The following is a 576,716-nucleotide window of genomic DNA, read 5'->3' on the forward strand; positions in this document are numbered from 1 at the left end:
ATTCTATCTATTTTATATGTCAGAAAACCAAGAGTTTATTAGATTTTCCTATGGTCACTAAGTTAGTGCTTCAAATCTCAGTAGCCTAGTGCCAGAGCTGGGCCTTTGACTAGGACACGATGCCGATTCAGTGCCTAGCTGAAGGCAGACCGCTTCTGCTTTGGACCACAGCCATATAATGAGGGGCATGTGTGAGCAAGTCCACGCAGCTGACCTGACTCCACGTTCAGATGGAGACTGAAGCGCCTTCCCAGGACATGGGTCACAGGATGCCTGACCTTGAGGTTGTATTTTTCCTTAAGAATGATCTTTGGGTCTTTTCTCATGCAAGGGTAAAATTTTTTAGTGTTGTCTACACAAACTTCGGTGAGTGCCAAAAACTATGATTATTTTCAGTTTGGCGGAGTTGCTACTAATCAGTCATTTCTGTAAATATTTAGACAATAGTATCCATTGTTTCTTGAGATTTATTTTCTCCCTCATCAACCTCAAAAGAGAACTTAGAAAATAGAATAAAGGAAAAAGTTGAGGTGGGGTGCAGAAAGGGAGGGGGAGAGATAGGGTATGTAAGAGGACAAGAAAAAGTCAGATGATGATGCTTTACCCTGCCTCTCCCTGTTGGTGTCGGAAGTGTCACCCAGGATGAGTCAGGAGAGGGAGGTGGGCTGAGACCTGCCTGGTCACAGCATCATGGCAAAGAGAGTGAAGCAGAGAGGCGATTGGCTGCAGGGGACCTGGACGTGTGGGCCTGGGGAGACCTAACCTACTCACTGGGTGGAAGAAGTCCAAGGCTAACTGTCACATGTGGCCAAAATGACCGATACTGAAAACAAAGAGGCGAGGAAGGCAACAGATGGATCATGCTCAGCTGCAACAGCGGATGGAGTTCCCACAGAGAAGCCGTGCTAACGAATCTGGCTGCATGGCCTCCCCTCTGAGAGCGCTCCTTAGGGACTTGCCTTTTCAGCACCATCCAGGGTGGTCTCTTCTAGAGGCCCAGCCCACAGCAGTGAGAGGGAGTACAGAGCTATTATTGAATGAGTCCCTACAGCGTGAGGAAGTTTGCTACTCACTTTACAGATGCTAATCCAGCTGGCCCTCCCAAAATGTCTATGGGGTAGTGGGTATTGGACCCCCATCTTATATAGGAGAGTAAGGTTAAGAGATGTTAATTAACTTGTCCAGGATTACCAGATGGTCAGTAGTAGAGCCACTAAGATTTTTGACTCTGGTTTGTTTGTTTGTTTGCTTTTTATCAGATGCTGTGTCTTAAAATGGTGGGAGGGAGGGAGAGAGGAGAACAAGGAATTTTAGGAACAGCACTGCTTCCCCAGGCTAAATAGGCAACACTTGAATGAAACCAGACCTCTCCAGTTATTCGAATTATCGCTCTTAAATGGTCTTTTTGGAGCTTGCCTAGGTCCCTGGTTAGAAATAATTAAAAAAATAGGCTGTATTTAAACTATATGTCTATAGCTATATCATCTATATCTATATCCATATCTGTATCTGTATCTTATATCCTCTTCAGTCTATAAAACTGACCAGTGTTTCCCAAAGCATCAGTGTGGGGGTAAAAATGAGATCATGCTGATCATTTTTCCTGGACCTTCCTACTCCCATACTACCACAGGCCCCCTCAAGATCACTTCCAATTGTTATAAAGTCTCCAAGGCTGGTCTGTGTGGGCTCACTAACAAGTCTTCTCATGGCAGCTGCTGGGTCTCTCAGCACCACCAGCAGAGTTGTGTGACCTGGGTTCACGATTCTCGCAGTTACCCGTGCCCACCTGGAGGGCACAGCTGGCTGTCTGGTGCTCTCAGGACTGCCAGTGCTTCAGGCCCTGCTTCTGTACCATGGACGGGTTTGACCCGCTGAAAGGAAGCATGAAGTTGCCTTCCCTTGGCGGCCAGAGGCACTCTTACTAGACCAAGTCCAGGGCTAACCTGTGTCAGGATACAACTTGTACCTCCATGTAAAAAGACATTTTTCTTGCGTGACTTTTTCCACCACTTTGCTGGATGTGACCAGACATGTCTGAAATCAACAATGCATACTTCGGAGGTTCAGACCGGGACACCCCTGTGTGTTCACACATGCGCACATACATATATACCCACTTTACATATAAGTAGATTAAAGCTTTAAATACAAAAAAAAATCAAGATTATATAAAAATAAAGCAGTAATGACTGTCATTTCCAATCATGTATTTCTATTAATTTGTTTTTTCAACACAGAGGAACTTGGTCCAGATGGAGGAGAGTAAGGAAATCCTATTAGAACAGGACAAATAAAATATATAACAAGAAAATATTCAAAGAACATATACTTTTGTTCTTCTTATAAGTGATGCTTTCCCCAAGAAGCATAAACACTTTGTTTCTATGAGAATGAGGTAGCCTTTGGATGCTATTATTAGGTATTATGGCCAAATGTCCTTGAATACCAACCAAATGCCCAGATGGCCCAGCCAGCCTCCACTGCAGGTCCCCAGGCATTGGTGGCTCAATGGCAAACGAGCAATGAAAGGTAGAGAATTGTGCCTTAACATGCTGGGTCTTGGGTTCTGAACTCCATTACCAGCTTCTAATGAGCTAAACAGAACTGCACAGAACACTCCTTTTCCCTAAACGAATAAAACTCAATCATTATGTTAAGTAAAAGAAGCCAGACACAAGAGGCCACACATGTATGACTCCATTTATCTGAAATGTACAGCATTGGCAAATGCAAAGAGACATAAAGTAGAACAATAACTGCCAGGGGCCGAGGGAGGGGCGATTGGAAAGTGGCTGATAGCGGGTAAGAGGGTTTTTATGGGGTGATGAAAATGTGCTGCAAGTAGGTAGTGACAATAGCTGTAGAACGTAGCAAATATACTAAAACCCACTGAAATGTACACTTTAAAATGCTAGACTTTACATTATTTGAATTATATGTCAGTGAACTTTTAAAAATAAAAACAAACTTTGGTTTCAAGCAGGCCACAAAGGTTATTTTGTATTCTTCACTCTGTCTCCAACCCTGAAGCCAAAACTCAGTTCTGCCCTATAAAGGAAGGAAGGAAAGGCTAGACTCATGTTCTTCTTCCAGGAACAACAACAAAAAATTAAATCAGGAAGAAAATAAGCAGCAACAACAAAAAACAGATTTTTTTAATAAAAAGTGTATGTTTGCTTTTAGTGTCCAAAACCAAGTTGGTCTGAGCTGAGCAAGAGCAGAAGTCTTGGTTAGGCTACCAAACCAAGAAGGAAGAGAAGATACCAGAAGAGAGAGGCAGAACCAAAGTGAGATCCCAGGAGTCTGCACTCTCCCACAGGTGGGCAGCCCCGGCCCGCTGCAGGAAGCAATAGGCAGCGAATAGCTGTGTGTATGTACATGGAGACACCTGTCCCTTACAAGACAGGTTCCACTCAATGTAAGGGATCAGATGGACCCAAATCAAAACGTCTCCTCCTTAGAGGAGAATTAAAGGAAGGAGAAGGCAAAGATCACTTCCTTTCCTCGGAGTCAAACTACATGTTACTAACTACAGGTAAAATAAGTGAAGAACACCTGCAGAAAAAGAAGAAAGGTGGAGAAATTGGAACAAAAATAAAACTCACCTCAGTATATTCTGTTATCTTTTAATTCTTTTTTGGATTCAGGAGGCTGCCATATTGGGACCCTCATTTTAGGAACGGGCTGTTAGCAGCCGGCTAAGGAAGCTTCTGATTCTGAGTAAAAGGGTATGTCTTGAGGGAACCTGACAGAATTCAGAGTGTAGACAATGTATGAGAAAGAATACATAACAAGTCTTCACCCCACACCACCCCTTATCCTTCTACTAAACAAAGGCTTCCTGAGCTTAGGAAAGGTATGGAACTGGAAGCCAGAGGAGAATTTAGATGTTGGCTGGTCTTTAACAAGGACTTGGAGCTTCACTCCCTCACATTTTTCAGGAACATGAACACAGGGAAGGGAATAGCCCTCAGAACAGGTTTTGGAAAACCTGGAAGGGACCCATGTCCCATTGTGGAGCTTAGTCCAGAAGACATCTCAGGGCTCTTCTGAACAAATACCTTCCCCTGTGTCTAAGGAGGTCGGGTCTTACCCTCACTGGACCTCACCCCCCAGTATGGCTTGACAGAGCAGCCCGGTTCCTAGAGCTGCACAACTGTGGCTCCCAGAGCCAGCAGAACAGACAGAAGCCACAGACAGGTGCTTGTGCAAGCCAGTGGTGAAGGGCCTGGGGGACAAGTGCTACCTCAGAGAGTCTAACCTTCCACAGGCGGTCCAGGCTCCATCCCCCTCCACTCAAACTGCCTGCAGCACTGATCACAGCAGGTCTTGCGTTCCCTTCTCCTTGAGGCACCTTCTTCACCAGGTTTCTAGCTTTCCACAACTTCCGGTTGTCCTATCTCCCTGATCTTTTCTAAGCCTTCTTTACTGAAACCTCCTTTTCTTGTCTATCTAGAAAGCCCCAAGGCTTAGTCTTATCTTCCCTTGCTCTTTGCATATTTATAGGTATTCCATCTAGTACTCACCCCTTCCTATGGCTCAAATGTCGCCCTACCAGAGAGACTAAGGCCTGCCTGACCTATCTGAAAGAGTAGACTCCACCTGGGACTTCCTGTCCCCATACACCCTGAGTTATTTTTTATTCATAGCGTTTATCACCAGCTAACAGTACATACGTCTGTATTTACTTACATGCATATGTATACGTGTAGATGTTTCCATGAAAGTAGAAAATTTTTGCCCACTGCTATATCCCAGAGCCCGAAACACTGCCTGTCACACACCAAATAAACATTTCTTGAATGAATAAATGAAGAAAGAAGTGATATCAGAAAATTCAGAGCCCCTTTCCTTCAAGTTCTGAAAAAGAGGATAGAACCCCAAAGAGACTACAACTTCACTTCCTACTATTTCTGGTGGGAAAAAAACTTGTATTAGAATGAAACTAAGAAAGTTTTTTTTGCATATTTGAGTTGTGATTTGTGCTTCATAATCCCTCACAAATAAAATTAAAGTTCAGTTGAGAGACATCTATATAGTACCGAAGAGTTCTCAAATTCTTACTTCTTTACCCCGGCACACTTGTTAGGTAAAACACGTTCCCCTGAAATGGTGGTTACTGGAATAAAGGTTGGGTGGCGTGGGGGAGTGTGAATCCCACAGACGCTCAGATTTCCTGATGAGAATAGCTTGGGAAAAGCTTGATAATTTTGAAGCAACTTGCTACACTGCTTGGGGACATTGACTTCAGGTTGATAAGATGATTAAGATATCAGGTAAAAATAAAGGCACACCTCTAAGTACTTCAAAGTATGCGAGAAAAAAAAGAGAAAAGTGATGCTGGAAAGTGAAAATAGACCAATTATGGTGAAAATGAAAGAGAAATTTCATGTTATAAAGAATTCCCTTAAGAACTTATTTTAGGATAGAAAAAGACATCAAAAGAAGGTAAAAGTAAGAATAAGAAAATGTTTTATATGGGTAAAGTATCTAATGTACAACATGTTATCTAATATGGCAGGATGAGGAAGGAAGGAAGAAATGTACACATTCATTTCTTAAGTATATTTTCAGCATCCACTCAGGCTTGAGAGTGGGGTCAGTGCTGAGGAGACTGAGGTGACCTCAGGTGGAGAGGCAGACAAGCCCAAGGATAATGGACCCCCATGCAGGCTATGTGTACACACATGCACACTCACACACAGTGTTCTGCACACTCAGGCAGAAGCACCTACCCCCCCTTGGGGGAAATTGGATGTTGAACTTACTAGCAAAGGCTTCCCAGCTGCTACAAAACCTGATGTCAAGGACGAGTTAGCCCAACAGAGAAGGGGGTTGGGTAAGTCAGTAGGGAGGTGGAGGAAAGCAGCTTTCAGTATTCAACCAAGTACAAAGGCACACGGAAGAGAAAGCAACAGAAATTTCTGTTCCCAGAAATTTCCCAGAGGTTGGCTGACACCATGGCTGAATTCCTCCTGAAGGGTTGCCAGCCTGCCGACATCTACAACTGCTTTTTTCAATGACAAAGGGAGAAAGAAGAAAATGACCAGTTACCTGACACAGAATAGCTGGCCAGAGGTGAGGGTTAGAACAAGAGAGAAGGAAGATAGTGGAAGTAGATAGATACTGGTTATAAAATCATGTGACAGGTGACTTCAAGGGAGGGACAGGGCAAATCATGGGATCTGATTAAATAAGAAAGGTAGGGTGAATATGTATTATGGTTCAAGCAAGAAAATGCCTTTGTTAGGCAAAGTAAGATTTTCCGTGTAGAGGGTGTTTAAGCCAGGACTATGGGGGTGGTTAGATACGGTGGTGGGTACAGCATCTCCCCTCTCAGAGTAGGGAATGCAGGAGTGCCTTGCAAGGTGGCCCTCTCACTCCTGACTCTGGGCTCCACGGATCCTCCCCCAAGCCATTCTGAGGACACTGCCAGGACAAGGTAAAGAAAGGGACTCTCTTTGGCAGGTGATGACATTATGCAGTAATGTCTAAATACATGTAGATGTGCATTTAAATGACAGTGACTTGTGAGATCAGGAATCAATAAAATCTAGGCAAATCTACCAATACGAGAGACAACGTTATTGCAAGCGGAGGAACGGAGGAAGTGTATAGTTCTTGGGCACACACTTTAAAGGGGAAGAAATCACAAAGGGGATTGGGAAAATGGAAACAAATGAAAAAAGAACCTAATGAAGGGGAAACTTGGAAGTGGTTCCAGGAAAGAGGGCGAAGTCCATCGAGCCTTTCTGCTGCCAGGTCTCCACCAGGACGCCTGTTTATGGCCTCTGGAGCAAGAGGCAAACAGTTCAAAAGATGTTTGTGCGTCCACACGAGGAGAAGGGGGATTAGTCGTGATTATAAATCTGCTTTATAGTTTGAGCCTCTCTTTCAGCTTTAGGGAGACAATGACGATGTGTGGCAATAGTAGAGAAATGAGTTTTGCATGCGTGAAAGCAACTAATAAAAATACATACTGACTACCCTAGGCCCCTGGCCCCACTCTCTGAGATCCATGTCTCCGGGCAATCCCTCTTTCGTGAGTCCACACACACAAAACCAGCCAGGCCCAGGACAAGCACTTGAATGTCCCCTTGGAATCCAAAATGATCTCATTATTTCCCTCTCTTGTTCACCAGTCTGGCTCTCTTGCTATGCTTCCTCCCAGAAAATATCACCATGACCTAGTTGTGTAGACCAATAATGTAGAAACTGGGGTTCTCCCACCCATTCAATCCATATACCCAGTCCACACTTGAGTGCCTTTCATTAGTCATTAAATGCTCATGTAAGGTCTATAGTTTATGCCCATTAAAAGAGGAGGAAATTGAGGCTCAGAAAGGTTCAAGTTAACATGCCTAAATGTGGCTAAGCTAGTTAGTAATAAATGAATTATGAGACATGCACAGCAGCTACCATTGCACTCAAAGTAAAAACCAAAAAATCCTTAAAATGACCTACAGGGCCCTCCAAGAGCTAGCCCCTAGACACGCCCCATGGATGATCTTCTCCTGCTTTCACGTCCTGCTCCCTGCTCCAGTGTCCAGCCAGTTTACTGGTTTGGGAATTCAGACCAAAGCTCCTGGACTGGCGCCTGTTTCATCTTCTTCCTGGAAATACTTGCCTGCTGGGTCCCCAACACTGCTCCCTCATGGGACTCTTTTTGTGTCACTGCATTAAAGATACCCTCTCTGAGTGCTCCTCTAAGAGGGTGGCTCTCACCCTGAGCTCCCTTTGCCCCTTTCCAGCTGTATTATTCTCTAGCACTTTCGTCACCTTCTCAAGTCTATCTCTGAGGGCAGGATTGTTACCTAGAACGTTTATTGCTACGGAGTGGCTGCTTTATAAATATCTGACAAATGTGAATTCAGCCTGGCAAATGCCCCTTACATCCACCCTGTCTTCTCCAGTTCCACTGTTCTGCCTTGGCTCAGATGTCTCTGTAGCTTCTCAGGACTACTGCCATGACCTGAAATGATCCAAAATAATCTCCTTACTTCCAGTCTCCGTTGATTCAAATCCATTATTCTCCTTTATCTGATGTTCACACTGATACCAAAGTTATTCGAAGCCATTATTCACTTTTATCTAATTTTTACACTGATGGCAAAGTTACCTACCTTTTTATTACACGTATCTGTCATGCCATTTACCTCTTCAGAGACCTTCAAAGTCTCCACTGCCTGCAGCAAAATCTGCATTTCTTACTTTGCAATTCATAGTCCTTTATCGCTTTGCCTCTAATTACCTTTACAAAAAAAATACCCTGGTAATATCCTGTGTTCCAGACACACCAAGCTTCTTACTGGCCTCTGCAAATACCACAGATGATCAGATAGGTTGCATTCTCTACGCAGTGAAATTCTTCAAAAACCAGTGCAAATGTCGCCACCACAAGAAGGAATTTATGGGATAGCATTTGAAGAAAGGGACAAAGAAAAAGAAAAGAAAGGGGAAGGTAAAAATAAGTCTACTGCTCTTGCAAATGAGGCCTAACACATGAATGCATGAAGCAAAGTTTGAAAAACAAATATGGAAAAGGAAATAAGAAACAGGCTAGAAATATAGCAACTGTAAGGATAATGATGTTGAAAGAAAGCCCTGTTTGTTCACTGGAAACTTTTGAGTTTTATTTGGTATTATAAAAATTACTTATTTTTCTACCTTGTTTCAAAAGGTTTATAATAATAGTCCTAGTTTCTTGAGTAGAACATATTCTAGGCCAGATTCTGGGCTAAAATATTTTGCATCCCTTCACTTATTTAATATTTGCAAACTTATAGGGAAGGCGATATAACCCCTATTTTTTTATTAGAGAAAAGTTAGGTTTAAATTATTTGATCAACACCACGGCTAGTAATGGTCAAACCAGTTTTCAGACCCAGGAAAATCTGAATCTGTGTCTCAAGCTCTTCCCTTATACTGTGTGGATGCTCTTGAAACTGGAGATGTGTTCTGAGTGCTTCCTCCTTCTGTGTCCATCACAGTTCCTTTTCCTTCCCTCCCTCTCAGGGCAAGGTGGTTATGTCCAGGGCTACACATAGCAGCACACTTAAAATACTGTACTGCCTATGTTATGAAGTGCAGAGCCACAGAACCAGACAGATACCATTTTTCACAACAGCTACCTCTGAATTTCTCTTTTTAAACTTTCTTTCTTTACTCAAGGTTGGTTTCAGTTGTCTTCTTTAAGCGGGGGGGGGGGGGGGGGGGGGGGGAAGCTCTTCAGCATTGTATTCCTAATACCTAAATTTTAAAGCAAAATATCTGAAATATTTGCCTCGTGAAATGATTTGTATTTAGGGGACAGCGCATAGTGAAGCCATTAAATGAATGAACTTGGGAGTCAGAGTGGCCTGCGTTGAAATCCAGCTGTGCCGTGTACTTGCTATGAGACCCAGGGTGACTTTCTTAATTTCTTTCTAAGTGTCAATTTTCACATTTAAAAACTGAGGACAATAATAGCACTTACCTTATAAGATTATTAGAGGCCTCAACGCCATGTATTACTATAAGTAGTGATAACAATGATACTGGTCGTACTATTTATAAAACTAACAGAAGGTTCATCTGGAACTTCCTTTTCTAGGATTCAGACATGTCCATCTATGTTTAGTGAATTGATCTTATGTTAAGGAATCTATACGGGGTAAAAACCCTCACAAAGGAAGGAGTCAGGTGGGCAAGCCTTGGTCATTAGATGGGGCAATCTGAAGATAAAGTGGTTATAATCTTGGATTCATCTTCCCCTCACAAATCTCCATCAGGCCCTTTCCTTAAGACCACACCCTAGTGCTCCACCTGTACCAAGTCCCTACCTGCTAGACCTTGGCAAATGCACTAGGTTCTAACCAGCTTGCCTCCTTCACCCACCACACCGTTCTCTCCAAGGCCATTTTCCTGGTTAGCCCCTGTGCTCATCCATGTTCACCCCACTCCCACGAAAAACACACCCCATTCACTCTGCCTGGGCATATTCGTCTTGTCCAGCTATACCCCTTTCCCAGTCTGGGCCTGGGCCATCCCATCTCTAGCCTCCATTAGAAACCTGCATTTCATCAATGCCATATTCTGGTAAGCTGCACCAGTCAAGGACATCCAACCCCTGCAAAACTAGAGGTACTCTCCCTGTGTCACCATTAAAACCTCCTTTTTTTCAGAAACCCTGAAGGGGACAGGGCCTCCAGGTCTCCTGAGAAACCCATTCAGGCCCAGAGCTTAGTTCCAGCAGCTTTATAGGGTGAATTGAGGCTTGTGGACTCATGATGCTTGCCTAAAGAATGACTTTCTTCAGGTTTCTCCTAACTCTACACATGACTTTATGAGCAGCAACTTGCTTGTCCATTGGGAAACAACTGATTAACAGCTTGTTGACCATGTTCCCTCCCATGGTTTTCCACATCCACTAACCTCGTGGTTCTTCCAACCAGGTTTCATGTCCTCTAACCCAGGGGTCCCCAACCAGGTCACACAGCAGGAGGTAAGTGGCAAGTGAGTGAGCGAAGCTTCCTCTCTATTTACAGCCATTCCCCACCACTCGCCTTACAGCCTGAGTACTGTCTCCTGTCAGATCAGTGGCAGCATTAGATTCTCATAGAAATGCAAACCGTGCAAACTACACACGCGAGGGATCTAGGTTGCAAGCTCCTTATGAGAATCTAGTGCCTGATGACCTGAGGTGGAGTTGAAGTGGTGATGCTGGTGCTAGGGAGCAGTTGTAAATACAGATTATCATCAGCAGAGAGGTTGGACTGCACAGAGACCATAATAAATTAACTGCTTGCAGACTCATATCAAAATCCTATCTGTTAGTGGCAAGTGACAATTAAGCCTCATCTGGTGGCAGGCTATAATGCCATCCCCCCACATCCTCAGTCTATGAAAAAAGTGTCTTCTATGAAACCAGTCCCTAGTGCCAAAAAATGTTGGGGACTGCTGCTCTAACCCAACTGCCACTAGTTGAGTTCCTTCTGGCTCTTTAGCCGACCTAAAATACTAGGCATGTGCAGGGGTTGAGAACACTCTGTTTCCTGGTACCTCCTCCCGGTGACCATTCCTAGGTACCTAGTGCCCTGCTGCTATTTAGGGTCTGTCAAAACAATACCACACTTGGACTGAACCTCTGGTTACAGTCCTCAGCTCTGAGATTATTCTGCTGTTTCTCTTTCTTACTCTTCCCATTTAGAAATCTGGGTCCACAAGAAATCTGAAAAGATTATAACCAGCTTTTGTCCAGAGATTTCTGAGCAATATTTAAAAATAAACTTAACCAAGAAGGTGAAAATTGTCTTTTAAAGGTGAATCTACATACGTGAAATTTATAGGTGAAAACTATAAAACATTGATGAAAGAAATTTTAAAATACACAAATAAATGGAAGGATATCCTGTGTTTGTGGATTGAAGTAATTAACAAAGTTAAAATATCTGTACTACCCAAAGTGATCTAAAGATTCAGTGCAATCATTATTAAAATCTCAACAGGATTTTTAATAGAAAATAAAACAATTCTAAAATTCATAGGGAACCACAAAAGATTCTAAATAGCCACAGCAATCCTGAGCAAGAAAAACAAAGCAGGTGGCATCATACTACCTCATTTCGAATTACATTACAAAGCTACAGTAATCAAAATAGTATAGTGTTGGCATAAAACCAGGCATATAGACCAATAAAAAGCACAAGGGGCCCCCAAATAAACCCACTCATATAGGAGCAACTAATCTTTACAAGAGGTGCTAAGTATACACAATAGGGAAAGAACAGTCTCTTCAGTAATAGGTGTTGGGAAAACTCGATATTCACATGGAGAACAATGAAATTGAACCTTTATCTTACAGCATACACAAAAATTAACTGAAAGTGGATTAAAAACTTAAAGTAAGCCCTGGCTGATGTGGCTCAGTGGATTGAGTGTGAGCCTGCAAACCAAAGAAAGCATCTCTGGTTTGGTTTCCAGTCAGGGCATATGCCTGGGTTGCAGGCCAGGTCCCCAGTAGTGGGCACTCAAGAGGCAACCACACATTGATGTTTCATTCCCCCTCTTTCCCTCCCTTCCCCTCTCTCTAAAAATTAATTAATTAAAAAAAAACCTTAAAGTAAAACTTGAAACTATAAAACTTCTAGGAAAAAAACATGAGGGAAATGCTATTTGACAGTGGTTTTTTGGATATGAGACCAAAAGTACAAAAACAAGAACAAAACTATTCAAATAGTATTACATAAAACTAAAATGCTTCTGCACCATAAAGAAAACAATAAAATGAAAAGACAACTTACAGAATTGAAGAAAATATTTGTAAACCATCTATCTCATACAGGTTTAATATCCAAAATATATAAGGAACCCTTACTACTCAATAGCAAAACCACCCAAATAACTCAATTTTTAAAATAGGCAAAGGACCTGAACAGACATTTTTCAAAAGAAGACATAGAAATGGTTAACAGGTACCTGAAAACATACTTGACATAATAAGTCATCAGGAACGTGCAAATCAAAACCACATGAGATAATACCTCACATCTGTTAGGATGAATATTATTTTAAAAAATGGATGATAAGTGTTGGCGTGGATATAGAGAAAAGGGAACACTGTATGCATTGTTGGTGGAAATGTAAATTGGTACAACCATTATGTAAAACAGTATAAAAGTTCTTGAAACAATGAAAAATTGAAGTACCATATGATCCAGCAATACCCTTTTAAGTATATATCCAAAGTAATTGAAATCAAGGTGTCGACGAGATATCTGCATTTCCATGTTCATTGTTGCATTATACACAATACCCAAGACATGGAAACACCATAAATGTTCATTGATGGATAAATGGATAAAGACATGATAGTACTTATACACAAAGGAATATTATTGCCATTAAAAAGAAGATGCAGACAACTGTAATTGAACAGCAATAAAAAAAAAACCCCAAAAAAGAAAGAAATTCAGACTTCTGGTCAAGACGGTGGTATAGGTAAACATGGCTCGCTTCCTCTCACAACCATAACAAAACTGCAACTAAACTATAGAACTACCATCATTCAGAACCATCAGAAATTGAGCTTCAACTACAGAATTAAAAAAGAAGCCACATTGAGATTTGTAGGGGGGGGCAGAGATGCAGAACGGGCAGTTCCCACACCCACATGTGGCAGAGAAAAATCAGGAGGGATATCTCAGGGGCAAGGGATCCCAGGCTCACACCAAAAAATAAGAAGAGAAAACTTCCCTAACTTGGTGAAGAAAATAGACATACAAGTCCAGGAAGTACAGAGAATCCCAAACAAGATGAACCTAAAGAGGCCCACATCAAGGCACACCGTTAATTAAAATGCCAAAAGTTAAAGACAAAGAATCTTAAAAGCAACAAGAGAAAAGCAGTTAGTATAGGGGAGTTCTCATAAGACTGTCAGTTCATTTCTCAAAAGAAACTTTGCAGGCTAGAGGGGATTGGCAAGAAATATTGAAAGTGATGAAAAGCAAGGAACTACAACCAAGATTATTCTACCCAGCAAAGCTAACATTTAGAATCAAAGGGCACATAAAGCACTCCCAGACAACAAATAGCTGAAGGAGTTCATCACCACCAAAGCAGTATTACAAGAAATGTTAAAGGGTCTTCTTTAAGAAAAAGATCACAATTATGAACAATAAAATGGCAATAAATATATACTTATAAATAATCAACTCTAAAAACACAAAAACTAACAAGCAGAACAGAAACAGATCACAGACACAGAGACTGTTTTGATGGTTTCCAGATAGGAGGGAGGTCAGAGGGATGGGTGAAAAATGTGAAGAGATTAAGCAGTCAAATTAGTAGCTACAGAATAGTCATGGGAATGTAAAGTACAGTATAAAGAATGGAGTAGCCAAAGAACATATATGCATGACCCATCGACATGGACAGTGGTACGGGGATTGCCTGAGGGAGTGGGGGTGCTGGGTAGAGGGAGGCAAAGGGGGGAAAACTGGGGACAATAGTAATAACATAAACAATAAAATATAATTTTAAAAAGAAAATATTAAAAAGAAGAAAATTCTGCCATTTGCAACAACACTGATGAAATCAGGGGACATTATGGTGAGTAAAATAAACCAGACGCAAAAGAACAAATACTATGTGAGTCCACTTACAAGAGGAATCTAAAATAGTCAAATTCATGGAAGCAAAGAGTAGAATAGTTATTACTAAGGACTGTAGGGAGGGGGAGAAAGGAGGTCTAAGTTTAAGGGTACAAAGTTTCATTTATGCAGAATGAATAAGTCCTAGAGTTGTACTCAACAGCAAAGTGCTTCTGGTTAAAAATATTGTATGATATACTTGAAAATTTGCTAAGAGGGTAAATCTTGTGTTGTATCCTTATTATATATATAAATAAATAAATAAGGTGGGAGGAACCTTTTGGGGTGTTATGTTTATGGTATTGATTGCAGCGATGGTTTCATGAGTGTATACTTCTCTCTAAACTAATCAATCTGTATACATTCCATATGCACAAGTTTTTGTATGTCAATCATACCTCGATAAAGTGGTTAAAAATAAACCTTCACCAGGGATCCTGAAAAATTATTACTGAGAAAGGTATTTTCTCAAAATTCTGCAATAAATTAAGTTTGATTCTTGTCCCCAAACTTTTTTCCTCATTTGTTTCCTTTGGTTTCACAAAACAGAAATGGAACATAAAAAGGAACACAATGTGAAAACTCTTGCTTTGGGATGAATGGGGATATTATGTTAATGTTGTTCTGGAACACTTTGCTTTTTAGGAAAATATTATTAAATAGCTAACAATACATGCCAAAAGGCAAATGATATTAAATTAGCACAGTTCAATTACCTAATACCTGTATACAATTCAAGCTTTCAATGGCATTGCAACTTTACTCTCCCATGTTCTTTGTACCCTCTCTTTTGAAACATAATGCTCTTATGCCTCCATTGGATTTCAGAAGTCACTTCTCTATTGCATTTTAGTGACTGTACTTTTTTTTCTTTTTAGTTCTTTTTAATGAATCATGTAGACAAAAGTGTATATACATATATATTTGCGTCTTATTAATATAAACTATAAAACAAATGAAAAATCTCTGAGCACACCCTGCTGGGGAAAAGGCACTTCCATTAGCCACTCAGTCACTCATTCATTCAAATCCATATTTATCGAGCACTATGCATGTTCCAGTGACAAATAAGAGAAGCCTTAAGGAACATATAGCCTGAGCTTGCCCGAACTTGGGTCTTGATAAAATACGAAATGACCAGAAAGTTAAGGAAGGTATGGTAAGGAATGATGGTAGAAAAGGACAGCTTTTTGATCTGATTAACATGAATATTTTGGGGTAGCAAACAGGAAGCCACTTTTATATTACAGTCTTTTACATAATAAATTCCCAGTCAGTCTCCATTGAATGTTTAATAAAAGAACAGGAAGTTTTCAGTTTTGAGGAAGAAACACTAGTTGTGATATCTGCCACAAGAGTATCAGTAAGTAAGGTTCCAAACATTGAAAACAAATTGTTTTTTTAAAAATAAATCAGAGTGGATTCAAGATTATCACTCTTACAATGTTGCTTCCAATCACACAGGCTTCAAGTGGGAAGTGAACTGAGTACAGTTATGGGAGAGTCTCCTCAAAGGGAGCATCATCAATTATGTGCATGAGGGTAGAAGAAGGGTTGAGAATTGCCTTAGTTTGTCTTTTCTTTCATCTCTCTCAGTTGGGCATTTGACAGAATTACGCAGATGACCCCATCTAAAAGGGTATTTTGTACTGAGGCTGACCCACATGCTCTAGGAAATAGAAGACGAGTAAAAAGTTCAATTTGACCTTAAAGTCAAGAAGCTAGATCAGCACTCCTTCAGCATATTAGTTTTCTATTGCTACAGAACAAAATCCTACAAACTTAGTGGCTAAAAACAACACAAATTTATCTCACAGTGTTGGTGGGTCTAGAGCCCGGGTATGGCTTAGTTAGAGGCTTGCTCAGGGTCTCCCCAGGCTGAAACCAAGGTACAGTCCAGAGCTGTTATCTCATCTGAGGCTCAGGGTCCTTGGCCAGGCTTACTGGTTATTGGTAGAATTCATGTCCTTTTGGCTGTAGGACTGAGGCCCTCAGTCCCCACTGCTCCCTGCCAGGTGGCCCTTTTCACAACACAGCAGTTTGCCTCATCAAAGCTGATGGGAGAATCTCTCTGACTTCTAAGGGTCGGCTCAGCCAGGACAGTCTGCCTAACTTAAAGTAAACTGACTGGGGACTTTAATTACATCTAGAAAATTTCTTCCCTTTTCTTTTGAGAATCTTGGGGACTATCTTAGAACTCCGCCTTCCACACACTTGAAATGGAAGACATTTCCCTACTTTAATATTTGTTACTACTAGTGTTGCTGCTGAGATTCTTGAAGATCCAAGAACTGCCCTTCACAATTTTCATTTTGAGGAAAAATTCTATTTTATCCTCACAAAAAGTAGTGCAGAGAACAGTTGCCTCTTCTTGGCCACTTGGATATACTTCAAATCAAAGAAACATTTTTTAAAAATACATTTTCTATTACAATTAAACTGTGGGAAGTCATGTGGGAAAATAAGACTAGTTAGTTGAAAAAAATGTAGATTATGGAAGAGACTCCACAAGAAGAGGTCAAGGTACCACTAATTGAGAAAAGATTGTGTTGAATAGCCAGTCACCTGGATTAAATTAAGTCTATTTCCTTGGATACAGGGCGCCTGGACTCTGACAACCAGCCTGTTCTAGAATCCCTCTGTGCCTTTTCAGTAACCCACAGAAAATTTGGTATTCAATACTTTGAGTCCATAAATCCATTAAAAAAATAAGAATGCACATTACTCTCTGGGAGGTCTGTTTCTACTAATGAGCAAAGAAGAAAATAATTCTCACACAATGCTGCAGGTGTAGAATATAAAAGCAACTTCAATAACTGTATGTGCAATTGATAATAGGCCTCCAGTGAAAGAACATTTTTAGATCTCCCTTTTCTCGTTTCTTTTCTTATAAAGTAACTGATGCCAAAATTAGCTCAATTTCTTTGGGGGGCCTTCAAAAACTGCAGCCATGTTATTGGATCTTGTGTTTACCACAGTCTGTCCATATGCTTCAGGCTGGCTTATTCAGAGAGCTCAAACCTTTGTGTATGTCCTTGGGAGAGGATGTGTGGCCTCTGTTTGGGTCATGAAGGGCAGTTTCTTAAGTTGACTCTGCCTCTGATTTATATTCAATTGCATCGGCTCAAGTTTCAAATGCCAGTAGAACTGAAAATATCAATAGTGTTTCAAAAACAAATTAATTTTTGTTCACGAATACTTGTGAAGTCCTTCAAGGACTAGGACTTGTGAAGTCTAGTTGAGTAGCATTGTTCCAAGTCGCATCTGTGTCTGTTATGAGCCACGTGCAGAAATGGATTCCCTTGTAAATGATTGTCTTGTCAATAGTTTACAGAATGCCAGATGCTCAAGTGGAAAAAGAACCCCCACAAAAACTTGGCTCTGGATTTGAAAATAATTAAAAACAGAAGGTTAATTTTAAAAATAAAAACACTTTTATTGGGTTAACCAACAAGTAAGTTGAAAAATAAAAATTAATGTAAAATACTTTTGAGTCCTAGAAATACTGTTGCTAACTACCTTTCTCCTCCTCCCATCCCTCAGCAGATGATTTTCCTTATTTCACTGAGAAAATAGACCACCCCAGGCAGAGTCCCTTCAAGGTCACTTCCCACACCTTACCTGCAGGTGCTCCATGAATGGCTGTTGGAGGAGGAGTGAATCAACAAATACACATCCTCATTCTTGAGTCCTTTGCTTTTGTCAAGTAGAAGAGATACTTTCCTCTTAACTATGCCTCCTGAAGACCAAGTCCTCCACCTGTGCATTGGCTTCATCTTCCAAAATAGTTCTTACATCCTTCCTTGTCAGGGACCTAGCTCCATCAGTCAGTCCTCTTGCATAACTTCTCTCTCTCCCAGCCTGTCCGTTTTTCCATCAACAAGTAAACATGCTTCAGCTCTCATTTCTCTGGTATGTATGTATGTCTATGTACACATATATACATATTATTACATTTGTACAAGTATTTGTCACAATTTATTTCAACTTTCCCTTGTGAAAAGCTATTTGCTTTGTTACCAAATTTTTGCTCTTATAAACATGTCTCCTTGCACACAACTATGACAGTTTGCTAAGGCAATGGTCCTCAAGAGCTGCATTCCAGACTTCTGGCCAAGATGGAGGTGTGGGTAGATATACTTTGCCTCCTCACACAACCAAAAGGACAACAACAAATTTAAAAACACAAAATAACCAGAACTGCCAGAAAATCGAACCGTATGGAAGTCCCACAACCAAGGAGATAAAGAAGAAACATTCATCCAGACACGTAGGAGGGGTGTAGATGGGCAGCCAGGTGGAGAGGACTTGTGGCAAGGCATCAGCTGGAGAACTGGCGTGGGCAAGGTGGCAGTTGGCAGACCGAGCAGGGAAGATAGCAGCTTGCAGACCAGGTGGTCCCACATTCACGTGCAGATAAACTGGGAGGAACACCTGGGGAGCAAGAGATCATGCAACCCAGGGCTCCAGCCAGGGGAAATAAAGCCTCAAACCTCTGATTGAAAACACCTGTGGGGGGTTGAGGCCATAACAGGAGAAACTCCCAGCCTCACAGGAGAGTTCATTGGAGAGACTCGCAGGTGCCTAGAGTGTACACAAGCCCACGCACCTGGGAATCACCACCAGAAGGGCCCAATTTGCTTGTGGGTAGCAGGGGAAGTGATGGAAAGCTGATTATGCGACACTGTTCCCTCTCTCACCCCTCCCCAACAGACAGCACCAAAAAGCAGGGATATGGGGTGCCCCACCCTGGCGAAAACCTAAGGCTCCACCCCTTACTATGTAACAGGTGTGCCGAGACAAAGAAATATGGCCCAAATGAAAGAACAGATCAAAACTCCAAAAATAGAACTAAGCAATGAAGAGATAGCCAATCTATCAGATGCAGAGTTCAAAACACTGGTAATCAGGATGTTCACAGAAATGATTGAGTATGGTCACAAAATAGAGGAAGAAGTGAAGGCTATGAAAAGTGAAATAAAAAATATATACAGGGAACCAACAGTGAAGGGATGGAAACCAGGACTCAAATCAACAATTTGGAGCAGAAGGAAGAAGTAAATATTCAACCAGAACAGAAGGAAGAAACAAGAATTTAAAAAAATGAGGAGAGGCTTAGGAACCTCCAGAAAAACTTTAAATGTTCCAACATCTGAATCACAGGGATGCCAGAGGAGAAGAGGGAGAGCAAGAAATGGAAAACTTACTTGAAAAAATAATTAGGAAGAACTTCCCCAATCTGGCAAAGGAAACAGACTTCTAGGAAGTCCAGGAAGCTCAGAGAGTCCCAAAGAAGTTGGACCCAAAGAGGAACACACCAAGGCACATCACCATTACATTAGCCAAGATTAAAGATGGGGAGAGAATCTTAGAAGCAGCAAGAGAAAAGGAGACAGTTACCTACAAAGGAGCTCAAGCTCCCATAAGACTCTCAGCTGATTTCTCAAAAGAAATCTTGCAGGCAAGAAGAGGCTGGAAAGAAGTATTCAAAGTCATGAAAGGCAAGGACCTACATCCAAAATTACTCTATGCAGAAAAACTCTCATTTAGAATGGAAGGGCAGATAAAGTGCTTCCCAGATAAGGTCAAGTTAAAGGAGTTCATCATCACCAAGCCCTTACTTATGAAATGTTAAAGGGACTTATCTAAGAAAAAGAAGAAGATCAAAAACATGAACAGTAAAATAACAACAAACTCACAACTATCAACAACTGAACCTTTTGAAAAAAATAAAAATGAACTAAGCAAACAACTAGAACAGTCACAGAATTACAGGAATGGAGATCACATGGAGGGTTATCAGGAGGGAGGGGAAGTGGGGAGAATGGGGGAAAATGTACAGGGAATAAGTAGCATAAATGGTAGGTACAGAATAGACATGGGGAGGTTAAGAATAGTACAGGAAATGGAGAAGCCCAAGAACTTATATGTTCGACCCATGGACATGAACTAAGTGGCAGGGATGGGGGGAAAGCAGGTGGGAGGTGGGGTGTAGCACGGAGGGGAATTAGGGGGAGAAAAAAATGGGACAACAGTAATAACATAATCAATAAATATATTTTTAAAAAAGAGTCCTATTCCAGAGGTATTAAGATAAATTCTCCAAGGCTGTTTCTTAACAGTCTTTGAGATAATTTTAATGAGCATTCTAAGGGGAAAATCTGGGTAAGTGGGACTGCACATCTTATACTTTTTTATAGATTGCACAATTACTCCCCAGTGTAGTTGGACCTATTTTCTATCTTAGTATGATATTTTTTCCACTTGTTGTCATGTGATAACTTTCAGACTTTTTCATTTTTCCCACTTCAGGTGTGAAATTGTATTTCAAATCATTTTTATTTTGATATATAGCAATTACTAGTGAGGTGGAGCATTTTTTCCAGTATTTTTTCATTCTGTCTTTTTCTTCTTTAATTTGCCTCTCCATATCTCTCGTCTATTTTATGTTGGCACGTTTGTCTTTTTCTGATTGATTTATAGGTGGTGTTCATATATATTGTGCCATAACCTTTTTCCTATACATGCAAATTATGTTCTCTCAGCCTGTTGCTAGTCTTAAATTTGTGGGGATTTGAGCAAACCTACCTGGATTCAATTTCTAGCTCTACGACTTATGTTAACTTGCTCTTCTTTCCTAGAATTGGAACTGGGTATTCTTAGAATTTTTCTCTTTCATGTGGATTTTAGTAGCAAGTTTTGAAGGCTGATGAAAATATTGCACTGGTGTTCGCAACTGCTTTGAATCAGTACACTAATTGACATCTTTAAGATATTGTCTTCCCTTTCTTGGAAATGGGGCATTTCTCCATTTACCTAGGTCTTCTTTCACATCCTTAATGGTTCTTAAATAACGATAATCTTTTACATTTTAAAAATAGTTTAAAACTTATTTATTGATGTCTATTTATAGCTTTTATTGCTATTGTAAATTGGATCTTTTAATTTTGACTTTTACTTGTTTATTATTAATGTTGAAGGCTATGGATATTTACATGTTGATATTTATCACGTAATGTTGTAGAGTATTAATGCCTCTAAAATATCTTTTTATTATACAGTCTTATTAACTGCAAATGACAATTTTTTTACCTTTCTAATCCTTACATCTCTTATTTCTAGTCCCTATTCTTTTTTGTTTGTCTGTTTGCAATGTTCAATGGTAGCAGCGTAAGGAGACCGTGACGTGTTGCCCAGATCTCCCTTCAGGGACGGATCTGTTGCCCCACTTGCTGGGAGCACTGCCAGCAGATAACCTTCAGCTGGTAGCCCCTTTAGGTACTGCTTCAGCCATAAAAAGCCACCTTGCCTAAGGTCCCACCTTTTCCCTGATGCCAATGGTAATAGACCTTGGTCCAGTTTAGGACAACTTGGAGAGTCATTCTAGATCCATAGCTTCCCTGGGTGTTGACTGAGGCTGCTATTGGGCCTATCCTATGCCTCACCCTGCTTCCTTCCCTGACCCCTTCATTGGTGTTGACCCCAGGGGCACTTCTTCATAAACACCCTGCCTGCTCATCTCCATTTCAGAGCCTGATGCCCAGAGCAGCAACTATGACACCATGGATGTGGGCACCCCTGATGTTTGTGCGGCTTGCCATCAGTCAGAATCTAAGATCACAAAAAACAGAGAATGCTTCTGGGCTGTTGGGAGGAGTGGAAGCTCCGTGAAGTGGGGATATGCATGTTTGGCTCCCTGATAATACTGTATGCATGAACAAAGGAAAACATATTGAAGGGATGTAGGGTAGCTAGGAAATGACAGGAAGAACCAGAGACACAGGTTGAAGACCAGAAAAAACCGAAAAAAATTTAGAGACCCAGGACCACAGCCAAACTCACACACACAGTGGGGATATTGCCACTGCCTCTGCAAACCACAGGCTGCTGCCTCCCCTGTTGCCAGGAACCCTCCTCTGCCCGTTTGTGTTCCCGTTGCTTTCTTCAAAGTTGAGAAAGGAGTGTTGTGCGTCCTAATCCTGGCTCCCAGGGGCATGGATCATTTTAACTTTGGAAGTGGGAGATGACCCCTCTTCTCCCAAGCTTTTGAAATCAGGAACTCCCTAAACAGCAAGGGGAGTTCAGATGCTGGGCAGCCAAAAACATGTAAAATTGTAGCTTTTAAATTGTACCATCAGGCAGTAGCGTGCTAGTGAATGTTTAACTGGAACTCCAGGGGAAAGAAGCATTGCTTTGTATTTGCCAATTTGGGGGGTGAAAGTATCCCACAATGTCTAATTTCAAGCTACCAATGTGACGTTTTATAACACAGGGTTGGGAAGAGATGACTTCAATTCTCTCTGATGAGCTGGCTCACGAATACCATGGCCGTAAGGTGACATTAATGTTTGATTTCTCCTTTACAAAAGAATGACAACAACAACAACGACAACAAAATCTCACATTCCTCTTTAGTTACAGCCCTTCACAGCTGGTTATCAGGGAAGGGTTGTCTACACTTGCTAACTCCACTGCCTCACCTCTAAGTCCATCCACTCTGATATATATCACCTAATGAGGTCCTGGTGGCTTAATTCCCTGAGCTCTCTTCTGTACCGATTATAACATTCCCTACCCACGGATTGTTGTGTCTGTTATGAAACTCTTCTGTTAGCGTCTTCAACACCACATTCTTCTGTAGTCTAATTCTCAACCTGGTCTTTCTTAGTCTCTTTCATAGACACCCCTTTTTTTCTCTCCCCTTGAATGCTAGGCTTTCCGATGGCTCTGTCTTGGCCTCTCTTCACAATCTAGAGAATCTTCACTACCATCTATAAAATAGAAACTCCTGAGTCTAAATCTTTAGCCCTGAATTTTTCCTTTGAGGTCCAGGCCTATACAAGTAGTTGGAACTGCTTTTGGACACTTTTTTCTGGGTGCTTCCTAGGCACTTCAAATTTGATATGCTTAAACCTGAACCTATCACCTTCCACCCATCATATTCCTTTCTCCATCCCCTATCTTTTCCCATCATCCCTAGCTCAATCTTCTCTTTATATGTTCCTTATCAAACTTCTCTTTATATGTTCCTTATATGTTTCCTTATCAGAAACACGTGGTCTTCAATCCCCTCTTTCCCTAACTCACATCAAATTACCACCTCGTCTCATAGATTCTTCCATTTGCAATATCATGGCCTACGCTAAAGCCACCACTAGTTCTTGATGGATGCAACGTCTTCCTTACAGTCTTTCTTGCCCCACTACAAGTTATTCACCATAGTAAGTTATTTGAAAAGTGTTCTCGTTCAAAGATATATCTGATATTGCCACATTTCTACTTACAATCTTTCAGTGATTCTCAAAAGTTCTCAGAAAAACAGAAGTTCATTAGCAAGACATTCAGTGTCTGTATTGCTAATTGCCAATCCTATCCTTGTTCTACACTGCAGTAAAGTGATTTTAGGAACTGACCCTTGCTTTAGAGGTGGACCCTTCTCAGTCTGGCCAACCATGGTGATCCCATCTCACTTGTTAATGACTGACTTGGGAGCCCAGGGTTACTAAGACAACTGACGTTGGGTGACATTTATTGATGGAGCTGTGGGTACGATGACTAAGTTGAGGCACTCTAAGACTGAAGCAAGGAAGCTTTACTCCACAAATAAGAGAGTTCTCTTGCTTCCCATGTTAAGGAGAAACAAATGAACAAAAAGAATGAAGTCTTGATTACTCTTGGCTACTATCTTAATAGGCTGAAATTGATGTGTGAAAGACAAAGCCGAAGGGTGGCAGAAATCAATAAGCCCTGAGCATGACTCATCTTCCTTCCTTTAAAGTTAATTTGAAATCATCATAGACATTATAAGCTTCACCTCTCTTTATTTGTCCTCCTGCCCTCCAAGTGTTGTCTGAGGACCAGCAGCATTGGTGTCACCAGACAATTGGCTAGAAATAGAGGTTCAGGCCCCACCCTCGATCTACTGAATCAGAGTCTGCACTTCAATAAGACTCCTAGGTGAGCACAGGCACATTAGTTTGAAGCGCTGCCCTTGACCAGTGGTTCTCTAAGTGCAGCTCCCAGACCAGCAGCTCAGCTTCACTTGGGACCTGATTAGGAATACAAAGGCTCAGGCCTCCAGGCCTATGGAATCGCAAACTCTGGGCGTGGGCCCAAGCAAACCACATTTTTAATGGTGCTGCCACTTCTCCTCCAATACCATTTACATTTCTAGGTGGTGTTGATACACTCTGTCTCTAGGCCACTCCTTGAGAACTACTAGTTATAACCACTGTTTCTTAAACTTAGCCGTATGCCCAAATCACGCACAGAGCTTTAGAAAGTACTTACAGCTGCATCCTATCCTAATAGAATTCCGACTTAACACATTTGGAGGGTAACCTGGGCGCTGAGATTTTTCAAAGCGGACCATGTGATTTAATTTTTAGCGAATCTGAGACCACCGATCTATACTCTAACCATGTTAAACTACTCCCACTGTTTCTCCGCAACCACAAAGCTTTCTCTTTTACTAGACCAAATTACTTTTCCCCTCTCACCTGCCCTTTCTTTACCTGACGGATTTGTATTTGCCATTTACAATGTTGTGCAAGACCACCTTTTCCCAGGAGATTTTCCTGAAGGACGTGTGTGGATTCAGTGCCTCTGCCTGTACTTACATGGCCGCCAGAGTAGCTCTCACTCCGTGTGCAGTTTGGTCTTCTGGCCTGTCTTCCTCACGGAAGTCTTTCTGAGTGTGGTAAGTCAGCATGCACACAGTTTCATTCCTGGAGTGTGAACACGGTGGGTCTCCGTACGCATTTGCTGGCTAGTAAGGCAGGAACCGCATCCTCCACTTCCTTGGTAATGATCATAGCTCCTCAGAAAATATTTATCCAGGTTTTCATCGTTGTTTCTTAGACAAACTCTTACTTTGAAAGCCCCCTCAATAAAAGTAGAAAGTGCTAAAGATGTAGGAAATTAGGGGAAAATAAAACTAGGGAAACTTGGTTAACACGATCAGTTTGCTGCAGTGTGAGGACTGTGCAGTGCGTAGGTCGAGCTATGTTTCAGTGGGGCTGGGATGTGGGTACCGACTAGGAGTGGGTTAGCATGACGACTACATACCACCAAAAGGAGGAAGAGCTTGGGGTGGCGGGCAGACAATTCTGGCTTTGCACTTACTCATGGTGTGTCTCACAGCAGCTGCTTGACTTTTTCAAGGTCCGGGGTCGTTACCGCTAAGATCTGTGTAGTAATGTTTGCCTCACAGGGATATGTAAAAAACTTAAATGAGAGTATTTTTCGGGCACATGGCACGTAGTAAGTGTGGTACATAATAACTGCTCCATGTATGAAAGCTAAGAGCTAATAGAATATTTCTAAATAACATTGAGACTCGTGAGTAGAATTTGGTGCCCTCTTTGCTGATCAAATTATTTTTAAAATATTAGCTTAGTCTCCTCAGACTCTTCATGTTTAATATTTAACTCCTGATTACCCAAGGGCAAAAGGAGAAAGAAACTGTCTCCATGCCTACTCCTTCCCTACCATCTTTACAAACTATGCTCTTCTAGGTAATAGTTTTGATTCTTTCTCCAGAACAATAGCTACATTACAAAGTAATGAAAACTTTCAAAAGATGGCTAGAAGGAACAGAAGGATGGGGGGGGTGCTAATTTGTGGATAACTGGCTCACGCAACAAATTATTGATTCTAATTGAAAGTCCCAGGGGTGCAGACCTCCACAGCAGACTCCGAGCTATGCGACAGAAAAAGAATCGTATAAATTTCTCTGGAGGTTGACTTTCGTGGCTCACGGCCATGAAATATAGCCCTTTGTGTGCTGAATGCTGAACCGAGGCACATTAAGACAAGAAGTGTTTATTTTATAGGCATCAATAAAGGGAAAACATAAGGTGTATGGACAGAATCGGGCTGGTCAAGGACAGCTAATTCCTGCAAATACCTTGTTACTCATTGAATGTAAATGATCTACTGCTGCATTTTATCATGTTTACACAGTGATATTTTGTGGTGGCCGCTTCCAGGTTTATGTGTATTTTTAATCTGGGAAAGTCCAGGGCTTATTCACTCTTCTGTTGGATAAAAGGTCATTGGTAAAAATCAGGAACCAAGCTAAAGCAAGAGAGAGATGGCAAGTTTGGCCAAATATGTACCAACTTATTTCAATATTTGCTTAAACATCCATTGTCTTGAAACAAGGAATGCCTTCTCACATGGCCAATAAAAGATCAGATGTTTTAATTAGGTAAGCAGCAGCAACAACAACAAAAACAGCGCCTTCAAATGGTGCCCTCTGCTTTCATTAGCTTTCACAGCCCCACAAAGGTTCCTTTGTGGGGATGCAGAGGGTAAAGGGAGTACGGTAAGAGGAAAGTAAACAGAACCTTGAACTTCAGGTGTCATATTTTATTTAAATGATCTATCATCCTACAAAGTTGTTACTGTGCATCATCCCCATTTTACAGATAAAAAAGCTGAAAATCAGCAAGCCTGATTTATTTGTGTAAGGCTCACATAGCTAGTAAGCCATGCAACTGGTCATCAAGCCTGGGCTTATCAGTTTAGACTCTCCCTGATTTTTTCTCTACAATATGAAATTTTTTTGTTTCTTCAGAAAAAAACATATTGTGGGTATGTGTGCATTTGCTTTGTTTATTATGCAACTTCACATCTGTAATGGATGAGTTTATTAGCATCTAGTGGTTAAAACATGGGCTTAAGTCTACCTCTGCTAGTCATGTGATCTTTGACAAATCTGTTGAACTTCAACTTGAAGTTCAACTTTAAACTTGAACATCAGTTGTCTGATCCATACAATGGAATAATGTTAGAAGTAAGATTATGGAGTGGATAAAAATAACAATCATGCAAAGGCCTAAGCACAGTGTTCGGAATATGATAAATGCCCAATAAATGTTAACTGTTGCTTGTCCATGCATCTGTGCCCAAGGTTTTAGATACAAAGTTGCAGAGAGGATACAAAGTTGCAAAAACATGATGATTGTCCTTGAGGAAATTGGCCAGAAAATGGAGAGAACTTGTCCTTAGATGCGGTTTAGGGGTTCATTTAATACAGAGGAGAAACACTTGGGGGTACAGGATTTTGTATGCTGAATAAATGTGTGTTTTATGTACCTGAAAAGCAAATGAACATTTTCTGTGGGATTTCTACAGCATGAACGTTCATCACACTGAATTTCAGCTCATTAATATTATCATACCAAACATCCTGTTCAAGGACAGAAAAAACTGTCCCCTAAATAACAGACGCAGAGTGGTTTAGGAAGCTAAAAAAACATACTGAGTTAATATATTCACAAATTCATGAATATTAACTTACATGCAAGAATATATACATATGGAAGTTATATATATAAAATATATGATCTAAGTCTGTTTAGCGATGCAACATTTCTAATGTAAATATTCCGTCAAAGCATTAGCACATTTTTTGAGAAGTTATTTATCCTCTGTTACCTTGATGAATTCTCAACCCCAACCCAGAGGGCCATTTAATTCTCCCAGAGAGGGGGAAAACCCCCCCACAGAAGTTTACAGAAAAAAATAGTACTCTACAATTCTCCCAACCTATTTTTTCATTTCTAGTCTTCTTCCTATTTTCTCTTTAAAAAAATTTGACATTTGATAGTAGTTCACAGTCAAATAGCAAACTAGTCAATTTTGATTTGCCCAGCATACTCAAGTAAGAGATATATCTTCAATAAAGAAGTCTGTAGGAAATTTATTTTCTGAACAATTTTCCATTTGGGTATTAGATGGAAAAATCCACCCGGATATTCGATTGTGCGGCCTCTGGTGCGTGGGAGGACGCAGTTCAGTAGCATGTCCTTTGCCTCTTTGGCAGAATTTCCCCGAGCCAAATGATAAACCAAGTAAAGTTATTTTCCAGGGCTCTTATCTCTCCTCCATGAACCTGTGCCCACTTCCCCCTTTACCCCTGGCTGCCTCTGTAACTCCCAACCTCTGCAAGTGAGCACAGCCTTCGCGGAAGCAGCACAAGCACAGGCGGGCAGCGTTTGCACTCTCTTCGTACTTCCTCTGACCCCAAGCTGCTCTTCTCTATCCAATATGACACATTCACATTAAATTCATATAGTTCAAGTGAAGGTGTGCCTCTTGATAAGGCTACCACTTTTGGCCTTCCAGGCTTATTGAGTGATAAGAAGCCTTAGGCAAATAAACGCAGGCTGATGTGTGATTTCAAACACCAGGTAACAAACAGGGAACCTATTTCCTGGGGAGGTGGGTCAGAAGGGGTATTTTTAGCTGACCCCCAAAATAAAGTAGCTACTCATCCGCGTGTGCTTGAGGCAGGTGTTGTCTCACACTTAAGTAGCCGTAACGTCCTTTGTCCCATGTAAAGCCCACATTCCCAAAGTGAAATCTCGCCTTAACTTTTACGGGGGTATCACAGGTAGATAGACCACAGTCTGATGTAAGGCAATCATGGTGCCCAAGGGATCTTTGCTTTGGACCTGAGTGAGAACCAGGGAGTCCTAAGGACAGGCTGTTCTGAGAGAGGGGAAGACACTGAGTCACTGTGTGCTGTGTGCTGGCTCTTTCACCAAATTCACAAAACAGGCACGTGACTCCTGCTCCCTGGGGGGACGGAAACGCCGAGGGTGGAGAGAGGCAGGAGGTGGGCCTCCTGAACTTTCTCTTCCCTGCTGAGCAGGAGAGTGGAAATTCCTTCCCTTCTGTGAACTTGCGAAGCCGGGAATAACAACAAAGACCCTCCGGAAGGCTCTGCCATGCGGACTTCATCTACATTATCCGGCCTGCACCTCACAGCACCCAGAAGGTGGTGTGACTACCCCAGTGTGGAGAAGAGTCTCCTCAGGCGGGGAACCTGCAGGCAGCATTCTGCTGGGAAACTGAATAGCCAATATCTGCAACCAGTGCCACCTGGCTTTAAAGCGAATCCTCTCACACGGTGCTAAGGTTTCCAGAACCTGCAACCTTTTGTAACAAAGACTTAGGCTGTATCTCTACCACCATATTTTTATCATAAGTTTCTTTCTTAACCTGTGTCCTGGAAACACAGTTACAACCTTTTCTTCTTTTTTTAATCTAGCTCCTTTGGCACAAATGGAGTCCAAGTGCTGTTGAAAGCCTTTTCTTCCCTCTCTCACAGAATCAAAAATGCCACATCACAGCCATTATCAACTGAGGCCACTTTCAACTGTTTTAAAAACTTTTTGAATTGACTTTAGAGAGAGAGAGAAGAAGGGGGAGGGAGGGAGGGGGAGAGAGAGAGAGATTGATTTGTTGTTCCACTTATTTATGCATTTATTGGGTGCTTCTTGTATGCTCCCTGGCCAGAAATCGAACCCGCAACCTTGGTGTATTCCAGACAACACTCCAAGCAACTGAGCTACCCGACCAGGGCTCCATCTTCTTTACAAACATCAAACATGTTATACTTGTGAACTGAGGCCAACTGATTGGTGCTTTCTTAAATCTAAGGTCCAGGAATTGCTCACTGATAATACATTCAAAAGAGGCAGGACTACGAGAAATGGAGGGAGAGTCCTTCTGTAGTTAAGGAAGTGAAGAGGCTTGTCAAACACCAGGTTCCTTACATGGAGTTTATGGAGCAGTTAACCTTGAGACTCTGCTGTATGTAAAGATTAAATTGCAACTTCTGCTTAACAGATTTATAGAGCTTTACAAATACCTTGCCTTCGCTATTTCTGCTTTTATCTACTTCTGAACTTTATTACCTCACTCTGTGTAGTGATAGTCTTTATAAACACAGAATGCCAAGAGATTAAACAGTGAAAAGGACTGAAAAGGTGGCCGTTGTCGTTTTCGGTGTCCTAAGGGCTTTAATAGAAAGGCACCCCTTCCAGCGGCCAGAGATCCACAGAAAAGACTGTCCTCACCCCCCACGTGGATGGCAAGCGTTTCACAAACCAGTCCCCCAATAAAGGCAAGACAAAGAGGAAGTGTAGCTAGTTCCGGTGGGAAATAGGCAGGCAACAGTTGGCAGTTGGTTGCACATGCACAAACTAAGTAAATACTAAATAAATACTTCATTGGATACATCTAGCACATGGGTGAACAAATAAAATTACACATCGCAACAAAGCCACTAGTGCTTTGGTGGTATGTGAATAAGGACAGCCTCGTCAGTGTAGATGATACATTTTTAAAAAAGGAAGTGCAAAAAATTGTAGGCTCCTTCTGGGCCGAATGATTCTAATAACACAGGAGTCTCCATAAAAGATGGGAAATGACAATGTTGGAATAAAATACATTAATATTGGAAGAAGGAGGAAAACATCAATTTACAGCGTGAGGAGGTGGCCTGTCTCCACTTGCCCCGGCCATGGGGCGGTGCTGTGTGAGCTCATGCCTGCTTGCTCCCGAGGCCCCTGCTGTCCCAGGGGCTGCTCAGCCAACTAGAACATTAAGATTTTAATCTCCAGTGCTACCTACTCTGCAAGAGCTATAGTCGGTATATTCTTTTTGTACTTGAAGAAGAAACAAGTTATTTTCTTTTTTCCTTTTGATATATTTTTCAGATATTTAAAAATTTATTTTAAAGTTATAGTTGATGTACAATATCATATTAGTTTTAGGTGTCCAAAATAGTGATTAGACATTTATTTACTTTCTGATTTCACTGAATTTTGTGCACCACCTACTATTTTGAGTTTCAAAATTCTTTTTATGATGTAATATGTTTTTGAAACCCACCCAATAGTCAAATAACCAAACGAAAGCTATTTCTAAATAGAGACTCATGTATGAGTTATGTTATCAAGTTAGGGCTTTCCAAATGTGGATTATCCTAAAGATTTTCTTTGAAAAGATGCAAAAGTGTTGAAGTCACAAAAATAAAAAGACATTTTAACATTTTCATAAGACTGTGGATTGAAGTGAGTGTGGGCACTGGCAGAGAGTCCGAGCAGAAGCTTTCAGGTGAATTGGCACCTTGTAATTTTAATAATTTTTGAACTTTTTACAATATTCTCTCCCAATAAAGTACTTTGATATGTTTATAAAAGCCTATTAACTAACTTTTGAAAAAAAGAATTTCATACTTTACCATAAGTATATAGATAGGGAAGTTCTAGTGAAAGATTATGGAATATAATTTGATAAGCCACCTATTGGTATTAATTTTGACATGTGAATAAATTTTAATTATTAGTTTATTATGCTTTCTTTAAGAACACGATATATATGTATATATATGTGTATAGAATAAGTGTGTGTATATATGTGTATATGTGTGTGTATATGTATATATATATATAGAGAGAGAGAGAGAGAGAATGAATTTAAGAAATTGACTCACACGATCGAAGAGGCTTGATGAGTCCAGAATCTGAGGGAGTTGGCTGGCCAGCTGTAGACCCAGGGAAGAATTTCTATTCAAGTCCACAGGCCGTCTTCTGGCAGAATTCCTTCTCTCTCCAAGGAGGTCGGTCTTTGTTCTAGTGAGGTCTTCCGCTGACTGGAAGAGGCCCACCCACATTATGGAGGGTAATCTGCTTTAGTAAATGGTGCACTAATTTAAATCTTAATCTTATCCAAAAACGCCCTCGAGAAACACCCTGAGTAACGTTTGACCAAATACCTGGCCACTGTGGCCCAGCCAAGTTGACGCGTGCAATTAACCATCATGATAGACAAATTGCTCAGCGTGGGAATCGCGGGTCCCTGGATTTGATGCTGGGCAGGGGAGGGGGGGAGGCCTGTCCACCAGAGGCTTTAAAACTTTATTTTTTACATTGTGCCACACTGTGTCACACACATGCCCGTGTAGACGGAACTGAAACAAAATGTGCTTTTCATCCTCTTTTCTCTTCCTTTCCATTCCATCGCACCGCGCCCTACAGCATTCCATTCCATTGTATTCCATTCCATTCTTTATTTAGTTTTTGAAAATCTTCATCATTATGCACTAATTGGAGTTATTTGCCACTAATGGGTCAAAAAGCTGCAATTTACTAACAAATCTATGACTTCCTTGCGCCTGCACGCATGCCTGTGGTAAATCGGGGAAGAGGCCGACGGGGCAGGGAACAGAGGGAGCACACTTCAGACCGTGGGACGGTCCGTGCGCCAAGGGAAGGGGGTGACTGTGGCGACACCAGAAGGCCCGCCTCCCGCCCCAGCGCTGCACACACCCTTGGGGAGAGCTCCCGTCTTCCACTGGGCACAGAACTAGGGATCTGATCGTCTGCATGTAATGTGGACCTCAGGGGCATGGATGGAGGAGGCCTGCTGGTTGCCTGTGTTACAGAAGCTATTCTCCCTGCCCTTAAATTTCTGTAACACCTTAGCAGTTCTGGTGGTGCTTGTCCATGTATATTTTGTATTATAGAACTGTGTATTTATCTACCCTAATAGGCCGTAACCTACTTTTGGTCAGAGATTATGTCTTGGGTATAATTTTTATGCCCCGTACCAACGAACATAATACCTATACAGTGTAATAACTGAAATATGTGCTTTTCCTTATTTTAGGTATGTAAAGGTTGTTACTAGTAACCATAATAACATTTGACTTGTTAGGAGAGGCTGAATAAATACACTTGGTGAAATTTCCTAACCATTCCCCCATGATTTACACATATCAAATATATATTTAAATGCTCGCCTAAGATACGTAATATTGTTACATATATTACAAAAGAACAACATCAATGCTCAAGTGACTGTGGATTCATGTGGAACATGTTATGAAGCAGTGGCTCCAAATCAGCAATGAAAGTGGAAGTAGGGTCCACAGACCCTAGTTCAGCAACGGAATGTACTGGCCACATTAATGTAAGCTCTAGGGGCTCTGAAAACCACATCTACCCCATCCCCCGGTCTACGGTGACGTTTAGGAGCTCCGCGGAGTCTGAGGTGGCAGTGCGTCTAACTTGAGATGCTGGCACTGACCTGAATCTTTGGTACAGTCTGAAAGCTCTCAGGAACCCAGACATCAGAGAGGCTCATTACACAGACGTACTGTGTAATCCTCTCCAAAGTATGGGATTGCAACATGTGCGTGAAAACTGTAGCTCTCCTAAGAGAAAAGCGGGCATTGTGATGGCTGTACATGTATTTGAGCAATTCTGGGGGCCTTCTGAGTGAACCTGTTTCCAGCATTCCTGCTGATGTCATCACGGCCTCATAAAACTCACACACACACGTGCGGCACAGTCAAAGTATAAAAGAAAAAGATCATGTAAAAGTTGTTTCTGTACAAAGAAAATGTAATTTATTTCAGAAATAGACAATCACTCGAGTGTACGGGCTGTGTAGGCGTTCATTGGTGAATTTAGACTAAACAGGAAGTGATGTAAATTATACTTATTACACTGCCGGGAGAGAAATGTATTAAACCCAGACAGTGCTCAGACAAAGCACAAGGAGCGCATTGTGTTGAGCAAAACCACGCAGCTTTGGTGGGAAGACAATGCACTATATGGTATGAAAATCATCAGTGGCCATCTGGGACTAAAATAATTTTTTAGGGAGTATAATTTTGTTCTAGCACTGAAATATTTTTTCTGTTTGATAAAGCCCCAAGGTATTCTAATCTTAAACACATTGCTGTTGCTGTGCTTTTAACTATTTCATGCTGTTGTGTTGGAGTCATTAACTTGGAGAGACTAAGAAACAATGAAGCCATCAGTAGTTAGATAGGAAATCACAGCTCCAGCAAAATGTCCAGAGGAAAGGTGAGGACTGAGGAAGTTACAGAACTATCTAGCATCCAGATAATTCCCCCTATTGTTGAAGTACCCAGGAATCAACTGGCAGAGGAAATACTGACAAGTATTTACTTTGGGGGTAAGACAGTGTTGTAACCTATCCCATGAGACTGTCTCATGAGTCTCTCCTTAGGACAAAACCTCTTGTGGTGAATTGGAAAAACAAACAAATAAACCAACAAAACAAAGCTGGAGAGCTGGTTTGGCTGCTTGCGTGGCCTAAAGAGAGCTGTCAGAAAATCAGGACAAAGACATAAATCTGACACCCACTTTATCATTTCGTTACAAAGTCATATCCAAAATGAAGTAATCGAATGAATTAGATTCAGCCCTATCAGTTCCTACCATGCTTCACCAGAGTGTAGAAAAAGAGAGATTCTAATAATTTACTGGCCTCTCCCTTCACGGAATATTCCTAAAGTGGCATAACTGAAGTTTTCACAAATAATTTAGTAAAAATGTACTGATGGTTTATTGCCTTAATTTTCAAACAATCTTATAATCTTTTAGTGAATGATTTCTTTGACCCAGTTGGTGCTGTGATAGCCACAAAGGGAAGCTTTCCCTAGGAGAGAGAAATCACTCCCCAGGACCCTTTTCCTGGAGCTCCTGGAGGTCAAAGTCCCCGGGGCACAGGTCCTCCCGAACGAGGCGGGAGCAGTGTGCTTGATGGGATGGAGCCGGTGTGCAGCCCCCACAGCTACGTCCACACAGTGTCCTCGAGTGGAACAGAATGAGTTCACAGGACTCAACGTCCATTGGATTTCACCAGTGATAGAGTGAGCCAATTACTTTCCGTCTCTGATTTTTAGGAGTTATTAAACTATACTATGGTTTGCTGGGTCTGAAATGAAGGATGGTATTTTGATTGGTTTATTTATATTTACTTGTACATACAAAGGTATTTGTTGAAAATTTGGATGATACTTGTTATGAACTCTCTCTTTCACCTTGACCCCTGCTTCCCTCTTCCATCCTTTTTCCACCATGGAATCCATAGCCTTTTAGTGGTTAAGACCAACAATTGAACCAGACTGACTAGGGAAGTTGCTTAAACTCAGCGCCTCACGTTTTCATCTGCAATGTAACTCAAGATTTTTGTGATGAATAATGGGACAAACGCAATGCTTAGAACACTACCTGGAATCTAGGAAGCACTCAAACATTATTTTAACTATCATCTATCATGTGTCACCATTCTCTGTAATTGTTAGTATTTACTACCATACTCTTTGTTAAAATGGATGTTTCTAGCAGATCTTTAGGAGAAGGACAATATATAGGAAGATACTTAAACAGATTTTTCAAGTGCTTATTTTAGCGACTATGTAACATTCTACTCATTAATGGTCTTATTTTCAAAAGCCTCTACAATCTAGTTTTCTTTAAAATTTAGAAATCGTCTAGCCTTGGCCTGTGCTCGATGGATCCTTCTACATTCAAACAACACGACATCTGAAAAAAATTGTAATTCACAGAGATTCAAGTTTAGTGCATGAAAGATGTATTTTTTTGTATCACTTCATATTTCTGGACCTCATTTTAGTTTTACATTCATTAAAATATTAAGTTAGGAATCCCTCTTTGGGTGCTGGCTGTTATGAAATCAAAACCCAGTGCATTTTTAAATATAGAGTCTAGTTCTGTGTTTTAAATTACTACACAGAAATGGTAAAACTTTTCATAACAAAGGTTTAATTAGGATGGTTAATAACTGTGATTTCCAAAGTGTCTGAGTCAGCCTTAGTAATAATTAGGGAGTTTTGTTCCATACAAAATGCTTTATTTAGCCTTCATGCCTTCATTCAGATAATTATACAAATGCATACAGTTAAAGGTTTAAACTCTATTCAGTTCACAGCTCAATTCATAGGAAAGTTGAATACAGAAAAGCAATGCACCAACAGAATATGTCTGAGACACCATTAAAAACGATAACACTTGTTCATTTAAATCTCTGAGAATAGACTGGAATAATCATCCTCTGAGAGAATCTCATTAGGAGGGTCTCCCTTTACATTATCATAGGGCAAAAAAAAAATCACCATTTTACAGTAAAAGGAAAAAGCTCTGAGTATATTTACAATACATACACTATACATAAATACAAGAACAACACTTACATAATATTAATAAACTTATAATAGGGTTTGCCTACACACTACAGAGTATATAAATGCAGAGGAAACTATTGGGAAATTAGATCTTTAGATAAGCTGGAGAAATAAATTCATTTGTAATGAAAACTCTGAACAGAAAACCAAATGAAGATCTAATAAACGAACACATTTACTTGCCAGCATCACCGGGGGGTTTACTCTTTACTGTGCAGGCCTCCCCCTGGGCGCTCTCCCTCTTTGGGGCCAGGGACCCAAGAGTCTTCTGTAAAGTCACATCCGCCAAGTGAGCCTGACACAGCACATCTATTCAGTTTGCTGTGCAGGGGTTCAGGCCTGGAATAACCGTTTTGTAACCTAAAGGATGTTTCTGTATTTCACACAGATAGATCTTGTAATCCAATCACCAGGTATAATGAGCTAAGTGTTAAGGAAAAAGAAAAAGATGCCTGCTTGATTTGGCCAAAGATGATATTTTTCTTTATTCCCACATATGTGTTTTTCAAATGTGACTGATTTTTTTCAAAAGAATATGACATTTGAGCTGACCCCCCCACCCCCTACGCACACACCAAAAGCAACGTCTAGACTACTACTAATTATAACTAAGTCATTTTAAGTGGCAGGTGGGTATCTTAAAGGTGGTCTGCTCTCATCATTTCATAACACAGAAAGTTCTGAGTACATTCTTCTATGGACAAACATGAATTTGCTGGTTTCTCCTGTTTGAATAATGAGCGTGTTATGATGCACATAATTGCATTAATGATGCAGGATGACATAATACATAAGACGATGGTTTCAAGCTGGTTTTGTGAGTAGCTAGCTCACTTCCACAGAGGTGGTTTGCCATGTGATGCAATGCGCCCCACAGACACGAGCAAAACAAGGCTGCCACCACTCCGTGGGGGGGGGGTGGTGATGCTTAGAAATGAATTTGAAACACAACAAATTGTGGACAGACAAGTTGATAGGAAAGAGCCTTGAATATAGGCACCAGTGCCCCAGTTCAACAATACCCATCCAATGTAATAAAGTTTGAGGAACAAAATATATACTGTAGCCTGGATGTAATTACAAAACTCTGCTCTGGGAAAACTGAAAGCACAAGTAGGCCAAACGCATTTTCTATATAATGTTTTATGCTGTATCTTTGGAGCATGAAATTAGCAGAAAGGAAAGCTGTTGGGAGGTCTTTCAAATATCTTACTTCGAGATTACTTGGGCACTTCTACTAGAATTTGACCCACATACTACTACTCTTCCATTCACCCTCATTTCTCAACAACAAGAAGAAACCAATCTCTGTAACAGTTGCGGTAAGCCTGCTTTGGAAAAAGCAAGATATAATAATTCATACAAAGAGTCAGTGATTCTTGCTTTACACAAAGCGCAGACTCTTGTCTCAAACATTTTAAATTTCAGGAGATGAAGTCTAGAATGAAAAAAGTACTGATGTGACCATTTCCACTATTTGTCTCATTTCATCTCACTGAAAGTTGTGGTTTTGTTGTGGAGAAATTATTGCTTGTGAAACCCGATCAACTGAGAAGAGAGCCCCTCTCCGAAGTGGGCTGCGCACACAGAACACTTGCTTTCAGCACAGAAGGGAATTTGTTTGTGCGGGCTTTCTCTCTTCCCTCAGCCAAGTAACAGGGAGAAAGACCACAATCCGGGAGACTCATTTTCAGAAAAAGAACCACCATGAGAAATGACATTCTCTTAATGTTTTCTAAGTCCATTAGTACGTCTGTGAATCAACACTGCCAGAGACCTTGTCCTACACGCCAGAGGAGGAGCGCATTTCATTTCCCTAGTGTCGGACAGCTTCTCACCAAAAATTCAATTAAACTAACAATGCTATAAACAAATTATTTATACGATTATTTAAAACATTCCAAGGTGGTGCCCTTAGGTGGGAAGTCTGAAAAGGGCCGGTCTGTTATCTCTCCTTGCTCATGGCCTGAATGTTGGGGACTGCCACCCCATTAACAACCACGGGGAATGGGCTCTGTTATCGACAACCAGCTCCATGGAGGTCAAAGTTTCACATGTGCCTTCAGCAGAGTCTAGCAGGGCTACATAGGTGGAGGGGCTTTCAGTACACCTAAAGAAATACACAGATTCATAAAAACCCACTCCGGCTACAATGCTATGGAACAGGGAGGAGTTTTGATGATTTGGATCTTCAGGCCAAACATTTCGGAGGATAGTGGTATGAGGACAGTGACAGGTTCAGGGAGACATCCGCTTATTGCGAGTCCCTTTAGTGACCATCCACGTGTGAGTTTGGAGGAGAAGACAGGCTTCAAGTCTCTGTACCACTGTCCAATCATGTGCTCTATCAGGTCCCTGTATCTTGGAAAATATGACGACTATGCATCCACAATAAAAACTGCTTAAGAGTTAGATGTGGGAAGCTGGCTGCTGGGAACACACGTGCCGCGTGGGAAGAATACGGGCTTCAGACGCAGCGGCAGGTAGCTTCACAGCCCACTCCGCCAGTCGCTATTCCTCTGTTGGAGGAAACGCAGCCGCTCTCTCTGTGCCTCAGTTTCCCAGCCATAAAATGGAGAACTGTCATACACATGAGATGTGATGTGTCTAAAAATTACCCAGTGTGGTGCGTGGCACATCCTAAGCGTTTGATACACAGCCATTAGTTAACAGCTTGCTGAGGTTTTGACCTTTCAGGTTCCTCTCGTACTTCCCGACAACTCCCAGAAAGCAGCCCAGTCAGGAGACTTGACTGCGTGAGGTTAAGGAACCCAGCAGCTTTCCTTTGACACTTAGTCGGTTCTTTCACACCCCATCCTGGCTCATGTCCTTCTCCTTCTCCTGCTTTCTGAAACCTGGAGGAGGGGACACAGATGGCTTTCTAGGCCTGTGGTGTGGTTCTAGAGAACACTGCCCACCCTGGCCGTCCCCACTGTCTAAAGCCCGAGTGTTTAATTGCCATTATACTTTCTAAATTGCTCTGACCAAATGTTTGGCTCTGAAGGAGTATAAGTTTGCCGAGAGCCCTCAGTAGCTGTTTGGGTGGATCTGTGCTGAGATGGCAGGGCTGGAGAATTTCCAGGGCTCTTGTCTATCCACAAAATCTCGCCGTGTATTTCTGTTCCTGACTCCGCTTTTAGCAGTAGATAATTATAGGAAAGAGTTGTCAGGTTCTAAATGTAAATCTGGAAATTTCCAGGACTAACGGCAAACTTTGGCTCAAGGTGGGCTTACTAAATGTCAGTTACACTCCTATAGACATTTTAGGGATCAATGATTGTGTCGATATTCATTCCAAAATGGCTCCTAGATGAAAACAGAAACTATCAGGGAAACGGGAAACAAAGATGGATTCATGCATTTGATACTAGTGGGGAAAATAAAGTAAGACAAACAAATGTCTCTAGTGTTTTACTCTAAATAAATTGGCTTTTGTTAACTAAGCAAAACTTTTTGAGACCCACTCCGTGCTTCCTAAGTCTGGGGCAAATCACAGTGAAGTTTTTATCTCAAAATTAAAACTGCCATATGCCCTCGTGTATGTGGAAGGTAACTTTAATATTCAGATCGGCATTTTTACATTCTGTACGTAAGATTACATTAGTCAGTGCTCACGTAAACAAGATGGGGCATACTTCAAAAGACACAAGGGTATTTTTGTGGGTGTGTGGACAGATGTAATTTACTGTGTGCATGTGCGCATGTGTTCCCCAATGTAGAGGAAAAACCCAGCCTGAGGAGGAATTATTGCTGTGTAAAAGTACAGGGGTATCTCATTGGTCATACTGGTCATTGACAGGCACTTTGAGCTTTTAATTCCTTTCTGGAAATGGGCATTCGCTTACTACTACCGCCACTGTAGATTCCTTTACACACGTGGCCGTACCTATAACACTTAATCTTGTCAACACTTCGCTACTCCTAAAAGTATTCCCCCTGGAATTAAACAAGAAGAAACCCTGTATAGTTTTTTTGTTGGTTTTGTTTTGTTTTGTTTTTCATCAAGAACTCCTTGGTGGAGGCGGAAGATAACTGAGGGAAGAGAGCAATTGCTAGATGCTTCTCTTTGGCACAGGCAAACTCCCGTGCAGCTGTCTCCCCCTTTTCATGGGGAGACATTTTGAGGTTGGAATCAGCGGGCTGCAACTTAAAATGACTTCACTGTGTTTTCAACCCTCCTGGCTAACGTGAGACGAGTGGCCTCTCCGCTCCGCCAGCACACGGTGGGTGCGCTGTGCGAGAGTGGGGCCGGGCCCCCACAGCAATATCGCTAACTGTGTGTGAGACACAGAAGGCATACCTGGACAGGTTGTCTTTTTTTTATTGTGATGAAAACTAGAAGCTCTTTTCCCCAACATACTTCATCAAACTATTTACAACCTCTGAAAAATTTGTGAGTTTGAAAATACTTTTTCTATTATCACATAGGTTACGAATACAGTAAAATAGCTTCACTCTATTTTTTTAAAGATGCAGTATCCTCAATTTCATTTTCTTATGAAAACCTGAATTTCTATCGCAACTGCATGGTATTTAGCGTATTTAAAGTACCAATGGACATGGGTTGCGAAACAGACAACTCTATAATGAACCTGTGAAAATAGAGCATTTAAAATCTGTATGTACACTTCTTAACTATAAAATGCAGGCAAAGTCATATATCGCATTATAAGCTGGTTCACTAATAAGGTAAATACCTTACATTTGTAGACAGCATGGATTATTACAAATTCATTCTTTTAAAAAAGGGTGGTTGTTGACATTCAGGAGCCGCGTATGCAGGTGTGCGCACAGGTGTGCTGACCTGGCGGGGCCTGGGACGGTCGGCAGGGGGCAGTGTGGGGATAAGCAGAAATGTAATACGGAAGACACCGCTTGCCAAACCTCATTTCTAAACAAAACCAAATCAAAGCGGAAGATATTTGTAGTGAGATTCACTACCTCAGAAAAACTGAAGGAAGAGAGCTGGTCAATGAAGTTGTGGAATACATTTACTTCCTAAATCTACAGGCATTAGATTAGTAAAGAGCAAAATCTGAGATTATGGACTATGAGTATTAAGGCTTCCTGGGCCTATTTATGATTTGTAAGAGTTACCTCATGTTCAGTCCCTTATATGAAGGCTATAACTCAATATATCATGGATGCTGGTATTCTTAACACTGCTTAAATTCTGTCAATCCTTACTATAGATGTTAAGACACCTTTATAACAACATTATGGCTACGTTTCTAAGCAGTCATAACAACATAACAAAGGCGTATTGATACATTTGAAGGCCTCACCTCACCAGATTTATTCAACGGCAGCTTTGGTAAGTATAGTAAGTAAAGCACAGAATAAGGAATACTGCATCTTTACCCATACACATTATCATTCTAATGGACTGCTTTCAAAGTGCAGAATTACACTTATGTTGGAAACACAAATGGCAATTTGAAGTGAAAAAAAAGTTGTATAAAAATGACCACAAGCTTTGCATGAGCTATTGAAATTTCAACCATAAAGAGAATGGCCTTTCTAACCTGGAACCGGCACTGTAAACACTGTAGCTTTTTGTAAGATTTTCTCCCCTTGACAATCCTCTTCCTATTTTCCACTTAAACTTTAAAGTGAAAAAAAGTATTCTTTTTTCCCCAATGTGGTTTGTGTTACTGTTATTCAACTATTTTTTTTTTGAAAATAAATGTCCTAGAGTGTTTTGTGGACATGATGCCAGGCAGCAGTATGATCTCCAGGGTGAAGCCATTAGGAGTTTCAGAACACAAGACAAGTTACCAAGCAGGCTTCTCCGAATCCACACACAATTGACAGGATCGTGCTGGAGGATGATGGGAAAGTGCAAATTTTTTGTCTAACACCTTCAGATCAGGGAATCTATTTAAACTTCAAAGCCTGAACCTTATAACTTTTCAGATAATATTAACCCCCTTGAACTTAAATCTCCACAATGCAAAGAGATAGGCCTACTGTAGCTTCTCAAGTCAGTCCGCCACCTGGGTGGAAGTTCCCAAACCTGCTCACGTGTCCTGCTGAAAGGTGACTGACCAGCTTCAACTTTAAAACCAAAGAATGCTGCTAGTTAGGGAACATCTGACGAGTCCTCTGAATTCTACTTCTTTGCTGTTGTTCATCATCTACTGTGCTTTTTAAAAAGAGGCCACAATGGAAATAAGACGAAATAGAGGAGCCTTTTCTACACCTAAAGATATTCCCACTTAAGAATCCAATTCTTTCTCTCCCAAACTACTTTCCTTTCCATGGGAAAACTCCTACAGAAAACTCAACAGAGAGCTTTTGCTATGTCCCGAGACTAGCCCCAAGTAAGCTTCAGTCCTGGGGCTAGATCAGCAACTCATTCACTCCTTGTGCTTGGGTCCCGCCTTAGAAGTATGGACAAGTCGAAGGGGGAGCTGGTGTAACACTGACAGGTTTTCTCAGTTACCTTACTGTCTCAGCCTGGTTTCCACTTTCAGAGGATAAGGAGAAAAACTCACTTTCCTATGGTATTAGAGAGGAGCAGCTCATTTTGTTCGGTGCTAAATTTAAATCAAGCTGTCACTCAGGAAGCTCCCACTGCCTGTCAGTTCTATGAATTCTATAAACCATCTCTACCTGTAACACTCTGAAGACATCTCTCAGCACAGAACAGGATTGGCCCTTCTTATGAGCAGACAGAATTAAATCAAGTCTACACTTCACCTGAGCGATTCACTTGCTGCCTGCCAACTAGGTTCTGGGGCTAGTGGAGAGGGCTCCGAGGCTGTGTGCACCGCTCTGTTCTGTGCTGCAGACCAATAACCAATGCTGGCATGCATCGAGAAACCTTTTTTTTTATCCCCAATGGTCACAGGCCATGAGAAGTAGGAGTTACATACAGTACAGATAAAAAAATCTTTCCAGTCAGTTAAAAAAAACCCAGTGCCTGGTGGGTAGTAGATTGTGTAGCGAAAGAAGCTATTTATTAATGGAGTTGCAGCCCTTGTTGCAGAAAAAAGTGCCTGATGAATTTTTCAGACCTGGCAGAAAATGTAGAGCGCATATTTCTGAAGACAGAATTTGACCTGAAAATCATTATGCTGTTGCTTGAACGATAAAAAAAATTCTTTTAATACCATCCAACACAAATTGTCTTTGTTTCAAGGCTTATAGTTCTTGCTTCATCAGAGGAAGATTATCTGAATTAGAAGATGATTCTAAAAAGGATAATTCTGCAACTGTAAATTATTTCAGAATGTTCAAACATTTAAAAATGAGCTAGTAATATTGGGAGGTTAATTTGTGCGATTCCCAAAATCAAGTGTTTGTAATTAAAGTATATTGCAAAGGTCTATCTATATGCTGGTAACATTTATATCTAAGCTATAAAAAATCTTAACAACAACAACTAAAAACCTCACCAAGCCCCTTAGCCACATAAAGCTGGAAAAACAGCTTTTAGTGGGGAAAATAACATGATAATTTTTCTGAGAGAATGCTTGTTGGTGATGTATTGCTTTGTTTACTGTATAATTTGCTAACTGCCAAAAAGGCTCATATTTTTCGGGGGTTGATGGGACTGTAATTTCCTCTCACCCTCAGCCTAGGATGAGGGGTTCAATGTCCCTGCAGAGGCCGACGCAGAACCACTGAGTCCTGATACAGTTTAGAAAATGAAATCTGTGTAGAAGAACCTGCTGGAGAGTCACTGCTCCTTGGCTCTCCGAGTGAGGAGACTAGCACCGTGTCAGGCTTTCCTCGGGGAGCACTCCCTCTCCACTGACTTGGGTCCAAGGAGGGCTGACCCATTAACCCCAGCGTTAATGCCCTGCCCTGCCTCCCTGGCCTTTCTAGCCACCAAATAACCATTTTCAAACAAGCAAAGGGGAGCATAATCTTTAATTGTGGTAGTCAACCAGTCAGGACAACAAACAGCAGAGAGATTACCTCAGTGCTGTAAATGTAACCAAGACATCTAAAATGTTGGGGTGTTTCTTACAATCCCTTTAGTAAGTATGAAAATCGGTAACGTGAGTCCTCAGTGAAGTTATTGTAGGAAAGTCCTTTTATTCATTATTGCTTTTCTCCTCAAGAGGCGCATTATTTCCATCTCTGCTTTGTCTGATTTTTCACGTTCACTGACTTTGCCTGGGCAGCCCCACCTCTTCTTACCTTGGTGCCAGTGTGTCTAAGAAAGGTTTTTTTTCCCCCCCCTGATTCCTTGTAATCAAATACTAGGGCCAGGAAGAGATGATGCCCAGGTGACAGAACACTGCAATTTGAAGTGGGGCAGTAGTTTTTTTAGACAGGCTCTTCCTATTCAACTACAGAACAGCCCTGTGCCAGTCCGTGCCAGGGCGGACAGCGGGACTGGACGCCGACTGAAATGTCGCTGCCCCTCTGCTCGAACAGATGAACGAAACAGAATCAAAACAAAACAAAAACAATCAACAACAAACAAATGAAAGGTTCAATGTTGGTTTTCTTCAGGGCATGGCATAATGACAAGTTGCGGGCGATATCTAGCTGCTGCCATCGCTATTGCAAAGGGCTACCCGGGTGCCCCTTTACTGCAGGTAATGGAACCTCTCCGACACCTTCTTCTTTTCTACGTTCATGCGGCTTGCTGGTAACGGGCTGGAGGTGCATTCTGTCTTACTCAGATGGGAACTAAAATTTCTGTAAAAAGGGGTTCAGGGGTGGGACGATGGGAGAATAATCCCAATTTACAAGGTCTTGCTCTAGCCATCAATTTGTGGTAGACGACCTTTAAAGTATCAATAACAAAATGTCTGACAGCTCAGAAAATGTACAAGCTACAAACATCTTTAAATGGCAGAGTACACAGCACGGAAAACTATGCCTGTCTCGTCAGCATTTGCGTCACCGATCTCCCAGGCCAGCGTGAAGCCGACTCTCGTGGAGTCGCGATGGGGTTTACCTTCAGACCGTAAGGAGAAGTGTTCCTTCTGTTTCCTGCTCTGGTTTCAGACATCGTGGGATGGTGATGCCCTTTTGTGTTAACACTGTGAAGGGGATTCAGCCCTGCTGAACTGGGTGCCGCCAAGAGATCCAGCTCTTTCACTCAGCTGGACAGGCAGCATTCCTCACACCAGCATGTGCCTCCGGCGGTGCAGTGCCAAGTGATCCGACCGAGAAAAGCTGCGATCACAGTCCGCGCACTTGAATGGCTTCACTCCCGTGTGTTTGCGGTAATGCCTTGTCAGTTCATCCGAACGAGCGAACTTCCAGGTGCAGCCCTCCCAGGTGCACTTGTAGGGTTTCTCCCCTGGAAGAAACAAAGGGACATGCGCTTTGGTGCTCCATCACTTTTCAGGAATCGCCAAGCCAGAACTCTGCACTGGGAAGTGGCTGTTTTCAATGGATTTTCCATTTGGTAATCCTTTGTCAGGAAGCCAAACCATCCCAACAGCAGGTTTGGGGTGAGAGAAATGGGGGTTTCAATCTCATCTTTCCTGCTGTGACATCTGGCAACTTAGTTAACACCTGCATCCTCAATGGTATATTACAGGTATATTACTCTGCAGTCAAAGTACCAAAAGGCACAGACCTGATGGCTCCTGGATATAACGACCTCTAGTAGCCTACAATGGGATATTAGAACTCTATTCAGGTTGATTTGGCTCTAAGGTGGAAACAAATTAATTAATTATGCTTTGTTTCAATACTCCAAATGGGGATCACTGAGATGGTTAAGGCTATTTTAGGGTACAATGCCCATTTATCAGTCACTGCAAATATACACAAAATTTCATTAAAATGTAAAGCACTCCACCACCACCAGAAATGAGGTATTAAGTACATATTATTCATAAATATCTATTTTTTGCCCATCTGTTGGGAAGAAATCCGAGTTATCTTAATGGTGTAAAGTTTAAATACCTTTCCCAGTGACAGGAATTAGGACAAGCCCTGAGGAATCACTGGGTTGGTTTTTAGGGGAGAAACTCGGAGTAAAAAGCAGTCTGAAGAAGTATGTAACTTGACCAAGTCCCTCAGTCAACTTGTACGGACAGTAAAATATGCAAAGGCTTTGCTGGGAAAAGATACGCTATCCATTGTCCAAAGGAGCTCCCGGGGGAGCGGGACAATAGCTGACCCAGGTGAGCTTTTTCCTGGCTCCCATTCAGAATGGGGGCCCTGTCCCCAGGCAACCCCAGAAATACTGATCTCTCCTCCCTCCTTCCATCCGACAGTTCGCAACATGCTGCCCCGCCACACGTGGCACCTGGTGAAAGGGCCCAAGAAGGGAAGAGAGCTATTTATTGACTGGTACTGTAGAGCTGCAAATGGTGTATTGTTAACCCCACTTGACAGATGAGAAAACTGAGGCTCAGTGTAACTTGCCCAAGGCCAGTAAAAAGATGTGTTTGGCTCCAAATCTAGTGTTTTTCACTAGGCGACCACTGAAGGGGTAATTCTCTCCTCATCTACCTTTGTCACACCTTCAGACAGGTAGTGCTACTTTCTTAGGTACTCCCAAATTATTCACTTTCTATTTCCATTAAATCACTGATCACAATAGAGCATACAGATTTTGTTTTGATGTCTTTCTCCTCTACCAGTTTCTGAATACAGGGAGGTCAAAGAGCAGGTCTCCTCCATTTTAGTACCTGCAGAGGCTACAATATGTGCCAAGCAAGTGCTCGAATGAGTTACTAAAACTGGAACACACACACACACAGGAAACTAATAAGCTCTGTAAGTGAGATGTACAAGTAACGCCTACGTATGAACACTAGACTGAACTGGACCCCACATTTTTCATGTAACTGTTAAATAAATGCTAATTGTAGCAAATGACCCTTTCAGAAGTGAGTGAATAGTTCAGGCCAATGAAACGTGGAAATATTGATGCACTTAATTGTGGCCAACCGACAGCTCCAGGTTACTCGGAAGCCTACTGACTGAGTGAACCCCAAACATCAACTCCTGACTCCCTCTGGGATGTCCTACGAAGACAAAAACCTTTTGCAGGTGTCTATTGACCAGAATTAGAAAAATAAAAAAATCAGCAAAATCCCTAACTTAAAAAGATTGGGAGGGCAGGGCTACTATACAGTGTATCAAATGGCAACTGTCAACATGCTTTTATTCACATGTCATCCCTTTACGATTTTTAAATTTACATCATGAACATGGGTTTTAATACATTCAGCTTCATATAAATGATGTTTTCATCCTTGGGGCACTGAGCTCAGGCAGCTGACTCTTTGTCAACAACAGGCATCTCCTGGCTATCCCCTCTGTTACTATGGAAGCAGCTGCAGAGAGAAGAAGGCCTAAAAATAGAGGGTTTTCTTAATCGGGAAAAAGCATTTCTCAGTTGTGTGGTAGGAGGGTGGGTGTGTCTACAGTGGTGAGGAAATGTCATATGAGCATGACTGGGGTCAGACAAGCTGCTGGACCCTCAACTGACCATTCCTGGTCAAGTGTGAGGAAAAGGCTCCGTAACTGGGATGGGCCTGGAAGGTGAGGAAGGGCAAAGAGGAGACAAGAGCTTCCCATTACATTTCAAGAAGGGCCTTAGAGGCAGGTATGGACTGCTGTAGGGACACTTTATTGTCTCAGGTGCTCTGTGGATGTCCTTGTATACCTAATTAGGCACTTAATATTCTCTAACTTCTTCCTCAAGAGTTATAACAGTTTACTTTTGTTTTACTTGTTTAATAATGGTGTATATGTCCTCTCCACGTGAAAATCTACTGCAGCCAAATCCAGCCTGTGGCTTGTTTTGTTGTTCAATGTACAAACCAAGAATGACCTTTAAATTTTTAAATGGTTAAAAAAGATCAAAAGAGGACTATTTTGTGGCCAATGAAAATTACATGAATTCAAATTTTAGCATCCATTAATTAGTTTTTTTAAAAAGATTTTTATTTATTTACTTTTACAGAGAGGGGAAGGGAAGGAGAAAGAAAGGGAGGGAAACATCAATGAGTGGTTGCCTCTCACCTGGCCTCCAGTGGGGACCTGGTCTGCAACCCAGGCATGTGCCCTGACTGGGGTTTGATGCCCTGAATGGGAATCAAACCAGTGACCCTTTGGTTTGCAGGCCGGCACTCAACCCATTGAGCTACACCAGCCAGGGCATAGTTTTTACTGGAACACAGCCACTTTAATTTATTTACATATTGTTGATGGCAGTTTTCCAGCGATGGCAGAACTGAGAGTTGCAGCAGAGAATATACAGCCTGTAGTGCCTACAATATGTTCTGATATCTTGTAGAAACTCTGCAGATCCTCTGCTTTTTGCAGACACATCGTTAGTTTGGGATGGGCGGGTGACGGGATATTTTGGCTGTAGAATGATCACTTATTCTCAGCTTAGGGCCTCAGTTAAAATTCTAACAGTCTTCTCAGAGATAAACACACACTATTTCCCATCAAATACTTTGAAATGAGAGTTGTGGACATCAGAAAATGAGTGGTTCTCTGAGTTTGAATCACCTGATTCAATCAGAGTTTAAAAAATATTGTCAGGGTCTTTTCTGCTCATTAAAAAATTAAGGTCAGGGTCAGGATGGAGGAGGGTCAGGAATACAATCGTGTTACAATGGGCCCTGTGACAACGGGCCCTGTGAACAATGACAAGTGACTGTTCTACTGAGTCTGGGAAGGGGGACACATAGAGGGAAGAATCAGAAAGTAGGAGCTTAGATGTTTGGCAATGATTCTAGGACGGATATTTTAAAGGGAAGGAGCAGGGAAAGCAACAAGTCAGGGCAATGGTTTCTGTGAGCACACAAATGTGGACTGAGGAAACTTAGTGAAAAGTCTGAAATGTGTTCTGCGAAGTGGGATCAAGCACAATAAGCGATCATAAAAGGCAAAGGTGGCAAAATGGGTGAAGGTGGCCAAAGGTACAAGCCTCTCCTCATAAGTCATGGGAGGTAATACACGGCATGGTAGCAATATAGTTAATAAGGGTACCGTCCTGTATATTTGAAAGTTGCTAAGAGATCTTAAAAGTTCTTATCACAAGAAAAAAATATTTGTATCTATGTGTGTTGCTGGAAGTCAACTACACTTATTGTAGTGATCATTTTGTAAGATGGTCATTTTGTAACGTATAAATATCAAATCATCGTGTTGCACACCTGAAACTAAGGTGTTGTATGTTAAATATGTCTCAATAAAAAAAACCAAACAAGGGAATGGGCCTCAAAAATACAAGAGGCATATACTTTCCTACATGTGAATAAAACCAATGAAAATAACATATAAACTTATAAGTTATGAGAGGCTAAGTGATTAATGAAGGCATGTAACAAAGAAAATGAACCTCATCTTGTGAGGGGTGGAGGGAGAAAGTATACTGAAAAATAACAAACTTAATTATCTGAGTGATGAATGAGTTTTCCTTGAAAATGTTCTTACACAAATGTATGCCTTCTTTTTAATACCCCCAAAGTCATGCATAACATCCCTTGCCCCATTGCCTCCTTAACAAAACTCACTGTTATGGGTATGACGTATTATGAAATATGTCTCCAGATTTCAAAAAAAGAAAGAAAAGAAAAAAAGAAAGCAGGAGGGTTTTGTAGAAAACACTGTCTTCAAATCTCTGAAGTCAGAGGCTGAGCTATGGGGACGGGGAAGAGGGGAGGGCCACTCTGAGTAGGCAGAGAGCTGGCTCCTGTCCCTGCTCAGGAGAGACCTACATTTTGAGTACACCCAGTGTCTAGCACTTGATTAAAAACAAAAAAACAGTGCATGCTCTCTTTGAACTTTGAAGTCAAGTTTTAAAAAGAGATACAAGAGCAAATTTAGTGGCTACTACATGGCATTAAACAGCATATTTTATATGCTTGTGCTTTGAAACAATTAAAAGGGTATAATCTTATAAACAAATTAAAATAACATAAACTAACTTCGTGATATTAATAAAAACTAATTAAAATGGTGGATAACTTTGTAAGATATGTTCTAGCATGCATAAATGATCCCTGAAGAATATAATGAAAGAACAGAGAGTTCTAACTTCTTTGCTTTAAAATGTTGCTAGAAAATAGAAAGTTAAATTTAATGTTAAAAAGTCAGTGAAAAACAGAATGGTAGGTAATTTCCTGTGAAAGGCTTCCTATGAAAAGAGTTGCCTGGACGATAAAGGAGGCAGGCATCTCCCCGGGGCCCAGGCTTTCACTGCTCGTGGCTGCTCTGCGTCTGGCTGAGTGACGGCGACGCCAAACGTGCTTTCTTGTGACTTCTTCAAGAATCGTGAATTGTCCTCAAAGTCATTTGAACTAGAATCCTGCAGGTGTATTATTCAAAACTGTTTTCCCTAGAAATAAGCTAAAAATGGAGATAGGCTGTCCGCCTTCTTTACTCCTTTCGTCTGGCCCACAAGCACTCTCAGAATCCCTTGTGGCAATAACTTCGAAAATATATGTTGCATTTTCCAAAGTACTTGAGAGTTTTGACTGCACCGACAGATCGTCTTTGACTTTTCTTATATTAATCCTACAGAATAGGGCAATGGTAGAAAACGGCATGGCGTATGTCTTTACCAATAAGTTTTAGTGAGTGATTTTTGTTTTTTAAGTTGAAACATTAAGTTGCTACTGTACAAGAAAAATCAAAGGACAAGAGCTGAGTAATTGGGAGCTTAACGCTATCCCCCTTCCCTGGGGATGGGAGGGTGGGGGTAGGGGGTTTATTAACTTCCCAATCTTCAATTCTGAAGTGAAGGTCTCCATGTGCCAAGACAAATCCATAAGCCATTTCTACTTTCGGTATTTAACGAAAAGAACCTGACCATTTTTCAGAACAATTTCTGTCCTCTTTCAGTTCCTTAAAACGAAAACCTGGGTTAAACTATGGAAACCTCTGAAAAATAAAAATGTTAACTAAAACTAACAGCAAGAGCTTCTGTTTACCAAAGTTAAACAGTCCTGTAAAGATTAAAATAAGAACACCCCCCACAAAAGAGAGTTAGTTCGTTTTGATTCTAAAATATTAATTTTAGCTCCACATTTGGGGTTACATTGAATATAAGTCGCTATGCATTTCAGCCTGTGTGTGCATTCACAGTCATTATTAAAATAGAATTCTAATGAAGTGTCCTGGGAAAATGAAAACTCACATCAGGGTTTTTTTTTTTTGAAACAGTCAACAAACTGATTTATTAAGAGAACTGCTGTCTCTTTCAATTTTAGTTAAAGAAAAGGATTAAGAGTCACTAAACGCATTTCCATGACATTTACCCAGCCGAAGGCATAATAAAGTCTAAAGAAAACACCAGGTATTGAATGGATTCCCAAAACTCACGAAACAAAAATAACTTTTTCAGGTACCTCCCATTTTACCGTCTAACATGCTGAAAGGTAAATTTGTACTGAGACAAAAGACAGGTGCCCTTTCGTATTAAAATGATGTGTGAGCAACACAGAGGAGGAATGTGCCGTTTGAAAAAGCTTGGGTCAAACAAAACACCCATGTTCTCACATCAGCTTCGCTATTATTTTCTCAGGCAACTGAGAAGGAACACCTTTTGCAACAGGAAACAGGCATTTTCTTTGGTTCAGAAGTACATTTCTGAAATAATTCCCTGTTTAACTTTTATCAAAGGGGGCCCCAGACACTGACAAATGAACTTCGTTACACTCGAGGCCAACATATTTGCAGTGACAATCTGCTCCACTTGAGGGATGGTATTTGCATATGAGGGAGAAAAAAACAGAATCAAGATTCCTATCTTGTCTTCTGGTTTCTGTTACACTAGTTCATAAAAGTTCAAAGAATTTTAGATCTGGGGAAAAAAAAATTAGGGACTTTTAAATGAGAAAACAGGAGGCTAGAGCTGAGAATACAAGGCCCCTAATGCGGCTAGGGGTGGACTGGGCTGCTTTCCCTCTGGGTGCTGTAAGGTGGCATAGAGGAGCACTGGCTTTGCAATCAGGGAGAGTGCGTGGGCCAGTGCAGGCTCTGCTGATTGACAGTTCGATCTCAGACTAGGGAGGTGAGCTTTCTGAGACACAGGTCCCCCACTTGTAAATGGGAACCCTATTCTTACAGCACTGTGGAGAAATTTAGAAATACACAGGCCAGGTGCCTGGCAAATGACTGGTAACCAGTAAAAGGTATTCAATTTTAAAGTTATGACAGTCAAAACTTTTGCTTTTGTTAAGAAATATAAATAAAGAGTTAAAATTAGATCCTTTTTGCTATTTATAAGGAAACGAATTACGGTTTTCAGGTAATTAGATACCTATGCTAATTTTGATTTTCCCAACATTTTAAATATAAAACTACTTTTTTAGGCCAAAGGGACCCATCTGCTCTATAATTTGTTTGATCCATTTGGTTTTGTCAATTCAATCAAACAAATATTCAATGTCAGTCTTCGCGCCACTGGATTGTCTGGACTGAATGAATTGACTATCTTTTTTATTATGTGTAAACAAGGCCTTCCCCGTGCAATTCTATAATGGATCTCTCTGACAAAAATAACACTGTATCTGTTAAAGCAGACAGCACTTTCCATTCACCACACTGGCTCGAAGGGCTTTCCGGGTTTGAGCTCATTTAACTTTGACAACTTCCTGATGAAGTGGCTGGGGTAACCAGCCCCACTTCACCTGAAATTAGCATGTAGCAGAGGCAGGATTTGAACCCTGGGAGACTAGCACCAAAGCTCACAATTTTAATCAATGCTCTGTAATGCCTCTCAACACTTGAAATCACTGCTTGAATAAATCAGGATATCTGCTTGGAATTGGACAAGCAGACTGCGGATGTGAGTTAGTCATTGCAGGACAGACAATGTGCTAACATAACACAGTGGCTTAGCCCCTCTCATCTAGAAATCAAATATAAACAAAAATATCATATAATCAACACATTATTCAAAGCAAAAAGTTCAAGGTCTAAGACAGTACTGTACTTGGCTGTTCCGAGTTTATTTCCATGTGTTGACAATATTTATTTTCCTAAGTTTCTGGTTACTTTTTCCTCCGTTTCTTTTGCAGAGACCTCTTCCTTGACTTGTTACTAAATGTTTTCCAGGATTTTGACTTTGACTTCTCGTCTGTATATGTTTTCCCTGGCTCCCACCACAACGTGTAAGGGAAAGATGCTGAAGTGTCTACGCCTCAGTCTTTCTCCTAAGCACCGCAGAGAATATAAGACATTTGTAACTGACAGCCCGAAAGCAACCTCAGCATGACAAAACTTTACGCAGCATCTACCACCTAAACAAGATATGTTCCTCCTTTTGCTTTTCCACCTGGAAAAAAAAAGGCAACCTCATCTACTGAGGTATCAAGTCATAAATATCTCCACCTGGAGAGATTTCTTGGACTCTTTCCTATCTGTTATTCTCTACCTGCCCCAGCCTGACGATTACATCTGCCAGTTCTGCCTTCCAAATCCCTGTCTACTCCCCTCTCCGGTTTGCCCCTACTCTGGTGGTCCACTGTCCTCTTTAGGCTCACTCTTTAGGCTCCCCTGTCCTTTCTCGAATACCCACTCCTAATGGTTCTGCTTCCCTGCCTTCTGTCTGGCCCTCTCCAATTTAGTGTCTGCATTGCATTGAAGGACAACTTCCTGAAAGCCAGTCTGACCACGTCCCTCGTTGGCACGCTGGCACACCTGTGTTAGAGCTGTCATCACACCCCTCCGTCACTGGCGGTTTTCCTATTATGTCTGCCCACCCCACTCAGCAGCGTGGAATGAGCTCGGCTTTGAGCTTTGTCCATCACTGTATCCCCAGGGCCTACCTTAGTGCTCTGTGCTAAGAAATGCTTAGTGATACGTGGATGAAACTTTAATTCAAATACTTCTTATTCTTTTAAAAGTATGATACATAAGAGACAACATAAGAGTAATCTATTTTGTGAAACAAAGAGAGTATTGCTTGCATTCTCCTCATTCTGCAATTTTATCCTATTCCAGTGAATTGGAATACATATTTTTGAGGGAGGTAGGGGAGACAGAAAAGGGAAAGGAGGTCAAATATATGGTGATGGCGGGACACTTGACTTTGGATGGTGAACACACAATGTAACATACACATGATGGATTATAGAATTGTACACTTGAAACCTGTATAATTTTATTAACCAGCATCACTCTAATAACTTTAATAAAGCTAAAAATAATAAAAATATTGAAACCTAAAAAAAGAGGGCTCAAACCATGGAAGGATGTGGGGGAATCTTAAATGCATATTGTTAAGTGAAAGAAGCCAATCTGAAAAGCCTATACACTCAGTGATTCCAACTAGATATTCTGGAAAAGACAAAACTCTGAAGACAGTGAAAAAAAGATCAGTGTTTGCCAGTGACTTATGAGAGTGGAGGGATGAAGGAGAGATGGACGGAGGGATGAGTAAGCAGAGCACACCGGAGTTTTAGGGCATTGAGACTATTCTGTCAAGCAGTAATGGTGGGTACATGTCCTTATATATTGGTCTAAACCCATAGAATGTACAACACCAAGAGTGAACCCTAATCTGAACTGTGGACTTCAGTTAGTAACAATATACCATCATTGGCTAATCAGTTGTAACAAAATGTACCGCACTAAAGCGAGATGTTAATAATAAGGGACACCAGGCAGTGGGGGAGGAGGAAGCATGTGGAAGCTCTCTAAACTTCCTGCTCACTTTTCTGTAAACCAAAAACTGTTCAAAAAATAAAGTCTGCTCATTTTAAATGACATGTATATTTGTTTTCCTTTTGAAATATATATGTATTTGAAAAGGAAAATAAATTTGGAAGGCTTTTATTTAAAACTAGAGACACTTAAAGGTCTGGTCTGCAAACAAATACCTCTGTATCTCTGTTTAAACTTTTGAAATTAGTAACACAGTATATGATTGATATATTTACTTTATAATTATTCTTGTTCTTAGTTATCAAGATTTTTACTGAATTACCTTAAGCATTAGAAATAACCATTATTTTTATATATTCTTTAGTGGAGAATATATTTTCTCCAAAAACAGTCCTTCATTATTGTTAATAATTCTGTTAAGACCACAGATTTTAGGTAACTAATAGTTAATTTTGCCATTTAGAATAAGACGACCACCAATCATAATCCAGTCACTCTTTGGCAGAGCGTGAGAAAGTACACGGGCCGGGGACATAATTACCCCACTCCTCCTTACAACACAGTTCTGATGGTGGTGTGGGTAGAGTAAAACCAAAAGCAAAGGAAGAAAAGTGGGGAGCGTGGTCATAACTTTAACTGTCCACCATCACTGATGATTTATGTGCTAACGACAAACAGATTTAAGGATTGGTCGGCTGTTTTAGAAGCCTTTACTTCTAAACATATAAAAAAGATAAACAAAAAGATATATAAATAGGGCACCTAGAGCACTGGTACCTACATTCCGGTGAGTGCACATCATAGGTCCAGTGTGTTCTAAAGAGTAACTCCCTTTGACAGGTTACAGTAACTCCTTGTCCACAAACGAAAACAAATGCAATACTTTCACAGCATTTTGTTGCCCATCCGGATTTTTTGGTTTCCTTTTGAGAGACGGCGCTTTGGTGCTTGTGCACATGGGCAGGTGAGATTCACCAGACCCAGGGGGCCAGGACCAACAACCCCTTTGGTGCTGCTGTAGCAACAGGTATCTCAGGGCTTTCCTATCATGCTTTACGGGGTGGATATTTGGGGATGTGGTCGTCTCCCGATCAGATTTACAACTGCTGGCTGCCTTCCTCTTTACATCACACCCATCACTATTCCCAGAGCTGACGTCCCACAAGCCCTCCAGAGCTGCCTGTTTGATTTAATTATTGATGCTTCTGGTCCTGGTCTTCCCACTGGGTTCCTCGCAAAGTAAAATTGTAGTAGACTGGGATGCAAGACCAGTTCAAGTGAATGAGAAGCCTTAAAAATAGACCATTAAAAGTCACTTGCTGTTTTATTACTTCAAAGTACTTTAATGACCAACTCTGAAGAGGCAGGCACTGCAGGTGAAGTGTGGCCCCGGCGGGGAGGGGACTGGCAGGTTATGAGCAAGCGCGTCTGGCAGCAGGTGTAATGACAACAGGACAGGTTCTAGAAGCCGCGATTTGAATCTCAGCTGCCCCACTTGTCTACTACGTGACAGGGGACAAGGGTTCTAACCTTTCGAGGGATTCGCAGATGTGATTCAACTGTGGGAAGCATGAGCAGAGCTGAGCACTGCACACGGGACCTGCCCGGTTCGACGGAAGCACCTGCTCTCTCCCACCTGTGGCTTCCATGTCTGTTCACAGCATCTGTACGCCTGGCCACACACGGCAGAGGGCTTCCAAGTCCCCTCTCCCCTACCTTCGTGTCCACTCTGACGTCACGCCCTGTAGTTTCTGCTGCTCCAGTATTTCCCACATACCTTCCTTTCTGAGCCTCAAACTGCCGCACCAGGGACATTTCCAAGTGCTTCGGGGTCATGGAGGATGGAATGCTACCTGCCTAGGGAAGGGGGGCGGTCAGAGGCAAGGTGGCATGGAGGCAGTTTCAAAAAAATAAATTGTTTCCCAACTGAAGAGGCAAGAAGAAAGGGGGCACTTAGGCCATTATGGGTAGGGGGAAGAATGTGGGCACGCCTGGACATTTGTTCATTTGTGTGGCTGAGGAATAGGGGGCTCTAGGGGAAGGGTCGGCAATGATGCTGAACAGATAAACAGGATGAGAAGGGCTTGCATGCTCTGCTTGGGAAGGTGTCCTCAAACGCCCCGGGGCACAACAGACAGCTCCCCTTGCATCCCATTGTCATTTTGCTTGTACCTTTGACAGAGGGCTTTGCACATTTGACCTTTGTTATGACTATTTTGATGAGTCTTACTGAGTACACTCGTGGACAAGGTCATTGGTGATGGGGGCTATGCTCCTTCCTGCCTTTTCCAAGAAGAAAATCTATAGAGCCTCAGACCTGGAAAGTTCTCAATGTATATTTGTCTCATTGAATTTGTCTATGAATGGGTCCTTTCGAAAGTCTGACTATGTGAAGTACATTCTTTAAAAGATTATTGACACTCTCATTTTATCAAAATAAAGACAAAAGGGCTCATTCAACAATGGTTAGCTTTACTCCAACTTTTTCTAAATTATATAAATTCTAAATCAGTAGCATCTGAAGTAGAGAGACAGGTGATTGCGCTAAGCATATACTACACTATCCAAACTTTTTTCTTGAACCTACTGCTCACAATAACAGCGTATATCTACACCAATACCCATACAGCCGACCTCCATTCGACAAGTAATTATGGAGTCTCATGACGTGTTAGTCACCTCATTTACTGGGGATACAAAAATAAGGTTGTCCCCTGTGGTAATTCTGTGACAGGGTGCTGCGTTTATGTTCAACGTTAAAACAAAAGAAGACGGGAGACTCAAAGAAGAGCCTGTCTAGTTCACCATTCAGTTAGGGATCAAAGACAGATTCCCACTTTTGTCTCCTGACTTCACATTTAGTGCCATTTCTTTTATGGTTTTCTATTTCTCAGCAGTGACCGACAGGGCTCATAGTTGTGAGCTGTTTCACTAGGACTTACAAACAACCTATGCAGAGAGGATTTTTACCTGAAAAATGTCAGCTTGCTCTTATGTGATTAATTATCTTGGGATCACTAAGCCCTATGCTCTACCTAACAATGACTCCAGACAGAGGGTCTGATGCGGAGCTTTATATGGAACGAGTTATTCAATTAACAAAGATGTGAATGTACAGGCAGCACCCTACTGCCGAAGGTGAGGTCTAGCAACCGCACGACTTGTAAACAAAGGCCACCAAGATTCACAGCTGTCACCAAGCCCATGCTTTTCTTTGTAGGAGTATCATCAAACCATTTCAGAATCTTATCCAGTAAAGTAAGATGTCAAGTTAGAAGCAAGAAATATAGGAAGAGCAGTGAGAAGGAATGAGCCAAGTAAAAAAGTGAAAAGGGCAGCAAGCATCCAGGATTGATGTGTGTATGTGTGCATTCCAAATGCATAATCGTGATCAGGTATTAATCAGAGCACATGATATTAATTACAAAGGCTTCATTCTTTACGGGAAGAGCTAAATAATGCATCATTTCCTTCATTTGTAAAAGTAGGAAAGGACCTGTCTTAGAGACTTTTAAATCGAAACTTGTCCATATTTTAAAAGCATCTGTATGAGTTAATCTCCTTGATGTGTAAAATTCATGTATGAAAACATTTTGATCAAGCCAGACAGATAAGAGAGGTGACTTCTTTATGGTTACTGATTTAAAAAATTGAAGTGTATAGTTTTTAAGTGAGTTAAAATGAATATTAGGTTAAGACTGGCTAAAGGAGCCTCAGAGATTTGTTAGAGAACAGGCTATCGAGTTGGAACATAAAATACTTCCAGATTCATTTGAAACTCAATAGTTTAATATGTTGATATCACTTTATTAAACTTCTGGTTTTAAATTTATCCTTATCTGGCCTTCTCCTTGTTCATTATTAAATTGTAAAATTCTGCGGAACACTGATAATAACTTTCCGTCAGACACACCACTAGAGGGTTCCAGCCCACTCTTTTTCAGACCCTCTCAGGCTAAATCCACCCAACATCTGGTTGTAGTGCGCCATCTAGTGGCTTGGGAGTCACTGATGCCTGAGTGTTATTTGCTGACTGTACTTCCTGCATTAATGAGAATTCTAAACAGTAATGCCAAACTCATAAAAACATTTTCTTCTAAAGATCACACTTAAACCATTTAATAATGAAATTAAAATGAAAGGAGGGAAATTCACAGTGCCTAGTAGTGGTGTATAGCCCAGTTTAAATGACCATTAATTTACATATACTGCATATTCATTTAAACATACTGTACTCTGCTTCATGGAGAGGAATGCACACAGTTTAGAGCAGTGGACAGGAACGACGTACCTGTTGATAACCACGTGTATGTGATTGCTGAGATACCTATTTCTCCTCCTTTTGAACATGCATTAAACAGTGTACCATGGGCAGACGTTAGTAAAGGCATTTAAAAATATTTGGTCAAATCTTTATGTTGTTATCTAAACTGCACATTCATGAAAGTAGACTTATTATTCTTTACGAGGGGACACCCATATATATTCCAACTTTCTGCAATTCAATCACACTGTACGGGAGCAAGGTGGACAACAGTTTTAGATCTGAAAATTATTGTTGAAATAGATAGGCCAAGAGACCCTACTGTTGGCTCAGCTTCTCTAAGAGAAAGGGCTGTGACTCTTATTCTGACGAATAATCTGCGAGATTTAACCAATGACACAAGCTTTGCAGCTCTTGTAGAATAGATTTTCACAGGGCCAGGGCAATGGGCTGCTTCTGAGCAACAGGAAATGTGCATGTCGTCTCACCAGGGCGTACCCTTCGGAAAGGGAGAATTCTGCTGATCAAAGTATGCTTTCTCTGGGCATACTTTTTTCAATTCAGATGTTAACATGTCTTTTCTGGTATTTTATTAGGCCATGTGCATCTATCAAACATAGGTCAAATGATATATTTTGTAAGATTCCTAAAAAAAAAAAGGGCATTTTTGGCATTTCTTTTTTTACTGTAAATTTCTTGTTAATATCTAGCAAATGTTCCTCTTTCACACTCCTATAAATGTTTAATTTATTGTATAAGTCCTAAGTACAGGACTTGATCATGCATTAATAAAGCAAAAACGATCATGTTAAAGATAAAATTACTGTGACTTTCTCAAGGAAAGTTTCTCATTGCTACTTCCTTATCTCCCATTGCGTGTGTAGTTCTCATAAGTCATCTGTTATAATCCCAAACCTCACATTACTTATTGGTCACACATAAATAACTTGCTCAGTTTGCCTGAAGCAAAGGTAAGACTAGGAACATATTTCTTAAAAGCAAAGTAAGCCGACCTGAATCCCAACAGAACCAGTGTTGATTTCATTTTGAACACATAGTTATGAAATCTTGAAAATAATTATAAATGAGGAATCAGTATGGGCTCACTTTGAACCAGTGGCAGCAAATAAACCAAATATCATTCTTCCTTAGAAACCTATGGCTTGCACAGCAGAGAATAAGTATCTCTTTGCTAAGGGATTTGGCATATGGTTTGGAGCCGGAATTTCATAGACTTTTTGATGTACCTGTGAGACTGAGAAATATGGACTAGAGGTAGGACGATTAGGTGGATTTTTAACGAATCCACTCATTAATGAATTAAGACCCACTTGGATGGAAGGCTCTAGGATCACCTCTCAGGGCTTTTCCCTTGAATCTGTCCTACAAGGTATTTGACAAAAATGGAGAAGCTGAAGGAGAGAGATACGGGGTAGATGGGGAGAGGGTTCAAAGTTGTTTCAGTTTAGTAGAATAATGGACCCAAATCAGTAAGATGGATATGGAACAGTTATTTTCCAGGTTTGATGAAAGAGCATGGGCAGCCATCATAGCGACAATTCTGCCATGTGTCTCCCACGAGAGATCATCGTGGCCGTGGTTAAACACTTCCGTGGCGAGCAAACCCACCTGGGGCGTGCCTCGTTTTATTGCGCCTCACAGGTGTTGCATGTTTTAAAAACTGAAGGCAAGGCTCTGTCAGCAAAAAGATTACGACTTGCTTTCCTGCAGTGGTCTGGAGCCCAACCTGCAATACCTCCGAGGTACGCCTGTACTCCCGAGGGAGCCATCCGATGAGGGACAGGTCCAACTAAAAGTACAACGTTGCATGTTTAGGTTTAAAAGAAATGAGTTACAGGCACAAAGGATGGACAGGACCTAGTTTTCAGCTTTTTTTTTTTTTAACTTAGATGGCCTAACAGAGTCATCTGTTAAAAAAATTTAACATCATCTTCTATTGAGCAACATCCATGAACAAGGCCTGTTCCCTCAATCTGTGGCGTGGAAAACTTGAAAAGAGCCCGTGACGACTTGGAGTACATCTGGAAGAATGTGGCTGAGAGGTGAGGGCGCTGGGGGAGTGAAGATGCTCGTGGTTCCTGGCAGTGGTACGAGGAGCACCGGGGCCAGGAGCTGAAAACTACAGTGTGATGAGTTAGCCCAGTCAACCAGAAGGGCCCGGGAGCCAAACACCACTGTGAGAAACCACCGACGTGGCAAGAGGGGAGAGGTTAAGGGTACAAACTTGCAACTAGTTGATACGACCTGGAGATCCCATGCACAGTGTGGTGATTATAATCAACAAAAGGTATAACAAAATTCAAAGTTGCTAAGAGACTACATCTTAATTGTTCACACTACAAAAAGGAAATGATCACTGACATGATGGAGGTGTAAGCTAAGCCATGGTAGTAATCATAGCATAAGATACAGATGTATCAAATCAATACACTGGACATCTTAACCTTACACAATGTTATGTGTCAATTATATCTCAACTGACAAATGATCAGTCTAGCTATTGTCTCTTCACTGAATTTTAAACCCAAGTGTCTAATTATCTACTATATGAAGACTCTGCTCTCAAAAATCTCACCAAACTTGTTTTGCAGAAAAATAAGCTCCCTGACAGCCAAACTGTTTACGGAGAGGCGGGAAAGTGACTGCTGCATGAAGAAGGCTCGAGCAGGAACCAGACTTGCGCGCACAGGAGGTAATGGCAGCTGCAGCCACCAGGTGTGAAGATCAAATACAAGACATGTATGTGCAGAGCACTGCGTGGCAGTAGCTTGATCTCTGTGAGAGATGACACCCAAGGGATCCCCCTAGTTAGGGAACAAACTAGATTCTGAACCATTTGGACCCTAGGAGCCTATGATTTCATCTTATTAATAAGCCACACCAATTAACTCCACTTTAGCATTCAAGGCTAATGTTGCTTTGAATTATAATGTGTACATCATGTCTGCCCTACTTCCATAGCATGCGGTAAACTTGTAAGATGCAGTCCTATAACACCATGGACTTAGATCTTTTAATAGGACCAAATTAAACCTTTCTTCTCTGTCACTGCTCATCACTTGAATAAATGGAATAGAGGTGTCCGTGTGAAAATGAGGCTATTATGAACTTTTAGAAAGCACAAGGAAAATAGGAATAACTCAAAATTTATGATGATTCACTGAGGAGAGGTCATTCTTTTATTTTTTAAACAGAAATGATCCCATAACAGTAATACGACTCCATCATACTTGCTACTATGATTTGTGCTCACTATCTCCTGATAGAATGAAACATGCTTATTCAACTCTCACATCTGTCCTAATTCTTTGCCTCAGTGATGAAGAAATTTATTCAAACATAGTGCCTAAGAAACAGAAGGAACCTTTTCCTGGGGAAGTTTGGAATCAATGGAGAGGGAAGAAATGGGAATTAAGTGGGAAAAGGGATGGGACTGGGGGCAAGGAAGAAAAACGGAAGAGGCAGCTTGCAAAATGTGTTGATTATCTTAGAAGTATTAAAATTAGAAGGCAATAAATGAGCAAAAAAAGTCAACTCCCGGTGCTAAATGCTTCTCTGACTCAGGCAAGTGTCCTCCTATACCACGACTTCATCACACACGCAGAACCACGCCCTGCCTCAACGTGCAGAGTCCTGAGCAATCTTGCAAAGTAGCCTTGGAAGGGTTCTGATGGAAGAACATGGTTAAATAATAGCAAAGAATGCCAATTTCAATGATTTTGCTGCCTCAGCTGGGAAACGGTTAATATAATGTGGTTATTTTTAATACACTGGAGATGGGAGTACTAGTTACACAGCCCTACGGAAATAAGTTACACTTGAGGTTTTCAGTTGGACGCAGGTGCTGGAGTCTGAATCCCATTGAGGACAGTCACTGGACTAGGCTTGTTTGATCTGGGGCACCTTGCTTCTCAGAATGCATGTGAATAATTTTCCCTCTGATATCTGTCTCTTTGAGCTTCACCTGTTTCAATCACCAGTCACTTTTCCTAGGAAGGTAGTATAATTGTGGAGTCCCCCTCTCACCTTCTGTCTCTTCTCAGTGGATCCCATTGGCAGCACCAGACAGGATCCAGAAGCCAAGGAAGCCAGGGGATGTCGGTGGAGGGGCACACAAGGCGAAGGATGAATGGGGTAGGTAAGGGGCTCAGTGAAGTGTCATCAGTTTATTTCCTAGGTGGCTGGGTGAGGGAATGGGCAGGGAAGTGGACGGGTGGGTTGATAGGTGGGTGATGGACGGATGGATGGATGGTGGGATGGGTAGATAATGACAAAGGCAGTGAATCACCTATGGTCTCGGTTCTCTTCTCTGTAAACTATGAACACTAAAAATCCTCTCCATATACAAAAGAAAACACCAGTGAGAATCAAATGGAATAATGTAGAAATATTTTTAAACTCCCCCCAGTGCTATGTATATGCCAGTTTCATCATCATCATCATTATTATTGTTATTAGTTTCTTCCTCTGGTTACTTGCGGGATGAGATCAAGGGGAGAAATGGGCGATCTAAGTCGTGGTTAAAAGGCTAACTTTAAAAGAAGAGAATCATTTTGCCCAGCTTGTTGCTCGATGGACATGTAAAATCGGATAAACGGGTCAATGATTACGTGGTGATGCTGCGTATGAAAAAAGACTAGATCACTGTGTTCGTACCATTATAACTCCTAAAGACAGGGAAGAATAACTTCACTGGTTGCTAACGTTCACTAAGACTTCAGCCTTTTTCCACCAAGAGTGGGAAAGCATTCTGCTCAGAAAGAAACTGGACTGAGCATGTGTCTGCGGCGAGGCCATCCCAGCACGCTCATGGCTCCGGGGGTGAGCAGCTGGCCCTTCTGGACTCCCACTGAGCCTCGGGGGAGAAGCCCTGCGGAGCTGTACCTGTATGCGTCCTCCGGTGAGCCTTCAGGTGAGAACTTTTTGTGTACACTTTGTTGCATCCCTCAAAATCACATCTGTGAATACGCCGTTTTCTGGAGTCTGGGGATTCAGACCGTCTCTGGCGTCTTGTGCTCTCAATACTAAATGGTGAGATTGAACTGGAAAAAGAAAAAGTGGAGTCAAACAGTGAGAAACACAGCTCTCTGTTTTGGTTCTAGTGGCATGAGACCTCAGTGTCCTGGTCTGTAGCTTCACACAGACGCAAGGCCCCGGGTCTCCACTCCCCAGACACCTTTCGTTCTCAGCTGGGAGGCAGGCGGCTTGATCTATTTCTGGTGCGACACTCCTAGGGAGAAAAAGGCATGCTTAAAATAAAAGCAAGACAAAAACAACAAGTAAAGGAGAGCAATGATAGGTGAGTAGATGCTCGTTCACCACTAGGAAAGAAGCTGGTGGTATTAAAATTATACTTCAACATTCTGGACTTCAGGATATATGTACAGAGAGTATTCTGGGAGGCCCTGCTATAAATAAGTGACAAAGATGAAAGCATTTAATATGGAACATGGGGGTCTGCATCGCATGCACAACACGGAAAACGGTGCAAAATCACAAGGTACATTTCAGAACCAGCCAGGCTGGGCGGAACGAAGTGACATCAGTACATCCACTACATGACTCATGACAAGCTATTTCTGTTCGTTAAGATGCACCTGACACTTAACTTTTACAGCTGGTGGTTTTGCACGGGGAGGAATAAAGCTCATTGTCTTTAAAGATTAGCTGTACCACGAATGAGAAAAAGAAGTTTAACTCTGAATTTTGGCCCTGACTTGCAGAAAACCAGGATTAGTGTGTAACGCCAGGTAATTGATTAGCATGCACTTAAGGCCACAGCAGAAACCAGGGTTAGTGTGTAACGCCAGGTAATTGATTAGCATGCACGTCTTCAAACCTTAACCCTTTTGACTGAGATAGAAATGAAGCACATGACTCATTTTTAGTTATTTATGAAGTTAAAAAAATTACAGCAAGATACAATTAAATACTTCTATCAATACTCTACCATACTTCTACTATAAAAAGTTTACCGCTATTAATATTTGGACACGTTTCCTTCCAGCTTCCCCATGTTTTGATGCTCTTAATAAGTACTTTGTGTCCTGGCTGGTGTGGCTCAGTGGACTAAGTGCTGGCCTGTGAATCAAAGGGTGGCCTGTTCGATTCCCAGTCAGGGCACATGCCTGGGTTGTGGGCCAGGTCCCCACTGGGGGTCTTGTACAAGAGGAACCACACATTGAGGTTTCTCTCCTTTTCTTTCTCCTTCCCTTCCCCTTCCTCTGAAAAGAAATACATAAAATCTTTTAAAAAGTTATATGTGAACAAACTTAAAAAAAAAAGTCTTTTGTGTTAATAAATCACCTTTAAAAAACCCTGAACATTACAGATACAGACAATCTCTCTTTGTCTTCCATAATCACCCGGATCCTTCCTCCTCCCAGGGAAAACTTGTCATCAGTTTTCTTTAAATCCTTCCAATTCTTTTAAATTACGCTTATCTATCCATATTTGCATTATAGAAACTTGTGATATCATTTTGTGTTTTTTAAGAGACAAAATAATATACTGTTCACATCATTCTGCAAACTGGTTTTCGCTCAACATTAAGCATTTGAGATCTATCCATATTGATACAAACATTGTAGTTTATTCGTTTGAAATGTTATGTATCACAATTAATTCTAAGATGATTTTTTTCATATTTTAATGTCGCTAAAATTAGGAGTCTTACAATTGATGGCTTGTCATAGTTTAATTGGCATACTACTTTTTCTTTATTAGTGGTACATAAGCTAATGGTGCATTTCACAGTAGATGGTATTTTAGCTTAGACCAGGGGTTGGTGCACTTTTTCTTTAAAGGGCTAGATAGTAAACATATTATTTGGACTTTTAAGAGTCATACAGTCTATATGGTAACAAATCAACTCTGAAATTGTAGCATGAAAGTAGCTATGGCAAAAATACAAACAAATGAGTACTCTATGTTCCAGTGAAACTTTATTTACAAAACAAATAATGGGCTGTAACTGGTTGATACCTGACTTAGATGAAATATGGTGATAGTCCAATGAATATTCATCCCAGAGTTTTAAAATCCATTTCCTAAGTGACGGACATATAGGATATTTCTAAGATTTCACTATAATATTGCTCCCATCAACTTTTAAAAAACGTCTTCTATATATGTGCCTTTCAAGTTTTCAATATATCTTTTCACTTGTACAAATAAGGTTCAGTAGCCAAACCTTTACATTACTAGGTAAGATCAAATATAAATGATGTTTATCTACTTGAGTTTCAAACAGTTTTATGCACGACCTCTATTAGTAGAATGAAAAAAACACGTGGAACATGTAAGCCACGCTTTCCAGCCTTCTTATCAGTCAATGTGGATTTGCGGTTTCCCGCATAACTGACTCAGTTGCAGGAACTGCAGCCTGTCTTGAAAAGACTCAGGACCGTGGACCGGCCCGCCCGGGAAAGAACAGCGTTAGTCAGCCCTGGAAGGGTGCGGCTCTTGTGCACAAATGAGACGTACGTGTGAAAACAGGGCAACAGTAATTCATTTCTCGAGCATTCAGACATGACAATAAATATGGATCTTGGCGCTGGGGACCTCAAAAATAGAAACTTTTGTGTTGTGATATGTTTGACGTCTTTTAAATTATGGAAATGATATGGTATTTGTTTTTTTCACATGATAACTTAAAGTCTAGAATAAGAACATTTTGTTTTGTGCAATACTTTATACATACTAATGTGTAGAAGGCTAAATGTAACTATGCATAATCTGTGGTTGATGTTAGTGATTTATGTTGCTATATGTTTGTGTATATAGAGAAAAGTGACCAACAGATCTGAAATCAAAACCAAGTAACTACTGAGCAGGTCTTTAAGGGATCAATGAAGCAATGCGGCTGGATACAGTCCATCAACCACTGAACTACGTGGCTGGCAGAGGAAGGAAAGCAAAGGCTATAGAATGGCAGGAAATCACCTCACTAAGAGTTTTTAATTTACATTAAAATAAAGATGTTAGGTGGATGTTTTTAATGCCACAAAACTTTGTACCCTTGTTTTCCTCATTTTAAAGATCAATGTTTTAGGACATTATGAAGAAAAATCATTTAAAAATTTACCAGTGCAATAAAAACAAAAATAATGTTTTAAAAAGGTGCATGCAATGTAGCTGCACCCAGCAAAGCTGGCTTTGAAATGGCATTCGATGGGTAAGAGTTCTCTTTGGTTCCCCTTTTTAAATGGCGGAGTCCTCCTCAGACGTAAAAGAAACTTCAGCCAGGCTGTACCTTTTAGAACTACTCATCTGACCGCTTTGTGGAAAGGCAGGATGGTAAATGGGGCCGAGGTAAAGGGGATGGAACGTTCAGAAGGACTTAAAGTACACAGGGAAGGGGAGAGGGCAGTCCGAGCGCACAGAAGGCTGCTGGGGCCCACTGCCTGTTTCTGCAGAGGGCGGCACTGCTGTCGGAAGACATCCGTGCATGGGGAGCTCAGCCACGCCAGGGCCGCGGTGAAACACTGACCGTCAGGGTGCTGGAAGCACGCACGCTCGTCTCTCAGAGCCCATTGTGGACGTTCAAGAAACAGGGTGCGTGAATGGATGGATGAATGGATGGAGGAGTGTATTAAGACAGGCACTCCTGAGTTCTAATTTAATGTAATCAATTAATTAACCCCTTTGATTAACTTATTCTTACTAGGATCTTTTGATTGCCAATCTTCAGATAATGGTTACTCAATTCCTTGCTCTTACTCTTGCTCATTTCCCTAAGTTTCGTATTTTAAATGCTATACAAAATAGCTACTAAATATCAGGGATTGAGAATAACCATTAAAACCACATGTACAGAAGAAGAGAGAGAGTGCAAGGGATTGAGAACCTATTTGAAGAAATAATGACAGAACACTTCCCTAACCTGGTGAAGGAAATAGACATACAGGTCTGAGAAGCACGGACAGACCCAAACACAATGAACCCAAAGATGCCTACGACAAGACACATTATAATTAAAATACCAAAGGTCAAAGACAAAGAGAGAATCTTAAAACCAGCAAGAGAAAAGCAGTTAGTTACTGCAAAGGAACTTCCCTAAGACTGTCAGCTGATTTCTCAAAAGAAACTTTGCAGGCCAGAAGGGATTGGCAAGAAATATTCAAAGTGATGAAAAGCAAGGACCTATAACCAAGATTGCTCTACCGAGCAAAGATATTTTGACTGTAAGGACAGATAAGAATTTCTCAGACAAGAAAAAGCTAAAGGAGTTCATCACCAACAAGCCAGTATTATAAGAAACGTTAAAGGGTCTTCTTTAAGAAGGAAAAAAAGACTAAAAAAACATGTATAATAAAATGACAACAAACACATCTCTATCAACAATTGCTTTAAGTACAAATGGAATAAATGCTTCAATCAGAAGACACAGTATGGCTGAGTGGATAAGAAGACAAGGCCCTTACCTATGCTGTCCACAGTCACTCACTCCAAATCAAAGACACACAGACACTGAGTGTGGAAAGGGATGGAAAGAAGTATTTCATGAAACTGGAAACAAACAAACAAAAAAGCTCGGGTAGCAATACTTAGACAAAAGAGACTTTAAAACAAAGGTTATAACAGGAGACAAAGAAGGACCCAGCAATTCCACTTCTGGGTATTTATCTGAAGACATTCAAAACACTGAATTGAGAAGACACATGCATCCATATGTTCACTGCGGCAGTACGTACAGTCGCCAAGCTGTGGATGCAACCTAAGTGTCCATCAGTAGATAAACGGATAAAGAATAAGTAGTATGTGTATACAAAGGAATATGACTGAGCCATAAAAAAGAATGAAATCTTGCCACCTGCAGCAACACGCATGGACTCAGAGGGCGTTGTGCTAAATGAAATAAGTCGGTCACAGAAAGACAAATAGACTATGATTCCACTCATATGTGGAATTCAAAAAAATAAAATAAACAAACAAGCAGAAGAGAACTAGACTCAGACACAGGGAACATTTTGACGGTTGCCAGATGGGAGGAGGTTTGGTGAAAAGAATGAAGGGACTAAGAAGTACAGATTGGGAGTTACGGAATAGTCACGGGGAGGTAAAGTACAGCACAGGGGATATAGTCAACAACTCTGTAATAGTTATGTATGGTGCGAGATGGGCTCCAGTTTTATCAAGACGATCAAGTTAGACATAAATAATCACTGAAATGAATATAATATTGTGCATGACTACTGTAATTGAAAAAGAAAAATGATTATTTAAAAACCCCACATGTACATAAGTGCCTCAGTTCTTTGCTCCAAGTTCAAGAGAAGGGCATTCTAAAGCATTGCTTACAATTAACATTCTCAGCGGGAGGCCACTGAGATCCCGCTGAACATACATAGGATGCGGGCGAATCAAATAAAAATCTTCCCTTTCATCTTCCTAAGCGTCTAGTAAGTGGGAAAGGGTGAAGGATGGATCCTTACTCTCGGTAATATCATCCTGTCCTGTCTCACTCAGGGACTCATAAGCATGGCCATTTGGTAACAGAATAGCTATAATTACACTTTGGGTGTTTCTATTCTGCCCAAGCTTTCTAGGCAACATGCCCTTTGTTTAGCAGGCACGTAAGATATCCAGAAACTGACACAGAAACTGACTTCTGTGCTTCAAAAGCGGGCCTTGTTCTAAAAGCATGGGGATGCACAGGTAAGTACTGCCTACGCCAGCACAGGATTCCTCCACAATCACCCTTAGTAATGAGCTTGGCAGCATGAAAACAGTAGGCAGTTGCTAGCGTGTTCCCAGAAAGTGTACTAAACACATCTGTACGGTTCAAAGAAACAGCCACTCACGGCCCACTCCCTTCCCCAGAAGGTTAGACCATTTAGAACAGGGAGCTGACGCCTGAGGGGGCCTCTCAGGCACTGAGTAGGTAATAATCAGATCCAGAGAGAACAAATGAGTGAATCATGACTTCAGGTGCGCAACGGTCCCAGTTGGAATGGCAAGTTAAATTGGAATTAAACCTAGAGAGGCTTGAAAAGTCACATCCAGGAACGGCTCTATTTAAACAGAAGGCACCGCATGACTGCCATGAAAGAAATTAAGGTTAACTGTAATCAGCAGGTAATGAAAGACCATTTGTCACATGTGACCTTAGTGTGATGAGATGCCCTTCACTGAAATTGGACTTTCCACAGGAGTTCAAAAAAAAAAAAAAGGCCAGGCCATTCTGTTAAGGTTGGAAAGAGGGCACACTCACCCCCAATTTTAAAGCCAGAGCAGCAACAGTGGCACAGAAGGTGCTCCGGCAGCTTCACACAGACAATCTCAAGAGAACGCCACAGGTTGTGGTGGAGGATAACAATGACAACTGCCATTTGCAGAATGCTTCCCGAGTGCCAGGCGCTGCTCTAAATGCTTTGGGCTTCACCTGACTCTCCGAGGTCGTTCTCACTATTCCTAGTTTACAGACGAGGAAACTAAAGCACAGAGAAGTTAAGGCCAAGGCCAAGGCCAAGGCCAAGGCCAAACCAAATAGGTGGCCACACCAGCATTTATTTGAACCCAAGTGACTGACTCTACTAGACCCAACCTTAGTTGTTCTATTCTACTCACTCAGATACACAGGAGATAAACCAGCATATGATAAAATACGAAAATGTAACAAAATAATCTGTATCATTTTAATTTTTCCTCTAACCCAATTATAGGAAACGACACATAAAAGCATTTTAAATGTACCCTGCTGTAAGAAGTCATATACTTTTCTCTCGGGAATTTTAAGGTAAGCTCTTGAATAAATACTGCCGGAAGAAGTAGATGCTCAGTATAATTATTTAATACCAATCTACCTATGAAAAATACTTTCTTAAGACTGTTGTAAAAATATATATTTAATTCCAGGGACATGTTTTCAGAAGGTGGGGTTGGCAGCAGAGTGTGGCTACTGCTTCTTTGACCACTGAGGCCACGGAACTAGTTTTTTCCCTGTGAGTCCGGTTAATTTAGAATTGTGCCAAAAAGGATTTCCAGTTGGCTGCACAACACAAGTACCTTAAAGGAAGGGGGGACCGTTTGGTCTTAAAACTATATTTTGTACTGTTTTCCAAAGTTCATTTTAATATTATTTCGATGAAAACATTGAACATCACCTACTGTCATTCTGAATTAGTTTCTGACATGTAAAGACAGAACTGCTTCCTTGCAGTAAGTCAAACACCACACTGGGATCGAAATATCGAGGCCACAAGACAAAAATAAAAAAACAGATAAAAGTGAGAAGACTTTGACTTAACCAAAGGTCCCCTTTTCTTGGATTATGATAGGGCTCTGTTCACACAGATAAGCCAGACGTTCCCATCTTTTTGCAGGTGTTCTCTTAGCTGGCAGACGGCGCTCAGAAGCTGGGGTCTTGGTAGTTATCTTCCATATCACAACTGACTCTACTGAGGTCCCATCAAACCATGTCCATTTCTTTTTTTGTCATTAGTTGGGGAAAAGGTGTCATTTAAGCACACTCACTATCTAGTCCCCAGAGGCCGCCTTCCAGGGCAGTGCTGAATCATCAGAATGAAGTCTGCTTTCCTGGGATGACTGCAGAGAAGTAGTTTTGGAAAACTACTTTGAACAGACTGAAATTATAAGATGAGTAGCTGCCAACCTTCCCAGGAGCTGCGACTAAAGCATTGTAACACTCCAAGTTTGAAAGTGGATTCAATAAAAATAAAATAATTTTCACAATGTGCATAAATCAAGAACAAAACATTTGCTAAAATGTGTCAAAAAGCTAATTATTAGCATATATGCAACTAGAACTTGGCACTTTTTTCATATGTACAGGCTCTGTATATCTAATTATTGTTTTATTTTAATAAATGAAATCTCCTACTAATTAAAAGATAATGGGTTTACAACCAAGCCTTTACTGGGGGTGAGTCTATAGGCAGATTCACAGTGTATCATGATTTTACCAAAATATAATAGCTGCTACTAAGTATTTGTCATCACTTTCAGAGTATTAAAATACTCAAAATTGTTACAAAATAAAAAAATTATTTTTTCTGCTCTCTTCTGATTCACAATTTAGCATGTAAAATCATAAGCTGTATTAAGTAAAAGGTTTAAAGATAACAAAAAAATGAATCATTAAGGGCATTAGCTGCATTTGGTGTTATTATCAAACTTTATGATGAAGTTAAATCACACACTGAGAGAGGTTAGTTTGCTAACAACAAAAACCCGTTTTCAGATATATACTACCTGTTCAAAGTTGTTACTCTGAGGGGACACTGTATGCACCTCAAAGACTTGAGCCCATGAAAGCGATTCACAAGTGAGGGGGAAACGAGGGCCCCGGAACAAGCGCAGATCTCTGAGGTACACTGGACAGCAAACGGAGGGCACACAACGCACAAATACTCAGGTGGACTTTCCCATAGGACTTCTTCAGGAAACAATGGGGTTTCAATTATTTCTTATTCCAGGAGCTGTGGCTTCATGGATTGTTTGAAAAGTTCTTCTAGGTTCAACCAGGATTATTTTAATCTGAATGATGTTAAGGCAGCTCCCTCCCCATGCCAAGTTGGCATGAGAGCTACCACCCCCACTGCCTTAAAAGGGCAGCGCAGCACCCTTATCCTACCCGCATGGCCCTGGAACCCCTCTGATTTCGAGACTCCGTACAACTGTGCTAAGCTAGAAAAATAAGTTCTCCTTATGCCATTAAAGATACACTGTCAGCTCCTCAAGAACGAAGATCTGGTTTTATGCATGCTTCCCGAGAAACTGGCATATCTATAGCTACTTGAAAGGGTGAAGGGTAAGAAAGGGAAGAAGCAGCCTGGGGAACAGAGTCCGTCGACCTTGTGAGGACTTCACCAAGTGCACTCGCTAGAGTCTCACCATAACACTGCGCTGGGGCGGAACTGGATATAAAGAGGTTAACTTTTCTCTATCAGAAGGATCTTATTATATGGCAGAATTGCTAATAAGATATCCTATGGGTGTAACCCAGGCAAGGACGGTACACAGTAAGACTGTATTTTAAATATTAAAAAATATATAAAATGTTCCAACTATGCACTTCTAATGAGATATTGTAATGTAACCATAAATAAACTTTTGAAGTGATCAAAACAGGCCTAGGCCTATTTTATGCTGATCATTAACCAGGTCTACGTTACACTAGAGATTTGTTTTATTAAAGAGCACTGGAATGATATCACTTAGCTATCTGGTACTTAAGCTTACATAAATTATTGAAACAGTTTTTATCGCTCGTATGGGGGCATATAAATAACAAGACCAAGTAGAACTCACTGGTAATGTTCCACTTCAGTTTTTGTTGGCCCGAAGAGCTATCTGGTGCCATAGATAAGCATTTCTCAAAATGTGCATATATTTGAATTTTGAAGAAAAATAAAAATCTTCCCATCTATTGGAGGAAATACTCTGTTTTTTATTTCCCTTCCTAAGAATTTTATTTAATTTTTCAAGTACTCTGCCAAACTAATGCTGGGTAAGTAAGAATGTATATTAATGTCTCCAAATTCATATTTAAAAGACATTTAGAAGATGAGGAAACTGAGGCTCAGAAAGTTAATTAAATTAACTGCTGTGCTATGGCGATGTTGCTAAATAGCAGCGTGGAAACCACATGCCATTTCCTGACCCCTCAAACCAGGATTCCTGCACTCTCCAATGAGGCTGCAGAAAGGCTGCGATTTTTACTTAAAGAGAAAATCTGATTTTTTACTTAAGGAAAATGTGCTTGGCAATGCTGATCTCCTTCTCTCTTTCCTCCCTCCCTCCCCCCCCTCCCTCCCTCCCTCCCTCCCTCCCTCCCTCCCTCCCTCCCTCCCTTCCTTCCTCCCTCCCTCCCTCCTTTCATCTGACAATTAGACCTAAAATCCCTACCCTATTTACTTTCTTGCTTTGGTGGCCAGGAAACTTAGCAACAAATAGCCTGAGATTTGGTGTGTTTATTTTCCACTCAAACTCCCAACCCCAAACCATATAACTTTAATTTTAAATAATAAGTTCTAAATGTATATTTTAGGAAATTCTTTCTGAATTAAAGTATGAATGATAAGTATGAAAAAAATACAAAAACAAAAACCAGAACATGCTGCTCTTAAAAATGGAGGAAAATAATGTGAAACTTAAATCTGGGTTTGAATATGCAAACTTCTAAATTAACATTTGTGATTAATAAGTTCATATTATTGTCTTTAAGGAAGAGGAACTCCCAAGATTTCTATTTTTTGTTGCTGTCCCTGAAGAACAAAAAAATAGCTATAATCTGAAAATCTAGACATGAATTATAGCTCAGTATAATTTATTACCTATGCACCTTAAACATTTAGTCTCCTTGATTTTCAGATTTTTGTGTTTCAAATGTGGAGCTGCAGGAAGAGAGGGAGACTAGACTACGGTAAAGTAAACCTGGCTCTGACTCACTGTGCAGTGTATCTCCAACACTTCTTAGCCTCTGGCCCCTTCCTCCACTATTGGCTCACAACTTTGTTAAGGTATTCTCATGCCACAGAACTCCCCCCATAAACTGTACAATGCAGTAGCATTCATTACATTCACAATGTTGTGGAACTATCACATCTATTTAGTTCTAAAACATTTTCATCGCCTCAAAATGAAACTCGATCCTCACAAGCAGCCATTCCATCTTCCCCTTAACCCTTTACAACTGCTAATCTACATTCTGTCTCTATGGGTTTGACTATTCTGGATATTTACTAAAAATAGAATCAGACAGGTATGTGGCTTTCTGTGTCTGGCTCCTCACATTTGGCATAAGGTTTTCAAGGTTAATCCATGTTACAGCAGGCACCGATAATTCATTCCATTATATACATGAATAATATTCTGTTGTGTGTATATATATCCATTTATTTATTCATTAGTCAATAGACATTTGGGTTGACTATACTTTTTGGCTATGATGGTTGATGCTGCTATAAACATTTGTACAAGACTTTGTGTGGACTTATGTTTTAAATTCTCTTGGGTATACACCTGGGAGTAGAATTACTATGGTAATTTTATGTTTAATATTTTGAGAAATTTTCGAATTGTTTTTCAAAGTGGCTATAATATTTTACGATTTCACCAGCACTGGAGGAAGTTATAATTTCTTCTTGTCCTCATCAACACATTATGTCTTTTTGATTTGTCGTCATAGTACATGTAAAGTGTCATCTCATTGTGGTTTGTATTTGTAATTTACCTAATGACTAATGAAGTCTAGCATCCTTTAATGAGCTCAAAGACTTTTTGCATGTCCTCTTTGGAAAATCACCTATTCAAACACCGTCCCAATTTTTAAACTGTGTTGATTTCTTATTCAAGTTGTATATTTTCTGTAGATGAGGCCTGTCCAGAAGGTATCCAGCCATATAATATGAAAAATAAGACATTTATTGAAGAAGATACAAAATACAAGAAACATTGTAGATAGGATAGTGATGCCTCAGTCCCCTTCAAAGTAGGCACCTTGGGACCTCACACAGTTCTCACAGTCACCATCAGCTGCCCCATCGTATTTTCCCGAATCTCATCAATGGTCTGAAATCTCTTCCCTTTTATAGGTGATTTTAGTTTTGGGAAAAGCCAGAAGTCACAGGGCACCAAGTTGGGGCTGTAGGGGCCTGAGTCACCTGGGTGATTTGATGTTTCACCAAAAAACTCTGCATGAGGTGTGAGTGATGCATGAGCAGAGGCATTGTAGTGATTAAGCTGCCAATCACCAGTTGCCCATAGCTTTGACCTTCTGAATCATCCAAATAGTTTACACAGAGGAATGTTTAAGCGTAACACAAAATTTGATGCAGATTTGTTGTTCTACTCACTCAGTCATTTTGTTCTGTTTTTGAACAACCCCCTTGATATTTTTAAAAGATTTTTATTTATTTATTTTTAGAGAGAGGGGAGGGGAAGGAGAAAGAGATGGAGAGAAACATCAATGTGTGGTTGCCTCTTGCACACCCCCTACTGGGGACCTGGTCCACAACCAAGGCATGTGCCCTGACCAGGAACTGAACTGGTGACCCTTTGGTTCACAGGCCTGCACTCAATACACTGAGAGCTACACCAGCCAGGGCTCGCTCAGTCATTTTGAATGCAACAGTCACCCAGTACATGTCTCACTCAATGGTGGCTACTGCCCCACTGACTTGTACAGTGAAGTCATCATTATTCATGCATTCACATTCCAGTCCACTCTCCTTGGCTGCTAGGTTTTTGTTATATTAACAGTGGCTGGACTTTTTCTGGACAGGCCCCATATACTGGATACAACTCCCTTATCAGATATATAATTTCTAAAATCTTTTCCCAATATGTGGGTTGTCTTTTTATTTTCTTGATTGTGTCCAAAAGGCTTTATACAGTTGTCCCACCATTATTTGTTGAAAAAATTATTCTTTCTTCATTGAATTGTCTTGGCACTCTTGTGAAAAATCAATTGACCATAAATGTAAGAGTTTATTTCTGGGCTTTCACTTTTATTCCACTGTTCTATATGTGTACACTTATCATAGTGCCATAATGTCTTGATTTTATAGCTCTGATGAAAATTTTGAAATTGGAAACTGTTAGTCCTCCAAATTTGTTTTTTTCAAGATTTCCATAGAAATAAAATTTCAGTTTGTCACTTTCTGCAAAAGAAAATGAAGGTGGAATTTTTGTAGGAACTGCACTGAATTTATTTACCATTTTGTAGATTTGTTTTGGCATCTTACCAACATTAAGTCTTTAAATCCATGAACATGGAATGTCTTTCCATTAAGAGTTCCTTCTTTCTTTCTTTATTTTTAAATAATGATGTTTTGCCCTGATTGGTGTGGCTCAGTGGATTGGATATTGTCCTGGAAACTGAAAGGTCACTGGTTTGATTCCCAGTCAGGGCACATGCCTGGTTTGTGGGCCAGGTTCCCAGCTGGGTATGTGTGAGAGGCAACTGATTGATGTATCCCCCACACACTGATGTTTGTCTCTCTTTCTTCTTCCCTTTCCCTCTCTCTAAAAATAAATAAATAAATTCTTTATATAAAAATGATGTTTTATAGTTTTCAGTGCTCACATTTTATACTCCTTTTGTTACATTTATTCCTAGATATTTTCTCCTTTTTCATGCTATTGGAAATGAAATTGTTTTCTTAATTTCATCTTCAGATTGTTCATTGTTAGTGGACAGAAATACAACTGATATTTGTATATTGTTCTTCTGTCCAGCAACCATGTTGAATTCATTCATTAGTTCTAACCATTTTTAGGGGAGAAATTTGTTAGAATTTTCTACATATATGATCATGTCAACTGCAAATGGAGGTAATTTTACTCCTTCCTTTACAATGCAGATTTCTTTTATTTTTTCCTAACTGCCCTGGTTACAATGTTGGGTGAAAGTGGTGAGCAGGGACATTCTTGTTTTCTCCTGATCTTAGAGAAAGCATCCAGTCTTTCACCATTAAATATGTTAGGTATGGGGTTTTTATAGAAATTCTTTATCAGCCTGAAGACATTCCCTTCTATCCCTAGTTTGTTTTTATCATAAAAAGATGTTGCATTTTGCCAAATGCCTTTTCTGCATCTATTGAGATAATTAGGTAGTCTCACTTTTTAGTATGCTAATATAATGTAATATATTGATTGATTTTCATGTAAAGCTGAGAAATGGCTGAGAAAAAAAGTAGCTCAGAAGGGTAAGGTACCTGAGAAATGAAACACACAGATCTTCCCTGTAGAAAGAGAAAAAAATTAAATATATCAAGATGATACTACTAAATTTTCTGTACCATATTTATTGATCATTAAATATCATTTGCACTGCTGTTCTTTTTTAACTTGGCTTTTTCCTGCTAAGAAAATCAGTAAGAAGAGAGAGTTAAGTTAGAGTAGTCAATTGTATAAGTATTTCTCATATTAACACTATTGATTCAATTAAAAAAAAAAAACCCTTTCTGTGAGTTCACCACAGCAAAGCAAGTGGCATACAAAGGCATATTTGGAGTATTTATATTCCAGTAGGATTTAAGATTTGGATATTGATTTACCTCAAATAGGTGAAAAAAGACTGAAATCTTTGCCAATTCTATGATGTGTGGAAATCTAAACCCTGCCCCCAAAAGATGTCTGTAAATTTCTGGGAGGTGTATATTCTCAGGGCTACCCTGGCTGCTAGCATGAGACCTAATGCAAAAGCCAGCACCTTCCTCAATTTCACATCAAGAGCGACCCCATAAACTCATCTGAGCATTTAGTAGCCCCTCCTACCATGGACGCTGAAGGGCTCCTGGAGCTTTGGCTTCCCTTCCCAGCGTTCCCTGTGTTGGTAAAATGCTTTTGGCTACCTCTGTGCTGCTCACTGGTTCCGTCCAGCCTCAGGCAGCTCTTCATCCTGCTGGCATCCTCTCTGTCCTTCATCTCTCCTCTGATTTCTTCCCCCACCCTCACCTCTCATTTTTATTCAGGACAAAAATAACAAAGTCTTTCCCTTGGCACTGGCAGAGCTGGGTCCCCTACCAAAAGCCTTGGGGCTGAGGTTATATCCAAGCCCTTGGCTGGGAGCTGGGACTGGGGCTCAGCTGACAGCCTACCTCCAGGCGTTTCTAAAGGTGCATTTTCCACATCAAGAAAGTTTTGTTCTAGAGGAACTTGGTGCCAGCTGTTAGGATAATAAAAATTTCTCCAGCTTATATATGCAAATCATAATTATAGAAGCCATAAAAATGATGTGCTAAAGAGAGGAATAATAAAGTGTTATGGGAGTAAAGGGAGAGAGTATCTAACTCTGTTTGAGACGATCAGGACAAGCTGAAAGTAGGACACCCACGAGTCTGTCTTAAAGAACACCGGTGTGCATGTGAGCGGTAAAGAGGAAGCAGAAAGAAGAGATCTGATGGCCAGGGCCAGATACCACGGACTTTGGGTGTTCCTTTACAGAAAACTGCATTTTGTAGGTCCTGGAAGTGTCAGGATTTTTTTTTTTTTTTTTTTTAAGATTTAGGAGGAAACTTCTGGCTTATGTAAGTAGGACTCATTGATGAGGATGTGAGTAATGTCAAGGCCTTTATCAAGCAGTGGGCTATTTATTGCCATCAGCTAAGCAGCGAATTCTGCCTGAACCAAACCTGAATCAGAAGGGACCAATTCCAAGGCATTTCAGAAATAGGTCTATCAGTTCTTTGTGGCTGATTAAATGGTGGTGGAGAAGGGAGAGGAAGGAACGAGAGGAGACCCTAGCATCTTAGCCTGGGTGGTCAGAATAATACTAAAGTCCTTGACCAACCTAGAGTGGCAAGATCAGAGAAGCTGGCGACTAAAATTAATCTCCATATAAACAATAGATTTATGTTTAAAAGACAACACAGTGGCACTTTCTTTTCACTTGTTAGGCAAGCAATAATTTAAAAGGGTAGTTAGTAACCAGGTAATGAAGTATTTTCAGGGATAACTTGAATGCGATTTATAAAAGAAAGCTCATAAAAAATTTAATTTAATGGTAATGGAATTTCATTAAGTGCTATGCAGTCTGTAATTCTAAAGGCCAGGTACTTTGTAGATAAAATTAGCATAAAAATGCATAGTTTTTGTTTATTCAGTCAATTAACATTCATTAAATTCGTTTAGGGAGATTACTAAGTTTATAGTTGGCAGTTTATGTACTTGATGACATAGGCGATTGCTTTTCCGATTGGTTTTAATTATAGGAGTTTGTTTTTCAGGACCTCAAAGAGATCCACTTAAGTGGAGGGGAGGATGAAGGGATAAAAGAAACACATTCTGAAGCACTAACTGTTGCCGTAGGCAGCTTGCTGAGTGCTCTACTTATTAGAATAGCTCGAAATAAACAGCGGATGGACTGAAAGATGTGAGTTCAGAACTGCCCGAGTAAGAATCTTACCCTTAAGTTTTTAGCTGTGTCTTAGAAAAAATGATTAGCTCCACTAAACATTTTTCTATAAAACAATAATACTTACCTTGCAGAATTATACAAAGGATTAGGGTTATGAAAATAAAATACCTTGTATGAATAGGTGGATATTCAGGAAATGACTGAAGTTACTGCTGTTTCTTCACTTTGTGCTAACCTCATTACTAACCCCATTTTACAGGTCAGGAACCTGGGTTTAGTCAAGTTCAGTAGCTCGCTCAAGAACATAGAATTAAGAAATGGGTGCTGCCTTTTTACGTAATTGGTATCCCACTCACCTGAAACAGAGCCAGAGAGAGAAAGTGCTCACTAGAAATTTGCTGAGTAGGAATAAAAAGCATCTCACATCCAGGTTCTATCCCTTCTCCTGCTGTCTGAACGCTGGGGGCTCCCTGCACTCAGTCCCCTGGACACTTCTCTGTCTTGGCTCTTTCCCTGGGTGGCCACATTCATGCCCATGCTTCCTAGAGTGTGCTCCATATTCCATCTTTTGTATGTTGCCCATTTTAATTTTTTAAATTAATTATTTTTTAATTTAATCTTTATTGTACTTTTTTCCATCACTATTTAGTCCCCTTACACCCCCTCCCCCCAGCAAGCCCCACACTGATGTCCACATCCACGAGCCCTTTTTCCTTTTGACTCAGCCCGTTTTTACTTCTACGGCCCTTCTTCCCTGAGCTCCACACTCCTATGTCTTTTGGACCCTCCACTCATGTTAGACGTCTCTCATTTCACATATTGAGAGCCGAACATGTGACATCGTCCTCCAAACTCATTCCTTTCCAAGTTTTCTCCGCCTCAGGAGATGACCACTGCCGTCTGGGTAGCTCAGAAAAAAAAAGGAGTCTATTATAATTATTTTCTTCAACTTACAATCTGTCAGCAGGACCTATTGGCTCAACTTTTCACAATGAATCATGATTCTGAATCCTGCTCACTACTGTCACAGCTATACTGATCTTTTATCTGGTTTCCTGCTATTAGCATCTAACTGGAGTCCTGCTTCCAAACCCGTCCCCCTACCCACAGTCCTTTTGTTTTTTATTACAGTAAAAATATGTAACATAAACATCTACTCCTACAGTCATTTTTAAGTGTACCATTCAGTGGCATTAAGTAAAACATTTAACGTAGACCAGAAAGGCTTTTACTTGCTCTAATTCTCTGCAAGAATATTATGCATTTGAGAAAATACATGAAGCTTTATCTGAAATCCGTTTTTCTGCAGCAAAAAGATGAAAGAATATGTGCACTATTAATGAGAGCTAATTAAGCATCTGCTTTAGAAAAATTTTTGTGAGTCTCTCACAAGATGACCAAACTGAGTTTAATTCTTTATTTGTTATTTCAAAGCAACTAGTTAGCTTCCCTTTGCGTGATTGGGGAAGGCGTTGTTGGTGGAAACACCGTGTGTGGGTCGGAAGGGGAAGCACGCTGCGCTCTAGTGTGTGCGGAGTGTGAGCAGTGCGGCTGCACAGCAGCAGCCTGCGGGCAGACTTTTAGGACAACGCAGAGAGGCAGCCGAGCCCTCTGCTCTGCCAGTCCACGTGTGTATAAAAACCTCTCCCAGTGTGGACGCGATGTACATTACACGTCCATAAGGCAGGCCCGAACGTTCCGGGAGGAAAGGCAACACAGAGGCATGAAAATGGGATGGCCTCAAAGAGCTCACAGCGTTCTTACATATCCCATTTTTTAAAAGTTTATAACAACTCCTTCCATTCCTATAGCATCTTTCCTCTGAGAAGTTTCACTTCCCCTACAGGTGTTTTGTTCATTTTTAAAGTTCCACGTTGTTCTGACAATGCTTGCATGGAACAGAAAGAAATTTTCCTGCATTTTACAGGAGAAAACCCGAAGCCCGATTAGACAAAAGATGTCAATGCGAGGAGCACCGCGGAGGAGACCAACAGCTCACACGCGCCGGGCAGCCCGCCCCGCCTCCCCAGGGAGTCTCCACAGTTGTCCCCACGTGTGGGAGTGGGCTGCACCAGCAGTGCTCCGAACACCCACAAAAGCTTCGGCTTCGTCAGATACAGATGTGATTTCAAAGCCTTAAACTCTGGTTCTGTTGCAGGACAAGAACCCTGCTTTCAGATTTATGGAGAATAACAGCAGAGACTTCTACTGCAATCCGCGGGATCTTAGTTATTCACAGAGTCCTCAGGCCAACACATTCTCTCTTAAACCCATGACAGTTGCCTTAAGCCATGTACAATGGGACCTTCAAAACTTCAGGGTCACTGTTTTCAATTAATTCAATTTCAAGTACGTAAGGCTAACATAATAAGATTATAAGTCTCATTTTTGACCCCCAATTACAAATTTCATTTATCAACATCTCTATTGCTCTCAATGGTTGACTTTAAAAAATACATTAATCGAAATATATAGAAAATATATTTATACTAATCAGATACTACTTTTAACTCTAAATATTCCATATAAGGTTTATTTATTTAAAGATTTTATTTATTTTTAGAGAATGGGGAAGGGAGGGAGAAAGAGAGAAAAACATCGAAGTGCGAGAGATACATCAATCAGTCGCCTCTTGCATGCCCCCCGAGTGGGGACCTGGTCCACAACCCAGGCCTGTGCCCTGACTGGTAACCAAACAGGGAACCTTTCAGTTTGCAGGCTGGTACTCAATCCACTGAGCCACACCAACCAGGGTTATTCCATGTAAGATTTAATTTTTAAAAATATCTGTTGCTTTTGAAAAAATCTCAAGAAGATAATATATTGTGAGGTCTGTCACTTATTTAGTATTTGACAAACATTTACTGAGCACCTAGGATGTGTGAGCACAGCACTGAGCTCTGGGGAGTCAGCAGTGAGTGAGGCAGTGACGGTCCCCGTGTTCACTTGCTCCACATGTAATACAGGCCGCCAGTGACAGGAGACTCCACTTTGCTGCAGTCCCGCAGCACGCGGACCTCTTAAAAGAGGTTGGGGAGCCTATTGACGTGGTGCGTTTGAAGCCCAACCTGCTGAGTCTTCTCCTGTTTTGTGGTTGGTAAGCGGAGCTACTAGTCAATTTAATAAAACGCTGGGTATTTAGGGATCTAAGCAAAGAAAAATATTGTTGGAAGAAGAGGGCACTACTTATTATTTCTGATTCTTGCTATAGGCATTAGACTTGGGGAAGATTACTGAATATTTCTGGGATTCTGTGAAACATGCATAATTTTTGACTTGGAAAAGCAGAAAATTTAAAGAATTGAACCAAATCTTTACAATTATTTGCTAGCTTTACTCCAGTCAAACCTGAGCTCCAAATACAGAGTGTATACAGATTTTAGTCTCTACTTAAGATTCTTACAAACAGTAATTTTCCTCTTACTGAACTTTTTGGTACTGAAATCATTATAGCTAACAAGAACTAACATTTATAGTACAATTTAAAGGGTACCAGATGCTTTGTTAAATCTTTTACATGTATCATTTTATTTCGTTCTTCCAACAGTTTATATGATAACATTACCATCCCATTTTACAGAGGAGTAAAATAAAGTTTAAGTAAGTTTAAAAAGAATGAGGTCAAACAGTAGAGTGTTAGAATCAACCCTCTAAGTTACATTTCAGAGACTAATGGCATCAGCCTTTTCTTCAGCTCTGGCTACACTCTGTTTCCAAAACCTAAGCTTCAGATAAGAGCAAATATGGGTGAAGCATATTCATCTCTGAATTCCCTCAGCATCGCAGTGCTAGGTGTTGTCACTATTACTCACTCTCACAGAATACTGACGTTCCTCAGGGCCAACTCTTCCTAAGTCGTCTTAAATTCTGTTGTCTGATCAGTGCGACCTTTTAACACATAACTGTTTTAAGACCCTGAAAGCACCAGAGAATTTCACGTTGCCTAAAAACTCACTATACAGTTATTTATTAAGTTGAATACATTTAGAAATTAAGGGAGGAAAAAGTACTAGAAAGGTTTTCTCATTCAGTTAAAGTTATATGAAAACTCCTTTTGAAATAGCTTTCCGAAAAATCTACCAATAGATAAAGCATGCATGTTATATGTATAGGTTTATGTGCATTTCTGTGTATTTGGAAAAATTTGATCCAAGGAGCATATTTAAAAATCATTTTGGTAACAGCCTGCTTTAGAACCACCAATAATTCCAGAATCGTCACTTTATTGTAAAGTTCTACGGTGTTTGTGATAAAAGCACAGCTGGTTTCTAAGAAAGGTGTGATGTCCAAGAGAAGGAGAAAGATCACATGACTGGCAAGTACACGGAAAATTCTTAGAATAGACTAGTTCCTTGAGGCAGGACTATATTTCAAGTATTTCAGAGATAAACTAGTCTATACCTTTAAAAAGCTTTTGAAAAGCAGTTTCAAGAACCTCAGTAACCTTTCATGCTTATGTGGAAATTCCTCTTTCCTCCATCTACAAAATATTTTTCCATACTTCAAACAAAACCAAGTGTCCAGATCTATGGAGTCTTTGTACTGGAATAAAATGCAGCTTGTATGTCTGCTGTAAAATTCTCCTTCCACAAACAAGAGGTGGCGCCTGGCTTTGGGTGGCCTCGGTTCGGAGCCCCAAGGCTGTGTTCAGGATGAGACGTTCTGGGAGTGCGGGCTCTGATGCCCCACAGCTTTGCTACACATCACTGGGCCTCAATTCCAGACACCTGACTTCATCACTGACAACATGGGATCAGGAACACCTATGCTAATGTCCCAAAGGTTGGTTGTGAAATTCCTAGGAGAGACTTTTAAAAAGATGAGGATAGGACCCTTCTGGTAGGGACCTTTCCAAGACAGGTCTTTTATGAAACCCTTTTGACAAGTCAGTGGTAAGGGCGGAGAACAGGTATCAGCGCTGGACATCCAGGATCCTGGGTCAGCTACACGGGAGCAGGTCTAGGGTGGGGAGGGAGATGGCAGCAATAGCTATCTGTTCCAGAGGGGAAGAAACAGGAAAACCCGCTGTGGAGCCCAGGGTTGCAACAGCAGCAACACAGACCCTGAAGAGCAACGCAACAAAGGAAGGGAAAGCAGCAGGGGCTGCTGAGGGTAGCCTGCCAATACCACGCTAGGCACCTGCAGAATCTCGATGAGGGTTCTAAGGAATCAAACCACAGGGTGAGAGAGGTAGAGCTACAGACACATAGGTGAGTGTCTGTGTGTGCCCCTGTACTTCATCAGAGTTCATTATTTTCCGAGTGTAGCCAGCCGGGTTGACCTTCCCCGAGAGCGAGTGACGAGGAAATGAAGACCCAACACTGAAGCAGCTGGGTGTTAAATCCTGAGGCAATGGCTGTGCCTACAGGTATAGAACCTTCTAGCTTTAGCCACTTATACCGTTTGGACCAAAGCTGCTTATATGATTAGTTGTTTTTTGAGTACCTAAAATTATAGCTATTATTTATTGATTAGAATAAACATTTTATTCATTTATTACTTATGAGAAGTTGTAGTTAATGTCTTTGTGTTCATTTTCAAAATATGGCTCATTACCATGCACCATCTGCAGTATGGGGTTATTTTCGTATGTGTGGTTCTTTGACTTCTGGGGACATAGGAGAATGCACACTGTAAATGCACGCTCACTTAAAGGGTATGCTTCCCGTAGGAAAGAGGGGACACTACTCTCACCCAGCTGTGGCTAACATCGTGGCAACGCTGTGAAAGGGCTCCCCATGAAAGACGCTGTGCCAACAGCCCGGGAGCAGGCTCTGGTCTCCCTCTTCCACGCACACTAAATCAGCTGACACTTGGGGCGGCCAGAATGAGAGCTGAAGGACATACGCCAACCAATGTAATTCTAGCTATGCGTACTTATCAATATTCAATGTAATTATACGACCCCCAACACGTATCTAACAGCGGTCACGCTATTATACCCAGATTGCGACAAGGACTGGTTTCATAGTTTGTGAAAGTACCATAGGCAAGCGTCACTATATTTCACATACTAAGTCGGAGTACCTAGAAAAAGAAAAAGGAAATGCACCTTGTCAGCACTGGTTATTGTACAGCACAGCTGTACTGTCTAGAATCACAAGCCTGGAAGTCTATTCGTAAGCACCCATTTGCAAAAGCAAGGCACTGTTTCAGACAACTTCAAGCACTTTCAGCCCCATGATTCTGACTTCACTTAACGTTCTTTCGAAGATGGCAAACAGCTGGAGAGCACGCAAGTCCAGGGCGTGCCACTACGCAACTGACTTAGTAAGGGTGGAAAAACATTAGTACCTTGTAGTCACACAATAAATGATGTTATCATTTTTATATTTCAAGGAAAGTAATGATCTGTTAGGTAGTGCATACTGTCTATGCCAGACAAAAAGCTATCATTGATGCCTTCAGAATGGGTGTCTAAACCCAGAGAAAAATCTGCATTCTAATGACGTTTCATGGAGGTGTCGCATCAGGCTGCTCAAGACCCACAGATGAAGCCAGCCAATACAAGACTGCGTCACCACAGTTAGGAGTGTGTGTGTGTACACCTGGGCAAACAGCGATGGGACTGTGTGAGTCCCATTGTTTTTCAGTTTACACACGTGGCAAACTACACTAGGGGAAGCACTAAAGGGGCAAAGGCGATGGAAAGAGACTCATTTGTTTAAAACTTACAAATGAAAATGTAAATAACTTCTATTCATGAATTCCATTATCTCGAGCAATGCTAGCTCCCAGGGCGTACGCGTCACTTAGTGCCTAAAAACATTAAATTGGTGAGGCATAGAAAGCCCTACCTGTGACAGAGAGGTGACGTTACCTTTAGAGAGGACCATCAACACAACTTTGCTAACTCAGTCATGGAACTTTGAACTCTCTCCCAAAGACAGGAGTGCCTTGGGAGTACTTCCATTCCCAGTATCAGCATAGTGCCTGGCAAAGAGTAGGTGCTCGAAATAGGCCGGACTTCAATTAGCAAATCATTTTCATTGAGATAAGCTTGGAAAAAATCTCAGAATATTCTAGAATTTCAGAAAATATTCTAAAAGAATGAGAAGACTTCAGTTTAAAGCTTTGCCCAATCCCTTTCTTTCTTCCCTCTTCACTCTTTCTTGAGTCCCTACTATGTATGCACCGGACCTCATTCAAGGAACTGGGGACTGAGTCTAAAAGACAGAGGCCTACCCATGTAGGCACATGCTCAAGGGTTGGGACAGAAATTCTTCATCGGGGCCTGGAGGAGGGGGTGATCAGTCACACAAAAGTGTGGGGGCTTGAGCTCTGGAGAAGGCTGTTGCCTCTGAGAGAGATTATGCAAAATGGGATGGAATGTTGGAGAACATGAACACGTAAAAGGTCAGTAAGGAAAGAGAAGAGGACAGGAGGGACACAGAAGAAATGTCAAGGTCAATGAAATGAATCATGATGCAAGATTCAGTTAACCCACAGTCAAAATACTCTCCAGACATCAATGAGATAATTAGTGATAGCTATATTTTAGCTATGGCCCCACACAACTAGCTCTGTACCCCCTTCTAACAGCCAACATTCACTGAGTACACTAACCTCTGCCCCACAGCTTTACATGGATAGCAGCACATTTAATCCTCACAATAACCTTGGGACAGGTATAAACAGCAAGCCCTATTTTACACATTAGGAAACTACGGCATAGAGATACAGAATAATTCTCCTAAGGTTACTACAGAGATGATAATATGTGGAGAATGAAATATGAAAATGAGCAGATTGACTCTTTAATCCCCTCTCCTCATTTAATCTGCCTCTCCTCATTTGAGACATCTCAAGGAATGGTTATGAGGAACAAATGATACGTATGAAACTATGTGAAACTATAAAAAGCTTAACGATGTAAAATGTCATTGAAAGGTGGTTCTAACAAAGTACCCTGTCCATGTCCTGAGGAAATCAGGCTTCACTGTTTCCCCTTGCAGAGGAGTGTTTAAAAATGAAGAGTGTGTGGAGGATCACTCTGGAGACCCACCTCTAGCACCAGAGGATAAATTATTTACTAGCAATATAACCAGCCTGCTTGGGAGCAAATTATTAATTTCAGGGCCCATTTCCAAGGCTGTATCTGGTTCCCTCCGTCATCAGGTAGCATGTAACCCACACAGAGGGCAATGTCAGACCCAGACGATGTTTAGAGGACTGTCTTTGAGAGAGCAGATAATTGGGAGTTAGCAATTTAATAAAAATAATAGCGAACATATATGATCCTGTTCTGTCTAGACCTTTAACTTGAATTAGCACATTTGAAATTTAATCTACTGAGCTCTAGGAAAGAGAGGATTTTGCTGCTCACCCCAGAAAAAAATGGTGGTCAGGAGTTAGACGGCTTGCTTGAGGCCTGACAGGCAGGAAATGCAGCAGACAGGGATTGAACTAGCATCCCCTGGTCTCAAAGCCTAGACTTCAGTTTTTACTAGGTATTTTCCCAGGGTCCGTTTTAAAGGTCTTAAAGAAATCACCAAGGAATAAAAATCTACATTCAGTACTTCAGAGGCTACATCTCCCTCCGTGGCCAATTACACCACTAGATTCGCTTTGATGGACATTTCCTATCAGGTAAACGATCTTTGCTTGTTATCACCAGGAGATGCTTTGTGGTGTGAGCTCCAGGACCACGGACCTGCAGCTGGTGTGCTCCGGGGAGGCGGCTCCTGCGCCAGAGAAAGGTAATGATCTTACTCTCCACACCAATTGGGGCTGACACTGCACAGCGCCCCTTCGAGTTCAGTGCCTGCGGAGCCGGTTGACAAAGATGAAAAAGAAAGATGTTTATTCTTTTTTCTCTGAGAATGTCATGTGTCTTAAGCCCATTAAACCACAGACCCAGCACTTAAATCTCGTTCCAAATCCTGTTTCCAGAGTCGTGGTATTTGTAAGCGCTTGTATTTTTGAAGGTGTGGCAATAAAAACCAGAAGGTTGGTTTTCAAATCCAAAAAAAGTCATCAAATTAGCACACTGAAAGGACAAAGAATCAGAAAAAAAAAAATTTTACCCACACAATGCCCATCCAGGAGGTGACCCTTTATATTGGACCAATTATAAGGAAATACAAAAGGGCAAGCTTTTATTAATCAAGCCCATTTCACTCAGCGATGAAGAACTGCTAGGCAGGAAGAAAGCAGAGAGAGATAGGGTGTTGATACAAGCCCGATAATTAAATTAAGAATCAAGTGGATCAGAAGGAAGGGCATAAATGGGAGAGTCAGGTGGAGGTAAGAACTGAATCCTAATCTTTTGTGGAAACAAGAAGAGAAAAGGGAAGCTGTCAAATATACATATTTAAAAACATCAATAGAAGAGGTTACATTTAATAGAAAGTAAACTGTGACAAATAATACCACTGAGGCATTGTGTAGCATCTTGGCTTCCATAGAATAAAGTATATTCCTATGTAATTTCCTCCATTTATTTTCATATCATTCCTATGAAGTACACTATATAGGGAAGGGCAGACATACGGGAATCAATCTTGCCCCAGATCACATAATGAACAGAGCGCTAGAACAGGCCCAGAAGCTCTGAAGTGCAGGTCAATAGTCTCTCATTGTTGTTTAAACATTTTGTTGAGTATAACAGTTATCAGCAGAGGAAGAGTAGAGATAATGGAACCCACGTTTAAAGACATTTCTAACATGAAAAGACTCTTGTTGCCTTCTGGATCTGAATGTTTCTACTTTTCTTAAAATACTGAGTAAGGAATGGGGAAAACCTGAAAAAGTGTCGGGGAAACTACCAAAGTCAGGAGATTCAAGTTCTAATTCTAGCTCTAATTTGCAAACTTGGAGAAAATTATCTAACTCTCTGGGCCCTGGTTTTCCCACCAACAAGAAGAGGATCTTGAAAGAAATTGCTCGTTGCATTGATCAACATGCCCTGAGCTTTCCGTACCATGTGCTTTGTCAGAAGCCAAAAAAATGATGACCATAAATGGTGACGAGGGTAATAATCATGTGGTTCATCGGCTCAGGGGCACCGAATCAGAGAGAAAGAAGAGGCTGATGGGATGGAGGACTGTAGGGAAGACTGCACAGAAGAGAGCCCTTACACAGAGTGCTTCAGAATCAGTTTCCTTGGCGATCAAGGTGTTTTGGAAAACATAAGTACAGCATGGCTGGGAATGCAGGGCCAAGGAAGATGGGAAAAACTTAAGAAATGTGAGCAGGAAAAGAGGAAAAGAATTGTCTTAAAAAGGTCTCATGAGTTGTGCGAAGGGCTCTGGACTTCTACAGGACAACAAGGTTAGGAAGAGCTGTAAAGACAGGATCGATCTCATTTGCATTTCACAAACATCACTGTAGAGAAGGTGAAGAGTGAGTGGGTGGGGGGAGCAGAAAAAATCGGAATCCTAAGAGGCTAGTTATGAGCTTAGGTTAGTATTTCAGGGAAGAGATGATGAGGGCATGTGGAATACAGAGGAGCCAACACTGACAAGGAATAGTTAGAAGGAATCCTAGATTGAATGATCAAATGGATGCTGATTTTGACAGAGCTGAAGTTACTCTGAGGCTTCTGGCTTGGGTAATCATGTGGATGGGTGATAGGAAGAAAATTGGGCTTGGAGGATATGAACAAACAGATTTTTTTCCAGTGCTAAAGGCTTTTTCTGTTAGAAAGAGGTCAGGGTACGTGCTGTTTTGGGAAAAGGTGCTTTACTGTATTAAGAGCTATTTATTTAGTTTGGGTGCCTGGGCATGTACTGGGGTAGGCAGCATCATTTTATGATGGGCTATTGATGGTGTGCAGAGGTGGGGCAAAGAAACTGACAGACCTGTACTCGTCTGCTCCCTGCGGACACATTCAGCTGCCTCCAGGGCACCGTCCCTGCTTCCCTCTGGCTGACCTGCGGTGCGGGCGTCTGTGGCTCCACCGCTGCACTTTAGAGCTACCAGTTCACAGCCTGCAACATTTTTATTTTCAGATTTCCTTTGTCTTAAAAACGTTTCTGTCCCTCATCAGCAAACGCAGACACATGCCTCCCCCCAAGTAAATATTATTCACAGGCCATCAGCACCCGCATTTGTATCCATAGACCTGCCCTGTCCTCGAAGCTCCCGACCATGATCACAAGTTGCTCAGACTAAAACTAGGCGTCCTCCACGATTCTTCTCTTCATTTCCATCCATAAGCAATAGCTGTTGACACTGCCTTCGTATCATACCGTAATCCCATCCACTTCTCTTTCCACTGGTGCCACTCTAGCCTAAGCTCCCATCCTCTTTCTCCTCAGCCAATGCCCAGGCCTCCTCACTCATCCTCCCATCCTGCTTCCACTCTTCTAGTCCTTCTTCCACAGAGGAGCCAGAGTGAGCCTTAAAGTACACACATCTGACCGCTCCCTCCTCCCACGGCTCCCATTACCCCTAGACCGCAGCCCGGGTGCTCTGGCCCCCGCCAACCTCTCTGAGCATGCCCGTTCCTCCCACCCCTCACTCCCTATCTCATGTTCCGGATTTGTTCTCATTCCACAGCCTTTGTGTGAGCTGTTTCTAGCAGCTGGAGTAACTTCCTCCAGATCCTCACACAGCTGGTTCATGCTCCTTCAGCTCCCAACTTCTGCGTCATGTCCTTTCGGGAGGCTTTTTCTGACTGGCCCCTTGGATGGCCGGCTAGTCACCTCCCGTCACCTCTGTTAGGTTTCCACCAGAGCACTCATCGCTACTTGTCTCTCTTACTCTACTGCACGGTTAGCTCCATGAGAGCAGGGCTTGTTTGCCTTGTTAAACACAGTGTCCCCCAAGTGTAGAAAAGGGACCAGATCATTGTGGGTACTGTGGGTTTCCTGAATAAGCGAACAAATGAATGGACACACAGCTTCTAGAAAAGTGATAATGCTATTGATTAAGAGTAAAAAATAATAATTTCTGGCAACTTCAAAAGCAACCAGGTTGCTAAGTGATACAGAATGTAAATACTTAAATTGTAACTTAAGATTAAATACAGGACAGGAAAAAGGACAAGAGTGGCAAGCAAGCGAGGCTAGGCGGAGGAAAGGTTCAGCTCATGCATTCTTAAGGAAGCACTAGGGTTTCAATAGACAAGGAACACTCTGTCTGCTCTCCTTGCTTTCTAAAAGGCATTGCTGGTGCCTTCTGGTATTTCTGAAGCCTGTTTACCCCAGAAAACCATCATCACGATCAACAAGGTTCCATCACGTCACTCATCCAGGAGAGGAGAGGGGGACGGACATGTAAACTCACACTCACATCCCCTTCCCCCTTCCTCACCTGTCCATGCCAAAGGGTTCTGCTTCAGTGCCCAGGAGGCTGTGCACAGGGCCCCCTGGGGCTGTGCACGAGGGCGGCAGCCCTGAAAGGAGAGGCCTGCAAGCCAGATGGGGCGGCGCAGCATTGCTGCCTGTCTGGGCTTTTTTATGAGGGAGCCTTTGCCATCAAAAATGTACTTGCTAGAACCATTTCAGAAATGTCAGTGCTGCGTACGGTAAGTTCCTAATAACCAAAACGAAAATGGGCCAAATGGCACGTTATTCTTGAGCTTGGTACTGCACTGGCTTTAGGTTTTTGCATAATTCCAGTGAGTCTCAGGGTCCTTCCTCCTCCTCTTTGGTGGAAAGAAAAGCTAATGTATTAAATGTTTATACCCTCCTCTGAACGTGTCCCCAGGACTCTCTGCTCTCACCTCACTGGCTTCCCTGCTTTCTGTGCTTCCCATGAAACAAGAGCACCGGCCACAATTGAATGAGGATGTGGCCTTTGTGGCACAGAGATGGCCTGGATCATGGGAAAGACGTTCTTTGTTAGCCAGAGTAATACGAACCTCCCAAATGAGTGAACTGCATTATACAAGAAGAAGATGTCCAATGACTTAACATGAGTTTTTAACAAGGCTGCTGTCCACAAACATCGAAAAGCCCACTAAGGTCAGAAAATGCTCGTATGGAATATTGGTACAATGCCAACAGGGAAAGGGGTGGAATAAGTCCAGTTCTGCTCAGGTAGAGACCGAGTCGACAGGCTGCCCTTCGTTTTGTGATGATAACATCAGCGTCGGCTTTCACCATCATTTCAGGACAGTACGCTCTCAAAATTTCTCAATTTTAACCTCTAGGTGGCAGCAACTTTCTTCTGTTCTCAACACGGTTGCCTTTGCTCTTTGTTTCCTACCTCCACTATAAATCCACACTTCCTTCTTTTTCCCAAATAAACACTTCACGGCCTGTAAAGTTTGGGGAAGATCACTATAAGCCACTTTTACTGTAAGAAATCAGTCTATTCTCACGGTTAAGCTACCAGGGTCTTCAAAAAGCATAAAATAATTCAAGTCTAAAGTGAAAAACAATAGAAAGGTATTTTCCTTCTTTCCTTCTACCTACTAACTGCAAAGTCTGAGGGGAGCTCTGTTTCTTTTTCTTTACAGACCTCTGAGGGAAAAAGGCAATGAGTAGAGAAATGGGAAAATAGATGGCATTGGAGAGATTTCCATTTTATAGTGAGAAAAATTTAGCCCCATGGGCGATGTCAATCATTGCTTTCTAAAGGATGTAACACGGTATGCTCATTTATGAAGGTGTCCCAGGTAAATGACAGGATGGAAGAGAGGATTTAACGATCACAATCATGATCAGGTGAGTAACATACAGAGAGGTACCCTTCTGGCTTATTCAGGCTTCACAGAACCTCAGGTAAATTGGCTGCACCCACATCCTAAAAAGCTACCACGTCTGCTTGGCCGTAACATGTGTCCCTTCGGGAGCCTGCACTTACCTAATGTGTGGCACCCTGGTCCTTCCTACACATACCCACTGGCTCAGGATTCTAAGTTGTTCGAGTTCAAAAGGACCCAAGAGAGCTGAAGTAAATTACAGCTTCATTTGAGGCTATAATAAAGCTGGGTGCATCAATGAATCAGCTAGGTGGTAGTAAAGAGATTCTTTTTATGTAAAGTTAAAATTTGTGGGCTAGTACCCACGGTTTATGAAGCATTTCCTTTCAAGGTGATACTATAAAGAATATTATCTGTTTTGCACTCTTCCCAAGATCTAATGTGAGGAGTTTGGGTCAGATGCCATTCGTTCATTCATTGGATAGAAATACGGAAGTATAGGGAGTATAAAGACTCACTTAGTTCTGTGAAAAATTGACACCAGAACCTGAGCCTGCAGACTCCAGCTTTGTGCATTTCGTAGCAGTTTCTCTGTTTTGACTATCTCGTATGCATAATCACAATTATGTATGTTTGGTTTTAAAGGCTGCATCTTAAAGTATGTGACTTAAAGTAGGAAGTCTGGAAAATGAAGGGTTTGAGGGGATTAGGATTAAAAATTATGTTAAAGGAGAATGGAGTCTCTCTACCTTGACATTCTTCTTATGCTTTGGCCACTGAACAACCAAGAGTAAGACCTAAGAGAATTTGTTTCTTTTAGTTATTACTTGCAGAGTACCTTACCATCCAAAATATAAGAAATGATGGCCTCCAGGGAAAACCATTAAAGCTCTTGACTACCTCTAATGACAGCTTCTAGTTCACTGAACAGTAGGGACAACCAATGGTGCTAGTTTATGCAAAGCAGCAGTTCTTCCTATCATGTTTCGGAGTCAGGACCTCCTATTCCTTTGGGAAACTATCCCCTCCTCATTACCTCTAGTTCTCACTGCACATGGTCTTCCGAGGACTGTTAACCAAGGCAGCGTCTTCCCTCGGCCGGGCTGGGTGCCTGAGCCAGGCTGGGGCCAATCAGATTCGGTGGCTTCCTCTATGGCGATTTTTAGGAGGTGACATCGAGGAGCAGCACCTGGTTAGTAAATCCTGCTCCCAGGCCCCCTCTGTCCTGCTTCCTGTGTTTGCTGAGGCCCAATCCACTGTTTCCTTTTGACTCTGTAACCTACCTCTTGTCCTTCTGCAAAACTGCCTTTAGCTTAAGTTGGACAGATGCAGTCAGTTTCCACGATTTTCAGCAAAAGAACTCCACCTGCTAAAGGAGACTGCACTGAATGAAAAGGTAGGTGAGGTCAGGGCTACAAGCAGAGCACGGACGCCAGCAGGTCCTCAGCCCTGCAGCTACTGTCCTCGCTGTGGGCTTTGCTGAGTAGCTGTGACTATGTTAAAACCTGTATGGTAACGTGGGTTGGTTTTAATTTTGGGATTGCTATACCACATACTATCTATTGCTCTCCTAAAACAGATTAAAATAAATATACTAATTATGAGTGTATTTCTAAAATATACTAAATATACCTCAGGTAATCTAGTGCTATACTAGGAAATGTAATAAATAGCCAGTTTTAAGAAAATTACTAAACCTAGGGGTCAGCTGAGAACAAATTACAGTAAGGTGAGAAGAGATACATTTTAAAATTGCTAGTTCACTGTCCATGTGTATACAGAGAAATCTCAGCAAGAGAGATGACAATTGCAATTATGACTGATCGATAAAAACAAAAATGCAAGTGCTGGTGCACCCAGCATCTTCACAGGGGCAGGAATCCCCTTCTGCTGTATCATCTAGAGCAGTACTCCTGGCCTGTTCACGGTACCTTAGGGTCTTGCATTGGGTCCCCACATCGGTCATTATTCTTTCAAATATGTAGTGTTTAGAAGACAGCTAGGATTAGCCAATTTCTTATCCCAAATACACCCATTTAAAACCACTATGAAACACTAGGAAAGAATGCGGCTTCTCTGGGTATGTATACACACACACACACACACACCTGATCTTCCTTCTTTTTAATTTGATATGTTAATTATGACATGCCTTGTGCTACCACAGACGCATATTCTTTCACAGTGGGACACAGTTTTTTTCTTCATCATTCATTAGTGACGCCCTTATCCCTTTGTTCGTCATGTGTCTCTACAACACCACCATTATTTTAAAGTTCTACACCTGGCGGATTTCACAGGGAAGGGATGTGATGGAGAAGAATGCCCACCACACAATTTATAACTCTAAAAAATACCGTAGTTTAAACAGCTGTCCCAGAGAAAATCATCAATCCCTATTGTGTAATTTTAAGCATCCTTAATTGTATAAAACCTACCTAGAAAAATAACAATTATATGAAAAAGATGCCACAGGTGCCAGAACTACCAACAATTCATTTTATTTCTTTTCTTCTGCCTACTTTGGGTTTAATTTGCCCTTCTTTTTGTGGTTTCCTAAAGTGGAAACTTAGGTTATTGGTTTGAAATTTTTTCTCTCTCCTAATATATGCATTCATGCTATAGATATCCTTCAAAGTGCTGCTTGTGATGCAGCTTAAAAATTTTAGTAAGTTGTATTCAGATTTTCATCTAGCAAAAAATATCTTAAAATTTATCTTGCAATTTGTTCTTTGACCTAGGTGTTATTTGGAAGCATTTTGTTCCGCTTCCATGTTTTTTAGATTGCCCAAACAATCCCCTCTTGAACACTCAGCCAGTATCTCTAGGTCATGCCAGAGTTAGTCAACGAACAGAGGTGTTTTATTTCACGACAGTACCGCACCCAGCTGCAGCACCCAGAAGACGCCAGGAGTCAACAACACGCACAGGGACAGGACAGGCCTGTGGGTTCTTTTGTCGGGTTTTCAGGAAGACACTGCATTGCTTCTGGGCAGCAGGTTGGTGGGAACAAAATACTCAGGGACTTTCAATATAGAAACATCTCAGAAATGGTGATCTTTATACCTCAACGTGATCTTATAGCCCCAGTACTCCTATAACTAAGGAAACAGTTGCAGAAAATAACCTCCCAATTTTCCTCCAATCATCTTTATTGTGATTCACGCAATACTAGACACAAAAATCATATATTACTAATAGGAATGTGAAACGCTTTTATCATGAGGTTTCTTGCTGAAATTCTGGGTAAAGAGAATTTAGGAAAATTAGACCAAAAATCTTTAATAAGGTTAATCTGAAAGATGGTATACAATTTTAAAGTCTACAGAATGGTCGCCCAGCTAAATTTTGGTGCCATCCTTTCTGAGGAGGCAATGGAAGTAGTTAAAGAATTTAACAGCACGTCCTGGATGGAAACATTAAGAAAAAAAAGTGAATTTGGAGATATTTAAAGTGTAGCACCATCCTGAAGCCCCTTTTTCATTGGGATCCAGTGTGTATACAGAGAACACAGTTCATGGTAACGTGAATGAGCCCATTTTCCAAATCTGTTATCAAACATCGGAGAGAGCATGCTTCCGGATGCAATCTGAAGGCAATGTGCTGTTAATGCTTATCAACCTGTATGGGTGAAAGAAACCAGGAAGGCCAGGCAATTTGGGATCTGGAAACTTTACATATGAAAGTCCATACATACTATGATAATTTTTGCCCTGTAAGTCAAAAAGCAAAGCGGTGGAATGCTCTGGTAATTAAAGTAACATACTCAGTATTATCTATAAATAATGAGCTTGCAAGACCCACACCATGAAGACTAAACATGTCAGCAGGGAGTAGCTGCCCCATAGTGGAGTGGCCAGCGGTGTCTTCGTTAGGCCTCTCCTACTTCTTTCTCTCCCCCATCCCATCAATACCAGGGGAATTTCCCAGACAAAGGCCTTCTGCTCAGCTCCTAATGAATTAAACATCCAACTTATTTATCTTTAGCATTTCTCCAGCAGTAGCTAATTGCTGCGAAGTGGAAAGGTGACTAAACAGGTGTGAGGAGACCTGGGTTAATGCCCTCGGCTGACATGTTAAATTTTGGAAAGTGAGGAGTTGAACTGAACCTGATGAGGCTGACATTTGTTTTATAACTCTGAAATTGATAACTACTACATTTGGGAATGCTCTGCCCCCCCTTAAAGAGCAAGATCTGCATCAGCTTTCTGAGAGGTTTCCAGGATCAACAACTTCAGTGCCTTCCTCTTCTAAGGCAAAGATTTAAACAAGAATGATTATTCTTATTTTCATGACAAAGATCTGTACTAGTTAGATTTTCTAGAAGGATTCTATGAAGTCATGTCTAACATTTGCAACTGTATGCATATAAATACTTAGGCTCACTGTAGGTCTCTAGCTCCAACAATAAAACATCAGTGTGAAAAGGCTCTTCCTGCTCTCCACAAAAACTTGTGACACAGAACTTCCCCACATCCAAATGTGAAATGTGATTCACACCCAGAATGGGTTGTAATTTGCACAGATGCCCTATTAAAAGCTGGAGGCCTCTTTGTGTGTACAGCTGCATACCATCTCAGGCACATGGAAGAAATAAATCATAACGGAGACTGAGGGTGGCAGCATCCAATCGGTTAGAGAAAATTACTTCTATTTTACTGATGAAATTTCCTATCAATAATACTTTATTTTCTCTGTCATCATATAAATAGCCCATAAAGTCTCTGTCATGTGACAGCCTCTAACTACCACTGTTACATAACAGCTCTAGATGGATGTTTGAGCATGCAGTGTAACCACTACTACGACCATCATCAACGAACAATAATATACGCCCAAGTCCTTTCAGACTTCAGGAATGAGCAGGGTGACAGGAGAAGGGGAGAGAAGAGAAGAAAGGGTAAAAGCTAAAAATGAGTGCGTGCTAATATGTATGTTTTCAGAGTACTCACACTGATCTAGAAAGTTCTGGAGCCTTATGTCAACCTCAGTGTTCAGTTCAGAGGCATTCCCCACCGAGTCCCTCCCTGTCTTGCTCCAATCAAACATGCGGTCTAGATTTCTATTATATCTTTGGGAATAAAACAGCTAAAAGATGACTTGGAAACAGCCATTTCCCATGGATTTGAAATAAAAAAGTAACAGCCTCATGCAAAAAAGATTTGTAAAGAACAAAAGTCTACCTGCACATTCGACTCTTTAATATGGTTTGCCCCACTCCCTACCATTTGCCCAAAATGCAGCAAAATATTTTCCTGGCATTATCATAGGCAAGAAAGAGTGGCAAATGTTCTAAAAAAAGTTTATGTAGTTACTGGACAAAGGAAGGCGTGATCACCTGCCAGGGCTAACAGTGAAGGAAAGAGGAGAGATACGACTCATGAAATAAAGAAGGAAATTCACATGCTGAACCTTCAAGGCTTTATCAATCCTCAAATCAACAAATATACAATAGTGAGGTAGCTGTGAGGGGAGAGCCATAGCGACCGAGAGTTCAGTCTGGCCCGGATTGCTACCTTTGATTAACTGTAGTTGTACAATGATCTCGTGCTCTTTATTGGGGTACAAGAAGTACTTATTGCCATCTTTTAATCCCTGGGAGTTAGCAGATCATTACAGCAAACTGGCTCCATCCTAACACCTGTCATTGCACCTCTGACATCCTGGGGCTTTCATCTTGCCCCTGGATACGTACATTTGTTACCCCATTTTCTTTCCATTCCAGCAGGTTTGTTCGCCTTGAACAGAAATACTCTTCCATACATTTCTTCATCTCGAGAGGAAATGCTGCTACAGGAATGAGGCCGGTGGCTGCCACCTCTCATTGTAACATTATGCAAAGCAAAACACTACTTAAAATTTTAAACCATCTTTACTCAGTGATCAACACAGGTTTGACAGCTCAACCACGGGCACTGACATTTACAACCTACCAATTGTCATGCATTTTTATCCGTAACTTATAAACCCCAGCCTTTCCATCTTTTACTGAGGTTTAATTGCTGTTCTGATGAACAATCTTTTTTACCTGATTGAAGCATTTGCTAACCTGACTTCACAAAACCACCCAACATCACGCATGTGAAGAATTTGCAGATCTAACTCACTCCTGATCCAAGGGGTGTTGAATTTCACATCTAAGTCTATAAATTACCCCACACTTCTACTTGGGGGAAAGCAAATACCACTTTCCCTTCATTTCCATTGCTAGCATGAGTGGTTCAACTTCCTGGATGTTCCAAGTCAATATTTCACAAAGAAATAGTGAGTGTTTATCACTTAATCAGATGTAGATGCTGGGTGATTCACTGGGCTGCTTCTGAGCCAGGTGATTTATTTGATTTACTTCCATATACCAGCCCCACGGTATTTACTTAAGGAAAATTCAAGGTAGCATATACAATAGGAATTTTAACTGACTCAAGACCAAATGAAGCACATTAATAAACCCATGTATGCTCCTACTACAGTTAATTTAGAAATGTCTCCAAGTCCTTGTACATGTGTTTCAACCTGTAAAGAAAGCACTATCTCAACACTCTGCTTTTCTTACTAATTCTGGGTCTTTACACAAAATCCTCCTCTGGGTGGGTTTGCTGATTGTATTCTTCCTTCCTTTGTACTTTCTCGCTTCTCTACTACCTACTCTCAAATCGGTATTAAATAGAGTTGATAACATTTTCCTCTGAACAGTATATGGGGTTAGCCAAAAAGTTAGTTTTTTCTGTAAGATGGCTCTTGTAGTACTTAGGTGTCTTTAGCTTCATTTGAAACAATCTTATTAGACTGTATTGTGACAGCTGTCATATCAGCATGCATTTAAAAAATCAGAATTGATGAATTTTCATGTAGCCATTTTAATATTGAAGATGGAAGAAAATAAGTGACATTTTCAGCATATTGTGCTTTATTATTTCAAGAAAGGCAAAAATGCAACTGAAACACAAAAAAAGATTTGTGCAGTGTATGGAGAAGATGCTGTGACTGGTTCACTGTGTGGAAAGTGGTTTGTGAAGTTTCATGCAGGAGATTTCTCGCTGGACGATGCTCCACAGTCGGGCAGACCAGTTACAGTTGATGGCGATCAAATAGAGACATTAACTGAGAACAACCAACATTAAACCATGCAGGAGAGAGCCAATATACTGAAAATATCCTAATCGATAAAGTTATGGGTGAAAATGAAAAGTGCATCTTTAGTTTTGTGTAAAAAACTAAACAAACTCTTTGGCCCACTCAGTACTCTAAGTATATCTCCTTAGAGCACCATCCACATTTTATTATATATAAGTAATGTGTGTGACACCACAAATATTGTATATTATACGTGACATCACACACACACACATCCTTCAAGACAGTGAGCCCCCTGAGAACAGAAACCGTGTTTTATCTATCTTTCTAATCCAGTGTTTTCCACAGGGCCAAGGACAGTAGATAAATGCTGCTGAATAAACAAAAGTAAAAATCCTTCTTCTTTCTCACTTCTCAAGAGATAAAAGTGGTTTAAACTTATTAACCAAATAATGCGCTATAAATTATGTAGGAACCAGTTATCGTTACTCTACTATTCAGGAAAGGAAAAGTGAAGAAAAGAGTATTTGTTATTTTCCTAGCGTTCCACATTTAGCCACCAGAAAATATGTTGAAGAAACTGGATCTCGTAACCACAGTGGCTGTCCTCCACCTGTTAACTTATGCGGCTCACTTGAGCATCTCGGCCTGCAACGCCATTCATTCAAGAGAGGACCTGATCCCCGTCCTTTTACGTAATGGCCATCAGCATTCTCATTCCCTCAGCTTTCCCGGTGCGACAGGGGACAATGTGCTTTAGTGATTGTGAGGAACGATGAAGGATGCCCCAGCTTTAGACAGTGTGTGAGAACATAGCTGTATCATCTGTACTCCATTTCTCTCTCGGTGAAAAGAGAGAAGCATAATATTTAACAACATCACCCAGCTATTCTGAGGTAGTTAATTAGATTTAATGGGGGAAGGGAGGTGAGCTGATTAGGCACTATTCAAAATCAAAGAGTCATTATTTTGTGTCTAAAAATAACGCTGATTTAGGAATAAAATTAATTTGGAAGCTCAATCTTTAGTAATCATCTTCCCATACTTAAGAAAAAAAAGCAAGTTTTAATCAAAATCCCATTCTAAGCACAATTCAATGAAGTAAAAATGGAGATCTGTGGATTTCCATTCACCTTTGAAGTAAACAGGACACAGTTCGAGTTCATCTTTTCTTCCTTCTTCTTCTTCTTCCTTTTTCTTTTTTTTAAAGATACAATGTGTGTAGAAAGGCTAATTTTGTGTAATGGAGTGATTAATGTAAACAAAATGGATTTTAAACCTATATTAATTATATTTTGTTTCACATAAAACATTTATAAAACATCTATAAAACATCTTAAATTGCTTCTTTATAGAATCAGTAATAAATGTTTTGTGGTCGAACTAACTTTTCAGGTCATTTATCATAACTTCCTATCTATATTTTTGTTCAAGTGATAGTCAATGTAGAAGATATTTGTATTCCCTAAATTTAAAAATAAAATTCCACCCTAGCTGGTGTGGCTCAGTGGACTGACTGCTGGCCTGTGAACCAAAGAGTTGCTGCTTCGATTCCCAGTCAGGGCACATGCCTGGGTTGTGGGCCAGGGCCCCAGTTGGGGGCTTGTGAGAAGCAACCACACACTGATGTTTCTCTCCCTCTCTTTCTCCTTCCCTTCCCCACACTCTAAAAATAAATAAATAGAACCTTAAAAAAATAAAACCCCTGGATTTTTAATGCTCAGTCTGAAAAAAATCTAAATAGTAATTATCAAACGTAATATAATAGATTATTTTACTCTGAAAATCTTCATGAGAAGTGGAAGTTGGTACCTGAGGAAAAATCTGAATTGTTGCCTAAATCTAAGAAACTTACAGTATTTAAAAAAAGGGGGGAGGGGGAACCCTTTAAAAATGTAACAGTTGACAATCCTGGGAAATATGCCATATCTGTTAGCAAAAATATGTTACACGCAGGTTTTAGGGGGTGAAGAGTTTTGGCTGTAAAGGGATTTTTCCAAAGGAGAGGGAGACAACATAGTTCACTGAGCAGAAACACCTGCTCTACAGAGAAGCAGGAATAATTTTCCTTTGCTTTCACACAGCCCTATTAAAACTGCCCATAAGACTTGAACATTCTCATAATTTAGATGTGTACTCACCAAGCAAACTTCTGGTTATTCATTCGATTTCCCCGGACCCTTGATACTGGGGACGGATGTACCCTGTAGGTAGATGAGAGTAACCCAGTCATTGAAAAAGCATATTCCTGATTACAAATGAACATATTAAAAGGAATCTGGTTTATAAATGATCTCTTTTAGATTTGCTTATAGAATCTCCTAGAGCTGGAGCACCTCTTAGTAAATGAATGCAGTTAAATTCCTCTGCTTGCAAACTTGCACAGTAAGTCTTTTTCCTTCTGTACCATGTGTAACATGAGTTTGTCTCATATACTCACTGTGAAGAACCCCCCAAAGCAGGTCCACCAGTTTTAACAACTGACTTCATTCATTCAGTCCAACAAAGAGCATGACGTATCCCTTGCCAGGTTTAGGAGTGGGTGAAACTAATGTAAAGTGTGGTACTTGCCTTCAATGAGCCCTTTCTGCTACCTCTTCCCGCAGGGGCACATAAGAGACAGGCTAGGTGCACGCTTCCTCAGTTAACTTCCAGACTTAAGAAAGCAGGATGATAAAGGGGATAGGATATGCCACTCAAAATACGCTACTCTGGCATGAGGGTTATTTTGAGCTAATGGTAACTGAGATGACACACACAGGAAGTGCTCTCTATCAGCCCTTTAAAGGCCTAATAGCAGGGCAGAAACTTAACTTTTGTAAAGAGCATTTTCACCTGTAAAGGGGTCCCCCTCTCCCATTCCAGGAAGAGTAGCCTAACTATAACTCTTATCACCAGAGATGGTACTGAAATGAGTCTGCATAAACCCTCCCATTTACCATGATTTTCCCCATACATCTGCTAGTCAGCTTCTTACATTTACCTCCCTAGAAGTCCAGATCTCTTTTCTTTGACTGGTCCTTTCTTCACAATTTATTCCCTTTGTTAAAATGGTATAGAAGCTCCCGATTCTAATCACCTTTAGAGTTACTTATCACTGCGTACTTCTACATGTGTGCATGTTTCCCACACAAATGAACTGTTTTTCTTCCCTCTTGCTAATCTTTTGTCAGGTTCATTTGCAGGCTCCACCCCCTGCCCCTCCAGACACCAAACCTGAGAGAATACAGGGAAAGTTTGTTTTTCCTCCCCTACAATAATTTCCTCCAAATGTCCTGGAACAAAATCTGTCGGAATGGAGGAGGAAGGACGGGTGGACAGGTACTTCCAGGAGAAAGGCCTTCTGGATGTGATGCTCTACAGTTCTGGGCTTTGAGGTAGGCAAAGTCAATTCAAAATTTTAGTTAAATAATGGAGGAGTAAAGACTACTGTTTTTTAAGTTTTCAGGACTTGAAGTCATCCACTGGAAATAGTTTAAATTTCCTGGAACTGAAGATACCTTCCGATCACAAGCTAGCTGCCGAACCCTCTACCTCTTGGTGGGTCACTCACTGGCAACACAATACACCCTACTTCCTGCTTCCTTGTGGCCAGCTTCCTGCTTTGTTCTGTCTTTACTGGGACTTGTGAGATCTAGGCAGGATTTTGGCTTGTGTCTCTTTACTCTTTATATCCCAGACATTACTCTTATTTACAAGACAAGAAAGAAAACAGGGTTTTTTTTTTTTAACTCCTGTTAAAGCCCAGTTAGAACCAAAAGCTCCAATGTTCATTAGAACCCCAGTTCTCCAAAGGTGTCTGGCAAAGTGAAAACCATTTCAAAACAGATAATACAGTTCTAGCCCCTCAGAAGGGCCAACTGCAGTCTTTCAGTAAATCCAGAGCCAGAAGGCTTATTTCTTCCAACATCCCTTATTAACATTCTTTTCCTCACAGCACTTCTCAATGGCCGTTGCAGCTGAGCTGCTCAGCACAGATTTTCTGCTCGGCATGGGGGAGGGACGTTAATTATGCAGGAAAATGGAGAGAAGCCAGACAGCCCCTCTGGTGAACTGTCTCATTCAAGCAAGGCCCACTTCCTGCTGTTTTGCAGCTTCAAGGATCACCTGTTGGTCTTGGCATCTGGCCAAACTGGGGCCTAGCGGAAATGACAGACTCAGATAGAAATGAGAGCCTGCTTGCACTCCAGTATCCTGAACTGGGGGGAGGGAAAAAACACGCAATGAAAATGCATGAGAATTTTGCAAAAGGAAGGAGAGAGAACTCATTTTTTCTTCTCTTCTTCCTTTTTTCTTTCAGTCCGTCTCCTTGAAATCCAATCATCAAAATGGAACTGTGAGCCAAAACCTGTCCCCCAGTTAGAGCCCCTCCCCTAAGGGGAACATAGGAAATCCTCCTGAACCTCCCCGATGTCCCCACAGGGTGTCACAGTCATACTGCCTTGGCCAAGTTTTAAAAAGGAAGAGCCCAGTTACTTCAGTCAGTCTACAGCCTTTAAATATTTACCTGCTATTGCTTCCTCCTTCACCTTGGTACTTCTACTTATCATGATAATTCCACCAGTTGAAGTTTGATAATAGATATATTCTTACTGATGGTTCTCCTTGCACATATCAGTGGAGAAAAATAGAGCTGTTTAACCTATAATTACCACATTCCCTAGATATTTAGTGATCCAGCCACACATCAGATACTATAAGCAGATAATTTCTGTAACAGTTTGTCTTCAAAGAATTCCTGATTGTGTGTGTGTGACCCAATAATTATAAAGGTTCATAAATTAAAACAGTGAAACAAGAAAGCTTTTTTTCCCTTCCCCAAACTAGTAAACTGATAACCTGGAGTTCACTTCATCTGACAAAGTACACCACAAAGGTTTACATTTCAGCTACATCCCAAATTTTATTTCTTCAAAGGGATATGCAGTGTTTGTGTGAGCTCAGTCTTTAAATTGTGATGCTGTCTGCCAAGGCCCAACTTCTTTCCACATACAGCAGCCAGGCAGGTAGCAAAGTCAAAACCCCAGTAGGAGAAACTACCACCTAATCCGCACGTCATGCATTATTCATGCCCCCCTGATTCCTGCACCTGCATTCAGGCAGGAAGCTTGCAGGGAACTTTCATTATTCTTCCCTTAGCCTCACACAGGCCTGATTGCTGCTAAGCCACTTTGTTCTGTAACTAAGGGTTTCAGGCCCTGGTACTAACTGCTGGATATGGAAAGAAAAAAGCATCTCCACGTTGAAGAAAAGGGCAATCTCGGTTGTTGTGTAACATGCATTGAAGCCTACAATGTGCTCTTCCGAGACGGACAGTTTGTGTCAGGTGGAAAGGCTCACATTCACGATTTGCATTGCACAGAAAAAAGGAAGCCATACCCTCTAGGGCATGTATGCTGACTGTTCTCTTTATACCCACTCAACTCGAGTATCTGAGGCAGACAGCATGTTTATGATTTTACCCAACACTGGGCTTTATTTTGTTTTCCTGCTAAGCATTTGGAAAGTTCTTAGCTTAATACAGAAATGACTCTTCCTTCTTTGGGTATAAGCAGCACCAAAAGATTTAACCTTCTAATCTTCTATTTTAATGACTAATATTTATAGTTAAGAGAAGATCACTGTGTTTTTCAAAGTTTTCACGAACCTACCTGAATGGCTGGTGGTTGGAGGTGGGATGTGAAACCTGGACACCCAGCATACTGGTCACGGAGGAACTGCTGGGGAAGGGGACCTACCCACCCTACCTTTTTACTCGCCCCCCACAGACAAGCAGTGGCAACTTAAATTCAGTCTCGCAGCCCCCAGTGAATCAGGGTAAAGTGGTAACAGAGTACAAACTGTGTCACCAGCCTGCCTGGGATGGAGTGCCAGCCCCACCATTAACCAACAGTGTCATCCCAGGGCAAGTTGTTTAACCTCTCAGGGCCTCAGCTCTCTCACCTGCGCAATGGAGGCGATGACGGCGGCCACCTCCCAGGGCTGGGAGATTTTGATGAGTTAATAGTTGTCAAGTGTTTAGAGCAGTGCTTGGTACCCAGAAAGGAGCTGATACATGTTAGTTATTCTCACTAGCAGCGCTGATTACATGGGAAGGGATGGGAAGATGGAACAGGAGTATCCAGCTCCTTCCAGGGCACTGAGATAAGAAATGTGCTCTGTCAGAGGCTGTGGCCTTAACCACTCAGCTTCTACGACTTTACTAAAGATGAGGGAACAGAGAGAAATGAACACAGAGAGTAATGTGAACCAAACACTGGTTTCTAAGATATGTCTTACTCTCTGCTACCTCATTTTTCTGCCGTGTATTAAAAGACCTATCTTGTGTTTACTAACTTGCATACTATCTCAGTTATATCCCATTCAAGAACAAGTCAATAATCATACAATACAAAAACCACTCCCATTTACTAAGACCTTACTATGTGCCAGACACCATGCTTAGCGTTAGGTACACTATCTCATGCTATGCTCCGGTATTATTATCCACATTCTAGTTTTGAGAAAATAGGTTTAGGAGAGTTAGGTAACGTGCCAGGGTACAGAGCTAGTGAACAGCAAAATCAGCACCTGAACATAGGTATACCTGACCTGACCTACTTCAGGTTACCTTCCACTCCTGTGAACACCTCAACAGGGGTGGGCAAAAGTAGGTTTACAGTTGTTTGTAGGGAAAATACAATAACGAATAAGTAATACGAGACTAAACTCTGTGCTTTACACACTCACAGCTGTAAACCTACTTTTGCCCATGCCAGTAGAACCCCTCCACACTACCATAGGGGACGCAACAGTGTAGATTAGCACGGAGGGCTTCAATGAGAGATTCAGTGTTTATTTACATCCCATGGTGCTTTCTATATTATAACTAGACACAGAGTGAAAGTACAGGTTTTCTTGGCCTAAAGTTGGCACTAGACTAAATAGCAAGCTTGTGGGTACTCACAAGAAATACAGTCATAATATTATGTAATATGCTGTGTTCTTCTGTGTTTATGAAAATTCCTTGACACTAGTATTGCTATTGAAACACAAACTGTGCAATGCATGGAAGTTTTAGATGGTAAAATTAATTCTCGCTGCATCCACTTCCTCTCTTCTTATTTTTTCTAGGACGCAATCTAGTTTGTGTCCACAGCCCTCTAGTGAGACCATTCTCATCCTCCTCCTCAGCGGCCTCCATGTTTTCAAACTGAATGGTTCATCCTCAGCCTTTGTCTTCTCAATTCGCAGCAGCACCTGACCACTCCATCCTTGAAAAGTTTTCTTCCTTGAAAAAGCTTGAAATGTCAGCACCATTGACGTTTTCTGGCTTGCCGACTCTGCTTTTCTGCTTTTTCTCCTCTGCTTTCAACCTCCTTCTCTCATTCTTTTGACTTCTAAATGTTGTCGTGACTGGAGGATCTCCTTCCCATGACCTTTCTCTCCCCGATGGCACCTCGCTCCCTAGGCTACCAGAGTCTCCGACACAGCCAGCCTCACACCCTCCATGTTACCATCCCAGCTAAAGGCCTTACGTACCATCCACATTCTAATGACCCCCAAATTTCTATCTCTACCTACCCCTGTATCTTCTCCGAGTACCAGACTTAGGTTTTTCAATCCTTACTTTCCCTTCAAGAATTTGTTTTTAAAAGCTATTCCTTTCCATACCTTCTCAGTTTAAAAAAATGGCATTATTCACCCAGTTGCAACCTTGGAATAATACTTGTCCTTTCATGCTCATACATTAGAGAGGCTGCTTAATACTGAGAAAAATCAAATAAACTCTTATTTCACAGACCAATAAATAAAACATTTATTGTAAGAAATTACACATGTAATAAGATTAGAGATTTTCACTAGCAAGATCCTGAGAAATCACTACGTACAAATATTTTCTGTTTTTTTTCTTTTGTATTGTATTTTTTTCCATTACCATTTATTCCCCTTATAATCCACATCACTGCAATAATCACACCATTGTCCATGAGTCCTTTTTAATGTTTTCTCTTCTTAAGTCCATTTTTGTGTTATATAGTAAAATTATTAGCCCACACTTCCATCCATGATTTTTTCCAATTGTTCCACATAATACATACTTTAACAACTCAGTTTACTACATTTATGGAAGCTTAATCTAGAAATAATTCCATAATTATTCTTTTTTAAAGTTATTTTTTATTGATTATGCTATTACAGTTGTCCCAATTTTTCCCCGTTTGCCCCCCTCTACCCAGCAATCCCCCTCCCTCAGGCCATCCCCACACCATTGTTCATGTCCATGGGTCATACATGGAAGTCCTTTGGCTACTCCATTTCCTATACTGCACTTTACATCCCCAAGGCTATTCTGTAACTACCTATTTGTACTTCTTAATCCCCTCACCTCTTCACCCATTCCCCAACACTGACAACTGTTCTTAAATTCAGTATTTTCCTATGCAGAATCATATGAAAGATACTTTTAAAGTAATTCTTGGTATTGCTTCCTTCTTACACGTAGCCGTACTGAAAACAAGTTCTCACGATTATTCAGGTGAGTGAGCATGGATGTTTTTATAATGTACACACACTACACGTGACCAAATAAAAAGCGTGACCAACATTTAAATTAAGAGGGCCCTTTTTATTCTCTGCTTTTATTAAGCCAGTGATTAGATGACCATTAGGGATGTCATATGTATTTTTAAAGTTCTCTCCCCTCCTCATTATATTTGTCTCTTTCTCTCACGCAAAGCCACTGATGTTATTTTCAGAATAGTGGGCAGAACTGAAACATCACATGGACTTAATGGGATATTTTTTTCACTGTCTACTCTAACAGTATAAATTTTGTTAAAAACACAGTATTTTGAAGGAAGTAACATGTATTTCTGCCATGTGTTATCAGAATGAAGAATTCTAAAAGGAGCACATTTGGTTTACACAATTACACGAATCAATCCCAGCCTCTTCTCCCAGCATCCCCTCGTGCTCGCTGTGTGGCAGTGACACTGAAGAGTCTCCTCCCTCCTTCGTCAACTGGTTAGCGGAGGCTCACCTCTAAGAAGCCATCCTGGACCTCCAGGTCTAGGTCAACTCACTCCCGGCATGGGGTGCTCAGCACTTGTTGATGGAAGATTATATTTGTTTGTACGTTTAGTTTGTCTGTCTCTTCAACTAGACAGCGTGCTCCAAGGGGACAAGGGACCTTTTCTCTGCTCACTTTCTTATCCTCATTACTTGCCATAAAGGGGGCATTCAATAAGTAACTGTTGTGTGCTTAGCCCTATTTTCCTGCTAGACTGGGACTTCCAGGATGGATGACAATGGCTATGCCTAAGTCACGATGCCCTCCTCAGAGATTAGCACAACAGGCATGTAATAAACATTCGTTAAGCAATGAGACACAGAAAAAAGATAAAGTTTTAGATTTAGAAATTTGCACTATCTCACTGAATGGCTTATCGAACACCTGCAGAACACCTACGGCTTCAGTACTGAACACCATTCATTAAATCCAACACACTTTACTCAACAGCTACTTTCCACAAAGTCTTGCATTGTGGAGTAAGACAGAATCTCTACTCTCAAGTAGCTTATCGTCTAGTTGAGATAAACAGGTAGCAGCCACCATAAAACAGGGTAGGAAAACTAAAGGGGACTTCAAGTTTTATTGGAGTGAAGGAGTTAGGATTAACTCAAACTGTGAAGTAACTCAAAAGGTGCAAAGAAGAGACCTGTGGGCTGGGAAAATGAAGGGGAAGCGAGACTTTCAGAATCAGAGGTGAGTGATGGTAGGAAGGTACTTCAAGAAGAGGAGCCAAGTTAGTCATTTCAATAAGAGAGTAGACTGTGGTATGAGGGCAACGTTCCTTAGAAATATTAGGGGGAGATGAGCTGGAATGTTAATACAGGGTTAGAATACAGATCAATAAATACCTGTCTGAATATGGAGTTAGTAATTGGGGCGTTCAGCTATGGGATAATATCAGTCTTTCCTGTGTTGCTCAGAGGTATATATATATGTGTATCACTTTTATCTTTAATTAAAACAACATTTATTGCATACCTGTTGTTTATTCATTAATTTAAATATCAGTTGAACATCTATTGTGTCAGACCCTGTCCCGGGCTCACAAGCACCGGGAACTGTGCTGGGGGAAGGGACGTTACACCTGTTAAAACAGGGTTCCTGACTTCAGGAAGCCTAAGGTACACCATGTGTTCAGGCAAACAACTGGCCACCATGGTGCAATGTGACCAATGAGCATAAGAGCAGATAAAAGGGACGTCTCAATCGAGCTTTGTGGTTGGCCTGGAAGTTTCTCTAGGACAACATGGAGACGTAGACATGTCCAGTAGCAAACCTACACATTGTTCTGGGCGACTAGAGTGGAAGGTCTGGCGGGCCCAGAGGGGCAGGGGACTGTGTAGTACCAAGGCTCTGACCCGGGAAGATCTTGTATATTGCACCAAGTAGCAAACTCAAAGAGAGTTAAAGGACCACCAGCAACGGCTTTTAAGGCTGGAACTGACACAGGCAGATCTGTGAAAAACCACCTGGGCAGCAGTGCAGAGGGCGGCCAGCAGAGAATGCATAATTACACAGGGAAGACGATTAAAAGGCTATTGGAAAAACGTTGCAAACAGGGTCTAAGATGGTGGTAGCAGGAATACGGAGGGATAGGGGAGCAGTAAGAGGAGGATGAATACATAATAAATTAACTGTTTCCCCTGGGACCTGGTCAAAATATATGCAAGGTGCGGGGGGAGGCAAGGCAGAACGAAGAGAACAATTTTTGGATAACACCTGGAGTTCCGAAACGGGTTTTATCAGAAGAGCCAATATAAGGAATAAGATCATGTTTGGGACTAAAAAGAATACAGTGAGTTTCTGCCAGGTGCATATACAGATCTGGGGTTCAGCAGAGAATTTTAAGACCTGGAGATGTGAGCATCCTTATCACGTAAATGGCAGGTGAGCCCTGAGTTTCACAGAGGCAGAACTTAAGTGAGAAGACCTGAAGACCTGCGGAGCAAGGCCAGGACACCTGGAATCACTCCATCTTCTGGGAGAACTTTAAAACTCTCTTTCTACCCACCCGGGGAATGCCAGAGGTCCTCACTTATTAATGAGAAGTTGGAGCTTCATGACTGAGTTTAGGCTCAGATGATCTCAGGATCAATATCAAGAGAGGTAAGGCGGGATCTTCTCTACCTTTCTTTTGACATCAGGAAAGCCAAAAATAGTCTGTTTTCCTTCAGTGCTGCCTTGGGCAGCACATGGCCCAAATATCAAGTCTGTAAACAACCCAGAAACATGGGAAGCATCCTTCACTGCACTTCACTCTCCATATCCAACCCATTTCAGCCCACTACTCTGTCTCCATTCTTTCCACTTTCCACTTTCCACCTCCAGAGTCACTAACTTGTTTTAATCCATTCTTCTCTCTTACCGGCACTGACTCTGAAACCTTCTCCCCCAATCCATGTGCTGCCCTAGAGCCACGGTATTATTTTTAAAAGGCAAATCTCGGGCAGGAGCAGGTAGAAGATGGTAAAAGTGGTGATGGAAGGAGACTCGAACTGGGGTGGTCGCCCTGGTCCCCTTTGTTTCTCTCAGCTCAGTACCTTTGCATGTTATTCCTTATTTTATTTTTTTGAGATTTTAAATTTATTTTTATACAGGGGAGGGAGGAAAAGAAGGAGAGAAACACAATGTGTGGTTGTCTCTCATGTGCCCCCTAGTGGGGACCTGGCTTGCAACCCAGGCATGTGCCCTACACTGGGAATTGAACAGATGACCCTTTGGTTCACAGGCGGGTGCTAAGGTTCTGTGGACCCACGTCCACCAGGGCAATTCCTCTTATATAGAACCCGCAATAGGCCCTGTGCCCCTTCTTCTAGGTGACTTATCCCCAGTTCTCATCTCGCATATCACTTCACTCTGCGTGACTCACCAAAAAGCATTCTGTCTCTATATTATAGACTCTCATTATTCTCTTCATTGTCCTCCATAAAACTCATCAGGCTTGCAGTGATATAGAGACAGGATAATTCAGTGAAGAGCAGGAACTGTTTCTTCTTAGCTCTCTACTACATGCCCAGTATTAGAGCCTAGTCTGGCACAAGGTAGGCACACATTAAATATTGCTCTATGAACAAAAGGAGATGAGGAGAACTCGTAATAATAGCCTTTTATTTTTCCTGTGGTTTATTCTTGCAATAATCTGGAAAAATAAATAAGTGAATATAAATAACAATTTACTACATATATTTAATATTGACTATATTTAATATATATTAGAGATAAAGTACAAAGTGGAAGAGAAGGTGAGTAAAAAGTGATGTGGTCTGGGTGTTGCCAAGAAAAGTGTTGGCCCCACGGAGATGGGTTCTGTGGATCCACATCAGCCTGCATCCTGCCCAGCCTGCACATGGGACCCACCTTAGGCCAGGGTACCAAAGCAGACACGTCTGCCACTTCCTCACCTCTGCAGAAATTTGTGGACAATTAGTGGCTAGTATGGAGAGACTGGTCTCCATTCAAATCAGGTCTATAGTTAATAGTGTTGAACCAATGATAATTTCTTGATTTGAAAAATTATACTATGATTACGTGAAAAATAAACATTAGGGAAAGTGAGCAAAGGGTATCCATGAACACTCTATTGTATTTTTGTAATTTATAAATCCGAGTTATTTTTTAATATATTTTATTGATTATGCTATTACAGTCATCCCATTCCCCCCCTTTATTACCCTCCACTCTGCACCACACCTCCCACCAGCATTCCCCCTTCTCTTAGTTCATGTCCATGGGTCATGTATATATAAGTTCTTTGGCTTCTCCATTTCTTATACTGTTTTTAACCTACCCCTGTCTATTTTGTACCTACCATTTATGCTACTTATTCCCTGTACCTTTACCCCTATTCTCTCCCCTCTCACTTCTGGCTGATAACCCTCCATGTGAGCTCTATTTCTGTGATTCTGTTCCTGTTTTAGTTGTTTGATTAGTTTGTTTTTGTTTTTTTTTAGGTTCAGTTATTGATAGTTGTGAGTTTGCTGTCATTTTACTGTTCATGTATTTGATCATCTTCTTTTTCTTAGTTAAGTCCTTTTAACACTTCATATAATAAGGGCTTGGTGATGATGAGCTCCCGTGACTTGACCTTATCTGAGAAGCACTTTATCTGCCCTTCCACTCTAAATGCTAGTTTTGCTGGACAGAGTCATCTTGGATGTAGGTTCTTGCCTTTTGTGACTTTGAATACTTCTTTCCAGCCCCTTCTGGCCTGTAAGGTCTCTTTGGAGAAATCAGCTGATAGTCTTATGGGAACTCCTTTGTAGGTAACTGTCTCCTCTTTTCTTGCTGCTTTTAAGATTCTTGGGTAATGAAATTATGATGTGCCTTGGTCTGTGCTTCCTTGGGTACAACTTCTTTGGGACTCTCTGAGCTTCCTGGATGCCTATTTCCTTAGCCAGATTAGAGAAGTTTTCTTGCATTATTTTTTCAAATAAGTTTTCAATTTCTTGCTCTTCCTCTTCTCCTTCTGGCACCCTTAAGATTTGGATGTTGGAACCTTTAAAGTTGTCCCAGAGGTTCCTGAGCCTCTCATTTTTTTTTTAATTCTTGTTTCTTCCTTCTGTTCTGATTGAATATTTACTTCTTCCTTCTGCTCCAAATTGTTGATTTAAGTCCTGGTTTCCTTCCCTTCACTGTTGGTTCCCTGTATATTTTTCTTTATATCACTTTGCATAGCCTTCACTTTTCCCTCTATTTTGCAACAATACTCAACCATTTCTGTGAGCATCCTGATTACCAACGTTTTGAACTCTGCATTTGATAGGTTGGCTATCTCTTCATTGTTTAGTTCTATTTTTGGAGTTTTGATATGTTCTTTCATTTGCCCCTTACATTCCAAGGGGCGGAGCCTTAGGTGTTTGCCAGGGTGGGGCACCCCACATCCCTGCGTTGTGTTGCTGTATGTGGGGGAGCAGTCTGAGAGGGAACAGTGCCCCTTGCTCGGCTAGCTTTCAGTCATTTCCCTGCTACCCACCAACAAATCAGGCCCTTCTGGTGCTGATTCCTGGGTGGGTGGGTTTGTGTATGTCCAGGACCCTGTGGTCTCTCCAATGAACTTTCCTGGGAGTTTCTATTGCCGCTGCAACCTCCACAGATTTTTACAGGCAGAGGTATTGAGGCTTTATTTTCCTGTGTTGGATGCTTGGGTTGCGAGGCCTGTTTTGCTCCCCAGTTATTCCTCCTGTTTTATCTGCATTCAAATGAGGGACCACCTAGTCCGCCAGCTGCCACCTTGCTGTGAGTCCTCTCCACCCTGGCTGCCCGTTTTTGCCCCTTCTACTGGTCTGGATGAATGTTTCTTCTTTAACTCTTTGGTTGCTGGACTTCCATACAGTTTGATTTTCTGGCAGTTGGTATTTTTTGCTTTTAAATTTGTTATTGTCCTTTTGGTTGTACAAGGAGGCAAAGTATATCTACCTACACCTCCATCTTGGCTAGAAGTAAATCCTATTATTATTTTAAAATAAAGCATCTTTAAAGTGCTATACCTTTGCTGGGATAAGAATATAAGCAATATAGTCCAGTCAAAATGGAGATATAGGTAGACATACTTAGCTTCCTCATGTTAACTACAAAGAATTACAACTAAATCACAAAACAAATGACACCCAGAACTGTCAGAAAACTGAACTGTATGGAAGTATGACAATCAAGGATTTAAAGAAGCCACATTTACCCAGAAAGGCACCTTTAACAAGGAGGCAAAGTAGCTCTACCTAATATACAGAAACGAACACAGGGAGGCTGCCAAATTGAGGAGACAAAGAAATATGATCCAAATGAAAGAACAGAACAGAAGTCCAGAAAAAGAACTAAATGAGATGGAGGTAGTCAACCTATCAGATGTGTAGTTCAAAACACTGGTGATCGGGCTGCTCAAAGAACCCACTGAGTACGGCAACGGCATAAAGGGAGAAATGAAGGTTATACTAAGTCAATAAAGAAAAATCTACAGGGAACCAACACTGAAGAGAAGGAAATCTGGATTCAAGTCAATGATTTGGAACATAAGGAAGAGATAAATATTCAATCAGAACAGAAAGAAACAAGAATTCAAAAAAAAAATGAGGATAGTATAAGAAGACTCTGGGACATCTGCACATATGCCAACATTCAGATCATAGGGGTGCCAGAGAAGAGGAAGAGCAAGAAATCACAAACTTATTTGGAAAAATAATGAAAGAAAACTTCCCCAATTTGGATAAGGAAATAGACATATAAGTCCAGGAAGCATAGAGAGTCCCAAGCAAATTGGACCCAAAGAGGACCACAGAAAGACACATCATAATCAAAATGCCAAAGATTAAAGATAAAGAGAGAATCTTAAAAGCAGCAAGAGAAAAGCAGAGAGTTACCTACAAAGGAGTTCCCATAACACTCTCAGCTCATTTCTTAAAAGAAGCCTTGCAGGCAAGAAGGGACTGGTAACAAGGATTCAAAGTGATTAAAGGCAAAGACCTACAACCATGATTACTCTATCCAGCAAAGCTAGCCTTTAGAACGGAAGGACAGATATACTGCTTCCCAGACAAGGTAAAGCTAAAGGAGTCCATCATCACCAAGCCATTATTATAGGAAATGTTAAAAGAGATTTATTTAAGAAAAAGAAGAGGGTTAAAACTATGAACATTAAAAAGGCAAAAATAAAACAAGAAACAAAACCCTAAGCAAACAACCAGAACAGGTATAGTATCATAGGTGTGGAGATCATTTAGAGGATTATCAGCTGAGAAGGGGAAGGAGGAGAGTGGGGGGAAAGGCACAGTGATTAAAAAGCATAATTGGTAGGCACAAAATTGACAGGGATATAAAGAATAATATAGGAAATGGAGAAGCCAAAGAACTTATATGTATGACCCAGGGACATGAACTGGTGCAGGGGTGGGGGGAGTGGTGAAAGGAAGATGGGTACTGGGTGGAGGGGGGCAAAGGGAGGATAATTGGGACAAATGTAATAACATAACTAATAAAATATAGTTAAAAATAATAAAAATTATAGTGAAATCTCAAAAAATATATATGCAATATAGATTTTCTAGAAACTACTATTTTGTTTTAATTGGTGGCATATTTTTTCATTCTGTATGTTTATAAATATAGAGTATACACAGTACATTCTCTCTAGCAAACTTTTTAAAAAATAATAAACTCATCAATAAATTCTGTTACTTCACCATCATGGTTTTTTAATGCACTGGGTACAGAACTACTAATAACAGCATGTAGAAAAGTAGTAGAAAGAAAGGAGTAAAAGAAAAGAGAGAGAAAGGTCAATAAAAAATAAGGCTACAGTGAGAGTTTCTGGGGGGGAAATTTAGCTCATGTCTGCAGAGCTACAACCTGCATTGCGGGACCTGATCTTCACCCAGTTAATACGGACCCCAAATTCCTGCTCTGACCTGAGATACTCTGGTAATTGCTTCAATTCTGCATTTCATTTTGCATGTTTGTAAGTCTGACGTACTATTTTTCATTGTTCGGTGTACAGTGCATTAAGGTACCTGTCCTTTAACATACGTACTGAAGTACTTTGATTCAGTCCTGAGTGTGGACTGACTTGGAGGAATTTCATGAATTGAGAGGCATTCTCATTGGTAGCTATGCTATTAGTCACACTGGTAATGCTTTTTATTTGGTGCGCTCGGTCAAGAAAGAATAGTAAGTCGTTGAAAAATTGCCTCAAATGCTTTTATTGCCTCTGGCTGCATTAATTTTGAGATGCCTCATTTAGGCTAAAAAAAAGAGGCAATGTTAAAGTATGTAATATGGGCTTTCTGTCACCCCAAAATGGATCTATTACTGTAGAGTATTCTCTCAAGAAGGTGTTGTAGCTCACTAGGCTGTTCCATTATTCCTCTGAGTAGGACAAAATTTTACATCATTTGGTTCAAGGCATAACGAAAATGGCAAAACTAGACTTTAAAGATGATAAGCTATATTTGAGGAGAAAATGAAGCTTGCATTTCACTTCAAAAAAATTTCAAATGCTAGAAAAACCCCAACCTGGTACTTATATGTAACCATTATCTTTAATTATTTTAAATAATGCATTTAAAAGAAATGAATTTGTGTATTTTTGTGTGTGTAGATCCTGACTCGTCTGTTAGTGGACATCATTCAAGTCAAAGGGAACGGGCCCTGGTCGGCGTGGCTCCGTCAGCCGGAGTGTTGTCCCGTGCACCGAACGGTGCAGGTTCAGTTCCCGGTGAGGGCACATGCCTGGGTTGCAGATTCCGTTCCCAGTCGAGGTGCATGTGGAAGGCATCCAATCGATATTTCTCTCTTCACATTGATGTTTCTCTCTCTTTCTCCCCTCTTCTCTCTCTAAAATCAATACATGTATCCTTGAGTGAGGATTAAAAGCAATCAAAGGGAATAGCATCCAAGAGATGGATTCAGGACTGAATCACAGAGAATCTGATCAGTAGACAGCCAGAGGCAGTCCTCTCATTGCCCAGACTGATGGCCAAGAAGCTTGGAGGACTTCAGGGCAAAGGAGCCAGGAACTAATCCACTAGCTTATGCAGACACAGTTTATTTCAGAACTTGGCCCCTAATCCAAGAGCTGCCAAAACATCAGTCAGTATCCACAGAGCTAAAGGTGTTTGTGGAGACTGGCAAGGAGTATAAGAAGTATCACACACCAGTCTACCAAGAGATTGGACAAACAGCAACACACCCACCGCATAAGCACTTCCAAAATGCGGCAGGCCCTCCTCAATTGATCAACATTGTTCACGCTAGCTGGGTTCAAGCTCACCGGCTTCGTCCTCTGCCCCGCTGTCAGCCCCCCGCATTCCCTCTCCTCTGCTGCACGTAGCACCAACCGAAGAGCTTACAGGGTTTATCCTGCAGAAACACGTACTGCTTATTATATTAACGAAACAGGCAAAATCAAAGCACAGCTGGTTTAGACATTTTGCTTATTTCTGAATTTGATACAGATAAGTACACTGGTGTTCTGGTTGCTTATTAAGTACCAGACCATTATTGTGATTGAAAAAAGAGAGAATTGGTTAAAATGTATTATGTGCAGGAGGGTTGGGTAAAAAAGGTAAAGGGAATAAGCAAAAAATAATACATACATACAAAAAACAACTCACAGACACAGAGAACAGTATGGTGATTACCAGAGGGAAAGGGGGTGAGGGGAGGCAGAAGACGGTAAAGGGGGGATAAATAGTGATGGAAGGAGATTTGACTTGGGGTGGTGAACACACAATACACTATACAGATGATGTATTACAGAACTGTGCATCTGAAACCTATATAATTTTATTAACCAATGTCACCCCAATAAACTCAATAAAAAAGGAAAAAATGTATTAAGCGCTACTATGTTCAAGTCACCTGCTATCCAATGTAGGTAATATTAAAGCTACGTAATAACAATACAAGATTGAGAACACCTGTTCCCCAGACAGAAGCGTTGTCAGGAGACAGTGAATATGAAAAACAGGGAAACACTATTACGACAAGAGGTCAGAGGACATGGAGGTCACTTCAAGATAAATGGCGTGAGGTTTGGGTTGTGTCCCTCAGGACACAGCTCCTGAGCAGGCACGGAGAACGGCCAGCATGCAGGTGTGCAGGTGAGGACAAAATTACGAGCAAACAGGAAGAAGTGGAAAGATGAGCAGAGCCCGTGGCCACCTTAGCTGGAAGGAGGAGTTCACCGAAGGGGGTACAGCCCCGAAAGTGGAATGTCTTTGATGACAGGTGATAGATGTTTAGAAATTTTTCTCTGAACACAGTGCAGAGCTGCTGGGAGATTTCATTTCTGAGGAGTGATGTTATCACACAAGGATTCCTCTGCAAGTGGCGTGCAGAGTGACCGGAAAAGACCCTCCTGATGACACCGCAATAGTTCGGATGTAAAGAGACAAAGTCTAAACAGAGAAGGTCCTGAGGGACGGGAGAGAAGAGCACAGATGAGATAACAGCAGGAACTGGCAAAACCTGTGGACACTGGACAGAAGAAAGGAAAGGGAACACAGTCCTGAAATTCTGGAAGCCTAGCAGAACGGTGGGGACCATGGATTTCATTTCAGGCAGCTGGACACAGATGACTCCAATCCAGGAGGGAGGGCAGACTTGCAGGAATGGATCTCAGTTTCATACACATGGAGGAGAAAGGTGCAGCCGAAAAGGCAGGTGAGGTTTCTAAAGAAAAACTGCCCAGCCAGGAGTGCAGGGGCGTGGACTACAACATGCCGCGCAGTGGGGGTGAGGGGAACAGAGTCAAGGAAGTGAAGGGAAAAGTCAGCAGCAGAAGAGGAGAACCAATAGTGCAAAGGCATTATCAGAAGTCAACACAATCACTTTGTCAAATTTTCTAAATGGGAGGACAGTGAGAAAGAACAATTATATGTGTCAGTTAGTGGCCATCCTAAGAATAGGGTTTTGGTAAAACTACAAAAAAGCTTTAGACTGTTACTGCTTCAGAGTGGGGATGAAAGAATGTTGGAAAACAACATCTGTTTGCGAATCATTTCCATAAAAGAAGAGAAATACTTGGAATTCCGGATAAAAGTCGTTTGGTTTTTCTTTTTTTTCTCAAGAAAATGGAAGCTCTGATTTTGTGTGTTAGATGGAACAGGCAACTGAAAAGAAGACTTAAAACACTGGAAGAAGGAAAAACCAAGGAACAGATCACACAGGGGCCACGTGAGCACAAGAATGTTCTTGGACACTGCAGCTACGCATGCACAAACACCTTCTGAAAGACGAGAGCTTACAGCGAACTTCATGCCATGCTAAGAGTTTTACCAGAAAGCCTCACTTATCCGCACAACCACCTGTGAGGTAGGTTATCATCATTTCCACTTTGTAGATGAGAAGAGCAAGCTTCCAGAGGCTGGCACTCTTCCTATACCGAGTTCAAGGTCACACACGGGAGCTGAGACTCAAGTCCTAACAGACACCCACGCCACAGTCTTAAAAAATGTCCCACTCTGTTTATTTTATGAACAAAGAAGTAACCCTATTTTTTTAAAAAGAATATTAAGGGGAGATTAGCTAGAGTAGTAGAATATATAGCAACATTTAATCACTTACAATTTCATTTTACCAAGGGATATTGCTTGCAATTGAGAATCATGTATATAAATTACTCCTGAAGTTGTCTGAGATCTTTAAATGACCATCTAATTTGTACCTCAAAATACTGCCTATAATACACACATCAGTCTGCATATACATGGTCTAATAAAAAACGTATTTGGTGTTTGCCCCAGGTTCCTGGTACAGAGTTCCTAAAACTCTTGGAATTGCTGAGGGAGAGCAGTATTTTTTGTTATTCATAAAAAAACCCCTTTTGACTGTACCTGAGTTTATGTTAATGAGGTGACCGGTGGGAGGGGCCCCTAGATAGCCACCAGGAAGACCAAGCATGTGATTGGAGGGTTTGAACTTCCAGCCCCACCCCTGAGCAGGGGAGAGGGGCTAGAGATGGAGTGATTTCATCAGTCATGCTTGTGTCATGAAACTTCCCTAAACCCCCCTGAGAAACAGGCTTTGGGGAGCCACTGAGTTGGTGAACACGTCAGCATGCTGGGAGGGTGGCACGCCTGGAGAGGGCAAGGAAGCCCCGCATCCCTCTCCCCCATACCTTGCCCTAGGCATCCCTTCCATTTGGCTGTTCCTGAGTTGTATCCTTTATAACAAATTGGTAATCATTAAGTAAAGCTCTGTCCTAAATCTGTGAGTTAATGAATTATTAAATAGGAGAGGAGGTTCATGGGGACCCTCAACTATGTAGTTGGCCAGACAGAAGTGTGGGTAATGTGGGGGGCATCCAAAGAGAGGCAGTCCTGGAGGACAGGGCCCTTGACCTCTGGGGTCTGTGCTAACTGCACAGTCGGTGTCTGAATTGGGTTTGAATTGTGGGACACCCCGTGGGTGTCAGAGGGTTGGAGAGTTGGCTGCTGGGTGGAAAACCAACCACACAAGCTATTATTCAAATAATTCTTTATCGGGCTTTTATAACACTCACAGTGCCCCTGTGGCCTGGGCAAACACAGGAATAATGTATGTAACACCATTGTTGACGCCTGAGATTACGATCTGTGAAGTTTGTAAAGCTAAACCATCTTCCAAAAATTCTGCAAAGTTTTTGTTGGGACTATTTTCCCTCAATCACCATTATTAGAAAATGTGGAAGGAATGGCCATGAAACAGAATCAACCCATATTTAAATCTACCAATACTGATAACTCTCTTGTAAATAATCAAGACAAGCTGAATTTACAAAATATGATTAGAACAGTTTGAATTTGTAGTCCTTGATTAAATACAGATGTTATGCAAAACAGGCTGGGTCTGGAAATTGCCCACAAAAGCAACCTTATTATTTAGCATTATTTTTGCTTTGGGAGAAAGTAAGACTCTTCAGAATCCCAGAAATATCTGCAGAAATAAGAAGAATCAACCTAGGAATAAACAGAATAAAAAGCCTCATGTGTATTAAACAACAACACAAAGTATAGGCCTAAATACTGCCTATTACCAAGCAGTAAAATAGACACACTGTGATTTTTTATAAAAAAAATAATAAAATTAAAATAGAACGAATTGGTGTTTTCCCTCTTAGAATTCCCACCCTGGAGATTTGAGAGAGAAAGCAATACGATTCAGTGGTTGTGCAAGGGATAAAATTACAATTCAATATCCGAAAATAATAATTAATGAGTTGGAACGATTTCTTAGTGGCCAGGCCCAGTGCTAGACAACGGTGATGTAAATAAGCATGAATACTGCGCCCACCCTGAAGGACTATGCAGACGAGAGAGTTCAAATACCACAGAAATCTCACGGAAGGGCTACACAGCGCCTGGTTCACCCACCAGTGGGTCCGCCGCCTACTGGCTGTGTTGTAAGATACTGAATCTTTATGCCTCAGTTTTTCCGTCTTTACAGCGAGGGCAGCAGTTTCTCGTCTCATTCAGAACAACGCCTCGAGCAAAGCGTGTGCCTATGAAAGTCTTAGCTGCCGTGAGGATCCTGTCCTTGCCCACTTGAGTCCCACGCTGCAGCGGTGATGTCTGCTCAGGGCCGCCCAGCGCCTCTGTGTCCCGTTTTCCTCTTAAGCCAAGGCAGTAACTCAGAGGACTGTTTGTCTCTGAGTACTGAGCACAGGCTAAATGCTGAAAGGTTACAATAAGGACCGTCAGAAAACAGCCAGCTTCCCAGTTGCACGTAACCAGGGATATTCATCATGAAGAAATGTAAAAGCTTAATTGTTCCAATAAAAAGTAACCAGGGCATGGCAACACCCTGTTAAATAGCAAGACAGACTCATCATTATCACTGCAGAGGTTACGTTCTATTAGAGTACTAGAGTAACCAGCACTTTGGAAATTGAATGTTAAACTTACTACACAAATTATGTATTGATTAGGAGGTATGACCCAGTGGGGCAAGGTGACTTCAGTTTATTTTTAGTTTTCTGTACACTTACAAATTTGGTGTTGAGTTAATACCAGAGGAGCGGCTAGCATGAGAGTCAAGAAAGTTTACTGGGGCAGTGGGTGGGCAGGCTGTTGCAGGGCAGGGGGTGTGGGGGAAGGGTGAAAGGTTAAGGAGTATTAATTGGTAGTTCTGGAACAGTGCCGGCAATGTCAAGCAATGGAAATAGTGGATAATGTTGTGATAACTATGTATGGTGCCAGATGGGTCCTTGAAATATGGGGGGAGGGGTAATACTCTGTAAAGTATATGATGGTCTAACCGCTGTACAATTGAAACCAATACAAAATAATGTTTCATTCAAACTGTAATCGAAACATGGAACTTAATAAATAAACACAACAGGGGGAGGAAGTTTACTGTGAAGAGGCTGTTCTGTCAGGGGCTCTAACCGCCAATCCTACTCCTGCCCGTGGCTGCGCTCACACACCCATCATCGCCTGGACAGCGCCAAACCAGTTGGTTGTTGGACGGATTTACTGAGGGCTGGGTGCTGAGCAGTACTGGGAGCAGAACCTTGAAAACCTTGAAATTCCCTCCTGCTCACGTAAGCACAATCCTGCCCAACACAAAGGTTGCAGGGTTTCAAGGACAGGGTATGTCTGTGTTACTTCTGTGCAGTACTACAGGATGTCTGTGTAGTCTCACGAGGGTCTGTATAACCCTCCGTTTTTCCTCTGAGCGTGAACTTGCCCACCAGTATGCAGTGCAGAGATGTATTTGCACAATATTAAAGTTATGCCATTCTCTTCTTCCTGTTATCTTTTATAAAAATGTAACACCTTCATGAACTTTAACATGCTTTGCTTTGTAAACCATGTATTTGTCTAACTCAAACACTTCCTGGCTATCATGTTAAATTTCAACGTGCATAGGGCACGTCAATTCTAAACCACCTTCGATAACAAGCTCGCGGAACACAGCTGAATTTGGAGTCCCAACAGCATTTTAAAAAATGGCATCAACGTTTTTACTTTTGACAAGAAATGCCTGATTTAAATCACTGTTTATTAATTTTTTTCCTGGACCCCCTAAAATATAAAATACACAGAATAAGCTTTTTATTTTTTTTAAAAAAGAGGAAAACAAATCACCACTTCTGTTGCTTCTTTCACAGCTCAACCTCTGCAATGGAAGGTCACCATCTGGCCACAGGGCCATTGCCACCCAGTGACTGCGAGGGCGGTTCTGTGAAGGGCGGTCTGCCCTGGGCATTAGAAACCACTTTCGTGCTCTTGTATGGCACACATATCAGGTTCCCGTTGTCTACATATCAGCTTTCTAGTTTCGTTTCAAAAGATTTTGTTCCACGAAATTGCTTTTATATCTTTTTGATTTTTGTTTCAGAACATTTCAACTTTATATGTTAAATTTCAAATCGAGTAACCAGCCAGGAAAATGGACATTCTCAGCAATTAATTTTTCTTATAAAGCGTGAAACTTGCACCTACACACTCTGCTAATTATGACATGCGTAAAAGTCACAGCCAGTGAGAGATGACTGGTTTTCGTGCCTCGACAGTTGATGCCAAACCCATCGTCTCCGCAAACTGCCGCTTCCTTCTAGAGACAATTTCACACTTTGTGTACATTTCAAAATGGTTTGTTGCTATTTCTGAAAGCTATTAAGACTCCATTTTCCTAGAACTGTAACAGTTTTGAGTCATTAATAAAACTCAAAGCCACTAAGAAAGACTTTCATTTCACTGTGGTGAGTGAAGAACCTGAAAGCTCTGGGTAACACACAATGGTTTCATACACTGCACATAAAGGGAAGGTTTGCGCACCTTTGTTTCTCTACAAATATTTTCAATCGTTGGCCTTTCAGTGAGACTATGCCTGGGATCACGTGACACTCTATTTGGGAAGTACTTAGAGGGCACAGAACACCTTCACACGTGTTATCTCATTTGATCCTCATGAAAGTCCAGCAGCAGGAACAGAGGCATACCTTGCTCTGCATTCTGTAAAAAAGCTGCCTAAGGGGCTGGGGGCTTACTGGGCGTCACAACAGTGCCGGTCAGGCAGAAGTGAGCACCGATTCTAAACATCAACCCTGACAGAATTCAGAGCCAGGAATAATTCTGGAGACAACCTGGTGATGTCCTCCTCATGCCGGAGGGTAACACTTCTCGACTGGCCCAGCATCGCCGAGTCAGAGTCCAGCCACACGGGGACTAAGAGCTCCCATGTTCTTCCAGAATGCAATAGAAAGGAAGGTTTCAGAGTCAGGCAGAGTGAGGTTTGGACCACAGTTCCAAAAGACACTATTTATGATCTTGTGCAAGTTACATAAATTCACTCAACTTTAGGTTCCTCATCTCTGAATGGGAATATTAACACTACTGAATGAGGCTGTGAGGAGAAAAAGAAACAGGGATGCGGGGTGTCTGGCTTGTAATCATTACCCAGCACGCACTGATTTTTCCCCCTTCATTCCAAATCACTGTTTACATAATGGTACCTAGCTTTCAAATTTCATTTCATATACTAAAAACACTTCAGCGATTCATAGTTGCTTACAAAAATAGGTTTTAAATGGATTGTGTCTGATTTTTACAGGTAATCCTTACATTTTGTTTAATTAATTATTCCAACTTTTCATTATATATAGTCCTGTCCACTAAAATACTAACCAGTAAAGCTTACTATTCTTATTATAACTTAAGGTCTCAAAATGTAAGTCAAAACCCACATGAGTCTGCTCTGGCCCAGCCATTTGTTATAACTTTATTTATTTCTTTTTTAAGTGAACCACTTTGTGATCGGAATGGAAGTTAATCCTTCCAATTATGCAGTATTTAGTGAAGTGGCCCCTGCTGACACTACTTTGCAGCAATAACAACCAATATTCTCCAGGGTGGTCGTACTTAACACTAAGTAACAGAGATACATATATGTGGTTAAATGCATTCTCTCTACTGTAAGTAGAGTGGGCATGATGCTGTGGTCACGGAAAGGCCCTGCAGAGAATTTTCATGGAATGTCACAGCACACTCTGGACCACTTTCACAAAGAACTCCTCAGCTCATTCTGATGTTCCCCTCCTCCTCATCTTAACAGTGAGGGCCGAGAAGGAACCTTTATCTCCATTTTGCCACAGTGAGTGCTGGGGCTGGGTGATTTGTCAACAGCCCGCAGAGCAAACAGGTGGAATTAAAATTCACAGGAAGGACACCCAGCCCCTGGGCCTCCCCTCAATCACATTCTCTCTTCCATGAACGTCCTTTCTATTCTTCCAGAAAATAAAAACAACATATGTATAGGTAAAAAAAAAAATTTCTATTCTGATTTGAAATTTTTGATGCAAAAGGGGAACTGCCCCTGGGAACATGTATTCAAATTGACAAGAAATAAATTTTAAAAGAATTCATTTTCATTCCTCTCAAGATCTCTAAAATAGCCCAATTTCACTTTGTTTTTTAAAGTTATCTGAAAATCAAATAAACACAAACAGAATAGGGTCACCAGGGTGAGTAGATACGTATAGACTTTTTATAAAGCCAGAGCAGAAATTTTTATTAGATTTAATTAATGCATGCATACTCATGTGTCTGCTCACATGTAATAGAAGTTACAATTTATTACTGCACTATTATCTAATGATGCAGTTCAAATGAAAGTATTTTTATATAAATAAATGATATTGCAGCATTACTTCGATGTAAGTTTTCATACCTCCTCATTGAACATTTTTTTTCTGCCACATGAGCTGTCATTCCAAATAAGCTCTCGGGTCCAAAACATTCGTTGCCCTCTTTAGGGCAATATTCTGTGGCTATTCTCCCAGGGGGAAGCCTTTAGGAAGTGACCTGTTGGGATACATGGCTGGCACAAGCATCCTGCCTCTGTGTACTGTGCGGACCACATTCCCTGCATATCTAAGTACTAACAGTGTCCTAGCTTTATCTAACGGTTCCTGCATTATATTTCCTTAACTTGGTTTGTTTGCCTGGTTGTTAATTTTTCAATTACCCAATATAAATTATCGTGAAATTTCTTTCGAAATGGGAAAAGGAGTAGGTAAAGAAACAGAGTAGTCGACCCTGTGTCAGGTCCAGTGTTCAGGCTATTGTACTGGAATTATGACCCTTGTGGACAAGAGGACACAATCATCACAGCAGGATTCACACCCCTGGCATCTTGCTGGAGTAGCTGCAAGGTTCTCCCCACCATCTGCATCCCTGGGTGGGAGAAGGCACTAAGCATGGCAAGCCACTGACCCGTATCAGCTGTTCCCACTTGCTTTTCTCCCCATGGTTTTCGATGTGTGATTCCCATGTGTCATACAGACCCAGACAAATAGACATAAATAAACCCAGATTTCAAGGTCACTCACTATGGCTAAGGGACAGACAGCAGATTATATGACAGTTCCAGCCAGTTAGCTCCAACTCCACTCTTTCAGCTGATTCCACCTTCCCAATGAGCCCTAACACACCAGTGGGTATCCATTTCTTAGAGGAAAACTACTAGTCCTAGAAGCCTTTTTACAATGACATTGTACAAAGAATCCCGAAGTATAAAAGAGATAAAGGCAATATGTAGTTATAAAAATTATTTTATAAATGGAAATCCTTAATAATTATTATGAAGTGAAGAGGAAAAGAACAATGATGTACTTTCATAAATATTAAACTCTGACAGTTTCTGCATTATCAATGGCAGCATCCAAATTATCTTACATTTTGTTTCCACTGGAGAGTACGAGAGAATCTGCATCTACTGAAATCCATAGTTACAGATGGTCAGAGTGTTTAATAGGCCATCTCCCACTAGAATAATTTAGATGAGCTTTGGGGGAAGTACTAACATAATCTAATTATTATTGGGCGGGAGTAAAGAAACAACCTTTTGAAGTATTCAAAATATTCTATATGTTAGCTATACGAAGGTCACATGAAGGTATTCTGCTACGCATGTGAGATCTATACATGTAACAGCATTATGTAGCCCACTTTAACAGGAAAACAATGACCGAGAGGCCTGAAAAAGAGCAATGGGAATTTTTGTCTCAAAGTTAATTATAAAAATTGGTAACAAATGTATATATTGTTTATCATTACTTTTAAAGTGAAAAAAACAAGAACCGAAATGATGCCCAGTATATCATCTTGGCCACACACGCTAAACGTCCGTGAGTTCTTATGCAAGTGACTGGCGGGCGCCGGCGAGGGCATGTGCCGCACACATGTGCTGGCTCCGCCGCGCCCCTAATTGAGTCTGGCACATGTGTGCTTTGGCGACGTGCTCAGCTGTGCGATTTTATGTGAGCGGACATCTGTAGACATGCATTTGTAAAGAACTAGTGCAAAGTGACAACTTTTATATGTAATAAGAAGTGATAACAGGAAGCAGCAACAACGAACATTTATGGAGGTTTTACTGTATTATAGGCACTCTGCCAAGTGCTCATGTTCACCACAAGAATTACATTTACAGGAATTTTAAACACATGAACAGAAATGGTTGGAGATCTGTTTTGTGATCTGCCCTCAAATAAGACAATCTGGTAGTTTAACATACTTACAGGCTTCGAATTTGCAAAAATGTTGATAGGCGACTCATTCATATGTCATTCTACTACAACTGCCATTTAAAAAGTAATTAAAATTCATTAAAATGGACCCTAAACACTTAAAACCTAGGATTCTATAGGTACTCTCTTGAAAAGCATCCTTCAAAGCACCTTTTTGATACCAGATGTTACCCTCTCATTCTCCGAGTTCCTCGCTGACAAACTCCCCTTGTTAGCCCACAATAATCGTTAACAAGCCTGCAGCCTTGATGCAAATGAATTTCCTGGATCAGGGCTCCTTTCCTGAATAACCACTCTCCTCATGATTAATATTTTCCACATGTAAAGTTCCTGATACTTATTATTGTACCTCTCACAAATGATCTATTATCACTGAATTAAAGCTTCTTTGACAGTTTTATTTCTAAACTTCTAAATTCCAAACACTCGATTACTCAAATTGGAGTAACTGATTATTAAGAAACAAATATGTAAATGTGGCTCAGACTGTGCTAAGCCACAATATTCATGCCCTCCTACTTAGGGTGAAGGTCGCTCTAGACATAGTTGTCAGGCATCACAAGAGAGCAGAAACACAAACTTGGAACCACAGATTGAATGGCAAAAGATATCGGTTGGTTACTGGAGGTTGTATTTACTGAAAAGGGCCTTTCGAGTATGTTAGTACATCACCAGTTTTGTACATACTAGACCTAGAGGTAATTTAGCCCAACCCCCTTGTTTTCTGTTTGGGAGGAAAGAGAGGTCTGCAAAGGCTAAGCAACTTGTTCTAGGTCCACTGCTTGGTAGGGGCGAACGGGCCAGCTCCTCAACCCACCTTTAAAAATGCAATTCTTTGTCACATATTGGAATAATCCTTTTAAAAGTTGCAAGTACATAGTTATACACATCTCCGAATATATTTCAGTAAAGAAAACATACAACGTTTTTATGTGGATCTTCTTTCTTTATTTATTTAAACAGTTAAAACTTGTTGTCTGATGCCATTTTATTTACACAACTTTGAAAACATCCTTAGCTTCCCCTTTTGTTCCTGATGAAACACCTTCAAAACTGTAACTCTCCAAGCTGTCAGCGTAACACTTGGACTTCGAGCCCCATAGCTTCCTAAAAGGGCATTATAAGTAGAGTGCAAGAATCGTGAAGGAATGTTTTGATTAATCTGTCCTGTGCAGGGTTCCCCTTCGGTTTGACTAGCTCACAAAATTAAGAAACCATTAGATTAATACCTTTACTAGATAAATTTATATATAATCTATTATCTAATGTAATAGATAATTTATCTACCTAATTTAACTGCACTCTTCTCTGTACAATACACATGTTTGTACTCTCCCAGCTAGAGCCAGGTGATGACTGCTCTCCTCTATTTCTTTTCTTTTTCAAAACATTGATTTGAGAGAGAGCGAGAGAGCGAGAGAGCGAGAGAGCGAGAGAGCGAGAGAGAGAGAGAGAGAGAGAGAGAGAGGGAAACACAATCTGTTGCTCCACTCATTTATGCACTCATTGTTTGCTTCTTGAACCCACAATCTTAGCATATCAGGGTGACGCTCTAACCACCTGACTGACCTGGCCAGGGCCGCCTCTATTTCTTTACACCTGGTTTCAAAATCAGCAAAGTCTGGGTCTTACAAGCATCAGACTTGCTAACAAGAAAGTATTGATGCTTTTTTTCGCCTCCTAAATTGGGAAGACATTTGAGACAATCTTGAATCTTTTTTTCCCCCAGATAAAGACGGTTTTGTCTGACCCATGCAGACATTCCACAATGACTGGTGACTTCTTGGCATTTAGTCAATGCTCAATAAATGTGCCTGTCCATGAACGGTGACATAAATTACTACAATGGCAAAGCTTTAATACACTGGTGCTCTTCTTCGAATACAAGCATCGTAGGTATCACAGTGGACAGAAAATGAAATCTTTCTTGGCATGTTAAACATGACATTCTCTCCTTGTCTTTTCCTCAAAGACTTCTTAGCATGGTGTTTTTTACATAGGCAAGTGTTCAATAAGCACTGGATGAATAAAGTATGAGAATGAAGTAATTCCCTTCTGATGTGTGATGTGTCATTATGTAGAACAATGCAGTCACTCAAAGTGATCTGGTAGGAGTACCTGCATGAATCAGTAATTTTATCTGTAATTTGATTTTATGATCTAAGTTCTATGCGATCTAAAAAAGTAATGCTGTAGTTCCTGCGCACTTCACAAGCACAGAAATCTGGAAAGTACTTAAGAGCCTCTCGTATCTCTAATCGATAAGAAATGGCAAGGTTACGGTGTTATGAAGTATGATAGGGTGAGCAAATGGAAGGGCTACTACTAACGGAAAAGAATCTTATTTTCTCATCGGAATGAACCAAGACCCAACCTACCTTTTGGGTTAAAAGTTTACAAGTACTTATTCACGTTTTAAGGGAAGAGATCAAAGAAGGGAAGGAGCATTTCCAAGTTTATGTGGGTAAGAGGGCAAACGTGTGCCTGGAATGAAAATGGAGAGAAGATAAAAACAGCTCTGGCATATACTGGGCCTTTAACAAGTATATTCTGAATGGGTAAGAACTCATAATTGCTAGCCACACTGATTTGTCCAGATAATGATTAAATAAACAAAACATATGTTATATATAAACATATATTAACATATGTATAAGAATATGTAAATATAGAAAAACAAATACATATTTCTATAAATATATAAAAATAAAAAATTGAGAGAGACAGAAGGAAGAGGAAGGAGAAGGAGGTAGGGAAGGAGGGAAGATAGAGGGAGAGGGAGAGAGACAAAGAAAAGTATTTTTCACACAATTATCTGAATAACTGCCTCAACTGTTCTTTTGACTCTGGGTAGATAGACCTGTAGTCTGTATAAATGACCATCACTAATATGCTTTCACCTTATTTTTCTCACTCTTCCTCATAACTACATTTCTACATTTCTTTCCACAACATACAGGTTCCTAGCCTTTCAGCACTCACAGTCCCTTCCTAGCGGCCTGCTGCATCCAGGCTTACATGCCATTTTTACATTTCAACTAGGTCTGCACTGTCTCTAATTCATTTTCTGCTAAATTGAATTGACTTCTCATTTTTCACTCTCCTGGAACCTCAGAGGGACAGGATCTGGTTGAAAATCACTCCTCCCGATTTCCCTGACATTTCTCTGAGCCCCTCTGTCCCTGACTGACTTCCTTTCATCTGCCTCCTTGCTGCCGGCCTTTCTCTAAAAGTGGGTCTTTGGCATCCTGTTCTTCACTGTGAAAAATGGAACCGATCCTATTTCAAAGATTAAGCAATCATTAGAATGTCTGAAAAAAAAAAAGACTATCGATACAAAAGGTAGTTGGAGATGTGGAGTGGCTGGACCTCTGACGCACTGCTGGTGGGAATGTGAAAAGCTACCGCTACCTGGAGAACAGTTTAGTGGTTTCCTATAAAGACAGACATGCGTCTACCTTTGACCCAGCAACTCCTCCCCTAGGTATGCACCTAAGAGAAATGAAAACATACGTCCTTGGAGAGTTGCACGGGAATATTCATGAAGCCTTGTTTTCTCATATAGTAGCCCCAAATTAGAAACAACGCATGCTCATGGAGAAGTGAATAGATAAATAAATAGTGTTAAAACCATACAGTGGAATACTACTTAGCAATGGAAAACATGCACGAATCCCAAACACATGTTGAGAGAAAGAAGACAAAATGACACACAGTACAACATATGACTCCATAAACGAAGGACTAGAACTATTCTCTGGAGAGAGACACCAGAGAGTGGCTGTTTGGGGGCTGGGAGCAGGCAGTGAATTTACTGGGGGTTGGTGGGGGCTGGGGAACAAGGCAACCTTCTGGGTGATGGAAATGTTCTGTATCTTGATTTGGGTAGTGGTTACGTGAGTATAACAATTGTTAAACCCTTTGAACTTTACCCTTAAAATAAGTGTATTTTACTATATATAAATAAAACCTAGAAAAACAAAAATAAACAAACCTCATTAATTGTTCTTAGGCCAATGACTCCCCTTCTATAGTACCAGTCCTCTCCAATCAGTTTCAGATCCACAAATACCACAGGACGGTTCCATTTGGATCTCTCACTGATGTATCATACTCCTCCACCCACCCCTCAGTTACTACATTGCTCAATTCAAAGGCAGGACCACGCCTTCTGCCTCCATTTTTCCCTTTAGAATATAGTTAGCACTAAAACTACAAATTACTTCTTTTGAATCTAAACCATAAATCCTTTCTCTTCATGACAGAACGCAGGAATGAGCACTTTATCATGAAGTAGAAAATTAGATTTGATTGGGCACCATTAATATCATTCCTTATTAGTTCTGTGATGCCAACTAAGTCACTTAATTTTCCTGAGTCTTATTTTTCTTATCTGAAAAATAAGACAGTTCAGTCATCACTATATTAAGGAACACTGTGAGACACATACATAAAAATAAACTGATAATTACAAAGCTCTACATTTTTATTTAATACAACACTCAGGGCTATTGTTCCTGATTCGTATGCAAAGGCGCCACTGGAGCTCTGGCTCAGGCCCAGCGCGGCTCCTGTCTGAACTACTTCAATAACTTCCGATACATTCTTCCTGATGTTTTAGGCACATGACCAAACTGTTACTCATTTTCATGACCAATAATTTACCATGCAATCCCTTTTAAAACACTATTGTATCATCTTGATCTTTTAAAGATATATGTAGCAAGATTTATAAAACCCCACATTTGTTTCAAAGTAGCTATAAATCTAGAAACAGGTAAAAATGTTGGAGTAAAAAGCCAAAGCTATAAATACATTTAAAAAAATGGTTGATTTTAGTATGTAAAGACACTGCATGCTTTTAAATCAGTAATTGTTTTGTTTTCTTGAACAGTTTCTAATTTTGCTGGATACTCTCACATTGTAAAACCTTTACTGGTCCTGACTTTACTTCAATAGTAAGCTTCATAAAAAAGCTAGAGTGAAAAGTAGTATTTTAACCCTACAATCTAGTCTGCCCAATAGAACATGACAAGGAGGTACTTTAATGTTATGTCTTGGTTATAAAAGTCATTAATTTTTTTCTAACAAATTTTCTTCTTTGCATTCTCATATTAAATATTAGAAGCATTTTTATAAATGTGTAATTTAAAATGTTTTATACTTGCAGTAGGAAATGGGAACTACAGAATCAATTCTATATATTCTCGCATTTGTAATAGTGCTTTACATATGTAGGGCAAAGCACAGAATGGATGCAGAAGTGAAGACCAAAATACTTTCTGCTTAAAGGTCATAAAGTTTTAGCTCAAAGATTTTATTTTCAATTCACACGCAATTATTTGAATACCTCTCTCAAACGTATAATGGCTTCAATTTGATGTTTCATTTGTGTTTGGTCATTGTTGTAGCCCCAGATATACAATTTCAGAAATCAGGGAGAAAGGGCACAAGAGCTGATGTTATTTTTTGTCAGTCTGTGCACCATAAGAGATTAATCAATGTTAATTTGAGTGTAGAGACTAAACATAACTGTATTTCAAAGATTTTTCTTATTCAGCTGGAACTGACCTCTCGTCTGGCTCTCTCTATTTTAGAAATGCAAAAATACTTGGTGAAACAAAACATTTCTGACAGTATAACCCTGGAGATAAGGATTTACAAAAAGAAATTAAAATATCAAAACACAATAAATGTACTAGTGATTACTGATTTTAAAAATACATCATTAAGTGAATCTAGGAGGAAGAATTTATGAGCTCCAGCACAATCATGTAGAAATTTTATAAAAGAAGATGATTAAAATTTGCTAAAACTGAGGAAATTAGATTTTTAAAATAGGTATATTATGTAATTTCAATTGCTTCCACAAACAACAGCCTTTCTTTTCCAAAACAGTACATTAGTCATCACTCTCCTAAAGTTCCCCATCTCTCTCCCACTGGGGGTAGGTCATGGGGACTTGGTCATGTGACCTGTGCTGGCCAATGGGATGTTGGCAGATGAGTGACATATGGCAAAGACTTAAAATGTGTTTGCAGAAGTAGGGCTTGCCTTTTTGTGTTCAAGCCATCGCCATGAGAAACACATGCCCTGGGCTGTCTGCTGGGTTTAGAAAAACGAGAGACATCAACAGTACAGCCTGCAGACCTGCCCTAGCTGACTAGTTGATGCATGAAGAGAAGTAAATGTTTTATAATATACCACTGGTTTTGGAAGGGTTGGCTATGTAGCATTACTGTGGCAATAGATGACTGATTTTATTATTATTTTTTAATATTTTATTGTTTATACTATTACATTTGTCCCAAGTTTATGGCCTTTGCCCCCCTCCCCCCAGCTTGCCTCCCTCCATAGTCAACCTCCACAAAGATGGCCATGTCCACAGGTCACGCCTGTTATGTTCTTTGACTAATCCCTTCACCTAATTGCAACCAGTCCCCACCTCCTCCCTCCCCTCCTACAGCGGTTAGTGTGTTCCGTGTTTCTGTGCCTCTCTATTTTGCTCATTAGTTTATTTTGTTCATTACAGTCCAGTTTTAAGTGAGGTCATATGGTATTTGTCTTTCATTGACTGGCTTATTTCACTTAGCATAAAAGTCTCCAGTTCTATCCATGCTGGCAAAAGGTAAGAATTCCTTCCTTTTTACTGCTGCATAGTTTCCCACTGTATAAATGTACCACAGTTGTTTTATCCACTCATCTACTGATGGGCACTTAGGCTGTTTCCAAATCTTGGCTATCGTAAATAGCACTGCTATGAACACAGGGCTACATATATGCTTTTGAAGTGGTGTTTCAGGATTGATGACTGATCTTAAATAACTTTGGTACTGGACTTGGGGAAATTGATGTATATTTTTTTAAGTTTTCTTAAATTAAATTTTAAGTTCGGTAGCAGACTTTGTTGGTTAACTGACTCAGCCCCGTCCATATTTTTCTTTTCCTTAGCTCTGTTCCAATAACTGGAACCACAGAAAGCTGTTTGGGACAATAAGCTACACGCAGATGTCACAGGGTGGGGCTCCTGGGAAAGCTGTGGAAGGGTGACATGGTGGGCCTGCATGTTCCTCTGGTTAATGAGCCGGTTCTGCTTCTACCCCTTCCCTCCTGACTAGAGTAAGGGCAGGAGACCTGGAGACAGAGCAGACTCCATATAACCACGGGTAAGAAAGCCACAAGCAAAGGACATCGAAACAGAAAGGGAAGAGAACCTCAAGGGCATTCTGAGCACGTCCGCCAGTCTGTCCTGACTATGGCAGACTTTCTGTTACACTATAAAGATTATTCTGTTTGAGCTCTCCATTAAGTTTATTGTAATTTGCAGCCTAAAGTAACATTAGCCAATATTTAGAAGGATAGATAGGCAGGTGGGTAGGGAAGTAGGTAGGTAGGTAGGTTGATAGAGATGTTTTTATTCAAATTATTATTGAATCCAATATTAAAAATTAGATAAAATGATCATTTTAGCTAAGAATATATAATTATATTAAAATTAAGTGTCAGTTTTTATACTTTAGATATGCTTTCCCATAAGTTGAGATAAAATAACACTAATGATAATTTTAAAAATAAAATGTGGCAGAACTAATTTTGTTTTATAATTTAAAGTCTGGAACTCTTTCCCCCACACTAATAATTTTAGAAGATTAAACAGAAACATTCTCCAAATGTGCTGGCATTTTTACTACACTAACTGCACATGGTTTGGGATATTTTCAGGACGGGCCACGGTGCAGATTTCTCCTGGGTGGCAGCCCTCAGAGGTGTGACTGTGAAGGCAGATGGCAGAATATCACGGCGAAACGCCAGTCAGGTGAGATTCTCTCTCACCCCAGCTACCTCTCTTTTATCTGTATCAGATTTATCTGTAATGCAGCAGGTTCTCCGTGAAAACGTATCCTTCGATATTCTACCTCTGATTGATGCACATCAGTAAGTGTATGTGACGAGATTCGAGTGTGTGGCAATGTGCTATAAAGTAAAGGAGAACTGTGGTACCCAGGCTGTAACTTATGAAGGGGACTAAGGAGAGAGTGTCTAGAGCATTTGACTGAAAAATTATATCCTGGTGAATTGAGTTAATTTTGACTATCTTACAGTATGGTTTTTTATCATGTGTACCCTCTCTGACTATATTAATAAATGAAATAGTGATGAACAGTTCCGGGAACTTGTAGAAAACATTAATATTTCAACATTATCACTGAGTATCTATGTCAACACACATCAAAAATGCATGAGAAATGACTACCTATACTCACTTCTTACACCCATTAAGAATATGAGAAATATAAATTGTGTACATAAATTTACAATATGATTATAGGTAGGACATATGGCAACAGAAAAGCTACATGAATATCTTGCACAGAGAAATATGTCAAACAATTGAAACCAAATAAATACTTGTAATCAGTTTGGGGTATGCTGTATGACCACATGAAATACCATTATACTTAAAATTATGAGTTACCTTATAAATCACTAATGCTAAATCATTTTTAAAAAATAATTTAAGAGTAGTAAAAATAAATAGCTATTCTAAAATAAAGGTGGCTCCTTAATTCTATCCATGATGTAATTTTGGAATCCCTTACTTAGAAAAAGAAAAATAAAAAGTTTGTATTTGAAATGTTTGATTTCTATTTATTTTTAAGTTGATCACCAAGAAATAATAAATTCTCATGAGAACGAGCTATGGCACTTTAAAAAACAAATCAACACTCCGTTAACTCAGTAGTTTTCAAATATTTAGGAAGGCTAAAAATAGTCTGTTTACATACCTGGAGACTCTCAGAAGATTACTCAGTTGTGGTGGGGTGTGAGTCAACCTGATTGTTTAGCATTATGCATAGAGTATAAAGTACCCTCCACAGAGATGGCAAATGAAAAACCTTCTCAAAACAGTAGCATCTCTGTAGTGGCTTTCACATATTATACCTTTGATTTTTAATGATCAAAAAGATTTATGCACCCAAAATTCCAAGCATAAGCTCACACACAGAACTATAGTTACATCATTTTTAGGGACAAAAGTAGTCAATGGCTGCTAGAAGATACAGTAATACTATGTAACACAATTTTTTTTGTAGGATAATAGATTTTTTTTTATTTATCAGGGAATAAATTTCAAGACTTCAGAGCAAATTTTTTTTTAAGTAGGTATAAAGTAAGCAACTGTTTTGAAAACAATTTTTTTTTACATGTTTGTTGTTTCTTTTTTTGTTCTGGTTAAACAACTGTTTGCAGATGTCTTAGAGAAAGAGAATTTCTGTAATAGCATAGAGGAAAAAGCCTACGTGAATACACAGATTCAGTCCTGACTCTCTCTGTCTAGGAATGTGATGCCAGAACAATTCATTGTTCCCTATGGAGCTCAGTGTCTTCTGTCACACGAAGACATTCTAGTTAGTGTTCTCTAGTTGGTCAGTAAGTTGGTTTTTTAATTTAGTCATTCCAGAACTTTCCTGCCTCAGGGTCTCTGGATTTGTTATTCCCACTGCCTGGAATGCCCTTCCTTTAGAGATCCTTGTGACTTGACGTTACACCTCTTCAGCTCCCTCCTAAGGCATAATCTTATGAGAGGTCTTCCCCGCATACTGTACAAGAAATAGAAAAGTCTGTCTACTACCTCCACACTGCCTAGCACCCAAATCCTGTTTCCTGAGTCTCCACAGCACTTATCTTCCCCAGAAATATATGCTTATTGTCCTTCTCCTCCTACCTGCTCTCTTGAATACAGACACCACAAGATCAATGATTTTGTCTAATTTAGTCAATGTTTAAAAAAGTGCCTTCCATGGTAGCCCTGGAAGTACAAGGATGGCAAGGACATGTTACGTGCTCTCTGTGTACCTCAACATACAGGAGGTATAGATGCGTGTATATACACACACACACACACACACACGTTCTTTGGGATGCACAGTGCTCAGTCTGCACAACCATACCCAGCTTCCTTAAGACTGACACCCATAAGACACAAACTGAGCATGCCATTCCCACTTAAAGTCTTGCGATGGCTCTCACTGTCTACTGAATAAATTCACCCTTCCTGATGAGGCGCCTCACTGCCCCTCCAGGCAGCTTCACCTCCCATCTCTCCTCCATACTCACTTAAGCACCAGTTATTAGGAACTTATGCACCCCCACCACATGCCAATGTTCTTATCTGTTCCAGTCTGAGTTACGTGACCACCCACACTGTTCTCTCACTGCCGCCCTTCGTGTTTTCATCCTATTGTGCTTTAATTTATCTCATAGATTTTGATGCTGAACTCCTTGCTGTCAAGTATTATGAATCATTCATAACCCCAGCATGTAACAAAGAGCTGAATAAATGAATGAATTACTCACCATATGATTATGTAAGTTAATTTGATAATTCAAATTACCGAATAGTCCTAAGATGGTGGAAGAATAAGTGGAAGCTACATTAACCTACTCCCAGGACCAATCTGGAATTACAACTAAATTATAGAGAAATCATCCAGAATAATCAACTGAACACTAGCTGGAGAGAAGCCTTATAACCAAGGACAGACAGAAGAAACAACTTCACCACAACGAGTCTGGCAGGGAGTGTGGAGAAGGTGCGAGAGGGCTGGTTGGGCTCCCAAGGGCAACAGATGAAATCCTGGAGGATGTGTCAGCAGCCAGAGGGTTCCTCCTCTGAAGTGTGGGGTCTAAACCCCAAGCTGGGCTCCCCAGCCTGCAGCACCAGAGATGGGACAGGAACCCAGATAACATCCAACTGTGAAAAACAGCAGGGTTTGTACTGGCCAGGGAGAGAGAGCGAGACACAGAGAGCCTCTTAAAGGGTCAAAGCACAAAATTTTGTTTGCAGCTACTTACCCTGGGCTCCAGCAGAGGGAGGACAGAGTGGACTAGAGATGCCTGAGGAAAGTCTGGGGTTGGTGGCTCTGAGGAGAGAACTGAAGGAACAGCCACTGGGATTCCCGTGCTGAGTCATTTCCCGTGCTGCAGATGCCATCTTTCTCAGGCAGAGCACTCCTCTCCAAGTTGCATCAGTTTGAGGGGAAGCAATAACCCCACCCACAGGAATTACTCTGCCCCACTCTGTGGTGGGGCTTGAGGTTATAATGACTGTTCAGTTTAACAAAAATGGTGAAAAAACCAAACAAGCAGCCAAAATAGGAAGACAAAGAAACAGATCCCAAATGAAAGAACAAGAAAATTCTCCAGAAGAACTAGATGAAATGGAAGTTATCAATTTATCAGATTGGGAGTTTAGACTAATGACTATAAGGATACTCAACAGCATGAAAAAAGACACAGAAACCATAAAAAAAGACCAGTCAGAAATAAAGAATGCAATATTTGAAATAAACAATACACTGGAAGGAATAAACAGTAGGTTAGATGAAGCAGAGGACTGAATCAGTGATTTGGAAGACAGGGCAGAAAAAAAAACCCACACAGAGCAGCAAAAAGAAAACAAAATTAAAAGATAAGGAGAGCTTAAGAAACATTTCGGACAACATGAAGCGTAATGACATCCATTTCATGGGAATACCAGAAGAGAGCAAGCAAGGGATCAAAAATATATCTGAAGAAATAATGACCATAAAATTCCCCAATACGGTGAAGGAAAAAGACACACAAGTTCAGAAAGCTAAGAAAGTCCCAAACAACTTGGACCCAAAGAGGCCTACACTGAGACACATTATAATTAAAATGATAAGGCTTAAAGACAAGGAGAAAATCCCAAAAGCCATAAGAGAAATGCAGGTAGTTACATGCAAGGGAGCACCAATTACTGTCACCTGATTTTTCAACAGAAACATCTCAGGCCAGAAGGGAGTGGCATGAAATATTCGAGGTGATGAAAAGCAAAGACCTACAACCAAGGCTACTCTACCCAGCAAGGCTGTCATTTAGAATCCAAGGAGAAATAAGGAGCTTCCCAGAGAAGATAAAGCTAAAAGAGTGTGTGAACACCAAGCCAGTATTGCAACAAATGTTAAATGGCTTGGAGGGAGGAAGGAGGAAGAAGAAAAAGAAGAAGAAGAAAGAAGAAAGAAGGAGGAGGGGGAAGAGAAGAACAACATCAGAGGAAAATAGTCTAACAATAAAATGGCACTAAATATGTATCTATCAATAATCAACTTAAATTAAATGGCTTAAATGCTCCAACCGAAAGACATAGTGTAGCTGAATGGATAAGAAATCAAGCCCCATATATATGCTGCCTCTGAGAGACACATCTCAGTTTGAAAGATACACAAAGTCTAAAAGTAAGGGGATGGAAAAAAGATAATACATGCAAGTGGAAAGGAAGAAAAAGCTGGGTTAGCCATAGTTATATCTGACAAAATAGACTTTAAAACCAGGGCTATCCTAGAGACAAAGAAGGACACTACATAATGATAAAGGGAACAATCCAACAGGAGGATATCAACCTAGGAAATATTTACACACCCAACACAGGAGCACCTAAATATGTGAGGCAAATCTTGATGGACATAAAGGGAGAGATTGACAGAAATACTGTCATAGTTGGGGATTTTAACACTCCATGGACTTCAATGGATAGATCTTCCAAACAGAAAATCAACAAGAAGACAGCGACCTTAAATGACACACTAGATCAAATGGATTTAATTGATATATTTAGAGCATTTCACCCCAAAGCAGCAGAATTTACATACTTTTCAAGTGCACATGGAACATTTTCTAGGATAGAAATCACATGTTAGGACACAAAACAAGTCTCAATAAATTTAAGAAGATTGAAAACATATCAAGCATCTTCTCTGACCACAGTGGTATGACAGTAGAAATCAATCACAAGAACAACACTGAAAAACACACAAACACATGGAAGCTAAGTAACGTGTTATTAAACAATGAACAGGTCAACAAGAAGATTAAGGAAGAAATCAAAAGATACCTTGAAACAAATGAAAATGAGGACACAAACACCCAAAATCTGTGGAACACTGGGGAAGCAATCCTGAGAGGGAAATTTGTAGCATTACAGGCTTATCTCAAAAAACAAACAAACAAAAGCTCAAACAAACAATCTAACTTCAAACTTAAGGGAACTTGAAAAAGAACAACAAACAAAGTGAGCAGAAGGAAGGTAATAATAAAGATCAGAGCAGAAATAAATGAAATAAGAGTCTAAAAAACAATACAAACGATCAATGAATCCAAGAACTGGTTCTTTGAAGAGACAAAGAAGATTGAAAAATCTTTAATCAGATTCATCAAGAAAAAAAGAGAAAGGACCCAAATAAATAAAATCAGAAATGAAGAGGAGAAATAACAATGGACACCAAAGAATACAAAGGATTGTAAGAAAATATTATGACAAGTATATGCCAAAAAACTGGACAACCTGGGTGAAGTGGATAAGTTCCTAGAAACATATAATCTTCTAAAAATAAATCAGGAAGAACCAGAGAATCTGAATACACAGATTACATCTAGTGAAACTGAAGCAATAATGAAAAAACTCCCAACAAACCAAAGCCCTGGACTGGATGGCTTCACAGAGGATTTTACCAAACACCTCAAGAAGAACTAACACCTTTCCTTCTACTATTTCATGAAATTCAAGAGGAGGGAAGGCTCCCAAACTCATTTTGCGAGGCCAACATTATCCTAATTCCAAGACCTGATAAAGATGCTACAAAGAAACAGAATTATAGGTCAGTATCACTGATGAACACAGACACTAAAATCCTCAACAAAACATTAGCAAACCAAATACAGCGATGCATCAAAAAGATCATACACTGTGATCAAGTGGGATTCATTCTGGGATTGCAAGGTCTGTACAACATTCACAAATCAATAAATGTGATACACCACATAAATAAAATGAAGGATAAAAACCACATGATCCTATCAATAGATGCAGAAAAAGCATTTGATAAAGTCCAGCACCAATTTATAATAAAAACTCTGAGCAAAGGGGGAATAGAGGGAACATAAATAAACATAACAAAGGCCATATTTGATAAACCCACTGCTAGCATCATAGTCAACAGACAAAAACTATAAGTGTTTCCCATAAGGTCAGGAACAAGACAGGGATGTTTGCTTTTACCTCTCTTATTCAACATAGTACTGGAAGTGCTAGCCACACCAATCAGACCAGAAAAAGAAATAAAAGGCATCCAAATTGGAAAGAAAGAAGTAATAGGGTCATTATTTGTAGATGATATAATACTGTACATACAGAACCCCAAAGATTCCAACAAGATACTACTAGAACTCATAAATGAATTCAGCAAGGTAGTAGGATACAAAATTAATATCCAGAAATTAGTTGCATTTTTATATGCCAGTAACAAACTAAGAGAAAAAGAAATTAAGAAAACAAGCCCATGCACAATTACTACAAAAAGAATAAAATACCTAGAATGTAAAAGACCTGTACTCAGAAAATTGTAAGACACTGAAGAAAGAAATCAAAGATGAAACAAATTAGTGGAAGCACATAAAGTGTTCGTGGACAGGAAGAATCAATATCATTAAAATGTCCATGCTACCCAAAGCAATTACAGATTCAACAAAATTCCTATCAAAATTCCAATGATGTTTTTTATAGAACTAGAATAAACATTGCAAAAAGTCATATGGAACCACAAAGGCCCCGCATAACAACAGCAATCCTAAGAAAGAGAACAAAATTGGAGGAATCACGTTACTTACTATCAAACTATATTACTAGGCCATAGTAATCGAAACAGCCTGCTACTGGCATAGAAACACACATACAGATCAATGGAACAGCATAGAAAGCCCAGAAATAGAACTGCACCAATATAGGAAATTAATATTCAACACAGGAGGCAAGTACACACAATGGGCTAAAGACAGTCTATTCAATAAATGGTATTGAGAAAGACTGGACAGACACCTGCCAAAAAGTGCAACTAGACCACCTTCTTGCACCACACACAAGAATAAATTCAAAATGGATCAAAGACTTCAATGTTAGACCTGAAACCATACAAATCATAGAAGAAATCATAGGCAGCAAAATCTCAGACACTGTTCGTAGAAATATTATGTCGGATGTATTTCCCCAGTAAAAGAAAACAACAGAAAAAAAAAATAAATGGGCTATATCAAACTACAAATTTTTTGCACATCAAAGGAAATTATGGACCAAAAAAAGATGACCCACAGAATGGGAGAACATGTTCACTGATACATCTGATAAGCGGTTAATATTCAAAATTTATGAAGAACTTACAAAATTCAACAACAAAGAAACAAACAACCTAATTAAAAAATGGGTGAAGAACCTGAATAGACACTTCTCCAAAGAGGACCTACAGATGGCCAATAGACATAGGAAAAGATGCTCAGGGTGGCTAATCAATAGAGAAATGCAAATTAAAACCACAATGAGATATCATCTCACATCTGTCAGAATGGCTCCTATCATCAATAAATCAACAAACAACAAGTCCTCGCTCGGGTGTGGAGAATGGGGAACCCTTTGCATTGTTGGTAGGAATGCAGACTGGTGCAGCCATTGTGGAAGGTAGTATGGAGATATCTAAAAAAATTAAATATGGATCAGCCTTTAAACCCAGTTATCCCACTGCTGGGAACATATCCAAAGGAACCCAAAACATAATTCGAAAGAACGTAAACACCCCTATGTTCATTGCAGCGCTATTTACAATCACCAAGATTTGAAAGCAGCCCAAGTGTCCATCAGTAGATGAGTGGATAGAACAACTATGGCACATTTACACAATGGAATACTACTCAGCCATAAAAAAGAAGTTGTTTTACCTTTTGGGACAGTATGGATGGACCTGGAGAATGTTATGCTAAGTGAAATAAGCCAGTCAGAGAAAGACAAACACCATATGATATCACTCCATGTGGAATCTAATGAACAAACCAAACTAACAAGAAAAATGGGGACAGACTCATAGATGGAGAGCAGGTTGACAGCTAATGGCAGGGGGAGAGGAGGTGGAGGGATGGAGCAAAAGGGAAAAATGACTCATGGACATGGACAACAGTGTGGTGATTGCTGGGTGGTGGGGGTTATAAAGGGATCAAATGGTAATGGAAAAAATACAATAAAGATTAAATTAAACAATTTTAAAGAACAAACCAACTAATGAAAAAAAAAAACCCAACCCCCCCTCCCCCCACAAATTACTGACCAATCTTGGTACACTTTTCTTAATTTACAAAGAGTCCACCAAAGCAGATAAGAGGAACTCTGTATAAGCTACAATCGCCATTTGCTACTAAATCCAAAGACTGATTTATTCAGTTTTCACTATTTTTAATGTTTCTTTTTTTTTTTTTTTTTTGGCTTGGAAGACTGTTGGGCTGGTGAAGGCTAAGCATCCATGTTAGCTTTTATATGAGTTCATTCACAGTAAATCAGTAGCTTTTTCTGACCTCCTTCAAAAGAAGAGCAAACTAACAAAGTAGTAATTATTTCTGCAGGCAACAGAGCGAAGCCTCTCAGATTTATCCAGCAGCAGCCCCTGCACCAGCCAGGACAGTCACTCTTAGAGAACCAGACTTCCGCCTAAAGGTCTGAATCAAAGGTATTTTTCTGCTGAGACATAAAATAGGAATTTGAAGGTGTCCCAAACATGTTAGGCTTATTAAATAAAGATATAAGTTCTTTTAATGAGACACTACTCTGGGAAGGATCTAAGAACAGAAGCGGAAAGCATTTGACACACTGCGTTCTCTGACATTTTCTCCGGGCACCATCAACTCGGCCAGGTTTGTTCTAATCAGCAGATGAGGGAAATGACATGACTCAGGTGCTCTCACATCTTTCAGTCAAGGGTGTAAAGTAAGATGACACAGTGCCACTTCAACACTTGCACAAACTTTTCTGTTTAAAGGCTGACAGTGGTTCCAACAGGGATGCTTATGCTTTGGCTTTGGGAATGTCGGCGCTTCTGTCGGCACTGAAACATGCCTGAAACCGCATTTTCCCTGCAGTAACTACTTTAAATGAAATAACAGTAACAGTGAGGCTGATATAAAAAACACTGTAACAGGTTTGTATTTTATTTTCTCACATTTCAAAAAAACCCCGCAGTTTGCTATGTAACTGTGAGAATGGTACCTATATTCAATTAGGTGTTTTTGTCTGCATATGTGGTGCTTTCTAAGGTAACATGCATCTGTCCCTGAGCAGCTTTTTAATCAAGTTCTTCAGTACAAATTACGTGCGTTTTTATAATTTTCCTGCGGGTATGAATGTTTTGGATTTTAAAAAGCTATCTGGGCTATTACATAAAAGACCTGCTTAACCCTTTAATTATCACTGAGTTTTAGGCAGGATTAACAGTTAAACTATCAATTACTAGATTTACGTAACCTTCATATTGGCCAATACCAGGATGTATTCAATGAATGTCACTGTTTTGAATTGAAAATTAATGTTTAACATTCTCAAATTATTTTTAAAGTGCCTGATATAATTTATAAAAATGTTTAATTTTGATATTTCTTTAAATTTAAAATAAAGTTTATATTTAAAATGTCAAAAGAATCTGTTTTTGAGTTACAGAAGAGAAATGCTTTTAAAAAATTCTCTGAAGGCATTTGAAAGAATCATTTTCTCTTAAATCAGATTATATTTAAAGTAACAACAAATTTACAGATAAAATAAATCTGAAATTAGTTCATAAATGTTTTCTTACTTTTCAAGACTCAAGAAGCTTTGCTGATTTTGGATAGTTATTTTGGATAGGTTTAGAGATTTTAAAGGCACAGCATAAAAATGGGAGCTACCTTCATGAGGGAATATGGGCTTACAGTCACACAAACTTGGATTTGATATGAGCTCTGCCAATTATCAGTTGTAGGACTTCTGGGAATAGAATAAACCTCTCTGAGCCTCCGTTTTTTTCTCTGTAGGATAAAAACAGGATCATAGGGTGAATTAAATAAAAACTATGTAAATTTTTATAGAGTCCGCCAAAAAGCTAGTTCTCACTAACGGCTCTTGTTTTTTCTCTTTTCCTCACCTCTAGTACTACTTTCTGCTGTAATTTAAAAACATTAACACAATTGTAAGTGAGGAGATTAAAAGAAACAGGAGGTATGCTCAAGAAGTTTGAAACAAGAAAAATGAAGAAAATAATCACCCCCTCAAGATTTCTGACTTTCTCTGATCATTAAATGCTATTTTCTAAATTAAGAGCCATGATGTCTGAAACTAGCAACAAATTTTGAAGGAAACAATCACATATTTAACTTGCTACCTATCTGCTCTTTCAAAGAGCACTTAAGTGAAAATATACTAAAGATAAGACTCTCTATTTTCAGTAATTCAGAAATTGTTTTTCTTCAAGAGAGCCAGCTCGCATGAACAACACACAGCTGACCCTTGAACAACGCAGGGGTCAGGGGCTCTGACTCCTGTGCACTCGAAAATCTATGTGTAACTTTTGACCCCCCCAAAACTTAACTACTAATAGCCTACTGATGACTAGAGGGCTCAATGATACTATCACCAGTCAATTAACACATTCTTTATGTTATATGAATTATGAACTGTACTCTTAAAATAAAGAAAAAATGTTATTCAGAAAATCATAAGGGAAGTACATTTACGATATTTATTGAAAACATCTACGTATAAGTGAACCTGGGTAAGGCAAAGGTCAACTGTAATAAAAACAGGAGGAAAACAGGGAAGTGTTTTAATTAGCTGAAACGTAATGAACAACAAACCATTTAAAAACATCCTTTTAACAGGTGCAAATATCAGAGATGCTAGCCAAAGCAAAAAGTTATTAACGCTACTAATTTATGTTGCTTTTGTTCCCCTCTGAGAGTTGTAATTAAAATTCGAGGGTAGACCGCTCAGATATGGTGTGAGTTAAACCATACTGTGCACTTAGCAATTCTGAAAGGACCGAGACTAAGACACACAGGTGCACATCCTTAGCATCTTCATCCGCCTTCTCCACCCTCCACGCTATGGTTCCCCATTTCACTCTTACTGAGAGTGTTGTATCTATAGCCTATTCTTTCAGGTTAATGCTTGTTCCTGGTCAAACAGAAATTTCTCTGAACAGGGCCCTATCTCAGATACTATGATTCATTTACACTTTAACTTGAAGGAAGCTGATTATTCTAATCACATCAACAAATGAGGATTATGAATGTTTGGAATTAGGAAAAAAGAAGTAAATGGGGTACAGAGATTAGAGGTTCTGGATAACAAAGCCAGGCTTTGCCTATTTAAAAAATATCGTTGTTTTGCCTAGGGTAAGAGTTAATTATAATAATTTGCTCTAATCATGAGCCTGTACCTCTCTTTTCCCAAATGCTTATTTCATAATTATGTTTGTCAAGTTGTTAAGGGTAATGACCCTATTATACCATCAGGGGTAAAAAAAAAAGAAAAAGAAAAAGAAAAACAGGTCAAAATAAAACAGATGTTCTATGAATTACTGGAAGTTGGCTTTGTCAGAATTACTGGGAACATGGTTTCTGACTCGGACAGCATCTCTGCAACCGAACTAAGGAAGGGTAGAGCCTGTCTGTGGGCCTCTCTGTGGCCATTTTTTCCAATTTGTCTGAAATTCACTGATGCTGAGCTGATAAACAGGAGTCACGTGAATCGATGAAAGTGGTTGAAAGGACCAGTCCCAGCACAGATCGGCAGCCTCATTAGATAAATCTATATAAATCGAGGTAACCTCAGGTTGCTGCGCTAGCCGACAAGCAATGTTCTTTTTTATTTAAAGATAAGTATTTGAATATTTGTGGCGGGGCAGGGGATGCAATTCTGACGAACAACTTCTGCATTTCAAACCCAAGGAAACGTTTCTTAAACTGAAGCTTTAATAACAGCTCATTTTAAAAACCAGTAAACAGTAAAATGCATATTATATTAGCCATTCAGAAAACATTTATTAGCATATTAACTTTTATGCTATGTAAATATAATAATATCAATAAAGTACCAAATTAAAAATTCAAACTATAATGATTATTGCATGACGCATGCCTATGAGCCTGAATGGGAAAGGAGAGCTTCAGCTGGAGAAATTCGCCCTGCGGGTTGGCCTCTTGTTTGAAGGGCTGGCCCAGGACTAGGCAGTTTCATCCCTCTCTAGTGTCAGTCTTCCTTAATATCCTCCTGTCTCGTCTTCCCCCTTCTCTTCTCTGATACTCCCATGGTGGCCACTGAATAAGAGGCCAGCCTTTGACCCCTTCCTAAACCATGGCTTTTTTTGTCTTTAGTTGGAAAGACAAAAGTGAACTGGTTGCCCGGGTCTTTCAGAATGTGCTACCACTATCTCTGATTTCATCACTTCCCTACCCGTAAACATTCTTCTCAACCTAACTCTTTCAGGGAAGTTCAGCAAGGGCAGGAGAGAGATCCCCTGATGTCTTTCAAAATCACCTCATCTCGATCATGCCAAGCTGTTGTTTTTTCCTTTTATTATTTAATGTGTTAGTTTATTGATCACAGTATCTCAGAATGTTTTTTGTTTGTTTGTTTGTCTGACAGCTTATGAGTTAACAGAAGGCATCAGGATCTAAAGGCACACAGAAGAAAAGGAAAGAAATTAATTATGAAACAGAGATGTGCATGAAAGGGCAGAAGAGCAGAAAGACATGTCACAGTTGTGTACACTGAAAGTTAACTTTGGGTGACCCTAGGCCCAGTTTTTATTTTTTAATTCTCTAGGAAGGATTATATATTTATTTGTGCCAGAGCAAAACTTTTCTCAATATATTACTGTAAGTTTTGAAATATACCTACATTGAAGAGGTCTCTGAAAAACAATCTTTTTGCTTCGTGGGCTAGTATCGCTGCACTTTCCAGTGTTGACACGCACACACTCAGTTGAATGATTAACTATTGATGGGTCCTGGCATTCTAGGGCTTCCCAGGTGACAGCTCAGTATTCTTTACTAATCGTTTAATGAAAATACTTCCATGAATAATGAATCTGGCATTTCCCTAGGTACACATGTGACTTTTGTAACAGTAATAAAGGCAGGCATAGACATATGTAGACAAAATATTGTGGCTTGAAAATGTTTTCACAGAGCACATCAGAAGGGTTATATTGAAGAAGAATATCTGGTTTCTGAGGTTATTAAAAGTTTCACATTAATATTTATTATTATATTATAAGCACAAAATATTAGAAGCATAAAATGGTTATGTTTAAGAAATTAATACCATTCCTTGCTATGTAAGCCCCAAATGGAGTAAGCATAATTTAGATTTGAGTAATCACAGTTCCAAAAGTGAAAGTTTGAAAAAAAGAAACACACACGTCTATAAACATGTATACACACAGATCTACACATACATATATGTACGCATATATGTATGCAGGACAAAATGTGATTAAAATGTCTATGGAATTTATTCCTCATCTCAGAACTGAAACCTGACATCATTTAGTCTCATTTTACAGATGAGATCATGGAATCTCCGACGTTAGGATTTAGCCCACGCAACCCGCGATCACTGTGCGGGTCCCCGAACTAGCGATGAGGTAACGTGGCATGCCACCACGTCAAGTCCAACTCCAGCAACCCCTTCGATTCAGTGCCAATCCTGGTTCATGCTGACGTTTGCTTTGGATAAACTAGGTTACTATAACCAGTTATTTAAGCAAATTTGAAGAAAACGCTTTTATAAATGTTCAAGCAGAAGGATATTATGGAAAGAGATGTTACAGGATCTTTTAGAAGACTGGTTTTTGGAGTCAGAAGTCTAAAACTTTGCCTTATTAACATTTATTATTATGTCACTCTGGACAAGTCATTTAACTTCTCCGGTCTTCTTCACTTGAACAATCAATATAACGGTACTTACAATGCTTGTTTATTTCCTAGTTGTCATACACTTACACCACACACTATTACTATCATTACTGCTACTCATTATAACACTATTTCTACCATTAATCAAGGCTTACTATGGGCTCAAACTCTGTGATTTGTTTTTTATGCCTTGTAACTACATCATACCTTCTTGATAGTTCTGTAAGCTAAGTGTTCTGATTTTCTCACTACAAATAAAGAAACATCTGAGTTGTTAAATAACTTGCCAAAATCACACAGAAATTAAGAGCTTGAATGTGAGTTGGAATCCAGATATGACTCTTAGTTTCATTTTTGATCAACTATATCCTGGTTTCCTCTAATATATCATACATATTTGTATATATACATATATAATGTAAATAAATAATATATATTGCATAGAAATACATTACTCATTTTATACACTCACACACACACATTTGTTTTAAATTCTAAAATGTTACACTAATTTTTTTTTAATTTCAAGGTCTAATATGTGGGACACAGTAGGTACTTAGTTACTCTTTGGGGAAGAAGGAATTCATATATGGAAAGTAACTAAAATCATTTTGAGTAAACTATTAATTAGCATGCATGTCAGCAATAACAGTGGCTATTAAATCCTCATCTTATTCAAGATTATGTCATTAAAAATTACTCTAGAGAAACACATATAGACAGACTAGCCATAGGTTCAATTCTAAATACAGAATTGGCAATGGCAGAAAGACAGCTGCTTTCAATAAACAAGGGCTGAAATCTAACCCTATGGTTTAGACAAAAGGCAAGAGAAAAGACCCTTTTAAAAATTACATATGATTCTGATTTTTCAAGTGGTAACATATTGTCTCCCAAGTTTGAAATTTCAAAAAAGCTATACTGTACTTTCCTATCAAAACAAAAGAATAATACTTGCTATATTTATTTCTCTTTACTCTTGTACATGAATAATAACAATGAGGATGATAATTGGATAGTGACACTCAGAATGAACAAATTTGTTTTCTAGAGTTAAGGAGAAGGGGCAGGAGGTATCAGAAAAGATGCACAGAAGTCTCATTTCTAATCAAAACACAAATTTCCAGCTATGTAAAAAGCTCCCGGCTTTCCCCTCCTCTCCTCCCGAAGAACAGCAGTCTGAATGGAAAGTGGCCCATGTGTGTGCCAGCGCGGGGCTAGAATGACAGGTCTGGGGACAGGAGATGCCGCTATTTCCATCATTCACTGAACACCTTGGCAAATCTCGTTTCATCCTGAGAATGTGATACTTACTCTTGAACTGCTCTGGCTATGGAAAGGGCCGTAGATCCAGTTTCATTAACGCTATCTAAGGTCACATTTGGCAGGTCATCATCATCACTGTCACTTTTACTTTGTCTGGGAGATAGGCCTCGGGGGTCCATTTGTGCTGGGAAGAAAAGGCATATATATGAATTAAAATTAGTGTGCAGTAAGTTAACCTCGTCCTGGACCAACATCAAGCATGGAAGGTCTCTTCTGTGCTTAACACACACACTGAATTCTCTAGAAATCCCAGGAATTAGTGAAAACAACGTATTTTATGTACTGAGCACTCACTGACACTTTTCCCTTGTTCATTCGATTTACCAAACTTCCATGAGCTCGCAGTAGTTTCAGGGTAGGGCTGCGGAGTAGAAACTGTAAAATCCACGACAATATCTACTCCTGAGCGGTCAGAAGCTGAGTAGGGAGCTCCCAAGTTACTGTTGGACCCTCTGGCTTCTCCTTGTTTCTGCTGCGAGAGTCGTGGCCATTTTACTGCCCTTGCTTACAGCTCTCACAATAAGCTTAAAGACGAGCAGGGTTCACAAGACTTCAGTCAAGTTTTAGGTGTTTTTCATACTTCAGTGAAGGATGATCTTGCAGTTCATTACTGCGATCTGAGTGTAGACAAAGGACAGAAGTAGTAGTAGCATTTTGCCTATGTGTTTATAAGTGCTAAGAAGCACTCTTCAAAAAGGCATTTCCAGAGAAAATTCTCCTCCCACTGTGAACTTGCCAAAGCAAGAAACAGCCCGATGATTTGAGCCCTGCTGACCAGGACCATCGGATCCTGTCAAACGAGAGACTGGCAGTCAACATTTCATACCTGAACTCATATTTCTAAAAATCAGATTTCAGTTCCACCTCCTTCTCTCTATGAGCAGCTTTAATAATCTCTGTGTAGGACTTCCATTGGCCCTAATGTCACGCACAAAATACACACACCTTCCAAATTAAAAGTACTACACTCGCCGCACAATTGCATTGTTAGAATGCACGGCTTCAGCGCCAGCCAGCTCCAAGCAGCCTGCTGCTCCTCAAACCTGCCCACACAACATTTCTAAAGCCACCACTGCTTGTTAAAAAAGAGAAAAAGAAAAAAGCAAATCCACTTAAAATCATGGTTACAATGACATTTGAGTCCATTTCAATTTTATTTTTTTCTCAAATAATTTTTTTCTCACTGCTAGTATTTCACCTTTTTTTTAACCCACGAACAGATAACTTTTTATGGTTCTACCTAACATTTACAATATGAATGGAAAAACTATACCTAAAGAGTTTCAACATGTTTGTAACTAAACTCGGTAAGGAAGGAACGTGTGCCTGTTGAACCTAGCGCACTACGGTACCTGCCACACGTTATCCCTGTGAGAATGCACATATTAACAAGTGGTTTGAACAATGAAAGTGCTTGGTAATTGTTGGTTAAATTGAAGAGAAAATAACTCAGTTTAAACCAGGGCCCTCAAACAAGAGCAAATTTCCCCTCAGGAGACACTTGACAATGTCTGGAGACATTTGGATTTGTCACAGCTTGGGAAGGAGATGTTACTGGCATCTTTTTAAAAAAATGTTTTGACCCTCCCCAAGGACATTTTTTCATTGCTTTTAGAGAGGAACATTGATGAGAGAGAGACACTGACTGGCTACTTCTCTCACGTGCCCGGACCAGAGATCAAATTCAACCTTGGCATGCGCCCTGACTAGGAATCAAACCCACAACCCTTTGGCTCTGGGACAACACTCCAACCCACTGAGCCACACCGGCCAGGGCTGTTACTGGCATCTTCAGTGATACTCCTAGACATCCCACAATACACAGGACAGTTGGTTCCCATGTCAAAAAATTAACTAGTCTAAAATGTCAAGTGCCAGGTTGAGAAACTCTGAGCTACATATTTAAGAGTTTGGATATAGAAAGATGTTACATCTTATGACTTTCAATTGCATAACTATGTTCTAGTTTCAGTCAGTAGCAAAGAAATTAAATTATATATTAGACTATCTGCATTTTCTGGCCCTCAAATAAAACAATTCGCCATCATGTGACTCAGGCCTCACCAGTTCCTCAAATACAGCATTTACTTCCTCAAATGCCAGAACTATCAGTGATGCTCACTGAAGAGTTTCTGAATGTTTTCTTTGTCCTACATCTGATGGGACAAAAAGACTTTTCCATTTAATCTCTAGAGATTTCCCAGAAGAGGGATGTTGGAGAAACTCTTTGTGGAAGAAAGGAACCAGTTCCGCAACCATCTGATAACAGAGATACTTCAGCATTCAGTCACTCCCAAGGCACTGAAGGTACCCTATCATTTAAGATTGAACGGAACGTACTGGAAAAGATACTGCACAGCTCACAGCACGTGAGGTAAAGATGAACACACAGCACTCACGTCGCACAGAACACAGAGATGATACAGGCATTTCAACCAAGAATTCATAGACAGTTTCTTTTGGGCAATCTGTTCTAGAATGATTCAGTTAAACAATCATTCATAACTACTCAACTTCAGCCAAGAAAATGACTAAGAGATCCATCGAGGCTTCCAAATCACATATTGTGTGGTATTACGTTGCCTATAAATGTCAACAATTTAAAGTTGTTGAAACATGATGCACTAAGACTCCTTTGCCAAGATGCCTAATCAACAAATAGCTGAAGATAAGGGAATAATTTTGGTGGTCCCATTAGGTCCAAGACAACTGGAGCTCTCACAGGTAAGTAATACAACTCAAGGAAGACATGGGCAAGTAACTAATAAGCAACCTGACTGAAAGTTGAAGTCCAGCCAAACAAAAGAGTCCAAATAACTAGTTGAGAGTTGATCCTCTAAATTATGTGATGTTTATATCTCAATGAAAGCTTAAAATATGTTAAATATGGTACTTTTGATGTACTTTTCAGGAACATTGTAATTGAGGATTTCTTTCCAATATTTTCAATCAATATTATGAAAGACATCTGCTGCCATCCCACTGAGAAAGTCTTTTCACCGTACCTTCAGCCAAGCTGAGGAAGTAATTAGGCAGTTTTTTAAAATCTGCATTGCTGATTAGGTCAGATGATTAGCTTGTCTGCATACTTGCATAATTCCACTCTCCCTTTGTTAAATGTGGGATGGGGGCATCTACCCTAGTGAGCCTCCATTAGGCTTTGAGTTTCTCAGCTCATTTGGGAAACGCCCATTCTCTGGAGTGCCCCTTCAGAGGAAATGGAACAGTAACCTGGGCACCAGAAGCAAAAACGTATTACTTCCCTGCATGAGAGAGCAGTAGATGATCTGTGTGCATCGATTTACATTTGAGATTTTGTTCCTCTTAAATGAAGACGGGATCTGACAGTTCTGGGTGAGCCCGCTCACTGCTGGCGGCGGTGCTGGCGGCGGTGCCACACCTGAGTCGGAGGTAATGTGGAACACTGTGGGCTTCATTCTAGGGGACCGACTTCCCAGGAAGATAACCGCAGAACTCCAACACCTGAAGTTGAGCCTGTTTACTCTGACTTTCAAATAAGCACCTACAGTAAAGTGTTCCTGCAAAGATCACCCTGATTAATGATAAATGATTTGTGACACATCTGCTGTTTTTACAACTTTGCCACCATGTGAAGAAGCCCAGGAAAGCCACAGAACCACGGTGCTCGGTGGTGCTCAGCCAACCCCAACTGATGTAAGCGCGCCACGCTAGCCTGACTGGCCACACTGCAGTCACGCGTGCCTGTGTAGGTGACTAGCACAAAAATTTCCTGGCTGAACCCAACCCAAACACTTGACTTACAAACCTCTGAGCAAATAAAATAGCTGCTATTTTAATCTCCTGAATTTGGTGGTGACTAGTTACATAGCAATACACAACCAATGCACCGTGTTGCTCTCCAGCTCCCTCCAGAGATTTCCTGGCAAAGACGTGGGCAAACTGCGGCTACGGTCACAGGCAGCCTATCGCACAACTTCCTATTCCCCTCCTAAGTGGAAGCCTGGCCTTGACAGGCATACAGTTAAGTCGGCTAGTAATATAGAAAAAGAAAATAAGAGCCACACATTATATTCTACATTATGTCCTTCTCGAGTCAAAATATGCAAAATATATTTACAGGGACTTTAGCTTCAGAAGCATCTTCTTTGATCCTTGACTGCGCTTCTGGCGAGCTTCTACCAGAAGGGGCCACTGGCTGGCATCACTGCTCAGGAGAGCAAAGCTTTCCGGCCCGAGCTCAGGGTTGACAGGAGGCTCACCCCAGTGGATCCTCCCAAAGCTCTGTATCATGTTTGCCTCTCTTCAACTCACAGAAGACACTTAAACTTGACTGTTCCCCATATCATGGTGGACTGACACTGACACAGTGGCATCAGTGTGTGTTCTCACCGCCCTCACCCCCCTTCGCAGGCACCCGCAAAGGATCCAATGCTCTTCTAACTTCCTTAGAAATAAACTGGCCTATTCAGCTATACGTCAAGGAAAGTTGTTTTCCCATAAGTCACCATATTAAATGTGCACAAGATAACAATCTATGAACATATATTGAAACCCAGAGATTAACTTTTCCTAACCAGGGCGAATCACAGAAGAAATTATTCAGTCCCTTTCACCTCCACCCATCAGGGCTGCAGGGGAAAGGAGCGAACGCAGGTGGATGGAGGGGGTGTTGTGAGGCAGTCGGCAGCTGCGGCGGCGGGGGTGCCCTCAGCCTGTCCTCCCCTCCTTCAGCCACTGACAGGCTGCCTGCTCCCCGCAGATGCCCTCGTTGTTCGCCCTGCCAAGGCTGAAACATGCCCCAGTTAGGAAGCCTTGACTTCCGGGAGGGCTGCTGCTTTGCAGGAGAAGGAAGGGCAGTGGGAGAAGGAGGGAGGGCAGGGAGAATGAACGTATGGGCAAGGGATGCGTGGGGGAGAAGTCACAGCATCAAGGCCTCAGAGAGTGCGAACATCCTCCTCTGGCTTGGCTGATGCAGGAATTGCTCCAAGAAGGACAGTCACAGCGTTTCTCTAAGATAAAGCCACAGCTCTGGCTTCAGGGAACATGAGTGACTCCAGCTCTGTCACTTGCAGCCATCTGACCTTGGGCACTTGATTTCCCACTGCTCATCCTCAGGTTGTTCCCCTGCCGTTGCTGCTTTGGTGTGTAAATGATCTAATGTATGCAAAGCATTCAGGGCCCTGCCCGGCCCTTCACAGTCCATCGTCATTCTGTCCCACCCTGACAGCACACTTAGTGCTTCCGCAGCCATCCCTTACATACCACCGTCTCCCAATCTCTCGCCTTCTCCAGGACTAATCCAAACTAGGCAGTTTGCTTTTTAAAAGCACGTAAACTGTAAACACCACTATAGACCATATATTGGATGACATATAAAACTGTTACTTCCCATGACCCAAACATTCATTTATGGATTCAGTTAACAGATATTTACCCGGCACCTGTGAGGTACCAAGCCTTCCACGGGGTGCTGGGAAGAAAGCAGTGAAGGAGGCAGATTCAAATTCCTGCTTCTGGCAAGAGACAGAAAACAAACAGAGAAGTAAAACCATGTACTGGAGCCAGGGATGTGCCATGGAGAAAGACAGAACAGGGAAGGGGAGTATGGGCTGCTGAGAGGCAGGCGAATCATCTTAGAGAGGGAAGTCAGGAGAGGCCTCGCGAAGACGACAACATCAGAGCAAGGCCCAGAGGTGCTGAGGAAGGCTCGCTGACCCGGTTTATTTTTGTGGGGTGGAGTGGTGGTGGTAAACATGGGCACCAAGGCTCTGAGGTGGGGCGGGTTCATGTGTCTCAGGCCTGGCAAGGAGGCCGTCCACACCTGTAGCTGGGAGAAGGGGAGCGAAGTGGGGGAGCACAGACACAAAGGGCCGTCGACAATGTAAGGATGTCACGTTCTGTTCTGGGTGGGAAGGAAGGCCACTGGAGGGCACAGAGCATGACAATGACCTGATCTGAATTGTGCCACCTGATAAGGATCACCCTGGCTCTATGATCCAGGAGCACGGGGGTGGGGTGTGGAGGAGAGCCAGCTGGAGATACATGCATGAGAATCATCAGTGACATGAGTATTAATACTCTCTAAAAACTGCACTAGCTTTTGCTCTTTGCTCACCTCAAGCTGGCTGCACCTGTTATAACTCAGGACTTTATTACCTGAAGAGTGATAAAGAGTGCTCTTCATAATGTATTTGTACAACTGATGTTCTGATCTCATTTGGCTTCACAATATCAGTTGCTCAAATATGTGCCTGATGTTTCTAGCATGTCGACATACATAATGAGAGAAAAATACGTAAGTAAATAAAGCCTGACTCAAAATATGGTGAACTCTGAGATTGCAACCCGCTCTCCAGGGTCCTATTCTGCTTACTGATGCTCATGGATGTTTCCACTATGCTCCGCTTCTTACTTTCTTTACTTTTGTTACTGCTAATGAGACTGTATGCCTCACAGTAGCAACTGTGACTGATAGAACCCCAAATGAAGACTTAAAAATTCAATCAGTTATGTAAATCTTAGATGTTGCTACTGTGTAGATATAATATGCAATTTATTCATTTTCCCCCCCAATTCCTATCTGCACGCTTGACAGTGTAATAGCTTCTGCTCCCATTATCTTAAAAAATAACCTCATAATGTTCTGGTAATTCCCTAGTACAAAGTCCACTTCTCAGTTATAATGCCACTGGGCCTCTCTCCAGACTGTGGGTCATCTCTCACTTTCACTTCCAGCCTCTCCTTAAAACCCTCTCCTCCCCTGGTTATAGGGACTGGGCACACTAGGGCCTGTGGGCCTTCATACCCGCTTTTTGTAAATAAAGTTTTACTCAACCACGCACATTTATTTCGTCTCTGGCGGCTTTAGTGCTACAATGGCAGAGTTGAGTGGTTGTCACAGAAACTACATGGCTTGCCATAAAATACCATTTGGCCTTCTATTTTAAAATAAACTCATTGAAGTTAATAAGATTATATAGGTTTCAAGTGTACAATTCTATGACACATCATCTGTCTACCGCACTGTGCGCTCACCACCCAATGTCGGATCTCCTTCTGTCACCAGGTCACCTGCTGTCTCCTTCTGACCCCTTTGCGCTTTACTACCGCCCCTCTGCCCCTCTTCCCTCTGGTGACCACCATGCGGCTGTCTGTGTCTGAGCCTGTCTGTCTTGTTTGTTCGTTCATTGCTCTCAGTTTTACCTTCCCACATATGGGTATAACCATGTGGTTCTTGACTTTTTTTTAAAGTTTACTTTCTTTTTTTAAAGTCTATTTTACTGATTATGCTATTACAGTTGTCCCATTCTTTTCTCCCCTTTCTCCCCCTCTGCCCTGCACCCCCTCTCCAACCAGCATTCCCCCTACCCTTAGCTCATATCCATGGGTTATACATACAAGTCCTTTGGCTTCTCCATTTCCTATACTATTCCTTACCTCCCCATCTAATTTGTACCTACCATTTATGCTACTTATTCCCTGTACCTTTTCCCCATTTTCCCCCCTTCCCCTCCTCGCTGATAACCCTCCATGTGATCTCCACTTCTGTGATTCTGTTCCTGTTCTAGTTGTTTGCTTAGTTTGTTTTTGTTTTTTAGGTTCAGATGTTGATAGTTGTGAGTTTGTTGTCATTTTCATGTTCATAGTTTTGATCTTCTTTTTCTTGAATAAGTCCCTTTAACATTTCATATAATAAGGGCTTGGTGATGATAAACTCCTTTAACTTGACCTTATCTGGGAAGCACTTTATCTGCCCTTCCACTCTAAATGATAGCTTTGCTGGATAGAGTAATCTTGGATGTAGGTCCTTACCTTTCATGACTTTGAATACTTCTTTCCAGCCCCTTGCCTAAAAGGCTTCTTTTGAGAAATCAGCTGATAGTCTTATGGGAACTCCTTTGTAGGTAACTGTCTCCTCTTCTCTGGCTGCTTTTAATCATGATCTTTAATTTTGGGTAATTTAATTATGATGTGCCTTGGTGTGTTCCTCTTTGGGGCCAATCTGGTGAAGGAAATAGACTTCCAAGAAGTCCAAGAAGCTCAGAGAGTTCCAAAGAAATTGGTTTTGATTTCTTCTGTGTGACTTATTTTACTTAGCATTTGGCACTTAGTTTAGAGGAAGTATTTGTAGACTTTGTTATACATTATTTAATTTGCTTGGATCTCTCTTTCTCTCTCTATTCCCCCTCTCTCTCCCCCCTCTCCCTCTCCCTTATCCTCCCTCCCTCCCTTTTACCTCCCTCTTTATCTCTTCTCTGTGCATATACCTAAATGTTAGTTTTCCTCTTCAGATTCCACTACCTACCTACCTTCTTCTTTCCTCCAGTATTGGTGAGCTTCTCAGAAATGCTACCCAATGCCACAATTTCTACAGTTTCAGTTACTATCTCAGAGGAGAGGAATACCAAATCCACATTCCCAGTTCCAACCTCCCCCATAAACTCCAGCCTTATATTTTCCACATCCTTCTCCACCTGAATGTCCAAAAGACATTTCAAACTTAAGTCCTACTCTTCTTTCAAGTCTCAAGTCATAGACCCATCCCTCTCCTGGTTACCTATGTTCAAAACTCTCATTCATGTCATTTGTCCTGTGTATTAAATCAGCTGCTAATTTTTATTGCTTTTATCCCACAGTTCTTCGGGAGCCCTTCTTTTCTGTTCATACTGCTTCTCAATGAACCTCCTCAAAGTCCTGCTACAAACATCTGTCCCATATGGGATTTCTCCAGTAACGCAATGAAAACAAAACTTCCCTCAAAAGCACTGCTCATTGGAAAACCTTGAATTTTCCCCACCATCTAACAAATAAGGCTCAGCAGCTCTCCCAACGATTCCACAATTCATTTTTCATTTGGAATTCTAATGCATCTTATCCCCAAAGCTCCTAATCCAACTGGATCTAGCTATTCCGTTCCACCTGCAATTCAGTTAAAAAAAAATCCACCCTTCCTACAAAATAATACCTTAGTCAAGAACATTCCTTTCATTTCTAACAAAATGCAATCTCTCTTTTTCAAAAAACACCCATATATATATATAGGCATTCTTGCACTTTTCCATTTTGAATTATACTTAGGCATGTACATATTATATATCCCTGATTATTCTGTCTACTCCTTGAGGAGAGACTGTATCAATTATACTCCCTTATACACAGTAAAATGTAACATTTATTGATGAAAATGATGGTAATAAATGCAGGTGTCTACTTAAAATGATCACAATGGTTCCCAGTTGGCGAAAGATTCTGCAATATAATGATAAAAGTGTCTACTTCACATTTTATTTTAAAAACTACATTCTGGCTTATATTCTAATATTAGCATTTGTGGGGGGGAGTCACAATTATTAAATTTCTATTGCTCTATAAAGTCTTAGATAATTATATTTTTAGTTTAAATAGGCCATGAGATGACATGGGAAGAAAATGTTTATAATTTCTATTCACTTTTTAGATACATTACATTAAACACGTTTTTCTTTCAGGAAAATATTTTAAATACTTCAACATACCTATTATTTCTATGAGTTACTGCTCAGAAACTGTAATGAAGTAATTCATTATAGAAACTGCTCAGAAACTAGTCATTTAGAAATATAGCTTAAAAATGAATGTTTGTTGAGATTACCACAACAGCTACTAGGATTTCATTTTTTTAAACAACCATAACTAAAACTACTTTTCTTATTTGTAGAAGGAAAACAAATACAGATTTAGCCTTCTCTTGTACTCACTAGAAGTACATCTTCAAGGGCAAAAGGCCTTGGTAATTAAAAAAAGTTCATAACATTTTCCTGTAGTGAGTGGACTTTGCATTGTGCTTGGCAACCTCACATAGAACTCTCCAGAGTCAGCCCAGAGTCCTGAACTCGAGGTGCCCTCGGAGATTCGGGACTCTGCTATTTCCCGTAAGCTTCCTTTTGTCAGTTCCTTACAACTGCTCAAAACCCTAGCCAACCAGCTCCAACTGATTTATTCAAAACTGAATCCACTTTACACAGAGATGACTTAAAATACTTAATGATAGAGTGATTTTTCTGGTGAGCACATATAGAGAACAATGAGATCACTGAACTAATTTTCATCTGTAATGCACAGAGAAAAAGATTTTAGGCATTCATTTATGGTCTTTTTATCCACTTTTTATTTCACTTAATTGGTCCTTCTGCTCCATCTATATTTTCTGGTTTGTAGACTGAGTAGAATTGAATGTTTCAAGAAATAGACTGAAGATTTGCTCGAATAATTTTTCCCCAAGTGAACCTTTTTATCCCAGGGCAAACTACAGTCACGCGTCCTTCACTGTGCAGGCCTAACGACCTCCTCTCAAGTTCCAGAAAGCCAGAAGCAGAGGCCAAGATGGTGCGTGCTCCTGGAGGTAGCTTCCAAATGACTCCTCTTGACCCACCTCAAAACAATTTAGTTCTAGTCTGATGGAAAAAAAAGCCCAAGCGACAATAATGATGAAGAGGAACAATCAAAATTTAGTTAAGACAGCCCTGGCCAGGTGGTTTGGTTGGTTGAACCATCGTCCCATTCACCAAAAGGTTGTAGGTTCGATCCCTAGTCAGGGCACACACCTAGGTTGTGGGTTTGATCCCCGGCTGGGGCATGTATGGAAGGCAACTGATCGAGGTTTCTCTCTCACACTGACAGTTCTCTCTCCAGCTCTCCCTTCCTCTCTCTCTAAAATCAATAAGCATATCCATGGGTGAGGATTAAAAAATAGTAATAATAAATAAAATTTAGTTAAGACAATACCCGTGTACCTGCACAATTCTTTACAACTATAAATTTTATATTTTATTGTGTATGTATGGTTAGTTGTGATATTCTTCTGTACTTTTTTTAATTTGTTGCCTTAGCCTCCATCTTTTTTTAATATGATAATTTTATGTACCACTGAATCACGGTCTTTGTCTTATGTGCATCAGACATAAGAAATACTTAAGAAAGGGCAGAAAAATCTACCTTGGACTTAACAGTTCTGTTTCCACATCAGCTATGCTATGTACGGTTAGTTGGCATGTGAGTAACGTGCCATAGAAAGGTTCTTTGCTGGTTTAAATGTAAGAAGGTTAATGAAAACAGGCGTGAGGAGCCACGGTGGCACATTTCCAATCAGTGCTGCCGTTGCCCCCCACCCCTCTCCAAACTGTTTCGCTCTCTGTGCTCACTTATACTTACGCCTGCTAGACCGAAAGCAATTCCTGATATGTAATCAGGATTTAATTCGTCCTTAGACATACAATAGACCTTCTGAATTCTTGAAGACACATTCTGAAACCGTCCACATTATTTTGGCATGTTCGTGCATTTCTCTGTGGCTTTCAGGAGTGTTGATGATATCCTTTCAACGTCTTCTGGCCTCTTAAAACTCTCCTCCCTTGGCTACAGGAACGGGCACACTGGTCCCTACAACCCCTTCACATTTCTATCGAGAGTTATATGTTTCTTATGCCCATCCTCGCAAAACATTTAAAAAGAATTTATGTAAGTTTCCTTTCTCATTTGGTAATTTACAAGAATTTGCAAGAATCACTGGGTGGGCCACAAGCAGAGAGCACTGGGCACCTCGGAGACGAGGTGGAGGAGGCTCACTCATGAACTGACGGCCTGTGAGCTCATGACATGTAACTTAGCAAAAGAGAAGTGCGACATGAGACTTCTGGCGCACTTGTGCAAAGCAGAAAGACGCCGCACCTGTGACTGGGCCCACTGTGTCAAATGTAACTTGTCTTTGCGAGGACATAGAAGCCGGCTCTTCTCTTTCCACTGCAATGCAGAGCACGGTCCTATCTGGAGCTGAACAGCTTTTCAAAGATGATCAGTGGATACCTTTGGGCCAAAAAGCAAGTATTGCTACATTTTTTCTTCTGTTTCAATCTAGGTTGAAGGATGTGGGGGTTCAAGTGTTCAGAGAAAAATTTACGCTGTAAAACTGGATATGCAGGTATTTCTTACATTAATTCTATGAGTGGTCTGTTTTTATCAGAAAGGACAATTCCACTAGTTTCCATCAGTTAGTGAGAAGCATGTACTCTATGTATTTTTGGTTGACATTAATAATAAATAATAAAGACATTATTTTGATAATATGCCAAAACCCCACCTAGGGATGATAAATTATCTAGGCTCCAAGAAGCCAGTGAGATCCCCACCACCTGTAAACGGAGTTAGGACTTGCTTTGGTTTCAGGTATGACCCCTGCCTTGGGGCCCATTTACTCAGACCCCTCCCTGAGCCTCTGATGTGGAAAGGGAAGCAGCCCACACAGGCAGGTGGCGCTGTCTCCAGAAACGACTCCTGAACAAGCCATCAAAGTTGTAATTCTGCCGAGAAGACAGGCGAGGGGAAACAGGTATTTCGAAAACACTGCTATAATATATGCCACATTGAGAGAGGGCAGAAGAGGCACACAGTAGGCATTTTGGGTGTCCTAACTTTAAACGGGGTTCACAATAACTTCATTATGAAAGCCCTTCTGGGTTCACTTAAGTTCTTGAAGAAAAATCAAGGGCTCTGATGAAGGCTGAGGTCTTGGGCTTTCCCATGAAAAGTGCTGGTATGTTTAGGTGTTAAAAAAAACACAAAAGTTTGATAGTGTTTTCTTTGAATATAAAACTAAAGATAAATATAATTTTAATTGGTGAAAACCAGTAACATTTATGTTTGGATAAACTTCTGAAATTTATAGTGTGCTACTAATATGCATTCTGAATATCATCTACCCTGGTTTCCTTAACTAAAGCTGCAGGTCCCCTCAGCACTAAGCACTGGCTGCCCCTGAGCCCATGCGGGGATCTGGGAGGTCCTGCTGGCTCGTTACACACTGGCTTGTTACACGCCACGCATGTTCACATGCTAATAAAGGACTTCTTCTTGTGTGTGTACCACATTTACGCCATCAACCAAATACATCAGGATTTCTAGTCCTGCTTTTCCTTCAGCTACCCCAAATTCTGAAAACAGCGGCTTCCCAGGGAGTTTGTCTCTCCCCACAATCCTTTATGAAAAAGATGTATAAAGACCAGCCATTTAACATGAGCCGGCATTTGCTTTCATAAACTTGCTTAAAAAATTCAAATCCTTTTAGTGATTCTACACATACATATGATGTATGCATGTGTTTATTCTCCCCCTATTTATTCTCCCAAATGGTTAAAACAACATTAACATTTGCAGCAATTCCTTCAGATCATTAAAAAGCAGTAAAATATCACAGAAATAGTTGGTTCTTTGTATTTTTTTCCTATTTTGTTTCTTCCTTCTATATTATCCTGGTGTGTACCCTTCTACATAAGATTTATGCTTTCACTACATATGTGAACGGCCAGCCCCCAATACAGTTTTGCTCTCTTGAAAACTGCATTTAATGATACCATATTCTATGACATGGTTATTTTCACTTCACATTACATTGGAGACTTTATCTTCTTTTACTTTAGTTGTTATATAGTATTTCCCTTTGTAAATGGGCCACCATCATTCATCTGTTCCTACAGTGATGGGAACTTAAGTTGTTCATCATACGCACTGTTAGAAAAGCGACTGCAAGTCTGCTCGCAGTCTATACCTGGTGTATAATTACAGGGTATGCAGACCATCAGTTTATCAGATATTACCGAATTGCTCTCCAAAGCAGTTGAATCAATTCACACGCCCACTGATGTAGAAACGTGCCCATTTCCCCATAATGTAAGGCTTCATATGGCCAGGTTTTTGGGTTTTTCTAAAGTCATCTTGCATATCCAGTCTCCTCCAAAACACGAGAAGGATTTCGCATGCTGTAATTCCCAACAAACATTTCCACCTTCTCTATGTTCTTTTTCAGTATAGTCTAGGAATTTGGTTCATGTTTTAATGTTGAGTTAATTAAAATTTATCTCTTCATACAAGTATTTATCTATATCTTAAAAACCAGGTCTAAACTCACTTTTCCTTGTGGTTCTTTTATTTCTTTCAGTAATGTATCATTTGCCTCTTTCAGCAAATTCATGTGGGTGATACGTTCTTACTATATATATGTCTGAATTTTTAAAAATTGTTACTATCACCCTGGCTGGTAGGGCTCAATTGGTTGGGCATTGTCCCACAAACTGAAAAGTCACAGGTTCGATTCCTGGTCAAGGTGTGTAGCAAAGGCAACCAATTTATATTCCTCTCCCTCCCTTCCCCTCTCTGTAAAATTAATAAGCATGTCCTTGGATGAGGATAAAAAAATTGTACTGTCAACTGAATTTACTTTAGCTGAGTACAGAATTCTGGGAAACCTCAGCCCTCTGAAGAGTCCCTACACGGTTTGTGGCATTTGCTGCTGCTGACGGTTTTTGCCCTTCTTTAATTCCTCGGTAGGTAAGCCTTTGAGGTTTTCTTTACGAATCATGCTTGACAATGTCACTGCTATGTGTCCTGATGTCCATTTATTTTTACATATTTGTTTATACTCTACGGTTCATGACTTCCCTTAATTTTTCACAATTACTAGGCATTTCTCTGAATATTACACTCTACTCTTATTTTATAGAAATCCTTTTAGATAAATACTGGAACACTTCAACTGATGTCTCTTAATTTACCTTCATGTTTTTGTCAACTGTCCCACTTTGCGTTGTTTTCTGGGTAAAATTCTCAGTATGACTTTTCAATTCATATATTCTCCCACTAACCTTTCTCAACATTTCAGTTGCCAAAACAAGAACTATCCTACATTCATTTCCCCCCCCCCATCTTTAACATCTTCTTGGGCAATAGTTCTGTCCATCAGATTTCCATTCTTCCTGCCTCTTCAGAGGCCTTTAGGAATTCTCACCTGACTTCCTAAAGTAGCCTCCTCACTTTACTCTCTTCCTCTGTTTTCACTGTATTCAGTCCTTCATCCACAGACTTGAATGTCACCGTGTTACTCACCCCCACTGTCAACCTCTCTGTGTCTCCCTGCGGCATCCGTACATATAGACTCCTTAGCCTGGCACGCAATACTTTTGAAAACCAGATTCATGAATACCCTCTGGAGCCTCATTTCCATTTCTTACAAACACACTTTATTTCAACCAAACCAACCTATCTACTTGTATAATCTAGTATCTACCAGGATGCACTATGCTCTTGCATGTTGCCAGAACTCTGAATCTTTTTAAATTGCCTTTCCTTCTTCATAAGGATATGGATATGCAACCAACACTTTCCTCTGAGAAACAACTTTTCCTGAAGTCAGAACCGCCCCCTCCCAACCACTGAGCTCAGGGCTCCTTCCCCTGTGATCTATCTCTGTGGGTCTACACATGTCTGTATCACAGAATTCTTCCCGCTAGGGCTGTTTTGTTCCTTTATTCATTCAGCTATGAGTTCCTTGTGAGCACTGCCTGTGCGTTGCTCGAGCAATGGAATCACAAATATATGAATCAAATGAATGAGTGAATGGAAAGAAATACATTGGATGATTCCTGGGTAGGATAAGCAGTTAAAAAATGGTGCTTAAAGATTTTTTGAATATAAAATTCTTAATACTTTTCAGCTGGCAGTGCAAATTTTATTTCATTTTAATAAAAGAATAAGAAAGCAAGAAATAAAATAAATTGGTGCTATAATCATGTTCACTTAAATAATAATCATGAAGACTTTTGGCCCATTATAATGGTACAACATAAGGAACAAAATTTAGTAAGTTTATAAGAAGTCCGCTAATTTCATTCACTTTATAAAGTATAACAGTTTCTAGGTAGTATTTTTATTTGTTATTTTAATATTTTTAAATCCTCACTTGAGCATATACTTATTGATTTTTTTCAGAGAGGGAGGAAGGGAGAGAGAGCAAGAGAGAGAAACATCAACGTGAGAGAGAAACATTGATTGGTTGCCTTCGGTACGTGCCCCAACTGGGTATTGAACCTGTGACCTTTTTTGGTGCGTGGATGATGCTCCAACCAACTGAACCACCTGTCCAGGGCTCTAGGTCATATTTGTAAAATATGAATACATCATGTCTCTGGGTGTGTTCATGTGTTTTTGTTTAATTTATACATCATGCATGCATAAGGTGAAACGCCCAGCTCCCCTGGAAGCACATTTTAACACTCTCTGATGTGAGGTGGTCTCGGCACCCTGCACCTCACAAACACGCACAGCCTCTCCACGTAAACTGTCCACTGGAGGCCTGGAAATGACGCGGCTGACATTCCTCGATCTTCTCTGTGATAAAGTATGGAATACATAATGTTAACAAGTAGAGTCTGCATCTTTCACGGCTTACTCTTTACTAACCTACTCATGCTGTCAGTGAAAATGATTCTACTCTCAATGTTAATCATAATCACAAATACAGAGCACAACACTGAAAAATGGCTGTGAACCATTTGGTGGCTTATTTAGAGTTGTAAAGGGCAAACGCTGTAATCTTCCACTTAAATCATATCCCATGAAATTGTATAATTAAAATTGGTTTGTCATAGTTAAAAGTTGAGTGTAAGGGACTAACTATGGTAATTAACATACGAAATATTCACAATTGGTCAATGAGGAAAGAAGTGGGTCTCTTAATAGTTGTCACAGTTGCAAAATGGATAACGAGATAAAGCACATCCTGGGGGTCAGAAGACAAGCACCTTGATGGGCGAGGACCACACCGATGCGCACAGCAAGGCCGCTAAGCAGCGCCTATGTTAGTGCTGGTGTGTCAGATGACAGATGGGCCGTGTCCCCTTACAGCCGGGACTTTGAGAATGGCGGGAAGACACTTGCCACCACATAGCATAACACCAATCAGTCTGGACAGCATGCAAGCTACTTTGCTCTTTGATGAACTTACTAAAATAGTAGGGGAACTACACAAACAGAAAACATACTATACGAGACTGAAGAAAAACTGAAATAAAACCTGAAAAATGTCAGATCTTACTATGAAGATATTCTCTGCAACCAAATGCACATTTGATGGGATTTATTTTCCAATTTTGAGGAAGGCATTTCAGAACATCTGCTTATATAAGCTAAGATAATTCTAAAACTGTAATGTTATAATCATTATTAGCTATTGGCTACTGCTCGGGATTTTATTGAACTCATTAATCTAAGAAAAATAAATGTAATTATAACAGTAATAATAAATGTTGGCTGTATTTTTATTTTGTAGCTTCCCCTTTGGTTTTCGGAAACTAACCATGACCAGAGTGAGGAGAGGCTGAACAGGCCTGTCCCTGTGGATGTGGTGTATGTCTGTCTAACCGGTTCCCCGCTCCAGAGAGCTCCAGGCAGGGGCCAGACATGTCTTAACATGACACAGATGTCGATCTCTGAAGTTCAGTGAACCGCACTTTGACAAAATTTCCCCGAAACTCGAAATGTTAACCTACAGCTCGAGGCTGTTGTTTTTAGTGTTTCGAGATGCTGGAGAAAGGGGAACACTTAACATGGTACCATAACACCAACATTTAGCAACAGGGACTTACCTCACGCAATTCGTATGTATGTACATGGGACTTCATATACCATGTGGGGCAAAGTGGGTTTACAGTTGTGAGTAGGAAAAAGTTTATTCTTGTATTATTAATTACTATATTATTTTTCACATGAACTGTAAACCTACTTTTGCCCCCACCCTGCATATAGTAGATTTCATATGTAAAAAATTTTAACATTCACAGAAGAGAAATGATTTAAAAAGAAATATATCTTCCTGAGGAAATATGGGATAGTGCTATTTAATACTGACAAATTCTCTAGAAAACTAAGGCATACCTTACTAAGCATCAAGCCCAAGTATAGCAAAATGGCTTGAGGGTAGAAAATAGTTCTGATTTTTTTCAAGGCTCTACCCCTCATAAGCTGTGACCTTAGAAGGAGTAGAGGAAGTTACATGAGTCTCCGTTTTCGTATCTGTGAAACACAGACAGGCAGTAACACCCATACACAACACCTTACATACATAAGATTTATTGATAATGTATATGAAGCATGAAGAACACACAGGCATTCATGTAGGTTAATTACTGAAATGATTTTTAATAAATTTCTGTATAAGATTAATTACACACTCTGTTTTTACCTCAAATAGATTGACTATAAGGTACCCTTTCGTTCATTATTCGTGGTCATTATTTCAAAAGCAGTTATTGGGCTGTAATAAAGTCCTATCTCCAAGGACTGAAGAGCTGTTTAAGCCTATTTACTCCAATTTCAAAAGACCTTGCTGTGATTTTTTGGGGATAGTAATATTTTATTATTATAACCCAAGATATTTAATAAATTAATAATGTTAATATATTTTACTCTCTAACTTATTAACATAACTTATTTAATAATAATTTTGACACTGTCTTCGTTGGCTGCCCCCTTTTCACCTCGGTGTACTTACAGATAAAGGGAGCTGACAGAAAGAGCCTCAGAGGGTAGTAGATTGGGAATACAAACCTCAGTAGGTCTGCTTCCTTTTACCAAGGAAAGAGACAGAATGTAGAATGCTACAACATCTTTGTGGCTATTGGGACTACATTACAAAATGCAGCTACATTACATTACAAATTGAGAAGACATTTTGGGGGACCCGAGTAATAAAAATAAAAATCGAGAACTATTCCTCTCATTATTTTGTCCTTGTCCATCTGTGGTCACTGTTCCCTCTCTCTGCACAGCTGGAAAATCATATTTGCCACAAAGCATACGCCAACGCACAGTGCACAGGCTGTCTGTCTTTCAGAGGAGGAATGCAGATGCTCTCCTACAAGTAACGCATAGCATCCATCAAGCAGGCAATACACGTTTTACACCTTACGCAGTATGCGTGCGAGTGCATTATAACCCACAGTTCAGAAAAACTACTCCATTCTTCCTTCCCTATGCGCCCTTCATTCTCTGTTCTCATTGTCTGCTCTCTGCCTGGGCTGGAATACTCCTCCCCACACTGACTAGCACAGCCTTACGCTTCTTTAACTCTCACCTCAAATGCCATCTACTCTACCTTCATTATAACATATGACTTCCTGCAGAGTCTAATTCATGTTTTTTGGGGATTTACAACCTAGGTCTCTAAAAGGCTTCCTCTGTTTTAAAGGGCTCTGTGTTTATAGCAACTGATTTAAAACACCCACTTCTGACAAAGGCCACACCGGAGATGACTGGGGAGTCCTTGGCTTCAGCACGGAAGAGACAAAAACACAATCATGAAATCGACAATGCCTTCTAAACACAGAAGATTTCAAACAACTCACACAAAGCTGTTTCAGATGTGTGCTTGGGTCTGCTTAATATACCTTTAAGATTAGAGATCTGTGGAAGGAACCCAAATCATTGTTTTACGGCTGCAACAAATGGGCCCACCACGGTAAATATGTCATTTATTCTTCCTCACAAAGAGGCATTCACTGCATATTCCAAATAAAAGTAGCATTTTCCTTCTACTTAAGGTTCATTAGATGAAATTTATGCTTTTAAAATGCACTGCAAACACCAAAAACTGATTGTACCGTTATCAGCTTTTAAATCAAAACAGCTTGCTCTGTGGTAAGGACAGGAAAACCGGTCGATTTATTTCATAAAACTTTATGTACGAAGAGACAGTGTCTATGAACTTAATGGAGAGAATATAGAGTCTGGAGGGGTAATTTTTATTACAATTTATAGTGGGATTATCCATACTCCACAGTCCTCATATTTTATTGAGATTTTATAGCACTGTGATGCTGATGCAGTTAACTGCAGCAGGTAGGAGGTGTAATTTGTTTCACCCCAACTGGGAAATGAAATTGGCATTCCTATTATATAAGAAACCTAGCAAACACTATTAATTGCTTTGATCCAATCAAAAGCATTATTTATCCTGGTTTCGCAGGTAAAAATATTTTACCTGAGACTAAAAGAGTAAATAAGAACTGACTATAACTCATAATTTTCATACAGCAATATCTTTTCATTATGACCATTTGGAAGCCATAAAAATAGTTTTCACCCACAGGGGTTCAACTCCAGAAACTATTAAAAACTTAATAAACACTTATTGTTTATTGTGTACCAGACAATGGATAAGGCAGTAAAGTAATGACACAGATATCATTATAATTATATATAGTAAATATATTAGACTTGAGCTAAATATATTGAGCTAAGAGACTGTATATATAAAATAAATTGGTTTATAAGTTGCTGTGTACCTTTCTAGAAGAAGAAATGTGAATGAGGTCTTTACCAGAGGAAGAAAGGCCTTCCAGGAAGAGGACATTACTTGATAAAGGTAGAAGGGTCAACCTGCAAATCCATGGAATTGGTGGCTGGGACAGGGTGTCTATTTGGTGGAATGGCAACAAACTGGGGTGGAAGAGTGGTAGGAAGGGGCCCTGCTGGTGATCACTTTGTGCTGTTGTTCCTCCGACTTCACCACACAAGGAAGGGGGGTCCCTTTATGGTCCGGGTTTAGGACTATGGACTGCCCCCAGCCACAGCACTCCCAGGCGTCTTAAACAAAACGCTGCCATTAATCCATTCTTTGCTCACTCATCTCTTCATTTAATAAATAACTACTGAGTCTTTACCAGTACTGGGCACAATGCAGTGTATTGCGGGAACAGTAGCTAATGAGGCTTAGATAGGTTCTGGGAGACGCCAACCTGCATTATCCTAGGAGTGAGGGTTGATAACACACACCTCGTTGTATGAGCAACCACAGTTTTTACGACAGAGAAGCTTATTCTTCTTGTAGGTCACGCAAGTCTCGCTAGGTTTCTTCAACCCCAGGAACCTGAGAAATCTATATACCATGGCCTTATCTTTCTAATTCTACTGTTTCTACTGAACTTTTCCTAAGCCCCCAGCTATTCAGACGGCACTTCTCTGATGAATTCTCCAAGGGCTATTCCCAGTTATCTCAGTTGCACCAAGTTCTCCTATTTTCTGTCTTCCTGAGTCCTTCTGTCCCAAGACATACCTCTTCCCTTTTCTTTCATACTTATGTGCAGGATGGGGAGTGGGACAAGCAGGTAGAAATGATGCTTTTTCTTTCTGGACCAAGTTAGCTGTCTTTATTTTTAGAGCTCTAAAAACACAGTAGATAAATTAGGTTTCAAGTTCAAGTTTTATTTTAAAAGGGTATATACACTGCACTCCCTGACAACCAACCCTAAACAAACTGGAAAAATCCAGATGCAATCATAGAATAAATAGTCTATATGGAGTTCTCTCTCAGTCCACATTGTTTTTAAAATTCTACCACTAGGTGGCAGTACAAAGACTGTAATTTTCAATACGGATCACTTAGTTCCATAATAATTACCTCTGGGAATAGGTGATTTGGTTAGGGAAGAGAAAGAAGAATCAAGATTCAGGAAAAGGTAGCATGGTGAGGGGTGGAGGGAGATAGAGAAGGACAACTGGGAGAAGGAAGAGGATAGGGGAATGGAGGGAAGATGGAGAGAGAGACAGGGCAGAGAGAAGAAGGTAGAACAGCCAAGGAAGGTACTTTGAGAAGGAAATGCAAGGAAGGAAGGCCTGGATGGTCCTGGAGATTATTACACTAAGTGAAATAAGTCAGACAGAGAAAGACGAATACCATGTGATTTCACTTATATGTGGAACCTAATAAAATATAAACAAAATAGGAACAGACTCATAGATACAGAGAACAGACTGACAGCTGTCAGAGGGGAGGGGGTGGGGGGCTGGGCGATACAGGGGAAGGGACTAAGCAGTATCAGTTGGTAGTTACACAGCAGTCACAGGGATGTAAAGCCATAGGGAATATGGCCAGTGACTCTGTGATAAATATGTGTGATACGGGCCAGGTGGTACTGGACACGGTGCGGGGACCACTCTGTAAAGCACATGATTTTCTAGCCACTTTGCTGAACATCTGAAACCAATTCAGAATAATATTGAATGTAAACTGTAATTGAAAATTTAAAAAATAAATAACTAAAAAGGAAGAGGAGGACAGAGGAAAGGGGCTGAGTTAAAGGTCAGAGAACCCCAGTGTGGTCTCTTTCAAGAGTCTTAGACAGGAACCACAGGAAGACACATGAAGTTCAATACGGCTCAGCACACACACACACACACACACAGCACCTATAGGCATGTATATGAATAGACTGATGAACAAGAGTTTCACAATGCAGTCATATTTGGGTGATACTGTCAATTATCTTAAAATCGACTTCATGCTTTCATTTTCACACTGCTGATTATGAGCTACTAAATTAATTTCAAAACTCACCAACAGAAAAATGAGCCACAGGGTAAAGAATATTGTTTTAGTAATCTGTACACCAGAGCTGGCTTTTAAGAGGAGGTATTTTTAAATTCATCGTTGCTCAGAGTAGTAGACATTCCTGGCCATATAATCAACCATAAAACATTTGTTGAATAAATGAACTAATTAATTGAAGAAAAAAGATGGTGAAGCCACCTGGTCATGAATAACACATTTAATTGGCCAGAGATCAAAGTAGCATTTCCCCACATGATGATGGTGGCTGGAGGAAAAATAGAGTATGTGATGATTACTCTGTAAATTAGTAGCTGTTCTTTTATTTATTGGATAGACAAATGTCAACATGCTCTTTTCTAAAGAATACAAAGCGGAATACCAGCGAATCAAATTCTCCATTAAATGTGGAAAACAAGCAGAGAGAAAGAGCTGAGAAAATATTGACAGTTTAGAACAGAAAAAAAAACAGTATTAAGGAAATAAAAATATAGGGAAGAAGCCACAACCAAAGAGTTGTAAATAATCAAAAAACCAATAAAAACAGTGGTGGCAATGATTCTAAGACCAAGTTTCCCTCCAGGATCTTACATGCTTCTTTATTTAATTTGTTCCTTCCAGGTATTAAGAGTTATTGAGTAAAATGCCCATTTACTAAATATATGTGTATGTATATATTTCCAATACTCCAAAGTTTTTGTAGTAAGTATATAAGTCCAACTATCATCAAAGTAATCCTATAAATACCTGTAATCTAATATGTAAAATAATGCTTTTCTTGTAGCATAACAGTACCTTTACGTTTTGAAATTAGAGGCTTTACATTTGAGAGAAAAAAAATTATTCTTATAAATGAAACAACAAAGGAAACAAAGACATTATATTTCAAAATCCAACATGTAATGCTCAATGAGTTAAACGCCATCAGAGAAAACTTTCTGGGTGTGGTAAAAATGAAGGTAGAGATCACTGCACTAGGATACTGTATCAGTTACATTTCTCATTTAACCATGTACTGGTATTATGTAAACAAAAATTCGATTTTTTAACTATCAGAGAAACTTGCCCTAACAAACTGAAACGGTATGACCCATATCACTTTATAACAGAGTGAGCATGAGGTCCTTTAACTTCTTGCTTTACCTACTTTATCTAATAAATGGATTTGTTTCTTGTCTATATCTTCACTTCCTCAAGTAATATCTATCAATGAATGAAACGTCATCTCTCTCTTAATGTGATCTCCTCTGGTGACCATACTTTTCTTTGGGCCTTTGTACTTTTATTTACTATTTAACTGTGTGGGGGGAAAGGTAATCAGACTCACTCCTTGACATTTTACAGTTTCCAAGGAGTTTACCTAGCGTTCTCTCTTTTCTGCATATTCTCTTAGAAAAATAGACACAATTTCTGTCTCTGTCTGAGCCAGTGATTATTATCAGGTCTTCAAAGTAACCCAGTCTCTGCCCCATGAAGCACAGGAATCAATAGATTCAAGGTATTTCAGAAAAACAAAAGCATAAGAAGCCAATTTTTTCATGGACTCTATTTAAATTCTTGTGCATGTCCAGAAGTGAAAAAATACAGATAAGTTTTCTACTCCATGTTGAAAATCAGGTAAAAACAAACAACGAATGACCACTGTATCTATATAAAACACAATTTTCCAAACTTCTATTTAAAATTCAATTTTTTATAAACATTGGCTGACTGCCTTTCTCATTATTTAACAAGTTCCTGTCTTTGTTATATAATGATAGAAGTAAAGCACTCAAGTCCTACCAAAGTTTATTTTTAGGAATAATAAACCAGACCTTGGCTGGTGTGGCTCAGTGGGTTGAGTGCTGGCCTGCGAACTGAAAGGCTGCCAGTTTGATGCCCAGTCAGGGCACATGCCTGGGTTGCAGGTTGGGGGAGTGCGAGCGAGAGGCAACCAATTGATTTATCTCTCATATCACAATGTTCCTCTCCCTCTCTTCCCTCCCTTCCCCTCTCTCTTAAAAAAAAAAAGAAAGGAATAATAAACCAAGCATCAATTCTGCAGTCTGACTTCCCGATAAACAACATTAAAAAAAATTAAAGAACATAACGAGGTGGTCTGTCAATATAAATCAAATTCAGAATTAAAATATGAATCTATATCTAGTAGTCATCACACTCAGGCATCAGTATAAGAATAAATTCACCAAAGGAAGATGTGGGAGTTGAATCACTCAAGATGCAACGACAACCAAACACGTAAGCAAAGATCAGCTGTCCCAGACTATCTGGTCACAGGGACAGATGACACCAGGACTCCAGTGAATGGCGAACTACAAGAGGACAGTCATGTGTAAGGGACACAGAAGAAGTGAGACAGGGGCAAAAGGAACAGCAATCTTAAATACGGCGTCATCAACGTCACGGGGAAAAGCTACGGACAGAAGAACACTGGTGAAACAGTGGATCTGAACGGGGGTTTCCTGGGAGCAAAACTACAGCTGCAGCCAGTGGTCAGAAGCCACCTCCAAGCAGCTTGGCAACGATCACGGTGACAACCATGTTCCCTTCACAAACGTAAGTGGCATCGGGCTAAAAATACACTGGTGGCTTCTTCCTGTTGGCGGCTGAGAAAAGCAACAGCCTGCAGGAAGAAAATGGGGTGCATTTCAAATTTGTTTCTGGCCACACCCCTTTGAAACTCCTGAATGAGTGCCATGAAAACAAGGTATATTTTGGGAGAATTTTTCAGTTCATCTAAATATAACAAGAAAACAACACTCTTTGAAAGGAGATAACCCAAGAAATTACATACCCAAGCGGGGGGGGTTGGCTTCCGGGTGGCAGAATCAACATGCTCTTGTGAGATATTTTGGAAAAATGTAATTTATAGTCAAGGACCTAATCACATAAAAGTGTTAAGTCAGAAACAATGCACTTATGACCCCAATAAGTTATTTTTCAAGCATGACACCGTTACCATAAAAAGTCTTAATGCAATAATATGTTTTATAAACTTCTGGTAGCCTGGACTACTGGGATTGCATTTCCATGAAAGAAAATGTGGCTGCAGAGAAAACCAGAGCTGAGTTCCTCCGTCCAGGTAATTGCTTTGATTATAGTCATGTGGACACGCAGCCATGTGACGGGCTTGGCTGGCTAAGGGGAAGACAATAACGGGGGCAGGGGGGAGATAACAGACCATCTACATAACCTACTGAAGAAGAATGGGGTAGTGGTCTGAGGACAAATTGGGCAACAGTGAAACACCCACCCAGATACACCAGACTTTTCAGTTCTGATTGTTCTGAAACTACCAATCAACCCCACCCTTGCTCAAGTCTCATTTCTGGGCATCAAGGTAATAATACCTGTTCCTCCAGCTACATGGAGACAGGCTCAGCTCAAGTATAGCAGGGAGGATGTAAGTCCATTTTTTTAAAGCTCTTTAATTGGATTTTCACAGACCATTATGGTATTGGCTTTTAAGTATTTTGAATTTCTAAAGTGTAGTATGTATTAATACTCAAATGTCTTTAAATAACAAATACAAATTATTTTGTGTTGATCTTTTATTTTGAATGAATTCTGTATATTCTGCTAGGAGATGAAAGGGAAATATTTGATCTTATATTTATATTAATTCTGGTAACACTTTTATAATTCTTGATGGAGCCCAAATTTTACTAAACTTTCATTTGTTTGCTTTTCATCGTCAACCCTAGGTTATCTTCTGTTTTCACATTTTCCTAAAAATTCTGTCACTCTAACAAAATGACTTTAGAATTCGTGTTAATTACAAAAAGATACAAGTTACTTCCACAGCGTAAGTGACTAATGTGCAATTAAGGATTTTGCGTCTACAATTCTTTCCTCTCTAGAATCGCCCATTTTCAACTATCTACTGGATTGTTCTTGACAGAATACAAATATGCTATACTACCTCCCTGTTTTAAAATCCCTCCTTCGAGAGTTCCAAAGCCTTCCTCTACAACTCTTTCCAGCAAAACCACTCCAAAGAGCTGTCTGGACTTTCAGTCTCTCCCCTCACACCTCCCATCTGAACACAAACTCCCTTCAGTCAGCGCTTAGTCCTCGCCACTCCACTGACACACTGCGCCACTGATGAACTCCCCCCCCCCCCCGCCCCCCCCCGCCACCGCCAAATGCTCAATTCTTGGTCCTTATTTTGTGTGGCCCCTGGGCAGCTTTTGATACAACGGATGGCTCCTTCCTTGGAATACTCTTCACTTGCCTTCTCTTTACTGCTCTTCTTCTCACCTCAATGGAGGATGAGAAGGAAGAAGAAAGAAGGAAGGGAGGCAGGGAGGGAGACCCTAAACTCCCCTGCTCTTCCATCAAGGCAATAACAAAGCCAAGAACAACCTTGCTTGTGATCTAAGACCCTCTATGCTTTCTGCTATTAAATACCTGTAAAAATTGATGAAAATCTGTAAACTCTACCAAAAACTTCCCCAGGCTGGAGTGAAAATCCTTTATGAGGTAAAATAACCCCTTAGGGTCTTGTTTATAAGTAACATGTTTCAGGTTACCTGGTAACAAAACGTGGGCCAGACCAGTCTAGCGGCTGTTCCTTCTGCATGTCTTCTACCTTTCAGCACGATCTCTTGGAGGGACTATCTGCTACTTTGTCACTTTGGTATCAAGCAAAGAAAAGAAAAACAAATGTCTTCCTTGGGGGAGTTTCTCTGAGATATGTTGGTACCCTGGGCTAGCTAACAACTTGCCATTCTTTTCCAGGGGTGTCAAACTCATTTTCATTGGGGGCCACATCAGCCTCGTGGTTGCCTTCAAAGGGAATGTAATTTTAGGAGTGTATAAATGTAACTACTCCTTAACGGTTAATCGAGAGCTTGGCACTGCTGCTGGGTAGAAACAAGGTGCCGGGCCGGATAAAACAAGGTGGAGGGCCAGATTTGGCCTGCGGGCCTTGTGTTTGCCACCTGTGTTTTAAACTAATATTCTTTAAATACTCGGATCGGCTGAAATACTGTTCTCATTTCACATCCGTTGTTATTACTCAAGCTCACCCACATGGAGGGTTCACCCAACATTCCCAAACCATAACCACCCCTTCTGAGCACCAGAGTAAAAACATTTCTTCCGATCATATATAACACCCTCCATGAAAATACTTTTGTCAAATACTACTTTCTCTACCTGTAATTATAATTAATCTCTGCCCTGGGCAAATCCACGGTTAGTCTATATTTCATCCAACTCTGTCTATAATGACCAGTTCCTTGTATAATTTGTTGTTTTAATGTCTGTATCTCCTAATAGATTATAAACATTCAGATAGAAACAGTGTCTGTTTTGTTCAACGCTCTATCCCTGGTTCCAGTAAAATGCCTAATACATGATAGATGAGCAATAAGTAACAGTCAATGATTCAAGTCATACGCTCCGTTACCTTAGACACGGATGTGTACATTGACAGCCCTTCATATAATGTGACATGTAGCAATCTACTTCTCTACCAGAGACCACATACGTTACACCAACTTCAATCGTCTACATTTCTATGAGTTAGTTTTCTACTTCTATTACTAGCATTTTGAAAATCCAGCTCCTTCATCGTTTTCTTTTGCTCATCCAAATCCTAAGTAGGAATGGAAATAGGGGCTGCCTTTATCACTTAGCCATTTCACTGCTGGCCTAGTGCCCGGCTACATACGTGCAGAACAAAGACTCGAGGAATTACTGAAATGCCCTTTCCTTTATTCATTCTGGGAGGCAGGCAAACCTCCCCTGCTGGACACTTTTACCATCATCTAATTAATCAGTTCAACAATGAAAAAACTTGTGAAATGCTGTGAGCAATATTTGTAGAATATAGCGATTATAAAAACTTAATATAAACTAATAAAACTAGAAAATATGGGATGTTTCCAGACAATTTCTCATACTAAACTCTCATCCCTTACAATTTGTTGTAGTAGCAAATTTGAGAGGCATTTCTATGTTACTGGGAGCAGTTTTTTATTTTTAAATTCAGTAAGTGTATTCCTTCCAACTTTCTGTTTTTACAAGACAGAAAAAAATATTCTGAACATTATTGCTTCATGTATTTGGCAGGGGAGATAATAATTACAAATAACTGCCAACATTTATGGGTAGTTAATCAACGCTAGACATTTACACATGCACTCACTCCTAATCTTCCCAAGAATCTCCAAAGATCAGTCATGTTTTTAATCCTGTTTTATCACTGAAGAAAATAAAGATTAGTGAGATTAAATAACTTTCCCAAATCCAAAGCTGTAAATGAAAGAACTAGAATTCTAACTCATACATTCTTGATTCCAAATCTCAGGTTCCTAAATGCCCACAGCTCAGTCCAGTGGGTTTATGATTATAGGAATATTTATTTTTGATATGGAAACATTTGAGTAAAAAACACTGCATGTAACTAATAAATACACTCATGTAGAGAACAAATAACATCCTGAGTTTTAACAAATTCTTCTGCAAAGATGTATTTTCCAGAGAATTAAATTCTGGCAATATACTTTATATGTTGTATGCTTTAAATAAAAATAATCTCTCCACCCTGGCTAGTGTGGCTCAGCAGATTGAGTGCCAGCCTGAGAACCAAAGGGTAGCTGGTTCAATTCCTAGTCAGGGCACATGCTGGGATTGTGGGCTGGGTCCCCAACTGGGGGCGTGCAAGAGGCAACCAATCAATGTTTCCCTGCCTACTCCTTTCTCTAAAAATAAATAAATAAAACCTTAAAAAAAGTCTCTGCTATAAAAATGATAATAGCAAATAAAAGAGATATCTCTTTTCATTAGTGCATCAAAGTTATAAAAAAAAGACATGAACAATGTTAAAATCCTTATCAATCAATTTCATGACAAAAGCAGTATTTCCTTTAAGTGGTATCTCACAAAGACTGGATTCTATGGTACACACATATACGACATATAAAATAGTGTAACATGCAAGGTTATTATGTTCTTGCTATTTGCTAATTGCTAATTCTTAAAAACATTATAAAAACATCTACAATTACTATGCTGCACACCTGAAACTAATACAAAATAATATTAAATGTAAAAACTGTAATTTTAGAAATTTAAAAAAGAAAAACAGAATAGAAGGAATTAAGGTATAATTTTAATATGTATGGAATAAGTTGAGGGGAAATAAAGTCCAAACTATAGATGTTTTTATTATATTCCAATTATAAAAGAAAATAAATACCTAAGATGTCATCAGTTACATTGTTATTCAAATCTATTAGCTCATTTTGATCAGAAGTAGTAGAATATCAAAGAGAGTTCAGCTCAAGTAAAAACCCATGAAGAGGCTCCTCCCTCCCTCTTTTTCTTCAGCCTATTCATAAAGAGTGTGATGGCCCAGCTCCTGGCCTTCGCCCAGAGCAGCACAAAAGAGCAATTGTCAGGTGAGCGCAGTGTCTACCTCTCAAGATTGCAGTCTGAAATCGGACTGCTGTGAGTCAAGAAATATTTCACTTCGTAAAACTGGGAAGGTGAAATTTACTTCCTGTGCTGCGAAAAAACGCATAGCATTACTCATAAACATGACCTTGCCAAAGGTGAATGCGCAATTCTGTAGTATATGTTTGCAAAAATTTCTCTGAGTGCATAATCACACGTTATTTCTATGTGTCGAAGGCAACCCCACACAGGAGCCGAAACCCCCATGTTCACTGGCATTTAGGAGATGGCAGTGTTTTATGTGTTCATCTATCATATTTTAATTATGGGCCCCAGTAGAAATACGGTTTTCAAAGCAAAAAGCAATACAACATCAAGTCTTGATCCTTCATCCTTTCTAAGTTCTGAAGACAAAACGCATACATATGCATTCAGTTCAAAAGAGAATGGATCAACGATCATGGGGTCGTGGGCAGTTTATCTTTCTTCTGTAGAAGGGTAGATTACTTGTTAGATTCGTGGGAAAGAAAGAAAACAAAACATGGTTCTGTTACAAGTTCCTTCTAATAAGTTGGGGGAAAAAAACCTTAAAAGTAAATAAATAACTTCATGATCACCTGTAAGTCATCATACATAATTAACTAACTAGGTATTATTAAATATTCCTTTCTAAACCCTAGAAGGGAATATTAATATTGCATGTTGAAATATTTCCATCATACTGAGCCATCCTGCTACTTAAAATAATAACAACTTAAAACTTATATAAAGATAAGAACTTAAGCTACATGATATATTTGTAGCCACTTAATTTTAAAATTATTTTAATGGCCAATTAATTTACAAGTTACTTAAAAGTGAGTGATCGGATTTCAAGCATTACAACTTCCTGGCATTTTATACCACTGTCATCCACATAAGTTCCAATATGAACCACTGCAAGAACAAACATATCGATTCACCTTTTAAAATTTCATAAGGGATTATTTCTATGAGGGATTTATGCATTTATACTTACAAGCAGTTACAGTAACTACAGATTATCCTTCCCATCTGGGTATTTGAAGGTAAACACTATTCTGCAAATCTAGGTATCTGAATGCTGACATTAAATGACTTTACACATAAAATAGAGACTAAGTAATAATGAATCATATACCTATAGTTCAGTTCCTACCCTCAGTGGCTCTGTGTTGCTGTGCACAGACCCCGTTTGCATGTAGCGTACTTGCATGTGATTTAGGGTCTGCGGACTGAATAGAAGAAGTTATCTCTAGTGCTGACATAAATCAAGGCTTCTCTCGTGTCCCTTACCTTTGCCATGACTTCTTCCATCCTCCAAAAGCGGCACTACAATAGTGTTGTTCACATTTCCAGGTGACCGCACGGCTGTGTAGACAACAGGCACCGACTGTACCACCACGGGGATGCGGTGAACGTGACTCAGTTTGTTCGACTGTAAATTCATGGGACTTGAAGGTGGTACAGGATGGATAATGTGCAAAAACTGCTGGCCTCCCACACCAGATGCAGAGGCAACAAGGGGCCCTGGAGTTAATACTGTTGACGAAGATGATGCTGAAGATACTGACGTTATAACAGTTGGGGATGAGGCTGGACGACTAGAAGACGATGAGGAGGTTGAAGTTGAAGAAGGCGAGGAGGCAGACGCTGTCATGGAAACTGGGGAGGATGAAACGGCTGTGGGGGATGTCCTGGCTTTGTTGATGGACAAGTCCACTGGCTCAGTTTGTGTTTGGAAGTGATCTACAGACAACGAGTCCTCCGTGGGCTCCCCTTTCACGTTATTTAACAACAGGGGTACGGCTTCCATATCGGGGTAGTTGTGGACGTTTGGAGACTGTGGGGAGAAAAATGGAACACATATTTATCTTTGTTAATAGCACATTTTAATAGATACAAGGTTTATTAGTGGAACGATTACTAATTTTTCTCTTATTGCTACAAGACATTAATTTGGTCCCCAAATATGTCAAGGATTGCTGTGTGACTATCATCACGATTGAAGCTGAGAGTACAAAAGTACAAAACGGAGTGAGAAATGGCCTCTGCTCTACAGGCACATCCGTCCTGTTGGGAGAGACAGGCCCTGTTGTAAAACTCCAGTGACCGGCGGCTGACTGAGGGGGGTGGGGCAGTATAAGGGCACTAAATGCTAATAGAAAAAAAATACAGTATGAAAATATTAAAACATGGAGTGAGCAGATGCCGTTGAAGAAATAAAATAAAATCCAGTGAAATAAGTACATTATGGAGTAGTGAGGAGGCCCCAGGAACCTAAAAATGAACAGCAATGTTACAGAAAATTTTCTAGAAATTCAGTATGTAAAGCATTATCTACTTAAAACTGTATACCTGCAATCTGTCTAAATTAAAAACATTCATTTTGTTAGTTTGACCCACTCTTGATTTATGAGTCTCAGTGTCCTCAGTTATAAACTAATGACAATTCTGATTAGATGACCTTAAGCATTGTTCCAGGTCTGGGTTCTACGATTTTATAATCTGACCCTTCCCCAGCATCATCACAACCTGAAGGCACAATACTGGAAAACCAGTGCTGGTAACAGTACTGGAAAACCTTCATATTTGGGCAAAGAGCTACCGTACAATTCTCCGAGCATTAAAAAGGGGGACAGAGTTCTAGCACTTCCCACACCTGCCAACTATGTTGTTAAAAGCAAATCATTTCTAATAACTGGATTATAACTTAACTGTTAGTGATGACAATATTTTTTTTTCTCAAAATACCATTCAGAACCATTACAATATGCCTTTTAGGAAATAATAATTTCAGGAAAAAACTCTTTTCTGCAAATTTTAAATTGTCTATGACTGTTTTGTTTACCTTAAGATAAGGATAATAGTTTTGACCAAGTTCAATTTCATTCTTTTAAGTTTTAATGAGTCAAATATACTGCTACTACTACCACTACTACTACTACTACTAAAGACTCCAAGATTACCCAGACTAACAGACTCAGCATTTTATTACTGGGCATTAATATAAATTATTGTAAAATTTATTCACTTATAAATTCAACAAGTTATTTCTTGGATGCCTACCTCCAAGGCCCATAATGGCTCAAGAGTTCACTTAGCGAGTACCGGCCTTAACAGAAAGGGTGGGACTGCAGCAGGTCATTTTGGCTGTATCTCATTTGACCAGGCTAACACAGACATTATTGTTCTAGTCCATGGAAACCAAAAACATTTTTTCAGCTTCGTTATGGTATCAGAACAACAATGCCCACAATTATATTAAATTGCTACATTTCATCTATGTTTAATAAAAGATTTTGGTTTGCTATCCCAACCTAAAAAAACTTGAGCATACACTTAAAAGAACAAAACATGTCTCTCAAAACCTTTCTTTATAGAATATAAATTACAGCTCCATTCAAAAACATACAATGGGCAGTAATGTAAGGGAATTTTATCCGCAACAATGAGAAGAGAAGGAAACTACGTCAACAATGGTACCAGATCGACTGAAAAGGGAAATGAGTTGATGTTTTATTGTTTACTTTTTTGCTTCTGTGATAAAATGATTACTGACCCACAAAAAGATAAAATTAGAAAGTATAAAAATGAATCGTCCAAATATCTCCTGCATGAAATTCTAAATAATAAGATTTCAATTATGTGCTGAAATTGAGAAATAAGTTTTTTAATCTTCTCAGACATTAAGAAACCAAAAAAAGAGAAACAAACACCACAAGCAACTACTTGTACAAATAGCTGTTATCATTACCCAGTCTTGTATCTAGAACAATATTTCAATTGGTTCCCAACATTATTATCTAATTTCTTTGTCAAATATTTTATGAAAGGTTGCTGTCATAAAATATCTCAACTGGTTTATCATTAAAACTATAAAATATGTCATTAAGCCTATGTTATCAAACACTGACATCAGATATAATCTTGATTAATTTCTCTTTTTACTTCATTAGACATATCTAAAATTCTAATTTTGGAAATAGTGACTACTTCCATCTCAAATTTTTCTTCTGTGTACTTAGATACAAGTTTTCTACATAGGTTTACAAACCGAGGGCTGACATGTAACTCACCACTGTAGAAACATTTATAATTAAACAAAAGACTACTTGAGCAGGTTCTGACAATACAGAAGGTGATAAACATGGAGCTTATTTGTAAAGAGATGGCTTCAGAGGCATCAGGCTTCACTGAGCTTTGCAACCTGCTCAGAACTCCTTAGGTTATGAACAGCAGTCCACCTTCAAGAAGGTATCTGCTTCGTCCATCACTGAGAAAAATATTCACTCCTGAAGCTGTTTTTCAGCAACAGAGAGTGTTCCTCTTACAATTCTACGAAGAGTGTATATTAGTTAGCCCCTGGGAGTTTTCAGATTATGAATAACTATATAGCTTTTGCATGAGCTCACACCAAAATATACAAAATGCTCGTAGAAATTAGAAAGGACAAACCAAACCTTTGGACTACGGATTATCTTATTTGGAACCATAAGCACATTATGCATGGATATATAAGCGTAAACAGCACAGAGGCACATGCTTGTTCCTTTTACATATGTAGCAACTGAAATGCAGGCAGCATGTCCAAAAATAACACCTCATCAGTATAAAGAGGACAAAATCCTTTTGTACCATTCATCTGTTCATAGTGTTGACACAATATCATATCCTCACAGTCTCTACTAATTCGTTTCTACTGTGATAATGTGGCAGGTAAAGCCACCCCTACTTCCAGCTTCAGGCCGCCCATACATACACGTACAGCCAGAAGTACCGCAGAAATATGGTTTCAACACAGCTACCCCACACTTTTGCTCCTCCTTGTAGGAAAGAGAAAAGACCGGAAAGGATTGATCCTGAAATCAGCACTAAGAATTCATTTCTTTACTTTTGGAAAGTGGAACACAGAAATGCACTGGTTCATGAATGGGAGGCCACGGTGAGGTGATGGGCGCTCGGGCGGTCACCTCACCTCTAAGGGAGAGAGAAGGAGAGCTGAGGAAAACCAAGGGCAAGCCCCAAACGGGAAGCACTTGGGGCAGTTGGAAGTGAAATAAGGGGACTACCATATTTGAGAAAGTGAGAGAAGATGCAGGTGTGTTGTCAGGGAACTGAGGGGCAGGAGGCCGAAAAGACCAGAAAGGATACAGAAAGGCTGCAGGTGGTAAGCACCCCGAGGAAGAGACACTTCTGTAAAAAGACAAAGAAAGCGTTCCTTAGGGAACATCACCCTTTGTTACCAGCAGCAGGATTCCCGACACAACACTGATGGGCTGGCGTCAACTAAACACTGTTGCTTGTGTTGTTCGTTTTAAATAAAAGCCCATCAAGAATTTTGCCTGGGAATGATAACTTTAGCCTACTTTTTGCTATTGATTAAACACTAAATTCAACATTATCTTTTTTTTTTAAACACTCTTTCTAAAGACATAAAGATTATAAGGAAACATTGGATTTTTGTCAAAGAGAATGAGAGTAATTTCATTTTCCAAGAGATTGTATAGCATCACTTGAAAGGGTCCACAAGTAATTTTTTAAATAAAATGTCTTAACAAATAATTACATAAATACACAAAAGTGCAGCAGGGCAAAAGGTAACAATATAATTCTTAAAAATGTGTGTGTGAAAACTTAAACATAAATATGAACAAGATTGTTCTGTCACGTTATCACTTTCTTCAGAAGTTTTAACCCAATTTTATTCATAATATAAATATTATATGTAATATTCTACTGAACATACCCCTCTCAGTGATCTGGGGATTACATGTGAGCTTTTCTAACCACATCATCATTTTCCTGAACAAACACTGAAAGATGTAACTTCACCTTTTGGCGTTTGTTGAATGAATGTAAAAATGAATCTAAAGCCTCCTACGTGTTAGTGCCCAGAATATGAGATATGTCTTCGGCAGTCAGCCATCACTATCAGTTGAACAAAGAGCATTTTTAACACCGGTCATATATTTTAATCACAAGGTGATCTTAAAAAGAGAAAAAACCCGTCTGCACACCACTCCATCTTTGCAAAGCCCCTCAGAGATCTCATGTGTGGTCATGGCTGAGCACCACTTGGACAATATGCTGCTAACTGCCAGCCGAGACTTCCAAGCTTTTAGCTTTGACTTTGCCGACACCAGGGGTTTTAGAGAAGTGGCCCGTCACACGCATGCACACACAAACAGCCCCAACTATCTACCCACCCACCTACTTAGCCAGCATTTAAATAAATTATGTTTAATTTTGTCTTTATAAATTTTGAGATATAATCTCATGGCAGTTTTTTGAAAAGATTATAAAGTGACACCTAATATTACAAAGCGACTGGCTTAACTATTACAAGACTCTTTGCTTCACAGCCTGCTGTGAGGTTATTACAAAAAGAAAATTTGACTTAGACTCGAAAGACCTGAATTCATTTATTTGCTGTGCAATCTTGGTCCCGTCACTAAAATTCTCTAGGTTTGAGTTTATCCACCTATAAAGGAGTACTATTAATTCCAAGCTCATACAAGTGTTGTAATGGTTGAATTAAGGGTGTTAAGTGCTTTTAAGCACTACAGAGAACTATGAACGAGAAGCACCTGAATTTCCCTTTTTAGAACTAGAAATCCCAAACACAACCTAATCTATTACTATAGCTCTCCAAGGTGACTTCACTTACTGAATTCAGCATACGATATATTCTGACGCAAGGTCGCATAATTCAGCCTGGAGAGAGGTAGGGCGTTTGCTAAACTACCAAACAGACATGGATCATGAAAGTAGCTGATTGAGTCAGGATATTGTGAGCACATTTAGGGTCCCCATATGATTCTGAACAAACGCATTTTCTCTTAAAATATAGAAAAAAGATATCTGAAAGTGTTCATTTTTTTTCTGTATTTTTAGCTTAATTAGATTAGTCCACAGAATGACCATGTAACAGACGATGGAATATACTTTAATTGGTCTGATTTCTGAATTCCACAATATAAATAACATATCAATCCACAGTTCAGTTTGTGTCCATATAAATACATTAACATAATTGTTATGGGATGTTGACTATTCATTAATAGTCTCACCGTGGGATGAAAACAGCAGAGCAATATTTGTTTTTTTGTGTGTCTCAGAAGAAAACTAGTTTATGTAAGTTCACTCTCTGACCTTGTGATTTTTATAATTGGATTTATTGGGGTGACACTAGTTAACAAAATTATACAAGTTTCAGGTGCACAATTCTACAGCACATCATCTGTATAGTGTATTGTGTGTTCACCACCCCAAGTCAAGTCTCCATCCACCACCATTTATCCCCCCATACCCTCCACCACCTACCCTCCCCCACAGCTGGCATTCACCGCATTGTTGTCTGTGTCCATGAGTTCCTTCTCTTTTTTTTTCTTTTTGGCTCAATACTTCCACCCACTCCAATCCCCCCCACCCCCGACAGCTGTCAGCCTGCTCTCTATCCATGAGGGACTTTGTGATTAATTGCACATGTGCCTTTTATGGGAGGTGCTTAAAGGACCTCGTGCACTTCAAATAAGAAAAAGGAAATAAACTAAATATATGATTCTGTATTTGTGATCATTCGAGCATTAAAGTTATATGGTATGATTTTAAATGGAAGTACATTTTAATTAAAGAGCTGAATTCTTTTTTTTTACAGAAAATGCATAGGAGTTATATGCATTAGTTTTCATGCCTTCTTTTCCTTCATTAGTAAATGAAATTATAAAGATATGAGCACCAGGCTTAATGCAAGCAACCTGCAAATCTGGCCGTTCTTGCTCTAAGTATAAAAGTCACAGAAAATCCGTTTGTGAATAGAGCCTGCACTTCACTTTCCACTGTTTTGTTTTATTTTACTAAAAAAGAAAGCCTACTTTTCAAGATTTGTCTTGCATGGGTCCTCATGGTTATCATTTTCCTTGTTTTCAGAACAGTGATTTTTATTCTTTACATGTTCCAGGGCAACCTCTTAAAGATTAGTGTCACATAAGTGTGAATTTATAAAACTGACCGAGAAAAAAATTAAATTCAAGTATAGTAAAGAATGAGAGATAGAATGAGAGATAAATTATAGCTTCTCTAAAAGTACAGATGAAAGAAATAAAGAAAACAAGTAGAAATATCCTATACTGACAACCTGGAACTTGGTTTCAAAAGTATCGAAAGAGTTACCTACTTACTGCCCGTAAGGGGAAGTTATTTGAATATGTAAGTCAATTGCTTTATATCAATTTCTTAAGCATTAGTTTAAGAAATGTTTGACTCCTTGAGCAAATTCAGAACACATGCATAACATAATGGACTCTATAGGATTTTACACTTATGTTTATATGCTTTCAAAGTGAATGAAAAACGCTAGCCTTACATAAGGGTTCAATGCACATGTAAATTTATTACAAATTTTCCTTACTTACTAGTTATCGTGTTTTTCCGTGAGCCATTCATTTCCCAGGACTGTCATGTACCACATTATTGACGCAAAGCAGGTAGAGTCTACATTAACAGTTGACCGTAAATCTGAGACTGGGCTAGCCCGTGCATGTGGGGGTAACAGGAGGTGAGAAGGAGTCTCCTCCACTGTGGTAGAAGATAAAAGGGGTTCTATTCATGAGGTTTGTAAATTAATAGCAGACATTCCAACCAATGCAAATATTGACAAACATGTTTGGATATGAACATAATATGCTATATACCATATGTAGATATACAGATATTTAACAAATTAATATTGCAAAATATCATCGGTGAATCCTGAATCGCACTTGCTAGACAAGAACATTGTACTCAAGATATAAACCATTAAATTCTCCTCACCTGGTCAAATGAGATAAAGAAGTAACATCACCAAAAAACAAACAAACAAACAAAAAGTCAACAAGCTAGGAAGTTAGTTTTGCTCCTGTTTCCTTACAATTGCTATCAAACTGAACCTTCCAAAACATGCACAGGTGTCCTAAAAATAAAGTTGATGTTTCCAACTATGTGACATTTTGGAAAAGGCGAAACTACAGAGACAGGGAAAAGCTCAGGGGCGGCCAGGGGCTGGGGGAAGCGGGGGAGGGATGAATAATGAGCACAGGGTATTTTCAGGGCAGTGAAACTCTTCTGTGTGTTCCTGCAACGGTGTTTACATGTCACCTTGCATTTGTCAAAGTCCATAGAACTGTACAACACAAAGAATGGGCCTCAATGTAAACCATGGACTCTACTTAGTAATAATAATGTACCAATACAGGTTCATTAACTCATTACATGTGACAAATGCGCTACACTAATGCAAGACTTTAATAATATGGGAAACTTACTTAAAGCATTGAGGTAGGGTGAGATTCTCAGTTCCAATCTGCCAAATAATTCTGTAAGTCTACCTTTGTACTAAAAAAATAAATCACTGTTTTTAAAAAAATAAATTGAATTCAATATTAATGTTAGAGGTGAGATCCAATTCTGTCCATTACTTTGTCTGCCACTCTTGGTAAAATTAATAATCTAAAACTGTTCTCACATTTATGAATTACAAAAAAAGAGGTAACTGTTATTAGCTCATCTTTTCTACTTTATCATTGAAACTTTGTTTGTTTGGTTTTCTTATCGTTCGGTGACTGATAATTTGACATATTGAAGTTTCACTACACAGGGGAGAAAACAGGCCTTACAGAGATGGCAAGTTCACTCACCATAGGCCACAGTCTCACTCGGTGCCTGAGGCAATGTTCTGTTCTGTTATCTATTTCAAAACACGCAATAATGTACACTATCAATCAGATTAATCTTCTTTGCTGCCAGATGAAACCTACTTTTGATTTCATAAAATGTTCACCACTAAGAGTTATCTATATATCTTTCAGTAGTGAAAGATACCAAATTTCAGAGACAAGAACATCTAACCTCAGAGAGATTGAGGTAACCAATTTTATTGAGATGCAATGAATAAATAACATATTAGTTTCAGGTGTACAGTATATTGATTTGATATTTTTATACTTTGTGAAATTTCAAGAGTTGGCACTATGAAGAAGCTTACAAAAGATGGTCGTTCTGTGAGGAAGAATATATATTTAATGTATTTCAACCATCTCAATATCATGCAAATAGGACTTTAGAGGACTTGGAAAAAAATCCCAGGGGCAACACCATCGCTGATTTAAACAAGCGTTATATCTCGAGCACATCATACAAGAATTGAGATGATGTGCTCTAGAAAGCTGCTAGGTGACTCTAAAAAGTGGCTCCAGCGAGGACGCACACTGATGCTAAAGTTGCATGTACGGACAGAGGTAAAGAACGTAAGATTTGAGAGTAGGAAAAATTAGTATTTGAAAGCTTATACCTTATTCTGTTTTTTAAAAAACTGATTTTAGAGAAAGAGAGGGAGGAAGAAGAGAGGGAGGAAGAAGGGAGGGAGGAAGGGAGGGTTGGGGGAGGAGGAAATAGACAGACAGACAGAGAGGGAGACAGACATTGATTTGTGGTTGCACTTACTTATACATTCACTGGTTAACTCTTGTACGTGCCCAGAATGGGGATCGAACCCACAACCTCGGTGTACTGAGACAATGCTCTGACCACCTGAGCTACCTGGACAGTGCGTACATTATTTTTTTATGAAATATGATTCCCAATTTGTTTTGTAACTAGTTTAATATATTAAAATATTAGAACCATGAAAGTTAAATTATCTACAAGTTTAATATTCAACTTGGCTATAAAATTTCCCCCTGGAAAAATAGGGGATAACTAGATGCAGGGACTTGCATTTGGACACATATGACAATTTGGGATTTTAATAAAGTATACACAAATATTTAAACCTGCTACTTTAGGAATAAAAATTATAAATAACACGGTGGGTGCAAACACAGGACTAGGTGTGGAACAATGGTTTTAACCCTAGCTACGAACTGCAATCATCTATGAAACACCTTAAAGGTCCGTAGGTCAGACATGCAGTAGGTCTGGGACCTGCAGAAGCACCAACAGTTTAAAAACGTGATTCCAGGGATCAGCCCAGTTTGAGAAATAATATTGAACAGCATGAGAAAATACTATCTACATAATATTAACTTTAAAATCTTAGTATATAAAACTGTGTATAGAGAAGAAGCTTAATTTTGCCCCCCAAATATTTTTAATTATGTATAAAAATGGGAAAAAATGGCTAGCAAAACTATTCCAGAATATTAATAATGGCTTCTGCATTTGGTAAATTTGGGGATGATCTATATTTCCTTTTTTACTTTCTCCTAATTTTTCCATATTTTCTATAGGGAATCTGTGCTAGTTTTAAAGTAAAAAGAAATGTATTATATTTTCACAAGGCATATTTTTTAAAAACCTACAAAAGTTACAGAGGTGTTTATAATTTTTAATCTGGCTTTATGTTCCTAAATTCCAGTGAAGCATATGTTATCAGAAGAAAATTACTCTACTATATACTGTGCCCAGTTAGGAGAAAATAACGAGTTCTATTAAAAGCTCCATTTGCTATGGGTGTTACTAATACCAGGTTTAGACTGGTGGTGTGGTTATTCTGCAGGAATTAATGTATCTTTCTATATAACTTAGAACTAAACTACAGAAAGGAGGTAAACATAATTGATGATTAAAGGTAAGCAATTCCAGTTCCCCCAGTGGATTAAAACTATGAATTCCTCTTGAAATTCCAAGCTGCTGCATTAATTTATTGGGTAAACATTTTTATACTTGAGGAACTAATGTAAACAATTACATACCAATGTATGGCAACTACAAAACTTTTTATGTTTTCGATTTAAAAAACCTTCACTCAATCAATGTATCTTTAAAGGACATTATTATTGAATATGTAATCAGCAGTGCACTGTGATAAATCTGAGGATGCTGCAAAGAGACTTTTAATCTCTGCCCTGATAGAAGTAACTCTTCCTCTGCCCCCAGTCACCGGGATTTAATGAGAGTCTCATCACTTTTTTAATGAACTACTCTCATTCAGTAAACATGAAATGTGTAAGCAATGGAAATGCTTCAACTCTAGGCTATAAAAATTGGAGGGCATTAAAAATGAATTTGAGGAAACAGTTGTGCTTTTTAAATCAACTTCAGAGTGTACATACAAAACAAGCAAACATGCAAATAAGTGTTACAGATACCCCATATTCATATATTAATGACTAAATCATAATGATGATTAAAAATGCAGAAAATGAACATGTATACTTAATATTTACTACAATGTTATATGGTAGAATTTCTGCCTCCCATTTTATAAATGAAGAAATAAAGTCCCACAGAAGTTGAAAGGATCATCTAGGGCCACAATGTAACGTAGATCTGTGTATAATTCTTAAGACTGAATTTATTCCCCCTGAGCTGCCCTCAGCAGCTCTGAAGACAGAGGGGGATAATTTGCACTTGTACATGAGAAAGCTTTTCACATAGTTCACCTGCACTTAGTATCTGGCACTGCCCGGCTGAAGGGAGTATAAAAATGACCGCTGCTCGGACAGCTGTCCGGCAGGCCCAACTCACTCCTCCAATATACCTCGCATGTAACAAGTTCAATGGCACGAGGCTGGCAGCACTGTAATGTACTTATTTAGTTCCCGTCTGTTCTCACATTAAGCTTTAGGATATCAGCAACTAGAAAAATCACTCTTAATTTAGGAACAGTATTCACGTTTTGGGCCCTGGCCATGTACTCTGTGACATGTTTGAAAGAAACGCACACAGATGAGAGAATACAATAGGAAAACCAAAAGTCTAATTTGATTTGTAGTAGAATCATTAAAAATCTAAGTAGAAAAATCAGCTTATCATCTATTTAATTTCTTTTGTCACTCAGAAATGACAAAAATATATAGATTATTTATTTTTGACTAATGAGGTGAATATATTCCTTGATAAAAGCAGTATAATAAAGTATGACTTTTGTAAATGGAACAATGAGTGAGAGGCAATGTGGTTCTATAAAAAGTGTGCTTGCCTGAGTTCTAGTTTAGGTTCTGTTTTATAGGACCCGTTTACTCATCGCCTCGTTAATTTCTAATTGAAGGTGACCTCAATTATGCTTTAGCACAGCCAGGTGTCTACTATCAGGTCCAGCCTTACCAGCTTCCACCTGTCCTGAATTAGCTACCTCGCTTCTGGGCTTCCAAAGCACTCCAAGGCTGGTGTGTGTCTCTCTAACGAGGCTCTGAGCCCAGCACCTATCGCAGTTCTTAGTATGAAGTAAACACTTAATTAAAGCTCATTACTAAAGCTACAATTGATCCCTAAAGTCCTTATTAACTCTAAAATTGAATAACTATGAAATCACTCCATGTCTGAAACTTAATAAACAATAAATACACTTGTTAACTTAATTATAGCATTAAAGTTCGAGGTGGAAGTTTCCATCAGCTCATTCCTTCACTAAAAAAGTTTAGTTTATTAATTGCCATTAAAAATTTTCTCTCACTACAGAACTTTAAGTGACTAGTTCACATACATTACTATTATTTATTTAAATTATTTTAGAATAATTTGTTAAATTATTGTTTATTTAAATTATTATCTAAATAATAGATAATTACTTAAAGATAATTATTTAAAGAAGGGATGAAGGAACACATCCAATAGGTCTAAAACCTGACATATAAGTCACGTTTTATATATTTGTTAATTTGAAGTGTTTTACTTTTTTAATAAATAGAAAATGCATAGATAGAATTGTTAAGTATATCTCAGTAATAGAATGTTAAAAGATGTTTCCTGCTTCCAAAATTTCGTTTGAATGTCTATCAAATTTAAACTAAAGTTAGTTATGATTCTGTTTTTTCTGTCATTCAGTAAATAACACATGAAAGAGAGATTATAAATCTTGTAATTAAATATAGTGATAAATGTATGTCTGATCTCTGTTAGTTTTCTATTCTGTGGTAACGAATAGAAATGCTCTCTCCTCCCTTCTGTGTGGGGTGCCCTGTACCAGCATCCTGAGTTCACCCCTCCTGTCTTCCAAACTCTACTGCCTGGTTTCTGTGTACTTCATTCTACCTCCCTCTCTCCTCTTATCCTATTTGCTCACTGCGCTCAGCTCCTTTCAGCTAATCTTACTTGACTAGAACTTTTGCCCATCTACATGCCATGGTCTCCAATTTCATCTACACATCTGATGTATCTGATTATCACAACTCGGGGTGAGACTGATAGGGCAGTTTCCGTAACACAGACAAAAGATCAACAGGGCCTCTGGTTATATTTTGTTTGCTTTTTTCTTTTGTTGATTATGTTCCAGTTAAAGGTGAGATCATATGGTATTTGTCCCTCACCGTGTGGCTTATTTCACTTAGCATAATGCTCTCCAGTTCCATCCATGCAATTGCAAAGGGTATAAGCTCCTTCTTTCTCTCTCCTGCATAGAATTCCATTGTGTAAATGTACCATGTTTTTGGATCCACTCATTTGCTGATGGGCACTTAGGTTGCTTCCAGTACTTGGCTATTGTAAATTGTGCTGCTATGAACATTGGGGTGCATAGGTTCTTTTGGATTGGTGTCAAAATATAACCAGAGACATTGAAATTAAGAACAATGTAACAATAGCCAGAGGGGAGTGGGAAGGGGATAGTGGGGAGAGGAGTCTACAGGAGCTACTATAAAGGACACAAGGACAAAATCAAGGGGAAGGGTAGAGGTGGGAGAGGGAGGTGGGACTGGTGGGGGTGGGGTGGAGGGATGGGGAGAAAATGCAGACATTGTAACTGAATAAAAATTTTTTTAAAAAAAGAAAGAAAAATATTTGAGGAAAAAAAATCAACAGTGCCAAAGGTGAGGGACCTGGCTATCAGCCCCTTCCTCCTTTCTCTTTCCCTCTACTGTCCTTTACCCCACCTTTGAAAAAAAAACTTTTTAGATTTTTTTGTTTTCCTTCTTGACTTCCTCCATATTTAACTGTATCTACACAATAGAACATTAGTATGTGCATGTCTGTGGATATGTGGTATGGCGTATGTATTGGCACGAATGCTAGTTAGGATGTACACATTCTTGTGACTTCTTAGCATAAAGCACTTAAAAATTATGGGAGGAACATGTTAGTGAGAATCTACATAAAAATTAACTTGTATTTGTAATCTATTTATGCAGATGTGCATTTGTATGTCCATATGACTTCATTTTGTTAGTTTTCATTCTTGTGCTTAAGTGCATGAATACAAGAGTTCAGATATACATATATATTTATATGTGCATAAACATACATATACATATATATTTAATAACAGTCAAGGTGAGCTGGGTTTGAGTTAAAGAGCTTAAGGCACAAGTGCAGTGAGTGATTCCCATCTCTGTTAAGCACGTGCCTTTCCATTAAGAATTCTGGATATCAGCCCAGAGGATGCCTACTACCAGTTAAATCTAGCATCAGACCTGAATAAACGGCACCATATATAAAGGTGGAACAGCAGGAATACATAACACTTAAAGCCATGTGGAGATGCATATGGTATGTTCATTTAATCCTCACAACATCCCAATACAGGAAACTACTGTTAATCACATTTTACAGACGGAAAACAGAGACTTGGGACAAGTTAGGAAATGTGCCAATGGCCCTACAGGTATAAGAGGCTATGTCAAGACATAATTTCTGGTGATTTCTGTCAACAAGCCCATGGCCTTGCCTACATGACTTCTACAACTGACCCCACACTGTATGGCTCCAGTCGCTCAGGAGAGACTGAAGTGACTGTAAGCACTTCCCAAACAATTTTTCCTTTCATTTCATGCAATTTAAGGAAGACTATAATGTTCAATAAAGAATGAGTCAAAAAGGTTAAATGAAAGCTTTCTTTGACTTCACAAATATATCTTAGCAGAGTCATTTTCCTTTATTAGTTTTCTCTGTAATATCTCTAAGAAGAAAACAACTGTACATCATTCAACTATTTATTATTGAATAAATAAGAAAAAGAATAGAATCAAGCACATAAATCACTCTTTGATCCAAATAACAGAATTTTGATTCCCTTGAGAAAAAGTTTATCTGTGGTTTTTGGCTTTAAATGATCTCTGTGATGAAACCTCAAATCAAATATTAAATAAGTAAGCAAAGTCACATTACATAGTTCATCTTCTACTTAGCGTACAAGACTTTCACAGCTGCCATAAAAATAGCCAACATTCAATTATCTACAGTCTTACAAGGGATCGCAGTATAAGTAATCCCAAGTGACAGATAATCCAAAAAGCATTTATGTTAGGTTTTAAATTCATTATATGACCCAGCAGATTTATTGCCATAATTGTATTCTTTTTCGCAGGCTCATATTAAAATGCATTTGTATTTCTTGAGTACAAGCCAAGCGACAGCAGCAGGAAGGATCCCAGATGCCTGCTGGATGACAAAAGAAAAGCTGGTCTGCTGTCAGCGTTTTTCCCATATAACTGACAGGAGGATAAGCAAGATTTATTGTGAAACTGCACTTCACATTTATTAAATGCCATATACGATTAATTAAAATAATATATTACAAGAGGATAGCAGGGGCTGGAAGGGCTTGGGCTAGGAACACTCAGACTCAGAGTGTGTGTGCCCTGGCTCTGGCCTAGTTCAGTGACCACAGCAGGTTGCTCATCTCGCTCAAATTCAGTTCCTCACTTATGTACGGGTTCAGCTATTAAAGGCAGCTCTACAGAGTAAATAACTGAATCCTGCTAGCTCACACAAGGTATTAAATTAAAGTAAGTTTTGGTTGTTATTTTTTGTAGCTATTATTTTATCTATTTTACTGTAGTCCTAAAACTATAATACTAGAGTTGACAGTTGGCATGAGTTTAGCCTCCATAAAAAGACAAAGCCTTTGATTCTTCATTAAATTATATAGTGCACTGTAGAGTCAAATGTTAAAATCTGTTCATAATCTGTTAGAGCAGAAGACAGTTGGACCTATTTGTAATGTCACTATCAAAACAAACTAGAAAATAGTAGAGATGCACAATTTCTTCTTTTAAACACCTGAGACAATAATATTTTCATAATTCGAAATTTTCCGGTTTTTTGGAAGGTGGTAGCACACGGCCAAGAGGGGGTGGAAGTGCGTACTGAGACACTTGGATACTTCTGCGGTAATACAAATGAGCATTTTTCCTGAGTGCTGCAGATAAAGACTACAAATACCTGCACATGTGTTCAGCTCGGGTTTTAATTTTCCATAGGTTTTTTAATGTTAATTTCTCAGAACTTTTAAGAACCTTAGAATTACAGGTAAGAGATTCTGAAACTGGATTAAATGAAATGACACCATGAATATCAGTTTCCCATCAATACTGTACTACACATCACCGAATTATGGGGTAAGATAATGAGGGATAAAAATGTTTTCTTAATTTGCATAAAATGGTTTTGGAAAATTTCTTGTCAACTCAATTCTAAACAGTAACTCAAGCGTAAGTAATTACTCCTTAATTTAAAAAAGCATGCAACAAATTTGTAGAAGATGGCATTATTCTTTGCCCTCATGTTTCAATTAGATTTCTCTCTTAGCTGTATTTTACTGGTGAGCTAGATTAAGTTATTATATTTCAGTTTTAATAAACTATTAAAATTATTATATTTCAGTTTTAATAAACTATTAAATTTTTGATTCTTTCACTGGTCAATAAATGAGATAGAATGTAAACAACATGATAGAAAAGGGGGCTGGATTCTTAGAAAAAATACACTGGTTTATACTGTATTTTCTCAGGTATATATACAAATTATACAGGTTGTAAATATTCTCCAAGATGAAGCAAAAGATAGTATTTTGATGTATCCTTATAGAAGATTAAAGGGTTTACACCATTTACTGACACATGGACATTCTTATTATGACTAAAGGAAAACATCCCAACATTTTCTATCAATCCAATATATAAATCTAATGTATCCAATCAGAAGGGTTTTAAGTTACAAAGGAGTTCATTAGTTAGTCTGGCTGCCAAGGCAGGACTTCCTGAAAATTCTTTTCAACAGGGCCATCAATCAAACAAAGTTCATCATTCAGGCTAGGCCAAATTTTCTGGACTATCTGACATGAGCAATTCACAGAGTAATGATAAAAGACTTGTGCAATCAAAGTGGTATATAAAGTAAGGCCTTAAAAATAAGGATTTTGTACAAGTCTTAATGGTGGCAACTCCAAATAAGAGCAATAGGTTTCAGTTCAACCTAAAATTAAGGAGTAATTAAGAATTAACAGGTTTAAAAGCTTCAATTATCCAAGTACATATACAGGGACAGCCCTGATAGAAAGAATTTGATGAAAGACATACACACCATTACATAATAATTAAAAATAGAGAATGAAGGCAATAAAGGGGGGAACCTATAAAATAAAGCAAATACTAAGGTCAACTTGACAGATGAACTTTAAGCATGACTTTGTGCTTCTTCTTAGGACAAAAAAGTAATATATGAGTAACCCTTTAGATCACTACCTCAAAAGGGACCATATATATTTTCCCCCACTGTTTCAAAACATGCATTAAATTGCAAAGCTTTTTCATAAGAGGCTTCATGGGTAGAATCCAAAGTGATGAAAAAAAGTACAAACCAGCTAATTTATTGCAGATAAAATGCGGAAAAAGGAAGGACTACATTTAATTTCAGCTAAGGCAAAGTCATCTGCAAGATCAACTCTCCTGCTAAGAACAATAGGAAACTGCATTAAACTTCAAAATGTGCAATTTTTAAAGTACGTTTTATTGATTATGCTATTGCAGTTGTGCCAATTTTTTTCTTCCCTCTATCCCTCCTCCCCCCTCTATCCCCTACCCTCCAGCATTCCCCTCCCCCTTAGTTCATATCCATGGGTCATACATAGAAGTTCTTTGGCTTCTTCATTTCCTATACTATTCTTAACCTCCCCATCTATTTTGTACCTACCAATTACGCTTCTTATTCCTTGTGCTTCCCCCCCCATTTTCCCCTCCCCCTCCCCAATGATAACCCTCCAAGTGATCTCCATTTCTGTAATTCTATTCCTGTTCTAGTTGTTTGCTTAGTTTTTGTTTTTCAGGTTCAGTTGTTGATAGCAGTTGTGAGTTTGTTGTCATTTTACTGTTCATGGTTTTGATCTTCTTCTGTTTCTTAGATAAGTCCCTTTAACATTTCATATAATAAGGGCTTGGTGTTGGTGAACTCCTTTAAGTTGACCTTATCTGGGAAGCCCTTTATCTGCCCTTCCAGTCTAAATGATAGCTTTGCAGGATAGAATAATCTTGGATGTAGGACCTTGCCTTTCATGACATTGAACAGTTCTTTCCAGCACCTTCTTGCCTGTGCAATTTTAAGACACTGGAGATCAACTAAAGCAACCAAGACTTGAGGTACAAGATCCAGAAAAGAAATAAACACAATGAGAAGAGCTTTTGCTCCATAAGTACTTTATTTTTTGAGGCACAATCGCACTGTTTAGAATTCGTTAAATACAAAAATTATTCTAGGAGACTATTTCAAATTACTTAAAATTGGAAGGAGAGAAATAGCCAACATATTCACCAAGTGATTCAGAATTTTTAGAACCATCAAACATGGACTTTCAAATGACAGTAGTAACATACTTAATAAAACAGGCTAAGAGTGAAATTTTACACTGAAGTCAGAATCTACTGAAAAAAAAAAGACAAATATAAATCTAGAAGGAAAAAATACAATACCTCTTGTGTATCATCAGACTAGACACAGCAGAAGAATGGACTAAGGAACTAAAAGATGAGTGAGTAGAAATTGGCCAGAATGAAGTCTGCAATGGAGGGTTGGGTAGGAAGCAAGACACTTTAAACAGCATAAGACCAATGAGATAGGTCTTATGTGCTTATACGTGGAGGCCCAGACAAAGGAGAAACAGAGAAAAGGACATAGAGCAGAAGTAACATTAAAAAGCGCAATTGCCAAGAATTTTTAACCTGATGAAATATATTAAGTTGTAAATTCAAAAATCCCTATGGACCTCAAGCAATATAAATTCAAAGGGAACTACTTAGTAAAAAGCAGTTGGTGAAAGAATGACCTTCAAAGGAATTACTGTTTGACCAAAGAAATGATTCTTCAATAAAAATGGGGAAAACCAGAAGACAACGGAAGCAAATTTTTCAATCGCTGAAAGAAAATATATGTATTTTTCAGAGGAATGTTTAAGCTTAATGCGCAGTTTGATGCAGATACGTAGTCTACTGATGCAGTCATTTTGAATGAGATGCCACACAGTACACATGCTCACGCAACAATGTCTACAGCCCCACTGACTAGTACCATGAAGTCGTCATCGTTCACACATGCACATTCTAGTCCATTCTCCTCGGCTGCCAGGTTACATCGATGTCACGCCAATCATTCTCGTTATATTAACAATGGCTGGAGTTTTTCTGGACAGACCTCATACATCAGAAAAGAAGACTGATAATTAATCTTATCTAAATATATATCTGAAGAAGTTAGAAAAGAAAATCCAATTAATCCTAAATTGGGCTGAGAAGAAAATAATAAACATAAAGCAGAATCAATTTACAAAACAAATACAGAGAACCTCAACAAACCCTAAGACTTGTCGGACAGACTAATCAACTTGTAGCAGAACTAATAGAGAGAGACAGAGACAGAGACAGAGCAGTCATTGTCTGTATCAGGCCTGCGAGCATATTTCAGCCCACAGACATTAAAGACACGGTAAGAGAATGTTCTAAACAGATTTATGCTAACAAATTTTAAAATTCTGATAAAGTAGAGAAATTGTTTAGTAAGTACTACTTACTAAAACTTACACAAGAAAAAATGGAAAATCTGAAAGGTCCTATATATATATATATAAGAAATTGATTTAACCTGTTGACTACCCCCCCCCCCAAAAAAAAACCCATCAAACGAAAAAACAGCCCTGGCCAAGTACCTCAGTTGGATGGAGCCTTGTCCCATACACCAAAAGGTTGTGGGTTCCATCCCCAGCCAGGGCTCATACCTAGGTTATGGGTTTGCTCTCACATAGTTTTCTATGTCTGTCAGTCTGTCTGTCTGTCTGTCTCCCTGTTTCTCTTCCTCTCTCTCCCCCTGTCTCTAAGATCAATACATACATCCTTAGGTAGGATTTAAAAAAAATAAAAAAGAAAAACCTCTAGGCAGAGATTTGTTTCACAAATGATTTCAAACACATTATTATGAAATTATTAAGAAACAACCTAAAACTTACACAAAATCTTCCAGAGCATATAAAAAAAGGAACACATTATAAATGTTCTTATGAGACTGGCATTCTTGTTATCAAAACTTGACAAAATTCAAGGTGTATCTATATATATATGCAATGTATTTAGCACATAACATAGTTTCTGGTACCTTGACTTTTTAGGTACTCATTAATAATGAGTCATTAAATGAAGGAATGCACTCAGTGATAAATCAGATGGTCTTGCAACAATTTCTCTTCCATTGAAGACTTCAATTTCCTCTTAAAAAAGTTTGTCAGTTCCCCTTTTCTAAAAGTTAGAGGATTGCTCATTGATAGAACAAGTACTGAACAGTTCTTTCTTTTCTCTGTCCCCGAATAACTTATGTAATTCAAAACTTAAAAGAAAACCCTCCGATTACAGCCTCACTTTTTCATTCTGGTTCATTTATATGATGCACAATTACCCAGTTGGGTGACTCCATAGAAAGTCTCATTTATTTTGAACAAACCGTAACTTTTTTACTGTTTGCAGCACTATACAAAGTCAGATTTTCTAAGTCACCCCTCCACTGCCATGTCTAGCTTTTCTTCCTTTACATTTACAAACCGCAACATAAATGTCATTTCTCTCCAGGTGTCATCATTTAGTCATCACCACGCAGCTCTTCCTTCTTACTCAAAACCTAATCAGAACATCATCAGTTTCACCTCACTGCTTCCTTTTCCAACTGGCAAAAAAAAATAAATAACTGTAGCTCATCAGAGATTTACCAGATACCCTAACACTATACTTGAATAGTATTTTCATTATGTGATTAAACAGTTTACACATATTTCACTGATTTTCGTAATTACATTGTAAAAGACATAGCACCACAAATTTAGTTCCATTGCATAGTTATCATTTTCTAAATGTTTCTCATTTTGAAGTCCATAGCTTGCCTTTTGTTCTGCTATATAGTGAACATATTCTTGGAAGTACTTTAAGGTACTGGCCAGAGGATGTGTGTATAGAATGGTGATCTTAAATACATTCTTTTTTTGTTTTTAATCATCTGAGGGTATGTTTTTATTGATTTCGGAGAAAGAGGAAGGGGGAATGAGGGGAGGAGAGGGAGAGAGACATTGATGTGAGAGAGAAACATCAGTTGTTTTATGCCTCTCATACATGCCTAGACTGGGGCTCGAACCCACAACCTAGATACGTGTCCCAACAGGCAATCGAACCCGAAACCTTTTGGTGTACAGGACAACGCTCCAATGAACTCAGCCATCCAGCCAGGGCCGAATATGATCTTAAAGTAATACTTTGTCCTCAGGCCCACCTGGTCATTCAGGTTGATGACATCCGTGATGCCAGAACATTTGCCTTCAGAGCATGGACGAGATTTCAGTAGAGAAAAACAGAAGGTTAGAGCGGAAATCGGTGAATTAGTGTAAAGGAACGATCATTGAAAACAATCTAAAATTTGCTACAATGATGATTTCCTGCTAAACCTTGCCATGACCTCTGTGTCCTTCTAATGTACTTTCTTTTTTTAACTCTCTGTCCCAGCTGGAGTCTTTTTATTCTCCAGAGTTCTTTTCACTCATCAGTACCCTTTTTTATATTTCTGGTCACCTTTATCCTAAATGTAGGTTCTTTAGGGGGTGGGGGGAAGTTACACTTAGCATTTTTCAAAATACATAAACAAGAATGGAGCATTATACTAGATACAACATACTAGACACAATTCCCTCTCCCCCTTGAATGGCTCACATAAATATCTAATTCGTTAAATTAAATTCCTGTCTGCTCGAAATTCCACTCAAATGTTTAGTGTGGTTACTGTTTCCTGTGTTATACTCTAACTGACATAATGGTTAGAAAGTGGGATAACCATTGATAACATGAATACAGATGAGCAATGTAAAGGGGAGGAGCAAAGTGCACAGTTACCGCTCACCGAGCACATGCATTCTACGTTCTGAACGTGGGAGTTCCACGGCCCCACACCCACCTCTCACACCCTTCTCCTCTCCCTGCCTCAAACTTCAGGTCGCTTCCTTACATTCCTGACCCTTCTGGGCCCTTCACACATTCTGTTTCCTCTAAACGAGGGTACACAATTCACTCACACGCACTCTTCCCCACTCTCCACTTTTTCCTAACTCCTAAACATTTTTAAAGGTGCACTTCAGATATCACCTCTTCCAGGAAGCTTTCTCTGATACTCTAGCCCAACCAGGAGCTTTCTTCTGGAATCCCATAACTCACTGGGTCCATCCAATTTTTTCACTTCCCAGGCTGTAATAAAGTTATCTGTCCATGTTCTTAGAAGACTGTGAGCTCCTTGCAACGTGGAACCATATTCAATGAATGTGAACAAGTGAATAAATGAGAGAATGATTTTGTATTTTTTCATTGCTCCATCTGCCGAGGAGACTAATTACATTAGTTAAAAAATATATACATTCCCCATCTGATATGGTGGAAGGTTAGATTTTTGTAGGGTTTAGTTTTCGAAGGGAATGAGGAAAAAATTCATGGAATCGATCATGTTCAGTCATGAGTCAAAGTAAGATTTCCTAGAGAAACTTTTGTTTCTTCTTCTGAGCTCTTCACGGGCTTAAGTCCCACCCCCTCTGGAAAGGAGAGTGATTCTGACACTTCCTAGTCCCGGTGAACGGCTGAGAATTTTTAGTCTGGATTTTCATGTAGGTTTGGCCTCTCGCACTGCAACTATATTTCAGAATTTAATCTATACACCTATATGTCAATACCACCTACCTACACCCTGTAGAAACTGACTTAGTGGCTGAGGTTTCTCATTTAGGTTTTCAAATCCCTTTCAATATGAAAGCAAATCTGGGAGCACCAGGAAGCCGCCGGCCACGACTGGATCATAAACTCCTGATTAGTGCAGACTTTCGTTTTCATTCATCTGGCCAGATTCCTTTCTGAATGATCACTCACTGTTCCACCTGCTGGCAAACAGTTTCAACACCTCATGTGGCTCAGACAGCCTCTCAAGTGGATATGGAAGTGGACGTGAAGGAAGGAAGGAATTAGGTATAATCTCATGATTTTTGAAACGCTCTGGCAAATGCAGTCAAGCTTTGTAGGACTGGGGGTCCCAAGGCTCAGATTTTCTTGTTGGAACCAAGGCCGTCAGAGAGGGAAGGAATCAATGAAACTGCATGAGAGCGGAGATTTTCACGTCCTTCACCGCTGTACCCAACACCTGGAATGTTGCGGAATGAATGAGCAAAGTGAGGCTGGAGCTGCCGTGTGCCCCTCTTTGCTGGGTTCTCTCTTGCTGGTCTCCTCTGGTCACTGAACTGAGCACTGGATCCACCATACTTCTATGGTTCTAAGCCTAGAGCAAGAATTATGTCAGGTTTGTGTGTGTGCATGTATGCACACGTGTGTGTAATAACAAATGTAAACTGAATCACATTTAAACTCAAAGGTGAAATACTAATCACATAATTTTGCCACAAAACATTCTTAATGGATTCAGCAACTGATGTAAATGAGTAATTTTATTACCCTTCACCACTTGATAATAGCCTGTTAAAACAACCTAATCAATGATCAATTTGACCTGTTCTGCTCTCCTCTCAGCTTCCCTGATAAGTGAGAACTTCAATAATTAGTCAGAGAAATCACTTTAGTTGATTAAACTTCTAAAAATAAACAAAAGGGAGAATAAGCCGACACGAAATGAGCCCAGAGAATCATCCGTCAGACACAGAGAGGCTTCCTGACAAAGCTTTCTTAAACAGAGCCAGATTCCTACCGTTTTAGCATTAGCCTCATTTTATACAGAGGACAATTCTCAGAATGCTATTCGCCAAACACTGTTTTGCTTCTGTTTTGTTGTGGTGGTTGTATTTTTTCTGGTTAGAGACAAACGTCATCTTACGTACAGCACAGATTATACAGTAAGGCTCTGAGCAGAATTAAATTTTGTAACCAAAGCACTGAGAAGTGAGTTATTAAAACTCCACCTTATTATTACTTCCCTGTGTCTGCATTTGTTTTCGTGGATTTTTTCTGAAAACTATACAAACTTTTGCTCGGCCTGAATTCCTCAATGAACTATTTTATTAAAAATAGTGACAGTAATAATAATACATAAACCTGTTTTGCTCTGAGTAAAAATATATGAAATGAAAAGATTTAATGCACTGTCCTCAGAGAAAAGAAAATGTAGGCTCATGAAATATTAGTAATACAGGGTGGGGCAAAAGTAGGTTTATAGTTGTTCATGTGGAAAGTACAGTCATTAATAAATAACACCATAAGAATGAACTTTGTGTTTCTCATACTCACAACTGTAAACCTACTTTTACCCCACGCTGGTAAAATGTTTGAAACATTTTAGATACATGTTTCAAAATATCTAAAAGTAATTCACATTGATGATGTATTCAAAAGCCCCACTAGTGTTCTAAATTAAGAAGGCACTCAGAATTTATAATGTGAATAGTAAGCATAGGGCACCACTCAAAAAAAAAGGCACTGAAGCAAATAATTCATTAAAAATACAAATTAACACAAGTGAACTTGGAAGTCACTGAACCAAAGGCTACTAAAGGCGGAGGAAAAGGCAAGGCTGAGAGGCCTGTTCAGTTGGGAGAATTCTGATGAGGTCAGTACGGCCTCTGGAGCTGTGGACCAGCTTACTCAGGAAGGGGCAGTTCTGGATTTTTATTACCGGGCTTTGCTCACAGGCTGATGATTGCAGATAAGGTATTTATCAACTGTGTGAATATTTGACCTTGGGACTACTTTATAGATACTAGACACTTGTTTTTTACAAGGAAAATAGGCAGTACTATAAAGGTAAATGATTTGGATTATCAGAAGGAAAGGAGGGAGACACGTCCTCGAAAACATTTCATGCCTGTTCGATAAATTAAAGCAATTATGTACTACAGCAAATTAGAACAGACTGTAAATCAATCAGTCAATCTTACTAGAAGCTGGATAGTCATCTCACATAAGTGATGACTTTTGTACAATAAAATTCAGTACTGATGAATTCGGTGTTTAAGAAAATGTCACTGCAGCAGTATCAGTCAATTCTGACTTATAATCCTCTCAATAACGGGCTTTTATTTTCTTTAGCACGGAGCACTGATCACACACCAACGAAGGAAGTACTAGTACTCGCTGGGGAAGCGGACGGGCTTTGTGTTTTGGGGAAATGTTTGTTCTCCCCCAAACATTTCCTTTTATGGTTCATTGTTTGATGTATGGGTAGACAAAGATTTTTATAAAATATCTGCTAAGCTCTCAACCAGGAACGACTACAAATACTCCTTCATTTATTCGCTTCTTTGTGAACCTCACCTGGGTACTCTCACACCTTATCCTGTGCCCCCGAAGGAGTCCGAGAGCCTCGGAGGGTGAGTACACCTGCTTACTCGACTTACAATGAATGGTAAATCCTTTCCTGATGTGGAGTATTTTCCCCTCAAACAGATATTTGTCAGTTAACAATTCTTATTACCTGTAATTTAGTTGCTACTTTTCTTAGTATTTTAGCTCTCACAAAGGACTTCATGATAAAATAGTAATAACTCTACTGGCTTTTTCTCTTGACCTTCAGATCTGAAAAGGTGTTAATGGATCTCTGTCATGAATCTTAGACTCTTCATGAATCATCACGAGTTACACTGACTTTATATTGGTTTTAGAAAAGCATAAACTCCAAGTAAATTTAATTAAATTACTTACTCCATAACCTCTCTAAGTAATTATGATCTATATGGATAAGCACATAAAATTATACAAAGGTTAATAAAAAGGGACAAATCTTTTTTCATTTTCCTAAAGGGGCCAAACAGGCATAAAATTTAACCTTAGAAATTTGATGTTTCTTAAATAAAAATAGATTTTCTCATTTGGACATGCTGTGGGAGCTCTTCTAAGTAAGCAAAATTTAAAAAGAAATGAAGAATAATAAAAATGTTAAGAAGGCACAAAAATTCTATTAATTATTTAAAAATGTTCTGGCCTAAAATATCCAGAATTTGTTCTGTGGTATACACTCCATCCTGCAGCGGAGGTTCTCGTTCTTGTTTAATCCGTGGTCCTTACCTGTTTTCAGTCCAACTTCTAAAGTGGCATTAAACTTGACCTTTTAAAAGAGGGTTTCTAGCAACAAGCAAGGCAGGATACGGGGCAAGACTGTCCTGGAAGAAGAGTCTATTTAGATGGGGTGTTCGTAGCAGGCTTGTCAGATAAAATGGGACTGGATCTGAAACCTGGATAAAATACGGGAGCTGTCCCCTCGGGGGTGCTCCAGACGACCAGCAAGCGCCATGAAGAGGAAGTATGGTGAGTATACGCGTACTTGAGGAATTCCGGGGAGGTCAGCAGACGCAGAACAGGAAACATGGGAGAAAATGAGTCAGATGAGGGAGTAAGGAGCCAGGTCACCTTGGATCTCTTAGAAGGCGACAAGGATTTTTATTTTATTTTTTTGAGAAGGAAGGTCTTCGAATAGAGGTATGATATGATCCGATGTATGTTTCAAAAGACCAGTTTGACTGTGCTGAAGAAAATGGACTCTGTAGAAGAGCAAGGACTTCCCCCATGCTGCAAGATGCTGAATCCAAACCACTGAGAATGTCAATCGAGCACTTTAAACCAGGGACAGCCTATATCCTCCAGGTTTCCTGGTGTCCGAGAGTAGCTGATGTTCCGGCACTGCACTGCCTTTCACACCTTCTTCTATCTGCTAATGCTGTGTCTTATGGCCAAAAGAGCGTTCCTTTTTTTTCACTGCTTGGCAAATTCTACTTATTCCTCAAGAGCGAACTCAAATTTTGCCATTTGATAAAGCCTACCTCTATGACCCTGGGGTCGTCAATGTTCTTGCCTGCTACTCTCTACTGTGACACTTCGAATGTGAACCAACTTTGGAAAACAAAAGAAAAAAAGCACAAGATATGAAGGTGACGAAGCACTGTAGGCAATTACTATATATACATATATGTATGTGTATATATATATATATACACACAGATATATATACACATATATATAACTCTGCTAATGTTAAAATCTCCATAACAGAAAGCAAATATCAGATATTAAAACATACAGTAAAATTATGATACTTAAAATTCAGAAGAAAATGTTTTGAAGGGGAGGTACACAAAAGTTTGCCATAATCCTATCAACACTATACAGTCAGATCAATCCCACAAAGACATTAACAAAAGCAACAAGAAAATTATTCAAAGCAGTAGATAGTCAAAGAGCAAACACAACCAGGGGTCTGGCTGGCTGGAGCCCCAGGCCAAATCCAACTTGACAGGTTGGTAAATTGTGAGCAGGGAACACAGCCACACCCACTCATTTACATATTGTCTGTGGCTGCATTTTGTAGGACAACAGCAAAGCAGAACCATGGCATCAGCCCATATGGTCCTTAAGGCTGGCATAATGTAAAATGTTTACTAAGTGTCCTTTACAGAAAAAAAAAATTGTTGATTCTACTCTATCTCACTTCACCAGAAACTCCTTAACCAGCTGGGGTTCTCAAACCTTGTTTCTGTGATTCTCACTGCTGATGCCTGGGGCATGCAATGTTCTTCACGCCCTCTGGCCAGCTAAGCCCACTCCTCCTTCTGACTCAGCTCAGGCCACCTTGAATGACCCTCCCTGTCCAGCGTGCACAGAGTCCTCCTCTCGGGTATACAGCAACTCCCGTACACCTGGAACTTCGCACCTGGCTCTCAAGATTTTAATTATTTATATCTTTGCCACCCCAATGAAATATCAGATCACTAAGAGCAGGAAAAGTTTTGTGGACTTTGCGTTGCTTTTCCAAATGAAGACATATTAAACTTGTCAACCTCCATAGTCAGCATGAAAGCCAGACTCAGAAAGAGTTAAATGAATCACAAGGAAATTCAATTTTAGTTCACCCACTGCTTCATACTGCAAGTCAGCATGGAAAATTGTTTACATGCCACACGTTTAGGGAGGAGTTTATAAAGGATTATTCCTCTAAAATGTATCTGCAGGGTCTTTGGTCCTTCTGAGGAATTGCTTCCAACCTGTGATGAAGTTTCCTCTGTCACTTCCAGCTACTTCCAGCTGCTTCCAGCTGCTTTTAGCCATGACTCACCATTCCCTTCCTAATTTGCTGTTTCAAAACTACTTTTAGAGCTGGAACACAGAACAAACATGTGGTAAAACTGGTGTCTAAAATTAGAATAAATAGGCTTTTAAGGACCTATGGGATTTTTCTTTCACAGGTGCATGAACAGGGCTACTTTTCCAAAGAAAATTTTTCTGAATTCCAGATTCTTGGCCGTGTTCTAAATGGCTGTTTTTCTTGAATCAGAAACTTGGTACAATTTAGCTGAACTATTATGGAATGGAAAACTACACCCTGACCTGTTTAAAGAAGAAAAGTCTATAAAGACGTTCTGTCTTTAAAAAGACTAGACTTGATGTTAGCAAACAGATGTTATATTATTATGTTAAAAAATAAAACATGCACCCAAATTTAAGCAAGCCTGATCCCTTCAAATGTTAAAGTAGATTAGAGCTCTTTCATGTACCTATTTACAAGAATTAATACCTGAACATGCTCTCAAGAGATAACAAGAGTCAAACTTCAGAAGTCACTGCCAAGTGAAAATCCAACAGAAAATAAGGGCACATAATTTTGGAAATAAAAGGTAAATTACAGAAAAGTAATCTATTTTATAACTCAGATATAAAATGATTTACAAGTTATTGTAAATCATTTTAAAAAACAAACTAATTTTTTTTTAATCTGTGCTGTTTACAGACACAGCTAAAAAGTACACACTGTATACAAGGCTTACGTTTTTCTGACAAACTTAAAGCAATTCCTCACACTGGCTTTCCCCTTCCAAAGTCACTAACACCTTTAGAAATCTGGTCCTAGTCCCAGCCCAGGTCACGAGTTTTCTTCTTCCATGTTTTCCTTACACTGCTCATGGAGGAGTGAAATGACAATAAGTCTAATTCTACTAACGGCATTATGTTAGCTATCTGACATTCATAAAATTTATTATAAAAAACAGTGAGGTAGCCAGGTCTTTCGCTCCAGTACAACTTGAAATACACAGTCTGAATTGTGGCTCTGCCTGAAAAGCGCCCAGACATTCAAACCCGGGAGCTGGTGGGAGGCCAGGTCGGCTCACTACACCTGCCTCCACTGCACTTCAAAGGACACAGTGAGAGGGTGTTATGCTTGATAATGACCACGACAGCTTAGCTCTCCTCCTCTTCGACCTGGGCGGCCTTTCTGATTCCTGCCGCCTACACACCCATCACAGGCCTGAGGGATCCTGACCCCTGCAGACAAACCCTGAAGTTTAAAAACTCCTGTTCTTTAGCCTATGAAAGAGATTCCCTTTTGGGATTGTTTAGAGTTATATTTTTTTCAGTTACATTGAAATATGATTGACACATAACACTATTAGTTTTAGATGTACAACGTAAAGATTTCAAATATTGCAAAGTGACCACCACGAAAAGGTTAGTTACCATCCATCACCACACACAAATGTAATCTTTTTTCTTGTGATGACTTTTAAAATCCACTCTCTTCGCAACTTGCCCATATACAATACAGTCTCATTAAGTGTGGACGCCATGCTGAACATTACATCCCCAGAACTTACTTACCTTATAACTGAAAGTTGGTACCTTTTGACCACCTCTCACCATTCGGCCCATCTCCCACCCCCGCCTCAGGCAATCACTAGCTGTTCTATGTTTCTATGATTCAGTTTCCTAAGTTCCACACACAAGTCACATAAGCGAGATCATAAAGTATGTGTCCTTCTCTGTCTGGCTTATTTCATTTCACATAACACCCCAAAGCTCCATTCACGTGGTTGCAAATGGTAGGACTTCTTTTATGTGACACATGTTCTCAGAACTGTATCTTTCTAAGTCATTTTCATTCTGGTGGTTTTTTTTTACTTTCAACCAAATTATGGTCAAACAGAATATACTGACATAGGGAGAGAAACAGACTATAGTAAAATAGAGAAATAAATTTGTACTTAAATTTTAATTCATTATATCAAATGGATATGGATTTAAAAAAGTAAGTAATTCTGAACTTCAAAACAAGTAAATAAATTTAATGAATAAACAAAAATGTGTTTAAATCATTAATAAGTAACTTTTGTTTTGAAAATAGTCTGTGAGACATGTCAAGTGTAAAAATTTTATAACTGTATAGATTCAAATTTTTGTTTTACTGACATAAGGATATTTAAATATTCAGCTTCTACCAATGCACATTTCACTGCTAAGAATTGATAAAGATAAAAATTACAGTACTTGAACCATCATATCATAATGTTTTGATTATGAGCCAAACAGAGACAAAACATATACATCCAATGTTTTGATATTTTGTCTCATAGTCATTTTGAAAGAACTTCATATGTTTCTAACCAGACAGTTCATCATTTACATATTATAAACCAAATTATGGAAGAATACACATAAGATCATATACAGACTGGTTTACAGAACTATCTCATGCTCAGGCAGACCAAAATCGTGTCAGGAGTCACGGTCATTCCTTATTTTTCTTTTCATTCTATTGTTACATTAGGGTCTTTGTAAACTGTTCTGTGAAATAAAAATATTCATCCCCGAATACAAAATGTATTAACCTAGTAATTATAAGAATGACTGCTGAATTAAGAATGTATTCTCCAAATAACTACCACAGCTAACATCAACATTATGTTGTCTCCTGTTCTTTACACATTTTGAAATTTGTCATTAGCTATTATGTAAATTAAAAGAGTATGCCTTATTAGACATCTTTTTATTAACAGCCAACTTTAATGAGAGCAGCAGTTAAGTTCATTAAAACTAAAAGTTATTTGCATGGGAACAAAATGAGTGACTCTATCGAAGTCTCAAAAGTCTCTCTCTGATGAAAAGGACAAAGCACCAATTCCCATCATATAAGCTTTGCAATGTATACTATGACACTCTAGAAGACAGATGATTCTAACGGTCCTTGCTGTATTGGTAACTGGCCTCACAGAAGCAGAATGACATGCAGTTGGGAAGACTACATGGTAGTATCGCTAGAATTTATTTTTATTTTTGTAACTGGAAGAGATGTGACAGCGAAGGGCACCATAAGATCAAGCACAAAAGGAAAGTCGATAGAGATTTAGGGGGTATTGCTGGCCTGAAACTGATTCAGCAGCAGTAACACAGTAGTTAATGCAATTCAATATCACGTCTAATCCATTCAACATCTAATTACTTGCAAAGCTGTGTAGAGGGCACTCCAGGGTAAAGCAAATATACACCCATCTTTACCACACGGAGCTTAGAACCCTTGTGGTGGGAAGTGGCACGTACACAGTAAATTCAATTATAAGGCACAAGGTAACAAAAGGTAGGCCATTTGCTTCTAATAGATAGTTGATAAAATAACTCATGTTTCAACAAAGTGCTATTTTTTGGTAGGAAAGTTAAATTCAGGGCATGTGCTATACGAAAATGGGTGAGATAAACCACATTCCTGTTCTACATCCGGTGGCTCTCCTACTACAGAGGACAAGCGGTGCTAAGACAGAGTGGCAGCCAACTTAATTAGTGACGCAAGCTACTGGAAAAAGCACCAACCTTTCTAGAGTGTAACCTTCACCTACATTAGTATTAATATCAATTAAAAAAACAAAGTCCTTAGGCACTATGTTAAAGCTTTAACTCTTTTACTTGGTTTTTAAAGGTCTACAGAACAAAATCTCAGTTTACCTGTGAATCTCATTTCTCAATAGAACAAGGAACTATTTTTTCACCTGGAAAATGAGGGTACGAACCGGACCTAACCATCTAAAGTTGTTCTGAGGATTATATGTGTTGATATGTCTAAAACATAACTCTATCTGTATTTTTCTTTTCCTCCAGCTCAGGGGCATGACAATACCGTTTTCAGGATCTGAATCCTTTTCATCTTCAGTCTTGGGTTAAGTACATCTATTGAATAAAATTTTCACAAGCAATGCAAACCCTTATAATCACTTCCTCCAGTGTTCTTGACCTCTCATAGATGTCACTGCGCAAAACAATTTAATACTTACAGTCAATAAAATAACTGTGATAATCATGTTCATGGGCTTCAAAACCAAAGGGGATGTCTCCACGTCCTCAATCTTCTGGACCACTCCAAACAAGCTTTCATCTTCACTACTCTGGCAGACAGCATCCCCTTTAGGTCAGAGATGTGGGAGCCAGTGCCTTCAAGCACTCTGCTCTGGTTTTCCTCTGGCCACGCCCCTCCCCAAAGGGACAGGAGTCTGTCAGGCCAAGAGAGGATGTGGCCACTTGGGGCCACGCTTGCCTTCTGGAGTAACACCAGCCGAGGACCTTTCTGCAGTGTTAGCAATGCTCACTATCTGCACCACCCAACAGAGTAGTTACCCGCCCCAGGTGGTTGTCATACGTGTGAAATATGACTAGTGTGACTAATAACTTTTTAGTATTATAATCTGAATTACGTATATTTAAACTTAAATGGCTGCATGGGATTATGCCACAATATTGGCCACTGAAAATTCTCTTACGAAGGCCACCGATGACTTCCTTGCTCCCAATCCATTACTGACCTTTTTATTTTCATCTTCTTTGATGTTTCTGTAACATTCAACACTGCTGAGCAATCACTCCTTCATTAAGTCCTGGCTTCTTTTGACCCTGGGGGTACCACACCTCCCTGGTTTTCTGTCTATATCCCTGGCAGTCTCCTCGGTCTTCCCTGCTGACTCTACTCATGGTGCTCAAACTCCTCCCGGTACCGAAATGCCTCAGGCCGGTCCCGCGTCCTCTCATCTATCCACACCCTCTTCGGTTATCTCGCATGTCATCAACACAGCAATTTCTAAGAAAACCTCCATTTCCAAATACACATTCCCATCCCCAACAGTGTACTTGAAATCTTCACTTAGTCTTTAAGTATAACAAATGCACAGCCACACTCTTAATTTCTCTCCTCTGCAAAAGGGCACCTCCTCTTAGCTTTCCTCATATCATTACAGCATCAACATCTGCCTAGTTGCTCAAGAAAGAATGAAAGGGGTTATTCTTGATTCCTCTCTCTTCATCACCCCCCACTGCAATCCAATCCTTAAGTGAGAACTTTTAGCTAAATCTCCTCACACATCACAAATTGTTTTGCATACATTATCTCTACTATCCCAAACCTACTCCTAGTCACCCCCACCTGGTCTGGACCATTAGAGAAGTCTCCAAACTTGTCTTCTCACATCCATTCTTGATCTCATCACCAGTCATCTGCTGCAGCGCTTTACCCAAGCAAGCAGCCATGCTTTTAGATAGGTGGTAATGGAAGGGTTTGCTGACAGTGAGCATTGCAATCAAGACTTGAAATAAGAGGGAAGTGGAAAGCTGCTGAAACGTTTTAAGTTTGGAAGAGAAACCTGCCACGTAGAGAGTGGACTGAAGAGGGTGAGAACAGAAATTAGAGTAATACGTCTGAGCTATTAGTGCCGTTTGTGTGAACACATAGGGAGGTGGAGATGAACTCAGATAAAAGGCGTATTTAGAAGTTAAGAATGAATCTGCTGTGGGAGGTGAGGAACGAAGGGCATGAAAGATGCTGCCTATGATTTTAGCTTAAGAAACTCAGTGAAGGTTAAGGGTTTGCAGGAGCAACTATAAAGGACACACAGACAAAAACAAGGCGGGGTGGAAAGAGGGGAGGGAGGTGGGGATGGCTGGTGGGAAAAAGCAGAAAACTGCACTTGAACAACAATAAAATTCAAAAGTATTTAATAATAATGAAAAAAGAACTGCAGTGTAGAGTAACTTCCCCAAAGGGAAAGTCAGTCTTAAACCAAACCCAAGTCACTTCAAATTTCACGATCCCAAATCCAGTTAGATGCTTTCACCGCATCTTTAAACAAATAAACTGTGCAAGACAATTCTTAAATTAAAAAAAATGAAACTCAGTGAAGGTTGATGCTACCTACTGAGGTAAGAGAGGCACACTTAGAAACCAAACGTTTGGATGGATGGGGGCACAGTCTGGAGGGTCACCACAAAGAGGGATTCCAAAAAGGGTCAAAGGTCACCAGGTAGCAATCAATGGAAGTGCTACAGAGATGCAAGTCTGGAATTCTAGCCTCCAGATGCCATTTACTCCAATATACCATTGATATGTTGGATATGAGAGGTTTGTCATCTTTACTAGATAGTTAAATAGAGGTCTAACAGGTATACACATAGTAGGTATGGCCAGAAAATGTCCAGTCATTGTTAATGTAACGAGAATGGTTTGCTAAACATCGATGTAACCTGGCAGCCAAGGAGAGAGGACTGGAATGCACATGTGTGAACAATGATGACTTCACTGTACTGGTCAGTGGGGGCGGTAGATGCCATTAACTGAGCATGTGTACTATGTGGCCATTGCATTCAAAATGTATAAGCACATAGAGCAACAAATCTGCACAAATTTTGTGTTAAGCTTGAACATTCCCCCGCAGAAACCATCCAACATGATTCAGAAGACTTTCAGGGATGATGCAATGAGGGCAGTGCAGATAAAAGCGTGGCACAGACACTTCAAAGATGGTCAAAAATCTTGAAAGTGGTCCATGTTCTGGAAGACCTACAACAAGCAGAGCACCTGAGAATGTTGAACATGTACAGGCTGCAATCCACAAAGACTGACAGTGTGAGAACTAGAAGCTGTTCTGGGGATTCCAAAACTACTGTATCCGAGACTTTTGATGCAGGATCTTGGCATGAAATGTATCCTGGCAAATTTTATTTTGCAGCTTCTGCTACAGAGCAGAAGGAACACTGTGCTGCAGTTGCTAATGACTTGATTCAAACTGCTACCAATGAACCGGATTTTCTCCAGAAGGTCATAATCAGAGATGAATGGTGGGTCTCCAGCTATGATCTGGAAAGGAAGGCCCAGTCGTCCCAATGGAAGTCGCCTGGTTCTCTGTGCCCAAACAAGGAGCAGCCAAGCTCCAGCAAGATCAAGACTATGGTAACTGTGTTTTTTGATTGGGAAGATGTTGTCCATCTTGAGTATGCCCCTCCAGGCCAAACAATTAATAAGGAGTACTACCTCAGTGTTCTTCGTCAGCAGAGAGATGCAATACGAGGAAAATAGCTGCAGCTATGGGCAACTGGTGACTGGCAGCTTCATCATGACAACACGCCCACACATGCATCACACCTTGTGCAGAGTTTTTCGGCAAAATATCAAACCACCCAGGTGACTCAGCCCCCCTGCAGCCCAGACTTGGTGCCCTGTGACTTCTGGCTTTTCCCCAAACTAAAATCACCCTTGAAAGGGAAGAGATTTCAGACCAATGATGAGATTCAGGAAAATATGATGGGTCAGCTGATGGCGTTTCCAACAAAGGATTTTGCTGAGTGTTTTGAACAGTGGAAGGGATGCTGAGAGAACTGTGTGAGGTCCCAAGATGCTCACTTTGAAGGGGACTGAGGCATCATTGTGCTATGTACAATGTTTCTTGGATCTTGTACCTTCTTCAATAAATGCCTCTAGTTTTCATAGGGCATGGCTGGATACTTTCTGGACAGACCCCACCTGTATCTGTATACGCGTGTGTACACACAAACACATATAGTACAGGCATATTTCCATTTTATTTCTCTATATATTTCCTTCACAGTGACATATGGCCTCAGTAGTCTAAAGTTCGATTTCCACAAAGGAGCAGTAATAGCACAGTGTTCGAACACCCCGGGAGGAACCCACGCAATAGAATATCTCAATGCCTAAGGTGTGGATGTCATTATGTTCACTACACACATCTAGAAACTGGAAACCTGAGGTTAACTGCCTTTTAATTTCCCACCGTATAAACTTAGAATCCAAGCAATTATTCTTTGTTTTCCTCAATAGTCAAGTACTGTGACTTTAATACGTGATCTGGCACAAATAACACCCCTTTATTATCACAAAATCTTTGATTACAAAATCATAAGCATGTAACTCTGCAACATAACAACATCACATTCATGCACACCATATGACATGTTAGGTGACATGTTAGGTGACATGTTCAAGTTAAAACGATAAATTATTACCTTACCAACCACACTCAAGCAGACCTTACTTCTGCTGGACCCGGGAGTAGACTGCAAAGCATACTTTTAGAGAACCCAACGACAGATGTGTGGTTCAAGCTTAAGTGTCAAGGAGTTTGTTCATTTTTTCTAGGTCTCTCTCATGGATGATAAGGTACACATGTTAATAAAAGTGTTCGCTTTTCCTTATTAAAAATGCAAACACATTTAAAAATTAAATTTGAAAGACTATCTTTCATCCAGGAGAACTCAAAAGTATTATTACATTTCTGAGGCATTTTATATATTTAGAAAGTATCAGCAAAGACAGTGTTAAATATGGGGTTAAAACAGTAAAATTATCTAAAAAAGTTGGATCGAGAGAAAAAATTTAAAAATATTTACACAAAATGTTGCTGTTAGTACTTTTGTTTAGACCACTGTAAGATAAAAGCAATTATAAATATAGTCACACTTTTTCAAATAGTAGGTTGTGAGTACAAAAATATAAAGTGTTATTAATTAAAATAATGAATCTCTAGTCCTACTTTTTACATGATTTGTTCTAAGTAATGGTCTATGGGACTAAATTAAGAGTATAATTATGATATAATAAGCTGATTTATCAGATATGGGTTGACTTTAAATATATCTGAAGCAGATAACACACAAGGACTTTTGTCTTTAAACACGCCATAGTGGGATGTTATCCAGTCTTATTTGTAGTTTATTATCAGATAAGTAATGACAAATTTCCTCTGACTCATCCCCACCAACTGTTTTATCGTCTGTCTCATATACATGTCAAGGGTCAGAGACTTTACAAGCTTCACTTTGGGCTGTATTTCAAAAATTATCACCAAAAATGCCTCTTTATAGCAAACAATGATAAGTTAACCTTATAGAGTTTCTATGGGTTTGCTTAAACTTTTTGACTAGTTAACACCAAATACGCTTTGCATAAAAATGGAAAATATTCAGTTGCTATCAGAATTTTCCCATAAATGAAAATTAACCCTTTTAATCTCTTTAAGAGTTAGTCTTAAAGTTAGCCTTTAAGAGTAAATTTAACTTTCCTTTAAGACTTTCCTTTAAGTTAGCCCTGGCCTGGCTGCTCAGTTGGTTGGAGCACTGTGCTGGTACGCCAAGGACTGGGTTTGACCCTGGGTCAGGGCACGCACAAGAATCAACCGAAGAGTGTACAGTGAAGTAGAATAACAAACCGATGTTTTGCGCTGTCTTTCTTTTCCTCTCTCTCTAAAAATAAATAAATGAATATTAAAAAAAATAATTTTATATACTTTTAAGTGGAGTTGTTTTTGATTAATTTTAAACAAAGATGACTGAAGGCTTTAATTTTCCAGTGAAAGTTTTCAAAAGTAATGGACACATACTTTAATAGATTTTAAACATGTATGATCCAATGATTTTAATTTTAATTTTCTAGTGAAAGCTTTAATAAATTAATGGATACTTACTTTAATAGATTTTTAACAATGTTAATCTAATGGTCTATCCTAAAGAAAATTCAAAGGAAACTAGTAATTTCACACTTTTAAAGACAATGTAGATGGAGAACAGGTTGACAGCTCGTGGGGGGAGAGGTTAGAGGGTGGAGGGATTCAACAAAAAGGAAAAAGGACTCATGGACATGGACATCAGTGTGGTGATTCCTGGTGGGAGGAGGATGTAAGGGGCTAAATGGTAATGGAAAAAATACAATGAAGATTAAATTAAAAAAATAAAGGCAATGTAAATGTTGAAGATGGAAATAAACAAAAAAAATAGACATCTTTTTCGAAAGTGCTCAAAACCCTTGCAAACATCTCAAAAAATTTTGTACTCCAATTTTGTAGCTGCAATACCAAAATATGCAATGCATTTTCCTAGGCTATCCCAACACTTCCTTTCACATGAATAGTGAAAAAAAGTAAGAGGACAAAAAACAAAAATATGCCCAACAGAAAGCTGAAAGCAGAAAACACTCGCGCTAGGGTATTCTGCTCTTTTAAGAGATAGGCACATATATTCAAATACATTCTCATGGGTATAGGTAAGTTAGGAAAGATCACGAGAATAAACTTCGGTCAAAAGATTTACATTTTTATATTAAAAATCAAATGTTACTTAAAATACCTTTTTATATATTTCAGAAAATGTAGATTGCCTCTCGCACTGTTGCTATATAAGGATAGAAATCCCACTTGTGTAGAACAGCCTAGAATAAGAACCATCTCCTCCCCTCCGAACAGCTGAATACATTAAAGTTGGGACAAATAAAGGTCACTTCAATAATGTTTTTACATGAAAACCTGCAGCAACTGAATTACTTTACTTCTGCCTTAAAAATGAAACTTAAAACTGAAATGAAGGCCCAGAAGAACAGTCTTCCAGAACCATGGGAAATGATGAGTTCTAGACAAGTAGGCTTTCAAAATAATGATGATGAAAGCTGGTTTAAGAAGAAAACATTTCTAAGAAAATTGTGTATCTTACCTTCCTCACCAAAAAGAAGATATTACAGTCCTCTCCTGGATAGGGCCTATTTACACGCATCAACTTCTGTCTGCTGCTAAAGATGCAGTTGCTGTTGGACATGTAGACGATGAGAAGACAGAAACTAGTAAACTCTACACTTTTTCTGCAACATGTACTTCTAAAGAAGTTTCTCTTGCTAGACTGCATTTTTGGATCATTTATCTTTCTTATGAGTGAGGCAGAGTAATTGTGTACAAACTCCTAAACAATGTAATATGATTATCCTCCAACAAAAACTTAAAATATTAATTTATTGAGTTAAAATATTAAATCAAAATCCCAAGTAATAATTTATCATGTAGTCATCAAACTTCTAGAACATGATTTCCTCAGTAAATGCTATTATGGTCCATTTCTCAATAGTGTTTGTTCACGACATGGTATTTCTGTGTTACCACAAGAAACAATTCTGTGGCAAGAATTTATCTTGTGGCCCAGTTTGTTGTTTTAATGGTATGAACTTATGAATTCAAACACTTTGGATTTTGATATTTTATAATGCCTTATTTGAAAATCTACAAATTCTTCTTCTTCATCAAATCTCTTCTGAACTGTTTTATAATGTAAACATTACTCTGGCATTAACCCATAAAAATCATAAGACAACAACGGAAGACAAAGAGAATAAGACCATTAGGAAACTGTGACGTCACTTCAGGATGGACTCAGGCTCCTCACAGCAACAGAAAAATAGTTTTCCTATTCTCAAGTAAGAAAACTGATTTTGAAAAGAACTTTCAGTGAAGATTTTAAAAGAATCAAATGCCCACATATATACTCAGGAGTATTTGAAAGTTGCACAAATTTCACAGCCACATATGTTTTTATCTGTTCCAGCAGACCAGATGTTCATATAAAAATAGGAACACTATAAAACTCTGGCAACCCCCCACAAAACAGTCAAACTCTTCTTATTTTATTTAAAGTTGTCCTCTGCTAGGACAGAAGCCATTGCCACAAACCAGTGCCCATCAGTAAGAAATCTGACAAGTAAACTGGCTATAGCCCCGCACCATGGAGTACTATGTAGCTATTAAAATGAATGGCACAGCACTGTGGACTGCTGGAGAGATGCCCAGGTTACATATTGTCTTCAGTAAAAGAGAACTGGAAATCAGTATACATTCCAAAATACAATCTTCCTATTCTTAATATACATGCAGGCCACTGTGGGGATGCAATGCACCATCCACCTTGGTTACATCTTCGGGAAGGAGATGATGAGGGGAGTGAAGCCACTACTTTGCAACCACAATTTTCATTGAATTAATATTCTGCTTTTGTTAAAGTAAAAACCAAAGAGATAACAGAAATCACCCACTTTCGCTGACAAAATAACTATGTCCAGATAATGCACTATGTTCAGAAAACAGAGCTCTGAAAGTAAAAACCAAGAACTCTAGTTTCCTATTTTGCTGACTGCTCATCAGTCCCAAGGCTGACTTCCTAACGTCTTATTCTGAAAAGGCACTTGTACATGACACCCATGACCCATGCCACTGCTCACTCTTCCAACTGGCACTGCGTCAGAGACAGAGGTGCCTTCCGGTCTCTTTTCCAATGACTGAACACAGTCCATGTGATCTAATGTAATTACGTGTATGAGGCAGATCTCTAGATTCACTTTAGTTGACTGAATATAATTTGACCAGTTAATTTTCCCTTAGCTTCATTGTTTTAGAATGCATTCAATCAACAGTATTGAGTATTTGCTATATGCCCAATATTGTTCTATGTAGATTTTTAAAGTAAATAAAAACAAAATACAATAGTGTGTTTATGTAAATCAGGGCCCAGTCAAGCAACTGGTGCCATTATCGGTATTTTCAAAGGAGATTTAATATGGGTGACAAGAGAGCTGAGAAGCCAAAAAGGGAATAGTAAAGTAACCCAGATAGGCAAGAGCAAAAAGCAAAAAAGCCACTCTTATCCCTAAAACTGGAAAAACAATGGGTGAATAAGATGTTATAAGAATCCAGGGGGAGCTAGAACCATAGCCAGGGCTGCCTCAGGAGCTGGGTAACAAGAGCCACATCCACTGCAGAAAAATCCTGCCCAAGTAAGAGACAGAGATGGAGACAGAGATGGAGATAGAAGGGAGCCCTGGTTTCTCCCCTCCTTTAACCTTTCTAGCTGTCTCCCCAAACCTCCCAATGGCTAAACTTCCTGAGAAGTCAGCAGGCAACAGAAATTCGGAAACTGTGGTTTGCAGGAGAATGGATAATGAGAGTCAGTGAGATTCCAGTAATGATTAATTAGCGCTTAAACTCAAAATCTCTAAACCTTTTCACTTCCCAGATAGATGCCTACAACACACACACACGCACTGCACACAGGTGTGGTACACACTGCACACATGTGCACACACTAGGCCAGCCCTACCGGCACTGAAGTGAATGCACTATGGGGAGTATGCAGAAAGCAAGGTGTTTAAAACCTACAAGGATCTAACAGAGTCACTTGACCTCTCTTTCTCATCTCTTTTTTCATTTCTTACGTTTATCCTTAGGTTAGTTCATTAGAACTTGCCACCATAAATGCCACTGTACTTTTAACTTAGTTATTAATGAAGCACAGATATGCTATTTACTTCAGCACCTTTAATTAAGTGAAGTCATTTAATTCTAACCACATCTTTCTCTAATTTCAGGCATTCAGTCAGATTCTCCTAAAATGATAAACTTTTTATCTAAGTTTATCTAGTGCTACTCTTTTTTTCTGTGGACACAGATTTTCTGAAACACTAACATAACTATGATTGTGCTAGCAGCTTGTTTTTTTTAATTTTCTCATTTTAACAGAAACTTTCTTGTTTTTTCCTATTAAACATACCAATAGTTAGAAGACACACCTATTCCAATATTAAATAAGCCCTAATTTTTAGTACTTTTATAGAGAACAGCTACTGAATCTTATCAAATGTCAGAATTCATTGAGAGGATTACAGAGTGAGAGTTTTCTTTATTTAACAAAGGACTTCCTTTTTATTCATTCTTTTCTCTCCTGTTCCTCTTAATCTCCCTATAGTTCTTTATTACAATAGAGCCCCCAACAAACGTATTTCTCTCTTTGTGATTATTTCCCTGTGTATGAACCACAATTACAACCTAAGCATTATCTGTGGTTCTTCATCATTTCTTTACTAGTTTTGTCATTGCTGGTGCACAAAGCTGCTTCTTTGCTGCCAAATCCTTGTCTCTTGTATTCAGTTTCCAGATTCTAGATGGCTGAGGTCACTTAAAGCCTGCCTACTGTGTCATAAAGGCATTTATTTCTATAGGTCCTTGAATTGCTGGAGAACTTAGTAAAGTTTTTCTCTCATTATATGGGGAAAACAAAAATCAAATCACTTAAAACCCAAAGAGTTAAGCAATTTTCTCAATGGCACGCAAAAGTCTACAGTGATCTTAGGTCAAGATCTGTTTGCCCACCAGGTAATATTTCTCACGTACCACAATTTTTCTCTTGTCCATTTATTTTGGGTAATTGAACATTTCCCATAAGAGATTATATTTAAGACCTGAAACATTAGGAAAGGAAATTAGGTGCTTTATCCTACACCAGCCATTCTAATATCTTCATAGTAGCTGGTTGATAATGCTGATATTGAAGGGAAAGGTTACACAGTGAGTTATGAGCCGTGTTTCAAAGAGAGAATGGCAGTAGCTAGGGCATGGGAGGAATGTGAAGGGTACTCGGGGGAGAAATGAATGACGGGGAACAATAAAAGACCGCCCTAACTGGGACGGCAGAAATGGACAATAAGATAGTTTGATGTTAGGTTAAAGTCTTGCTGCCCCAGACCAGAAGTTTGATTATAATGAATAGGTCAAAGACAAATCACCAAAGGATTCTGTAAGTGGGAAGAATACAAAGTGCCTGCAACAGATGATGGGTTGTCGAGGAATCATATCCTGGGCATTCTTCACATTCAAAAAAAAAAAGTATCAAAATTATTTGCTGTAAGACAAGAAATGCTGCCTCCTTTACATTCGTTATAACCCAGAGAGCAGCTTACGTTGAATAGTTCCCAAGTAACTGATTTTACATCTTTGGGCGAGAAACAGTTTATGGTGAAATCAAACTGCCACACTGAGAAATGTATTTTTTTCAAAAGCAATGCAAATGCACGGGAAGGAAATTAATGCTTTCTGAAAGTCTGCTGTGTGCCAAGCAATATGCTGAGGAAGCCTGATGAACCCTGCTACAGTCGGGGAGGCTCCAAGTCTTTGACGGAGACATTATTAAAAACGGACAGTAAAAGTGTGGTCTATTCGTCTTAATCTATGAAAGAGTAGTTCGTATAAAAAGCATTAGAGCATCTTCTAGGAGTTTTCCTCCCCACCTAATTCACATCTTCCTTGAAGCATTTTAACATCTAATAAAATTTTTTCCTAAATCTCAACACTCTTCTTTAGAATAGCAATTCTCTTCACATTTTGTTCTTTACCTTAAAACCTAAAAATTCTTTTTGTTCAGGGAGACTCATTAAACCTATACGTATGGATCCTAAATAAGGGACTCACATTGTCTCTTGCTGTAGTACAATTGCTATTGGTTGGTTTCCTCCAAGAGAGTAATAGACTGAAGCATTTCTAATTGTGAAGACTTTCACTTTATAATTTCTGTGTTTTATCATGTTAAAAATTCTAAACTCATAATACAAAATGTTCTTTTCCTGGGAAAATGCTTTTATCATAGTTCACATGCCATCTTGAATGACAACAGGCCTGCCAAACTAGCGTTGACCTTTAGACCTGGCATGTCTGTCTCTGACATGGCGGTCACATTCATGGACACTCACACGTAGGCTCTCAATGTGTTTCCTGTGGCCCAAATTACCTTAAAACTCCTGACTTATGAGAGAAAGAGGGAATTTAAAATTTATAGCATATTAAAACTTTTAATAAATCCTCTTTAGGGGGGTGGAAGGAAACTGCCTCAAATGAAAATTGACTTTATTAGCCCTGTAGTATGTCCGTGAGAACAGTGGCCCCTTATTCTTATTTTGAATGAAGAAAGAGCTTTGGTGATGTATTCAGCTTTCCAAGCAGTCTGTCTCTGACAACCAGTTATCTCCCGATAGCTCAAATGCCTAGTCGACATCTTCATGATTATGAGCCTTGGGCACTACAGAACCCTTCTCATGTAAAACTAAATCTACCATCCTCCTAATTAGGTCTTCCTCCTTCCGGTGTTCTACATCCCAGTACAGACCAGCATCAAACTACCCAGCATCCCAGGGCAGAAATTTGTGCCTCATTCTTGACGCCTCCCTCTCCTCTCCTTCCACCCCCCACATGCCACTGGTCTTCAAATGCTGACTACTTCACAGCCCACCCTGTTCTCTAATTGGTCTATTTTTATTTACACCAGCTCCAGTACCTTGTCCTAGGCCACCATTATATCCCACGTGCATTACTGCAGTAGCAGTTTAACTAACCTCCCTCCTTTCTACTTGCCCTTTTCATTCTATTATCTCTCAACACACCAGCAATCATTTAAAAATACAAATCTCATATGTCCAGCCATTACTTAAAATGTTTCATTAGTTTTCTAATTCCTTTAGGATAATTTTCAAACCCTTCTCATGAACTGATTTCTGGTTACTTCTCTACAATCATATAAGACTGCTCCTATCAGCCCCTCCTCCCTAGCTCTAGCTATTCTAGACCTTTCATTTTTCAAGGTTCCATGTTCTCTCTTCATCCTGGTGCCTTGTAAAGATCATTATCCCTGCCAGGAAATACCCTTCTCTCCCATTCCTGTCACCTGCCCAACTCCTACTTTTCCTTTGGTCAGCTACTTAGATTTCACTTATTCCAGGAGACTTGACCTCTAACATCTGGGTTAAGCAGCCCTCTTTATTGTACAAGGGCTGTTGGGAAACACTCCAACCATTGTTCATATAATGAGAATGGTTTCCATGATATTGATGCAACTGGGCAGCTAAGGAGAATGGACTGGAATGTGCATGCATGAACAATGACGACTTCACTGTACTAGTCAATGGGGGGGGGCGGTAGACAGACTTCAGTGAGCATGTGTACCATGTGGCCATTGCATTAAAAATGACTGAGTTCATAGGGCAATGAATCTGCATCAAAGTTTGCATTAAGCTTGACCATTCCTCCATGGGAACTATTTGAATGATTCAGAAGGCCACAGCTATGGGCAACTGGTGACTGGCAGCTTCATCATGACAATGTGCCCACACATGCATCACATCTCATGCAGAGGTTTTGGCAAAACATCAAATCACCCAGGTGACTCAGGCCCTTACAGCCCAGATATGGTGCCCTATGACTTTTGGCTTTTTCCAAAACTAAAATCACCTTTGAAAGGGAAGAGATTTTAGCCTATTGATGAGATTCAGGAAAATACGATGGGGCAGCTGATGGCGACTGGGAGAACTGTGTGAAGTTCCAAGGTGCCTACTTGAAGGGGACTGAAGCATCACTGTCCTGTGTACATTGTTGTATCTTGTATCTTCTTCAATAAATGTCTCTCTTTTCTTGTGGTACATGGCTGGGTACTTTATGAACAGACTTTGTATGCTTCCTATTAAAGCATTTTTCTCCCTCTTAATAAAAACCTTTCTCCCATTTTGTACGATCTGTGCTTGACACACAATAAACTCCTAACAAATGTTCAAAGAGTGAACTAACCTGCACTAAAAAGTGATCATCAGGTTAATAATTTGCAGACACAAAGAGCAGCAATACATATTTTCTTTGCCCTGCCCTCTCCCTCTCTTCTTTCTTTCTTAAAGAATATCTTATTATCAGATACTTACAAGATGCTTTCTACTGTACTTGATCTGTCCACTACCCCAAAGCTAAGGACAAAGAGAGAGAAACCACTTCCTATTTAAAGAGTCATAAACATCTAGTGTCAGACAATTCCCTCAGGGCTTTCTAAAATGTGGCTGGAAAAGCTCTGCTACTCATAACCATGTCTGGCCCGCTTCTTACGTCTTTAAGAAAAAGACCAGGGGGAAAAAGGAGAGAATCGTGGAGTCATGTATACTCGCCTGTGTTGCCAGGATAGGAAGAGGACAGGGGTTTGGTGTCTCCTTTAACCAGAGGTATACGGGATGGAGAGCCATGGGATCTATCATAAATATCACAACACTTGCAAGGAGGAGAAATTTTATATCTCAAACCTTGGTCGAACATGCACACAGGCAACCTACTTACTGATTATCCTCTACCTGTCCAATGACGGGAAAAAGAAATGAGAGACCAACAAGTAACAAAGGCGGAGGCATGAGCCTATAGCCTACACTCTACCTTTTGGTATTATAATATGTGACAGTCCCATGAATTACAGAAGGAAGCTGAGCCTGTACCTCCAAAAATTTATCCATCATGCATGGCAACCGAGGAGAAAGAAGCCAGGAGATGTGCTTCAGATGGCAACGGCTGGGAGTGGTGAGGTCAAAAAGGTCATGCTACTGTCACACAGTGGGGCCGCTCAGGTGACCACCAGCCAGGGCCCCCTGCCCCAAGGGGTACTGGAAGCTTGCACCTTTGGCAGATGGAAAGGAAACATGGCTGCCCTGCCTTAGCAGATCTTCTGAGGAGGGGGAATAGAACTGCTCATCAGCTGGATGGAGAATAATGAATGCATCACTGAGAGCAGCAGCTTCTCTCTTGGGCAAAGAACTAGCCCAAATCAGATCAAACCTGAGAATGTCTCATTACTGCCTCATCTTTTTTCCTCCCCAGCACTCCCGCCCATTACAAAAAGGGTCGAAAATGACCCAAAGGCCAACCCTGCCCCCCCATCCCCACAACGCAGTCCAAGGTGGTAAATAAGCAAATGAAGTAAAAGAGCAGCATTGACTTTCTCCCGGAGACCCACTTGCAAAAGAAGAGCTCACAGCAGGATATGAAGTATGAAAGTGAACTGAAAGCTTTTTTCTTTAAATAACCAGAAGTCACTAATAATCTATAGAAAATATTTGAGATGAGATGTCAATTAGGGCATAAGGAATGAGAATTTAGTAAACAGAAAAAATATAAGTTAACTTTTGTTTATACTTTGCCAAATTCAGCTGGTTTGATAAACTGATTTGAGATCTAATCATCATAAGGAGTTCAGCGCACACATGAGAGTGACACTATCCAAGCGAGACAATGACCTTCCAAAGGGCTGGCACCGGGTCAGACCTCTGCATAGCGAAGACAAACCCATCTCCGCTATTCCACAACATGGCCATAGACAAAATGATTTCCTTCCTAACGACCTCTCTTTTCAGTAATTTTATTAATTGCTGGTTACAATAACTGCAAAAACGGTATCTATAAAATGTAGGGACACATTCTAAACCTCTTAATACATTTTTTCAGTGTAACACATTATTGCATAACTTTAAACTTCAGTGGAATCCATTTATTCATGGTTCTGCATCTAGCGGCATGACTACATGGTTTCTAAACGAAGTCTTATGCAACTCCATCATTAGTCATGAAAAATCTCACTAAGTACATAGATTAATGATGCTGAAACTACTAGTTTCTAACTTCTAAGGAAAACCAACCATACCTAGTAAGAAATTGGCTTTTGTAACATTACAATTTGAATCTCATTTTTGTAAAAAAATGAAGAAAATTCAAGGGTTCTGCCAAAATTAGTCAAAGATCTATATGTTTTTCCGACAGTAAGAACACTGTATTGGTCTGGTAGATGTATTCTTCGTGACTAGAAATGTGAGCATCACACCGCCACTCGACACACATCCGAATCAGAACGAAATTTTTGTTGGTCCATCTGCTTTAAATTTTATGCCAAGAACCAAGAAAAATCTTGGAAGTCTGAGACCTAGTTGTAAAAACAGAAGATAAATTCTGAATCCTAGGTTTAGCCTGGAAAAACATGCCAATGACAACTTGATAATTCAAAAGCCGTTCTGACAGAAGACTTTACCCAAAAAAGAATAGACTTCTTTTAAACAGCCTAAGTGCATACCCACTACAATCACATAACAGAGGCCGCTCACTCTGTGTTTGTGTTGTCTGATCAAAAAATGCATATGCACTCAGCAAACATCCTATAATTAGCTATGGCTTCACCTACAGAGACAAGCAGCACAATATCTCAGGCTCTTAATATTTCTTTGAAATTTATTTCAAAGCTGTGCTCAACAAATCAGTCAGAAAGATTCAGCTAAGCAATCCACCCACGTTCAACAACCTTTCTGCACCTAATGATAATTACAGTCTGTAGAACAGGCAGCCTCTCTAATAAACAACATCAACTTAAGAAGATAGATATCTGTAGGGGCCTTTTTGTTGCCATAGAAATATTTTAAGGCCACCTTGTCCTCAGCATGAAACATTACCTTCACATTAACCTGCTATTAAGGGTGTTAGTGTGTGTATGTATGTGCTGGGCTGAGGTGGGGGTGTATATTAGCCCAGATTATAGGATAACTCACTCTGCGCTGATGGTTACAAATGATATGTGGTCCTTAGTTTTAAAACATTCCCCCAAATGGAGAACACAAATCTTCTCAGTGACAGCAGCCCCTGACTAATGGGTTCTTGCTCCCTTGACTCCATTGGAAACTTTCCTATTGCAGTAAAGCAATAAAGATCAGCAAAGAACTCTCCATATCCCTTCTTCTTCATTCTGAGCAAGGGGTGTTTAGGGATCAGTGACTTCCTAAAGTAAAGGTATCCTCCGCAGTTTTGAAGGAGGAAAATAAATCCCATCTTGTCAACCCAAACATGAGAAACATTTTAAGAATCATTAACTGGGGATGAGAAGCTGGAATACTCTTTTTCTTAATTATTTTAAAGGTTCTTTTTAAAAGAATTAAATGAACTTCCCTGAGGCAAGTTCATTTGTATTAGTTTCACTAATGGCTAAAAAATACAAATTCATTTTAACACATCTGTAAATACTTTCAGTGGAAGTTCCTAGTATACCACATGGAACCACAGGCACAAGAGAGAACTTATCTATAGTATATGTATTTTAATGTGCTTGTTTTTAAGGCCCTTTAAGTAGAAAATCCTAACAAAATATAAAGGATAACTTAAAAAGTAAAAATAACAAAAACCTAATTACTTGGACTTTTATTATTAAAAAGCTTACGGGTATATCAGGGAGCAGGTAAGGAGGGAAGGAACGGAGAAGAGTGTTAGAAGAGTAAGAGATTCACAAACAGCAGGTGGGGGATAAAAATTTTTAATCCTCAACTACTTTGAGAGAGACACTGTGTTTCTTAGTCACTTCACCTACCTAAAGTGTTTAATTCAAGATTGCCAGGCATTGTAATAGGCCCTTCGACATACGTTGTGTTCATTATTTCTAAAACACGGCCATGCGAAGAGGCGGAAGTAGAGCATCTTTCCATTTTCGCAGAAGCAGATACCAAAGCTCAGGAAGATTGAGTGACTTGCCCATGTTCACAGACATGCTCCCAGGGCTGACAGGAAGTGAAAATAATTCTAAGTCCTGTGCTCTTGCCAGGACTGCACTGTGGTGTTACTGTAGGCGCTCCTGTTTTCAGCGTAATAGCCCCACATCACATTTGGAAATGTTCTTTACACAAACAATGAAGAAACGTTCTCAGCATACGGGAACAATTCATTGTGAAATCCAAAATAGCAAAGATTTCTGTTTTCTATCTTTTAATGTTATTCTCAAAGATAACTCCTAATAGTATAAGTGATAAAAATCCACTCCCTCAATAGCCCTACGTTCCTTCGTGGAATTCTAACACAAGGGCAAGTCTAAAAATAACTGCTGTCCCACAGGCTGACCTGAGTTTTGTTTTGTTTTTTAATGCCATTTCTTTTAGAGAATCTGAAGGCATCTGTCTGTACAATCTTCATTAGTTTAGTGGGATACGACTGCTGTATTCAGATCAGTTGCTCTGCACGTGCCACTGAAAAATTGTCTTTATAATATTTTAAACAAAAAAGTTGGTCCATAATAAATCAAGACATTATACTTTTTCATCTGTGCTGACAAGAGTTTGTAAGTAACATGATCTAAAAGAAGATATCGTCTCACTTGGCTGAAGTCTAATTGATACATTAATTTTTAAAGCAATACCATTTTTTAAAGAGAGACGCTGTCTGTGTGTGGCCTTTGTGTGTGCCAGGACACGCTGAGACAGTGATGAAGTGATCTTCACGTTAAGAGACGGGCCATAAGCACTAAAATTAACCACAGAACCTGAAGTCTTATTAATTGTGGCATTCCACAGTACATGATAAGCCTGGAAGTAGAGCAGCACAGGGAAGTAAAAGGGAATGATAAATTTGACATAACATTTGAAAATATTCTAAAAGAATAAAAATCTGGCCATCTTTCTAAGGTTTTCATGTTAGTATGAAGAATAATAGGGCTTGTACCTGAAGTCAAATTCAAGAATAGGACTGTGTAATTATTTTGAAAGGTTTCACTATCCACACACAAAGTCATACAATTCTCAAATAGATCAACCAAATTTTAACAATTGAGTGTGTGGGCAAGTTCATGCTCCAGAAGTTTCAAAATCTACTGCTCTCGGGTTCAACGTACAACAAGGTCAAGGTAAAGTTACACACATACTAATGAGTATAAGAAAGTGGTCCACGGCAAGGATGCCCATAGCCAGGTATTTTAAAATAACAATTACAACACAGGCATTCAACAACCTTCAAGCCAACCTCTGGAGAGCAGGTAAAGGCAAAAACAGAGCTATAAATACAGACTCCATAGATAAAAAAAAATAAGCAATCAAAATAATCTCAACTACTGACTTCAGAAAAGAGTGCCAGTCATGTCTAAAGGTTCTACATACTAATTATAGCTATTAAGGATCATTAACACAACCTGCTACCCTACAATTCCTCCTCTCACAAATGAAACAAATTTGTTTTCTGAGTTGTACAGGTTGGTTTATGTAACAATCATTCCCCTGGGATCTCTGAAGTTGTTTCCTTGGATCATTCAAAAGACAGCAAATTTTCATTCAAGAAGGCAGAAAAATGTGCTATTTAAACTTATCAACCTTACTAACAGATGGAAAGGTAGTTTCTCATATGCATTTTATTTATTACTCAGTTTATTTAATTTTGATTCCATTAGCACAATGTAAAATTTGGGTCTAAACAGGCCAGAAGACATGTCAGAAATCCCAACTATTTTATGAAAATCGTGTCACATCAGTTTAGTGATCCTAAAAATTACTATAATTATATTCTGGACCATTTCATTACAGGACTGCCATATGATTCCAGCGCCTGAGTTTGTACCTGCGTTTACTGTTTTGCTTGCGAGATGCTGGGACAGAACTTGAACACCCAGGGCTAATTTGGTGGGAAAGGAGTGGAGGTGGACTTAACAGTGCCGCCTGTGAGCCAAGCACAGGCCACATGACAGCGCTGGGAGCGCAATGATGGTTTCCCAGCAGTCCAAACTGCGAACGGAGCAGGAATACACAGAACCGGCCGGCCGGGACTGTCAGACTCAAAGAACACCCATGCTTCCGCAATCAGGAGCCATTCACGGTGGCAGCAATTTGCACTCAGCAAAAAGGCGTCATCCATCACAAACTGATATTAATATGAACTTCGAAGATTTCTAAAATGTTGATTCTATTTAATTGGCTTATCTGTTTTGTGTGTATAGCTACAGAGACCTATTACACAATCATTTTAAGCCTGTTCTTAATATATTCTTATTGAATACGATAGTATAATCATATACAATTTTAAAGGCATTTAAGATTTTTTTCCTTTTTACAAGGAATCCATTTATTACTCATATTTAATCTGTGGTTCTGTAGTTCACCATTACTCTTCTGTTATCCAGTCACCTCTGACTTTCAAATTAATTGTTTTACTTGTGTAAGTTAAAATCTTTTGGTCTGTTCTGCCTAGCTGAAACCTGAGGCAGCACTTAGCTTTTTTAATTTTCATGAGGCTTTGTGAAAATATGTTCTTGTCATGGTTAAGCATTCCACTGCTAAATTAGTCACCGGGTAGGTAACGGTACAATAGCTTTAGAAATATACAATTAGGAGTGAAACCAGCACATGTGTGCCCAAGTCCAAGAAGTTCTACAAGCATTAGTTCCTACACTCTTGCCATTGTTAATTTATGTCAACAAGAACATTTCAATCCCGGAGATTTAATTGCCAGTTAATTTAGTAGCTGAACTTCTATTGTCATTTTTCATTATATCACGTAATACACAGAAGCAGGAAACATGCTAAAACACTAAAGTGGTATCTATGCATGCATGTGTATATATATGTATATATATTTGTGTATATATACACACACACACAAATATATGTATTTGATTGATTGTTAGTGAGGAGGGGGGGAAGATAGACACAGACACACATTGACGGTTGTTCCACTTCCCTATGCATTCACTGTTTGATTCTTGTATGTGCCCTGTCAGGGAATCCAACCCACGACCCTGGTGCATCGGGACGATGCTCCAACCAACTGAGCTACCCAGCCAGGGCCTACAGTGATCCTTACATTTTTAACTCTGGATATATAGTGAAACATAACTTTGTGGTTGTGTGGTGCATTTTTCTTCAGACTAAACATAAGAAAATATTTCAATGTTCACAGGAATAGGCTCTCCCATGAACTTTTTACTTCAATATGCCTCCACGCCCCCAAATTTAATTAACCTATCTAAAACCCAACATCTTTTCCCCACAATTACTTCATCTCAACTCCCAGCTTTTCTCAACCCTTACGTTCTAGTCATAAAATCCAGAATGGAAGTCACTGTTTGAACTGATCTTTTCCTTCACCATCACATCAGCTCATTCATTTCTCCCATTGGATTTGTATTCAAAATGTGTACTGATCACCTCTTCATCATCACATTACATCATTCACTCGAGCCATCTTCCCACACCAGAATGATGGTGATCAACCTCTTTGCTGATGTCACCAGCTCCAGGTTTTAGTGCCCAAATGCTCCAAAAATAGAAAATTAATGTATATTTTCCTTACAAATACTGCCATATGAGTATTTTCATTTACCCTACTTGGGATATTTTGTACAACCTGAATCTTTACATTCATGTGTCTGACCAGTTTTAAAAATTATCAGCCAACATGTTTTCAAGTAGTGACTCTCCTTTATTCTTTACCACTTTGGGAAGAAGTCTGAGAATGTGGACGTGGTAGATTTAGGTATTTTTTTGTTTCCATTTCCCTTTTCTCTCGGTATTGTTTTCTAAGTCTTATATGTATTTTCCGGTTTACCAACTCTCCCTTTAGCTCTGATTTACCTTACTTCTTAACTTTTCTAGCCATTTTCATATTTCAACAGTGTTTTCCATTTTTGGATGTTTTTCCTTTAATTTTTTCAGTCATTCCCAATAGTCTTTTGTTACTTGTTCACCTTTATGTTTCACCTTTCATTTCTTTAAACATATACACAAAGCTATTCTATCTTATACATTTGATAACTCCAATATCTTAACTACTTCAATGTTTGGTTCCACTACTTCGGCTAACTTTCACTCAAAATAGCTCACCTGCTCATAAAACTGGTGAGCAGTGACTGCGACCTGCTGGATCTAAACCTGTTAACATCCCGCAAACCTGTACAAGGGCTTGTGAGAGGACTTCTGTATCCTTCGGCTGAGAGGCAGGCTGCTAATGACCTGGAGACGTCTTAGCCCACCTCAGTGTCCCAATTTAATGAGCATCTCAAGTTGAGAACCCCTCTCCTTACTGCTTGCGCAAGTCTTGAAACGCAGATGGCGGTGTTTATATACATTTGCCACAGAGCAATCGGCATTCCAGTCCTCACGCTTGCTCCTTTGTTCGATTTAGGTAAGGGCAGTGGAATAGAGGCATGTGTTAGGGATTGTCCACTACTTAATCCCTACCAACACACCAAAGACTGTAGTTATCAAAGATGTTGTTGGTTTGAAATAAAATATTTCTTGCTGGAAGCAAAAGTCCATATTATTTTCTTAAACTGTTACATCAACCTGTTAGTTCTTTCTCTGAAATATTTGATGGTTCTTTACTCCTTGGAGGACGTTAGTCTTCCCTGCCTGGTATTTAGCAAATTCACATCTTGTATCTAACTACCTAACTTCAATTCCTCCAGGGGCTTCCTTCCGTCCTAATCATACCGGGCTCCTGATGGTTCCTGAAGCTTCCCAGGCCCAGTACACATTCTGCTTCCGGTCACACAGCATTCTCCACCTCTGAACTACCCTATCCTCTTTGCTCTACTGATTTAAAATCTGCCCAGCTTTAAAATGCAGCTTAGACATGCTTCCCTTTGTTAAACCTTATTTCTTCCAATATTTCTCTACTCTCCTCAATGTCCATAGTCTTTTTAACTGAAAATTTAACATAGAATGCTACTTAATCAAGGAATTTAAAAAAATAAAGATCCTTATATATATATATATATATATATATATATATATATATATATATGAGTCACCTATGTCATTTTGTTTTTTACTATCTCACATGAGGGCATGTTTATTGATTTGAGAGAGAGAGAGAGAGAGAGAGAGAGAAACATTTATATGAGGAAAACATCCATTGGTTGCTTCCCATACACACCCCAAATGGGGATCGCACAGGAAACCTAGGCTATGTGTTCTGACCAGTGATTGAAACCACAACCGTTTTGGTGTTTGGGATGATGCTCCATCCAACTGAGCCACCGGCCAGGGCAACCTATTTCTTTTTTTTTTTTTTTTTTTTTTTTTTTTTAATATATTTATTGATTATGCTATTACAGTTGTCCCATTTCCCCCCCCACTCCACTCCATCCTGCCAACCCCCTCCCTCCCACATTCCCCCCCTATAGTTCATGTCCATGGGTCATACTTATAAGTTCTTTGGCTTCTACATTTCCTACACTATTTTTACCCTCCCCCTGTCTATTTTCCACCTATCATCTATGCTACTTATTCTCTGTACCTTTCCCCCTCTCTCCCCCTCCCACTCCCTTAATGACAACCCTCATGTTCTAGTTGTTTGCCTAGTTTGCTCTCGTTTTTGTTTTATGTGTGGCCATTAATAACTGTGAGTTTGCTGTCATTTTTACTGTTCCAATTTTTGATCTTCTTTTTCTTAGGTAACTCCCTTTAACATTTCATATAATAAGGGCTTGGTGATGATGAGCTTCTTTAACTTGACCTTATCTGAGAAGCTCTTTATCTTCCCTTCCATTCTAAGTGATAGCTTTGCTGGATACAGTAATCTTGGATGTAGGTCCTTGCGTTTAATCTTGGGTAATGTAATTATGATGTGCCTTGGTGTGTTCCTCCTTGGGTCCAGCTTCTTTGGGACTCTCTGAGCTTCCTGGACTTCCCAGAAGTCTATTTCCTTTGCCAGATTAGGGAAGTTCTCCTTCATTATTTGTTCAAATAAGTTTTCAATTTTTTGTTCTTCCTCTTCTCCTTCTGGCACCCCTATAATTCGGATGTGGGAACGTTTCAAGGCATCCGGGAGGTTCCTAAGCCTCTCCTCATTTTTCCAAGTTCTTGTTTCTTCATTCTTTTCTGCTTGGATGTTTGTTTCTTCCTTCTGGTCCACACCATTGATTTGAGTCCCAGTTTCCTTCTCATCACTATTGGTTCCCTGTACATTTTCCTTCGTTTCTCTTAGCATAGGCTTCATTTTTTCATCTGTTTTTCGAATAGATTCAACCAAGTCTGTGAGCATATTGATAACCAGTGCTTTGAACTGTGCATCCGATAGGTTGGCTATCTCTTCGTCGCTTAGTTGTATTTTTTCTGGAGCTTTGAAGTGTTCTGTCATTTGGGCCATTTTTTTTTTTTTTTTTTGTCTTGGCGTGTCTGTTACTTTAAGGGGCGGAGCCTTAGGTGTTCACCGGGGCGGGGTAATGCTGGTCGCTGAGCTGTGACGCTGTACGTGGGGGAGGGGCCGAGTGGGAGCAATGGTGCCCGCCTCACTCTCCTCCGGATTTCAATCTTTCACTCCGATACCCACAATCAAACTGGCGAGACCAAGATGGCGGCGTAGGTAGACACACTGCGCCTCCTCGCACAACCAGAACTGACAGAGAATCGAACAACAAGGGGGACCAACACCAAGAAAATAGAAAATAACCATTCATCCAGACTGGTAGGAGGGGCGGAGACGGGCACCGGGGTGGAGAGGACTTGCGCGGCTGTGGCGGGACTGAGACTGGCGGAGTGTGGGACAAATGGCGCAGGCAGTCCGAGCACTAGCAGACCCTGCGGCCCCACATCTGCGCAGATAAACCGAGAGGGCCGGACTCAGAGTGGCGGAGAGTGGGGCAGGCAGAGCAGCGGGTAGCACCCCGAGGCACCACATTGGCCCACAGATAAACCAGACGAACGGGCGGGGAGCGAAGCAGACCGCGTAACCCAGGGCTCCAGCTCAGGGAAATAAAGCCTCAAACCTCTGATTGAAAGCGCCCCTGGGGGTTGGGGCGGCAGCAGGAGAGACTCCCAGCCTCACGGAAGAGGTTGTTGGAGAGACCCACAGGGGCCTAGAGTGTGCACAGGCCCACTTACTCGGGAACCAGCACCACAGGGCAACCTATTTCATTCTTACAATTACAATCAATCAACATGCAGAGTGGTTAAGGACACAGAGGTGCCAGAAGGCAAAGACCATACTAACACCTGGTTCCTCATCACCAGTCTGGGCTCTTACACCTGGCTGGTTGTTCAATACCTCCCTTCTCTGCTCTGAACAAGAAGGCTGCATTCACGGCTCCCCCAGAGAATAAAAGCCAAATTCATGAGGGTGACCCACACGGTCTGCCCTCCCTTCCTCTGACCAACCACCAGCCTCTCTAGTCACATCACTTCCCACATCTCTCTGTTTTTTCTGCCTCAGACACAACAGCCTCCTTACTATTCCTCAAACACGAAAGCACACTCCTTCAGGCCTCTCTGTACTAGCTTCCAACCTGACTGGGATGGTTTTAGTCTAGACGTCTGCTAGGCTTACTCCGCCCTGCCCTTCAGGTCTTGGCACTAGTCTCCTATCAGAAAGCCCTGAGCATCTCACTTATAATCATCCCCCTGCCCCACTTTAATCCCCTTAAATGTTTTCATTTTTCTTTATAGGACTTCCCACCTGATATCCATGTAGTTGTTGATCTCTATACTGTCTCCCCCACTCCCCAAGTAATTAAGTGTACCACTGTATGTTTACTTCACTGCTTTAATCCCACACCCTGAAACAATGCCTGGGGTATGCTAGAAACACAACTTGAAATATTGACTAAATAAACAAGTAGATGGCGTTGTTTAAGTTGTGTTAGCATTGTAGCCACGACAGTGTGTACGATTGTACGCACAGCTCACCCGTACACAGAGCTCACCGTGCAAGGGAAAACAAACCAGTCCTAAGTACTTGATCAGTAGACTCAGGATTTATACATGAGATCTTTCATGGAATTACAAAGTCTTTGGAAGATAAACTTAAAAGATTACCTTCGACCTTCACAGACTAAGGAATCCCAAATAAAATTTGTGCAAAGGGTTCCCACAACATCAGTGAATGAGTGCAAAGATCTTGTCAGAAAGAGGATCTCATTCTTCAAACAACTGCACTGTCACTACTGTTTCCTCCTGTGTACCTTGTCTTCCTCTTAACTTCCAAAGTGTGCACTAATACTGCCTTCGGAACTACTTATAATAAAACATAGGTCATCTATAATAATCTTTCAAAAATCTGAACATCTGTTGAGTCTCTGTCCATTTCTCCGTGGACTAAATACTCTGTTACCTCACTTATGCTTATACGCAATAATTTTCAAGTTCCTCACCATCCTGACCACTTGCATCTGAAGAGACCCCATTTTTTCAAAGTGTACTGCCTTAATAGGCCAGATGAGGTATTTCCAATGCCAAGTGAAGACATTTTAAGAGTTGCGATGTCCAGGCAACCATCTGTCCTCTACCTGCATGAAGTGAACATCCATTGGGTCCCACAGGGGACTGACTTCTGCTAAAAGAAGAAAATCTTTGAGTATTGATATTTAACAGTTTATGAATCTACTTAGTGTTACTCTGATTCAGTCCACATTTTCCCATCTTACCTACATGACTGAAAGGCAAGTTTCTTTTTTTTAATTTTCTTCAATGGCTTGCTGAAATCAAAAAGTCTTTTGTTTTTCCTTGATCTATTTATTCCAAGAATCTTCTCAGTTTATTTTGTATATCATTATCCTATACTTGTACAGTTCTTTATACATTTTTAAATTTAAAATTTTCAAAATTTATTCCTCTGGATATATCCAATGGCTCAGCAACGCGAGGGGAATAGCAATTGTTATAAACAGATAAGAGGGAACTCACAGAGGTTACGGCATGTTAGGTGTATGGCTGGTATTAAATCCCAGTTTTTTCTTTCCTCCTGTGTACTAGGTCTCCTCCACCCTGCTCGACTTCTAAGCATGCTTTTTTAGAGGAAACATCCCTGTTCACTCCACATTAATACAATCTAGTTAATATTATTCTCAAAAAAATTGGGAGGTGGGGGGTAGGGAGATTAACAACAACTATTACATTCTGTAGTTCTTGGAATCCTTGTATTTGTCCTACCACAAAAATTAGAACATTTGATAGAAATAAAAGCAGATTTAATACTGATTTTAGTCCTCATGTGTTCTAATAGACAAATACCTAAATATATTGGGCCAAATTTTGTGATCAAAACACAAATGTAGCCCTGGCCTGTGTGGATCAGTTGGCAGGAGCATCCCGTAGACCAGAGGGCTGCGGTCTGGTTCTAGGTCAGGGCACATACCTCTGCTGTGGTTTGATCCCTGGTCAGGGTGCCAAAAGGCAGCCAATCAACGTTTCTGTCTCACGTTGATGTCTGTCTGTCTTTCTCCCCTTCCTCTCTCTCTAAAAGCAATGAAACAAGTGTCATTGGGTGAGGGGGAAAATAATACATTAAATTTTATTTAATTTAAAACAAACAAAATACCCCACAAATATAACATTATTTAATAAACTAAAGCTACAGATCTTCTTACTTGCATTAAGGCAACACAAATATTAGCCACAAAACTTTTAGGTAATGGGAATACTGAACTATATAACAATGAATTCAAACTCTTGACTTAAAAAACCCCTTATATAGAGGGGAGAGGGTTTTTCAGGAACTACTATAAAGGACACATGGACAAAACCAAAAGGGAGGGTGGAGGTGGGGGAGGGAGGTGGGTTTGGCTGGGGTGGGGTGGAGGGTGGGGAGAAAATGGAGACACCTGTAACTGAACAACAATAAAAAAATCCCTTATAATAGTTAATAAGAGACAAGAAGATAAGGTATGGTGGTATGTAGATAAATGAGAAAATTATTTTTAATCTCTTGGCTTATTAAAATTAAAAAGTTACATTAGGAAGCTATTTCAGCTTTTGATCATAAGGTCAGTACAAGATGATAGGTAGGAAGTAATGACCACAGTCTAACCTTCAACCAGACTCATCAAGAAAAAAAGAGAGGACCCTAGTAAATAAAATCGGAAATAAAAGAGAAGTAACAACTGACACCAAAGAAATACAAAGGATTGTAAGAAAATATTACAAACAACTATATGCCATCAAATTGGACAATCAAAAGAAATGGATAAATTCCTAGAAACATACCATTTCCAAAACTGAATCAGGAAGAATCAGAGAATTTAACAGATTACAAATAGTGAAATTGAAGCAAAAAAACCTCCCAACAAACAAATGTCCTGGACCGAATGACTCCACAGGTGAATTTTACCAAACATTCAAAAGAACTAACACCTCTCCTTCTCAAACTATTCCAAAATATTCAAGGGCAGGGAAAACTCCCACACTCATTTTAGGAGGCCAGCATTAACCTAATTCCAAAACCAGATAAAGACCCAACAAAGAAAGTTATAGGCCAATAACCCTGAACATAGATGCTAAAATCCTCAACAAAATATTAGCAAACCAGATCCAACAATACAATAAAAAGGTCGTACGCCATGATCAACTGGGATTTATTCTGGGGAGGCAAGGTTGGTTGGTACAGTGTCTGCAAGTCAATAAATGTGATACATCACATAAACAAAATGAAGGACAAAAACCACATGATCATACCAACTGATGCAGAAAAACCATTTGATAAAATGCAGCACCCATTATGATAAAAACTCTAAGCAAATTGGGGACAGAGGGCACATACTTCAGCGTAATAAAGGCCAGATGTGACAAGCCTACAGCCAACGTCATACTCAACAGACAAAAACTAAGACCATTTCTCTGAAGATCAGAAAAAGATGGGGATGTCCACTTTCGCCACTCTTACTCAACATAGTACTGGAAGTCCCAGCCACAGCAGTCAGACAAAAAGATATAAAACGCATCCAAATTGGAAAGGAAGAAGTAAAAATGTCATTATTTGCAGATGACAAAATACTGTATGTATAGAACCATAAAGACTGCACTAAAAAACTACTCAAACTGATCAATGAATTCAGTAAAGTAGCAGGATACAAAATAAATATTTAGAAGTCAGCTGCATTTTTACTCACCAATAATGAACTATCAGAAAGGGAAACTGAGCAAACGATCCCATTTATAATTATTTTAGTGTTCTTTTTCTAAGTTCATGAAATTGAAGTTTGCTCATTTTTCTTTCACATGGCCTTAAAGAAACTCACCATGCTTACCAGCACGCAAGAACAGGTTCCCAGTGAGTGGCATACTTTTAAGCAACTCCCAGGGAAAATATAAACTTAAATATTCTGTTATGGATACTGTGTTGGGTTGAATTGTGTCCCCCAAACTGGTATGTTGAAGTAGCTCAACATATTTTTCAGATTTGAACTTAGGGGGAAAATACTTGTTTTTCATACATTAAACGGAAAATAGTTTTAAAATATTTATATTTAGAAAGCACTTTTATGTATAAATTAATATTACCTACACTATATTTTCATGTTATTGATTGAACTGCAGCACTTTTAACACTGTCCAAAATAAGCAGCATATGCCAAATTTCTAAACATGGGAAGTCAAACTTGCAATTGCATTTCAAACAGCTGTATAAACACTTTTCTTGTCAAAAGAAGATAGGTAAAAAAGAGAGAGCCCTGTTAGGTGTTTTGTAAGAAATCACTGCCATTGCATATCTATGAATTAAGTAAATTTAATTTTACTCTTTGCTCGTCCCTGGGCGGCCCAGTCCTGAGTCTTCAAGCTGTCTGACTCACTTCTCCAACGCCACTCATTGGCCCACAGCACCTCCCTTGCACATCCCCTACCCCAACCACTTCACTCTGATCTACTTAACCCCACTGCTGACTGACTTCTGATTTCTGCTTCCGATCCCTTGAGTTTTCCATTCCGGGCCTTTCTCTTGCCCCCCTGGCCCTGATGATTTTCTGAGGTCCACCAGCACAGACCCACTCTCCCCATGAGGGTCATGCTGTGGATCGGTCTGCTCTGAGTCTTGGCAGCCATGAGAGGACCAATCTACTTGGTCTTGGGGACCTGGAGCCATACTTCAGCATGTACATACTAAGCACAAGTACACTCAGTCAGGCATAGTCACTTCATGCTCAGAAATCTCTTACTTTTAAATACCCAGTTTTTTTGTACTTGCCCATACTGTATATCATATAAATAGATGACAGCAACATACAGGATTTAAGAGCCAGGCTTTTGGTTTATACCAGGCACCAAGTTAAGCTGTCATTTACTTCAGTTATTTCAACGATTGCTTTATCTTTCACGGGACTGAGTTTCTTTAAAGAAAAGGACAATAATAATGCCTAGATTTGCCAGAATAATTAAATGAAACAATGTATGTAAAATGCTAAAACGAAAGCACATCAGCTAATGTAATTCTTCCTAATGCAACCTCATGCTGCTTCTGAGTGTGCGCGCTTCAGGTGGGAGATGACGTCTTCTGCCACTGGTGTCCCTCCAGCATGCGTGACAGTGCCTGCACGTGACAGATGCTCAGAAAGCAATTTTTAAAAATAATGTCAAACTTTTGCTCCTGTTTTACATTATTTTTTACTTTTCTTCATTTTTCAATTACAGATGACATACAACATTATACAAGTTTCAGGTATATAACAGCGATTAAACATTTATTTAACTCAAGGTTGCCGTGATAAATCTAGAACCCATCTGACATCATATGTAGTTATTAAAGCATTATTGACTATATTCCCTATGATTTATTCCTGTGACTACTTTATAACAGAAGGCAGTTTTTAAATGAAATTGAATGAAAAGTGCTAATGACACAACATTTATTCGGCTTTTCCATTGTCAAGTCACAGTGAAAAACAAAAAAAATATATCATTTCTGACCTTCCTCAGTCTTTAAGGGCTTCAGTCTAGTTAAAAAGCTTGGCCGAGTTAAAGAGTAGCTAATGTTTAAGCGCTCAGTCTAGTTAAGAACGTACATGCATATGTATTTCGCTCACAGACGGAGTGAGAAGGACTAAGCGAGCAGTACAAAAGTGGGTGCTGACTTGGCAAACACAATTGTGAATGACTTAAACTTCAAACTTATTTTCCTTCCTTGATTTTTTTCTAAATATACTTTCCTCTGCAATTTTTCTTATTTCTTCTTACTCCTACTCAAATATTTGTTTCCATGGCAATATGTTTCCACCTTGAAGTTCCATCACTGGAATGTCTACATTCATTCTACAACTATTTCTCCAGCTCTCTTTTAACTTGCTCCTGCAAAATTCCAATTCTCTACTCTGCGATGTAGATGAACTACAACTTAAGGCATAGTTCTCGTCTTGTCCTTCCTCCAATGCTGTGCAAGAGTTCTTAACAAAGGATAATTTTAAGAACATTTTCATATGTGATAAAAAATATAAACACAAAAAGAATCATGCAGACTCTCAGATGTGAACTACATATGATTCAAGCTTTTTACCCAATACAAAGACAACTTTTTGAGAGCTACTTAACAATTAAAACCAGAAAAAAGGCAGGCTGCCAGTAAAAGAATGCTCCAGCAAGGACTTATTTCCTCCCACCTGCCCCTGAGTTTGGCTAGACGCTGGGTTTCCACTTCCAGGACCTCAGAATTGTACGGGAACCCTAACTGCCCTTGAGGTTTCCCACCGGTGTGCTCTCAACCCTACTCCTATTGACTCTCCAGTGCTGCTGCACTTACTCTAAGGTCCTCAGATTTGAGTGGTGCTGCCCAAGTCCCGAAGACCCGGAACACACCATTTCTTCTGAATCGAAGGTCACCTTGACTGTTCTGGAAACCAGTCACAGTGTAGAGAACACCTGCCATATGCCACATGCTAAATAGGTGTCCTGTAGATGGACTGTGGTATAACACACAGAGCAGGTCCTCCTCTGGGCTTCGGGGAGCCAATGGAAGTCTTTGTAACTAACCCTGGAGTGCGGCCGGGATGAGGGAGGTGTCCAGAAGCCAAAGGATCACTTTCAGGAAAACTTCCAAGTTAACAGAGGACTCACAGATTAAGTTCTGATGTTTCTTCAAGAATTCTAATGCAGAAAGCTCCTAACTAAGCGAGATTTACCATTAGAATTTCTAGAATTGTTACCCACAATAGGATTAACGCCCCAGAACATTTTCTGACCCCATGACAGAATTTGACTGTTACGGCGAGACCTAACACGGACCGCACCGTGAGGACCTATGTGTATGATCTCCTAGATGGAATGGAGACGACCCGGATTTTCTCTGTTGACACTGCTTAGCTTCTTTTTCTTTCTTTTTTCTTTTTTTAAGTGAGAGGAAGGGAGAGAGAGAGAAACATCAGTGTGAGAGAGAAACATCGATGGGTTGCCTCCCGTAGGCACTCCAACAGGGGATCGAACCTGCAACCGAGGCATGTGCCCTGACAGGGAATGGAACCCACAACATTTTGGTGCCTGGGACGATGCTCCAACCAACTAAGCCACCCAGCCAGGGCATTCTGCTTATCTTGATATTAGAAAAAAAGCTGTCTCTCTCTAAATCTTAAATCTAGAACAGAATCACTAGAGAACTAAATAAACCTTTTTTAAATGTAAATTCCATAAACACTTAAAGTTCCCTCAGCAAATTAAAATTGGCTGCATCATTTTGTATTTTGCCCTAATGGGTCAAATGATCGTGCTTATTTTATTATTGCATTTTACTCAACTTTAATTTCTAACTACATTATTAACATAAATACTCTATACCGTCCTGAATCAATCCTTAACATTCCATTTGAATGCACCTAGAGTTCCATGCACATCAATACACCCTGAAAAGCAAAACGGCTCCCCGAAGATCTGTAATGTGGGAAAGCATCTGATGTCACTCCTCACACCAGGCACATTCTGGCCCATCGGGGTGACCTCCAACAGACTTGGAAATTTCCTTTGAGTCTACACTCTTATCTAAGAGACAGCCAAGCTGACTGCTACTATCACTACAAATCTTTCTCGCTTAACTTTCCCCAATATGGGTAAGGACGGATGCCCAGCCAGCAAGAGCAGTTACCCCAGACAGCACTGAGAGCTCCCAGTCCCGACACACCCCATCACTTGCCGGGGGCCCCACTGTTGGCATCTTTCCCCTCAAATTCAGAAAAAAAGGTAAAGTACTTTGAAAAGCCTTTTCTTAACAATACAGCACTGTCAATACTGTGGACAGTATTTAGTGCTGTGCATACAAAATTATTTATGCATAAAATAACAATATATGTATGAATTATATGAATATACATATATGCAAACATAATACACACATGTATCTGTGTTTCCTGTTTATATGTTTAAATGCATGCATGTACAGGTATATAACATACATTTAAATACGTATAACTACATATGTGTATATGCAGTGCGTGTGACTGTGTGCGTGTGTGCATATTTATTTTTTTAAACACACTGCAATCTAAATGGAGGTAAGCTGCCTTGAGGGCCAGGCAGAGCAATGTGTCACAAGGAACTCCAATCCAGTATTCAATAAATAATTCAGATGTTTAGTTAAGTCTCTCAAACAAAAAAATTAAATGTGATTGTCATACACAAGCTTCTAAAATGCTCTTTTCCCCATCTTTCAAAATCTGAAACACTTGGCAGAGCTACCCCTCCCCATCCACCAAACTTTGTAGCTCTCTATCCAAACTTGCCAAAGCTCTTTTTAGCTTTTAGGCTCAACCTCCCTACCCCGTGCCTCCCTGCACATTCCTTCAAAATCAATTATTCTCTCACTCAGCAACAAGTTCTCCACCCTTTCAGAATAAAGCAAAGCTTTCCTGCTATTTCACTTCTACTCCCAGCACCACCCTCAAAAGGCATCTTTCCCGTGCTATCCAGATTCTGTATAAAAAGCCACATCAAAAAGGAGCTGGGGAAACGGAGCAGCTATGAATACCTACACAGTATTATGTTTCCCTACCTCACCTGTATATCAGAACACACTTACGATAACATTTTACTATATGTGTCCAGTGGGAAGAACACGGTTGGTTAGGTTTGGGCATCAGATGGACACATATTCTGAGACGTAACTGCTTGACTGAAAATGTTGTAAGTAGAATCAAATGTCATCACAAATGTTAAAAGACTACAACAAATATCTGTTAATAAACACAGGTCTCACCTGCCCCGTCAATTCAGTAGTATCTTAACATTGACTCAAGTTTTTTAGCTTGATAAGTTTCAAAGTAACTCAAGTATTTCTAAAGTACCTCCCCCACAGCCTAAATAACACACATATTGAAAAGCCATGCAGTAGGATCCCTGGACAGCGTGTCTTTCAAAGTTATTTCAGTTGTCCTCTGTACCCTACTCTTAGGGGAAGGAAGTGTCCTCTTGATTTGTTAAGAATCAAAAAAAAATATTAAACCTCTATTAGCACATCTAGACATTGTTTTATAAAAAGGAGCTTCAGAATCTGTGAACCTCCTACTAAGTGTTTCGTAGGTCCAATAATTAGAATTCTGTTTTGAACTGTACAACTCTTTTTATTCATGGAGAAGTCATATGCTTTGAGACGTGCAAAGAATCTGAGGGATTTCTACTGTTGTATAAAGTTGTTTTTTTATACCGAGTTTTCATTTAACTAAATGAATTTATTGCCTGGTTTCAATTGAATTGTTTTCCATTTATATTGAAATACCCTTCAAGGGGCAAATATTCTGAATACATCAAAAATTACTGTGTTCTTGCCCATCTTTGTCTTAACCATTTCACATGTGAACTGGGGGTTAAAGTTGTTTGCTTCTTCCCCCTCCGCCTTCAACGGTGTGTATGTTGGAAACCCTACAGACATTCTCCTGGTGTCATAAACACATCATTTGTGTATTTCAACTACTCTATAGGACAGAAGATAAGCTAAACGTCTTTGTACCCACAGAGAAGAGCAGCCAAATCCAGAGGCTACCCTATTGTCAAAACGTTTTGTGATATTTGATTAACAAAGACGTTGCCAGGTTTTTTTCCTCAGTTATTCTAATTCCCTAAAAAAATTCAGACCACAGAAATACTGCCCACCTTAAGATGACTTCAGCCAGCCATAACAGTACCAGTGGCAGAAACCATAAGTGATTGTTGCTGTTTTGCAAACAAGGTAAACAGTTCACCAGTTTCCCCATATCTCCAGAGAATTCACAAGTTCGGTTTGTGGCTAAGCAAAAAGGCACTTGCCAGAGACAAAAAGAAAAATTTTTATTTTGGAGATTAAGTTATTATTGATACTATTTCTATTTTAGAAAACTTAAGTTAAAATTATCATCGTCTCAGTAGTTCAGACAGAAACATATTTTAAAAAAACATTATTTAAATATTTAAATAAATATTACTCTCCTTTAGTTAGACTCCCTCTCTCTCTCTCTCTCACACACACACACCATATTTGCGAGACAATTTTTTTCCATCTTAAAAAAACAAAATGCCAACTAAAGAAATTACTCACTAGAGTCTTTGCCTTGATTCTTAGCTAACATTCACTTTCATACACACTCATCTCTGACTGCTGAGGGGCGACGATGGCAGAGAAATGGCGCTGCCCAAGGGAAATCAGAGATGGGTTAGAAAACCGAGGGGGGAAATGGGCCAGGAGAATAGTGTGACATGGAATTTGCTCATTTGTTTTGTTTTGTTCAGGGTGGGGAGAGGCAATCCATCTTTCCTTACAGCCAGGAGAAAGGAGGACTCTGCTCCATCCATGTCAGAGGTGAAAGAGTTGGGGTTCTATGTAGCAACATCTTGACACTATCTCTCGGGAACATAAACAAAGAATCTTAGATTTCTATCAGGCTGAATAAATGTTTAAAAAAAACATTTGTTGAGAACCCACTTTATGCATTGTCATAGAAACTGTACAGACTTCAGCTCACCCAAAAGACCTCTGTTGAAACTTAAAAAAAAAAAAGACACCTCTTTCAGTGAGTAATTAGGGCTCCTGAGGGGCCAGGAGAGCAGAGAGACTATTGAACCCAGCTCCCCTCTGCAGGGGACACTTGGTGCCGCTTGGCCGCCTGCTGACAGGCTTGCAGAGGTGAATCGGAATCCAACATCACAGTTTCACTGCAGTAACGAGTATCATTCTGTACAAAAGAGGAGGAATCTTTGGAGACATCATTTAAATGCCAATTTCCGTGCTTCCTCTTCTAAGTTATGGCACTTATAACATCAATATTTTAAAACAGTTCAAGTATTTTTTAACTTCTAAATGACTCACTTGTGCTCTTAGTGGAGAAGAGGTAAAATAAAATGTCAATGACCAAAATGTGAACTACTTCAAAGACAAGAGGTAAGTACATTTCTCACGATTCGGTGGTAATTGGCTTAGAACTTGCAAACACGACGCTGCACCTGACAGTGGGAATTCAGTGGGCTCCACAGGATTCAAAGGCTGCTGAGGAAGCAGGCCCACCACTGGCAGCATCACACTACCTCCACTTGCCGTGCAATTTCCTCCCGCCTCTCACCGAGCTGTTAAAGGAATTCCTTGCACCCCTCATTTGCACGCATCTGCTCATCATCTCGCACTAAAAATTCCTAAGGTGTCTCCAGACTGCCCACTGTCTCCAGGTGCCCACTGCCTCCTCTGACAAGCCCAGCACCACGGCCAGGACAGACTTTCCGTGACTGCCACAGCAGCTGTGGGTGACCTGCCATCGCCCCATGACAGAGGGGGGTTCTGTGACTTAGACGGTGGCACCTTAGAAGTCAAAAAGTCACAGGAGCCTAATGAACCACAGCCCGTATTATCTCACTCTGGATCAGCGGTTCTCCAAAATGCTGTAGGCATGAGAGTTACAAAGGGAATTTGCTGAACACCCAGGTTGATTTTTCCTATTCCCAGAGAATCTGACTTGGCAGGTGTGGGGTAGGAACCCAAGAGATTTTGCGGCCATGGTCAAAACACACTGGGGGAAAAAGCTGCTTTCCATGCCCCAGGTTCCCACATCCTGAGATGAACATACCCTCACACTGATTCCACGTGGCTCACCGTCTGTCACCAGCATCATGCTAGAACACCCGCATTTCCTGGCCATCCCTTAGGGACAACTGTCAAACCAAATCACGCTTAAGAACTTAACTACTCAGTTTTCCAATGTGAAAAATGATCACTATACCTGTTCTCTCCCACCTACTCACTGAATTGATACAAACATCAAATTATAAAGCACAAGAAAGCTCTAAGGCATGCCAAGGATATTTTGCAGGTGTACAGTGGAACTCAGGTATAGCACAGCCAACTCTTCAAATAATAAAGTACATCAGCAGATAACAAAGTGTAATGTCCTGAAAGTTGGGTTATACACATCACTTCATATTTTCAGGGTTCTCCCACATATATCTGTTCAATTTTTTTAAATAGCCCAACAAATAAATTAATACTCAAGGACTAAAAAGGTGTTCTAGAAGGATAACTTGTTTTGTAAAACTAATCAGACTAAGTCATTCTAAATAATGAAAGACAGGGAATAAATGGTTCAGTTTTAGCTCATGTGGTTTCTCTGCTTGAATTACCCAAGTAATTGGAGCTATGCAGAACCACGCTAAATTCACTGCACATCTATAGTACTTACGATTTCAGGAAAATGGAGAGTGTTGAGAATCACAATCACACCATTGTAAGAGTCTAACTGAGAATGTGACAGAGCAGCACTCAAATAATTCTCCAGGTCTTTAGAAATAATGCCCCCAAAGTAATCCCATGGATTATGCCCACAGTGTTACATAAAACCGTAATGAATTTATATTAGACAAATGAAACATCATAAAACATTGGAAAGGCTGTGAAGCAGGAAACTCAATTGTCTAACCACTTTCATTCAACACAGCTTTTATGTTAACAAATATCAGTAATTCCAAATTTACCTAAATGATGCTGGAACAGCTGAACAGGCTGGAGAACTCAGTACCACAGAAAGAACTGAGGAATAACACAACTGAGGAGGGAAGGGAAGGAGAGAAATCTGTCACATTGCAAAAGAGTTCCATTGTCCAAATGAAAGGTTGGATTATACCCTCTTTTACTCTGAAGAACCTGCTCTCAGATAGTGGCCTGTTTGACAATAAAGCCCATTCCCACCCAGGTTTTTCCACAGCACCTCCACCGACCCAAGGACATCCCTTCCTGTTCTTCATACCTCCCCTCCAAACTCATACGCCAGGATTGGTCTCATCGCCTTCTACATCAGGTCAGCACTTCCTGGGACCGACACTGACACACACCACTTAAATCCGCGATGCCTTCTGGGGATCTTCTCTGTCCGCAGTCCCACTGGAAACCCTGACCTCTATACATATTGGCAATTGAAATATGTGGACCGTTAAAGTGGTAGAAGCCTTGGATTATAATCTCATGAGCCACTGCTACTTACTATCTCTAGGATTTAGACGAGGGGCTGTATTATCATGTCCCCACTTTTTCACGTGAAAAATGGTGGTCACAACACGCTGTTTCATGTTCTCACTGAATTTACGCAAACATCAAATAACGCATCAGAAAGAACTCTGAACTATGCGAGGGGTACGTACAGATGCACAGCAGTACAGTTGCCATTGTTTTCCTTCAGACTTCAAGCTCTGGAAAAGCCACAAGTGCATCTCCAACACCAAGAAAATGCAAGGCTAGATTAGCCAGAAAGAGATTATTTCATCAAATATTTCTTTCAGAAACAGTGATAATAAAATAATGACGATGATTCTTCCAGACCTGTAATATCAATGATTTTCCAAGATTGTTTCATTTAAAGTATTTCTAGCATTTATTCAGTAGCAGCTCAGTATCACAGAAAACCTTTTTTTTTTTTTTTTTTTAGTTCAGACACAACTGGTTCTGACCCCGAGAGGCTGTGTGACCTTGGAGAATTTACTTAACCACTGTCACTTACAACTGTCCTCAAGGTGAGGTAGAGAGGGTCACTACGGGGTCACCAGGGCGTTAGACGACATGCCGATATAAATGACCGGGCACGCAGACGTGTCCACACCTGGCACACTTCATGCTGTTCTTACTGGGAGATTTAATACTAGGGTCATCTTCCGAATTAACTGTGAGGCTCCTTCAAGTCAGAACATCGCCTTGATCCCTAACAACCTGCACAATAAATTATTCTTTTCAGACTAAATTAACAAGTAAATTTACTGGACATCAAGCTGAGAGTTAACACACATAATGCAATTTGAGCTCAAGTAAGTGCTAAATCGGGTGGGTAGTGATTATATACAGATTCAATAAAAGTGCAGAGAAGAGAGAGATCAATTGGAATACTTTATAGACGAATGACTTCTCTCCTGGGACTTGGAGGATAACCATGACCTTGGAGGTAAATAAACTATAGGAGGAAACAGGAAGAGAGAGGGTATTAGGAGGAAGCAACAGCCAGCAACTAATAAATATTATACACACACACACATATATATTCCTTTATCTTCCCAGAAACTTCATGCAGTAGGTACTATTATAATCCACTTTTTTACAGATAAAGAAACAGACAGAGAGGAAGTAGCTTGCTCGGGTCACAGAAAAAAAAGTTGGAACCAGGACATAAATACAGTCTAGCTTCAGGGTTCATATGCTTAACCACAGAGTCATCAGGGTAAGTCCGGCTATAGTCTGGATATATTTAAGCAGTAAGCTGAGTATATATTACTGTGTCAGTTGTAAACAACAGAATCCTCTCACTAGTTTAAGTGGATATATACGTATATACATGATTTTTTAAATAGCAGTTCAGAGAACCAAGCTCAAATACTACTTAGCCAGAAAAATATATGGGTGGAAGAAAGCCAAACCACATCACAGATGTCTCCTGATGAAAATACTACTACTACTGTCTTCCAGTGTTTGTTGCCACAAAAACCGTCACAGCCTCTTCTCAAGAGCCAGAAGTTCCTGATACTGCACTTCAGCAAAGAGCAGTCTTTTCACGAGCAAGCAGCCTTGCACTGCTACCTTTTCCTCCCCCCAGTGCTACGTGCAACTGACTGGCAGCAGGTCCATACCCTAGCTGCAAGAGAGTCTAGAGATTGTAGGGGGTTTTTGTTTGGTTTGCTTTTTAAAAAGATTTTATCTACAGGAATGATTTTATCATTCTTAACAAAAAAAGATTTCATCTGTAGGAGAGATTTTATCATTCTTAACACAAAGTCCGAATGATAAAAGATCACAAAGTCCTCTACACACACAGATTAATAGGTAAGCTGAGAAGTTTGAGTGAATAATGCCATCCACAGGAAGTAGGATCCGATCGTGCTGGTATGACTTCCCTCCATTTGGAAATAATCTACTCTTTTTAGCAAAGGCCATGGTTGTCTTATAATACTGAGACATTTTCGAGCATAAAGATGTTAATTCATGTAATTCAAAAACTAGGAATATCAATTACTTGGCGACTTTTCCCCCCTACTATTTCAAAATGTTATAGCATAATAAGATGCATCATTTTTCCTGTAAGAACAAGCAAACGATATTCATTTAGGATGCTGGCCAAATGTTGGGTTGGTCAAGAAGTCCACTTAGTTTTTTTCCATCAAATAAAAGGCACATTTTTAATTTTCACCAAAAACTTAATTGATTTGGATATTTTATGTCGGTTATCTTCAGATACTGGCTTTTTGTGGGTAGAGGCTAGGGGGGCTGCTAAACATCTTCCAATGAGTAAGAGAGCCCCACAGCAAAAAATAATTTGGCCAAAATGTCAATAGTACCAAGAACCTCTGCAAACCACTCTTGACACGTTCAATGAGTCATAGCACCTATTCCATATACTAATCTATTTTTTGTATTTCAGTTGCATTTTTACCTTTCCTGAAATAAAGCATAATATGCCAAAAATATTGTGCATCTTTTTCCATCTTCAATAGTAAAATGGCTGCACAAATATTCACCAATTCTGTTAAGTTTTTTTTAATGCATGCTGATAGGACAGCTGTCACAAAACAAGTTTAACAAAATTCTTTTGAATAAAGTTAAAGAGATATGTCTATTGGATATCTGTATGTCCTCTTTGGAGAACTATCTATTCAAGTCCATTTTTCAATGGGCTGGGGCTTTTGGGGTTTTTTGTGTGTATGTGTGTTGAGTTTTGTAAGTTCTTTATAAATTGTGGATATTAACCCCTTATCAGATGTATTGGCAAATATATTCTCCCATTCTGTGGGTTGTCTTTTTATTTTTTTGATGATTTCCTTTCCTGTGCAAAAACTTTTTAGTTTCATGCAGTCCCATTTGTTTATTATTTTCTTTTGTTTCCCTTGCCTAGGGAGATATATCCAATAAAATATTGCTACGAGCAATGTCCAAGGTTTTGCTGCCAATGTTTCTTCTATGATCTTTATTGTTTTGGGTCTAACATTTAAGTCCATTTTGAATTTATCCTTGTGTGTGGTTTAGGAAGGTGGTCCAGTTTCATTTTTCTGCAGGTACCTATCCAGTTTTCCCAACACCATTTATTGAATAAACTGTCCTTAGTCCATTGTTTGTGCTTGCTTCCTCTAACAAATATTAATTGACTACGGAGTTGTGGGTTGAAACTTTTGAATGGTGGCAATATAACTTTATTTTGTGAAATAGAGTGGTTTTGTTTCTAGTTTCTTATGTTTCAGGAAAGTGAGCCACATATGATGCAATACAGTGTTTCTGAATAAAGTCGAAGAGTACAGACACCAAGACACGCTTCTAAATGTGAATTATGGGTAAAGCAGGTATATTATAACAGAATATTAGTACATATTATGTTTATTGTGGAAACATAGATTGACAGAACCATTTTAAAACTGATAATGGAATCATACAGAATAGCATACTTTTGGAGCATCATTATGTTAAACCTTTTTTTCAAGATCTATGTGAATTTACTGTAATTTACATACACATAATATTTTATGTTATGAAATAAGGAAAATTCAGATCAACAATACCAATTAAAAGAGCAGGTGCTTTTTACTGGTTACTTAATGCACAGCATACTATGCTAAGCATTATACATATAATTTATTCTAGCTGAATTCTATACCCTTTACTTACCTGAATTTAAATACAGGAAAATATTTCACAACCTCCTCAGAAACATTTCTGTAGTTCCAAAATGCTGCATAAAAATGTGAACATACCCCGAGGATAACAATCCCAAGAGGATAAAGGTAAAATCTCCGCTTATGTGTATTTATGAAACCTCAGCGTGGAAATCAGATGCCACGGTGGCAAAGAAAACTGGATGGGCAACGGCAGCAAACAGTCATGCAGTGTGAATGGAAAGAGAGAATGTTCTCTTAGTCTGTTTCATGACTTAATAAAACCGCAGACATTAAGGGCTTTGCTATATCGTTGATATTTACTTACCATTTAATAATCATGACGTTTAAGAAAACCATGTCCTTTGCAAAACAGCTGATGGTAAAAGACTGAGGAAATTTTCAGCAAGATTTGTAAGTTTTTAATGAGTACAATATTGACTGGGGAAAATATACGTACGATCTTGTGTGGGAGGAGGCCCTACCTACGGGCCTAAAAATAATCCCCACTCTCTCCTTAAAACGTGCCAGTATCCACTGCATTGTTCACAGAAAACACTTTGCCACTTTGTTGGTTTTAATAAATAAAATAATATACTGATGATCCATTTTTAAATGGCGGAATATTCATCTTTCTACGAGGCCAAACTTGAAGAGACCCGGGAGACTTGTTCTCCTACCTTGTTACAGCTCACTCAGCCGAGGGAGTGGGAGGTTTGAGCCCACAATTGCATTCATTTCTTTCAAGTTGAAAATTAAAGAAGAATATAACCGAAGTTAAGAAAAAACCTTTAGAAAGTACATTCTTTATCTTACTTTTAAATAATAAGGTTGTCTTATTTAACAGACATAAGCTTTAAGGCTGAAAAATAATCATCTTCATGGTTTTATTGAGGAAGATATAATTGGTTATGACAAGAACATAGCAATGGAATTAAAGTTCGAGAGTTGCAAACAGACTTGGTCATGGAAACTATCAGTCACCTGAACAGCCGAGTTCATTTACAATTGCTGAGAAGTACATATTTCTTTACTAGGAATATCTTCTGACAATATTTCCTCAAGAAAAGAAAAAGGACTGACCAGTGGATCAGAGACAGATTCACTTGTCCCACAGGCCACAGAAATGACCACTCAGCGAGACATTAAATTGACCCAGCTTGCCACCAGGTGGAATGTGCCTTGCTAACAAACGATGCATTTTCCTCAGGGATAACGCTGGCATAATTTGTAAAGCAATAAAAAAACAGCAATTATTGGCATCTTTATGTTGCTACATATTTATGAAAATCCGGGTCTCAAAATACTATGGCAGAGAGACAGGGAAGTTTTCTAGAAGGTGAACCTAATATGTGGTTGTCAGCTCTGCTCAGTTTGTTGATGCCTGAAATGGACAGACATGCAGTAAAATAAAATTTTGTCTACGTGACACCCGTGGAATATCTTTGCATATTTTCACATAATTTAAAACATATTTTATATTAAACAAACGTATCTTATATAATAAGATGTTTTTGAAACATCTCATGTAATTTAGATAGAAGAGAGATTTTTTAAAAGTTGTCACTGCAGGCTACAGTGGGCAATGGCCCGTGAACTTCTACAGGTAAATTTGCATTTATTGGAATACTGAACTTAAAATTTTCCTAAGACCTGCTTAAACCCTTCTTAAACATTAAAATTGTAGTGGGACCTCATCTGGTACCAGATCATTTCCATCGTGATCCTCAGTTATAGTAACTATCATAATTGAGCAGCTAAGAAAGTCACTCAATCGCAGTTGCAACAGCAAAAAGATTCGGATTCGGAATGGACTCCAGCTCTGTCTGTTACTTACTGGTGGTGTGACATCGGACGTGTAATTTCTCTGCAATTTTCTTTATGAATGGGAATAAAACTGTATCTCCTCAAGAGTATACTAAGGTACAAAAGCATTTGGGACTGTTTTGTCTTCTTAATGAATTGACCCTTATCACTAGGAAATATTCCATTTTATCTCTGGTTATACTTCTTTTTCTGAAGTCTTTTTTTTGTCAACTATTATTAATGCAAGCACCACGGTTTTGTTTTTGTTGCTATTTAGTGTATATGTGATGTACATTCTTCTATCCTTTCACTTTTTGTGTGTGTGAAAGAATGTTTATTATACATGTATTGCGTTCCTGAAAGAGAATATTCTAAACTAGTAACAGTTTTTATTACAAGGTAATATGAGCATACCTTTTACTTTCTACTTGGCCAGTTTTTAAACCATATTTAACCTTTTTAATAATAGTCATTTTATCAAATATAAAAACTCCAGTTTCTGATCTGGACGACGATAAGCCTTGTGCACAGGCCATCAGCAGGATTGGAATGATAAACACAACCTCATCTTTTGCACAAAACCCCTTCCTCCGGAGTCAGAGGAAGGTACCGTCAAAGCCAACGCTCACTTGAGAAGTGTCCACAGTCTGTAAAGCACAGGGCCGCTGACTGACACGCGCTTGCTGCTGGAACCAGCTTCTTCCCATCTGCGCTATCTGAAGCAGCTTCTGCTAAGTCCTCCTTTCGTAATCCCCACGAGCTTTCTAGTACAGTTAGAGGTCATCGGTTTCCTGGTTTTCTTTTTTTAAACTGTGGCAACGAATACATAATATAAAATTTATCCTCTTAACCAGTTTACACGGGCAGTTCAGTAGTGTTGACTCTATTCACAATCTCTAGAACAGCTTCGTCTTGTGAAACTGCAACTGAATATCCATTAGAGAACTCAACATTTCCTCTTCCATTTCATGATTTTGACTCCTTTTGATTCTATACTTGTGCTTTTAACCTATCAGTATCTTTATATTTAAAGGGAGTTTCTTATGGATAGAGTTTACTTTTGCTTTTATTTCCAATCTGATAATCTGTCTTTTAATTAAAGTGCTTACACCATGTGCACTTCACATAATTATCAACACATTGTGTCTAAGTGCACTATCTTGCTTTGTCTTCTATTTCTCCATTCACTGTTCATTTTTCTGCCTTTAGGTAAAATTGAGTATTTTTAAAAAATGATTTCAGTCCATTTCCACAGTTGGTTTATGAACTATATCTGTTTTATTTTGTGTGTGGTTGCTGTAGGATTTACAATACACACCTTTCACTTACCACAGTCTACCTTCAATTGATACCATACCACACGGCGTACACAACAGTATTCTTTGTCCATTCCCCCGCCTCTGCTTCATTGTTTCTCATTTCATTCAATACATGTTATAAACTCCACAATGTAAGTTATTATGTTTGCTTTGAGCAATTTTCTTTAAAACCTTTTTAATCTTTTTATTTATTTTTAAAGTATTTTTTATTGATTATGCTATTACAGTTTTCCCAATTTTTCCTCCTTTATCCGCCCTCCCCCCTGCCCCCCTAACCCTCCAGCATTCCCCCCCTTAGTTCATGTCCATGGGTTGTACATGTAAGTTCTTTGAGTGCTCTGTTTCCTGTACCATTTTTAATCTCTCCCCATCTATTTTATGCCTACTAATTATGCTTCTTCTTCCTGTACCTTTCCCCCCTATTCCTCCCTTCCCCCTCCCCACTGAAATCCCTCCACATGATGTCCATTTCTCTGATTCTGTTCCTGTGCTAGTTGTTTGCTTAGTTTTTGTTTTCATTGTTTTTCTTTTCTTTTAGGTTCATTTGTTGAGAGTTGTGAGTTTGTTATCATGTTACTGTTTATATTTTTGATCATTTTCTTTTTCTGAGATAAGTCCCTATAACATTTCATATAATAATGGCTCGGTGATGATGACTTCCTTTAATTTGACCTTGTCTGGGAAGCACTTTATCTGCCCTTCCATTCCAAATGAAAGCTCTGCTGGATAGAGTAATCTTGGATGGAGGTCCTTGCCTTTCATGACTTTGAATATTTCTTTCCAGCCCCTTCTTGCCTGCAAGGTTTCTTTTGAGAAATCAGCTGACAGTATTATGGGAACTCCTTTGTAGGTAACTGTCTCCTTTTCTCTTGCTGCATTTAAGATTCTCTCTTTATCTTTAAACTTGGGTAACTTAATAATGATGTGCCTTGGTGTGTTCCTCTGTGGGTCCAACTTCTTTGAGACTCTCTGGGCTTCCTGGACTTCCTAGAAGTCTATTTCCTTTGCCAGATTGGGGAAGTTTTCCTTCATTATTTTTTCAAATAAGTTTTCAATTTTTTGCTGTTCTTCTTCTGGCATCCCTATAATTTGGATATTGGAACATTTCAGGTTGTCCCAGAGGTTTGTAAGTCTCTCTTCACTTTTTTGAATTCTTGTTGCTTCGTTCTGTTCTGGCTGGATGTTTATTTTTTTTTCCTTTTGTTGCAAATTGTTGCTTTGGTTTCCTTCCTGTCACTGTTGGTTCCCTGAATATTTTGCTTTATTTCACTTTGGGTATCTTTCATTTGTTTTTTCATTTTTCAACCACGTGCAATCAGTTCTGTGAGCACTTTGATTACCAGGGCTTTAAATTCTCCATCAGATGGGTTGGCTCTCTCCTCAACGCTTAGTTCTCTTTCTGAAGTTTTGCTCTGTTTTTTTATTTGGGCCATATAATCTTTTATATTTGCCTAGATATTTGCCATTTTGAGTGCTCTTCATTTCCTGTGTTGATGTGAATTTCTGGTGTCCTTTTTCTCCTGCCTAAGAAGTTCTGCCCTGGATTGTGTCTGAGGCCAAGTGTGATTTTGTCCCTCCACATGCCAGGTGTGTCCCCCTTCTCCCCAGGATGCTTCTAAGTCTACCCTTCATTACTGGTTTTCAGTAATATGATTATCATATGCTTTGATGTAGTTTCTTCTGCTTGGGGCTCATTGAACATCTTGGATTTGTGGGCTTAGAGTTTCCATCACCTTTGGGTCGTGTCTAGCCATGATTAATTCAAATGCTTTTTCTGACTTCCCCCAGTATTCCTGAGAGTCCAGCTGTACGTGTATTAGACAGATGGAGATACGGGTCGCTGAGGCTCTCTTCGTTTTTTCAGCTTTTTTCCTCTATCTCATCAATCTGACCGATTTTGATCAACTGCCAGACATTGTGACTTTTACATTACCGAGGGCTAAATCTTGCGGCCTTCCTTTAGGCTGTGGGTTTAGTCCTGGCACAACTACATAACTTGTAGATCACTGGGATTGTTTCCAGGCTTGTTCCTCAGGCCTCTCATGGCAAGGGCCAGATGAGACTGTTCTGGGACTAATTCAGCCCCTGAATGAGCCCGACTCTTCTGAGACCTCCACCAAGTGCCCCATGTATGAACAGCTTTCTCCATCATGGTTTGTGTGAGCTTTAGGTGAGTTTGAAAAATTGTTCAGCCTATTGTGTTCCTTGTTCTTTTTTTGCCTTCCTCCACACACAGGCAGATCACTACACAGCCAAACCCTTAAGGGGACCACTCTAACAATTTATGAGAGCCCTCTCTTGTACAACTCCTTCCTCTCTCTTATTGTTCCCCTTAAACTTAGTTGCCTTATCTACTCCAAATTCTTATCCCTGCCCACTTAACTCCTTGGCTTCTCCCTCCCTGCTCTGCCTTCAAGCAGTAGTCTGAGGTCATCACACAGTTCACCTCCTTTTTTTTTTTGCTCTACTCCCAGGAATCACAGTCCTTAACCACCTATCATGCAGTTTGTTAAAAACATTCCATTTATTTTGTCTGGTTTTCTAGCTGTTTATGTTGGGACGTCAATTCCCGTAGCAGTTAATCCCTTGCGATTAGAAGCAAAAGTCTTCCAACGGTTAAATACGATATTTTTGTGAGGTCACTTATAAACTGTGTGAATCACTACCCAAATATCAGAACAAGAAAACACGTCTTGATAGACACAGTCACATGCCTCAAGGTCCAGATTCTCTTTTATTCTCCTGCAAAGACCAGTAAACGAGGGAGAACATGACCGTGCGTAAGCTGAAATAGTCTGGAAAGGTTAATTTCCCCCAAATCAAAATTTCCAAATTATTTGGCACATGAAATTTCTCTGAGAAGTGTTCCTTTTTACACAGTACTGACCCTATAAAAATGCAAATACATAACTCTTGGAAAGAATAGCATTTGATATTCCCAATTAATGGGACTGCAGTTAGAACTGCTCATCGGTTGGTCCCATGAACCATTACGGCGCGGAGGGTCAGGTGTCTGCAGAGTGGGTGGAGGAGAATGCAGTTGAAGAAGAAAGTGCATTACTAGTGGGAAAGAAAGAGAGCAGGATTATTGACTTCACAGCTTTGCTCAGGGCAGGCCCTAAGGGAAAGGGTTTGTCTGTCTGCTGTATTTCCCTTGGGTACTATCTGTAATTACTATCACAGCTCATTGATTTTCAGTTCTTTCTATTAATACATTTATTGGCCATTCTGACATTATTACAATCCGTCCAGCTCTGCTTCTTTAGTGGAGACTATCTCTTCCCTAAAATATGACTTTTGCAAGTGCAGCTATTTTTTTTGCCTGCTTTAAAAAAATGGTCTTCTCATATTAGCAATCACATAGATTCTGCATGTTTTTCTTTGAAGCCAGGCAGTGACATGCCAAGATTTCACCACAGATCAAAAGATCTGAAATAGTGGGTCATCAGAGAATATTCAATGATAAGCAAGTTAAAAGGCGAAGATTTGTGCGTTTTGAAGAGAAACCAGAGTACGTCAATGATGAGCACGTTTATATGAATAAGATAATTCTGCCAATTCACTAGCTAATTTGCCTCCTGTCCCCACAGTAAGGGAGGGAGTAAATGAGGGCCTGGTACAGGGTAATCAAATGGCATTTTAATAATGCCTTTTCTCTTCCTCTGATAAAGCCATTACAGTTACACTATCTTACTGTAAGCTTTAACACACAGATGTATAGTAAATCTTTGCCAGATTAAACAGCATGGTTTACGGAGGAACAGAAAAAGTCAGGTTTGCTGTTGTTCCCCCCCGCCCCACAGCTACAGAATTTTAATGTAATTGCCTTACATAAGTGTATGCACAGCGTATGTCTAGTTTCAGCAACAAAACTTACACCCATCTCTATTTTATTTTTATTAAAGCCTAAGGATTGGGGTCTTTTCCAAAAAAGTACCCACCTCAAAATCCTCTCATTCCTACAGTGTGACGCCGGCTCTCGCAATCAGTAGCACCTGAATTAATCATTATTTATTGAGCGTTGCCTTTCTATAAACTCCTTGAGCCGGGATGATAAGAAATAAACAGAAACATGAAGTATAAGCTCTGCTCGTAAGGAAGTTCCAATAAAGCTGGCTTAGTGGTGCGAGTCAGTTCTTTGTGATACAGAACTGTCTGCCTCACCTTGTTATGAACGTCCTGCGGAAAGGTTTGCAGAAGTTACTCTCTGCTGCCTCCTGGGAAAAGGCCGTCTTTCTCCGCTGCCCCACCTCTAAAGTAAGGGCGCTCAGGGGGATCTCTGGCCTGACTAGGGCTGGTACTTTCTGCTAAGGAGCCGTGGCGAATACAAATGAACCTGTGCTGTCTGCGCCCTACCAGTACGCTTCCCAGCTACAAGGCTGTGGCACAGACATTGGGCTCTCTCCCCACAACGGACACTGAGGGGCTTCATACCAGGTAATTACGGACTGCTTGGAGCACTTAAAATTGGCCAGACACCCAATATCTCTCTCTCTCTCTCTCTATCCATCCATCCATCCATCTCCCCCCAACCCCCGCCACACTATTGCCACCACTGTATCCACCTGTCCAAGGATCAGGGGTGTATCTGCCTCTGAAAGAGAAAAGAGACAAGGTGACCACGGGCAGCACCACTGCCGTGATTGGTGGAGGGACTCAGGCCAGCTCCTTCCCTGGGGCAGAGTCTTCAGGCCTGAGAAAACAGTGAGGGTCACGGAGAAAAGCTTCTTTCTTGTCTCCCTCCAACAACTCTGCACCTATGTTTCTTTTCAAAATACATATTTTTATTAAGAGAGTTCTCCGTTTCTTTTTTTTAAGACATGTTTCTTTAAAGAATTTCAAACATATAACAATCAGGCAGGAACAGTGCAACAAGCCGTCTTGCACCCATCACCTGGTGGTGGCGGGACCCTGACCAGTCTCACTTCTGCCCGCGTCCAGTCTTCCCTCCATTTCATCCTGCAGCATGTCCCACATACGGGATCATTTCGTCTGTAAGTCTACCAAGCACTACCCTGCAAGTGTGGGAACGCAGAACTCCTCGGTAAAAAAATTGTCGCCTAACGCCATCACCGCACCAAAATCTTAGATTACTTTTATGTTAAATTAATAATTCATTTCTGGCTTCATTATTCTGCTTTTCACAAGGTAAAATCTAATGAGAATTTAAAACATATCTCCAGATATACTTAAATAAAAATTCAAATTAAAAAAAACAAGAGCTCCAATTTGAGATTTACCTTAAATCTACTTTTAGAATTGTAAATTAACATCTTTGTAACTTGTTCTTTACTGAATGCCTTATGAAAATTGCATCAATAGAAACTAAAACAATGGAACCCTTTTTATTCCTGTTTTTCTTCAAAAGGACAATATTTATTTAGCATCCACCTTGGGCAGGAGGCTCTTGGGAGGTTGGGTAGCTCACTTAACTTCCTAGGTAACGAGAAACAAGCGGATGAAGACCTACTGTGATCCACACCTCTGGCACTTGGCTGAGCACGCACCTGAACTCGATTCTCACTTTAAAGTCTATCTATGCATTTCTACTTCCACACACAGGTAGTGTCACTGTACCAGGGATGTTAAACTCATAGTTAGAAATGCTTTCTCCCACTCCTTGCCCCTTACCAGGAGCACAGACTGCCAGGCTGAACCTGGGAAGGCCTCTTTCCTCTCCGACACCCACGCTATACAGAGGACGGCCTACAGGCCCAGAGCTCTGAAGTAACTTCCCAGTCATTCAAGCCGGCAAAAGGCAGGGCCAGGACTACAATCAGGTTTCGTGCCTTTTTCTCTGCGTCCTGGAGTTCTCGTACTCATCTACCTGCTTTGGTCCTTACCACGTCAGTGCATCCTTTGGCTGATTGCATTTGAAGCCCTGGTAACAGCAGGACGCGAGCACCAAAGGTCAAAGAGCTACTCCAACAATCCTCGCCATGCCCCGAAGTGGACCCCAAGACTACATGCCCTTCCCATGGGCTGCTTAGCAGCATGCACTTTGTTACCAACAAGCCTGAAGAAAACTGAAGTCGCATTTCTGGAGACTGCAGTGATTACCTACTCAGACATCACAAAACTCAGGATGAAAGAATCAGAGAATGCCAAACGGAAGGAAGACACAGAGAGCTGGGGCCACTATGCCAGCCTATCCATCCAGGCCAGGTACAAGACGAAGACCTTTGCCACCAGTAAGCATGCGTATTTCCAGTATTTTCAAGTTTTATTTTCATGTTCACAACAACCCTGTGAGGAAGATGGAACAGGTTTGTAACGAGCTATTGAATGGTTTCATGTCTTTCACCTGCCAGTTGTAGTGCCTGGATGAGTTCAATAACGCGGTACTTACTGAGCACTTATCATGTGCCAGGAACGATCAGAAGAATAAAAGAAGTAGTTCTTGCCCTCTAAGCGCTTACAACCTGATTCAAGAAACACAAGCATGTTCACAGGCAGAGTGGCTGTCCTCGGCTTATTCACAGTCTTTCTTCAGGCTCTAAAACACGCTCACAAGGTCCTGCCTCCCCTGAAGAAGGGGCCATAAAGCCCAGCTGACGGGAACAGACCTAAGGGACTGTTTACAGCAAAAAGGAGAGGACAAAGGAATGCCTTCACGGTCCATGAACACGAGGTCCATGCAGAGTAGCACATCCTTGCAATGCTGCCTGTAGCCCGAAGGGCAGACTAACTTTTCTTTCCCGAACGACTGGAGGTTAATGCCTGTGTCTTATAAACAGAGTCCCAGAACCAGGTTTTCCAGAGTGATTTCCGAGTCCAAGCAACGCACCAACTTCAGGCTGTCAGTTCATTGGTGGGACACATAAATGCTCTCCTATCACCTTTTGTTCACTGTAACCAACACGTGTCATCTCTTGAAAAAGCCATACTCAGGCGTGTGATTAATCTCATCACTACATTTACAGCTTCTTTTGAAGACTCAAGCTTCAGCCTTACTAATAAATGTGGAAAGAGTCCCGTAAGACTGAAATAAAAAACAACCTTCAGAATTCTAGCACTCCTTATCTAAAAATAGTTCTGAGACTTTGAAATGACATAGTATGTTATCCATCCCATTATCGCCAGAGAACTCTAGTACAGTGACCGAAATGAAGTTCACTGAAATTCTAGATTGTATCTCCAATTCTAAAGAAGAGCTGATTTAAAGTATGACAAATTACTAAATATAAATTACTGTATTCTGCAAGTAGTTGTCATAATTCATTTCATTAAACACCGCTGGCTGCTTCTCCTGAAGCTTTACTGTAAAAGAAAATGAAATGCACCCATTATGTATTTTAAAAGTACACAAAAAACTAAGAAAAAGAATAAAATCAATGTCTTACTTCCCTCCAAATTAGGGTTAAAGTACCAATATCAGCTCCATTCACAAGGAGGAAGAGAACTGGTTTTAATGAACTGGCATTAAGTAAACCCTACGAACCTACAATTTTTCCTTTCCCTTTATGAGGACAGAAAAACAGTTTCTATAAATGTTCATGTTGTAAAACCTCTAGGAATGTGGGGATTTTTTGTACCTAAACTGTTCATGCAAATTTTACCTTAGAACTGAAAAGTAATAGTAAAGGGAGAGCAGTATTGAGATATCGTTCGATTCCCAGGACCCGTGACAATCATACACTCTCCTGGCTTTGACTAGTGGCCCAGGTAGCATTTTCTGACTTTTTTCCTGTTCTTTTTCGCCCTCCTCCACCATGATGACTTGAGTGGATGTACTGGAATTCAAGTTGAAGACCATATGTATTGTGAAATAAAAACGACACTGTGAAATGCACTGCTTCCTCACTTTTCCAGCAGCAGAAGGGAAAAACTACCCTCTCTGAATGCGATGTGATAGTCTGTATCATTTGTTAAGCACGGGTTGTGCAGAAATGTATTCCATTAAACTGATGCTAATATATTTAGATTAAAAAAACAGAACTCCAAATAATAAAACAAACCTTCCCGTGGTTAGGTTAAACTGAAAAGGTGAGAACTAGTTAATTTGGAGGATAGAGAGTTTAACTTGAGAAGGCAGGCTAGAAAATCCAAGTGAAACAACAGCTTTCTCTGAAGGTCTGCCCACACTGAACAAATAATAGTAATCGCTGCCTTTTTCTTCCATGATGCTCTATTGCCTAAGTCTGGAGCTGACACTATGCAATCAGTCACTGTGTCATGCACAGAACTGTGGAGCTGGGGTTGACCTGGTCCACAAAGTCCATTTGAGAGACATGGAAATCAAACCTGAACATAGAAGTGAAGTGGTATCCTCCACGTGACAAGGGTGTTTCGGACACAGGCTTACAAAGAAGTAGAGAAACATACACTGAGGCGTCACATAGCCTGCCACACACGGCTCCAGAATGAGGAAGGTACTGGAGAAAGCCCGTCCATGCTACCATCCAGATCCATTAGAAATCCTCTTGGAACAACAGTATTTAAGACCTTGAATGTCAGCCCACATGAATTTATTCGCCCTGATTTTTATGACAGCAAGGTTTTATTCACATTTACATTTTATTTTGATTGTTTAATTATAAAATAATGTTAATATTTAGCTTTGATTTTTTGAATACGAGACACACTGGTCAAATTAAGGAAAAGTATTTCTGTAATTTATGTCCTTTTCCCAGGCATCTGCACAGGCACAGTGGTGGTGGTGCTGTAGGAAGGAAGGTGGGTTGTGTGCACTCCCACACTGGAGCCACGCCTGCTCGCTTAAATTCAAAACGTGGTCAGCTGACGCTGCAAGTGACCGCACTGCCCTTATTATGATTGTAACTGGTGAAGCTATAATTGTTAACAATTATAAAGTCTCTGACATCCTTTATAAGAAATCTAGCTGTGCTCTTAAACCTTTTTATTTTTAGTAGCCATAAATTAATTCGTCAATTTGGCTATACACTGTGAAATAAAATTTCTTTTGCTTTAATGCTCAAACTCAGTGACCTCAATTTTACCAACTGTCCCCTCTCCTGATGGCATTAAAAAAAAATACACACAAATGTCAAAAGAGCAATTCACCCAAAAAAACAGTCACATTCCCATACCTGGACGTTGTAATTTCCTGAGAAAGAACTGAGATATCTTGACATTGAATTTATATTCGCATTCTATTTTTTTAGTAGTTCCTCTTGCTTTGGATTTTTATTCGCTTTTCAAACATTCACCAATTTAAATAAAGCCATATGGTTCTTATAAGGTCACTAAACCTTCCTAATTTCAGGAAGTTAACTTTTCCAAGTTAGTAATATTTGAGGTTGCAAATGGGTGAGCATCAACCACAGTCTCAGATGATTTTACTCAAGAGAATAAAGCTTTGGCCAGTGAACAATCCTGCCAACCTGAGGATGCCCTGCAAACGCCGGCCACTGTTATAAGGGGGTGTGGCCACGTCAGAAGCTTCTGCTTACCCCTTGTTCAGATTCCAAAAGCTCTGTTTTGACTCTGACTGCCGGCATCCCATCAAGCATTAACATTCTGTTTCCAAAGGGGTTGATATTCTGAGAATGAAAAAGAGAGAGAGGGAAATTCAGCGTTAAAGCATTCAAAGGAGGACACATCTGGTAGACTCTGCCTTCGCTGTAGTACACTTGGTGCCGCTAACCTAATTTTTTAACAATGAAGTATAATTAAATGAGAGTATCAGCATAACCAATTATCTCCTCATTCTGAACTTTCATTTGAAATAATGACCAAGAAGTTGAATCAATCAGTCTGATTCTCTGACCTCAGGGTTGGAGGTCAGACTGTAATAAACCAGAGTAAGGAAACATTACATTAATTTATACGAGGCTGGGACAATTCATCACACTTCTGCTATAGTAGAAGGAAATATAAGGCATGTTCTGGAGGTTGTATTGCATCTAGAAATCCATAAAAAAGAAAACAGATAAAAAGATTTATACATCCTCAAATTATTGGCTCAAATTCTTAAAAACTGGGTGATACAGTTCCAGTACACTGAGTTTTGGTACCATGGCCATTTGGACCAAACACAAATTTTTACATATCAACCCCAAACGTCTTTAAAAACAACTAACACAAGTCTTGGATTAAGAGTGAATTTTTAAGCTGAAGTCATAACCAAAGAATAAATAATGTGTTTTTTTTTGTTCTGGTATATGCTGGGCTCAATCAGCCTCCTCTTAAAAGGAAAACCTTATTTCTCCTGTGGCTCAATGGAATTTCAAACTATATTTATAGAAAGATTAAATCAAGGTTATTTGCTGCTAATTGCCATTGCTTTGGGGGGTTTTCTGAAGTCAATAACCTATGAAGGTAGTCAGAAAGCCTCATATCAGTGCTTGCTTAGGGCCAGAATCTGGCTCATGTTTTAAAACATTAAGAACACCAACTTTAGCCTAATATACTGACTAAACCAAAAGACCGAACTGACTAAATCTGACTGAGTTTTCAGAATGGTTCCTTCGCTCCATTATAGAATGTACCTATATGGCACTAAAGTGATCTTATTAGAAGAAAAAGAGGTCTATTTCTAAAATATTTTGTCTACCTGGTAACAAAGGTTAATATCATTTCTAAACCTCAGGGTTTTAGCCTTTCTTACGGTAGTTGCTTTTCTACCATACAGTTAAATGAGAATAACTTCCACTTCAATAAATCACAAATTAAATGTTTTTATTACCAAATAATACCAACAGAGTGCAGTATAGCGAAGCTCTAATTATTTCTATTTCTTGACTCCTCTTTTTGTTTAAGAAAAATACTCTTAGAAATAAAATGTATAGGGTCTCTTAATACAACTATTTGCTGCAAAATATCAACAAGAAGGAAAAGCAAATTTATTCTATAATTAACGAATGAACATTTACAAATTTCATGGTACGTCGTCTATTAGGTAATAAAAAGAAGAAAATAAATGTCATGTTCTTTTCTTAGAAATGCACATTATTATTAAAATCGACAGGATACTGTTTTTAATCTTTGCTTTTAACTTGCCCATATTTTGGGGGGATTTTGCATTCTAATAGAGAGCTTAGAGCAGCAGGAACTTTCCTGGCGAGCTCAGTCAATTTGTTCCAAGCTTAAAATCCTTTCATGGAGGCTGGCGAGTTGTTTGCACATCAAGCATGGATCTCACATCCCAGTGTGTCATTTGCTTCTGTGGTTGGAAGCAGCCAGCTTGGCTTGCCACCATCCAGCCTCAGGAAAGCCTTCTAGCAGCGACCAGCCCTCAGCACTCCCCGCCTTGCACAGCAGCCCGGACAGCCCGGAATCTACAGTAACAAAGCATCCCGTGGGCTGTTTAGTTGGTAGACAATGAAGGATGAGTTGATATTGCTTCCTACCCCAGAGGAGGTCTTGTTGAGAGGAAAAAAGGAAGATGCTCTGCAAAGGAGGGGAGAGACAAAGAGCCATCCTGGAAAGGCAGGTTTAATGAACTGTTAGAATCTGATTAGAGGCTAATGTCCCTTTTAGTGCTTTGTACCAATTTACAGCTGATATACTTTAACCATTTTCCTCACTGGCTGTGATAAACTCGTTAGCTTAAAAAATGCAAGCTAACCAGAGTCTCTGAGGGTAAAAACTGATAAATCGTGAAAACCTGACTGGGTTCATGTTCCATTGAGCACATTTAATATCGCTGTATGTTCAGGATGGTTTTCTTCCTATTGTTGTTCTTGAATAATTCTACCTGTGTTAAAGAAGGGTGTGCACCTCAGTTTCATGTAAAAGTGAAAAAATAAAACGCATTTTCAAAATATTTCTAAGAAGTTAAGTTTTCCCTGGAAATATTTCTCTTTCCCTGATTTTCCAGGATCCACAACCACGCCCATGATAAACACCGTAAATGACAACATTCACGGCTAAGGAACCAATCCTCAACTATTAAACTCTTTCGACCAGTGCAGATTCAATCTGCACACATGCCTGGAAGTCATACGGTAAGCACAGACGACGCATACTGACCTCTGCATTCATGACGCTAACCCTGTTTAGCAGAACATAAGCACTGAGCATCACAACACCTCCCGGAGTATCCAGAAAGGGGTATGGTTTTTTACAGAGTGCGTGGTAACTCCACAGCACTGAGGACACCGTCCTGGGGAAAAACATGGGTAGATTTCTCTCTGTAAGCTAAAGCCAAATATACGCCATCTCAGGTGACTGTAGACTTTCAATGTGTAATAAACTCTAACAATTTGAAATTGCTGTCAAACATACCCTGCCATGATATTAATCAAAACACATTTGCTTCTGTGGTGGAATCAATAGCCCCATCGATTCCCAAGAGGTAATAAAATTACACAGTCATCAATTGTCGTAACATGGTTCTCTTTGTATACTTATGTCATAACATTTTTGATATTATACAACACTATATAATTTATACATGTGTGAATACATTCATATGTACATGTATATACACATATGTGAACACCTAAGTTATTTTGTATGAGTAAATTTTGTCAATTAAAGCAAAAACTACCGTCAGATTTATTAGCTGGCTGTTGGTCAGTTACGTGCGAATGAATGAGAATGGTACTCTGGATACTCCCATTTGGCAAACAAGACTTGGCAATACAACTGTCCAGCAGATAGAGCTCCTGTAGCCAAAAGCTGTGGAAACACAACGGTCATCGGTCTTCCCAAATCAAAATATTGTGAGTGGAACACGCAGGAAGGAGAGAGACTGACACTCAATGAGCATATCGCAGGAAAACACAGAATGGGGAGTGACTTTCCAGGCTAAGCACTACAATCTGCCCTCCTACTCCCTCCTGATTATGGATCGTCTAACTTGTACAACTGCAGCGAGAAAGAGTAGGCCAGTCAATATTCAATAGACCCAATTTTAAACAAGGCTTCCCTTCATTAGCCAAAAGTATCTACTGGTGTTTTGACTTCTCAAGGTACAGGGCAGAGTCACTTAAATATGTATCCATCTTAAATTTTCAGTTTTGGCTACAGATGGGAAATATGAATTGCCCCCACCCATACCCACATTATGTTAAACAGTGATGTCAGCGTAGCTATTCAGGATTCATTGTACCACGCTGATTAAGGCATTTTCATAGAAGATTCTCAAAGCTTTATGACTAAGTGTGCCAACTGGTTAGAAGTATCATCCTTGAGTACACTTTCCTATAGAAAAAGCAAAAGAATTAGATTATAAGAAAATTAGATTTTTGCTAAAAAAATTCATAAGGAAGTTAACCTCTCTCCTTTTTTTATTGTTTATTCTATTTCAGTTGTCCCAGCTTTTTTCCCCTTTTGCCCCCTCCACCCAGTCCACCCCTCTAGCCCACAGTCAATCCCCTCTCCTTTGTCCGTGTCCATGCATCATTCATACATGTTCTTGGACCAGCCCCTTCCTCCTCCTTCCACAATTCCCCACCTTCCTCCAGCCCCCTACAGCTATCAGTCTGTTCCATGTTTCCATGTCTCTGGCCTATGTTTTTCATTCATTTATTTTGTTCATTAGATTCCAGTTATAAGTGAGGTTATATGGTATTTGTCTTTCACTGACTGGCTTATTTCACTTAGCATAATAGTCTCCAGTTCCATTCATGCTGTTACAAAAGGTAGGACTTACTTCTTTCTTTCTGCTGTGTAGTATTCCATTGTGTAAATGTACCAGTTTTTTAACCCATTCATCTACTGATGGACACTTGGGCTGTTTCCAACACTTCACTATTGCTATGAACATTGGGGTGCATAAGTTCTTCTGAGTTGGTGTTTCAGGATCCTTAAGATATATTCCCAGCAGTGGAATCACTGGCTCATAAGGCATTTTCATTTTTAATTTTTTGAGGAAACTCCATACTGTTTCCCACAGTGGCTGCACCAGTCTGCATTCCCACCAACATTGCACTAGGTTTCCCTTTTCTCCACATCCTCGTCAGCACTTGTTGTTTGTTGATTTGTTTCTGATGGCCACTCTGACCAGTGTGAAGTGGCACCTCATTGGTTTTCATTTGCATCTCTCTGATGACTGGTGATGCTGAGCATCCTTTCATATATCTATGGGTCATCTGTTGGTTCTCCTTAGAGAAGTGTCTGTTCAGGTCCTTTGTCCATTTTTTAATTAGATTGTTTATTTCCTGGTGTTGAGTCATATGAGTACTTTACATATTTTGGTAAGTAAACCCTTGTCTGATGTATCATTGGTAAATATGTTCTCCCATACAGTCAGTTCCCTTTTCATTTGGATGGTTTCTTTATCTGTGCAGAAATTTTTAATTTGATGTCATCCTATTTATTTTTTCCTTTATTTCCCCTGCCCTAGGAGATATATCAGCAAAAACACTGTCACATGGGATGTCTAAAATTTTACTGCCTATGTTTTCTGCTAGAACTTTTATGGCATCAAGACTCATATTTAAAGACTTTACACATTTTAAGGATCTTCTGGTGTATGGTGTAAGTTGGTGGTCTAGTTTCTTTTTTTTTGCATGTACCGGTCCTGTTCTCCCAACACCATTTATTGAAGAGACTGTTTTTACTCCATTGTAGGCTCGTGCCCCCTTTGTCAAATATTAAGTGACCATAGAGACTTGGGTTTATTCTGGGCGCTCTGTTCTGTTCCATTCATCTGTGTGTCTGTTCTTATGCCAGTGCCAGACTGTCTTAATTACAGTGGCCGTGTAGTATAGTTTGATACCAGATGTAGTGATCCCTCCAACTTTGTTCTTCTTTCTCAGGACTCTGAGGCTATTCAGGGTCTTTTCTGGTTCCATATAAATTTTTGTAATGTTTGTTCTAGATACATTCATATCTGAAGAACGCCATTGGTATTTGGCAAAGTAGTGGGAAACAAAGTCAATATTCAGAAATCCATGGCATTCTTGTGCACCAAGAATGAATTATCAGAAAGAGAAACTACGAAAAAATCCTATTCACTATAGCAACAAGAAAAATAAAGTACCTAGGAATAGATTTAACCAAGGATGTAAAAGACCTGTACTCAGAAATCTATAGAACACTGAAGAAAGAAATTACGGAAGATACAAATAGATGGAAGCATATACCGGGCTCATGGATGGAAGAATTGACATCATTAAAATGTGCATACTACCCAAAGTGATCTACGGATTCAATGTAATTCCTATTAAAATACCAATCGCATACTTCACAGGTCTCCCCTTCTTGAGTCACCTCTACCGTAACAATAGATTAGAATTATACTCAGCCAATGGTTTCGGTTATCTCTTATTATGCAAAAAAACACATAGTAGGAGAAAACAACAACCATTTTATTATTCTTGGTAACAAACACAAAACCTACTGCTTGCATATTTACTATGGGCCAAGTCCTGTGCTTAGAGCAACCCAAGAGGCCAATGCTGTATTATGTGGAGGGGAGTCATCTCCTACACGGTACAGGAGGTTAAACCGTCACAGTCACAAGACTGGTTAAGTGTACAACTCTGTTGCAAACCGAACAAGTCTGAATTCAAGATGAGCTACTAACCACCTCTTGTTCTCTCTCTCTCCCTTTCCCCCTCCCCGCTTCCTCCTTAAATATCTCATAATTAATTTAGCAAATAAGTCCTGTCCTGATTCAACATCCAGAAAAATCTATGGCATTCACATCTGCTACACAGTGTTTTGAAGGTATCCTTATCCTTGGTGGCCCATTCAGTATTTTCACTATAGTTTCGTGGACATGGATGATACTGGAACTTAACCTTGTACTCGTGAGAGATACATTTGGACATCACATTTCACTTATTGTCACTTAGATGAATGTAAAAGCATATTTTTCTCTGCTCACATATCCTCAGATTCGTCAATTTTGTAGAGGGCATATACCTGTTACCAAAAATTCATCACCTCAGATACAGACTTTGCCTTTCCAGCCTAGCCATTTCTCTCTCATTGCTTTGCAGCATGGGAGAATAGATGTCGCACTGAGGACCGTATTTTAATGACAGAACTAAGAGTCAAACTACAGATCCATTGGGACTCTCAACTGAAATCGCCTTCAGTGGTTTCAGTGATCCATATATACATCATTCCAAAATATCTGTCTTCAGTGTCAAAAAACAAAACCCTTCCATAAATACCTGACACTCAGACATGGAATTGTGACTCTCCTAAGACTGGTAAAACTGTGTGTGCAATGCAGTAGCTTATATTTTCCTGATAGCAAATATCATTTTATGTCCTGTGTCGGCAAAGTGCTAAATTACCACCACAACAGATAGTTTATGTTAATAATTTAGAAATGTGATCTGAGCTTCTAAGTAATACTTTCAGCCCCAGAATTAATACAAATTGTAATAGATTATTATTTTTGTCATATTCTAAAGCACTGCAAGCACTTGGGGACTGCGAGTTGGCCAAATCTCTCCAGAAACATACACTGAGGATCACTGCCGGTCCTAAATCATCTCATTCTCCTTCTATCTACGCCACATTTGTGAACATAAGGCACAGCGTGAGACAACAGGCAAGCCAGAGACTGGAGAACAGAAACCAGGTCAAAAACCAGAAAAAGATTTGGTATGGCTGGAACAGAACGTTCATTGGAGAAGGAACTGGGGATGAGCCCAGACAGGTAACTTGGGGTTAGATAGCAATGGGTCTTACATATTATAGTAATCCATTTATTCATTCAAAAATACTGCTTTAATGCCTGCTGTGTGCCCGTCGTTAGGGGTACAAGTCCAAGATAGAAAGGCTTGAGGCAAATGCAGAAGGAATGTGTTTCGGCATCACCCAGTAGACAGCAACAGGGAGTCCTGAAGGCTTCCTAAGCAAAAGCATAAGGTGTTTAAGATTTGCGTTTAGAAAGACAGCACTTGAATTAGTTTGGAAGATGGTTTAACATACGGGATTTGATGCAGAAGGGAGAGCAACCAGTTCACAGGCTATCACGATAGCCCAGTGGAGAGGTGGTAAGAGCTTAACCTGAGGCAGTGGCAGAGGGAATAATGAGGAGGAAGGAATTCTAGAGAGTTTACAGGACGTATGAACAGCGTCTGATGAATGACGAGGAAGAGAGCATGTGGTGGTTGAGAGAGGCAGAGGAAGGTCAAGGAGGCACTGCTTTTCCCAGATGGCATGTGAAGGCTGGGACAGGAAGTCCAGTAAGAAAAGTCAACCATGTCATATATGCCTCCAATATCCTGTAAAGGAGCTGCCACACTCAAGAATACATGAATATCTGGGTATATTGTTTAATTCCAGTATGTTTTTTGCTTACAAACAGAGGGAGATTTCTCTTATCCTATAATAGACATATAAAGTCAAATCTATCCAAACTTGGAATCACACAAGCTTGGTTGAAATAAAGGAAGAAACAAAACAAAACAAAAAACACTATATAAACAAGTCCATTTATTAGCTATGTATTCAAGGAAAGAATTAACTCTGCTTTTTTATCAACACTCTCTCTAGGATTTATCAGTTCTACAGACTTTCATGGTTATCAAAACTTTAAAATAAAACCAGAATAGATATTTGCCAAAGTACAAGCTTACGAGTACTGAACATGAACATACTCGCTAGCCATTTCCCTTTATGAAAATCATGTGGATTGCAATGAGAAGCCACCCAGAACAGTGAACGCAGTATGTAATGAAATAACAAGGCTGGTCCTCTGGGCCGAGAGAGAAGGAACATTACTATCAAGTATGAAGTCATTTATTTTCTGTGGGAAACAAAGGAAATGACTATTGACCTGTATTCCCACCTTTCTTGGTTTATGATGATGTCAAGTGGCTCCTTAGCAAACCCAAAATGAACTATCTTATGAAAACATGGGCTGTAGAGGGTTTGCCTCCTGAAGGAACAGTATTGAAGAGTTGGGAATAAGCGAAAGAATTGGAAGGAGAAATAAAAATCCAAGCTAATTTTTTAAAATTGTGACTATTCTAAGGGAAAGAAAAATGGGAAAGATCAACCTTAAAGTTCTCCTCTGTGGTCAGAAAAATATGTCAACAGTTAAACACATAAACTAGTTTTCCCCCTTCCTCCAAGAATCTATATTCACGTCCCTTCTTGTTTCATACTGTAAACACTCACTTAGTTAAGGATTGGTACCAAATATATTATATTCCTTGAAAACCCTAGGCACAATATTGATTTTTAATGTGGGTTACAAAAAAGTAGAAGAAAATAAACTTTACAGTTTCTTTCATCCCAGAAGTATTGTCGAAGCATCTGAAAGTATTATATACATGGGTTTGTCATGTTGTCCAAGCTGTAAGAAAAGTAATTGCTATTAAAAGATTATATCAACAATTGTCTGGCCACCCACGTCAGACACATACAAAATGGCCATGCATTCCCTCTCTCTCTTTTCCCCACACTCTGCACCCAGGGGATGCAGTGGAGAAAGACATTCCTAGGTGCTCACCAATGGCCAAGTGCACAGGCTCAACCCAAAATGAATTGTCAATTTTCAAGTACTGTATATCCACCTCTAGCTTTGATTTTTTCCAGATTTCATAAATGATGTCTTTCACCATAATAATTAATGTTTATGTATAATCCAAATCCTAAATTAATCTGACATTTTTTGGCAATGCTGTTCCATATTTACTTCCACTTGATCTCAAAATCATTGTCAAGAATTCAAATTAGCTTAGCTTTTATGTTTTGTAAAGCACTCTATCTCCCGCGTCTAGGCCGTTTCTGTACGCTTTTGTGATTGCAGAGAAGTGTGAGTTAGAGAGCTGTCCAGAACAGGGACACATGAACAGATGCTTGGGTCGGACAGAGGGACCCATTTGGTGTACAGCGTTGTCATGGTTTCAGTTTTCTTATGTGTAACACGCACATAACTTTCTACCTCACAGAACGGTTTTAAGGATACAGTGAGACAATGCATATGAAGTGCTTTAGCACGTTACAAGTATTTTAAGTTAATAGTTAATATTTAAAATTTTAAATTATTAATAGTAACAGTAATACTATTTCACACATTCTTCCGAAACTTACTTTTAGGAATGGATGTCTTAATCCAATTTTTGTTTGACTGGCTGCAGAATCACTGAGTTTTGTGTGTTAGATTCTCTTTATGAACTATTACATAACTGAAGTGAAAATGATACAGTTGTTCAAAATACTGAGGATGCAAGACTGATCTACACAATTCATGTATATTTCTCATGATGGATGGCAACAGCAAACTATTTAATCTGTTTAAAGCTGCAAAGATGTACACCAGTCACACAGGGCCACAACCTGCCTCTGCACGGACATCTTAAGGAGGACACTTCATAGTCTCCGACTACTAGACACAACCATGTGGCTCTTCCTGGTAAACCAGCGCCTTTGATGCAATACTAGAAAGCTCCGACTTAGGGTTACATGTCACACGATTGCCCAGAAATATACTGTTTTAGAGAAGGATATTTACTACTCGATCTATTTGACATCTATGTTACTTCCTGAAGAAGATACCTACAGAGTGGCCTGTAATCGAGCTGTGGAAAACTTGCAAAATTATTTGATGAAAACAGAAGAACTATGTAGGAGATAAAATAAGAGGCTAAAGGTTTAAAGTTTGCCTGCATTTAAGGCAATATGAAGCCAGAATTACTAACACCTCTATGCCATTACCCATGCTGGAGGATGTCCGAAAGTCCTCCCCCATCTCTGCATTTTCTCATTGATCAACCATCTTTACCCCAACCTAGAAATTCCATAGGTATGAGTGTAAATCAATTAAATCCAGGGCTGTTTCTCCCCTTGTGTGGGTACTTCCAATTTTCATCTCATGGCACACATAAACTAATCACTAAAATTCTGTGGAACACCAAAAAATATACTATATTTTTCATTCATCTGACAAAAATATAAGTATAATTTTGATTCATTCACACAGAAAGGTTATTGTTGTGCTGGCCATTGTCATTTTTTTATTTGACAATCTCAGGGAAGAGGTCAGTGTCTCGCACTAAAAAGTCAGGTATCGCATGTTTTCAAAAGTCTTGCGGCACATCGGTTAAAAATTACTGGTCTGACAAAATAAAATTCAGAAAAGAAACAAAATTCATTCAGCAGAAATCTGAAGCATACTTTTTTATTAGGGAATTATAACTGCAATGTGTTTACTCAGGTCTTGTTGCTTCCTGCCAGCCTCTTAATAAACCTGCCCCATGAAAACAGAAACAGTGTAATTTTGAACCTGTATAATTTATTGTACCCAGAAAGTTTCTATCACCTTTCCCCGCTATTTGATGCTGACTGTGGCTAAAATAAATGTTGCTCATAGAGAGAGGAAATCCTTAGGACGTCCACTGCCGTAACTCAGATATTCTTTCAGGCCAGGGCTTTTCAACACCTACAATGCAGACATTTAGACAAGTGGTTCTCTGCTGTGGGGCTGTCCTGCACACTGTGGGTTGTTCAGCAGCATCCCTGCATCCTGCCGTCACATCCGAGCAGTGCTCCCTCACCCCCGTAGCTGTAGCAATCCGAAATGCCCTCAGAAACAGCCAAATGCCAAGGGGGAAGAGGTCGAGGGCAGAAAGTGCCCCATTGAAGAAACACTGTTTTATAATTACTAATATAATGAACTCATTAGAAAAGAATCTTACTTTTATTGCCCTATAGTATAAGCACTACCTCAATATTAATAGAAAATACCTGATATAAAGAATATTTATAGTCTACGTTAGAACACACTTGCTGGGAAACTGGCAACATTTTATACGATGGCTTTATTATTTTTTAAAGATCCTTTCTCCCCTGTCTGCATATCCAGACTTTCCCACGAGTGCAAAGATTCCAGAAAGGAGCCACAGACTTGCTCATTAGTTCAAACTACAGTGGAGATCTCCAGACTTGAGACGTGGCCAGTGAGAATCGAGCAGCTTAGCCTCAGAAAAGTCCCAAAAGAAGAGACTATAATTACCCAAACGGACATGGTGACTTAACTTTGAACAAGGAACTAGAAGACAAAGTTTTCCTTCTTGAGTCTACATCAGATTTGCTGGATGATATATCCTTTTTAGGATTTTATTTACTTCTTTTCAGAGATTGGGGGAGAGGGGGAGAAAAAGGAGAGAACCACCCACCTGTGAGAGAAACATCCATCAGTTGCCTCTCACATGCCCCCCCTTTGCTTTCTTCATAGAAAACAGGATAAGCCAGGCGGTGAAAGACAAATACCATATGAACTCACCTATAAGTGGAACCTAATCAACAAAACAAACAAGGAAGCAAAATATAACCAGAGACATGGAAATTAAGAACAAACTGACAGTAACTGTATAAAGGACACATGGACAAAGACAAAGGGGGCTAGGATTGAGGGTGGGAGGTGGGGATGGCTGGGGAGGGGGAGTGGTGGAGACAATTGTACTTGAACAACAATACAAAAAGAGAGAAATATGAAAACAAAGGAAACAGGACCGACTCCTCTATCAAGAACAGAGTATTTCACGATATGAACTGAAACACAAGCCTGTCCACATATGAGTAACTTTGTTAGGAATGTCGTCTTGAAGTAACATAAAATGCTCTACATCCTTGTGCAACTGCAGGGGTCACTTCTGTCCAGGTGCAGTGGCCAAAGAACACACGAAAACCACCACAGGTCATGTGAGCCAAACTGCTGCAATGTCCCTGCTAAGGAAGAGTGCTTTTCTCCCCCAAATTAAAAAACTAAGAATGTGAGGGTTAGTAGATCTCTAGGACATTGTACTGCCAATTCAAAGAAACAAACAGAAAAAGGAAACCCTTTCAGAAGATGGGAGACAGGCCAGAAAGGCAAACAAGAAACTCACTCCCCGTGGTGCATGCAGAGTCCCTATCCATGGTGCCTGGGTGACCACCAGCTATCAGACAGCTGGACTGTGACTAGTCCCAATGTGGGTGTGCTTTACATGTCAAATGCACACTGGATCTTGAAGATTTTATATGAAAAAAAAGTAGAATATCCCATTAATTTTTAATTGATTCATGTTGAAACAATATTTTGGTTATACTCGCTTAAATAAAATATATTACTAAAGTTATTTTGCTTCTAACTTTCAATGTAACACTAGAAAATTTAAAACTACATATAGGGCCCTGGCTGGGTGGCTCAGCTGGTTGGAGCAGTGCCCTGTACACCAAAAGGTTGCAGGTTTGATCCCCAGTCTGGGCACACATGGGGGGCAAACAATCGATGTCCCTCTCGTATCGATGTCTCTCATCTCTGCCTCTGTCTCTGTCCTCTCACTCACCCAAATCAATGAAAACACGCCCTTGGGTAAGGATTAAAAAGAAAAAACTACACATATGGATTTCTCCATATGCGGGGAGGGGAGGGGAGGGGAGGGGAGGGAAGAGGAGGGGAGGGGGGAGGGGAAGGAAAAAGAAACCATTCCTTTGCTAACTCATATGAAATGTTTACTGGACTCCTGGGCCACTCGCAGCCAGCCTTTCCTCTCCATCCCCACTGGTCCTTTGTCTCGTGCGCGCCAGTTCCGTTACCGCTCCTCTTCCACTCTGCCGCCAGAGACACGTTGGGAAACTGCTCCCTAACTAGGTCTAAGTCTTAACTAGCTTAACTTAAACCAGTCACGAGGAGAATCTCCCTGACCTTTGATGTCAGATAAAATTTAAGGAAATAAGGAAGGCTTAGAAAATCTGGCTGCATTTTAAGCAATAAGAGTCAGATAAAGGAAAATTCCTAAGTTTACCAGCACATAAGGACATAAGGGTCATACGTCACTTATAAAGAAGTTAAAGGTATCATATGTGGTTACATATTATATGTGGCCACATATATGTATATGGTTATATACTATGTGTGTAATATTATAATATCATGTAATATATTTACATATTATATAATTAGCATGCATGGCTGTTAAAATTGAACATGAAGAGATAATAGTTTAGAAGCATTATTTTTCAACACAGTATCAGATAAATGCTCTTGAAAACCAAATTTTATTGTTATTAGATTTTTAAAAGGGCAAAGCGTGGTCAAGTTTATCTTGCCCAGAAGTACATGGTTTAGTCGTCCCAATCAGTACACTGTGAGGCATCACCACTCTGCATGTGTAAAACTGGGGGGACAGCAGCCTCAAATACTGCAAAGTGCAATTGTTTCCTTTCCACGTATACTGGACAGCCCGCTACACTCTGGAAAAAAGGCAGGAGGTAAACAAATGAATGAGAAACATCGAGACCTACTTGTATCGCAGTAAAATAATGAAGTTAATTACAAATGCCAGTCTAAGAAAACGACTGAGCAAGCACACACGGAAGTGTGTGTAACACTGGAAGGCTTATGGCATTGAAAATGGAATTAATCTAAATGCCAAACAATAGGGAGGTGGGTGAATGGATTACAGAATATACAAACAACTGAATAATATTTATTCATGAAATTCACGATACGTAGCTTTTTGTCTGTAAATAGATGAATGAGCATAATTAAGTGAGGAAGAGATAACAGAAGAATATGTTTCCATAACTTCAAAAACAATGCTAATAACACAGGATGGGAGAGGGAGACAGAAAGAGCTACAAGTATGTGGAATGGTATTTTCATTTTTGCCTTGACAAATTTTCTCACATTTTATGATTTTCCTATATTCTCTGTGTAATTAAAAGAAATACTTGGATGTTCAACATTTCAGGTAAAAAAAAAAAAAAAGAGCCAAACAGGTGGAGAAACAAACAGGAGGAGAAATCAAATGAGAGAGAGAAGTTAGTTTTTATCCAGGAGAGCGTGTGCACACACACACACACACACACAGAGCTGCACGCATATTCATGTTATAGTTAAAGTTTAATGACTACTAATTAATCTCATCTAAACTACTACTAATCTAAAAATAAAGTAGGTGGAGTTAAAAGAAACTTATTGTCTAAGTTATATTTGTGACTGATACACTGAACTGTTACATTGCAAGTGGGCTAACTAATGTTTGCAACTATACCCACTAGGCAGAAACCTATGATATGTTGCTATCTAATCTGCAAATGCTATGACTTTTTAAGTTCTAGGCATTCCCACAACAATAGAAAATGGATGCATTATTCTGTTATCTTGTACTAAAAATTTAGCATCCTAAAAAAAGGAAAGTATGGGCCAAATACTTTTTTTTTTTTTGGTGGGGGGGTGCTACAAAGAACAGCCAGTGAGTTATTTTAAAAGATTTTAGTCTTATGAAAAATCCATCTTTTCTGTTCTTATCTGGAAAAGTTTAGGAGCACAGAGATTTACACTTGTCATATTTTTAAACAAAATATGCTCTCTTGTAACAAGCACAGACAATTATACTCTCTACCCTTTGTGCTGCTCTCTCACTTCCCCGGGCCTTTTACTGCTAAGGCCAGGGTCTCCGGTTATATAACAATATTGGAATTATTTGAGAAAATTCCTAGAGAGTTAAGAGGAAACAACTGGGTTCTCAGTGATGTATTTTTGGAAGAACTAAAAATATCCTCAGGGACTTTCAGTTTCTGCTCCGCCATGTAAGAAGCTTGAAGTAGCCAGTCCATGGGAACAACAGGTAAAAAGCTGAATAAACAGAAAACCACAACTTCTGTTAGATCTATCAGTGAAGAAAGCTCTTACGGCAAGCTGCTGCCCCCCAAAGTGGAGAGAAAAACAAGAGAATGCAGAAAACCACAACTCACCAGCGCAACCCTCCCCAGACCAAACACCTCTGTGTGAACAGTGCTGGGGCAGAGAAGTGTGACCTGCAATTGGAGAATTAGTGGAGGCTCAGGGTGGACCAGCCCAAGGGTTGAAAACCCCAGGGTAATGAAGTTATAGGGGATACCCACACTTACGGGAGTTTTATCTCCAGGAGCTGTACCACGTCCTTAGAGTGAATATTGGAGAAACTGCCCCCCATACTTCCATCGGGGAAAGAATTTCCATTTGAAAAATGCTGGAACATCAAGTTCTTCTAACAAGGTCTGCCCTTGCGAGCATCTTACTTGAGCCTAATCTGCTAGGGTCTTATCAGCACCTAAACTGCCTGTGGGAAGGAAACTATACAACTTGAGCCACATCTAGCCATCCTGTCCCTTTTAAGGTGGTGGGGGGGCGGGAGCTGAGAAGCACTGATGAAGTACACAGTTGACAGGCGCAAGCTCACCAAAACACGGAAACCTAACCACAAAACTATAGAATGCTTCTCCCCCACAGCTTACCATTAAATTACTACAAGAAACCCAAAACACGAATTCGAAAGAATACATGCACCGCTGTGCTCACTGCAGCCTTATTTACACCAGCCAAAATGTGGAAGCAGCCCAAGTGCCCATCAGTAGATGAGTGGATAAAAAACCTGTGGTATATTTACACAATGGAATACTACGCAGCAGTAAAAAAAAGAAGAAAAGATGGGAATCTTACCATTTGCAACAGCATGGATGGACCTAGAGAGGAATGTGCTGGCTGAAATAAGCCAGTCAGAAAAAGACAACTGCCTTGTGATTTCATTTACATGAGTAATCTAATAAACAAAATAAACTAACAAAGTCGAGACAGACTCATGGACACAGAGAACAGACTGACAGCTGTCAGAGGAAAGGGGGTAGTGAGCTGGGCGAGAAGGGTGAAGGGATTAAGCAATGAAAACACAGGAAGACTCATGGACACAGACCACAGTGTGGTGACAGCCAGAGAGAGGGTGTCTGGGGAGGGGGAGGTAGAGGATGGTAAATGGGAACAGATGGTGATGGAAGGAAATTTGATTGGGTTGGTAAATACACAATACAGTACACAGATGATGTATTGTGGGATTGTGCCTAAAAAATTTTATTAACCACTGTCACCGCAATAAATGCAATTGAAAAAAAAAAGAAATACAAGCAATCAAAAACACTAACAAATGAAGAATGCCTTTGATGGGCTGACACAAGGAAGAGGAAAAATAAATTAGGAATATTTTGTTATTATAAGGTGCTCACACAATTCTTGAAACAGGACAGTGTTACTTAGCAGTGGACTTGGATTAGTTGTAAATGGAAATTACAAACTCTAGGGCAATCACTAAAACAGTAAAAAAAAAAGAAAAAGCATAGTTGTTATGCTAAGAGAGAAAATGGAATTATTTAAAATGTTCAATAAAATTACAAAAGGCAGAAAAAGTGTGGAAGAATAAAATAGAAAAAAAATTGCAACAAATACAAACTAGTAGTAAATATGGTGGATATTAATCAATTACATATACAATTATTTAACACATCAATAGTCTAAATATACCAACTGAAAAACAGAGATGGTCAGAGTGGATCAAAAAGTCCCAACTATATGTTGTCTAGAGGAAACACAGTTTAAATATAAAGACACATTTAGATTAAAAGTAAAGAGATGGAGAAAGATATACTGTATTAAGATTAATCAAAAGAAAGCAGAGGTAGCTATATTATTTCAAGCTCAAATGTTAAAAAATAAACCCGAAAGTCATCAAGGATAAAGAAGGACATTACACAGTGATATAGAGGTCAATATTCCAAGAAGACACAACACTCTTTAAAGTGTATGTATCCAATAACAGAACATCAAAATATGTAAGGCAAAGAAATAAAAGTTCAAGGAGAAATAAATGAACCCATTATTAAAGTTGGAGATTTCCACACCCCTCCATCAGAAATGGACAGATCCAGTGGACAGAAAATTAGTAAGGACTTAGCTGAACTCAACAGCACCATTTATCAACAGGATATAATTCACATCTAGACCCTATTTCATCCAACAACAGTAGATTAGACATTCTTTTCAAGCTTAAATGGAATATTCATCAATTCTGGACCATGAAACACATCTCGATCAATTTAAAAGAACAGAAATCATACAATGTCTGCTTTCAGACTACACTGGAACTAAACTGGGGATTGGTAACAGCAAGATAGCTGGAAAACGCCAAAATACTTGGAGAGAAGCGAAACACTTTCAAAGGACAAAAGGGTCAAAAAAAGAACTCTCAAGAGAAATTTAAAAATACATTGAACTTAATGAAATAAAAATACAGCTTATCAAAATCTGTAGGTGGCCGCAAATTAAGTACTTAGAGGGAATTTATAACACTGAATGCATACATGATTAAAGAAGAAATACCTAAAAATCAACAATCTAACATTCCACATTAGAAAACTAGAAAACAAAGTAAATTAAATTCAAAGTAAGCAGAAGAAAAGAAATAATAAGGTTTGGAGGAGAAATCGATAAAATTGGAACTAGAAAATCAATAGAGAAAATCAGCAAAACCAAAACGTGGTTCTTTGAAAAGATCAATAAAATTGATAAGCTACTAACAAGGCTAAGAAATAAAGAGAGAAGACACAAGTTAATATCAGAAATGAAAGAAGGGACATCATTATATGGCTCACGGACAGTAAAAGGATAATAAAAAATACTGTGAACAACTTTATGTCCACAAATTTGATAAAGTAGATGAAGTCAACCACTACCATGAAAGGTGTGTCTGCCAAAACCCACAAAAGAGGAAAGACACATCTCAATGGACTTGTATCTATTAAAGAAACTGGGTTAAGAATTACTAACGTTCCAAAACAAAATGGTCCAGGCCTCAAGGAGTTCACTGGTGAATTCTACCAAACATCTAAATAAGAAATGATAACAACTTCCTACCATCTCTTTCAGAAGAAATACTTCCTAACTCAATATATGAGGCCGGTATTACCATATTGCCAAAGCCAAAGACATTTCAAGAAAGAATATAGACTAATCTCTCTCATAAACATAGCTGAAAAAAAATTCTCCATAAAATATTAGCAAAAGGGATGCAAAAATGCATAAAAACAATCACATACCGTGGCTAAGTGGGATTTATCCAAAGCATGTAAGGATGGTTTAATATCAGAAAATCAGTTAAATTAATCCCTCACATCAATAAGCTAAAGTAGAAAAAAATTACATGATCACATCAAAATACATGCGAAAAAGGCATCTGACAGAAATCCAACACCCATTCATGACAAAAACTCTCTGTAACCTAAGTTTAAGGGGAAATTCCTCAACTTGACAAAGAACACTGTGATGGTTAATTTTCCCTGACATTTTGACTGGTCTAAAGCTCACCCAGATGGCTGGTAAAAAGTTATTTCTGCTTGTGTCTGTGAGCTCGTTTCCAGAAGAGATTACAGCATTTGACTTAGTTAAGTGACGATCCACCCTCACCCACCTCAGCAGGCAGCAACCTGATCAGACCAGAAGGGCACAACACAGGCACATGCTCTATTTCTCCTCCTGCGTTGGGATATCTACCTTCTCCCACTGTCAGACATCAGAGCTGCTGGCTATCTAGCCTTTGGACTTCTGCACTTCCATCATCAGCTCCATTGGTTCTCAGGCCTTTGGCTTAGACTGAATTATACCACCATCCTTCCTCATTCTCCAGCTTGCAGCCAGCACATTGTAGCATCTCAACCTCTATAATGATGTGTGCCAATTCTCACAATAAATCTTATATATCTACATATATATTTCCTACTGGCTCTATTTCTCTGGAGAACCCTAATATAAACATCTATAAAAGACCTACTGCTTAAATAGTAGAGGGAATGTAGAAGCCAAAGAACTTGTATGTATGACTCATGGACATGAACTAAGGGGGGAAAGAATGAGGGTGGGAGCGGGGAGCAGGGTGGAGAAGAATAAAGGGGGGATAAATGAGACAACTGTAATAGCATAATCAATAAAATATATTAAAAAAAAAGACCTACAGCTAACATATTTAATGGTTAAGAAATCAAATGCTTTCCACTAAGATCAAGGCATGGATGTCAGTTTTCACCACTGCTTTTCAACATCGAACTGTCAGGCATAGCTAACGCACTAAGACAGAAAAAGGAAATAAAAGGTGTACAGATTGGAAAGACATAAATAAAACTGTCTCACTTTTTTGCAACTGACATGATCTATGTAGAAAATTTAAAAGAATCAACTAAAAAATTCCTGGAACTAAGAATGATTATTACAAGGTTGCAAAAGACAAGGTAATACACAAAACTCAATCCCTTTCCTATAAACCAGCAATGAATAAGTGAATTTGAATTTTAAAACATTATTACTTACATTAGCACCTGCCCCCAAATTAAATACTTAAATACAAATTAAAATATTCACATGGTGTATATGAAGAAAACTATAAAATTTTAATGAAAGAAAACAAAATCTAAATAAGTAGATAGATACTACATGTTCATGGGTAGAATGACAATATTGTCAGAATGTCAATTTTTCCCACTTGGCCTTTAGATTTAATGCAATCACAATCAAAATCATAGCAGATTATTTTGTGGAATCGACACTGACTGTACATTTATATGGACAGGCAAGAGACTGAGAATAGCTAACTCGATGTTGAAGAAAGAGAATGAAGTCAGAGGACTTAACAATACCCATTTTCAAGACTTAAGGTAATCAAGAAAGTGTGGTATTGGCAAAAGAACAAATAGCCCAATGAAACAGACTAGAGAGGCCAGAAACAGACCCATAAATATAGTCAACTGCTCTTTTGCAAAGGAGCAAAGGAAATCCAATGAAGCAAAGACAGACTTTTTAACAAGCACTACTGGAACAACTGGACATCCACACAAAAAAAATGAATCTAGAAGTACACCTTATATCCTTCACAAAAATTAACTCATATTGGGTCACAGACCTCAATGGAAAATATTTAACTATAAACTCATAGAAGATAGGAAAAACCTAGAAAATGCTGGATATAGATACAACACCAAAGGCATAACCCATGAAAGAAATAATCATAAATTGGTCTGATTCAAGAGAAGAAGAGAAGCCACAGACTAGGCTTTTTATGTTGTTGTTGCAAAAAACACATCTGATATAGGACTGTGACCCAAAATAATATACAAAGAGCTCTTAAATCTCAGTAATAACAAAAACAGACAATGCGATTTAAAAAATAGGGCAAAATCTTCATAAAACAGACACCTCACCAAAGATATATAAAGTCTGTCCAGAAAGTCTCCAGCTACATGCTATGAAACACTTATGAAGAAGATACAAGATACAAGAAACATTGTACATAGGACAGTGATGCCTCAGTCCCCTTCAAAGTAGGCACCTTGGGACCTCACAGATTTCCCAGCATCTCTTCCACTATTCAAACCAATCTGCAAAATACTTTGTTGGAATAGCCATCAGATGCCCCACTGTATTTTCCTGAATCTCATCAATGGTCTGAAATCTCTTACCTTTCAAAATTTATTTTAGTTTTGGGAAAAGCCAGAAATTACAGGGCACCAAATCTGGGCTGTAGGGGGCTGAGTCACCTGGGTGATTTGATGTTTCACCAAAAAACTCTGCACGAGAGGTGATGCATGAGCAGGCACATTGCCGTGATGAAGCTGCCAATCACCAGTTGCCCATAGCTGCGGCCATCTCTCAATCGATGAAGAACATTGAGGTAGTATTCCTTACTAAGTATTTGGGCTGGAGGGCCGTACTCATGATGGACAACACCTTCCCGACTGAAAAACATAGCTGGCATCGTTGTAATTTTGCTGCGACTCTGCCACGCCTTCTTTGGGCCTGAAGAACCAGGCAACTTCCATTGGGATGACTGGGCCTTCATTTCTGGATCGTAGCTGTAGACCCACCATTCATTTCCAGTTATGACCTTCTTGAGGAAATCTGGTTCATTGGTAGTGCTTTGAATCAAGTCATTAGCAACTGCAACACAATGTTCCTTCTGCTCTGGTAGCAGAAGCCACAGAATGAATTTGCCACGACATGTTTCATGCCAAGATCTTATGTCAATATCTTAGACACAGTAGTTTTAGGAATCCTCAGATCAGCCTCTGGTTCTCACACTGTCAATCACTGATCTTTGTTGATTGCAGCTGCTACACGTTCAACATTCTCAGGTGCTCTGCTTGTTGCAGGCCTTCCAGAATGTGGATCACTTTCAACAGATTCTCAAGCATCTTTGATGTGTCTGTGCCACACTTTTATTTGCGTTGCACTCATTGCATTATCTCCAAAAGCTTTCTGAATCATCCGAATAGTTTCCACGGAGGAATGTCAAGCTAAATACAAAATTTGATGCAGGTTCATTGCCCTACTCTCTGCTGTACTCTTGTCATTTTGAATGTGACAGCCACATAGTACACATGCTCACCCAACAGCATCTACCACCCCACTGACTAGTGCAGTGAAGTCGTCATTGTTCACGCATGCACATTCCAGTCCACTCTCCTTGGCTGTCAGGTTACATCAATGTTGCACAAACCATTCTTGTTACGTTAACAACGACTGGACTTTTTCTGGACAGACCTCTTATGCATTTGAGTGTGTTTGTATGTAAGTTATTATCTGTTGCATGTATATATGTAGGATTTTCATGTCCCTGAAAAATTTCTAGTGGGAAAAACAATTGCAGGTTTTGAGACACAGAACTCTGCCTTGACTAACCTTAATCTTTCAATCAATTCCAATTTTAGAATGCATTACGTGAACATTAAAAAATAGTTTTATGTAGTAAAATGTACTACTTTTCCTAACAAACAGGACAGGCCATTCAACAATGTTTTTAGAACGTTTCTTTCTACCAATCATCCTTTTAAGTTAAAAAATGTGTTCAACAAAATAATTTGATTTCCCTATAAGGAAATCTCTTGAGATGATTTAGTACTTGTTATGATGCAATAACACTAACAGATAAATTTTTCACTTTATAATACAAGACTGAACACACTTTAATATTTTGATATAAAGTGAGTTGTCAAGGAGAAGCAATATACAAATGCTAATATAGTTATCTAAATATAAGTACTCAAATAGCATTCTACATTTACATTTCTTCAAGCTATTCATTTTTAAAATAAGAAACCATATACAACTCTAATGCTAAAATCTGGTTCCCTGGCTGATAAGTGCAAAGATCTAGGAGAACTGGCAAAAGATTTCATCCTCCCAACGACAGATGGGAGGAAACCCAAGCACGCTGTGATTATGAAGGGTAACCTCAGCAAAAAAGGCATCTGAGGTTCAACTCATGGACCTGTTTTTATCATTTATTACCAGGGAAGCTAACAGACAGGGAAATTAACTGGAAAAAGCTGACAGATCCTTCCTAAAGTATTGTTACAAATACCTCATGTCTAATTTTATACCATTCAGAATCTTCCTCCAAACTTTAGACAATGAGAAAATGACCTGTGCTGTGGTATAACTTTGAAGAAGAAACCCAAGTATCCAGTAATTTCGTTCACCTACATGGACTGCAGCCAAGGATACACAGATACAGAGTTGGCAAGAAAACACAAATATTAATAAGCAGGTCCACGGTACAGCAAGCTCCTTAACACCTCTTGTCTATGACGGATTATCTCTGCATCTCCCAGTCTTTATGACACAGCTTAACAGAACACAGGAGTGCAAACCAAGCATAGCTATGTCTATTTTCCAGGGCAGAGGGCACTGATGATAGCAAAACTACCCATGACTTTCAGAATCACTGTATGAGAATCTTAGGTAACTCTAGTTCCAGTGAATACCCTGGAACGTTTGGCTATCTCAGTCATTAATGGTATCATAGTAATCCATAGGAGGCTGAGTCAGGATGCTCAGACACATTAATGTTGATCTGGACCTAGCGTACAATATTCCAAGGAAGCCAAAGTCCAAAATGGGTTATAAGCAGCGCTTTACAACTGTCTTTCCATTACAGAACAGAGTGAGTAGGTAATGGCCCCACTGCACAGGGGAGTCGTCAGACAAGCCTGGCCCTGGCGGATGGTCCCAAAGGCTCAAGAGATGAGGACCTCAGGCACACCTGTAACCCATCTGGGGGGCGCCATTGTGCCTTAATACCACACCAATTGACTGAAAGGCTTTGCCTTAGGATCCAGGGCCTTCAACACCGCTAGCTTACAAACAAAACAACAAAAAGCAGCGCTAGATACTGATTGAAGCACCATCAGTATCTTCAGACTTCAATACATAAATGCTGCTGCCATTAAGAATGCATTTTCCTAAGGCAATACATTCCTCACATGTTTACTTCAGATGAAAGACTCTTCAGGGGAAAATATTTTAATCAAGTCCCCATAAGAAATATTATCTTTTAACAGCACGATTAATGTTTGGTGGCTGATTTCTTCATTTTTTCAACAAAACTTAGAAATTGCAGTAGTCTGACTTTCCTCACTAGCTTACACAGGGCTTCTAGCCTCTGATCACCTCTGCACACTCCTACACAGACAGACCGATCAGCTCACAGACCAGAATGGGTAAATGGGAAAACTAGTTGTCACCTGCTCAGAAATCTTGCACTCACATATACACGGCTGTTTATGGACCCTGCTGCACACAGTCCCCAAAGAAACGTAACAGAAGCTGATTCAATGCCCCGCAGGGTAGGAAAGGCAGAGAACATTCGCATGCACGATTACCCACCACTCCAAAAGTCCTATCCCCCTTTCTCACCATTCATCTTTTCTTTTCAAAAGAAAATAAATATATTAAAATTTGTCACTCTGACCAAAGGCATGAGGTAAGAGGAATTCCACTAGAGGGAAAGGATGATGGATGTAACCCCTTATTACAGCACGTTCTTCACGCGCAGAAACGACCATCTCATGCCAGTGAGCTGTCTTTTCCAAGGTCTTTTGACGTAGCTGTAATGTAAATTAATTAAGAGCAAGCCACTCATACTGTAATGGGTGGGGCTGTAAACTGCAGAGCAATTTGGCAAAAAATATTAAAAGCCATAAAATGCACATGCCTTTCGCTCTAGCAATTCTAACTCTTGGAATTTAACCTAAGGTAATAATTAAGGATGTACAAAAGAATATTCATTTCTCTACTGTTTGTAATTCTTCAATCTTGGAAGCAAATCTAAATGTCCAAAAATAGGATAGTGGTTAAATAAATTGTCATGGAGCCATAAAATTAAAGACTGCAAAGGGTCATTTCAAAAGATGTAGAATTATGCCCACTGACATACACAGGTTTGTACTATGTATTCTTAAGTATAAGATCACAATACAAATGGCATATAGAAAGTTATCGCATTGTTCTGAGTGTAATTAAAATTATGGTAGATTTACTTTTCTTATCTCTGACTTCTTTTCATGTTTTCTGATATTTCTCTAATGAGTACATAGTAAGTATGAATTGTTCTGATAAACTAAAAGGGGAGAAAACAGTAAAAGTTAAAAAAAAAATAAGGCCGAGAAAAGAAACTAACTGAAAGAGGAAGGGTTAGGAATGAGTTTTGGAAAGAACTCCTTACAAGTGTGATTGTGAAGTTCTGAAGTGTGCTGTCAACCGGGGTCACACAATCTCTCTTCCTTGGGGATTTGTAAGAAAAGGCAGCCAACTCTCATTTGAGGAGGGCCTGAATGTGGTCCTAACCTCTGTGGCCTCTTGTGGCTCCGTGTGCAAAAGGACTGAATGAAATAAAATTTTCACTCGGTGACACAGAAAGTAGTCAATTCCATACATTGCCCCTGATCCTCCACAATCCCTCACCCTATTCAACAGAAAGTGAACCCTAAGTCCTTGCACCCAGCACGGAAACACAATAACCTTGAATTTATATGTCCGGCAATTTGTTAGCACTTTACTCAAGAAATACAGTGGAACGTCAGTCAATATTCTGCAATGCACAAATAACGCCTATCTGACTTTTCCACCACAATAAAAATTCTCACTAATGTCAGCCACTTAAATATCCCAAAGCTGAGAGAAAGAAAATGATGGTGCCTTTATAAAATCTTATGCATGTTTATCTATGTTTTATAGATAAAAGTGTTATAAATAGTAACCAAAATAAATAGGATGATATGGTTGAAGGGCACCAATGGAAGCTCATTACGAAAGATCAAGTATAGCAAAGATGTGTCATTAGAAACCAAGGCTTACATCATCCTCACTCTTGTGTTCCCAGTGACTGGGAATGTGAACGCTGAACAGTGAAGAAGGCTGATAGGAATAAAACAGGATGTTGAGGGAGAGCTCTACGGACAACCTGGACCACCAGAAAGATGAATAAGTGGGTCCTAGAGCAAATTAAGCCTGAAATACAGCTGGAAACAAAAATTACAACATTTAAAGCTGTCCTGTTTGGGGCACATCAAGAGAAAGCAGGGTTCTTTGGAAGACAACAATGCTGGGAAAATAGAGGCAGCAGGAAAAGAGGCAGATCAAATCTGAGATGGACTGACTCCACGTAAAAGCTAGAGACATGAGTTTACAGGAGCTGAGCAGGGCTGTTGAGGACGGGACATTGTAGACATCCCTCATTCAGAGTCACCAAGAGTCGGCACCACCTCAGTGGCACATAACACACACATACAAGTAAAGACAAAAAAAAAAAGCTCAATTCTGACAAGTTCTTTTCCTGGAGAAAGGGCAACACTAATTTTTTTGTAACCTCTTACAAACACAACTGTAACATTTTCCAAGTACATAATTAAATGCATTTTTTAAATTTGGGAATCAGTTTCCTGGTCTAGTGAAGGGGTTAAAGGTGGAGAAGTGGACAGCCAAACAGGTTGAATTAAGAATGACAGTTTAAAATAAGGTTATGCCAGACACCGAAACCGAGAAGATGAGTTTGAGTCAGTGCAGAGAAGCACAGAAAGGCCAAGACAAAGGAATCAGCGAAGGCTGTGTTACATAGTCACATAACAGATCTCAAACCTAGTGGTGTTCAAAGACAGAAGAATGAGGTGAATAATGGGAGAATGTGAATTTAAGAGGCCAGGTTCTAAGACCAAGTCAAGTGAAAAACAAACAAACAACAACAAACAAACCAACAAAAAAACCCCACACACTTTCCTGAGGCTCTGATACCTTCTACCAGGAATGAGCTTTAAGTCATTCACTTTGCAAGCGAGGTATCAGATACAGGCCCCTCCTTCCTCTAAACTGTGATGACGGCTTCAGGTCTACATAAGGTCATGTGACTCTGAGATACATTACTTTCTGTATCAAATGTCTAAGTCTTAGCATTTTAAAGAAAGAGTGAGCAGGCCACAAGAGATGTCTTTTCTTTCCTCAGTAAACTTCACTCACTAGAGCATTCTTGGAATACTGTGTTCCGAAGAGTTTGCTCTTCCGGATGGGTAAGGGTTTATGTCTTTTAACTTCAAATTCAAAGGAAAAAATATTAACCACTTTGGATGGAAATATTCCTAATGTATTTTATATAAAAGGTAAGAGATTTTAGTTAACATTTACCTGATGACCCAAACCAATAATTATGATCCTCAATGACTATGCAATGCTGCGAACATAGACAACTTCAGGGTCCACTTTATGTTTCTATTTAATCTTTATTGTATTTTCTCCATTATCATTTAGTCCCCTTACGCCCCCTGCCACCCCCCAGCAGTCACCACACTGTTGTGCATGCCCATCCATGAGTCCTTTGTCCTTGTGGCTCACAGGGCCCACTTTAGTGTCTCTACGCTAAAGACCCGAAACGGGTGTCTTCCTGAGCTCTTGTATCTGTACTTTACAGCGTGCCGGGCTTTTACTTCATGACATTGTCACGTTCTTCTTATAGAGGCTCCTTCTGCCCTGTGGTGGAATACAAGGGACACTGGACTGACAGGTTGACTTAAGTTACTGCTCCACCTAAATGACCTTAGATAAATCACTTAATGTCTCTGGGCCTAAGTAAGAGGAGGAGATTCAACTAGAAAACTCTTAAGGTCCTTTTCTTCGCTGGCTCTTTAATTCAAATTACTGCCTCTCACCTGTTATATATATTTTTAAAATAAGCCAGCTATACTTGCATGGAAAGTAATACATGTACTTAAGCACGCAACGTGCTCTTGTGTAAGTGAAGTGAATATACCTTATAATGTCTAGTTGTCTTCTTAGAGGTCTTAACTGTACAATTCCCAGTGATTGATGGGGTCTCAGATATCTATGGCTTCTGGGTAAATAAGACCCTGTTAGTGGTATGTCACAATACTTCTGTATGCCTCTATTTTACCTAATACTCTCAATGCAAATAACTGATTATTTGATACGACTCTATGTCAGGCCACCCGAGAGCACAATCTGTGTAAGTCATTACTTGTGCCTATCAGTACATTGATTGCAAAATGAGTACTCTAATTTTGAGGCTTTCTTTGCCTTACTAAGCATTTGTTTAGGTAAAGGAATTGCTTAAAATTTTTCTAAAGGAATATTTTGTGAAAATACTTAGCAAAATGTAAAGAATATTTCTGCAAACTCCTGAAGAGAATGGACTTTATTCATCTCCTATTTTTCGGGAGTCCCTAGCACATGATTTCCATCTACTATACGTTCAGTATTACCATCAGGAGCCTGAAAAGCCTGCACCTCAGTCTGCATCTCTTCCCCCTTCTACACAGCTTCCCTGAGAAATCCAAGTCACGTTCATTTCCATAATTTCATCTCTATGCAAAGAATCCATCTCCAGCTCCTACCTCTCTCCTGAGTTTAAGATCTCTGCTCCTTATTTCCTCTACTTAGATTTCCTGTAAGTGCAAAGTGTCCAAAAAAGTTTATAGAGGCCTGCTATTCTGACTTCTCTCCCTACCTCATACTTCCAGAAACCTGCTTTCTTCTCCATTTTCTCTACTCATGTTGATACTGTTATGACCAAATAAGAAGTCTGGGACTTCCCTTGGTTCCTCTCACTTCCTGATCGTATTCATGCCACCTCTGGAATCTCTCTCTAAGCCCCCCGTGTTTACTCTCTCCCCTGCTGCAGCCTTGATTCTGATCATCACATCCTAATTGATTCTTAAATAGCCCCTAACTGATTTCCCAGCTGCCAACGATTTCCCTTCCAGTTTAAATTAGCACGGGCGATGAATTCTATTTCCATAATGTATTACCTTGCATCAGCAGTGAATCATATTTCTATAAAACATATAAATTGATGGTTCTTCCCTATTGAACGTATTTATATTTACATATATATTTATATTGTAAGTCCTCCTATTGCTTATGGCAACTATTCTCAATTTTTTTTCCTGCCCTATTGGAGCCGAAGATACTAATCCTCAAAATACCAGGCTTCTGCTGAGTCAGCGCTCCCACTGTGTGTCAGTATGCATGCATGGGTGTGTGTGGCAGGAGGGTGCACAGGAGACGAGGTAGGGGCCAAGAGATAGAAGTCCAAATTGGTGAAGGATTAGGATACAAAACCTATCTTTTCAGAGATTCTAAGGCATATCCTAGACAATGACTGTGAATAATGTATACTGACTATAGTAAATTGAACACATGAAGATACTGAAATAGAGAAAAAGTTAAAAGCCACTGGACCGGGTGCATGTGCAATCCCCTACAATATTCTCCACATCTGAGAGGCGTTCGGGCAAGCAGGCCCCAGATCAGCTTCTAACCACTTCTCCAGTGCCCCCAACAATGTACAACCTCTGAAATCATTTGCATTCCATTTTACAGATCAGGGTATGCCCACATTAACTCTGTCTTGGGAGAAATTCCCTTTCTCCTTATTTGGCGACAGAACTCCTACTCATCCCTCAAGCCCTTGTTCAGATATGGGTCTGTGAAAATTCCTCTGCCTCTATTGTATTAGCTCAAGCTGCTGTAACAAAATATCATCAACTGGGTGGCTTCCAACCACAGAAATGTCTTACAATTTGGGTGGCTGAGCAGTCTAAGTTCAAGGTGCTGGTCTGTTTAGCTCCTGCTAAGGCCTCTCTTCCTCTTTTCCTCCCTTGCTGTGTCCTTGCATGGAGGGGGGTCGGAGAGACAGAGATCTCTCACCTCTCTTCTTGTACAGGTGCTAATCTCATTGTGAAGATTCCACCTTCATGAGCTTATGACCTACCTCCTAAAGGCCCCGCCTGCAAGAAGGTAGGGCTGCCACACCTGTATTTTGGGGACGCTCTGCCCACAGCATATACCTAACTGAAAAAGTCATTCCCTCTACTGTGTTAAGGGTTCTGTACTAGATTATAAATCCCTCCTCAGGGCTGAACACTGTGTCTTAATAATCTCCTACCCCCAGTTCCCAGCACACTGCCTGCATGAGCAGATCTACTGCCCATGCTCAGTGCGCATGTGTACCAGAAGCCTTCCCGCTGATCTCAGCTAACTAATAAGAAACCATTCCCAAAATCTCCCTCACAGGGAAACCATCCATCTTCCCCCTTTCAGTGCAGTGTACACTCACACACAGAGAAGACATGCGTGTCTACCTGTTAGATAATGTACAAATGGGCATCTTCACTTACCCAGTTTTGTTCTCATCATGTAGAGACTGTTTACAGTTTCAGGTCTCGTATAAGCAAAACTTTACAAGTCCCATATGCTTAGTTAGGACCAAAAAATGCTTGCTGACTGCCTCCTGATGCTGGTGGTACAAGCAGAGTTCTGGGTCCTTAATTCAATACACAGGGTCCAGCAGAAGTAACGCCTGCCTGAGAGATATTGGTAGGGTAATAATATGGGTGTAAAAATGTACCGTTTTAATTTGAACATTTCACCGAAAATGTCATATGGTGTGCTTGAGTGTGATATTGTTATGTTACAGATTTACATGCTTATGATTTTGTAATAAAAAAGGGGCATTATTTGTCCCGGACCCTGTAGGCTTGAATCAATTTTGCGTCACACGAGGTCAGGCCATCTCCCGCTGGCCATGCCTGACTTGCCGGGTGGCACAGTGAGAGAGAACACTGGCGCCGGAATCCAATGATGAGGACTTAGGCCTACAGCACCAACACTTTCAGTTCGTCCGGCTGATGTCCTGTCCCCCAAATGGATATAACACGACCTACCTCACAAGCACGTTTTTGATTGACTGATCAAATCAGAAAACACATACAACACATTTCATAAACCATAAGGCACTGAGCAAGTAGTCAGCTTAACCATAATATATCTTTTTACAGTCACGACATAGTAGATCTCAGTTGTACCGAATGTCTTAATCACCTTATGTCCCACTTGACTGAATAAGGTGGCCTACAAATTCTGATTTCCTTGGAAAAATGTCACAGGGGATCCGAGTGGGCTTCTTCAAGCCACTTTGGACAAACTGAGGAAGCTCCCTGTATCTATATGTTTCCAGGTTGATGGGGTCAACTTCTGCCAGTTCTACCGCATGCCAACTGGCTACACACAGGAGACTGTAGGGCGACCAGCTCTCCACACACACACCCACTTCCACTTCCCGGAGGGACCAAGCTGTCCGACAACTTGGCTGCTAGCCTATAAAAATGTGGCAACACTGTAGAAACATTAGCCAATAAGGCACATACTGGCAGCTTAAAAAAATATTTAGGCTCTTAGATGTACCCCAATAAATCATTTGTGTGTTCTAACAAATGTTTTATTTGGAAAGCATTTCCCAGTGCAGATGCTGTCAAAAGTACCCATTTTTAGTGGGTTAAAGCAAGGGTTGAAAGTAGCAGGAGGGTGGGGAATGTTTTTTTAAACAAAATTGCACAAACTGCAAAAAATGGAAATGCCAACTGTGGGAGGGCATCCTTGAAAAGCCAAAGAGCTGTTAGTGGTTTTCAATGTTAAATTTGTACCAACTGTAAGTGTTAAAAAATTTAATAAACATAAATACCACAAAATGATAAAGTTATCAAGACTTGGCAAGGGATAAAAAAAACTGGACTATTTTTAAAAATGTGTATTATATCAATACAAATACATTCCAAAAAGCAAAAAGTTGCAATCAAACAAGGAATCAAGAAGGTAAGTCTTCTAAATTAAATGCTTCACTTGCCAGAGACTTTTAATAAGCAATCACAGACACATGTAAGGGTATTTTATACTGAGGTCAATAATTTGGGGGAGAGACATAAAGCAATCCAAATTGGTGAACTTCCTTAAGAAAAAAATGGTGGGACCAAACGCCAGACAGAGCGTCTGATAAGCTTCCAGCCTCTAATGCAGGCTCAATAACATACTGTAGAAGACCGGGAAATCTATTGACCCTGTTCCTAGACAACGATGTAATGCATATGTAATTTGTCTGGGCTACATCACCCTTTTCCAGTGTAGTTCCACCCCCTGACAACATTCTCCAACACAGGAAAAGTTACTAAGCTGTGAACTATGAAGTGGATGACTTTAAGGCCCTGGATTATAAAATGCATGATGAGTATTTCTCCTGAGGCTCCAAAGAAGGAAACTCCTTAATTCACAGGGAATAGGTAGGTTTCGTCATCACCTATTATCCAGGAGATTCAGTGAGTAAGTACTAATGGCAATAAGAGTGTGATATTCGTTGTAGCAGTACATCCTATGACAAAAGGGAATAGATTTTTTTTACCTGAACTGAACAGATGCACAAAAGGGAAAAAAAAGTTTTAAAAGTTCTCATTTGTTTGTTTACTAGTTTGTTTTCCATTCACAAATTAACTGGTTGCAGAACAACACTGGCCAAATCAATCACATTTTTGGTGTTATGCAATCAATCAAACTAAACAGTACATAAAGACTCTCAGGGAAAGAAATGCCCAGTTGTAATGCCAAAGAAAACCTTAAAATTCTGGAATGCTTTACCTTGGGGGCGGGGGAAAGAAACTTAATATGCATTGAGTACATAAAATCATACTCATGTTAAAGATAACAATAATTGCATGAGGATTTTAAGCATCTTCTGACATTGTGAGTTTTGATTTAGCAGGATAAAGAAACACTGACAATAAATTAAACTTCCCTCATTATCTTGGTACCTTTTCTTTGTGAATGTTCCCTTAAAGAAACATGGAAGATCATCACTGAGGTGCCAAAAACAACCAAGGCTCAACTACAGCAGGGGGTGTGTACAAGCCACTCAGGAGGCACATGTGGAGTGCCCAGCTTGGGTGATCAGGGAGGCTGTACCATTGGACCCTACGGGACACCTCCTACATAAGGCCACTTTACCAAGCTCAGGAGACTTAGCAGCTCTACCTAATACATAGAAACATACAGGGAAGCAGCCAAAATGAGGAGACAAAGAAACACGTCCCAACGAAAGAACAGAACAAAACTCCAGAAAAAGAACTAAATAAGATAGAGCCAAGCAATCGACCAGATGTAGAATTCAAAACACTGGTTATATAAGGATGCTCAGTGAATTTAGAGAGAGACTGAATAAATTTAGTGAGAACTTCATCAAAGAGATAAGAAACATAAAAAAGGACCAGTCAAAAGTGAATAATACATTAACTGAAATAAATAATAATTTACAGGGAATCAGCAGATGAAGTAGAAGACCCAATCAAAGATTTGGAAGATGTGGATGCAGAAAACATCCAATTAGAACAGCAGAAAGAAAAAAGAATCCAAGGGAAAAAAAAAAAAGAGGATAATATAAGTAGCCTCTGGAACAACTTCAAGCATACCAACATTTGTATCATGGAGGAGTCAGAAGCAAAAGAGAGGAAGCAAGGATTTTAAAACCTATGTAAAAAAATAATAAGAAAAAACTTCCCTAACCTGGTAAAGGAAACAGACATACAAGTCAAGAAGCATAGGGTCCCAAACAAGATGGACCTAAAGAGGCCCACACCAACACACATCATAATTAAAATGCCAAAGGTTAAAGACAAGAAGAGAATCTTAAAAGCAGCAAAAGAAAGTTAGTTATGTATCAGAAAGCTCCCATAAGACTGTCAGCTGATTTCTCAATAGAAACTTTGCAGGCCAGAAGGAATTGGCAAGAAATATTCAAAGTCATGAAAAGCAACAACCTACAACCAAGATTACTCTTCCCATAAAAGCTGCCATTTAAAATGGAAGGACAGATAAATAGCTTCCCAGATAAGAACAAGCTAAAGGAGTTCATTACCACCAAACCAGTATTACATGAAATGTTAAGGGGTCTTTTTTAAGAAGAAGAAAAAAATATATAAAAATATGAATACTAAAGTGGCAATAATTACATATCCATCAACAATTACTTTAAACGCAAATAAATTAAATACTTTGATCAAAAAATCAGACCCTTACATATGCTGTCTGCAAGAGACTCACTTTATATCGAAAGACACACATAGACTGAAGGTAAAGGGATAAAAAAAAGACATTTCATGAAAATGGAAACAAACAAAAAGCTGCGGTAGTAACACTTATACCAGGCAAAACAGACTTTGAACAAAGGCTATATAATGACAGACAAAGGAGGCTATATAACAAGCAATTCCATTGCTTGACAATGAAATCTGCTTCTAGGTATTTATCCCATAAAATTCAAAATACTACATCAAAAAGACATATACATCACTGCAGCATTATTTACAATAGCCAAGATATGGAAGCAACTTAAGTGTCCAACAATAGGTGAGTGGATAAAAAAGAAATGGTGATATATACAATGGAATATGACTCAGTCTTAAAAAAGAATGAAATCTCGCCATCTGCAACAACATGCAGGGACCTAGAGGGTATTGTGCTGCTGAGTGAAATAAAACAGAAGATAAATGCCATATGATTTTACTTTTACGTGGAATCTAAAAAACAGAGTAAATGAATGAGCAGAACAGAAACAGACTCATAGCTACAGAGATCAAACTGATGGATGCCAGAGGGGAGGGGAGTTGGGGGACCATGAAAAAGGAGATGGGATTAAGAAGTACAAATTGACAGTTATAAATAATCACAGGGATGTAAAGTACAGTACAGGGAATACAGTCAATAATATTATAATAACTATCTATGGTGTCGGACGGGCACTAGATTTACTGGGGTGATCACTTAGTCATATCATGTCTAATCACTGCATTGCATACCTAAAACTAATATTGGGGTGGCCAAGAAGTCCATTTAGTTTTTTCCATAAAATGAAAGTCACATTTTTCATTTTCACCAATAACTATTGATTTGGAAATTTCGAGTATGTCGGCTCTCTCCTGCTGTTGGGTAGAGGCCAGGGGGGCTGCTGAATATCTTCCAATGTATAAGAGAGCCTCACAGCAAAGAATTATTTGGCCAAATGTCAACAGTACCAAGAAACTTTGCAAACCATTTCTGACGCATTTGATCAGTCACAGCACCTTCTCCATGCACTGTGCAAACCTCTGTGATTCAGTTGCATTTTTACCTTTCTTGAAATAAGAGCATTATACACTGAAAATTTGCGTATTTTCTTCCATCTTTAATATTAAAATAGCTGCACGAAAATTCACCAATTTCAATATTTTTAAAAAAATGAATGTTGATATGATAGCTGTCTTAATAGAATCTAACAAAGTTGTTTTGAAAGAAGTTAAAGACAACTAAGTACTACTAGAGCCATTGTACAGAAAAATTTCAACAGATAGGTCTCAACTGCAGTATAAAAGAAGGGAAGAAAGATTAGCCAACAAGATATCATAGCAAACAGAGTATCTGCTCACTTGAAAAGAAGAAATGGACAGAGGGTAAACACATCACAGGATAAAAGGGAAATAAATAAGGGAGGAATAGAAGAGCGATAGGAAAGGAAGGAAACAAGCATGCAAAGGAGAAGCGAGCACTTATTCCTAAAGAAAACACACCTGAAACAAGTTTCACATTAAAGGAGCACTTCAAAAAAATGATTATCAGGACACATGTGCTTGAAGATGAAATGATAAAACGATGATAGACTTTTTTAAAATGTTGCAAAGTCATCAAAGCATACTGAAGACCAAAAATGTATCAACTCAGTACTAATAAATAAAATAGAAATAGCAAGAGAATGAGGAGACATGGCTAAAATGAGAAGACATGGCTAAACACTAATTACTGATGTAAATAAAAAGTCCTTTTAATTTCAGTTAATACATAGACACAAATAAGGGCATGAAACAAGCTGAAAACTGCTGATCTTGTAAGGAAAAAAAACCAGCTAAAAAAATATTTCAAGTAATTAATAGTACAAATTTTCCCTAATGTGAAGAAAGAAGAGATGAAATAACGATGTTCAAAAAAATCGACACAGAATCATCCAACTTATAAATTGATATAACTTGATATATTGATATAACTTATAAGTAAGTTATATCTTTAAGTCATTGAACTTCAAGATTTAGAACCATTCTGCAGGTGTTCGGGCAGGAAAGGGCAATTCACTTACAATGGGGATGGATGTGGGTGCGGAACCAGACTAGCACGTGGCATGAGGAACATTCAACTCCGGAAGTTCTTTGACAACAAATCACTACCCAGTTCTGGGTAAAAGTGTGATCCCATTATTTTATTAAATTACTTTAGAGCCTAAAAGTAGCGGATTCATATGCTCAAATATAAAGTACCTTATGAATGCAGATACAGGATATTTTCTTAAAATTCCTTGACAATGAAATCTAGTTGACTAAGACATACATTAAAAAGAAAAAGAAACAAACAAAACACTCAGAATGAAAAAGCCACAGAAAACAACCAGAATAAAGAGCAAACATTTCGCTGATGAACATTAAATTGGTTTGTATCTTTTGCTGCTTGATAGTTGATAAACTTGAAGAACACAATTCAAGTTTCCTGCCCTTCCAGAGGACCAGGTAGGGAGTTCTATACAGCCTATAAATTTGCCAATTGCTCAATAAGTCAGTATTGAACTTATTGAACAATTAAAAGAAAATCTTGAAACTTAGAAACTGAAATTTCAATTGTAACATTATCCTTACATGCTCATTACAAAAATGTAATTCTTTCATTAATGAATCAAGTAGTTTCATCTAAAAATCTAAAAGTCCAAAAGCTACATATGTAGTATGTAATACAAAAGTCACTTTATAACTGTAGAAGCCCCTTTATCCTAATAAAACACATAGAAAGGTTGGCAGGACTTTCTATGTAAAAAAGTTTACCACATTTATTCACCCTCAAGATTTTGTTACTATCCGAGACCTGGCAAGTGTAAACACAGTTTAATATGTCTAAAAATACCTACCATCATTTCAACTACTTCTTCCTCTAAACTCAAGAATTTAATAATTCATGCAGTCTTACTTTAATATGAGTGAAATCAGATGAATGAATTCAGTGTTAATAAATTTCCTTAAATACAACTTGAAATATTTCTTTTTAAAAAGAAACATTTTCAAAAGCATCTCAGAGTATTATTCAATTAATAATATCAAGGGGAAATACATCAAAAATAAAAAATACCTACAAACCGCTAACTGTAGCTTTAGGGTTAATAAATACATTTTTAAATGTTTTTACAAGGTATGCTAACGGAATTAATTCCAATACCTTGAACTGTACATACCCTAATATAATGTATTAAATAATTTATAAAATGTCCCCAAACAGACCTTTCTGCCCTGTCCTAAACTCCTCATTCAGTTTAAATACTAAAGATTTGCTCTTCATTTTCCTTCTATGCAATTGTTTGTATTATTCCTTTTCCTTGGATCATTCTTTCACAGTTGTTAATTTCCCACAGAAAGGGGAAGAAAAGATAAAGTATATACACAACAAGATTAAAAATACAATCAATGGACAACTGTGAACATTCTTGTGATAGGCCCAACTGTTTCCCCCGCAAATTCTTATGCTGAAGCTCTAGCACCTCAGAATGTGGTTGTATTTAGAGCGAGAGCCCTTAAAGAAGTTACTGTGGGAACATGCAAAATGAGTGGGCCCTAATCTAACAGGACTGGTGCCTTTATAAGAAGAGATCAGAACACAGAGGTACACAGAGAAGGGCTATGTGAGAGCACAGGGAAAACGAAGGCCATCTGTGAGCCAAAGTAAAAGTCCTCAGAAGAAATCAACTCTGCCGACACCTTGTCTGCCCTGACCATTGTGGCTCAGTTGGCGGGACGTCATTCCACAAACGAAAGTCCACAGGTTTAATTCATGGTCAGGGCGCATGCCTAGGTTGCCGTAACCGGTCAGGGTGATATGAGAGGCAACCGATCAATGTTTCTCCCTCACATCCTTCTTTCTCCCTCCCTCTGCCTCTATTTAAAAATAAATAAATACAGTTGAAAAGAAAAATACCTTATCTGGAACTTCAAGCTTCCACAGTGTAAGAAAATAAATTTCTGCTTAAGCCACCAAAAGTTTGCGGTACTTTCTGATTGCAGCCTAGAAAACTAATACAATCTTCATGCCAATAAATCTGAAAACTTACAATAAATGTAGATATTTATAGAAATATACAATTTACCAAACCGACTCAAGAAGAAACTGAAAACCTATATAGTCTATTACCATTAAATGAGTTAAATTTCAAGTTTAAATTTTACCCACAAAGCAAAAACTAGTCTCAGATAGTTTTACTAGTTTCAAATATGTAAGGAATAGATTATTCTATTTATTCACAGGCTTTCAAAGAATAGAAAGAAGATTCTAACATTGATACCAAAACCCAGCCAGATTATAAGAAAATTTCAATCTCACTTAGCAAAGTGGATGCAAATACCCTACAGAAAATGTTACACGCAGCATTCAGTAGGTCATAAAATATGATCATAACAAACGGGATAGAAAAAGCACTAACCAAATGACAAATACACATTCAACAACACTATAAAGAAAGTAAAACAAAAGTCGATAATCTTAGAGAAAATATTTTCAACATATTTAATCAATCCTGAATATATACCCCATTGGGGAGGACGGTAGGAAGACCACCATTCATGTGGAGGAAAAAAGGCAAAAGATATGAAAAGGATTTCCATGGGAGTAGAAATACAAATAACCAGTAAACATATAAACAATTAGTGACAGAGAAGTGCAATTAAGGCCCGAGGAGACACTATTTAATACACACCAGACTAAGAAAACTTTAAATGTCAGCAGACACCACGAGTTGGTAAGACTGTAAAGAAATGGAACTATTAATTAGTGCTACTTAGATACAAGAAAATTCATAGATATAAGAAAATTCATTACATGTATTTTCTTATATCTATGAAATACGTAATAACTTCAAGATAGCATCTACCCCTACTTTTTAACTAGAAAATATTCTTTTGATTAAATAAGAATTTTCAAAATTATTTTCTTTGTAAAAAAATGCTCAGATTTGCTTAATGACTATGGAGTCAGTACACAACACAAGCAATCATTTTAACACAAGAATCAAAACTTAATTTGCAATACCAAAGCATAAGGAAGAGAGGGTAGAGGGGAAATCCTTACAATATTCAATTCATTAAACTAAAGTGTTGTATCTTATCTATTTTTTTTTAAAAAGTCATGTTGCTAGATGCCTCAACATAAAATAGCTGGGCTCTCACAAATGCGTGGACTAGTAATTGGACATGCGCTCCGTACAGGGAAGTACCATCTTCATCTCTGTCATCATACAGAACCGCAGCCTGAGCATGCTGGCCTTCTCGTCAGCATTTCTGTGCAGGGCAACCGTTTAGGAAAATCCTCCCCCTGCCATTGTCCACATATTTATCTCCTGTACACCAGACCTTTCCCTACACTACTACTTACTGAAAAAGTCAACCTTAACAAGAGAAATTTTCAGTGTTTCACGTTTCATGTGATCCATGTGTCAATTTTTCAAAATCTTCTCCTTCTTTCTCTTCAGTCACACATGATCACTACACTTTTTTTCAAAGAAAGAAAAAGTAACACAAAGATCTGTTCTCATTTTCTTTCTTTTGTTTTCATCCATATTCCATCCATCCATTTATGAAAATATTCATTAAAAAGAAATCTGGTACCTTTCGCTTTAAATCCAGAAATAGGCAGAAGTTCATCTTACTTGCTGAAATTGGATGTTAAAATCTGTGAATGGCAAACAACCCAATTCCCCTAACACCTCTCCTCCTCTGAAGCCTCCCAGTCTATAATGTACTAGGTAACCTTGAGCATGCAAGCTTCGTTGTCATTGATCTTTTTCCTCCCACTTACATTATCCAGTTGAAGGCGATAATTCTTATAGTACCATCCAGCTCCAAATCTCTACATTTCTAAGATAAATCTTGGCAATTTTCCGCACTGCTTGACATGAGTATCCAGAAAGAAGCTGGATATTCTTGATGCCAACAAGAGCATCATCTCTTTGAAGCACAGACTTTGCATCCTGGACTGCTTAACAAAATTGAGCCAAAAAAAATGATGACAATTAGCTAACCCCCTTACTCCCATTCAGCTTCCGCTCTCACTCAGACAGCACATTTCACCATGGAGAGCGTGAACTGTTGTTACCAGCAGCTTCTGCTGGTGCCTTTGCGGCATCTCAGTTTCGCAGTTAGAGCAAAGTACGATTGAGATTCCGTTTCTCATTCGAAAGCTTTGGAGACTTTTCCATGTAATTAAATCCTTATGTTACAACAACATACTTGTAAATTGTTTCTGGCAGAACCAAAAATAAGCATCTCTTATATAATTGATTAGAACCAGGAGCAAGGAGTCCATTCTCACCCCTAGTTGGAACACAGAAATCTCTCAGCCTCTTCTCTTGGCGCCTCCCCTTGGTCACTTGCACCAAGCTGGCCAGCTGTGGGCAGCGCACGGCCAAATGGTAGGCCAGGCCCGTCTCAGAGTACGTGACATCTCCAACTCTACAGGCAGAGTTGAGAGAGAAGTTGGTGCTGCAATAACTGTCTAGCTAGATAAGTAAGCATTTAAGATGCATTTTAAGTCCTAGTATAGAACCAGAAATTATAAATGTAAATCTATCATTAAGTCGCTTTAAAAATAAGCTGTGCTCTACCTGTAATCACTCAGTCTCGCCCCTTCTCCCCACACAGATATTTTCACGAGTACCACCTCCACATTAATTTCTCTCCTGGGGCATTTTACTCTGGCTGGAACTTTTAGAAGTGATACACAAATAAATGTTACAAAATACAGAAGAGATGTGTGCAGTTGTGCGATAACTACTGTGCAGCCTTAGCAAGCCCCTTGGTGAGGAAGTGAGGAAGGCTGTCACAGGATGGACACGGAAATCTGGCCCAGCGGCCAGACTCCGCCGGTTCCTCCACTCTCTTTTTAAAGTGGGCACACTGTTGAGGAAAGGAGTTTACAAGCATAAATACAAATCCTTCAGATGACATTCTCTGTCGTTCCTATCCAGAGTCTGGCAACATTAAACCCCATGAGAAGTCGTCAACACTTGAGAAAAACTGAGCTTACAAAGGGAATAACGAGGTGTCTTAATTCATAGGATCCTGGTGTTTAAGAAATGTTAATTGCATTTGCAATTCAGTTTAAAAGTAATTGAGTAATTATATAAGAAATTTAATGAAAGCTCAGAAAAATCTAGCAAGCATTTACCCATAAACCAGAAAAATCCCCCCCCACCCACATACACACAGAAAGTATAAATGTATAAACACAAACTAGTAGAGTCTACCAGTAATTGATTTTTTTTAAGCAATCTAATTGTCCTCATTCTTTATCCCATTAGCATTCTACTGAATTTACTCTAAATCACAAACTAAAGTCCTATCCTTTCTGGGGTTATGAATAGAATTCTGGCAATTTAAACAAAACTGTTTTCAAAAGCTTTCCTTTTTCTTCTCCTGGAATCCAGGAAGATGTTAGTGCCCTCTCTCTGGCTACCTTCACTTACCTGTCCAAGGGCTCCCTTTATCTTTGTTCCAGGGTGACCCAATTGCACGGGATCTCCTAGTCTTGTACCAGGGCTCAACACAGACCTCCAGAAGACCTCACCAAAATGGAAGGGCAGACATGTGAGATGAGAAGCCACTTGCCATCCCAGCCCTGTTGCAGAGAAGCTGCCCTGTGGCCCCACCTCTCCTGGTGCAGCAGGCTTCCACTTTGGAAGTGCCGCTGGTGGCCTTTGCCCTCCACCCACCCACCCTGCCCCTCCCTCCTGTATTAGTGCCTCCTGGTTCTTGGGTCCAGTCTGAGTTAATTCTTGCCTCCTTATTAACTCTACTCCAGTTACTGCCTGTCTACCTCACCTCTAACCTGCTGTACCTGATATTATTCATTCATACTTTTTTCTTTTATCCTCACCTAAGGTCATTTTTTTTATTGCTTTTAGAGAGAGAGGAAGGGAGAGAGACAAACATTGATGTAAGGAAAAAACATCAGTTGGTTGCCTCCCGTACACGCCCACACAGGTATGCATGCGCCCAGACCACGGATCGTATGCACCTGAACCGGGGATCAAACCAGCAACCCTTTGGCTACAGATAACCTCCAACCAACAGGGCCACATCAGCCAGGGTTTATGCCTTTATGTTCTTAATATAAACTTGCGTTCTCCTTCTCACTTATAATTTTGCTCCAAAGCGCACTACCTGGATCAAGACAACTCACACATTTCCACCATGGACAAAATCAGAACCCACCCTTGTTCTCATACTGTCTGCCCTTCCTGTGCGTTCAACTGCAGCTCCTTTCAGCCACATGGTCCTGGCCTGAGCCTCATTGGTCTACAGCATTAAGATGTACAAAATCCAGGAACAGAATGGGCTTAGCCACTACTGACACCAATAACGGAGTCAAGAAGCACCCAGGGCCACAGATGATCCCACCATTTCTCAAGAGATGAGCAGAGCTCAGAAACAGTGAATCCAGGCAGCTGGTTTTCCAGAACACATGAGCAGCCTTCTCTGTGTGGGCCCTTGTCTCCACTGCAAGGCTGGGACCTGAGGCTGTGCTGCAGGTCTGCAGACAGGGCTTAGCAGGATTCAGGAAAGAAAGCAGGACTCCGAAAAGGCACACGATCTATGATACTCATGTGGATGGAAGAGTGGGGCAAGAGACCTGTGTGTGAGAAGGGAGAGAATAGGCAGTGTGGGACTCAGTGGTACATATGAACTGCCACAACTTAGCTGAGCTTGATCTGCATTTCCCACCACGGTTTTCCCTGCATAGGCCCATTGCTTCCCGCTGATAAGAGACATTTTGGTAAGATTCAGAAGGCAGAAGTGCAGCCGCAGTCCCATTCATTTCACACTCAGAACGTCAATGCAGGGCTCCGGATGCAAGCGGAGCTCTCGTGTGTTGTCGCTGATGTGCTGGTTCATCTCCTGGTGCAGGGACGTGGCCCACAGTTCCTGCAGCTTCCACGGACCTCCGTCAGTACGTGATTGCCAGGCCACGATGTGTCTGACTGACAGAAGGGCGCCAGCTGCTCCTGTACTTGCCAGCATCCCTGAGGTCAGAGGCTTGTAGGTAGAGAGAACCCGTGTGGAGCCCAGTTCATCCTCATAGTTTCTGGTTTCTCCCTGCTCTCCCGCACTTCTTCTTCATCCTTGCTTCCTGGTTGCCTGACCTATGATGTCAAGCCTAGCATCAAATATATGCAAGCAACTTGCTTAGACTAGCTTCTACGATTAAAAGAGGACAAATTCTCTTAATAAATCCTGTATTCTATACCATCCCCACGGTCCTGTTTCTCTGATTATAAGTGCATAGAAACTTGATTTCTTTAATATGACATCTTCTCCTTTCTTTCCTTTTGATTCAAACTGGCCTGCTCCAGCACCCCAGCTCACCTGCCCCTTCTCCCTCTTCCTTAGTCACTGAGCATGACCACTTCCTTAGTCACTGAGCCCTCAGGACAGTGAGGTTCTGATCAGCATCAAATAATCTAGGAACTAAGCCCCAGAGCTGCTAATCCAAGAGACACAGTTTAGGTCAACCCAGAGATAACATCTAGTTCTCAGCTGTATTTCAGCTCCACACCCAGAAAAGCAGGGAAACCAGACAGAGTGACGCATGGCTGCCATCAGGACCAGATGCACTGATCAGCTACCTCCTTCCCAGCACTGACCAATCCAGAGAGAGACCATTACCCTGATCAGACCCTAGCTCCCTTCATCACCACGATTAATGATTTTTCCCTATATAAGCATCCCCATCAGGGAGCCAGGCCTTCGAGCATTAGCTCACCTGTGTCCCCAGGTGTGGGCCACTTCCTGAAAATTAACCCTTACTTTCTATGCTGCAAGCTCCTATTCATGTCTTATGGGCTTTGATGCCTAGGGGCAGGTGGACGGACCCCTTTAGTCTGGTAACAGGATCAGACTGATACAGATTTTAGTGCCAATACTAATTCTAGGAAAACAAAGCATGTTGAATATTAATAATCAATTGACTCTTAAATTGGATTATTTGTGAATCTGACCTCCATTAGGCTATAAAGTATACTGAAGGACTAAATTATGTATAAGAAAAAGAATTTCACTCATTGTTGAATCAATATATTATTCATGATTTTATTAAACAAAAGTGTCTTTAGAGAATAGTAAGAAATTAATTCTCAGAGAACATAGCTTAGGAGAGGGGAAAGAGGTTACTATTCTTTCCTAATGTACAGATGTTGACACATAAAATTAACCACAGAGATATTGTACTTTAATAAATGCTTTTAATAATCAATTACTATGTTGATTTAATACTATAATGTTCTCATTAAATCAAAATGTTAACTGAAATGGTTGCACTTAAAACATGCTCATCATTTTTATGATCACTTGAAGTTTTCTGGTAAAGTGCACATTACATAAACCACTGTGATAATGTACTCTAAATACGATGCCCTGAAGCTTCGCTCATGACCCACTACAATCAAGTGGCCAGAGAATGAACACGAGTGAGCACGGAAGAGCATGAGAGCTCAAGAGCACATGAGCAAGGGAGACACAGGGAGTGAGAGCAACAGCGGGACGTGGAGAGGACAGACAGGGAGGAAGCGCAGAGGTCATCTGGACACATAAATGAGAATCTTAAAAGATTCCAGCTGACCTATTTAAGGATATCACCAAATATCACATTTACCCTTAACTCCAAGAGGAAATTTCGCAGGGCATTTTTGTGTCGAGTCAAAGGAAAAAAATATATAACTTTCTATTTTTTAAGAAATGTTTTTAAGCTGTAAGTGGAACCTAATCAACAAAACAAACAAGGGCAAAATAGAACCAGAGACATGGAAATAAAGAACAAACTAACAGTGACCAGAGGGCAGGGGGGAGGGGGAACGGGGAAAGAAGGGGAAGGGTCAAGTCAAGGAGCATGTATAAAGGACCCACGGACAAAGACAAGGGGGTGGGGATGAGGACTGAAGGTGGGAGGTGGGGGTGGGTAAGACAGGGGAGAGTAATGGGGGAAAATGAGGACAACTGTAATGGAGCAACAATAAAACAATTAAAAAAATTTTTTAAACAAAAGATTGTAACTTTTCATGGTTGCTCCCGTTTCTTCCAGTCAATGCGATACCATCACTCAAGGCCCAGGTCAAATGTCACTGCGTTTGTGAAGCTGTCCGTGGCCTGCACCAAGTCTCTAGCTTTTATTAAATATATTGTGGCACTAATGACATCAAACTGTAGCAAGGTATTTGACTGTCCCTGAGATGATGAAGTGCTGAAGACAGGGTCTAAATATAATTTCTCTTTGTAGCCCAATGCTTAACAAATAATAAATGCTAAATATATGACTGCTAGATTTAATTACAGTACAGGATAGATGGGATGGTTGATATCATCTGTCATCTTGCCTGGGTGGGCCACAGGGTACCCACATTAAACATGATTTCTGGTTATGTCTGTGTGGGTGCTTCTGGAGACATTGGCATTTGAATCAGCAGACTCCTCAAATGCACTGCCCTCCCCAATGTGAGCAGGCATCAGCTAATCCGCTGAGGGCCTACCGAGAACAAAAAGTAGACAAAGGGACAGAATTCAGTCCCTGCTTGCCTCCTTAACCTGGGACATCAGCCTTCTCCTGCCCTTGAACCGTGATGTACACAGTTGCCTTCCCTGGTCCTCAGGCCATGGCACTGCACCAGGTGTGGGACTTCTTGTCTCCATCAGCTTATGAGCCAATTCCTTACAATAAATCATTTCAATCATACATCATATAGATATGTCTTCTGTTGGTTCTGTTTCTCTGAAGAACCCTGACTAATTCAATAGAAGTCATCCACAGTCTGTGAGTGAACCAAGTAACTTGGGTACCAACCATCACAGTATATCCAGTATCTCCAAGGGTTTCATTTCCTCCAATATCTCCAAGGGTTTCACTTCCTCCGAGAGAAAGCCAGATGCATCTCTTCCTTATAAACACAGAGCCACCATTTGGAAGTCCCAGTCAGACCCCAAAATAAGCAGCTGACATGTTAAATGGAACAGCCAGTGTCCCCAACACGCTGCCCCATCCCAGCACACCTTCAGGCAAAGGGAAAAACACAGACAAATACTGGCCTGAGTAGCAAGTTATCCTAAAACCAAACTTCATTCTAAACACAATTAATATGGCTTAACGTAATAAGAATGGCCATTTTAATGAGCACTTAGTAACTGCCAGGCAATAGTAAATGCTTTAGCATTTTTTTTCATTTATCTTCACAACAACTTTATGGAGTGGGCATTATCTTCTTCTTCATCATCATCCCCACATCGCACAGGTGAAAACGAGATGGAGAAGCCGGTGAAGCCCTGGCTGAGCCAAGATTGAAACCCAGGAGGCCAAGCTCTTAAACAGCACAGTACACTCAGTACTCCCTCTGGGTTCCTTAAATGCATCTAAAATATTTCTTATTAAAAAATGGCAATGTTACAGCATTTTTATAACCTTCCTTTGAAACTCAAAGCATACCTGTCAAAGCCTGAGAAATCTTGGAGGCTCCTGGAAGCTGACACACACATCCTAAGACCTCAGTCAAGACACAGAACTTCCTAAAAGTAAAACCGTACAGTTATGAAAGGCTTATCCAGTGAGAGCAGAGAAAGCGGCACTAAAAGAGCAAACACAGAGCATCTTACAGGCTAGCCCACCATCAAGGGCTCTACTGAGGTGGCAGAAGGAAGGCAGGTTGCTGTACAATGGAAACAGAAGGAAAACTCTAGGAACGACACCTTTATTTAGAGAGTATTTGAAATAAGCTCAAATCAAAGATTTGGAATCATCTAGCTCATAGCCTAACTGTCCGTGTACCTGCCCACAGCATTACCTGCAGTATGAAAAGCTACCGGCCCCATTTACAGATGAGTAACGATCAGAGAGAGGCCACGAGTGAACTGCACAGAAAAGCAGCAACTACCAAAAGCAAAAGTCCAGTGAAGAAAAAACATCACAGGAGAAATTACCCAAGGAATCAGAGGAAGAATGGCGACAACACACTTCATATACTCAAAAAAAGAATAAGAAACAAAAAATAAAAAAAATGTTTAAGGAAGAAGTACAAGGGTTCAAATGGTATAGGACAAGGTAACTAGAACAGATTAAAATAAGCTGACAGAGCTATAAAATACTACAGAGATGAAAAGCCATTTCAGGAATAAAAAATAACAAAGAATTTGATGGCAAACAAAGAAAAAATGTCTAATGGAAACGCAAAGTAAGGGGGAAAAAGTTAAAGGTGAAGATCATAAATATGGAAAACCAAGGACAAACATATATATTTTCAGGGTTACTAAAGAAGAGAACAAAATGAACAGGTAATATACTTTAATTATAATTTTAAAATCTGAAGACATAAAAACAGACTCTACTTCTCAGACTTTAAAGAGAGAAGCCAAGGAAAACCAATACAGAATGATAAAAACCAGACAAAAATCAATGAATTTACTGAACTTCAACTTACTAAAAATAGTCCATAGATATCTGACCAAAAAGCAAAACAAGAGCAAGTGAAAGATCAGTTGGCTTCAACCTTCACAGGAACCCAGGATACCAATGAAACCATGTTTCCATATTTCTGAGAAAATTAAGACAAGATGAAATAGCTTTCATAATTATAAGTAACAATCAGAAATAAAGGGTAATAACCTCAATTTTAAAAAGGTAGTAAACCAAGAAGAGGGAAAGTTAAGAAAGAAATGTCACCAATTTTCCCATCTGTCTTAGCAAAAAGTCAAAAGATGCTGTTTAAATTCAGTCATTTAAAAAAAGCAGAATTACCAGAACTCCTAAAGTTAGGATTTTGTCCCCCTTTACTCTTAAGTTAACAGCCTCACTTTGGTGAAAGGACATCAACTAGAAATTAATATATTCCTTCATTTTAAATTGTTTCTATTTCTTCCATTATACTGAAAGAAAAGTGAAAAAAAAAGTCTTTAGAAATAGAAAGTATAAATGTAAAACTATTTTAGTAAAAATGTCCGCATTTACTTGTATATGTGCCCCAGGGATGCTGTAGATAACGTTCACCAAATGTAATCGGGGTGAGGTGGGGAGGTGATCGGGCTTTGCATGCTTTAATGTCTTTTAAACGAGCAGTGCATCATCTTTTCAAATAACGAAGCCACTATTCTACTTCAATAATTGCATAATCTTTCTCAACTCCCTGTATATTATTTTGTTCTAATTTCCCAGATAGAAATGGGATACCCAAAGGTGGAGTGACTCGACAGAAGAGTGACCTGATTCAGGAAGAGATACTAATAAATAAGATATTCCTCCTGAATCTGCATCATTATACCGTCTACTGATCTGGCTCAATCAGAGGAAGAACTTTTAATATAATCATATTAAAATACAATATAAATTTTCATCCTGGAAATAGGATGAACTGCCACATGCAGTAGGAAATTCCAAAGACGTCTCCACATAATGCTGAAGTAACCAACTCTTCTAGAAGGCCACCAACACCAAGCACATGTTAAGAGACAGTGACCATTGAGGGTACTTCCAATTCTCAAAGCGCTTGACTTCATGATATAAAGTCATACAACAAAGTCGTGAATCTGTCTAATGCTGTAAAAATGATAGTTTCAATAGCACAAACACCTTAAGAATTTTACAACTTTAAATTGTTTTCACAAATATGTCATATTTTCTTTCACCCCCCAAACAACTCCTGCAATAGGTAGGACAGGTGTTATTAGTTTCACTTTGCACTCGAGAAAGGAAGTCACCAGTCCAAGGCCATACAGACAGGGACTACAGAGCCGTGACTTGACAGTTTTTGATGTTTTTGACTCAATATTTATGGTCTAGGCAGCTATCTACATACATGTTTGCTGACAGCACGTTACATTTCCACCAGCAGGGCTTTCTGAGCAACTGTGCCCACCTACTTAGTTCCAAAGGAAAGAAAGGCTGGATGCTATTACAACCTTTCTATCCTGCGTGAAGAAGGAAGACTTGGAACCTCATGGAAAAGAAATTTAAAGAAACCACACTATACGTGTCTATCACTATGAAATAATTTTTTTTGTAAGAAATGAAAGCTTTCTCAGAAGGGCATGCTATTGCCCTCTTAGATTCCAAACACAAGACGCAGAAGTCACCCATTGCTCTGCGCGATGGTTCTCTGGGCAGTCACAGAGCAGACGTGTCCATGTGAGCTCGGAGAAGCTGCACAAATGTGTATGTGTCCCTCCTGCACACCTGCTCTAAACGGGCTGCAGGGAAGCACTTGGTGAACATCCTGGGGTGGCTGGAAAACAAGGGAGGAAAGCCAGCTTGTGGAGCCAGGTCCACACACAAGCCACCTCACTCACAATGACAGCCACTGCTGGAATGCATGCAGGAGTGTACAGACCAGATTTTATGCAGACATTTGTGAGCGAGAAATAATGGATATACACTCATATTCAGTGAAATACCCACTGCTCCCTCCTCTCTAAACACTTATGAACTCATGAGTTATAAGCTATGAGGCACAATCAATTAGAATGAATCACATATAATACATTTCAGCCATTTATGATAATGCTTTCAGAGTTTATCCTCAGGGAAAGTAGTAACACAATGATTCTCTTTGCCATCACCTTCAGTTATCATGAAATTAGTTACTGAACAAGGATGCTGTCAAACTGTATAAACTTGCAAAGCTAACACTAATCCATTCAAACATAAAAATTTAGTAACAATTGAACAAAAACATAAAATGATACTATATCAACATCATACATAAGGAAAGGGGTAAATATACTTTAGATGATTATCAGTGAAGAAAGTTTCCATATTTACACAAGGATGAGCCAGAAAAATTTAAATGTACCAACTTTGCCCTATTTGTCTTAAACAGTTTGTGAAATTGTTTGACTTCGTAAATGAAATTATCAAAGGTGTGCTAGATAGAGACAGCTTAACAACAGCTCATGAGAGCCAACTGCTAAATTTTAAGGACTTTTGCAAGCTACTTGTTGAACCTTTGAAACCAGCCACAGAAGGAGTTTCACCCCTGGGAACTGACAAACCCTCCAGATCAAGCCTGCCCAGCCCCAACCCTCGAGCTGCTCCACAAGCCCACCACTGATCCACGTACAAATGAGTACACCGCACAGCTAATTCTCACGCAGTGCACCCACCCGGGCAACGCTGGGTTCATGAGAAAGAACATTACTACTATACCCAGAAGTCACCCTTGTATCACCTCTGAATCAATACTCCCTCTAGAGGTTGGAAAATTGTCCAGATACCAGCACATACTAGAAAGGAGCAATTTTAGCAATGAGGAGGCAGTCGTAAGTGAAAAACATGGCCTGGAAAATCATTTGTAAGTAACTGTGAAAGTAAGGCTGGCAGAAAAAAAATGTAGTGATATGCATTTGTTTAGAAGTCACAGGAGTAGCCCTGACTGGTGTGGCTCTGTAGCTTGGGCATCGTCCCACAAAGCAATAGGTCACAGGTTCAATTCCTGGTCAGGGCACATGCTTGGGTTGTGGGTTCGGATCCCGGTTGGGTTGTGTAGGAGAGGCAACCCATCGATGTTTCTCTCCCTCTCTTTCCCTCTCTCTAAAAATAAATGAATAAATAAATGAATTTTTAAAAAGTAGCAGGTAATTGGGGTAGGAAAATATGAAATTTTACGTTTTGTGCAGCTAAATGAAGAGTTACAAGGCAAGGCACATGCGTGTCTACCAGACCTATTCACTGTATAAACCTTATGTAATGAAGGCGGTTAAATATATTGTAAAAATATTACCTATGGTTTGTATAGTAACATCAGTATGCAAGAAAGGAAATTTCAAATAACTACCACAAATAAAGTACTACCCAGCATTTGGTTACTGTTGACATTCACAGGACTTCTGCTCTAACTCATCCTGGTACATTTCTGTGAGAAACCAAAGTTAAAATCCTTTCAAAATCATCCTACTCTGCAAAGGAAAGCCGAGACTGTGGGTACAAAGAGAACAGCTTTTCACAGCAATCATACGCCATATGGTGTTGGTATTAGGACTACGCTTGCAGGAACTGATATATATTAAACAAAATCTGGCCAGTTTTTTTCCCCCGTCTCTGTCCCCATAATCAGTTGTATCAACTGGTTCACCATGGTCTGACATCCATCTAAAAGTTGATTCTCAAAATACCAACGTGAGTTCCGGAAAATAAAGACAGGCAGACTTGTGCAAAAACAGTTTCTTGCCCTCATAAATGTCTTTATATTTAAGGGATTAAAAACAAAAATTACGCTTTACAGATAGATGAGTGTGTGTGTCTAAGTGTGTCTTGACCTCTGTCTCCTCTTCAGACGAGGCGTGCGCTAATGAGAATACCTGCCCAATCGTCATGTTCAAAATAGGGTTTCCACTGCAATCACAGTTTGATTAACCAACCTTTATTGTTTTCCTCTTCATATGGATACTCATTCATCCATTGGTTTCCGCAGCCACGTTGATCCTGCAAGAAAAGCAAACAGAAACAAACAATGAGAAAAGATTGATAACATCCTTTCATTTGGGAGAAGGGAAGAAACAGAAAAATCCTCATTCTACAGTCCTTTACACTCTTAATTAGTGGAGTGACATAAAAATAATAGCTGAGGAATATTTTTTCTTTCGTTGTTTTGTTTTTTGCTTGCTCTTTGGCAGCAAAATGGAAAAATGAGGGGAGAGAGGCAGAAACACCAACTATGACAAACTGAGACAGATTCGGACACAAGATAATATAAATCTAGACAAAATCAGGGAGGGAAGAAGGAAAAAGGGATGTACCAGAGAGAGAAGAAGGAAAAAGGGATGTACCAAAGAGAGAGAAGGCTGAGGAGAAAAAGGCATAAAGTGGTTTAAAAGTAAATTTAATATATGAAAGAGGACTCACAAATACTCCAATTGGAAGCAGTTGGCCCCATTATTCTTAGCAACTAGGGGATTTCTAGCAATGCTGTTTCCTAGACAAAGTTTTTTTTTTTTAGAATAACTAGTATAATACCTTCTGGTGGCCCCATGGTGGCCAACAACCAAGTAAAACTTTTAAAAACTGATGTAAGTTAATACATGTCACCTCTTAAAAATTAAGCAAATATAAAGTAAATATTTATATGGTTTCTAAAAGCTTCCTAATCCCCAGGACCACCTGGATCTTCCCAAATACAATTAAATATAGCTGGACTGGAGAGTTCTGATTAAAATGGACTTTCTGCCCCTTTTGGATATATCTTGAAAGTCCTTCTGTTTTTTCTCAGCATTATGTAACTTGCTTCAGAATTTCCATTTCATGAGGCGAATTTTCTTTGGCATTCACTTAAGCCAGCTTATTAGACACAGTTGATTTCTTCTTTCTTTCCATTTGGAATTACGCTCAAGAGGGGACACGCCTAGATCCCATAGACAGTAGGTGCAGCGTCCGTCCTGCGGCCCGGGGCCAGGCTGCCTTTGCGCTGCTCCCATGCCTTCGACCAACCAGCAACAAGGCTCATTCACTCCCCAGGCCCCAAGGAAACGCGGCGGAGCTCACAAGTTCCATGGGTTCCGCCTGTGAGGGGAACTGGCCGTGAACTTTACTGCAGTTTCAAATATCTGTTTCTGTCTTTGTCTGTCTCTGCCTCTCTCTCTTATGTGTGTCTCTTAGGTCTCAAAACACACCTCCCGATGTATACGACAGATTTTACAACTAGAAATGCTACTAAAAAGCAATAAAATATAAATGTAATATTTTAATACTATAGTGGCAGACTATAAGTATTCTCTTGAAATTAGAGTATAAGTCCATTTTTACATTATAAAGCCATAAAATGGAATCCCTTGAAAGAATTTAAGTCATTTAAACCAACATGTTCTTACCAAACACATATTGTCCTTTCTAGTCTTCAAAACATATCTCAACCAATCGGTTCCAACCTCTTGGCAGAATGTACCTGGTACTTCAAAACTGGCTTCAATCTTACATTCTGGCTCCTTATATCTCAAAAGGTGGTTGTGAAGGGTTTTTTTTTACATTTTAACATTCCATGAGCATTTTCATAGTATATTAAAATGCAAAAAAAACTGCACAACTAGAAAGGATGTCCTCTCTAGAAAAGCTCCATTCAGAAGGAGGGAACTGCGATGGGGGCCCAGTGCAGACCCCACCACCGCTTTTCCCGGCCAGTCATCCTGCCTCCTGTGCTTAGCTGCTCTGGAGGCACCATTAGTTCTGTCCTTAGAATGTAATTATACAATGACTGGGTCAAAATAATATAAATTTTTTTCAGGCTGTCAGAATACATCACCAAATTGTTTTTTAAACAGGCTATACCAATTTAAATTCCCACCGGCAGCACAAACACGTGCTATTAACACAATGCCATTCCCAAGTTTGTTTCCCAGAGTGCAGCACAGGGCCCAGAAAAATCTGGGAGATTGACACATGTTTGTGGAAAGAGTAAAGCTAATAATGAGAAATGAAAGAAAAAAACAAATAAAGGAAACTCTCCTGTATGTTGATTGTGGATAGTTCTTACCCAAGCGACTAAGGACCTTAATTATATAATTTGTCTTTTTTAGGTACAATTCATCTGCAAGACTAAAATAAACACTATATTATTTGAACACAATAGCGCACCTTTCCACAGCATCTGGGGATTTACAAAGTAACCTAATGATATCATTCGCTCTGAAAGCAGTTCTCGGAGCTGAGCACATGAACTATTTTGAGATCCACTTGACGGTGAAGATCAGAGGTTAATTTCATACTCAAGGCAACAAGTTACATGATGTCAGGGTCCTTATAAACCCCTCCAGTCCCCAAATCTTACTGCATGGCTCTTTGTGGTTTAACTTAAACGTACACCTCTGTCAGTTTTAAACCTGGCACAAGCCTGGTGCAAAGCTCGCTATTGTTTTCCATTTCCTTCACGCACCTCAGAGAGCACTCAGACCATCTTCGCCTCTGCAGCACCCAGCCTGCGTTCCAACACTGTAGGTAGCACCATGGAGAGCAAATGGAGACCGTTCACAGTTGAGGAGACCGGCCCTAGACGCATTTTTGTCATCCACTGGCTGTGTGACCTTCAGTGGCTCACTTAACCTCCCTGAGGCCCAATTTCCTTGTCCACAGCAGCAGGGATACTAGTAACAATACCTGTTCTATCCACTGCACCTACTCTAATGGAAGCAACGTCTACACAGCAGTCTGCGCTATCATCCGTGTAAAAATAATCACTCTTCAACAGACAGCTCAGGTATTAAACAGGAAAAAAAATTTCCTAAATTAAGACTACAAGACAGAACCGATGAATCTCGAATTTTCTTCATGCCAAGGGGCCTTTGGGTTGGTCCCCAAACCCACACCAAAATCAGGCCATGATATAAAACAGGAAAATAACACATTTCCAATAACAGGTAATATCTCACCAATTTTCTAATTAAAAGATCACTTAGCTTTGCCAAATAGGTTTGTGAAATTATCCAGTAAATCTTCCTAAAGCACAGAAGTTTTAAAGGTCATTGTCTTCATCAAAAACCCATCACAAATGGTTCTGGTCCTCCCTTTCCTGGCTTCAAAAATAATTCTCAATTGTCAGGTGAAGGAAAGCAAAGGGTTGGTCACTTAGTTCAATAAGAAAAACATGACAAATAAGAAAAAGCATAAATTATCACATTTTGGAAAGAATTTTAGATGTAGTTTTAAAGGAAAATACTGCGGCCTAGAACCACTGATGAATGTCTGTGTTTTAGAGGAAAGCCTGGAGAGATTCTGGCTATACCTGTTTCTCTTTAATGGCTATTGTACAAGCAATAGAGAATGCTTTCCTAAGGTCTTGACTTTCTAACTGTTGTTCTTTTTCCTGTACAGTTGCCACCCATGGTCAGCCAGCTTCCTTTAGAATTTAGAAAGAGTTTCCTGGACAACAGAAATGACCTTGGCCAGAAAGAAAGTGGATGCTCCCCACCTTAATGAATAAGGAGTCACTTTGGAATGATTACTTCAGAGTACAGGCATTACACTGCCCTGTGGTAACGGGGTGCTGGCTCTTCATCACATCTTACACAATCTGTTATGTTCTCAATCATTAAAAGTCAGTGTTTAATATATTCCAAATACTTCAGGACCCATACGTTTCACTAGTTGCTAGTTCCTCTGAGAATCCCTGTGTCTATCTTTAAATAGAGATGGAGAAACAGGTTTTAAAGGTGCTTATAGACACCTGACTAGTCAGGGTATTCCACTCTCTGCGCAAATGTAATTTAGTTGCTCTTTTTCGAGTGAATTGAATTCTGGTGCTGATACAGCAATTCCATTTGGAATTCTGTCGTCCAGACTTAGCTTTACAAATCACTGCTTCATTAGTATGATCTTGTGTTTTCAAATATTGATTTGTAAGAAGTCAAATAATAAAGTTTCATATACACATTCATTTCAGTTACCCTAATTTTTAAAGCCGATGAGGGAACTCAATAGCACTTAAGGCTGAGATATTCTATATAACAGACACATGCTGGCCTTGCTCTGTACCAAGGTTTCTGAAACATAAGTTGCCTTTTTTTTCCATGTAAAGTTATCTCTGTTTTATCTACCCTGGTGAATTATCTTGGGAACTAAAGATATTCGAAGGCTAATCTTAACATTTCTGGAGATAAATGCAAATCTAAGTACCATGTTTTCACACCTATTTTTACTTAAAATGAAAAGACACGAAGCAGTAAGCCTTTTGCTAGGTGACAGGTGACACTTCCATTATCTCTCCCCAACTGGTACAGCGTGAGATGTCTCAGTGCTGAGAAAAGACACAGGGATTTCCGTGGCACACACACCATCCTCTATCGAAAAGCAACCTTGTGTTCACACAGTTTTTAGTACAGGCCATAGGTAGACAGCAAATCATGTCTGTAAGAATATCTGATTTTAGATATGCTTCTCACAATAAACAGGAAAGAACAGATAGTTTCTGACTTGGAGTACAAAAACAATATTCCAAGTAACATCTACAAATAAAATACATATAATTTCATGAATTACAATTACAGATTGAAGAGTGATGATTTTTAAGAATGTTCAAACTTTTTTTGATATATTTATTGATTATGCTATTACAGTTGTCCTATTTCCCCCCCTTCACTCAACTCCATCCTGCCCACCCCCTCCCTCCCACATTCCCCCCCTATAGTTCATGTCCATGGGTCATACTTATAAGTTCTTTGGCTTCTGCATTTCCTACACTATTCTTACACTCCCCCTGTCTATTTTCCACCTATCATTTATGCTATTTATTCTCTGTACCTTCCCCCCCCCTCCCAATCTCCTATTGATAACCCTGCATGTGATCTCCATTTCTGTGGTTCTATTTCTGTTCTAGTTGTTTGCTTAGTTTTCTTTTGTTTTGGTTTTAGGTGTGGTTGTTAATAACTGTGAGTTTGCTGTCATTTTTACTGTTCATATTTTTTATCTTCTTTCTCTTAGATAAGTCCCTTTAACATTTCATAGAATAATGGCTTGGTGATGATGAACTCCTTTAACTTGACCTTATCTGAGAAGCACTTTATCTGCCCTTTGATTCTAAATGATAGGCCCAAATGACAGAACACTTCAAAGCTCCAGAAAAAATACAACTAAGCCAGGAAGAGATAGCCAACCAATCGGATGTACAGTTCTAAACACTGGTTATTAAGATGCTCACAGAATTGGTTGAATTTGTTCAAAAACTAGATGAAAAAATGAAGGCTATGCTAAGAGAAACAAAGGAAAATGTACAGGGAACCAATAATGATGCGAAGGAAACTGGGACTCAGATCAATGGTGTGGACCAGAAGGAAGAAAGAAACATCCAACCAGAAAAGAATGAAGAAACAAGAATTCGGAAAAATGAGGAGAGGCTTAGGAACCTCCAGGACATCTTGAAACGTTCCAACATCCGAATTATAGGGGTGCCAGAAGGAGAAGAGGAAGAACAAAAAATTGAAAACTTATTTGAACAAATAATGAAGGAGAACTTCCCCAGTCTGGCAAAGGAAATAGACTTCCAGGAAGTCCAGGAAGCTCCAAGAGTCCCAAAGAAGCTGGACCCAAGGAGGAACACATGAAGAATGTTCAAACTTTTAATAGATATCACTTCAATTAGGGTAGGTAGAGACCATATAGAAAGCATTATTTTTATAATAATTAATCTAATATCCATTAGATTTATTGACACAAGACCATCATAGCAACAATCTGAGGAATTAAAGAAAGAAAAGCACAAAAAGCTTCAATGCAGATTATTACCTGGACATATTGTACGGTGACACACTTACTTTCTATCATGACCTCCCTTCTTCAAGAGAAAAAGCCAGGCACGCAGTTCCCCCTGCTTCCTTTGACTTATCGAGCAATCCAGGTGAAAATACGAAAACACTGAGAACACTTTTCTACCCAGCATTTCAGCAGCGCACCCAAATGAATGACAAATTCCACCCCACAGGAGAAGGCTGTGAGATGTCATGGAAAAGACCCAGGCGTGAACGAACACCAGCTTTAACAGCTGTGGGTAATGTGGCCTGGGGCAAGTTGTTCAGTTTTTACGTGCCCCCTTTCCTCTTTATTAAACTGGTGTAATAAAACCTATTTTGCAGGGGCAGGGAGCCTAGGAATATTGAAAAGCAGAATGCATAGAGTGTGCATACCAGACTATCTGGCACCTATTAGGTATTCAACAAATGGTAGTCCTATTCTTACTCCCTACATTTGTATCACTTGTATCACACATACACACACTGATTTACATACATTTATATCAAGTGTCCAGATTCCTTTCCACTTAAACTTTGCTGAGAACTAGGAACAAGCAATGGCTTACTCTTGCCCAAGTTGTACTTCTGCAATACCACCTCTAACAATGGCCACATGTTTCTTACAGGAAGATCCTGGGGATACACAGACAGTAACAGCATCTCCCCACTAGAATCTCACAACACAGTGTCTGTAATTCTTCCATGAAAAGAATTCAATAAGGAAGTAACTAATAGAAATGGGAATTCAAAGGTCAATAAGAACCCGAATTCAATAATGAACCCCTTGGAATTCTTTATACACAAACCCATGGAAAATTCTTCATTTATTAAATTGTTTTCCACTATTTCCAGTTTGATGTTTCCCTGAAAAATATGCTTCCACTCAAGAAAGCCTTCACTATTAAGAACAAACAAACAAGCAAACAATAGTATAAAAGCAGCAAACTTTAAGGTCCTATTTGGAGGAAGGTTTGCCCAGCAGCTTGAGAAATCACGTAAGAAAGAAGTTCACTGAATAAACAGCCCATTTTCAAAGAAAGGAGGTAAGGCAAATGCATGCTGACACGGAAATTACTCTTTTAATCTGTTTTCAGCTTCCATTACACTCCATCATACTATGTGGAAAACAAAAAGAAAGGAACCATAGCAAATGAGTCCAACATTTCTTTTACCTGCACAGTGCTCACTATAATGGGTTGAAACACAGTTTATGCTGTGCTTACATTCAAGTGAAACTGCCATTTTATCGGGCCTGCGCAGTCAAAAGTCTGATTTGTATGGTGAAGGACTAACGAGATGATTAAATTCTGTCTTCATACGTCTAATTTATGGGATTCAGATTGCAACACAAATATGGATGTGTGCACTCTGCACTTGCACGTAAAACCACTTCCTACAACTACATTCTCCGGAAGTAACTTGGCCACACGCAAGTTTGCGTCCCCACAGGAACATTGGTATCTTCTCCCAACCCTCCTATCCTGACGTGTTTTAAACCACCACCCTAAAACGTTAAAATCTTTGGGATGCTGAGAAAGCTGGTGGGAGAGAAGGAATAATAGAGTGCTTAGCTATGTGCTGCTCTCCCTCCAGTTCACTCCCTAGCATTTTATGTAAGTATGATGGGATTGTATGATTTATACACAGACGTGCAAACAACTAAAAATAATATCATGACAAACATCTATTTGGCGCCCATTAAAAACGCATAATTCACAGAGCCTAAGAATTTCTTTACTACCTCACTTCACTGGGTGCTATCAAAACACAGCTAGGTATGTATTTAGGGTAATTACAAATTTTGCAACATTAAAGATCTATGACACATTCAAGAAAAATTATTTGCCCTATTTATTATGCAGCATACATAGTTGGCTTTCCTATTAATTGTTGACTTCCATGTTTAGCTTGCCAATGCTAAGCAAGATAAATCCCATTCAAATGCATAATAAAGAATTTGCTTAGGAAGTAAATTTATTTTCTAGTCCATCACAACAATAGTTGATTAAAATATGTTGCTTTCTCCAGTTTTGAATTAATTCATGTGAAATAAAACAAATATTTATTAAATTGTGGGGGAAACATTCCATCAAACTGTGAAACCTGAGTAGAAGAACAAATGGCACACATTTAATTATGGTTGACATTTAAGTGAAATTTGCATTCTCAAAATATTTAACAATAATTAGAAAATATCAGACTTGACATATTTTTAGGATACTCTTAGTTTTAATCTCTTTATACATCTGAACTAAAAGAAGCACTAACACAGGCAGATTTTAAAATATCATTTGGAAGACAGATCCAAGAACTACTGACATTTTGACACAGTGGTATCAAAACAAGAGTATTCATTTGATATTTGTAATGAATACCTTATGGGCTGCTGAGTGCCTTGCTGAACAATAGTTTTGACCGGCTGAACTCGTCAATCCAGTTTGTGCATTCAGACATCATAATCAGTACCCCACGCAGCTCATAATCTGGTCCACAATAGATGGCTGGCTATCATAATACATACATCATCAATTAGTACTTCTCCATGATGGGTAAATTAGTGGACAGTCAAATGGATTGTATAACCATATGCTTCTCTCATAACTAAATAATACCGAAAATCAAAATACTGTTAAGAATGCTAAATGACATGTCGATTATTTTGTATACGGAAAACAAAACACTTTAAAAATGGAAAAGTACCAAAAACCAAAATTAGAGGTCAACTCAAATAGAATACAAGGAATTGCTAGCCAGTGATGAAGGCCCACTAATTTACAATAGTGACATGTATTACATGGTATATACTCTGTTATTAACGCATCCATGAAGTGCCCACATCTCCCAGGAAGTGATGATATTACAAGTCATATTCCACAGTACCTGATTTTGAGAAGCTCACAGACAACAAAGGTATGACACATATAAATAAGTAATTGCAACAGTAATAGGTACCACCCATTGAATCTTTACCGCGTGTTTCACACTGACAGACAGGGTCCGGCACAAATAGTGCCCCTTTTTTATTACAAAATCTTTTACTACAAAAATCACAAACATGGAATTCTGTAGCATAACAATATCACACTCAAGCACACCATATGATACTTTAGATGAAATGTTCAAATTAAATGTTCAAATTAAAACTATAAATTATTATACCCATATTATTACCCTACCAACTGCACCCAAGCAGGCCTTCCTTCTGCCAGACCCTGCATATTATCTAATAAATTCATGTAAAAACAGCCATTCCAATGACCCAGAATTCAAACCCACATTTTACAATGAAAATAACTGTGATTGAAGTCCATATTCTCCCACCAATGTCAAGCTGACATTCTTGATGAATCACAGGAGCTCTGGTGAAAGAATGAGGAAGAGTGGAAAGTTGAGGGAACCCACAGAGGCTTCACCCTGGGGGAGAAACACAGCTGAGTCTTGAAAAGCGGGGGACAGCAGACATTTCTGGAAACAGGGATGCATTAGGAATTAGTGCATTTATATCTGAGTCTGAGGACATTCATACACATATGTAAGTCGAACAAATACGTATGCGTGCATGCAGTGCACACAAATATGAGTACGTTACTAAGAGCAAGTGTGTACACACACACGCTTACGTGAGTGAGCATCGCGGGATGGACATATTCACACCAGCCAGCCGTGCCATTAAGCGGGGTCCCGACACGGAAAAGGAGTCTGTGCATGGAAAGAAGCTTCACTTCAAGTACATGATAAAAACAATCCTGAAAGTGTAATTTCTAGTGTCTTAGGTGCACAGTTGTCTTCCAATGTAAAGGGACTGGTCTTATGCTTGCAAAATCAGGAATGCTAAAATATGATTTCAAATAGTTACTTCTATGAAAACACGACTTTAAGAGACCTTTGTCATGAACTGTGTTATGTTCCATAATTTAAGATTATCTCTGACACCTCTGACACTCACCGATCAAAATATTTATTATTCAAACATGAATCGGATAAAAATACTCCCACAGACAGTACGTATGGGTGTGCCAGCACACTCACGCACACACACGCAGCCAAGCCTCCATGGAAACACTGACCGGTAAGAAATTCCTGAAGTGTGGGGGAGGGGAGTATAAGGGGACTAAGTGGTAATGAGAAAAATGGCAATAAAAATAAATTTGAAAAAATTCCTGAAGTGTACATAACTTACATAAGTTTATCTTTTTAAATGTACCCCTGAAAATTCAAATCTTTGAAAAATAATAATGTAGCAGCCAACTACTATCAAAAGTATTTTGATAAATAATCTCAAAACAAAAATTAGCCAACTGCAGGCTTAGAAATTTATTTGAAGACATACATAAAACTAAAACACTAAAATCAGAATTAGTTCTATAAATAAATAATATATGGATTTATCTCTATTCTAACTTTTAAGAAATGTTCGTGAGTAAAATACTATCAAATAATTGCTGGAAGTAAGCCAGCTAAGTGCTCACATGTATATCTCCAACATACATGGGGAATGTATTTTTACATTTTAATTTAAATATAGTATTCAAATAACACCCAACTTTAAAAGGAGAGTATTTAAATTCTCTAAATGTATTCCTGAAAGTGACTAAATACATCTTGGGAGATACAGTATGGCAACGCTGCCGGCCCAGAACTGATTCAAGTTGTTCTCGAGAAGAGCGGTGTCAATTCTCAGCTGTCACTGAGACAGGAGGAGGAGTTACCGTGGTTACAGCATCACCAAATACACAGACTTGCATGTGCTAGGCACTGCTCGAACTGCTAACTGCCCTACTTGTATATTCCTCAAAATCTGTGCACTATGTACAGATTTTATGTACATAAAATCAATTTTTTGATTTTACAGGTGTGGAAGCACAGATTATCCCACAGATTTTAGGGTGGTGTCCAGTATACACATGAGTCACTTCAAAGTTAGCTATGGCCCACGGACCAATAAGTTATCAAGAGGGGCTGACATGAGCCACTCTTGGTCAGAGAAAGGCAAGCAACTCAAAACAAACCTAGTACTTCAACTCTTTTGACTAACCCTTATATCTTGCAGCAGTTTTAACCATACAAACTAAATAATGCACTTTTTAAATCCTCATCCGAGAATATGTTTATTGATTTGTAGAGAAAGGAAGAGAAAGAGAAACATGGTTTGGCTGCCTCCTGAATGCACCCTGACAAGGGATTGAGCCCACAACCTAGGCATGTGCCCTGACCAGGGATTGAACCTGCAACCTTTTGGTATATGGGATGATGCTCCAACCAAGAGAGCCACCCAACCAGGGCTACATGATGCATTTCGTTTGGAGTCTTTATTGCCCTTAGCGACATGGTAAATTCTTGGAGCTGACCACCTAATACTATTTGGTGAGATTTGCATCAAATTACATGGAGAAAGCAATACAATCATCCTTTCTTTACTGTTCTACAACACTGCCATTAACTACTGTGTCCCCGTCAGTAAATTCACTAACCTGTCTGGGCCTCAGCTGCTTTATCTATGAAATTAAGGGACTGAAAGATCATCAAATCTCCTTCGATTTACAAAGTTGTGGATCCTATGAATCTTATATTTTAAAATGCACAGCGCTGCAAGGCATCTGCTATGAACTGGAATAAATTAAAGTCACTTAAGAGAGTTTGAGTTCTAACTCTGAATTAGTGAACTCTGGAAATTTAACCAAACCTCTCGTTCCTACTGGCTGCTAAACTGCTTTGGGTAAGCGTATGATGGATAACTGGTATCTCAACTGTAATTCAGCATGCCACCTATCGGTATCATAAGGCACTCTGAAGAGAAATGCTTAGGAAATGAACAGACACAGCGGGGTGAAATATTTTCACTATTTCCAAAGCTGAGCCTGTGGACACACCAGTAGCCGGACAAGCCTCTGGAGTGGCCTTGGAGAATCCTGAAGGTAGACGGGAGGGTTTCTCTTCTAAGCCCAGGCCCATAGAGCACTGCATTATAACAGAGTTTATCTGTGACTTATGTAAGTTCTTTCCACGCAGTTTTACCACAGGCCCTTGGAATGCTCGGAAATGTGCCTGTCACTTTGTCTTGATTATTTAAAGGGGTATATTATTTATAATGGTATCTCAGCAGTAAAAAGATAATCCACACATCAGGCATGTGCCGAGCAGTGTGGCAGGTACTTTACACACATTATCTTGGGTAATCCTCCCTGTGAGGAGGAGATAATAACCTCCACTTCACAAGCGAAGAGATAGTTTGATGGCTGTTGAACTGCACAGCCAAGATTTAAACACACGCTGATCCCGAAGTCCGTTCTCCTTGCCTCGTGCCCCAGCGCCTCTCATTGGGAGCTCTGCTCTGTGAGCTCCATGGAAGTGCTATGCCAGAACCAACTTCTACAGTGACAGAGGTGGCCAGATTTCAGGAGTGCCACCAAGCGCCGAAAGGGCACAAACTGTCCCTGCAGCATGCACTTTGTGGCTCCAAGCAGCCACTGAAGAAGAGACTGGCATTCTTGTTCTCAGTTCTGACCCGGAGCCACGGACTCTCTGAGTCTTGCTATTTGCTACCATTTTGGTAGCATTTCTCCAGGTACGTTCTGGGGACTGAAGGGGCTTAAACTCTACAAAGTGTATCAAGAGGTCTTCTTTGCCAGCATTTTGTTTTTAATGGAGGTTTTCCCAGAGATGCAAGAAGATTCCTGCATGCCCCCAGAAGTCCCAGGAGTCTCAGAAGTTACCAGAAAGCAACCCTCCCATTTTTGTAATACCATGAACATTAACTGTAGAGCTTATCACAGATGACTATGCTTCCTTAAATTACTTTATTCAGCTCCAGATGCTAAATGAGATTTAGCATCCTAACGCCCAGAATTCAAATCCCAGCCTCTCTATTTCCAAGTTATATGGCCATGGCCTATTCAGAATCTCTCTAAAATTCATTTTTTCAACATTCACAAAAATGACTAAAATAAGGCCTATCTTGCAGAATGTTTGTCTTGTCTGGAGAATCTAAGAAATGCAATTTGCAGAAGGCACTCAATAAAAGTAGTAGTTATTAAAGTACTAGTTTTCTTATTGATAATGGCTACTCTGGCCTTTAACACACTGAATGAGGTGATACTACCAGGCTGTAGAATCTGCCGGAGCCCAAAGGGATCAGAAAAAAAGCCACATGAACCTCTCTGAGTATCCTATATTATTACATTATGTTTTTTAACAAAAGAGAAATAGTTACTAAAGGCAAACAGATTTCCAGAAAATATACACACACACATATACACATATATATACCAGTCTGTCCAGAAGGTATCTAGCCATGTACTATGAAAAATAGAGACATTTTCTGAAGATGATACAAGATATAAGAAACACTGAACACAGGACAATGACGCCTTAATCCCCTTCAGAGTAGGCATCGTGGGACCTCACACAGTTCTCCCAGTCTCCATCAGCTGCCCCATAATATTTTCTTGAATCTCATCAACAGTCTGAAATCTCTTCCCTTTCAAAAGAGATTTTGTTTTTGAAAAAGCCAGAATTTGCGTGGTGCCAAATCTGGGCTATAGAGGGGCTGGTCACCTGGGTGACTTGATATTTCATCAAAAAAACTCTGCAAGAGATGTGATGCATGAGTGGTTCCATTGTTATGGTGAAGCTGCCAATCACCAGTTGCCCATAGCTGCGGCCATCTGAATCATCTGAATCGTTTCTGCAGAGGAATGTTCAAGCTTAATGCAAAATTTGATGCAGATTCATTGCTCTAGTCACTCAGTCATTTTGAATGTGACGACCACACAGTACACATGCTCACTCAACAGCATCTACCACCCCCACTGACTAGTACAGTGAAGTGTCATTGTTCATGCATGCGAATTCCAGTCCACTCTCCTTGGCTGCCAGGTTACATCGATGTCATGCAAACGGCTGTCCCTATATTAACAATGGTTAGACTTTTTCCAGAGAGACCTTAGATGTGTGTATACATGTGTGTATACATACATGTATATATATACAGGTATGTCATGCTGTCCTTTTACACAGAAGGAGGGACAACAGAAGATGGGTTTATAATTTCTCACGGTAATATGATCCAAATAAACCAAAATCCACAAAGGTAAAGATCATTCTGAAAATCCATCACCCAGAATTCTTGTTTACAGAGATTATTTGGCTCTATTTTTTTCATCTTTTTTTACTGCTGTTCAAGTACAGTTCTCTCCATTTCCCTCCACCCCCCACACCAGCCAATTATTTAATATCACATCTATTCCAGAATTAGTCAGACTTTGATCTTCAGTAACTCCTACAGCCCCGCTTTTATTGCCTCTTTAATGTCGCTGGTCCTACTCCCTTACCATTAGGAAGTCCACACTTTGATCTCTTTTACTATGAACTTTAATCGGTCATCCCCTCAGTCAACAAGTGCTTACCCTCCTTCATCCTCTTTCCGACTAAATGCCTAGTATAGTTAAAAACAAAGACGGACTCAAGGTTTCAGAAAACACAGATTTCAGCATACTAAAGCAATTACCGTGGGAGTATGAACTGGGACCATGTAAAGTCTCTGCTCTCAGTACTAAAGGGACGAAAGGCCAAGAACCACCAGCAGCTTCTCCCGTAGCCGACAGGCAGGTGTCCCCTGGGCAGGTGAAACGTGGCTGGTCAAACTTAGTGGTTCTGCAAGTATGATGTACACACAAGATTGAGAAGACCTTTTACCATAAAATAAATTCATTTATCATTTTATATCAATTACATGTTAAATTAGTAACATTTTGGATATACTGGGTTAAATAATATATGGTTTAATCACTTTAGGAACTCTAAAGTTACTTAAGCTGCTTGCATTACATTTCAAATGAACAGTAGGTCAAGGTCCCGCATTTCAAAGCCTTGGACAACACACTGGGAATTCCTAACTTCTAACTGTGTTTTATATAGACCTGCATGACATGTCTACTCCTTCACTAAACTCCAAAAGATATGGTTTCTTGTTTAATCTAGCATTTAATGTATCTGGATATAAACACACAACAACACGTACTGTTAATTGAGCACAATCCTACAGAATGCATTTGATGCTTGCCGGTACCTGATTTTTATCTCGCTAGATTATCAACCTTCAGTTCTTTGAAAACTCTGCAAAGTGATCTCAGAAGTGTTGTGTGTGCCTTCAAAAGCACAGTCACTCACTCACAGCCATGCCTGAACTCCAGTGTCAAGGGCTTTCCATAATCCTCACAGCCTATTAAAACTAAAAGACTCCCAGAGGACCAGAAATATAACCCAACGTTCACGTTATGTCCTGAAGCACAGCTGCATTTAGATTGATAAAATAAAATGTAACTTATTCTGCATCACACATCCACTCCAATGCTGATGGGAAATGCATTAGACAATACATACACATCATCAAAGTAAACACAGCCAGTATATTATGTTACAGCACCATTTGGAAACTCAAGCAAACAATCCGCCTAAATTTCTAAATGTCAAACCTACTGACAATAACATTTTCATCTGTTCTGTGCCTTACTGTTGCTCCTTACACATTTCTCCTTGGGCATTCTTTTAATACACATATTTAATGAACGTAGTTTACCATTTCCATAATACATAAAAGCGGGGAAAGAATGCACTGCACATTTAAGGAATTCTGTAGCTCCTTTATAAACTAGCAGCACACCAGAAAAACAATCACATATTATAACCTACATTAACCCCCGCTTTTTCATGGAGGTACATGTCAAGGCAATGTTTTCCATCATGTGATCTCTCCCAAACACCCTGCCCTGCTGGGTTCCAGTCAGGTGTACCTGTGAACAAGAATGCTGCCTGCCAGCCTGGGATCCGTCCCCATCATGCAGCATGAGCAGGGCAGCACTCCACAGACATTGGCTCGCTGATAAATGAAAACCACTGACACCAGAGAGAGGATCTACCTGGTCAAAGAATACGTGGATTTAATTCTTCTAAGTCTGCAGAAGGCCTTTAAGAATGAACGGTTCTCCGCATGCCAGGGCATGCACGGAGTCACCAAAAGGCTACATCAGTGTTTCCCCACTTTTATCACATCACCCACAAATGTCTGAGGAAACCAGTACCATCTCAGCACAGGTATTACCAGCCCCTACAAACCAGCGGAGAAGCTCTGGGTCCACTGACTTAGGGAGCTTCAAGTCTAAACGCTACCTCGAGCCAGGAGGTTGACACAGATGTGCAGCAGCCAAAATAAGGCAGGATGTCGCAAAGAGGATTATTCCCTCCCCCAGAAGGCCACTGCTACTCCGCTTCCGACAACAGTCCGCTGGTTATATTCAAGTTAAATGTGGAATCCGTAGCCATTTATGGAATCTCCCAAGTTTTAAAACATTGGCTATACTACTATACAGACAAAAAAGAAGAAAAAACACACCAGCCTGTTCTTGGTATGTGTTGTACCTTCAGATTGAAAATACCCATGAGGCCAAGAAAGTTACAAACTACAGAGGGACTAGATTTATCGGGGCCCCTTCAACAGTGTGCAAGAAGGCCCCTGAATTCATACAATAAAACACGGTGCTTCCTATGGACACATAAATCTTATGTGCAGTTTTTTGGAGGAATTCTTATTAAAACAAGCAGTATATGGTGAATACAGTTCAAAAACCACAGGATTTAAAGTAAAACAAGAGGGTCAGAATAAATTTACTGCAGGCTGCTTTCAACCACACACCTGGAATTAGTGTCCTTTTCTGACCAAAAGTATGAAAAGTAAGCTACTGGGTCACCCTCAGAGGGGACAAAGGCACCTCTTAAATGGCTCTGAGTGAAATCAGGTTTCCAAGGAATCTTCCACAGTTCGGAGTTCTTCACAGCTCTGGTCTCTTAGATTGCTCGTTCAAACATAATCTGCATTGTCAAAATGTTCCAGAAGGCTCCTGGAACACTGCATTTCAGTGGTGCAGCCCTGGATAGAGGGCACCCCACTAACTAACACAGCAATACATTTGACCATTCCATGCGAATAAACAGCTTCCTTGGAGTGTCCTGCGTTTGTTTACTGTTAATGAATAAAACATCAAAATTGCTATTTGGAATATAAAGCACTGTAGTTCTTGCAAATGGTAGAGTTATGCTGGCTGTAGTTTAGAGTACGAAGGCTGTTATTTATAGAATATAACTCATTATCACTATTCAAATATTGAGAAAGAATAGTTTGTGTTCAAAGATAAAACTGCCACAGGGGACTACTGATATAGAAAATATGGCTGGAGAGATATGAATGCATATTAAAATTTATATACTGAAAATAAAAATGTATTTAATGGTATATTTAATATTCCAACAGCATCCACTGGAATTGCAAAAGTTATATTTGCTGACATTTCAATTATAACCTTCTATTTTCAGTACCTTCAGTTCAATCCAAAAATTTTCTGCAGGCCCAAAGGTAATATACTTTACAAGGTCTCAGCCTGCAAATTATTATTATTATTATTATTATTATTATTATTATTATTATTATTTTGGTCAGTGTTCATTCAGCACATTGAAACTTTCAGGAAAAAGATCAAAAGCAAATTTGGATGTTTTTCCTCACAGGATCATCAAATTTTGACTTGAATATAGTAGAAATTTAAGACAAGGCTTTGCCACGTGAAGGTTGAGGTAAAGAGTGTGCCGTGGGCTGTTAAATAATAAATGGTGGAGTCAGGAGTCAAACCCCAGGATTCTGATGTCTGTGCTCTTAACTACTGTAGTTTATTTCCTTTTCATTATCATAAGGGGATCGAAGTATTTAAATGTATAATTACTTATATATTGTATTTACAAATTATCTGTAATGTACATACTATTTTATTAACTGCCCATAACTTTAAAACACTGTTAGGAAATGTTTATTTTTATAATCTATTTCAGTATCTTACAACTTTCACGCATACACAGACCCGTATCTAACTGCATATCTAACTTAATGCTACTGTAACCCTCAATGCAATTACAATTGTTACGTGTAATTCTTTGTGCAATTTCTGAAGTCTCCGATAAATTAAATCTTCGGTGGGCACAGAGGCCCCCTAGGGCTGACTGAAGTTACCCAGCCTTGTAGGACCTAGTTTTCTCAAATACAAAACGGCAATGATAGCAGTGCCAAGGTCGTGGCAAGGCTGTGGGAATTAAGTGAAATAATGCAAGTGCAGTGCTTAGCACAGTGCCCAGCACACCAGAAACCCTCAGCACAGATTAACTGTCATTATTGTGGCTGTTAATAATTTTACCCACCCTTGTGTCCTTGTGATTTACATGAAGTTTGGCACATTAAATAAAAATTAGTGAGTGCTTTAGGACTTGTTAATCCCCTCCCCCATACGCACACAAACACGTCAGTTTTCTCCACAGGCACTGCCATCTCTCAAACACAATCCCACTTTCTCTGCCTCACACGCTGCTCTCCATCCTAGGTTCATCTGGGTAGTGCCTACTTTTCATCCCAGCTCTGGCACTCTTTCCTCTTGTATGGGAAGTCTTCTCTTAAACTCAAAACTCTTACACACCCCTGCTTGTGCTTTTTTCACTGGGCTTTCTGCTTGTCAAAGCACTTATTACCAAGTCTTCTTAAGGTCATTTTACTTGCCTAACACCCCACTAGACTGCACAACCCTTTAGGACAGACGCTATCTTTCACCACTATCAGGTATGGAGCAGGAGATGCTCGATAAACACTTGTTAAATGAATGAACGAGTACCTGTTTCTATTTCATAATTTTCATAATTCACATCTTCCTTACCAAATGAAATATGGGATTTGGAATTTGGTTGAATTTTAGAAGTGAACGAAAAGGAAAAAGACAGACAAACCAGTTTCAATTTTAATATACCAAAAAATCTAGGACAAGTTCCTCCCTAATGATAGCCAAATGGTCATTGACATGTACAGAAGGTACACATCCACATTAGTCATCAGGAAAATGTAAATTAAAGCCACCATGAGACACCAATACACAGCCCTGGGGGTGGCGAAAAGAAAGCAAAAAATACCGAGACAAAAACCACCACGGAGACAGCGACAACACAGGGCATCTGCAACTTTCACACACTAGTGATAAAACATCTAAATTAGTACAGTCACTTTAAAACTGTTTGGCAGTATCTCCTAAAATGAAAATATATCCCACATGACTCAGCATTTTTACTGCTAGGAATATGGCACAAAGAAACATGACACGTGTGTCCTGGCTGGTGTGGCTCAGTGGATTCAGTGCTGGCCTGCAAATCAAAGGGTCGCCAGTTCAATTCCCATTCAGGGCACATGCCTGGGTTGTAGGCAGGTCAGGTGCCCAGTAGGAGGTGCACAGAGGCAACCCCACATTGATGTTTCTCTGCCTCTCTCCCTCCCTTTCCCTCTCTAAAAAATAAATAAAATCTTAAAAAAAAAGAAATATGACACATGTGCTCCAAAGACATTTACAAAGAATTTCCACAATTGCTAAATTTAGAAACAACAGAAATATCTATCAACGATAAAATGGACAAATAACTTTGGAAAGCTTTTTGATCAATTCATATAGCAAAATATTGTATAGCAATAAAAAGAACAATATGGATGAATCTCAAAAACATAATGTTCAATGACAAAAACCAGACACGAGTACCCGTTGTCCTCCTGTGATGTGGAGGGACAGAAAGTCGTCCATGGTGGCGGAGGTGACACAGTGGTTGACTCTTGTGCGTGGCTGCTGGTAATGTTTCATGACTGAATCTGGGTGGTCATGGAGTATGTATGTTCACTTTGTGGGGGTTCATCTATTTCTGCATTTGTGACATGTGCTCTTTCTGCATGTGAACTGCCCTCTGGTGAAAAGGTGAACTTAAAAATAAGTGATTAAATAAATGCCCTTAACCTAAAAAATTAAGTCAACACAGATGATTCACACGACTCCCGGAAGTCTGAAATCCTATGAACCTGACTAGTCACTTGATTCTACTTGAGATCGCACCTTGATTTTATTTCTAACTCTTCTCTTCATTGGGAAATTCTATTTTAATCTATTTGCTAAATATACTATATATACACAGGTTTATTACTACTGTCATAAAAAGTGATGAATCAGCAGAAATGGGCTATTATATTTTTCTTATAAACAGAAGATAAAGAAGGAAAGAGTTTCTTCTGAGATAAGCTAGCAACTGTCTAAAGAGCTGGAAGGGATGAGCACCACGTATTTACAGTTACATTTACACACATATCTCCCACAAATCATCTCAGTTGGACTTAGAATTAATTGGTTAAAGAGCGGTGAAAGACATGGGAAAACAGAGGCCCAGGCGTATCAGACCGTCCTCCCTCCGAGGAGAAACCTGAGGGTAGCAGAGCATCAGGGCAGACAGCTCCAGACCTGTCACCAAGGGGCACTGCTGACTGCCACAGAGGAGAGGGGGATGAGGCGGTGGGGTCAGGGGGGATGCACTGGATTTTTTGCCCCCCCAGCTCTGTGCTACCTCCCAGAGCACTGTCATAGGAGAATGTGAGAAATTCGGATTGGAACAACCAAGGCCATGAGAAAACCTTTAAATGTCTTTATACTTTTTTCTTTAATTGACAAAAAGCATAGAGGCAACATCCTCAGTAAGTGACGCTTCGGGGGCAGTTTACCAATTTCAAATTAGTAATTTTGTTGCTACACAATGCGTTCACTTTCCAACCCTTGTTCACTAGAAATTTTTCAGGATCTCCTCCAGCCCCTCCCTCCCGTTATTCTGTTTTCTCATGCGTAATACATGGCTAATTATTTCCTGCAAAACTGACAGAAGAGGCAGAAATGCCCTAAGGGGGAGCGCTGTGGAAAAGGTATGCAAAATAAATCCACACACAATTTCAGTGAGATGGCAACAATCACCTTTGGGAGTGTGTCCTGGTTCAAAACATTCACAAATGTAGTTTTTACCAGACATCTCACTTCTGTTTCACTGGAAGTTATGTTTATTTCCAGAACCTTCAAATATCTAGGCAACATCCTAGTCTTGTCCTACGTGATTCGTCAAGACCTATTACTTGGAAAAGGCATATTATGTTTTTATATTTGACTGATGAAAACAAACTATCGATGTCAGGCAGGCTTTATTCGCCTAATCAAAATCACAAAAACTGTACATATTTTTATTCTCATTCTATTACCTCTCCATATGATGGCTATAAAGTGATTGAATTTAATTCCATTTCATTGTAACTCTTTTTGGATAACAAATATATTCATCATAAATCAGTACAATTATTATAGAACTATCATGGAGAGAAAGCTGTTTCCATTTACATTGTTCATATTGAAAATTAGATTTCTCTGTCAAGAAGCTTACTCACAATAGGGTCTTTTTAAGTTACAAGTCCCCTGCAATCAAAGATCTGTATGTTTAAATAAAAATAGGAAACAGATCAATATAACTTTGCAACTATTCTTGTAATTAGACTGAGAAATAAAATTTCTCTTTTATGGGGAATTTACGTTTCTTGTGGAAAATGCTTCCAATTTTAATATTTTAAGAAGATAAAATCCACTTATCTACTGCTTTAATTATTCCTCAACAGGAGCAAAATAGAACTATCTAGACTGCAGGCCACACCGAACGCCCTGGTGCTTTCTTGCAGCTCCCTCAGTAACAGTGACATAAACTCCATCTACAGCCCTGGACCCATCTGCTCCCATCGCTCAGTGTCATGGCCTGCGCATTAAATGTAAGTGCCAGGCCGTCATAAAATCTCAACCATTCCGTACTCTTTGGGGATCAAACATAAAGCGACATTCTGCGGTTGAGGGGAATCCCGGGGCCCGTGGCCATGTCTGAATGGGTCTGACCTGCTGCCAACGGAGAGCGCAGCCTGCCTTCGAAACAAGGGCGTCCTCACACAGAATTTGGTTGTAAAGGAGACTGCGAGCCTCACATTCATATTCGCCGACACGTCCATTCATGACTCTATATAGTTCAAGAAGCAATTTCGGAAACTTTATTTAACCTTCTCAATTGCACAGTACACACGGACCAAGCACCCACTATAAAGCCAAAGAAATGCAGAAAAGGCAAGCAGTCCATGCCAGCGATGGATTCGAGTACTCTGTACTCCCGGGCAGCCTATCACCACTCTGCAGAAGAAAGAAGGCGGGCACCCCAACAACTTCGGGGCGATCTTACAAAGATGGCGGCGGCGCACGTAACAGGCACCAAATGCATCACACTCAAGTTCTCGGCGTGGGCAGGACATTGGCAAATGCAGTGATCTAGAATGCACTCCCGTTTTTAAGGAAGGCAACCTTACAGCCAGGAGCAGCATGAATGAAAACTCCAGACACTGTTTTCTGAGATTTATAATCAGGTAGAAATAGAGAATGAAGAGGAGATTAACTAGTGCTTAGATTCTTCCATCAGAATATGGAATGGGAAGGAGGTTTTACAGCCTGCCACTTACTGTGCAACTGTGAAGACAGATGACTGACAAATCTCATGGTTTTTCATTATCATCAGGTCCAGAACTCTCCCAAGTCTGCTCTTACACAGCAGTGGCAAGCAAAGCCTATCCTGGAGAACAGTAATTTCAGGTAAAGGGTATACAGAGAAAAAGGAGTCATGGAAAGGAAAAAGCATTTTGAATAAAATTTTTTTTAAATGTTGGTGTTATGAGTAAAACCAGTTTAATTTCTTACTAATGAGTTCATAAAATTGCCACTCACATTTGAATGATTAGGCATTTGACTGGATAGCATACTCACATTCTTCTTATTAAGAATAAAAAAGAGATGACTTAATATAATAAATCCTATTCTATTAAAGGTACTTCAGTTTAAGGCAATAAGGGTCATGAAAGTTGACAGTCGATAATTACATGTCTCTAAAAAACTCTCAATAGAAGAGGCTACAAACAGGACATGATATTTTTGAGATAGTGATACAGGAGACTCTGTTGAATGAACTCCTGGAGTGAGCAGGGAGGGAGAAAGAGGGGAGGGAGGGAAGGAAGGGAAGGAAGGAAGGAAGGAAAATGCAGCAGTAACAGTAGCTTTGGTGGAAATTCAGAGGAGGGTTGGAGCTGACTAGTATAGGCATGTATGAGCTGACTGTGTTCATCTCTACACAACCCCGTAACTACACTCTTATAGCTTGAAATGCATCATGGTCTGTGTATTTATCTCAAGGAAATCAGCAAATGCAACAAATCAGGGCTTTTTATTCAGAAAGCTCTTTATCAGTCTGCTACTGGTTATATCTAAATTACAAAGCTCAGACTCCAACCAATAAACTGGAAGTGCTATCAATTACCTCAAAAGATTTCTATGTAAATTAAATACAATAAAGCAAGAGTACTTAGTAGACCTACAAGACATTCCGATAGTTGTCACTATTACTTTCAAAAATTGGCCATCAAGCAGAAACCGACCTCAAAGAGTTTCACCTCACTAATAATGAGGTCTCCTCAAAGGTGGCCCTAGCTAGATCGCGGGACTCAAAGAGTAGAACAGGAGCAGCGGATCAGCAGCGGAGTTCAGAAACAAAAACAAAAAGGTACTCGCGGCCAACAACAAGCTAGTGAAGACACAACCCTGACAGTTACACCCGCACAGAATGAAAAATCAATGCCGTGCGTTCGTTCCAAGCCCCTACGTGAAACAAACCGGCATTAAATCTGATGTTTTCATGTCATCTTAGGTGTTTCAAATATACTGTCATTATGTAGGGAACGGCAATAAACGGAGGGAACAGAGTACTAGAAATAAGACACTAGGAACATCACGGTGTTAAAAACAACCGCGCTCTCATTCAACAGCACAACAGGTAAAACCCAAATGTCAAGTCTACATAGAAAAAGGTGTATTGCAAGACCTGGAGCAATGAAACTATTACATAATACAATGGTGACATTCACTACAAAAAAGAATTTCAGAAAAAGAATTTATTACTTGATAGATGTATTTCTATTTGCAAAGCAAAATTTTCCCTTGGCTAAATAACTGTACATATGTCCATCTGCACGCATATGAAGTGCCCTCTGTATGGACTCAACGGACATCCTTCACTCTCACACCTAAACAGCCGCCAGGCACCACGGCCTCTCCGTGCCTCCCTCCTCTACCAGATGCCATTTTCCCTGTTCTGTTCCTTCTCACGGCAGATCTGTTCCCCTTCTACACTTCTGCAACTTCATACTTTAATTCCCATCTCTTTAATGTGGTCCCATGACAAGTCTTCGAAAAGCAGAAAAGGCAATGGTACAGAGAAAAGGAGGGAGGGAGCAATTCTAAAAAACCCATCAACCCACACCCCAGCACAGATAACAGCCCCTGGTGGCCACTCACTACTCCAATCCCCCCAACACACACATAACTTACTGGCCCCCTTTCTCAAAGATGTTGGGGGTCGGGGCAGGGCAAGCCTTATATTGTGAAAAGAATCAATGAATTTGAATTTGAAAAGATACTGAATTTGTTTTTGTGTTGCTGAACCTACCACTAATCTAAATCTATCCATTACATATTAAAAAAAACCCTCTCAAAACAGTTGAAAATTCTAAGTACCTCAGCTATCCACTGGAATGTAAGTACCTTAGACCAGTATTTCTCAACTTTAGCTGAACATCAGAATTCTTAAGAGCTTTTAAAACTCCCTCTGATCCCTGGTTGGTGTGGCTCAGTGGATTGAGTGCCAGCCTGGCAACCAATTTAAAGGGTCGCCAGTTCAATTCCCAGTCAGGGTACATGCCTAGGTTGCAGGCCAGGTCCCCAGTAGGGGGCGCAGGAGAGCCAACCACACATTGATGTTTCCCTCCCCCTTTCTCCTTCCCTTCCCCTCTCTCTAAAAATAACTAAATAAAATCTTTAAAATTTTTAAATAAAAAATAAAAATAAATAAAACTCCCTCTAAGCCATCTGAGTCTCTGACCAATGACAAGAAAACCTCTGGGGACAGCATGTAGGCACCAGACGGTTCTTAAGTCACCAAGGTGATTACAATGTGCAGCCAGGGCTAAGAACTACTGCTCTAGACCCCATGTCCTCACTCCTTGTTCTATACCAGTGATCCTCAATCTCAACTTCACAGTATCCCCAGATTCCCATTGAAAGCTTTTAAACATACAGAGGCCCAGGCCCCACCCTGCACCAACTAACTCAGAATCTCTGGGAATAGGGCTCAGAATGAAAATGCTTTCCCACAAGTTACTCCCCCAAAGCTATGGTTGACAACTCGTGTTCTTCAACTACAGATCCACACTTACGTTCTTGGAATTCTTTATCATAAATCTATTTTACATTCCACTTTTGTACCATTCTTAGTAGTATTAACCCTTAAGGAACCTGAAAATTATTAAAATGCTTGCTTCAAGAAGACTAGCAGAAGAGAAACTCCGGACTCTTATTTACTGGCACCAGTACCAGTTTCCCAGGGCTGCAGTGACAAAGCACCACAACTTAAAACAACAGATCTTGTTCTCTCACAGCTCTGGTGGTCAGAAGTGCAAAATCAAGTGTCGGCCGAGCCACGCACGCTCTGTCTAAAGGCCGCAAAGGAGAACGCGTTCCATGCCTTCCCTTAGTTTCTAGTGTTGCCAAACAATCCTTGGCATTTCTTGGCTTGAAGACACATCACTTCAATCTTCCCCTCCATTGTTACGTGGTGTTCTCCCTGTGTGTCTGTGTCTCTTCTCTTAAAAGGACAAAAGTCCTTTAGGGCCCACCCTGCTCCAGTATGACCTCATCTTAACCAATTACACCTTCCACAACCCTATTTCCAAATAAGGTCACATTCTGAGTTTCCAAGAAGGACATGAATTTGAGGGGGACACACTTCAACCCAGTACAGCAGGAAAGCGGAAAGGAAACAGCAACTACGGTCAGAAGCATCAGATGTTGGGAACAAGTAGTAGAACAGCCAAGTTTCGAGGGACCTCAAAGACAATGAAGGGGTATGTACAAAACAGAGCTAGGGTTAAGAGTGTCCCTAAAAGATAACATGGAAAGAGATTCCAAGCCCCAACAGTTTGTCACTACCAGTGCCACTGAACCTTCTGGTGGCAAACTCTGAAATATCAAGCTGCCTATGTATTGTAACTTTCAGATCCACATATCTGCTGTCAGCGCTAAAACAGTACTAAAAGTTCATATGAAAACTCAAGCAATTCCCAACAGATACACTGTCACATGTAGGGTTATGATGGTAGAACCATAATCTAATGGGGTGGGGCATTACAGAGGAAACGCACTTTGTAGAATTAACCACCTCTAACAAGCACATACTTCATGGAATCACATTTCAGGGAAATACTTTCTGAAGTCCAACTCCACATACCCAGCAAAATAATAAAGGCTCCATGATTTAGCAGACTGGTTATTTATCAAATGTTTTATATATTTAATGAATCTTACAAGGTATAGTTAGCACAATTTTTGTTTCCAATAACCAAATAAGAGTATATGAATCATGTTGCCGTGCTCAAAAGCTTCTTTGTGATACTCTAAAAGCCTGATGCCGATAGCAGTGTACTTGATTACAGGCGAGGGAAAAGGAGAGATAACACATGAATGCACACAATGCAGAAACTTTTTAACCAAAATCATAATTTCACTGGTGAAAATTAGTTGGTCCCAATATATTTCATCTTCTGTGGTCTTAAGTATCCTATAAATAAGTATTCTTCATGTAAACACTATTTTAAGGGAGACGGGTAGAATCATTCATTGTTGCCAAATTTTGTTTTAATGAATGAAAATGCATTAAAGGAGAAAAAAATAAGCTCTCTAAAACATCGAAAATTTATCAATTAAATTATTTTGGCTTCAATCGACTTCAAATATTTGAAACACTACAAAAAACAGCACCCACCTCCTCTCTGACACTTGCTAATTTTAATAACTCACTGTATTCCTAACTGCAGTGAGATCTAAACATAAATAAGGCAGAAGAAATCTTCCTGTGTGGCATAGCTCAGAGAGGAAACAATCTCTTCCGCTTACTAGGCTGACATTTAATTTGATCTCTGACAAACACTTTCAGGTAACAAGTTATGTATAACAGAGCTGAAAGAGAGCAAACTCCTTCAGGTATTTAAAACACCTTAGAAGTCATGACAAATGCCAGGAAGGGCCAGCATCTCTGTTGCCTGCCTTGCTTACTTTGTCTGACAGCAGTGATTTCAAGGGCAGGTGAGGAAACAAATCCTTCAGTTTGGCTGTAATACTTGGAAAGAAGCTTAAAGCAGTTTAATAACGGGAGTAAGATTAAACCATACTAAAACAACAACAACAACAAAACAAAGGTGGCGAAAGGAAGTGCCTTTATGCAAATGCCATTCCTTCCCAGTTACTTCTACTTTCCAATTAAGGAAATCTTTGTTGCTAATCCCACTCAGATAAAGCGTCCAAACACATGCGATGCCCCATTTACTGTTGTGTCTTCAAAGTGATTTTGAAGGTTCATAATAGTGCCAGTAATTGGTTATGAATGTTAGTAAGTTGCACTACTGGCCATTTTGGTTTTTTCATAGTTTAAAATATCAACGGATAGTCTAAATAGGGGCAAAGGTCTGGTACTTTATTGCCATAGGCCTGTCGAGCCCAGAGTAATAGCTTACTGACATATAATGGAGCATGAAAGATACACAAGGGAATACAGATATGAAGATTATGTTCTGTCTTTTTATAAATAGTCGCTGACATAAATACAAAATAATGCAGGCTACCTCATCAATCAATAAAGCAAAATGAGATGAATTAGATTGATCCGATGAGTAACCAAACGGCTGCAGACAGAGAGCTAAATGAAGAGACTGAGTAGAAGTATCAGGCATCTAACTCGATTACAGCCATATATAATCACTCCTTTAGAGTCCCTACGGTAGAAAGAAATACTATTTGGAAAAACATAAACATTACTTCCTTAAATACTTTAGATTTGCTAAAAATTTTCCAATAATGCAGCTGAATTTTAGGTACCCTTACTCACAACTTCATGGTATTAATAATCACAATTCATGACACCTGAAATATATCCACAATTGTCAATTTCATATTTTTATTAAATTATTCTAAATGACGGCACACAGATTGCAAATAAAACCCATGAAAAAAATCATCTTTGCTTTAAGACCTTGAGAAAATGGAAAGGTCTCTATCTATAGTAGAGGAAAATCAGGTTTAAAAGAATCTGTCAATAGTTCAACTACTAAAATACAGATTAAAAAAAAGTAGAAGAGGACAGAAAGTCAGTTATTTTAATTCAAAAAAAAGTGGAAGATTTGCAAATCAACTCCTTTCTTAGCTTCATTCTTCTCTAATAAAATTTTACATAATTCCCCTTGAAGCTTAAATTATACAGTGAATAAAAATCACCTTAAATTGTACATTTAAAAAATGGCTAAAAGGTCAATTTTATGTCATATATATTTTACCAAATTACAAAATAAAGATGAAGTGATATTTATACTTTTATTCATAAAACGAGAAAGGAATGGTGTTTATCTTTGTAATGTACATACATATTTACCTATTTCAAAGTTAGATACAGTTATGTGAAAATATGAGAATTAAACTCTATTGTTACTGTTTGAAGACAAGAATCAGGTCCTATTCATCTCTGAATTTCCATTATTTAGAAAAATAGTTTGTACAGTGTGAAAAGCTACAACTTTGTCAAATAAATATGTAAAAAATGGTTAAAATGATGAATTTTATGTTATGTGTATTTTACTACAATAAAAAATAAATCACCTGACTTGAAATCAAATATCAGTATTATTCACTCTAATTCAATCCAGCTGACTCTGAATCTCAATTCTAATCTTCTGTAATTTGTGCCTGTAATATGGTTACATCATTTTTAAAATTTTCTAGACACTCTAATCTCAGACCTTTGGGAAGTCAAAAGGTAAGGAAAGAAGGGACCCCCCCCCATGTGCACCAAGTTGGTCAGCTGGTCCCACAAGGACCTCATGTGCCTCTGAAACTTCAGGTTCTTTCCTGTGTGAATCTAGAAATGTCAGGGGCCTGCCTCTGCTTTCAGGCAGGAAGCGGTGCCACAGAAGTGCAAATTCACGCCACGAAGCTGCAGGCCTGAGGCTGCTCAACAGCAGGACAGAAAGAACCAGCAAGTCAGACAGTTTTTTTTTCTTAAAAATAAAATAAAGAACAAAGAAAGAGAGATGCAGATTTAGTCTGACCAAAAATACAAATCAACTGGGTGTCAATAAACCTAAAGGACAGGCGATCTTACCATTTACAGAAGAATTTGCAAAGAAATTTGAAGGCAGTGAAAAACCAACGTATACTCCCTTCCATACTTCTGTATGTTTCTCCCTAATCTCCTTCTTCTTTACTTTTCTCTTTAGTTCTCACACTTTCCTACTTTTTAAAAAAATCTAATGATACATCTCAAGTATATGCCCTTACTCCTTCATGTCTATTCATCCAACACGACTACATTTTGTCTTGGGGGGAAAGAGTGTCAGTAAATACTGAGATCTGTCCTACAAATTAAGGAAAAAAAGAGGGCAAGCTAAGGAGAAAGTCTTTGTAGTTTGCCCTAATAGTAAAACTAAACATAAAGATCCCCTACGGCTATTTTTAGATGCTCATAAAACAAAAACAGTGGTTTCCAATTCTGTATTTGGTGGCTGGGGCTTCAGACAGAAATGAGTTTAATGCAAATGTTACACTAAGTCAAATAATCAGTAATTGAATCTATAAGCAGGAGATGATATTTTTTAAAGGTATTTTTAACTTCAAAGACCTTAATTTTCCTGTAAGTAGTTTCAACTGAGAACATACAAATTCATCACATAAAACGTCAACAAGTAGCACTAAAGAGTTTTTCTTTAAATTAGTTCTAACGATGTGTGCTTTATTATAACTATACAACTAATTTCAGAAAATTACAAAATGTGACCATCTGGTTCAATCAGAAACTAAGTATGCCTCAGCAAGTTCATTTCCATCCCTGGCAAAAAACTAACAAAAGGTGACATATACATCACATCAATAAATTAGCCAGTTTAAAACAAATACCCATTATCTCCCTGGCTAGGGAGTGATAAAAATGACCTTACTCATAAAATGCCTCTAACAATACCAACTACCAGAACCCAACCGAAAGGCACTTGTGTGTGATGCTTGAAAATAGTCCATAGTCTTTGACCCAGTAATAACATTTCTTAATTAATTCTACAAAAAAAAGAAAGAAATGAAAAAGCTGTAAGTATAAAAACTCACTGAAATACCATTTGTAACCTAAAAGCTAGAAATAGTTCACCACAAGGAAATGGCCAACTTCATTATAGTAAAACAACATAGAGGACTATTATGGTGCCATTATAAGCTGCATTTAAGAAAAATGGGGGGGAGCAATATTAAGTAAAAATGACCTGCATATGAGGAAGCCATTAGTAAAATACACAAAAACATTTGTTTAATAAGTATGGTGGGATGTTTTGAGTAAGGTTTTTTTTTTCCCTCTACCTGAATCTGCCTTACTTCTGACATAACTTCATAATGTTTCTATAAGAAATTGATATACTATATATTTTTATATTTCCTATTATTTAAAAAATATTAATATTATAAACAGATTTCAACTGGCAATGTTCATTGAAAAACCACAAAGATTAATAGGATTTAATAATAAATATTATTAATAAAGATTTATTAATAGCTGTTGTTAATAAATAATAAACAATAGATATTTATCAAACAAGATTAATAAAGATTAATAGTCACTCCTAGAATTTGTCTCTATTAATAAATAATACAATAAACATGGTCCTTATGGGGGAAATGCTTCAAGATTTAAAATGTTCAATTAGTTTTTATGTTAATAGAATTTTAGAAAGCATTTTACTACTGTGTTTTTCAGACTATAAGATGCACCAGACCATAAGACGTACCTTGGTTTTAGAGAAGGAAAATAGGGAAAAAACCCCTCTCCACCACCCCCCCCTCCCCCCCAGTGAGCCAGGTAAGCTACATTCAGACTATAAGATGCACCCCCATTTTCCTCCCAAATTTGGGGGGGGGCAAGTACGTCTTATAGTCCAAAAAATACGGTATGTGCTACAGAGAATTACAGTAATAGGAAAAGAGATAAAAGCATCATATCACTATAAGAGAAATATAATGAAAAAATGGGGAAATATAATTAAAAAGTATCTTCCAAATATTGTTAAAAGGTATGTACAGGACCAATTACAAAAGGGACATGGGTGAACAACTACAAAGCTCTAGAGAAATACCAGTAATAACATATGATGTATCAAAAAGTTTGCAATTATCACTATTATTATTATTATTACTAATAGTTAGCATTTAGGGGAGTGGGAGGATGGGCAAAAAAGGTGAAGGGAACTAAGGAGTACAAACGGCCCCTAACAGAGTAAGTCACGGGGCTGTAGTATCATGATAAGCACGGGGATGCCTACTAGAACTACCGTGATCAGTTCGTAAGGCACATAAATGTCTAATCACTGTATTGTGCACTAAAAATAATACAATACTGTGTCAACTACAATTTTAAAATAAATTTAAAAATTTTTTAATGTTGTTCAAGTACAATTGTCTCCATTTTCCTCTCACCACTCCCCCTACTCCACCCACACCCACCTCCCCACCTCGATCTTACCCGACTTTGGCTTTGACCATGTGTCCTGTAAACATGTTCCTTGATGACCTTTCCCCCTCTTTTTTTTTTAAACAGTTAACATTCATTTGAGTACTAATACACCTAGATACTCTGCCAGATGTTTTATATAGTTATCATTTTACATTCAGTATAAAACTATCAACGAGACAATTTTAGTAACTGCATTTTATAGACAAGGAAACTGAACCTCCAGTTGGAAATCTAACTTGTCCAAAGGTTTATGGAGACCATGCAATCCCTAGTAAATGGTGGAACTAGGACTTGAACCAAGTTCTGGTCCTTTATTACATACTTTCTCCAAACCTTTAGAAAGTATACATTTAAACTATATAAAAAAAATATATATATATTTCTTTATATAGTCCCACTAGACTTGCTTTTCCTCAGCTGTTGTAATCTGTTCTTCTGGAAAAGGAAGAACTGCTCAACTACATGACAAGAAAATTTATCATGATCGGTCATCTTTATTTTCGACATATTTCCTATGAAATGTGTCCAACTAGGTATTTTATCTTTAAGATCATAAAATTAATACAGGCATGTTTCCTGATCCATTTACTCTTTACTTCGGACTAGCTACCCCAGGAACAACTTGCCAGAATATACTGGATCAGATACATTTTCACTTTTTTCTTTGGTGTATAAGCTGCTTGTGATTTCTAAGGTAAGTACTATACGCCTGAGAAGAAGATACATTTGATGTGAACCCCGTGAGAAGGAATTTATTTGCTGAGATGGTTAACAAAAGGCCCGAATTTTATAAATAATAAAAGCCCAGGGGCCCATTTGCTGCTGGGTTTCTCAAGTAATCGGTATACCAGGAAGAATCTTAGACTGAAAACTTGGCTCCCCACACTACTCTCCGCCTGCTTATGACATCTGAGTCAATCAATGGAGGGAAACCCCGGCTTTGTCTTTCTACCAATGGACTGAGACCTGCCTGACCAGTCACATCGGCAGGTTAGATACCTCAGGTATAGAAAAGGAACCTCACTGGGGAGCTGGGTGGGTACCTTCACTATAAAAGACAGCCTCCCCGTTGTCTCAGTGGAACAGGGTTTAGGTTGCTACCTGCACTGTGTGCCCCCTGCAGCTGCAGCTCAAATAAATGCTTCTAATTCCTTATCACAGTCTAAAATTAAGTTTGTTTTGCAGTATTTAGGAAGATTGATGAGTTGGTTTGGGCCTCTTGTGTACCCAGTATTACTCTTATATTTGTTCTCACATGTTTTTCTAATAAGCCTGTCTTACTCTACACAGAAGCTAAGTCGCAGTCTCTAGAAACAGCCTGCTTTTTAATCAGCTAAACAAAATGCCTGCTTTCCTATGTGAGTTAAGGTCTGTAACTTAATCTCCCAATAGTATAACTCCCTAAATCTTACCTCTGGTATAGACCACGGTGAAGTGCAGAACCAGGGCCAAGTGCAAGGCAGTGGAAGAGAAGTGTGGGAAGGAAAGAAAGTGGTTACTGCAGGCTCAGTCATGGATGAGTCTCCGTTCTTTGTAATTCTGCATTTTCTTATAAATAAATGTGAATTTTACCCATATGACTCCACAGTAGATGTTTTTATATGACATTTAAAATGTTTTAAGTCACTATTTGTCTTGAATTACCTGAGTAAACTGATCGCCAAACATAAGCAGTCAGGACGCTAGCCAAGATTCCCACATTTGGGACTAGAATGAAGCTGAGCCAGGGCTGAAAAGTGGGGGAAGGGGCATGTTTTGCTTTGTGGTAGAGGGCTCGCTGGCAAACAGGAAACCAAGGAGAATTTGACCAACAATACAGTCCACTGAAGATGGAAGGGCTACTTCTTAGGATAAAGCAGAAGAGAATCAGGAAGGGACCACTGGAGAAAGCAGGGCGGAGTGGACAGTACTCTGCCCAGCACTGTGCGATTTCCCTGCTATGGGCCCAACTCTATGTTCCCCTGCCTGAATCAGACTGGGTCTTCACCCACACCAATGCCTTTCCTCAGCAAAGGGCTATCTCACCTTACCTTAAGATGGGTTTTAAGAAAATTTTAAATTACCTATATAAGGAAGGGACAAAAAAAAAAAAAAGAATCTGAGCGGCTCCACTGTTCCAAAATAAAACCTTGGCTGCCTTTCGCTTACCTCCCACACCCTCCCTGACTCTGGCCCACTTCCAGTCAATATAATTTATAGAGAAAATGATTGTATTCTATAGATAATATTCAAGCCACTTAGCATCACACAGTAGAAGCTTATGGCAGACCATAAAGAAAACATTTATATGCTAATGCAGACCACAAAAGCAGCATTCTGCCATAGCTCTATGTCTCTTTTACTTAAAGGTAACATTTAAGCTAACAGTGCTGAAGGCTTTGCAAGATTTATCTCATGAAAATCATAAGTTTGGATATTTTTCTTCCTATAGGTATTCTTCCTCTACCACTTTACAAATGAGGACATTTTAAGACGGTAAAGACCTTGCCCAACATCACAGAGATGAAAGCAAGTGACTAAGGTACTACTCAACTTCATGCTCTCCAATTTCAAACTGAATTTTGAACCACTACACTATATTGTAAGTTGTTAAAATCTACTTTCTAGCATTTTTTAGTATCCGAAAGGCAGCATATGGAATAAAAAGAAGGAGGCGGAGGAGGAAGTGGGTAGCGATATGTACAAGGCATTATTATGCTATACCCTGGATCTACAAAGATTAGGTTAAACAGTCCTGGTTTTGATGGGTTCACAGACAATTCACCCTTCCTTCTACATGGAAGCCTTCCTTCGTCCACCAATCCCCATCTTCATGCTCTTTTGAAATTCTCACTTTCTCCATACTGCCTTCCTTAACTACGTCTCCCTTTGTATTGATTTACTCCATCAGTCTAGCTATGTGTTTGATATTGTGTGTGATTTAAATTCCATTCCTGTAATTTCTCCTGTTCCAATGGCTTTGTGCATTAAATTTACATTCAACAAATACAGAGATGGTGTCTTTTACTTTGTTCTGAATGACCAGTTGTGCCAACAATACACTGTATGTTGAATATCAAGTATATAACTCAGTTTGATAGGAGAAAATCTCAGGTGCAGGGAACTGGATTAATCTTAATTCTAGGTTTATAAGAAACTATCACCATAGGTCTCTTTCACTTAGAGTATACATACGTTACTGGTAATGATCTAGTTTTTGTATGAGGCACAAAAGTGTTCATTATTTTACTAATAAAAATAATCAACTTGATAAATCATTACTATGAAAAAGATGTGATCTTTTACCAAGCCAAAATTTGACTTTTTATATATGCCCTTAATATGCTACCTATTAAGTCACAGATAACTTTCCCTTCATACATAAAGACTACATTACAAAACAATTAAATAGTTAACAGAACATAAACATATTATTTCACATTTGATGTTATTTTTATAGTCACAGCAAAAGATCAAGTGACAGCTTATTTACATTACTTAAGAAAGTGAACTAAAATATTTATACAGTCACTGACAAAAAAAATACTCAATTTGCCAAATTAAGTGTCTTCCATGTTGCAATAAAAGATTAAAAAGGTTTTTTTAAAAAGCACTTCAAAGATTAAATTACCTAACTGGTAATTTATGATTCCCCATGATCCTTTCCCAATAAATATGTATCTTCTTAAAAACATGTGTGTGCTTTTAAATTTTCATTCAGTTATACATACATACAGGATGGGGCAAAAATACCTCTATAGTTGTTCATATGGAAAATAATACAATTAATAAACAATAACACAAGAATAAGCTCTGTGTTCTCATACTCACAACTACAAACCTACTTTTCCTCCACCCTGTATTTCAAGAGTTAAAACAGGCTACTTAAGATGTTGGGCAAAGCAACAAAATTGTTTATCTTCCTCTTTCTATTCATTATTTTAGGCAAATGGTTGGGAATAATCCCCTTCAGGAATTATTATAGAAGAAATCTTTTGAGGTGGGAAGTCAAACTAAACGAGTGCAAAGCCCCAACCAAACCCAAGTTTTGGGATCAGGCGCCCTGTTCACCAGCGTGCTGAGTACCAATCAGATGGGCAGCTTTAGTATCTCTCATGTAAGATCCACTAAATACCGTTAATGTTACCGGAATAGTTTGAAAACTGACAATAAAACCCAGTGGTGTGTAATAGGTACTCCCGAATCCATTAGGCACAGGCTCTTCTTGTTTAAAGGACTTTTAATATATAAAACTGAAGAGAAACTTCTAGAAAACGAATACAATTAAGCTTTGTAAAAGTCCTTGAAAAAGAATCTGTTTAATGTATGTGTCAGACTTTCTACGTAAATGCTTCACCATGGAAGCTCTACAGGTAACCTCCCTCAGTGCTCCTTACTTCCCACAGCTCCTGACCGCGCACTGCTGATCTGCAGGCCTGCCCCCATTCTGCCCATTCCTGCTTCTGCCACTTGCTCAGCTACTACCCATCCCAAGTTCAGTGTCAGCCCCATGCTTCCTTCCTCCATACACCTTCCCAAGTACACATGAGTACTAGTCAACTTTATCCACTTTACGTACAACCCACCCTCATGAGCTGGACCCGTTTCTGGATTTTCTTCTGAAGTTTACAGCTCACCACCCGATTATACACTGTCTTAAGTATGGACTCCTCATTTCTTACGTTTTCTTTCCACCACTAGATTGTCAGTTCTGCATCCTACGTTCTTCTTTATCCTAGAAAATCTCGGTATTCGGTAAATACTTGATGGCTTAGTAATAAAAATAAAATTACTCATAGGACTTTTTAATTTTTTTCAAGAAAAATATTTAAATTTTGAAACTGATATATGTGTTTAATGTTCAACTGTTTTTTTCTTTAACCCTCCATTTTTTGGTCTCTACCCTAAAAAGTATCTGAGAAAACATCAATTACTAATTCCTCACGTGCAACACCTCACGAATGTTATTAAAAATGCCACCTGCACATGCTGATTGTTCATACACTTTTCTTCGTCTCTTCTGAAGTAACACTTGACAACATACAAATTAAAACCGGTGCTGCCTGCCCTTCTAAAAATCACTCTTTGTTGTTTAATACAAACATATAAAAACAGCTTTGTTTTTCTGATTAGGGAAGTTCTACATACATACACACATACCCCCAAACCCTCAGATAATGCCTAAAAGTATAAATAGGAAGATTAAAATCACTTGAAATACCAGTGGCAAATAGTAAATGCCAGCACCATTACCACATTTGGTGTACGCTCTTTCGGATTTGCATATACACGCACAGAGGTACGAATTCTGGAAGCTGCTCACTCAATCCTAGCTCCCCACTTCCTACTGCTCTTTAGCCCCCTGATGATTCTGTTTACTGATCTGTAAAGTGGGCTAATATTTACTCTGAGGAACACTGTGATCATTAACTAAGATAATAAAGGAAAGCAGTTAGCAAAGTATGTAACACATTGCAAATTTTCTAAGTTGCTCTATGTCCTTGACATGAATGCCTTTTTAATATGCGTCCCTCAGGTGGACATACCTGGTAGACAAACTTCCTGATCAATCAATTCAAAAATATTTCAACACCAGTGTAGTGCTCCTTGAGTCAGCGAACCAAATTTATTCCACTATTATCACTGCTGGGCATTTTGACTGCTTCCCGATTTTTAATAACAACAACTCTGGTGAACATACTTGTAGCCAAATCTTTGCACCTATTCATAATTACACTTTTGGAATACATTTCCAGAAGTAAAATTTCGGGTCCAAGTTTTTAAATGTTTGTACTTCCTTCCCCAGGAAGGTAAGTGTACACGCACCTGCTTTATCAGCGCTCACACATACAGCGTGTCCACCATAGCACCCTACGTACTTGGTAGGGCCATCTTTTTATCTTACCCAATCTGAAAGCAGAAAATACGATTCTACTTTGTACTACCAGTGAGGTAAAACATTAGTTCATCAGTTCACTAGTCTTTGTCTTCTTTTGTGAAATCCCTGTTTAAATCTCCCATCTTTATTTTGGGGCAGCTGCCTTATTCTGGCTAAGAGTTTTCTTCCTTAAAAATATTAAATTTTCACTGTCACACATTACAAATAGTTTTTTTCCAGTTTGTGGTTTGGCATTGACATTTACAAAGTTTGTATTACAGAGATGTGTTTAATTTTTCAGTCAAGCATATCAATCTATTCAGGATTTCTGGATGCGATGTCTCTCTAGAAACATCTTCTTCATCCAGATTTGTGAAAATATTCACCTAAATCTTACTTTAGTACCTTTTGCGCATTACCCTGATTCAGTTTTTATGAAGCAGAGCATTAGGGAGATATATTTGCCATCTTAGAGTGCCATTTCTGAAAATATCCCGTTTGGACACAGTATAAGGCCGGGGCAGATCACTGCATTAAGGATAACATAGAAGCAGCTTTATCTAAGCTTCCAGAGTAGAATACCTAACATGGCACATTATATATACAGGCTTCATATTTTTAGCAGTTAATTTTTATCCTAGTCCTTGGCCTCTGTGGTGCTTTGCAAGCCTATTTATCCCACAGCTCACTTCACATCCGTACGCAAACAGGACTCCGTTCACGGAAAATGGTCTCACGGGGTCCCTGGTACAAAGTGCTAAGGCTTTTTCCCTTTACTCTATAGCAGATCTCAGTTGGAAGTGATGCATTTATTTGTATTAATTTGATGACAACTTTTGATCCCCAAAGTAGTAGCTGACATATATACAGGCAGTCCAGGGAGGGAGGGAAGGTCTAGAGATAGCTTTTGTTTCTTCTTTTTTTCCATTAGTTTATTTTGCTTAGAAAAATATAAAGTCAGATTGAAGCCAAACATAAAGCTGGTACATAGTCCTTCTTTGGAAGTAATCGATATATCCCTCACACAATTTTAGAAAAGCTAAAGAGGGTCGTAATCATTCTAAAAATTCATTCCTGGTGGGTTGAAAGAGGACTACATATTTCATCCCACAATGATCGGCTGAATTGTGTTATTTCAGTATCATTTCATGCTCTTAAAAATACGTAAATATCAGCAGCCTTTCAAATGCTTTTCGTTTTTAAATTACTGTACACGAAATAAAAAACACTTGATGTGTTTGACAGGTAATCAAACAACAATAACTCAAATCTGTATAGAGTTTTTCATTCTATAGAGCTTTTTTTATAAACACTGTTTTATTTAGTATTAGCAACTTTAGTGTAGGACAGGGATTTTAGCCAGAGAAGGCACTCCATCTGAATGAACAGATCTAGTAAGTGGAAGGACTTGAACCCAGGACACCTCACCAGCCCTCCAATCGAGGGCATACACTGGCCACCCAGCACACCCCTGAATCCCCACTGCCTGCCTCTCTGAATGCTCCCTTCTTCAAACCCCATCATTCCTCAACTTCCTATGAACCATCTTGAAATTCATTTTCACTAAGTCTTCACAGATCACACACAGACCACTTCTATCATGTCAACAATGTATTCCCTTGGTGCTTAAACATCCCAGAGCCTACGTTTTTGCATTACTGGCAAATCACTTTCTCTCCCACTTATACTGAAATCCTCTGAAGAGACTATCAGTTCTTCAAAGATAAAGGCTTTTGTAACTTTCCACAGTACCAAATGTAAGAGTTAGAAATTGATTGTTAATAAACTGGAACAGGGAGGTTATGTTCCAAAAAATGAAAAACAAGCTATTTTTAAAAGCCTTGCCTGACACTAACCCAGACGTGGCGTCCCCGCGCCCACCAGCAGGCTCCCAGATCCGCTCAAAGTGCACACACAGGCACACACGAACACGCCCAACCGAGACACAGTGTTCTCAAGATAGACTGAAGGTTTTTAAAAGCCCGAGGAGGTGGCAATATTTTTCTATCCCAAGGCCCAGGGAGTGTCGCCTGAAGGCTTTTCTTTACAAAACAGGTTTTTCATGCTAACTTCTGCCCAGCAGGAGCTTCAGGGTGGGGCCAGCGGAGGCTGGAAGGAAGAAAAGTAAGAAGCAGAGTCAGCGGGAGAAGGTCCTTTCACTCCCCAAGATGAAATTCCAAAGATACTTCCGTTGCTTTCTGTAAGAGCATAATAAAATGGGGAAGAATAAGTAGGTGAGGGACTAAGAGGGAGAGACTGTGCCTTCTCTCTCATGCTGACACAGGTCTCACGGTAATGAATTCATAGCCCAAGCGTCATGCTGTCTATTTTTATCTTTCTGATGACAGTAAAAGAGGTTCGTTTTCAGAACTCCCAACTATTTCCTAAACAAAAGCCTTTCATAGCACCTGGTTTCCCCCATCTACATCAAAATTTCCTCCTTCCTTACAGAAACATGGTGGTTACATCTTCCACCCAGCCTGCTGTGTTCTCTCCAAGGGATGGATTCCCTTTGGACACATGCGTGCAGGCTCACACAGACATGCTTCGCCTGCCGCAGGAATCCATCTTTACTGCTGCGGTTGCACACGAGGCACCCGGACTCACAGCAGTTACAATCCGCTGGATTCCCCAATTCATTGCACAGGACACTGCATCAATTTTTTGCTCACGAGATCACTTTCTAAGATGTATGTGTCGTTATTTAACTCACTAATGCTGCGGATCCCCCGTTATTAGCATTCTGTTAGTGTTTCGCCACGTCATGCATTTTCTGGATAATGTGGACACATCCTGTGGTCTGTAAGTTCTGAGTAATGGAAGGGAACTCCCATTACGATAATGTTGGCAATTCGAACTTTGGGGAAACCAAATTTAAGATAATGTTTCTTTAAAACAGAAAATATTTAAACTAGTCCTGCACGAGCAATGACCTACAGACCGAGAAACGGCCAGTAATGCTACCCTTTTCTTGTAATTCTTTTACAAGCCAGAGCTAATGCACAGATGCAAAGAACAAAATTGGCACTAGTGAAAACTGAGGGCGGGAATGGAGTGCAGGGGGACACCCCATAAAGGGGAGCACAAGAAAGCCTTGTGGGGTGGAACCATTCCGTGTGCCGATTGCCGCAGTGGTTCCATGAATCTGCACATATTAAAAAGCTGTACAGAACTAAACACGCGAGTACACACCCACGAGGGCCTGCAGAGGGGTGCCTTCTGAAAGGGCTCAGACTGTGCCGACGCCACGGCTTCGATACCGTCCCACACTCCTGCAAGAAAATGTTACCACTGAGGGAAAGTGGGTGAAGGGACACAGGAATATGAAACCTCCCTGTATTGGGGGTCCGGGGGGTTTATGAACCTGGAATTATTTAAAAGTAAGTTTTCAAAAAAAAAACCTGTCAGTTACAAAAACTCTTTGCCGCACACACATATGTACATACATACATACATACATGCATGTAGTCGGTCAGCATTTATTAAGTTCATGGGGATGCCTGGCGCTGCTCTACATGCTGGGGCCACAGACAGAAAATGATTATATACATCTCTTTGACCGTCAGGAACTCAGCCTAGTCACCCACCTCAAAAGCAGGGAACGGAGGGGAGGGGAGGTAGGTACAACCACACTTTCTGTGGAGAAGACCTGGGACGATCTGCAGTTGGTCCATGTCATAGTTGAGCTTTACGTGCAAACAAATGTATTTCTAATCGCCATTCTATTCAAAAAATAAACGATTACGTGTGACAAGTATAAAATGGTCATCTTAACCTAAGATTCACATTATCAAAAACCTCAACCCTGGAGAGAAGGTTTTGCTGAATGTACTTCTAACTTCAGGGCAAAGAAATGTTCAGTTAACATGAGCTGACTTCTTTCACAAGAAAGGGAATAACGGTGTTTGACTTAAAAATCTCAAGGTGTCTTTTAAATTGCTTTTTGAGATACGTTTTTGGAAATGTTATTAAAATTGTTCAAGCTAAATTTACAGCTTACTTTAAAACATGTAAACTGAGGGGTGATACCCTCCAGGAAAAAATACTCCCTATTATTAGAACCTAAATATAGATAACTGATAAAAGGACATTAACCTGTAATAAAGATCAGTATTTTGCAAAACACAGCCATAGATTCACTCGCATGTTATGTACTTTCCTGGAAAAGTTTTATGAAAGAAACAATTTCATTTTAACTTAATGTAATCTTTTATTTAAGAGATACTTTCTCCTTGATTCTGCTCAATTTTCAATAAACAATACCTCCAAACTTTCATTTTAATTTATCAGTCTCTCTGCCAAGTTGGCTTAATCCGATCTTTGGGTTCCCTCAGATTTCTAATACCGTATCTGGAATATGTTATACAAGAAAACATAATTCTGTAAAATTTTAAAATAAAGAAATAATGCCAGTATTATACTTTGGCTTAATAAAGGTTTATTACAAAAATATGATTTTAGAAATAGAAAATAAATAAAGGACCAATTTTACGTTTCAAAATGTACTACAGTTAAATAAAGATGGAAATTCTACATAGATCTTTAACCTCGTCTTGGATGATCGTGGGATTCAAGAGGGCAGAGTCGAAGGCCACGCTGGCTGCACACAACTGCTGACTTACACACAGCGACACCCTGTGGTGCCCCCAGCCTTCCCCACGTGACCTATCACCCCAAAACTCAATGTGAAACAGTGCCTTGCGGCTGTCAATGTGTAAATTATGTACTATGGCCCATTCAAAAACCAAACAAACTCATGAGAGTAAATCCTAAGCGTTCTCATGACAAGTAAAAAACATTTTTCTTTTCTTTTCTCTGCTATCTATTTTTACTGTTTCTGTATGCAATGATGGGCACTAATTAAACTTAAAGCAGTAATCACTTCACAATGTAAGGAGGTCAAGCCATTATACTGCACATCAATTACATCTCGATAAAACTAGAAAAAATGGATATTTAGGCAAAATTAACATGATTTACTATGTTATGGATTTTTTCTTATTTTCCTGGTAAATAAAATGTGTTTGACCTAAAACATCTAAAATACATTCATAAGTATAAAGGGCCATGAAAAACTTTTTCTGGCAGGGAGAAAGAAAACCATGAATGTCAAAAAGTTGGTGTGGTGTTAAACAGGCATTCTGGATAAAAGAATTCAACTACAGGTATCACATACTAAAATATACAAATGGTAAGCCAGACATGTAAGTTCCTTAATTCAAATCTTCCCTAATAAACAGCAAGCGGAATTATCATGTATCTGAAAACTTAATCTGCCACAGACTATGGGAGCAAATCATCACTTCACATATTTATTTATCTTTTTTGAGTCTACCATGTACCAGGCATAGCGTCAAGTGCAAAAACTCAACAGTCACTCTGAGCAGACAGCATGCATGCCACCATGGAGAGCACAGACAAGGAAGAGAGGAAGGTGTGCCCCACGCTGCCTGCCTGGGGAACACAGGACTGTGCGACACAGACCAGCCACTACTCCTGAAAAAATAACAGGCCCCGGGGGATGTGCTGAACACCTGAAGACCTGGACTGGGGCTCAGAAATCCAGAGACCTAGGGGCCTCCCTCAAGCCAAGAACCGTTTCAGGAATAAAATGGACTTCCAGTACTACAGACTCAAGTGCCAACATGCTTACAACTTTCTCCCTTATTTTCACACCACTTAAGATTGAGTAAGAGGTTGTAACAATACCTCACTTAAGAGACGCACAGAAATGTCCTACATAACAAAGCTGTTGTTATTGATTGGCATTTTCTCCACGATTCCTCGAGGGAGTGGTCCCCTCCCCTTAAACACACACCCTATGTACAATGTTGTCATGCAGTCCTGGTTTTTCAATAGCCGAGGTACTCAGAAATGTTTTTCCCTGCCTTAACAAAGCAGGTGAGAATGAAAACCAGCTCCTTCGATTTCATCAGCAATACTTTGTACCTCTGCACAGTCTCCTTGACTGAAAAGCTTGACATCATCCTTGACCCCTCCTCCTCCACCCCGACTTTTCTGTTAGTTACCAAGTCCTATGGGTTCTCGGAATGACTCTCAAATTGAGATCTTTTCCATCTGCAGTGCCACGATTGGCTAGGAATAAATAAAATTCACACTCACAGTCACAAACCACATCTTGAAAATCACTCCCCATCATGTACACATCTTAGGCACACTCAATTACTGCGCACACCTTTGTACCTGGGCACCTTCGCTCACAGCACGCCCTTCACCTCAAATTCTCCTGGCAGAAATTCCACCTTCACAACTTAGTGGTAAAGCAACTTCCTCAAAGAAATTATGTCCTAATACTCTAGTATCTCTGAACCCCCACAATATCTTGTGCCTTTCCCAGGCCTTGTAGTGTAGTTGCTTAGGGAAGTACTCAGGTAAGGATAAGACTTGCCTTGTCCCGCCCCATTCAAAGATGAATCGTATTTGCCTTTTTGTGGCCACTGTGCCTCAGATGGGACACTGTACATAGGAGATGATAATTAATAAATATTAATCAAGTGGAACTGACCTTGAACTGACATTCTCAAATGCAAGCATTATGCAAATGGGCTAAAAGTTTGATGAGTGGGAGGACAGAAACTTTAACAGTTCAATTGATTGTGTAAATGTTATTTCCTAAACTCATCAAAATCACCAACATCCACAGCTCAACTGAGTGAAAAAGGAATCCAAAAGCAAAGACATGGCAGTGAAATTTCCCCAGATTGCTGATGTACAACTTAAATACACACACACACACACACACACACCCCAAAAGCAATAGGGGGTCAGGAGAAGATAGTGAAGTTTTTACAGCAGTGTTTCGAGTTAGAATGCTTTAGGCCACTTTTGCCTCCACACTTGTTACTGTGTGGAATGCATTCAAGGTACATAAATTCTATGCACCTTAATTTCATCATCTGTAAAATGAAGACTATGACATCGTACCTCCTTCATATAAAACATGTATATGCTAAATATGCATAGGTGCTATGTAAGTGTTTGCTATTGTTATCATTTTCTTTAATGTGTGTGGTTCATTCACAACGTAATTAAATGTTTAGAATGAGGTTATCTACTAATTCTTAACAGACAGGGTCTCAAGTACAATTAGCAGCATGAAGACCCAATCCTGAAGATGGAGGTGGCCTGGCAGGGAACATCTTTCCCTGCCAGACGGTGCTCCGTGTTTTCACTGTAACAATGATATCAATGGTCAGTGGGTCCCACACACTGCTTAGAAGAAGCAAAGCCAGAACAGGTGCTCTGCTTTGTTTAGGCTGTGTTACACTGTGGGAGTTAGGGCAGTAAGAATACTAGTTACAGCGTGAATTGGAATGGACTGAAAGACTTAATGGATTACTGAGTCTTAACGTCAATTAAGACCTGGTAAGTATGTCCAAAAGGGTAATAAAATAATTCAGAAGGTCCTCATAAATATGTAACATTAAATATTTGCAATGTGTCATTCAAACAGGTAAGATCTACGCTTCAGAGAACAGTAACTCATAAAGCATTTAAATGAATATGAGAAAAGCATTAACTGAGGTACAAATTAAAACTGAGACAGCACAATGATCTCCAGGGGTAAAGACTTTCTAGTACGTGGATATCCCAGGAGACGGAGCAAAGTAGGAAGAAATAGAATAAGACAGAAATCAGACATTCAAGAAGCAACAATGATTAGGATCTTTCTCAAAATTATCCAAATACAAGAAAAAAAGAAGAAAAAGAGAACGAAGAAGAAAAGGAAGAAAGAAGGAAGAGAAAGGAAAAAGAAGGAAGAAGGAAAAAGGTAAATAAGATTCCATATAATATGAGTAGAGTCTGATTAACTGACTAAAAAACCTCTCCACAAGGTTAAACTGAAATTTCCTCCATGAAATATTATGTTTTCATTAAGGCTGTGAACTTGAAAGATTGGATGAAATAAGGGTCTAACACTGCTCAAGCTTTTAATTATCCTGCTAATGATAAGATGAAAAAAAAATTAAGACCCTCATCCTTTGGCAGATTAAACCATCTCAAACATCAAAAATTAATGCATTCAAATGTTTCAGAAGAATAGACTATGTTTAGTGATGACTAAATAGGAGTGGGGGAAGGAGGACAAGAAAAGGATAATTCACAGTAGTGTGACTGAGGGTCACTCGGTCTGGGATAAAACAGGGACAATGAAACCGAGACAACGATAAAGCTCATTCCCGCTGACTTACAAATGCAGAGCAGGCCCCAGTGAAAAAATGGAAATTAACCTCCGTGGGTGTGTATGTGTGCACACGGTGTGCAATGATTTCAGCGTTTCTTGATATTTGACTAAAATAGTAAATTTAAATTATGTAAGTGTCTTGAACCAGTTGAAGCTACTAAACTCGCATTTCTAAAGAGCACTGATTAATTACTTAATGCAAAAGGATAACGGTAATTTATGCTGTAAAAGACATGGTGGGTTTAAATTTTTTCTCCTAGGAAGAGTTCCTTGACAAACGTTTGCATTTCTGTATTTGAGGTAAATTTGTGTTTTTAATAAAGACTAAAATTATAAAAATTGGACAATGGATTCAGTTCTAATAAGTTAGGCTGATCCTCACAGCAGTTCCTGTTTAGGCTGAAAGAAGCAGGAAAGCATTAAATCTATTCAACACTCCTAACTATGTTTTACCAACAATCTTATAAGAAATTTTGCATCTCTTCATATTGTCACCAATAACAAACAATATTCTTTAGCAGGTCATGTTTCATTTCCATGTCTTTTTGGCAAAACTACAAAAAAAAAGAGATGTGGTCAATCAATGAATAACCTCTACAGTCGGAACATTAATAAAAACTCTCTTACACTTTGCCCCTAGATAAATGACTCATCAGAGTGCCTAGGAAAATAAAGCACCTCCCAAAACTATCTGTGAGAGAGGAAAATCTGTCAATCCCCAAACTGCAAAGGAATGGAAGGAAGATTACCCAGAAACAAGGCCTCAGCTCCCACCATCAAAGCACCGCTCCCTCCACCCTCCTCCTTCACCAGCATTGTTATGTGGGATGGCTGAGTCTGCATCTGTGAAACAGGAAAATAAAAACACCTGCAAAGGACTTGACCAGACACTTCTCCAAGGAAGACATACAGAGGGCCCAGAGACATATGAAAAGATGCTCAGCATCACTAGCCATCAGAGAGATGCAAATTAAAACCACATTGAGGTACTATCTCACACCAGTCAGAGTGGCCAACATAAACAAATCAACAAACAAATGTTGGAGAGGATGCAGAGAAAAGGGAACCCAAGTGCACTGTTGGTGGGAATGCAGACTGGTAAGGCCACTGTGGAAAACAGTATGGAATTTCCTCAGAAAACTAAAAATGGAACTGCCCTTTGACCCAGCAATTCCGCTGCTAGGATTATACCCCAAGAACCCTGAAACACCAATCCAAAGGAACCTGTGCACCCCAATGTTCATAGCCGCACAATTTACAATAGCCAAGTACTGGAAGCAACCTAAGCACCCATCAGCAAACGAGTGGATCCAAAAACTATGGTATATCTACACAATGGAATTCTACGCAGCAGAGAGAAAGAAGGAGCTTCTACCCTTTGCAACAGCATGGATGGAACTGGAGAGCATTATGCTAAGTGAAATAAGCCAGGCGGTGAGGGACAAATACCATATGATCTCACCTTTAACTGGAACATAATAAATAGAAAAAAAAAAGGAAACAAAATATAACCAGAGACATTGAAGTTAAGAACAATCTAACAATGGGCAGGGGGGAGTCGGGAGGGGACAGTGAGGAGAGGGGATTACAGGAACTACTATAAAGGACACATGGACAAAATCAAGGGGGAGGGTGGAGGGGGGGAGCGAGGGGGGTTTGGCTGGGGTGGGGTGGAGGGATGGGGAGAAAAGGCACACAACTGTAATTGAATAACCATAAAAAATTAAAATTAAAAAAAACAAACAAACAAACAAAAAAAAGAAAAAAAAAACACACCTGCTTTGCAACACCCTAGCAGCAACAAGCATACCCTGCTCCCAGATCTTGGATTCTAATACCATTCTCCAATAACAGGCCCTGTCTCCTTGGAGAAATGGCTGATTTTAGGGCTGAGGCAGGAAATACAAGATGAGTATGTAGCTTCTTGCGGTGCCATAAAAATTGAGAAGGACATTAAAAACATACATAGACAAAAACACAGTAACAGGGGCTTGTCAAAGGGATACAAAGGACAACTACAAGAGTTCCCGATGACCAGAACTAGAACAATTTGAGCAACAAAATAAAGTAGTACTAGATTATAATCCTCAGAATCAAATAAAAATCCTCAAGTCTACACTATCAATAATACAACTGTGAAGGAAGAAAGGGGAGGGGAGGATAAGGTAGGATGACAAATAGATGAACAGACAAGCAGATAAATAAGTAGAAGAGACAAATCTCATCAACTGAAGAATTCCATATACTGTCTGTGCACACTTTACAACACTTTCTGTGCACAACTTCCCTCAAGGAAGTTGAGTGTAACTCTCTACTCCTTAAGTAAATTCCATCCAAGGAGAAACGGTGAGGAAAGAGGAGAGAGGGTAACTACACGGTGCAGAACCCTGACAAACCCCATCTCAGCCAGGTCATCAAGGGCAGTCATTCTGACGGTCTCCACCGTTCACTTGATGCAATGAAAATGGCACTTTACCTCTGCGATCCTCCTCCCCAAAAGCTGTAACCTCAGACTGATCATGGGAAGAACATCAGACAAATATCGACGGAGAGACAGTCTACGAAACACTTGGCCAGTACTCTTCAAACTGTCAAAGCCATCAAATACAAAGAAAGTCCCACAACTGTCACAGCCAAGACAGGAGAGGGACACGACCACCAAGTGTAGTGAGCGGGGCTGGAGGGGACCTGGAACACAGACGGACAGAGGGTGGAAGCTAAGAGATCTGAGTCAAGGACGGACTTTAGTTTAATAATGTTCACTAACTGTAATGAATACACCATACTAACATAAAGTGTTAGCAACAGGAGGACTGGGTATGGGGTACATAAGAATTCTCTGTACTATCTTCACATTATTTCTATAAATCTAAAACTGTTTGAAAATAAAGTTTACTTTTAAAAATACCTGCCTCATTTTCTGTGCAAAGCTAAAGTTTCAAAAGGTTTCTGGAAGGGAGCTGTGGTTCACCGGGCATAAAGTCACAGTATGCAAGAAGCGTGCATTCCAAAGGCCTGCACGATGACCCAGCGCCTATAATTAACACTATGGTGTGCGCACTTGAATGTGTTGAGAGTGTTCTCGCCACTCAAAAAAGCAAAGGGAGACAAACTCTTGGAGGTGGGGGATATATTTATTGCCTTGATTACAGTGATGGCATCATGGGTACATGCACATGTTCAAACTCATCAAATTATATACACTAAATATGTACAATTTTTATATATCATACCTCGAGGAGCTTTTAAAAAGTTTACGGAAGTACTTAATTTGTTCACAGTCTACACCACCTTTTAAAATGGATTAGATGTAAGTATTACACTTTCCCATTTGTTTTGCAAAAGAAAGCACATCATTCCATTTACTTTCAAGCATTCTTCAAGATTTATTTTTCAGTGTGGAAAAAAAGAAACTGGGGTCAACTATCACGTTGGGTGGGACCTTTAGAGAGGCTCACAGGAGAGAGAGAGTTACTCTTAAGACATTACAAATTAGAAATGAATCATACAAGGTTTTAGATTCTGGACCATAGTCAAGAAGGTTTGCTCAGGTACACTGTAACCACGCTAACAAGAAAGTATCACTAACAGAATGATCTCTATTTAGAAACATGGCTTTTTTTTAACCTCAGAGATTTTCATCTGATCATCTCACTACGGCGTTCTCCATGGGCAAAGACTACTATGTACTTCCTTACTACACCATTACAGATATTATTAGCTTTATTTCTTATCTTTTTACTGTCATGGGTTCTCTTATAATTACTCATTTTAACATTCATGGCTTTCTTTGGAAAGAAAAGCAGGAAAGTAATATATGTGTGTGTATATATATATATTTTAAAATCATAACAATGTGAAGCTCAGTTGTATGTACTGCAGCTGGACACATGCATGCATTTACCTCCCAGGCATCTTCTCAGAACCAGCCGCTCTTCATCCTACAGCAATTCTGCTTAGTCCTTGGGTTTGGGTAAGAATGTCTCTTTCCCTCCAGCCAAGGAGTGGGCCTATGACCTTGACCTGACCAATCTAGGCATTGTCCACTGAGGCCACCTTGATTGGTGTGGGGAATGGGTGACCAGGCCAAACGTGAGGTTATCATAAAAAGTGTCTGCTGTTTCTCTGAGAACATAAACTGCCCTGTGTAGAGGCAGCCGTGCTACAGCCACATTTTACTAGTCTGAGAATAAAGCAAGCAGAAACAACAAGGCTGTAAAGTAAACAGAGAGACAGAGTACTAATAACATAGTTTAAACGGCTGCACAGGGCTGGTACTTAAAAACAGCTTTACCTCTTGGAAGAACCTGTTCCATAAGTCAATAAACCATAAAACGTTGATTAAGCAAATTTGAATTGGTGGATCAGTTAAGATTGGGTTTAGATGAGAATGCAGCCAACTTAAAAGGACAGTGGCTTAGACACAACTGCAGTTTCCATCTCCAGCATACAGAGGGCAAAGTCAGGTCATCAGGGGTTGACAGGAATTCCTGCTTCTCCCTCTCTTACAGCACCCACCACCTTCCAGCTCACAGCACTACCAGTCCTAGAATTTGACCCCACGGCTTTACCACGGCAGCCAGAACTCCAGCCATTACATCCACATCCCACACAAGAGAAACAAAGACAGGATGAAGACACGGGGCAAGGGGAATGTGCTGGGTGACTTTTAAGGTGGGTTCACAGAAGCTGCGACACAACACATCCCTTTACACCTCACCGGACAGACTTTGGCTGGCCACAGCTGGGGGCTAGACGAGGTCACATTCATGTGCACAATTAACAGTTCTATTACCATGCAAGAAGGTAAAAACAGACATTGTGGGACAATGTGCTTCTGCCTTCGTGGTGTTTCTACAACTTCCAACCAGGACAACTTACACAAATGCCATGCTACATACGTAATAGGTGTTCTTTAAGGGGCTATGAAAAACAGAGAGAGAGTGAGAGAAACGTCAACGCATTGAATCACCGCAGTGCTTATGCTTCGGGGCTCCCATACCACACAGGCACAGAGTCCCGCAATATAACGTCTAATTTCACATTTGAGAAAGTGAGAAATTTGAAAGTAGACCTTTACCATGTGGCGCAAACTTAACATGAGAATATACATTCACTAAGAAATTAAAATCTAGAATACATAAGGAAGTTCTAGAAAGAAAAAGAAACCCAGTTAAAAATCCCGATAAAACATGTGGATATGTGACTGAAGGAAGAGAAACACAAATGGTCAACAAGAAAATAGGACTTTTAGGTAAAGAGAGAACACACTGGCTGTGCCCAGTGACTTTCGCTCTTCCCCCAATTCAAAGAAAATGGGAGGTAATAGATTTCTTTTAAGCATAGAATGTGAGATGAGTCATTAACAGCAAAAGGGAAGAAAAAAGGCAAAAAGCAGATGGAAGAAAGGTAAGTGATTTAGAGGCTGTAGAAAGTGGAATGAGGCTAAGTCCATTCTGAGAAAAAATGAGAAGCAATATGACTTAAAAAAAAAAAAAGAAAGAAAAACCACCCCAAGATTCTAGAAAGCTGTCAGGTCCACATGATCAGAGACATGAGGTTAAAATTTAGCTAAAACAAGGAAGATCAGTTGACAGTCAGTTAGATCTCCAGATACCCTACCTTAACAAGCACACTGACGACCCCCCCGCAATCCTGGAAGACCAGGGAGTGGATTACTCTCTGGTGAGAGGAAAACATGGGGCACCTACTGAGAGACCAGGGACACCGTGTGGGTGAAGGAATCGCACTGCGAACAGACTGAAGGACGGGATGGCGACGGAACGAGCTCAGTGGTGAGATGTTCAGTTTTCTTCCCATTCAGACTGCAAACTGCAGCCTGCCCTACGCCTGTCGGCGGGAGTCTGGAAGGTCCTTCCGTGGAGAACCGAATCAGCCCTAATATCAAGCCTAAAGATATTCCTGCCATCAGGGTCTCAACAAACAGAAGCCCAGATGGGTGACCCTGCTGAGAAGCCCACAGATGAGCGCTGGGCAGCAGGAGGCTCTTCAGTGCTCCAACCAACCAGAGACTGCGGAGATTATTAACGCATTCAAAAGAAACAAGAGGAGGATGTCATTAGAAAAGGATTATTACATTCCAGAAGAATAAAAATAATGAAAAGTAGTTTTAGAAATTTAAAAAGTGACATATTTAATAAAAGGATGGGAAGACAATAATGATACACACTTTTATTTTTATTTTTAATACACTTTATTGATTATGCTATTACAGTCATCCCCATTTATCTCCCTTTGCCTCTTCTACCCACTAACCCCCATTCCCTCCGGCAATCCCCCCACCTTAGTTCATGTCCATGGGTCATGCATATAAATTCTTTGGCTACTCCATTTCCTATACTGTCCTTAACATCTCCCTGCCTATTCTGCCCCTACCACTTTGTACTTCTTAATCCCTGCACCTCTTTCCCCATTCTTCCCCTCCCCACTCCCTACTGGGAACCATCCAAATGACCTCAATATCTAAGATTCTGTTTCTGTTCTGCTTGTTTGCTTAGTTTGTTTTTTAGATTCAATTGTTGATAGTTGTGAATTTATTGCCATTTTAATGTTTGTAGTTTTGATCTTCTTTTTCTCAAGTAAGTCTCTTTAACCTTTCATGTAATAATATCTTGGTGATGATGAACCCCTTTAGGTTTACCTTATCTGGGAAGCACTTTACCTGCCCTTCAATTCTAAATGATAGCTTTGCGAGATAGAATAATTTAGGTTGTAGATCCTTGCTTTTCACCGCTTTGAATACTTCTTGCCAGTCCCTTCAGCCTGCAAAGTTTCTTTTGAGAAATCAGCTGACAGTCTTAGGGGAACCCCCATGTAGGTAACTAACTGCTTTTCTCTTGCTGCTTTTAAGATTCCTTATATTTAACCTTTGGCATTATGATGTGTCTTGGAGTAGGCTTCTTTCTCTCCATCTTGTTTGGGACTCTCTGTACTTCCTGGACTTGTATGTCTATTTCTTTCAACAAATTAGGTAAGTTTTCTTTCATTATTTTTCAAGTAAGTTTTCAATTTCTTGCTCTTTCTCTTCTCCTTCCAGCCCCCCTTTGATTGCAATGTTGGTACATCTGCAGTTGTCCAGAGCTGCTTATAATATCCACATTGTTTTAATTATTTTTTCTTCTTGCTTTTCTAATTGAATGTTGTTTTTTTCTTCCTTATGTTCTAAATCATTGATTTGATTCTTGGCTTCATCCACTCCATCGTTGATTCCCTGCAAATTTTTCTTGATTTCACTTAGTGTAACCTTCATTTCCACCTGGGTCTTTTTTGTGCTCTTGAAGTAACCAATGAGTTCTTTGGGCATCCTAATAACCACTGTTTTTAACTCTGCATCTGAGAGATTGCTCATTTCCACTCTTTAGATCTTTTTCTGGAGTTTTGTTCTGTTCTTTCATATATTTCTTTGTCTCCTCATTTTGGCAGCCTTACTGAGTTTGTTTCTATGTATTAGGTGGAGCAGCTTTGACTCCCTGTAGTAGCAGTGTGGCCCAATGTAGAAAAGCACACCCACAAGCTGGATGAGGGTGGAGCCTCAGGTAATCGCCAGGGCAGGGCAATCCCTGTGAACTAGGTTGGTGGAGTCTCAGATATATTGCAGCTGCTCTGTGACTCTGTGTGGGCAAGGGCTCAAAAAAGGGAAAATGGTCACTGCTTGGCTATTAAAACTCTGGCATTGTGTCCAGGAGGAAGCTGTCCCCAGGCATTTGCCCTGATGTCAGACACTTCAGTTTCATCTTCTGTGCCACTGGTGTCCTTCAAGCTGTTCCCCCAGTGCTGGAACCCAGAGGAGTGAGGCTGCGTAAGTTCTAAGTCCACTGAAGGCCCTTTAAGAGGAGACGCCTGAGAATCCTGCAGTTTCTTCTGCTGTTCCAATTCCCACTGGTTTTCACAGACAGAAATTGTGGGAACTTATCTTCCTGGCACGGGAACTCTGGGCTGGGTGGTCTGGTGTGGGGCTGTATTCCCAAGATATCCCTCCTGATTATTTTTTTAAAGATTTTATTTATTTATTTTTAGAGAGAGGGGAAGGGAAGGAGAAAGAGAGGGAGAGAAATTATAGGGCAAGAAGACACTTCTATGAGATTTTAGAGAGAAAGAGAAAATGCAAGCATGGGGGGAGAAAAGGTCATTACTAAAAGTATTGAGAATTCTAATGTCGTCCAAATGGAAACTAGAGTGGAGGATTGTCTTCAAAATCCCAAAGGAAAATTATTTCCAATCCTAAATTCCCAATTATGGTATCAATCAAGAATAAAATGTAAGGATATTCTAAACACACTAGTGACTGAGGAAGCAGAAGGTGGACGTGGCAGGGGAGTGCAATGTGGTGGGGGGGAGAATTGGGACAACTATAATAGAACAACAATTAGAAAAAAGAAAGAAAATGCTAGGAGATCACTTCTTAAGGTGTATACACATCTAATCAATACATTATACACCTGAAACTAATATAATATATATTGTGTCACTGTAATTGAAAAATAAAAATTTTTAATAAGTAAATAAATAAACACACTAGATGAGAAAAAAGTTACCTCTCCTACAACCTCTCTCCTCAAGTAGGAAGATATGGATGGCAAAGAAGGGAGCAAATACAACAAGGAGGACCGGACCAATGAGATGAGGAAACACAGGGCCCAAGAGAGAGGAAAGGATGGTTACGGAGACCCCAGGATAGAGCTGTCACACGGCAGAGCAGGGCTGAGGCTCCAAGAAGCAGCTGACAGAAGACCTCGTGAACCTGGATGCAGGGAGAGAATCAGAGAGTCGAGGACTGAAGCAGACAGTAAAACGTACGGCAGAGGAAACACGACCACTGCGTACAGCACGACTGTGAGCAGCATCTCCTGGGTCAGCACTCCGTGATGTTGTAATGATGTCAACACTCCGTACTGAGCCAACCGCACTTGGGGTAACCACATTGGAGAGATGGGAAAGTTGTGTTTGGTGAGGGGGCAAGATGTTGAAAGAGCTAAATCCTCATATTACATATTGGGTCATCCACGGGTAAGGGCTAACACTGAAGGAAATAAAAAGAAAAAAATGTAGACAACTTATTTGGAGATACAAAGTTTAAAAATCAAAAGAACCAGGTAAAACAGTTAAGAGTAGTTCCTCGGAGAATGAAAAAATAGGGGGAAGAAAACAAAGAATCATTTTTTCTAAACAAACTCTGTTGGTCAACTGTGAAAGCTATGTGCATACAAAAGTTTCATAAATATCAAAATGAAAAAACAAAGTAAGGAGGATTTCTGGCAGAAGCGGGATGGCATTCCATGCAGAGTGAAGCACAGTGAGGAGCACCCTGAGCAGACCCGGTAAGCACCAGGGGCTACTGGGAGCTGTGTGGGCCAAAACCCCAAACACCCTGTGAAACCCAGCACATGGCGGGGGCAGGGCAGGGGGAGCAATTCACACGGGAGTTTACTGAACAGCACAAACACTGTGAAGCCATTGCCTAGAGGATCCCTGTGACAAGTTGACAATTTGAAGAGGTTTAACCTGGCAATGCTGAGTGAGGTGGTTTGAGGAGTGAGGGGCAGAAGCTCTGGTTAGAATATTTTAACATTTCAACAACTGAAGTTAAGAGTTAATGAAGGTGTGAATTTCCATAAAGGCAAAGGATATTGTAATGAAAGAGAGAAAAAGAGAGATATTAAAACTTACTGGAAATCAAGAAAATGCACATCAAAATAACAACACATTACTTTATATCTATAAGAATGATATTGTTAGAAAGGAAAATAATACCAAGTTTTGGCAGTGATTTGGGAAAAGAGAAAATTTCACACAAACAGCTGGTGGATATTTAAACTAGTATAGCTATTCTGGAAAAAAATAATAAAAATATGGCAGTAATTAGTGACATTAAGTTTGTTTATGCCCTACATGATCAGGCAACTCCACTCTTCTTAAAGACACAAGTTTGGAAATGTTTAAGGCAACACTAGTGAAGGGGGCTTTGGTTTTGGAGATACACAGTAGGGAATGGAAAAGTGAAATATGGTAGGTGAACATGATGAAATACTATGCTGCATGAGAAGTGATAGCAACACATGTATGTCTTACAAAGTACTGGGTGAAAGCTGTAAACAAATGAGTTTTATAGCACAGAACCCTCTATCAACATGACCACTGAGTACAGCACGACCGTGAGCAGCAATTAAGCACACACACTTACAAACACCACCGGCAATTCTGCAAGGACTCTTGCACATCCAGAAACATATTCAGGCACACTGGAAGGGGCACCTGGCTGCTGGTGAGGAGCAGGACATGACAAGAGGAAGGGGAGTAGCCATGGGGACTGAAGATAACAGGAGCGAAATGAGTGAAACAGGAGAGGAGGCTTCCAGCATTAAGAGTGGTGGAGCATGCCCAACTCAACCATCTACAAAGAGGATCAAAAACACCGTCACCACTTCCCACCCAACTCCATCTCCCAACAAGAGAAAGACAGACAGAATTAGGATCCAGTAAAGATCAAAGAGGATTTGGAATCAGAAGACAAGGACTACATGTCTGGCTTCCAGGCATATGGCCCCCAAAATTATTTTATCTTTCTCTGTCTCAGTTTCCCTGTGTATAAAAAAAAAAAGAAGAAGAAAGAAAGAAAGATACAAAGACTGAAAACCGCCAGGCTAGTCAACACGGCAGGACCATTCATGAAGGTAAGTCATAGCAACTGACTCAGAGTGATCATCTCACTTCTAGATGCTTTGGCAAAAGTAATTTGTGCCTGATAACAGAATACAGAAAAACCATTAAGGACCCTGTCCTTAGGGGCTACAGTTCCTCACCAGCCACCTAAGTGCCACAGAGAGTCAGCTCACTAAGGTCTGCAAGCCAAGCCCAGCACCTCACGCTGACCCGTGAGGCTGGAAACAAAGTGCAGGGAAGGGGATACTTGGTTTTAAGATGATGGAAAATGAGGGAACTCTGGGATTAACAAGTTCAAACAACTCACTTTACAAATGAGAAAACAGAGCATGACTTACCCAGGAGCACACAGCTTATGAGAGATCGCTTCCCGGATTCAAGATCAGAGTCCAGGTATCCTTGTCGGGGCCATTATCATGATGTGCTGCCTCTCTGTTCATGGAATTTTTCGTGTTTTTAACATATCAGGGTGCCTACATACTCTGTTAACATCAGGGCTTTCGGTCACGGGACCATGCACATTCCATTGTTGACAGAATTGCTTGTTTCTTATTTTCCAAATAAAAGCAAAAGGGATACATGTATGATCTTATTAAGAAAAATGACTCAGGAGCTTAACCATCTTCAATGCACATCTACCCTAATTTTAAATTAGTGAGCAAAGATTTGACACTTGAAAAAAATAACAAAATTCCATTATTTTATCATAAACATGACATTTATTCCAAAACATCACAGTAGAGCCTCGTGACACCCCTCCGAAGAAAGTGGGGGATAATTACAACAATTAACATCTCTGAACGGGGAAATTAAGGCAAAGATAAGTTCAATTCTTGCTCAAGAGCATCCAGCAGGATGTGCGACAGTGAATAAAACTTCTGAAGTCCCAGGATACCAGCCACTGGCAATAACACTAAAATTTTAAAAAGCATCAGAAAAATCATGTTAAGTAAATCTACCAAAGAAAGTTAACTTGAAATTTTAGTAAGTCAAATCCTGCCCCTTACTGTCTCAGCAGAATGCCTCATAGATCAGAATCAAAGAAGCTGAAAGTTTATACTTCGATTCTCAAATCCATTTCATTCACTTAAACATCTTTGAAACACAAAACCCTAGTTACAGAACAATTTATTAGAAGGTAAAAAAATGATGCTTGTGTTGATGGGCCATGATAATATAAATCAATGTAAGGCATTTACTTCGCCATCAAAGTATCTGAAGAGACCTGTAAATTGTATTTTCTAGGTTCTTTACAAGATGTAACAGAAAGCAACAAAGCTTGTCCCAGCAGGGCTGCTCCTGTATCACTGTGCACATAGGATGCTCATCAGCAGAGTATGGAAACAAATTATAGGCACAGTCCACGCCTTGAACCTGCTTCCCGGGTGACATAACACGGCTCTTCTGCCTTTGGGCTGGTCTTAACCTCTCTGCAGGCAGAGCTCTCTGTGGCTCAGCCCATGAAATAGTTAAGAAGTGCCTATGCAGATTTTTTTTAAATCCTCATCCAATGATATATTTATTTACTGATTTTCGAGAGAGAGGAAGGGAGAGGAGAGAGAGAGAAACATCAACGTGAGAGAGAATTGATGGGTTGCCTCCGGAACATACCCACTCCAACAGAGAGTCAAACCTGCAAACTAGGTATGTGTCCTGATGGGGGTTAGAACCCACAACTTTTGGTGTATTGGACAATGCTCCAAACAACTGAGGCCACCTGGCCACAGCCACAGAAGGTTTTCCATTTTGCATAGGGAGTACAGATATGCCATGTAGACAGAAGGAAAACAACAGCATCAGTTTACGCTAAACACAATCATTACAGGCAGCAGGTGGGCACTAAGCAATGGATATATGGCACCAAGCCCAGGAATACAAGGATGCAAGGATGCATGGTAAGGCCCAGGAATGAGACTGAGGAGCAACTGGCTGAGCAGGTAACAGATAACAATGATAGTGAAAACCCCACGAGCAACAGTGGATTGTAGGGATGGTCAAGAAAGGCCAAGGAAACGGGGACAAGAAATGTAAGCAGTGCCACCCCCCTTCAAAGACTATTCTCAATGCAGTTCAGGGAAAGATGGGTGTGCTTCGGACCAAAGACACAGACAAACGCAAGATCTGCCTGAAAAGCGGAAAGGAAGAGGAGAGAGTGAAGTGGCTCCCACCCACAGAAAATGTTCTAATAGGATTTAGGAGGCACTGGGGAGGGAGGAGGGGGAAGTGGAGGGGGAGGAGAAACGAATGGAGCCCACTTGGTGACTGGAAGCAAAGACCAAGCCCAAACTGAGCGTGAACACCAGCCCATCAGTTATGGAGTATACATGTAACCCAAATTTCACTGTCACCTCTTTCTGAAGCATCTGGTAGGGGGTTTTCCCTGTTTGCTTCTTGGTAGTTTCTTAAGGCCCTGCCTTCATTGCTCACTTGTCATTCTACTTACAGTAAAGATTAATAACGCTGCATATGGTGTGTGATGACTAAGAAACCCAACTTATACGGCACTTGGTGTAAAACTATGCAGTATGTCCTTCTGAGTGATAGTCCTACTTAACATGAAGAGTTTCCTACACCGAGGAGAGAAGTGAAACTTATTCAACTATTTGCCATTTTTTGGTCTCCAAACAGGCTCAGAAAAGTAATCTGTGAAAATAAAAATTGTGTTACTCGACCACATTGTCAACTAAAAAATGTTATTCTAAAGCTACAGTAAACTCCAACTCATCCAAAACCTACTCAACCAAGAAGCCCAGAGGACCATCATTTGTTTTGGCTTTCTTTCTATATGCAAAAGATAAGTGGAAAATATTTAGAAGCCATGTCTGCCTTCTGTGGGAGGGGACGGGAGCAAAATTCTTCTCAGTGGAAAAATAAACCAGCATACTTCCCCCTCCGCTGTGGGGCCCAGTAGAGAAGGGGAAAGGAGAAGTCTTGGAGTGAGAAAATATGAATGAGTCCTCAGGTAAGTAAAAAGAGATCCAGAACTGGTCTGGGCACAAGGGCCGAGGAAGGTGTAGTGCTCTGCATAACTGAAAAACACAGAATTAGTTTTTGAATTTGCTGGGAGCCTCTAACGAGAGAGAAAGAGGGTCACAGACCATGATGAGCGGCCAAGCCCAAGCTGTTGGATGCTGATGGGGGAATTGTAAAAACACGGCCTAGTGCTCCATCTCAGCTGTTTTTGTTTCTGAATCTTTAACTTTTCAGTTTCTCTTACCTTCATAAAGCTAACTCAACATGGTCTTTTTCACTTAAAAAAAAGCAGGGTGAAGGGCCGCATGCACGCGTGTGAGTAGACACAAGTGCCACAGCACAGCCAGCGCAGGTGGTGAGACAGGAAGACACAGAGCCTGAGCGGCCAGCTGCCCTGGCCTCCTCCACCTCATCCCCTGGAACCAGGAGGGAGCTCTGGCCTCCTCCCGTTACTTATGAAAGGGCCTGACTCATTTCACTGAACCCCCAATGAACAGGTTACAGCAGGTTTTGTACTCCAAAAAGATAAATTTGCAGCGATCAAAACAGCAACGACTATGATGACTTTTAAAACCAGAACACTCAGTAAGTGTAAGTTGAAATGTCTGGCAATGGAAAAGATAATTTTCAAGATATATATCAATGAGTCACTTACCTTCTTGTCCTAGACAAGATAACAAATTGCTTTTCCTACGGCAGGGGAGCTGAACTGAATCAACTGGCCACCAATTCAGCTTGATTCACCACTTTTAAAAGAAAATGCATCTCCTTTTAAAATTGGTATAAAAATTCAAAAATTATTAGAGACAACAACTCCCTCAAAGTTATTTTTGTTAAACAAACATAAGGGAAATGAGGGGAAAGGTGGGAACAGCAGCATGCAAAGGGAGAAGAGAAAGATGAAGGATGAAAATGAGAGGCCAAGGAGGGAAGAAGCAGATGAACAGAGAGATAGAGACCCAAGGACCAGAAAAACAAAAACTGAGACAGTTAATTCAACCACTTTTTAACTATGTAATTTTCGATAAGTTTCTTAGAGCCTGAGTTTCCTCATCTGTAAAGCAGTTATAAAGAAATTTATCTCATAATTGTATCATCACTTCAATAATATATGCAAAAGTAACACATAAAAATGTACCCCCATATCCAGCCAAAGATATAAGCAGAAGAAAGATCTTTTTTTGTTTTTTAATCCTCACTGCCCAAGGACAGTTTTTCATTGCTTTCAGAGACAGATGAAGGGAGAAAGAGCAAGAAACATTAATCGGCTCTCTTCTCGTACCTACCCCAACCAGGGATCAAACCCACAACCCTTCAGTCCGGTCCGTGGGACGATGCTCCAACCAGCTGAGCCACACCAGCCAGGGCCAAAAGGAGAAAATCTTAATATACAAAACGATCATGAATAAAACCTGCTATTGTGAAGCTGGCATTGTTATTCCTAATACTCCCCATGAAATGTTCAATGACCTCTACTCACAGGATCGAACTTCTTAAACTTTATTCCTGACACAGCATTTATTTCAGCCCACCAGAAGGAAAATTATTTTCTAGTATACAGGGGTGAGGTCAGACAGCTCAACCAAGACCTTGCTCCCTGAGTTACTTCGTGTGGTCCAATACTTGGACACAAATAAAAACAGATCTTTCCAATGAGGGCATTGAGGTATTGTACAAAAAATAACATTATCAGTCATCATAACAGCAGTCCACCTTTATTCTGATCTCTCCCAGGCACCACCAGGCATTTCAGACCTACTTTTTCAGGGTGTCACAACAATCCTTTTAGGTGGGTTCTATATTAAACTCATTTCAAAAATCAAGAAATTTAGACCCAAATATGTTAAGTAACTTACTTGCCCAAGGTCCCACAACTGTAAGCAGGGAGTTAGATTTCAAATATAGCTTTTAAAAAGTTACATCAAATTCTATGATCCTTCAAGACCTTCTAAGTATTAGAGAAAAAATAAATCATGTCCAGAAAAGCTTTAATATAAGCATATTCCAGTTTGTCTTCATTTCCCCCCACAAAATTAGATTCATTCATCTAATTTCCATAATACTTCCCAGATGGTGAGACTTCAGGTAGGAAAGACACTTTTGGATTTCAGTTTCTTCATCAGTAATTGAAAATGTTCCAAATGCTGGCCTAAATTATATAAAATAATTAAAAGATTACTCAGCAACCTTCCCCCCTCCTTCCCAGCAACCCCAAGGAGATTCTGATCTTCTCTCCTGCTGACACATGGTGCAAATCTCCGAATAAATGTCTTTTGGAGTAGTTTGAAGGGCACAGCCACCTCAATTAAAGTTATATTATTCTGAAACCCTGAAGTACTAAGGAAGTCAAGGCTATGTACTCTTGCATACTTTGACTTTGTATGAGAGCCTTGTTAAACCTTTAGCTATTCCTAAATCAGAAGTGTCAAGAATTGTACCTTTTTTCACTAAAAGTTTTAAGAAGTAAACAGGAGAACTCTAAGGTTTAGTGATATGTCAACACCTCTACCAAGTACTTTTTTTTGCACTAGGCCTCGCTATTCAGAATGAAAGTGACAGCGGAATCTTCCTCAGCCGTCTGAGACTGTGGTTAGCCTACTTCTAATAAACAGGACGGTGCCCTGTCTCAGCTTCCCATTGCTCAGCGGGGTTGGGTCTCAGCGGGGTTGGGTCATGGCGGCTTTCACAGCGGCGACCCCTGCGTGCACTCATGCTAAAGAGCGTCGGCTTTGATTCATTCCCTGTTGTAGGAAGCTACTTATCAGAGAATACGTCTCGCTTTTGAATTTAGAATATTGCATCAGTGAAGCTGAAAAAGAGAAGTTTTTATGATCAAAACTTAGTATCTCATCTCTAAATTTATCACCATTTGGTTGGTATATGTGGACTTTTTTTTTCTCAGTCTCTGAAGGGATGAAGCTCTGTGTATACTTTTAGATGGTTTCGGAAGTGGTCAAAACAGCATCCGGTAGACGGTACTCTGATCACTAGTCATTTATGCTTTTCTGAAAGATCTTTAGTGACAGAGCCCACAAGGCAGAGTTCATAATCAGGGAACTACAATTAATTTCAGAATACAAAAAAAGTGTTCACAAGTGACAGATTTTTTTTCAGTTTAAGAATTTCCATTTAACTGTGTTTTCTTCCACATTGGGGCTGTTGTAGACAATTTATTGTTCAATATGACTTTCAATTTGTTGTCAATATGCTGATAATTACACATGCTGTATGTCCCACTTCCTTTACTTTGCTCAGAATCCCCTCCAAGACTGTCGGCAAAAAGGCGGCCTTCGCATTTCTGACTTTTTTGAGTAAAAGAAGAAAGAAAACTAATCTGCTTTGCTATACAAACAAAAGAGCTCATCTCTGGCTTTCCACCATCACCATTTCTCCTACTCATGGCAATCTATTCTCTTGGCTAGTCTTGGCATCGTAATGCTGAGATATCACTTCAGATAACCTGTAAAGGACAGAAATCCTCTTCGCCATCCTCCTGCCTCTGCCATTACACAAACCCTCACACTCCCTGGCGTTGTCAGAGTCCCAGCCGGTTTGACACGGTGATGCTGTCAGTAAGCAGGAAAATTTTCTGCTCCTGAAAACCTCTCTTGGAGCTCCCTCCACGCAGCACCTCCAGCTGCCTTGGAGCACCGTGTCAGGGAATTAAAATAGCTCTGGCCTGATGACTTCACTAGTTCTCACGAACAGGCCAGTTGGCAGAACTCTCCCGCAGTCTGCTCCTGTGGGGGAGACTTTTTTTGTTTTTCCTTTCCCCACCACAATCTAATATGAATATTTAGTTTCATTTTGACTCAGGAAAAAGTCTCCTTTCTGAAGTAAGATTCAGCATAACCTAATACAAAAATGTCAAAACACGGTAAGAAGGCCCTGGACCAAAAGGGCCAACCTGATCAGCCATACCAAGCATCCAGAGCCTGAACTTCACGGACTTCAAAACTGCTGGGTAAACCAGCCTTATACGGCACGTTCTTACTTCATTTATGTCAGAGCCAAATATCTTTCTGAGTAACTGTGATAACTGATAATCAAATTGTTTAAAGTCGTATTTCTCATTTTAATTCATTTTCCATGAGTAAGAAGGTATCAAAGGACTTAATTACCACTACACCTAATCAGCCTAAAATGACAAAGGGCCTTTAAAGGCATTTTTTGCCCACACAGCGAGCTTCAGTGATTAATGCTCAAATGGATTTTGAAAAAACATTTTAAGTGTAAGGCTCTCCTGCCATAAAAATGGTTTTAGATTCCACATTACCAATTCTTCTTTAAATGTTTGTAATTCTCCCTTATAGAGTCTTTCACTTCCTTTCACAGTTACCACATGCTCATCAAGAAAATATTCTACGAGAAAAGGAGGACCTGCTGATGTTCCGGCATCATAACTCAGTGCTATGTCTACACTGCACTTTGATTCCAAAAGAGAGCATTTAGATTAACTGCTTCAGTGCCCTATGGACAGAAGATTTATGCCCAGAGAAGAAGCTCCCATATGATTCTCTAGACATAGAGCTAATGAAATAATTTGGTTCACTGGTTTAAGATGGCTCTTCTAAAAGGGGCACAAGCACTGTTCCCAAAAGGGAGAAAAGCACTAACGTGCTACTCCCACTACCCCTCAGTTCCTTTCACCGTCTGTCACAGTTACTGCAGCATCTAAACAGCACTGCCGTTCTGCCACCACGACGGTGGGGAACCACCTCTCCCCACCCATTGCAAAGAAGTCTCCAGAGAACGCATGGGCAAATGCACGGCAGTGAATTTTAAAACTGCATTTTATCATGCGATTTCTTCACTCCACAATTATTTGCTGAGTATCTAGCATGTGACAAGTACTATCTTCATACTGCCTACGATAATGAATACTTCAAGGGTTCCACCAATCATTTTTGGTTAGGTATTGTGTGGCCACGTAGCTTTAATAAGATGAGACATGGATTGCTGCAATGCTTTCTTTGTGTTAATCCAACGGCTGAGAAAATTTGGTCTTGATTAGTATACTCAGAGGTATTAAGAGTCCCTTAATCATTACAACCAGGCCCGGTTTGGGCAGAGTTCACAAAAAATAACCAAGAAATTAGAGTCATGTCTCTTTCCTGCAGAGGATAATAAACAATGACACAACGGGGATTCTAAATGCTGAAAGGTCAGTTATAAATGCCATTGCAAATGTAATAATTCACATAGTGATGGACTAAACTAAGCAGTTTGTGGTAATGATTGCAATAACCATCAAAGTCAGAACCCTAAAGGGCCTTAGTTAGATCTAGTAAAAATCTTACATTCTACTAATGGTGCTAGAAAGGTTCTGTGATCACGCAAAGTCACGTAGGCGTTATCATTTCAAAATCAGCATAAGTTTTATTTATACTATGTTCCTCCAGTTGTATTAATCTGAGTCTGATTCACATACACGCAAACACAAAAACATATATATTATAGTACTATGTGTTTGAATCATACACAAACATACACATGCACACGAATACATCATACCACCTGCCTGTGATGCTCACCTACACACATACATTACAGCACTCTGTGCCGATTCACACATACATACAAACGCATTATACTAAATACTGTGCTGGACTTGTGCACACACACACACATTTACATATATACAGTGTATTATGTTACCCTAATTCACAAACATATACTATTTCCTTTTTGACTCTTTCATGTATGTATACACACACATACACGTGCATCAAACTACTGTTTGATTCATACACACCACTTACTCATGTGTCTTATCACTTTGCTTCATATGCACATACTTTGTACTACTGTGTATCTGATTTATATGCTCCTACCTACGTATCAGCATATATATATATATCTACACTAAATTTATAGTAGTAAATGTTGCTTGTACTCAAAACATATTTTTTGAAAGTGAGAAATCCAAATGTGAAATAGCTACTCATGTAACTATCTTAAAATTATTGTAATTCATGTTATGTAGTAATTTATCTGGACCCTCATGTACATCTATGGAGTCCCTAAGGACTGGAAAGGGAATGAGGCATGTCCAGGTATATCTGATGGCCTGGAAATCTGGTGAGCCCATAGCTATCCATTTGCATGAAGACTTTTGTTTCTTAGCTTGAGAATGAGGATATTAGTATGGTGTGTGTTATACTGTTTCCCATAATATGAGTTTAGGCAGTGGACATGCACAGCAACCAGGGATGGGGAGTAAGTCCTGTCTTGCCTCAAAGCAATGTAGGAGTGATGTGGAGAAAGTACATGAGCAACACAGCTTCATACCCCAGCCACGGGGTATGACCTGAAGGGACATTCTCCCTTCTGCTCAAGGGCTAACAATATAGAAAGCTCTGAATGATCGGTCTCGCTATACAAAATTAAAATTCTTCCCTGACTTTTTTACTAGATGAAACTCCTAAATTAGGAGTGAGAATTAGCAATTATGAGGCCCTTGAGGGGTCTTATCAAGACAAGGAATAAGCAAGCAAGAGACTAAAATAGAAAAGACTTTTCATATGAACAAGCTGATGGAATGACTCAGCAGTACATAGAAGATGTCCAAGGACGAGGGGAGGCGTTCTAGGGGCTGGAAGTCCTATGGCACACAGGTAGGTGAGCTGTTGTGCATGATACAGTGCACTTACGCCCACAGTCCAGTATGGGCTGTGGCACTAAGAGGCAACACTGAGAAGATGAGGCTGTGAAGAGGAAATGCAGGTGCCTGTGTGTGTGTGTGTGTGTGTGTGTTTCAGACTGTACGATGTTACTCTCCAAACGTCTACTGCAGCACATTGTGAGTATTCTGAGCACTTGTTTCCTAAGCTGCTTGTTCTAATAATCTAGTGTGCTTTGCTTTTTCCATAAATAATTTCTATTTATTATGAAATACAGCCATTACCAACTCATATATACATTATATTGAAAGAGCATGTATTGTCAAACTATGAGGTACTGCTTTTAAGATCCTTTTAAATAATAGCCTCATCATTTCCATGAAAAGAGAGAAAAGAAAACACCAATAATAATGGCAATGCAATACGAGTATATGCCTCGTGGTGTCACAGAGGGGACTTTTACCTAACACTGAAAATCCCAGGGAGGCTGCCAAAACGAGGAGACAAAGAAACGTGGCCCAAATGAAACAACAGATCAAAACTCCAGAAAAAGAGCGGGACAAAATGAGACAAGCAATCTACCAGATGCAGAGCTCAAAACACAGGTTATGAGGATGCTCAAGGAACTTAGTGAGGACCTCAACAGGATAAAAATGATCCAGTCAAAAATGAAGGATACACTAACTGAAATAAAGAACAGTTCACAGGGAAACAAGAGTAGAGTGGATGAAGCTGAAAATCAAATCAATGATTTGAAGCAGAAGGAAGGAAAGAATAACCAAAGAAAAAAAGAATCCAAAAAAACGAGGATAGTGTAAGCAGCCCCTGGAACAACTTCAAGTGTTCCAACATTTGTATCATAGGGGTGCCACAAGGAAAAGAGAAAGAGCAACAAATTGGAAATCTCTTTGAAAGAATAACAAAAGAACACTTCCCTAATTTGGTGAAGGAAATAGATATACAAGTTCAGGAAGCACAGAGAGTCCCAAACAGGATGGACAGAAAGAGGCCCACTCCAAGACACATCATAATTAAAATGCCAAAGATTAAATAAAAGGAAATCTTAAAAGCAGAAAGAGAAAAGCAGTTAGTTACTTACAGGGGAGTCCCATAAGATTGTCAGCTAACTTCTCAAAAGAAACTCTGCAGCCAGAAAGGACTGGCAAGAAGTGTTCAAAGTCATGAAAAGCAGGCACCTACAGCTGAGACTGCTCTACCCAGCAAAGCTGTCATTTAGAACGGAAGGGCAGATAAAGAACTTCCCAGACGAGAAAAAAACTAAAGGAGTTCATTACCACCAAATCATTATTATATGAAATGTTAAAGGGACTTATTTAAGAAAAAGAAGATGACCAAAACTAGGAACAATAAAATGGCAATAAATACACATCAATCAACAATTGAATCTAAAAAAACAAACTAAGCAAACAAAAAGAACAGAGACAGAATTATGGGTATGGAGAGCGTTTTGATGGTTGTCAGATGGAAGGGGGCATGGGGGAATGGGCGAAGAGGTGAGGGGATTAAAAAACACAAACAGGTAGTTACAGAATAGCCATGGGGATGCAGAGTACAGGACAGGAAATGGAGTAGCCAAAGAACTTACATGTAGGACCCACAGACATGAACAACTGTGTTCTGGGGTACTGGGTGGAGGAGGGTAAAGGGGGGAAAAGTGGGACAATAGGAATACCATAATCAATAAAATATAATTTAAAAAGAAAAATCGAAGACAGCTGCTCACTGGGACACAGTCTTGCCAAGCCAGAGTGCACTATCAGTCCAGCACTAGAAGATGGCTACAACGGGTCACTGGTCAGCTCTTAAAAATGGGGCTTTATTCCTGAAAAGGAAACATGCAGCTTTAAGAAAATAAACCATAGGTCCTTTGAAGATCATTATAGAGGCCTTACCCATTGCCCAAGGTAAACATCTGCCAAGGATCAAAATGATCAGACCCTGGCTAGAGGCTTAGAGGACAGGGTAGGAGGAAAAATAAATAGCTCAATGCTTTTCAAAAACTGGGACGACAGTCCTATCAAGGAATACAGGAAAATGCTCAGAGATCAGCAGGTCAAGTACAAACTAATAATTAGGCCTGCCAAAAAAGAATTTGAGAGTAACCTTGCAAAGTGTTCCAAAGCTAGTAAAAATATTGCTTAAAAAGATCAAGTCCTCTGGACATAAAGTAAGATTTTTCGGCAAAGCAAGTACTTAGGATGAGAGAGACTGGGGAGTGGGGAGAAAGGGAGAGAAAGAGAAACTGAATAACTGTTTGCTTGGTATTTATTAGGGAAAGCATTAAGAATATTGCAAATACCACCTTACCTTTTGAAACAGGTTGCAGGCACTAAAACAGTGATTAATTTAAGGGAGTGTCTAAGCCTAATTATGAAACTAGTCATAACAAAAACCTAACTAGCATTATCCCACAGTATGAGACTCAGGTGGAGCCTGCAAATTGGTGGCTCAAATGTAAAATTCTGACTCAAACCAGGCACTATACAGAAGGATACAGTTGCTAACAGGATGTCCAACCACAGAATTTTCAAAATGAAGGCCTTTCCGATACCGAAGAAAGCAACATACTGAGGGAAAAAACAAACAGGAATTAATGGTAGCATATGGCTGAGCACTCAGTCTACTTGACAGCAGGGAACAGACTGGAGCAAACCAGTGGCCGGTGTTAAAACTACATGTTTCCATGGGTAAAGCAGCAGACAGCTGACGGAGAAGGAGATGTATAAGCATGGAGACTCAGGGGACAGGTGCTCAAAGTGGTCTTATTTACCATTTTTATAAATGTTGTGGGGAGCAGAACACACAGGGAAGCAGACAAGTTCGTATTAAACCCTTTTAGTTACCAAAATGCCATGTAATAGAGATAACCACCCTTTTAGCATCAATCTGAGGAACGTGGTGGAAAGCTTTTAACCAACTTCCACTTAACCAACTGTCCAGATTAACCGATGATACCGATTCCCTTTGTAAATCATACTGACTGATGCGCCCGGAATGTCCCCAACACGGCGGTTCCTCCCCGTGCGGTGCCGAGTTACACTGCTGCCACCAGCCAAGCCGCATTCGTACCTAGTAATAGTTTTTATCCTGAGCCTGTTTGGGCAGTGACACTTCATTATAATAACATGACTTTATCAAATAATGTATTACTTAAAAAAATAGGGATAAAAAAGAAGCATAATAATGGTTTCTGCAAGAAAGTAACTGAATACTTGAACTTTTTCAAAGAGGATTCCATAATAAAATAGTAATTTTTAAAAACTGCCACTGAATACAGTATGGACATCATAAATGTACAATAGGGAAAATAAAACATAAATGTCTTCAAGTGTTCTTAAGTTTTTACTCCAATGTAAAAACAAATTGGAAAAAACAGACAATCCACCATGGCTATGACCTTGGTGAGAAAGATAACGGTGAACCCCATCTGTAGATCCACACTGAAGGGGAAGTCTGGACTTGGCCTCAAAGGGTTGCCAGAAACTGTATATTTATAAGTTTTATGTTTGAGTAAAATATTTGAAATATATAGACATCATTTTATATTCCTCTACTTTAATAACTTTTTTAAGAAATATTTTTTAAAAGATTTCATTTATTTACTTTAGAGGAAGGGAAAGCGGAAGGGAGGGAGAAAGAGGGAGAGAAACATCAGTGTGTGAGATACATTGATCAGCTGCCTCTCTCATGTCCACCACTGGGGACCTGGCCTGTAACCTACGCATGTGCCCGGACTGGGAATCGAACTGGCAACCTTTTGGTTCACAGGCTGGTGCTCAATCCACTCAGCCACACTCACCAGGGCAATAACTTTTTTATTAACTGACCAACTATTAGCTGTTATTTCTTTTGTCAAGAAGGTTCCTTTCTATTTAACATCATGTCTACTATGTGCCAAATACTATAATAGAGACTGTGAATACACAGAAAAAGGGTTTAGACCTCTAAGAAGTCAAAATTTAAGGGGATAGATGGATATGCTAACAAATAATAGCTATCCATTATACTAAGCATCATAAGTAAATGTTAAATGTCAAAAAGAAAATAACTAGCCCTGGCTGGTATGGCTCAGTAGATTGAGTACTGGCCTGTGAAACAAGGGGTCGCTGGTTTGATTCCTAGTCAGGACACATGCCTGGGTTGTGGACTAGGGCCTCAGTAGGGGGTATGCAAGAGGCAACCACACACTGATGTTTCTCTCCCTCTCTTTCTCTCTCCCTTCCCTTCTGTCTAAAAATAAATAAATAAAATCTTAAAAAAAAAACCTAACTTGATCTGGAGAGCAGAAGGGTGAGCTAACAGTGTCAGGGAGGTTTTACACGAGGCCTGAAGTGTGAGTTCAGGTGACCCTGACAGAGGCCAGGTGCAAAAGTAGGTCAGGACCAAGAAGTGTCACAGGCACCAGATAGAAAAACTTCCCAAGTTGTGGAGAAGTTGAAATGGTGGGGTGGGGTTGGAGCCGCACCACGATGGACGGAGTGGACTTTTTGACCATAAATTAAAGGGAATAATTATATTTTAAACAAAAGAATGACCAGCATTTCAACTTGTTATCTTCCCAAACAGTTTAGAAAATGAATGGGGGTAATACAGGAAGTAAAGAGACCAGTTATGAGATTATGAAAATGGCCCACTAAATATAATAAAATAACAGAAGAACAATACAGAGTAGGCAAAATAAATATGACTTGGTGACTGATGACAGATATAAGGGATGAGGCATAACAATGAGTCAAGGATGATTCCCGGGTTTAGGGACTTAGTACCTGATGGTCAAAGACTCATTACTAAATAAAGGAATTTTAAAGGAACAGATAAATAACATAGTTGTGGACATGTTGAGTTTGAAATGCTATTATAAATCCAGAAGGAGATATTTAATGGAATGTGGGCTATTCAGATGAAGAAACAAGAAAAGATGACAACGTCTGTTTAGAGGACATTACCACACAGGTAGAATTTGAAGATGCAGAAATACATGGGCACACCAAGGAAGAACGAACATGGAAAAGAGGGAGAAAGATGAAACTCTTCCTGACACCACCTTTAGGAGCAAGAACAAAAAAAGAAACCCACACAGGAGACTAAAAAGTAACAAAAAGGAATAAAAATGATGTAGGAGCCCAGAGAAGCACATGCAAAAGCAAGGTCAGATAAGATCACTTATGAAACCATCAGTTTAGCTTTTAAAAGACCACTTAGCAAAAGAACTCTGAGCACGGTGGCAAGTGCACAAACTCGTGTCTCAGTTGGAGTGTGGGCTGAAAGATGATGAAGTGGAAATGAGCTCTTTTAAGAAGCTCTCCTTCAACTGAAGAGATCAAGAAAAAGTAAGGGTATTTCCTGGAGAATGGAACAAAGTAAAGGAAGAAGTTTTTTTTTTTTTAAATAATACAGCTTTCAAGATTTTCATAAGCTGAGGAGGAGCCGGTGGAGATGGAAATGGGCATGGGAGACACAGTGAGGGCACGAACCTCAGTGAAACCAGGAGGCAGCCAGAGGCAAAGAGGACTTGTGTCTGGGAAGCCCCCATCCGAAGGAACCCACCTGCCCCAGAGAGGGAGGGAAGGAGGGGGATGGAACTAGGCAGCGAGAGGTCCACAAATTGGTCAAGTGAGAAGCTGAGGAAGCTCTTGACTTGACAGGTCCATGCTTCTGGGTGGCACAGACGTGAATCTGTGAGAGTGCGTGGGAACGGTGTTGCTCAGGAAGATGTAATGGCAACGGCAATGAAGTCCCACAACTCCCCTTGTGGGCAATGCAGGTACCTCCTGAGACTGGGAGTGGGTCTACCTCTCCCCTTGTGGATCAGTAAAAGAATTCATTTCATGAGGAAAAAAATATCAGTTTGTATGTTTATAGAATCATGGGTGACAAGTTAGTAAGAAAATTAGGAAATGGGCCCAAAGGTCACTATGAACAACTCAGACAAGATAACTCTCTAATACACTCTTAACACACATAAAAATAAAAACATTACCCAAATAGAACTGAAATAAAACATACATTACCTTTACAGAGTAATGATGCTCTTCACAGTATTAACCAACCAGACCTTAATAAATAATGCATGTTAAAGATGATACCTACTTACATTTTAATGATCACGAGAATGGAGGATGGCTATATAAAAATAATACGGTGTACTGGTCTAGAAACATAAGCCAAATAACCTATAGAACTATAGTTGCCATGGATTTTATAACACAATTTATCCACCTAATTCTGGCAGCAGTACACTCAGGTATGACTCATTAAACCCTGAAAGAAATATAAATAAAATAAAGAAAAGGAAAAATCACTATTTCATATAGCAGCTGATAAACCTACGTAAAAATAATTCCTCAATCTGTGAGATTAAATATTTTAAAGTTCTACAGAGTTTTAGAAAGTTACTGGGTGGCAAATTAGAATGGATTCAACAGAAACGAGTCATCGAAAGAAATGAAGGTATTAATGGACTATGTTAGAGAGACAGCCACGTCGCGGCACTCCCGGAGACAAGCCTCTCCCTGCAAGGCCGTGGATCTGACCCTGAAGGGTGATTTTCATTATTACAATGAATAACAGTGGAAAAAATGAGAAATTCTTCATGCATTAACAGAAGATGGCTAACAATGTAATCTATAAACCAGGAACTCCTACATTTCCCTTCCCCGTGGAATAACTGGACAATCTACCACAGAAACTTAGACTACGGAATGCAGGGGCAGTGTTCAACCCCCCTTATGATCCCTCAAGTTTCCTCACTTATCTCCCCATGAAATTACTCTCCAGCTGTATTAGTACTTAACTTCGCATGTCGTCATGGTTTTCTTTTGTACCTATTAGCACTTCACAGAGTGCCTGGCATATGTAGATGCTCACTAAAAAGAAAAATTAGGCAGGGAGTGGGGATTAGCAAAGTGAATGAAGGTGGTCAAAGGTACAACTCCCAGTTATGAATTAATTAGGTTCTGGCAATATAATGTACAGTGTGATGATTATGGCTAATAAAACCATACTGTATATTTGGAAGTTGTTAAGAGTAAATTTTGTAAGTTCTCATCACACAAAAGAATTATCATTCTATGTGGTAATGAATGTTATCTATACTTTTTCTGATGATCATTTCACAATAATTATATATAAATATGTAGCTTATCATGGATACCTGAAACTAGTATAATTTTATATGTCAATTATATCCCAATTAAAAATTAAGAAAAACTGAAGAAAGCACGATTATGACAAAAACTAATGAAAGCATGATTATTATGAAGAAATACATAAACAGATTCTGGCCGACTCCTGATCTCTACCATTTAGAGAAGTCATACAAATGTATATAAAAGATTACGCCCCTTAATTACCTACAAGAAATGAAATAGCATGTACAAACAGCACACAATCATTATAATGTAAGTCACAACTTTTGAAACTTTCTTTTTCTTAAATGAACCAGCACCTGTGTTATCACACTGCTCTGACATTCCAAACGATTACCTAGAAGTAGCTGATATGAGCATGGACTTCACTGGTTCTTGCTTGGGTTTTTGTTTGTATTTTTTTTTGCTTAGAGATTCTGATAATGTGATTTTATGATTTTAAAATACAAGATTGTTACACGAAGTCAATTACCATGGATTGGAAGGAGAGGAGAGGACTCACATGCAGTGATGTTGACCTTTGCACTTCCACAAACCTTCCTAAGACTTTCTGGAGGCATAGGAAGTTCCAAATCCTGCTCACCGTTGCTTGAGGAAATGCTTTGTTTGGGCTGTTTTCAGAGAAAACAGTCAGTAACTCTGCTTGCTCCTCTGAATTCAGCTGCACCAGCTGCTTACTTAATGACACTGAAATTAGAAGGCTTTTTTCTAATGGGGGCCACACTGAAGCCCCTTTGGTATACTTAGAGTTTCCAAACAAAGTCCTTTAAAAGACACACACCAATACACACGTGTCCAAAGAATAAATTCAAATTATTTGCCAAACAAAACGGCCCAAATAAAAAGTTCAAAAATTGAGTGTGGATGAATAAACTTCAATAGCTAAACTTTAATTACTTCATTTACAAAGTAAAAGCACAATGCATTTCTTAAAATATTTTCCTAAAAACACGGGACATGCGTTGACTGGTTAATATTATTCACTACTGCATACATAAGTTCTAATTAATAGTACTCACTATTGCATATATAAATTTAACAATGCCAGCAGTGGCATCAGAGACTCAACCAGAAGGAACGCCTTACTAAACCTTGCAGCCTGTCTTTCCCCGGTTTATATTTTCATTAGAAGCACCACAGCAAGATACAAAATCCAGCAACACATACTCATTTACTCTTATTCAGAAGGTTATTTTCTGCATACTGAGGGGCTGGAAAATAAAAAAATCACCTAGTAAAAAAAATCACTGACTAAACACTAAAACAAAACACTCCTTCTGCTACTGTTTTCTCACTCTTAAATGTGTGTGCACACGCACAGGACACACGTGAACATTCTGCTGCTACTTCTAAGCCCTCTTTTTTTTTCTTTGATAAGTAAAGTCAACTCTGAAATATCCAAGCAACTGTTGGGGAGGCCCAGGAGAGATGCTCAACCCAGCGAGAATTTATAAACGAGTACAGCATCATCCCATGCCTCCTCCTTCTCTGCTCCCACAAGAGAGTATGTGCCATGGGGCTGAGTAGAAGGCCGGGCTCGGAGACCTTCATCGGACTGTGCAAGTCCTCCTCGGACAGCCTTCCCTGACTTTCAAGTCAGGGTGTCTGACTTACCACCAACCGAGCTTACACAAAACTCCCAGGTGCGTCTGTGATACAGGCAGAAGTGAGACCTAAGTGACTATGCCAACCAACTTCATCCTGATGGGGTAAGCCTGGCTAGATGTGGGGTGTCCCTCAATATAAAAAAGGAAGTAAACAGACAATGGGGAAGTGACAGACAATGCTTGGAATGTTCCTGGATATCAAAAAGGCATGATTTCTACAAAGGATCTCAGGCTCAGCACAGCAGTATGCCAAAAGGGCTCAGCTGTGATTTTATTCAATTCCACAAATATTTATTATGCATCTTTTGCCAACTCAAATGTAAGGACTCCAAAGTTTATTTATATCCTCAGGGTATAAAACAGTACTGGAACAAACAGTGGGCACTTAATAAATGTCGAAGGAAGGAAGGGAAAAAAAGCAGAGAAAAAAAAGGAAGGAACCTTTACAGAGCAGGTATTTGCTAGCTACTGGCACCTGGGCCCCATGCCCGATTAAATTACCAATTAAATTACAGTCTCTGAAGAGCAGGGAAAGGCACTAGTATGTTTAAATACTCATGTGATTCTGATCTGCATCAAATCATGAGGACCACTGCTCAGTACACAATACGTTTTCTGCCCAGGAGCCCGGTGAACTTGATGAATTAAACAGAAATCCAACCTCCATTTAATAACCACATGTATGTTTATGGCCCTTCCAATAACATAGGACACTAATCCGTTTAAGCAAACAGCACCCCTTCACTTTCCTGAACAGAAACTTTTGAAAACAAGAATAGAGAAACACTAGGACACTCATATAAACAACAACAAAAAAGGATTTTACTTTTAGTGAAGTTTTCCAGATCAGCACACTTGCACAAAATGTCTCTAAATAGCTGAGAAATAATTACTGTATAATTACAGGTTTTCAAACACATGAATCTGACATTAATTTGAAGATTAGCTATTTTGTTATACTCACATATGCCTTTTTTTACGCAGCTCTATTCGTAACATCCAAAACTGAGAACAACCCCGATGTCCTTGAATACCTCTACTTTTAAAAGCAGGTTTTCTTATGAATTGTGGTAATCACCACGCAGCTCTGTGAATGTACTAAAACCCACAAAACTGCATGCTTTAAATAGCTGAATTACATGGTATATCTCAACAAAATTGTTATATATAAAATAATTTTTAAAGTAGATTTTTAAACTATGTGAAAAAGTGACTTCATAATTGTACATGGACTACTTACTGTAGTTCACAAAATATTAATACAGATCATTTTTAACATTAAATCTCATTTTCTTTTTTCACATGCTCCTAAAATCAAGGGTGCTTCCATATGAAAGAATTTGGTTTCAACAGCTTTTAAGGGTTACAGCCTGGAGCAAAAATTTGAAACTCTAAAAATTAATGTTAAAATACTGAAATGAATGATATCATAATTGGGAAGCAGGAGATGAAGTGTGATTATTAGTGAATCACCAAGTGTGATGCAGTTAAAATAAAATGGGCCTAATAATCAGAATTCCCAAATCCTACATATGACAAATTACTCAAAATTTCAATGAAAACTATAAATCAGAAGTTCCCTCTAAGAATCAGCTGAAGCAAAGTTTTAAAAATCATTTGAAAATGGTTTGGTGCTTGAAAAGAAAACTAGGGTTGAAATTATTTTGGCTTTGTTACAAAAGAGAGAGGACAGAGTTCAGAGAGAGACTATGACTTTCTCTAAGAATCTCCAGCATGTCGTTCTCCACCCACTTTTCCCTGTAGCGCCACTTACACTGCTGCAACTTTTCTCGTCCCTGTATTTTCTCATCTAAAAAAGAAACATATTTTGTCTTTTTAAGAAGTCACTGAACTGCAAATTACGTCCTCTACTTTATCCTGACTAAAAGTACAGGGGAGCCCTGGCTGGTGTGGCTTGGTGGATTGAGTGCCAGCCTGAGAACCAAAGGGTCGCCAGTTCAATGCCCAGTCAGGGCACATGCCTGGGTTGCAGGCCAGGCCCCCAGTTGAGGGTGCACAAGAGACAACCACACATTGATGTTTCTCTCCCTCTCTTTCTCCCTCCCTTCCCCTCACTCTATAAGTAAATAAAAGAAGTACAGTTGAGGAAACAAACTGGTGGCTGGCTACCTTCTGCCTTTTGGAATTAGCCAAACACAGTGTGTTTTTATACTGTTGCAATTATACACTGCACGGGTTATTATACACGGGTTTTGTAAAAACCCAAAGATATACACGGGTTTTGTTTGTTAATTTGTTCCTTGGTCTTCTGACAAGAGTCCAGATCACTAATGGAAAGGGAAAGGGCTACAAAGAACATTCTTGAGGGGCCTGAGTTCTGCTAACTAGAAGAGCAATCTGAGAGTTGTTCGTATCAAGAAGGGTCCATGGGTACAGTAAAGGGGCAAATCCAGCATTCCATGCCCAGAACTGTAACTTTTTAGAGTAACTAGATCTTTTGTCATCTTCAGAGCCATCTAAGGCATTGCTGACACTGTTATGGGGGGATCTGCTGCTGACACTGTTATGGGAGGATCTGCTGCTGACACTGTTATGGGGGAGATCTGCTGCTGACACTGTTATGGGGGGATCTGCTGCTGACACTGTTATGGGGGGATCTGCTGCTGACATTGTTATGGGGGGATCTGCTGCTGACACTGTTATGGGGAATCTGCTGCTGGAGGGCCACAGGTTGTGCAACACTCTTGTATGGGGACAGCAGTTTGCACAATCTGTGTGGCTCTGCAGCTGTTGCCAAATTACAGCTCCCATCATCCCAACCTGTCCAAGCATGATGGGAGTTGTAGTTTTGCAACAGCTGCAGGGCCACATTGACAGGTGACCCTGCAGTAGAATTTGCCTACGTTAATGTTAATTGAGGAGGGGGGGGGGGACATACCAGTCATGTGATGGAGGCATGTACAGGTGCCGCAGGCTTTCTTCTCCTAACGAGCCTGCACCGCCTGTACCCTCCTCCCTAGCACTATAGTATGCCGCAGTAGGGACTCTGCTCCTGCCTCCCTTGCTTTGTACTGCCGGGGCACCCCCTCCTCCCAGCCCAGGGCCTGCAGCATCGCCCCACTGCTGCCGCCACTGGCTTCCTGCAACCGCAACCCCACTCCACAGCCTCCCACCCCCTCTCCCAGAGAGCCAGGTAAGCTACATTCGGACTATACGACACACCCCCATTTTCCTCCCAAATTTGGGGGTGGGGAAAGTGCATCTTATAGTCCGAAAAATAAAGTAACTATTAAGTCCCAAAGATAAAAACCCTATTATTAAAAATTATTTGCATTTATAAAGAGAACACACAGGAATATGGAAATGTTTCTCCAAACTTTTCAAGCATTACTTTAAATTGTTGAAAGGCACAATTATGGTTATGAATTTAATATCATTATTTAATTAAATCTTCAATTCTTTTGTAAGGATTCTTATATTACATTTTCCTCAAAGTGTGATGATATGGAAATATACATACCCACACATGTATGAGCTGCTCAAGTGTAATTAATGATGCACTTTTATTCTCTATTATTGTGTGGAAAACATTCTGACACAAATAAATGAAGCATAATCATTCAGAGTAATGATTCAAATGTACTGATTAATGATACCAAATAGCTTTTCTGTTCTTTAGTTAAATTAAAACATTTACAGTTTTGGAACAGTAAGGGCATCCCTAAATGAATGTTTTCTAGGTAATCATTTTCCCTTACTGAAATCACCTACCTTACCATCATTGAAAATAAGTTCCCATCAATTATAAAATGCACCATTATTTTTCATGCAAGAAACAAAACGCTTGTCAATTAAACTATTACACCATGCTAAGCTGCCTTCAGACATGTTAAAAAATGAGGAGAGAATATGCATCCTAGATTCAAGGATATATGGCATTCTATTCCAAAAGCCCTCAGTACTTACTAAATATTTTTTAAGTGTTACATAAAATATTTTCAAAATTTTTATTCGAAATACGCCTTTCACAAAAGACTGTATGATTTCACTTGTATGATACACAGTACAGAATGATTTCATGTTGAAATATCAAATTTATGGACAGAAAGTAGAATGGTAGTTGCCAGGAGCTGGGAGGAGGAGAGGATAGGGAATTGCTGTCCAGTGGGTCTAGAGTTTCAGTTTTGCAAAACGGAAGGAAGTTCGGGGATGGACAGTGCTGGTGGGAATGCACACCGTGACTGTACACTGAACATGGGTCAAGATGATCGATTTTATGTTACATGTATTTCATCCCAAATGAAAATTATAATAAAAAATATTTCCACAGGGGAAAAATACTGTGTGAACTCGAATCACAAAATGAATGATTTTGAGCTAGAAAGAACCTAAATCCAGTACAACTAGTTGGTTAACTCAATAAGGTAGCTTTTCCATAGAAACCTCTATCTTTGTAGAAACGCTGGACTGGAGAGAGTGTTTTGTTCCCTCACTGATGCCTAAAGCAAGTACAGTCACAGTCTCTGAAACACAGAGATTTGCTAAGATAGCGGGTCACACACCTGGCCTACCTCAGAATCACCAGTGGGCCTTTACAAGATTTCCTGACACCTCGTACCCATGCGGATGGCTATCATCCGCAAAGTCAAAAATAGAAAAGTAACAAGTTTGGGCAAGAAGGTGGAGAAACGGCAACCCTTGTACACTGTCAGTGGGGAGGTAAAATGGTGAACTGCTAAGAGACACACTACGGCATTTCTTCAAAACATTTAAAATGGACTACCATGATCCAAAACCCTACTTCTCAAAGATTTGAAAGCAGTGTCTCTAAGAAATTATTTGCACACACAAGTTCACAGCAGCACTATTCACAGTAGCCACGTAGCGGAAGAGTGGAAGCAACCCACAAGTGCACTGGCAGATGAACAGATACACAGAATGGGGTATGTTCATGCAATGGATTCCTCAGCCTTAAAAAGGAAGGAAGCCCCATCGCAGGCTGCAAATGGACGGACGTTACGCTAAGTGAAATACACCAACGGCAAAACGGCAAACGCTGCATGATTTCACTAATATAAACTATGGAATATGGCAACTTCATGTAAACAAAACCCAGAATGATTACTGTGGGGCGGGGGGCAGGAGAAACGCAGAGTTGTTTAATGGGTGGAGAGTTTAAAGTGAAAACCTGGCTATATCTGTGCCCAGCAATGTGAATATGCGCTGCTGAACTGGAATGCTTAAAACCGGTTAGAGGGTTTTTTAAAACACACATGCAAATAAATAAATAAATAAATAAATAAATAAGTAAGTATCTCCTGAGGCCCACCACACACCTACTAACTAAGACTTTTAGGCGATTGGGATAAAACACTAACATTTGTAAAGACCCCTCAGGTGATGGAACTAGAACCAGCAGACAGATATCTAGCAATCCTGTCGGTTCCCAAGTTGCATGAACTCAAACACAAAGCCAGTCATGTCTAACACTTCATCTTGTTTTTAAAAACTGTTTATAGTTGTACATAAAATAAGTCCTACAATGGAAATTGATCAGCTTGAAAAGATCACTAAAAAATAGTAATACTGTTGAGCGACAAAGGAAGCCCCTTCAAGTTGCTCTACAGTATTTCCTCTTCCTGCCACTAAATCCATATTGATGGGCGAAGCCCAAACCCCTTACCCCCACCGGCCCCCGACAGCAGTGTCTGCATCACTCTTCTGGGTTAGGAAGCCTTCCGAGTCTTCTGTTGGGTCTGCAGGTGTCCGAAGAGCCTGTGATACCCATCTACTGTCCTGGGCCACTCCTGGGCCAAACAGTTGTAGAAAACTAGAAGAGCAATTAAATAGCAAAGTAGTAAAAAAAAAAAAAAAAGGCTGACAGAATAGGTCTTATAACCCAGCACTGCCACTTAATTTCTAGATGATCTTGAGAAAAAAACAGGGACATGATTCGTCATGAAGATTCATTGAGAAAACATGTGTAAAACAGCACAATAAATGGTCCAAAGTAGGTACTCAGTAGTTAGAAAATGACATTACCATGGCTGCTGACTCTTTCATCTGTCTCCTTTTTGTTAAAATTTTACTTTACTATTAGTTCAGTACTAATCATTCTCTGTTAACATGCATGATTTTTGTTCTCTATTTCTAATTTACCACCTCAAGGATGTTTAATATGATGTTTCTCCTATGTTCTTCAGAGCTTATCATATGGTATTAAACGACTAGCAGATATTTTACTTATCAAATCAACAGATAACAATTACAGACTTGTCATGTGCAAGACCCCATCCTAGGCACACGGAGTACTCTGATCTCTACCCCTGAGATACAAGCCATGCTCATGAGAGCTAGTATGATCTCTTAAATTATTCGTTGGAATAAGCAGAAACAGACATGTTATAGCATTACATACAGGCATGGAAATTATCTTTCCACAGATTTACAGTAACTTGTTCTCCTACTCCACTCCTGCCAGAAAACATCAGAAAATGCCCCCTTACTTATTGTTAAAACTACCAATTTCAACTGCACAGTCTACAGAGTCCCATGTTTATCACCCTCAACCAATGGGGTCAATCTAAAAATGAAAAGTACGTATATGGACCTAGAAGCTTATGAAAGAGCCAATCACGATTTTTACCTACAGTATTATATTGCAAAATTGTTGATTCAAGCGCAAAAGGAATTCACAAAAACAAAAACATAATTATATATGAGGCTGCAAAATATGTCCACATATTCACAGATTGAGCTTTCTCTCCAATTCCAAAATCTCCTTTTCTCTTGTAAAATTCCTTCCGGTTAGAAAAAAGTGTGAGTGAGCTAAAAAAAAAAAAAAATTCTTGAAGAAATTAGTTGTACTGTATGTAGCGAAGACAGATTATATGGTACTAAACTAAGGAATCTGCCAATAAAGAAAAGGCACAATTTTCTCCACTTGTCCAGCACCACACTTTGTCTCCCTCCTACCCTACCTCATCTCCCCCACACCCCAGACTCCACACTGCGAACCAACTCCGACTTCCACTCCTCTGAGAAGGACCAATACAAGATGTTTCAGATGAACAAGCACATATTTCTGTGCAAGATGAGTATCTAGTTTGCTATTTCTGGCAAAGGACAGAGAATGTCCAAGGTTGTCAGTACAACTTTTATCTCCTATGATTTAACTGGTCCTTCAGAAAGCACAGAATACCACTTCAAAAGAAGGAAAGAATTTTTTTTTCCCTGATTAAACAAAGAAAGTCAGGAAAGATTTTCTGGGGTGGCAGTAATACCGATAGACTTTCAGCCAAGAGTTAAGTTGGTAAAAAATTTTGAGAGAGGGCAATTAGAACATTTTTTAAAATTATTACTTTGGCATTAAGTAAAGCCAAATAAGACAACTGTAGGCAAAGAAAACTATTTCAACAAAGGTAATACAGTATAGGGAAAAAAACCTGATTCATTTGAAATACAGTGCTGGAGGAGAGCTCTGGACTGCCAGACAGACAAACGAGTGGGTCCTAGAGCACATTAAACCTGAAACATGGCTATAGGAAAAACGACAAAGCTGAAATGGTCCTGCTTTGGGCACATCATGAGAAAACAGGGTTCTATGGGAAAGTCAACAATGCTGGAAGAAAGAGAAGGCAGCAGGAAAAAGAGGAAGACCAAATCTGGGATAGAATGACTTTATTAAAGAAGTCATGGCCTGGAGCCCTGGCTGGTGTGGCTCAGTGGATTGAGCACCAGCCTGCAAACAGAAAGGTCAGTGGTTCGATTCCAGTCAGAGCACATGCCTGGGTTCTGTGCTCTGACAAAAAAGAAGTCATAGACATGAGCCTACAGGCGCTGCGCAGGGCTATTGAGGAAAGGACACTGTGGACATCACTTGAGCCAACGCAACGGCATGTAAACACAATACGGTATAGAGCTAAAACAAAGGAACAGTGTCTCGGAGATACCTTTAGTTATCTGACATACTGACATGGGCTGGGCAAAGTCCACACAGTGAACTCCCATATGCTGGCTTTACAAGGGAGTGGCTCACAGAAAGGCACTATTTCTAGAGCATCAATTATTAGCCATGTTATAATGAATAATAATAAACAGTCCAAATGATTCCATTTCAACAAACATTTCCTGAATACATCTGTCATGTACAAAATTTTGTAAGTGTTCTAGGATAGAGGCATACATAAATCCAAGTCCAAAATGAGTTTTAAGTAAATCAGACCATAATTTATTTTTTAAAAAATTATGCAATGTTGAAGAACTAGGTTCAGCCACAGGAACTTACTATGTTTTAATGCTCAAAAGTATTGAAAAATGGTGATTTCATATGGTTCAGACTGATATATAGTACCAGACATCGAAAACTAATGAAATAACTGTGATACAGAAATCTAGGCAAAATGTCTCTAAGAGTACAGAAATTAAAATGCAAAAAAGAACTCATTTGCTTTGACTTTGGAAAGCAGGACAGCTTCCTGGAGCAGATGGCATATGAACTAGGAATGAGGTTTTGCGAGTTGGAATAGTTAGAAGAGGGAGTATAGTGAAGAGGAAGTGGCAGATGGGAATTTTAGGGGGAAAGCAAGAGCATAAGCATAGGATCATAAAGTGTAACAGAATAATTCAAATGACAAAATCATCTATTTTCATGTCACAGGACAAGTATGTGAAGTTCATTAATAAAAATTAACTTAAACTCAATTCACTTGGTGAAGTTGATGTTATGTCTCATAAGCCAATAAAAATCTAGTGTAATAAGACAAATATAAAGGTTTTAAAACAATAAAAGGAAAATGAAACAAGAGAGTCAAGTCAACCACTCCCTATAAGAGGGCTACGAACACTCCCAAGTTCACAGAAGTCTCAAAGTAAAATAATACATTAAAAGCTCCTCACTGTACTACGGATGCATCAGAACCATGCATTAGATGATACTGTTCTGTGCAGTGACTACCGTCCTTACGGATGCCTCTGCCTCTGCCCCAGAATGGAGGTTTTAGAAAGGCCTCCTTGGATTTAAAGGTCAAGTGCTTCTCACCACTCCACTTACAAATCACTACAAGTAACCATTATAAATTTACCACGGTATGGGCAAAAAATTGAACGATCACTAGAACTTACTGATTGTTTTGTAGGAATCAAGGCTTCAGCATGGTTATGAGGATAGTAATGAATTTTAATCCACTGCTCCATTACACATATTATTCTTAGCCACAATAACAGTGTTCCGCTTAAGCTTTAAGACAGTATTTAAATAGATGGCTTAGGAAACAATAAAGCCTAAAAGAATTGTACATGTATTCCAAATTTAGAGTGAGTAGGAAACGTCAGGGGAATTTTATCACTCCATCAAACAATCAAATACTCTGAGCCAACAACACAGAGTCCAAGAACACAGGAGACGGGAATTTTTTTTCCTTCTTATTGGAGAGTCAGTGAGCTAATACATATATTAATCAAAGGACACATAAAAAGACTTTTAATCAATTTTTGGCAGGAAGCTTTCTTTTAAGGAAAATGTTAAATGTTATGCTAGTTATAATGCATACACACTGGACTCAAGGGGTACACATCACCAGTTAAAGCAGCAAGATAAGGAGCAAATGAACCCAAGGAGGAATCAGACAGGCATGCAGAGAAAAACACAAGACACCTCAGAAGAAAGAAATACAAAGAGAAAAGCACCCACAAACAAAACTGTATGAACATAGAACAGCTGTCTAACTGTTCAAACTCTCCAAACATTTTTATGAAGACTAATAGATGTCTATCGTGTTTTTATTTATATGTGCAAAAACACGGATAGCTCATCATTTGCCCCAAGGGACACAGGAAATTACGTTAGGGACCGAATATAAAACCCCACAGTCCACAGGTTCTTTCCCAAGTAAAGTCCATGACAACATTAGAGCCTCATGCAAGAAGGATATAACTAGTATTTTTGGAACGAGATATTCCTGTTGAAAGTTAGAAAATATCAAAATGTTATAAAGTAATTGTTGTTTATATACTTGAGTATGATACAAAGCTTGTTGACAGAAGTTCTAGGAGTTGACCTTAATTGTGCAATGTAACCACAAATTTCAGCAATCATATCTCCATTAGATATTTTTAGGTTTAGAGAATTAGATGGTGCTCTTGTTGACAACTTTATGTCAATTTTGTTTTTTCTGGTCTATCAGTTGGGTTTGACTTTGGTTCTTAATTTAAAGATAGTAGGAGATGAATGATAACCTGAATTCAATGTGAATTCAAAGTTGGCAGTAAGGAAGCCCACCTAGACACACGACTATGTCTGTCTACATGTTCTCCATATACTATTTCCCTTTCCTGTGTTACTATTTGCGTCCTGAGTCTCCAAAGCATTCACCCAGCTGGCTTCCCAGACCCTAGTCAGTGACAGAACGCTGTCACTGGTTTTAAGGTGGAACAAGAAGGCAGTGGAAGAGAGGCCCAATGAAGGGCTGGTCCTTCCTAAAGACCTGAAGCAGGAGGTGTGGTAGGATCACTGGAGCCAAGAGCAAGAAAACTGGCCACTTTTACCAGCACTCTCTTACTACCAGCACACCTGACTACCTCTGTACCACGAATTAATGTGGATGAACCTTTCACCAAGAATTCACATTGGTATAGAGCAGGAGTCAGACAACTGTTCCTATCAAGAGCCAGGGAGTAAATACTTTCAGCTTTGTGGGCCAAACAGTCCAAAGCAGCCACAGGCAACGCTTATACAAATGGGTGACTGTGTACCAATAAAAGTTTATTTATAAAAACAGTCTGTGGGCCATACTTTGCCCATGTCTGGCACTGATTTCATAACTCTCAGAAGTTATTTTTCTGTAAATACTCACACACTGATGTTTTCAGAGAATGATGAGTCCTTTCAGCTACTATTATCATTTGGATGCAATGACAGTAGTAACAACAAGCATCACTGAGACTGCCCTCCACCCCCAGCCCCCACCTTGCTACCAATCGCATTCCTTGAGTACTTGCTAGGTACCAAACACTGCACTAATTAGATTACACATAATTCACTGAATCCTCACACCTCTTTGAAGTAATGACTGTTATAATCATCCTTATTTCTAGATGCAAATATCAAAGCAACCTTAAATGGTTGTGACTCTAATTCTGAACTGGTTGTGACTCTAATTCTTAGCTGGTATTTACTAGCCAGTGGGCTTCGAACTTGAGAGTCCACCACAGTCAATGGGGAGCTTGTAAAAGTGCCAATTCCTGGGCCCCACCTTCAGAAGTTCTGATTTAGTCATCTGGGGTTGACTAAAGGGACTCAGCCTTTTAACACATACTTCCAGGATATCTGGTACAAACTGTCAATGGAACACTGAGAAATACTGCAATATCATTCATTTTCGCAGCAAAAAGTCAAGTACCTATATGGGAATAGGGACTGTTGGTGCCTGCTAAAACCATAATTTAAGCAATGATTATCCTCATTGAGGATACAAATTTTAGGATCAATTTTACTTTCAGCCTGGTTTCTATTTTATGCATTAAAATGATATAAAAATATCCTGCTATTAATATTTTATGTGAATATAAAAGTGGTTTAAATTTTAAAAACTAATTTTTGTTTTTAATTGATTATTTGCTAAAGGAATCAGTGTTATTTTTAAGCATGGAGACAGGCTGATGGCCACCTGCTAGCAATTTTGTTTTATGAGACTGAGCGGCTACCTACTGTGCTAATGAGGCACCTGCAATTTTGTTTTAAAGACGTTAATCTATTATACCTCTTTCCTTGTATCTTCCAAAATATATACTATCTAGAACATACTGCTTATATGCTACTGAAGATACTAAAGAAGAACAATGACATTGTTTGGCCACAATTTCATTTGGAGTTAACTCTGACAATCCAACTTGTTCAATGAGGATAGGAAGCATGGCCCAGGACAAAAGTTCATATACAGAGCAGCAGCTATATGAATTCCACCATCAAAAGCACACGGAGCTCAGGCAAGTGCACATGATATGAATGTTGACACACGTCCTCTGTCAGAAGTTATGCAGGTCCCGGGAAAAACAGCAGAATGGTTTCAGACTACAAATCTCGGCAGGATTTTCTCACCTCTCAAAGAAGCTGATGCCCCTAGGCCCTAAGAACAAAGCCTCAGGGTTTCCTATGTCTAGAGTCTTCTGGGTAGCAATCTCACAAGGGCAGAGTTGGGGGCAGCCCAAGGGAGGGAGCAGGGAATCAACATTCACAGAACACATGTCAGGGCTCCAACTGTGGGCCAGGATATGTGCTAAGTGCTGGGACTAAAACAGTAATTAAAATGGACTCGCTGTTCTCAAGGAGTTTCTAAACTGACAGAAGTCAGGTTTCTGGCCCCAGCGTGTGCCAGCTTCTAGTCCTGTCATTAAAGTTCCTGAGCCTCAGGGGGTTTTTTATTTGTAAATTAGAAATAGTTAGTTCTTCAGTTGTTAGCATCAAATGAGAATCCCTGTAAAGAATAAGTTACTAATGGATAATTAATTGGAGCTTCTCAGAGCACTGTGCACAGGAAGCCAGAAATGGGGTACAACAAAACCCCACCAGATGCGCAATGAGCAGAAAGGAAGGAACTGCCAGTTACTGCGGCCAGGTGCACTCTTAACAAGGAGAACACTAATGAGGGCATGGTCCAGGACAGTTTTACCGACATCCTCTTATTCTTAGAAATTTCACAAGGATGAATAATTGGAGGAGGGAGTGGTATCCTACAGACTGGGACAGTCTGGTCCTGCTCTCTCTCTCTCAACATTCTGTAATCCTAAGGGACAGGAGTCTGCTAAAAACTCCATGAAAGCTCAGGCCCAAAGGCCAAGCAATTCTTACTACTCAGCAAACTTACTGGAACATTTCACTAAGGATAAATATCCTCTTTCAGATGCATTCAATCCACCACAGAAATAACTGTGCTGGTGACTGTGTTGCCTGCTATTTTTCCACTCTAGGACAAAAAGAAAAAGACTAGGGCCATTCAGGAATCAAACTATGGTCAATTGATGATACATTTATAGACATAATTTGACTTACAAGGACCATATGGCTGGGATTCTGAACATCTAGGTTACTATCTTTCCAATGCCACCATATAGATTTGAGGTCTTTCAATGACTGAATTTGTTTGTCTAGCAAAGTAAGTTGATATTAATTCCACCATTTTTCACAAGGCTTTAATGATGGCCAGGTTAGAGTACAAATGAGAAAGCACTCTCAAGTGTTGAAATCACTCACAAGTAATTATGATTAAACACACAAACTTCAAGTGCATCCATGTGGGGATGTTACAAGACAATTGCCTTTAATTTTTTAGACTATATTGAAAACTGTATTATTGAAAAATAAGAAATCTGTGTAACAAATTATTCTACTACCTCTAGCTAAACTGTGCAATTATCATTTGCAAAAATTCACAAGTTCTAATCATCAAAAAAGGTAATCAAACCCTAAGTACAAATCCAAGCTTAATCTCCATATAATTCATTTTACTTTATTCATACAATATAGTCAATACTTTTCAAAATTATGGGGTCAATGAGTCAGGAAATAAACACACATACGCACACAAAGGTGGAGAGCAGAAAACACTCCTGGTTCATGAATGCAGTCGGTCCTGTCATTCCATTGTAAAAACAGGTGTCTCTACGGTCTCTTTCCAATCCTAAAAAAACCCTTCAAAATTTGATGATAGATTGTTAATTCCCATGCCATGTATTAGTCACCGATAATACATTGAAAATTCCAATTAATCTAAACATCTAAGCATTTAAAAATGAGTGCTTTGCAACCAAGACTTCACAAGAAATCTATAGACTGTTATCTCTTACGAATAAGAGATATAAAAATCCTTAACAAAATACCAGTAAGCCCAAACTAGCAAAATACTTAAAATTACATATCATAACCAAGCAGGATTTGTCTGAGGTATACAGGGGTTGTTTAGCATCTGAAAATCAATTAATGTAATCCACCATATCAATAGACTAAAAAACAAAAAACATATAATCATACCAAGAGATGCAGTAGAAGCGTTTGACAAAATCCAAATCACTTTCGCAATGAAAACATTCAACAAACTATGAATAGAAGGGAACTTTTTTAACATGATAAAGGACATTTACAAAAAAATTACATCATGTGTAGTGGTTTAAGACTAGCAGCTTTCCCCTCTGGGATCAGGAAGAAGTGAAGAATGGGTTGTACTAAAAGTTCTAGCTAGGGCAATTAGGCAAGAAAAAGAAATAAAAGCTATTCACATTGGAAAGGAAGAATTAAAATGAACTCTATTCACAGACGACATGATCCTGAATATAGACATTACTAAGGAATTCATTTTAAAAATTAGAACTAATATAAATGAGTTCAGCAAAGTTGCAGGATACAAGACCAATATACAAAAATCAATTGTGTTTCTACATCTTTGTATGAATCCAAAAATAAAAGAAAACAAGTCTACCTGTAGTTAATGGTACTGTATTGCATATATGAAAGTGGCTAAGAGAGTACCTTAAAAGTTCTCACAAGAAAAAAATTGTAACTATATATGGTAACCAGCCTTACTATGGTGACCATTTCACAATATATACAAATATCAAATAATTATGGTGCATGTCTGAAACAGTCATATGTCAATTACACCTCAATAAAAAAGAAAACAACTATTTTTATGCATCCAAAATAATAAAATACTTAAAAATAAACTTAACAAGAGAAATATAAAATCTATAGTTTGAAAACTAAAAAACATTGTTGAAAGAAATTTTAAAAGGCTTAAATAAATGGGAAAACATCCATGGTCATGGTTAACTGTGGTGTCTTCATCACAGTGGTACTTGAGAAAGAAGCTTCCTCATCTTCTGCGAGAGCTGCCAGAAACCAACTCCTCACACTGCAAGTGAAAACCAGATACCCTCCTTCTCACTCCTGCTCCCTTGAGGAGGAGCCAGACTGACGTTAAAACTGACACAGAGACAGAAACTGGATCCTTCCTTGATGATAATGTTGAGATGTTAAATCAAACTAATCCTGAAGACTTCCCTACCTCTGGACTCTCTATTATCAGGCAACCTAAGTTCCCTTTATTATTAAAACCAGTTTGAGTTCACTTTCCTTACTCATAATCAAACACATCTTAGTTTGGCCAAATTATATAGTTTGAAAATGCTAATAAATAGTGAAGCATGAATATAATCTTTGAGGCAAGTGTTGAAATGGCAATACTTGAAGAAAGGTAAACTATGTTTCCCCACAGGGTATTGAATTATGCTCAAAACTTTTTCTAGCTCAAAGATCTTACCTGAGCTCATAATTCCATAATTCCACTCACATGTGTAATAGGACCAATATTGAGCTCAGATTGTAACCCCAAATCAACTCTCCTGCAATGTCCCTATGTGAATAGCATCACCTATTCTCACATCACGCAGTACTGAAACTTCAGAATCCTTCCTCTCTCCCTGTTTCTCCACATTTGTGTTATCAGGAGCAAAAATACTTTTCAGCCCTGGCTGGTGTGGCTTAGCTGGTCAGAGTGTTGTCTCATAAACCGAAAGGTCACAGGTTCAATTCCCTGTCAGGGCACATGTCTAGGTTGTGGGTTTGGTCTCTGGTCAGGGCGTGTACAACAGGCAACCTGTCAATGTTTCTCTCCCTCCCTCTTTCTCTAAAATCAATACGCATGTCCTCAGGTGAGAAGAAAAAAGGCCTTTTCATAAAATACTCTTGATTTTACCTATTTCTTGCTGTTCAGACTTCCTTATTTTAGGCTAGACCAGATTTTACTTTACACCTAGTCCCCTTGACTCTAGTTTGTCCTCATTAAATCCATTCCGAATGCTGCTCAGATTAAGCTTTTCATATTAATATTTCCACCATGTCGCTGCCACACTCAAAAAGTTCCCCTCACTGAATGCAAAGTAGAGCTCCACAATCTGCCACCAGCCCGGGTTAAGTGCCTACTAAAGATTAAGCTGGACAGTGGTAGTAATAGTGGTGGGTTGTTTCATTTGCCCTAGGTGAGGCACAAAAAAGTCACCATGGGCATCTTTAGGGGACTAAATCATCTTTTTGGGACAGGCTGGGATCAGTATGCCCAAAACTTGGGAAAGAAAGGCAACTTCGTGTCTATACACCGTGTCTCCTGCTTCTTCATGAGCACAAAACATTCAGTTACTTTCCTCATTTTCCCCATGCTCGTGTTCTTCCCTCATCAAAAACAGGACTGTCCTCTTTCCCTTAACCACCTCTATGAAGCAATCATACCTGTGTCTCTTAGTTCTTACAAGTACTTCCCATTTATTACCAATATATTCGACAGAGCTACAAATCTGAAAAGTCTCCCTGTTCCCATGGAGATCCCATTGTTCCTCTTTAGTTGCCTCTGCTGACATTAATGTCCAAAATAACATGACACAAAGAATGAAGAAATTAAAATCCAGAGATCATAGATATAAGCAAAGCTGGAATTCCATTTAATGAAGAAGAAACTAGTAAAATATAAATAACCATAATGTAGTCATTATCATTTGCTTATAAATAACATGAAGGAGTTAGACTAAATTAATTTTTAAAGAATATTTCAGCTCTTAAATTCTAATTCTAAGGTTTTCCAAAATACATCATCACATGCAAAAAAGAAACTAAAGTCAAAAATTTAATTTAAAAATTGTATACAGTTAGAAGGACTATAATCCATACATTATACCTCAGACCAATTTCCCTAGGTAGGTAAAATAAAGAAACACATATCAATGCAAATGAGCATTATTTTGGTTTAAATAACAATCTACTTTTAAACCACTCCAATTTCAACATAAGTTACTAATTACAAAAATATGAAAGTCATTCCTTCCTTAGGGAGGGACTAGTTTTCCCAAATATTTCAGAGCTCACCTGGTATACTTGTGAAAACAATGAAAAAATAGCTAGGAGATATTCTATATTTAAATTACACAAATATGTATTCAAGAATTTAAATGAGTGTATTTTATAGATTCTGATGTAATTTTACATATTATAAATATATCTATCTTTTATATATGTATACCATACTTATAAGTACTTGTCGTACATACAAATACATGCGAATGCAGCTGGAAAAAGTTTAAAATCTTATTCATTCAAATTATCTATAATCAGTTGGCAGATGAGAAAGCAAGGATAATGGTTTCATTATTAATAACTACGGATATACATTCTGCAGCTATTGAGAAAACAATAGCTCCTGGCTTGAAAAAGCACATACAGCCCTAGCGAGGTAGCTCGGTTAGTTACACAGCACCATCCCAATACACCCAGGCTGTGGGTTCAGTCCCCAGTCAGGGCACACACAAGAAGCAATTAATGAATGCAAAAATAAGTGGAATAATAAGTCGATGTCTGTCTGTGTCTGTCTGCCTCTGTGTGTGTGTGTGTGTCTCCCCTTCCTCTCTCTAAAATCAATAAAAACATTTGAAGCATAGGCACATGACTTTCATGGAGAAGAAATGATCTGACCACAGCAGGCTTCCACAGCACTCCACACTTCCCTTTATACGTCACACGGGTTGCCCCCTCTCACCATCCCGTGCAGTTCTCAGGGGAAAGGACTACGCAAGGAATCCCCACAGTGAAGCACAGCGCCGGGCACTTCGGAGGGACCTGGTAAATTTTTTCCCACAACTAGAAAAGCTTTCAGATCTACTGTTCTATTGACTTGGCTAAGTTTGAAACCATGTTTGAAGCTACATATTTTCAGCATAAAACACCTCACATAAGTAATATGTTCTATAATTATTCTACTCATGTTATGCAATGTTGTTTCCTTTCTGTTGTTTTGTACCTTGAGATTTCACAAGAAAACTCAGTTCTAATTTCCATTTCTAAGAATTGGTCAATAAAGTCAACATTGTGTAGACTCTGATCATATACCCTCCAGCCTACAAAGTTCAAAGTTTTTTAAATATCCAGGTAGAACAATCATCAGTTCACTTCCCTCTTTCTTCAGATCCATGTCTTTCTTGAGATGTGACTGAAAACCCTACATTGGATTTCAGATTAGAAATGTCAGGGGGTAATGACAATAAAACTATATTCAGTGAAACCTCAATTATCTAGAGTCCTCAAGGAATAAGTCCTCCAAGATGGCTGAACTCTTGCTACAGTGAACACTTTCAGGGCCATACTTTTTACTCTAATTCTTAAAGGCCATGTTTATAAATTGTGTTACAGTAGGATATCCTGAGGACTTAAACAATTCTTAGTGGCTTGAAGGTACCAATTTGAACACTGGTTAAGCGACCTCTGCCAAGCCCCATATCTGATTGCAGAATTGCACGGGTGTGTCAGGTTCTGTTCGGCATGGTATTGTGATACCATCAGGGACACACAGTCCCCCCAACAGAGAAACATACCCTGTATCTCTTACTCCTTCGTGGACTCCTCTGAGGAAAGCAGCGTTTTCCCCACCCAAATTCCTACCAGCTTCCATCATGTCGTGGGCTAACTCTCCTGCTCTGAAGAGGCTCACCCTCTTCAGACACATCCTGAGCGGTCCCTCTCAGTTTTATGTTACTTTGCTGAGAAGTGCTCAGAGGTTGTTTCTGGAGGTCCTCTTCTTCCCCCGTTAGGTATAAAATTCAGCACGCTTTCATCTGAATCAGTGATACTGAAAGGTACCGGGTTCCAACAACTCTGAAAGTTTTCCACAAAATAATTCTAACTAAACTCTAAGCTCTATCTTAAATTGTTTATCTTCCTTTGTATCCAGTGCCCCTTTCACCAGCACTCAGCACAACACAGTGCTCAGAAACTCGAAACGTGACTGACTAGACTACACCCAGCCACAAGGAAGAAAAGTCCCCCTTTCTCCTGGCACAGAAAAACAAGGCGGGACCCAGTATGACAGTCATAACGAACCTCGATCCAAATACCACAGAATCTTCTAATAAGCAAGATGTAGTCTAAATAAAATGTGGTTACTACAGATTCAATGACTTCACTTGATCTCTTCAAAAAACTCTTTTGAAGGCTGAAACAATGGCTTAGGATTTCCTTCAAGCTTTTTCAAATCAGTATTTGTAAATCATGTTTCTGTTTCCAAGGGAACTAAGTAGGTTATACCTACAGCAAGAAAACTCTACCAATGGCATTTTCATTTTATCCTTGCTTACACATGTGGTTCCTGCTTATAAGAAGGAAAAAATAATTCCCTTCCATATCATGGATATCACCGTGAAATGAAAAGGGGGCCCGAGTATCACATCCTCAGCCTGTGACTCTTCCTGGAAAGACTAGAATAAAAGCCTGCCCAGAGAGCTCCAAAAAGCTGGAAAGTAATTTATGATCTAGTTCAGTAAGTAACCCTCATAGTCTGTAGCATTTAGTTTAATTCATTATGTGAAAATTGAAGCAATACGAGTTAAAAATCTGGACTTACTAGAAACATCAGGTCAGGCATTTCTGGGTTCAAACTCCAAATCTCTTTCCTTGGCTGAGTTACTTCACGTCTGTTTCTAACTCTTAAAAAAGGGAAAATACCTAGCTCACACTGTGCTAATATGAATTCAGTTAAAAATGAATATAAAATACCAAGGTCAGAACAATTTTGTCTCTGAAAAGTCTCCAAGAGCTATGTTCAAAGATGGCGAAACTGGTAGTTATTCAAGAATTTTATATGATGTGTGAAATAAGGACTTTTCATTGCACTCTCACCTTAGAGAGTTTACATGGAGTCATAGTATTTTCAGAAGGTACAGTAGAGTATCCTTTCTCCAAACATCTGCAAACAAACTTTTAACTCTGAGAATGTGGACCCATCTTTGCTGGGTCCTCAAATATCAAAGCTTGCTCTGACTTTTTCCTCAATCAACAACCTTGATCTTCTCTAATAAAACAGGAAAACTGAGGCACAAATCACAGCATGGATGAGTTCTAAACATAACGAGAGAGTTTTTTTAAACAGTTTCAAATTCCTAAACACCATGATTAAATCTCAGGAACTTGTAAAGCATTAAAACCCTGACCCAAAGATCCAAACGTTGCATTTACTGCTAAATTTGCTACTTAATAAGACTCAGACACTACCTCTCTACATTTTTACCACATTTTTAAGTATTTTCACAAACATTTAACCACACAGCATACTTTAAAATATAAATATATCATACATATATTCATGTGCTTTTATGATTTAAATGCGTGCAATCGCAAAGCAACTTTTATCTAAAGCAGTGACTCATTATCTTCCCATACTCCAGGCCCCAACTCCACAAACTGCTCCTCCAAATACTTTTTAAAAATATTCCTTTTGAATGATAGGTGCATCTATTGGCCCAAAATGCAAATATTCAGAATTCAATTTTCTATTCTATTTGCTTTATAATACATATAAATCCAAAAAAAAGAAGTAAGAAACTAAGAAATGTAATCAACCAACCAGCCACAGTCAGTCTATAGTACCAAATGATCTTCAGACAGTGCTGCTCTCAACTTCCCTCTGTTCCATTCACCTCTTCATCAAACCCCAGGAATCCCGGTCCCAGGATTTCAGCCATCATACTAAAGGCAACTCAGATTTTCAGTTTATCATACAAGGCTAATGCTGAACTCACTGCTCAAAATCTTGAAATTACACACCAATAAAAGGACACTGAGCCCATTTTAATTAAGTGCTAAAAATGGTCCAGGTAAATGCTAACCATCAGTATTTGCTTATCTCCTGACAAAAGCTTGGTGTTATAAACTGCTAAGCTAATCAAACTATTTATTATTATTATTATTATTATTATTATTATTATTACCACCACTCCCACTATCACCAAATCCAGAAGCACTAGGACCGTAGGTGTAACTTCTGACTTAGAGCCCTGAGAGATAAACTCCTATCTTTGCCTCTGACTTTATTGCACTCACACTCTGTAACCTAGTGCAGTCACTTTACGTTTACCTACAGAAGACAGACGATTTCTAAAGCTCCTTCAAGCTCCCAGGATTCTTTAGGCCTAATGCCTTAGAGATCCTACCTACTGAACAATGAATAGCTGTATCAAACCTCATACATGGGTCTGGGTTTTGCCACGAGATGGAATGCACCCTTCCCAGGTATTAGTCAACACCATGGTAAAGCACCACTGTAATGGTAACCAAGCACCATGGGCCTTGGTAACCTTTTTTTAAAAAATAAATTCTTGTGCAAAGCGTCTTCATCACAGGCCTAACATTTTTTAGAAAATAGTTTGCGAGGTCACTTACGTAGCACTAAACTATAATTAAGCAATTATATTCAAAACATTAAAAAGTATTGTATTTTTAAGAAAACAAGTAAACAAGTTCACATGGAAAACCGTATTTCCAAAACCTTAAAGTGGCATATGTTCAGAGGCCTGGTGTTATAACATTAACGTGTGTTTACTTTCTGAAGGCTAGGAAAGGCTATTTTTATGACTAACTTTTTACTACTCAACTTAGATTGCTGATATCATTATATAAATGGTTTTAGGGAAATCTTTTTGCCCTACATCAGTCCCCATAAGTATTTAAGCCCCTCACAATATAAATCTTACTTGGCTCAGAAATGTCAGCTAGTACCCTCTGATCAGGAGAGAAAGACTCCGTGAGACCACCAAATCAAAGTGCTGGTCTCACATCAGATGCTGTGACTCTCAGCGTGTAACACCTTTAGCATGGCCACGTATGTTTTCCCACACCACCAAAACCAAAACAACTCATTTAGCAGACCTTGCAAAACAAAGCAGATACTAAGTGCAGGGTACTAGGGAAGCACTTCCAAAGGCTATCTATAACTTTCTTTCCCTTTTGTAAAATTTCTCACTTGTACTTTGGCCATTTCAACCCCTAGTCATGGCTCTACATGGGTGAAGACTGTCCACCTTCTTCACCCAAGGACACGAGGTCCCGAGGGGAAAGAGGACAGACAGCACACGCAATCAGGGTGAAAGGCTAACAACAGTGCTGCTCATGCAACTTGCTGTGATTTTAACATTATTCCTAAGTAAATAATCTCTTAATTATCATTTAAAAATTTTATTTAAAAAATTCTAGAACTGCACAATTTTGTTCTGGCTGTAGAAAAAATGTTCAGTTCAACTTTTTTAGGATTACTAATAGGAATATCTTTTCATTGATAGGATATCTTTTCATAGCTGGTCATTGGAGGGTTTTATCTTTTTTTTTATAGCATCAAGTTAAAACAATGATTTGATTTAAAAATGTTGTGATTTCAAAGACTAGGTAGGAACAGATACTGTCAACAGTACAACAGAAAACACCTGTTCGGAGGCCCTCTACATCTGTGTGACTGCATGGGGGAGGGGTGAGGGGAGGAGGAAGAGAGGATAAGGCAAATAAATGGCAATGAAAAAAACACAATAAAAATCGACTGTTTTTAAAAGGGGGACTCTACCTCTAAAATAGCATAGCGGCGATATGCTGGCTATCAGTGATCACTGACAAGCAGACAATCTCCTCAACTGCTTAAGGACACCCCACGGAGAATTTTGGAGAACAAAGTCCCCATGTTCAATTAGAGGCATTCGGCTAATTTAGAATGCGTTACTTTTATTTGACTTCATAGATCTTTTTAAGAAACAAAAATCAAAATTAAGAAAATGTTACCTTCTCCTTGAAATGATCTGAAGTAAAAGACAACTTCAAAATCACTACGAGTATGTATTAGTGAGCCATAATTCAATGCAGCCTAATCTCAGAAGTCTTCATCTAGTGTGATGCTATCAAATACAGTTCAGTAATTCTACACATAACTGGTCATCACAACATGAGACCTATTCAATACTCTATCATAGCATCACAGTTTACATCGTGATTTAGAGACCAATGATAGGAGTTTTGTTACAAGTAGATGGAGTTAGCTAAAACGTGACATTGGAATAGAACCTGAAAAGTGAACTTAATATGAGAAAGAAGAGAACACTTTTTCCCACTGGACGAATTACCTATCCAAAATGGGGTAATAAAATTTATTTTATCCTGTTATTAAAATACACACACACCATACAAAAATAAAGAAGCATATACAGGTAACAAAATTTCCCAGATGAGGTGTTTTTTGGGCTGTGAGTCATTTTAGTCGCACACACTGTACTTTATTTGAATGATTTGTACATTTTGTTTCTAGGCAGTTCTGAGTACTGCATGATCACTCCTCTGTGGGCGAGCAGAGATAGTCAGTGAGTGATCAAATTCATCTCTGCTATCAGCATGTATCCGTCCACAGCCCGACACTGCTGCACGGTCACATAAACTGAGACGCATAAAGATGAATACGGTACCGAAATGCCTTGACTTGCATCTCCTCCAAAACATTACAAATTAAATACTACTCAATCACATACAGTTTTGGCGAATCCACATGCTGGAAGTTTTGAACACCCAGGACCCTACTTTCTTGGTCAAGGCAGATACGGCCTTTACTGTTATTTGTCTCCAGCTCCCCCTACATTTTGCTCAACTTCTTACTTTCTGTTCCTGGCAACACCATTTCCCACTGTCAAGGGCTGAAAGTATAATATAGCTAGAGCTAGCACCCAGTTTCAGAAGTCTACCATTTTCCATCAAGAAAACATTTTCCTAGTTTAGTATGTAAGTTCATGAACATATATACAGTTTTACTAATTAAATCCATCCATTTCTAAATTCATTAGATTTACTTAAGAAGCAATAGATGAGCAATATAAAATAGTGTACCACAGGAAACTAATAAGCAATGGTAGCCATGAGATAAAATACAGAGTAGCTGGGCTCTCATATTTTAAACTGCAGAGCAAACATCATTAAAGTAGGTTAGTTTGCCCTGTATGCCCCGTGCAGATTCCACAGGAGCATCGTGTACCGCTCCTTTGTACACTTTAGCCACTTTTGTTAATTTAATTAATTTCTGAAATTATCTGTTGGGCGTTTGTCTCTTCTTTCGGACAGTAAGCTGCACAGTTCACAGCGGGCTGGGTGGCCGTTATATTCAGTTCCTCCCCAGGTCCACGTACATCATGGGCCGCTGATTGTTTTCATGTTGGTAAGAGATCTGTTCTTTTACTAAATAAACATGACGTTTATTGGATGACAGTATATATAAATCTCTAAAAACAAGTTGGAGACACAATTATGCATTTCAGATGAGCTATTTAAGACAGGTCAGGAGATAGAATGACAAAGAAAACAGACTTACTCAGTCATTTCAGAATTCTTAAAATACAAGTGTTTTCTAGAAATACAATTATATGAGTTTTGTAATCCCCAAAACAGAATTGAAGTTCGTCCCTAATTTTAACTTTATTGTAGACAATTTGTTTAAATTTTTTAAAAATACCAATCTGATTAAGAAAGTGAAACACAGGAAACAAAGCTAAGAACAATAAAATCACGTCACTATATTTGAATCGGTCTAATTAGCAGCACCTAATATACAGTGGAATAATTTGATATTATTGTAGGATTACGCATAACACTAAAAATTTACTGAGAAGGCAAGGGAGGGGAAGGAAAGGTAGAGAAAAGAGGGGAAGGGCCTTTGGTAAAAGAGTAAATTCATAAATACATATGGAATAGGATGCGCAGACTGAATTCCTGGTTTCTCTCACCAAATACACAGGAGGAGAAGGCAGCATTACTTGGCTTCCAACCGGAACGTGTTAATAGAAAGAGAGCTTCTGAAAGAGAACCTTTTTCATAAAAGTATGAAGTGCTTATTCAACTAATATGCAAGCCCTGAAAACAAAAGGATAAAAAGTAATACACTTTGTGCCTAACTACCCCCAAAGGTGAAAGGGGAAGAAGGCTCTGGAACGTGAGAGGGAAAGGTCTTTCATACCACGTGGAAGGACAGAATGTGCCCAGGAAAATAAAAGAGGGAGAGAGAGGGAGGGAGAGAGATTCAAGTCAGCACACTGATGCTCTCGGCATCACATCTTATTGTACGATAAAATTAAAGTAGTTATGAGATAGCAATTTCTTGCCAGTCTGAAAAAGAAAAAGTACGGCTGAATTTCACATCCGTGCGTGAGCCCTTATTCTGTATAGTTTGGACCACAGTAATTGGGAATTCAAGGCTATTTATAAAATACTGGCCCTGTCCTCAAGCCACTCACAGTCAATTATATTTCATGATCACATTTTTTGCTTGCTAGCTGTCAGAGGCTGCATGTGTTTCACTTGTAGATAGAAAATACTCACAGAGCTTTAAACAAGTAACTGTCTGAACTGATATCTGAGAATGTTTTGATAAATACAGGTATTTCAACAGCTGCCTTTATCAATTTTTTAATTGGACATCTTAGATGTTGAAGTTGAGTTCAAATATTTAACACAAAATTTTCATTTCATTATCTGAAAAGTTTATTTATTATTTTAAATATTGGTGAAATCATTATATACTTCACCACAAAAAGTTAATGGTTTCTAACATAACAAATGTGAGACTACCTTAGCATACTTTATAATTGAATTCCCATTTCTTTTATTCAACACTGCATTTCAAAACAAATTTTTTTCCAATTTTTAAATGTTCAATTTTTTTCAAAATGTACATGTTATTGATGAGCAATAATGACATTTTCTAGAGATGAAATCAATGCATACTTACAAAAGTTCTCACGGGAATTCTGCATGTTTCACTCAGTTATCAAGATAATAAGTTAAATCATATCCAACAAAATATGACTGCCTAGAAAACAGGTGATTGCATTATGCTAATAATAATTAGACATCTGCTTTAACACCAGTATACATTGTTAATTATTTTTCTCTATCTCTAAAGACACTAAAGTGCTTAGCAACTCAAATCTGTTTCCCTACAGACCATACAGGGTGGGGCAAAAGTTGGTTTACCATTGTTTGTATGGAAAATAATATAATAATTCATACATAATACAAAAATAAACTGTATTTCACATACTGACAAATGTAAACTTACTTTTGCCCCACTGTATATAATATAGCCAAGCCAATTCAAGAAAGACTTACTCATTCTTCCTCTGTACTATGATAGTGTAGTCTTGGTAATAAATTTAGTTCCGATACAAAACTGCTCAAAGGAGAAAAGCATAAAGATGCTTCTATGGGACACACGTGTATTCAGGATACAATTTCTCTCTTTTTAAAAAAATTTTTATTGTTATTCAGTTACAGTTGTATGCCTTTTCTCCCCATCCCTCAGCACAATTTACAATAGCCAAGTACTGGAAGCAACCTAAGTGCCCATCAGCAAATGAGTGGATCAAAAAGCTATGGTATATTTACACAATGGAATTCTATGCAGCAGAGAGAAAGAAGGAGCTTCTACCCTTTGCAACAGCATGGATGGAACTGGAGAGCATTATGCTAAGTGAAATAAGCCAGGCGGTGAGGGACGAATACCATATGATCTCACCTTTAACTGGAACATAATCAACAGAAGAAAAAAGCAAACAAAATATAACCAGAGACATTGAAGTTAAGGATTCAATTTCTAAGAGCAAAATATTCTGGACAGAGTTGCTATGCAATTCTTCTCCAAACTTTCCAATCAAAACTTGCCAGCATGGTATCACTAATGTAAAATAAAAAAAATAAGTTGAATTTAAAGATGATTCTAACTCCATTGAAATAAGAGTAAATAGGAATGTTAAGTCATCACTTTTTAGATCTTTTATGTTCTACTCATGAAAGTGTGAGGTATCTAGGCATACATATCAATGTAAAGAATAAAAAAGCATCTTAGAGAAATAAACCAGACATGTATTAGAAACGAGACATCAGGGAGAGCCAAGCAAAACCAGTTAAGACCTGCCCTGTACTCCAGGATGGTGCTCCCAAGCTTGGTCAGAGAATGACCTGAGGAGGAGCAAAGAGAAGAAACCAAAGTGAAAATGTCCATGCCTGGGCCCTTAGATTTTAGAGTTGGCAATGGTCACCACAAATGCACCCTACGAAGTTTCAGAAGAAATAAGCAAGTGTTAAAACAAAAAATATTAAGCCACAAGTTACGTTAGACAATGTGTCTTGGCAACAGAGTTTAGGCTTACACACATATGGTCCTTTAGTTTTCATTCCATAAAAACTGCTATCTAAATCTTTAATATACAACGAGCACATTTATTTCAATGCTGTACTTCTTCACTTGCAGCATTATTCATCTAAGAAACTAAATGTATGAAAGACATTTAACACTCAATAGAGATCATAAAAGGGCTGTTTCTAAATTATTTTCAAGGATATCTCTCATCTCCTTGAATGAGCATGTGCTTATGTTCTCTGCAACAGCAATACTAATCGCTCCGTGTCTAGGTCATTCTGGCATTCTTACAGTCTCTTTAGGTCAACTTTTCAACACTATTAGGAAATCAGACAACCACTGAATTCCAATGGACTCCAGCTACTCAAAACTTCAGGAAACCCTAAATGTTCATTTCCATGTTATCTTTCTTCAAGAGGCCACGTAGAACTCCTTCAAGAGCCAAAGACAAAAAGGTAACACGCTCACATCAAATTCTATACTGAGAGTAAATATCCTGTTTTTAAATGTACAGGGAAATTTTATCTAAATTACTCATACTGCGTGACAAAAAATTTTCAATTCTAAATTGCAGCATTTATGGATCGATTCTAACTAAAAATGAATAACAAAATGTAAAATCCAATCACTTTGAAATAACCATTAGAATATGTAAGAGAAAAAAGTACTAAACTTAAATATTTTAAATAAATCATAAACTATTTTTCCCTTTCTTTTTTTCCTTTTTATTGAATTTATTGGGGTGACACTGGTTAAGAAAATTATATGGGTTTCAAGTACACAATTCCACAACACATCATCTGTACACTCTATTGTGTGTTCACCGCCCCAAATCAAGTCTCCATCCATCACGGTTTATCCTCCTCCTACCACCCGCCTCTAACTCTCCCTTCCTCTCTTTACCTCCTTCCACCATCCATGGAAGCTTATGAACAATATGACTAACAAGCAAAACAGACACAGACTCATAGATTAAACTAGTCTATTTTTAAATATATAAAGTACAAAAATCATAAAATTAGGAAGTGCTCTATCCACCAAATGGACAATTTAAAAATATATTGTTTAAATTTATGCTACTAAACTTGAAAATAGTCACAAAATTATTTTGGAAGTAACCATCAATATCAGTCAATATTGACTTAACGGAAGTAAGAAATCTGACCGGATCAGTTACTACAAAACAGATTTTGTGGGGTGTGATGTGGCAAAGGACAAATAATTATTTTTTTTTAAAAGATAGAAAGTTTTTCAACATTTAAAAAATAGATAACTCATTTGGAAAGAACTTTTAAAAGAGATTATTCTGATGCTGAAGGCATTATTCCAAAGCAAAATTAAACATAGAAAACTTATTAATTTATCACTGAAAAGTAACTTCGATGATACAAAGCATTGATATGTCAAAGAGGACGATCATAAGATGCTCAAAAGCTTTGATAAAATTCAGAATCTGTTCCTAGCCGTAATTCTTAGCGGTGGGGGAAAGAAACGATGCTTCTTTAACATAAAAATATCAACCCAAGCCAATGGAGATCTCCTATAAAAACAAACCAGCAATGACTAATTAGAATATATAAATGGTCAAGGGGGACATTCACAAAAGCAAGTACACGTGAAATATCTATAGTACTCGACATAAAAGTTGCTACATTTTACTGAAAAACAATATAAAATAAGGTTTGAATTAACTGTAAATACGTACCATATTTCTAGAGAAATAAAATAATTATAAATATCATATGAAAGAATAAAGTGGCAATAACAGCTACAGCACTTTTAAAAATTAATGAAAGATTTGAACTAAACTATATTAAAATGTCTAAAATAAAGTAATTAAAATACGGTGAAACTAAGGAAAGGTGATAAGCTTCAACCAATGGTTGAAAGACCTCAAATATTTCAAAAGAAATTGGAAATCTAGAATTTTTCAGTGTAATTCTGCATGTTTCTCGGTTGGCTTAAATCTAGGAAAGCATTGTATATTTCCCAAAAAAAGCATTTCTGTGGGCTAACCCAGCCACAGTGGACCTCAGCCCTACCCACACCCAGAACTTCCTGCCTCACCCTAAGCTCAAGCTGCTTCCTGTGGCTGGACAGCCCTTTCCTCTCCCTCCACCCATTCAAAAGCAACCCACCCAACGACAACGCGCAGCTCCTAGGCCGTCCCTCTACAGAGCAGTCTTAGAACCTCTAAAAGGAATTACCATAACATTCCCTCTACTACGAGGATTACGGTTATTATCATAGTTTAACTTTAGAAGTTATCCAATGTGTTCTGTCTTTTCCTCTAGATTGGAAAGCAGGAACAACGTCTAATAATACCTGCTCCTATCTATTAGCCAGACCGAGTGATGATGCTTTGTGTACAGCTTCTGTAATCCTCTCAACAAATGCACAAGATATTATTCCCATTTTATAGGTATGTAGTGCAGTTCAGTAGCTAAACAGGCCCTGGAAAGAATAGGATTCTGATTCTTTTTGCCAGGTTTCACCATCCATATCAGTTAGTCTCAAACAAAAATGACTTGGGATTTTCCTTTGAAAGGAGGTTAGTGGAGTGAGAGATATGGCTACAACTTAGAAGAATGAGCCTGAGGGTAAGGATTTAGGCACTTGTGGTCTAGAAATAGGATATAAGATCGACAGGAAGCATAGCAGTCTAGTAAGAATTCTAATTCTGGATCTGAGATTTACTTCTGAAATGTAATTTGTATACAATATAATCTAATAAAATACAATTTTAACTTAGCAAAGGCTATTGATTCACTTGAACTCTATGTACTCCATGGGGAAAAAGAAACACATTGAAACTGTATGAAAGAAAATTTGAGTTGTAAGACATATTTTGAAATATCCTTCATATTATTTTCATTTTAAGTACAGTGTCAAGTTTTTATAAAACCTACTTTGTCACTGTTCTATAGTAACTAAAAATAACTCATCTTTGAGATAACTATACTAGCTTACCTTAAGAGACTTGAAAATAACCCTAGAACAATTTGTTGAAATTTCTGAAGTGACAATCACTTTGTTTGAGACATTTTAGGAGCTATGAGTGAAAAAAGAAAAGACAATCTAATAACAAAGCTCTTTCAAGAGATGATATGAAATGTCCAATCAATCATTCACCCTATAGAACTCAATGTTCTTTGCATGCCTTTAAAAGTACAATACATCTCGCACAGGGAAACATCTGTGCCAATGAAAAATGAATGATCTTTTAAAAATGTTATTAGTGCCTTGGCCAGGTGGCTCAGTTGGATGGAGCATCCTCCCACACACCAAAAGGTTGCGGGTTCCATCCCTGATCAGGGCATGTTCAGAAGGCAACCATCAATGTTTCTCTATCACATCAATGTTTCCCTCTCTCTGTCTCTCTCCCCTCTCTTCCCTCCCCCTCCCTCTCCCTCTCTCTCAACCCCCTGCCCCCTAAAAATCAATAAACATATCATTGGGTGAGGATTAAAAAATAGTGTTATTAGTTACTAAACTAGAAATGTAATCTTCTAAAATGGTACTATTAGAAAAATAGAATGGCATGCTTCCTCTTTCTTTTTAGATTTTTAAAATATGATTTTTTTAAGTTCCATTTATTAAAAAGGCCAAGATGCTGAGAAAAGTTAAGCACTTTTCTGGCCATTTGTAAACTTGTTTAATATTTGTTTAAGGTTAGAAAGCCATAAATTTCAATCAATCAATCATACCTTGGCTCAGATTTTAAGTTATTCATATTTAATATTTGTTTTTTTATAGCTGAAATATTTAACTCTCCTTTCAAAAGAAAAAGGGATGCCAAATTTAATATATTATCATACCATGAATGGGTCAGCAGATTATAGAGCCCATGGCCTGCTTTAATAAGGCCTGCTCTCCAAGAACAGCATTTACATATCTTTTGGAATTTATTTATATATTTATTTTTAGAGAGAGGGGAAGGGAGGGAGAAAGAAGAGGGAAACATCAATGTGTGGTTGCCTCTTGCATGTCCCCTACAGGGCACCTGGCCTGCAACCCAGGTGTGTGACCTGATTGGGAATTGAACTGGCGACCCTTTGGTTTGTGGGCGGGCACTCAACCCACTGGGCCACACCAGCCAAGACAGCTTTTACATTTTTAAGGGTTGTAAAACATATATATTTTAAAGGGTTGTAAATACATGTATGCATATCTACAAATGCACACACATACACATTACCTCAGACACCTTGGAGCCAGCAAAGTCTAATATATTTACCGTTAAGATCTTTATGCAAAAGTTTGTTGACCTCCCCCCCACCAATCAAAGTATAAGAGTTCTTTTACTGTGGCCTCCTGTGCAGGCCACTGACTTCACACTACCCTCTAAGCTGCCAAAGGGTCTGAGCCAGAAGTACAAGTGATGAAGAATGGGGGAGGTGATTTTTTTTAGTATTCTTTACAATGACTGCAGAGACAGACCACTAGAGTCTCCAACATGGCAGCCTCAGGATGACAGTGTGGCTTCAGGAAACTGTTCTATGCTTGTACTTGAACATACTGAGATTTGAGATGGAGTGTGCATCTCACAGGTGGGGGGTTAAAGGAGCAGAACATGCTATTTCATACACACTTCCCCTCCCGCTAACCTCGCCAGCCCCTTTCTTCCAGCATATTCTTACTCCTCATTGGGCTCAGGTCAAAAGTTTCTTCCTCAATGAATCCTACAAATTAACAAAGTTAGCTGCACCCTTCAACACTGTCAGAATACATTGTACAAACTTTTATTACACAATTAATTGTAACATTTTTATTTTTTTTAATTTTCAAAAACAAACTGAATTCCTGCCCTGGCTGGTGAGGCTCAGTGGAATGAGTGCCCGCCTGTGAACCAAAAGGTTTCCGGTTCAATTCCCAGTCAGGGCACATGCCTGGGTTGCAGGCCAGGTCCCCAGGGGGGGACACATGAGAGGTGGCTGCTAGCATCCCAATCCAGGAGCTGCTAGCATTCCTTGGTGTTCCTTGGCTTGTAGCCACATCACTCCACTCTCTCCCCTTATCTTCACGTGGTCTTCTACTCTTCTGACTCTTGCTGTTGGATCTAAGGCCCACCGAGGCAATTCAGGATGATCTCAAGATCCTCAGTTGTATCTGCAAAGGCCCCTTTCCCAAATAAAGTGATATTTACATGTTCTAGGGAGTTAGAGGAGGGCACATCTTTTTGAGAGCTACTATTCAACCCACTACACTGTGCATTCAAAAACTGTGTTCATTCTTCTCACCTTATATCCAAACAAAATACATTTTTCCCCTAGATAAACCCCCAGAAGAAAAACACATAAAGTAAAGCCCTTATTTCTTTCTCTTCTCTGCTACCATCCCATTTGAAAAGCAATCACTGAGACATAGTTAGAACCTTGGGAATTCCTCGACACAGTGCCCAACAACAAAACTTTAGAGGTTATTTCTTTACTCTTAGGGGGAAAAAAGCCCAAAGTTAGATGCCCTTGCTCATAAACCAACATGTTTTCGTTCATACAGTAATTCTGAAAAGACTCTCTGGATGGGGTTTGATCTCTCCAATTCTGTACACACGCCATGACTGTCTTACAGCATGCGTCACTTAACTTGAGTGGGAGAAAGTCAAACTATTAAGAACACCCTCTTACAGAAAACGTAACCAAGAGTTAAAGCCTTATTTCTCGAGAAGCTAGGTTTTAGATCCCTTATGGACTAACGTTTGTATGCACCCAACAAATGTATATGTTGAAGACCTAACACCCAATATGACTCTATTTGGAGATTGGGCCTCAGAGGTAAATATAGGTTAAATGAAGTCATATTCATATGCCCTTGTCCACTCCCCTTCCCTCCTCCTCCTGCTTCCCATCTCTGCCAAGTGAAGACACAGCAAGAAGGTAGCCATCTGCAAGCCAGGAAGAAAGACCTCACTGGGAACCAACCCTGCTGGACACTGTTCTGGGACTTCTAGCCCCCAGCACTGTGAGTAAATAAATTTCCGTTGTTTCAATCACCCAGGCTGTGGCATTTGTTATGGCAGCCCACACAGGCTAAGGCAGGGTCTAAACATAACCCTGTGCACGTTATAAATACTCAGTGGGAATGAGTTTATTCCCATGACTGTGATACTGTGATTGTTCTCAGTATACAGTTTAAGATTTTGTAACTTTTAAAAAGACTTTTCAGAAAATATTTTACCCATATGGAGATCAAAGATTGCTCTGGTTTTTAAATTAGGGTTAGAAACTGGGATAACAATTTCAAAATTTCTTTAAACTGTAATTAGGGCTAAAGTAACTTTTCTGTCCAAGGTTTGCCTTATTAACTAAAGAGACCAATGAACTAGTATTAATAAAGAAACCTCTAGCAAATTATTAAATAGTGCTAAAAGTACACTGTATCTATCCACAGACTTATATTCCTGGAAAATAAACCATCCCAAGTGCCCCCCCATACCAGGGCAGCGAGATAATGAAAACTCACAAAGGAGAAAGTGTAGAAACACAGCAGTAACCTTACGATAAGATATAGCGAAAAATCTATTTTTCCTGTTCTTACTACAGCAGGCTCTAGTCAACCAAGGGCACGAAGGGCCCTTTGCATTGTAGGCATCAGCACTATATAAGCTAATTGTGGCTGTAAACATGCAGCTGGGGAAGGAGTACTTATATGAGTCATATGGCACAGAACAGTGTATCTTCCACACTGGTGGAGGTCACACAGAAAATAAACAGAAAAAAATGTCATTTTGATAAAATTCACAAAAGTAAGGAAAGGTATGCAGAAGAAAGGACTGAAATATCAGAACTGGAAAACACGGTACCACTGTTATTACGTGAAATGTCACTACTAAAAAAGCAGAGGTAATGAGTTAAAAGAAAAACCTAGATACTAAAAAACCACTATGTATATTAAAAACAAATCAAAATGGGAAAGTGAATACAGAATAAGTGAATTGGTATAGTAAAATCAGGTACAAACTCTTCCTCAGAAAGAAAAATAGTCATGACAATATTAATGTCAGCCTAGGGTAAATTTCATTGTAAAGGCATTCAATAAAAAAAGGAGGAATAACTTTACAAAGAGTCGTGGAGTTCTATGTACCGAAGAATACACAGCTTACATGCAAAGCTATCAAAAATTTAATGAAGACATCAAAATATAAGCTTAAAACAAAGGCAAAAAGCCCCATGGTGATGGATTTGGCAATGACTTATTGGCTATGACATGAAAAACAGAAGCAACAACAACAAAAATAGATAAACTGGACTAAAGCAAAATTAAAAGCTTTTGTGTATCAAGAGATATTATCAACAGAGCAGAAAAGCAATCCACAAAATGGAAGAAAAACATTTGCAAATCATATCTGATAGAGGGTTAATATCTAGAACATAGAAACAATTCCTACAATTCAGCAACAAAAACTCAATCTAAAATTGGGCCAAGGATTGAAATATACATTTCTCCAAAGAAGATATACAATAAGCACATGAAAAAATGTTCAACATCACTAATTATTAGGAAAATGCAAAATCAAAACCAAATTGAGATACCATTTCACACCTATTTGAATGGCTATTGGTTTTTTAAAAATCGAAAAAACAGCAAGCACTAGCAAGGATGTGGAGAAATCAGAACCCCTGTGAATGGCTGGTGGGGATGCACAATGATGCAGCCACTGTGGCCAACTTAGAGCAACTCCTCAAAAAACAAAACACTTCACTACTTCAATATACAGAAGTTCCATTTCTGGTTGTATACTAAAAAGAATTTAAAGCAGGGATGTGAAAGACATTTGTACACCCATATTCATGTGGAATATAAATACAATGTAACATTATCCTTAAAAAGAAGGAAATCTGACACATTCCACAACATGAATGAAATTTGAGTTCATTAGACTAAGTGAAATAAGCGAGACACAGAAAGGCAAGATACGATTCTACTTAGACTAGGTTTCTAAAATAGTCAAACCCAGAAACAGAAAGTAGCATGATGGTTGCCTGGGGGTGGGATAAGGGGATGGGGAGATTAATGGGTGCAGAGCTTCAGTTTTGCAAAATGAAAAAGTTCTGGACATTTGTCGCACAAGTGAATATATTGGGTTGGCCAAAAAGTCTGTGTAGTTTTTTCTGTAAAATAAAAGACACATTTTCCATTTTCACCAATAACTTTATTGATTTTGAGTAGGTTGGTTATCTCTGGCTACTGGCTTCTAGTAGGTAGAGGCCAAGGGTGTTGCTAAACATCTTCCAATGCATAAGACGGCCCCACAGCAAATAATTATTTGGCCAAAACGTCAATAGAACCAAGGAACTTTGCAAACCACTTTTTGACACATTAGATCAGTCACAGCACCATCTCCATACACTGTACAAATCTTTTTCTGAGTTTCAGTTGCATTTTTACCTTTCTTGAAATAATAGAGCCATATAATGTGCCAAAAATGTTGCATATCTTCTTCCACCTTTAATATTAAAGCTGCACAAAAATTCACCAATTTTGATTTTTTTTTAAACTACATGCTGATATGGCAACTGTCACAATACAATCTAACAGAATCATTTCAAATAACATTAATACAACTAAGCACTACTAGCGCCATTGTACAGAAAAAAATAAACTTTTTGGCCAACCCAATACTTAATACTATTGAACTGTATGTTCAAAAATAGGTAAGATAGCAAATTTTGTGATACTTACATTATGCAATTTTAAAGAAACAAAAATAAATTTGAAAAACTTAATATATAAAAATATGATTAGAGTACAGAATTCAATATGTCTTTACCAAATTTAACAGAAAATGGTGTGCGAACACAAAATAATTTAGAGCAAATCAATAAAGTCAGTTCATAAGATTAAAAATAAAATATCATATTCCTCAACAGAGAAAATATTTTATTCAAATATCTACAGAATATTTGTAAAAATAAACCATACACTGAGATATAAAAATCACAGTGATTTAAAAATTAGAATGTTTTACAAGTTATGGTCTCTGAATATAAATTCAAATTTAAATGTAAATACAAAATTAAAGACCTAAAATAGTTAACACTTAGAAATTTAAAAATGTATTACTGGAAATCCTTGACTTAAAGAAAACAATAAGAAAGTTACAAACTAAATTACAATAATATATTAAAGTAAAATTATAAAAATTAGAAACAATGAAAAGGAGAATAATTCCTCCACAAAAACATACAGAATACAGATAGCAAAGGACATATTCACAACAATATTTCTAACTTCAATGTCTTTTTTTGTTGTTGTTTTTTAATTTATTTTAAATTATTTTATTGTTGTTCAATTACACTTGTATGCATTTTCTCCTCACTCCTCCCTCCCACCCCATCCAAACCCACCTCCCTCCCTTGCTTCCACCCTCCCCCTTCGTTTTGTCCATGTAATGCCTTCATAGTCAAAGCTTTTTTTTTTAAAGAACTAAGAAAAAAAGAGGACAGAGAACTAACAAAATATAAGCAAAATTCAGCAATGTGACTACAGTGTAATACTGTATCATATTTGAGAGCTGCTGAGATAATAAATTATTTTTCTTAAAGATTTTATATTATTTATTTTTAGACAGAGGGGAAGGAAGGGAGAAAGAGTGGGAGAGAAGTATCAATGTGTGGTCACCTCTCACATGTCCCCTGCTGGGGATCTGGCCCGAAACCCAGGCATGTGCCCTGACTGGGAACCAAACCAGTGACTTTTTTGTTTGTGGGATGAAGGCCAATGCACTGAGCTACACCAGGCAGGGCAAGAAAGTAAATCTTGACAGTTCTCATCACAAGAAAAAGAAGCAACTGTGACTAGGTGCAGTGATGGGTGGTAACTAAACTCATTATGGTAATCATTTTGTAACACATACGTATATCAAATTATGTTATACATCTAAAACTAATACTATGTTATATTTCAATTCTATTTCAATAAACTAATTTTTTTAATTTCAAAGCAAATGGGTAATTTCTCAGCCCAAAGCTGATACAAACAAATAAGAACTTGAATGGACAAATATACAGAAGAAATTGAGAAAAAGATTATATATCTACCCTGGGGTGGGGGGAGAGTCGAGATCCAATGGCAGACAGCTGAGTGTTAGCCTTTGAGGAAAAGTTCCAATTAAGCTCGTGAAAAGTCATGACCATTTTGTTAATTAATTACGCACCCCTAACATGTTTAACAAAAACTCTGACTCAACACCAAGAAAAATATTATGACCTAGTTCCACTTGTCACTATAGATGTATATATTCTAAATTTTATTCCATTTATCAAATAGAATCAAGCAAAGTTATGCAATAATAATAAATTATGAAAAAGCAAGCATTCTTCCCTAATGCAAGGATAGTTCAATGTTAATAAATCCTCCAATACAATGTTTTATAAAATTCACCTGAAGTAGGAAAAGATTAACAGGGGATGGTAAAAAAATATTCAACTGTATTTAAAAAAAAGAAATCTAAGCACATTTAAACTAAACAGGTATAGAAAGAAAATACATAAGCTGAATACCCTACAGAACTATGTAAATATATATATGTGTACATATATTTTTTAGACCGAAAGTTGAAGAAGTCACAAGACAACCAGGTGATCCAGGTTCCTGCGGGTAAAAAGAGCCTCTTCACAGAGAAATAAGACATTGCTTTTGGCCATGACCATGGAACAAGAGTGAAGAGTCATAAAAGCAGGTAAGAAGCACAAAGCAGAAGGGTGGTAGCTGCCAGAGGCTCCTGGGAGGGAGACGGGGAGAGCTGTTCTTCAAAGAGCACAGAGTTTCAGTTTTGCAAGATGAAAAAGGTTGAGATCTGTTGCACAATGATATGGATATAGTTGACATTACTGAACTGTAGGTTTAAAAGTAATTAAGACAGTACATTTGTGCTAGGTGGTTTTGACTGCAATGAAATTTTTTAAGTTTCTAAGCAGATTTTTAAAAACACTAAAATTTTAACAAATTCTTAAAAGCTGAATGTCACGTATATCCCAGGAGGGCACTCCACAGCCACTCACCTGCTCTTTGGCACAAGCCTCCTCCAGGTGCCAAGACAAAGACTATAGAAAGAAGAGGAAACCTGAGAGAGCCTCCCTTGGAAGTGCTGACATACAGCTAGGGATCAGCTAAGCATCCCAGACTCCACTATCAAATGAAGCAAAAGCTGTCTGCCACGAGGGCAGGCGCAGTACATACTCCTGCCCCATCCAAGCAAAGGTGGACTACTACTGGAGAAAAAAGATATTTGCTCTTATGAATGAGGGAGGGAGGAAAAGAGGCAGGGAGTGGGAGAGGGAGAGACCCTGTGTCTATGCCTCTTCCGAGGTTCAAGTAATAGCAGCTGCTGGGTGGGCCCCAGGGACCACACACATCTAGAAAATTACTCACCTGCCTCTGGGGTAAGGCAGGAAACTCACGTAGGCCCAGAATTCTGTAGTGACACAGAAAAGAGAATGGCCACACTACTGGAGGGACAGGACGCTCACTGGAACAAAAGCCTGCCACGGACACAAGACAGAGGTTTAGCTACCATAGGAAGAAGGGACAGGCATCCTGACAGAGTCCCAGTCGAGGCTGAAGTGCACCAGGCCTGCCTAAGACTGCAGCTGCTGTGGAGAACTAAAACCCCACCCGCTCCCCAGCCACTACTCCTCCCAGACTGGGATAGAGACACAAGCACAGAAAGAGGCCCTTTGTGTCAGCGGAGTTGAAGGCTGGCTGGACGTTGAGGGTATAACAAGAACACTGAGAAGGAAAACTCTGTAGCAGTCCAAGTCTCACAGAAGTCCCAGGGTAAAAGCAGTGCATTCTTGAGGGAATCTGAAGCCTCTAGTGATGTGAAGTTCAACAGAAATCAACAACTCAGCACATCTTCTGACCAGATCGACCTGCCGCTCCCTCACAGACACTAACACCCTGCAGAATAAGGAGCATGTCCATTTCTTACACAAGTATTATTAGCCTCAGCTCTACTGTTGTTTTATATATAATCTCATGCAGTCAATAAAAAGTTACAAGCCACCAAAACAAGGCAAAAGGTTACCCACTGTCAAGGGATAAAGCTATCAACATAAGCAGACCCTGAGATGGCAGAAATGTTGAAACTATCAAATTAAGGCTTAAAAATAATTGTGATTAAAATGTAAAAGAATCTAAAACAATAGACATTTATCAACAGAAATTCAGAAAAGAGGTAGACATTTTAAAAAAGATATAGGAAAATGCAAGATAGATGAATTCTTTCACTGAACTTGTGAAAGACAGGACATATTATGGAGAATTAGTAAACTTGAGGATAGATCAATAGAATTATTTCAACTGAGAACTGAATGGAGTGGGGGGGGGGATTTGCCTAGGACCCAGGACCTATGGGACAATATCAAGCAGACTAATGTACTTATCCAAATAGTCCAGAAGGAAAAGAGAGAAATAGCAGATGGATATAAACTTACGAAGAGCTGGGAAGAACAATAAACTACAAATCAAAGCAGCTTAGAGAACCCCTTGCAGAATAATTACAGATGAAAACACCCTTATGCCCATCAGAGCCAAATTGCTGAAAACGCAAGTTAAAGAAAAAACCCTGAGGGCAGCCAGAAAGGGAGATACATTACATATGAGGAACAAAAAATCAGAATGCCAAAAGACATCTCATCTCTTCAGGAACAGTCTAAGCTAAAGGATAATATAGCAACATCTTTACATGGGGAGACAACTGTCAACCTAGAATTCAAAATTCAGACACAACATTTCAGAAACAAAGACAAGTAGACTTTTTCAGACAGGCAAGAGCTGGGAGAAGACATTGCCCTCAGACCTACACTACAGAAAATATTAAAGAAATCTCTTTAGGCAAAAGTAATATAATACTAAATGGAAATTTAGAACAATGAAAGAGAACCCTGCAACTAGAAAAAAATCAGTAAATACAAAAAAAAGACTATTTTTCCACATGTAATCCTTATTAAAGGTAATTGTCTCTTCAGAGCAAAAACAGTAACTAGGAAATGCATGGCTTATAACATGTATAATAAAATATACTAAGAAAATAGCACAAACAATGGAAGAGAAAAACAACATTACACTGTCGTAAGATTCTGACATCATAAAATGGTATAATAGCATTTGAAGATAGGCTCTGAAAAGTTAATGATGTATATTACAAACCCTAGAGTAACCACTAAAAATATAAAACAAAGAGATGTAGTTTATAAGGCAATAGTGGAAATATAACTGAATACTGAAAAATAATCAAGCCCAGCCCTGGCTGGGGTGGCTCAGTGGACTGGGCGTTGGCCTGAGAACCAAAGGGTCACTGGTTCGATTCCCAGTCTAGGGCACATGCTTGGGTTGTGGACCAGGTCTCCAGGATGAGGCATACGAGAGGCAACCCACACATTGATGTTTCTCTCCCTCTCTTACTCCCTCCCTTCCCCTCTCTAAAAATAAATAAATAAAATATTTTTTATAAAAAAGAAAAAAGAGAAGAAAAATAATCAAGCCCAAAGAGCATAAGAAATAGGAAAGTAAGAGCAAAGAACACGAGTCAACTAGAAAACAAATGGCAAGTTAGTAGACACAAACCCAATCAACACAAGTGTTAAATATAAATGATCAAATCATTCCAAATAAAAGTTAGAGGGAATTAGACTAATTCACAATTGTATTTAAATGTTTAAACTCTTACCTCCCTAATTCTGACTAAACAAGGAGACAAAAAAGAAAATCAACTAACAATATAAATGACTTAAAGAACATTATTAACCAACTTGGTTAATTGACACTTATAACATAGACCAAACTGGCATTTATCGAGTGTTCCACTCACCAATGGAAGAATACACTGTTTTCAATTGTACATGTAACATTCACTAATACAGATCATATTCTGAGCAATAAAAAAATCTCAGCAAATTTTTCACAAATCAGAATCATGCATCCTTGGAAAACCATGGAATTGAACTGGAAAATAATATAGGAAAGATATGCAAAATCTCCAAGTCTTTGAATATTAAACAACATAACTCTAAATAATTCAAGGTCAAGAAGAAATACAGTAGAAACTAGAAAATATTTTCAATTGAATGAAAATGTAAAAGAGCAGTTACTCAAAGTAAACTTTATAGTAAAAATTATATCCTTACATCCAGGAAAGGTTTCAAATCAGTATTCTAGCTTCCATCTTAAGAAACTAGAAGAAAAACAAATTAAACCTATGACAAGCAGGAGGAAGGTAATAATAAAGATTACAAACCACTGAATTATTTAAAAGTAAAACATTAGAGGAAAGAAATTAATGAAATCAAAAGCTGATTCTTTCAAAACACTAATAAAATTGTTGAACTGCTCGTCAGAGTGATCAAGACAAAAACAAAAAGGTTACAAGTCACTAACTTCAGAAATTATCAGCATAGATCTATAAACATTAAAAGAATAGGAGAACTTGACAACTTTATGCCAATAAATTCTATAACTTAGATTAAAATGCCAATTCCTTCAAAAACACAAACTAAGAAGTCTCATTCAAAAATGAGTATGTAATCTGAATAGCCCTATGGATATTAAATAAATTAAATCTACAGTTTAAAACATTACCATACACAAAAAAATCAGCCTCTAAACACAGAGGCTGATTCTCCAGTAAATTCTTCCACATTTTTAAAGAAGAAATAATGTCAATTCTACACAAATTAGTCCAAAAAAAAGAAGAGAATATAATACCACCCAAGTCATTTCACAAGGCCTGGAATACCTTGAAAGCAAAATCAGATAAAGACATTAAAAGACAAAAAATAAAAACTACAGACCAGACTTCCAGTCAAGATGGCCACAAAGGCAGACATGGCCACCTCCTCGCACAACCACATCAAAATTACAACTAAAATATAGAACAACCATCACTTAGAACCATCACAAAGCTAGTTGAATGGAAGTCTCACAACTACAGAATAATGGAAAGCACATCCATCCAGACTGGTAGGAGAGGAGGAGATGCAGAACATGCTGGTCCCACTTCCATGTGTGGTTGATTAAAAATTCAGGAGGGATATATTGGGAGCAAAGAGTCGCAGCCCCACACTGGGCCCTCCAGCCCAGTATTCCAGTGCCAGGAAGATAAGCCCCAATAACTTCTGGATGCAAAAACCTGCAGGGGTCGAGTCAGTAGAAGAAACTTCAGGAGTCCCAAGCAGTTCCCCTTAAAGAACTCACACACGGACTTAATCAGACTCACTCCCTCTGAGCTCCAGCACCAGGGTAACACCCTGAAAGGCACCAGTGGCATACAGGGAGCAGCTAAGTGTCTGGCATCAAAGTGAGAGCTGGGGGGCAGTTTTATCTCAGACAGAAAGACCACTGTCCCTTTCTGAATCCTCCCCTCACAGAGCAACAGAACCAGCAGGCAGGTGCCATATCCGAGACTCCATCAACCTGGCTAACACTGTTTGATTCACCTTGAAGATCCCCTGAGACTCCATCCTACCCAACTTATGGGCCCACCCAAAATGTTAACCAAGACTTTTCCATGTGAATGGCTGGTCTTGGCTCATGCTTCACTACTTCCTAAATCCTAAATCCAAAGAAGTAACAGCCAGCCTCAGTGAGCCCCCAATTCCCCTACCTCTTGCTAAGTGGCCTCAGGCAAGGCACTAGCAGCAGCCAGCCGAGATTCACAGTTTGGCTTCACCTAGGAATCTCCAAGCCCAGCACAAGTAGCAGAAATCTCAGACTGCTTTATAGCTCATGCAGCGTGGCTTGGGGGCTGACCTTGGCCTGCACCACCCCAGAAATCCTACAGCCTGCACATCCTATAGACAGCTCTAGGCCAGGCCAGAGCACCACCACCCAGCCCCTGTACAGCTGATCCTCCACAGAAGGCCAAGGTTGGTGGTCAACGGTCACAGCCAGTCCCTGAACCTGACTGGCTGGGATAAATCCCTCCCATTTGCCTACGAACAACCACCAAGTCTCAACTACAACAGGAGTTTGCACTCGGCAAACATGAAAGATGCTCCTCGAGTACCCAGCTTGGGTGATGGGGGAAACTGGGAGGCCGCGACACTGAACTCCACAGGATGCCTACTACATTAGGCCATGCGACCAAAACAGGGAGTCACAGCTCTACCTAATACATAGAAGCAAACACAGGGAGGCTGCCAAAATGAGGAGATAAAGAAACATGGCACAAATGAAAGAACAGATCAAAACTCCAGAAAAAGAGGTAAACAAAATGGAGATACACAATATGTCAAATGCAGAGTTCAAAACACTGGTTATAAGGATGCTCAAGGGACTTAGTGAGGACCTCAACAGCGTAAAAAAGATCCAGTCAGAAACGAAGGATACACTAATTGAAATAAAGAACAATTCACAGGGAAACAATAGTAGAGTGGAAAATGCCAAGAATCGAATCAATGGTTTGGAATGTAAGGGAGCAAAAAACAACCCATAAGAACAAGAAGAAAAAAGAATCCAAAATAAACAAGGATAGTGTATGCAGCCTCTGGGACAACTTCAAGCATTCCAACATCTGCATCGCAGGGGTGCCAGAAGGAGAAGAGAAAGAACAAGAAATTGGAAATCTATTTGAAAAAGTAATGAGAGAAAAATTCCCTAATTTGGTGAAGGAAATAGACATGCAAGTCCAGGAAGCACAGGGTCCAAAATAAGATGGATGCAAAAAGGCCCATACACATCATAATTAAAATTCCGAAGGTTAAAGATAAAGAGAGAATCATAAAAGCAGCGAGAGAAAAGCAGTTAGTTACCTACAGGGTTGTCCCCAAAAGAAATTTTGCAGGCTAGAAGGGATTAGCAAGAAATATTCAAAGTCGTGAAAAGCAGAGGCCTACAGCCAAGATTGCACTTCCCAGCAAAGCTGTCATTTAGAATCAAGGACAGATAAAGTTCTTCCCTGACAAGAAAAACTAAAGGAGTTCATCATCACAAAACCATTATTATATGAAATGTTAAAGGGACTTATTTAAGAAAAAGAAGATCAAAACTAGTACCAAGAAAATGGCAATAATACATATCTGTCAGCAATTGAATTGAAAAAATAAACTAAGTAAACAAAAGAAACAGAGACAATCATGGATCCAGAGAGTAGTTCTGATGGGTACCTGATGAGAGGGGGTGTCAGGGAACGGGTGAAGAGATGAGGATTTAAGCACAAACTGATTATTACAGAATAGCCATGGGGATGTACAGCACAGTACGGGAAATGGAGCAGGCAAAGAATTTATACGCATGACCCATGAACATTAACAATGGTGTGGGGATTGCCTGAGGCAGGAAGGGGTGCTGGGTGAAGGGAGACAAAGGGAGAAAAATTGAGACAACTGTAACAGCATAATCAATAACATATAATTAAAAAAAAGAAACTATAGACCACTATCCTACATGGACAGAGATATATAGTTTTTAATTCTTAACAAAATATTAGAAAATCAAACAGAGATAAACATAAAGCAGTATGTCAAGACCAAGTAAGAGTTATACAAGGAATGGAAGTCTGATACGCATTCAAAAATCAAACGATGCAATTAATTTAGTATTATCAACAAAACATACATGAAAATCATGTTATCTCAATAGAGATAAAATAGCCAAAAAACTATAAAGTATTTAGAACTAAATTAGAGAAAAAAATAAAAATAAAGTATTAACACATTTTTTAAGCATAGTCTGGGAGGGTGGGTCAGCTGGTTGGAGCCTCATCCCATGCACTGAAAGGTCACAGTTATATCCCGGGTCAGGGCACGTACCTAGGTTGCGGGTTGATCCCTGGTCTGTGCAGGTAGAGGCGACAACCAATCGAAATTTCTCTTTCTCTCGTTCTCTCTCCCTCTCTCTGTCTCTCTCTCTCTCCACCCTTCCTCCCTCTTTCTCTCTCTCTAAAATCAATGAAAGACGTATCCTCTGGAAAGGATTAATAATAATAATAATAATAATAATAATAATAATAATATACAATCAAATAGAAAGATGTTTCTATTTGAAGACAGACATTCCAGGAACTTGAATTGTGATGGTATAATGTACTAAAAACAACATTAAAATGTTCATTGTCCCCAGATTATATGTAACAAGGCAATTCCAACTAAAATCACAACAGGGTTTTCAGGTATTTGGGGGCCAGGAAAGGTGGTACAATGGATAAAAAATATTCATTAAAATTGAAGTTTATTTACCTGTCTGAAAGTGTCTAAGAAAATTATTTTAAAAAGAAAAAAATTTGGCACTGCCATAGGATATAAAAGAATGTAAGATATGACAACTGTGGAATTATATTTACTAGGAAAACAATACATCATCTTAAAAATGGTACTGACATTAATGGATTAGTTACGCAACTGAAAGTAAATTTAAAAAAGCAGAACCCCTGAGTTACTCCACATGCAACTAATTATTCCATATGGACTAAAGACCAAAATGGAAAGAGAAATTAAATCTAAGTGTAGGAGAATACATGTCTATTTTATCAATGGAGAAAACCTAAAAAAAAAAAACAAAGAAAAAGAATCGATAATATAAAAACTAAAAACGTTCTATGTCAAAAGCTATCCCTTGAACAGATATGAGAGAAAAGATCAGTTTTGGAAAAATTATTTGCAATACAGATATCAGTCAAATGATTAATAGCTGTAATATATAAAGAATTTCCACAAAAGGATAATAACCAAATAGAAAAACGGACAAAGAATATGAAGGGCAATTCTTAAGAAGAACAATTCCAATTAAACTACAAACACAGAAAAAAAAAATGTTCAAGGTCACCAACAGTCGGGAAATACTAATTTATAGCAGCAATGAAATACCACTACACACAATAATCAGACTAGAAAAGTGTCAACTATTGATGATGGAGTTTCAAGGAAAGGATTACTGCCCACATTACTGGTAAAAACATAAACTGCTGTAGCCTTTTGTGTTTTAAGCCATGTGGAAACATTTTGAATGGTAATTCCACCCTAGGAATCTATTCTATAGGTCCTCAGAGTACAGATATAAATATATTTGTTACAATATTGTTTTAGTGGCAAAAACCGGATATAAAGTATTACTCACCAATCAATTAATGGTTAAATAGACTAGAAAATAACCGTACCTTGGAATATTATGCAACAGCTGTTTCTTTGTTGTTGTTGTTGTTTTTAGTGGATTAGAGCTATAGCAGCTGGGTGTAAAGATTTCCCTTAGGCGGTATTGAATGAAAAAACTAAGTTGAAAATAGTTTCCAAAAAATAATGAACAAACAGAACTAACAAGCAAAACAGAGACAGAGAGAGCAGGCTGGCAGCTATTTTTGGGGGGGGGGGCAGGGAGGAGGAGAGGTGCAGGGATCAAGCCAAAAAGAAATAAAAGAGAAAACTCATGGGCATGAGCAACAGTGTGGTGATGGGGGAGTCAAGGTGGAAGAGGGTATGGGGAGAAATGGTAATGGAAAACATACCATATAATAAATAAACAAATACACAGAGAAAGAAAACTAAGTTGAAAATACTTTCCAAAAAAGAATCCAATTTTTGTAAGCAGTGATCAGAAAACCTGGTGTGAATAAAACGTAAAAGGGTACACTGTAGTTCTGACAGCATGGGCCACAGGGGCACAGGATGCTCCTGCTGGCTACAGGAAGAAGGGGAGCCAAGTAAAAAAGAGAAAAATGAGTTTCCTAAATAATAAAGTTTAAAGTCTGCACACATGTACACCTACTTTTATCAGAGAGATACATTTGCAAATTCTACCCAGTGAGTTTACAGAAAAGAAAGCTGATTTCCTGCAGATCGTAAACTGTTCATTCAAAAAACTGAGACATAATAATAAAGTCACATTTAAATACTGTATGTAGAAGCACCCTTGTAGTTGAGAGCTTCAAAAAAATCAAAATCAAAAATAAACACCATAAATGCCTAGCTTTGAGCAGGTTGTAAACATGAAAAGAGTTAATGCCTTTAAAATGTATCATACGCACTCTAAATACAATAAATGTGCAATATATACATTTTCTGAAAGAGGAAGAAACTATAAAAAAAATTACACACTTACATGGAAAAAGTTTTCCTGGTAAGAAAAAAGTACTTAAAAGAGACTGAAACATAAATCTGAAAATATCTAGGGTATTATTTTTAGGTACATTAAAGATATAACTGAAGAAAATATACTGATCCAGAATACCCTTCCTTGGGACTTAGCCACGTCGCTTTTTCCGTGATCGGCCTATTCCTCAGGACAAAGTACAGGTTTTACTCACCTCTGCATTCTCAGCACAAGCCCTGGCACATGGTAAGAGATGAACCATCTCCCTTATTTTCCTCAAAGAATTATGGATGCCTCTAATTGCCCAGTCTCTTCCAGGATTGATCAGCTTGATATCTCTGAGCTGATAAAACTGAGGGTTTTTTTAATGTTAAAGTGCATTTTGGAAGGGGATAAGAATTCACTCAATAATACTCCCAGAACATCTATCTCATGTGAGCTGGACACTAGATGGTGGCCCCTCTTTTGTGCAATGTGGGTTTTGAACATTTTGGCTTATTAAGACTAAGTACAAGTTAAAAAGAGAGCCATGGAATGAAATGAAAAAAATTATTTTACTGGTGTTGGAAATTGAGGCTCTAGTTTTGACTCAGCCACCTTCTAGTTATTTCACCTTCGCTTGACTTTAATTTCCTCATTAATGAAATGGTAAGATGTCCAGTCTACCTTACAGGATTGTCGAGGTAAAAGTAACACCACTCTGTAAACCACCAGGCACTAAGCATCTTTTTATGAGCCCACACTTCTCAAGTAGCCTAAACTGTCTTAATCACTACACTATTTACAAATAAAACAACTCTTCAGCCTTGAGCCCTGATATAGGCTCAATACACCCAATAGAGGGCTCAGTATACAATATCTCCATCAATGTTCTTTATAGACTCATTAAGAGTTCTTTTCTTTCTCATTCTATACTCTCTCAAAATAAAATATTTGTTTAAGTGTCCTGTATTTATACCTAAAGTAGAAAAGTTGATCCACAGTCCAGAGAATTTCACTCTATAAATATCTAACCAACTTTATGTATAATCTCTTTCTAAATATAACCAAGATATGGAAGCAGCCCAAGGGCCCACCCATAGATGAGTGGATAAAACAACTATGGGACATTTACACAATGGAATACTACTCGATTGTAAAAAAAAAAAAAAAAAAAAAAGAAGAAGAAGAAGAAGAAAAATTTACCATTTGCGACAGCATGGATGGACCTGGAGAACGTTATGCTAAGTAAAACAAGCCAGTCAGAGACAGATAAATGTCAAATGATTTCACTCATATGTGGAATCTAATGAACAAACTGAACTAACAAGCAAAACCAAGAGAGACTCATAGAGGGAAAACAGGATGACAGCTGCGGGCAGGTGGAAGGGATGGGGGTGGAGGGGTCGGGTGGAGCAAAAAGGAAAAAGGACTCATGGAAATGGACAACAGGATGGTGATTGTGGGGAGAGTTAGTTATAAGAGGAACAAATGGTAACAGGAATAAAATTCAATAAAAAAGCAATGAATAAAAATAAATATCCCCTTCAAGCAACACCTCTGATAAACTACAACTGACTCTGACCTTCAATAAAACTGATTGGTTTTTAAGTTTTTCCCTCCATGGTTCTTCTGTAAAAAAAAAAAACCTCCTATTCCTATATTCGAAGACTTTGATCAAGGCTAAAATTTGCATCATTTATAAATAATATGTTATACATCAAATCTCTTCAGGATTATAAAAAATTTCATTAGATAACATCACATAAAGTATATTCTATTTTTCTTAAAGATTCTATTTATTTATTTTTAGAGAGGGGGAAGGGAGGGAGAAAGAGAGGGAGAGAAACATCACTGTGTGGTTGCCTCTCACATGCCCCCTACTGGGGACCTGGCCCACAACCCAGGCACATGCCCTGACTGGGAATCAAAACAGCCACCCTTTGTTTTGAAGGCCCTTGCTCAATCCACCGCACTACACCAGCCAGGGCAAAAGAATATTTTAAAAGTTTTATTAATTATTCATTATTATTTTTGTTTTGCCCTAATAAACTTTCCCTAAACTCATTATAACACTGCATGCTCTACTGGCCAAGTATATCCTAGGATTTATTTTTGGAAAAGAACATTTTTTCATGATATGGCAAACGACAGAAGTTTAACCAAAACACCATAAAGTCATCAGCTCTAAAAGGTAACAGAAAAAGAGGCGTGAAATCACCACAGTTGCCAGAATACCTTTTTAATCTGCTTTCTTCCACTTGCAGGTTTGCTTTGCTTTTCTATAAAAAGTAAACTATCTCCATGAAGGATTTTTGCCAATCCCTGAAATTTTGGTCTCTCAGACAGAAGCAATATCTTCCCCATGCATTTTGTTTCAAGGAACTTACAGTGCTTGGTCCATTTATCACAAATTACTTTGTATTTTAATTATCTACATAAGTCTTGTCTCCCTACTTGATTTTCAGCTAATTAATGATGATGTCCCACCTATTTTGGATTCCAGATACATGGTAGAAGCTATAGTTCAAATGGATAAGTAGGCATTTTTATAAAGATAAGATTTTTTATTACTTTTATTATGCCTCTGACTTAATAGCTCTATCAAATAGCAAAATGCACACTGACCAGAATTTACTGGTCTATTTCCACTATGGAACATCCTGTAGAAGTTGCCCATTAAATTCTTTTTTAATTAGGTCTCATAATGTGTTTTGGTATTGGGTCGGCAAAAAACTCCGTATGGTTTTTTTCCGTAACAGAAAAGATGCATTTTTATTTTCACCAATAACTTTATTGATCTGGATATTTTGAGTATGTTGGCTCTCTCCCACGTGGTACGACGTTAATTGTTCTCAATGTCTCAATTTGCTCGTTATGAACCACAGGCTACCCAACCGTGGAGCAATGTCCAGCAAGAAATGTCAAGCACGAAACTTTGCAAACCACTTTGACGTGTTCAATCAGTCACAGCACCTTCCCCATCCACTGCACGAATTTTTTATGTGTTTCAGCTGTGTTTTTACCTTTCTTGAAATAATAAAGCATAACATGCTGAAAATGTTGCGTATTTTCTTCCATCTTCAATATTAAAACGGGTACACAAAAATTCACTGATTTTAATAAGGTTTTTTAATGCACACTGATATGACCTGTCACAATACATTCCAACAAACTTGTTTCGAATGAAGTTAAAGACAACTAAGCGTGACTACAGCCATCTTATGGAAAAACAAATGAACTTTTTGGCCAACCCAGCACATACATTAGCAAACACAGAACTGGCTTCTATATGAAAGTAAATATTTTAGTCAATGTATTCTAGTAAATGTACTATGCCAGTATAATCTGCAATAAAATAATGCCCTTAATGCAATATTTATTTGCATATACTCTCAATTTTTGCTCTATAATAAGACTAACTGGAAAATCTATTTAACCATGGAGGAAGTAAGAGCAATACAAGGGAAATCCAAAGGTTTTTTTCCAGTGTTCGTATCTCTGCTTTGAAGCTAACTAGCTATTGACCACGATGGCATTACTTTGGTGAAAATCAGTTTCTACACCTATAAAATAGTTACCAAAACATCATACACATGTACTCCATAAGCATTCTTTAACAAAGAAGGGGATCTCTTTTTTTTTTTTAATCCTCACCCAGGGACATTTTTTCATTGCTTGTTAGAGAGAGAGGAAGGGAGAGAGGGTGGGACAAAGAGGAATATCGATGTGAGAAAGAAACATCAAGTGGTTGCCTCCCATACACACCTGGACCAGGGATGGTCCACACCCAGACTGGGGACGGAACCTGCAACCAAAGGAATGCACCCCGACGGGGAACCGAACCCGCAACCTTTCGGTTATGGGACAACGCTCAACCCAACGGAGCCACGCAGGCCAGGGTGGGAACCTCTTTTGTGTATGTATACAGTGTACTTCTGAAAACCTGTTCAGAACTCCAATGTGTGTAAGCCAAGGGACCAGACATGTTTTTAAAAGACCCATTCCCAGAGACAAAAGATGAATTATAAAATTTGTAATTACACACAATCTATTAAATTCTGCCATTGAAAATAGATGTATAGCATTTTGTGTTCTGCAATATTATTTTTCAAAATTTATCAGCCGAACTCCATTAAGTATTTTCAGCAAAGGCTCACTTTCTAGCACAGCTAATGATTTGTCTCAACTGTGTATCAGGGTGGTTAATACACCCTGCTTCTCATAACTAAAAGCAGCAGTACTTCCATTTCCCCCTTTTTCGCATTCATTTTGTTAATGAAAGACAAAAAGTAAAATTTTCAAAGAGTTTTTCAGATGTGGCAAAGTCACAATGGGGGTGGCGTGAGAATGTCACTTGGCAGAAGCATCATCACCCAATAGCTTAAAAATGCATTCATAAACTGATGTTCATAAGCCAAAATTTGTATGTAAAAGGTACTTTGGGGCACCAACATATTATGTTCACAGTCTCAATTATTTGAAAGTCAACTATACATGACCTGTTTATTAAAGAGTACCTATAAAAATGCTAACACGTGCCCCAGCCTGTGTGGCTCAGTCGGTTGGCCTAGGCGTCTTCCTTCAAACCAAAAGGTTGCTGATTGATTCCTGGTCAGGGCACATGCCTGGGTTTCAGGTTCAGTCCCCAGTTGGGGTGCCTGCAAGAGGCAAGCAATCAATGTTTCTCTCTCACACTGATGTTTCTCTTCCTCTCCTTCTCTCTCCCTTCCTCTCTCTCTAAAATCAAAAATAAAAATAAAATTTAAAAAATAACCTAACATACAGTAGCTGTACAATAAAGAGTAGCTATTTTGCCCTGGCTGGTGTGGCTCAGTGGACTGAGCGCTGGCCTGAGAACCAAAGGGTTGCCAGTTTGATTCCCACTCAGGGCACATGCCTGGGTTGTGGGCCAGTCCCCAGTAGAGAGCGTGTGAGAGGCAACCACACATTGATGGTTCTCTCCCTCTCTTTCCCCTCTGTCTAAAAATAAATAAATAAAATCTTAAAAAAAAAAGAACAGCTATTTCATTTTGTGCTACTATTCATTCTGAACAGCTGCTTTTAAAAGAGGCATCAGTATATTGGAGCAGACTATTACCATCGAGCCCTAAGCATGTACAGGGTTCTATATACTAGATGCCTTCCAAACACTACCATAATTTGAACCCTCCAAAAAATTCCGCAAAATTGACATTGTATTTGTTCTTTTTGTTTTTATCTACCAATGAGTAAACTAAGACTTGGAGAATTAACTTGCTCAGTTAGCTAACAACTGGTCAGAGGTTTCGAATCCAGCCTTGACTCCACTGCAAGGTTTCATTTTGCAACAAGAAAACAAATTTCAAAAAAATATAGTGAATTGTGCGATGGCTAATAGGGTTGAATATATTTATGGTAGCTAGAGATAAAAAGACTTAGGTAGGAAATGACCAGGATATTGGCATTCAGCTACTGAGGGGTTATCATATGGACTACATTCCTCAACTTGTTCTTTCAATAAGGATTAGTACTATATAATCAGTCACTATATTAAGCACTGTATTTCCTGCTCTCATGGGGCCTATTATTGGGCGGGGACAAGGCAAATCAAGAAGCAGTTGACATCAGAAATTGTGCTATGGAGCCAAAGAATACAGACTGGAACCCAGCATATTCTTCAAGCAAAGGATGACAAATAAGGGCCACACAAAAAGTGATGTTTAACAGTGACTGTTATAACATGAATAGGAGTCAGGCAAAGTACCTGTGTGACACATTAAGAGTCTGAAGTGAGTTATATTGATGACTTAGTTTATGTTTGTTCTTTGCTCTTGTAAGAAAAGAGTGTTTAGGCAAAGTCTGAAAAAATACTTTTTTGTTTCTTAACTGCAGAAAATGTAGCTAGGGAGAAATTACGTAAATTAATATTGTTCTTAATTTTCTCAAATTTTAGAGAACATTGAGAAATGTACATGGCAGAAAACTGTGCATATAAATAAACTGTGTGCAATAATTTTTCAAATACCCATTTCAAATCTCCATCACCTACCTTCCTTTATGGCGCATATGTTGTGCCACAGCAATGTCCCAGTCCAGCCGAGGGACACTAAGTCATAAACCAGGCTCAGCTTAATCAACAGAACCTTGGCTTAACTAGGCATTTGGAGTTCAATAGACTGTTCTAAATTATAGTACAACAGTACAAATTTAATGATTCTATAAAAACAATTAAGAGCATTTTTAATGACCTGTTGATAGAAGTTTGAGTTGATTCATTAAAGGAGTAGCCTAGAGGTTTATAATCTCCAAATAATCATTGTTGATCTTTATTTTCAATTTTCTGTAATGGATCATGGGAACTGTAATTTCATCTATTTCTTTTCTTTTAAAAAGCTCAGCTACTTCACCTGCTTTATATAATGTTAATAGCAACTGTTATACCAGCTACATAGAAACTTTTTAAGAGTGACCTTCTCAAGGTCATAGAGCAAATCTCTGGTTAGACAGGAATGGAATTCATGACCTTTGACTGCCAGAAGTTTTCTACCCACTCTCGGAAATTCCTTCTCCATAAGTGTAATTTATAAGCTCACTCTGAGAGGCTGGAAAGTTCAACTCTGTTAGGGCAAGGGGGAGGGAGTAGGGAGTAGGGAGTAGGGATGGAGTAGGGAGGGAGTGGGGGGGGGAGTGGGGAGGGAGTGGGGAGAGGGAGTGGTCTTCCTGTCAAATCAGTTGCCACACCAGTACTTTATATTTTTACACACATTATTTCATTTTGCCTTCACCACTGCCAAACGTATTATTCTTCCCATTTTACAGACACAGAGAGGCTAAGAAATTTAACCAAGGTCACCCAGAGTTAGTAAGCACATGAGTCTGATTCAAACTGGTATTTCTGCCACTTCAATCAGTCTTGATTCCAGGACATATAATCTTCGCAGAAACCTAATTATGAAATAAATGGAGGTTTTATTAAAGTGGTTTATGTCATTTTTTTACAATACTCCATCTTGTTGCCATTAGGATTGTTGGTTTGTTGTTTTTGTTGGGGCAGTGTTGCTTTCTTGTTTTGTAATGAGGTTGCTTATTAATCTAAAAAAAAGCAGTAGTAGTGTTACTAAACATAGAATTTGAAAAAACAAACTGTTTTCTCCATTTTTTTATGTAAGTAAGTGCGGGGCCTTTACTGTAATTCTTGGCCATAATGTATATGGTATGGGGGTATGTACAAATATAGGTAAGGAATATAAAAATACATTCATAAATGTTATATATACACACATACATATATAAAATGGTAAATATATGTATACATAACATATACATACACACTATGCCAGAAATTATTTTGAAAAACCATATACAGTGGTCCCCCTTACCTACGGTTTTGCTTTCCGAGGTTTCAGTACCCATGGTTAAAAATCATTACATGAACATTCCAGGAATAATTAATGTTTCAAATCATGTGCTGTTCTGAATAGCACGATGAAATCTCAACACCCAACTCAGTCCCGCCCAGGAGGTGACCCAGCCCCTCGTCCACAGTGTATGTGATGCCCACCCCTTCCTCACTTAGTGGGCTTCTAGGTCATTGGATGGACTGTTGTGGTGTCCCAGTGCTTGTGTTCAAGTCACCCTTGATTTTAATAATGGCCCCAAAGTGCAGGAGCAGAGATAACAGTAACTCGGATATGCCAAAGGGAAGCCATAAAGTGCTTCCTTTTAAGTGAAGAGATACGTATGGATAGGAGAGAACAGTGTACCTGCTGTTCCACACAATCTACCTTTCAGGCATCCATGGGGGTCTTGAAACAGACCCCCCACAGGTACGGGGGGTACTACTGTACACCCATAAGCATGTGAATGGAGCACTCGGAGCACAATTCCTGGGCATCTAGGCCAGCAACTAGTTAATAGTGGCAGCTTGTACAGCCTCCGATGGAGGTAGGAACAGTATCCCAAAGCTCTCCCACTTTCCCCTCATCTTCCCTGCAGCCGTACAGCAAATAACAGGGGCTTTCTGCTAGCCCACTTGTACCTACACAGTAATACTATACGGCTCAGTCCAATCATTATACTAAAAAAACATTTTAAAATATATACCATGAAATTAACAACAACAAAAGTATGACTTTAAGTGGGGGAAGAGGGGAGTGGGAAAAGAAAGACCACACCAGGGCAGAATTCTTTTGAGTGAACGTCCTGTAATCTACTGCCAGACCAAAACAAATTTTTATGGAACAATATGACTACTCAAGTAGCCACTTTTATGACAATAAACACCCAAAACCGAAAAACCCTTTTGTAACATAATTACCGAGAATATATAGAGAAAGTAACCATTTAATCCACAGCATGTGTTCTCCACCACAGAACTGAAAAGCTGACATCAGATGGGGTGTGGCTGGTCGAGGCCCTGGAAATGAGTTCTGGCCAGCTGAAGTCAGACAGTCCTCCGCACAGGCTTGGGACCTACAAACCACGGAGCAGGGCTCACAGAGCCTAGGGCCATTGACCTTCTGGGCACAGGGCAAGGTCCATCTGTTTACACGCATTTTGACTTTGGGAGGGGTAGTTGTGGTGGATGAGTTAAGGCTGTGGTTATAGGGTGTTGCCAGTATTCAATTTTAATATTTTTACCCTAACATTTTGTACATACTTAAGACTGAAAACTATAACTTGTAAACTGAAAAACAAATAAATAAGAATTTTAAAATGGAAAATAAACAAATACTGGGCAAGATATAGGTATTTCCATTCTACTATCAAAATGTAAGTGATTGAGATAAGTTACTGAAACCTATTTTAGGAATTATTTACAAAAATGAAAGTTGTTTTCTAAAAGAAAAAGATAACCATGGTGTCCATTCTGAATGAAACTATTTGTGAATTTTTAGCTCGGATGCATTAATCAGTATGGAAGCACAATTTGGGAAACTTACCTAAAAAATAAACAACTTCTCAAGTAAGTTTGTGCCATTTCTAGTTTTGTAGAATGAACTACTTTGTATTAATATATAAATCAACTACATCAAGATTTATGAATGTGACATTCTAGGATTGTTTCACAATATAAAGAAAAGCATTTGACACCCTCATTTTAATGTGATTATTCTAATGTTAATTTGCATAAATACAAAACTCCACACTTTGCTTTTTGTCCAGTGGTGAAAATGTCCAGGATCTTTATATATTCAACTATTTAACAACATCACCTCACTGATGAGGTTACTCAATACTAGATTAACCAACACCAGCTTGAGTTCCAAATGCCCTCAGTTCTAGGCCTGGAGGCCTAAGCTTAGAGACATATTATAGGTCTTTGCAGAGAGTTTTAAAAATAAATTTTAAAAACCCTACATTGAAGAGCAAATTATTTCATTAAGCTGGTAGCAGCCTGCTTCTTGATATGACATCTACAACTCACTCTTTGAGTCCGTTAAAGTCCATCCACATTTACCCTTCCCAGGAGATGGGCACGTAATGCCTGAGGAACATACTGTATGTATTTTTAAATGACCACAGCACTATCACTGTTACACGTGTGATGCGTGCTCTTAGGAATGACCATCATGCATCCTCATTTGTTCTTCCCTTGGCCGGGGGAGAGTGAGCACACCAGGGTTTGCAGTCCCTTCCCTTTCTGTACACACACAGGCTGCAGCTGTGGTAAACAACCACCAGCCAAGAGTTGCTAAGGTCAAGGTCTCAAGTGCTATCCCAGGACCAGTGTTCTCCCAAATGACAATCAGTTGTTGAAAAGGACTTGGTGGAGAAAAAAATATTAAGGGCTCATTAGCACAAAAAGTTCCATTCAATAAATAGTAATACAAAGCATTCCAAAGTAAAGTTTAACTGACCGAAGGGTCTGTTAAATATGAATTAATAAATAACTGAAGCACTTCACAAATAAACGGAAACTCAAGAATGTTCTGTTTACCAGGCACAGCTATGTAAGTTATACAGTTTTAGTTCATGAATTATGAAAATGTTATGTGAAAGCATTCCAAATTTTACCAGCTTAAGTATATTTCATAATTGTTAGGAATTACAAGGTAGAATAATAAACCTCTTTCCTAAACACATTAAAAATTTCTGCCAATTCTTATATCCTCACATTGCTCTCTCCCCAACTCAAAGCAGCTTAATACACTCCTGGTAGTCTCCAGATTGAGCAGGCTGCAGCGATAAAGAATAACTTATGCAACCGAAATGTCTGTCCTTCAACATCCTATTTCTACTCAGCTTCTGCAGTTAAACATTTTCTAGCCTAAAAGTACACCCCTTTATCATAACCAATTCCTATGTGATTTTTTCAAAATGTAAACAACATCTGAATGAGGTTTGCAAAAAAAAAAAATCTTTTTTTTTTTTTGGCGGGGGTGGGGGGTGGAGGGACGTTACTGTTTTTATTAAATGCCAATTCCAAAGAGCATTTCTTAGAACATGGTATACGCCCACTCTCCAAAGTGACCACTCCTATCCCCATCACAAGCTGCTGCCTGTAAAAAGCCACCAAATTTATTTCAAAGCATTTACTCATCTAAACAACTCTATCCTCCAGTAAGAAAAGGGCATGGAGGCAGCTAGGTGGATTTGCAGAATGACGTGTATTTGATTGGCAGATGTCTACCGAAGCCACTAGATGCACACGCACTACATGTAAATAGAGCTGCTCATCTCCCTGGTGGTACAGGGGAACAGAGAATACTAAAGCTGATTCAAAATAAAATATCCGAGTGCTCCGCGGAGAATTCTATTAGCCAGTGGAATTGCTTAAAACAATCCATACAGAACCATACTTAAACCATCTGTACAGTTAAAGTAGAGAGCTGACAATATTAACCACACAAACTGTTTATCCAGATTACACATTCCGCCGTACTAATACTCTTTAACTCCACACAGTCAGCTTTCATCAACTGAATTAAGGTTATTACTATTAAAGTATGCAAAACTCGAAACCCAGGGTGAAGGGGGCTGGGAAGCTGCAGGGCATATAACAAAGGAATTGGTACTTTTCCCCAAGCATTTGCCTCAAATACACTTCGAAACAGAACTGTTGAGTGCACCCCACCCTTTTCCCCAAAGATAAAAGTTTTCAAAGTTCTAATAGGCGGTTCTCTAACCAACAAAAACAGGATTGCTTCTCCCTGTCGGGGAGCATCTAACAAGAACACCAACTAATGTCGCTAAGGTCAAGACCGAGTCCTCGGAGCTAGCTTCTACGGCAAGAAGTGGCTCCTAGGCCGGCTAGGCGGGCTTCCGGGCCAGGGTGGACGTGCAAAGTTGCCCCTTGTCAACTCCGGCCGAGTCCCCCGTAATTGAAAACAACAGCCACGGGGCAGCCCCTGGCTACTTCCATGGACGAGACACTGTAGCAAGTGACAGTTACACATCATTACGACCAGAGACAATAATGAATGTAGCACCAGGACCACTATTCATGCCAGCAGTGTCATCTCCGCCTTAACCCCTTCCCCTCCGCTCTCTCCAGCGCACACCCACAGCCCACACGGCCCCGGTGCCGCAGCTATTCACCGAACTCGCTCTATTCTTGGGGACAAACTATCAATACTTCCACGAGCCTCCCCCTCCCCAGTTCGGCCCTGGTGTTTCATTTCTTATCCTTGGCAACTGTCAGGCAAACACTGCAACCAACAATTCCACTAGGGATAAAAAACATTTGCTTAATTCACGTTACTTGGTAAGTTCTTTTAGAAAAAAAATATATTAGTGAGGGGGGCTCCTTCTTTCTTCTCCACGAATCCAACGGACGCTACTTGCTTTGCAACAGCATCGCCCTCCCTGGGCCCCCTCCCGCTTCCGAACACTTTCCCCCTTTAAGAACACAGACCAACCAAAATGATTTAACTTGAGCAGATGACAGAAGGAAAATAAAACATGTTAAGAGAATACGGTCTGATTTGGGATGGCAAAAAAAAAAAAAAAGAGGAGGGGGTTGTTTATTTTGATAAGAAACGGAATCGGCACAGACCTGAACAGAAGCTGCAGAGCAGGAGAAATTGTTTTCTTTCCCTCACACAGAGTCCCCCTCTCTCCCTTTCTCTCTCTCTCACACACGCGCGCGCGCGCACACACACTCACTCTCGCACACACACGGCGTCACCCGCGCACACTCACACGCACACTCGCACACGCACAGGCAGAGCCTCTCAGCTGCTCTCTGCAGTTCTCAGGAAATGAATGGGGGGCAACCCAGGGAACTGTTGTACTTGCAAATGACTTACCCGGATCACATGATGCGCTAAATGTAGGGTGGGCCGGTGGGTGGAGGCTGCCGAGACGCGAGCCCCGGTCTAGCGTGGGGAGCCTCGCCAGGCCCGCATCGAATTACCCCGGGGCCCAGCCGAGGGGGTTGCAAGACGCCGCTTCTCCTCCCTTGCAGCCCGCAGCTCAGGAAACCGGAGAGGCGCGGGTGGGGGGGTTGTGGGGCGGGGTGAGGTGGGGGGTGAAAACACCAAACCCCCAAACAAAAGAGCTCCGGGTCCTCCTCCCCAGAAACAAAGCCCCGCCGCTGCGGGAGAGCCCCGGGGTGGGGCCGAGGGCGGGGGCGGCGGCGGGGAGGGGCTCGCTCAGCAGGCGCTAAGTCGCTTTATTGCCATAAAATGGGGCCCCCGAGCCGCTCCGCCCGAGGATTAGGAGGCGGGCTTTGAGTGTGATGGTTGAAATCCCCTGTGGGAAACTAACCCCTCCCAGCTCGCAGAGGTAGAAGGCAACACCCACTGCCCGGCCCTCGCCTGGCTGCCCGGGCCGCCCGGCTGGGGGGTGGGTCCCGGAGCCTCCACCCCGCCCCACCCCGCCCCACCCTCGCCCCCGCCCCCAGCCTCCGGCCTCCACAGCGCTTCCCTTTCACCTGCACCACCTTGCTGCGGCGCCCAAAATAACCCACACATGGCCACTGAGCTTGGGGAGCCGCCGGCCCAGGGGAGCCAGCGGGGCCGCGCAGCGGGAGGAAACCCCGGATTTCGACTCGCCGGGCGCGGGGACTCGCACTGAGCCGCGAGAAAGTCCCCTCTTTTGTGTCACAGCGTGCAGGGCAGCATTAGGAAGAGAATTCGGAGACAAATAAAGCGCGGAGCCCGGTCGCCCCCCACTCTGCCCCCTCTGGGTGAGGGCGTGCGGGGAGGGGCCGGGGAGCCCGAACTGTCCCCGCGGCTCACCCGCCAGCTAACTTGGAAAGGTGTGGGCGGAGCCGGCTGGGGCGGCCGGCCGAGGGCTGCGGGGCTGGCTGCGCGGCCTCTCCCGGGGACCGCCCCGGGAATCGGGCTTCGGGCATCGGGCATCGCCCGCGCGGGGCAACAATGAGGTCCGGGTAGGGGCTGCCCGCAGGGGTGCGCGCAAGGGTGGGGCGGGCGGAGGGCTGGGCGTGGAAGGAAGGGGAATCATTGTTTGGGTTCGGGAGCGACACACTTTGCAAGCGAAGCGGGTGGGCTCCCTCCCCGCACTTCACCTTGGAAGGATGAATGGGGGCGAGGCTGAGACGCTTGCCTCGTTTCCGAGCCCCGGGAGTTGGGGTGCCCACTCGCGCTAGTTATTTAGGAAAGCTGGCGAACTTGCAGCAGGAGAGGGAAGCAAGAGCTGCAGACCCCTGCCGAGACCGTGGGGGCTGTGGGGGCGGCGACGGAGTGGAGTCTAGCCCCCCGCCCTGCGCCCGAGAAGGGTGCCCAGAGATCTGGGCTGCCCGGAGCCGAGTCCTTGACGCCTTCACCAGCGGCCCCTCCCGCCCCGCCTCCGAGCCCAGGGGAGCGATCGACACGATTCTGGGGCAGCGGAGAGGAGGTAGCGGCGTGGCCCGGCCGTCCCCGCCGCTGCCCGGGAGGCGCGGGGTCAGGGGCTCGCGGGAGGGGTGGGGGTAGGCGGGGAGGAGACGGGGCGGAGGCGGACGGGTGGGTGGGGGGAGTGGGCTGGCTGTGCGCGGCGGTCCTCGATTGGGATTCATGCGGCAGTTTCTTGCAAACCTAGGTGAGCGCGCTGGGGATCCCAGGCGGGCCAAACACCCCTGCTCAGTTCCCCTGAGCCCGCCCAGCGTGGGAAACCGCCCGGTTGCTGGGAAGGCCGCTAAGGGAAAGTTTATGTTTGGAGAGAACGATCTGCAGTAAAGTAACATGAAGTGGGATGAGAAGAGCAACAAGGGAGAAGCCGAGAAGCAGGAAATGAGAGCAAAGGATCGAATTCTAGCCAGGAAAAAGCCGCATGCTACATTTTGTGTGGCATTTTCCAAGCACTTCTTCTAAAGGCCGTGCGCGCGTTACCAATAAAAACAAAGGCAGCCTGGAGCTTTCTCTGCCTCCTGCCACACTGAGCAGGCGAGGACGGCGAGGAAGGTGGTCCGGCTTGGGAGGTGATTCCACAGCTCACTTCTAGTCCCGACAGGATGAATCGGTGTGTGTCTTAAATAAAACAGAATTGAGAGAAGGTGTCTTTGACCTGATCCTGGGGTTTCAAAGAACAAATGGCACAAGTGTGAAAGTGTTGAAAACTGCGGACCACTGCTGAAGCGAAGTACCACTGGAGGGGGAACGCAGCGGGAGCGGAAAGGCGATGGAAGCCCACACGGAAGACGTGGGTGCGGCTAGAGAATAAGAAACTGGGAAGCAAAAGTGGGACGTGGAGGCCCAGGGGGTGTGTCGCCGGGGTGTGTGCGGGGAAAGCAGCTGGGGGCCGCACCCCCTGGGCTGACCCTGGGCACTGGGTAAACAGTCCTTTAAGCTCCACCACATCGAGATAAAAACAACATGAAAAGACAAGTTTGAAAAAGGTAGAATACCAACAAATGCACAATATTTAAAAGAAAAACTTGCCTCTACTAGAAACACTGTACTGCTTCCCTCTAGGTGGGGCCAGGAGAGGCAGGGAGTGACGGAAGTGAGTTTCACTGTAAGAGAAGAAGGATGCTGTAAGAAATTATGTCATCGTGGCAGCTCTTGTACTAACAGCTCTTTCTCAGAGAGAGCTGAGTGGCGGGATGACCATAAATTTATTCTATAACCAGGGCTTCTCTGCACGTGGAAAAACATTCCAAATTGCGCTCTCTGCCTATGGCAGCGGCCAGAGGCATGTAAATAGAATGATGAAAGAGAAAATAAAAGTATAAAAGTCCATTCCAGAGGGCTAGGAAATTAGGGGAGGAGGTCAAAGTTAATATCTAGGATCTGAATAGTGTGGTTAAAAGAAGGAGATACATCAGTATCAGAAAAAATATATAACTTAAGGCAACTGTCCAGTATGAAGAATAGGAGAAAGAAGAAAGATACATATTTCAAAGTGAGAATCACTTCATTGTGTCAACTGGTGGTGGGTGTGGAAGGGCAAAAACTATGAAAGAATAAAGCCTGTGTGTATGGGGAGTTGGTGCACTGGAGGAAATTGCGTGGCCATGGGGGTGTGCACAGTCACGCATTTCCAAAGCAGTTCATGTAATTCTCTCTCTATAGAACTTAGATTTCAACAAGCTAAGGGGTGAACAAGCTAAGGGGAGAAGGTAGGAAAAGTACACATACCCTGGCAAAAATAAGTGCGTATCTTTGTGTTTAATTCTTTCGCCTCTCTTTGCATGTATGTGCAGGCATGTGAAACATCAGAAATTCGCAGTTATTTTACCAAGAATATATAATTCTAACCGCATTTAAAATGGGTTGAAGTTACAGAATCAAAATTTTCGTGTTGAAACTAGCTGTTGGATCCAGTTCTATCTGAGACTTCCCCTCTACTGAAAACCAAGTTGACCTGGGTTAGAGATGACCGGTTTCGTTACATTGTGTACTTCATTTACACAGTCATTATTATTGTAAATACCAAAAAACGAGTTAGCAAAGAGGACAAAGGTGGGTATTCTGAGTTTCTTGCAAACAGTACATTTATTGGACTTCTTTTACCTAACATAATGGTAAGAAAAGAGAAGAGCATATACAAGCACCCCCAAAGCCAATGTCTAATCCAATGTAAATGATACAGCAAAACTTTAAAACTAGCCATTTTAAGTTAATATAATAGTAAATATTACTAAAAAAACTTTTTGCCAGATCTTTGTATACTTTACCGCTATTCACACTCTTAGTGAAAAATTAGTGTTGATGGTAGAAACAGCAGCTACAGTACTAAAGAGTTATTACCTGTACCAAACCCTGATTTCTCTAAGGTGAAGACTCTCTTCAATATCTGTACATTTAAAGTTCTTAAGCCTTTGGGTTAATGATATTTAAAATGGCATGGATTATTTAACACTACTATAATTCTGGGCGGGGGTGGGGGGAAATGGAGCCCATTTTCATAAATAAAAGCTGTGTTGAAACATTAGAATTGACTAGAAGTGAATATATTGAATAAAGGTGATTCCCAGAGCTCTAAATAACTTTAAAAATACAATCCTGATTTTTTCCCCTAGGGCCAGAAATGAGTATGTACAATTAGGTGTTCAGTGTCTTTTTTTTTTCATGTGTCATATTTTGGCAATAACGTGCAGCAAAGAGGAATTTTCCTATTTAAGTATGAGAAAGGCATGTAAAAGCCTTACTACAAGTGCTAACAGCTGGTGACATTACGTGATGATTTGGTAAACAACATGTTTTGATCTGAACGGAGAGCTGTCTGGAAATTAGAGGAAAACGATATTTCATAACTTTATTTTGTTGCAGTCAATACAGTTTTTGGTCCTTCTAGCTTAAATATCTTCATCACATCCACATTTGTGTCTCTCTTCCAAGTTCCTGCATAGTCCCTTCCATTCAAGTATCCTCCTGGATCCACTGCCACACCTCCCATTGCTGAGCGCCGAGTCCCCTGGCTCCTCCTCTCACATTTATTCCACCTCTCCTATGGCAAAACTTTAATTATAGCATACCCACATTTAAAAACCCAAAATGGCACAAATTAGTTTTAATACAATACCAGGACATGACAGGACCCACTCAGATTTGCATATCTCATACTTCCCCTTACAGCCCATGTGGACCGGACGCCTGGCTATGTATGCCCCACCCATCCTAGGTGCCTTTACTCAATGGTCCTCTTCCTCTTCCTTCTACAGAATCTTCCCAATACGATTCCATGATACTCAGGCATATGTATACATATTCCATCCCCTCACCAAAAAATCGTCTTTCCCTTCTTAGAGCTGCTTTTCATGTAACGAAAGAGTGCCTTAACCGTCCGTTGCCCATATGGTTTTTCACCTTTTCTTCTGATTCCCAATTTTTTCACACCTATTTAAATAACATTTCCCTCAAATTGAAGGACTAATATGTATTGGGTGCTTACTTGAGCCAATGTGAGATATATGTTAATTCCCTCAGTTATTCTTAAGGTACTTAACACCTTTCTGCGTTCATTATTATTATCAGCTCCCCAGTCACAGGTAACACTTTGAGAACAAGAGCTGCACCTTAACCATCTATTTAGCCTACCTTTTACCCATCATACCATTCTGCACATTGTATGGGATGGATACATGCTCATTGAACAACTAAATGTTCATAAATGATATAAAATTTGAAGGACATACATTAAAAGACAATGTGGCAGAGAACCTGTTTCTTCTGTTTGGGTGCATATATTGAAAAGAAGAAGCAAAACTCAAATGTGTCAAGAATTACCTTTTGAACATTGATTTTGGCAACATTCTTCAAGCAACTTTCTTTTACATTGGAAGTTTTTACATATAAGAAAGCATTCTACTAAGTGAATTAAGCCAGATGGTGAAAGACAAATACCATATGATCTCACCTATAAGTGGAACCTAATCAACAAAACAAACAAGCAAGCAAAATATAACCAGAGACATTGAAATTAAGAACAAACTGACAAGGTTTTTGGAAGTGTTAAAAAAAAAAAAGAACAAACTGACAGTAACCAGAGGGGAGCAAGGAGAGGATAATGGGGGGAGAAGTAGGAAGGGTTGTCAAGGAACATGTATAAAGGACCCATGGACAAAGCCGAAGGGGTGTAGGATTGAGGGGGGGAGGTGGGGATGGCTGGGGTGGAGGGGAGGGGTGGGGAGAATATGGAGACAACTGCACCTGAACAACAATAAAAAAATAATTTACTTTTAAATAAGGAAACATGAATGTATGCAACTTTAACATTTTTTACATTAAATATTTTTAAAACATTATATAAAAGGTGTTTGTGAATGTATGATCATCTACAAGGAAAATCAATTTTAAATTTCCTGTAGTTTCAAAACTGAATTTTTACAGAAAATATGTATATCATAAAATTTGTATTAGATACTTTCATTAAATCAGCTTTGGAGCATTTTTTTGTCCCTAATTTAATTGTCCCTATGATATGTAATCATCAAAAGTCATGCAATCAACAGTGTGAAGGTTCCTCAAAAAAATTTAAAGTGGAACTGCCTTTTGACCTAACAATTCCACTTCTGGGAATATATCCTAAGAATCCTGAAACACCAATTCAGAAGAATATAAGCACTTCCGTGTTCATAGTAACATTGTTTACAATAGCCAAGATCTGGAAACAGCCTAAGTGCCCACCAGCACCAGTGGTAAAGGCAGGCTTTGGTACATTCACATAATGGAATACTATGTAGCAGTAAAAAAGAAGATATTCTTATCTTTCATGACAACTTGGATGGACCTGGAGACTACTACACTCAGTGATGTAAGCCAGTCAGAGAAAGACAAATACTTTATGATCTCACTTATATGTGAACAAAATACACTAATGAGCAAAAGAGGAGCAGAGGCACAGAGACATGAGCAGACTGACTGCTGTAAGGGGGTGGGGGGACTGACCTAAGGTAGAGGGAGTAGCCAAAGAACTTCCATGCACGACCCATGGACACAGACCTGGACAGTACTGTGAGGATTATTTGAGGGATGTGGGGCGGGGGTGGCTGGTGCTGGGTAGAAGGAGGCGAAGGGGCAAAAACTGAGACAACCATAATAGCACAAACAATAAAATGTATATTTTTTAAATTATAAATGGAATTGTGTTATGACCAAGCAATTCTACTTCTGGGAACATACCCAAAGAATTCTGAAACACTAATTTGAAAGAATACAGGGTGGGACAAAAGTAGGGGGTAGGTTTACAGTTGCTTATATGAATATAATACAATAATTTATAAATGACAATACAAGAATAAACTCTGTGGTTCAGGCATTCATAGCTATAAATCTACTTTCGCACCACCCTGTACGTGCACCACCGTGTTCATTGCAGCATTATTTACAGTCGCCACGACTTGGAATCAACCCGAGTGCCCATCAGTAGATGAGTGATGAAAAAGCTGTGGTATATTTACAAGGAAATCTTATCTTTTCAACAGCATGGACTGACCTAGAGGGTATTATGCTAAGTGAAACAAGCCAGTCAAAGACAAAAAATACCATGTGGTTTCACTTAAATGTGGAATTTCATGAATACAATAAACAAAATAGAAACAGACTCATAGAGAACAGACTGACAGCTGTCAGAGGGGAAGGAGGTTGAGGGGTGGGTCAGAAAGGTGAAGGGATTAAGCAGTAGACTGGTAGTTGCAGAACAGCCACAGAGATGCAGATTGCAGCACTGGGAGAGTATAGTCAACAATGCTGAGATAACAGGGTTTGGGGCCAGGTGGGGGCTGGGGCAGCAGGGGGCCCACTCTAGAGAGCGCATGGTTTTCTGACCACTTTGCTATACATCTGAAACTGGCGCAGAATGGTATTGCATGTAACATGTGATTGAAAACTTAAAGAAAATCTATTTCAATTATTCAATCAACTGCAATATGTTGCTTCCCATTCTTTCAAAATTAGAATTACATTGTACTAAATAAAAAATTTCAATGCCAGAGAGAAAATTCATAGCAAATTTGCTTTTTAAAATGCCACCTTGCTGGTGTGGCTCAGTTTGTTGAAGCATAATCCCATGTACCAAAAGGCTGAAGGTTCGATCCCTGGTCAGGGCACCTACCTAGGTTTCAGGGTCCATCCCCAGTCCAGGCATGTACGGGAGGCAACCATTTGATATTTCTCTCTCTCTCTTTGCAGGCTGTCTCTCTGTCCCCACCCCGCCTTCCTCTCTCTTTAAAAGCAACAGAAAAAATATCCTCAGGTGAGAATAAACAGAAAGGGCACTTTCCAAGTTTTTAGACTGCAAACATGGGACTTATAATGTAATAAATAGAGATAATCTGCATTTTAAATATAACAAATTGAGACATAGCTGATTTCAACTCTATCTAGTCTTGCCTTTTTTATTTTTTCAATTACAGTTTACATTTAGTATCATTTTGTATTAGTTGCAGGTCGACAGCATAGCAGTTAGACAATCGTACAGTTTACAAAGTGTTCCCCTTTGATACTTCTAGTGCCCACCTGGCACCGTGCATTGTTATTACAATGTTCTTGGCAATATTCCCTATGGTGTGCATCGCACCCCATGACTGTTCTGTAACAGCCAATCTGTACTTCTCAATCCCTTCACCTTTTTCACGGGCTCCCTTAACCCCTCTCCCTCTCTAGCAACCATCAGTCTGTTCTCTGTATCAGTGAGTATTTCAATTTTGTTTCTTAATTTTGTTATTTAAATTCCACATGTAAGTGAAATCATATGGCATTTGTCTTTCTCTGACTGGCTACTCCACTAGTCTAGTCCATCCATACTGTCAAAAATGGTACAATTACATTCTTTTTCTGGCCAAGTGACGTTCCATTGTGTAAATATACCACAGCTTTTTTTATCCACTCGTCTTTTGTTGAGTACCTGGGTGGCTTCCCTTTCTGGGCTATTGTAAATAATGCTGGCATGAACGTTGGATGCATGCATTGTTTTGAATTAGTGTTTCAGGTTTCTTTGCATATATACCCAGAAGTGGAATTGGTGGATCATAAAGCAGTTCCATTATTAATTTTCTGAGGAAACTCCATACTGTTTTCCACCGTGGGTGCACCAGTCTGCATTTCCACTAACAGGGCACGGGCTTTGCCTTTCTCCATGACCTCACCAACACTTGTTTGTTGATTTATTGATGATGGCCATTCTGCCAGGTGTGAGGTGGTATCTCATTGTGGTTTTAATTTGCATTTCTCTGATGATCAGTGACATTGAGCATCTTCTCATATGTGTATTGGTCATCTATATGTCCTCTTTGGAGAAGTGTCTATTTCAATCCTCTGTTCATTTTTAAAATAAGTTGTTTGTCTTTTTGGTGTTGAGTTTATCTTTTAAATATTACAAATGAAAAAATATATCCCCATGGAAATAATGTAATTCAGCCAAAGTATATGTGGTTCAAAGAAAATGACTTTAACTTCATGCTTATACAAGGTACAAGTCTTAGTGTTAAAAGTGTATGAAGATGAGTTTACATAAACCATTGAATAACTACACATGAGGTACAGTTAAAACACTTTGGATGAAATTATATCTGTGAAGATTAAGAAAGATTTTGTGAAGAAGGTTGCCCTTGAAAGTTTTTTCAAAAGAGGGATTTTTTATTTTTCATCATTAAACCAACTTAATGAAATACTTTTGGTGCAATACCTCATGCATGTAAAATGATACCTATTGTGTGTGTATGTTAAGGTATGCTTCTGTGACCTGCCACCAGAGTAAGAAATAGAATGTTCCCACTACTCGCTAAGTTGCATACAGTGGCCATCCCCGTCGCTTCATTATGCTGTCCCTCAAGGAGCAACTACTTTCTGACTTGGGCTTTATCATCTTATTTCCATTTTTATTAATATTTTTGATTGTCACATAAAGTCTTCACAATCCCTTTTCCTGATAGTGAATTGCCATTATTAATTTAATTTATTATCCCCATGTTAGAGTTTTCCCAAATTTCTGCAAGTGTACTTACATTATAGTGAACGTCTTAGCTTCTTTATTTTAAAAAATATTTCTTTTAGATAATATACCCTAAGTGGTGTTCTTAAAACAAAGGTTATGAAGTTTTTACTGTTTTAGAAACATACTGTCAGACTGGTTTTCAGAAGTATTTCCCTGGGTTACCTCGATGTCAGCGAAGAGGGCAGAGCCATTTCCGTGTGTTCGTGCTAAAGGTGGGTGGTGCTTTGAAATTAAAAAACGAAACGAAACTTTAGATTGGTACACAAGAATGCTTGAATTTTAAATCTTCTACTAGTAGGGCTGAACTCCAGGAACGTGAATGTGACAGGAGTCAAACCCATCTTGCCCCGGCCCAGCGGAAAGGACAGGATTCTGGCCACGATAGGAAGTAAACATTGGCGCAGCTATGAAAGACATTACAGATTCAGACTCCAAAGTTCAACAACTTATTTTCTGGGGGAAGAGGTACAGGAAAGAAAAAAAAGAGAAATTCTTTTTCTCATATTTCAAGCCTCAGTAATAAGAGAAAAGAAGGGTCTTAAAAGTATGAAAATCATGGCCCTGGCCAGTGTGGCTCAGTTGGTTGGAGTGTCATCCCATCACCAAAGGGTTGCAGGTTTGATTCCCCGTCAGGGCACATGCCTAGTTTGTGGGTTCAGTGCCTGGTCTGGGTGATTATGGGAGGCAACCAATCAATGTTTCTCTCTCACATTGATGTTTCTCTCTCTCCCTTCCTGTGTCTCTAAAAGCAATGAAAAAAATGTCCTCAGATGAGGATTTAAAAAAAAGTATGAAAGTCAGGAATGCTTGTTTTTACTTCTGATAAATTTGGAAGTCTTCTAAATAGATAATTAGTTCTACCATATTGGAAGCTAAAATAACAAATTAGACAGCTGATAGAGAATAGAGAGAAGTAAAATGTAGTCAGCAACCTAGGAATAAAACAACATGAAATGAAAATAGGGGGAGAGACAGGAAAGGGGAAAGGAAGGGAGAAAGGAAGATCATGGGACTGACTAGGATTTCCTTGCTTTTGTCTGCAAACAGAAAACGTAGTGTCTGCTTAAGATGCATTTTTCCTGTGCACTCCGCCCCCCAGTGAAACAAGAAATCCAAAGGTAGGCAACTACAGATCAAGACTGTGTGACTGCTCCCTGCTGCCCTAGGGCCCCAAGCTCATTTTCTTTGCTCCCCTTCTTACAGTGTAACTTTTCCCCCTCCACATTAGGAAGAAGGAAAAAAGAGTAAAGGTAAATTAGGTCAAGTTTATTCCCTTTAGAAAGGTTTCCCGATGCCGCACCCATATCATCTGCTTATATCTCATTGGCCAGAACTGGATCACATGGCTTCCTGAGGACCAATCACAGGAAATGTTCATAGAGAAGGGCATCATAGGTGGAATCTGGGACAAACAACTAAGAGTTTCTGCCTTTTTACTATGTAATTTTTAATAATGTTTTAATCTTAAGTTGCAAATCATTATATTACTGAGGCTCTCTATTAAATACTTGCAGGCGGGCAGCTAGACAAAAAAAAAACATAACATAGGCTTACAAGCTATTGACACCATTATTGTAAGGACCTCCATTCATAAACTACCAAAAAAAGATTTTGTAATTAAAAAAAAATTATTTATTTACTTTTAGACAGAGGGCAAGGGAGGGATAAAGAGAGCAAGAGAGATATTGATGTGAGAGAGAAACATCTTGAATGCAACCTGACCAGGGACTTAAGGCCACAACCCAGACACTTGTCCTGACCAGGAATCAGACTGGTGACCTTTTGCTTTGCCGGCTCATGCCCAATCAACTGAGCCACACAGATCAGGGCAACACTTTGTAATGTTTCTTAACATGCACGTTTCTGCACAGTGTGGAAGAAAATCCATCTAAGTATACAAACCATAATGTGGTCAGTTTTAGATTAATCCATGGGAGATTTAGCGAACTCAACGTGTGAACTTCAGCTAAGCTTCACCCAGTTACATAGTCTGGTTATGGCTCATCTTTCCACTCCATCAATTTCCATGTCTTTGAGAAATGAACATTAATTTTTAAGACCTGGAGAAGCATGTCACAACCAGAAGGTAAATATAAACAGCATTTGCATCTTATATTCAGATGTTAGTGAGCCAACAGTGTACGAGCTTGCGTTTGTGAAACAAAGGTCCCAAAGTGACTTCGGGTTCCATCATTTGACGGCGTGACCTTTGACAGCTTGCTTAATTTTTTTTGGTTTGAGTTTTCCTCCCTCTAAATGGGAATAGCACCTGCTTTATAAGGATGTGAAAAACTGATGAGATCTTATCCTAATGAGCTCTGTGAGACTTGGCAAGAATTGTGTCCAACCACTTCTCAGCTATCCTACTGGTATCTACATCAGCATCCAGAACCGGAGTCCTCAGAACATTCTGACGGAAAACGAAAACTTCCAACTTGCCCAGCACATTGTGGGTGCCCTATAATTATTTTTATTTTGTGTTAGCTAGAACCATTAGCTTCTTTAATACAAGTAACTTATTATTTGTTCACTACAGTCACTTAGTAAAATATTAGAGCTGTTTTTCAAGAAAAATAATCTAATGAAATAAATAAAATTTTTTAGAGTAGCTCAATAAAATGTTTGGACCACATTAATTCAATTAGCAAAGATTAGTATTTTCCTAGCTTTGGCATGCATCTGCTTTAATTACCTATCTTCCAAGTTAGAATACATAGGAAGTTAAAATAACAAACTATATCTATGACTTAAAGCAACTTTATCCTTAAAAGACTCTTATTAAAGAATTTTTATTTCTTCCTCCCTCCCTCCCTCCCTCCTTCCTATCCTTCTCCCCCTCTTCATCCTCATCCTTTTTCTTCTCTTTTCCTCTTTTAAAGACAGGGATAAATTATAGATAATTTACCCATGAAGACTAAGGTTTGCCATTTTTTAAATTTTTATCCAATTCACAAATTAGCTTTTTGAACATTTTATGCAGAATTTAAATACAATTTCATTCTCAATTCCAGATAAAAATGGCCTGGCTAATAAGGGAAAGTAACTGCAGGGCAAACGAAAACCTTTCTCAAAACAACCCTAAATTTATAAACTGACATTCTACTCCCTCTTTTATAAAGTGCCACTTTTTAACCCATTACTATGTGCCACACTGTTCAGGGTATTTCTCACATAATTCATTTAATCTTCACAAGAATCCTATGAATCTATACTATTGTTTTCACCTTCTCAGTGTGAGTTTCGCCAAACTATTACAAGTTGTAAGCTCTCCAAGCACCTCGGAGGCTCCTTCACTTTAACCTTTTTCCATGTAACACTTTCTACTGTGAACCCTGAGGAAAAAAATATAACTACTGAGAAGGGCTCCTGGTGGTTAACTGGGCTCAGATTTTTTACATAAAGAGCCTAACTGCCATTTCTGTTTAGGGGCCTCTCACACAAGCCAGCTCTGAACTGCCGGCCTCCCTGCACTGTGTTTCTGCCCTCTGAGCCAGTCCTTCTAAAGCAGTTCTTGGAATCCTTTTCTACCAATAGAATTGAGGCTTTCCCCATTCAACAGAGCGGTACAGTTCAGCTGATCAGACCAGCTCTATTCTGACCAATCAGTGCCTTTTGGACCAATCAAGCTTCAAAAATCTGGAGTCCTCATTTGCATGAGGACAGACCAATCAGGAACCAGGGGCAGGGACTCCTGTCCATATAAGCAAGCTCCCCTCTGGCTCCAGAAGCACACTTTCCCTTTCCACTGAAGAATGAAGACCGCAGGGCCCTGGTTTATCTGAAAGTTGGAAAACTTCTCACCAAAGCAGAGTGGAGCAGACCATTGAGGAGTAAAGCACAGCTGTGTAGCCGGAGAGAATCCTGGTTGCAGGGCTATTCTATCTGCAGCCTACCTCCACTAAAGGAGGACTTCCAAAAGAGCAGCAGATTCTTCTCTCATGCTCACTGCTGCAGCCCAGTGTGGAGAAAAGTGCCTCACATGTGTCTGGCATTCGTAAACATTTGGGACTGAGCACAGATCCCATTGCGGGAATGAGGACACGGAGGCATCTGATGCTTTAATGTCACTTCATCTTCAAAGCTACAGTTACAAGGATTTTGTACAATGTGCCATTCATTGTTATGCTATACATCATTTCCATATATTTTTCATCAATGAGGAAGTGCTGAATAATCTCAACAGACCCAGTAGATGAATATGGACTCAGAAACTCAACAGGTTATCGCACGATCATGAGTAGAGAGATGATACCTTCAAAAATGAGGATGAAACTAGAACAAGAAAAATCAAATACATGGCCATTAGCTATCACTACAACTATAAGTCCTTACTTGATATCGATGATAGGTTCTGCAACTTTAAGCAAAATGATGTGTAATGAAACCAATATTACCATCAGCTAATTGATATAAATAAGAGTTAAATTCCTGCGAAATCTCATTAATGTTATAACTAAGTGACATTGAACAAAATGATGTTATTTGAAGACCTGCTGTATATCTGCTTAGTTGTATATTAGTTGTATTTAAATAAACTACTGAGTTATTTTTTAATTAAAATAGGGTCATACCTTCATATTTCTTTCAAACCAACCTCTACATATTTATTGTACATACTATGCATGCTTTAGTCCCACAAACTAAGCAGTGTAACATAGGGGAACAAATGCATATCTGAACACTGTCAATATTTTAGCTCACTGAGAGAGAAAATTAGATGGAATCATTGTATTTTCATCCTCATATTGTGTCTAGTATTCTTATGCCTATGCATTGAGATGATAGGTGCTGTAGAAAGGGTAAGTAAATACAACGGAGGAAGTCTATTTAGTTATTTTAGAGCTGTTGTATTGAAATACTGTCTTGCTTACAATTTCCAACTCCACAAATCCTCATCAATTATTAAATATTTTTTTCTCATTGAATTAAACAGAGTGACTGTATTTTCTCAGGAGAAAATGTCAGGTGAAATGCAAGGCTTGCTTTTAACACATAAAATTTTTCTTCTATAAATGGAATTCTATAGCTTTATTAAGCTACCCACCCCACACCCACACTAAGCAGAACATATATTTCTATTTATTTCATACAGGGAAAAAGAGTTTAAGTCTCATTCTTTATTTCTTTGAAGCTGGAAGCACTTCTATCCCATTGCAATGACAAAATAAACAAAATTTTTCATAGACTTTAACCACTGTTTATTAGGCATGGTACTTGGTAGTGTCCTGGCTGACTCCAGTGAGCTTCCAGTAAGATAAGTGTAGACCAAAGTCAGGGAGATGATGTGACTGTCACATCTTGCAGTGCAAAATGCTATGCCATTCTTCATGATAAAATATCTTGTTTTTACACTGGGACCATTATATTAATACATCATTTATTAATATACCAGAATTACTCATTTAAAAAAGTTTGGCTGAATAGTGTTTTATACGGATACAATTTGCTATTAGCATGCCTCTTTGTTGCATTATGAGTTATGCTGATCGTGTGTACGGCTTCCTGCCTGTAGAACTGTTACCCACATGCACGAGTTCCCTGGGCAGCCGCCTAGACAAGAAACATATGGCTGGTTCTGCTGCGAAAATCTAGACGCACAGCACGCGTAATTCTATCTCTTTCTGTGCATGTGTGTTAACTTGTGTCCATTCACGCATACCCCCATGTGGGAATCTGTATCTGTTACAGTCCTGTGCTAATAAAAATATTTATATAACTTAACCCCTACAACACTTATAAATATTACTTTCATTTAGTAATGTAATCAAGGAGCAAAGAAATATTTTGCCACTTTATCTAAAAGCATCAAAGTTAGAGAGGAGACAGACAATCTCTATGGACTTGGCAATAAACTCAGACTTCAGGTTTTTAGCTTCTACTTCGGAGACTAGTCTTGGATCGGGCTCGGAGGTTAATAGCAGACGTACTCCAACACAGTTTACGCCTGTTTGCCAAATGTAGTGTATTTCTTAATCTTAGCATCAAAAAGTCTAAGAATTATCTTCTTATAGTAAGCAAGCAAACGTAATTCTTTGAAATTTCAAATCTAAAGGAAGGTTTTATTTTTAACTTGAACATGTTTTTTGAAAAAAAATTGCTGTAATTATCTTGGAATTTTTTCAAAGTAGCGCTGTTTGAAATTGGTAGGTCCAGATCTTGAAGTGAGCATAAAACAAGTACTTAAAGGATATTAATAGCTAGCAAAACACGTCTAAGTTAAAGGGAGAATGGTGTAAATGGTCAGAGGCCTCCGGATAAAAAGGAACATTACACGAGCACCTTAACCATCGAGCTGTGAGAGTCAGAATACAGACTGCTGCCCTGTGAGCAGCAGGACTGTGCCATGGCGTTGACCTTCACACAGTCAGCTAACCCTTCTTTAACCTTTATTTCCCCATCAGGAGTAATACCTGCTTGTAAAGGAAATGCTAGGCCAAAGATATAAAATACTACTACTTTATCACTATTATTATCCCCAGCAGCAAAGCCATTCCTTTCTGCAATAATGCAATACAAGTTTGATAAGCCTCTGATGTAGGCCGTTATCAAAATACTGGGGATAAAACAGATTAGGGATATTGTGAAGGAGCAGTAGGTCGGCTCCTTACTTTTAAGAGCCAAATCTATCTGTGTCATATGTTTTTCTTTAGGAACATTTTAAATTGAATTGCCTTTGCCACATTGTTAATAAAGATCTAATATGCTTTACAATTTCATAGGACTTTTAATTTAGAAAAGTGCTGCTCCCTATGCATTATTGCTTTCTTTTGTTACAATATACACATAAAAATCAATGTTGTAAGTGTTTGACGTGTTTTTCTTTCTCATTTAATCCTCACAGTAGCCAGTGAGGTAGGTGATATCTTCTTCTATTTTTCACAAAAAGAAAAAAACTGGGATCCATGGACTTTTACTTGTTTCCAAGGTAACACAGCTAGCAAGAGATGGAGCTGAGATGTGCTGTTAGGTTGATGGACTTCAGGCAAGTACCCTCAGTCACTGAGTGTTCTGCACCCACATGTGGTGGGGGGGACGTGTTCACGAACATTCAGATGCATGAGTGTTGAAGACTTGCCAAAATCACCTGCCTGGTGCGCGTCTGGTTTGAGTTCTTGGATCCCAGCACACTGTTCTTCCCTTTAGACTTAACTGTCATTGAAGGCTTTTTTTATCTTCATTATAGCTCATGAATGAGGGACATTGAGAAAAGATTAGTGAGCACTTCTATAATTGTTGACTCGAACTTTTGCCTCTGGCTCAGAGGTTGCCCCGTGTAGGTGGATGGCGGCCGAGGCAGAGCCTGTCTTTCGGGACGAATGCACATCTTTGGCGATGCTGGAGTTGTGGTGGCGGCTTTCCAGACTGCAGTCCGAGGGACACTGTCCTGGAGGAGGCCAGCAGGTGATGCTACACAAAGAGTTCTTAGCTCTCAAAAATTTGGGGGAAAATTACCACATAATAAACACCTTTCTTTGAAGAGGATTCTGAAGTCGCTGTTAACCTGTTCATTGACACTGTTACTCTGGAAAGCAGGGCCAACGTAGTGTAAATGGTTCCCCCAAATATTTAATCACTCAGGTTTTCCAAGACACTTTTTCATCCTCTGGAAATATTTTCCTAAGCAACCCAAATTCCAAAATGCTTATTTGGGATGTGAGTACTCCCCAACAATCCTAGGACATTTCCTGGCCCAACGCATGGTCTTCCATCATCATTTTCCAGATAGCCTGAATTCTTATTTTTCTGAGCAAACAGAAGCCCCCAGGAGTAAAGTTTCACATACACATTTCACATCCCAGCTATGCAGCTCCTTATAGCTCTGCCCTCCCCCCTGACATGATGGATAAACCATAGGGCCACTATCTAAAGCCAACTCCTCCACCTTTGGCATTGAACTCCTTATCCTCTCACTCACTTATGTATATTGCTCTGGTCATTGTTTCCTCACTTTTGCATAACCAGTTTTTTTCCTTCTGTACTGAATCATCCTTTTTAGCACATAATATGCTATAATGTACACAGTCTTAGAAAATAAAGTTTAAAACCTTTCTCCTGATCACCCATTCTCCTCCAGCTCCTATCCCACTTCTCTATTCTTTGCTATAACAAAAGTCTGCCAAGAAGTGCTCTATTTTTTCCTCTGTACTCAATTTCTCCTCTCCTTCTCTCTTGAAACCAATTCAATAAGACATTTATCCTCACCACTCTACTAAAACTGCATTTGTTAAGGTCAACAACAATTACATCTAGTGTTTAAATCTGTTGGTATATGCTCAGTTTTCATCATCTTGACCTATGCGCAGCACTTGGCACAGACAGGAAGATGAAGTTTAACACTAACACTGACTCATACTTAAAGAGATAGTTTAACTGGCTCCTCCTTGAAACATTTTCTTCCTTTGCCTTCCCCACCACCACATTCTCTCATCCTTTTTTTTCTCCTCCCCATGTTACCCCACCCTGATTTTTCCAGTGTCCAGTGCCCACCTTCATTGTTGGATTTCTTAACTATCCCCACCCACTCCCTTAGTGATCTCATTCAGTCCTGATGGCCTGAAATGCCATTTATATGCTAATGATTTTCACATGTGTATCTTGTGGTGCCCTTCACTCCAGACTTATCTATTCTACTATCCACTCTATAGCTCACTTGCATGTGTAAAGGACACCTAAAATTAATTTGTCTAAAACTGAACTCCAGACCTTATCCATCTATTCCTTGTAGTCTTCTTCATCTCAGTAAATCTCAATTCCTTCTTTTTCCCAACTGTTTGGGTAAGAACCTTAATGTCATCTTTGACTCACTCTCTCATAGGTCACATATGGTCGATCAACACCTCCTGTGGACTCTGCTTACAAATCATATCCAGAACCTGCTGTTCTCCAACCACCTCCATTGTTAACACCCTTCGTCTTTCAGCTGAACTACTGCAGAAGTCGCTTTAATTCACCCACTGCTTCCATCCTTCACTCCTTACACATAGATACTTCTCAGGACATTATCCAGTGGGAACCTCTTAAAACCCAAGGCAGGTCTTATCTCTCTCCTTGGTTCAAGGCCTTCACAATGGTGTCACATCTCACCCTTTATAAGCAAAGTCCTTTTAAAGACTTCCAAAGCAGTTATGTCAGGGATCTCTGCCACCTCTCCAAAGACCACCTCTCAGCCTTCCCCATAACAGTCTTCTACCCATTCAGACCTCCTTGTCATTCCTGAGCACACCAAGTATACTCCCTCTGCCTGTAGGCTCTGCCTAGATCTGCACCTGTTACACTTCCTCACCTTCTGGGGTCTATTTACCTAGTCAGTTAGGCCTTCCCAGACAGCCTAACTCTTTAAAAAGTAGCAACCGCTTCTCTGCTCCATCTGTCTCCATTTCCTGCTTTATTTTTCTTCATTTATCGACATCAACAGTAAACACAATTTATTTGTTCATATTTAATTTTCTATATTCTACCACTAGGTCGTAATCTCAGTAAGAACATATTTTTTTGTCTGTTTTCTTTAGTAATATATTCACATTGCCTAAAAGTGTGCCTGGAACTAGTGGGCAGTCATTAAATATCTTCTGAATTAATTATTGCATGGATTCATCAATAACTCTCTAATATATGTTGAAAGAAGTCTTCCTGCCCAAATATCATACGTGAAAAAGCTTACACTCAAACATGAGGCATTAATATTTTAAATAAGATGGCTTTGTTTCCTTGAATTAAAAAACAAAACACTTACTACCATTATTGAAAAGTTATATATAATGAAAACAGTAGTGATTAGTCCCTTATTACTAATTTTAGCATTTCAAACAGTTGATGGGTTTATTTGCAATTAGTTATATGACTATAAACTCATCCAAGTAATTACAAGTATGGGTAGAGAATTTGCTTTAGGGTCCGAGAGAAGACTGGAGACAAGATTAATAGTTCTGACACATTGTCTTAAGGCAGCATGAAAAGAATGCCATTTGGGGGCACTTTCATATCACCATTTACACTGAAAATGGTGATTCCAACTGGATAAAAAGAAAATGTGATTAGAACTTTATAGTCGATGGACAAAGCTCTCCAAGCCCCAAACTAAGAAAAATTCCACATCTAGGAGAAAGTCAAAGGAAACAGTAAAACAATTTGACTAGGAAATGATCGAAGCTTATAAATATGTGAATCAGGCAATATACTTGACCGATGTGACCTACCTGCAGTGTGATTTGGAATCGTTACAGAAATGACATGAAGAATAAAGATCACCCTTAAATACTGGTAAAAGTAACCAACAAAAAGTATTACAACTAAAAAATAATCTATAATTACTCTGCGATGTGTTGAGAATGCCTGTGGAACAGGATGGGGAGGACGAACACAAAGCAGAATGGTGGCACTCCTAGAGAATAAAAAAGGAAATTACTACGGGAAGAATGTTTCACATTTGGCAGTATCCTCCATGAAAGTTGGTGGCCTGACTGCGGAATATAAATAGATGCTCTGGTGCAGTCCTTTAATGGAGAGAAAAGCAGTCCACTGGGCTCCTATACCGTGATGAAAATAGCCCGCAAGACCACTCAAAGCATTTACCCTGATCCCAGATTTACCAAGACTGTTTTAAAAAATTGGTTTCTCAATACAGTCTGGTTGGCAAGAATATTAAGCTAAGTTGCTCATTATCAATTATTTAAATGTCATCCTGGTGCAAATAATTCATGTGTGACTGGGGGCCAGATGAGCTTGTTTTCCTTTCCAGGCAAAATTACAAATGAGATCAACTGTTTTAGAATGCTCCCCTCTCAAACATTAGTCTTTACCTCCATCCTTGTTGCTCCATCAAATTCCCATAATTACTGTATATCACTTCCCTAAGAGCCACAGATTTTATTTGCCAGTATTTTTGTGCCACCTTATAAACAGGACATTTTAAAGGTGTTTGCTTTTATGGAGGGCTCTTAAGATCTAAAAGTTGATGGAACTAAGGCATAAAGTTCAAATAAAAGTGGAGAGGCATATTAATACTTACTAGAAATAATTTGTTAAATGTTTGTTCTTTACCTGTCACTCTCAACATATATATATTGGGTTTAATTTTCATAGTCACAAAATCTGGATGAAAAAAATAAAAATGTTTTCTTTTTCCCATTATAACTGAAGCTACTTAAGAAATACCAGTCTCTCTGATGTTGGAAATTTTTGTATAGCCAATTCAAGTTTATTCAGTAATTTTCTGAATTGGATGTGGTCAATTTAAGGTTTTAAATCAGTCAGTTCATGATACTACTCCCTCGTATTCTCTTTAAAGCCAGGGATTGAACTAAAACTTAGGTCAGGAAGGGGTTGAAGGAGGGACTGCTGAAAGCATTGTTCTAGCCTAGGGATGGCTCATCTGATCCAAGTGTTATCCTCTGTGCTCCTTTGGTCCAGCAAATTGTGTCTGGCCCTGCCTGGACTTGCGGAACTCGTGTTTCCACTAGTGAGTCTATAACCTTCCCAGAGCCTCCAGTTGTGAGATCACACTTTCTTCATCTTCCTTGTTGTTCTTAAACATGAGGGCTCCTTCAGTCCACCTGTTCTCTCAGTAAAAGCCCCCAGTGGCCGTCCCCACACCAAAACTGGGTCAGGGACCTCAAAAGTCCAAGAGTCCAAAGACTTATTCAGCCATTGTTAGTTAACAGCATTTTATTCTATGTTGGATTGAATCTGTGGGCTTCACTTGGGGAGCCCAAACTATTGCTTTTCCGTTCTGGGATCCCCCTGAAACTACTGCCCACCATCCTGGGTTTTTAGACATGACCCTTGTGAATTTCAACCTTTCTGCTTGCCTGCTCTGGATTATTAGACTGGTCCTTTCAAACTTGAAATGAAATGGTGACTTTTCATTCTAAATTGGATCTGGCCTCCTCTTAAAGCAATGGATACTGTTTATTCAGTAAATGGAGTCTTGAGACCATTAAGATCTTAAGAATGACTGCAAACATAAATTGCATTGGCTAAATTTTTAAGATTATCTTCTTTCTCTTATCCTCCTAGTAAGTATTTGCATCCCCAGGGGAAACACGTTTTGCCAAGAGTACCACAGTGAATTCCTTGTTCAAATTTTGTCTATCCAAATTTACTTCTCAGGATCTCTGACCTTATAGAGTTATTTATGGATCACAGGTGAAGTTGTCACTTGTTTGCACTGTAGAATCATCACTGCTTTTCTCAGAATGTCTCTCTTCTAGCTTCCCCGACTAAGTGGTTAGTACAACAGAAGGGCCTTTCCTAAAGCTGGGATAAGGAAGGGTAGCTTCTTCTGACGGCTGTAGGAAATGATGTACAGGGCCCCAGTCTAAATCTCCTGTGATGTCCACTGTTCCCAGGAGTCATGATGGTCCTATCACTATGTCCTGGAAGTCTGGCTAAGACACTGATGGATATTTACCAGTTCTTGGCTCTTGCATTGTGATGGTGTCTCCACTCTCCAGGGTCTTCCCCTCACGGTTTGCACATAAGATCCCCTTTCTTCTTCCAAAGTCAAACTCTTCAAATGCAGGGCCATCATTACATTGATGGCCTAAGTTAGAACCCCTAGAATCAGCCTGTCATTTATGAGTAGTTCTTTGGCATTTCAGAGTAGAGCTGATGACCTGAAACATAACCCTATGCGACTCTCTTTTTTCCTTCTGCTGACTGCCAATATCTGCTCAGTGAAATTAATTTCACAGTTTTGGGTTCCAAACTATTGCTTTCTGTGTACAGTTCCCTCACAGCGTAGTGGTTTTGACTTCCTCCAATTCTTGTCTAAGGTTTGCATTAGTTCATGGTGCAAGTATGTTTTGCATGAATGTTCCTGGGAATTTCAGGCAAGCCTTCACATGTGGCAGATATAAAATTTTACAATCACTAACCTATGTGTGCAAACTTCTAATAGTGTTTATTTCTCTGTAAGTGAAATTAACTCTGTTCTGTAGCTCTCATTTTGGAGATGGCAGAAAGATAGCATGAGCAATTCAAGATTTTCCGGTCATTTACAACTTATGTGTGGCCAAATCAAGTTAAATTTTCAATTAGTTGACTGATTCCTTCCTTTTCTTCCATTTCTTCTGCAATAATCTCCGTTAGGAGGAATGTTGTTGCTTTTGCATCATCCTGGCATTGGGAAGACATGTTTGGTCCAAGTGATGTCTTCTGAACTTGCTGACATCCAAGAAGGCGTAGCTCCTCTGTCTGATCCCTGTTGTAATTCTTCGACATCTGTCACCAACGTTAATGGTTCACCCACGCCCTCTGGTCTCAGAGTCTACAAGTTTTTGCATCTCTCTTGCTTATACCACTTCTCTTTCTATGGGTACTTTTTATATAAAAAAACTTCCTTAGCTCTTCTTTCCCATTCTTCAGGTGCTGCATTGGATACTTGCTCTAAAACTCACTTTCCCAAGTTAGGAAGCTAAACTATGGATCTTTCTGCTCTGAGGTCTCCCCCAAATGCAGGGTTGATGCTGCAATCCTTCCTCATTGTTTTTTTAATCTTTGAATTTTAAAAAATCTTTTCATGCTTTACTCATAGTTTAGATTCCAAATTAGAACAGACACTTGTCAGAGGCCTGTGTATGATCTAGTCACATTTCCTTCAAATTAACTCACCCCAGCCACCTGATTCTTCTCTTTCCTCCTTTGGTTGAGGAAAACTGCTCTGTAATCCTCATGCAGCGTTCCCTACGATCAAGTTTACAGTGCAAAGTCTACGCTCTGAGTGAAACAAGCTCTGGATCTTTGGAACCCATAGTCCTTTTCTTTCTCATTAAGTCCAGTTCTTGTGAACAGAAAGTGCCTTGAAATATTTGACCTGAAAAAGGCTTGCATAACTCAGTTTTTGCCTCTTTTCCTCAGAACAAGGCAAAAGCTCAAAGAAGAAAACAATGAACATTGAAAACTTTATTTCTTTGTGAAATTACATATAAATAATCTACTGGCTTCAAGATCATGTACAAATAGCCAAAAAGCCATTGGAGCAGGTGGAGAGAAGAAGCCCAGAGAGGTCAGAGCTCAGATTGAGCCACCTCTTGAAGATAAAGGGCTCTCTCTAAAGTGCAAACACTGCGTTACCTGTTTATAGGAAGAGGTCAGGAGTTGGGGTGAGCAGGGCTATCCAGATGCCCTCTAGATCTATATGGTTCAGATAAACCGAAGCGGTAGGGAGAAGCAGTCACACAGATGAGCCCTAACTGCAGAAAACAGCCTACTTCTGTGCTTGTACAGGAGGAGAAAGGTCGCCCCAGGGTAGCCTTCCAGACTGGCTGACCTCCAGCCAAAAGTCCAACTGCTACAGCATCATGAAAAGATATTCTAAGAAACAAAAATATGTAAAAGAACAGCAAATTTTCCCAGCAGATAAAGAGCATGCACCAAACTGTTGACATTTTGAACACCTGTACAATACTCATAGAGGGAAGTGTGAACCAAAGACTAATTATCCGTCAAACTATCCTTCACATATAAAGACTAAAGTCTGCCCAGGTTGTTTTCAGCAGGCAGGAACACAGGGAACATTGTCCCAATTAACTCTTCTCGATGACTTCGGGGACTGTGGCTGAAGCACAGGAAAGGAGCACTGTCTAACTATAGGCAAAGATTAAACCAAATGTGAGGGAACGTGGTGACAGAACAGATATATGTGTACGTGCCCTAACAGTTTAAAAAGCATATAAATAATGAAAGTTTGGAGAGGTAGAGGAAAATAGAAGTTACAGTAAGTTTGTTGACCGCTTCATCTGTAATCATTGAGAATCAGGAGACACCATTTAAAATTAACAGATGAAGTAATAGAAATATCAGCAATTGTAATTACACTATTAAACGTTAAAAAAGATAATAAAGACAGAGAATGAGGGACAAGAGGAAATAAGAAACATGCTAATTTTATCATTGTTCATGATAGAAAGATAATAGGCACTGTCTAAAGGAATGAAAAACTAGGGAATATAATTACTAATTATATTGTTGTAATTATAAAGATTCTACTAGTATAGGAATACAAAATTTCTAAATAATAGAACTGCACAAACACACAGACACAAAAAATATAGACCATAGAGTGAAGGGCCTAAATACATAAGCTATAAAACTGAAAACATATGTTTAGTTTCACTCCTCCCGTTAGATTGCAAGCTACACAGAAATGGAAATGTGGAAGTGATGATAGATGATAGACAGACAGACAGACAGAGATACCAGCTACCTCCTTCACTCACTTTTCTGGTGCCTGGGATGGTGCCTCTATCGATCTATCTATCTCTACTCATCTACCTACATATCTATCATAACTTCTGCATTTCCAATTACAATGCCTCGAGTAGAAGACACTCAGTAAATAGTAACTGACTGAATAAATGGCAGAACTAAGATATCACTCATTAATAGATATAAATGTATTTCACTATGAAAGGAGAAAGATTTCAGACTAAGCTCAAAGAAACCCAAAGCTAAGCTGCGTATGAGACATACCTACAACACCCTGATTTTAGAAGACTGTAAATTAAATAATGGTCAGACTTACAACAAACAAACAAAGATTAAAGGAAGCAGGGGCCATGACCTTAGTGTAAGGTATAGTGGATTTCAGGCCAAAAAGCATTAAATAAAGCAAGGAAGGTTTATAATTCACAGTGAAGATGCAGGTATGAATATTTGTGTTCCCCCTAAAACAAACAAAATAGTAATAAATTTCAAAACTTACCAAAAAAATAGGTAGAACTATACCAGCAGTACAAGTTCTTAACTCACCTTTCTCACAGATCAAAACTAAGTGTGTAGAATATTTGCATATTGTAGTTAGTAGAGTAGATCTGATATATACATACAGAGGTATATATCAAATATTGTATCTTGAAAAGAGCAAATGCACATTCAAGTGCTCAAGTCACATTCACAAATATTAATCATCCATTATGCTAAACAGAAAACTTTAATGAATTTTGAAAAGTAGAAATTATATAATTGTTCTGAGTCTATTCAGAAACTAATATCAAAATTTAAAAAATATTATATGTATTAAAAAAATTTAAAGTATTATTATTTTGTTTCATTCTATGAGCATTGAGAAAGTGATATTATACAACAGGAACTTTTCCAGGATTTGTTCTTTGTTTTCACCCAATGGTTTCCAGTGCTTCTTTGTGTCACTCCAAACTCAGGGGCTAAAACAACAACCATCATTCATAGCTAACGGACATTACACAGACACCTCATGGTATCTCTGGGATCAGGAACTCAACAGAAGCATGTTGGGATGTTCTGGCTCAAGGTCTTTCATGTATTTGGAGTCACGTGGTGTCTAGAGCTGGAGTTCTTTCCGACATCTTCACTCCATTTCTGGTGACTAGGCTGGTAAGGCCAGAGCTGCTGCAGACTGGAACAAGCAGAGCTTCTCAGGACATCGGTCCTATCTCCACGTGTTCTTTCCATGGGGTTTCTCCAGCTTGGTAGCTTTAAGGTCCTCAGGACCCTTATAAGGCAGCTCAGGGCTTCCAAGGCCAGCAGAAAACATGTTGCCTTTAATTACCAGCCTTTAGAACTCACATAGCTTCTGTCCTGTGTGAGCTGGGGCAGTCCCAACGACCCACCCAAGTTCACAGGGAGGATCCATGGACTCCACCTCATGATGTGGGAAGGTCTGGGGAGGGAGGGCAGTGGCATAAGGTTTAGAGAGAACGTTGGTGACTGAAAATACTATTGTGGTCATTTTTAGAAAAAAAACATCTGCCACAGTTACCTCACAAAGATTTATCCATAGTACTGTATGTAGTTGTAGGTTATATGTTGTTATCGTTGCCTGAAAATACTTCATTTTACTAGTCCATTCTTCTGTTCATGGACATTTGGGTTGTTTTTAGTTTTTTGTTCTTGTGAGCATCCATGCTACAGTTGTGCAGGTCTCCTGATACATGTGTGTAAGTTATGTGTCTTGGCAATGTACCCAGGGGTGGAGTTGCCGTGTCACCGGTACCCACACAGTGAACTTTGCAGCGGCAGAACATCAAAGGTCTTCCGCAGGAGTTGAACTCATTCAGAACGCGCACCAGCATCACCTTCGTTCCACTTGCTGCACATCTCTACTCTATACCTCCCCCTCTCTGAATGGCTGCCTGATAAGGATGCATTCCCTATTTTATAAAGTAAAGTTTTAAAATTAAGTAAGATTTTTGTTTGTTTTCTCACTGGTACATTCCCAGTAACTAGAAAAATGCCTGAAAAATAAAACATTTGTTGACTGAATACACGAAGTGTCCCATGACAAGTAATTGAGAACTTGATTTATTCAGAGATTTGTTGGGAAGTTTAAGGTTCAACTACTTTCTTTTAAAATTAAAAGTATTTTATTTCAAGGGTAATACATCATGTGAAAACATAAAAAAGCATGATAGGAAATTTTTACAATAAAACTTTGGTTTTTAAGTCCTTTGTCTTTTCTAAGTATTTTAATAATTTATTTTATAATTCAAAAACAAATGTGACTGCCAATTCCACTATATTTTTCTGACAATTTTCTTCTGACCTCTTTTTCTTGAGGTGATAAGCCTCAGCTTTTATCATCTAGTTCTCGTGGAGGAAGAGCTGTAGCACAAAAAAGGAGTCAATAGAAAGATACATTGGAAACTATTTCAAAACAGTTTGTCACTACTATCTCATATTGTCCCGAAACAACCCTTCTGGTAGGTAGGCGGTAATTATAAAGGTAAAGCACATGAGGCTGGGCAGTTAAAGAGCTCGTCCAGGGTCACATGACTAGTAAGAGAGTGTCAGGAATTGAACCTACCACCGTCTGATTCTAAAGCCCATATTCTCAGTATAAAGATAGCTAATTAAGTTTTTTCCCCACATCTTAAAAAATATTTGTTTTACTGTAGAAAATTCAAAGAATACAGAAAAATAGAAAGAAGAAATTTGAACTCATCTGAAGTTTCACTTTGGAAATTTGACAGGGAGACGTCAATATTTTGGTTTAACATCTTTCTTAGTATGTGTGTGTGGGGGAGATATGCTAGTACAAACTGATAAATGAAATGATATATGCTGTTTTTGCTTTCTTTTTGCATTCAATAGTGACTCACAACTTTATCACGAATAAAGATATACACTTTTCATAACTGCCTAGTGTATTATATGTATGTGCAATAATTTATTTTATCAACAAATTGACATATGGTTTACTCATCAAATTTTGCAAATACATGAAATGTTGCATAAATAGTCGTGTACATGTATCTTTATCCCTCCGCCACAACGATCTCTCTGTGACCTATTTCTAAAATGGAACTTGCAGAGCTCATAGGGTCAAGCACTAGTTTACCTGATCCTACCGCTGAGAGCCTTATTGCAGAGCAGAAGGCATCTGTGAACTCAAATCATCTTACTGATTAGGGGTTGATTAGCTAGAGAAACAACTGTTACATTTTAAAAAACGTGTGTTCATGTGGCTGTGACTTAACTGTGGTGGGGGAAGGGATGGAGCTTGGTGGTGCCCACCTACCTGAGACTGAGCAGCAGCAGGGAACGTGCACGCAGATACTACTACAGGGCAAAGGCGGGGAGCTCACAGTGTCATTGGAGATCATCAGCTTATGGCTGTATTTGCCGGATCCCTTAGACACCCATGGGTTCATTACAAAATCCTGAACTGTACCCCAGACTTGTCATTAATCTTCATTCTGCCTCTAAAACACTGGACAGATAATGTTAATATGCTGGGACAAGCAAACTGGATCGGAGAAAACTGTTAAGCACAGGAATGTAGCGAGCTGAGATTCTGGTTTCCGTGGGTCTTGGTGATGTGACCGACCAGGGATCACGGTGCATCTGTAGGTGCTCTGCTGTCTGATCAGGCAGACTCACAACCAACCCACCACCCTGCAATAGTTACAGCCCCCTTTTAGTTTTTTTAAAAATATTTATTTTTAGAGAGAAGGGAAGGGAGGAAGAAAGAAAGGGAGAGAAACATGGATGTGAGATGAGAGAGAGAAACATCAGTTGCCTCTCCCATGCCCCCAACTGGGACTGAACCTTCAACCTGGGCATGTGCCCTGACTGGGAATCAACCAGCGACCCTCTGCTTTTCTGGATGATGCCCAAGCAACTGAGCCACGCCAGTCAGAGCAGTTACAGCCCCCCTTTTACAGTTTCCTGTGCCTCTGTCTTCATTCTCATATTCATTACTGTGTGAATTCCTGCTGTGTCCGCTGTACTTTGTTGGTTCTTACTCAAATTAAAAATATTGTAACATTTAAAATCATGTTTCTCTGTAAAGTCAGTCTTCTTCACATCGACATTGATGGAAATAAGTGGAGCACAGATTGTACACGTTTGGGCATGACTGAGAGATGAGGGAGCAAGGGAGGCGTGTCCAGGACTCCAGGGAAGACAGGGCACTGTGGGTGGTCTGGGAGGTCCATGGGAGGTGAGAGACCTGTGAAGGCTGCGGGGGCTGGGGTAGGAGTGAACACACGTGTGGCTGCAGGGTATTTGGCTGGATTCCTCCCCAGCCACCCTGTGGGGGATTTGCAGAGGGTGTAAGGTGCAGGTGATCTGGGAGCTACTCTGAATCTTTGGAGTAATCTCCCACTAGGTTAAAAGTGACCCAGAGTGACCTCCCATTGTTGCAGATGTGAGCGATTCAAGTTCCAGCACTAGGGAAGTAGAGGGCCACAGCACTCTTCCCCTCAGACTCTTGCTTTCTTCTTAGAATCTGCTCTTTCTGAACTTCTGAACTTGGATTGCAAAGCAGTAGACAGGCTTCTTGAGGAAGAACAGCTCCAAAACAAGTGAGTCCTAGAGAGAAATAAGTCTTGGGGCAATCATTGGAAAAAGAAATGTCAAGGCAGTTAGTTAAAGAGAAACTATTAGATTACTAGAATAGAAAGAAGGCTATATGTGAATAGAGTGCTGAGTAGGGAAAAGAAGGACATAGGAGGACAAAGCTTGAAATTATTAATTGCAGTAAGTTCTTCATGGTCAGGGACCATGCCTGATACATAGTCAGCTGGCAATGAATGTTAACTGAGTGAATAAGTTAAAATCTACTATTAGAGAAAAAACAAATGAGTAAAATGTCATTCCCCAATGTGGATTTTAATTCAACAAGATTTTGTAAAAATTTTTAGAGTTAAAGGAGCTATTGGAGATGATTCATTGATTTAACAAGCATAAATACCTACTATGTGCTAGTCAGAGGGATCGAAAAACAAGCTACCCCAGTTCTCTATAGCTAAATAAGAGGAAATAGGCACCAGCATTCTACACCTTGGGTACCTTGAGGCAGAGCTGAGACCAGAACCCAGTGAATCTTAGTGATTCTGAATCTAATCACTGAATCTTAGTGCTTAGCACATCCCACTTGACCACGTTCCTTCTAGGAGTTAGTGCAATGAAGACCATTGTGTGTGCACGTGTCCTTGAGACCGTATGTGTTATATACACAGGACGCAGACACCAAAAAGGATGTAGCCTACAGTTTGACCGATATAACGATAATTCAAAGAAATTAATGAGTATGGCCTTTTGGAAAAGATGTTTTTTCCAAAAATGTAGTGTCATACTAAGATGAGTCATATGAGTTCATCACAGGTAAGGGAGTAATACCTTGTTAAATTCCCATCAGGGAAACCCAAATCTAAAAATGTACTGGAAATCAAGAAGGAAGGTATATAACAATTCTGAAAATTCAGACACTAACTACAATTTTAGTCACAGAAACTTCTGTACAATATAAAGAACATTGAAAATTGCACATACTCTTATTACTTTACTACACTCTGGAGCAACTAAGAAGTATTTTATTCTGTGTGGCAAGTGTAACCTCTAAATAGAGAAGTTGCTGCATGTCGTAAGGTCATTTCTCTTTTAAAAATCTCATTCAGTAATCACACTATCGTCTAACTTTGATTTTATTTCTCAAGGAAACATTTCTATTGAGAAGGTACTACTCCTGCTGGTCAAAGCGAGCAGTACAATTCACCTGCCAATTATATTTTTTAAGTAAATTGGCATTTTGTCATTGTTTTATCATTGTTTTCAAGTTTGGTTAATGTCAATTAGTTTCCAGAGAAAGAACTGAAAATCCAATCTCAGAACTTAAAATTATAAGAAATATAATGTCTCTTTTAATGTTAAGGCCATGGCATGATGGTACGGGACTCCACGCCCTTTGCATGGATCGTATTTATCTTCCACACACTGAAGGCAAGATGTTGGACCCACAGAGACCTCACTGATATGCAAACATCTAAGGATCTCAGTCCACGAGCCAGCTGGTAGGTTTCTCCCACCCAACTTATTTACACCGCCTTGTAACTAAATATTCCCTAAATATAAACAAGTGAGATATGTTCTTGTATATTCTTTGTTGTGTAGAGAAGGGAAGTAACAAACTTATCTATAATGAAATTTCTGTGTTTATACAGAAGTCCTCAGCCTAATAAGTGTACATATTCAGGCATTTCTCAAGGGCAGAAGGTACAGAACCAATAAAAGGTCTTTAAGTAAGTGCCAAATGAGACTGAGCAAGAGAAAACAGTGATGAGGGGTACTCAGGGTTTTGGCTAACTTCCATGCAGGCCCACCTCCAGAACTCAGGACACAGGGTTCACTCCTTACAGTCTTAGAAGCACACACACTGGAAAGGAAAAACTTAGCAAGATTCGGGGAGAGACAGAGTGGGGACACACTGAGCAAATCGGAGTCAAGTTTTGCTCCGAGTTCTGCTCCGAGTAACTTAAAAGTAAAAGTATACAAGGCTTACTGTTACGTGATCATTTAAAGGTTCTGAAAGGCATGAGGAAGGAACAGCTCCTTCTTACCCTCTTCACCCAAGGCATTCATTAGAGCAGAGCAGAGCAGCCGCCAGGATGGAACCATGGGTGGCATTATAACTGGGAGGCCACCATTCATGTGGGGGGTGTCTGTAGGACAGACTGTGGGTGTCAGTTTGGAATATTTGGGAATTCAGGATGCATTGTGGTGAGGCTTCATTAACCTGGACTAGCAGGATTTGGAAAAGGTGGTTTAATTCGAGTTTTTTGAAAGTTTATTAGTCTGTGTTGAGCCATATTATTTTAAAAAATTGTTGTTATTGCCTATGGTGGGTTGTATAGTATCTCCCCCTCCCCATCAATTCACATACACACATAACCTCAGAATTTGGAAATAAGATCTTTGCAAATGTAAATAGTTAACATCCTAAGATGAAATCATCCTGGAGTAGGGTGGGCCCTAACTCCATTACTGGTGTCTTTATAAGAGAAAGGGGAGGAAGATTTATTAATTTATTTTAATTTAACCATTACTGTATTTTTTCCATTACCATTTAGTCCCCTAATACCCCTCTCCCCCCAGCAATCACCACATGCTCATGTCCATAAATTCTTTTTCTTTTTGCTCAATCCCTCCACCCTCTGACTTCCCCCCCTGACCCCAGCTGTTTTCCTGGTCTCTATCTATGAGTCTGTCCCTATTTTTCTTGTTAGTTCAGTTTGTTCATCAGATTCCACATGCATGTGAAATTGTATGGTATTTGACTTTCTCTGACTGGCTTATTTCACTTAGCATAATATTCTCCAGGTCTATCCATACTGTCACAAAGGATGACATTTTCTTGGTTTTTGTTTGTTTTGTTTTGTTTTTTAAATAGCTGAGTAGTATTCCACTGTGTAAATGTCCCATAGATGTTTTATCCATTCCTCTACTGACGGACACTTAGGCTGCTTCCATACCTTGGCGACTGTAAATAACACTGCAATGAACATAGGGGTGCTTATGTTCTTTCAAAACAGTGTTTTGGGTTTCTTTGGATATATTCCTAGAACTGAGATAGCTTGGTAGAAAGGCAGACCCATTTTTAATTTTTTGAGGTATCTCCATACTGTTTTACACAGTGACTGCACCAATCTGCATTCATTCCCACCAACGGTGTAAAAGGGTCCCATTTCTCCACATCCTTGATGGCACTTATTTGTTGATTTATTGATGATAACCATTCTGACAGGTGTGAGGTGATACCTCATTGTGGTTTTAATTTGCATTTTTCTGATGATTAGTGACATTGAGCATCTTTTCATATGTCTATTGGCCATCTCTATGTCCTCTTTGGAGAACTGTCTGTTCAGGTCCTTTGCCCACTTTTTAATCAGGCTGGTTTTTTTTTGTTTTTGCTTTTGGTGTTGAGTTTTGCAAGGTCTTTATAAATTGTAGATGTTAACCTCTTATCAGATGTATTGGCAAACATGTTCTCCCATTCTGAGGGTTGTCTCTTTATGTTGTTGATGATTTTCTTTACTGTGCAAAACCTTTTTAGTTTGATGTAGTCCCATTTTTTAATTTTTTCTTTTGTTTCCCTTACTTGGGGAGATTTTTCCAATAAAATATTGCTAGAAGCAATGTCCAAGATTTTACTGCCAATGTTTCTTCTATGATTTTTATGGTTTCGGATCTAACATTTAAGTCTTTGATTCATCTTGAATTTATTCTTGTGTGTGGTGTAAGAAGGTGGTCTAGTTTCATTTTTCTACATGTATCTGTTCAATTTTCCCAACACCATTTATTAACGATAATTGAATACATTATCTTTAGTCCATTGTATGTGCTTGCTTCTGCTATAGAATAATAACAGACTATAAAGTTGTGGGTTTATTTCTGGGCTTCTATTCTGTTCCATTGATCTATGCATCTGTTTTTATGCCAGTACCATGCTGTTTCAATTACCATGGACTTATTTGTATAGTTTGATATTAGGTAGTGTGATTAATCCAACTTTGTTCTTTCTCAGGATTGCTGTTGCTATGCAGGGCCTTTTGGGGTTCCACATAAATTTTTGAAATATTTGTTCTAGTTCTGTGAAATATGTCATTGAAATCTTGATAGGAATTGGGTTGAATCTATAGAATGCTTTGTGTAGTATGGACATTTTAATGGTGTTAATTCTTTCTATCCCTGAATATGTTATATGCTTCCACTTATTTGTATCTTCTTCTATTTCTTTCTTCACTGTCTTATAATTTTCCGACCATAGGCCTTTTAGTTCCTTGGTTAGGTTATTCCTAGGTATTTTATTCTTTTTGTAGCAATTGTGAATGGGATTGTTTTCTTAATTTCCCTTTCTGTTAGTTAGTTATTGGCATATAAAAATGCAACTAATTTTTGGATATTAATTTTGCATCCTGCTACTTTGCTGAATTCATTAATCAGTTCTAGTAGTTTCTTGGTGGAATCTTTGGGGTTTTCTATTTACAGTATCATGTCATTTACAAATAATGACATTTTACTTCTTCCTTTCCAATTTGGATGTTTTTTTATTTCTTCTTCTTGTCTGATTGCTGTGGCAGGACTTCCAGTACTATGTTGAATAAGAGAGGTGAAAAGTGGACATCCCTGTCTCATTCCTGATCTTAATGGGAAAGCTTGTAGTTTTTTCTCATTGAATATGATGCTGGCAGGGGGTGTGTCACATATGGCCTTTATTATGTTTAGGTATGTTCCCTCTAAACTCACTTTGCTGAGAATTTTGATTATAAATTGGTGCTGGATTTTATCAAATGCTTTTTCTGCATTTATTGATATGATCATGTGGTTTTTATCCTTCCTTTTGTTTATGTGTGAATCACATTTATTGATTTACAAATGTTGTACCAATCTTGCATTCCCAGAATAAATCCCACTTGATCATGGTGTATGATCTTTTTTATGCATTGCTGTATTTGGTTTGCTAATATTTTGTTGAGGAATTTAGCATGTATATTCATCTGGGATATTGGCCCATAATTTTCTTTCTTTCTTTCTTTTCTTTCAGTGTCTTCATCTGGTTTTGGAATTAAGATAATGCTGGCCTTGTAAAACGAGTTTGGGAGCCTTCCCTCCTCTCGAATTTTGTGAAACAGTTTCAGAAGGAGAGGTGTTAGTTTTTGGAATAGTTGGTAAAATTCACCTGTGAAGCCATCTGGTATAGGGCTTTTGTTTGTTGGGAGTTTTGATTACTGCTTCAATTTCACTACTTGTAATCTGTCTATTCAGATTCTCTGATTCCTCCTGATTTAGTTTTGGAATATTGTATGTTTCTAGATTTTGTTTTGGAATATTGCATGTTTCTAGGAATTTATCCATTTCATCCAGGTTGTATAGTTTTTTGGCATATAGTTGTTCACAATATTTTCTTACAATCCTTTGCATCTCTTTAGTGTCAGTTGTTATACCTCCTCTTTCATTTCTGATTTTATATATTTGGGTGCTTTCTCTTCTTTCCTTTCCTGAGTCTGGTTAAATGTTTGTCAATCTTGTTTATCTTTTCAAAGACCAGCTCTTGGATTCTCTTTTGTATCATTTTTGAGATTCTATTTTGTTAATTTCTGCTCTTATCTTTATTATTTCCTTCCTTGTATTCACTTTGAGCTTTGTTTCTTGTTCTTTTTCAAGGTTTCTAAGTATGAAGTTAGATTGATTACTTGAGCTTTTTTTTTAATAGGCCTGTGATGCTATTAATTTCCCTCTTAGGGTGGCTTTCCCAGTGTCCCACAGATTTTGGATTGTTGTGTCCTCATTTTCATTTGTTTCAGGGTATTTTCTTTATTTCTTCCTTGATCTCGTTGTTGACCTATTCATTATTTAACAACATGTCATTTAGCTTCCATGTCTGTGTGTTTTTCAGTTTTCTTCTTGTGATTGATATCTAGTTGCATAGCACTGTGGCCAGAGAAGATGTTTGATATGATTTCAATCTTCTTACATTTATTGAGACTTGTTTTGTGTCCTAACATGTGGTCTATCCTAGAAAGTCTTCCATGTGCACTTGAAAAGTATGTATATTCTGCTGCTTTGGGATGAAATGCTCTGAAGATATCAATTAAATTCATTTGATCTAGTGTGCCATTTAAGGCTTCTCTGTCCTTGTTGATTTTCTGTCTGGAAAACCTATTCATTGAAGTCAATGAGGTGCTAAAATCCCCAACTATGACAGTATTTCTGTCGATCTCTCCCTTTATGTCCATCAAGATTTGCTTCACATATTTAGGTGCTCTTATGGGTGTGTTAATATTTCCTAAGGTTATATCCCCTTGATGGATTGTTCTCTTTATCATTATGCAGTGTCCTTCTTTGTCTCTTATTATAGCCTTGGTTTTAAAGTCTACTTTGTCAGTTATAAGTACTGCTACCCCAGCTTTTTTTCCTTTCCATTTGCATGAAATATCTTTTCCATCCCTTTACTTTTAGTCTGTGTGTATCTTTCTATCAGAGATGAGTCTCTTGAAGACGGCATATATATGGGGCTTGTTTTTTTAACCATTCAATTACCCTATGTCATTCAGTTGGGGCATTTAAGGCATTTACATTTCAGGTGATTTAGTACCATTTTATGGTTTGTCTATTTTCCTCTGTTTTTTTTTTTTGTTTTCTTTCTCTTTTTCTTCTTCTTAAAGCAAACCCTTTAACATTTGTTGCAGTACTGGTTTGGTGTAAACAAACTCCTTTAGCTTTTTCTTGTCTGGGAAGCTCCTTTTTTCCTCCTTCACTTTTAAATGATAGTCTTGCTAGGTAAAGTATCCTTGGTTGTAGGTGTTCACTTTTCATCACCTTGAATATTTCATGCCACTCCCTCCTGGCCTGAAATGTTTCTGTTGAGTAATCAGATGGCAATCTAATTGATGCTCCCTTGTAAGTAATGACCTGCTTTTCTCTTGTGGCTTTTGGTATTCTTTCCCTGTCTTTAATTTTGATGTGTCTCGCTGTAGCCCTCTTTGGGTCCAGTGTCTTTGGGATTCTCTGAGCTTCCTGGACTTGTGTGTCTTTTTCCTTCACCAGATTAGGGAAGTTTTCAGTCATTATTTCTTCAAAAAGGTTTTTGATCCCTTGATGCTCTCTTCTCTTTCTGGTATTCCTATGATGCAGATGTTGTTATGCTTCCTGTTGTCCAAAATGTTTCTTAAACTCTCCTCATTTTTTAAAATTATTTTTTCTTTTTGCTGCTCTACCTGTGTGTTTTTTCTACCTTGTCTTCCAAATCACTGATGCAGTTCTCTGCTTCATGTAACCTACTGTTTATTCCTTTCAGTGAATTATTTATCTCAGATATTGCATTCTTTATTTCGACTGGTCCTTTTTTATGGTTTCTATGTCTTTTCCCATGCTGTTGAGTATCCTTATAATCATTACTCTAAACTCTATTGATAAAATTCATCTAGCTCTCCTTCTGGAGAATTCTCTTGTTCTTTCTTTTGGGGTCTGTTTCTTCGTCTTCCCATTTTGGCTGCTTCTTTGTATTTGTTTCTATGTATTAGGTAGATCTACAAAGATTCTCGTGTAGGCTTTTGTCAGATGCTGTTTGTGACTGGCCATGGTCAACCAGTTTGGAGCTATGAGTGATCCACAGTGTGTGGCTCCCTCTGCTGGGCCTATCTGTGTGCAGAAAGAACCAGGATGTGCACCAAGGCCAGCTTTCTCAGCCCCAGGCCCTGGGGAGGGTCAGCTGAAGTCTTATAGAGCTCTGAGAGATTTGCCTTAGTTGTTAAACTAATCAATGTTATAGCTTCAAGCTGTAATCAGCAGCCTGGCTTAGGCACCACAGGGTGGGGCAGAGTAATTCCTGTGGGTAGGACTACTGTTTCCCCTCATGGTGATGCCATTCGGAGAGGAGTGCTCTGCCAGAGTAAGATGGTTTCTGTATGGGGAAACACTCAGCACAGGGATCCTGGTGGCAATTCCTTCAGTTCTTTCCCCAGAGCCACCAACCCCAGAGTCTCCTCAGGTGTCTCTAGTCCACTCTGCCCTCCCTCTGCTGGAGCCCAGGGTAAGTGGCTGCAAATGAAATTTTGTGTGTTGACCCTTTAAGAAGCTCTCTGTGTCTATAGTCATCTCTCCCTGCCAGGCAGAAACTCTGCTGCTTTTCATAACAGGATTATTTCAGTTCCTTTCTGGCTCTGGTGCTATACACTGGGGAGCCCAGCTTGGGGTTTAGACCCCACACTTCTCAGGGGGGAATCCCTAGGTACTGAAGTATCCTTCCAGGACTTCAGCTGCCACCCATGGGAGCCCAGCCAGCCCCCTCATGCATCCTTCGCACTCCCTCCCAGTCCTGTTGTGGTAAAGTGATTTCTTCTGTATGTTCTTGGTTATAAGGCTTCTCTCCAGCTAGTGTTCAGTTAGTTATTCAGGATGGTTTCTCTGCAATTTAGTTGTAATTCTGGATTGGTCCTGGGAAGAGGTTAGTATAACTTCCATTTACTCCTCTGCCATCTTGAATCTCTAAGAAAGGGGAGGAAGATTTAAACACACACAGAGACATGGGGAAGAAGGACTTGTGTAGATGGAGAAAGAGATTGGAGTGACGCAACTACAAGCCAAGAAATGTCAATGGTTGCCAAGGGCCTCAAGAAGGTAGAAGAGAGTCAACCAAAAGCAGGAGCTCTAATTGTCCCTCAGAGCTTCTAGAAGGAACCCTGTCAACACTGTGCCTTCAGACTTCTGACCTCTAGACTGAGAGAGAATACATTTTATTGCTTTAAGCCACCAAATTTATAGCAATTTGTGATAGCAACCCTAGGAAACTAACACATAAGCCATATTTTTAATTTTTAGATCAGCCAAGGGTGGCCCATTAAAATATGGACTGCATATTTATTTATTTAGCTGTTGAATACAGATTAATTTTCATTCCTTCTCATTTCTTCCCTCCTCAAGAACTCCATATACATAAGTGAACCATATACCAAAATGTATTCACAGGTAAAGATTCAGGGGCTAGATGGAGTCATAAAAATATTTAAAATATTTATGTTTATTTCCTGATTAATCAAAGGAGAGGGTATTAAATTACTCTATTTTAAACAAATATTTAAAAAATTCTATTATTTTCACATGTTATTTTATAAAAAAATTACTTTGACTATCAGGTAAAGCTCATTTTAATAAAATATACAAATTCCCTGGTGGGATGGAACTCTGGAAATATGGAAGCAAAAGACATTGCTTCTGTTTCCAAAAGAGAGAATCACAAAATGAAAAAACCTGTAATTGCACCAAAATCAGGACCACTGAACCTTTCTTACAAGGATGTAAAGGATGTAAATTATGTGTTCAAATCAGCTGTTAATCCCACAAAATTAAGATTCTCCCTCTCCCTGTTGTTTGCCCAATGTCCTCCCCCTTATCAGACAGAGTGGATGAGTGACACTACAAAAGAACCTTCTTGTTTCTCTGGTTGGGCAACACAGGTTGATCAAACACTGAAGAGACCTTGACCAACGTCTCTTTTATCTTTGACCTTTAACTCCGGTTCTTTCAGCCCCAGCACTGACCTCCTCAGGCTTGGTTCTTAAACTAAACCAGATGCTTTTAATTTGGGGGTTTCCTGTGCCTTCCTCTTTGGGTTTCCTGGGCTTTCCTTCAGTAATTGATCCTAACAACCTGGAATCTTGCCCATTTCCTTTTGTCTGTGTGTGTGAAATAATATGGTCCTGAAATAGTAGATATAAGGCTGTTTATGTTCTCTTCTCTTTTATTTCTCCCCTTCACTGCTCTCTTCCCTCTCTGGATTCTGCCTGGTTACCCTCTCTGCTCTACTCTCCACCCCCAGACCCTGAGCATTTGCACAGTCTTTATTGTCCACCCCTGGCAGAAGTCTGCGGGTCAACTGTGGAATGCAGCGGCATTGGCCAGAGCGGCAGGCCCAGGTAATTATGAATATGACCGCTCTACTCAGGCTGGAAAATGGCAGGATATACTGAATAAAACGACAAAAGTTAAAGTGTGTTTTTAAAAATGTGTAAGAGAAAGGGTTAAATGAAAATAGATTGTCTCAGAGAAAAAACACGTTTACAAAAACAATCAATGAAAGTAAATGAGTTGCTAAGCTCCTATAAGTTTATATTTAGAAGAGAAAAAGGATGAGTGGAAAGGAGACTAGAAGCTGGGATTTGTTGGGAGAATGGAGATAAGAGCACAAGGAAGTAAGGAAAATAAAAATGGGTAAGGAGAAGAAGGAAGGGGAAGTTTAGGTAACTGGAATACAGGATGCAAATGAAATGCTGAGAAAATAAGAAATAAAAAATGAAAAAAGAAAAATATTAGTATAATGCATAAGGAAAAGAATAAGAAATAACAAGGGAAGAATGGAAGACGACAGAAGAGGTACATTTCAGCAAAGGCCACATCTGGCCACTGCTTTCTAGTGAACAGATTTCAATAATTATGGCAGTGTTTTTATGCCTCCTTTCGGAAGTCAGTATGATGGAGTGGAAAAGATTTGGCCTCAAAGAAAAATTATACTCTAGTCTTTCTTCTTATTGTCTAGTTGAATGATCACTGATAGGTCATTTTACCTATTTTGTTCCCAAGGTAAACTAAAAGCCTATTGATGGCCTTTTTGCTCTCTGAAAAGATGTGACTACTTACTCTTAAATACATTTTAGTTAAAATGATTAATCAGTAGTCAACTTGGGAATGTTAATTCTAAATGCCCATATTTATTCATACACTTAAGTTTTTACTGCAATTTACTCACATTTTAATTTTCTTGTATATCCATTTTTATATCCCCCGACGAATATGATAACACATGAAAATACCGGTAGGAAGACTTGTTCTGCTTAAACTGTCTAAATCTGTGACAACAAGAGAATGTGCTAAATTATTTTTACAATGTTAGTGTGAGATGGCTCATTTTAGTAGTTCCTTGAACTATTGCACAAATGTGTTCTTGTAAAGCCTGAAAGACAGTGAAGGCTGTAGGTTGATTGCCCAGTCCAGATACAATGGAGAGGCTCAATGCTTTTAGGTTCAACTAACAGAAAATCCAGCTAAACAGTGGCTTACACATGTGGCATGTCTGAGAGTTGGCAGTTGTTGAAATGTCCTCAGCTATAAAATGGGATCACCGGGAGTCTGACTCTCCATCCTTCCACTTTGCCATCCTTATGTACTTGTTGTCTAATGGTTGCAAGACAGCTGCCGCATCCCCAGGCATTATGTCTTTACATCTCTATCGCACGCAGGAAGGGGTAAGCTGCTGCGTCTTCCTTTTACGGCTAGCAGAGAAAGGCCAGGGACCAAACCATTAACGGGAGGGAATGAGATTATTAGGAATGGCCCAGACCAATCATGACTTATCCCTGTGGCTAAGTCGGGATCCTTCATTGGTGGAAATCAGAAAATTTGTGCCCTCCTCCCACTACAAAATCATGTTTCTTTTAGTAGGGAGGAAAGGAACAATGACCATTAGGTGGGCAGACAGATTTGTGACATCTGAGAGACCTACATGGGCACACTCTAGAGAAGGTGTTTAATTGTTCAGGTGTTAGTAGTTCAAGATGTATCATTTGGGTAGGATTTTGAATTAATGTATAAGTACTTTCTTTTTAAAAACTGAAAAACACTGTAGATCACAGTTTGAATGTGCCATCTGAGAATGATTATGAGACTGGAAGGCTGGGTAAAATCATAGGATTGCAACTAATAAGTAATCGCTACAAAGAGAAACTGAAGGCAGGGTGAGCACTCTACTTAAGTAACTCACTCCTGTTACAAAGCAGTAGTTAAGTCCTCCTTATATCGCTTTTTTACATATTTCCCCCTCTCTACATTTTTCCCAATATTTACTTCATCTTTAATCCTATTTCTGCACTGATTTTTCCCACCTTTATTTGTCTACTAATTACATTTCGGTTTTGTTTCATTGTTTAGATTTTCTGACTCACTATCTACTTTGTTTTAATATTAACTATGCAGGGCTGCACATTTAATACTTATAACAGCTTAATGGTATTCTCCCATATCTTCTTTAGCCTCTTTCATATGTATGCTCAAACAGCTGGCTCTTCTGCTGCTGGAGCCAGGTTTTCTCACTGACTTTTATCACCCGGGCTTCCTCACCAACACACACTTTCATGCTCTCCATTCTTTCTCTTTACAGATATATGAGGCCAATGTTGTACCTTAATTCAGAAGTAAGTGCAGCAAACAAAACCATGTATTTCTCTTTCATCAAACTAGACCTATGTGTCAATCCTTCTCTCTGCTCACCTTGAACCCTTTCATTTTATTAAATTCCAGTCTCTTCTTCCACATTCACACACTTAATCCTGTACCTTGGTAATTCTTTTCTCTTCATTCTTTGCCTCTTCACCCAGCTAGCTACCACATAGAGGTGCTCGAGCAAAGAATGCATGAGAGCATAACCGAATTGGCTCCCTTGCCCACAGCATACCCTGTGGGGAGAGGCAAGCCTTGGAACATCTGGTGCACCTCCCCCCTTTGCATACAGAGACCAGAAGCGAGAGGACAGAAGGCTAGACGTTTAGTATTAGGCACCTTGGAACCAGTATAGGGTCGAGTGGAAATAGCTCCTTTTACCAGAGGCTGTTTCTAACTGGAGTTAAGGAAATAAAATAAATAAATAAATTAGGACCTCACAGATTTTAAAGAAGATTATTTCTTTATCTACTCCCCCACTGGTCCATGCCATAAAAACAAGACTGGGAGGATTCAACCAAGAGGGAAAAGTTAGCACAAATCCGGTGAGCCCAAGGTATATAAAATAGCAACCATGTCAATTTAGTGATGGAAATGAATTGCTCGTTTCTCTAAAAGGAACTACTATTAACTAGGTAGCTAACATATGCCAGGTACTGTGACTTTATACTTAATCTCATGTTTAATTTAATCCTCCATTGAATCGAATCCTCCATTGCACTTCATTGTTCCTGACATCTACATAATAAAATTATAACAGATCTCTTCTTTATTATCATCGAATAGCAAGGTTTCATTAAAAGGGAGCAAACACAGGGTATTTGTTAATTTACTTAACCTATTTATATAGTTTGTAGAAATATTCATTAAAGAAAGCAAGGCACACAAAGATGCATTAAACGAATTATCTATAAAGTTACCATGAGCATGTTTTTAAAATATGAAATTAAAGTGAAAGAATGCTTAGACAAATTGACTAAGCAGTGTTAAATGGTTCAAAACCGGTAAAATTTTAATGGTAACCTATTCAAATCTATAATTTTCTGAAATTGGTTGGAATGGCTAAAACAAAATTGGAATGAACTGGCCTTAACCCAATGAGTTATACATGTATTTACCTGATAACATAGAAAAACTTTAGAGTAGGTGTTCAAATTCTCTGCATCCTGAGTCATCCCTGCTTTAAGTGCCAACTGTGAGACTCTGCATACCCCTGTGGTGGTCCAGTGGGAGCAGCTTTGACAAGGGGATGGCAGTGTAACTGCTAGGCAGCCTGTCTCTGTCCTCTGACCCCTGTCTGGACTCTGGTTCCTATCTTATCTTGCTGCCTGCATCACAGCTTTCCTCTGGCACAGGCGTGCTTGGCTCTCGGTGTTTACTTGTGTACACCTATCCCTGACTCTGAAGTTTAACTCCTGCCTAGTCCTCATGCCAGCTTGGGTACCATAACTTGTGAAATAGTGCCACTGGTGATATTTGACACAGAGACCACGTGCCTCTCAGTGTAAAGATCAAAGCACACCCCAGGTCGGACCTAGTGCTGGCTGAAAAGGCAGGGCTGTATCAGCAAACACAGTGACCGGTTTGTGTGCTTTCCCAAGGCTGCGACTGGCAATTTAAAAATAAGCTGTGCTATTAGAAATTGGAATAGCTAGTGACAAAGACACTAGCACATTAGGAGGCTGCTGAAAAACATTTGTGGCTTGTTTTCAGATAAATCACCTTTAAAGAATTTATCAGCCTGAAGAAGCTGGGCTATTTTGGTAATTATAACCTGAAAGACACCTACGGGCTAATTTGATGCCTCGGAGCTGAATCAAATAGGAAAAGGTTTTGTACACTAACGGTCAAAGTTCCAATAGCATGAGAATATTAGGGATTAAAATCTATAGTCCTGGAGTATTGTAGCTGCCTTGCATTTACCGAGTGAGTACAGAGGACTCAGCGGGTGGAGAGAGAAATGCTTTTTACTGGTAGCTTCATAGAAAAAGTGTTGGATTTTATTGTCTATTCTGGAGAAATAGTTTGTGTTTGGGGACTCTTTTTTTTTTTTTAAACCAATATCCTCCACTGATTCAAATTATAAAGAAGTGTTACTGAGAAGCTCATGTTACCTGAGAAAAGACTTTAGTAGAACAGACTGTGACTTTCAATGATTTGTAACATTTTAATTTACAATTGATATATTTTTTGTGGCTGCAAGAGTAGTGTTCAGGTAACGTAATAATAATCATTACTCTGGGCCAGATATCTTGCTACATCGGGTACTGTGAAAGGAGCTTCACGGATATCATATCATTCAGTCTTCCCCACAACCCAATAATGTAGTTATTTTATTCCTTTTTTACAGGTGAGGTCATTGATTCATGAAAATATTAAAGAGCTTTCCTGAGCTCCCACAGCTAATAAGGAACAGAGGCTAGATTCAGACCCAGGTATGTGTTATTCTATCTGCAAAAGGAAATAATAACTAAGTCACCGAGTAATTGTGAAGATTAAATAAAACTATGTGTAAGGAGGTGTTCTGTGAGCTTTTAAACTACTATGCAACTGTTAGGTGTTGTTAATGTTGACAGGTTTTAGAATAAGCTACCAACCACCCTTTGCCTTTGGACAACTTCTTAGAAGTACTGAGGTATATTCCTACACACCACAGCCTCAAACTGGGTAGATGAACTAGGAGAGGTACTTGAAGCCGACAAAAAGATACCTCTGGACCATGGTCGTGATGCCGAAAGATAATGCTTTGCATGGCGATAAGCGGGAAGAGACGTGGGGACTGCAAAGATTGGGGGATGCAAACATCACTTGGGAGAAGGCTGCTTGCTTCAACTTTAGGCTCACTAATTAGTTTTACAGAAAAGCAGCTGCATTACACTGCCCAGGGGGTCAACAGCTTCACATTTTTCACTCCACCCTTATGACAGTCAAATTATCTGAAGGCAAATAAATATCAGTGGCTTTTTTTCCTAGAAAGCAAGTGTCAGACCCATTGGAGTAGTCCTTTCCATTCACTTCCATATGCCACATGTTTTCCACATCTACATTTACAGCTATAGATACTGCACATGACAACCACTGGTACTTGTAACCATCAACTCTCAAATCCTTTCTAAAAGTGGTATCATGCCCTGCGTGATGTGCTCGAGATGACAGGAAAGCACAGAGTTTATTACAGAAATGCTTTCCACTGAACAGAATTAAGATGTTAAAACTCTGCTTTTAAACTCAGTTTCTGGAAATATATTTAATTAGTGTTAAACAATTGTCTGCAGTTAAGATTTTTATATATACTTCATGCACTTAACAACTCTGGGCATTATTATCCTTATAAGGTTTTGATTTTTTTTGAGAATGCAGCGCCAGGAAAATGTTATCTATCCTCAGAGGAACTGATATTCACTCTCCTTAATGAAAACCAAATATATGTTACCTCATTTTTCCCTTCATGCCCTGGCTTCTAGGAACCTTAGATTCTAATGTTATGAATATTTATGGCTTTTATATCAACCTTTATAGTTAGCATGCTTTCCCTCTTTTCTTTGTTCTAATTTTCTAGTTCTGTTTTATCAGCCTCCAGTGATTATAGTATATTTTTATATTCTTCAAATGTTTTGAAAGAGAGAATGAGAAGATAAATGAATGAATGGTTTGGCTATTATTACCTTTATTTTAGAGGTAGGTAAAGTTGCCTAAGCAAAGTTATAAAGCTCATGAGTGGCAAGCTAAGGCTTCATCCCAAGCTTCTTGATTTTAAATCTTAGGTTGATTCCAGAATGATGCATCCCTTGAGAATAAGGTGAGCTAAGATTTTACTGAATTAATGCCTTGCTTCAAGGAGTAAAACTATCACATTTTCTACCCAAAGTTGTGCAAATCCATATTGTTGCCTCCACTACCTTCTTGAGAATCCTGGCACTCTAAAAAAAGAAGAAAAAGCAAAGGAAGACTACTCTTTGGCATTCCCGGATGCCTCACACATTCAGTTAGGAGATTGTCCATGTTAAAAAAAATGGGAGGGTGGTGGAATTGTGGAACATTAATGTGGCTACTATACATATTCCCTCCCATTTCATCTCCATAGGAGGTGAAACTGTTTCTTTCTAAACAGTTCACACATCTTTATCTATTGAGATATTGCAGCAGCTGCCACCTGGTTCTCCCTGCAGCTCCGCATCAATTTTTCTCTTTGTTGGAAAGACGATATAAAAAGTCAATGCATTATTTATAGTAGTTATTTTCATCATTATATATTCGTAATAATAGAAAGGTAGAAGTAGAGTATAATATAATAGAATGGGAAGAAAATCATCCATAGTAACTTCAGAGGCATTCATAGGAAATGTTCAGCTACTAAAAAAGAAACACCCCCAAACAAAAAACAAACACTGGATCTTAAAATACCATGTAAGCCACCCACATCCGCAAGGCCTTATTTCTGCTATTTATTTGTCCAAAGCAATAGAACAAGTATAAAATAGAACCTGCAGGAGGTTCTCAATTCCCACCATGTTACAGGGCTTCTAATGAAGTTATTTTCTCTGAGAGTGAGCAAAACTTCTGCTGCTTAGCTCACCATCCTAATGAGGCCAAGACGTAGTGTTCCCCTCTGACGTAACTTCCGTCCATTGCATAACCAAGCACTATACCACTGACCTCAGCCAACTGGCTCTCAAGTAGATGTTTTTAGTTACAAGGAAAACTTGTTGAGAAAATGTAGGAAGATCAAGCTAAATTTATCACCCTCATGAAACATACCTGTGTACACATGTACACATGCCCACATTCTTTACTGGCATGTGCTCCTGGTACTGTCTTCACCTACCAAGGAAAGTCCACACCTACATATTTTATATGGCAAGACACTAACCCTTAGGTTCCCCATGTGTGATAAGAGATATCTGGACTGGATAGCACAGAAGATCTTTATCAGTTAGGAGTCTTGCAGGTAGAAGTAACAGAAAACCTGACTCAACATGTCTTAAACACTAATAAAAATATATAATCCTGTATAATAAGAAGACTAGAGGCTCTTATTTGGTGGCCTGAAGGCCAGTTAACTTATTGGTTCAACAATATTATGATGGTAACTGAGGTTCTTTCCATCTTTTGGCTCTGCTGTGCTCCTGTTGACGTAGCCTCAGTCCCACTCCCTTCGTGGCCACCGAGTGTGGGCACAGTTCCAGATATTGTATGCATGCATAACAAAGTCAAATGGACAAAAAGACTCTTTATTTCCTATGAATCTTTGATTGGTTGTAATAAAATCTTTTTCTGAAACTATCCAGCAAGTTTCACCTAATGTTTTATTGGCCAGAACTGCATCCCATGCCGTTCCCTATACCACAAGCAAAGGGAATAGATGACTGTGGTAGACTAAATGAAGTCAAGGAGAGAATGGGCTACCTGAACAAAATTGTAGCCCTGTTAAAATGTAGGAAACAGGGGAACTGGTGGCTGCTCAGGTCTACCCTTCACCCAATCAACATTTAAACATATACCCATTCACACTTGGTAAAAAGTGTTCACATCTATATAAAATATGCCCACCACATCCCTAAAGGGAGACAGCCCAAAGTCTCATCAGTCAGTGCACCCAATTCCAAACCCAGAATTTCTGGGCTTTGTCTTATTATTATTTTTTTTATTCTCACCTGAGGACAGTTTTTTCGTTGCTTTTTTTAGAGAGAGAGGAAGGAAGAGAGAGAAATATCGATGTGAGAGAAAAGTATCTATTGGTTGCCTCCTGTACACGACTGAACCAGGGATTGCATGCACCCGTACCGGGGACTGCATGTACTGGGACCAGGGATCATATGCTCCTGGACCAAGATAAACCCACAACCTAGGTATGTGCCCTGACTGGGAGTGGAACCCATAATCTTTAGGTTACTGGATGATGCTCCAAGCAACTTTGAGCTACATTGGCCGATTCTGGTCTTTTATCTTTAACTTCTTCCATCATAGTCTGTGCACATATGGCTAAAAACAAATGTTCAGCACTAGCATATCTAATTACAGTAGAATAAATTATCTCTTTAACCCCCAAGCCCCCCCCCACAATCAACTACAATTCTGAAAAGGAAATAATATAAACAACTGACAGCAGTCACTGGTCCGTTGCACTTACATTCCGTTAGATGAGAGCAGCAAGGACTCCTATACTAGCAGTAGGGATACTCGGCCACCCCATTGAACAGCCCTAGTTCTGCTCTCAGAAATGGTCATTCTTTTCTTTGTCGTGCCAGATATGCTTAGCTGCTCTCCAGTACCTGCTTCTTCTTCCTCCTAGGCACACTGCTGGGCCACTTCTCCCAGCCTTCCCTGCACTTTATTGTAACCATGTTGACCGAGTTCCAGCCCACAGAATATTAGTGGAAGTGCCACGCAGCCCTCCCAGGCTGATGAAACAACAGCACGTGTGTTTGAGTCTTTTGTCCTTCTTCCAGCTCACTGAAGTGGAGATACCTGATGAGATAAGGTTTATACGATTGTGTTGAATATGGTCAAACCTCTTTCAGCCTGGATCCTTGCATTATGGCACAGATAAAGGCTGTGCCTTCTACCTCTTGACTTGCTTGGTCCTGTTTTGTAAATAAGAATAACAGTTCCATTTTGTATAAGATGTTTAAGTATTGGGTCTATTTGTTATGGCAGTCATCCTCTCCAGACCAACATAATTCTCCTTTATGGCAACACTGGAGATACACATTGGGGAAAATGCTCTTTCTGAGGGCTGGGCAGCTTTTGTATTCTATATCCTGTTGGTGGGAGGTAAGGAGCTCAGGGAATTGCCTTAGTGACCGAGTAGCCGCAGGCCATTGTTTATTAACCTTGGGCTTTCTTTGGTAATATAATTCCTGTAAGAACTCAGTAGGCTTCAGGTGCCTCCAGTCAACTCCGTGGGCTAATAACACGGCCAATGATCTTTTCTAGAAATAGACTGTGAGCCTGAGAATTCCTGACTCCATGCCAGGGGCTTCTGCATGATGCCAGTCCTCCTAGACCTCAGATTAATGACCTCTGCCCTGAGGCAATTTAAAACAATAACCTTGGGTGGGAAGGCAATACCCATAATCCAATCTTGGCCATCTGGGTTTTTCAATTTGTCGGGCAGAAACGACTTTATAAAAAATGTTTAAGAGGGGACTGGAAGATTAAGCTTGTCTTTTGGCTCAAATTTATCTCCTACTGCTGAATCTCCTTTCTCCCTCTTTAAGATAGTCCATCCTTAGTCTTAACTTGTTTCTTTCCCATGGACCCTCACTAAAAGCCATCCATTGATGTTACTACCATTTCCTGCAATACCAAAGCCTCCCTAGGCCCATGACCTGTGTTCAAGAGCAATAGATAGTGTAACCTATTGCTTCACAACCTCATAAAAAGAGTCACTAACTCCCTAATCAGGTTCCTCACTACCATGTACAGTACCTCCACCATTGCCCAACCCCTCATTTTAGGCCCTGTCACTTTCAGCACCCCACCTCTGCATCAAAATCTATATCAGTAGGATTTTTATTTGCTAGAATAAGAATCCAAATCTATCAGATTTAACAAGAAATTGAATTTACTGAAAGGACACTAGGAGGGATTCATGTGTGGCTGAAAAACCAGGACCAGAGGGTGTGCAGTGAGGAAGAGTGGAAAAAATCACACTTAAACTGGCTGGGTAAGAACACAGCTTCCACTGCCTCTAAGCACAGTGCGCTGCAGCTTGAACTGCTGGGGCCACCAGTCCGGAGCACAGGGTGCTGCTATTGCCACCTCCACTAACACTGCTCTGAGAAATTCATCTTGCTGCCATAGCCCCCACCCCAAGAACTACTTTTATGCCATTCCATACTCCAGATCCCAGCTAAAAGTCTGGGAAGTTGGCTCTCATTGGCTGAGTTTAGGACTCATGCATGCTTTTGACTTGCAAGGGAGGCTGGAAGAAAGGAGCTAGCACGAGTTTCTAACTCTCATTCACATAATGGGAACTCCCTCAGGTAGAGAAGTGGTTCAAACACAGGGCAGCCAGAAAGACAATTATTCCCTGTAGTGCTTTAAAGCAACTTGAAAATGTGCTATCAAAACTAACAGAAAGTTAAAACCTACAGTTCATATTAATTCTTCAACAAACATTTTTTGTTCTTCCCATGTTTCAGACACAATAATTAGCGAATTTTCTGATCTTTCATGGCTTGGAGAGTGAGCCTCCATTTCCTGGATCCTACCTCAGAATGGTGGTGCCAGGAGCATCCCCAAGGTGAGCCTCAATCCGGGCCTTAGCATATCCCTTCAAAAGCTTAAGTCGTCCCCCTTATTGGGGGCTTCAGGAGCTAAGGACCTGGAAGCTTTGTCATTTTAGTTCCAATCCACCAGGGTTAGAGTTTCTTTAAAGACACAACAACTTCTCAACAATGCTCACTTATGAGCCCAGAACAAAGGCCACAGGAGGCTCCCATGCCCTGTCCTAGGACATACCTGAAACTCAGCCTGAGCCAGTCCTCAAAGCTCTCATTCCCGGCATTTCCTTCAAGTCTTGATACCTCATAACCCATCATCCTTGTTAAAATGAGAACACCTCTGGCATTCTATTCTCTTCCTGCATTTTATACTGATAGCTTTCTGCGTTTCCTCTCCACCTGCCAGCCTACTACTGCTCAACTTACTTGCAATATTTTGCATTGTCAAGAAATCCCATTTCATAATGAAGAAAAATTCCATCATCTTAATCATCTTCACAGAAGACTTATTACAGCTTCTTGATTCGATTTGAAGCTGGTTTTCTCCCAAGAATACAATTTATTTTAGCCCTTGCAGCGAAAACTAATCATTCCTCCTTTCAGTATTAGGCTTTGGTACCTGTGTGTGAGTGATATTGAGGGGGAGAGAATCCTCAGGGATGTTCCAAAGCAGTGCTCCCCCAACACTGTGTAAATACTGCCTGTCTTATGAGAGTTAAACTATTCAGCTTGACCACCCTCTATGCCTCCCATAGATGGTCATCTACAAACACAGAGAACCCATCATTGGGCTTACATTCTTCATTTCTACCCCTACAGCTCAACATTCAAGCCTCATGGTGCTTTGTCCTCCTCCCCTCAATAACTGGCAATCTCATTCCGCTCCATACCCGACGGCTCAGGGAGGTCCTCATTCCCAGGGATTGCTCTGCCACTGAAACCTTCAATGAAGATTTCCCATTTCTTCATCAGTCTCCTTCTAGCACGTTTGCCCATTACCCTGCCACACTGGCTCTTGACTGCACTGAGATACTTAGATGCTTAATCCCTTGATCTTTCTTCCAGCTTTGTAGGTCTCTTCCAGTTTTCATCTTTTCCACATCTAATCTAAACTCAGGACTCTGATAACTTATTTTCTCATCATACTCTCCATTCTCTTGCCTCATTTTATTTACACCTTTTCCTCCCTCTCAGCTCCCCAGGAAAACCCATGCTTTGTATCAATCTATTTTGTGGGTCATTCCACCTACATTCACACATTAGGTGCTTAATAAATATGAATTAATTGAGTTTAGTCGATGTATTGCAAAGTTGCACTTGCTACGTTAGATGTTATTTTTACCTCAGATGACTGCAGAGCTGAATCTGTTACAATCAAGTTCCCATATAGCCACTTCTAAAGAATCTTCCTTGAGCTCTCTCTAACAGTACATTAATACCAATGTTCAGCTACCAAAAATCTAATTTATTTGAGGTGAATTAAGTGCACTTATAAGTAATTCAACATTTTTAGAAACTTCTCTATTCTAGGATGTGGAAAGAATGTATAAAGCATAATAATTGACTCTCCACAGGATCGGGGCACCTAAAGAGCTCATAGAATTGAAGCTGAATCTTGAACTTTGAATAGATCTGGTAGGTGAAATGCACGGGGAATTTCAGGCAAAATTATATGCAAACTCAGAAGGTGTAGAAGTGTATGGCGTGTTTGAGGAAGGGCTGAAGAAAGCACACCACATTTTCTAAGTGCCTATTTTTGCCAGTCTTGCATAACGTACTTTAAATACATTACCTACCAAGCAGTTCAGTGAACTTGAAAATAGGGAACCTGGGAGGAAAAAGGTGATGGAAGTTGGTAAGATGAGATTGGAAGGTTAGCATATTGCAGGGTTCTGAAAGACCTTATATGAAATAAAAAGTTTTTAGTTTTATCTATAGGTAATGGAAAGTTATCTTAGGATCTGAAGTAGGAAACAGTGTGACCCTATGTGCATTTTTGGAGGATCACTGATGACGCTAAGTAGAAATAACCCAAGATGTTTGATGACATGAGCCACATCTATCGATATCATTACTCTTTCTCCAGGATCCGTTGTTGTACTTGACATTCGAGAGAGTTGCTGCATGTGTGAATACATGAATGAGACTGAGAGTAGAGAGAGTAAGGAGGAGGCTTTTGCAAATAGTTCACGTGAGGAAAGTCTGAGCTAAGGGCCGTGGAGGTGCACTTTCTTCTTTCTCTAAGAAAAGAAGAGAGGCTAGAAAGACTTGGGGGAAATGGAATTTGTCATTTAAAAGGGGGAGGAAAATTCAAGACATAAAAAGATTTGATGACAGGTAATTCACTTTGGTCTTGTAATAATAATTCCTACCCCAGAGAATTTTCTATTATCAAATGTTAATGAGCTAATGTATGCAATACATTATATGAATGAATGAAATACACTTGAGGATTATGTTTGACTTCAAGTGACAGAAACTTCTAAAACCTAGGTTTAAATACATTAAGGCTTTTATTTTAGCATAAAAAGTTAGAGTCAGGTGGTCCAGGACTGGCATAGGAATCTACAATGCCACCAGGGTGCTAGCTCCCTCTAGTTTTCACCCTGCCATTTTCCTTAACACACGTGCTGAAGGCCGAATGTCGCTGCCTCCCAAATTTACATGTTGAATCCTAATGACTGATGGAATGGTATTCGGAGGCGGGGCCTTTGGGAAGTGATTAAGTCACAAGCACAGGGCACTCATGGATGGCACTGGTGCCACACTGGGGCCTCTCCACTTCTAACATGTGAGGATACAGCAAGTTTGCAGTGTGCAACCCGGAAGAGGGCTCTCAGGAGAATCTGACCATGTTGGCACTCTGATCTTGGGCTTCTAGCCCTCAGAACTGTGAGCAATAAATTTCTGCTATTCGTGAGCCACCCCATCTATGGTATTTTGTAATAGCAGCCTGAAAGGACCAAGACAGTTTGGCTTCCACCTCACAGCCAACAACAAGTGTTGGGCACATATTCCATGAAGGACCAAGGGGAGGACACCAAAGGGTGTGCACTGTCCGATTGTATCCCCCTGAGTGTTCTCCCCAAAGCTCTGCCCACTGGGCTGTTGCTTCATCACACTGTACCCTGGTACTACTATGGCGGGGAAAATAGATTTCTCATTACACACATTGCAAGCCAGGGAACAACAGCAATAAATCAGGGCTCTCTCAAGAGAAAAAAGGGCTGAGCACATGTAAGCAGGCAACTGTGAGCAGTGTCTGCCATTGCATGTCACAAAGAGGTGATAGGCCTTGATCATTTTGACCATCTCCGCCGTAGAAAGACCAGGTGTTTTCTTTGTGCTTCTTTGTGGTACTCCAAGAATAAAGCGTTCAGGTTGATATTAAATGTCAGAAAATGGAATGGGGATGTCACAGAAGAAAAGGTAATCTACCTGTGAAATTGTTCATGTATTAATAGAAACTTGTTTTTGTTGTCTCACCTCCTTAGTTCTTGAAGACACAATTTTCCTGTCTCTGCACACAACTCAATCTGCTGAAACGGAGCCCAGGACAGCCCTTTTGTCTGTGAGAGTTCTCCCATTTGACCCTCTCCAGTTCTAGAATTTTTCTTGCAGTACCTTGTGCCCTAGTAACCCAGTGGGAGTACTGATATCACATTTTTGTGCCACCCCTAGTTTTACTAAAATTTTGTAATCTGCTACTCTTTAGGTATCCAGTTTCTTCTTCTTTTTTAAAAATACCACCTCTGCCTTATCATTAGAAGATGACACTATAGTTACTATATACAGTCAGTTGGCAGTCAACAAGCATTCACTGTGTCAGTACGTGCCTACTGTGTTCCATGTACTATAAACTGCTGTAGCCCTTCGAGCCTTCCTTCTTTTGGGCACGACCCAAACCTAGGCTTCCAGCCAAATCCATCAGCCTACCAGTGAAGTCCCTCCTGCCAAAGGCTTTGGATTTCATGACCCACAAACTGCTGGTTGTGAAAAAGAGAAAGGCAAGAAAGCCTCATGTATGTAGTGAGAGCCCATTTGGAGGCTGAGATATATGCCTACTAGCAGAGATGAATGAAACCTGGGACGGCTCACATATGCATTCAACACGATTGGTTCTATTGGTCCTGCAGGAGAGATGGTTTCTGCTCTGAAAGTAGGTGTTAAGGAAGGTGCTGTTACCTATATATAACTGCCCTTTTTGAGCACCAGTGTCATTTCTTACCCGTCCTCCTGTTAGTATGAAGTGAAATGCAGAAATAAAATGATTTAAATGAATGTAGCCACACAATCTTGCCTGGAGATGTACTGAAAAAATTAGGCTATACGTCAGGGGAAAGATTTTTACCCATTCGGTCAGTAATTTAACTTCTCCCTGACCTCCATTTAAAGACATACTGACGCCGTGATTCTTCTGCCAGCCAGTTAAATTCTAGTCTTTCAATGGTTTATGGAACACAGGTTCTTTATGAAGATCAGCACTGGAGAACAGCATATACCACGCGGCTAGAAAACTGACAGCTTTATCCCTCATGCTTGTGTCAGTGAATGCATAGGGGTTTTAACTCAAAATTGCTTTAAGATGTTCTAAGCAACGAGACTGCAGGTATACAATCTCTCTTTTCCAGACAGACCCCCAATCAGCATCTGGTAATGGTGCATGATTACATAATTAACTTGTACTTAAAAGAAGGAGAAAGTTTCTTACCGATGTCAGAAAGAAATGGCTTATAGGGAAACTATTCCGTTAAAGGCCAGAGCATAAAGAAGTACTACAGTTGTAACAAGTCAGAAAGAAAATGACAGAGATATCTTTACAAATCATTTGTGTGCCTATTGAAGACTTTCTGGCCCATCCCTTGGCTACTGTTAGAGTTTTGATTAACTGGGCTGTGGAGTTACCATGCAATGTACAGGTTTCCCTATGTAAAATTATTTCAACCTAAAAATCAAACCTAAACTAATACTCAGTGGCTGGTGTCCTTGATTAGGCCAAAAGCCTTAACAAATTACATAGAATATGGCACACGACAGATTGAACTGGCTTGCTGAATCTAGGGAAATGCTTCATCTGATAGTTAATCAATTGAAATGCCTGTAATTGAAAGATTGTGTTACTAATTCTCTTCACAATTTATCTTTTTTTCCTCATCTCTTCTAAATAAAGGCTTAGAAATTCCTGTCTTCGCTAATGAAGTGATGCATTTAACATGTAGCTTTTCTGAAAGGGAGCGGGCTAACTAGCAAAACTCGTAAGGCAGCTGGATCCTACTTCTGAAAATCATCGTTAGGTTTTGTTTTGTAAGTTTTTTTCCCAATCATGGCATATGAAAGATGAAACATATGTGGATAATGTAATGTGAATGATATAAAATAAATTAAGAAATCTAGATGGATATAGGCAAACCTTTTGAGAACACGAAGTTTTGACTCATTTAATGGAAAATAGTCACTGTTATGTTCAGGAATCAGTAGATTTTTGGTGGAGTCCTGTCTCACCTACAGGAATAATAAATTATAAATATAAAACTAAAACATATAATTATTACTCAGAAACTATGCTTCCTTAGCTTATTTAATTTTTTCTACAAAGAAAGCACGGAAGATAAATAAGTGACATGTAGAACATGAAGAATAAACTGTAAGTTTCATCTGACTTTGTATGTGCTACCCAAATTTTAAAAGATGGTCTACCTCTTTGATTTTTTTCATGTCCTTTGGTTATATTAGAACAATAAGTCCTGAAAAATATCCTGAAGGAACATCTAGCCTAAAATAAAAAATGTAGAAATTAATGACAAAAGTGGAAAAGGGCAAAGGACTAAAAATTGAGAAGGACACATATAAGATAACAACCAAATATATGAACATCTTTTTGGGTCTTGATTTTTCTTGACTACACACACTGTGGAAATGTGTCTTTGACATAAGTTTGGAAGTATGAATATGAACTATATTAGATGCTTGAGGAATTGTTATTAATTCTGTTAGGTGGGATAATGTCTATATATATTCCATTTGAACTGTAGATACTTGGGCACATATGTACGAGATCTGTCCAAAAGGTATCCAGCCACATAATATGAACAATAGAGACAATTTTTGAAGAGGATACAAGAAACATTGTACATAGGATAATGACTCCTCAGTCCCCTACAAAGTAGGCCTCACACAGTTCTCCCAATCACCATCAGCCCGGTTGTGTTTTCCTGAATCTCATTGATGGACTGAAATCTCTTACCTTTCAAAGGTGATTTTAGTTTTGGGAAAAGCCAGAAGTTGAATGGCACCAAATCTGGGCTGTAGGGGGGCTGAGTCACCCGGGCGACTTGATGTTTTGTCAAAAAAAAAACTCTGCAAGAGATGTGAGTCATGAGTGGATGCATTGTCGTGATGAAGCTGCCAATCACCAGTTGCCCATAGCTGCAACCTTCCAAATCACCTGAACAGTTTCCATGGAGAATGTTCAAGCTTAAGGCAAAATTTGATGGAGATTCATTGCTCATCTCATTCAGTCATTTGGAATGCAGTGGCCACTCAGAACACATGCTCACTCATCAGCGTCTACTGCCCCTACTGACTAGTACAGTGAGGTTGTCATTGTTCACATATACACATTCCAGTCCACTCTCCTTGGCTGCCAGGTTACATCGATGCCATGCAAAATGTTCTTGTTATATTAATAGTGGCTGGGCTTTTTCTGGACAGACCTTGTATACTTTATTAGGGATGGGTAGCTGAGTGAGGAGTACGAAGATGCTTTCTTACACAATCCTTCCTGCTTCTATTTATGTTTGAAAATTTTCCACAATAAAAATTATAATCTAAATTCACTGCCTTAAAAGGAGCAACAATACAAATTGAAAACTGCCTTTTCTGTATTAATTATTACTTTAAGCATTCATAACAAAGAAGCTATTTTAGAGTTATCCACATACAGCTAGAGTCACCTTTGTCTAGGAGTAATTTTTTTTTCTCTGTCCACAGTTGCAGAGAATCAAAAGGCAGGATGGTCGCAGTGTTATTACGCAGGTTTAAATCAGTTCAAGTAGTCAGTCTACTAACACCACATATCTAATGGTCTGCCCTGGGCTACAATGATCCTGGGGAGGCAGCAGGACTTACTTCACTTTCTGTTACCTCTGTGGGGGTGGGGGTGGGGCTGGGGCTAGGAATGCCTTTCAGTCACCTTTAGTGGAAGGGAGTTTAGGGGGAGGAATGCCTGGGAACAGGAGCCCCTCCATGTCATTACCATTCCCGATGGAAATCAGGAATCCCCTTCAACTGCTTTGGACAGTGCATGAGGGAAGCAAGAACAATCTTAGTTTTGCTGTTAGCAAGGTACAGGGAGAACTGTTCCTGGCATCTCATACTGACACAAGTGATAAATTTCCTTATAGAAACCAGTACATTCCTTCCAGAAAACAGTAATAGATATTACACGGAGAAGCACGAGGAACAGGCATATGTCAGATAATTTTGAGAACTGTTTGGTTCAATATATTAAACATTTTTTCCATGTAAAGTAATATGTGTACAACAGCTTAATACATATGACAAATTTTAGAAGCATGTGTGGGGGACTAAACGCAGCAATTCCCTAACTGTTTTGACCACTAACTCCTTTTTCCAAGAACACCATGTGAGACAAGCATTTCTTGGAACACACTTTGGAAAATGCTGCCCTTGATCAAACCATTTTCAACTCAGGCCTCAAGTGTTCAGTGGGCTCTTAACCTCAGGATCTCTTTCTTTCTGAGCCTACCACAGTCATACTAAAGTTCTTCTGTACATTGACTTACTAAATAGCAGCGATTTATTGAATGTCGACTATGCCCCTTCTCGGCTTGGAGGTGGAGGTAGGAAGCTGAGCAAGACATGCTTCCCTGCCCTCGAAAAGTCCCGACTCTACCAGAGGAGCCAGACCCAATGCAAATGATCAAGTTAAGTGTTCACAAGTCATTTGAACATGGCACTCAGCTATGATGGCACCAAGAAAGGTGACAATGTATCCCGAGGGCAGGAAAACATCCTCTGCACAAGCTGGAGCTGCCACTCACGGGCTGCCTATCTGCTATCCATGCCCTGCCTCCCCACAGTCCTCTTATTTCTGCTTGGAAGATGCCTGTGTTTCCTGAGAAGCTGAAACCAGTGTTAATCTAGTCTGAACAAGGACAAGTTCAGAAGCAGCAAATAGCCTGAGCCAGTCCAGTGAGAATGACTCTCAGAAATTACTCCTGGAATGTTGTGACCCTTAATTCTTGCCTCCTGATATACTGCAGCCATTTCTGCTACTCTGGGAGAAACCGGCCTAAACAAAGTAGGGTGCAGAGGAGGGCAGAGCTGAAAGAGCCACCAGGAAATGAGCCAAAGACTTTGGATGGCGTACATTAAAGCCAACCCCGCCTGTACGCTTTTCAGTTCTCTGAGTGACAAATTTCTTTTATTGCTTAAGCCAATTTGTCTTAGGTTTTCTGTTTCTTGCACTTGAAATATCCTGTGATATAATCCCATGCCCATGCATTTGTCTTGTCACTCTCTCCAGTGAAAATAGCCATCTTTCCACTGACCTAGGCCCGAGTCAGGTTCTACTACCACCCTGTAACCCTCCTGGATCAGCTGAGCTCATACTGCTCTCTCCCGTTTACCACTTATTTGTACTATGTTCACTTAGCACTTAATACCTCTGTGTTAACACACACACACACACACTCATGTGTACGTCATATCATAGACTATAAACTTTTTGAAAATAGAGATTATATAACTTGTTACATTATACAAAATAATGTACTCTATAAACATTGTTGAATAAATATTAAACTCACACATTATACCTCATTTCCTGCCATCCTTAGCACAATGCCTAACACACAGCAGAATCACAAGAGTTGTCCCCATTTCACTTCTCAGCTGCTGTGCCTTCTTGCATTACCTGTAATTCCTTCCAGGTAGGAGTGATCAGTCCCCCTCTTACTCACCCGTAACATCATCGCAGCTACCACATTTTGCTTTCGTTTATTTCTGCAGCTCTTCCCCTGCTAGACCGTGCACATGAAGACTATACTGTTCTATCTCTGTTTCCCTAGCACCTTATCAGTTACAGAGTGGCTACTCAATAGAACTTATTAAATATAAGAGAGAGTAAATTCATTTATTTCTAGTTATTACACTGGTAGCTAAAATATCTACACAATTCCAATTGATATTATAGTCCTTATTAGTTGAAGCACATTACAGACATATATAAATATATAGAGCAAGCTAAGTGGTTCAATGGGCTTAAGCAGTATGTTTTCTTTCATTCATTCAGAGGCAAATCATATTAGTTCAAGAATAATCTTATCAGAAAAACTATGTCAAAGTTTAGTGCTTGATAGTAATTATTTCTATGTCTGGGTGACAACCTATACTAACACCACTTTCCTTACTGTGATAAAATGAATTGTATTAAATCAAAGAATCTATATACAAAGTAGAAGAAAAACAAGTATTAAAAAATCCCTTTGAAGCACCATGACCCTTTGATAAACATTGAGTGCGCCCACTGTGAAAGCCAGCATATCAAATGCCGTGAGTGATTTGCTCTAGGAGATAACGTTTCATTGAGGGAGCACAGTAGCAAAAAAGCCCAACCTTCCGGCAAGCTTTGTTTGTTTTCTCCATTCCCAAGTCTTCCTGACTTGTCATACATCTGCATCTATCCAGACTCTACTTTCTGGGCCTTTTTGTCTTTCCTGTTGCCCTCAAATCTCTGCTGCCTGAAATGTTTCTTTTCTAAGTGTTTCCATCTTCCCCAGCCATGTTACTCCTCACAAGTTTTCTTTGCACATTGCTCAGAAGAAACTTACGTGTTCTTTCCTGAATCAGAAAACAATTTTCTTCTGCTTATTGTAACCACCAAACAGTGCCTCCATTCCCCATTTCAGGAGAATTTTAAATAAAGAAAATATTTCCACTAAAAATATATTTGGAAACGATTTCACAGGCATTTATACTGCATTCTAATATAAAAGCAGCAGGTATTAACATAGGGCATGCTATTCAAGGTGTGATGCATGGACCATCAGGCTCAGTATCACCTGGGAGCTTGACAGAAATACAGATTCTCAGGCTCCACCTTAGACCTGTCGAATCAGAACCTACATTGAACATGCTATACAGGTGACTCAATGTGGAATAATGTTCAGAACACACTAAATATAAGCATAATAAAAGGCTTTTAGATACCAAAATTTTGTAGTAGAATTGCTGACAAATTTTTATTCTTTATGTTGTACTTTCTAAGCTTTCTGCCAAGACAAGCTTTAACAAATATTATTTGAAAAGGTAATTAAAATATAGTCTCAGTCAGCTTAGAGCTCACAAACCTATAGGGAAGACAAACTCCTCTGAAAGCCCAGAAATGAGTGTGGCTAGCGCAGTATGGTAAACCAGGAGAGGCTTTAGCTTCCCCACACTATATAAAAAAAAAAGAGTATAATATTCCCACTTGACTACCTCCCAGGGATGCTGCAATATTTAACACTGTTATTTATGGAACACAGTAATATACTTCGAGAAAAAAAAAACTGTGTAAAGAACATTCTGACAAGTAATATTTTGATGAGCATTACTTCTAGCAAATACTTTCTCCACTACAAAATGTTAAAAAGCATGTGGAGATAAACCGTAACTACTGGAGACTTGGTAATTTTGCACGCAAACTTGGTGCGACCCTCAGCAGGCTCAGGGTCGCATCCACAGAGGCCACAATGCACAGGGCAGAGACACCCAGTACTCGGTAGCACAATAACCAGTAGAATTCTATTGACCAGTTGTAGGCCTATGCAGAAATAAAACATATTTTTATTGATTCTGTTTTAAAACAATATTTAACTTTGCAATCAGTTTCTAATGTAAAAAAATTGTACTGTTCATCTAAAAAATGTAATTTTTTTCTTTGCTAAAAGGATTGAAGATTGAATATTTTACTATTGAAGTAGAAGGTTGGCACTAATTTTACATAATGATTTGACATAAACACTTTACCACCCAAAAGTATGTATTAAGTGCCTCTTTAATCAACTGGGAGTGATTTAGGTACATACGGCCTACTTACTAGGAACGTGTCTACTCTGTGGTGTTTATCCTTATACGCTAGTCCAGGTCGGGTGAGATGGAGTCAGGCTTCCCAATAAAGTCTGCATGCGTGCCAGTATTTTCTTTAAGCTATGTTGAGAAACAAACTATAAAAAATAACGTTTTGTTATAAACAATATTAACTTAGGTTAAATTTTGTCAAAAACTACATTGTTATAAAATATATATATAGTTATAAAATCTAACACACTGTAACAAAATAGATATTTGTTCCTGTTTCATCAATAATATACTAAGACATTTCTTACAGAGGTCCTTCTCACCGCCAAATGCTTTTACATCGTCCCAGAATTTATAGCAATATACTTTAGAAATTACAGAGCTCCCCACCCCCAAACAACAAGTGAGGTCAAGGCAGGGTGAGGCTGGCATATACAGAAATTAGCAAAGCAGTAAACGTTTCAGTCAATCAACAGTACTTATTTCTGAATTGATCAGCAACAACTTGGAGTGTAGTAACTCTATGGACAGGTTATTATGCATTGTACATTGACAGGCTTAGTTTAGGGCCAGAAACCTGGGCTGTTGCACAGAACAGTGGGAAGAGGCAGCAAGGGTCAAATAACAGCCTTGGAACTTTTAGCTGGGGATGGTGCTAACACTGGCCAGACTAATGACTTTGACTTGTAAGACCTCTTAACTTCGCTGTAGGTCATCTGGAGTTCTGCAGCCAGAACAGTGGTGAGCTAAAATTGTTACTATAACTGAGACTAATGAAGTACTTTAAAGTAGTGAGGTTTTGAAATTGTATCCTTTAAATGTGCAATCATTTAGCAGACTCTTCCAGAAAAAGAACAGAACTAATAACTCAGAAACACAATCTTGATGATCATCTTTTCAAAAAGTTTTTTTTAGGAGATAGATAGATAGGTAGATAGATATAGGAAACTGCAATGTTTTAAGATTGATAACAGCTTCTTTTGCTGGTGTATGCCCATTTTAATCTGTGGCAATTGTAATATATTTCACTTAAAACTTTGTAAGCTCAATTCTTCTTACTTAGCCACCTTTCCTGTTCCCAGATGTTTATATGAGGCTATGAACCTAGCCAAAGCCCTGTTTTCAGAAATAATAGAATGGATGGGTGGGTCCTGGGCCAAAGTTCTTCCCAGAAGACTAAGCAGTAGCCCTAGATTCTGAGATAGCTTGAGGCAAAGTGGCTGGAAATTCTCAGAAGGATGATGAATTGGAGACCAGAAGCATCCTGAGGCTCAGAGACACCCCATCCAGGTCATGCTGGGCGGTGAGGACACTGGCTCTGTCACCCCTTATGGTGGGGGGTAGGCAAAGCAGTTAATTTTTGCTTTCCTCCAATCCTTCTGTTTACCTCCATGATTTTTTAAAAAAGTGTTTTTAGTTGTTTATTTAAACTATGTTTTACTTAAATTTAAAAAGAATAGTTACAACATGTAGTGCTTACTATGTGCTAACCATGGTATTTTGCTTATATATCAACTCATTTAATATCAACTGATTCTATAAGCTATGTACTTTCCCCTTTCACAGGGGAGGAAACTGCGGCACAGAGAAGTGAAATCACTTGCTCATGGAAACAGCTAGTAGGTAGCAGAGCTGGGATTTGAACCCAAGAGTTAAGGTGACTGATCTAGTGCTCCTAATTCCTGCCCTCTACTGCTTCACTGTGTAGGTCTACTGAATGAGATATCACACAAAAAATATAAAACATCAGACCTGTGCACAGAAGATGCTAACAAATTTCAGCTCTCCTCATGTAAAAATGTTGATGCATAGGCTTCCTTTTAAGGAGGGCAGACTCCACTGTTGCTCAGAGATTAAGATCATACCCTTAGCAGTTAGTCACCTCGCCATCCTTTGCTAGCTGTGTGGCCATGGTCAAGCTACATAGCTTCTGTGTGCCTGGTGCCCTCATTTGTCAAATGTGACACCAAGAGGAGGTAGGGTTCTCAGAGTTTGCTGTGAGGTTGAATGAGATATCATGTAAAGTTCTTGCACAACTCTCAGCACGTAGTAGCCACTCATGAAACTCTGTTGTTGTTATTAGAGAGCCTATATGGACTGATTTAATGCCCAGCATTCCGTTGGGAAACTAGCAGACAGTCAGTAAATATTTCACGACTAAAACAGCCATATAATTTAATTTGCCCAAGTGTGGTTTTCTGCGGGGATGACTGCGGGCTAGGGAGATGGTATAATATTTTCCTGCGCCCTGAAGGGTGCCAGGATGATTCAGCAAACCCTCATACTGGCATTTGACAGTGATACGCTAAGCTGCTTGGGCACCGTCTGACTTTGATGTGATCCCAACTCTGACACGTTTTCACGGTTTTAGATACTGACAAACTCAAGCCAGGTCAGTCCCAAGGTGCTAAGTAAGTATTGTTGCAGATTGGGGTGCAGCCAGAAGAAAACAGTTATTTAACATTTGCTCACTAAGTGCAATACATGTGGCTTTCTAATGTCTAGACCTTACTAAATGTCATGTATGACTTTAAAAAAGCCTATATAACAAACATAATGTTTACAACACTCTCCCTTTGAGGTAGCATGAATTCTGTGAAGAGTTTTGATGTTTTGTATACTTAATTCTTAGATAATTTGTGTATGACTATGTTTATTAGTGTAGTCTGTTCATGCTGTCATTTATTCACCTAACAAATACTTATTAACAACCTACTGTATGCCAGGCACTGTTCTAGGAGTTGAGGACACAGTTGTAAACAAAATAGATAAAAATTATATCAACCAACAGAAAATTTACATTAGAATGATATTCTTTCAATGTAACAATACTGTCCTAAAAATACCATGAAGTTGATAATCAAATTTATAACCAGAACATCTAAGTCCCACAATCTTTACTTGGTTGTAAATATAACTGAAACATGCCATTGTTTCTTTTAAAAATATGTATCTATGAAACTGTTGCTCAATTGTTATGCCTATCAAAACATGATGGTAAAATCTGGGAAATTTAACAGAGGCCTGTTCCTCGAAACCAGCATTTTGAATATTATTTTCCATGAACCATTAATAGGTATTCAGCTTAAAAGCAAAAAGTGACTTTCTTACATAAATAACTGGAAGTACGTCGGTGCATCACGAGTATCCTGGCACGGAAAATGTACTCAGTGCTTGTCGAACCTGTTTGATCGCAGGACCCCTTTTCCTGGTGGATCTCTTTTGTCGGACAATTGCCTGACTAAACACATTTTGGAAAGAATTTGCTGAGCCTCCTCCATAATTTATCTTCATGGAATAAAGGAATTATAGAAAATGGTAGGCTCATAGAAAAGAAAATCAAAAAACCAATTTTTCATCTTGTTTTGTAAGATGAACAACGGGACAATAAAAGGATCAATAGCTTCCCTTCCTAAGTAACATCCATACCTGACACATGTTCTACATGCTAGAGTTTCACACCTTTTTTGCTTCATGTGTGCAAAGTATTCCACTCAAAAGATGAGCCATAAGTGATTGAACTGGTACACTATTGATTAACAGTATTATTTTCAGTACTTTGCTATTGCAAAGATTGTTACAAAGAGTAACCTTGTAGTAACCATAAATTCACATGCCTGAGAATATATCTCTATATGCACTCCTGAAATGTAGTTTTGAGTCAAAAGTATGTGCATTAGTAACTTCACAGATATTGTCAAATTACCTTCCACAGGAGTTATACCAATACATACACTACGAACAATACATACAAGTGCTTCTTTTGCCTATCCCCATGACAACAGTGTACCATATCATAGAATAGTGTAAATTTGGGATTTATCCCTTGAAGAAGCAATAATTTTTTAGTTGAAAACACTTATATAGAAATCATTCAAGAATATATTGCCTACTTCCCTTGCCTTCTTGCACAACTTATATTCGAGTTAATCCTCCCAATCTTTCCTTGATGTTTGGCTGTCATCATTATGAACACAATTCTGTGCTCTGATGCAGTGGTACCCTTCAGGGCTAGTGATGACTAGAGGCTTTTTACTAGGAGTGGGACTGGGTTCAGAATACTGTGACCCTATTGCTTTTCTGGCTACTTAGTTTCTTTTAGCTGTTGCTTTTTATGTGTGTGGATATTCCTTTGGCTTCTAATCTATCATCTGAAGAAGGGAGTAGAGAGGTTCCTAGTCTTCAAAATAATAGTTACCACTTACTAAGTGTCCTTTATATTTCAAGTAGATGTTTATATGTGTTATCTTATTAAATCTTTATTGAGATCTTACATGGTAGATATTATTTGCATTTCACTGATAAATTTTACTGATAGGCTCTTAGCATTTATAAATGGGAGAGCTAGGATTCAATATTCCAACGATCTTATCAATTTTTTCCGTCCTCGAGAAGACAGTGCACGAGTTTTATGACAACTGTTTTCCTCTCTGTTCCAAGACCCTTTTCTCCATTTATGTTTGGCTTCTCAGATGTGTTCTTGGGGCCTGGGGTTACTCTACGTGTGACCTCTGGAAGCACAGGGCACTACTGCCCATTACTTTACGCTCAATATGCTTTTGAAGCCTGAAGCTAGGAGTATTTTAATGTGAACCAAAATAACTAAAGAGCCAGGTCAGCAATCATTTTAGCAATAAATGTCTGCTTCATTATATTGCGAACTCTCTAATGAAATCCCTTTTCAAAGGATTTTATGTGAAGCTTGTGACAAGCAGTATATTCTGCTTTTGAATTAGCAAAGAGAGTCAAAGAGCTTGGCATCTGTGGCATACAGGTGGCTGATTTATCATTTCCTATCTGGCTAAGCCCCTTCTGAAGTTCCTTTATTGTTGCTTTATCACAAGGTGGGATTTGCCTCATCTTGACGACCTGAGCGCCACAGACTATAAATGCCCCAAGCTCCAAAATGTGGGGTTAAATTTGTTTTCCTGCTGCTTACCTTTAATGAACCAGCTCCAGAGCATTTTGAAGCAATCCTGAAAGGGGCTCATTTCCCCTCCACCTTCTCGGTCTCCAATGCCTGTATCCTGAAAGGGCAGGTTCCCCTCAGGTTAAGGAAGGAGAGTTCTGTTTTAGCTTCCAAGATTCAGGTCTCTGGCTACAAGAGTTTTTCTGGGATTGCCCCGAGGAAACTCACTGGGTGGCTGCATAGCCTCCTGGCACACAGGCTGGTTTGAGAAGTCCAGAGCCCCTGGCTTGCATTGGTGAGTCACTCCTTCCCACCCTTGAGACAAAACTTCTTAGAGAGTCAGACTGGTCCATTCAGGGGCAGGGTATCTGGTGTGTATAAGCTGTAAAATAATACCCTTCCTAACCCCCTATTCAATAACTATTTTTACCTTTACCAGTTCCACTTTAAAAACAGGAATTAGTTAAATTCTGAAGGAAATTGTTAAGCAATGGGATTTTTTTCCTTTTAATTAAGATCACCTAAGTGGGATAGATATCATGGCTTCTTGGTTCATTGTCCATTTTGAAACCTCAACAAAATACTCAAACTCATGATAACTAAGTAAGCCTTCGCAAAACAGAGAGTGAACACATGAACACTTGAGGAATTTGTCCTTTCCCAAAAAGCCGAAACAATAATGACAAAAAAAAATTAGGAAGAGTACCCTGAATGTTTACTACATTTTATGTCTTTAAAATAAAAAGTAAAATAGAAGCAAATAGCCAACATGGACCTCGAATAAAAGTAAACCAAGAGATCCATTAGTGAGTCTCCTCCTCTTCCCCCAAATACTGCTTTTAACTGGTTGTTCCAGCTCCATTCCTTTTGCAAACTACATTGTATATTTAAAAACCAGTTTGTTAAACTCCTAGGAGTAGAAGTAATGGTGATTTTCCCTTTCAAATAATATTACAGACCCTAGTTTTACTGTTAAGAAATCACTTTTTAGAAATCTGAAAATATCCATTGGCTGTGTTAAAAAGATATTATGAATTTGTAAGGTGTCGAGGCTCTGTAATGTGATTTATGAATGTTTATAATGCTCTGGCTTCACATAGTGTGAGATGTGATTACAAGGTAATGAAATGGGTTTTTGTACGTGGTGTGAGAAATCAGTTTCATTACTTTATATTTCTATAGTCTGACACACTTATAAAATTGGTCTAAGTTGTCAGTTCAATGGCAAAGCTATTATATGCATTTGGATGTTTTATATTCAAAAGGAGGCATTGTTGAGACTATTTTCATGCAATGGGCACTCTGGGATGCTAGTGAAATCTGTGGACTTCTTAATTTAAAATTTTTTAAATACATAGATTTTTTTTCAAAGAAAAACTTGTGTGGACATAGGTTTTTTTCCTTCTTTCCCACTGCTTGCAGTCACCTCTCCGATTGTTCATTAACACAGACCCACACAAAGCAGAGACAGGCCTGCAGGCTGGACTCAGATGGACAACTCTTTCTTGTAGTGAACTTCCCTTCTGAAAGTGCTTTAGTAAAGATACGGGAGAAGCCAGGGTCCTAAGCCCAGACCTTGCCCCCAACCCCACTGCTCCCCACTTGGCCCACATCCCTTCAGGATTCCTATTCTCTTCCTTTCTTCTTGTGTCTTCTGTCGGGAGGAAAACCCCAGTGAGCACTAATGCATTTTTACTGAGTAATTTGAAAGGTTACTTGTATTTATAAGGGAAACATGTGTATCCTTTGGCTTATTCCTTCCACTTTTGTCATTGCCTCTGAGCACAGCGGGTAAGCAGACAGTGACTGTTTCAATGGGTTCCAATCCCAATGTGTGTTGTAAGGGAAAGCCTTCATTTCTTTTTGCCTGAAGGAGACATAATTTGGAGAACTTGGGGGCAATCTACTAGAAAAACAACAGAAGAGAGGACAGGGAAAGAGAAGGCAAGATGTGAGAAAGTTTCATGATGTATGATATAACTTTTTTCAATATCAGAATACTGTTCTTCGTAGTGAAATTTAGAAGTAACTAAAGTGTCACACAAAAAAGATTAATTTAGACACTGCTGCTACGTGTGTTTAACAAAATGCGATGCAGCCGTTAAAAGCAATGATACACAGGGTCAGGCAAAAGTAGGTTTACAGTTGTGTACTCAAAACAGAGTTTATTCCTTTTCTTCTTTCTTTTTTGAAAATTTAAATGATACTTCATTGTTTATGCTACTACAGTTGTCCCAATTTCCCCCCTCTGTGCCCCCTCCACCAGCCTCCCTACCCCCTTGGGCCAACATAACTCCTTACTGTACCTGCAAATCTCCACTAAGGTTGGGATGGTGAAAACAGGGAAGGGGGTGATATTTTGTGTGCAGAGCAGAACATGCCTGAATTCAGGAAGCAAAACAGAGTGAACAGAGCAGAATTTTATGTAAAATTTCCCCAGTCGCCTCCAGAAGAATTAATGAAGACAGCATCACAAGTATGTTGTGTTCCAAGGGCCGAAAGGGTCTAGATGCCATCTAGGTTTCACATTTAAAGGTGCTCAAGGACAGGAGAAAACAAAAGGAAGAACTGTATGTTTTTTATTTGAGGTAGCTGTCACTCCCAGATATCATTTAAAAAAAAACTACTTATACAGGAAAATAATCTGATTCATTCAGCCCTTTTTCACAGACATAGTCAAATCTATAAAAGCCTTTTAATGAATCATTATCTGTTTGCCTCTCTCTTCATCAGTACTTCTTTCATTTGGAAGAAGTTGTTGATGCTGCAGGTGAATTAGCTAGCAGAAGAGGCAGGGAGGCTATTGTGGGGAGTGGATTTCTGTGGTCGGCCCTTTGGCCACTTATAAATTTTGAGTTCTTAACTTTTCACAGCTCCAATTTCTTTATCGCAAGCGTATCTCGTAGTGTGGCAGGCAGTGAGACAGACTGATGAGTAGAGCAAGGACGGTGGGCCAGGTACAGAAGGCCACCAGGGCAGAAAGCCTCAGGCACCTAGCAATGGGCAAAACAGGGAAAAGAGAACCTTACCCCCAGGGTAACCTTACTCTGGTTTCTACCCGGGGAAGCAAGACTCAAAGAGAGAAAGCAAGACTCAAAGACAGAAACTCCATGAATTTAAGGGGGCATTTTATGGCTGGTGGCCACAAAGCTTGACATACTTACTACAGTTTGAGAATGTATGGTACCTGGCACCTAATGAAATGTATATAGTATTGTTACCGCAGGTATTCTGAATAGAAAATGAGATAAGTTACATTACTCTTGCATATATCCTTTCGTTAGCTCTTTCATACTTTTTATGCACACACCAGGTGCATAAAATGTTTTAAAGAACACACATGCAACCACATGTAAATCGCAAGACAACAAAATGAGTGTGTTTGATGTCTTGTGTCTTTCCCTCTACCTTCATTCCCCACCCTTCCCCACCCTACTCTGGAGGCGAGAACTCTGATCTACAGCAGCAGGCTTCCTTAGTCTCTGAGTTCTGACTGAGTCTGCCAAGGGGAACTCTAGCAACAGATCAGAGGGAGAAAGGAGAGTAAAGATGAGATATTTATTCCCCAGGCTCTTTGCGGGGATCTCTTTAGGTTGGCTGTTTCCCTTCACACAGTCACACAATGTTTACAGTATTGTCAATGAGGGGCTACAGTAAGCAGTGAGCAGGAAAGGTGAATGAATTCTATGTAATTTAAAACGGTACTTGAGCCCCGGCTGGTGTGGATCAGTGGTTTGAGCACTGGCCTGCGAATCAAAGGGTCCCCAGTGGGGGGCGCACGAGAGGCACCCACACACTGATGTTTCTCTCCTTCTCTTGCCCCCTCCCTTCCCCTTTCTCTAAAAATAAGTAAAATCTTTTTAAAAAATGCTACTTGATTTTCGTACCAGAAATACAAGTCTGTGTTCTCTAGCTTGGTTTCTTCATTTTTTGATAGAGCCTTCTATGGTGAGGATGGTGAGTTATTAAGTTTTCTTTAAGCTTTTTTCATTGTGGAGTTCTGCTCCACCGGCTTCTTCTAGCCTGAAAATGGTAACAATGCCCCTGCTAACCTGCCTCATGGGATTGCCCTATCTTTTGCAGTTTCCCTACATTCAGAACATACTCTTGAAAGTAATACCTTAATTACATTCTCCTCAAATACACGATTTGGCTGTGATGTCTCTTTCCAATGTGGACTTTGGCCGATACCCTGAGCACACATTATTGAAGGATACTGTAGATATATCTAACAATTCGTGTTTACAATTTTTAGAAATTTGTGTTTCCTACATCTTTTTTTTAGTCTAATTTAAAATGCACACACATGGAGGGATGATGAAAATAGGGACAGTGACAACAGAAATTTGAGGAAAGTGAGCTTTCACTTCCAATAATTAATTAATTTGTTGCCCTGAGCAAAAATTTCAAATAGTAAAATGAATATGAGCAGAATTGAGCTGTAAGTATTAAAGAGATAAGTTCTCAGACAACTAGAATTTATTTTTTCAGCAACTTTCAAGTATATATTAATAATCGCTATGGAAATAGAAAAAATGACTAGAATTATTCATGTGGTCATAATAAATAATTGATAACAGGAAGGGAAATGTACAAACACTATTTTAGATTTTCTGGTTGTTTCTGATGGTTATTTTGTAACTTATGAAGTAATTTTGAGATACAGGAGTATTAATATGGAGCCATCCAATTTTCTCTGGGCAACTCAATTTTCAGGAGCGTAAAGCAGAGGCTAATTGGTATGTGAAGTTACAATTCCGAGAGTGTATAATGATCACTCGGTTAACAGCTACTTCTCTCACAACTGCTTACACCCATGCACACACAGGCACACGAAATAAATCATACAATTTTAACTTTATTTCACCTGATATTGCTGTTGGCTTCATATATATATAAAGATATACAACATCTTCAATCTTCCTGTCTTAATGTGAGATGAACATAAAGGAATATATAAATGTTTCCATCCAAATCATCATTTTAAGCAATTACTAAGCATGTAGAATGTAATAGTGATGAAGGATTTAAAAATCTTTCATAATTGTTCCAATTTATGTCACCCAGATGTCAGTGCTAGAGGTTTTATTAAATATTTTCACATCCTGCATATTTATTTTTTTTTGCCTCTGAGGCTCCCCACCCATTTTGTCAATGGCAGTTGTCCTTCCAGAAGGAGGGCGGCTCCCACTGGGAACAAAGAGGGCATTGATCGGCTTTGGGTCCCAAAGCCAACTTTCTAAATAAATTCCAGCAAGAGAGCTGAGCCTTTTGGAGAGTGAAAATAGTTTTCTAAAATGCCAAAAAGAAAAAAAAAAAGAGAGAGAGAGAGTAAGCAAAAAAGAAGAAGAAAAAGCAAAAGGGAAAAAAATCCCTCCTGTTCATATATCAAAAGCAAAGACAGAGAGTTTTGTGTATAAATTCCAAGTGAGAGGAGAATGTGGAGAGGCCTCTGGTCAGAGAGACAGGCCTGAGAGAGACCCAAGCAGCCAAAGAGGGGCGTCCTGGTTTACCCTTGAGGCTAAACCCCTGGGGTGTGGCAGCAGTGAGTATAGTTGAGTGTGGTGTTTAAAGGCTGCTAGAAAATTATCAAAGAGAAACTGTGCAGAATCCAGCGTCGTAGGACCTAGCCCCTGCCTGGGAGGAGTGAAGACCACCTCCTGGAAGTGCTGGCTCAGCGTGGCACATTCCAGGCCTGCACTGCTCAAAGTGTAGTCCTGGGAAGGCGTGGGCCTGCAGTCCAGACCTGGGTAAATTCTGAAACGGGAATGAGCATTTAGAAACTTTTATAGCAATCTGACAGACTGGTGTTATGAATTGAATGTTTGTGTCCTCCCCAAATTCATGTGTTGAAACTCTTTCCTCCCAGTGTGACGGTGTTAGGAGGTGAGGCCTTTGGGAAGTATTAATTAGGATTAGATGAGTTTATGAAGGCAGAGAGCTATGAATGGGATCAGTGCCCTTATAGGAGTCAGGAGAACTTATAGGAGTGTGCACCCACTCTGCCTTCCTCCACGTGAAGAAACCATGAGAAGTTGGCAGTCTGGAACCTGGAAGACAGCTCTTGCCACACCTTGCCACGCTGGCACCCCGATCCTGCACTCCCAGCCTCCAGAGCCGGGAGAAATAAATGTCTGTTGTATGTAGCCACACGGTCTATGGTGTTTTTCTTACAGAAGCTCAAACTGACTAAGACAACTTGTTTTTGTGCCTGTTAAATCAAACAGTACTTGCTAAAACTGGGGCTTGTGTTGTATATCTCTTTATTATCTTATTTTTCTAATGATTAATTTTTATTATATTTTACAAAAATACTGGTCTGCAGTGGATTGGGCAGGGGAGCCCACTAGAGTATGATAAGCATTGTTGTAGAGAATTTGTTACAAGTGGCTGAGCTGAATGAAGTGTCAAAGAGAGGCCAGAAGTCAGGCTTCTTGCTTCTCTTCTAACTCCACATTACTGAGCCTCCTGTGCTGTGGAAGGCATCCTAAAGTAAGTGTGTTTGACTAGTAGGAGACATAGAAAGTACATGGGTGGAGAATCCATGCGCCAGCTGTGAGGACAAGGAAAAAGTGACCGCACAGTACAGGCTGCGGGGCAGACAGCCCAAACCAGAGTCGGAGGAAGGAGGTGGCTGATACTCAGACCCACAGTGCCGGGGAGCACCAAGGTGGGCTCTTAAAACCAGCGTGAGAACAACTGATGGGCTTAAGGACCCCGACTGTAGCACCACGGGCCCACAGGACATTACTGAAAAGGTTAATGAGAATCCAAAGGCCATTGATATCTGGGATCTCTGGGCATGCCTTCTATCCCAGTAACTCATATTCTCAAAAGTCCTTTCTATATCCAGGAGAAGAACAGAAGGACGGAGGATTTACTGCAAAGTGACAGTATATAATTTCTCTGCATAGAGAAATTATATACTGTCATTCAACATTCATGTTTTTTCCCGCTACCCAGCAGTGTGATAGCTTGAGAACAAAATTAAATTAGATGTAGAAAATAAAGAAACTCCATTCCTTTTATACCTGACTGGTAACGCATAAATTATTGACCCTGCTATACACCCAATAAATTATGACAATAAAAATTATGCCTGACTTTTAGTACACTCAATAAAGACTTGCTGAAATATTAAAAGAAATTTTTCAAAATGTTACATTCCAAAAAACAGAGACATAAAGCAGAATTAGGGTGCTATAGGGTCTACATAGGCACTCTCTACTTAGAGGGTAGCTCAAACACTTCAGTTCCGTTGTCCAATGTTTAAAGGAAGTAAATAAATTATATAAGAGAGCAATGACCATGTTTACAGACAATAAAGTTCTCATTACTTAGATAGGAAGTTTTCCAAATCATGGGAATATGCCTTGGGGGAGGGAGTCAAATTTAATCCACTTTTAAAGAATCTCAGCTTCTCAGAAGGATGGGCTGCAACAGGTGGGGCATGACTTGCCCCTTAACGCTACACGGAGATGTCACCACAGCGATCCAAAGCCCCCTCTCCGCCATTTGGCAACACCTAACACATAATGACCACCAGTCATTCGTTCAACAGACACTGCCACACTCTAGTGACTTTGCCAGGTGCTGGGGATTTAAAGCTATTTAAGGATGATTAACAGATTTAAACGACCAAGTTTATGTAAAATAAAGTTCTTTTCACTCTTAAGGAGATTATAGGACAGTGGGAAAAGCACAGGGGTAAATGAAGACACAACAATGTAATCAGTGACCCAACCTAGAGAGCAGAGGGCTACAGCAAACAAAGGAAGGGAAACATCTTTTTCTAGGTCCAGTGAGTGAAGGGGTCCCCAAGGAGACAGTGATATTTGGGGGCTGAGTCTTGCATAATTCAGAATGCACTCAGTGTGGTTGGTAGAGTCAGGCAGGCCAGGGGAAGGAAGTGATAGCGGGAAATTAACAATGTCTAAGTTGACTGTGGCGACAGAGGTGATACACTTGAGGTTCTCTGGATGGCTCTGTGACAGGCCGACAGCCCAGGCAGCAGTGTGTGCACGGCAGAAATGGAAAAGTCTGCAGAATCACTTTGAATGTCATAGATGGGTCTGGAGGCTGAATAACTTGGGTGGATTTTTGCTTTAGAAGTATTATTCAAAAGTTACATGGCAGGTAGAGTGGAGTAGGAAAAAAATGAAGATAAAAGAATGTGAGACCTGCTTATAAAAGATCTGATGAGAGATGATAGCCTGGATCTTCCAATTTGAATCACACATGTCTCCTTGGGAAAAAGGGCTTTGCTTCACATGCAAACGGGACACGGAAACACTGGCCAATCTCACGTCCGTGATGCGAATCTAATTCCGTGAAGAGTTTCTGCTCTTCTCTCAATGGAACAGCCCATTCCTTCAGTTTTCTTTATTCCCGCTCCTAGAAGATGTTTTGCATATTAGTCTTCTTCTTGCCAAGATAATCTTTACTGGACTGTCTGTTAATTTGGTTCCATTATAGTTCTGACACCCAAAGCATAAATAAAGGGGATTAAGGCTTAATTCTACTAACACTTGAAATGTCCTGACTACTTGGGTGCTGCTGTTTTGTTTAATGCAGGTGTACTTACATAATCTATTTGGTTTTTAACAGCTATCTTCTCTCACTATCTGCAAATCCTAGTCAGGAAGGCAGTTTTCATTCCCAAGATGGATTCTTGTTGGATTATTGTTAATGAGCAAGAGAAGGGTGCATCTTTCAGCCCAAATAGGAAACCCAGTTTGGAGCAGTTGAGTAGAACACACGGCTAGAGAAGTGTTCTAACGTTCTTTATCCCAGTATCATTTGTAGGCTTTTTTTTCATACTGCCTATTGGTGGTCAGATTCCTCACTGTTGTGGCCAGGTCACAAGTGATCCAGGGAACCCTTAGAACCACAGAAAGCTGCTCAGGGCAGAGATCTAGCTGGAGATAGTGGGTTCAGGCGTCCTGGCATCACAGACTGCAGATTCCAACCTATTGTTTAGGAAGGGTTGTCCTCGCGGTTCCTCCATCTTTCACAACTCTACCACCAAATTCACATTTCCTGTAAAGGTCTGTTGCCTGAGAGCCTACTCCAGTCCTCTGTGTTGGTTACATCTGGTCGCAAGGTACCACAGAGCTCTGCATGTGCCCACTTGGATGCAAGCCATTGTCTTCTTCTTCCCTTTCCTTTCTCATCCCAAGCTTGGAGTGAATTTGGCTAGATCTTCTCAAATTATGTTTTGTACTCCTTGGTTAAGCAAATGTAAAATTCATGTCTACATATTCTCATGAAGCTCTTTCCCATACTCCTGAGACAACTCCAATCATTTTCTTTCTGATAGTGCTTTTTCCTTCCACACTTTGATTCTGCACATTACTGGATCTAATGTTGTGGTTAAATCCTTATGACTAGCCTGCACCTCATTCCATTCTTGCGGGAGAGAGATAAATGCAGAGATGTAATTCGAAGGGACCCAGGAGTCGGAAATCCAGACTGTTGTGGCTTCTCTCAGATGGTTCCAATTGCTAGTATGATGGCCTTTGCCAAGTGGGGCATTAATTTTAACCATAGAAACCTGGCAAGTCAGACAATTCTGCTTGACATTGCAGTTCAGCATTGGGAACTATTAGTTTTGGATCTGATTTTAAGTGGTCTCAGAGTACCGGTTACAAACAGAAAGGTTTTCCTGAAGCCAAGTCATATGGCGGCCCTGTGTTTCCTTATCTGCTTTCAGCCAGGCGACCTGGGAGAGGAGCCTGTGCTTCTCCGCTGCTTCTGTCTAATCGTGTGAGAGGCAAGCATCCAGCTCTGGTGTTCTTGAATTTCATTTTCTTTTATTCTGTCCTTTCATTTTCGCTCTTTTATTTCTGTATTCCCAAACCAGTGCATGGACACTGGGAGATGGGTGAGGGTGGGGAGAAAGGACATACAAGTAATTTGAAAGGTCTCAAAAGTGTCATATTTTTCCATTTAAAAGTAACCACTTTTAACAACTTGGTGCCTACCATTCCAGAAGGGGTGGTGCAGGAAGAAGATACAGAGGGAGGGAGAACTTTACCCACATGCCTTATTTTCTTGGAATTGTTCCAAAGCAAGTCCCAAAGCCTGACTTTGGCCAGCACGGTATCCACTCTGTCTTTGCCGCACATGGACGGCTTGCTCCTCCATCCTGGACGGGGCTGTCCGATCTTCCACAACCCTACAAACAAATCTGCTCCCCCTCACAGGGACTGTGCCCGCAAAGCTCCTCCTGATCCCGCAGTCTGTGTTGGCCACCTCCTTCTGGTTGCAAGGCACAGAGACTAATTTTCCTAATAAAAATGAATGTTCTTTTATGTGGACTTGTGTGCCAGATTTGCAATCGTCAATCTGTCTGTAATTTAGCACCTTTAAGGATGAATTTCCTTCTGTTTTTCTAACACAAACTTCTTGGTTTCACTCAGCATTTCTGCTCTGCTCTCCTCCTCCTATGCATAGGTCAACCCTTCCCATGCTCCTCATCCAAATTGTGGCAGGAACTAATCTGCTAGATGCTGGTACCATTTTTGAACAGAATGATCTGAGTTAAGTGACCTCATTAATCTCTGGTTAGATTCTTGGCACAGGTGTGTCTACTCTGGTCCATTTATTGGCAGCCCTTGTTCAAGAAACAGACTAATAAGGCTGCTTTCACAGAAGAGGCAAGATGGGAAAGGTCTGGGAGGGTGTGGCGGACAGCATGACGAGCGTGTTCAGTAGCGAAGTTGCCAACAAAAGAAGTGTCAGAAGAAGGTGAGAAGGGGTTTAAATTGAAAGCTATTGAGGAGGTGGAAATGACAGGACAGACCTTATAATAGGTTATTCAATTCTCAGATTTCCGGTTCACATGAATGGGTTAGAAGCAGTTCTAGTAGGACAGACCAGGAATATAGAAGAGGTAGCTGATTCTGCAATCTGTTTGTAAGGAATATTTAGTTTGAAGAATGTGTGGAACATCTAGGAGATAACATCTCTCTGCAAATACTACTACAGACTAGACCCGAGGGTACAGAACTGGCTGGAGATAATCGGCCTGGGAGGAGTCACATGTAGACTGCGGATTTCTGCCTATTGCTTGGGAACCTGCATGCTTCCCACCCTGAAATAACACCAGATGGTGGCAAAAAGATGGTGGAAAATTGCGTTTTGAAGGGAACACTCCTACTTTTTTGTTAATGGGTAAGTAAGTTGCTTTATTTTCTAACTGGATTTATTGGGGTGACATTCTAATAAAGTTAAACAGGTTTCAGTGCACAATTGTACAACACATCATCTGTATGTTGTATTGTGTGTTTACCATCCCAAATCAAGTCTCGCTGTATTTCCCCTCATCGGATTTATAAATTAATAGCACTAGTAGTAAAAATCAAGCACTAATGCCCCCCCCAAATAGTTTTAAAAAATGATTATAATTCACTATGATTCCTGATAGGATCTAAAACAAACTGACTTGTAGGATAAAATAATTAATGGTAATGCTGATGAATTGCAGCTGCTACTCGGATGTGTAATGGTGAAAAACAGGAAATGGTATGAATCTATGCAATGTAAAAATCTGTATTCAGCTTGGTGGAGCATAAGCAGGAAGTTTCTCTTCTTAGCAAAGGAAGTTTAAAATGCCCTCCTCCTAGCCACAGGACACAGGAAATTAATTATGGCAGGGAAACGCAGCTGCCCCAGTGAGGGCGGTCCCAGCACTGAGGTTACACAGACAGAGAGCTACAGTATCACCCAACCACTCCCAGTGACCAATAGAGGAGGCAGGTGACAATTTGTAAAGCAGCTTTATTAATATTCAGTCCCCAAAGACTCCACTTTGAACAATGTATAAGTGCAGCCTCGCAAGAAACAAAGCTTGAATGATTGGATGCAGAAAGACCAGAAGACAACAGGGAGACTACAGGGACGTCACTGTTTCTTAAAAGCTGGAGGAATAAACTCCAGAAGAGCACGGAGATATCATAGGAAGTAAAGGGAGGTGGCATCGTGCCTCCTTCGACCCCTCCCACCACCCTCACTGCTGAGTATGGCTTTGAAATGATGCAACTCTGTTTTTAAATCCTAGTTTTGTTACTTACTATGTGCGTCAACTTCGGGCAAGTTTTAAAACTTCATCTGTGGAACAGGGATGCTGCTTAGTATTGTTGTGAAAACTGAGCTAATATATGCCAAGCACCTGGGACACAGAAAGTATTGGTATGTTCACTATTATTATTTTTTAATAATGCTTTCTTAGTAAATACAAAAATACCTCTAAGAACTCTTCTAGAGTCCCTTATTAAACTACTCTCCCCAATTCATTTCTCCTAAGTTTCAGTCTGTCAACCACAACATCTCTCTTACTAAAATGATTTAGATTCTTCGGAATTTCGCTGTATTGTTGGAGCTGAATTCCCTGCCGTTTTGAGGATTAAATGGAATGACTTACATTTTTCTTTAAATCTTAAATGATTTTAGATTGAAGAACATGTTAAAGGCACGATTTTGTGTTTGCGTCTGGCTGTTACTTAGATGACTCAGTAGCCCAGGTTTCTGTGTGGCATCTGGAGGGACCTGAGGAATCTGTGGTTGGGTGGATGACTACACCACCACAGCTGCATGTTTGGGATGTCTGGGCTACTCTGGGCTGTGTAGCATCTTGCTAGCAACTTTCTTCAAGTTTATTGCTGCTTTTACAAACTTCAAAAGATCTCCCCAGCCCTTTGAGTGCGGGGCTTTTTACGAAGCCAGAGCTAGTCTAAAATAAATGACTAGGCAGATGCTGACAGCAGAAAATGACTGTAGAGTTATCTTCCCATTTACTCTTTACTGTTATATTTAGATAGTGAACTTCCCTTGACCTTGACATAGCCGTCCTATATTATTTTGGTCCTTGGTTATATTTTGCTCTGTAAATATTCTTAAAGTTGTTTCCCTAGTGGTCATCTACACTAGCGAGAGGGTAAATTCCTGAGGGGTGTGGACAGACCGCAAACGCGCTCAGACTGAAGACAAATCACTAAATACATTTCGTCAAATTAAACCAACTTAATGAATTTATAATGAAAACAACCGTTAGTTTTATTGAATCAGAAAGTGTTTTCAGATAAAGTTCTTTATAACCAAACCTGCGGTAAAATAAAAAGAAACGTATTCTCCCAAGACAACTGGGACCTTCACTCCTGAGATTTCCTAGGCTCGCTCGGGAAGCGCACATGTAGGTCAAGGTTGGTGAGACGGCCAGCCAGGTAGGTGGTCACTGAAGTGTGTGACCTTCTTCCTACCCAGTGTCAAGAGTAAAGAAAAAGTCATCTAAAAAATGACGTTTACTGGCTCTGATTCAGCAAACATATCCTTGGACCCATATGAACACATAAAGCTTTGGTAACCATGGTTGATTAAGGATTGACTTCCTTGGGCCTGTCCATGCAGCTTTCCTGACCCCTCACATGGACACGGAAGAACAGAATGGCCAACTGAGCTCATTGCTGGGCAGAGAAGGTGAGGGCATGCTTAGCTGAGTTTGAGGCCTAAAGTTAAAGGGTCAGGACTGGTGGTAAAAGGATGAATCCTTCCTCCAGACTGTACATTTTAAGATTTTAATAGTGGGAGAGAACTGTCAAATATGAACTCAGTCACCAATAATTAACAGCTTCTGTGTAGTAAACTGGGCTTTCCCTTGTCTCCTAGGTAATGTCTTATATTGAGATGACAGGAGATGCCAGTTTATTCACATGACATCTGAGTTAATGAGCCATAGTGATGAGATCATTTTCTCTTTCTTTTTCTTTTCTTTCTATTCTTGGTTATGATCCATTTTATTAACCAGAACTTCAAGTTTATACCACCATACCCAGCCATGACCAAATCTAAGCATCTAACTATTAGAATGTCTCCTTCTAACAGTTAGAAGAAAGAATGTCTCCTCTGTTTTCATTACCCATCACAGATTCCTTCCTATTTTAAAATACATCTTAAAATTTGCAATATGTGGTTTATTCAACATACCTTATAACACAAATTATAATAATTATATTTCAACTGTTTTAAGAAGTCACGGCTTTATACTGCTCCAGGTATCTTGGTTATAAAAACATTGGCTTGACCTAGAGGTTATAGCCTTCTCAAATATTTTAAAATAGTGTTAAACAATTGACTCATTCAGTTTCAAATATTACCTCAGGCTTTCATTCCCTACATTCCAGGCAACCACTTTTGAGTGGTCCATTTGTCTCTGGCTAGTCTGGTATTTTCCTTCTCTATTCTTCCCTTCTCTCTGTTGTCCCATTCACCCACAGGAAATTGGGTAATCTATACAAATTATCTCTTCCCTTTATCCACTGATCCAAGGAATATGAGCTGCATTGCTAATTTTCTAACGACGAGAATGTACAGTGTTGATTCTAGAATGAGAATGAGTGAGCCAGTGGGAAGAAGTGGTGGTTTCAGCTACACTTTGCTTTTCTTGTGAGGCAGCAGGCTCACTGTGCACAGAATTATGGGAAACAAGACAAAATACAACACAACACACTGGCCATTCACTTAACCCTGTGCCTCTCAACAAAAACCAGAATGGTTAAGAATCTAAAGCCATTATTCTAGTTTCTAAACGCTTGGCCCCTGCCTCTTCAATACTTCTGTTCTGCTTTACAAACAGTGTGTAAGTCATACACAGCACGCAGTACGGGACAGGGGAGTGCAGTAGCCCTGCTTCCGCAGGACAGGCCACGCAGGAAGGGGCAGGAAGGGGCAGGAAGAGAATTCCATGCTTTAGGTTACAGCCTGTTCACTTTCCAAACCACTAGGGCACATGCTATTCAACTGTTCCTTTCTTATTGTATAAGGGTCTCAGTTCAGGGCAAATCACTTTATCATCTGAGCCAACGGGTAAAAAGGAGAAAATACAATTCTTGCCATGCTACTTTGTTGCTCTACGAGTAAGTAAATAGCAAGTGTCTTTGTAGGAAATACTTCACAGATCTTGACTCATTATTGAATTAGACACCGCCCCAATTTTACTGAGATGTAGTTGACATACAACACCGTATTAGTTTAAGGTATACTACAAAATGATTTGATACATGTATGTATTACAGAATGATTGTGACAAATTCAGTTAACACCCACCACCTCACAGTTACAAATTACTTTTTCTAGTGATGAGAACTTTTAATGTACTGCTTTAGCAACTTTCAAATATACAATACAGTATTGTTAACTATAGTAGCTCTGCAGTACATTAAATCCCCAAAACTTAGTTATTTTGTAACTGGAAATTTATCGCTTTTGACTCTTTACCATTTTCCCAGACCCCCAACTCCGTGAATTAGACATTTTTACAGCTTAATCCAAACAAACCAAACACATAAAATGAAGAATTTATAGGATGAAGAAAAAGAAAAAAAGTACAGTTATTAGTTTAAGTTTAAATAAGTTAATTCTATTTTTATAAAATTATACACAATCACATTGAAGACCTTCATCAGTTAGTTCAAAGGTATGAAACATTGAAAACATACATTGTTTCCCATTAATAACATGATTCTACAAGGTTCAGTTAGTAGAATTAAACACATTAACGATATTGTTCTTTCTTGGTAAAAGTCTGTCCAAAGCATATCTTTGAAATCCTAAAGGAGAAATGAATCTCGAAACTGTAACATAATTTTGCAAACACCGGAGTTCAGAGGGCTACAGGATGTATGGTACTTCAAGGATTTTACTTTTGGTGGCCAGTCTATCGCTAACTGTGAAAATAGCAAAGAAGGAAAATATATTATTATCAAATTGAATGTATATTTTAATAAAGATACATATTTTGCCTGAGGATTTTTCTAATATTAATATTTTGGTAGCGATAATCAATATTAAAGAGATTCTGCATCCTCTTGTTGGAAGGCAGAGTCCCTAATGTTAAAACATAATCTTTCAAACTTCTACTTTCCTATCAAAATGGGTTGTCAGCAAATCTTTTGGATGGTAATTCAGTGTAATGGGGAGGTCCTGTTAGAACCCAGGAAAAGGGTCACATAAAGAAGCCTATGGGACACTCCTTGAGAGAGAGAAGGGGCAGGGCTCTATTTTGCGTTGGGAATGAGAATTACGGGCAAACTCCAGCTTGCTTATCTTTACAGCGGCCTAAGAGCTGTGGATGAAAGAAAAATGAGAAATTTCCCAAGTATTTTATGAAAAATGGCTAAATACTGATAGGAGATCCTATCTCAACTCAATTAAACACCACCTGGAGTGGCACGACGGTGCACAGGGCTGTGTGGCAGTACGAAAGTGTAAAAGATTTTCAACATTTCAGAAACTCACAGTCTTATCACATAGACGAACACATTAAAAATACATTCCGCAGCCAAGGATAACGACACAGACCCTACTGGTATTAAGTAGATATTGGATTGTGTTCTTCACAACGTTTGCGTTAGTCTCTGTGAAACGCAGCGGGCGCCCCTTAATTTCTTTCCTGCAACATCTGAATTTCCTAGGCTGACTTGGAGGGCCAGACATCCAGTGTGTATTTTTTTTTTCCACTTAAAAAGCTGTCATTTTAATTGGAAAATATGTAATAGATACCATACATTTCTGAGCCCTGGGATGGATTTTTAGCCATTTTTGATTCCTACTGAATACCCTGTACCCTGGTTAATGCACTGGTTATTTATTAAATATTCAATAAACTTCTGTAAATGGAAAGAAAAATTTTGTATAAATGAATGAAGGAGAGAACATTCTAGTATTTTAAACACACACTGCAGTGGTGAAATGTACAACTTAAAATTTTGAGACAAGCTCTACTTCTTACTACCTGTGTGATTTCAGCAAGTTTTGCTTAACCTAAATGGATCTGTTTCTTTATTTGCAAATGACAAATATGAATACATATTTGATAAATATTTTTGAAGATTAGTTTAATAATATAAATATTCAGCATAGTTCTTTGACAGAATAAGTGTTCAATAATTATTAACTACTACATTACTATTTGCCACCTGCCCATGTTTAAAAAGATTTGCAGCAACTAACACTAAGAAACAGATATAATAAAACAAAACAAGAAGATAAGAACAAGGCTATAGAATTGACAGTTAATTTTTTCAAATTTTTTAATTAAATAAGTAAAATTGATTTCTAGCTCTCAAAATATGCCCCAAACCAGGTAATATTTTATGGAATAGGAAAATAGATTTTTGCTGCAGATGTAAGAATTGTGTTAAAATTTATTCTTTACAAAATTATTTGAGTTACATGACAATATTCTAAAATAGAGAATGAAGAAACTCAGAACACCAATGAAACAAATTTAGGAAGAATGCCTTCAGGTGTTTAATTAATAGTCAACGAAGCTGAAGAGTAGTTGACGGGTTTTTGTCTGGTCATAGGGAACCACACTCTCTAGAAATCCAGATGCTTGGCCCTAAGACATGCTGTCTTGATAACTGAGAAATTTTTCTTAATTATTATAGTGAATAAAAAAGCTTCTCGAGAGGTGCTCAGCTCAATAGAATTATGCTTCCCTGTACCCAACTGCTTATCCAAACTTGTTCAAAGATTCTAAAACATGCTGTATTTTAAAACTTATCTTAGAAGACTGGCCCATTAATCTCTAGGTTAGCTATGGTACAACATTGTATTAGCCCAGTTTCTAAGTTTAAGGGGGTTTTTGCTTTTGTTTTGTTTTTAGCTGTGAGGCTATGCTCTTTGTCCCATCCACATCTCTTCCAAGGTCATAATATCTAGCTGGACTGATACTCTCCATGCAAATTACAATCTAACCATATCCTGAGCATTTTCCAATGCAGGAAGTATGTATAGCTTCAGTGCCTCCCTTTCAGTTTCCCAGTCTTCGTGGTTTAAAAGTCAGTCACTACTCCACACATGGGACCCAGTTTCCAGGTGGTGTCTTGTGCTCACATAATAAAGTATCTTTGGTCGCATTCAGTGCTCCCTAGGCATCTCATCGTGTACCTAGGATACTTCCAAGTTCTGGCTGTCTGCCAGCTCACAGGTCTAGCTGTGCAGCCTATTTTGATCAGGCTTTTCCACTGCTCTCTACATATCAAGGTTGGCCCTGCCCAACCCAAGCTGGGAGGAGAGTGGTCACAACTCTTGCATGGTCCTTCAGCCACACTGGGGTTTGTGAGCTCATAACACAACTCAAGGATGATGGCAGCCTTCCGCCCAAATTTGTGATTGTGTTCCTTCACCTATGATCACATTCTATGTGCTCTGGGCTTTTGAAAATCTTGAGTTGGCTCTTGTCTAAAACATGATTTAATTTATAATGTTGTTGGGTACCCTGTCTCAGCTGCTCAATGGCCTTTCCAAACTTGTGCATTTAGTTCTAAGCCCAGTCAATTCCCTCAGTTCCATGTTTGGGTCCTCAGCCAGTTGCAAAATTTTCCACAGGAGCTGACTTATCATGACTTGTACTTCAGTACCAAACTATGAAAATAGCCAACCACCAAGTAGCTGGAAGGAGTTAGGGAAGCAATTTCAGAGGAGGAACACTTCACACTGAATGATCGTCTCAATTAGGGCTACGGTTGGACAGGATATTGGAACTGGTAAGAGGGCATTCCAAGTAGAAGAACCACATAAGGAGAGGCAGATAAATAGTTTCTTTTTCCTTTTGAAGGTAGTCAAGCAAAAGAGTTTGCCAAGGGGCTTTAATTTACATTTTCAGAGTTTAATAAAATTTTCATAGGAAATTTTGAATGTAAAAATAAAGAATTTGACAGTATATTATTTATCCAAGGAGGCTCTATTAAAAATTTTTTGGAGGCAAACATTTATTAAGTGCCCAGCAATTTCCTTAGTGCTGGAGAACAAAGAATAACAAGACCAATATATGATATTTGCTCTCAAGGAGCTAACATCCCAGTAGGAGAGACAGATGCACTAATAAATGATTTTTATGTTCAGTTGGAGCTCTTTTATAATGCAGTTTGGTCCAGAAGTTGGTTTATTAACCAAATAAAAATTTGGTTATAGGAGGGAATTTAAAAATACCTTTTAATATTTTACTTTAAAACAAAATTATATATTCTTTCTCTGATCTTTTGAGATGTCACAATATTTCCCTTATATAAACCACATATGTAATGCATTAAATGTCTATATTTTTTCTCAAATAGAATGAAAAACTGAAGAAACTTGCAAAATAATGGTGTGGATACTCCTAAAGTTGTATTATTTTGAAAACTGGTATTATAGTTATGTCAACATTTAATTTGATAGTATTATTTTTTAGCACTCAAATTTATCCAATCTTGAAAAAAATTCACAAATGTTTCCACAGAAACAACTTTTCATATAGTATTTCATTAGTTCCAACATAAAATTTAATTATGTAATTAAAGGAGCAAAGACAACTGGTTTGGGAAGAAATGTTACCAACTTTTAGGTAAATTTAGGTCTCAACTGGCAGGGAGAGAAGTTTGTGGTTATTCTGGAGAACAGCTGAAAGATGGGAGGATTTAGCATGCATTGGGCATGAGCCATATTTCACTAAAGGAAAGGGCAGTCTCAGTCAATTCGTTTAGGTATGTTAATCAGAGTTCCATTAAGAACGTTTCTATAGTACTAAAACCGAGGTATGCACAAGATGTTATGGGCACACAGCCTGAGAGCAACTGACTATTTATTACATCAAGTAGTGCCCAGGTCAGAACCTTGGGAAGCATCCACGTGGGGAGCATACAAGTCTTTGTAAACAACAAAGACCTTAATGAAAAATCGAATCATAATAGCTTTAGAAGCTATTGATTTAGAACCTGTCTTGATTTGTTAGCATGAGAAAGAAAAATAGTAGGGAATCCAACACATCCCTGGAAAACTGCAACACAGGTAGGGGAAGCAAAGAAGGGAGTCAAGCAGCCATTAAAAACAATTTTTTTAAGTAATATTTTTTCATAGAAGTGTATCATTTTCTTTTTCTTTTTAAGATTTTATTTATATTTTTTAGAGAGAAGGGAAGGGAGGGTGAAAGAGAGGGAAGAAACATCAATGTGTGGTTGCCTCTCATGCACCCCGCACCAGGGACCTGGCCTGCAACCCAGGCATGTGCCCTGACTGGGAATCAAACCAGCGACCCTTTGGTTTACAGCCCACACTCAATCCATGGAGCTACACCAGCCAGGAGGAAAACAAATCTTTTTAATTTCACAGTTTTTCCTGAGATCAATGCTCCTCCAAAGTGCAAAACAATAATATAAAAATAAATATTTTAATTCAATTTTATGAGTAATAATTGTAAGTTATTTATTACCAAACATAGAAGGAAGAGAGAAAAGCAAAGGGGTTATAACCTGTTTTTCAGGAAAGTAAGAAAAATAAGAACTTTCTGTAATCAAAATGAGGTTGGTTCTAATAAAAATTATATATGTATAAAAATTTTTACATGTAGGCATTGTAGAAAATTTAGAGAATTTTGCACTAGTAGAAAACTGCATACATATATCAGACTAAAAGATTAAAGTTATCTATGTTCTTTAATTTTTTTATATTTCTTTTTTGTATTATGTACATATGTATGTATATATATAAATAAAAGTGTACTAAAACTTTTTTCATTTAACAAAATACTGTGACCATTTATCGCAATGATAAATTTATTCTTTTGTTTGAGGCATTGGCTATGATTGTGATTAAATTGCTGAATTTTAATGTTAAAAACACTAAACTTGTTCTATTCTTCTTTTATTTATATTGCAATGGGTATAGAATTTTATCAGGGGTTTTTTTTTTTTAGCATCCATAGATTGACTATACATACTACCTCTTTTAACTGGTGGATATAATGAAATACATTTATGGAATCTTCCTCCCTCCCTTCCCCTCCCCTCTGTTCCTTCCTTGTTTGTTACTTCGTTCCTTCCTTTCTTCCTTCCTTCCCTCCCTCAAAGTTTCATTCATTTCTATTCTATTTAAATATGTTGATTTTTTCCACGTAATATGTACATAGTTTAAACAGTAAAATACCTTTACAAGACTGATCTTGAAAATAAGTCCCTGAGCCACAAATTTCATACACATGTATGCTTCTTCACAAGGTCTATTAGCTATATCTTTTGGTATTTACTTTCTTATATTTTTCACGCTATTTCTTAACTGGCCAATTTTAGTTATATATTTCTTTCATATGTTTATTGCTTCAATATAGTGTTATTAGTTTTGTTGAATTTTTTTATCAGTATTTATCTTACTAAGACTAGGTTACTACTGTTCAGAGCTGAACTGAATAGTATAATTATATTATCTCTCTTCTGCAACTTTAGTTTTTCCTGGAGTTAGTAATTCCTGTTTCTATTATTTTTAATTTGCCTAGGTTTACATATCACAATCATGATATCAAGGTCCCCAGCTTCACAAGGATAAATAAGACCCTTTTGAATTCTAGTTGCAATATGGTAGAACACATTTGGCACTTCATCGATTTTACCCTCCTGCCCTTGTAAACATCCATTTTTGAGTCTTCCTTCCTCCCACGCCAAAATGGGTTAGTTTCTCTTTTGAGCTACTGCATAGCAATCAGCCTGAATGTTCTCTCTCTTGTTCTGGACCCCTTATTTGGAAGATTCATTGTCTTTCTCTTATTTTAGTTTATGTCTTCATCGTACAGTGACTTCTTGAAATGGGAGATTTTTTTTGGAGTCTGCATTTCTGAAAATGTTTAAACATACTATCATGATTGATAGTTTGACATTGATTGATAGTTTGGTTGAGAACAGAATTTTAGGTTGAATAAAAATTTCCCTTAGAAATTTGAAGGCTTTGCTTCATCATGTTCTAACTTCAAATGTGGTTGTAGAGTTGTCTGATGATATACTTATTTCAGATCTGTTTTTTTCAAAATCTCTTTATTTCTCTCAGAAAACATTGTGTTCTCTTTATCCCCAGTGCTCTGAAATGTTGAGGAGATGTGCATTAGAATGGGTATTTTTCATATATTTTGTTGGGATTTCTTTTGCAGACTCTGATAATTCAAGTTTAAAATAATTTTCTTGAAATAATTTTTGATAATATCCTCTTATCTCCCCCTTCCATTATATGCTCTTTTTTAAAAAGTTATTTTATTGTTGTTCAATTACAGTTGTCTGCACTTACCTCCCACCACTCCCCCCCATGCTCTTTTTGCATGTCATCCTTGCGCAGGTGCCATGCTAATCTTCTCTGTATCATTCTAATTTTAGTATATGTGCTGCCGAAGCGAGCCCCCATGCTCTTTTTTAAACTCTGATTTGTTGGGCATTTAACCTTCTGAGCTGATCTTGCAATTATGTTATTATTGCACTCCAACATTTCGTATTTTTCTCTTCATTGTGATTTCAGTGTTTGTTTTGCAGTGAGCCATTGCAGAGACATATGTGCCCTGAACGGGGAGAGCAGCGCCACCGAGCTCATTCCCTGGGAACTACACTCAGCATGGAGCTGCATGGCTTTGAACTTTGTCTGTGAGCATCTGTGCTTTATCTTGATTTATTTTGGGCGCATCTGTTAGCAAGATGTGTTCTAAGGTATCAGAAAAGCCTAAGAGAGTTCATAACGGTGTTATGTCTAACATAAAACTGGACTTAAGTAGTGTTTCGATCATGTGAACAAAATAAAGCCATTATGTGTGCATTAAATTTTGGATCTGGGAACACTCAAAAATTTTTCCTATAAATTAATGATAATGGCTTCTGTGCTTTATGCCATTTTGGTTTATGAAAAGTTTGATAGGAACACTGTACATACAGAGAGAAGGAAAAACCTGTATGTAGAAGTACAGGGTTCTGCAGTAGTAATGCCACTGAGCGTGGTTGGTAGGGTATGTGAATGTCTCTCACAAGATAGATAGCAATTTGAACATTTCACCTAAAATGTCCTATGATATGTGCTCGAGTGTGATATTGTTATGTTACAGAATCAAATGCTTATGATTTTGTAACTAAGGATCTGGTATAGATTACCAGCTCATTAAATAAAAGTATAAATACATATATATAAATATATAACTTTTAAATAAATTATTAAATAAATATAAAACTTTTATCAGCACTTTTATCTCAAATAGTTTTCTATGGAAAATTATACCTTTATATTAATTATCTATCTAGCAATCAACATATCTGATAAAAAATCTGGAGAATGATTTTTTTATCCTCACCTAAGGACAGGTTTATTGATTTTAGAGAGAGAGAGGAAGAGAGTAGGAGAGAGAGAGGGAAGCATTGATGTGAGAGATGAACACTGATCAGCTGTCCTGCGTATGCTCCCAGACTAGGGATCAAACCTACAGCCTAGGTATGTGTCCTAACCAGGAATTGAACTCACAACCTTTTGGTGTACAGGATGAGGCTCCAACCATTTGAGCCACCTGGCCAGGGCTGGAGAATGCTTTTTTTTTTTTAGTCACATATATATCTTCCATATTTTCCAGAAGAAAATATTCAGGAAATAGCTAGGGATTTCTAAAAGAAAAACCCAAGTCATAAATTTCTGGGAGCTCTTTTTATCTTTCTTCTTGGATATCAGAATATTAAATGCTAGCAAATATATTTTTTTGTAAGAAAAAATTTTCTTACAAGTACTTCTGGTAGTCCAACTACTATAAATGCGTAAAATAGCTTCTAAAAAACAAAAAGCACTGAAAAATTACTAGTTGCTAATAATTTTTAATAAAGCCTCAGGACTGTCACTAATGTAACATGGAGATTGATATAAGAACTTGTTTCTCCTTACAATGTATCCATGTGCTAGGTATCTTTTCCAGTGATAAAACCAATATCCAGAATTCTGAAACGATTGCTTAGAATTTTATCTAGTACATCATTTACAATGATGTGCTGGAATGTATACCCCTAAGTAGTCAATATAAACAATCCAACAAGCTGCTCAGAATCCTTTCATGATTCCAGTTATAAACTGACAGTGATATATTCAGATTGGAATGAAGCTGTAGGCTTATATGGAAGGCGCCATATTAGACAAGCCTCCAAAAAATGTTACCAGGCTTTACTTGATGCAAAATTGAAGGGTAAAACTGCAGGCCTGAGAATTGTCAGGTTAGAACACCAAAACTTGGGGTGCTCCTCACCAGAACTGAAAAAATTAGAATTCCTTTTTGGGGCAAGATAATGGTTAGGTAGTCTCTATTTCTTGAGGTCATTTGTTATGAAAATGTATATGGGGGAAAAAAGGAAATCCTCCTAAGCAGAGAAGGTGGAAGAAGGCAATAAGGCAAATAGAAAGGGAGCCCTGAGAAATGAGAGTTTCTTGCTTAATGCAGTTTTGTTCTGATTTGACTTACTATAAGCTGGAAAACATGGTGGTCAGGGAATATTAAAGGTAGATTTTTCAAAGAGAGTAAGATATGCATCATTCTTTGTGGGTGAAAGCGGTGCTAACTGCCACTACCCTCTAGGTTCACGTGGTTTGAGGGTTTGTTTTTTTTTTTCATTTTCTATGCCCTGCAACATCCACACAATGTCTCTTGCCAGGAGATTCAGGTAAAGACTTGAAAGCTGGTTCCCTTGGGCTAATAGGTAATGCACAAGAGTCATTTTATTCTCCGTGCAGAGCTAATTGACCTACACCAGAAATGAAACTTCAGGGCAGGCTCATTAACACTGTGGCCTACTCAAATGAGATAACAAGTCGAGATCTAAAACATCATCATGTTAGCTGCATAAATGTAATTTTTCACTAAAGGTCTCAGTAAATAGAGGCTACTACTAAACAGCCTCTGGTTTTCCACATGAAAATGATGAGGGTAAAAAAATGCAACTAAAATAGAAAATGTGAAAAACTTCTTCTTACTCCACACCCCAGAACTAATGACTATATGCATACCTTTCTAGACTTTTCTGAACATGTAAACTTATAATAGAGATTTTAAATTTTAATTTATATTGGATCATAAGAAATATGCTGTTCCATAGCCTGCTTTTTACTTATTTTTTCTTTTTTAAAAATTTCCTTTATCTTAGAGACAGGGGAAGGGAAGGAGAAAGAGAGGAAGAGAAACATCAACAGGTTGCCCCTCATATGCGCCCTGAGCAGGGTCCTGGCCAGCAACCCAGGCATGCGCCCTGACCAGGAACCAAACCGGGACCCTTCACCTTGCAGAAACACACCTAATCCACTGAGCCACACCAGTCAGGGCTCTTTTTTCTGTTTATTGTATTACTATGCTGCCTGAGTACACAAAGAACTATGTAATCTTCTTAATGCAAATTATGAATGCATCATATTTTATTTCAATAATTCCCTACTGATGTACATTTCACTTGTTTCCAAATCTTTGATAAAGTGAGCAAGCTTGTAACAATAAATGTATCATATATACATCTTTTTGTGCTTGTCCTATTATTTCTTTGAAATGAATTCCTAGGATTGGAGTTAGAAGAACTATAGGTGAATACATTAAAATTTTTTTTTAAATCTTTAATGTAGTTTTCTGTCTGAAAATGTCTTTATTTCAGTCCTATTCTGAGTGATACTTTTGCTGTATGTAGAATTCAGATTAGTCCATTGGAGAAAATATTCCACAGTCTTCTGATAAGCTTACTGTGAAGTCAGTTCCCAGTCTAATTGTTATTCTTTGAAGGTAATTTATCTATTTTTCATTGCCTGCTTTTTAAGAATTCTTCGTCTTTGTTTTTTCTATAGTTATGCTCAAATGTGTTCAAGTGTGGATTTCTTTTATTTTTAACTTGATCCTAAAATCTAATGTTTCATCAGTTCTGGAAATTTCTAAGTCATTATCTTTTAAAATATTGCATATGCCTCAACTCTTTCCTCTTCTGGAACTTTCTCACTCTAACTTTTATATCTTTTCTTCAACTTTCTGCCTCCCAGTACATTGTTCTAGTGATTTCTTTTGAGGCAACTTCTAGGCCAGCAACCCTTTAATTATGTCTCGGCTTCCGTTAAGCTCATTTACTCAAACAGAAAATGCGTTAGGCTAAACAAAATAATAATGTGTAAAGTTAACACTCTTCAAAAAGAGGTGAAATTTATTTGTAACACATGAAAAGGAAAATATGTATTTCAGGAGAAAATGATCATGTTGGTCTCGTCCCTTAAAATATTCTCAGAACCTAACGCAATACCTGGCACAGACTGGGACCTTTACAACAGCAGAATGAATCGACAATTGAACTTAATGAAAGTTAATTCCTTTTTTAGAAATGACATTCTTGGTTTATAAGACTTAGAAAAAAAACTGTTAATCCTACTTGACTTAACAAACAAAATCCAAGAAAAGAAGAAAACAGGCACTTAATACCCCACCCTTTTTCCTTCTCCAAATGCCTGGATCTTTTTCTGTGGTGCTTGGCAAACATTAAAAAGGCTTAATTTGATTGGCTAGATGTTCTTGGTGGAAAAGGAGGAGAAAGAGTAACTTATTTTATGATGAACAAAAGCATTGTAAATAACTCAGTTTCTTGCATTATTATTTAAACAATACACAATCCGTTTCCTCTGTTATAGAGCATGGCTTTATATGGAGTCAATGGAACCATACATGCTGCAAATAATACCTGGGAGTTTATGGGCACACCCATCAAAATCTACTGAGAACACATACCTCATTCTTTAGGCTCTTCTGACTGTTTATGTGACCCTGCATAGTTAATAGCTTTTGTATTCACATACTCTAGAGTCTGCTGGGAGCTCCTCTCTAGATCTTCCACAACACAACAGGACAGTTTCCAAATGATGGAGAGGAATACTTTGTTACGTCAAGGGTTAAAGAACTGTCTCTGGGATCCAGTAAAGCCTTTTCAGGTATATGACCTGAACGGAATAGAAATGGAAGGTGGACTTCCCTATGGTGCAAAGAGGTCAGAGCAGTCGTTTCCCATGACTTTAAAAAAAAAAGATTTTATTTACTAATTTTTAGAGAGAGAGTTAGGGAGAGAGAAAGAGAGGGAGAGAAACATCTATGTGAGACAGAAACATCAATTGGTTGCCTCTCCTACCCCAACTGGGGACTGAACTCACAACCCAGGTATGTGCCCTAACTAGGAATTGAACCAGTGACGTTTTGGTTGTGGGACAATGCCCAGTCAACTGAGTCACACCAGTCAGGGCTTCCCACCACTTTTGTGTGGGACAATCAAGCCTAGGCTGCATCAATCCCAGAACAGATCATTCTCAGTCAGTTTTCTCTGCTCTCCTCTCAGCTCTGGAGTTCTGCCGCTATTTGCTGATCCTGCCGCAACAGGTCCAGCTGAGTGTGACTGTTTTGCGTGTCTCCATAGCCACATGGGTTTGACTGGCAGTCACCAATTCTGTGTTATGCACACCCACACATTTCTCTTGTTTTCACTTTCTCGTGTTTGCCATCTGGGAGTTAGAGAATAACAAACCTGCAGTGTATTGTCTCTTTGGCAAACTCATTCACTTACCATAAGAGGACCTGATGTAATAAAGAACTGAAACGTTAGCTGCATCCCAATGCTCATCCCAATCTGTTCTTCCTATTGTGTATTTCCCCTGAGAAGCAAAGTCTTCCTCAGCAACTACGTACTTTCATCCAAGATGGGGAATCCCTCATAGGTGTGGTTTTATGTTCCCATAAATACTTTCTTCCTACCTCATGCAACTCTCAATAATTAAGAATGTACATGCACTAATGACTTGAATAAGACAATGTATTCAAGATCCTATTGATCATAAAACAGAAACATAAAAGAGGTTTGACCATTATTTATTTTACTCCTTCAAAAAAGAATCTATGCAGGCCCTGGACTACCTACTGGGAATAAAGAAAGGGACAATACAAATATGTTTCCTAGACTCTAGAATCTGTGATCTCATGATTTCTGTCACTGGGCTAGTTAGGGCTATAAACATGAGGATCTTCTAATCTTTATATGGAAGAAACCTAACCACTATTAAGTTAACCAAGCAACCAACCAATGTAATTAATTGATGCTAAATGATAGAGAGAACAAAGAGGAAATGTTCTTTCTTCCATTTCCCTAGCTTTTCAGCTCTTCTCAAATTTTCCTATGTAAAGGCCCACAGCACATTGGAGCATGTCACTCCTTGGAACTGATTTTTTAAATCTCCACTAGGTAATTGGGAACACGATGCATGAACTCTCTGTGAGAGAGGAAGCACTTTGCCATTTTGAGATTCTGGATTTTTTTTTCTCTCAAACTCTCTTATAACCAGTTCTTCAAAATTAGCATGATGAATAAGTACTCTGAGGAACATGTTGAATTTAAGATGAATATTGTTATAATTTTACCAAGCATGCCAAGGTATCAGTTTCACTTCATCAGGAAAACCATTTCGAGAATTGGCAGGTAATTTAAATCTGCACTGTTATATGCTCAAGTAAGTGGCAAAAGAAGTGCATAAAACAGGAAAGGCAGAGCATTCTGATGCTGCCTCCAACTTCATTTTTTAGTTAAACACAATGCCCATAAAAATGGGGGTTTTTAACCAGATGAAAGTATTCTTACTATTAGATGGCTTTTTCCTTGATTGCATATAAATTAGAGAATATCAATGATATAACAGAATTAAGCATAAAGTAAAATAAAACACTACAACCTTATCAAAAACAGAAATGTTTGACTGGCATATTCAGGAAGAATCTGAACATCAGCATGGATTATGCATGTGTCCTTCTCTCCCATACCTGAACCTGTGATATCCTCATCCTATTCCAAGATTTCAATTACCACCCCTACAAAGAAGATACCCAGAACTAGAACGAACACCCCTAATTTCTCTTCCACCACCAGTCTTGATTTCGCACCTCCTTAAGAATGTTAGTTGATTCTCTGCTACCAAAGCCATGTTGTTAACAGGATGTAGTGATGGTTTCTTCAAAACATTCCTTGAAGATGAATCTCTAAATCTCCACGAGATTTGTTTCCTACCTCTTCTCCATGAAGTACTGTGTGTAGTCCTGGTCCACACTGTGATAATTCCTAATAGCTGATTACTTATTAGTAAGGTGTTCAAGAGTGATAGCAATAAACAGTCATTCATTTGACACACATTTGTTGAATGCGTGCCATTTATGAGGCTAATTTGAGACATGGGAGATGAAAAGGCAGTAAAATCCAGCCCATACCCTTGAGAATTTTGTTGCCTGTTGGAAGAGCTCTGACATATAAACAGGCCAAGATACAATAAAATGGGAATACATGCTAAAATAAAGGTAGAAACAAATGTACTCTATGCATATAGGGAGAACCTAATTTTTCGGGCAGTATCAGGGAAGAAAAACAGGTTTTTGATTTGGTTCTTGAAGGCTGAAAGGATGTCCAGGCTTAGAAGAGATAAAGGAGCATTTGAGGCCGAACAAACGGCATGTGCAATGACCACAGAGGGATAATCTTCTGTTGTGGCAATTTACCAAAGATGGTGATAAGTTCAATGTGGCAGAAACTTGGGGTATGCGGGAAAGTTGTTGGAAAGTTGTATTGTGGTTATATTTAAAATGTCCTTTCATGTCATACTGAGGAGCTTGAGTTTCGTTTTCTAGGCATATGTAAATATCTGACATTTTAAGAGGCAAATGATGGGAATGGACTTTTTTTTTTAAAGATACCTTTGGGAGCTGTGTGGAAGATGGCTTTGAAAAGGAGACTGCAATAAGATCAGATAGAAAACCAATATACAATAATAATCCTGGTGGAAGTTCATGGAGCTCTGAAGCAAGGGAATGCAGTGGCTTAGGAAGGAGAGGAGGGGACAGGCTTGAGAAGTTTCTGAGCAAGAACTGGCAGGACTTGCTAATGGTTTGGATATAGAATTCAAGAGTGGAAAAGGAAGAGTAGACATCTTTGAAATTTTTGGCTTGGGAGGCCAAGTGAATAATGAAAGACAATAGGAGAAATAGGTTAGCAGAGAGGAAGATGAGTTTGATATTGGATGTGTTCATTTAACAAGTCTATGGAATATCCATTAGACAGTGTGAAATATGAATCTGCTGGACAGAAAGAGTAGGGATAGAGTTTTCAGAACATTAGCAAATCAGTCATGATAAAAGCTGGGGGCTTCCTTTGAAAAAAAGGCCAACCCCTATCTTTTCGACAGGACTGAGGAAGGGACCCTAAATTTTATTCCTGGGCATTCTGTGTCTGATACAGTACCTGACACATAGAAGTTTCACTTTTCTCCTGGACTGGCAGGGACTGGGAAGCAATAACATGCATTTGTTATTCCCAATGCCAGTGAAACAGCCCCCTGACAGATCTGCCGCCTTTAGTCTTCCCTACTGCAAGGCTTTTCTGCTTATTGCTCTTGGACCTTTTGTCCTAATTAAGCACTGGTCTAATTATGCCTCCTCATTCTTTTGTCCAAAAATGTGTTAAGGCATTTCCCATTTCACACTGCACAAAGCTCTTCCTTTTCAATGGTACTCTTGCCTTCACTCTTTTCTTTCCCATGCCTCCTATCTATACGGCATCACTTGCCTTTCCTCCATCACGGCTCTTTCCATAGTCTATCATGATGCTTTTGCTCCCTCTTCCTGGAACACCCTTCCCATTTGTCCACACCTGTCACAATCCTCCTAATCTCGAGGATGGTTTAAATATCAGCAACCTAGCACCCTGTACTCCTACAGAGCGTTGTGCCTCCATCATGGCACTAAACCCCATTATGTCTTGCATTCTGTTTGCAGTCTGTGTCCCGTAGACTGTCTGAGAAAAGAGTGGCCGTGTTCATTTTTGCGTTGCCCCGGATCGAACCATGCTGCCTCCTGCAGAGTGGCTGTGCAATAATGGTAGATACTGTCTGCATCCTTTTACATGTTTGTTTCTTAGACATTAAAAAGTCATGCATGGCAACTCATTTTCCCTTGGTATATTCGTTTTGATTCTTTGATCAAGGTTTTCCCATTTTCAGTCAAACTGACTCCCCGCTTAAAGTTTTTTCCCCTTTACTTCCATCCTTAGCTAAGGCTAACAGTATGTAAGCGCTCCAGGGGTTATAGAATCAACTCCCCACAATCCAAGGCTTTTCATTCTAGAGTGGAAAATATCAGGAGAAAAAGCATAAACCATGGAAATGCACGGTATATCCTGATAGTGAAATATAGTTTCATATTTAAGAAAATAACTCCTTTAGAAGTTCCTGATTTGTTTTGGAAAAGGAAGAAATTCTTAAGAAGTTCAATCCAATGCAATTTGGGCTGATGTGTCAGGGTAATAGAGAATCTGATATTTTAAAAAATGTCCAATTTTTTAGTTTTTCTCTCTGGTAGAAGGAAATCTAGTCAATTTTATTGGACCTTAGACAGAATCAAAGATCAGTCTGTTGAGGTTAATCAGTAACTTGAAATGCCTTTTTTCATGTGTTTGGAAGAAAGAAAAGGAGACAGATTGCTGTGGAAGTGTAAGATGTTATTTCTGCAAAAATACTTGTATCTCTACCAATTTCAAATGTCAGTTTTCTTCTCCTTAAGTTTATCTTACCTGTCTACTTGGATGAGATTCATAACTACCCATGTCTGTGGAATATTATCTTTCTCTTATATATTGTTCTACAGAGCATTTCGTCATACTTTTTGCACCATATATTGAGAATTGTGAAACTACATTATACAGCAGAAACAATCTAACTTGAAGAAGAGTCACCAATTGGACTGGAATGAAAATAATATATTTTGAAAAAGCAAACCAGTAAAAGCTGGACATACTATGTTCTAAAATAATAGGTCACATTTTAAAAATCTTTGAAATAGGACGGGATTTTGAAGGTCATTTAGAACAATTGTATCACTTCGTGGATAAGGAAATATTAAGCTCAGAAAGATTTAGTCCCCTTTCCAGGGTCACACAGAAATCAGTAGCAGAGCTTAAATGACAATTTAACTCATCTGATTCCAGATATGTGTTTCTTTTTACTTATATTGTGGTATCTGTAGTATCGAATTCAAAACTAGGATGTATATTATGGCAGTCTGGTTTGCCTTAAATGAAAATAATGGGACAGAATATTTAAAATCAAAACTGTCCTCCCAAGTCAGGACACTTGATAACCAGCACACAAGTTTATGTGTCCCTTAGTCTGTTCTTTCTAATGTAACATTATATTTTTGTGTTTTATCAATGTTCATGGCCTTTAAGTTGATCAAACAAAAAAATAAAGGTAACCAAACAATGGTGCTCCACTCTTGGTGAGTAATTTTAATACCATTTGAATCGCCATCATCCAGAATTAAGAATCCTGAGAATATGAAGCCGATTTGAAGTTAAATATAGTGGATCCTTGTATTCTGGGAATTACATGCTAAATGTAGTAATGCAAAGCATCTTAAAAAGTAATACAAACAAGGAAAGAAGCCCCTTTAGAGTTGCTATTTGGGATGGCACTATGTATTGAGCAATATAAAGTTGCCCTATTCCTGGCTTCTTGATCTGGGAGCTCATCATTAAAGTTACATCATTTTGGGTGAAGTTATAAGGGGGAGAGCCATCAGGAGCAAAAACTGTGAACCAAGATAAAAACACACAATAACCAACGTATCCCTAAGCAGTCTGAAAAATACATTCTTGAAGAGTGAAATGCTGGCCAAAAAATAGTTCTCTGAGTCTGGAGTCGTGGTTTTGAACAGTCAGGGGTCACCACTCCCACCCGTGCTTGGCAATACTTCTGTTTTCCTGAGCCCCACGGTGCGCACAGCTGCTCGTGAAAGCACAGCAGTGCTGGTGAAGGGGATGTGCAGTAACAACAGGTTTTATTTCTGTCAGACTTGAATGAGTGAGAATTTGGAAGAAGCAAGAGCCAATGATGATGGTCGTAATTAAAGAAAATCATTCACTCCTACTAACACTTGGAAAGTCATTGAAAATAATAACTTCTCCTTTTAGATTCCAAAGTTAACAGGTAAATATTACTTTGCAATTTTTTCCATAGGTCCCTGAGAGCAGCCTGGAAGTTGCTACCAACCAGGGGCTGAACCTGAGTCAGCTGCAAGGATTGATTTGAGGCTGAAAACCACAGCTGAGTGCAATTTAGTTCCATTTCTTGTAAGACTATTTTAGTACTGTCTCCCCACTGTTCCCAATGTCGGGTTTCCAACTAATCCCAACTTTGTAAATCCAAGTCTTTTAAAAAGAGATGTGTCTCCATGGTCCTTCAAAGCAAAATGGAAAAGGAGGGAGAGGGAAAAACCCTAGTTTTGTTATTTACTGACTGTGTGAAGATGGCTAGACGAATACATCATTTAATTGCCGAGCCATGCTTTTCTCATCGGAATGAGATGATTACATCTACACTTTAGGTTTTTGTTTGGAGGATTAAAAGTGGCAGGAATAGAGTAAGTGCTCAATTAATAATAGGCATAAGTATGTATACCCCACCTCCTTCTCAACTCTATGGCAACTCTATGAAATGACTAGGATTCTTTTACTTCAGACTTCTTTAGTTTCACTATGTTTATCTTAGACCCATAGCCAAATGGATAGCAGCTGGTGTGGTGTGGAAGTAACAGTAAAAACAGATTTTTTGCCCAACATACCTGGACTGAGTTGTATTCTGAGGCCCCCCCCCCCCCCCACTGATCCAACCTCATGGACATTCTGTGTATTCGTGCCTGTCAGGCCTTTATCCACTGTCCCCAACACAAGTCTCTCTACACCCGGTGCTTTTTTCCCTCGTACTCTTCTTTCTCCTATGACTTCCCTCTCAAATCCTTCCAATATGCTCTATGGAATTCTCATTCTCTCTTTTTTTTAATTTAAGTTTTTTCCTTTCTTATTGAATTTAATGGGGTGACACTATTTAACAAAATTATACAGGTTTCAGACACACAATTCCACAACACATCTGTACACTGCATTGTGTATGCACCACCCCAAGTCAAGTCTCCGTCCATCGCCATTTATGCCCCCCACACCCTCGTCCACTTCTTTCCACCATGCCGCCACCCACCATCTCTACACTGTTGTCCATTCTCTTTTAAGTACCCCACTCTCAGTCACCTTGCCTTGATCGAATTTTGTCTTTGCCACAAAGATGCCAATTTCCCTTGTTGTGCTAAATCCAAAACTCAGTTATCAGTCTTCTAGTTGAATTCTCTTCATTTCCACTGATACCACCTTTGTCCAAGGCTCCATGATTTTTTGCCTGAAATGATACAATGGTCTATAAAACCAGGTATTTCTGATTCTACCTTTACCTCTCTATCATGCATTCTCAAATAGCAGCCAGAGTGATCTGATAAATCACAGTCAAATCATGTTACTTTGTTACATGGGAGGGACCATGTCACTTTATCTGTAAATCTCTAGTGCTTATCATTGGAACTTAGCAGACGTTCAATACATATTTTGCTAGGCAATTAAAACTGAGGAAACAGAAGGAAGAAATATGCCAATCACTTGTCACATCCTTTCTTAATCTCTTAGATATCTATAACAATGCCTTACTTTGTTCTTAACTCTCCATCATTTTATTTGATAAAGAAAACCATCATCCAGAGAGGTAGGGCAGATGTGTAAACTGACACCCAGAAAGGATGGGAGATGTGCCCAGGGTCACACTGACAGTGAGATGGGGAGGCTGGGTTTGACCTCGTCCTTCTTCCTCCAAGTAGCATGCTCTTTATGGGCATAACATACTTCACATACAAGTTTGGGGGTCTCCTAGCTTGTCTATTCTTAGGTGCAGTTTTACACTATATTTCATCTTTGGAAATACCTCCTGGGAAAGCCAAAATTTGACACTAGGAGACACTGTAAAGTGGACATGGAATCTTAGCAGCCAGCTTGGATTCCCCTAAACAGGAGCCTCTTCACTGCATATCATCTTCACCAAGCCATTATTACATGAAATGTTAAAAGGACTTATTTAAGAAAAAGAAGATAAAAACTATGAACATTAAAATGGCAATAAATTCACAACTATCAACAACTGAATCTGAAAAAACAAACTAAGCAAACAAGCAGAAAATGAACAGAATCACAGATATGGAGATCATCTGGAGTGTTATCAGTTGGGAGGCAGAATGCAAGAACTGGGGAAGGGATTAAGAAGTACAAATTGGTAGGTTCAAAACAGACAGGGCGATGTTAAGAACAGTATAGGAAATGGAATAGACAAAGAACTTATATTCATGACCCATGGATATGAATTAAGGAGGGGGGAATTCTGGAGGGAATGGGGGTACTGGGTAGAGGAGGGCAAAGGGGGAAAGAGTGGACAACTGTAATAGCATAATCAATAAAATATATTTAAAAATAGAAAAGCTGCTCAGTCTCAAAATCTTACAGTATTCTATGCAAAATATGAAGGTTATTAAGGGAAAGTAAAAGTTATTATGCAAAAAAGGAAAAGCTATTAATTTGGCTATACATGCAATATAAGATTATTCAGTAGGTTTATTTACCTAAGCTTTGTAAGTTTTGTCACTTATTGCAATTCTGATAAATGCTTCAGAGACAGTGTCCCCAAATCTTTGTCCCATGCTCAAGACATATATACCTATGTAAATATAAATATGTAATATATCTCAATACCTTGCATTTTGAATTTCAGTTGAAACACCTCTCTTTTAAAACTATTGGTACTAAAGTGTAGTTGGCATACAATATTACATTAGTTTTAGGTATACAGCATACATTTATATATCCTACAACGTGATCACCACACTAAGTCTAGAAACTGTCATCATATAAAGTTATTATAATATTATTGACCATATTACCCTTCAACTTTTCTCTTTTATTTAGAGATTGTAAAAAGGTTTATATTTACAGTATACAATGTTGGAGGCTTAGAGGTAGTTTTCTAGTCCTCTTCTGAGTATTACAGAGTGTGTGTATACAAATATGCACATATTTGTATATATTCTAAATTGTGACATAATATAGTCCAAATGCACGAAACCAGAATGTATTCAGTGACCATTTCTTCCCCAGTTTTCAATAAGACAGGTACTGGTGGTATCTACCACTCATGAAGGCAGGTGCATCGCAGAGCTTTGAGGGCCATGGAGGATATTTTAACCCTGTGGATTGAAGCAAAAACTGGGCCTTCCTTCCTCTTGTTTTTGTACTTCCTGTAAATCACAGAAGCATTAAATTCATGTTACAAAGTGCACACGGCCATTTGCGGTGGGGCTGGTAAGGCAAACCAGAAAGCTTTGTTTATAACATAACACATGAGGAGTTTATCTCAGTTATTCTGCATAGCAAGTATTCAAAAGTGTTATAGTTGCTATAGTTCATTTTCTTCATTTCCCTTTGTTCATTTAAAAGTTTACCTGCTATGACTTAGGTTTCTGACTTGAAGTGATGTCATATCTCAGTTGCCTCAATTACAAAAGACACAGGAAAAATAAAGAAAACAGAAAGCATACATATGTGAAGTAGCACAGGAAAATGAGATAAGATCTTGATCTAATAATAATAACTAATTTCTATTTACATTTGCTTATTATAATGTGTTATTCATTTTTTTATGTGTTACTCTTCTAACTTTTGGAGCAGGTAAGGCACATCCAGGAAAATAGAGAAAAAAGTCAGGAAAACTTATCTTTATCTCCTTAAATATTATTATCCTGGAATTTTATATTAAATAAAAATCCCTTAATAACATTAACTGAAGTGTCTTAATAGAGGCTTAGCAGTGAAATCTCACTATTTACACATTCAGTTTGATTCTCAGCTACCAAATCTATAAAGTAGGAATATTAAAAACTCTCTGCCCACTTTACAGAAGGTTACTGGAGAATTAAACATAAAGACCTAAGATTGAACATTTATGTGATTATTACTTAATTTTTTCTCAAATACAAAATGCTTGTTAATGACATTACTACTTATAGGAAATACATAATCAATTGAACAGATTTTAATCTTGTAAACTAGGCATTTATTTTGGAATGAGTTTATCTGTCCTTGCATTTTTTTGGACATATATGTATATATATGAGGTGTAACAAAGTAGTGAGGCTGGTTTATTTATGAGTTTTAAATCTTTAATGTGCTCATCCAATAATTGATATGTTTAGTATGTGTCAGGTGTTGGGCAAGTTGCTGATGGTGTGAAGGGAAAGAAGGCCTGGCCTTTCTCTCAAGGAGCTCACAGTCTACAGCGGAAGATGAACGTGCAGAGACAGAATTACATTACAGAGAGTTGGGGCCTTCAGGCCATGTGCACACAGAACTTCTGGGCACGTGGAGATGGAGGCGCCTGATGCAACTGCAGTGGCGGCAGTGGCATTAGTTAAGGAGGTACCTTTTGACCTGGGTTTTGAAATAGTTAAGGGTTTCACAGTTGGGATTCAGTCTGGGGTGATAAGGGCATCCTCATCAACAGGAATGGACTGTGCATGCAATGCCAAAGAGGCCTGAAACTAGTATACCAAGTGCCTTGTGGTCTGTCTGGTTGTTTTTAATTTAAGTATTGGAGGTAGTAAAACTGAACGTGCTTTCACTGATTGGGTATCTGAAACATCTACTCCAGGATGTTTACCAAATGAATCATTGTCGCAGTTCCTGTTGTGGTTGAGTTTTTTGTTTTTAACCTCAAACCCCTAGAGTGAAAATATCACTTATATTCCCACGGGCCAACCCCTCAGTGATTGCTAAGAATTTCATCTTTCATTCGGACTATTACCTGGAGTCTCCACCCCAGTCTTGGCCCCATACACCATGTTACAATCCAGAGGTAACATCGTAATGTAGTTTAGAGCTTTTGTTTCTAAAAGATAGATGATCCTGTCATTCCTCTACCTCAAACGTTCAGGGGTGCCTCATGGCCCGGTAGATTAAGTCTTACTGAGGGAGACATTCCTCTTCACAAGCTGGTTCCAATTATTCTTTCTGAACTTTTGCCAAACTCATTTCTTTCTGCTCCCACTCAGGTCCTCTAAGCTTTTATCAATACAAATTAACTCTTTGTCTCTCCATATTCTAAAGTGATGTCTAACTCATGCTATTGTGCATGAAACAATATACCTAGCGTGTTAAGGTGAAGGTAACTTTGTAACTTATGGTTTTGTGTATGAAACAACATAGCATGTTAAGGTAAAGGTAACTTGCTATGGTTGAATCCCTGGGTGGGGTGGGGGAGCAGGAGAAGAAGTTGGGGCCATTGCAATAACAGGGGCATACCAGGTGAATTGCCAGTGCTGTACTAAGATGTCTCAGTCCTAGTCTGCATGCATAGTACTTCTCAAACATTTTGACTCTTCCAAAGTATTCCAAAGAGAAAAGAATGTCCCAGCCCTCAACATGGGTTTTGGGTGCATAGTCTGAAGTGGGCTATCACAAGTGAAAAATTTATTTGAACTCTCATACTTTTGCATTCTACTGTGTATGCTCTTAGTTTTAATGCTAAAATGATATTTTATATTTTTTGCCATCAAGTAAAACTGAATTTCCAAAAAGATGTTACCCTGGGGTCTCCAATGCCCCTGACACATTGCCATGACTTAGGGAATCTGCATTCCAGACTAGAAACAAACCTGGGTGATGGGCAACGATGGGCGGATTTTAAGATGGGGGTGGCAACAACCAACTTGTGGTTAAAGGTTTCAAACTTAGAGGATGAATTGATATTGTTGGAATTTGAAAAGTTCATTCTGTCGGTGGCCTAGAAGACAGATTGGAGGCATGAGGAAATGAGAGGGAGAGTGGATTCTTCAAGGTAACAATTGGATGGCGGTATAAGCTATTGAGGAAAATTTCCAGTTTTTAGTTTCAGTATTTGAATAGACAGCATTATTATTTATTTAGAAAGAAACAAAAATAAGAGAGAACTTTTAATTTTACGTATAAAATTTGGACGTGAATTTAGGACATATAGGTGGAGACATTCAGTAGAAAGCAGAATATCAGGTTTGGAGATCAAGAGATAAATCTATCTGTCTATCTATCTATCCATCCATCCATCCATCCATCTATCTTCTACCTATTTACAAATGGGAATCCTAAGTCTATAAGTGAAAATTAAAGTCACAGGAATAGAAATTTCCCAGGAGAGTTAATGCAGAATCAGAAGGAGAAAGGGTTGCATAGAGGAAGAAAAAAAGAGACATTCCTAAAGAAAAGAAAAAGCTAATAAAAGACAAGAAAGACTATGAAGGAACATTTACATTGTAAACAAATTTAAAAACCTCAACTTATTTTCTCATTTGATAGATTAAGAAGTTAAGGCTTAAAAATGATTTCTCTAAGAACCTTGTTTTATTTTCCATTTTGATTAAGTGTTCTAACCATATTTTATTGATCATGCTTCATCAAAAAATTTTGTACTTTATTAATCTTACATTTGCATGGCATGCAGCAAAGTGTTTCACATGAGTATTCACTCCATACAGTTTCTTAAAGAAAAAAATTAACAAAATACCTCTGGGAAACAAAGTGGGTAACAACTTTACTTTGGGCAGATCAAATTAAAGTGTAACACTAATAGTGAAATTTTTAAAAAGCCTAGCAACTTTAACCTAAGAGTCATTGCAAAGGGAATTTTCATGAACTCCCCTTGCTGTTAGAGTTCTTTTTCCCAAGCCTCCCTCCACCTCAATGCCCCAATCCTCCTGCTTCAACACAACACCTTGGTCTACCTTCTCCAAATGCCCACACTTCAACATCAGCCCTAGAATCCAGGACAGAGATGTCAGAAGAAACACTCAACGATTTCAGATCTGCTTCTGTTAGAAGTGGATGCACCCTGCTCTAAGTGGATGCCAATGGTGTACTTTTCAAACAGAGCATCCTGGTACTCAGGTTTGGTCACATTTCACTTGGGGATTCTAAGATGGAGCAGAAATATCACATTCTTCTACTCAAGAGTGTTAGAAGGTGGGTTTGTCCCCTGGAGGAGAGCCCGTTTTATACACTACTTTCCTGTCCTTTGGAAAAGAGGAGTTGAAGCATTTAGAATGCTGCCCCAGGCTTATTCTTTAGGCACAAAATGCAGTGGGCTGGATTCTTTGCTCTCATTCTGTAAGTAATGATTAGCTTGAATACAGCAGCATTTGCCTTTTCTAAAATACAGGGGAACCACTCTCTTGGCTTTTGAGAAAACGGAACATGGCCGCTTGCCAGAGATTTGTGCAGCTTGCTGGCTGGGTGGGTGGAAAAAATAGCACAGACCAAAGTGAGGGAAACATCGACTCCCCTGCTTTTCAACATGTGCACATGATGCCACCCCAGCAATGCTGGACAGATGGTGCCAATCACCTTGGTGGCACTTCCATCAGGAATCAGGGTCGGTGCACAGCCTTCACTGGGGGGTGCTCAGCAGACTCACGCACGTCTACGGTTGGAAGTCAGAGCACTGTGGCCGAGATTTGCATCTGCGTGGCAAGTATGGGAAACAATCACTACTCTGAGGACAGCAGTTCACAGTGTTAAAAAGATGAGGGAGGGTCAGAGGAGTTAATTACTTACGTGAAGAAAAATAAATGTGCAGAAGAATGAACTGGTATTCTGTAATTAATTTTAAAAAAGATGATTTTAGTTGACAATGTGATCTTGATATAGACATCCGTAGTTTGAATTCCATCCATAGTTACTGCATTCTGTGAACGTTATTTTATTGTGCTAATAATGAGTTTGGAGGCAGTAAGCTACATTCTTTTGACCCGATTTCAAAGAAAATAAATTGAGAGTGCAGAAAAGACAAAGCAGAGAAAACAATATCTTTGATATCTTGCTTATTACACTACAGTAAAATAGATATCACAAATGTTCTTGATGATGGAGGTGGTTTAGATTCCTTTGAATCAAGGAGACAAGATAATATAAAATACTTTCCTTGTTGTTGCAGATTTTCTGGAGCGCAGGAATGACACGGATTAAATAGTAGCATTTCATTGTAATGATAACTCTTTGAAAAATATCAGAGGCACATGAGCCATTTGGGGGATCTTTACTACCATTAATTGAATTTTCCCGTGTAGTTAGTTTACTGGCACATATCAAGATGTACCATCCCTATGTGTAGGTGAGGAAGGGAAATGAAATATCGTAAATATCCTGCCTGGTTTTTCTTATCCCCCAAAGAGACCTCAGGTCACACTTTCCTCCTACTTATTTTGGAGTCCCCCACTGATGTCCTGTGGAGGCTGCAGAGAGGGATTCCCCAATGATTTGTAAATATCTGATGCACAACTGAATTCTGAGACTTTACCTATGCATGTAATGAATCAAACTCAGAGTTAGAACAAGTTATGTTACAAAGACAGAATGCTTTTCACATCTGCGAGACTTAACAGCAACTAGATTGAATGAACTAATGTTATGAGAGAAAGATATTTTCCCTATTTGGGGTGGCGGGGGGGATCACAGAGGCCAATGTTGACATTTTCATCCAAGCACTGTGCCAAGGAAGGGGAGTGAGGGCCAGCTGAGGATTGGACTCCCAGTCCCTTTGGCAAGCTCCTAGTTCTGTGGCACCGGATACTAGGCTACCTTGAAGCCATTATACACTCACTTAAGGTTAACTTCTCTTTTTATGATTATAAGCTCACAAGTCTAACTTTTACTTATGATTTGGCTTTCTGTATAGGGGACCAGTGCTGACTATACCAATTTCAATGTTGGGGACTTTGTGATAGGCCTGTTTGTAGTTGGGTTTGGTTTTGTACAACTGTTTGCAAGTTTGGTTACTGTGAGTTTACACTGAGTCCCTAAACACATTAGAATTTGAGCCTGAGAAAGGTGCAATAGTACTGTTGATGTGAGCACACGGAGAGGCGATCAGCCAGTTTTTCTCTGATGACTCTCGTATGCAACACCATGAGCCAAGAGAAAGACTGACTATTCACACTTCTGTCACAGCCGTCTGAGCTTCTCTTGTTATTTCACCAAGGTGGGGACACTGGTGAAATAACAAGGTGGGTTCTAAAAGGGAGTTCACATGTTACCAGGAAGAACAAAGAAATCTTCAGGAAAGCACAATAGAAAAATAGCCTTCATCATTTAATATCATCACAGACAATGATTCATAATCTATGGATAAGCTAGGCTTCATCTTGGGAAGCACTTGGGAAGTGGTAGAACTTACTTTGTTCAGTTCATGTTCTAGCCAGTGATTTAAACACATCTGCGGCAATCATAAAAATGCCCACTATTAAGGGCTGACCTGAAGTTTATGTCTCACAAGAGACCCGTCCCCTTGGTTGTGTGTTTCTCTGCAGCCTTGAATGGCTGGTTCCCTTGAAGGGACTAGACACACAGAAGGCAGAGTGTTGGGTTTAATCAGGGTTGGGGTTTTACCAACTAAGCATGTAAAGAAAGCAAACCACAAAGAAACTGAAGGTGTCTGTGAAGGAGTACTGGTTGACCATGGATTTCCTGCTGGGTAAGGAGGGATGAAGAGGGGTGGGGGAGAGTAAAAAGTGGTAGGCACAACAGATTTTCAGTTTCGAGGAGGCTAAAGGATTGATGGAGTAGGGCCTAGAGGATGAACTGAAAAGGTGGAAAGTGGTGGTGGTGGGAAAGTGGGTTGTTTGAGAAAATCCAGGCAAACATGAGTCCAGAAAAAGAACCACTCTCCGACACTTGCTATGTGATAATGGAAATATTTTAGCCTGTCTCTGTCTCAGGTTTCATTTTGACTTCTAAAGTGGGAATCATAAATTCTATTTTATTAAGATACCTACAAACATTAAGTGATGTAATGGAGGTAAATAACCTAGCACAGTGGATAACACATTTGATACTTTAGTAAAAGTCATGCTTTGAAAGCAGGAACATATTCTCTCTCTCTCTCTCTCTCTCTCTCTCTCCCCCCCCAACCCCCCCCCCCTTCAATAATATTTGCAGAAAGAGAGCATAGAGCTGGGCCCTGATGCATTGGGAGCAGGTGAGTCTCGATCACAAGGCTTCTCAGGATTTCCCCCAACAGCTGGTCGTGGGGTGGGTTTAAATGGGGCTTGGGGTGGGTGAGAGGAGCTTGAAAACAGCAGGTGAGCGTTGGCAGAAACAAAAAGCTTTCTTACTTTTTAAATTTAGTTTTCATCAACCATAATTATATTTGAGGAAAACATATGGATCCTGAAAGTTCTGATGAGTAGTTAAAAAAATACATAGCAAGTACTTTTTAAAAAATGGATTCTCTGCTGTTCTTTTGAGGAGTACTTGATTGGGAAATGCTTTATGATTCCCTTGGAGAGGGTTTTCTGCATGTGGATATCATAAGGAGGAGTCTCTTCAGTTATTCCCTGATGAGGGAGACGGAGTCGGCAGACGTCTTCTGGAAGTCCCCCCGCTTGACGGCATCACTGGGGAGGGCTCTGTGAGGTTGGAAGAGGGGTGGTGGAGGGCGGTGCTGCCCTGGGCTGTAATTTGAAGTTCTGTCTTTGGTTATCCAGTCACTCAGCGGTCTCCAAACTTTGTAACCACATAGCCTTGCTGGAGACATTGGATCTGGTGCTCAGCAATGAGACGTACTTGAGATATTAATGACATATGCCTGAGGTGCATTTGGAGAGAAGACGGAGAGGTCATTCTGACACACCAAAGCAAAAGACAGGCCCAGATGAATATAAAACCAGTAAATAAATGGATGCCTCAAACTTCCAATTATAAAATAAGTTAAGTCCTGGAGATCAAATGTGCAGTATGGTGACTGTGGTTAATAATAATGTAGTATATATTTGAAAGTGGCTAAGAGAGTAGATCTTAAAAGTTATTATCATAAACAATTTTATAACTATATGTGGTGATGAATATAAATTAGGCTCATTATGGTGATCACTTTGCAATATGTAAAAATATTGAATCATTTTATGCACCTGAAACTAATATAATGTTATATGGCAGTTATATCTCAATTTTAAAAATAAATGGAGGAAGTCATACTTTGAAAGAAAATGTTGACTAAGTCAGGGTGGGATTAATCTGCCAAGAAATGAGGGAGATGAGGACAAGAAGTTCTGTAAATGCAGAGATCTGTGCTTAGCAAAAGGAGTAGGTCTGTTTTCTTTTTGTTTTAGGGAGCAAGAAATTTTGATCACAGAAATGACAAATTCTTCCAGAGAGATCTTGAAATTCTGCACAGAGGTGTCTGCAGAGTCATGGGCAGTTGGGATGCAGACAGAATCAGAAAATGAAAGGAGGAAAGGATGCAAAAAGGGAACCCTGGAGGACTTTAGAGGAAATGGAAGCTGCAGAAGAGGGGTATAGAAAAATTGAAAAGGTTAGAACCCTAAGAGACTGCTGAAGGAAGTGCTGAAAGATTTGTTATGGAAGAGGTGGGGGAGCCAGAGAGGGCTTCCTTTCGAAGGAGCTTAACCCCTTTTCTGAGAACAGAAACTTTGGCGATTCGTTTATAGCGCTGTGCCTGCCAGGTTCTCATTATGACTAATTATGTCAGGCATCAAAAAATATCAAGGCTGCAACAGAAACTAACCCAGCACTGCATAGTTTTATGTTTTTCCTCTAACCATTATGTGCCTTAGTCGCTGCACTGAGAAAGTGTGAGAAGAGCCATGCCAAAAGTGGTAGAGGAAACACGTCAACATTTAAAGAATAATTAATGAAAATTGTTGCTGTTTTAATACCACAAAATTGTTAATGTCAGTCCCAATCTTACCAAGTTCTTTTTAAGAGTCCCCAGGATCTCCATCCCCTGGATCCAGCCACACCTACTTCCCGTATGTTCTGACCCTGCCCCAGGTACAAATATAATGCAAGCTTCTTCACTATAGACTTGAGTCTGCTGTCTGACATGTCTAGATAAATCACCGATGTTTCCAAGTGCTCACTAATCTCAGGCCTTCCTTGCTATCTTTATCTTTGATTTTCTAATTTTTGATTTTCATAGTGTATGTGGGGTTTTACGTTCTAGATTTACTGTGACTGCGTCCCTGCCTGAAACCACAGTCTGCTTGGCTGAGATTCCCGTGCACTGCTTCCCCCTTCCTGCCTCCTTCTTTTTGGGGATTAACATCCCTATATCCTTCCGCATCTTCCACTTTTTTTTTGCCAGGTGAGAAAGGACCAGCTCCTGAGTTGGCTGGCTGATGTTCAGAATCAGGTTCCTGATGCCCCACCTTGAGGAAGGCACACTAAAGAGAAACCAAGCACTGCAAGCTTGAACTGAAGGGTCAGTTAGACAAGTTGGCTGTGACAGTGAGGGTTAGTTAGGGAACCTGAAATGTAATATTATCCCTGGCACAGAGGATTCTGTTGACCTCCAAGCTCTATGACTTAAGACAGTTATGGACAGGTTCCAGACCCCACTTGCAAGTAGACAGGGGCTTCTAATTCTGCCAGGCTGAGTCAGTCACTGGTGCCCAGGGAGGTGTGGCTGAGAACACAGATGGCAGGTAATCATTAGGGGAGGAGGGGATGGGGCCAGGACGGGCTGAAATGGACAGCTGTGGCTCTGCTTCACTTAGGCAGACACTCCTTCCCTCAAGGACCATGCAGTCGCACCCTCGTGGTTTGTGTGTGTTCCTTTTCCCTTGTTATCCCCTTAGGTGTTAATAAATCATACAGAAAAATACCACTGCCAATGTTACTTTCCAGAGGCTTATAGACATTAACCCAAATCTTCTTTACCTTTGAATAATTCCAAAGGGCCCCTTAGAAGGGGCAGCAAGCTAAGTCAGATGATTTTTACCTGTCCTTAGATATGAAGACTGGGGCTGTTACCCTCCCTTACAGGGCCTGCTCCCCAAATTTTGTGATCTCCTTGCCTCGGGCTCTGTTTCAGACATACCTCATTTAGCCACTCTTCTTTGACTCAACCAGGGCACAACCAACGCAGCTATTGACCAAAGAGCTTTCTTCAAAAACATCACATTTACCAATACTTCTCTCTCTCACACCTGTTCTTTATCATTTGCATTTCCTAATTAATCATGTGAAGCCTTGAACTATCTCTTACATTAATTATTGTTCAACCTTTTATGCACTTGTAATTAAATTATCTCTACTCAGTCTACGTTATGTAGGATTGTGGACTTTCCTGATGTCAGCTGGTAAGGATGAAGAAAACATGAGACAGAAAATTAAAAAAAATGAGACATCAGGCTTTAGGAAAGTAGAGAGAGAACACCATTCATTCTGAGTTTTTCTACCTTTTTTATGGCTGTTAAATAAGCATTATTACAATGATGATAATAATTACCATGTATTGTGCACTTACGCTCTGCGATGTGCCAAGTGCTTATTACTATTTCTTTCAATTCTCAAAGCAACTCAATGAGAAAGACACTACTGAGGCCGTTTTCTAAAACATAATAGATATTTACTGATCTAAATCTACACAGATGTGTAGCCAAACTTGAATTTGAACTCACATATCTAGCTGACCCCAAAGCCCATGATCATGATCATTCTGTTCATTTTCCCTGAATTGGGAAGTCCTTCAGGGTGCTCCTAATGTGGTCAAGTTTAAAAGTGGCCTCTTTCCAATGGAGTGAGACTAACAGCTAAGCAGGGAGACAACTCCCCAGCCTAAAGAGAAATACATATATGTTCTAAGCACACAATCTTGTGCTATGTTTGGTGTATGCATGTTCCTCTCTTGTCTTCCCTTAGCTGTTACTTAATCACACTTAAATATTCAGGCTTTATTGAGTTTATGCCATGAGAAGTTAAAGAAAAGGTAAGATGGCCATGATTGGGCTGTCAGGTTAAGGGGGCACAGTTCTGCCACTCGGAATGGCGGCCATGATTGTTAGCCAGAGGTTGCCAAGGAGAAGAACGCCAGGAGAGAAGATTGGTGCCTGCAAGAGCTGGCTACTTTTGCTTCTACCAGGATGTTATTTTAATGTCTAGAACTTATATTTAGAAAGTTAGCACTTTTTTATATACTTTAACAGATATTTAGTAAACTACTTTAAGAAAGAGACCATTTTTATCATCCCTTTTAAGACCCAATAATGTTTGGCACAGTAACTTGTCTAAAGGAGGTGCTCCATAAATACTAAAAGAAAAGAATCCTGATAAGGGAGCGTGTTTGGGCACAAAGGAAAAAACAATCACTTAGCACACTGAATATGCTAGAGTGTAATTTTGAGATTAATGATGAGATATCATGTCATTGTTTTTGAAGTATAGTCATTTGTTTACAGCATATAGACTATTGAGTTTTTAGTTGCCTACCAATTACACGGCATTTAACCTTTTATATTGTACCATTTAGCAGCAGGCTACCAATCAGAATTTCATTTAGCTTTCAACTGCATGATGTATTGAGAGCCAAAATGGATATAATTTCATGAAGGTGTTTTACCAAATTATTTTTGACCTGAGAAGGATATCATCAGAGCAGTTTCTGAAGTTTCTATTATATTGGATGGTTTCTACTTAATTAAAATTGTGTCTGTAGTCAAAAAACTATTTTCTAAAAAATGCTTTCTTGCTAACTAAGACCGTTACATATACAGGCAAACTAACTCCATCCACTGACTGCTGATGCATACTGAGGAGAAAAATATCTTCCCATAAATTTCAAATAAAATCTTCTTAGGTTCTAATCTACTGCCTTCATCTACTGAGAGGATACCTAGCTCTCTCCAAGAAGTCAAGAACGAACAGTTTTAAGTTGAAGGTACTCTTGGCTGAAGTCTCTGATCATGACTAACACTGGCCATCAGCACGACCCAATGGGTACAAGCAAGAAGAAAAATAAACGTAGAAAGCAAACAAACAGCCAATTTAAATAAGGACATTCCCAGCCTTGCCACTGTCCTGTTTTGTGGGTCTGGGTCCTGCACATTACAAACCAAAAGACTGAAATTCACCCTTTTTGGGGAAGATGGAAAGTTGAGGACCAGTGTGGGTCTGGGTGGGGCTGGATTGGAGTTCAGTGCAGGAAATCAGTTACATTGAAATAACCAAGCGGCACATTCACCTCAGTAGGTAAACCACGGCAGGTGGGATCATGAGGTTTTTGCCTACCGGGGAGTTAGTGGGGAAGAGCTAGCACTTCTGCTCGTTGGTGGTGGGGGCAGGGTGGGTGTATCAGCATTAAGCTTTTCTCTTAGCAGCGGAAGATTCTGAGACTTTCGTAACTGTTGCCATGCTGTTTTGGAAATGGCCTAGGAGTTGCAGAGACACTGTCATTCATAGTCTCAATTTTAATAATACTTTAAACCTTCTGTTACACATGAAAAGGCAAAATAAGAATTAAAAGTTGCATCCGTGTCACTGGAGACATATTTTTCTATATTAATTGGTGATTAAGATTCACTTTTTTGTTGTTGTAGTTATTATTTTATGACACCTTCTTTATTCAAGCAACTAATCCACCAGGCACTGAAGAACAGAGGGGAAAAAGTGAAATTTTTGGCTTTAGGGACCTTCAAAGTTAAGGTCAGAACATAAGCCAACCTTTGGAAGAATTTTTAATCGTCAAGGGTTAGTTTTCCCAATTGCAGAGTCTAGACCAGGGAGGCATATGGCCTGGGGGAGACGAGAGCATTATAGGTTGGCCTGCTCCCTGGAAACCCTTCTGCCCGTACTCCTTGGCCTGAGGCCCAGGACCTGGAAGAAGCTGGAAACCTGAGACAGTAGAGACTGGTGCCACCTTTCCTAAGCGGGGGCTGGAATAAGCAGCATGGCTCAGGAACAGAAGAAACATCACGAGCAACGTCCAGGCAGGTGGACCTCCCAGAGCGGCATGAGAAGTAGACGATTTTTCCGTGCTGCTTACAGTGGTGTAAATGTGGCACAGAGAGCCGGAAGACCTCAAGTAGCTTCATGGTCAGTGTACGACAGGTGTAGCAGTCCAAAATGTGTGGACTGATAACCAAGACATAAAGCTATCCAGAGCACCCCTGATGTCCTGGCACTTTGTCAGTGCCCCCAGCAACTTGGATGCAACCATGGCAGAAAGTCATAATTGGATGGAAATGAAGTTTTGTCACCTAAGGCCTAAGACCTTGACATGGAAATTATTTTCAGCTACAGATTAATACAAAGGGTCCAATTTACACATCTGATTTTGTGGATCTGAGTTAGTTTTCACAGAACAACTGTATGAACATCCACCAAACTCCAGTGCAACACGGGGTGTCATAGTGGCCTTTTGCTAGATCTGTTCAGCTCAAAACCTTGTTTTCTCTTCTTGATTTTAATTTCTGAATTCTGGGGAGGGGTGTTTTGATAAGTAACTAACAACTGCTCTCCATATTAGTTGAACAATCTGGTTTGTATTAAATAACAAAAGTCACTTAGATACATCCCTTATCATTATCTGAGGCTACTGAACTGCTCCTTTACACATTAACTTCTATTATCTTTCAATCCAGGAAAAAAGAAAACAAAACAAGACCACACGTGCCAAGAGGAAAAGTTTTAGAGTTGTATGAATCATGATTTTTATGTCTAAAACCAGTTTTTGTGTTAGCACTATGAACAACCGCCTTTGAAACAATCCGAGTTCATTTCCATATATATGGTAAAACAACAATTTTCTATTATTTTGAAGCTTTCTTTCCCCTGTTGGCAGACAGCTGTGGGGTAGAGTGCATTTGACAGACAAAGAGACAGAGAATCTTATTTGCAGGCCTCTACTCATCGACTGTGGGACTTTGCTGAAGTCATCTCTCTTCCCTGTGCCTCTATTTCCTTACCTTTAAAACGACTCTTCTAAGTGTCTTTTAGGTCCTTATTCATGCAGAGGTGTCCTGGCTGCACAGGTGCTCATTCTCTGTGAGATGGAAACCAAAACAAGCTGAGATCAGTATGGGGCACACCATTATGTAAGGCAGTCAACACATTTTTGTGAAGTTTTGTAAATTAAGGTTCATGTCTCTTTGTCACTGTCAGCATTGGTGGTCCACAACTCTACATTTAATGGATAAACAGTGCAATTTAGATCTACCATGTTTACTAGGGAAAAACAGAATTGGCTATAGATTATGGGGACTGGCAACAGACTCATAGATTGGATAGACATAAGGGACTAAATTTCCATCACCATCTCCAAATACTCCATATTTATCCTCAATGTCCTCAATTTGGGTTCTCCTAGAAGCAAACCATAAGACAAGGATTTGGTATAAGCAAGTTACTTGGAGATAAATCCCAGGAAGACTGATCTGAGACTGGGGGAAGTAACACAAGGAAGAGAAGAAAGCTAACAGAAGGGCCTTGGCACTCCTTCTCGGGACCTCTGGAAGACTGAGTGAAACATGCCCAGCACGGTCCTCCTCTGCCGGGGGCACTAACGCACTAAATTTCTGTCCTTTCCTGGTTAAGGGCATTATGTTCCCAAAATGTCTGGCTAGGACAGACATGCTCCTGTGGCCACAGAAAGTCCTAGGGCAGAGAGTTGCAACTGTCTGTGCTGGCAGCAGGTGGTGCGTATGGGGGACTGGTGAAGCCACAGGGGTTTGGGCAGGACACCCTCATGCAGGAATAAAACTCACATTGTGCCCAAGATTCCCCTTCTAGCCTCCAATTCCCCTTACTCTCATTCATTTTACACTAATCTTCTAGAACATACTTCCTTAGACAGTAGTTGAACTGATTTTCCTCATCTCTGCAACTTCATTTCATGCCATTCATCAGCGTCACTTCTGTGACCAAGCCCATCCCCACTTTATAATTTTGCCTTCACTCTTTGCTCAGCTATTTCTTCCACTCGGACTGTGCTTCTCAGGCATTTACGACTAATCCATGTCCTTCCCAGCATGCAAAATTTTTCACAGAGAACATAGCTAATGCTTAAAAAACACTTTTTAGATCGAATTACATGCCATCTCAGGGTCTATCTCTGTCCAAAGACCTTTCCTTCACTAGTTTAAGTATTGCTTTAGTCAGTACCCACTCAGCTCTCATATTCTATTCCTTTCCCCTTGCTTGTCCGATGTTACTAACCTTTTTAGTATAAACATCCTGAACACAAGGCAGCCCTTTCTGAGCCCCATGGTTAGGCTGGGTTTCCATGGTGCCTGCTCCGAGAGCATTTCGCACGCGCCCTGTGTAGTGCTCTAACTTGTCATTTCCATTCACTTTCAGTCGGCCTTCCAGGGCGTACTTCCACGGCCACGAGGCCGGGAGCCACGATGTGACTGCACTGCTGGAACCTGACCCGGTGACTGGCACAGAGTAGGCACTGGATAAAGGTTGCTGAATCCATGTATGAGTAAATGGGGCCATTTGGGGCTGATTAATATTTTTAAAAATGATTTAACTTCTTCTGAGTGTTCTTCATGAATTTATAAATATATTAAAAGTGGAAATTGTTTCCCTTGTATCTCCTCTAGAGTGCTATATGCGATGTCCTTCATCCAGTAGGAGCTTCAAAGTGTTTGTAGCTAAATTAACTCGGTAACTTCAGGGTTCCACATTGTGTGCTTTGGTAAGAGAGAACTTGGACCACAAGAGGCCTGCTGCTTTCTCTCAGATGAAACACAGCAGCAGTTCAACTAGAGTAAATTAATTGCCAGAGAGAGACTAAGTAATAAAATCAGGTTTCAAACAGAAAAACAATGAAGAAATATATCCTATGCTTAGGGAGGATAATGAAGGTACTGGAAATAGACACTAATTCTAAATGTGTTGGGAATGCTTGGAAAGATAAAAATACTAGGATATGTGTGCCAATTGGCCTTAATAAGACACATCAAGAAAAACAAATTAGTTTAAAGAGAAAAATAAGCACAAGATTTGCAGTCATTATTTTTTTTTTTAAAAAAAGATAATTGGAGCAAAGCAAACTCAATTTTAAAAATATAAAACAAGTTAATCAGTTTATATCAATATGCTTTAAAATAGCAGAGTTGCTTTTGAAAAGACCTAGTGTTTAACAGAGTAATATTAATAATCATTATACAGAGAAACTACTGTAAAATGTGTTGTGTTTTCCTGGTAAAAATAAAAAATTAGAGAATAAACAGAATAGAATATTATTATCTTCACATGTATATATTTTATCTGTTTCTAGACTCAAATACATAATATATATAGACACTTTCTAAACAGAGGCATAGAAATAAAAAAATATCATAATAAAAAGTACTTTGCTTTGGCTTAAACAACCATGGAGTACAACAGGAGATTTCATTTGCCCATACTAGTCAAACAAGATTGTTAGCTTTTTTTGAACATTAGCCAGAAAAAAAATAGATATAAAAAGAAATGATAACAGGAATGTAAAACAAATAATAGGAGATATATATATATATATATATATATATATATATATATATATATATCCCCTCCATCTTTAAATAACATATAAAGACTACTTATTAACAAAAATGTATTTACATTCTGGTCAATAAAGAGCCTGACTGTTATGGAACTTGCTTCCAGGAATAATTTACATGCACCAGATCTAAGGGAAAAGGAGGATATCTGGGATTGTTCACTGGCACAATTGAGGCTAAAAGCAGTGAAATGTAGTATGTGTTCATAATAGAAAGGTGGCAGATTGTGGTGAGCAGTAGTGAAAGAATTCATTTTCCAGCAATCACTTGGGATCAAGCTCACACTGAAGATAAGGCTGTGGGCGTTAACTTGCTCTCTTGCATTAAGAGAGTGCAGGAATTCAGATCAGGGCGGCAGTGTCTCTGCTTTGAGTTCCACTAGGTGGCTTTCACAAAAGAGAATGACAAGCTTAAATATTTCATTCGCAAGTCACAACCTTAAATCCAGGGGATTCTGGTGATGCTAGTAGAATCCTTTGACTCCTAGAACAGCAGGGCTCAGGTACTCTCCCAAAACAAGAAAAGTTTGGCCAGGGGTTGTCAAGTTAACACATTATTTCATATGCCCTCTCTCCAGGTATCTTCTGGGAAAGCTGAAGTTTTAAATGAGTCAGAGTAAAACCCTACATATTGAAATGTGAATGATGGGAGGCTCTGGAATACCCACAAACTCCAATTTGTTTGTCTCCCTTGATAGTCAATGCAACCAAAGTAGCTAACGTAGATCTCCTCACCCTTTTATTTTGTCTTAAGGGGCTATTTCTCCCTTGCTTGAGCCTGTTCTCTTTAGGTTCTCAGCCTCCTTTTCCCTATTTACCTCAAGGTGGTAACCAGAGTTGGAGTTTAGCACACTCAATTATGGTGTCTACCGTAGTATTAAATTATACAATAACATAAAAATATTATAAATTTATAACATATATAGGAAAAACACATGGAACTAAATTCTGAACACGTTTAACCAAAGAGAGAAAAAATATAGCTTTAGATTAGTATGATCTTTTTTTACATAGGTGCAATTATCTGAATTTACTGAGATGGCAAGATAGTGTTAATTATTAGGTAACTTGACTGACAGTAAGCTGTACTGAATGGCGATCATACTAAAGAAAGTTAAGATGCCATAAATGATTTGCCATAATGTACAGAAAAGAATCGAAAGACTAGATTTATGATATGAATCTTAAGTTCTTCCTGTGTCCCCTAAATAGGCACAGAAAACCATCTCCTTATTAAATTCTTTTGAAATACTTCAAAAAGGGAACCACTAGCATATTTTAAAAATGTGATCCTGACTTTTCTTGTAGGCTGGGGATATTGTCAGAAGACACTAACATTGAAATGGACTGCCTGATTACAATGGAGCTGAGAAGATCTTAGGGCAGAGGAGGGCAGATGCTGAAGCCAAGCCACACACCCTTAACCTCCAGAGGCTCGATGGCTGTGCTTTCTCTAATGGAGACACATGGGTATTTCACATTGTTTTATCGACTGTGGAGTCTATAGATCTGACGTGTATGGTCAACTCACAAAGTTCCTAATAAATTTTATAAGAACTCCATGTCTACTCATAGAGCTTACCATAAGGGAAACACAGTGATTCTTATTTCTAGGCTTGTGGTCATTTTCTGGTGTAAATATACGCTAAGGAAAGGAATAAAGTAGACCTTTCACCTGTTTTTGAATAACGTCACCAAAATAACACATTCCTGGCAAAGAAGAAAGGCACTGTGGGTTCAGTGGGTGGAGCAGAAGCTTTTGGTGATCAGGTGATAAATGGAATTTTGACCCAAGTCTATAACACCATAGGTATAGAGTGACCTGCAGCCATATCCTCTTTTCCCCTCTATATTTCCCGAGTGCATTCTGGGAAAAGATATCCTTGGCAACTGGCTGGATACTCAAACGTGCTTTTTGACTCACGAGTAAGAGTTATTATGAGAGAAAAGAACAGGGATGGGGTTCTTGGATCTTACCTTCTTCACTAAAAGAATAAACCAAAAGCAATAACACATTCCTGTGGAATCCCAGAGATTAATGCTACCATCAAAAACTGGAAAGATAGGGAGTGGTCATTTCTATTATAGCTCCATTTAACTCTCCAATTAGGCTGATGGGGAAGACAGATGGGTCTTGGAGAATGAGAGTGGATTATCATAAGCTTAATTAGGTGATGCCTTCAAGTGCAGCTGCTGTTCCAGATGTTGTCTCCTTACTAGCTCAAATCAATATAGCCCCTGGCAATCAGTCTAGGCTCCAATGCAATCAACTTTACCAGGCTACCCATGTGACCCAGTAGATTCAACGAAGTTTAAACAGTGTGTGGCAGATTGGGGTGTATCATGGAGCCCCAATGTTAAATTCACAGCTAAGACCCCCTAATATTGTTCTTGAAATATTTAAGACCTATGGACTCTTTATCAAGTAACTACTTTTATTTTGAGAAACAGCTTGAATAGTTACTAGAACTTGGAAAGATTAAATGCCTGATCTTGTGAACTGAGCTTCTCATTATGAACTGGTCTCAGCTTACCCACCAAATCATAAAGTGAGGCATACCCTGCAGTACTGCATCAAGTGGAATACACGTACAGGAACATATACTATAAGGAATGGATCCAAGCCCATTTGAATGCACAAGTGAAATTGCACAGGGATAATGCTCATCATTCCCAGGTGTGTCTACCTGCTGTACTGCTGCTCTCTCTCAATACCATAGGAGTCCATTCCTATGGCTAGTTAATAGCTTGAGAAACTACATAGATAAATAGATAGATAGATAGATAGATAGATAGATAGATAGATAGATAGATAGAAGATAGATAGATAGAAAGAAGATAGATAGATAGGTACCTGGTTTATAGATACTACTTTCTGATTTCCTGGGACCAAACATTAGGCTGACCTGTGCTAGCTTATTGTGTAACTCAATTCAGTGGCAATCCTAAAAGAAGATATATGTTGTTGTCTAATTTGCCTGGAAAAAGTCATGGATTGAGTTAAGTTAAAAAACAAACCATGGAGGGTGGGGAAAATGGGTGAAGGTAGTCAAAATGTACACATTTTCAGTTATAAGATAAATAAGTTCTGCAGATGCAATGTATAATGTGGTGACAATAGTTGATAATACTGTATTTTATATTTGAAAGTTGTTAAGAGAGTAGATTTAAAAAATTCTCATCACAAGAAAATAATGGTAACTAGGCGAGGTGATGGGTGTTAACTAAACTTATTGTGGTAACCATTTTGCAATATATATGTGTATTAAATCATTTTGTGTATCTCTGTAACTAAAATATTGTTATATGTCAATTATATCTCAAAAAAACTGAGAAAAAATAAGAGGAGAATGCTATTAAAAAAAAGAACATGAACCAATGAGTGGTGGTCCATGGTTTGAGAAGGCTGTTAGAAGTCTGAATGTAACAAGACTCTTTTGGTAGAGGTATGTATGTGGATACACCACTCAGGATGGACTGAGTGTGGTAAATTATTAGTATACTCTTTAAATGCTCATTAAGAATCTCTTAAGTGTCAGAATAAGATAACCAACTTTTTGGATGTCAGTCAGCTTCCTCTCTCATTTTTCTTGGTGCTTAATGGTCTCGTGAATGATGCAGCAATGTGGGAGTAAAGAAACCTATTATTGTGGGTTGAATGGTGGCCTCCCAAAGTTATATCCTTCTTCGCTCAGGGTTCTAACCCCTAGAACCTGTGCATATGACTTTATTTGCAGATGTAAGTAAGTTAAGGGTCTTGAGACGAGGTCATCTTGAATTATCTGGGTGGGTCCTGAGTCCAGTGACAAGAGCAGACAGACACAGAGGAGACCACAAGAAGAAGGAGGCAGAGACTGGAGCTATGTGGCCACAAGCCAAAAAACACCTGGAGTCACCAGAGGGTGGAAGAGGCAAGAAAGGACTCTCTCCCTAGAGCCTTCAAAAGGAACAGGTCCTACTGACATCTTGGTTTTTGGTTTCTGGCCTCTGAAGAGTGAGAAATGGAATTTCCTTTGTTTTAAAATGTCAAGGCATACAACTGTAATTGCATAACAATAAAAAAAAAAATTAAAAAAAAAAAAAATGTCAAGTCTGTCATGATTTGTTATGGCAGCCACAGGAACTGGGACTTCTCTACATTAGGCTTATTTTATCATTACCATTACTGACGGCTCAAATTTCCGGTAGAATTAGTTTACCCTGAGCAAAGAAACTAGGACCTAGGTGAAACTCCTGATAGGTTGATTACTTTGGTGGTTTCTATCAAATATTGTATTTGTGCCAACTAGGGGCAAAACACTCAAGATACGGGTTTGTTTTTCCTGCCTATTTTACTTCTGGAAGCACCATTGATTGACTGTAGACTTAACAGCTGCCTTTCACTTCATCAGATTATTTTGTTCAACAAGTCTCTGGCCACAACTGAATTTAGGGAATGAAATCAGGCAAAGTGCTGCTGCTCATGGGATTATTGGTTTTGTCATACAGCCAATCATCCTAAAGCATCTCACTTATAGAATAGTTGGATGGCCCATGGAAGGCTCCCCTTTGGTCCCAGCCAGGGAATCCCTCTTGTGAGGTTAAAGTACCTGCTCAGGAGATTAATCTATGGAGCCATTCATCTCACAGACAGAATAACTAAATCCGGGGAAGAAGGGATCATAGAAGGTTTGGTGTTTCATAAAATACTCAAGAAAACTGTGCTAACTTCAAACACTTCTGGCTTGGAGGATTTAGTAAGCAAGAGATAAATATATCCACTAGGCATCATAACAAACATTTGGGTTGGAAGCTGAGACAGCCACTGGCCCTTTAGGTTCCACACCGTTAAAGATATTAAAAGTAGAGATTATGGTGCTGTCTGGGTGATTCATTCTGCCACTGAAGGAAAAATGGGGTTGCTACTTCACAATGGAGGCAGAAAGGAATATCGACAGGGTTGTGAAAAATTTTAGTGTACTGTTTTCTTTGACTTCATGAGCTATTACAATGCAGTCATCAAAGAAATTCCTATCTAATCTGCAACTTATTTTATATTTCTACCAGTTTAACAGATGATTAATAGAGGGACACTCTATTTAGTTAAGTATTCATATAATGCCTAAACTTAAAATGTTATAGGTTGTATGTATGATAGTTGTCATATTAAAGTATTTGAGAAGGAAATATGACAATGCACAGGGGCCTGAAGATGAGATCTCACAGATTAGGTATGAAACTCTGGAAAGGAGGCTCAGTTTCAGGTGGTAACACTGGCCGAGAAAGGGACATGGGCAGACGCTGTGGCACATTTAGAGAATGTGAGGGTAGAGAGTTGGAAGAAACAAGAATGAATTCTTCATCCAGTTGGGAGACAAGAATAAAGACAAAATAGTCAATCATTAAAAAGAGTCGATCATTAAATATTTAGAATGAGGCTGTGTTTCCAGAAGGGAGAGTGAATGATCCATATTGTCAGGTTAGAGTTCAGTCAATTTGAGGGAAGGGTCTGGTTTGTAGGCAAAAAAACCCCCTTGCTATGCCAGGTACCTGGATTTCTGAGCAAGATAAACCAGGTTGTGACCAAGGCATAAAAGTAAAAGTAAATTTTAAAAAAGACAATAAAGGATGGGACTTAGGGAAGAACTACATATTGCTTTAAAATAAATAAAGTGAACTGGGTCAAATGGAAAACCACAAATACAGTTTCTTTATCCTTTTGGAAGGGATGTGCCCTCCTAGTATTCTTTCAAATAGTATTCATTTTAGATTTTTCTTTCCCACTCAGAAAAATCTAAGGATGGAAATAATCGTTGGTAGTCATTACAGAATTCCTTATTGCGTGGGGTGTAGCTACAATGCAACTGGAGAAATGATGTCAGATTTTGTTTGTTTGAAAAATGAGAATATTTGAAGTTTATTAAATATGAGCACATAACTCTTTAAGGTGTAAATAATACAGTAACATTCCTTCTACTTTCCATATAAGCAATTTATATTCTTTTCTTCTGAGGCTCATTTTTTTCCTGGGTAAGTGTATCTGCACTGCCTTGAAAAATGATTAGAATTGACTTAATGTTAATCTATTCTGTAATACAGTTTGATATTCTTCTTTATTTCTTGAGCATGTACAAATATTTTTCCATATTTTTGAAATTTCCCCTTTATATCAGCTCTTTCCAACAGCTGTGTCCAGTTTTGTTATATTCTAATAGAATTATGTCTAATATTTGTTATAATCTTGGTAATCAGTACTCAGTAAAACTACTGTAATAGCAATAATCAATGTAAATGAGTTATGTGAACTAAAAACTTAATCCCACCCTAACTGAAAGTGGACTTGTAATATCTTTATCCTTTCAGTGAGTTGATAAATTGATTTCAGATTTACAGTTTTCTGGGAAAAGCCAAAGGATTTCAAGTATTACTGGGATTATGTA

The 576,716-nt window shown here is 39.5% G+C and overlaps 1 protein-coding gene, 3 long non-coding RNA genes and 1 pseudogene across 8 annotated transcripts; 3 read left to right on the plus strand and 2 right to left on the minus strand.

The window, feature by feature from the left end:
* Positions 1 to 35,604: 35,604 nt before the first annotated feature.
* On the minus strand, positions 35,605 to 452,814 carry KLF12 (KLF transcription factor 12). 5 transcript variants are annotated; one of them, XM_053916602.2, is made up of 9 exons: positions 452,210 to 452,428; positions 318,693 to 318,756; positions 267,842 to 267,931; positions 240,623 to 240,723; positions 182,347 to 182,893; positions 151,446 to 151,581; positions 102,432 to 102,494; positions 63,680 to 63,837; positions 35,605 to 45,220 (listed from the first exon to the last, which is right to left on the minus strand). In XM_053916602.2, exons 5-9 carry the CDS (start codon positions 182,864 to 182,866, stop codon positions 45,039 to 45,041), a joined length of 1,059 nt encoding a protein of 352 aa, XP_053772577.1. In that variant the 5' UTR covers positions 182,867 to 182,893; positions 240,623 to 240,723; positions 267,842 to 267,931; positions 318,693 to 318,756; positions 452,210 to 452,428; the 3' UTR covers positions 35,605 to 45,038. The 5 variants fall into 5 exon arrangements, with proteins under 5 accessions (XP_053772577.1, XP_045057768.1, XP_045057770.1 ...); XM_045201833.2 differs by lacking the exons at positions 240,623 to 240,723; positions 452,210 to 452,428 and adding an exon at positions 452,463 to 452,811; XM_045201835.3 differs by lacking the exon at positions 240,623 to 240,723.
* LOC123480519 (uncharacterized) lies at positions 174,907 to 182,512 on the plus strand. Its single transcript, XR_006656555.2, has 3 exons — positions 174,907 to 176,184; positions 176,634 to 176,710; positions 182,410 to 182,512. It is a non-coding gene; the product is annotated as an uncharacterized lncRNA (long non-coding RNA).
* Positions 452,815 to 491,388: 38,574 nt separating the features above from the next.
* On the plus strand, positions 491,389 to 543,509 carry LOC123480514 (uncharacterized). Its single transcript, XR_006656551.3, has 6 exons — positions 491,389 to 491,705; positions 496,352 to 496,436; positions 529,213 to 529,398; positions 530,285 to 530,415; positions 540,552 to 540,659; positions 543,177 to 543,509. It is a non-coding gene; the product is annotated as an uncharacterized lncRNA (long non-coding RNA).
* LOC123480516 (uncharacterized) lies at positions 502,147 to 506,501 on the plus strand. The gene is made up of 3 exons (XR_006656552.3): positions 502,147 to 502,249; positions 503,804 to 503,864; positions 505,724 to 506,501. It is a non-coding gene; the product is annotated as an uncharacterized lncRNA (long non-coding RNA).
* On the minus strand, positions 540,337 to 540,422 carry LOC112314018 (U6 spliceosomal RNA; annotated as a pseudogene).
* Positions 543,510 to 576,716: the final 33,207 nt, after the last annotated feature.

This window comes from Desmodus rotundus, chromosome 13 (assembly GCF_022682495.2).
Source record: "Desmodus rotundus isolate HL8 chromosome 13, HLdesRot8A.1, whole genome shotgun sequence".
Taxonomy (NCBI): domain Eukaryota; kingdom Metazoa; phylum Chordata; class Mammalia; order Chiroptera; family Phyllostomidae; genus Desmodus; species Desmodus rotundus.

What these genes read in the sequence shown, in the direction of transcription:
- KLF12 (XM_045201833.2), bottom strand. Translation starts at nt 318,725, where the DNA reads ATGAGTATCCATATGAAGAGGAAAACAATAAAG. An exon ending in AATAACCAGAAGTTTGCTTG is followed by an intron (nt 63,838 to 102,431) that starts GTGAGTACACAT and finishes TTCTTTTTCCAG; the next exon opens with TTCAATCTCACCATTTAGTA. An exon ending in TCACCGGAGGACGCATACAG is followed by an intron (nt 45,221 to 63,679) that starts GTACAGCTCCGC and finishes TGTTTCTTCCAG; the next exon opens with GGGAGAAACCCTACAAGTGC.